The sequence below is a fragment of the Cheilinus undulatus genome, linkage group 6, assembly GCF_018320785.1.
Source record: "Cheilinus undulatus linkage group 6, ASM1832078v1, whole genome shotgun sequence".
Classification (NCBI taxonomy): Eukaryota; Metazoa; Chordata; class Actinopteri; order Labriformes; family Labridae; genus Cheilinus; species Cheilinus undulatus.
Window position 1 is genome coordinate 23,952,776 of NC_054870.1, and position 497,190 is coordinate 24,449,965.

The window sequence follows — 497,190 nt, forward strand, 5'->3', positions numbered from 1 at the left end:
TCCATAGCCAAGTTGGCTTTAGCAATGTGAACTTTTGCAACATGAGCTTCAGTAATGTGAGCTTTAGCAAACATAGCTTAAGCTAATTTAACTATGCAGATATCAAAGATTTGTAATTTACGTAGATGCTTTGTGAGCTTCACCTTAGCTACGTTAGCTATGTAGTTTTGTTAGCAACATAACTCTGCTATTTCCATAGCTTATGCAGCTAATGGAGCTGCAATAGCAACGCTGGCTGTGTTAAAATGTTTTCATGGAAAACAAGACTTTTTCTTGTAAGCAGACTGCTTTATTAACTTTTTTAAATCAGGTTTTGCAGGTCAGGTTTTTGCCTTTTAACTTTTGGAGTCCTAACCATTACCTTAACCTTTAACCCCAACCCTAAACAGGAGTTAAATCTAACTCTAGTTTGAAAGTTTTAAGCATGTATTTCCGTTCTGAGATAAACTGCATCTCAGACAAATGGTCTGTCAGAGTGGCAGTCAGAGATGAATGGTCTTTATCCAGACTGTGTTGAATCTGTTACTATGAATTGTCTGAGCAAATTCACTTTTTAATCTAATTTAAAGATATGTTTCAAGCCTGTTTAACAGAGGGATACTTCTTACAGCATCATAAATATAACTGATATTGGAATATGTTTGAATTGGACAAGCAAATTTGTTGATACTGGCATGAGCTGACACCAGAGCAACAGAGGATTTAACACCGTTACTATAAATTTTTCAGATGACTTTGATGCAGAAAACATCTGAAATAACAAAAATGTAATTTTATATTCTGCTAGATGTCTCTGTTGCTTTCAGACTCTCCACCATCCAGCCTCTTTGAATCAAAAAGAGAAAACAAAATTAAACCCCCCATCCCTCGTGCTGCATATAACCTTGGGCAGCATATAAAAGGATGAGAAATCAATTTCCTGTTATTAGGCCCATATCTATTTTTAAGATTAAATTAATCTGCCTCATATTGTTTTCCCCTGCAGTGCTGGCGTCTTTCCTCCTGCTCACCCTGCCTGTTACGCATTTACAAGCCTGTGGTCACATCCAGGCGGTAAGAGGGGAGTGTGTGAGAGTGTGTGTGTGGTGTGTGAAGGGGGTATTGATTTCTGATGGGTGGTAGGTGTTTTATTTCCACTCAACATGTGAAAAAGACCCCCTGGCATGCAGGGCTACAAGGTTAACACTCACTTATTAATGTGACAGGTCCAGGACATGAAAGTGTCATCCTTATTAACACTAACCTGAGAGGGGGAGCTTTGATTCTCTGACTAAAACATTGTCTTGTTTTGATCTCAAATTGAAATAACTTGCTACTTAGAACGCGATATATGTTTTTAATTATTATAATTCATGTAAAAAAAATATGCTCCCGTAAGATATCATAAACAGTCAATAGATTGTTAAATAAATCAGTCCTGAACAGAAGCAGTCGTGTCGTCGATACTACCATAAAGCCTTTAAATCACACTCCAAGTCAAGGATTAAATGTATTTCCCTTTAGCCGCTGTGTTTACAACAGTCCTGAAATGCCTCATGAATCTGTAAACAATCTGTAAATGACAAAAGAATCCCACCAATAGCTGATGGCCTGGGGGCGTTTCTACAGCCTCTGGTCTTCCAGGTGGCAAGCGAAATGATGGGGAGACGAAAAAGCGTCAAGTTACACAGAAACAGCCAACACAGTGCCGGAAGTGTAAAGATTAGCCTTCAAAATAAAACACAGTTGTCGCTGAGACTCATGTAGCTACAAAATATTTCTAAGGTTTTTCCTTTGGATAGACCGACAAACAATTTTCACCAGATATTAACAAATCATTTTTTAAAAAGCACAAACGTGTCGACATCCATGAAAAGTCTAGTTTGAGCATATCTTTAAGGTTTTATTTTAAATCCCTCTAACTGTTTTTGCTCCAAACTTTGACTACCTTTACACTATCCAGAAGAGCAGAACGGTCAAACTACACTAACAATTCATCTAATCGGAAGTAGGAAAAGCTCTCCTGCTGTGGGATGTTCTTGTTTAGCTGATTTTTAGGGCAGGTTTAGTTAAAATGTGGTTTCTGGCTTGGTCTCGGAGCTTGCGCTTACCTGTGGAGCAAATGTGTCAAGAGGCAGGAGACGGTTTCCGCTCGTGCGGTGTTGTGATGGCTAACCGTCGTCGCTAGCAGGCTAGCTAGCTGTATGGCTGGTTTTGGTGGTGCTGCAAAGAAAGCGATAATTAGCTTGCTAGAGGGCTACGCTCGCTTGGCTGTACATCGTTTTAGGTAAAACGCTATTTATTGACACCACTGGTTCGGCCACTTGACTGGTAATGCGTTGGATATCCCACTGAGGTGAGTGTCACAGTCACAGTTAACCTAGTTTCACATGTAATGCCGTTAGCCTAGCAGCTGAATCATCACGGTTAGCGGAGCGCAGGGGCTCTGACTATTCCCTGGACTCGGAGACATTCCTCAAAATATTACATGTTTACAAAATGTAAATGTGTGTCTCAGTTTCAAGTATTCGTCTCTTGGTGCAGTGTTTTTATACTGCCTGTATTACACGACTTCGTTCAATGTAATGTCATTGCTTCTTTTTAAGAGTTTCTATATATAAATTCATATTTTGTTATCGTACATCCCAAGTTAGCTTGCCGCGCCAGTAAATACCCCCGGTTCTGCGTGCTGGCAGCAGAAGTGCTGGGTCTTGGAGTCCTCAACTCATTCTTACACACAACCAAAGTGTTACGTGTATGATACAGATAAAGTGGTCTGTTTTGACACCTACACTATTCCAGTCCACGATAACGGGGACGCTTTTACATAGACAAAGCATCCCTGTGTCTGAGGTTTAGTGGAGTTATTTGAACATCAGAAATCAGTGAGGATCCTCCGAAGTGCCGGGCTTCACCGTCTCGCTTTTGCTCTACTGACCGTGTCTCTTTTTTCTTTTACAGGAAGATCCCCAGATGGAAATTTGATTGTATACCAAGTGGATTACTCATCAAGCTTCTCATAATAATGGAATAATTTTCTCCTCAACATCATGCGAGCCGTCAAATCAGCTCTCGTCCTCTATTACTGCAGAGATTTTTTGTCCTCATATTTGGATATATCGGCAAGATTTTGAAAGACCAGCAGTCAGGACAGCGTGTGCAGTCTTTTCTTTATTTTCATGTGCTTCCGGTGAAACACTAGCTATCCATCTACTCGGGATGGATATGATCAAATCCCTTTAAAGATTAGCGTGATACAGTGAGAAGGAGCCCCAAAGAAGTAAGTCCCGAGCAGGATAGGTGCAGAAAAACTCCCTGCTCCCAAAGAAACATGGCTTCGGTATGGAAAAGACTGCAACGTGTGGGGAAACATGCGTCCAAATTTCAGTTTGTGGCTTCCTATCAGGAACTGATGGTGGAATGCACTAAGAAATGGTGAGTTTTTTTTTACTTGACCCCAGTACTGACATTTAAGCCCAATGAAAACTGTGTCTCTGTCTGTGCTGGAATGCCGCGCTCGTTCCTGGTGGCCATAATTCATACACTCACTCACACACTCACTTGGTCTCCTTGGTGTGCAGGCATGTCTGCATGCTGGGAGGGGCCGGCTTCCTTGTAAAATTGCTACGTTTCTTTTTTTTCTTCTTGCACCAATGGTGAATTTGTTTAGTTTGAGTGTTCAGTAAGGAGGGTGGCATGATGAAGGATTTTCCTTCAGCCTGCAGGGATGGGCATGAGCTGCCCTGGCTCCCCTGAAATGTCCTTGAGCATTTCACCTAATACCTACCAGCTCTAGAGATGCTGTTTATAATCTGACCTCTGACATCATAGCATAATTCGAACCAGTGAAACATTAAATCTGTAAATTAGAACCTTCCCCTGTTATATAAACAAATTGATGCTGTGTATGGAGTTAAACAAAAGCTTTGTTGCATAGTTAATTGATAGTTTATTCAATTAAAGTATGAGCAGCAGACTGAGCTCAGACTTATATACCCAGTTTCTCTTGCAGCGCATTTTTACTCTTGCCCTGATTTTTGGTATTTTATTGACGCTGATACTTTTAAGTGGGAAGATGGAACGAAATGTGTGCACATTGCTTGAAATTGTGGTAGTAAATTTGCTCACACTGAAGTAATCTGCAACAATAGCATGCTGGTTTTGTTTTAGTTTCTGGCTATCTATATACAAAAGCCATCAAATATATAAGTGCAGTTAAAATCTATATAGTAAATAATAAATGAATGGTGTACAATGCAAGGAGAGGTAGGAGCTGTTGTGTGTTTTTGGAGACAAAGGTAGCTGGAGAGAAAGGTGGTGAGTATATGCTATGCCTGCAGATATGGGTCCTGTAATGAGTGAAAAGTGAGGACTTGTAAAGCAAAGACATAGCCTGCAGACATGGATTCTCGGGCAGCTTGCCGTAGGCGTGACTAACACAGCCCCACAGAGCTTAGACCTGGGACAGATGTTAACGTGTTGGAGAATGGAATGAGAAAAATGTACATCTCTTCCCAGGGCAAAGGGTGGGTGGGCTCAGAGCCGATCATAATATGCTTTGTTTTGCAATCCAAGCAAAGCTCTTTTTATCCTAACATACTAGAAAAATACATAATTAGCTTTTATTGATGCACAATTTAGCTCCTGTAGAAGTAGTCCGTGTTGATGATCATGACATCCAAGTAATGCAACTCATAAAAAGTTCTCCAGTTTGTTCAAACACCACCTGGCTGTAGACTACTTCAAGTATATCATGCTGCATTTAAATGTCTTCTGATTCAGGAAGTGTCTGCATTTACATCCTATGCGCAGCTGAGATTTATGCCTCAGGGTTTCTGCTTGTCTTCGAGTGTGTATGTGTGCATACCTCAAAGTGTGAGGAAGCGTTGGCACACCGCTTCTACCTTCCTTGGACTTCATCAGTACGGTATGTTATTGTTGAAGTGGAAACTTTCCATCTCTGTGGACTCGAAACAGTCCCTCTGAACTCAACTGGATTTTAAATCCTGAATCCTTCATAAGTGATTTTTTTGAACATCCACAGCCCTTTCATTTCTTGAATCAGGAAGAAAGGCACACTTAGTTTGTGTCAGTGTTCTTGTGTGCTCACATTTGTAGCCTAGTGTTCTTTGAATGTACATTGTGTGAAATGGAAAAGTGTTTTCCGCTCTTGGCTGACACTCAAAGACTCACTAAAATTTTGAAGCTAAATGTTTGAGGGTCTGTTAAACTGTGTGTGGTTAATTTTTGGACCAGGGTGCATTCGATCAGAGCTACTTTGAATGATAAGCCCCAGTCTCTCCTGAAGGATTTATTCATAGTATTGCCATTTATTACTCACATTAACAGTGGAAGAAATAGTTGTATGATGAATGAAGTAAAGAAATCTATCAAAGTTTAGACATTTGATTATGTCTGAAAACAAATACTGATATATCAGACCTAAGACTATGAGACTATACTAGTTTCAGGTAGCTGGTGGGAGCTTGAACAGTTTCACACAGCCAGAAGAAAGAATCTTTTGGTGCTTGAATGCTCTGTGATGATCTCAATATGCATGGTAAGCTGTGCATGTGTCTTTGCAAGACGAGCCACACAGTGGGAGAATTGGAGAATGCCAGTCGTGGATGAAAAACAGAAGAAATCTGAGTGCTGTGACTCACCATTGGCCGGCCATCGTGTACCATGGGTCTGTTGCTAAGTGCATTTTACAGACTGTCACTTCAAGGCCTTTTGATGCTGCTAGTAGTTTTTGATACAGCTACCTTTATCAGTCAGTGGCTGTTTTGCTAAGGTAGCTTGTTGGATCTGTTGCAGAGATTAACACTTAAGAGTGGTTGCCTTTTTTTCTTCCTACTATTTTTCCACTAGCTTTGTTTTTACTTAGCTTGTTTGCAAAAATGATTAGTTTCTGCCTTGGCATATAGGGAAGCAGGGACTGACAAGTTGTCTAGGATGTGGTGAGTGTCATGCCACATTTTAGGTCTATAAAGTAAGTTTTGGTCTAAATCACTTGCCCTACTTGCTTTAGTCCACACCTCTGTGGAGCAGAGGGAGTTAGCATTCCTCTCACACGCCCAATTCTGCGGAATCAATTCAGACTCAGCATTAAAACATTAATGAATTCAGTGTTTGTGTTTGCTGGTGAAAGGAAGCACCACTCACAGTGTTGCAGCACTGCCTCTTTGAAACTTGATAATGTCTTTGATTAGAAAATTGAACAGTATTTTGAATTGTCTCTGCTCTCTAGCAGGTAATTATAGCAATTCAGGTCATGTTTGTAATTAAAACCACCATGGAGAGTAATAAGTAGCAATTTCAAAACCTATAGTTTGGCTTCTAAAAATCTGACCTTTATAACATAAGACTTGATGATATAGATTTTACCACAGACCTTCATGTACTTGTCTGCATTTCACTGTTGTGAGTAGGTGTGTAAGGTTATTTGTACTCCTTCTGAAACATGACTATTCCAACATCATGGTTTTGTTAATGTGGTCATGAAATGTCTGCCTTAAGAGAAAAGGCAGTCACACAAGATAGTATCTGCACCCCAATCCAGGTGTCTGTAATGCTTGTAACTCTTTGCTAACAACTATTAAAAAAATGGGGAGGAAGCAGAAAGAAAAAAACGTGAATAAAAAAGGGTAACATTTGGTAGTCAGATGACATGGTGTGGCTAGCAGACCTGTATGCTTCTGTCGATGAGTTTTGCAGGGAAACCTTGGGTTTTTCAGTTAGATTTTACACTGGAAACAAATGCATCACTGAAGTTAGTACAGCTTGAGCAGTATGAGAAAGTGCTCAAGCCTTGTTAAAATGTCCCATCTTTGGTGCACAGCAAGTCCGTCTTTACTCACATGAGTGAGTGGTGATTGAGCATGAGATGTCCACTGCACTCATGTGCACCAATGACAGACAGACCTCCCTTTAACACTTTACCTACTGAGGCTAAAAATGGCGATTTGGACATATTTTGTTATTATGGCTGTAAGATTGTCAGGAAATGCCCTAAGTCTGAGGGCTTTGGTCCCTTTTCCCAGGAGTACTTGAACTTTACTTTTCAATATATGGTTAATGATTATTGCACATTATATGGAATTGGCAGCACTTTAAAAGAAGAAAAACAAGAAAAACGGATTTGTTTTTCATGGCTTTTATGAGAAGAAATTTTGATTTTGCTCATGAAGTTTTGATTGGACATTTGGAATGTGAACCTATAGCCTACATGTTTAGAACAATCACCAGTCATTTTTTGTGTCTAGGACTCTGGGTGTGCAAAGGAGAACTATACATATGCTCTTCGCATACCTCAGTTCAGAAGATGCATCCTCCAAATCCCTGTCCTACTCTATGAACCGTAGCAGCTGTTTTACTGTTTTTGATGGTCTTCCCGACATTATAAATGTGTGTAATAAAACACAGACACACACAAATGCCACTATCTAACGCTTTTTTTTTTTTTTGAAAACAAAACACCACTCTCGCTCGCTCTCCTTTTACTCTCTTCCTTCACTCTCCTTTCTCACTTGTCTTCTGCCAAAGCTGCCGTTTTCGCGGTGCTGTTCGACATTACTGTAATATATATACCACACATTATATATTGCCGGAATTTTTTAAATTGAGCAAACTTTCGTGGCGTTACGGTGTCGAGAATCTGTAGATGTCTCTCCAAACTTCTGGTGTATTATTATGAATGCCCACGATATATGGTTGCGAGTACCGTAATGGACCATATATGTGCGCATGCCCACAATTCTCAGCTTTCCAACACTGTTGGAATTTTTCAAATCGGACAAACTTTGACAGAGTTATGGTAATAATACTCCGGACATATAAAACGCAGCGCTGGCGCTGGCTCCGTAGGTAAATGGCTAACTTAAAGCTAGAAAACAGTGAATGTAATCTTCTTCAGCTCAGAGTGATTACTAATATGATGAATTGCATATAAATCAGTGTATTTTATGTGTTATATTTTACATTTTAATTGATTTTAGATTCTACATTAGAGGATTCTGCATTAGCCCATTCTACATAAGAGATTTCTACAAGTAATGAACTACTTTTTTTGTTCACTGTTCTGTTTTCCTCCTTTTTTGTTTTGTGTTTGATACAAGCAGGCTGTACCTACACTATTCAAGCATGTACTAAAGCTTGTAGCCTATTTATTCAATACCCTTTTTGGTAGTAGGGTGCAGCTTTTTTTTCTATTTTTTACTCTTTGTCCTACTTATATTTTTTTTAATTTAATAAACATAAGTGGGGCGCCAGTTTAGCTCATTGGGTAGAGCAGGTGCCCGTACACAGAGGCTATAGTCCTCAACGCACCGGTTGCAGAAACATTTTCTTGTCTTGGCCCTGTTTTGTGCCTGTCTTTGCCCAGCTCTCTACTTCCATTATTTCTGTGTGAAGGGGGCATGGTGTTTTTTCCAATAAAAACAGTGTGTTTATATCGTTATTGTTATCGGCTGATATGATTTTGAAAATATCAGCTCATTAGATATCAGCTAAAATACAATATCATGCATCCCTAGGAATTAAATGGTGACAAAATGATAAGAGGAACCTTCAGTGTCAGACAGAACAAATGAAGGAAAGTTTATGATTAACCATAGATATGGATTAAGTAATTTACAAATACAGTTTTTAACATTACCATATACCTGGTGAGCATTGCATTTGCAGTCATAGCTTATCAATAATTTAATTTGCTTCAGTAATTATTATCCATGCACACTGGTGTAATAAAATGGTGGTGGATGTCTGCTGCATTAATTGTTCAGTATCTCACTCCATCTGCTGCTGCAGGATACACATTTGTTCACTGTTCCCCTCCTCTCTTACATCTTTAAATTGGTGTCTGGACCTTATCCTTCTTTGTATTTTCAGTCAGTTTTCTGCATTGTCTTGCACAGAAGTCTGTGTGAGTGGAACACTTTCTGCGAAAGATGTTTCTTTTGTTGGATGTTTATTTCAATTTCATATTTTAGCATTATGCTTCTATTTACAAACACAATGGTACAGTACCGATGCCCAGTACCTGCAAATTGGAACGCAACGGTACCCATTTTAGGTATTTTTGTATGTGTGTATATATGCGATAATTAATTTTATTTATCCGTTTATTTGTCAGGGACAATACATAAGCATTGCTGCATTTAATCAAAGTGCAACCGATGCAATGTATAAAAGACTTCTAGCCATGGCTAATTTGCAGTCCTTGTCCCTGGTTAGGCTTTTAAGAAGTAGGTTAACACATGTGATACCAGAATAAAATGGACATAAGAGACTAACAATGGCAGTAGACATAAATGAACAACCACAAAAAATGCATAAAAACAGCAGCAGCAAGAAAAACATAAACGTGCAGCCACATACTTACCACATACAGTAAGGCGGACATAAACATGCAGACGAATAACAATGACTAAATGACAATTAAGAGAATAGGTGAAGTAGCTAAGAACAAAGATAAAAAGGAGTAAAATGAGCAGAATGATATGAAATTTTTAGGACATGTAGCTTAGTGTTCACAGATTTGCCTTTGTTTGAGCCATTGTTTTACCGTCTTATTGAATACTTTGAAGTCAGTCAGTGTTTTTATTTCTGATGGGAGAGTATTCCTTATCTGTGGGCCTTTAACTGAGAAAGAGGACTGGCCAAATGTTGTTTTACATTTTGCTGGTTTACAGTCTCCACTAACTGCTCCTCTTGTAATGGCTCCTTTACTGGAATATTTTTGAATCAGTTCACTGACCAGTTGTGGAGCAAGATCATTCACACATTTGAAAGTCAGTTTGATGAATGCGAAATTTATGAAGTTTTCAAAGCTCAATAAATTATACTTTTGTTGCACTTTACAATGGTGCCATTTCATTGGTTTCTGATCTAGTATTTTTAAGCTCTGTTTATACAACAACAGTGGTTTGGTTGCTGATTGAGTGGCCTGACCCCAGACAGTAATACAGTATGAAAATGTGATAAAATCATTGCATGTAAGTAAAGCTGGGCAGCCATTATTGGTAAACAAGATCTTATGAGTCGAAAGCATTTCAAGTTAGTCCTGATGGTCTAAGATACTTTTCTGATATGCGCCTCAAATTTTAGTTGTGAGTCCAGGACAACTCCTAGATATTTAAATTTGTTTACTTTCTCTATTTCCTTCTGATCAATGTTTATTATAAAATCATTACATTTATTTTGTCTTGGAGAGAAGCACATGGAGACAGTTTTCTCATAGTTCAAAGTTAAAAAGTTGTCTTTAAGCCACTGTGACACACTGATCTATTGCCTCTTAAGCAACTCTGCAGCTTGCTGTGGGGATTTCGATGATACATGGATAACAGCATCATCCGCATACATTTGGCAATGTACATCTTTGCAGCTGACTGGTAGCTCATTTATGTATAGGCTAAAGAGCAGCGGTCCCAGAATAGAACCCTGGGGGACACCCACATTACAGTTCTGAAAGGATGACACCGAGCTATTTATCTTGACACATTGCATTCAGGATTCCAGATATGACTTGAACCAGCTGAGAGCTTGTATAGAGAAATTTAACTTCTTAAGTTTATTGAGGAGTAAGTTGTGGTTCACAGTATCGAAGGCCTTTTTCAGGTCCAAGAATACTGCTCCAACAGCTCTACCGACATCTAAAGATTTTTTAATAGTTTCTGTTTGATAGCAGGTTGCTATTTCTGTCGAATAACCAGATCGAAAACCAAATTGTTTTGGGTGAAGAAGGTGGTTACTTTCAAGATAATCAACCAGTTGCTCTGCCACTAACTTTTTAAGAATTTTTGAGATCACAGGAAGGATTCAGATGGGCCTGTAGTTACAGGCTCTGTCAGGTTCACCAGACTTAAATATCGGTGTTATGACTACTTGTTTGAATATTTAGGGGAAATTAGTTATTTACTTTTTTTAAAAAAGAAGTGTCAATTTTGCTGCACTTGCATATGACTGAGTTAGGAAATTATAATATAGTACCATTCTTATATCACGATAACTATTCTAAACAGGGGTGTATCATCAGTTTTATTAGCAGTTGAGGAAAACTGTTAACTAAGCATGAATCTAATCTTCAGTCAGCTTTTAAATCCCCCTGTAACTGATGCTTTTGAGTGTGTATTTAGTCAACCTGGTAAGATAAAGTTTTAAAACATCAAAGGTCAATAGTACTAATGTTCAGACTGACAGACGTGCTGACACGCGTGGCAAAGATATGTGAGTCGTATACACTTGGTACAACACAGAGACGCTATTGATTACGTGGTAATTCTATCTGGCTACATACAAGCGTGGCTAATCAAGACTGCTCCCCTCACTGCCACATGACAAGTTGGGGAAGAGTTAGGAGTTTTTCAGGAAGAAGTCTTCATGTCAATCACAGACTGAGCAGAAACCTCAAGAAACACAGACATCAGTTATTTCATAGAGGTGTTAAAAACTCTCAACACTTACCCTCCTAAACTTGTGCAGATTCAGACTTCACATTGTTTGGTGGTCCTGCTCTGAATATTTTTTAGGATATTACCCTTTGGATTGTCATAGCACTGATACAGATCTATATAGTTATGTAGTTTATTATCAGCCAAAGTTTGTGCCTTATTGAACTATCATTCTTTCAGTTTTCCACTTGCACTTTTATCAAATAAGCAAAATGTGATACATTTGCAATTCAAGCCTTGAAGGATTTGATTATCACTAGTGATGATGGCTTTGCATTAGGCTGTATGATCTATCAGTGTGCTTCAGCAAAACCACAGAATCTATACTGCCCATTGGGTCAGTACATAAATGTTATAAATGTGAAAATAACAGCCCGCAGCATCAGACTGTCAGTGCAGTCATGACTCACTGTTTCAGTTGAGGTGACCGGCGGGTGTCAGGCTGTGACATGTAGTCTTCTGTTTAACATGTGTGTGTTATGGCAAGCGTCCATCACGTCTCTGCCAGACAAACATCTTCCTGCCAACTTGTCTGACGTGGCTCTTCATTCTTTTCAAATCCAAAGGCCTTGACAAATTCCTGACTGTAAATTTGGCAACAGGAGATGGTTTCATTGCCAGGTGATAGTACGCTGCACTCATTGCTGTTGTGCAAAAAATGTGGATTAATCTAAAAATGTATACAGCCATTGACTGTTATGTTTTTTTAGAACATAAATCTCTTACTTTTTGTTTCTTTGATTTTTTTGTGTAGTTTGAGTCTGAGACCTCCCTTTTATGAGTCTTTGTTTGAATTATCAAAGTTTTGTACTAAGTTATGCCTATGAAATGTCTGAACTGTGAAGAAGTGTTGTCATAGTTAATAAATGCTTTGTTATTGTTTGCATGCATGCCTGTCCCCTCCCAATAAGTAGCATCTGCTCTTGATTTAACTCTGCAGATTGCTCTTCTCGTTTTGACAAACTTTCTCATCATCTCCTCTCTTTATTTAATTTTTTTGTCGCACTAAATCCACCACTGTCAGTGGGGCAGCTCTTACACTATAGTAAATGCTCTTCTTTTAATTTTCTACTGAATCTTTCTCCATGGCTCTTTTATCTCTGCTCATTCTGTGTCTACTTCTTCACTACTTGATCTCTCCTCTCTGCCTACCCTCACTTCTCTCTCTCTCCCTGATAATGTCACTTTAACTGCTTTGCAGTGGAATCCACCCAAGTGTAGTTGTACTGCACTGCAATTATGGACACAAACAGGCGTTTACACACCCTCTCCCACACACACACACTGAGAGACATGAAACATTGCAGGGTTGTGAAGCAGTCAATGGAGTGTTAAATGTGATGAAAACTCTTCTGGTGAGTCTGCCTTTGCTGCTGTCAGGCAGAGAAACGCATGGCCCTGGAGAGTGCTCATCATTTATCAGTCGGCACAACGCTGCTGCAGCCTCTGCAGGGTGATAGAGGTGTGCTATGTGTGTCACGATGGCAGGATATTTCCAGAATATTTTCTTATTCAAAACAAAAATAACAAAGAAATGATCATCCCCTTCAATAAAAGCCATTTTTACACAGAGATTCTGCAATAAAGGTGAAAAGGAATGCCCGTCTCGTTTCTGCAACGAGCAATTCACACAAAGGTGTAACAGAGCCGTGCATGCCCGACCTCACACACACACACACACACACACCAGCGTCCCGTAACCAGATGGCAGCCGCTGCCCTAGCTGCTGCTTTCAGTGAAACTCGAACTCTGGATTTCTCTGTTCAAAAATTTGTATTTTCTAAATGAAATACGGGGAAAATAACATGAAAATTTATTTTGATTGATTAGATCCAATAGACTTTTTCCTCCATGTTTCTGAGTTGGAGATCCGACTCTAAGCAGTGTCACAGTGCACCTATTTACGTCGGAGGCCAGAAACTTCAGAGTACCGAGCTCACTTAAACGTATCATGGAACTTTTCAGACGCTGCTGTGAGCAGAGATGTGTCTGCTCTCTCCTCTCCTGTACAGAGTGTCATCAGCTCTCTAACCTCGCAGTTTCTCCAGTTAATCCACATAATTCTTTGTTTTATCCCCCCTGTTGTTTTCTCCAATGAAAACCGCTCGATTAAACCGTGCTGGTTTTTAAATCTCCCGTTTATGGAGACAGCAGTGCACACTCGCTGTTGTGGAATGCCGTGACGTCCTTTCACACTCGTTGTGGAAAAGTCTGTTACGGCTCTGATACTACCTCTTAAACTGGATCAGAGGTGGGGCAAGATCGACCCCCCATTGCGGAACGGTCGCTTTCATACAGAACAGCATTGCGGAACAAAGGCATAACAGACATGGAAAAGAGAGGCAGTGTGAAAGTAGCTAAAGAGTCATTTATTACTTGTGTTTGTCAAAGAACACATTGGATGTGAAACCTACAAATAATCACATATTAAATCGCAATGACAGTAATGGGGAAAAGATTGGAATTAGATTAATTTCACAAATTGTTCAGCCCTAGTATCAAATATTATCTTGTCTGATCTAATGGGGGGATGGGCAGCGAGCGCAGTGCCAGGCGGAACATGGAGGATTTGAATGGGACCTAATGTATCGATTCTTGCGGCTGAAAAATCAATACTTTCTGGGGAAACAAAATATCGATATATATCACAATCGATAAAATTGCTCAGCCTTAGATAACTGGTGGTGGTGTTTGTTCATACAGATAAAGTATGGGCACGCAATAGGATGATCTGAGATTGTGAAGAAATTCAATGTAACGATGATCTACCAAAGCTTACAAACTACAGAATCCCTGGAGTAAGCTATTTTTTGTATATATCTATACTCACTCATCCCCTCCCCTTCTGCTTACTGGCTGAGCATGTATTGATGGTTTCAAATAGTGAAAGTTAGGATTTAGCCCTTAGAAAGAGCTCAAACTGGCTGATATGGACTGCTTCCATCCATCCATCCATCTAGGGCTGGGCAATATATCGAGTATACTTGATGTATTGCAGCTTTTACCATGCACGATGTATAAAATTACTAATTATATAGTGATCATCGAATATAAATTATGTGGAAGTTTTAAGCCGTCAGCATGCATTTCTTGCTGGAGTTTCGCTTCTCCCATTGTCCCTGAACGCATCTCTCACAGCAGAGAGCTCTCTCTCCCCCGCCCATCCAGACAACTCTCCTCTGCACATGTGCGTTTTTGTATCAGCGGAGAGAGAAGCAAGGAAGAGGAAGGTAAACAGAGCAGCATGGCGAGTTAGCCTAGAGCTACCTGCATCCAGAGACGGACAACGAGAAACAGCACTGGGTCTGTCATCCAGCAGTCATTCAACTTTGAAAAGGAAGAAGTCTAACTCAGGCAGTATTCGTTAAAATACGCTGCAAGATGACTCCGAGATAACGGTGGCAGTAACACAACGTGCCGCTAAAGACCTGAGCCCCGTGTTGTTGAAAAGCTAGGTTTGAAAAATTTCATAAAGACATTCCACCCAGAATATATGATTTGCCTGGGCGCAAACATTTTGCTGAAAACTCCCTGCCAGAGTCATATGTCAGAGAGAAGACGGACAAATGTGATCCACTTCTCCAAAACTACGGAGCCTTATCTCAGCCTAAAAGTTCAAAACAACGACAATGCAGAGTTAAAATGTTTGCACCTCCAGACAAGCTTTTTTCCCCTGTGATCACATAAGAGAGCTTCTTGAACAAGGTCTAAAGACGTTCTCATGTTATGAACTTGTCAGAAACTGCTCCAGCATTCATCAGCACAGATAACGGACTAATATAATCACAGCTGTGAGCCTGAATGGTGGACTAGACTGCAGGGTTTTGGCCATCGGCTGCATGCATGATTGGTGAGTTTTGTGTAGGTTTGCTTCATCCTTGATGAGGAAAATAAGCATTTTATAATCAGCAATAGTAAACATAGCACAGAAAATATTTCTGGACTTTCCATACACTGTAAAATACTGAGTATTTAATGATTTATGTATTTTTGATTTATTAGTAAAAGATTGAATTTTTAGCTCTTGATAATCAGCCTTTCAGCGTGAATTTCAATGCCAAAGTGCACTGCTGACTCCTTGATCAGCTTAATGCTCATGTAAAGTTGCCTTAAGAAATGGACGATTCTTTACTCACCATGTCTCTTTATTTCTCTGCTGTTGGTGCTGTCCAGCACATGACAGTTGTGACTCCTGCTGTGTCAGTCTTTCCCTAAGGCTATTAACAAGCTGTTGGAGAAAGAAAATTGTTGTAGGTGAATTTTTTATTATCTTATTTACCTCCTCGAAAGACAATTCATGTGTGTTCCCCTTTATACTTTGAAATCACTCCATGTTCATCACAGTTTTTTTCTGCCTGCATAAAAGCCAAAGTTTGCTGGTGAGTTTTGCTTCTGTTTATCTGATGTGTTACTTTCACATGAGAGTTAAACTGTTCAGACTCAATTTGCCTGCAGAGAAAATGTGATGCTTTGAGCTTGCCCTGCTAGAGCCTTAGAGGCTTAACACACAGTTAATGCGGACTCCTTCACCACTGCAGAAATCCAGTGATTAAGGAGGAAAGAAAGTGAATTGGAGATGAGCCAGTACACTTAAGCAACAAGATGAAAAGTTAAATAAAATGCCCAATGTCCACTTTTTTGAGGCACTCGGCACATTAAAACCAGTGAATTTTACCGCAGCTCCCAAAATCCTCCCATGGAGGAAGAGTTCTACCCTTTATCATGTCACTAATGTTTTCTTCTCCTGACAGTCAGTAAAGCACTCAGAGCTTTCTTTTTGACATTTGCCTCTCCTCTATTCCTTGCATGCTCTCCCATGGGATACAAATTAAATTGCACTTACCTGACTTCCATCCCTGCTGGCAGGTGGGGACTCTGACCTTCACTTTCAGCCTTAAATTCTTCCTGCTTCAGTGCTCTTCCTGAGTCTCTCCTTTTATTGCAAGCAGATCTCTGCAGTTAACCCCCTGCTACAAGTTTTCCCATGCAACTATCCTTTTAAGCAAACTTATTTTCTCAATAAAATAACAAGCAGCTAACCTGACTAGAGCCTCAAAAAATTTAATGAAGTCCCAGTTCACACCACACTTTGCAGCGTTTGTAGTTGTTGTGATTAGTGTTTATATTAGAATCAGAGGTTGCGTTAACTGTAAATTTTCTGTCTTTAGCCCTATTCACAGGGGATTAGTGTAGGGACCTCCGTTAATTTGAAATAATTGCCAGGACGTCTGTGTTTTTAATCCCATGTGAAACAACCATGTCTGCAGATAAATTTCAGGTAACACCCATCCTGTGCGAATTTGCATCTCTGTAATTCAGGGTGGTATTTATGTGTTTTACCAAGCAGCTTTTTCTGCTCCTTTTTCTGATAAAAAGAATTAATAGTAGCTGTGTAGGACATTGTTAACAAAGTTTTGACACATATAGATTATTAATAGTTCTTTTCTGTGAGTTTATTTAATTTTATGTAAAAAATGACTTCATTTTTTATTTCATACATAACAATTTATGTTTGGTAATGTAATAGCGTAAAGATCACAAATTAATAGAGTGCACAATAATATGCACAGCATCAACTGCATGAAAACAATTTAGAATTACAGAAAGGATCATACTTAACACTAGGAGTGTAACGGTACAGAAAAATTTCGGTTTGGTACGTACCTTAGTTTTGAAGTCGCGATTCTGTACGTTTTTGGTACGGTAATTAAAGCGAATAAATTACAGAATTTATTATTATTTATTTTATTAAATTGCATTAAAATGAATAGGCTATATAAATTACATTTAAAATGTTAATAATGCTGCAATCTCCTACCAAAAGGTTTTCAATGAATAAAAATATTACTAAATAAATACATTTTTGAATTACTAGGTTATTTTATTGATATGCTGACATATTTTTATCTGTTCTTTAAACACTAAAATTTCCCAGGCAACTTAAATGCGTCATCATACAACCCTGTGTTAGCTTGTTAAGTATGCTAATGAATGTCTATCCTGCTGATTTCAACACAGACTTCAGCACTGGATTACTTTTTTAACCAATGGGACCTACTACAAAGTTTGGGAGAACTTTTCACAGCTCATCTTGGCGGATAAAGAGTTTAGGGCCGTGTGAAATCTGAGGATAACTTTACCTATGACACAGCTACAGACATGATGGAGCCCCCTCTCCCTCTCTTCCGAGGCTGACAGTTGAATGTACGTATTTAGAATTACCTTTATCCACAAAACCAGAGCACTATTGTTAAAAAGATCTTAAATCATGAGAAGTTCATAATCGACTGGTGGGACTTTTTGCAGTTCCTCCTTGTTACAGTGACTTTCTTCTTTGATCGGAGCGCTTTGATTGATCCACTGGATGACATGCTGTCAGCGACACACCTGCTGAATAATTTCAGCGCTACTGTTGTCTTTGTCCACTGTTGTATTTTACTGGGAGACAAAGTGTTCCCAAACAGGACACTTTTATCTGGGAATATTCAGGCTGTTGCTGTTGTTTGATGTGGTTGTGTAGTTGCCAGGACAGTGTGACAGTGAGTTGTTCTCTGGTTTTCTGTCTGTATGTGAGCTTCATTCCCCATGTATCCATTCGGTACATGTCTGTACCGTACTGAATCGGTATGGTACGAATACACGTACCTTTACACCCCTACTTAACATGAAACATCTTGCTTTTATCGTACATTAATGGGAGGGATTCTTGACTTCTTTTTCTTCTTCTTTTCCATCTGATCAGCTTGAGATATGCTCAGGTGACACAACCTCGATGCATAATGAAAGAGTTCATTAAAAGGAGGGAAATCGCTCACTAGTTGGTTATGGGATCACACATTAAACTTACCAGTGATCAGAGGGCCAAGGGCATGACTTAAAAAGTAGTCTGTTATATTACTTTTTAAGTATTATTATTTACATAGGAGTTACATTAGTCTGAGGCTGTCAGCTGCTTCTCACAGAGCTGTTGGGCATGATGAGAAGGATGTGATTGTCACATCAAGTTGTCCTTCCTTGCTTCATTATTATGATTAATTACAATGCTGTGTTTGTAAGTCTTGGCTAGACTGTTAGACTAGAATGAACAAAAGTAGTGCATGTGCAGATGTCTTTTGACACACACACACTTCTTAATGGTCAGAAATCTTGCAGACAGAGCAGGTAAAAGAGCAGGGCTCTACAGTGCAGCCTTTCAACAAACTGGGAATCTGCTATGATCCTCAAACTACCACATCTTGATATTGAAATACTCTTAAAGCGCCAAATGAAATCGCAAATGGTCCATATTTGCTTGATAGGCAGGGATTATGCTCTGATGTTACTGTGAAAAAAATGACATTACAAGTGAACACTGTGCTGATGTGTTGATCTTTTTATCCATGACATTAAAAGAATACTAGTTGTGAAAAAGGTTCTCTATAAATTGAATGCTACTGATAATGTCACCTTACATTATTATATCAAATATAGAATGGAGAAAATTAAAATGACAGATTGTAAACAGTATGATGGCATTGTTACAACCCTGTCTGTCAAAATGACAACCTCTGATCAGAACAGAAGACTGCCATTTTGATATAGTGACAGTCTCCATCTAAAGTGTTATGTGATGCAGGTGAATCCAGTGGATGATGGATTAAAATTATGTAAGGACCATGCTTAATATAGGGTATTTACGACCTATTTATTTACCCTGTATTTATATCTGTAGGGCAGCAGAAAGTAGTTTACCATCACGTTGTTGTCAGTGTTTTCTATGTATTTCAATTTCAGTGCATATACCCTGATAATGATGTGAAACCAGAGGCAAATGCCTTTACATCAGTCATAAATACACAGTCAAGTAAACAGATGTTTTTTCACTCTAGACACTTCAGACTGACTTTAGCCCTGTAAGCATTAACTCTGTGTCATTGACCCAGCTGTTGGTTGCCACATACACACTCAGTGACTGTAACTGAGGGTCAAGGTACTGTCAGTGTAAACCCAGAGAACTCAGGGACACACGCGGTTTTCAAATTCACACGATCCTGATGTCTTTAAGTCAAACTGACTTTCATGTTCCCTCTTAGAAGTTTTTGGCAGTGAATACAAAAGACACCTGAAACTTCTCAAACCACTTACACAGCAGAATTCACTTCTTCTTTATGCTGGACACACTTCTCACTGCAGAACAAAGACTTAATGTACATCTAGAGCCACATTTCCCTTTTCATGACATGCCCAGCATGGCTGATGTGTGTGTGCTCAGTCTGTCAGACAGTCTGGGATGTGACAGTGACAAAGTGTGTTTGCATTGCTACATGTGTCTTGATGGTAGCTACAGTGTGACTGATAGCACAGCAAAGTAAGAAACATTTACTTTCTGTTTCTGTCCTCCTCTTGTCCCTTTTTTTCACCAATTTCCTCCTAATCTCCATCATCCTTTTGATGCTGAAATTGCTGAATCAGAAACTCCTAAGTGGGTCAGTTTTAAAGATGAAATAGTTTTAGCTAAGCTCATGATAGGGTTGTTAAATTTCTAAGTAAACAATATTGTGAAACTTCTGTCACTTCTTTTTCACTGCAGTTCTGGCTAAAAGTGCCCATGACTTTGATGTTGAAGGATTTTGAATCCAGGATTTCCGTGGAGATGTTTCGGTATCTTTAAGTGGCTGTATTTTTCTTTCAGTCATTTCTGATCATAATTGGTTTTTATCTAAATATTTTAAGGGTATCTACTACATAAGTTAATTAAAAAAATCTTGATAAAATTAAGTTAATGGGTGAATTTTTATTGGAAAGACAGATGAAACAGTGGCAATAATAATATTTAAAGTAGTAATTTTACCTGAAGCCGTCAACTGAAGACCCTCTCTCGATATAAGAACATCTGTCATGCATGCTTTCACATACAAGAATCTTTTAACAACACATAACAGGGGATTGTTGGGCTACCCCAACACCACAGCTAAGTTTGAAGTCTATCCGGGGGTTGTGTGCTTCTGCTTAATCCCAGACTTTCACTCTGCTGCTGTTGGAAAACAAAGGTAAAACAACAAATCTCTTTTGAAAACACAATCCTTGCAGCACTTTCATACACAGGGTACAAGCTATGTCACCATTTTTGCATTTTTATAGCAGGCCTCTGATTCATACATTTTCCAGAAGTAGACAACCCTTGTTGCAAAATGATGGGTTTATGTTAGTTTTGAAATGATTAAATAATTATATAGCCCATTATCACCCATAATTCTACACCTGTTTAGCTGTTTGCATGTATCTCATTGCTGTCTTCAGCACTACAAGATACCTTTCATACATTGCAGTGCTGCAGTCTGGTGTATTAGTCTAAGAGATTACATATCAGTGTGCTCGTACTGCACCAGAGTGTCTGTTTCAGTATGCATTGCAGTGCTGTATTCTGTGAAGTTTGATTCTTCACTGCTGCTGTATTACAGCACAAACAAATCTACATTTTCCTCTCTGCTAATATCTGTGATTGACATTCAGACATGAAGTCTGTCAGCACGCATCAAAGATCTTTCTCCTTTGAGTATTGTTGGTTTTTAGCCAGGATGATACAGTGTGCACAGCCTTTTTTCATGGTTTCCAGTAATTACAGACTGTTTAATCATTGTTTTTTATTATTTTGCTGTGCCAGTGAATTAATATGAATCCAGATATTTGGAAGTTGTAGTACACACATGCAGTGTGCAGTGTGTGTGTGTAAGTTTGGGAGGGAGGCACGTGATGATATCAAGTGAAGTGGTTCCTTCCCCCTGCCTGCAGAAAAGATACGGCAGTTACAACATCCTGACCCACCCTGCACTCTCAGCCCTTCAGTGTGTCCAGCCAGAACTGCTTTCAAGCTCCCTAACTTGTTTTTTTAATGAGAAAACCCTGGTTTAATGTCTGTGTTTTAGGAGGCACATTTCATGCCAAAAGCCACAGATCACAGGATGAATGCCTTTTTGTGAAGCAACCTGTGTGTTCCCCCTATGCTGTTGAAGATAAAACTGTAAGCTGTTCTGGCTCATTCAAGGCTCCTGATATCCATCTGATGAAACAGATTTGCTTGACTTTAAACCAGTGCAGCACTGCAGTCCATACTTGCCCAGGTTTATTTGATGATAGTGTGGGACTGCAGCTAGAAAAGTTTTTGATCATGCTCTTCTTCTTCTATTTTCCCAATATCAAATTATTTATCATTTTGCTGTGCCATGATACTCTCGAGGGCTTTGCACTGTTGTGGTGAAGGGGACACAGTGATGCTGATGAAGAACCTCAGCTACAGCTGAGAAGCTGCCTTGGCTGAATGAGGCCTGATACAGACACAAGCATAAATCTAAAAGGCATAAGGCTGACTGTAAAATTCTGATTTTAAGATTGAACAAAATGGCAAACGACCTCCTTGAAATGGCACTAACTTTAAGTTATGATTAAGATTATACAGTTCAAACACAATGAGATAAAGCTTTTTTTCATACAGTTTAACTTGTGTCTTTACATGTTTTAAGTTCAGTGCCACACTAGATCCTCTTTGTCAGCTGACATGAATCTTATGTGTTACCTCTGCAAATGTCAAAGCATATTAGCCAAAACTGACCCTTTCAACATACGCTGATCATCTGCAAATAATATTTGCATGAGCATATGTCGGTATCAGATTTTTATCTGTTCAATCTTGTCAATTTAAAGTTGGCTTTTAACATACCTGCAGATTCAGACAAGAGATCACTGGCCAAAGATGTGATCTGTCGAACAATCTCTATTTTGATTGTCAAACATAAGAGAAAATGTTGGCACTGTGGAATGTTAAGTCAAAAGAAGTGATGAAAGAAAAAAACATAAGCATCAGTATCAGCCATCGGCTAAATTGTTATTTTATCTCTAGTGCATGCCACTGTTTCACTCTGACTGATGCCGCATGCCCTTACTGGCTGAATGCATTTCTGGGGCAATGTGTAGTAGAGTGCAGACCTGAGCAGCTGGAGATGAGAACTCACAAGATCATGGGAGAACTGAGTTCACACAGAAATACGAGATCATGCATTAACAAGTCCAAGTGAGAGAAGTATGAAAAGAACAGACTTCTTTGCCTTTCTGAGACTGATTTTTTGTTTAATTCACTATTATTTGATGTTTTTGTTTGTGCTTTTAGAGTGCATTTGGAAGTTGTAAGTTTATGTTTTCTAGGAGAGGTGTGTGGTGTTCTGTGAAATTATTTTCTTTTTCGATCTCAAAAATAAAATCATCTTCTCCCATGTCGTTATAGCTCTGTGATCCTCTAACTGACTGATGACCTGTGTAATAGACTTAATGTTAATATAGGGATGAGATTTACCTTGGGGAGTCGGCACATTGTGGTGTATTTTGAAGTTAACCAGATGCTTTGTGTGTTAGGTCAACCTACTCCCCATGGATTGATGTGTTTTGGCTATAGCGTCAGCTGAAAATGGACCCAACTCATATCTCGAGTGGAACTGAGCGATGCTTCTAAACGGACCAGAGCAAGTGCTGTGGAATTGCAAGAGTTGACATATGGAGGATGTGGAATTTGAGGGTCATAGGGAGATTTTTTTAGTTTTTAGAACGCAGGCTGTTGACTGGAGAATTTAACCTTATCAGCTGACAACTTTCTTAGTGCTCCATTTTCTGGCACCACGAATTATGACATGAAAATTCAACTGGTTAACAGATTATAAGCTTGTTGACCATTTTAATAACAGCCTCGTTAGTAGCCTCCAAAGCCCACTGGAGTGAGAGACACATTTAATTTTTAAATGAAATGCTTCTTGTTGTGATTTTAATATTTTTAACTTCCTGTTATTTCTTTTGACTGAAGGGGGTAGTGAAAGCAGAAAATGACCATGGAACTATTAAACTCAGTGTCTCCAACAGTTTTGATTATAGGCATATTTGTTTTGCAGAGAAGCAGACCTCCAGATGCTTCCCCTCAGTGAAAACCTTGTGATTGATGTTGACTAAGGGGCAAGCTCTGTGGACAGTCACAAAGCTAAAAAAATGAGATATTCCGCAAGTCAGCTCAAGGTTTAAGGGTTAAGTTTTGCAGCATAAAAAAAAACATGTTTATTAGGGCTGGGTATTGCCACTGATGTCCTGAATTGATTCGATTCCGATTCTCAAGGCCCCGATTCAATTTGATTCTCGATTCGATTCAATATTGATCCATGTAGAGATATTTTAGTAAAAAAGCCTATGTTGCTTCTACATTTAAGAGATTCTCAGAGAACTTTAGTCGGAAATAGTACAAAGAATGTTCCAACTAGGCACATTATTTAAATTTTCAGGGTTTGCATCAAAAATTGACCCTAAACTAGTAGTATTTACATCACTATTTTACCTCCATGTGGCCCATCCCGAATGTGGTCTTTTTTGTCCAGTTTGCCTTTGTCTTTGTGGTGTTTAAATCCAAAATGCAGTCAAGTTTGGAGGTTCCTTCAGTGGAGCAGAGCTGCCAGGCTCCTTCATGTTTGTTTTTACAGAGATAAGTCACTCTCATTAGTTGAAACTAATGTTGAAATGAATAAAAATAAGTAAATTTGATCAATTATTTTCAAGTAAATCTGATTAGGTCCATGATTTATAATTACACTGAAGCTTATAATGTGGTGGTAGTAGTAATAGTCACATTTTCAGATATAGTGCATACAGTGTGGTGCTTTAATGTTTGTCTGTCTGTCTGCTGTCTGTGAGGTGTGTACTATAGACACCTATGCTCTTTGATTAAAAGACAGAACCCACAGCGCTGATAAAAAGAAACATGCACCATATTATCTGTCATATTATGCACATTGTAAGTTGTTGTAAATGTTATATTATGCTAACTTGATAGAGAATTTACATGAGATGCGAGTATGTTACTCATATCTTTCTAAATACTAGACTAAACCGCCATTTCCTTGCTGTAATGGTGGGGTCGTGTGTAATTTGTGCATGAAACGGAGGAATAGGAGGTCGTAAAATAAAGCACACTGTACGGAGCAACACATACAGGGGTTTCGCAAATCAGTAGGGGTTTGGTGCTCTTATACGTAGCATCCCAGACGATCACTATTGTGTGTGCGAGTGTACCAGGTCTGTAGCAGCAGCAGCTTAAGCACTCTCCACCTGTAGAGCTTGCTGCTCACGCTGCACCAGCGGAGGTTTCCGTTTGAGGAAGAGATATTCAGCTCGTATTAATAATGCCCCCAGATATCAAAAAATAGATGATTGGGCGTAAGATTTAAACCTTGAATCATAGTCTAAACGCTTTAGAAGTGAGCGCCGGTCAGCTTTTAGGCTGCGTGAGTGACAAAGTCTGAGACCAGTAGCAGGGTCCCAACAGGAGAGGGAAAAGGCATCTATTAAAAGATCGATCTTTGGATTTTACGGATTTTTAAAAAAAGAATCAATCTGAATCGGAGAATCGTTTTTTTTTAACCCAGGCCTAATGTTTATTGTTTTTCTTACATGCTGCAACACTCAAATGTTTGAGAGCAAAACACTAAGTAGCTGTACATGGGTGCTATTTAAGTGCATGTTTTCATTTGAGGTGTCATCTAAGTGCTTACAGAGCTTGTTTCATCCTTATCTGTCCTGTCTCTACCTTCTAATATGAAATAACTTGTAGTGTGGATTTGAGTTTTGGGTCACATGTCATGGTGAACACGCCCTTTCAAATGTCTTTCTTCTGTGGCCAACTTGTCCCTTTCGTTTTCTCTCATGTGGCATTCCTCTCTGATGATTTCTGGTAAACACAGAATTAACACTGTGCCCAGAGACACAAGAGAAAGTGACTCCAGAAAGTGTGAAGAAGTCAGTTAGCCTGCAGGGGGAATAGTTTGAATTTTTCTCATAGAACAGCGGGTTCTGGGTTTGGTGTTTGTGTGTGTCTGCTTGCTCTCTGATATGGCTTGTGTTATTGGACAATAGCTTCTCTATGCTAGGGCTCTCCTCAGGGCTGAAATTGTTGCCGTCATTCTCCCTCGTTCCTCTCTTCTGTCTTCTCTCTCAGTCCTTCTCTTCCTTTTCTCTCTGTCCTTCTGTTTTCTTCTTCTCTCTATTCTGCCCCCCTATCTCTGTCACACAGTCAGTCTTTCTTTTACCTCAATGGCTGCTTTGCTGTTGTTCAAGAGTTGTTGACATAAGTGAGAAAGCACATTTGCTCTCGGTGGTCAGCAGGCTGTGCGCAAACCACAAATCTCTAGATCATGAACATTTATAAATGAAAATAGCTTAACACACAGCTTGCCCAATACCAGGTTTCAGTGGAATACCCAGTATGCCAAAATCCATTTTTTAAAACCTAAAATTCAAAAACAGTAAACGACATGCAGTCTTTTTGGAAATCGATAGCTCATATTTTTTCCACAACAGCCAAACATAATGATCACAATATCAACACTTAAAGGAGGCAACAGTGTCTGTGATCAAACCGCACTGAGAATGGGGAGTGTCCTAAATAAACTGAAAAATACATTTAAATGGCTCTTTAGTTTTTTTGAAGAATTGTAACCAACAGAAACATATATCACTAGAGCTGTGACAAGATCTTGTGCCATGAGATTGAAACACCACAAGAATCCCCATCGAGGGAAAAGCTGTCTCGCAACATCAATATACCACAGAGATGCAGAGCAGTATACCGTGACATAATACAATACTATACTGGAGATTGCAATGATCACAAAGATGCCCCTGGTGCTTTCAGATTGTTGGCTTAGCTGCTTGTGAAGAAACAAAGGCAATCCATGACCAGGTCAGGTCTTTGCTCTCACCCACGCTTCCTCCCGTGCTATGTGGGGCCTCACATGATTTGTGGATGGAAAGAAAGTTAATCATAACAGTGTGAAGTTATCAAATTCTGCTTCTAAATACCTGTACAAAAGCTCTGTGAAGAGAATACAGTGTCCATTTATGTATGCAGACTCTCACATGGAGATAGCTCCTAATGTTGCTGTTTGGTACTAACTTTGGTTCAATTGCTGCTTCATCATGTCTCATTCTCATCTCAGTGTGTCAGTCACACCTCTCTTAGCTGTTAGCTGCGTGTAACATCAGTCAGAACCTTCATGTATAGACCACAATGGGCTGTTGTATACTTAAACTATCAAAATAAACTCTGTTTGAGCTGCATAGATAGACATGTTCATCTTCCACCGTAGAGATCAGCCCCATCCAGAATCTACCTCAATGCCTGAATCTCAAACTCCTCCCTACACCCTGATCCCTGAGCCCTCATTGACCTAACTGACTGCACCTGGAAAGTGATTGAGGCTGCAGGGCTCCAAGTAGTAGAAATAGGAATGGGACAGGCCTTTGTTTTTTTGTTGACAGTCGACATCTTGCAGAGCTTTAAACAAATATAAAAACAAGTGTGTCTCACCTATAGACCTGTTTCATACTGTGCAGGCCTAGTACACAGGTATCTTCCCATAATTCAAAGATGTGTGGTTGATTTGTGACTATAGATTGCATGTAACGAGAGTGAACAGAAATGTTTGTCTATCTCTATATGTCAGCTCTGTGACTGACTGGTGACCAGTCCAGAGTTTAGCCTGCCTCTTGCTCAGTGACAGCTGAGACTGGCTTCAACCCTTTGTGACCCCAAATGGGATAAGGGATGGATAGATGGTGGTCCTACTATCTAACATTTCAAGCAAGCATGCCTCACCTTTTTTATTATTGACTAGAAATTTCTTCTATAATAAAGGTGAATTGTGAATTCCCTCTTATTAACATAAAAACAGGGTAAAACTCTTCAAATTCATTTTTCAGTTGACTGACAGCCCCAGTTGGGTTTTCACTTGTCATCCGATGATAATACTGACATGTCTGAGTGAATTAAAGTAGCCATGGATCATGTTAGGCCAGTCTGAACAGAAAAAGACAGAATAGAATGATGTTGTTTTAATTGATCCCTGTGGAGCAGTTTGTTCCCTTTATGTTCTCCATTGTGAAGTCAGAGGTCAGATATGGTCATTACAGAGGCACTTTATCGAGCTTTATCAAGCTTAGCCATACCCAGTGGAGGATGTAGGATTGATGTTTAGTCTGGTTCTGTATTACATTCATCAACCCCTTTTTGTCTTTTCTCTTCGGCCAAGACCTGCTTTATTACAGGTGTTTTATTTCCCAAAAATAAAAAATCTGTATGCCTCATTAAACGGAGATTAGCTTTATGTTCTGGAATTTAACATGAAGTCAGGTTTGCTGTACCAGCACAGCTTAATTCTGTGGTCTAATGTTATGTATGAAATACAGAATTCTTCTGATGACACAGACAAAGAAAATCAAAATTGATGTAGATGTATCAAATCATGAATGAGGCTTATACTGATCCTTAGAAGTTTTCAAATTATTAGGTTATTGTATTAACAAAAAAGATAAATAAACCCTATTTTTTTAGCCTCAGAATTGTCCTGTCCTTCCTCACCACACACACTCAGAATATATAGCAGGAGTGACTGATTACAGGTCCAGACCTGCCAACCTGCCCGCTAACTAACTGCCTAAGCTATGTTGTGAATGATTTCTCTGGCTGATAATAAGTAAGAAAGAACTTTTGACAGTCCCCTTTGTCACAGTTCTCTTTTATTTTGAAGAGTGAATAGTGAGTCAAATGTTCATAGCTTTCTTTTTAAGTCTGTATGTGTTATGTATATGTCGGTGTACAAATGCTCTAGTACACCAACATTGTTTCTGTGCTTCTTTGTTATTCCCAGATTATTTATTTAATCTGTAGTTACTTTTGGTTGCTTACTTAAATAATGACTGTTCAGCAGCAGAGTGGATAATGACTGCATGCTTGTGCAGACACCTCTAGCTAACAGCCTTAAAACAATGGACTTATATTAGAGATAATCCTGTGGGGAAATGGTCAAGCTTTGTTTTTCTTTCATTTTCTGCCCTAATTGTAAATATATCAATACATGAAAACCTAAAGGTATAAAGCTACATAGTGCTGGGCTGCACAGTGGTACAGAAGTTAGCACTATTGCTATAGTTTAGAGCAATGGTGCTGGTTCAAATCCCTGGCAGCACAGGGGCTTCTCTGTGTGATATAATGATAATAATATAATGATAATACATTTTATTTATAAAGCGCTTTTCAAGAACTCAAAGACACTGTACAAAAAGAATAAGATACATTGCACACAAGCCAAGACAGGACGATATCACAATCAAACAAACAAAAAAGCAATTAAAGTGACAAGACAACAACAGAATCAAACATTAAAAGCCATTTTAAAAAGGTGTGTTTTGAGCAGTGATTTGAATGTGGATGAGTCTGTACAGTCTTGGATATGTTTAGGGAGTGAGTTCCAGAGGGAGGGGGCACCTATGGAGAAGGCTCTGTCCCCCCAGGTTCGGTGCTTGGTTCTTGTTGGTGGGGAGAGGAGATTGAGGTTTGAAGAGTGAAGATTACGGGAGGGGTTGTGATGGTGCAGGTCAGTAAGGTAAGGGCCTGTTGGTTTAGGGATTTATGGTGAGGAGGAGGATTCTGAAATGGATGCAGTAGGGGACAGGGAGCCAGTGGAGGTTTTCGAGGACTGGGGTGATGTGGTCATTAGAGCGGGTGTGGGTCAGGAGGCGTGCTGCGGAGTTCTGGATGTATTGAGGTTTACTGAGGACTGCTGAGGATGTACCATAAAGGATGCTATTGCAGTAATCGAGTCGGGATGTAATGACAGTGTGGACGAGAGTTTCAGCTGCAGGGAAGGAGAGTAGTGGGCGGATGCGGGCTATTTTTTTTAGGTGGAAGAAGGCCGTTTAAGTGAGCTGGGTGACGTGATGATCAAAGGAGAGGTGACTGTCAAAGGTGATGCCAAGGTTGCAGGTGTGAGGGGAGGGGGATAGGGTGAAAGTGTCAAATTGAAGGCTGAAGTTATGGATGGATTTGGTGAGGGATTTGGGGCCAATTAACATGAGCTCGGATTTATTGTAGTTTAGAGAAAGTAAGTTGTTATTCATCCAGGCTTTTATTTCAGAGATGCAGTTGGTTAGTGTGGAGTGTGTGTTGGTGGTGATGGAGGTGGTGGAGATGTACAGTTGGATGTCATCGGCATAACAGTGAAAATTAAGTCAATGGTGGCGAATAATTTGACCAAGGAGGAGCAGGTAGATTGTGAAAAGGAGGGGACCAAGCACTGAACCTTGGGGGATGCCTTGTGTCAGGGGAGGAGTGGAGGAGGAGCAGTTGTTGATGTGAATGAATTGTTTTCTGTCTGTGAGGTAAGGTATCTTCCCATAATTCAAAGACATGTCTGGTTGATTTGTGACTATAGATTGCCTGTAGTGAGAGTGAACATAAATGTTTGTCTGTCTCTATATGTCACCTCTGTGACTGACTGGTGACCAGTCCAGAGTTTAGCCTGCCTCTTGCTTAATGACAGCTGAGACTGGCTTCAACCCTTTATGACCCCAAATGGGATAAGGGATGGATAGATGGTGGTCCTACTGTCTAACATTTCTTCTGTGCTTATTTCCAGAACTGTGTTGCTTGCTAGTATGCAGATATGTTGATAATTAAATCCACCTATACAGTGAAATCTCACTGTATGTCGCACTAAGTTTAACAAAATTTTTAACCATCCATCGTCTGTTAAACTTAGTAAGTGACCTGCTTTAATTTTTCACACTTGGGTAGAAAAACATTTTGTCTTTCCACAAACGTTTATTTCCATAGCAGCCTAAATTCATCATATAGTATGTATGGGATGCAAAATACATCTTGATGAATGCCTTGCTTCAGAAAATCTGTCTACAGTATGAATTGTATTTAGGCTGTCTGCTATTTTTCTTACGGATGGGGTGTTTTGTCTTTGTAGTTGTACTTTCAAACCTATCTGCCCTTTAGTTTAATTTTGTATAATTCATCTTTGACTGCTGGGTCAAGTTGTCACATGTCACAGTGGCTCTAAGCTAGGCTGGTTTAGGTCATTGCTTCTACCTGCCTCCCCCGTTTTTAATCTTCCTGTCACACTAACCTCTTGTGTGTGCCTGTTTGTGTGCGTTTTTGTTTGTCCTGTTGGATATGCTACAGTCCTCAGAGACAAAGCCAGGGTTTAGCTCTGTCTCCTGATTTATTCATACCATGAGTGGCTGTTCAGGTGTGTATGTGACGTGTTGTTGATGGTGTGTGTCCAGCAGTAAGCTTTAGGGGATTTTAAAACACGGGGTTCCAGATGCAAGTCATCAGTTAGTTGTCTTAATATATGGATATGTAGGTAGATGGAGGCACACACAGAGAGTTAGATAATGGATAAGTGCCTTAGGACTTTTTTCCTCATGTATTTTTTCTCTCTTTCCTCTCAGGCAACCAGACAAGCTGGTGGTGGTTTGGACACGCAGAAGTCGACGGAAATCCTCCAAGGTTTGTATATGATGAATAGCATTCTGATACAGTATTAATAAAACAACATAACACTTCTAAATTTAAACTTATTTTTGCCCTTCTGTCCTGCAGTCCCATAGCTGGCAGCCCGGCATCAAAAATCCCTACAGAGGAGTGGTGGTGTGGCCTGTTCCAGAGAACATTGAGATAACTGTCACTCTGTTTAAGGTGGGACACTGCAGTTTTGTTTTCATGATGATAAACATTTGTGTTTAAGGTGGTCCAGAATTAGTCTATCAAAGACCACAAAAGCATTAATTCCACTGAATAGCAGTAGAAATGGCGCACAAGAATATGTGGATCACCTCACAAGTTGGAGATTAATTACCAAATTTTGAGCTTTGTTCTGAAATTTAAGTGAAAGGTTGATATGAAAGTAACATGTTTGTATAGATTCTGCTTTTCAGCCTCAATATAAAGATATTCATAACATTAACTGAAAAATGTGTCATTTACACAGGTGTGTGTAAATGACACATATAGACAGTGATCTGTCACAGAGCCTGACTTACTTAAACATGCTGGCCCTCTGTGCTGACAGGCTAGCCCAGAGCTCAGTGTCTTGTTACACCCTTCAATGTCTTGGACCTTATCCTTCATTTGCTCAGTGAAGACAATAGTAGTTTTTTGTACTTCTGATGCACACAATTTTTTTAATATTCAGTAATTCAATGCCGTGAAAAACAGGGGTTACAGTGGCCAAACAAGAGGCTTTATCTATCCCCAGACCTTTAATACAACACATAAGGTCCACTAGTTAAAGATTTACTTTGTTTGCTGTGGCTCAGTTTTCCAGGTCTCTGCTGTTTTAGCACTGTCTGCTGTACCTTTCGATGTCTCTCTGTTCTGGGCCTGCTTCCACTTCCTGTCCCAGAGGAAGTAATAAAGCTGTTTTTGTAATGGACACAAAGCAAAGCCACTGTGGGCCCAATCAGCCCACATCTGCTAGGGGAAACCACACATCCAATAGCATCTCTTCTAATCTAAAAGTAATTTTTCTTGTTTTTTTAAACACTTTTCAACCTTTTTCACAGTTTTGGATCAATAAAGTGCATCCATCTTTCATACTCTTACCAGTCTATACAGCTACCACACAGCTATTATAGTAGTAAGATATTGCTACAAACACCGAGCAACAAGAGTATGCCACATATAGAAATTTGACCATGTCACTTATGTAAGACTATTAATCATTGCTGTTCTGTTCCCTTTTTTGGCTTTATAAACTCTGAGTGTAAGCATGTGGGGGATTTGCTGCCAGAAGCTTGACTTGTTCACTTGAGGCAAGATTAACAGGATGCTTGGTGACAAATTACCCTTCTTAAAAGTACATTTTTGCTTGTGATGCACAATGAAGAGACAGGCCACATAAAGCTATGTAGCCTGTATACACAAAGTCACATTACATTGATATTAGCTAATGTCATCTTCAACATAAATGCTCCAAGCCATGCTTATGCTCCCTCATTTGGTTGAGAGAGCTGGAGACATGACAGGAGAGAGACTGAATAATGAGCCTCCATTTCAATGAAAAATGTACATATTTAATTAGCTGCTCTGCCTGGCCTTAAGCACAAGATACATTACTCTCAGAGGGCTAATTTAGAGTTTGGATACACAGCTGCTGATCAAACATAAATCTTTTTATCAAGTCAAACCTTAGTGCTTGTGTGTTTAAAGAATCTTGAGCTCTCTCTTTCTCTTGAAATCACCCAATCTCTCCCACAGTGGGTTATTTAAAAAAATATATCTGACCCTTGTACAAAGAAGATTATCACTTTAAAGATTACTGCCTTTCAGTGTTGTTTATAAAATTAACTGGTTTAGGTTGATGGTAAACACCGAAAAGAAATGTTGACAAAAAGATGGTTTCAGCTCCATAGTGTTCAGTTGTCTATAAAATCCATTTTTACAGTGGCCTTGTGTTATTCAATCAAGGTCTTTCCCATGGTAAAGTTATGCATTTGGTATAGTCTACTTTCTATAGTAATGAAAGGGAGCTTAATGTTTCCTGTATGTGTTTTAAATGAATGAAGATTTTTTCATGAGGAGTGTCTGGGATTTGAATGCCTCACATTTTATTGTCAGAATGTCATCAAGTGTGGGAATCACTCTTGTCTGGTGTTAATCTTGACTACAAGACTTGCTCTTAATTCACAGAAACTGGTCTTTGCTTGGTCTTAGATTAGAATGTCTTTACCACAACATAAACTGAAGAAATCCTGAAACCACAGGGAGTCCTGAGAAATGTTTTTAAAGGGACCTCAGTTTAAAAAACAAAAGTGTTTGGAAAGGACCGACAAACAGTACTCTAGGTTGAGTGATGTTGTTGATAGGTTTTTAATGTATTGAGAATGGGGACCCCCAGGTGGCTGCAAATAGGTCTAATACATGTTTTTTAACTCTAGGTATAAACAATTTTGATAATTATGATTTATTATACCTGCAATCATCACTCTTTTTAGATTTAAATTCACTATTACATAAAGGCTAATTTTTTATCAGTTAAAATCAAAGTTTTGAATAACAGATATGGGGATCCCTCCCGGAAAATTCCTGGGAGTCCTGAATGCTTATGCTCTAGTTCAGTGTTTCCCAACTATTTTTCTTTGGAGCGCCCCCCCACGTACCTAAGAAAAGCTGAGACCCCCCCCCCAGGACCCAAGGGAGAGGAAAAAGTGACACATTGCTGTCAAAAATCAACACATATTTTAATTGTTTCACTGATGACGCCCTACAAAAAGGCCTATGCATACTTTTCTTATCAAAAGACCTTTGATTAAACTGCTTGATAACTGCTTTATCATGGTTTTAGTCAGTATTTGCAAATCTAATTTTGGCAGCCTCAGAGCAGACAAAGGCTTGATCTTTGGCGCCCCGTCCCAGACCCTAGGTTGGGAACCAATGCTCTATTTTTTCCTGATATTGTTTATTTTCTGAAGATCAACTTTCTTCTTTTAACAATAACGAACTGTTACTTAATTCATAATTATAGTATTTCACGTTCCAGTGTAAAGTGTTAATCTATTTTTATGAGGCCTGCAGCCGCTCAACTCTCCTACTCTTGGCTGTCTTTGATTACAGTACAGTGCAGCCTCACATACAGTGCATGTTTGTATCATGCCATAATTGCAGTTAGAAGTATGAAATTCAGAATGCTCTTTTTCAAAATAATAGTCAGACTCTAAGGAGAGCTGGGGTCAGTACAAAATCTGTTAGGGCTATACCCTCTTTTAACACATTTGTTGATGGTCTGTATAGAAAATATGAGCTGCATCCCTGGGATGCATGAACAGTAAATTTACTGGGTCTTTTTCAGATTTCAATGCATAAACTATGCAATAGGTGTACCTAGCGACATCACAGGATTAATGCACCATCCCAAGTTTTTAGAATGTGGGCCAAGCTGTGACTAAAAGTAAGGATAACACAACCCTTGCTGCTGCAGATTTGGCCCTCTGTCTCTCAAGTCTCCTGTTTTAACAGGTTTCAGATACCCCACTACCTTGACTCAAATTTGATTTTGCAATAAATTAAAATGTAGATATTTATGCACAAGTTTTATAAAGCAGTTATTCTCAACTGGTGGTTCGGGACCCAAAGGCTGGCCTCAGAGTAGTTTTCAGCGGGTCAGGCTAGGAAAAATACTTTACAAAAAAGTCTGTGATGGAGGCAGCCAAAAGCAGACATCCATCCATATATTTTATTGTATTCAGTTTTTCTGTGATAACATGCAAATTTTTCTTTGGATCTTGACTTATTTATCTGATTTTGAAAACAACCCAATGTACAAGTTATGACAGAGATAAAATATACGGCTGCATGTCCTTCCAGAGCATCTGTGATGCTGAAATCTTTAAGCTTGTCTTTTTTCGTCCTGTGTCTTTTATCACTTGTTCTGTTCTTGTAAGGTCCAAACTGCAACATTTTTCATTGAAGGAAATTTATAGAAATTTGGGTCATGATTTCTCAAGAAGGAGTTGTGGTGGTTCCTGAGGGATGACCAGTTGAGAACTGCTAATCTAAAGTTTAAAGGAAACCAAGCGGCGCCCTCAAAAGGGGCTGCATAGACTAGTCGACTAGTTGACCAGTCGACTCCACTACTGTGTGATGACTCTTTTTGCTTCGTCTAGTCGTCTAGTCACTCATCACAAGATGAGGCAATTACAATGCCTAATGTGTAGCCCTTTAAATTTATTTATCTAAGGTTTTTGACACTGTAGACCACAGTTTACTGATAAATGTGCTTCATCACATTAGCATGTCATACCAGGCAGCATCATGGTTAGCCAACTGTTTGATTGGCCATGTGTTTAGATGGCTGGATCGACCTCTTCTTTTCTGGAGGTCCTAAAGGCTTACCTCAAGATTCAGTCTTAGGACCTGTTTTATTATGGTATGTTAAATACCATATTAACCTTTTGTTGTTTGCGCTCGTACCAAAAAATGTTTGTAAGCTGCTTGTTCTTGGGAAAATATGGATTATGAGTTTCAAAATATATAAATTGTTGGTTCTTTTAAATAATACCCCTTTCCTAGAATCATTCATGATTTCATCAATGACTGGTGGAAGTCGAGTCAACTTTTATCACATAAAAGTCAACTTTAAACATTCTCAAATCGTGCAACCCCTAGCCCTCAGTTGTTGAACGTAGAAGTGAATGTGGAAGTGAAAAAAAAACTCAGTTGCTTAAGCCTCTATGAGCACACACTGTATTGGGGCTGATTTTTTTTTATTACTCAGCCGTTCTAGTCAATAAGGATGTTGGTATTGTTAGGGGCATGCCTGCAATGTAGCTGCAAGTTGACATGCTGTAGTTGTTTTTCATGTGGCTTGAGACCTGCCTTAATTCTACCACTATGTCTTGTTACTATCAGTTGATCTAAACTTAGTTTGAGACAATGTTCTCAATGTGGCACCGCGAGAAATTGGACCCAAAAGCCCCTTTCAGTAACTGAATGGCTGACTTCACTCATGCTCCATCCAATAATTTCTACAGTCTATGAAGAAAACATTAGCACTTGTGTAAAGATGATTTAATTCCATGTCTGGTCTGAAGCTCTAAAATCAAACAGCTCAGCTCAGCAGTATTGAAGCCTGAACCCCTGGGAAATGTACTCAAGCAGGAAGCCTCAGCTGAACTTTGTTAATGGCAACAAAGTCTGAAATAAATAAGTAACTTAACTGAGAAGCTATCTGACAACCTACCCTGTAGACAGAATCAATCATGACAGAGACAGTGTAAAAATCAGCATAGGCACTTTGTAATGGCCGGGTCTATGTGTAACACTATGGAGCACACCTTTTCATAACACTCATGAATTTTCCAAACTAATGAGAAACCCTGATGTCTGCTTTGCATATACGTGATTTATTGAAGAAGATCCCTTTTCAATTGTTTTCTTTTGAAAGAGTAGAAAGAGTACATGTAAGGAACGATCATATGATAGACAGAAAAAGGTTGAATTTAATTTATGAATAAACTGAGACTGCTGATATTCCCTTGGTCTATCAGCTCTGAAACCAGTTTATGTAATCAAGTAGAATTAAATATTTTTAGGCATTAAACATCTTTATAACTCTCTGTGTGTTTGCACCCTCGTAGGTGTTTTGTTTGAGCTCAGCACTAGACTGCAGGAATATTGATTTCCTTGGGTGTGTCACAGACAGACAAGAAGGCCATCAGTGCATGTCTTTACTTGTGTATGCTCTTGTGTACTACTCAGGCTGCAACAAACAATTTAGTTCTCTGTGTATATGTTTGAATAATACAGACAAAAAAGGATTTGTCTTAAGAGTAACTTTCTTTTTCAGTTTCAGTAGTAATGATTTTTTAAAGCCTGATTAATGTTTCTGTGTCGAGTCTATGCTGTATGACTATACAGTTGTGAACACCGCATACTTGTGCATTTGTGGGTCCATGTCACTCCATCCAAATGCTACTTTTAACTGTTTTTTTGCCAGTTTCTAGACCCACCGCTACATTTCCTGCCTTTTGTGTGCAGAAAACCACAGTAAATGAAACTGAGCATACTATGTTGGAGTCCAGTGATATTGAGCAGCAGCTGATTATATTTCAATTATGCAAAGAAGAAAAGAGAGGTGACACCTGAGGAGATATAAAGTACAGGCACTGAGTCAGCTGAATCAAAGGATGGGAGAATGTTTTATACTCTGTTGGATTTCAAAATTTCAACCCCCTTAGTGGGCTACTTTTTCCCACAGGTTGACAACTTGTGATGTCTGGGAAAAGCCCTTTACATCATGATTAATGGATGTTTGGTGTAATTTCTTTCTATTCATTCAAGCTTGTTTGCCAGTCAAACCTAACTTAATCTTTTATTAAGATTAAGACAGATGGTATATGATGCTTATATATCAAGTCTTTTAAGTTCCTGATTTGTCCCAAAACATTTAACACAGATATGACAGGTGATGTAGGAGAGATAAAGTAGGCCAGTGGGTGAATAGTGATGAGCTGTTTTTTGAAAACTACTGTTAAAGTTATGACCAAATGTGTAAAATTATCATTATTTAAACTCTTATATGCAAATTTCTCAACACTTAATATTACTGTGCTACATCTGCAGTTTGCTCCTCTGTATCATGTATTTGAGCATTTATTTTCCAATTTCCCTTGTAGGACCCCCATGCAGAGGAGTTTGAAGACAAAGAGTGGACATTTGTCATTGAAAATGTGAGTACATATGTCTCTGTCCTTTAATCCTTGAAGATTTTTCCCCATTCCCTGATGTTTTCCTGGTCTACTGGCTTTACACTTCACATTACATGTGCAGGCTCTGCCCCCGTGTGGTCAGTCTGTGCTATTACATGCCTCTCAGTTTATCTGACGACACATGCAACATGTTGACATACATTAGTGATGTACGTCAATATAGACTGTCAAGTGTGTGTGTGTGTTTATAATTACAATCCAGAGAGTTCATACTCTTGTGCTTGTCATATTAAGTTGCAGTGCACATAAGCTCTTCATGAGAAAGCAGTGTATCTTTTTACCGATTAGATTTGTATTTTGACTTGACATTGCATTGGCAGCTGCTCACATATTGACCGACTGCAACTGCAACATTTTGATGAACAGCATTTTTTTGCGAGATTGGTCGTGTTACTGTTGAAGGCAACAGAAGAAGAGGAAAAAATGAGTGTTTGCATGGCAGTGAACACTGCATGCCAAAGAGTATTGGATGGAAACTGGAACTCACTGTGAATAACCAAACTTGGAGAAGGTGAAGGAGAAAGGGGAGTGGATTGAGCAGTCTGGAAAAGTTGGATGGATTGAGGAAAGAAGGAGGGTTTTAAAAGAAGGGAGAGAGAAACTATTTTGGCATTTACCGGTATTTCTCCAAATACATAGAAACTGCTCAGACTTCATCCTTCTGCTGGAACCACCTTCTGCGACCTGCTGTGCCATAGAATAAGTGACAAGTTAGACAAATGTGACTTTTGTGCTTAAACACATTTAGCAATAAGCAAAAAGGTCTGACTCATGCTTTGTGTGAGTTAGTGCCTCCCGAACTTCAATAAAATATGTAAAAGACAGTTTGTGATGTATGAAAACATAAGAGCACATCTCAGGGACAGATGGTAATCACATCAGTAATTGTGATTTCCTTCTCTCCATGTTTCTGCAAGATCAAAGGTCAAGATTTACCAGAGAGCGGTGCCTTTTGATCCATGCTGGCCTGGGTCTTTGCTGTCATATGTGTCAGTCCTGCTACTATCACAGAAAGAACCCCCCGCTCTCAGTGAAAATGCTAGGGCTGTCAGAGTCTCAACTGGTGCTTAAAACTGATGAGGAAGATACCCATTAAAATCAAAGTGCTTCATTAAAATTTACTCACACACCTTATGCCTTGCTGGTGTTTCCCAAAAAAATCTGGTCTTGGTGTGCTATCAGAATATCAGTAATAGAGATAAACAAAGCCTCTCCCTTGAAAAAAAGTATTTGCTTTTACTTTAAAACGAGCTTTTAAATAAAAAAGAGTGAATCTTAAAACTTCAGTAATGCAAAAGTAGTTTGATGATGACATTTGTAAGTGAGGGACAAAGATGAGCAAACTAATCTTATGATGAATTTGTCTACAAAGCTGATACCTACATAAAAATGCTCTTGTGTTTTAACTACTTGACTGCTGAGAGCAGTGCGACTCCAGTAATCAGGAAGGATAGACCTCAGAGACCTTCTTTTTTAAGAAAGCCGGCTGAGTGCTTTGCTGCTGTCACTTTCTGTACACGTCAAGCTCAAAGCAACGACAGCAGAAACGGCTCTCTACCTTTCTCTCTTTGATAGAAAGCCGAGAAGACAAGCAGGTCAGCCGGTGTTCTCCGGCCAGAGCGTGGGAGAGAGCGAAAAGAGAGCAAGAAAGGAAGAGAAAATGAAGAGTTTGTGGGTTTGCCTGCTTCTCTGCATACCTGACTAATGACAGAAAGATCAAAGCCAAACAAGGACCTGACAGCAGGAATGGAGAGCACAGAGGGAGGAGGAGGAGGGAGGAGATGGAGAAGGCAACTTCACCCTCACATACTCAGATGTAGAAGATGGAAATGAAATAGTGGCTAAAGCCAAAGGAGCAAAATGCTATGACAGGACTATATGGTTGAAGGTTTCTTAATTTATATTCGTATGGCATTGCATGGGATTGCTATGTTACATTATGCTATCATCATAGCCTCCTTTAATTTAGTTTCCTTTTAAACAAATCCAAAAACAGGAAGTACTCTGATGAATGACACCGTTTTCAGACTAATCTAAGAGTCAAATATGTTATTCCAATTTCATTCCAAACCTTGGGTGTCTCGATAAAAATCTGCAGAATTAACATAGTTTCAGCAAAAAATAGGATGTAAAAAAGCACTGGTTAAACATAGGCTGACATCTGCCCTGTTAACAAACATCAACCCTCTGCCAAATGTGGAATGAACAGAAATCAGTTACCAGTGTGTATTTGTGATGTCTGATCAATTTCATGCAGCTGTCTGATACATGTAGCTGCTGAATTAAATAAGATATTTTTTACAGGGAACAAGGTGTGACCAGTTAGATAATTTTAGATGTTTTCATGGTCAAACGTCAGAGAAAATGTAGGCATACTAGTAGTCTGACTCCAAAAGAAGTGATTAAATAATCATTGGTACCAGCATTGGCAAAAAATTTTTGTATTCAACATTGGCAGCCAACCTAATTTTCCCAGTTGATGCATCTTTAAAAAAATGTTGCCATGGTCACATGGACTGATTTGTATCAGACACAATTTTTTGACTTTGTGTTTTTCTTGATTATCTTAGTTTTGATATTACATTCATCCATTTCTTCTGCTTGTGTGGGGCCGGGTTGTGGTTGCAGCAGGCCAAGCATTTTCACCCAGAAATCCTTCTCCCTAGTGACATTTTCCAGCTCTTGCTGTGGGATTCCAAGACGTTCTGTGGCCAGATGAAGTATACAGGTACATCTCAAAAAATTAGAATATCATGAAAAAGTCAATTTTTTTTTTGTCACTCATTTCAGAAAGTGAAACCCAGATATTATATAGACTCATTACACATAGAGTGAAATATTTCAAGCCTTTATTTCTTGAAATGTTGATGATTATGGCCTACAGATATTGGAAACCCAAAATTAATTAAGGTAAGACGCTTCTGACATTGTCTCTGCTTCAGGAGTGGCTTGACATGAGGAATGCGACATTTGTAGCCCATGTCTAGGATTGGTCTGTGCGTAGTGGCTCTTGATGTGCTGACTCCAGCCTCAGTCCACTCCTTGTGAAGCTCCCCCAAATTCTTGAATGGATTATACTTGACAATCCTCTCAAGGCTACCACACTTTTTCGATCCACTCAACTTTCTATGAATATGCTTGGATACAGCACTCTGTGAACAACCAGCTTCTTTAGCACTGACTTTTTGTGGCTTACCCTCCTTGTGGAGGGTGCCAATGTCTGTTTTCTGGACATCTGTCAAGTCTGCAGTCTTCCCCATGATTGTGTAGCCTACTGACCCAGACTGAGTGACCATTTAAAGGCTCAGGAAACCTTTGCAGGTGTTTGGAGTTAATTATCTGAATAGGGTGTGACACCATGATTTTCCAATATTGAACTTTTTCAAATATTCTAATATTCTGAGACACTGAATTTTGGGTTTTCATGCTCCGTAAGCCATAATCATTAAACTTTCAAGAAATAAAGGCTGGAAATATTTCACTCTATGTGTAGTAAGTCTATATTATATATGGGTTTCACTTTCTGAAATGAGTGACAAGATATATTGAACTTTTTCATGATATTTTAATTTTTTGTGATGTACCTGTAGTCCTTCCAGCGAATCCTGGGTCTACCCTGGGGTCTCCTTCCATTTGGATGTGCCTGGAAGCCCTCCACAGGAAGGCAGCCACCTCAACTGGCTTAAGAGGCGAAGGAACAGCAGCTCTACTTCAAGTTCCTCCCTATGTCCCATATTTTCACCCTATCTCTAAGGCTGGGCCCAGCCACTCTCCTGAAGATTGTCATTTTGACTGCTTGAACCTGTGATCTCATTTTTCAGTCATTAACCAAAGTTAATGATCATAGTTGAGGGTTGAAATGAAGATCAGCCGTATATTAAGAGTATTGCCATCCAGCTCCGCTCCCTCCTCACCACAAAGGTATGGCACAACATCTGCAATACTGCAGTTGATATTGCATTTACATTAGGGATGCACGATATTGGATTTTGCCGATATCCGATATGCCCTATATTTTAAAACTCATTTTGTCCGATACAATATTTAATTACATTTTTTCCACTGTAAAAAATACCAATTCCATCCTGTACTACAAATAGACAAATATTGGTATTCTGTTGTTTTCAGGAATTGACAAAACATTTGATTTTTTTCAGAAACGAGGGATGTTTTGTTTTTTTTTTAAATACAGTTATACACCAATGAAAAACACAGTAATATCTTTGGGTTAATGGATTTCAAAATATCTACATGTTCATGTATACAAAAAAGTCCGAACGAAAAATGCCAACGTACATGATCGAAAATGGATTAAAAATGGACAAAAAGATGCTTATTATCAGATGTAATGCCATGGATTTAATCTTTAAAGACCCCAAAAAGTCACCGAAGTTCCAGGCTCGCTGGAATGGCATCCTTAAGGGCTATGGGGACACTAATGGTAGCAAATAAACGGCAAAATGGTCAGCTTTTAGAGGAAAAAAAGAGTGTCTATGACGTATGATTCAAAAGTTACTGTTTTTATAACCTGTGTCACTTCTTGTTATTTACAACAACGCTGTTAAGGTCTACGACTTACTGTTTAAAAGTTACCAAGCAATTTACAAAGGAGTGTGCCTGTGGCATGGATCCATGCTGTTGAGCTCTAAGGGTTAAATATGTTTTTAAATTTTTGAGTCTCAAGATGAACAGAAGAAACAAAACTTCAACTGAAGTAGTTCTCCTGATTCTGCTTTAAACAGCACAAACTAACTAAGCAACCAAGTTTAATGGGCATTTCACTGTAAACAGTTCTGTAACAACACAGTGACACCCACATCTCCAATGCTGGAGACAGAACACCTGCAGAGTGTGCGCGATGTACAGGAGACTTGGCCACAGAAGTCCGTCATTGCTTTTGCCATGTTTCATGCACTGTCACATAGGATGACACGCACGTTCTTTTTTTCCATTTTCCACATCCTAAACATGTTATCAAAAGTGAGAACCAGAGCACTCCTGTGAGTGCAGGACAGGCTTTTTAAGAGTGAAATCCTCATCTATCCACTAAGGCAGTGAGGCTCAACATGCTAACAGGACGAACACTTGATGTTCATATATCCATGGTGAAGCTAATATGTTTAGCTTTAATGAGGAGCTTTTCTATGTGACTGGAAATTAAGTTTTGCAGTTCAGGTAAGGCTATAAGTGCCTGCTAGGTATAACATAGCGGGGCTTTAAATGCATCAGTAGCTGCGGAAGCCTGTATATCCTACCACGCTGAAAGACTGATTATCAAGAGCTATAAATTCAATGAGTTTCCTATTCAGCTTCTTACCTTTTGGATGGTTGCTGCTGTGTTTTTTAGCTTTGTCGAATGACTTAAATAGAGGCTGTTGATGAGGTTTCCCTGTCACGAAGTTTTGTCATTCTTTATCTAAAGAAAGTTTTGGTAGTCATCAAGGTGACGGTTTTTTAGATGCAAAAATAAAGACGTGTTGCCATGCTCCTCCACGCATCACACCTACTGTACAACTGATGCAAACAGCTACTTTGCTGTCTTGTTCCCACACCTCAAACTTCACACACACAGCCAACATATTGAGTTTTTTTTTTGGTGCACGGCCGGCGTTATCCCGTGCACTTGATTATGATGTCACATTATCGACCGTACAGATCTGCGTAAATTTTGTTAACGGTCGATAATTAACTTTTCAAGCCATTATCAGCCGATACCAATATACTGACGATGATATCGTGCATCCCTAATTTACATGCTATTTCAAGGTCTTTAAAGTAACTTGCCAATAGTTGATGCTCTACTGGGTCCAGTTAAACAATTGATTTTAATAATAACAATAATAACAGTGATAACATGGGACAGGAACAAACAGAAACAGCATCCTGCTCCATTCTAAACTTAAAATGATTAAAGATTCATTTTGATGCAAAGTGTAACAGTAAAGTTAATATATTATTTTACTGAACTGAATCAATGAAGTTATGTTTCAGACCTGAAACTTGCACAGTTTTGCTAGTATACCTTTTAATTTGTAAGAATATTTTTTAAGCAGTTGCAGGAACGTTGTTTTTCACTATGAACCTTGCAATTGAACAGAAAACAAGGAAGTATATGAATTGTCCACAAGAGGGCAGTCTACTCCAAGTTCTGTGAAAACCCTTTCTCAAATATTCCCTCTTAGAACTGATTGATCACTTCCTCATGTCACAAATTTGTCCATCATTTTGTGTGTCAAATGTCATTGTGCCATTGAAATACAGTTTAAGTTTAGTAGTCAGTTTATGCACATGTAATAAAAGGTCAAACATTACTCAAACATATTAAGTGTTTGCACATGTTTGATCTTCTTTCTTATGACTTTGTATGAGTGTATGAATTCTTCAGATCCCCCTGCTCATGCACAACCACCACCTTACTTGTATCTAAGCTAATATAAAGTCAGAAGGGATGAATGAAGGTTGTAGTGAGTGCTGCTTTGAGGACGAGGAGGAACAGAGGAAGAGGAGAGGTGAGTTCTCCTGACCCCTCATCAGACGGCGGAGGAGAAAGGGGAAGAATACGCCATTGTGCCCGAGTGCAGGAGATGATGAAATTCAAGATCCCCGCGCTGTGGCTTCGTCTTAATCTGGGGGCCCAACCTCGCACTGGGCTAATCCCTCCCTGTCGAATTACTGGCCCTGGTTAGATTGTATTTTGTCATTGAAAATGGCAGTGTCAAACACTACCTTTTTCTCTCCTCTATTTGTTCGTCTGCCAAGGCGAATCGCATAATCAAAAGATGGAAAGGGAGAGAGAGCGCACGGAAGAGAAAGCGATGGAGAGGTGGCAGACTGAAAATGGCTACACAGTAGTATCTCTAAATTGCATGCTACCCTTGCCTTTCACCCTTTTTCAAATAGACGCATATTATCAAAAAGGTGGGCAAATTGAGAGTCAAAAGATTGGATGGCTATATTTGAAGGTATTGTGCTGACAGGCTCCTTTATGTGTGTATGTGCATGATGATGGGGTTAATGTGTATGTGTATCTGTGTGTATTCTTTCTGCGTTTGCATATCAACCAAAGCTGTAGATGACCAACGTTCCTCATCTTCAAAGCTTTGTGGAGGGATTTGAATAACACATTCACACATACACATTGAACTATTTAAAGCAAACGGCTATCATGTTTGAATACATTGAATATACAGTGAAACACACTCCACAGCCTACTTTCCCTGCTCCTCCCCCATCTTTCCATCTCCAATTCGTACTTCACCTTTTTATAATCACATTACATCCATGTCACTCAGGAAGAAGGCATTTCTAACTCTGTGGCTGCTCTGCTAAACAAGCCCTTACACCTTCTGACCGCTCTGTGCTTCATAGTTCCTGTTTTTAATATTGATTTTGAATGGCCTCTTTTAGCATACATACAAAATACAAACATACAAGATTGGTAAAGAATGAGGCTGGATTCACACTAGAGGGCAAAGTGACCCAAATCTGATGTCTTTTTCTTTACTCAGATCTATTTTTCATGATAGTCTAAACAGCACAAGCCACATTGAAATCTGATTTTCTTTAAAAGACTTTGACCTTTTTTGTACCAGGTTCAAACCTGGCTTGTAGCTCCTTTTGCATGCCATTCCTTGCTCTCTCTTCCCTGTTTCCAATTCCATCCTCTGTCTTCCTCTATAACTTTAAGGCTTTAAAAGTCCCTAAATAAATCTTTAGAAACATTCAAATTTAGTGTGAATAATGAAAGAAAGAGACAACAGGAGCACCTCTGGTATCTCTCCATCATTTAATCAGTGCTCATGGAAGGGAATACTTCATAAAAGGTGTGGAAAACTTGAGACCAAAAAAATAGTGTAACTACTGAATAATATAAAAGACCTTAAATTTATAGGGCTGGAAACATTAGAAATACACCAACCTGCATTGGCTTTTCACCCTTCAAGGTATAGTCAGGGATACTACATTACTAGTTCAAAGAAGGCAAAGTAAATATTTCTCCAAAAAAACACACAATTTCCCCAAACCAAAATAGTCATTAGCCCAAAAGTTAAGCTACTACTGCCATGTGTTTTCTTATTGTTATTACTAACAGTCGCTGAAAATAGAACATTGACTCCAGCTGTCCATTTTAGCATCAGAAGTGTAGTCTCAGCTGTTCAAGATCTCTTTTACAGTACACATAATACTGAGTAAACACAATGAGCACATTCATCTTTAGCTATTTACTGCATTTATAGGTTTGGGAGCTCATGACAGCATTTGAAATAAATAGTACTCATGATCCTTTTTCAGCTTCAGCTTTAACTTGGTTGGCCTGAACATTTGGGCTAGGTATTGTTAAGAACCTCATGATTCAATTCGATTTTGATTCTTTAGGTTGCAATTCAATTCAATATCGACTCGATTCAATATTGATTTAAATGCTTCAATGTTGATTCAATAAGAAGTAGGAACACACAAATAACCTGATGACAATTTTTTAATAATTATTTTCATACCCATGTGAACATATTTGGTAAGTCACCTCACATTTTTGAGCAATAAAACATCTGAAATCAAAAATTTGCACAATAATAATTCATTTGTGTATATGGGGTACAAAAGTAAAAAACATGACAGTTCTGTATAAACACTGAAAAGGTAAAGTGCATGTAAACTTAAATAATATTTCTTTCTAATTGGAAATTATGATAAACCTCACATAACATGGTTATGGTTGGTTGTTGTTTGGTCGAGTGCAGCCTCCGTCCATACAACGTGAATCACACGCACAGCGAACCCCACTGGCCAGGAGGTGAATTGATTCAGAGGATTTGCTGAATCGAAATATTGCAATGCATCAATTAATCAACATTTTTATCCACCCCTACTAAACATAATGTGATGACGAGTACTATGCTCATTTAATATGCATCTCTGCGGTTTGTGGAGCCAGGGGAAAGCCAATAAAATGATCTGCCACACCTGATTAAGTTTATTCAGCAAAATTAATGGCTTTTCAAAATTAACCTCTATTAAAATTTTACGTACTTATTGTTGCAGTTTAAACAATGCAATGTTTGGACCAAAGGAAGGATCTTAGATTGTATTTTCTCTCATTGTACTCACTTAAACCATCTGTCAGAGTTCATGCAGCTTTTATTGACCAATATAAATCTAATTGACTATTATCTATACCTAAGGGATTTTTCATTATGGCTCACGATAATGTCTCTGACGCTGCCTTCAGCCATGTTGTCACTGCTCTCTCTTCCCTTCTGTATCTCCTTCCCTCTCAGGCTCTTTCTCTCTTTCAGTCCCCTCTCTGGGCTGATGTCCTGTCTATTGTGGACCACATCCAACTCCATTAAGGCCATTTCCACACCACATACCTCCCACTTGCACACACTCATACAGTCACACACCATCACATACTGACACTCACTCATCTCAGCAGGCACACAGTGAAAAACCATGACACCCGACCACTCACACACACTCATAGGCCAACCTTCCTCCATCACCTTTACTCACAGACACACATACACCCTGGCTGTATTGTACCCATAGCCGTAGTGTGTATACTGCCCCCCCCCCCCCCTCTGTCTGGAACACATTACGTAGGCCAGTGGCTTGTGAGCGCTGACTGGGCCTCTGGGAAGAAAAACACAATTATTTCAGCCCTCGGCTATTCACGCAAAGGTGACAAAAGCTGGTATGAAGTATGAAATCCCAAAAGTTTCTCCCGTGCCGAGGCCGACAAATTGGGATTAATTTGCACTCGTGTGCACGCGTGTGTCTCCAAAGTTTTCACCTTTGCTCATTTCCCATTTCTTGAATAGTTTGGAGAACTTAAATGCCCTAATTTATTGTGTCACAAAGAAGTGTGTATGTGTGTAACTGTGTGCTCACAGTGCTAATTTTTAATAATATATGCTTTGTAGCTAAAAGCAGCAAGGCTGTAAATAAGTGTGTGTGTTTGTGTGTCAATGTAGGGAAGATGGAGGGGGTTAATAGTATGGGATCACACATTCACACACGCTTCCCAAATTAATTTAATCTAATTAATCGCCCTGAGGAGAGGCAACAGATGCTGTCGATTACCCCCCATGACTGGACCCCTCCCTTTGATACAAACACACACACACACACACACCCGCACACACACCCCCACACACGCACACACACACACACACACAATAGGCACACACACAAAGTAATTCTACAAATTCTGACACTTTCTGCGACTCTGCTAACATCTATTATTTTTGTTCAGTGAATAAGAAAATGAAGAGGCACACACACACATGCTTACACACACTACAACAGTATAAAGAAAATGACTACATAGTTAAGCTAAAAGCGCAGTGGTTGAAGCAGTACATTCAAGTGCATCTCAAAAATTAGAGTATCATGAAAAAGTTTACTGTAATTTAAATCAAAAAGTTAAACATTTATTGTAGATTTATCACACCTGAAAGCTTAATATTTCCAGACTTTTTTTTTGCTTACAGCTCACAAAAATTCACTGCATTTTTGCTCAACACCAATAAAAATGATTGATAACACAGAAATGTCAACCTTCAAGAATATTATGTTCATTTATGCTCTCTGTATTTGGTTTGGGCTCCTTTTGTTTGACTTAGTGCATCAATGCAATCTGGCATGGAGACAGTCAGTCTGTGGCAGTGCTCGGTGTTATGAATCCAAGGTTGCTCCGGTAGCAGCCTTTAGCTTGTCTGTATTGTTGGATCTTTCTTCTGTCATATTCCTCTTGACAATACCCCAGAGATGCTCTATGGGGTTCAGGTCAGGCCAATTGGCTGGCCAATGAAGCACAGTAATGTCCTGGTCAGCAAACCAGTTTCTGGCAGTTTTGGCTTCACTGTGGGTAGGTGCCAAGTCCTGCTGGAAAAGGAAATAAGAATCTCCATAAAAGCTTGTCAGAAGATGGAAGTATGAAGTGTTCTAAAATTTCCTGTTACATGGCTGTGCTGACTCTGGACTTGATAAAGCACAGTGGACCAACACCAAAAGGTTACATGGCACCCCAAACCATCACTGACTGTGGTAACTTCAAGCACCTCAGATTGTGTGCCTCTCTGATTCTTCTCCATACTCTAGGAGGTCTGTGGTCAAGGATAGGCTAGACTCAAGGAACTTGAACCTTGTAGCCTATTTCCTGGACCTGTCTCTTTGTAGTAGCTATTGATACACTGAATACAGCCTAAGTTCTTGAATCTGCTTTGTGTGTCAATCCTCTGAAGACTAAGCTCATCCCTGTTGCTTGTGTGCCTTTTCTTATCTCTCATTTCCCTTCCGGTCAACTTTCCACAAATATGCTTTGATAGGGCACTCAGAGAACAGTCTGCCCTCTCAACATGAACTTTCTGTGGCTTACCCTCCTTGTGGAGGGTGTCAATGATTGTCTTCTGCAGAGCTGTAGAGTCAGCAGTCTTCCCCATGGTTGTGGTTGGGTGTACTGAACCAGAGTAAAGTAATGGCTCAGGGAACTTTACAGGCATTTTGACATAATTTATTCAAGCTCTTCTGGACTAAACTAACTGAAAAGAAATTAGACTTTTCCACAGTATTCTAATATTCTGAGACTTTTTTTTCTCAAGCTGTAATTATCAAAATTATAACACAAAGTCTTGAACTATTTCAATTGGTGTGATAAATCTAGAATATGAAGAAGTTTCACTTTGTGAATTATGTTGAAAAATGAACTTTTTCATGATATTCAAATTTTTGGGTTGCACCCATGTCTTTATGTCTGTTATCTCATTGAGTAACTGAACCTGTGTGTGTTGAGCCATTTGTTTGGGTGTGAGCCCTGTAAGTTATGGTAGTGGGCTGTGTGTGTGTTCGTAGGTGTGGGTTGTAGGTGGCTGTGGAGGCCGGGTGGTCCCTCCTGTCGCCCTAATAGGCTTACTGGCCCCTAATCCACACCACACCACCCCATCACATGGCTGGTCTGCTGACTAACTGCTACCACCACCATGAGGGTTTATGTGTGTCTCAATTTGTCTTTTGTATTCTTGAGTTTTTGAATGTGTATCTGAGCACAAGTATTTGTGAAGTTATCAAAAAATGATCACAATTTTGTTAACACAACTTCCTAGATGTAAGAATTTGACACTTTTCTTAATTTCATATTATTTCAGCACATTATTTTTAACAAACCTCATTTGTTTTTGCTTTGATTACTAAGGAACGTTAAAATTCTGACCATCTTTATGAAAGGACAGATAAAAGCACTGCACATGTTGCAAGTTCTTACAGTATAAAATATTTGATCTTTGAGACTATACTAATTGCAACACAATAAAAAGATGAATCTGAAACAGATGGTGGTAAGAATCTCTGTAACCTACTTAAGTAATATATTCATACACAATACAACTTTTTAAGGCAGGGTGAGGAAACTTTATTTAAAGAGCACCATTCATACACAGAGCAAATACAAGTGCTTTACAGAGTTAAAAATGGAACAAATATGCCATTAAATCATTTAAAGACAGCAGAAAGCCATCGTAATTAAATATATATATTTCAGATAAGAATTGAAGTAGATGACAATCAGAAAAAAAGAAAATAAACATCACTTGCAAAGTTGATAAAAATATTAGTAGTTTCAGTTCTGGTTCTAGGAACAGTAAGTAGACCCATCCCAGGGGATCTTAGGGGTCTGGCCACCTCATAGTGGCCAAGAAGATTAGATCGGTATTTCGGGTCAAGAGAATTTAGTGCTTTATATACCAACAGCAGGATTTTAAAATCCATCATTTGACTCACAGGAAGCCAGTGTAGAGATCTGAGGACTCGTGTAATGTGCTCTAGTTTTTTTGGTGTTGTTGAGGACTCTGGCTGCAGTGTTCTAGATGGGCTGCAGCTGTCTGACTAAGTTTTTAGTGGTTTCATGAAAACACTTTTACCATAACTGGCCTTTTAAAAACAGAAGCATGAACCAGGTTCTCTGTCTTATCTGGATGGACATCATTTGATTCTTACTTCATTTTCAAGGTGGTAATTGGCTGATTTTGTAACTTTTAAAATGTAGTTCTGAGTTCCTGATTACACAAAGATTTCTGGCTTGATTTTAAGATTTCAGTGAACATACTTTCATACACTTGTGTACACAAAGGCAGGCTCATTCTGCTGTGTGCTGCCTTGACACACTATCCCCCATGGCACAGCCCATATCTTCTATCTTTGTATGTCTGTGGGTGTTTATATGAATGCTTTTTCTTACACGTATGTATATATGCAAGTTTGTTGATCAAACTGATGACTCTGTTGTGCCAAAAGATGTGAGGCTATACATCCTCCTTTTCCTTCTGTGTTTTGTTTGTGTGAGTAGCTTTATCTTTGGTTTCTCTTCATATTGTTTTGTCTGCTTTACCGTTTTATCTTTGCCGTTTATTCTTCAGTCGCTTGTCCTTGTGCTTTTGTATGCCCTCCTGCATGCTGTGTGTGTTTGTGAGAAACATACAGTATGCTGTGTGTATGTCTTTAAGTTTGCATGTGTGACTTTGTATTTGTGTGTTGTGTGAGCGAGCATGTCTTGTCCCACTGGTCCAGGTTGTGACCTCGGCTTTCATCTCCTTAGTCTGAGGCTCCTGCAGCCCACTGTGCTCCGCTCCCAGCCAACAACGCAGCAGATGTCACCAGACACTGCCACAAAAACCCACACAGTAACACACGAAGCGTCTCTTCATATTTCTACATAGACACAAGCAGCACACTCATCCACCTGGCACACACAGACACACATTTAGATACATTTCTTGTCTGTGCACACACACATGCAGAATCGAAACCAGCGCAAACAGGTTTTTGTTTTGCCTCATACAGTGTGACATTTGACCCCAAAATAAACATCAAAACACGAGTGTCACCTGGGAAACATCCGCTTCCCCACCTGTGTGGCCTTCACATGAGAGACCTTGAAGCTCGAGTTAGTGTGTGTGTTTTGACTCGAGATGTTGATGTTACCAACTGTGGATTATAGCATGTGTTTAATATTTTGGAAAACCTTGAATGAAGCTCACCTTTGAGAAGAATCCACTTGACACATAAAAGAAGAGCGTGACTGCTCCAGGACCAAGCAAGGTGAAATAATGTGATGGCTGTGCAATTAATAGCAATTCCATCTTTATTGTAATATAAGCTTTGTCTGCGAATGCATTACAAAAGTCTGAATTCAGTGCAGTCAAAAGATTTTTTGTCAACAAGCAATCGTTTCTCAGTCACAATGCTTATGTTCTCTTTATTGGTTAAGGTTTTTGAGTATATTGGCCATGCTCTCACATCTTTAAATTAAGCTTTACTTTTTATCATAGATGAATCATCAAACAAACCATGAGGTGAAACAGTCATCTGACTACTCAACTACATGACCAAGACGATCTTTTGTGTGTTATGATGGTCTCTGTGTCAGATAAGTTGATCACAGAGCCATACATTTGTGCTGTGACTTGACAGACAAACGTGAAAAAACACATGAAGGTACACGATCAAACGTTTTGACCGATGGGGATGTAAGGACGAGAGGCTGGACTGGACTACACCCAGAAAAAACTGTACACAGACATACTGTAGCCTAATTGTTTGTCCATCCACTTTACAATGAATGATACACTAGCTTGAAGCTAATGGCAGTGACTCATCTGGAGCTATTTCTCACAAACATTTCTCTCTTATCAGTCAGTCATGGTAGTTCCTCTATGATACAACATCTCACAGTGTTCTTGATTGTCATTCACCATGACACAAAATGAGATGATATGACAGATTTTCTGGGCTGACTGGTCTTGAATCCCTACGACTGTCTGGTCAGGCTGACTATCGTGCTAAAAACATGTGATCTGACCATAGCCTTACACATTCACACACTGATGGAGGAAGAGGCTATGTAGAATGGCCATCAGTATTAATTATTCCCACTTACAAGGATCCATTTGCATCCACACACCACTTATGCAGCAGTGAGAGTAGCATTGGCTTAAGTGTGTTACCCAAGGACACATCGACGTGTGACTGCAGGGAGCTTGGGATTGAACCCATGACATTCCTGTTGAAGGACGCCCGACTTCCCACTGATTCCCAGTCGCCCTAGACCTTGTTACACAGATATAGGATGTATATATTAGAATGCCAAAATTTGGTCACTGATTTAGCTCAGTGGATGGAGCAGGCGCCTATTTAGAAAGGCTATAGTCCTCAACACCTTCGCCGATTTGTGCTGTTTATGACAGTGCCAACCAGACCCAGATCACCCCAAAAAATGAAAATTAAATACATGAAAATAATAGTAATCTTAAGATTCTGTTATGCCCTGAAAGTAGTGACACATTCAGGCAAAAAATTAGAAAGCTCGCAGAGAAACGTCAGTAGACATGAAGCCTGTGGCAGACCATGCTTGTGTACAGTCTGTGGTCATATCTATTAGAGGTGTAACGATTCATCGATGTATATCAATATATCATTTGGTTGATTAATGATCCAGTCAGATCGATGGAAAGTCAAAACATTGATCTAAATCAATGCTTCAAGCTACGCTTTTATTTTTAGATTCCCCCTGCACGCCTGTTGACAGTTTCTGCCCCAGGCAGCGTCCCCAACAAGCTAGCTGCAAGCTAACTAAGTAACAGCAGTGGCTTAAAGTTTTTCAGCTCAGGGAAAGAAGATATCCTCTCCTCTCTCAGCTGTGTGGATATATTTCAGACAGACGCTACTGTAGGACGACTCTCTCCCCTTAGTTTGCCGACTACATCTACATCTTTATCTGTATGTAACCGCTGTATGAGATCATTCACGGATAAAAACACCACTCGTTATGGCTGAGGTAGCGCAAGTGCTGTCTGCAGAGGGCCACAGATACACAGAGAGGGAAAAGTCCGCTGCTGTTATGTATTGTTATGAAGCCGCACATCACAGGATTGCTTTCATACTAAAACTTTGCCCTAGTATTCTAATTTTTCCATTTATTAAAATCAAGGTTGCTATAAATAAAAAATGATAAAGACTCATTGTATAACATCATATACCACATATTTTATCTCATTTAAATCTCATAAGATGAATAAACTACAAAAATGAACCATCTGCCACATTAACAGGCCCCTGTGTAAAGTATGAAGGGCTGATATAGCGCAGAAATATCTGTTGAAGTCCACATGTGTAAATAAGTTCATGAAAAAAATCTAAAATGGGAACACAGGCCAAACATTTTGATCATTATTATAAAGGGTTGCTGAAAAAATCCATATTGGTGCTTTAGAGTTATCTGGGGATATGAGGAAATCAAATGTTTGGTACTGAAAATGTTTGCTGTTTTAGATCAGTATGTTTTAACTCAAATGTGCGTAGTTATGTTCCTAATTTAAAGGTAATCCGGGGTAATTGGGTTTTTGTTGTTTTTGTTACAGAGATATTTTATTAAATACAGAGACCTGTCAATAGTTTAATTGCAGAATTTATTTTTTTTTTGTAACTGTGAAATTTTTGCATAAAATCACCTGATATTGATCGTAGGCCCCTATATTGTATTGTTGTCCAAAATATTGATATCGGGTCATATCGGGATGAAACTGGTGATTTACACCCCTAATGTCTATCTATCACCTCGTGGCATCACCCACAGTCCTCTTTGGTCGCTCTAACCAGATTTTTCCTCCCATCTTTGTCCTCATCTCACCTTGTTTTTGGCAGATATGTTGGTCAGACAGTTCTGGTGCAATGGACGATGACAGTGGAACAGTCATTATCTCCATCTCTCGGTTATTTATTTTTCCTGTGTGCGACTTAAGATGGCTGCCTGCGATGGAGACAGACCTGTGTGGCCTGCAAAACACTGCCCTCCACAAATCCCCCTGTTTATCCACAAGCTTGACCTGCCAGGCCTGCGTGGGTGGGAGGTTTGCTCAGTAGAAATGTGTGCGTGGGTAGGTGGAGGTGGCAGTGCATGCAAACATACAGAGAGGTTTTTGATGAACTTAGGTTAAACTTGTGTTTTTGGTGACATGTTTGACGTTATCACTACCGCTCAAAGCGAGTACGTGCAAGTTTGTGAGTGTGTGAGCCTTTGAGGGAGTGAACTCATACACACACACACACACACACAAACACGTGCACTGCAAACCTAGGCAGCTGTTCTGCTAAGTGGCAATGAATAGGTTTTTGGGATGTGCTCTGATGCCAGCACTAAGCCAGCCACTGACAGTTGGACTGATCCCCAAACATGTCTGTTTGGGATGTAAATCAGTACTTTGAGTACCACACCCAGAGCAGAGGAGGTCAGGATGGCAAGGTGGTTTGTAATAAAGATGTGCAGCAGCTATAGGTGTTGAGAGGATGTGTTGAAAGACTGTACCTTGAGAGGAGAAGTGCTGATACCTGGAACCCAACTGATACTCTTGGAGTGAGGCTAATGCTGATTTTAGAGGGGGAAACAGATTGGTCATCCATATGGTGACCAATTAACTAAAGTAGTTGAGTGGGAGTGCAAATTGCCCTTTTCTTTAATAGAATGTGCTCATGTGATTTCTGTAAAATCTCAAGCAACCTTTTCTGATTTTTTCCTCTGTTTTAGCAGCAGAAAAAATTCCCATTGAAGCAGCATATTGGTACCCTCCTAAGGTGGATAGATTTTAGGTCAAACACAAAGCTGAAGTTAAAGCTAATTTCCATCAATCTGCTACAAATGTCACCATAGACAAAGTGTCTCCTCCACCATGCACACATTTAGAGATGAGACGGAGCTTTTGCTTCTTTTTTTTCTCTTTTTTGGGATTTTGTCTCATATTGAAATGCACATAAACAATTTGGGAACCCTATTGTTCCTTCATGGAAAAGAAGAATTTCAAAGAACAAGTGCTCACCCATACACATACACATGCACACACATGCTTGAGCACACCAGCTCCTTATCCAATCCCTGCACTAATTCCCCCTTGGTAGAAGGTGTTCATTGTTTCTCTTTCATTCTAATCTCTCCCTCTCCTCTTTTTAAAATCCATATTAGATTCTCTTTGAGTTGGCCACAATCAGAGGCACTGAAGCAGAGCATCACCCTGCTAATGCTCTTTGTCTCCCCAGATTTGTCACTTAGCATGGAGAGTACACCTTTGTCATGGAGCAGGGTGGGAGAGAGGCAGACTCTCACTCGGGGCAATTGTTTCTTGTCACAGGCCATCTTAACCCCCCCTTTCCCCCTTACGCAAATCAGCTTTGCTCTGGATTAGGGCCCTATCATAGCTCAGTGAGATCTTAGCAGCCAGCCTAAAACTGTTAAAACAAACAGATCTTTAAAGTGAAAATTGAGTGTATGTGGAGGATCTGATGCTGGGGTTGTTACCAGAAACTCAACATTTGATATCTCTGAAATAAAAAATCTCCAGCCTTGGATCTCATTGGGATTGAGAGTAGGAATTTAGTGGGTTAACCAGATGGACTTCTGGGGTGACATTGTTTAAGCTCACATAGAACGATATTTGATGCTTTATTGTAACATACCAATCCACAGTTTTTAGCACTCTGGGACATGTGACATAGTATTTTTGGAGGGGGGTCTGCTGAAGGGGAAAAAGGGTTTAAACTCTCATCCTATCTGATGATTTCCATCACATCCAGAAAAGACATGCAGTGTGTGTGCCAGCATACAGAAGTTCAGCACTCAGTGATTGTTGTTTGGTGATAGTCACTGCCCACGTCAGCTGGTTACTTTATGTCTTAAATTGTTGAGTCTTTTCAATCAAACTAGCATGTATCAAAGGGTCATGCTAAATAGCACTCTATCCTTGAAGGGCCCATCCATAATCTACAGTCAATCTGTCTGCATATTTTCCCTGACACAGCAATTGTCTTTGTCCTTGTGCCAAAATACACCACTGTTGTTGTTAATATGTTGGTGTCCTCCCATATTGATTATTGTTACTTTTTTCCATTGGTCTTCCTCATAAGGTTCTCCATAGACATTTGGTCTGGATCATTACATCAAAAACCTTCCAATGAATTAAACAGCTTCTTCCTCCGTCAGCTTCACTGGATGCTTGTCAAATATCACAATGACTTCAAGATTTTACTTCTTACATTCAACGATCTCCATCACCTACCACTTCCATACCTGTTTAATCTCCTTCCTGCCTACACACCTACCTGCACTCTCTCATCTTCCTCCTCCACCTCATCTTCCCCTAACCCTCTGGAATGCTCTCTCACTAGCTATCCATCATCATTCGTTTCAAACCCCACTAAAAAACCAGTCTTTCCTTTTATTGCAAATCATTTCTGCCCTTTATTGCATATTGTTTACTTATTTTATTTTTTACTCTTTTACATAAAAAGTGGTCCAGTCCCTCTTTGGATTTTGAGTATGCATTGTCTGTCTGTAGTTTCTTTTCAATCAGGAAATAATAGAATAAACACAGTTGTCAGACTCTCTCTATGTTTTAATGGCTTACAACCTGGGATATAACAACACAACATGAGTTTCCCAGCCTTAGCATGACATCACAGAAACATGGCTTCCATGCTGCTATGGTCTATTGTTTCCAATAAAAGGATTTTCATTACAGTAGTTCACAGGACTTATGATGTAACATGCAGCAATGGGACAATTTTGTTTAAAAGGTTTTGACATTCAGCTCTATACACAACTTTAAACAGCAGTCTCAGAGTGAAGTGGTTCTCTTCTAGCAGTTATTGAGTGACTTTGATTATTATATCATTAATTTATCAATCAGGGAAATCTTTAACACTTTTTTGCAGCTGTGGCTCAGTGGCTAAGTTTTTTTCTGTCTTTTTATTGGAAAATGTGGTAGTATGGGCCAAAAACCCACTCAAATTGGTTCACCAACATTGTGCTGCGGTAAGAAACAGACACATAACCAATCCAGGCTGTCATGCACTCAGAACGCTCCAACTTTGTACATGTACACACATTGCTACATATTTTACTCTACTGGTTTCTGTTGTGGTAGTGAATCTTCCATCCTGATATCTGAACTGCTGCTCTGTACAGGAAGAGTAATCAATCCCAGGTACAGTCACAGGAGGAATTATCTCAGTGGCTGTTTGTGTGTGTGGTGATGTTATTGTCCATTTTAGGCCTCTATGATGGCCAGAGATGGTGAAATGGTGGGAAAAGTGATGAGCAGGCAATCCATAGACCAGGGATGAACTCCTGCTATAATCCTGACGACCTCTCTCTCCCCCTCCCTCCCCCTCTTGGCACTTTCTTTCTCCATAACCCTCTCTTCCTCATTTTCTCAATCTTCCCCCTTCTTTATACTTTTTTTTTCTCTGTCAGTCTCCTCACTATCCACCTCTGTCTTTCATTTTCATCTTTTACTATCCTTCTCTTTCTCCATTTCTTGACCACCAACACCCCTGCTTTCCAACTCCCCCCACCCCATGTCCCTTTCCTCTCTCCAGCAGAAGTGCAGAGCCAGGGCTTTTGCCTGCTGGTAATTTATTTTCCCATTAGCCCCCTGTCTGAAGTGCATGCTCTGGGTCTGAGTATATGTGGGGGGCACTGAGGGCCACCCAAAAGAGAGACCTGACGAGTCCAAGAGGGGAGGGCACCCTGGACACACTGATAAGAAAAGAGAGAGAAGGGGAGCGACCGACCAACCGAAATGAAGGGGGACAGAGAGGATATGAGATACTGGCTTGGTGTCCATCTAAGCATTTTCACTGGTGATTAAGTCCTGTGCAGACTAATTAGAAAATGGAGGTCCCCTGAAACAATTTTTGTTAAAAAAATTAGCAATTTGTTCACAGATTGGCAGCAGTTCTATGTCATTGAATAATTCATTGACATTTATAAAACAGACACCAATCATTTGCTAGTTTCTGCTTTGAAGTTTTGCTGCCTTGATCAGGGCATTTTATTACTTTATACTTGAGAGACAATCAAAAATAAGCAACAGAATAAGTATAAGTTAAGTTGTAATGTAATTTTCCAAGTTTTCTTTCTCATCATCATAACTTTAGAGCAGCATTTTTATTGACTTTTATTTTTTTTTACGGAAAAGATGCTTTGGCATGAGTTTGTTTCACTATAGCTCCACTAATAATTAGCTACGATAGCAGCAACTTTGTCAGGTTCACTCTGAAGTAGAGCCTGACCGATATGGGATTTTTGGGGCCAATGCTGATAACCGATATTTTGGCCGCTATATGAAATAAGAACATTGGTATACACAGGATATATACTGTACATGAACACAAATGTGGACATGTGAATTAACAGTTGCATTTGTCTTTGTTTATTTCACAAAGATGCAACTTAGACGATGTTAAAACGCCGTATAATAGTCTTATATTGTGGCTGTGAACAATATTAGACAGGAAAATGATAAATGGAAAGCCATATTTACATCGCTGTGGAAATTATGCACATAGAATATGTTTACAGTGTGTTTCTTGATAACCCTGAGGAAGGCCACAAGCTTAAATGCACCTGTTTTATAAAGTTGTTCTCTAAAGATCTACTATCATGAAACTTTCTGTCTCCACACTGGTAGAATATGTCACAGGAAAGATAAACACCGTATCAATGCTTTTCTGGTTTGTGCTTTTTAAAGTAAAAGCCCGGTTTAGTATTTCTATAGCCTTCTGAGCTTTTTTTGTAAGGTTCTGCCTTTCCCAAACACAGACGATAGGTGGTCACCCAAACTGATATGAAAAATATGCCATGCATTGGAAATGTGAAATGTCTGTCTAGTCAACAGAGGTGGAAAAAGAACAAGAGTATCACCCTTATGTAAAAGAACAGTTACAGTCTGGTTAAAACGTAAGTAATAGTAAAATAACTGATTTAAAAAAATGTACTCAGAGAGTGCAAGTAAACAAAAAAGCTACACAAGTACAGTAATTTGACTAAATGTTATCAGTTTCTTTCCACTTCTGCTAATGTTTCAGGTTAGTTAAACATTTCAGTCTTTTATCATTAATGTTGATCATTTGTTGGTCACACTCTCTGAAAAGAGAGGATTGACTGTTTTTTTGAATGTCTTTATAGTTAATGAGATAGGGTTTTGAACTGTAGGTTTGTCAATGACACAATTTGAAGATATTTCTTAGGGGTCTGAGACACTGTGAGGAGCATTATTTGCATTTTTTATGTTGACTAAAAACTCTGCTGCAGGTCTACATAGATAAAATGTCATCTATGATAGGTTTAATATAAGGTCATTGTTTCATGTTCATGCTTGAGATTTACTTCTGGGGGTTTCCTGTAAAGATTAATTTAAATGCCAGCTTTAATTAGCATCTTTCTCCATCAGTTTTTCAGACTTTTCTCTGTTTTTTTTCTCTCACATAAATTGAATCCAGTGGTGAAGTACTAAAAGTACCTGCAACAGAGCAATTAGTATGAAGTGTATGTAAGCCCCTTAACAACCTGTCAGAAATAGGTGGTTAATAGAGTACTTAATGGGTTGTAAAAATTGACTCAAGTTAAAAGAGACCTTATTGGAAAGGTCTGTTAGTATGAAGGAAGCCCGATACATTTGTGGATTTACTTTCACAGCAGCTGTCCTTAGGTCTGCTAACTTCTGCTTGGGTCATTTAATTAGAGGTGATAGCTTATATATCTGGAGATTTTAAATGTTATTAAACTTCTGGTATATAGGGCTGCTCTTAAGTCTGTTGCTCTGTGTACTTAGCTTGATGTTGCGAGCCAACAAGAGATTAGTCCCAAATAATCAGTCTCCTCTCCCAGTTATCCCAGTTAGGATTAGGCCTTTTAAGGGCCAGTTGGTTTGTGACTTTCCTTCTTTCATCTGTGCCATCAGAGGCAACCCTGCATTAAAGGAACACACTCTCTCTTTTTGTTACCCCCTCCTCCTTTCTTGCTTTTGTGCACAAACACAACCTTTAAAGAAAGACTTGGACAACTAACTTACTTAAACCTTGGTGGTAGATCTGCACTGAGTTTCAGCTGCTATTTTAATCTCAGGTTTACCATTTTGATAAAACTGTTTCTGCATAAATTGGACTTTTAACAAAAGTGTACTGTAATTTGAGTTAAAGTCTTTTTTAAAAACACAACAAAGTAGTGCTGGGCAATTTATCCCATTTCAATTTCAATCATGGTTAAAGCTTCCCACCATCATGAAAACAAGATTAAACAATAAACAATTATTGTTCTACATGCAGTAAAAATAAAAGTTTCAGTGTTTGTTGTTATGCTTTGGCCAACACAAGTGTTTATTAATGGTTCTTTTATACCTTTATTTTGATATACATTTATGTTTTTGCCACTTATTTTCAAAGCATTAAAGAGTCTAATTTTGATAAATGCATGTGGGGCTGAAGTTTTAAGTCAATGAGCAACTGGGTTTCTGTAATTGTGGTCTCACGACCAATCTAATAATCCATTATGATTTTTGTTGCTAATTGAACAGCTCTAGAATAAAGTCAGAATTCAGCTCAGCTTAAACATAGTTGTGCCTTACTGAGTATACTGGTTGGTTGTACTTCGACGTTTCTCAAGGACGTTTAAAAAGAAAATCTTAGCTCTTCGTCATTTTGCTCCATCGCACACCTTTCCATACTTATCACACTTTCCCCAAGCTTCCTGCTGGCAGTAGGCCCACAATTCTGTCCCATGTCCATTTTATGGCGATGTTCTAAAAGGAGTCTGTGCCTGCAGCTCAGTGTCAGAGGGTATAAAGTTGTAGTCTCTAAAACGTGTCCCTTATGGGAGGTTCACATCAAATCTAATACATAAACTGGTCCCAGTGAGGAGAAATTCTGTGGTCTGCTTGTATGCTAGTATGTGAGAGAGACAGAGTGTATATGTGTGTGTGTGTGTCTATGTGACGATACACATGAAAAGCCATTTGCACAGTTCATTCCCTTATTAAGACCATTGTTATTGTAATTCTCATACTGGCTGTGATAGTATTGCATGCCTTTTATGCCCATTGTTGCCTTTAAAAATACACGCACATATTGCTTTGGGGGTAGAAAATAAATCCTCACATATAATAATAGCAGATGAATAAATTGGTCCTAATCTGAGTGTGTGTATGTGTGTCTATAACGCCCATAGTGTGGTATTCATAGGTGGTATGTAAAAAGGCCTGCCTTATCAGTTATCAGGGGAGGCCAAATTGACACAGAGGAATCACTCCATTGTGTGTGGATTCAAAGAGAGATGTGAGCACATTGGATGTCTCCATTTCCAATAACTGTGACCTTGAGGCGAGAGGAATAGACTGTTTGCGCCCCCCTCCACCACCACCTTCAATATGCTGACTGTTGAATTCAACCAGAGCCAGCTGATTTTAGGTTAGAGGGCTAATCGGTGCTACCCCAGGGTTATTGTATGGGCTAAATTGAGATAGGCTTTTATTTTTCTGAACCCTTTGAATACAAATTACTGAGGCCTTTGTACAATTCTCTTAGGATTTGAGTTTTGTAACCCCTGTTTCCATATCCACTTTAATTCAGCGGTTTCTATAGCATAATTTTAAGAGTTACACTTCAGTAACATGGGAAAAAAGAAAGAAAATCAATAGTGTTGTATGATAAATGAACTCTTGATAACATTTGTTACTTATCTTTCACTTATGCTTTATATTTAGTCTACTGATCAATGTGAATAGCTTAGATGTTGTTTAAAACATATTAAGCTGTTTATGACTGTGTTTTTAGTCTAGAAATGTGATCCATCTTTCTGACTTATTTAAGTTGCTGCAATTGTGTGAAAGGGTATATAACCTGAAGATTTGTCAATAATGTCTAGTAGAGATGTAATGTTCACAGAGGTAAAAAAGTGTGTTTTGAGATAACAGTCCAGTAAGAGTTAAGATCAACAGAACAAAAACTCTTCAATGCATATTTCTAGATTTCTCTATTTAATTGTGAACTGAAAGTTCAACTTACTGATTGTTCAGTGTAGTGTTTTTTCTAGAACTACCTGTCATTGTTGCAGCCTATTGCAGGGGCCAGCAACTAAAATTCTTGGCAGTCTGGTTCGACTAAATTCCCTTCAGCAGAGGTCCATAGTATAATTTCATCTAAGCTGTTAGATAATTTAGTCCAGTTCATGAAAACATTGAAACAACGGTATTTCACCAAGTTAAGGTAATGATAAAAGTATAATAATCTAACAATACCCAAAAATATCTCTCTTTGTTAGTAATCTTTCCTTATTCCAAAGCTCAGTTTCTCTACTCTTCCTTCACTTTTGCCGCTGTGTTTCTGAGACTTCCCTTAATTCTCTGTGCGCCTCTGCAGCTGTAGGCTGCTCAGACACCTGCTGCTTAACTGGCAGGGCCTCATCTGAGTGAAGCATCTGATTGGCTGAGTAGTGAAACATGTAGCTACTGCTAAGTGAAGAGGAGCTGCTCAGGTCAGAAAAGCTCACCATAAATGAAAAAAAAGCTGCCCAGGTTGAATGAGGAGCAGCCATAGGAATAATAACAGGTACACAAAGGTCTGGATTGGATGGGCACAGGGCCAGATCAGGGCCGCGGTCCGCCAATCAGTGAACTCCGGCCTTTGCTGTATCAAGCATGGAATAATACTAAAATGATGAGAAAGGAAAAGCATTGCAGAAATGAGTACATATTGTTAATAAATAGCATTATCCTCCTAAGACCCTGCAAGTACACATCAGAAAATAACATTTTCACTTTCCTATAACATAATTATGATTTCTGCTATTACTATGAGATAATTGTCAGAAATGTCCACTGAACTTCAAATTACTTGTTTGAATGTTGGAAGAATTTGCTGTAAAAATGACAGGCATTTTCAGTAGAAACCTTTGGTAAGTTGTTTGGATATTTTGGTGAATTTGCTTTTTCAAGTATTTTCATGGAAATTTAAAAAATATGTTTTTATATTTTGGAGGGTTTCCTTTGAGTTTCTTTGGAAAGAATTTGCTTCAAATTTGTGTGCCATATATGAATATGGGAAATTTATTTGGGAATTTAGGGGGATGGGGTCCTTTGAAATTTTCAAGAATTTTTAAGGAACTTTCAGGGAATTTGTTTGGGTTTTTGGGCAGTCAATTTTAATTGGTTTTGGGGAATGTATTAATATTTTGTTGGAAATTTGATAAGACATTTTTGGGAGAATTGGCATTAAAATACTGGGAGATTTGCTTGAAACTACTAAGAAATTTACATTGAGTTTTTTAGGGGGGACCATTTTTAATGGCATGTTTAGGTTTTATGGTAAAGTTGCACTGAAACATTTCAGGAGTATTTCAAGAAATTCTTTTCATGGGACACAAAAATATGTTGACAAAAGTTTAGGTCTTTTCTTTGAAATTTTGGGGGGAATTTGTGTGGACTTTGAAAAGAAAGATGTCCAAGAAACTCAGATCTTTAGCTATATGTAAAATGTGTTAATGCTTTTAAGTCCTTGTTGGTCTATCAGCAAAATGACTTCACCTTAACTCTCTCAGTGACTAACACCATTTCTGACTGAGGACCCCCAACAACTTTTGATAAAAACTAGCCTAATTGTTGTTCAAAGAGGAGACTGAGCTTTTAAACCTATCAGGCCCTACTGATCTCAAATAAGTGGAAGAAACTAAAATGCATTTCAGACAAAAAACCAAAGCATAAATTTGATGGACCACAATGAATCTTTGCATTAAAATTACAAATAAATTAAACCATGTCTAGATATTTTCTTACACACCACCTAGTAAATTTTGCATAATAAATTTTATTTTTTAAATTCTGCACTGTTGGTATAGTCCATTGCCTGTGTTTAACTGACCTCAGGTTGTCCCTCTCCTCCAGTTTAGGATTGTTTTGTTTTCTAGCAGCAGGCTTAAGTCAGATAACCATCTGCTTAATGTTGAACCAGTGATTCATCCTTGTTGGGATACAAGAATCACATCTTTCTCAGTAACATACAAAACAACACCTCTTAGACTTCAGTTATTTTCACTGTGGTTGTATATGGTTGTCATGTTTTCTCAAACAATCAACATAAAAATACACGTTTGTAAGTCTCTGATCACAAGAAATGTGGAAAGACGAAGAATGTTAATTTGCGGAGTGTTAAACGGAGGTATTATATGGATTAATTTAACCTATTGATCATGCTGAAATTGGAAGCAAATTGACTAGTGACCTGTGTTTAAAAAACATAAGCTTATTGGTGCGTGTGTGAGATTTGTGTCCCTTTTCTTTTTGTTCTCCAGGTTTTGACTCTACCAAACTGTCAGTGTCTGCATGTTCATTTGTGTTGAACCAGGTCTTTACAAAGAAGCCGGTTTCTTTTTCAACCCAATTAATCCACCTCTTGGTGACAAAAGGATCCCTACTCCTCCCTTCCCTGGCCCATCCCATTGGCATTTTGGGGCAGAGGGATTCAGCAGGACCCCCGGGCACCCCTCCTGCCCTGACCCCTGCCCCCCCACCAGGGGAGCATCTGTGGATCGATCTGGGGCCAGCTGGCACCAACAGAGAGGGGCAGGAATGGTACTCTAACACAGACCCTGAACAACAACAACAGTTGCTTCTAAGCCCATTTTAGAAGTAATTAGGCAGTGTAGAGTAACCGTTGGCAGGGTTGCTTGCTTTAATTTTTTACTTATTTCCATGCATGCTGTCACATGTGGCCTGTTTTTTGTGAGTGAGTCACAGTTAGAGCTAACTGTTGAACTTAAGCGAGGCTCTGCAGTTGTTTAGTGATGCAGCTAGGGGGCAGCATACAGCCATTACCCCTCCCTTCTTATTTTATTCTCTCTCTCTTTCCGCGGCCTTCCTTTTTCTCCCTCTGTGCCTGCTCTACAACCAGCACACACACTCTCTCACACACGCTTAGGTATTTAGTCTATGGGCTCACAAAAGGAGAGCATATTGATAGTCGTATCCTCTCTGTAATAAATTAAACTTCTGTATTGTCCTTTGCTTTCATTTTACACATTGTCACAACCTCCTAGTCACCGTAATCCTGGGTGCACCACCCTCATTTTCTCTAAAACACACTCTCACATGCACACACATTGATTGACAAGCAGCATCCAGGGAAATGGAGCAGATTTCCATTGTTTGCTGTCCCTGCTCAAATCTGTAGAGACGGTTATTCCATTATTGTACTGGGGTATTTGCATATCCTTAAGTATTTCCTATTTTCTAGGACCCCTCTACCCCCTTTTCTTCCCCGTCCTCTTTTTACTAAATCCCCTCTTCTAAAGTGTTTGGTGCATTTGGCAAATTCATTCATAACGCTTCTACATGCGCTATTAGCTTAGTATAATAGCTAGAGTGTAATCTGCAGAGAGATAAGAGGTGGAGAGGGAGACTTCTGTTACCCATCTTCCTCTCCACCTGATGGGTTCTTCGTTGGACAAGTTGAGAATGTTGCTGGTGCGGTGATATTTCATTATGTTTCCCGGCCAAAGCAACAAGGCTCAAATGTCAGCACCAAATGTCAAGTGGCTCGCTACTCAGATGGTTGTTTTCTTCTGTAGGTTTTTTTAATTGCTGGTTTGAGCATGGAACGAGGAGGGAGATATGGAGAGAGATGGAAGGATAGGAGGGTTAGGTAAGAATTATTGTGGGCTAGTGACATGAGACGGAAGTGTGGAGAGACAGGGTAGAAACAGTAGAATTGAGGTCAGAGAAGCAGCATTTCCAGAACAATTTATAGCCTATAAAGTGTCTGAGAAAGTCTTAAGTTTTTTCAACAGATTGTTCATCGAAAAAGTATGAAATACAGAGGCAAATAGGAGTTAATTTTGTTTTTTCTTTACTTAGACTGGACAGTTGATAGACTACAAAACTGGTGGAGTGAGAGAGAGTGGGGAATAATGTTGGGGAAAGGAGATGAGAGTCAGACTTGAACCCAGGCCGCCTACTTGGAGGACTAAATCTGCTATACATGGGGTGCACCCTAACTGCTATACCATCTGTACCCCTTCAAATACATGTTTTTTTAATGAAAATATCAAGTCAAATTAATTGAAGCCATTCATTTTGCAGTATTTGTTGTATTGGCTAAGAAAGCTTAACCTGTAGAGAGGCTCTGGCAAGGCCTGCATGTACCAAGATGCATTATGGTGGAGCAGCTGCAGAGGAGGTCACTCACAGTAGGTATGGGGATGCACAATACTGGATTTTTAATGGTATTTCCATTTTAGTCAATACTGAAATACTGATATGTACACACCTTTTTTTAATGTAGAAAGCACCAAGTGTTTCCTGTGCAAAGAGAGGCACAGCGACACGTCTGCTGAATAATGTCAGCACTACTGTTGTTGTCATTGTCCACTGTTGTATTTTACTGGGAAACAAAGTGTTCCTCAACAGGACACTTTCATCTGGGAACATTCAGGCTGTAGCTGTCATTTGCTGTGGTTGTGTTGATGCCAGGGAGACAGGTCCAGGAAAGCGCACCAGGTGCCTGTAAAAATACAGGCAGCTGACCCTTCCCATCCTCGCTCTCCTGAGTGCGTCAGCATTAGACACATAGACTTGCCAATGATACCCAAAGATGAAGAGAAGTTGTCACAAAGGAGTCCAGGTGGTGCCTCTGGCCATCAGTCAACATCAAGGCCTCATGAGAGTATAGTAAGACCATGAGTACCAAAAGACTGACTTTCTTCCTAATAATGCTAGCATATCTGATTTCGCCCAAAAATCTAAAATTGTGCATCCCCAATTTTTACACTGCTGGGTTGGATTTGACTGGATTCTGAAGCTAACTACACACTTCAAAACATATTTTTGTTCTTAACAGTCTTTCCTGTGTAGTTTACAAGTTAAGCAAAAACAGAAACTAAATAAATCCAAGCTTTAATATCCAAACAGCATATTTCATTGTTTCATTCCTTCATGTTTGAATAAAAATATAAAGTGAAGGTTAAAGAAATGATATGAAAACCCAGGCAGTGGCCTTTGTGGATTTTTTTAAACATGAAGAAATTAAGTTAGCTCAAATGGGTTATTAACAAGAAATGAAGTGGCAATTAGTGTTATGTTTTTTTAATTCCCTGCATATTAATGCTTTCTATTTGTAGGTTGCATAGTTTCTCACTATTACGATACCTTTCCACCTGTTCTATGCAGGGATGTCTGTGTGTGGAAGTGTGTGTGCTTGAATGAATGCCCTGCAGTCCTCAGCGATAAGACTGAGATTGAGTTTTCCCCACAGAGCCAAAGCCTCTGAGATGTCTGTGCGTGTGTTTGTGTGTGAAGACATCAGGAAACAGGGCAATGTAAAGAGCTTGTATCGCTTTATCTGACGGACACGCCAGAGCCTATGTGTATATGTATATGTGCTCTCAAACTGGTGTTGTGTGAAAGAGAGCGAGCTGCTCTGCTTTGTTCGGCATTGTGCGCATGAGAGGATGAATCCTCAAGGCTTGATTCACATCTGAGACAAGAAAGTATTTTTCTGTGGTATAATAACACAAGTGTGCGTGTGTGTGGAGGTGCGTGTGGAGTTGTATCTGTATCTTTAATATGTCAATGAAATGAAATAGAGTGGGAAAACAAGCTGAACTGTCCTATTCAAAGAGTGTTTTACCACTGGTTGCTGTTTTCATTCAACATGGCCTGTGACGGAACATGTGCAACAGCTTTTCATTCTTGTGTTGGAACCAGTTCCAACATCTTGTCATGCAAATGGATACATATTGGCTCCACAGAAAAATATGACTTTGCCTATCATACAGACAAAATCAGCAAAAAAGGAGGTAGCCAAAGAGAAAAGAGAGAGATGGTACATCAGTAGTATCAACACAGCACGCAGGTAAACCAGTGTGGTGTTCACTGACAGTGGGATGCTTTCACAGCCTGACATGCACCAGACTAAAACCCATCAGGTTTTTTTGTCAGAGGAAGAGGGGAGGGGGCAGATAAAAGGCTGGAATATCTCCAACTGTTTAGTGTTCATATCTAACAGTCGGTGACAAGGCTTTCCGACAGTTCTCATTTTGCACACACTGTCCTCTGGTGAGCACTGTGCGTGCATACACGCAGGCCCCTGTCACTGATTCCACTACTCTTATCACCTGGTCTGTGGCATATTCCCAAATTCCAATTTGACTGCTAGCCTCTGGCCCAGAGCACATCTGTGAGTACAGTGAAAATGGCTTAAGCATGGACCTTTGATTGGAAATACCAGGAAGGATTTTTACAGCTGAATTCACAACGAGGAATGCAGGAGGGCAAAAATATTAGCTGCCCTGAATTCATCAGCCATCTATGATCAAATACACTTTTCTTCTTTTAGGTGTTGCAATCCCCAGTCATCATCAGAGATGATAGAATACTTGATCCCTAAAGGAAGATGTAGAACAATGAAGGAAATAAGGCCTATTTTCTGGATTTTCTTTTTATAAATCGAGCGCTGTTAAGTAATATGAGTCTGTATTCACCAGGATGTGTTTGATCTTTTTCTCCCTCTACAGGAGTCTCCATCAGGGCGGAGGAAGGCCTTGGCTACCAGCAGCATCAACATGAAGCAGTACGCCAGTCCGATGCCCACACAGACAGATGTCAAACTCAAGTTTAAGCCCCTGTCCAAAAAGGTGGTGTCAGCCACGCTGCAGTTCTCCCTCTCCTGCATCTTCCTCCGTGAGGGGAAGGCCACGTAAGTCTTTACCCCAACATGTAGTGCATATCGACAACAAAGAAAAAGGAAAAAATTAAGGATTATTTTCATAAGAGAGACTTGATATCAACATAAGACCACATGAAGTGGTACACCATCTAGCACAATGTTTTGTATAGCTTCTAGGTATTCACAGAGGTCATGGTTAACTTAATACATCGGTTTTGAGGTCACAGTTAGGTTCAAGTTCGGTTAATCAATAAAGAAAAAGTCCCAGATTTTTCCAGATTTTCCTCAATTTTTATTATGTTTTTTTCTGGCTAATGTAAGTGCAGATAATACTTACAATACTTTACACCATCTAGTTTTATAAAGATCTAATCATGATCGTTGGTACAGCCTGTGAGGTATTAAACACGAGTTAAAAAGAGGAATACAAAAAAATATGCAAAATGGAAAGCAAACCAGAAAACAGCCCAATATCTCCTGGTAAGTAAAATAAATACATGTGCAAATTAAAATATGCGCTTTTTAGAGCAGTGTCTCATATTTATGATTTAGGAAGAGTGCTGTAACACTATTTTGATTTTAAAACAAAGCTGGTGCAGTGATTTCTTGTGCAAAATCCTGACTCGTGTGTCAGTGAAGGATCCCAGACTAGTTCACCTAAACACAGAATACCATCAGTCTGAACAGAGTACTTAAATACACATTTGCAGTCAGTGTTCTCTACTTCTACCAGTCCCTGTACAGTAGGACTGTGTATTTGCAAGAATCCCACGATATGATACGTACTGGGATACAGGGGTGCGATATTTGCGTTATTTTTTGTAATATATATATTACAAACAGTGTAAAGATCAGGACAGGGAGAAACGGGCAGCTGATCTCGCTGCTCTGCCACTAATGCAGAGGGCAGAGAGCAACGAGGGACACCGAACCGTGAAAAACCGTTACACCCCTAAGAGCTATATCATAGTCAGCATAGTGTAGATCAGTGGGTGAGAGAGTTGTGCCTGGTGATCCCCAGTTGTGCATGTAGGAGTTCAGAGGATTTCATAGAAATTTATTGTTATTTTAATTTCAGCGGTTATTATCTTAATCCATTATTTTATTATTCAAGTCAGGGTTTTTTCATTTCCTGTAGCAAAACATTTGAAAGTAAAAATCTTTTGTCTGTAACACATTTTTAACCATCAAACCAGAATTAAAAAGGCTTCATTTCAAGTTTTTCTATACATAGAACTAGAGACGGGGATACAGATGAACTAAACAATCAAACAGTTACCTTTGCAAGTTGGGACCAAAAGTTCTAGTTTTTAAACAAATAATTTATACTTTTTTATTAATAAAGACTCTTAAAGTCACATTTTGTGTTTGTTATACCACAGCTGCCTGCCTGTTGCTAAGGGGGATGTAGCTCTTGCTAAAGGCTGCTGTTATATTCCCATAACACTTTACTGCTTAGATGAAAACCAGCACATTAGATGGATGGCATGTCATAGGGTGGAGCTGTTTGGCATTTTTTAACCATGAAATGGAGCTGAAGTTGTACATGGAAATTCTCAGGTTGACTGCAGTGATACTCTGCATAGCCACATTCAGCACAGGTAAGTGGACATCAACTTCTCAGCAGTACCAAAGGTTGGGGGTGCCAGCACTAGTGATGATTACCACACCATTGTTTGCCCACAGTGACCACCTGTTTAGTATTCTTAATATAATATAATAAAATAATGATATGTGAGTGTTTAACTGTAGACAAGTCTGATAGTCAGAATTTCATTAACTTGGACACTTGGGAACATCCTTATATAGCTGTAACCCAAGTTTGTACCTCTCACATAAACTACTACTACTGCGATGATGACCAATGCTAACTACTGGTATTGTTGATGTGGATTATAAGTGCTTAAAGGAAGATTGATCCAGGCATTTAGGCATGCCTTGGATCAACCATGCATGAATCTGTCTCTGAATGGTGAGAACATAGATGTTGTGGAGCAGTTCACCATTATAACCTGCATAATCCCTTTATCCGCTGACTGCGAGTCTGAGATCACCTGCAGACTTGGACTGGCACATGGGGCGATGGGTACCCTGAGCAAGACAGTGTGGTGTTCTGGGCATGTGGACAAAAGTCAGAGTCTTTTCGTCCTTGGTCCTTCCGGTCTTACTATACTCTTGTGAGGTCTGATGGCCAGAAGCACCGACTGGACCCTTTTCTGACAACTTCTCTTTGATACATATTTGGGCATTGTTGGCAAGACCATGTGTTTAATGCAGACCTGCGCAGGAAGGCGAAGAGGGGAAGGGTCAGCAGCCTGATCCAGCCCACCGCATACTGGGTGCCCAGGACCCGATGGGCTGGTCTAGACGCAAGGGGCGACCGCATATGTTGTTGAGGGGTCAGCTAGGAGGATACCTGGATCAGGACCATCAGGAAGCCAGAGCAGTACAGAACAGGTTGTTGCAGCGAAGTGCAGAACCAGCATATGCTCCCTGAGTAAAGTTGCACATGAAGATTGATCATTTGCATTGAAGGTAAATGCTGGACTTTTGATAGCTGAAAACCTATGTATGTTCAGAGCTTAATGAGATGTTAAGGGTTGACAGACAGTAAGGCAAACAAAGTCCAGACTTTGAAAACGTAATGCCACTTCCCCACAGCATCACTCAGATGTTTGTAGTGCTATTAGTTTAAAGGCTTCAAGGCTCATAAATGTACTTTTGGTGATTTAAAAATTCCACCAGAATTTTTGTCTTTCCAGGAGTGAATCAGATACTGGTACTACACTGAAGCATCAGCCCGAGTCTCTTAAGTTTCCCTTGTGCCATGCTGCTCTTTCTTTTTTGTTTAAAAGAAGGGTTACAGAAGTACTGAAGAGGAGAGTAGTTCTTTAAAGATCATGGTCTTTTGGTTCCTTTCACATGGATTCTATCAAGTAGTTTAGTCAGAATGCAAGCTTCACATTGGTCAAGTTCTCAGCTTTGTAATAAATTACATCAGGATATTTTTTCTGGTTACTGTTATACTTCTACTTTATATGAAATAAAAGACACACATAATTAAAGTACACACATTTTACTTGGTCTTACAGTCTCTGAGCAAAGTGTAATTTTAAAGACTCTCACATATCATTTACAGCCTTTCATTCATTCTCAAATATTCCTCTTTGATAGCTCCTCTTTTCATTTAAGGACACACACTCAGTGAGATGTTCATCTTTGTTATTCAACTAATTTGATAGCAGCAACTTTCATTTAAAAGCTGGCACACATGCACACACATTCACTTGCTGAGCAAGAGCAGAGCAACAAGGCCTTTGTTGTGGCGCAGGCGGTGGGTCGATGGCGCGTAACCCTTGTTAACCCTTCAGGGAATGATGTCAACCACACAAACAAACTCAATCACACCAGTTCAAATGAGCCTCCGAGTCTGGGAAACACCAAACACAAAGAACAGAGAAGAGAACACATTGATTATGATTGAGTGGTGGCATCCAGGGAATGAGGCAGAGTACACAAGACTACATTAAATGCAAAGAATACTGTAGATGTTGGTGTTTCCATGAATAAAGTGGTGGAGGGGGTTGAGTAGAAAACAACGATTAGAAAGATTGACAGAAGAGAGGGTTAGTAGGAATGGGAGAGAAAGGCTAAAAATGTGAGGTTTTAAGTCTTAAGGCTGTTTTAGACTGGAAGTGTATTGTGCTGCTTGCAGCTGCTATGCGTGTCTTCTCTGGCACACACCATCACTGCTTTCATACCAGGCATGTTTATGCCGCATGTTGGCCGTGTCTCCCTGCTGTCAAAGCCCTCTCATTCTTCACAAGTTTTACCTTTATACACCTCCCTATCAGTGACTTGATGCAGTGTGTATAGTGGAACCATGCCAGAAAGAATAAAAAATAAAGAGTGTTTTGTACAAGCGAAGGGAGCTTCTTCAAAGAAATGCTAAATCAAGCTTTTACTCTGAAAAGCACAAACCAGAAATGTACTCATACTGTCTTTATCTTTCCTGTGACATGGTACCGATGTGGAAACAGAAAGGTACTGAAATTGAAGTTTAGAGAAAAGCTTTATTAAAAGGACACATTTTAGCTTGTGGCCATCATCTGGATTATCGAGAAAACAAAGTGCAAACACATTCCATTAAGATGGACACACATATTTGTTACAACAAGGTGAATTGGCTTTCTATCATTTTCCTGTCTATTTTGGCCAGGAACCATGTGCTGCACATGGAAAAATTAACCCTTGATTCTCTATCGTATCACTTTTGGTACTTTTGAACATTAAAACAATGGCTGTTGTATTGTATAAGCATGTGGTATCAAAAAATACCAAAGTGTCAAATGTTGATGTCCTTGCTGTGAACATGAGTTCCTCTGTGATGGGTGTATTTGCATTTTGTCTGTTTTATTATCCAGTGATGAAGACATGCAGAGCCTGGCCAGCCTGATGAGCATGAAGCAGGCTGACATTGGCAACCTAGACGACTTTGAAGAAGAGAATGAAGAGGATGAGGAGAACAGGGTTAACCAGGAGGAGAAAGCTGCTAAGATCACAGGTAAAAAGCTGCACAAAGCACTTTATTTGCTTGACATGTGATGTGTTTTTTCATTAATGCATGAGATACATCAGTTCAAGCTAATCAAATTCACTACGATAACTGCTTTGCTGTAACAAAACTTTGCACACTGGCATATTAATATGTGTCCTGTGCTGTCATTAAGAGCTTGGTTAATGGTAAGTCAGTCTGTTAAAACAGCTATGGGCTCCAATTCACCTGAATAATTAACCACAATAACTAAGGCCTCACTGGGACACCAACTTCCCTTCTTGATTCCTTCTGTTTTCCTAAGTTTCAGCTTCTTTGGGTGTGAGCGTGTGTATGTGTGTATGTCAATAAGTGACCATATGTGCATTTATGAGATTCTGTTATAATACTGGGCCATCTTCAGGTTTCTACAGTTGCTTGCTCTCCCCGTTACCCCTTGTTCTTTGTTTTCCTCCTGCTTTGGTGGACTGGTCTGTTAGTCGTCTATACATTCATGTTGAGGATTCATTCCTATAGTATGTATCTATGGGCCCTGCTGCCTCCTGCTTTGCTTAATCCAACTTTTCAAAGCGCAATATCTTCATGTTAAGCTTCATGCTTTCCCTCCTTTCCCTTCCCTTCACTGCTCTTTGTCTCATTTATATGTATATGCATCAAGCGCCTACAGCTATGCTTCACTAGCGAACGTCTCTGAATCAAAGGCCTGGCCGAGCTGCCAAAACTCCCTGCTATCATATTCCTCCCCTGCATGCTACCTATCCAGCAAACCACAGCAGTAATACTAATGCTAGGCTAGCCAGAGCAAACACTGTAAGGCATACGTTTTCTTTTATCATATGCATACAGCATGTAATATATAAAAGACAAGGTATTACTGTATAACTAGAGTGAATGTACTGTACATCTTCATGATTAGGATTTGTGTGTGCTTGAGTGGGTGTAAAGTTTACTTCAATGTTCATCTAAGTATTGGAACCTCAAAACAGGAACCTCAGAAATCAAAATTTAACATAAAAGTAGAAAAAAACTTACTTTCAGCCTTTCTTCCTGCTTTTGTGTTTGCTGTTTAGTTCATAAAGCTTCTAAGACAACAGATTAGCATTGAAGCTGTGCAACTGCAAAGTACATCAAGGAATGATGACTGAAATACAAAATATGTGCTGTATTTATATTAGTGTTGAAGGTCCATGCTCTGAAATTAGTGTATTTGTTTCAGCTGTGAACATTCATCTCTACAAGGTGTTTTTTTGAATGAGTATGTGTGGATGCTTCAATGGGTTGTTATTTTGCCTTCTTCACTCTATTCTTTCTTCCTCCCTTCCTGTATGGCCCTGTCGTTTACAGAGATAGTAAACCAGTTGAATGCCCTGAGCTGCTTACATGGGGATGATGATGATGATGATGGTGTCCTTAAGCGAGCACGCAAAGCAACCGCTAAGCCTGCCGCTTCCTCCCAAGGTCTTTTTTCACCTATCTTCCACCCTTCTCACTCTGTGCTCCTGACTCCTCCTACACTATGTTGTGAACATTGTGTGACCTCTACACTTATATCATTTTTGCATTTTCTTTCCATACAGTTTTTTTAATCATTCCCATTCCAACATCCTCCTCCTTTGTGTTTCTTTCTCTTTGGTTCAGTCCATCCCTCCATCCTCTAATCATTGTTACATTTGGATTGTGTTGTGCTCATGTGGTCCTTCAGTTTAATAGTTATGTGCTGTACAAAGTGTTGTGAAACACATCAGTTGGTGTTGTGATTTTGGTTGCTGTTGTATATTTTTGACACTGTGGCCATCCCCATTTTTTTTCAACTGCAATTGGTAGTGAACCAAACAGGGTAAATGGTATTCAGGCAAACTGTTCCTATGTAAACTAGAAAATAAAAGAAAACCTTTCAAGTTAAAATTAGGTTTGTGCTCAGTTTGTATTCAGTTGAGCTCTGTATTTTAAACAGGCATTCTTCATGGGCCTCATGCTTCTGTGAAGTTTCAAAGCACAGAAGTTCTGTGGTTTGGACCAAGGCTGCCCATAAGGAGGTAGTAAAGGGAAGAGCTCTGTGGTGCCCAGCTAAACTGGGGGCCCATGGAGGTCAGCAAAATCATGGTCCACTGTAAAGTTAAGCTGTGATAATGATATTTTTAATCAAAATAATAACCACTGTTGTCAAAGCAACAAAACATACATTTTATTTATTGATGCTGTAGGACAAATGTAACCCTTTTTCAAAATGTAAAACCCTTTTCCTTAAACAGAATTACCCTTTTATTGGTAAAGTTAACAATGTGGATAGGCACACTGAACTAAACCAATTGTGAAAGTAATCTTAGATTTCAAAGCTAGGCTAATATGTGCACAATCATCAGGGTGCCAGAATATAAAACACAAAAAGCTGAGACAAATTTAATGAAAAATAATTACATTACTGGGAAAAGGGAAAAAACAGGCAAAGTGGGTAAAACCTGGCAAAAAAAAAGTTGCAAAATGTGGCAAAAAATGGGTCAATAGCAACTTAAATCAGTGAAAGTGGCAAAAATGGGATATGATTGTCAAATAGAAAGTGGCAAAAATGGGAGGAGGGTGGCAAAACAGCAGAAAAATAGGCAAAAAAAAGTGGTGAAAGTGAGCGTCAAGTGCAAAAGATTGGTATTTAAGTGCGAAAACAGCAAAACTGGGTTAAAGTGGCAAAAATAAGAGAAAAGCAACTAAAATGGGTGTAAAGTGGCAAAAATGGGATATTAATGTCTAAAAGAAGTGGAAAAAATGGGAGTAATGTGGAACAGTGGAAAAACTACCTCAACATTGGCAAAGATTGGCGTAATGTGGCCAATAGGGGTTGAAGTGGGGAAAAAGGGCAAAAAACTGCTGAGATAACAGCAAAAGCGAGCATGAAAGGCTGTCCCATTCCAAAGGCTTCTCTCAGTGCAGTCATAAAATGTGGCCTTCTTGCTTCATCCAGTGGAGGAGCCATCCGGTGAATCCTTATGGCCCATTTCCCAAGATTCATTGTGGGAAGATTTTTAAAACAATGATCTCCTCTTAATAGATCAACATTTGTGAATTAACTGTTGACTGATAGTACTCAGGCTGTTGTTCGTTAGCTCGTTAAGGTGCAGCTGTTGAAGATGCTAGGTGACCACTGACCACAGCAATGCTTGAAAATGTTAGGTGGTAAGGGCAGAGACAGCTGATGACACAAAGAGGGGAATTAGCTGTCAGCAAGGCTGTTTCATATCAGTTCACTCTGATTGGTCTTCACCGGCTACAAAGGCTGGGCCCACCATAGACCAGATCCTTTACAGGAATAACCTATGAATTAAGACATACTCCATGACTCTAGTTGTGCTGCTGTGTATCATCATCATCATGTGACACATTTTGTGCATCAAATTAATTGTTAAATAAAACTTCCCACATAAGTGACCATTACAGACAAGAAAAGAACTAACTAAAATCGTAGAAATCATGCTTTGCTGGAAAACAAATTAAAAAATTGATGAGTGTTTTGATTTTATGGTTTGACCCAGGTTCTGTCTGTCAACATGGAAGAGGCTGACTTTATGACTCAAACTTCAGCCATCATTAGGGTGTACTCCAAATGTTTTGGCTTCACTTTCAGGGAGTTGTCGTGTTGTCCGTCTTTCTATACAGTCTCTGGTACTAACATATTTAAAAAGCTATTGCAGCAGCTTCTGGAATTCTAACAGGTAGCGTTAATCTGTTTACTGGGTAGGCATCACATTCCTGTGGTATTTTGGTCATGCGATTATCGTCAGCTCTTTGAACACCCTTGCACACGTGCACTTGTCACAGTCAAAAATGGGTTGTGACTGTTGTCAGCAAGCTTTAAGGAAAAGTGCTGCATCTCTTATCAGCCCCCACCACTTAACATAGTCGCCCAACTTATAGACTGCAGCTCTCCAGACCACACTCACATATACACAAAGCTGTTCTTCTCCTGGCTTAGATTCTCACACAGTGCTCAGCGGCACTTCTTGGCATCTACCTGACACATCCACACTCTTTTCAAACTGACCCACAACCTGGCAGCATGCAGTCGAGCTACAGGGACAAAGATGAAGATGAAGTGGACCGTTCTCAGCCTTTCTGGCTGTTTTCTCCATAGCAACTTAAAACTGCCTTTACAGTGTCCGCAAAGGAACCATCTATACCACAGCACAGACATTTTCCCATACTGCCACTGCTTCTTGTGTATTTAAGTGGACTAAGAGTGGTAAAGGAGCACAGAGGACTTTAGGGAGTGCTCTGCAGCAAGAGAGATCACTTAACCCAAACTGACTGCTCTTTAAGCTTATGGTTCACTCCAACGTGCAGGTATTCGGGTTAGTGAATGTTTCTATCATTTCATTTTTGGGGAATTTGCCCAGTATCTCTAATTCTGGACCCTTTAGTTTTCATTATTCTTAATTATTTATGAAAATGACTTAATGTTGGATTCTGTGGCCACAGAGCTGATCAACAAGCTGAACTTCCTGGAAGATGAGGATCGGGAAGCATCTCCTGCCATGAACACCAATCCCTTTGATGATCCAGATGATGATCTTCATCCCAACCACCTCAACCCATTTGGTGATCCTGATGAGGAAGGTATGTTCAACTCATGCTGAATAAACTGCTGTGATGTTTTCAGCCACTTTGGCTGTATTTTTTTTTTTTTTTTTTTTTTTTTTTTTCATTTTAGACTCTGGTCTTACCAAACAATGGAAGATCAGGTGTTTATCTTGCAGGAGTCAATAGATTGGTATGTGGTGCAAGTTTGAAATTTGGGTGTGCACATACCTTGAATGTATGTAGACATGTAACTGTGGAAGGATGTTCTCAAATTTTCCCTCTCAGACTACTAAACCAATGTTTTTGTTTGACCTTCTGATCAGACTGGTGTATCTGTGTTATTCAATAGCGTGCTCCCACAAACACAGCTCCTAAATCAAAACTTTATAGCCTCTGGATGATTAGATTCCTTTTTCTTGCTTAAACAATTGTATTATTGTTGTTTAAGCACAACACTTTGACAGTAATTTTATTAGACCAGTTTGGACGCATAACTGGTTTGCTGATTTTGTTTTCTTTGTCAGGATGGTGAAGTTGCCTTTCTGTAGCTTTATCTCTGTATGGATGTGTCTCTTGTCCGTTTCCACTGATCTTTTCACAGGGAAGTACTAAAAAATGTTGAATTGTGCAGTTGCAGATGTAACTCATTGTAAATTGACTAATGACTTGACAATGGAAAATTGCCTTCTGTCACATAATTCTGTAATGAATAAGTCTTCTTAATTGGCTGTTTTTATGAAGGATTTCCTTCACCCCTTAGTCATTAATCCTAGATGATAGATAATCTTTTATCTTGTTCTAATGGTTGGCAAAAACAATATGAGTATAAGGAGTATTATTGGCACTTGGTTTCTGTCAGCTTGATATGACTTAAGGTTCATAATAGTTAGATGACATGATACTGAGGATTATCTTTACTTGCGTCCCTTTAAAATGACATACATTTGGTTGGATTACAATTAAATAGAAGTATAGTTTAAGAAACTCATTTGCCAACCAATTACTGTGCAGCTTGCTTCCTTGGCTGACATTAAACCACATTTCAAGTAAACAAGATATTTCTATAGTAAGTCCAAATGCAAATGTTGATGGATAGAAAGAAGTGCCCTTAACTATGCAAATCTGGGAAGTTACTGGGACTCCATTCACAAACACAGTCCAGTAGAGGTGAAAAGGTGACAGGCACTTGCCAGATGAAAATAAATAAATTGAGTCACAGTGTTTATGTTTTTAGGTCTTGTACAGTATGTTTTTGATGAAGCCAGAGCTCTCTCCTCTGTCATTTAGAACCCCCAGCCCAGCTGGTCTCGAGGCAGCGGGTCAACGACAATCCCTTCTATGACCACGACTCTTCAAATCCCTTCAATGAGCCAGATGAACCCGAGACAGAAACTATCCCGGGGAACCCCTTTGACGAGCCAGAACAGGACATAGACCTCCAGCCAGACCCTGAACCCCCAAAACCCAGGCAGAGGAAAGGCGTACGGCCTGTTGACATGAGCAAGTACTTGTATGCCGACACTGCTCCAACTGAGGATGAGGAACTGGATGAGTAAGTTATATTTTACCTTTCTATTTTCTTTTTTTTTCAGATCTTCAATCAGTTGACAGGGAAACTGGTGATACATGAACCCAGATATTGAAAATATCTTTATTATGCAGTAGGCAGTAAGTTGACTGTTTAGAGGTCTAATATTAACAAATGACAATATCAGACCTTTCATATTTTGATTTTAAGTCTCTTTTATCTTCTCTTTTACACAGCACATTTAACCTTTTGTTTAAGTTAAGACTTTAAAAGTCTGTTGTATTTGCTTGAGGGATTTGGATGAATGTGCTTTCCTAAACTGTAAAGCTAAGTAGCACACTGACATTATGTCTGTGTCTTTGAGTAGCCTATATCAGCAGCAGTCTGGAAGTCCATGAAGCACAGCTTGGTTACTGAAGTGCAAGCCAAGTTGTGTAAGACCCCTCCTTATCGAGGTACTTGGAACCCCCTATTGGGGCAGAGTGACGAGGCAGCTCTTTCAACAGGAACAAGAGCCCTGTTGTTTCACTGCATTCTTAAACCTTGTCTCCATCCTCTGTGGTTCATTCACTCCTTCCCCTCCTTTACTCACGCTGAACTGTCTCCCCTTTCTAGCTTCATTAACTTCCTTAAAAGAAAGGAAATTTAAGTTCATAGATCGTTTATCTTAAAGTTCATGCAGCCTGGAATAAAAAAACAGTTGTTCAAATCTTTATTTCATTAAAAATGCATTATTAATGCTTTATGGTGTTACATTTGAGAAATGGTTAAACACACTTCCTCTCAGCATGCAGGTAGTTTAATTTTGATCTTCTGAAATATGCTTCTGAGCACTTTTAAGCAAAATCCTTCCTACTCCCCTTCTTTTTTTTAAACTATACACCATTATAATTGCATATAAGGTTTGTGTGGGCATGTAAAAGTTGTTACATAGCTATGTAGTTAAGAAATGTTGTAAAACTAAACTTGTAGGTTCTGGCTGATGAGCGAAGCTGTCACAGATAGCCATGTGCTTTAGTCCCTTCAGAGGTCTAAAAACAGACAGGTTATTGACTGCCATGTTTCTTTTGCTCTGTCTCTTACATCAGGAGCAGCTCTCTGCAGAAAAGAAAGTTCAAGAGGGCAGCGTAGTGTTTTGACTGGAGCCTTTTCACATGTCTTTTAGCCAGTGCTGCTCTGTTAAAGCTGCTCTAAAGGCCTGCCTGCTTCTCTTTTCTTCACCACTCTTCTTTTCCCCCGTTGCTGTATCGCTCTGCAGTCAGACAGACACAGAGTGGCTTTAACCTTCTCTTTCAGTCACATACCTATTCAATCAGCTTTTCTCTTCCTCACTCTCACTGTCACCCCTAGCCTTTCGGACCAATGCTCTTGTTTGTGCAGGAACGGTTGTTGCATGTTGAGTGAACGTCTCAAGGCCATGCCTCAGCTTTCAGTGCCACAAGCATGCCTGTATATTGATAACACTCTGGTATGTGTGTTAGAGTGTGTGTGTGTGTCTCTCAGTGCCTTCATGCTCGGACCTGTCTGTCTGTCAGTGGCCGACATTGAGTAGTAAGGATATGAGGTCACTCAGACCTGACCTCAGTGCACCTGCATCTTCTGTTACCTTGTTGTTTGTGTGTTGGTGATTATATTGCTCGAAACTCACATCACATAAAGCAGTTTCCTCATGATCAGTTGAACAATGGGAACTTGAAGCAAAGGTGGTTTTGGATTTAAAAAAACATCTGTGATGCAATTTCTTGTTTTAGTAATAAACAATCACAGTGTTATAGTACTATAGTCATTTGAGACAGTAAAATTCAATATTCAAATTTTCTGTGTATTGTTATCTACTTTTAAAATCTGTATGGTAGTTTCTGTAATTTATTACATTAGTGGCAGTTTGCGTTTGTTGTAATGTAAACAGGGTTCCTATTTTATGTGAATGTTAATATTTTTATGCTTTCTGTGCAGCTTTCTAACTGCAATAATAAATAAATATGATGTCTGTATGACTGAGATCCAGGTTTAGACATTGACAGTTGCCATGGCTTAAACAAAGCGACTCTATGGCCACATGATATAAAATTTAGACATGGATTCAGTATTGGTTAAAAATTTAATGGTTTGATGGTTTAATGGCTTGTGGTGGGTCACGGTTTTAAAGCTTTTGTCTGTCTCAATAACTCAAACACTCACCTTTTGTCCCAATCTTTTTCTCTTTTGTTGCCTCTCCTTTTCCTCCATTCTCAGATCCAACCCATTCTACGAGCCAAGGACATCGAGCCCTGTGCAGCCCCCTACTGGCAGCCCCTCCCTGGATGTGAGCGGCAGCCAGAAGAGGAGGGCTCCTCTGCCCCCCAGTTCCAGCCCTTGCCCCAGTGTGTCGGTTCCCAAACCCAGCTCGGGCCTTGACAAGGAGAGAACCCAGCCAGTTGGGCCCAGTGCAGTTGCAGCAGTGATGGGGAGAGAGCTGGCCTCCTCGTCCCCCAAGGTATCCAAGCTTTACCTTTGTGTTAAAAACTTTAAATCAAATGTATTCCCATAACACAATTATGTGACAACAGCACATTTAATATCAGCCTTGTAGTCTAGCAGTTACAGCAGATTAAGGATGTAGCTCAGTGGATGGTTGAAAGAGGAAATAAAGTTGGTTCACTGAGCAGTTTTTCTAAAAATCTTAGAACACAAGCAGCACTTGAAGAACTTTGAGTAACAAGGCAGTCTCACAGGGCAAAACTTTGGTTTTAGTCAAATATGGGCAACAAAGAGAAGCTGAAGTATATGTCTGATATGGGTTTTGTTGTACCTTGTTCTACCCAAGCATATTAGTTGGCTCAAAATTGGCATTCAAATATGGCTCAACAGGAGGGCTTCTTCTTTGCAGTGTTAGTGAATGGTAAAGCCATGCATACACTGTATGACTTTCCACTGATTTAAACTTGAGTTTTCATTTGTTGTTCAGTGTACAAGGGGCTGCCCATGGCCCATCCAGCTTCTCTTGACCGGCTAGATGCTGTAGATTTCAGGCATGTTTGATTTTTTGTCTCACACCTACCCACACACCCTGATGAGAGCAGAATCCCCAACTTTGGGGCCTTTTTGATGTGCACCCCCCAACTATAACAAAGGAAACAAAAGAGAAGGATATAGGCCTACCTGTGGACCTCCGGCCGATAAGAATATTTGTCATAATTCAGCTGCTAGTTGTGTTTGCTGGCGATGCTATTTATGTGTGTAGGAGAGAGACAGTGAGTTTTAGTGGTGTTAGTCTGTTAGACTTTTCGAAGTAAACTTTATTGACATTTGTTACAGTCTGTTCCTACTTCACTCGTACAGTATGAGCACGTAAATTGCAATGCATAATGGTTATGCACCATAAAACAATTCAGTCACACAGTGTGTGCTGACACTCCACTACAACTGTTATAGAGTCAGCTTAAAAACTGCACAGTGTATCCCCCGCTTTAAATGTATGCTAGGGATGCACGATAATGGATTTTTTTCTGATATCTGATGGGCCGAAATTTATGGATTGATTTTAGTTGATGCCGATATTAGTACCGATATTGTAATATGTATTTCAGACTCAGAACTTCAATCATTTTTGATGTTTAAGGATGATCAAAGAAAAAAACTTGAATAATTACAACCTCCTTTGAAGTTTAAAGATTGAGAATGAAGAAAGAGAAAGACTTCCAACTGACATAGGTCTGTTGGTCCAGCCTAAAAATGTACAAACATATTAGTAAAAATGGTCAAAATCTACAGTTGATACATGCTGATATTCACAGCCAAAATATAGGTTTTGAATATCGGCAGATATCAATAATTGCCTTTTTAAGCTACTATATGACAATACCCATATCAGGCCGATAATATCCTGCATCCTTAATATATGCTATTGTAAATATCACCGACTTGGGAAACCCAAATATAGTAATAAGAAAGACATATTTTCTTTTTTAGCTACAGCTAGATACATTCAAAAGCTGCAGTGTTACTTTTAAATTCTCCCCTATTGATGCTTACTTACTTACTTACTTACTTACTTATATGGCCATCTGCCGAATTATGTTGCAACGGAAATGAGTTGCAGTGTTTATCTGTTATGTCAAATCAATGTTAGGCTGGCATCCGGTGTATCTAGCTGCTGAATCAAACGAGAGATTTTTACCGGGCAGACAAAGTGACCAGTTAGACAAACTCTGATCTGATTTCATGGTCAGATGTGATTGAAAAAATGTTGTGTTACACCAAAGGAAGTATTGACAAAGGATTATATTTATCGTCTACATTGTTATTTTAAACGTCAGTGTCAGTATCGGCCCTGATTTTCCCAGGGGATCTTTAGACTACGGTTTCAAACAGGTTGTGAAATACATTTACTGTATAAGGCAGAGAGTATATATTTTACACTGTTTGTTTCAGAGCTGCTGACAACGGTCTCAGACTGTCTCTACTCTGACTCAGTATTTTTAGCACTTGTTATTATGAGCAAGGAACTAAAAATTGTGTGTGTAGGGTTAGTGTGTGTGTCTTTGCCAGTGTGTCCACATCCAGCGGCCCTTACATTAGCTTTTTTTCCGCCTGCACAATCCCATCTTCTGGCCCATTCTTTATGCTCGTGAAACTCCACAGCTCCTCATTTGAATAAAGGTATTTGTTTATTGGGGTGTTTTGTATGTTTATTTATTTATTTAAATTAGGTTAATCATGGCTGAGTCTAATTAAATGGCTGATGGTCACACACACTCACGGCAGGAGTCAGACCACTGGTGAGGAATGATTGGCTGGGGGTGTGGGGATGGGTGTGGGTTAAAAATGTGTGGGGGCTCAATGAGCCTATGTGGGGCTTAAACACAGGGGGCTTAACTACAGCAGAGCGATCACAAGGGGGTGTTGACCCCCTGTGCACGCACATACACAGACACTCACACTTACAAACACACTATACAGTTACTTGTACACACACAAGTCCCTCCTCCCCATGCAGCTAGCCTGCTGACTGTTTTAGTGTAGCTGGGCGGTGATGCTGGCCGTCCATGTAATTATGGCACAGTGCCTTTATCACCCAGCTGCAGTTGCCTGTGACCGTGGGTGAGGGGGCCTAAACCACTTTAATTACCTAAAGCCAGTGGCCTGTGGTGGGCCACACTTCGCCAAAAGATGTCCCTGCCTCTGGAGCTTCGGACGGAGGGGGGAGGAAGCAAGGAAGGATGCAAAGAATGTATAGCAGGTGAGGATTGGGGAGGAGGAGGGGGGTGTTGTGAAGGAGAATAGGTGGAAGATAGTGAAGGCTAGAGGAGAGGACAGCAGCAGGGGGAAGAGAAGGACGATGGCCGGGGAATAGTGGAAGGAGAGATAGGATGTTCACAGTAAACACGGATAGGCCTACAGGGTTTGTTGACATATACAGCGAGTGTGAATAGGTTTCTCTTTCTTATTCACACCAAGCAGTATGACACACACTGACACACACATGCGCAAGCCTTAGCCCATGTGTAGGCTGTGAGATGACCTTTGAATGTATGAAGTCAGAGAGGATTAAGAGGAGACATTCCCACTATGAGAGGCCAAGACGAAACCAACACATCATCACACTATGAACGTGTGTAGAGTATAGATGTGTGCTGGTGTTCTTCTAGTTTTCAGCACTGTAGGCTCAGCTCAGTGCATATGTACTGGGGCAATTACAACCTTCCCCCAAATCACAGCTCACCTCTAACTGGCTAAGGTATGTATTCTTCACTTAAATGTATTTCTACTGACTATACATATGGGTAGATGGTGTAGGGGTAGAGATAAACACACATGCAGACAACTAATCTCAGACTGTGAATAGAAATTGATACATTGAAAGCAGCCATACTCAGTTTTTCATTTACAGTCTGCCCTGAAGGGTGTGGAATGTCTTGAATGCATTCTTTTAAATGGAATCTTGTCATTGCAAACCAAAGGAGATTAGTATGGGGTGTATGCCATTTATCTTTTACACATTTATTCAGAACAAAGGTAACATAAGTGCAGCAGAGGAGAAATATGAGAAAAAGGGACAATAAATTATGACATTAAAATGATGTTAACAACAAAGTATCCAAAATACATACATTTTTTTCACTTTGATGACAAAAACGTTTATGTTTTGGCTTATTAAAAGTCTTCATGATGCTGATTTGGCTTTGTTGGTGGAGCAGGCGCCCATGTACAGAGAAGATGCAGTCCTGGTCGCAGGATCGATTCTAAATCCTGGTGTTGTTTCGTGCACGTATTAACCCCGGCATCTCTCTCTATGCTTCCTGGCTCTCTTAGCTGTCCTATCAAAATGAAGGCAGAACGCTGATCAAAAAGTCTTTGGAAAAAATCCTCTTCATGTATTTTTTGTGAATTCACTGGGCTTGATTTAGCATTGCCCTCTTTCCATCCTCCTTGTCATTGCGTTAAAGCCTACCACTTCAACAACAGTCGGTGAAAAATTCAGAGGTCTACAGGACATATGGTGTGCACCCACTTACTCTTTACACAGGTATTACACATATGGATGGATTTACATTAAGCTTTAAGGAGAGCTGAAAGCTCTGGATTTTTGCCAGATGAACAGACTTTCAACACGGTGATTTCTGAACTGGAAAGGGGCCAGTACTGAGCAACACAATATTTCTGAAAACATTTGGAATACTGAATTGGCAGCGAGATGTGAAACAAATGCTTAGCAAATTCACATTAAGCATGCATCATCATTTAATAGAGATGTAGATGTAGTAAATTTTCTTTCCTTTCTGCAATGTTTAAAAAAAACAAAAAACCTTTTCAAACCCTGGTGGAAGTGGAGAAACATTGTAGAATTTATGTGGGTGATCCACTACCTGCCTAGGACACTTTTTTACTACCGCTACTTTTGTATCTGAAAATACAGGTGACAGCTGGTTTGCTCTTTTCAAAATCTTCCAAATTGCATTTTCTACTGCTTTATCCAGTGCTAAACTTACGCACTGAATAAAGTTACATCCATGCATTTAAAATCAGCAAAAGATACTTGTGCCCTGCTGAAAGGATACGCATTCAATGAAGATATCCTCAATTTCATTTTTGTTGTTAATATTGGCCTTCACAAGTCAAACATGCAGACTAATTGGCAGCAGCAAAAAGCCAGCACTTGCCAGGGTTGTCAAATGGGAATCCTCCTTCAGTCCCATGACACCTTTAGAGGACTGAACAGCAATCTCCAGCATCCAACAGCCACCCCTCTCCTTGCTAGCTCTCACCATCCATGCCATTACAGAAACATTCTTCACCTTGCCTTCCCTACCTCATGGCCATCAGTACCCAAAACAGACCCAGGCTCTGTAAGCGAAAGCTCCATGTCGAACATGACACAAAATTTCCACTGCAAAGAGGCAAGTATTCCACATGCCAACATTACATTTGAAAAAGAACTGCAAAGACAAAATAACTGAAAACAGAAAAAAGAGAGAGTATAGCAAGAGTTTGGTAGAAGTAGAGAAAGGGTGAGGTGCCCTGGTCTGGGCTAGCACTTACCCCTGTCAGGTTGGACTGAGGTGTAAAATTAAGTCTATTTTTTAAAGCGTGTTACCTTTACCTCATTTTCAGATCCCTTGAATTGAGAAAATACCCCTTGACCATATATTATTTTGAATAGTAGGGAATTATGCTTTGGTTGTATGGGCAAACTCAGAGAATTTTATTAATAAAGATGCTGACATAAAAGTTACCTTCAGCATTCTATTCATGTCACCAACAGTACAGTGTTAATGTTAGCAGCTGTTTAAAATTTAGTCTCAGTCTTTAGATTAAAATTTTATAGTGTTAGAAACAAGTTCTAGTCTAGATTGAAGCAGGCCACACACCAGACAATTTTTAAATCTTAAACGATTTTTAAACTTGGGAGACTACAGACATGAGGATAATTTCAAATGAATTTTCATCTTATGATCTTCTGAACTCTCACACTAGCCGATTTAGCCAGACAACTTCACAGTGAAGATCACCCTCATGAGATTTCACTTAATCTCACGTGATTATATTTAACTTCTGAAGACAAAACAAATGGATGGCTATCAACATCCTTGTCCCTTTACAACAGCCTGTCCTGTCATTTTTGCAGCAAAAATCATAAAACAAGGGAAAGCATATGGATGAAGTCCTGGCAGGAATGAAGGTACAATTATGTTTATAATTGTTAGCAGTGAAAGCATGAGGGCTGGGAGGCTACGACAAGATTTTGAGCAAGAGCAGGATGTTTCAGACAAATAGTCATTTGCAGTGACTTGACAGTCTTGACAAAAAAGTGCTTCTTCCTTCAACCAACTTACAGTTGACAGTCTATTCCCTGTCTATACTTGCAAGCAAAAGCCCACTTTACATGAATGATATTTGAATATAAAGGCCATGAAAAACATATTCAGCATGTCATAAACTTACCAGAGTTTCTCCCCTTAGAGTGGGTGAGAATGGTTCAGAAACACTTTTCAAACATGTACTCCCCTCCTGTAATATCTATTTGCCCAGGCTGGCTGCATGTGTGAAAGCAAATTCCCCAATCAGTGTATTTAACAGGGTTTAACCCCTGATCTCCTACATGAATTCTGTTTAATGTCTGAGTGAGCTGGGGTCTGAACTAAGCAGGTAATTGTCAAGGCTGGTTAATTTGATTAAGTGAATTTTGCGATGACTGCATCTAAGTTGAGTGTTGATTTGATGCTTTATTCTATCTTCTGCTTTCCTTGGTTGCCTGTATAATGTTTCCTAGTTTTGTGTCTGTATTGAGGATGACTCCCTAAACACCCAGAAGCAGTCACTGTAACAGTCAGAGGACTTATCCATGTGTTCCCACAACTACTGCCCAGGTGCCCAACCTTAGAGTAACAAAATCGACTATTTCCAATGTTTGATAATACATTTTACTCAAACCATCTCCAGTCGTGTGCTAGATTTGTGAAAGTGCAAATCTAGAATATGTCCAGAAGGTTCACAAGATTGTCCAGAGTGAAAACAACTTGAGCCACTCATAAGACATCTCATGTGTTATGTGAGTGTGTCTGTCTGTTGTCCTCTCAAGGAGATATAGATCCTCTAAGGCGTCAAGTTTAAGTTTAGCATCTGTGAAGGAGCTGGAAGGATGGAAATATCTGTGGGATTAATGTAAATGAACAGACAGGGTTCCTGTTGGGCGGGTTGCGAGCTCTGTCTGGTCTGATTCAGTCCATCTCTTTTCCCCAGGGCTGATTTCACCCCTCCCAGTAATTCAGTGATCCCCTGCTCCTCCTTTTTGTTTCATCTCCATCTCTATTCCACAGTCAGGCCGCTCTACACTTAGATTCTCTGATCTTTGGATTTTCATCAAGTTTCCGCTCCATGAATTATTTGCCTTATTTTCATATGAAGAAAAGTTGGAAGCTTGTACATGTCTTTGTGCCAAAAGTTTGAACAAAAACTTCTGTATTATCTTAATATTTTCTCTGAGATTTTCGACAGAGTAAGACATCTTTAACTTTAAGCCGCTAGCGCACAGTGGTACTGAAAACACGTGTGCATTGCACAGTTGATAGCTTAAAAATAAGGCCTAGATGTATAAGAATTTATTGTATATTTTGATGTCCAAGTTTGTGTTTGTGTATAATGTATAGCATCTAATTTGTTGTTTGTCTCAGTGTACAAGCTGCAATCAAAAGGTAAAATTCTAGCTTTGATCTAGCAGGGATTCTTCACCAGTTCTTAATAAAAACACTTATTCTTTCCAGAGGAGAGAAAGTGAACCAACACTAGAGGTATGTTTTCCTTCTCCCCTTCACTTGAAGGGCTTGTGTGATTACTTATGTTAATCAAAGGGTTCAAATTAAATCGAGTTTTGCAGGTTGTGAGAGCTCCTGTGCCAGGGGGAGGCAGAGGCCACAGCTCTCCTTCCTCTCCCATACTTTGTTTTCACAGCCCCCTCCTTCAGTTCACACTACCTCCAAATTGAAATTAGAATAAATTAACATTATTTAATTGAGTTCGCAGAAGGCTGCGATATTTCTTAATTAGCTTTCACCAGGGTTCATGGCAGGAGAGGACTGCATCGGCACTGTGAAGCGTTACTGAGGTTGTGGTGACGACTTGTGGAGGTTTTTGGAGGACAGAGGGGAGCCCAAGAGACAAGGACAGTCATCTCTGGTCCTCTGATCTTTACCCATTCCAAGGTCTCTTGTCTGGTTATCATTTTATTAGGTCCAAAGTTTTTTTTTTTTATCTTCTCTGATGACATACTTTTCACAAAGACTCTGAGATGTAGGATATTAAGAAAGTGAGGCTTATGGCCTAACTTTTTAATATAAAATGTTTGTTTTCTTATGAAACTTTAGGACCACTGATGTAGTTTTGATCTGTGAAGGATGTGTTTGTTCTGTTGCTTGCCTTGCTTGACACTACTTGATTGTACAAAGAGACAGAATGCAGAATTAATAAAACCTATTGTCACGATGTTTTTCTCTTAAAATATAAGGGCCTTTACCATTATGAATCTTAATATGTGTCTTTTAGGTGATGTTTGATAAAAGAATTAAATGACAATTTAACATTCAACATTTCAAGAATACCAAAAAGGTGGGGCCTATTAACTATTTTATTTGTGCTTTACACTAATGAGTATTGAAGGCAATATGAAATGCATCACATAATTAAGTTTACTGATGATTCTGTGATTGTGTCTCTCCTCAGGGCTGATGATTTTGATCACAGCTCAGTAGTTTCAGAATTTGCTGAGTTGTGTAGGCCCTCCTTCCTGAACATTAATGTGCGAAATGGTGGTGGATATCAGAAAAATCAAATCCTTCCGTTGTGTCTCCAGCCATTATCAACAACCAGGCTGTTAAGGTCGTGCAGCATTATAAATACCTGGGTATGTTATCGATAATAAATTGACTTTTTCAGCAGATGCTGTTTGTAAAAAATCCCATTAGTGCTTGCATTTTTGCAACACTTGTATGAAAATTTCTTACTCTTGTTCTCTTCTCTCTCTCTCTCTCTCTATCTCTCTGTAAAAAGTTGTTCTCCAACTTGTCTCTGCTCTGTGACGCATGAGTGTGCGCTGTATGAAGCTCTGTGTGATGGATCCAGTGGGATTTTAAAGGAGTGACGGACAACAAAAAAGTCCAGCGCAACCTCTGCATTGAGGCCTGCTGTCTTGTGTTCAAATTGAAGCTTCCCATTTCCTTGTTTTAACTTGTTCTCCAGCCACTTCCTGTCGATGCTCTCTCACACCCAGATCTTATGACAATTACGCTGATGTGCGTCATCAACGAGCATAACACACATGGATCACATGTGGAGATAACGTAATATCTAGTATCTAGTGAAAGTTGTTCAAACGTGGATGTTTAATTTGATCTTTAATGCACTACTGATCATAAATATTGTCAGAAGAGCAGAAATATAAAACCAAAGCTCCAAAATGAGGCAGGGTGAAACGATGTGCCTGAAGAGCTGCAGGTGTAAGGCAGGGCTGGTTTTAGTCATTTGGAGGTCCAGGGCAAAGACCAAAATGAGGACCCTCCCCCTTTTACTAAAGAATTAATAATGAGTGGAAAAAAATTAGAAAGGATCTCTTTTATGTTAATAAAGTCCCTGAACTCCAGTAATGCCCCAGTGTGAGATATGAATACCTAAATAGCCAACCATAAATCATCATTTTCTTTAAAAAAGCATCTCAGAGCTCAAACTCAGCTCATTCTAGTATCTAAAAAAATCTTTAGGCCAGGTGGAACTTTCATAACGCTGGTGTTGGGCCAAAGATTGGTATCTCCAAAATGACCACTTTTCAGGGAATGAAAAGTTTATAATTTATAAAATGATATAAATATAATATATATAAAACCAAATTAAAATCATAAAAAATTGTGATACAAGGTTTTAGCCTGATATCAGTGATATATAAAATAAATATATGGTCATTATCAGCGACATATTGGTTCTTCTGACTCTACACAGACATTTGCATCCCATTAACCTCATAATTATCCACAAATCCACAGTTTTTTTTCATTTCAACTACAGATTAACTGCTCTACTATCTACCTTACATTCCAGGTTTGGATTGTGGCTCTCTCTAAAATGTTTTCTAGACAATGTGGCTCTTTGGTAGAATAAGATTGAGTACCACTGCTCTAGGGTATTGTCAGTGTTTGTGGAAAAAACGGTTCAGTGCTGAATGACCTGGCTGATTGACCTGGTACAGAACAAGGTCTCTTAAGAAGACCTAGTCAGTCTTGACTGATCACAGCCATCCACTCTTCCCAGAGTTTAAGTTGCCCCCATCCGGCTGCAGATTCAGTATGATGGCATGCAGGGTAAAGAGACTTAAACACCCTTTTTCTAGCTGCCACTGGCTTTAAAATGAGTGAATAATTGTGAGCTCCTTTCATGGTATTCATTGTAATTTTTACTCCTTAATGCTATGTTGTTATTTGTTGTTATTTTCTGTATTTATTTGTTGGCCTGATGGATGGGTTTGTTTGATGAATGATTTTACTGCTGGCTACAAAGCATATTTCCCCCTATGGGGATAATGAAGACAGCCTTGAACCTTGAATATGGATAAATTACATATAGGAAATCGGAATTTTAAATATTATCATTATAAAATTCATCAAATCAAACAAAAGTTACATGATTTACTTTGTGACATCACAACAGTCTACCCTCATCCCACTCACAGTGTGGAGAAAATGTGCAACATTTTTCCACAGTCTGGGAAGCATTTATAGCGGCTGTGGGTCAGTGGGCATAAAAGTGATCATTTCGATCCTGACTGACAGAGTGACACTTTGCATAGCAGTATCTGCCATCAGTGTGTGAAAGAGTGAATGGAAAATGTAGTGTGGAAGCACTTTGTAGTCAGGAGACTGGAAAAGTGCTGTTTAAGTGCTGTCCATTTAGCATTTACCATAGCGGTCCATTTTTGAGACAGAGCCATTGAAAGCTTGGTTGCTTTCCTTGGCCACATTGGCCTCCCCATAAGCTGTGTAATATTAGGAGAATAATCCTTGAGAGGAAATAGGCTAAGTCAGTACCTCTCTATGTCTTGCCTTTTCCCAGCATGGACCCCTCCCCAACTCTTATTTGCAGACTCTGAGTGGTCTGTCATTGGATCTTGTGGGAGAGAGCAGACCCAGTTTCTCTTGACATGCAGTTTAGGTCCGATCATCGGGCTTCCTGTTGTTGTTTCATGCTGCAGGGCATCGCTGTCATCAAGTCTGGTAGAGGGTACAAGAATTCTCAACGATCTCATCGGCTTGATTTCTTTTTTCAACCATTGAAAAATTTTAAGGGAATGTTCAGATAACTTCACGTGGGTCAGCTAAAGGTCAGTTTTAGAGTTGCCAATTTTCAATGAAATGATTAATTGAGGGGTTCAGTGAAGAGAAATTAGGAAAATGAAATGTTAGGAAAACATTTAGGGACTGTTTTAATTCAGTTTTGTGGTCAGTTTCCTTAGAAAAAAATGGGCATGAGCGTTGTGTGTATCTTGTGCATGTTGTGAGGGATATACTTTGATCCAGTTACTGTAATGCGGCTATCATTTTTCCACCTCTTCCTCTGTTGGGTGCATGTCGAGTTCACAAGTTAAGCACTGCGAAGAGCTCGCTCTCCTCAATACCCGCGCCGACTGGTGTAAAAGGGCCTTCCGCAAAGCGCCGCTTGTAATCTGCCTTTGGTAAGTCCTCCTTAGTTTTATCTGCCAAGGATTACCTCACAAGCTGCAAGCAGGAGAGAACGAGGGAGACGCAGAGCACAAGAGAGAGAAATGAAAAGGAAGTCAAACAGAAAACGATGAAGATGGAACAAAATGAAAACAAATCGCTGTGTAATCTCTGAAAGAGAGAGACCTGCTTTAGAGTTGAAGGGAAGTTTCCCTTGCCGCTCATTTGGAGAGGGAATTGACTAATCCCTCCATGATTGATGTCTGCTATGAGAGGCTCTATAACCGGCTAATAGGGCTTATGAGGATGACCAGAAAGTCCTTTGTGTGTGCGTGCCTCTGTGCGTGTGTGTGTATATATGAATGAACCCAACCTTTTTGTCTTGTGTGTCCTCTATCCAGTGGTCAGAGAGGCCAGGGGTTTGAATGACATAGCGGCCAAAGACGGGGTAACTTTATCTTAATCTTGTCTTAATCTGGCCCAGTCCTCCAGGTGTGTGTGGGCTTAAACTCAGAGGGATTCAGGGTTTTGGGGTGAGGTTTAAGGGGGCTTCGGGTGAGGAGATAGAAGTCCATGCACTTGAAAACTCCTTCAAGCCCCAAGACGTCTAAGACCCCCCGCACACTGTTGAAAACTGCGCTCACTTAGTCATGCCATACCCCCCACCCCCAACCCCGTCATCCTTAAGTGGCCCCCGCTACATTTTAATTGAATTAAACCAATCGTTCTACATAATTTAAAAAGGACCTTAGAAGTACTTTATGAATTAGTCTGAGTGATTTGTCTTTCAAAATGTGTGTGCATGTGTGTGCGCACATTATGTGCACTCGTGTCTGTGTATGAGGAGAGGAGAGCGAGTATAGAAATGATAAGGCTTTAATTGCTTCTGTATAAAGCCCTCCAGCATCCCTTCTTTGGACTTTTATGGTATGCAGGTGTGTGCTCTCAGGTGCTATAGGAAATACTAAGTGGCACTTTTGGTGCTTAACTCGTAGATCACTGAGTGGGATCATTTCCTCAGCTTTAGTTGAGCACTCTTAAAGGAGCTCTATTGTTTTCAGAAAGGTTTGATCATGTAGCTTTCTGTTGGTCAAAAGACATTAGCAGGTTTCCCAAAAATTCTTCATTTGGTTTTATAATCTTGGGTTGGAATGCAACAGTTGTAACTTAGGGCAGTCCAGCTGTAACATCCATTTCTCTTAACCAACAGCAAAAGAGACAACTATCATGCCCAGTTTTTATTTTGTTGTTTGTATTTGTCACTAAGCTAGCAGTTAGCTAGGGGTGTAAGAAAGTAATGTCTGTCTATAGAGCTCAACAGCGCCTTCCCACTTTTTTGGCGGCTTAGGTTCTGAAAGTAAAATTACCCATTCAAACCCTTCAGTCATTTGCCAGAATTCTTATGACCACATTTTTAATGTAAAAGCCTAGCTAACCAGCTACTGAATACTTATGACGATAAAACATTTGGTTTGACGCAAAAAACAGCATTTGAAAACTGGGCAAAAGGCAAAGGTACAAGACGTACGTAGTATTTCTTTATGAGGATGAAGGAACTACATATCCCACAATCCATTGCAATTATTTTATTTGTTAAGGACTGTTTTTTCACACTTCCAAGCTATTTATGCACTACTGTTCTTTCACCAATATCATTATTTAGAAATTAATTTTAGTCGATATCAAAACTGATATTTAGATGTTGTTCAGACCTTAATCTTCTGTCCTTAAAGCATACAATAAAAAATTTGAGGATGAACAAGTTAATAAATTTCAGTCCTGAAAACACACTTTAAAGTTTAAGGAATGAGGATGTATAAAGATAGACTTCAGCTGACATAGGTCTATCAGTCCTGCCCATAGACTGTAGAAAGAGTTGGACGAACCCTGTGTGATGTCAGCTGTCTGCTTAAAATAGGCGGACTCAAACAGCTCTTGAAGCCAATCCACAGTGGCTTCCATATTGAAATCGTGGTCTCAACGCAACCTAATGGCCCGCGCACTAAGCTTGACTTCCTGTCAGCTAGCTAGTTAGCATTCTGGTTGACAGAAACGTAGCCTCTGCCTGTTGAGCTATCTGTCAATCAAATGAGACGCACCAATCAGTGCGCAGTGAGGTTTTTCCTAAATATAATCTAAACCAGTGTGGTAAAATTCACCCCCTGCTCACAGTGAGAGCACATGAAGACATTAGCTGGTGACACATTTGGTTTTTTGAACCAGGCTGTAAACCAGTTTATGTCTAGAGTAAAAACCAGCTGTTTAAAAGGTGTCCAGATGGGACTTCTGGTGTTCCTGCAGCCAGCATCAAGTGGACACTTGCAGTATTGCAATTTTTTTGCACTTCCACATTGGCTTCAGTTTTCAGGACCAGAGGTTGCCGCTTGGTCCTGCCCAGAACTCGACTAACTTATTTGTTTGTTGTACAGCTAATATTTACAGCAGATATAGGCAGATTTTTATTGCCAAATACTGGTTTTAAATATTGTCCAAAATGTTCTTATTTTCCAATATCACTAAATTTCATATTTAAGCTAATATCTGCTGGCAGACATCGTGCCATAATATCCTGCATCCCTACTTTTCATGTGTCTGTATTTTAGTTTTTATAGTTTAAAAGATAATGTTGTAATTAGGGCTGTCAAGATTAATTGAGTTAATCACAATTAATCAAGGTACACAATCAGTGCACAGATTTTTACTTGATTAATCACATGCTTTATTGTTCCTTTCAATACGCTTTGGTTGAGGCATGCCAGCCTCTTCCTGCAGCCACAGTCATGTAAAATAAGTCCACATTAAGTTCACATTAAAAATCGTCAATCTACCAATAAAAATGGTGTGTATCTAAACAGGAAGTCAATTATCCCTAGTTTAGGACAGTGGTAAAATTAAAAATGTGCAAAAAACAGTTTAAAATGCAAAATCGTGGAATATTAAAACCTGATCAAAAGGTTGTAATTTATCATGATTAACTTTAGAAAATCTGGGATTAATCATGATTAATATTTTTAGTCTTTTGACAGCCCTAGTTGTAATATGTTGCAGTTTGTGTTTATATTGTTTCATGCTATGGCAGCATCATCATCACCAGCTGTCAGTCATTTTTTACAGGCACAGTAGACATTTCTATAGTTACTGGAAACCTCACCAACCAGAGATCCACTCCAGGATTGTGGGTACAGTAGTATTTTTGTCTGAGAATATAAATAAACTGTTTCTTAAAAAGAGGTCGATATCTCAGGAACTTTTGTTCTTGTCCTGGAGCTTATATTATCTTTTCACTCTCAGGTAGCTTGTGGTAAGTCTTGGATATTTCTGACAATATGGCTGATAATCAAATCCGCCATGGGGAAATGAATGCAATTTTACTTCCAGAACCACACTGTTGAGCTCTCTGTTGGTGGTAGCTATAGTCCACAATGAGTCTAACTATTAAGTGCATGAAAAGAAACATGATCACTGAATTTCCCAGACTTTACTTTGCATGCAACTTACTCAAAACTTTATGCCCTGCAAAACAGGAGATTAATGTAGTGGTACTGGATAATTTGCAAATAATGATTTGTTGCTGCTGGTGGTTAGACCAAGTCAGTCACTCCAGCACCACCCACAGGTGGTAAACCAATCAGATATGTTGATGGTCCCCAGTGATGACTACTGAATCAAAGATCCTACTTTAAATCTTAAACTATAAATGCTGTTATTCACATGTTCTTTCCATCTTCTTTATCTCTATCAATACTCCTCCTTCCCTGAATGCTCTTGTCATACTCTTCATACTTTTCTCCTCCTGTGTGAGGCATTTCCCCCACCACACCCTTCCTTCATCAGTATGTGCGTGTTGACGCATGTGTATTCTGATCAGGAGCCAAAGGGGTGACTTTGTAATTATGTTCATTTTAATTGGCTGTGCTATCACCCCTCTCATCACTTTGGAGCCCACGCTGCACTGGACAATGGCAGTCTGTAGTGGGAGGGGGTTGCACAACTGCTGTGTCAAGACCCCCCCCACCCACCCACCCACCCACACACACACACACACACACACACCCACACACCCACACACCTACCTACACATGCACTCACACACACTCAGCCTCTTTACCTGCGGAACATAATTCCTGAAGTGGCCTCCTTAATGAGTTTTCCCTGCCCAGGCTTAGATTAATTGATAAATGATGGCGTTATCGGTGCTGCTGATCTCTGAATCCATTGCACCACTAATTTGTTTGTTGAACATGGCAGTTAAAGGAGATTAATACGTTATAGATTTATAAGAACCCCCCCCCCCCAACGCACTTTCTCTCCCCCCTCCTCTCCTCCATCTCCCAAAGCTTATTTATTTATCTGAGGAAGACGAGGAGGTGAAGGAAGAGCAAAGATAGGGATGGCTTTTGGAGTCTATTTCAGGATTATATTAAATGCAAATTTTAAAATAAACTTTATGTGTTAGTAATTTGTGTTATAAGAAGTGAAGAGACAGTCAGACTATAGGTTCTTCTTAGATGACATCACGTAGCAGAAGAGAACACCCCTTGGGGGGGCAAGAAGTTGCTAGAGAAATGTCACCCAAAGGCCATGTTTTGAGCTGTTCAAGGTGAGCAAAAAACATTCTTGATTCTTAAGCTACTTTTGTGTCTCGCAAGTAGCAAAATATTCAGACAGGAATTAAAAAAAAGTTTCAAAAAAATTCAGGGAAATGACAGCAGACAGGAAATAAAATAAAGCAGCACGCATATTATCTGTTTTCACAAAGCAGTCCAGTTTGGTTCAGTACAGTTTTGTCACAGTTTAGCACATTTAACTCTGATCTTACCCATTTTTCCTCCAGTCTTGCTCACTGTGAAGGGCAGTTTGTCTCAGATCATTTGGCTCAGCTCAGTACAGCTGGATATTTGGCTCCCAAGCAACTCTTTGGTAACAGTTTTTCTTTTTTTAATGTGGATTAGATCAGTGACTCTTAACCATGAACCCCTGGATTAGATAACGTCAAAGGATGGAGGAAGGAAACTGGCACTCAAACAGAGGCTAGCTACCGTGGCTAACATTAAAGAGCAGTTTCGTAGCACAGACACATTATCACTTGGTCACTCACCCCACAAGGTTTATTTGCTTGATAGTTTGTTAGTTAAAGCATGTTTGTGACAAAATTAGGATTTTTTTATATGTTGAAAATTCAGCTAGCCTCTTAGCTCAGTAGATAACCCTTCAAGACATTTCCCCCATCATCTGGCTAGATGACTCTAGGAGATCTGCAGAACTGAGTAATTTGTGATATTGACTGCAACCAAGCCAGGTAAATCATTTAAACTGTTGTAATCCAAACTCACAGTTTTTTAAAGTGTAAGAATTGTTTTCAATGTATACAGATATTTTTGGATAAGTGCTGCATAAAGGTCTATTCAAAGCTGCAAAGTACAAACTTTTGTTTGTTCCTACACATTCCTTATGGCTGTCCCCCACTACCTGACCCCAACAGACATTCTGGATCACGTGATTGCAAACAACCTATAGCTAGAGAGGAAATGCAATGCAGTGTTAATTTTGTCGACTAAAACTATGACTGAAAAAGTTCATCGACAGCCTTTTTAATGACAAGAACTAGACCAAGACTAAGAAAAGTAGATCTGTGATGACTAAAACTGACAAAAATTAAGTTTAATTTTCATCAAGATGACTAAAATGTAATGTAGCTTTAGTCAGACATTCAAAATCCTTGATATTTCTCCACTGTGGGTAAATCTGTCAAAAAAACAATGCATCTGTAGCCCTTATGCCTCTCAGCTGTAGAAAGCAGGGGCCCAAGGTTAGGCAGGGTGCATAGAAAACACTAATATGATTTGGTACCAGATTTAGGCAAGAAAAAACATGCCTGGAGTAAAGGTAAAGACTAAAATGTGAAGACTTTTTATGGGCTAAAACCAGACTAAAATGTTTTTAATTTTCATAGACTAAAACTAAAAAGAATAGAAATGACTAAAATGTGACTAGAACTAAAATTAAAAATAGCTGCAAAAATTAACAGTGATGCAATGAAAATGTTGCCTTTGTACTTGTGTAATGCACAGATGACACTGGCTGAGTCTTTCACTTTCAGTAAGTTTTGGTTAAAAACCTAATCTGACCCTGATCTGAAGTTTCATTGAAGTTATTTTGACATCCTCAAGTTTTAATATGTGGTATTAAAAGTTATTGAAATTTCGTCTTACAGTCTTATTTAGAATACTGACAAGAAACAAAAAATGGTTGGCTTGAAAGTCAATGAATGACAATATTGCAGAAAAGCAGTATTGCATTTGAAAGTCAGATTATGACAAAAATATGGAGGCACAGATAGAGGTAAAAAAAATGTCTCTGAAGTCCGAACTTGAAATCATAGAAGAAAATCACTGACAAGAGGGATATGGCCTGGTAGGTGTTTGTCACTGTAGAAAGGTAAATGTAGGGATATTTTTTACCATCAGTACCATCTGTAATGTTGTTTTGTTTAGTTCCTAACTGGATCTCAGCCTTTATACAGTCCAACCCATCTTCTGCACACGTAGACATACACATACAATCCCAAACCTACCCACCCTGCATGTTTCTTTTTTCCCTCTCAACCAAAGCTAATTTGCAGAGGCGTCAGTGTGGGTAATGCTACTGCTGTTTCCATGACAAGCTAAAGCCAGCGCTTACACCGCATTATGCCCCTGTGTTACACGTTAGGCGTGCAAGCGGGCGGTGGGCACACTACAAGCTGGCACTGCTACTCGTTTGTCTGCATCCTCCTCCAAACTGTGTTATTTCACGATGTGTTTTTTTTTTTCAGTGAATGGTTTTTATTTCAATTTCAAAGCCTTTTTCTGTCCTCGCCTGTTTTATTTTGCTGCTTTGCATGGTTATGCCTTTGGAGCAAAATAGGCCTTGGAAGCAAAAACGGTCCTGGAAAAGGAAACCGCTTTTCCCTGATTTTTGCATTTTACATCTCAGTAGCCAACTGCTGCAAGGCCCTCTGTCTTGGCCTGCCGGTTCACTGCTAGATGGGAAGCGTATCTGCTTCGGAGCGAATCACTAGCAACCCCCCAACACCATCATAATGAATGCATTTACATATTTTCCTACTTTGTTATATTACAAAGTAGGCCTCAGCTTAAACATTTGTTAAAAAATGTTGAACATGCAGTCCCATTTCATCTAACTAGGTGGTAAAACAGCTGGGTGCCTTGCTCAAGGAAGTCATCCTTTATGTATTCACTCTCCATGTGAGGGTTGCCATTTTTCACCTGCTCACACCCACGAAATAAAGCCTGACTTATCCTTACAGTGTCTGCATGCACACTTACATAAAAACACGCTGTCTCTCACTGCTCTCTTTGGATGGAGCCCCTCTTTGGTGCGATTACAACAGTAATGCGATATTTCCTTTGTATGTTAATGTGTGTTATTTTTCACGCTACATTCGCTCTCACCTCCTGTTCCAGTCTTTTGTCCCCCCTCCCCTCCATCTTCTCTATTGTTCCATCCACTCCACGTCTCCATTTACATAATTGAACTTTTGATTGGACTTTGCTCCCTCCTCTCTGCTCTCCTGCAGGAAACGTTTGAAATCCAAAGCATAATTTCATGGTTTAGATCATGCTAGGTGATCATTCCTCTTTCTTTTCCCTCTCTTTTCTTCATTTGAAGACATCAGACATAGAAAGCCCTGATTTAACAAATTGCTTGTTTTTATTGAAGGTGCAATTATATAATTGAGCACGCTGGCAGTCGGAACCCAGCCAGTCAGATGAACGCTTACAAGAGCAGGATGGACAGGCCACTTAAGTGCATTAACCTTTATCCTCTTAAATGTGAACAGGTATGAATGTTTTCGAGTTTATGAATTAAAACTGAGAGAACTGTGTTTCTGAAAGTTTTTGCCTGTACTAAATGCTTCCAGTGGACACTGTTTATGCCTTCTGTTTATTATTAGTCAATAAAGTTTAAGTGTGTATGCATGTAGAGTATGTTAAACTTCATAGTTTAGACCTTGTCATAATTTGAAGTGAGTGCGTGTTTGTGTGCTTTGCAATATGGGTGTGTGTGTGTGTGTGTGTGTGTGTGTGTGTGTGTGTGTGTGATTGGACTTATTTTTTTTTTTTTTTTTTTTTTTTTTGCCGTAGGCTCCTTGAGCGGATTACAAGTTTTAAAGAGTATGAGATTCAACACCTCCTCAAATCTGACACTCTCTGACACTGCTTTGGAGCCATGAAAGTGAGATTGGAAAGACACGGAAGCTCTTTTCTCTCCACAGAGTCGTGGGTTTATGTCATTGGGTCGAGGCCAGTTAAGTTTCCATTGAAGCGTTTTGCCCCAGAGGGAGAGACAAAGCTGCCACTTAAGGCATTTCACTTGTATCTTTTTTATGACTCTTAAGGGTGCTACTTTTAATGGTTTCTAGCCCTTTGTTGTTCAGATGTGTATAATGCTAATTTACTTTGTTTACTTATGCCCATCGTGATTAAGACAAGTGATAAACTAGTGCACTGTTTGTTTTTTTACCCAGGTATTTACCAGGTATTTGAAATTTATCAACCATATCAAAGAGCCTGTCTGCCTTTTCAGGAAGTACTATTGAGTTAATGACATGCATTCCTTTATGTTTTTTATTCAATCAGTCAAGCATTTTTTATAGCCCCAATTTATAACTTATGTATAGCAAGGCATTGAGCAAGTTCAAACCATACTTTAAATTAAACCATTTACTACAAGGGTGTCCAAACTGTGACTTGGGGGCCAACTGTTGCCCATGGTCCATTTTTAATTGGCATGAGGCAAATTCTGAAAATAAAATGAATATAGCCAGCTTCAGTCATAGAGGTAGTGCTTGACTGTATTGTATTTATTCAATTTTACACTAGGTGCGCAGTTGTGTTCATTCTATAAACAAACATTTTGGCAAGAAGAATCTGTAACATGCTTTTTATGACTAAATTTAGACAAAAACATTAAAGTTGACATATTTTACCCTTTTAAGACATGTTTATATTGTCTCAGAGATCCCCAAAACATGCCTTTAAAGTTTATTGCTGAAAAAAAACTCAAGTATTGGATTTTTGCATGTCTAAAACCCCCTCTATTTCAGCCCTTCTCAGAACGAGTCGTTTCTGTGTCTGTGGCTTTAAATTATTGACTCCGCCCCTGACCACACCCCTCTAAGGAAATGGATTCAGCACTCCTGATGTTACAGGCCCTTTTTTCCCAAGTCTAGGACTTGACTGGGATTCGAACCATCAGTCTCCCAGACCATAGCCAGCAGGGTAACCCACTGAGCTATCCAGCATCTCAGCTGGTAGCTGAGAGGATCAGTAGACGAGGGTGGAACTTTCCTCCAAGTGGGGGAGGGCCGGCGGGTGGGGGCGGGTGCTTACACCCCATGTGAGGTCACTAGGTGTAAAATCTGAAAACGGCTTGTTTCAGCACACATTTTCTGAAAGGTGGAGAAAGAGAGGGGGAGAGGGAATGGATTTTTCTGGTACTTGAGGGGACTGTGGACAGGCCAGGGGCACATATTCTTGTTAGAAAAGTCTGAAAAAGTGATTTTTGCAGAATATGTCCCCTTTAAAGTCCCAGTCCCTTTAAAGTAAAATTTAACCTTTATGACTTTACACACTGTACACGTTGGAAAAAAAGTTGCTGTAAAGATGTGAAAACACAGATTTGACTGAATTTCTGATTTAGACTGTCAGAAAGTTGTTCACCTCTTTTCTGGCTTGGTTGAATTTCTCATGGGCAAATAAAGGAACCCATGACATCACCGGGCCCTTTGAGGAATTATCCTGCCCCCCGTAACCCTGCAATGATATAAAAGCAACAAGCAGTTGATCTCAGTACAGTCTGTTGTTAGCTGATGTTACTGCATCCAATGAAAGTTAACAGCCAGTTATATGCTGTATTTCTATTCTTTGTGGCCTATGGGTCATTAAAGGAATCATAACAGAGAGATTTTTTACCAGAAAACAGTAAATTTTATCCTTAACTTCTGGCTCCCTGCCTTTGGCACAGACTCAGAGCCAGGCAGCTGCGCTCTGTTCAGAATTTTTTTTTTTAATTTTAGGGGATCGTATTTCTCATGCGTGGGTGTGGCTTCAGCTCATCCAGCGGATACACCCACACCATCCTAGAGCAGATTTTACTGCATCATTTTTCATGATTTTGAAGCTTAATTTTATAAACTTAGAGATGTTTTTCATGACTGAAATTTGGCCTGGTGGTTCATAACGCAATGGCCTGTCATACAACAAATCCAAAACATTGATTATTTTACAGGGGCTTTAATTCTAAACATACAGACCCAAAGTAATGACATCTTGATTTCTAGCAACCAGATGAATAAAGACAAAAGGATTAAGGCAGGGGACAGCAGCATGAATTGTATTGATTTGATCCACTATGTGGTCTGCCCGAAGGTTTGTTTACAAACCATTTTGTGCAAACCATCTTCATACAGCGACACTCCTGAGTTCTGGCAACTTCATGCAGTTTGCTCTTGTTTTGTGTCTGAATGTGGAGATGAGCCATAAACATCATGCTCTCTGTACTACACACAGTTCCAATTCTGATTAGTGGAAAATTCAGTTAATATGCATCTCTTAACCTCAGTTGGATTGGTTTCACTAACTTTAATACACAGTGGCCCAGACATCCTGATATTTTTATAAATGTGGCCTTCAGTGAAAAAAAAAAGTTAAATTTGTAGAGACCAAACATTATGAGCAAAAATCTAAATAAGTTAAACAGAGCAACAACAACTACTACAGATTTATGGCTAAGTATTTGTACTTTTAGCAGGAACAGCAAAGTAATAAAACAAAGATTATCATGTAACAGTTGAAGTCAGCAGGCTGGGTATCATGATTAACATTTTTAAACAAGATAAATTCAGAAAGGCCAAGGTTGCTGCACTAATGCAGCACCACTAAACATGGTCATTTCAACTGGTCATTTCTCTAGTATCAGAAAACATATTTTGGAGAACTAGCATCTGAGCTACTTCAGGAAAGTGATCACTTTTACATGCGACTTATTTACCAGGACATAGGTTTGCAAGTATGAGTGCCTGTATTAATGTATTTACAATCATTTTATCTGTATGTTTCTGTTCTATCTTTTATTATATCGCTGCAGGGGATCCCTGGAAAAGAGACCTCGGTCCCAGTGAGTTCTCCCTGCTGATATAGAGGATAAATAAGTTTGAAATAAAGAAAATATAGGCAGGACTTCTAATATTAGTGATAGTAGTTAGGGTCAAGCAACTCTTAAGATTAGCGTTGGCATTCCTACAGTGCTAATGACATCCATCCTGCAAAAGTACAAGAATAGTTTACTTCTTTTCATCAACTTCTCAGGATAAAAGTAATCTGAATTTTTTTTGTGACACAAGAGAGATCAGCAATGCCTTCCAAGAACTCATGGAAAATTGTAATCTATGTGTCAACAAGAATGTGAAACCATCTTAGTTTTTTGCACATATTTCCTCAACCTCGTCCTCACCCTTTGCAATATCTTTGAAGTGATTTTTTTTTTTTAGTACTCCTCAGCTCATACTTAAAGTGAATTATTGCCAAGATACTCTAAAAAGTTTTGCAAGTTGTTTTGGCCTAAAAAACTTCAAATGTGACAAAATGTTTAAATCTCAAAACAGCCGTTTAAAGCATCTCTACAGAGGTTTCATTACTTAACTCACTATCAACCTGTAACAGTTTAGTAATTTCCCATATCATGGTTCATCTGCTTTACCCTCATCTTGAACCGCATCCCACCCTCCCAAAATAACATTTCTGACACACAAAAATATCCTCCCGACACTAACAGGAGCCTGGATACTTCCATTCCCAGGTTTTTCCTATCTTGTCATTCAGGCATTGTTGTGAGCTTAACCCCCCTTCTTTCTCTCACATCGTTTTCCCTTCTTCCATTTTTTTCCCCTTTCTTTGCCCCGTCGGATGTATGTTGTTGACACTGAGGCATCAGGAATAATGGAATCTCTTGTCAGTGGCTTGTATTTTTAGCCCAGGCTGTTAGGCCTGTGTATAATAGTAGCAGAGGAGGAGGAAGAGGGGAGGTTATGTGCCACTGATAGTAATGAAGGTTGCCTTTTCATTTTTTTAATATGGAATGCCTGTGGTCCGAGGCAATGCTCCCTGCTAATCCTACCCTCGAGCCCAGCTAGCTACATGGCTGTGTCAGTGTAACACACACACATCCTGTGACATTCACACAGACAGATAAAAGACAAAACACACTACACATACATGTGCACACCTTCCTTTAGGCAAGACAGCCGACTGTTTGATAAGTCAGGGTGCATTTCTGCTCCTCATGAAAATTTCACTCCCCCAGTGTTTGTGTCTTAAGGAAATGCAGCCAGTTTCTGTAAAAGCAGATATGCTATTTGTTCAGTATGTGATGGATGTGGAAGCTGGAGAGTGTAGATGCATTTGTAAACCTTTATCTGGTAATGGAACCATCTGGAACGCCGATTGAGAAAATTACATCAGTTGTGGTTGTGCGAAGCGGGGGGTCATGGCTTGTCATGAGCTGCTGTTGTTGGCTGAAGCCCATGTTGCTTAAAAATGGTTTGACAGGACTATTGATAGAAAAATTAACACATGTATTTTTCACAGTTTCCTACTTTAAATGATGTATTTTGATCTGCTGAAATTGAGTAGATTGACTCTTGACGTGTTAGATACATGTTTACCATTATTTGAATGGAAATGTATAAAAATGAACATTAAGAAGTCTGTATATCCCACTGGCTACTGTATGTTTTCCCTTCTGCTTGACATGTCACACAGGTGTGTATATTTGTGTGAGTGTGTGTTCTCTGCCGGCGAGGGTGCAGGGTCTGCGGCACTGGAGTGTGCTGTGTGTCTAATTGCTTTAATAGCACCTGGTCTCTAATCCAAGGTAATTAGGGCGCTCAAATTAGACAGCTACTTTCAACCCTCACTTGAAAAAGCAGAAAGGGAAGGCCTGGAGGAAGACCACTCCACACTGAAACTCTACAAACACAAACACATATTAAAATGCCCTTTTACAGACACACACTAACAAGGTGACTAATGCAGACGAGTAGAGAAACATATTTAGTGCTGTTAGCTAAGAGGAATGCATACTTCAGTGCTGAAATTGAGGATTTGGATCTCCTTTGGCAGTTTAAACGTCTGATTTTATATTTCTCAAGATTTGCCTGTTAGTTTAAATCTTCTTGAATTACTTATCCTTGTTCATACAGACGTCTCTCCTGCAGAAATGGTTTCTAATCGTTATTGACTTCCTGACTCCTTATCTCTATTTCTTTCTCTCCTTCTTTGTTTTCCTTCCATTTGTTTGAGTGGCACGCAGGCATTGTCGAGGCCACCTAAAACGTGTCTGGAGAAGCTGCAGGGAAAGGTTAAGGCCCTCTTTTAAAGCCGGAAATGTCAAGTGTCCGCCCCTCAGGCTCCCTCTACCGTCTCCCTGTACTAAGACTGCTTTAGGGGCCTGCATTACACACAGACACACACACACACACACACTGGTACAAAGGTTAGAAGTTGCTTTTAGAAATGGCCTCCAGTCTCTTTCATCTGATTTGGCCCTTGTGGCATCGCAGCAGGCTTCAGGCTTTATGGTCACAGGTTAAACCACAAATATAAAAGAGCCAGAAACATCCAGGTGGTTATAGACCACAGTTCATTATTGGCTGTATTTTCTTTCTTTCATTTTGGCGTGCTAACATTAAAAACTTATTTTAGAGTACCATCGTATTGGCTAACAGAAAATAGAAAAAAAAAATAATGAAATTACAGGCTCTAAAGGACTAAAAATATACAAGTTTGTTTGATATTAACCTGAAATTAGGCTTTTTTATAATAGAAAAACTTTGTCTTAGCAGTGCATGTCTCTTTTGTAGTATTACTGTTTTCTTAAACTTCTATTTTACTCTACCTTTATATTCTTGACTTTGCCCCTGGATTACTTCCTGTTATGGTTTTTGAAATGGCTTAAGCAAGCACACCATCACCTAGAAATGCTGCTTCCCCTGGATCTGCAGAGACCAATCTGTTAGTCAGCCGTTAGTTTCATGATCTTGCAGTAGCACTAAGCCAACAACAGAGGGGGTCGGTCGGCCACCACAAGTCATGCTACAAAGCCTCCTACTTAAATTGTAGTGAGCTGTGTTTCCTCCAGGCTTTCACTGTGCAACTTAAAAACTGGGTTAACTTGTTTTTGTGGTCATTATAAGGTTGTGTAATTTCCTTGTTCAGTTTTCACCAGTAAAGGTTAAGCAAAGGTTTGACTAGTAGAGACATCACATGCATTGAGATTAGACATCTCCTGGCTGTGAGAAGAGTGTCATGCTGAAATTTGCACACTGTGGCTGCACACTGTGCTTATTTTGTTAAAGAAGGTAAATAATCAGAGTGACGATGTAGCAGCTCAAATAAAAAAAAAAACATGAGTTTGGTGGTACTCATTCATTTAAGCTGGTCAGAATGTCTTGATATGGTTCTCTGAAGCAGAATTTGTTGTACATGCAGTGGAAAAAAATTCAGTCTTTATTTTCCTTTGTGCAAATTTACTATAATTTTAGATTTCATATTGAGTGTGGTGAAACTGTTTTTAAACATACTGAGTCATGTGATTAAGAAATTCTTTCTGATTAGGTATATGTAAATGCCATTTTATGGTATTTTATTGTTATGTGCTCTTGGATTTTAAACACATTTCACAGTCTTTTTGATCACTGGCCTCTAATGAATTTAATCAAATCTCAATGACATTTTTTGCCATTTCTCTCCAAAATGATCTGAGAGAATTAGCCCATATCTGTCTCTCCATAACCAGATTAGTGAATAGCCAGCTGAATAATAAGAATTGCATTGGTTCTGCTGGCCGTCAAGAGGAGGACCAGTGTCTCTGAGCCACCAAGGATTTGTGGGATTTTGAGTCTGTGAGAGGGAAGGCTCCTAATGGTGAAAGCTTTCAACCCAGATAAGACTTCAAAGGCAGAGCTAATTAATAAGATGTTTACATTATCCATGGTCATACACTGCTTTGTACATGACCCGTCATTATGCTGTGTCTGGATATGTGTGGGTACATGCATGTGTGGGCTCATTGTATGTGAGGAAAGCAAGCTAATTGGATGGGAGGTGACGTATAGGTAAATCATTTTATTAAGAAATGAATAATAAAAGTAAGTTGGAGCTAAGACAGTATATATAATCTCATATGCAACTAAAGTTAGCTTTACTCTACCAAAACCTACAGTTTGGAAAACAGAGGTAATATTCTTTATTACCAGTTGCAAGCATTTTAAAGCCATTAAATGTTCATGTTTTTATTCCTGAAATAAAGGGACTTTTCAGTATGCTTTACTTCATAGTGTTATTGATAATTCTTTAAACTCAAAACATTTTCTGTCCATTTCCATCCTCTGCTACCCCTCCTTTTCCCCTTCTTCCTCTCCATCTGTAGCCCAGCCCTGTCCCGAGCCCAATTCTGGGTGGGAAGCCCAATGCCAGCCAGTCTCTGCTGGCATGGTGCCGTGAGGTCACCAAGAACTACCGTGGAGTGAAAATCACCAACTTCACCACCTCCTGGAGAAATGGGCTGGCCTTCTGTGCCCTGCTGCACCACTTCAGACCCGACATAATGTACGAAACACTCTCACACACTTTTTGGCTTCTTTAATGATATGTTGGCTAAGACAGACAGACATTCAAGGCTTTGAAACGGCCAGATCAAGTTAAAGTCTGTGTCGTGTTCACACAACGTTGTATCGTATTTACACAGCTAACCTGTCAACATGCTGTTCTTGTATCCATCGTTCCTTTCAATGTGTTTGGTGAAGGTGACGGGTGTCCATACCTTTTCATATTGACTAAATTTGAATGTTTTAATATTTGATTACAGAGTTTCATGGTGTTCACCATTTATTATGTAGTCATCCTTGTGTTTATGAAGTTAAGCTTTCAAACGTTTTAGGTATTCAGTCTTTGTGAGCTTCCTTCAATGTTTAGTATGTCATTTTTGTCCTTAACCCTCAACATATGAAAAACCTGCCACCCAATCAAGAGAGCACCCATGAAGATAATTTATCAGACCGGTACTCTGCTGTGTGTGTACACATCTGTATATGTGTGTGTTTGTGTGTGTTTATTCTGCACTCCGGTGTATTATTTTTACATATTTTCCACTCTATTAGTTCTGTTGATTGCACTGCTATGAAATTGCATGTTACAGTTCTAATGCCATTACATGCGATGCATATTTAAACACTACTCTTTCTCTGCTATCGCTCTCTCTTTCTCCCTCTCTCTCTTTATTTTCCTCTTCTTTCCTCCCCTCCGACCCTCCCCACTGTTCTTCCAGAGACTACAAGTCGCTCAATCCTCAGGATATTAAAGAAAACAACAAAAAGGTAAGAGGCAGCCACCGCTGGGCCCTTCACACCACTTAGCTCCCACCCATCCAGCTCTCCATTTGGCCTTATTTAGAGATCTGCCATTAATCCTCACACACAGTGTGTGTGTTTGAGGGGGAGAAGCTGGAAACGCACATGAAGGCAGCTAAATACATGTACTCACATTAAAACACACGCACTTCAGCCAGGATTTTGTAATTAGAGTTTTTGTAAGATGCTTCCCCTGCTGTGACATGTGGGACATAACTTAAGTCACCTGGCTGAGGAGAGATGAAATCATAACCCAGATGCCTGCTGGGAATTTTGGGTTGGTCTGTATATAATTAGAGAATATTTGCTTTGTGTTGATTTGTTTTGTTTGTATCTAAATTTGTGGTTTAAAGATAATGCGGGAGGAGGGTTGTACATTTTAAAATTTGTGAAAGGGAGATCGGAAATTCCTCTCCATAGCCTCCCTAAACTCCTCCCACACTCTGAAGCTGAAGCCCTCTAAGCCACCTGGTACCTGTCTGCTGTTTCCAAAGACCTCTTAGCTAACCAAGCCAGAAAGGCCTCCTTCTTCAGCCTAAGAGCTTCCCTTACCACTGGTGTCCACCAGTGGGTTCTAAGGCTGCCACCACGACAGGTATCGGTGGTCTTCTGGCCACAGCTCCTAGCAGCTGCTTCCACAATGGAGGCTTTGAACATGGACAACTCAGACTCCATGTCTCAGCCTCAAACAGGATGTACAAGAAGTTCTTCCAGAGGTGGGAGATGACCCACCTACTCACCACCTGTGGGTCCCAGGGACTCACTTCTTTAAAAACCTAGCAACTTATAGCTATAGCACTGTTCTTCCAAACTAACTGTGGTCAGTGTTGGTAAAGTATAACAGACGTACTGGTTTTATGTGTGTCCAATCTTACCAAATTACATATACAGTGTGCATCCAGTCCTAGAGCTAAACAGAATTACTATTCACACCTTATTTCCTCTTTGCCCTGTGTCGTCATATCTGCACAATCTCTGTCGGAGGTGCACACCCGCACACATTACCATTTTCCCTCTTGCTCTTGGCGTGCACATTTACCTTTTCTGTACACAAAATGCACACTGCTGTTTCCTTTTCACTCTGTCACTACACACTACACACTCTCTCACATATATATACACACACTGTCGTCTGTCCCTTTTTGGCCCTAAGGGCTACACAGAACGATATGTGTTGGGTTCCTGCAGCTTGATTTCCTCTTCTCATACACACTCTGGCTCAGCGATAACCTCTGGTGGCCCTGTTAGGCATGAATGCTACCCTGTTGACAATAACCACAGTGGAGGGAGAAGAAGAGACCCAATCCCATATCTGCTAACTGCCCCTCACCCCCCTCCAGGTGCTCAAGTAGCCCTGAAGAAATTGGTTAGATATAAGAAATATGGGAATATGCCATAGAAGGTGATACTTGGTGAATAGCTGCAGCACTGTATCCAGCGTGCTGAGACCAGCCTCTCTGTTAAGATCTACAGCAGCTCCTGATGTACTTATGGGCAGGCAAGCTGGGCCTTAGTAAAGTATAGAGGAGACACAAATGGATATCATCTAACTGCTGCAGTCCTCGTGTGGCCTTTGACAATCTATATGTTTGTGTGAAATAAAGTAGTTATGACCAGTTATATGCTTGTAAATACATTTGAAGTTGAAATGTAGAGACTGATTTTTTAAAGCTTCCAACTGCAAAATACAACTGGTGAAAAAAAACTAAAAGCTTTCATATAAAAAAAAAAAATCATTTATGGTTTTTATACAAACTTGTGATCATACTTTGTGGACAGAACAATCCAAGCTGTTGTCACTTCCATTTCATGCAAAGTATGTTGGCTCACAGTGAGCACTGCTTAACTTGATTCAGATAAGGCTATCTAACTGAGCAACATATCTACAAACTATGACTGTTAGCATTAGTGTGATTTAATGCTGTTTTATGGTTAAAATTAGGGTTAAGACATTGTCTTTGATAATATACTGACCAGTAATCAGGTGTAATGCAGAGACCGTTTGCTTCTACAGTGCTTAACAAATTTATTAGACCACCTGTCATATTTGTCTCAGAGACCATCCAGCATCATGAAGTGCTTTTATGCGGACTCTTTCATTTTCAGTGAGCTCTCCACGTTTTACCATTTTGAACAGGAATGAGGAATTTCAAACTCACCTTTTTATACACAAATTTGAGCGGGCTCACTGTGCTTCTCTGAGAAGTCAGAAATTAATCAAGCATAACATTCAACCACTAAAACTCATTTTTCTGTTCAGGAATGCAAGTAAATAACTATAATTTGATATTTTAATCAAGAAATAATAATGTGCTTTACTATTTTTGCAGTTTTTTGTAAATCAGTAAAGATGAAAATTCATGGATAACAATAATAATTATATTTTAGCATTAAAATATCATTAGGGTTAAAGAGCTTCTACATATTGGTGTATTAACCATAGCAGAAACAGAGAAAATGATTTTGGTAATTATCAGTGCTGTTAATAGGGCAGCTGTGGCATGAACCTTACTTTGGGTGGTGGTCTGATAAATTTGTTAAGCACTTTATATTTGCCCATGGTGTGGTAACATGGACAAAATAACTGAAATGTACAGCCTTTACTAAAACAGAAATTCACTACAGATAAGAACATACAAAAATGGCTCATACGACATGCACCAGCAGAGATAATCGTATTATTTCAAGATTCTCACTTTGTAAAGATAACCCATGAAAGTGACTAATGATTATAATTTACCTACCATACCAAACAAGAGCAAGCCAGCACTATGTAGTCGACAGCAGATATGTATTTCAAGGTTCTAATAAGTCTGAAATTGTGTTTTTCCCTATATTAGTTCCTAAATTAACTTCCATGTATAGCATAGCAAAATGCATGTATAAACTAATGTTTATATATTATAGTGATGTTATGGCAGCAGGAGCAGTTCAGTGGTTATACATAAATCATATGTGGTGTTGATAGTGACTATGATTGTTAAAGCCAGCGGGTTCAGGTGAAAGGAAAGAGAAGTAATTCAGTGTCTAGTTTCATGTTACACCCTGAAGGTGTTGAACAAGAGAAGAACGAGCTCACAGTGTTACATGTAAGAAAACAGAAATCACTAACACCAAGCACTGGCTCAAGCAGCATAGTTCAGCAGGTCAAAAGACCCCAAAGAGCAAACAAAAGATTGAGAAAAGAAACATGCTAGAAAGAACAGGAAAGAAAGACAGAACATTTTAATAGGAAAATCAAAATGTGTGAAGAGCAGAACAGAAGAAGGTGATGAAAAGAGACTTTCTTTCAGTCCACAATGCTGTAGAGAGCTGCTTCAAAGGGAGTTATTAGAATGTATAGAATTTATTGAATGGACAGCAGAAATGGAAATGTGTAGAAACGACAACTATCTCTGCTTTTCAAGGCTAGTTGATAGACATGCCCCCGCCTCCTTTCACAGTCTATCTGTGAAGAGTGATTGCAATGAGCTCAGACTGAGCTGAATTATGACAGATAAGGACAATCAATACTGAGGCAATGGTGAGAAAAAAGGTGAGAAGTGAATATTTAGAACATTAACAACCTTTGAAATGATTCATTATTAATGGAGGGATTTCTATAAAGACTGTGGATCATGTGTGTCCACATGTTTATTTACTGATACTGAGTGTTTGGAGTGCTCGCTCCTCTCTCCTGTCTCTCCTGTCTCTCTAGCCAGTGTGCTGTATTCTGTGTGCGTGTGTGTGTAATGAGGCCAAGGAGAAGTCATTTGCCATGCCATCTGATAGTGAAGCACCAAGCTCCAGGCCAAAGCTCCCCAAGCTCAGCTGTGAGGGGTGGGGCAGAGGGAAGGGGGTGTTGGTGATTGACGACGATAGATAGCTGTCAGTCACTAGGCAGGAGGGAAGGGGTTTATGGGGGGTTGCAGAGGCCTGGGGCAGGCCATGCTGACATTTAGTCCAGACCAAAAGCTTTGTCACTCAGATGAGATGAGAAAACTGGAAACATTATATTCGTGCTGGACAAATGGGTTCCGCTAACCAGTGGGTATCAAGAAATGTAGAAGATCAATTATATTGTGAGGGCTGTTTCAATTGTTACCAACAGAGCATAAAAATATTACTATTTGTGTTTAGAATGGTTGTTTTATAAGGTTTCATAAAAGTATTGGGGTTAGTTACTAAATGTCTAAACAGCTATTCAATTAGATGAAACTTTCAGTTGTCCCTTGCTATGTTGATAATGTATTTATTAAGTGCTTCCCAACCAGGAATGGAACATAACTAACTGCAGTGCATACATTTTCAGACCTTTTGCAAAAACACTTGAATCGTAGCTCAGGTTGCTCCCATTTCTTTGGTCTTTGTTGAGATGTTTCTACATCTTGATTGAAGTCAAGCGGTGGTAATCTAAATTGACTAGACCTGATTTTGAAAGGCACATTTCTCTCTGTAGGAGTCCTCACAGGTGACAGTACATATCAGAGCAAAAACAAAGTCATGAAGTCAAAGGAACTACCCGTGGGGCTCAGAGACAAGATTGTTGCAGGGCAAAGATCTGGGTAAGGCTACAGAAAAAAGTTTTGCTGACTGAGGCTCCCAAGAGCACAGTGGCCTCCATAATTCATTAATGGAAGAAGTCTGGCACAGAGCTGGGTCTCCAGCCAAACTGGGGATGAAGGGCCTTGGTTAGAGAGGTGACAAAGTCCCTGATGCTCTAGCGATGCTGTGTGGAGATTGGACAAAGTCCCAGAAGGACAACCATCACTGAGGCCCTCCACTGATGGGCTTATGGCAGAGTGGTTCAGTGCACATGAAACACATGAAAGCTTGCTCAGAGGTTGCTCCAAATTAAAGCCCACCTGCCTTCATGCACCTCTGTTCCCACTATCATGGGGATTGCCAAAGGTTCTGTCTGCTCTTAGGTTGTCAAATTTACATTTGTACATACCTTAAATCAGGATAAAACCTCCTAATGAAGGGTTTAGAAGTGGGTCTGATAATAAGAACAAGTATGTGTGGACCTATTGTGTTGGGATGTTTAAAGAAAAAATGTCAAGCTTTCACCATAACAGAGACATAGACTGGAATGGATTTCAGAGATGAACTTTATGTCGTCTTCCCTACTCTGAGAGATTTGACTTATTATCTTCAAGGTTTTTAAATAATATAACATTTTGTGACATCATCCTGGAGGAAAAACACAGTGATAATACATATTTTTATGGTTGTTGATGGATCCCACATCAAGGAAAACAATCAAACATGACCTTGCTAATAGCAGGTTTAATCTGTGTTGCCAATGAGTGATATTTCTTCTCTTTCTGTGCCATATAGCTCCATTTGTATTATTTTTGAATTTGTATGTGAGATACACATTTTCCTCTTGATTTATTAACACTCAAAAAATGTGAGATAACAAAATGGCTTTGTCTTTTATCTGCAGTTGCACATGCTGCATGCTCATTTACCTTCAAACAACAGGTCCTCCCTCAGAAGTCATCAGTGTCTCACTATGACATGACCAGCGCTCAACAAGCTGAGAGATCATATAGGAAGAATAAATCATGGCGCTGAGGTCAAAAAGACTGCAGCACATGTCAAGACTTACATCGACCCTGAAACAAAACCCAGCTTGAGAGCCCCCCCCCAGCTCTCACATTCTTCCACTCTCACTCTTTTCTCTTTCATTCTTTCATTCTGTCCCTATTGAACACAAAGTTGTCGCTCTCTTTCACAGCCTACCCTGGGCGAGAGGGGAACAATGCAAGCACACTTTGCTCCCCTGAATACTTGTTAGAAACCCAATCAGGCCCTCTTATTCCCCATAGTCTTTCTTTACTCACTTTCTCTTTTCTTGTACACTCCCTTTCTGCCAGGGGAAGGAGGGGGAAACTTAACACAGCTCGCTGTTAAGGCAAACTCTTCTCTGTTCTCCCTTTTCTGTTTCTCGCTGTCAGGTCTTTATTACTGCCTCGTCTCTGCAAGCACAAACACCTACTTTTCAATAATGGAAACACATAAAAGAGGCGAGAGTGAAAGGGACTCCTCCTAACAAAAGACATCGTAATTGATTGTAAATTGAGAAACATCTTTCTGTTAAACCACTGTCTTACTCTGTAAGTCTTTCCCGTCTGATTTTGTGTCACCATTTGTCTTTCTATCATGTAAACAATACAGTTGAGGAAAAACTTAACTACTTAAACAAAAAAAAAAACTTTCTGAACTCTGAGCTTTCAAAAAACCTCACACAAATTTAAGCCAGATTACGTATGAATGCCTCTGAAATATTTAATTCAACCAAATGTTGAACTGTATTCCATAACTCACGTCATCATTAACAGACCGTTACTACATGTGCCTTGTTGGATGTGATTGCAGTATATGAAGAAATCAGCATGAGATCACTAAACATAACAAAGCTGCGATGAAACTCACATGTAATGATGAATGGTGGATGTTTTGACTCTGCAGGGGAGCGTGTGAATGTAGCAGCAACGTGGTATCTGTTTTTGTGGGGGGGTTTTTTTGTTTTTGACCCATTCTGCTGTAGCAGTGTACCTCAAGCTGAAGCACCTCATTTCAGTGTGAGAAAGTTAGACTTCAGTTGCCTTCAGGTTGTGATTGCTAATGAGCATTGAAAAAACTTTGATCTACCAGCTAATTTTTATGGATATTTAATCATTAGGAGCTAGGCATTGACTAGTTACAGGTTAAGTGGCATGTAGAGGGCAGAATAAGAGGCTGTGCACTATTCTAGGAGGGGATTTTTAAGGTAACATTGCCTGTTGATGTGCATGTGCACAGTTTCATGGATATAAATTATTTTTTGCAATTGCCAGTTTTAGGTTTTTGGGGAACAAACACTCATAGTATGAATTCTATGCACTGTATTATGAACAAAACCCCTAAATTCTTGATTGTAAGCAAGAATCCAACAGGAATCTACTGGTGCTGAAGTAGGTCTGTAGAAGACCTACTTCGTTGAATCCTATTCGCTTATCAATTGATTTGGCCATAATAAAAAAAGCCCTTTTAAATATTTCCGTATTCATTTTTTTTGTACATTTTTGTGTTTGGAGTGCCTGGTTTACTCTTTTTATATTGGACTTTATTTTCCCCTTTTCTCCAAGAGCACCCAACTTTGTTTTACAATTCCTGGACTTCAGTCATATATGAGCAGCCAGTCATCCCCCTTTGTTCCCAAAGAAATTCCACTTTTTCGACTTATTTGACCTTTCAATCTTGCTTATAACTTTGTTTTTTCTTGTTCACTTGTGCAAGAGATTAGCCATCATCAATTGTTTTCACTGATGAATTCCAGACAGTTTCAGGAGAATAAGGCAAGGGATTACCTTTTCAGCATTCAGCAGTCAGCAGGAGATTCTTGCACCCTTAGTTTAAGTGAGGCCTAGAGCTTAGATAGAGCATACAAGACAGGAGAGGACTTTTCTGGACTGAAGGCTTTTTATAAATTTATGCCAATATATTGCCATGATATAAGCCATGATTCAGACTAATCCAATAAAGAAAGGGTGCAAATAGCATTAAAATTGGACTGTCAGCATTAATGCATTAATTACAATTACTCATGGTTCATAGTAAGGGTATCAATTTTTTTAATCACAATGATTCACTTGCTTTATTTTCCCTTTAAGCACACATAGGTTAAGCCACTGCAGTGTCTCCATTCATCCACAGTGGTGTAAAAATGTGGACATCACTGCTTCTCAGTGCCCCATTTTCCTTAAACAAACCTTACAGATGGCTCAGTGGACCAGTCAAAAGTCATCTGCACCTTGTAATATCAAACAGTCACCTTTTATTGTTCTCTTGAATCCCTTTCGATATGTAATAGTTTACTTCTTCTGTGGTAAAGTTCACGTCATATTTTTTTTTTCTTTTTAATTAAAGCAGGTCTGCATCCAAGCTGGAAGTACATAACTCTTAGTTTAAGTATGAAAATCCAAGATTTAACACTAACATCTTTAAATGCAAAACAATAGGGTACTATGACAAAAGGGAGAGTGATTCACTACAGAAATACAGTTATTAATTGCTGCTGGAGATATGAATCATTTGACAGTCCTACATTAAACAAATAAGATGAGAGTAAAACGAAGACTTTGAGCAGTTAACCTACCTTAGTAGCGTACTCAGTCTGACTGAGGGGCTGAGATCAACCTTAGATGGCGGCTTTTCTGGTATCTGAGCATTCAAGTAAGAGTCTTTCAGTCCTTGGTCTTTCAGGTCTTACCTTACTCTTGTGAGGCCTGGATGTTGACCAATGGCCAGAGGCACTTGCTGGACTTCTTTATGACAGCTTCTCTTCTGCGCATTTTTTGGTATCATTGGCAGGACTATGTGTCTAATGCTGATGTGGTCAGGACAGTAGGCATGGGAAGGGTCAGCTGCCTGATACCTAGCTTACCATTCTGGATGCTTAGGACCCGGTGGGCTGGTCCAGACTCCAGTGGAGACCTAAGCATCGTGGAGGGGGCAGCTGGGAGGATACTTTGAGAGATGAGGCATGGGCCTCGAAAATGGCCATCAGGAGGCCAGACCAGTACAGGACCAAGGCTGATGCAGCGAAGTGCTTAACCAGCGTCTGCTCCCATACCTGACCTGTAGCTCATCTCATTAAGTGATTGTGCTACTGTATTCTGAGTAATATCCAGATATGTTTAATATTAAAGTACACATTTTTGATGTGCGATTGTGAGCTGTGCAATTGTTGTTTTGCTGCAGTAGGGGTTTTGTGTAAACCAAGACAAGAGTGATCACATTTCTTTTGCTACCCACGTGGTATCACTATAACTGCTCTAGCCCTTTATATCTAGTGTAATTCAAATTCTTATGTTATTTAAGAAAGCGTTCTAGTGCAGGATTGTGATTGATAGTTGGTAGACGTCCTGTGGAAATTGCTGTTCATGTTCTGATGCAGAAATGGAAATTATTCAAGTTTGAACAAAGACACTGTTTAAGATAGCTCCTTGATTCATTGACTTGAACCAATACATGCTTTATGAACCTACCCTGGGGTTAATAAAAGTTAAAAAAAATGTGAGGAGGGGTTGTCAAAGTCAGAGAAAGAGACAGAAAAAAGGAGAGATTGATAGACTGGTGAGATCTATAAAGGCAGTGAAACAAATGAACACTGCAACAGGTTGGAATTAGATGAACACTATCAGGCAGGCCCGATACAAGCTCTGATACCTGCAAGAGATGGATGGGGAGGTAATGTGTGTGCGCAGGAACAGAGGTGGTGTCTGTGAGTGTGCTGTTAATCTATTTATTTACCTGTCATTGGTTGCGATAATGGTTTTCATCCCTTCCTTCTCTCTCTCTCTCTGTCTCAGTCTATCTGGTGATGGGGGATTGGGTTTCGTGTGTCGTTTGATAATCAAACCTGTATTTTCTCATCAGGCTCTAATCAGACCAATTACACGCGTGACAGAGAGCGTGGGCAGGTTGATGCAGGGGAGTGATAAGAGGACAAACACATAAACACACACTTTGGGATTAAGCGCTCTGTCTTGGGATATCTGCGTCTCTTATCAGAGACAACCATCCCTGACATGACCTGTCAGCAGCCATGCCAAAGATGTCTCTAATGCACAAACATATATATAAGAGCGCACACACGCGTGGGTCATGCATGTGTCACACTAAATAGTAACCATGTCTGGAAAGAAACCTGATTTCTCCTGCCTCATACACCATGCCAGTCCTTATCCCTCTTAGTCCTTATTGTATGGAGCACTTGTCTTTGTTTTATTCTAGCTTTTTGAATCTGTAAACTATTTTATTTCCTACAGATATCTGTATTCAGCATGAAATAGTTTCCATGGTGTATGAATGAGTAACTGAAAGCTTTCATAATTCTGTGTTTTCTTTCTGGCAGGCATACGATGGGTTCGCAAGCCTTGGTATCTCCCGTCTCCTTGAACCATCAGACATGGTGCTACTGGCCATTCCTGACAAGCTGACAGTGATGACCTACCTTTACCAGATTCGGGCCCACTTCTCTGGGGAGGAGCTCAACGTGGTGCAGATAGAGGCCAACAGCAGTCGCAGCACCTACAAGGTGGGCGACTTTGAGACGGATACAAATGCCTCCATAGACCAGGACAAGTTCTACGCTGAACTGAACGACGTGCAACATCGAAAGACTAATTTCGCCGGTACTGAGTCTAATGGCACTAAAGTCACTGAGGAGGAGGCGATAGAACCAGGTTGGAAGGATGAAGAAGGAGCAGTGAGCTTGCCAGCAGCAGGGCCTTTACAGTCCCCCCCTTCCATCCCTTCACCATGCACAGCATTAGCAGACTCAGCGACAGACTCGGAACGCGGTACACAGTCGAGTTCTGAGGACAGAGGGAGTCTACTCAAAGCCAACACTTTGGACCTCAGTGAGTTACCGCAGAGGGTAGAGAGAGAAATGGAGAAGGAGAGACAGCAGAAGAAAGACATGGGAGGGGAAAGAAGGGAGGGTAGTACAGAACCAGGGTCCCCCACCAGGAGATGGCCCCCCTCTTCCTTTTCATCATCCTCTTCTCCACCTCATCAGAAACTGGGATTCTCCTATAACAGGGATGCAGACCTTATAAAGAAGAAGAGGGCAAGTCTGCGTCACTCAGAGTCTGAGCCCGCCTCTGACACCAGCTCTCCTTCAGTCAACCACACAGACACGCCTCCTAAACAGGTAAACAAAAAAAATCAGCATAGATTGATAAGATGAATAAAGTCCCAGAGTTTTTCACTGAATCCCATAATTTACACAATTTACTTCACTGAACATACTTTTCACATAATTTTTTTAATCTAGTAAAACTCTAGTGGATAAAATAGAGAAGTTTTTCTCCAACGTGTGTTTGTTTGTTTTTTTTGTGCCAGCAACTGAGCAAAATTAGCTTGCTGCATTTAAGTTAATTTTATTCATAGCATCTGTTATTATTGCTTCTAATACAATTTATAGATTTTATATCACACCATTGTTGGGGGTTGATGTTTTTCTGTGCTGCTCTTTACAACAGTAATAAGCTTCACTTTATACATTAAGAGGTAAATCTTGGCCAGGAAGGTTTTTAATCTGAATGAGGTTTTCCCTAGAAATGCTTACTGTTGAAATTTGTATTAGTCAGCTCAGGGCCCAACCAAGGTACTTTTACAGAGTTCACATCTTAAAATCTATGCAAAATCTGACAGGGAGATAGGAGAGAAGAAAGTATAGCATTAGTGGGACATTATTTGTTTAAATCAATGGAAAGCTCATTTAACATTCAGTAAAAAATATTTGCATATAACTGTCTCACAGCTAGTTATAAATCATAGACGTTAAGATACCTCAGGCTCTGCTTCTATGATGTAGATTAATTCCCATCCTTTCACTTAAGTCAGGCATTACCATTCTGACAGCGATTACCTGCAGGTTCCTGCCTTGCCCCTAAATGGGTCGTTGAGGTTTTTATCCTTGCACCGTGGCTTTGATTGAAACTTTCACAGTGACATCAGTCATAAGACAGAGGATGCGGTGAACATTCATTCCTTCCCATCCTTCACTAAGCTATAAATCCTGACCTCACTGATGCCATTGCAGAGATGACCGTACCAAAATTGTCCCGTTCTGCATTAGATGTTGTCGTCAACCTGTCTCGTTGTTGAGACCTAGACACGTCAAGTCCGGGTCCTTAACATGTGGCGACTACAGAAGGCGCCCAGGAGAACCCCCTGCTTTGACATTTCATTATATTTTTCATTATATTTCTCATCCCCTCAGTTGATGGCAGTTGGCGCCGTGACTGCTCAGGCGTGGCGACGCTTTGCGCGGTGCACACCTCATCTCTCCTCACACACGCACTGGCTCACACCTGTATGCACGTGCGCACACAGTTACAAAGAAAGACACACATTGAATACATTCCTGCCTGCGTCGGTTAACCCCAGATTACCGCTTCCTGTTTACAAGTCGAAAGGTCACGGGGCAGGCGGTGGGGCGGCAGGGGGGTTATGACAGCTATGACACCCCATTTTGATCTGCTGTTATCTAGTTAGCGGGGATGCATCCTCGCCTGCACCCAGGCCAGATTTGAGTTGTTGAAAGGATAAATATGTTTCAGTGTTATAAACAGCTTGGTTGTTATGTTATTCTGTTAAGCCAAATGTAAAAGCTCTGTTTGCCCTGTTTGCACCCCCTCATAATACAGCCAGGATTACCCTGCAGATAAAACTCTAAGCTAGGTGTGTGTTTTCCTTTCTTTTCAAAGCCGTCATGCTCTCCACACCACTGGACCCAGACAGGGCTGTGAGCCCAGCTGTAGGCTGGCCTTTAATGCCAAAGTGCAGACCCTGCATATCATAGGGGGGATACCCTGGGTCATTTTTATTTCTTCTTCCCCACCTGTTTACTATACTATATAAATGTTTAAGATGTTTGTATGTAAGGTTGTTGCTCCCAGTCAGCATGTGAGTCATGATTTTCAGGGCTTGCAACTATTTTAGACATCACATTTTACTAAATTACTCAAGCTCATTAAGTTCATTTGTGAGGGATTATGAATGACCTAAAAAAATTATAAACAGTTGCATTCTTTTTAAAAATTATTGCATTTAAAAACTGTAATTGCACCTATAGTAAATGTTTTATTTTCTTTTTTAAAGGAGCCAACACCTGCCCCTGTATCAAGTCCCCCCGCTGAAAAGGTGAGTAGAACTTTGAAGCAGTAAGAACCTATATTCCTTAGAATCAAATACAGGTGAAAAATGTTTTCACCATTGTTGATTCTGTCGACTAAAATTATGACTGAAAATGTTCGTAGGCTACCTTTTTTCCACGAGGACAATGAAACTTAGTCTAGCTAAAAATACAGTAGATCTTTGGTAAAACAAGTTAGACAAAACAAAATTTAGTTTTCCTCAAGGTGAATTAAACAAGACTAAAATGTTAGTCTTGGACCATTGGACCAATGTATTTCTTCACTGAGCATAAAGGGTATGTTAGTATTTTCATCAGTATGTTTTAGATCAATTAAAGTATTGATATTGCATGAATAGGAGTGTTTTACTTAAAATATTTTGAGTATTTGTTGACTAACACTGTAATGGTTAAAAACGACTTTAATTAGACTAAAGCTAAAGAACATTTTAATCTTAATCTACATTGTCACTGAAAATGTAATGATATTAGAATTTCATATTACTATAACATGACCTAAAATATCACAGTTATCAGTAATATCACAGTATTGTTATAATATGCTCAATATCTAAAAAAGGACAGTTTCATCATTTCAAATAATTTCTTCAAGTTGGATATTAAAAGCCACTATACATAAGCAGCACAAGAACTTGGCTGTACACTTTTTGTTTGTAGAAACATTTGAAGTAAACCTAAAAACTTCTTCGAATATTCATGAACAAAGGTACTTCGTTTATAAGGTTTGCAATATTTTCATGCCTTAAATTGCATGTTATCCATTATTTGTAAGTTTGATAGGACAGAAAATCACCCGTTACCAAAGAGAAACAGACATATAAGTCATATTTCAAACCAGAGCTTCTTTCTAATCTGGTTCTTTATCGCTACCATGATCAATACTTTAAAGTTGTTAGGTTTTGAGTTAAACAGTTAAGAAGTTCATAAATTGTTCCGTTCTATCAATTTTATTTTGCAGAAAAAGCAAACATGTTTCTTGTCCTTACAACCAGATTTATTCCATGTTCTCTATGAAATGTTTTTTTTTTATTTTTTTAAATCTTGATGTTATATGTCAATGAATGACATTCAGTGTACGCTACATTCACACCTTTTTTATTCTCACTGTCCTTGAATGCATCATGATATCACTGTCAGTCAGCTCGTTAGGGATTTTAATGCAGATTTTAACATTAATTTTTGTAGCTAATGACAGCTGCGGCAACATTTGGGAGTGTTTTCAATGGACTTTAAGAGTAGAAGACAGTAAGTGCATACTACCCCCCAGAGGTGTCAAAAGTATTCACATTCATAACTCTAGTAGAAGTATAGATACTAGGATTTAAAAAGACTTCTGTAGAATCTGAAGTATAAACTCAGCTTTTTACTCAAGTAAAAGTGTAAAAGTACTGGTTTCAAAACTACTTATAGTATAAAACTAAAAGTAATGTTGGGGGGGAAATGCCATTAAGGACAAAAGCTTAGGGGTCTATAGAGCACTACCCCACCTCCCCAAAAAACATTTTTCTAAAGGCCATAATGACTATAATGTTATATTAAAATGTTAATGTTGAAAACTTTGGGATACACCTTTTTCAGCCTCATTTATGCCCATTGAAAATGAATGCATTTTAGTACAATGCAAATACATTCAAGAACCATATATGTGTACTACTGAGCATTAACTTGTGTTTCATGGAGCAGAAGATATGATGACTAGTTGCCTATAAGTATTGGTCTTCCTGGCTACCAACCTCCTCGCTGGTGCTTGGTTGTGCGCGATTTGTGTCATGCGCAGGTGCGATGGATCGCGTACAGACCAATAGGGTGTAGGAATGGTATTGTGTTTATACTTCTCATCCAACCACAATCAAACTCACTCTATCCGGATGGCACGATTTATCTGGGTAGGTGAAATGAAATAGGAGTAGGTGAGTAACGAAGAGAAGAGTAACGAGGCTATTTTTAAAATGTAAGGAGTAAAAAGTACAGATAATTGCTTGAAAATGTAAGGAGTAGAAGTAAAAAGTAGGCTGAAAAATAATTACTCCAGTAGAGTATAGATACCCAAAATTTCTACTTAAGTAAGGTAACGACGTATTTGTACTTAGTTACTTGACACCTCTGCTACCCCCACAGTCTTGATTTTGTCTGGGTTTTTTTTTAATCTAGCCGACAGTCTAAGGTAGGCTAATTTGATTCATATTGCCGATATGTTTTGAGCTTATGAATTGATCAGCCTACTACCAAAGTGCTCCTTAAGCCTACTTGTGTATCTGTGTCTGTGCACTCTGACAGAAAGTCACAGTGAGAGGAGAGAGCAGAGATCCTGCCACTTTAAACATATAAGTCCAGGATGCTTGGATGTGCCACATCTTCCTCTGATGTGTTTTATATCTTCGGTCGACCTGTGTTTTAGCATCCCATCTTGCGATTATTTACTGTAATATTAAAGTGTAGTTATCACTAATGGTTTCTTGATAATTAGATTATGAACAGTATGATAACAGTAGGGAAATTTTATCACATTATCATTGATAGCAGTAACCATTTCATCTCTAATTGTCACTCCCATTCTCTGCGTTACACACAGAAGGTGCTGTCTCGTCAGGAGGAGCTGAAAGAGAGAGCCAGACTCCTCCTGGAGCAGGCCCGCAGAGATGCTGCGATGAAGGCCGGCAACAAGAACGTCCCCAACTCAGCTGTCAGTGCACCAAACAGGGCCACAAACGCCTGTGATGTAAGTCAAAGTGCCGCGTGATGGTCTGTGTGTACTTTTATAGGACTGAAACTTTTGACACTGCTCACTGTGATGTTGTCGAAGAGGTCAAATCTGTGGTCATTTCAAAATGAGAAAAGTGACTGTTATCACGGCCAAGGAAGACTCTGTTCGGGTCAGTCTGGGTCTGCAGGGTTCTGAGGAGGGGGCAGGTCTGTGTGACCTCTCCCGTATGTGTGTAGCAGGTAAGTTTGAGCTGTCTGTCCCTGCCACTATGCTACTCCATGCAGTGGAGTGTTGTACAGCATCACCTCAGTGTGCCAAAACAGCTAATAGAGTGACCAGCAGCCTCTTCAGCCCTTTCATGTCACTTCCACAGTTTTCTGCTCACTACACTTGCAACATACTGGAAAAGCCTGTCCAGACTGTCTCATCCTCTGGCAGTCCACTTTGTTGAACACTTTATAAAAAGGCTCTGAGAAGGCGAGAAGACTTTTCCTTATTAACTTCTGCTCAGACTCTCTTATGGACTGCTGAGAGTCACAACCCAAACATGTCAGTGAGAAAAATGTGGATGTGCTCCCTCGCTTTCTCTTCTCTCTCGTCCACTCTCTTTTATTGGTCATCTTCAGACTGCACAATTTTTATGACATGCCGACCTAATTTGCTGCCCCCTCAATTTCCCCTGAACACTGAGTAAATGTTGTACACAAACACCTGTCAGCAAAAGTACATTTGTGGTAAAGAGGGGTGGGTGAGAATCGCTGTACCGAAGCAAACTAGACTAGAGAAGACGTGAGTGAAATTGCCAGCTCTGAACCGAACACGCTCCACTGAACATAATATACTGGAAGGGAGGGGGCACACTGATGGACCAGGAGTTACCCCAGGAATGCACTGTGGTCAAATCCTCAGTGACGTTTCTGAGAAGGGAAAGGGGGGGTAAGAGAGAAATATGGCCTTGTGAGAATCGGACGACAACGGATTTGAGGGTAGAATGAAATAAATACCCTTTGGTAATGAAATATCTAAAAGGCAGCAGCTGCATGCCCCTGCATTTTCAGCCTGAATCCTTAAAGAGATATATGCCCTTGAATTAGATGGTTTTAAAGAGTGTTTGTGCGTGTTTATGCGTATACAAGTGTGTTGTCAGTGGCATGCAAATATGTGCATTCGTGTCTGTGTGCAGGCCACAGGAATAACCATTTCAGCGTAATCTGAAGGAATAAATGAGCAACTTCCAAGGACTGGTGGCGTTAAAAGTCTTCAGAGGAAGAAAGCAAATTAAAAGAGTTTTTTCAAAGCTGTTGCAGTGCTGATATATTTCCTCAGTGACAAAAAAGGTCCTCTTGCATCCCTTGTTGTGTGGCAAGATGGCTGACTTCACTTAGATTAGCTCCTTAAAAAAGCCAGAGCCAACCCTAAGCTCTGTCTCACTCCCTCTCCTTCTGATTTCCTTACTCATTTCCAAGGACAATTGGTTAATAACCCTCTCACAAATGCGCACACAACAAACGTTGCCCCCATGAATAAAGGAAAGAGACAAAGGAGGAGGGGTGAGAGGGAGATATTGAATTGTTTACACTTTTTTTAATAGAAAACATTGATCAAAGGAATACGACTGGCCTTGAGGCCAATGTGCTGATAATTGTTAGTGATTCAGATTAGATTACTTGATGTCTTGTTTTGATTAGCGTGTGTGTAGGTGTGTGTGTGACCACGTTATCGGCTGAAGAGGCCCAAGCCTTTCCCATTTAACTCTCCATCCGTCTAAGTAGGTGCTTTGTGGTTTAGCATGCATAAGGTATAATTTAATTCAATTAAAGCAGCCTTCATTCTTCCAGGGAAGTGGCTAATGTGGGGGCAATACAAGGATTTGTGGAGGAGGAGAGGAGGGGGCATCATTGGCTGTTTTTGGAGTTTGTTGCATTCAGAGCACAAATGACAAATAAATTTATTTGTTATGGTAAGTACTATGGCTGGGTTTTTACCACAGCAAACTTGATCCAATACCTATGACACAGAGATTTTTGATAATAAACATGTCTTACACAGAACTCACCACTGTTAGCCGTTTAACTTCAGAGCTGTAAAGATTAATAAGCAAATAAATTATCCTATTTATAATTATTGTGCTGTTAATAAATGCAAATACATTAATACTTAACTTTTAAAACGTAAAATGGCCCTCTTGGTTGCTTTCCGGTTTTTGTTTTTGATACAACAACAACATTCTTTCACTTTATTATGAGTCCACTTGTGTTTGCAAGAATGAGTTGTTGCTTTACATCTGCATAAAATGTAGACAAGGAAGTTTTGGTAATGAACCAATGGTTGAGGATTAAACAGTATTGCTCACATTCAATAATAGCTGAAACTTATTTAACAAATAGGGAACTTTTGACTTTACAGTGCCATTCAGTGCTGGATGTGACACCACACACTGGTCTGGTATAGCAAGCCTAGCCATTGATGCTAACTTAGCTTGGTGTCTTGTCATATGTAGATAAAAAATGTCATGTTGCTGCAGTATTTTACCTTGCTTTTGTACAGCTTGCATATTGCATGACTCGTGTCCATTTCCAGATTGTCTGATGTTTAACGAAACCTGAAATAATCCAGTATCTTTACTTTCTGTTGTGCTGGTAGTAGATAGACTTTCTCCTTTCTCTCTCACTGGCAGTTTGGTTTGATCTGAAGCGTGTGCTGCATCATGCAGTTTAGAATCCGCTGCCACCTGTTGTGGTCAAAGCATTTGCAGCTGTATCCGTTCTCTAACATCAGTATTAATACACATATTAGCAAGGAGCATTTGAAAATATATTGTCATACCAGTATTTTGAGTACAGGCCTAGTAGGCACATCTATGATAACTCTAATCACGTCTTAATTAACATTGTACATCTGCTCCTGCCATGACTGTGCTGTTTACCTGCTGTTCTCAGGTCAGATGAAGAGTTTATGATGATGAATTAGTGAAGTTAAATTTAGACAGCACCCCCTGCTGTTTATATGGAGTATCACAACACAAATTTTGCTGCATCGATTGAAATCCCCATTTATTTGTATTGATTCTTAGCCAATAAAGGATATAAAATTACATCCTTATACAGTGCATCTTGTACACTAAAGATTAAAGGAACAGGCTTTGATGTTGACAGGTTATGGACAAAATAGACTGGGTTTTAGAAATACTGTGTGCTTATCAGCACACACACAGTAACAGTTCAATTAGGAAAGACTAGCGACTGATTTGAAGATAAACATTTATTTTACATATGTGATAATAAATTATATTTATTAACATGGATGTGACATTGAATTCTTTGGCACTGAAATTCCAAAAGGACATGGCGTGATCGAAGGGTGTCTGCCTTGAGCGGCGGCAAGATCTATCCACCTGCGGAGTCCAGACATTGGTGGCGGTGGTGTTGGCTGATGTCATCTGAGGCTGATTAGAGGAGTACTGAAGGACTTATAGGCATGGCAGTGATGGGAAAGCGGAGGGTTGCTCGGAATCACGCCATGAATGAACTGGCAGAGGAGAAAGCCACATTTAAAAAGGACAGCAGCAATATGATAGGCAGTTAGGGAGTGGAGTAGTGCTACTTGATAAGTGTGACCAGGTGGTTATGACCTGACTATGAGAGAGCATGAGTGAGGGAGTGCATGATAGTGCAGAGATGAACTATTAAACCAGCGTGAAGAATATAGTCTTCTTGACTGCACTTGTGCTAAGCTTCAGCATGCATTGTACATGAGTTGTATCTTCAAGTAGTCTTTTCTGTTTGTGTTTTACCTATTTGTTAACCAGAAACAACAGTTTTTTTGGGTACGGATCTGGATGATATAACAAAGTTATATCTTGTCTTTTCTCATATCTGATGACAGGAACATGATATGTTTGTCTTTGATAGTTTTGCTGGTACAGACCTGAGGCTTTCATCCTTTTGTTAGCCACGTTAAATGGGACAAATCAGACACACATACAGACTCATGACTTCATAAGTGGCATACATGCTTCCACATCAACAGCTACAGTGACTGCCTTCAACGTGAATGTAGCTCAGTGCCCAACAACATGTTGGATACTTGTTTGAAGTGTGTGTGTGTAAGTGTGTGTGTAGCCCTGTTCTCTTGACCTATGCTCTCCCTCCTGCCATCCCTAATTGTAGCCCACAGTGACTGGTTCTTTCATCTAAGGTCACAGGTTCACTTTTCTCTTCTCTTTCTCTCCCCTCTGTCTTCTCACTCACTTTCTCTTACATTCTCTCTTTTTACATCTGCCTCTTTCCTCTTTTTTTATTCACATATTTTTGACATTTGCCTTCTTTGTACTTCTCTGTATCTCTTTTATTTTCCTGCTACTTATTCCAACCTTTTGCCATCCGCCCTTTCTCTGCAATCTTTGATGGACAAGCAGTACTAATGATATTTTCAAAGCCCACTACACCTCCCTCCTCCTCATAGGTAGCCTTCATAGTTTATCAGCAGTCATAATGCAGATATATGTTAATTTGTAATGTCACCAGCTCCTACCAGTCCAGCAGTCAGATGGGTAATAATTGAGCTTTTCCAGAAATATCTAGGGGGAAGACTTTACTCTTTCATAATAACCACATTTTTGTTTGTCCTTTTCTCTCAGTCTTTCTTGCTGTTATTATTTTAATGGGAAAGGGAGCGTCTGCCTTTTTCTGTTCGCTCCAAGTCTCCTCATCCATTAGCAGATGAGAACAGTAATTTCACACCGGCCTGGCCAGGCTAATTATCAGGATACACACTAGTTCAGGAGAAGTCTGTGTATTTGTGTTGTGTGCATGCGACTGCACAAGTTTATTCTCCTTAGTGTGTGTTTCTTCGCAGAACTGTAAAGCAAAAATTTGTGTGTTGTGTGTGAAAGTCTCCACCACCTGCTCATGTATGTGTGGGTGCATGGGTGTGTAATTGTGGTATGCGTTTAAAGTGCACGCAAATGCCTTGGTGTTTTCCAGGTAAGAGAGTTCCCCCTGCTCACTGACTCGTTGTGATTCCTATAATTGGGTCCTGTTTGATTTTTGCCGACCAGCACCCCAACCTCCACCACCTCCACTTTTTCCTCTGTTGCTCTCTCTCCCTCTCCCAGGAGAGGAGGGGACTGCACTGGGCCTCTGCAGTTGTGACCTGTGGGTGTTGTCATCTACTCCCATCTGCTGTCTGAACTCTGATCCTGACTTGACCAAATTCATGTCCTCATTTTCTCTCTTTTTTTTGGTCAAAACAAAGCTTGCCTTCTGGTTGAACTTAAGCATTCCTAAATTTCATCCAATTTATTGTTGGTAATTTTATATAGAATTGTTAGAGGCAGAGTCTTTGTCTGCACTTATTGCTGAACCTGGCAAACTTTATAAACCTTTTATAGGTGCATAAGGATGCAAATATGTCACTATAAACAAGGGCAAGTGTTGACAGTTTCTCTCATTATTTGAACAGTGTTTATCTTAATCCAAATGTACACATGACAAGTTCACACTATAGGCTAGAAGGTCTTTATTTGCATCAAATACCAGAGGACTTAGAGTACACTTATTTCTCTGCCCTTAGATGATGTGTTAATGCATCTAATCCAATATAATCCTGTAATCATTTAATAATCATTCAAATATAAATACTCCTAATTGCAGAATTGAAAAGAAACTTAAGCTATACTTTTGTACACTTGGGTGCAACCATGAAAGGGCTCCCAAATGAAGGTCTGCTTTGCAGCAAATATTAAGAAAATATATCTTCTTTGAAAATAAAATACGGCCTTGTGGACTTTCCTTTCTTGTCATCACTTAGTTCTTTACCATGCATCCCCCTCCTTTATCAACTTTCATTCAGCAGAAATAAGGTCTCATTTTAATGTGCCTGCCTTCCCTTCCTCCCAGTTCTTTTTTTTCTTTTTCGCCCGCTTCTTCATCTTCCTTCAGCCTCCCCCTCCTCCCTTTCACTCACTCTCTCTTCTTTTTGAAGAATCAGCCCCTAATGAAACTAAATAGTTTGGTGGACAGTTTTTTACCCTGTCTGTGTGCGTGAGCGCGCACTTCTGTTCAAGTGTGTAGCTATGTGTTGTGGCTGAATTGGTTGGAAAGGAGATCAAAGGGAGTCTCTAAATTGAGTGTGTGTGAGGGTGTGTGTTAACGAGCAAGAGAAAGACAGCTCTCTTCATTGCATCACAAGAAATGATCAAGCCATCAGTGTGCACTCGCACTGTTGTACTTGCTTTCTCACATACCTCATGTTCACATTTTGAAGCGGTAGATGTTTTCTTCATCCACCCTGCAGCTCTGGTTTCCCTCTTGTTCTTTTTCATAAAGCTTCTTTGCGTAAGATTTAAAGGATGAAGAATATTTAATGGTACTTGCATATGAAATAAGGGTAATCCCACCACTCTACTGATTGCTGAAAGAATTAGTTTTAGCCAGAATGTAAAGCTTACCCAACCCGATTCATGTTTTTGTCTCTTTGACTCAGTTGTCCCAAAACTTCACTTAGGAAGTCACAAAATAAATCCTGCAGCATTATTTGCATGTTTACTGGTTATGAAGGAATGAGAACATAAGAAAAAATAGAATAAAAAAGAGAACAAGAGGTGCAGGATTTCTTTCCTGAAATACTCTCATATGTTGATGTGATGTGTAGATTCAGTGGCAAATTATGAAAGAATATGTTAACTAAATATGACAATTACTTAATTAGAATTAAATTGAATGGTTTATCACTTTATTGATATTTCAAACTGTATTGGTAGATCATTAATCCCTCAATGCTGATGGTAAAAAGCACAAGTAAATTATGCTTGCCTTGCTTTCTGTTTTTTTCTTTCTCTCTCATTTTTATAGTCTTCAAATCATCAGCTGCTGAACTGTCATTTTAAACCAGTATCCTTGACAGATGTTGATACTACCCCACCTGTATGTCCCCCTGATGAACATGAGTCACATATTTTTCCTTCTTGAGCTTTATTGTTTGACCATTTAACTCTGTTGAGTGCTACAAACTCCATCCTGATAGTGTGTGAGCCAATGGAAAATACCTCTGTAATTCAAATTACATACAGAGCTCTCTGCAGTCGGAAGATAGATTTGGCCTATTGCTAGCCCACCTCCTGAGTTTACTCAGACACACTGCCCAGGTTAGTGGTAATGGTTCCCAGCTGGGTGGGTTTAACTCCAACTTTCTGCTGCAGAAACAACTGATGTCTGATTGTCAAAGAACAAAAATACTATGCTGAAAAGATGATACGTTGAAGTAGCATTGCGAAGCCGAAGATGGCCATGAAGTTAGTAACACAGAGCTCAGTAAAGCAGCTGTTGACTTCTGTCACTGCCTCCTTGTTTACACGGATCAGAGAAACAGTTATTATTCTATTCATCTGTATGTGTCATTGAAACAAAAGTAATGAAAACTGTGGTCAGCTTTTGCAAACACATGCAGCCTGTTGCATCATGTACCAAACATTTGATAGATAAATAGCAACAGCCCTAAGCTTTATGTTAGCTCTTAGTTAGCCCAGTAGCACATCAGCCACTACCATGTTCGGCATCTTACATCAGCCAAGTAACATCCTCCTTAGAAAACTGAAACACCAACAAACGGTTTCAACTCTACCCTCACAGAATACCTTGTATCAGTGCTGTCTTAGCCACATGACCATTTTTTTTAAAGTATAATTAGATTAGGGAAAAGAAAATCTAAATTTCTAATGCTTTTCTGTGGTGGTCTAACAGCCAAATGTCTGTGTGTGTTGCAGGGCTGCATGGAATGTAAATGGCTCGTGGCATTGGAGGGCAGAGCTTAGCAATAGGTCAAATAAGAATTGAAACACCTGGTTCTCACATAAGGTTCTTGGAATAATTCAGGGAGTCGGAATTGAAAGGAAAATTAGTTTATCTGCTGATAAAAGGTCCGATATAAATCTGCATCAAGATAACTTTTGAATATCATAAACAAATGTCTGAAATGTTACATATGGATTCTAATAAACGACTAATCTATTATATCAGTCTCTACTTTTAAAGCAGAAAGATCTTACATCAAAAGTTGCAGGCCTAGTGTAAGAAAATTTGTAGCCCATATTGTGCCTAAATATCAATTATGTCAGTCTGCTTTGTCAAAAGGGAGCAAACTTATTCTGCAGTGACTTCCTCTTCCTCTTTCTCTTTGTAAAGGATACTGTGCAGGCACAGATTATCTGTGTTTTTTTCTGCCACCCACTAAGTCAGTTCATATTCTCCATCTCTTTCACTCTCGCTCTCTTCCTTTCTCTATCTCTCTCTCTTTCAACAGTAATTATCCTGTCTATTTAAAGGGCAAAACCTTCCCATCTTACTTGCCTGTCAGTCTGATGAGCTCCTCTGACTTTTGTGTGTTTGTGTTGAGTAGTCTCTTTGCTCCACTCTACCTGTTCTACCTGTCCTACTGTACAAGTGTCCCTGTTAAGCACACACAATATAGAAATGCTGATGATGGCAAGCTGTATATTCAAATGTAAAACCAAGGTTTAACCAAAACTTGGAAGTCAAACACAAAAAGTTATTTATTGGAAAACATTGACCTCATATTAAACACAGAAGAAGAAGCATTCCTTAAATCCTTACAGTATCCTCATCAAAAGCACACTATTAAAGGTGTTTAGTACTTGGCCTTCATGTGTACCCATGTTTTTCTGCAGTATTTTGAATGTGATTTTTAAAGGTAATCAAACTGAGCATGAACTAGCTATAGATATAACCTATGAAATAAATTTAGATATAACTTGGCCTTTAAGAAACTTAGCAGAAAAAAGTCATGAAAAATATAAACATGTTGCAATTAAAAATACAGCCTAATTAAAACAGTTAAATATTTATGACTAAGATACAGACAGACCGACCGACCAGCCAGACACACAACACCCTAATACTCCATCGCTCACACATTCACACAGCTGTTTATGACACTGACATAGATTTATATTTATGTACATGTAACACACTCTCACACACCCAGACCCCTATCATGGGCACGCACCCGTCGAATCATAATTAGGCCGTGTCCTGGTTCTTTGATAGCCATGTACAGTGGCTCTTCTTTAATTCTTTATCAAATGCATTGATCGCTGTGGGCCTCGCATGCTCATTGATCCGCGCACTCTGTCTGGAGCCAGACGATAAGCTCCCGCACTCTCTCTCTCTCTCTCTCTCTCTCTCTCTCTCTCTCTCTCTCTCTCTCTCTCTCTCTCTATCTATCTCTCTGTCTCCCTGTCTCTCGCTCCAAAATGTATTTGCAGTAAGACATTTTGACAGCAATAGTTTACTAAAAGTGGTGCATTAAGTTTTTTTAGAACACTTTATGTAACTTATGAATTGGGACTTTCTGTTTGGAAAAACATGCAAAAATACTGAGCCATTAGGAAGCCTCTGGAGTGTTTTTCATATCCACACTCAGAGACCACAATTTCCATAAAACCTCTTTGTTTCCTACTACACAGAGCTGACTATGGTTTCTCTTCTAATTTGACATAATGAGAAAAGTAAACACATTTTTTCTGCAATGATGAAAATAAAAAAATCCAGTCACTTTCTGCTCTCCAGCTGTGAAATCCTGCACCCATCTAATCATCTAATCACATAAAAGGGTTCTCGGAGATCCTCAAAAAGTCTGGAATAGAGTTAGATTGCACATATGAAATTTAAGGTCTTAAAAAGTCTGATTTTTACCAGTGAGAGGTCTGCAATTTTAGAAGGCACACTAAGACGTATCCTCAGCCAGTCTTTGTTTTCTAGCCAATCTTATACAGTTTTAATCATTTTCCTCCATAAAGTGTTGCTGGGCTGCCATATTTCCCACTTAAACATCCTTGCTACCCATCTTTATTCTCTGTCTTTCCTGACAAAAAGCATTATTCTGCTTTTGGATAATTAAACAGTTTAGAATCAGCTCAGCACAACTGCAAAAATTTGTTTTGATAAATATCACTATGCAGCATATTGATAGAATAGAGGTATTTAATGTGACAAAAATACTCAAATTTGGGCAATTATGGCCAAAAAATGTATTTGTCCTATACAATGGGACGTTTTATAAACTGCACATTAAACAGAGAAATTCAGCCCTGGTCTAGGGGAACTGAAAAATCTCACACAAGCAAAAATCTTATTAATTTTTCTCTGTTCGGGTCTTAAAAAGGTGTTAAAGTCTTAAATTTGATTTTTAACTTACGTAGGAACCCCAACATAAAGTCATAGTTGTGATCAGAACAATCTAGAGTAATGAAATATGGTCAACTACAACACCTTCTTTTTAGCTATATGAAGTTAATAGGATAAAAGTAATCATTATTTAACAATAAACATTATTTGTGTATGTTCTTCAATTACATATTTGGAATGTCAGACTTATAACAAAGACAGATTTATCCGTACAGTCAATGTAAAAAAGAAGTTCTACACAAAGTTGGTAAAGTGGCTAATGGCTAATCTACATGATATTCCCTGTTTCTGAGTGAAAACTTCTACCTGCAGCTGCATCATATTTTGATCATCATTCCAGCATCAAAAACAATGTTTTTAAAAGCATAATTTCACAGCTTTGGAAGTATTTTTGTGTATGTGTTCTGTAGTATTATAGTGTGTGTGTGCCTGGACAAGATAGAGACCTAAAGCACCTCTTGACTGTGAATTAGCCTGTCATGACAAATGTCTGGAGCTGCATGACTGGCTGCCAGGCTGGCTGGCTATCTGGGAGGTTGGCAGACCCTTTTAGATAGTGATGTTGTGTGCATCCCCGTGTGCGCGTATGTTTGTGGGGCATCGCTCGGTGCCCACGCCAGGTCTCTGTACATGATCAGTGGTGCGTGTCCTCCCTCCGTCTTTCTCCTTGCCCAGAAAAGAGCAACCAAGCCGACAACCTGCTCCCCCTGCTCAAAAAGAGTTTCCAGAGCGAAGAGGGGTCCTCACCCCGACGCCAAGCCCACAGAGGAGCCCTCTGTCTCAGCCTTGCACTCAACCGTTTAGCCTCTCTTCCCCTGGATGTTCCCAGCAATCAATGGAGGACACAGAACACGATTGTTCTCGCTGTCGCCATTTACAAAGAAAAGTCTCTGCTCCTCCCGAGTCCCATTCTTGAAGCTGTGCTACTCACTGACCACCAGCTGACACGCTTTCTCTTCTCCTTTTTTCTACTTCTTTTTTCATCCTGACTTTGATCACGTATTGACATGTCCGGCTGGATTTGTGCGTTCTAGTCTAATTACTTTACACCTACTGGTATATTATTGTGCTTTTCTGCCAAATAAAATGTTTGTGTGTGTTTTCATTGAATATGTCACCTTGTTTTTCTGTCATGCCCACAAGATGGCATTTCATCACTCCCTAGTCAAAAAGTACAGCCTGTGAATGAAAAAAATCTGCCTTATCATTTTCCTACATAACAATGTGTAGTAACGGGTAGCAAAGCATTTGGGAACAAAAGTTAGAGTTGGAGTTGGAACTTAAATGTATCCTAAATGATGAATGGCAGACACATCCTTGTGGACACTGTTGAAGCATCTGGACTCTAGTCTTGTACAATTCATTTTTCATAACTTTACCTTATACAGAAAGTTAGGGCACCATCACCACTCATAAAGGAAAATATAGAAGATGATATTTACAGAATGTCAGTCTCAAACCAAAGTTTGTGTGTTCTTCAATACCAGCAAAGATACTGGGCCTTTTTGTGAAAGGACTGGTGATTTAAGAGAGAGGCCTATCTGCTGATGGGAGAGGAAGAAGGAGGTGAGGGAGCATAAAACCACTTTACATGATCAGTTTCTGTTGACAGGGTTGCAGGATAATGTTTTTGGAGAGGTGATAAATAAGCAATTCTGAAATCCGGATGCATGGTTTTCTTATGCTACACTCTTTTTTTTATTGTTTCCAACTTCTACTATTTAGATACTTGCCAAGTGTTCACTTACATCATGTCTGTTTTTTCTTTGATTGATTGAAAATGTTTTTTCTTTTTAATTCTGAAGTTTTTCTTTTGCTCCCTTATCTCTTTACAAAGGAAAACATTCTAACAATTAATGTTACACATAAAAAGGTTAAATTTTCATTCATCAGCAGCATTAAACACGAAATACTTGGCAACAGAAAAACGTGATCCTCTATATTGTCATTAACGCAAGAAAAACCTGTGTTTCCTCTTCTCCTTTCTCCTTGTATCACCTTCCAAATATACACTCATATTTTCTAATCAGGGACTCTGTAGCTGACTGAGCTAGTTACTAGTCAGATGTATTTTTCTGTAGCATTAATCCTAGCCTCTGGACAGGCAAAGTCAATTTCCCATTTCCTGTCCCGCAAATGGCTGACAACAGTAATGCAAAGGGGAATTTTGTAGTGTGTTGGGCCACTTGCTGTATATATATATATATGTACGTATATACATATATATATGTATATATATATATTTATGTGCAATGGAGCAACACAAAAAAATCTGAAGAAAAAGGACAAAATGGACATAATTTTACACAAAACTCAAAAAATGGGCCGGACAAAATTATTGGCACCCTTTTAAAACTGTGGGTAAATCATTTTATTTCAAGCGTGTGATGTTCATTTAAACTCACCTGTGGCAGTAACAGGTGCTGGCAATCTAGAAATCACACCTGAAGCCAGTTAGAATGTGTCAAAGTTGACTCAACCTTTGTGTTGTGTGCCTGTGTGTCACACCAAGCATGGAGAAGAGAAAGAAGAGCCGAGAATCGTTTGAGGACTTAGGAAGCGAAATTGTGGAAAAATCTGAACAATCTCAAGGTTTCAAGACCATCTCCAGAGATCTTGAAATTCCTTTGTCCACTGTGTGTAATATAATCAAGAAGTTTATAACCTATGGAACTGTGGCTAATCTCCCTGGACGTGGACAGAAGAGAAATACTGACAAAAGAATGCAACACAGGATAGTTGGAATGATGGATAAACATCCTCAGTCAACTTCCACACAAATTCAGGCTGTCCTGCAGAGTCAGGGTGCAAAAGTGTCAGCTCGGACCATACGTCATCATCCGTATGAGATAAAGTGCTATGGCAGAAGACCGAGGAGAACCCCACTGCTGACAAAGAGACATAAAAAAGCCAGAGTTTGCAAAAATGTACCTGAGTAAGCCTCAATCCTTCTGGGAGAACATTTTGAGGACAGATGTGACTAAGGTAGAGCTTTTTGGAAAAGGAAGTCATTCTACTGTTAACAGAAAATGGAATGAGTCTACAAAGAAAAGAACACAGTACCTACAGTCAAACATGGTGGAGGTTCAAGGATGTTTTGGGGTTATTTTGTTTCTTCTGGCACTGGGTGCCTTGACTGTGTGCAAGGAATCATGAAATCTCGAGACTATCAAAAAATTTGGGGCCGAAATGTCGGGTCAGAAAGCTGGGTCTGCATCAGAGGTCATGGGTGTTCCAGCAGGACACTGACCCTAAACAAACCTCAAAAAGCACCAAGAAATGGTTGGAGACAAAGCGCTGGAGAGTTCTGAAGTGGCCAGCAATGAGTCCGGATCTAAATACCACTGAACACCTATAAAGAGATCTTAAAAATGCTGTTGGAAGAAGCACCCTTCAAATCTGAGAGACCTGGTGCAGTTTGCAAAAGACGAGTGGTCCAAAAATCCGGTTGAGGTGTAAGAAGCTTGTTGATGGTTGAGGGTGCCAATAATTTTGTCCGGCCCATTTTTTGAGTTTTGTGTAAAATTATGTCAATTTTGTCTTTTTTGTGATTGCAACAATTTCTGGGAGAAATGATGTATTTTCTGGAAAAATTCCAGCGGTGCCAATACTTTCCTCCATGACTGTGTGTATGTATATATATATATATATATATATATATATATATATATATATATATATATATATATACAGACACACTAGCAGATTTAAATTGGTGGACAAGGCCAGATTAGATATCATAACCAGTTTGTAGCTGCAAGGCCATCAGTGACATTACTGGTTATCACATATATTTCTAAAAGTAGGCAAAAACCTGCCTAAACATAGGGCTGGACAATTAATCACAAATTAGATTAAATCGCAATATGGCCTACTGCAATTTACAAATTGAAGAAGTTGCAATATTTTTTTAACTTGAAATGTTTCAAAATACCAGTTTAATAAATCATTTTTTGCAGCAGCAGAGATTTTATGCACATTATGCAAACATTCAAGCGTCAATTTTTTATAATGGTTTACAAAAATCCTCCTTTTTTTGTTATATGTATGTTTTTCTTAATCAAAATGAGTGACATAAAAATGATAATGCCTTGAAACAAAGCAAATGACATCACATTTACAATATGAGCCAAAATAGTTAGCTCATTCTATCTAAAACTGATGAAGCTCAGTGTTACTTCACGAAAGTCATACCCTAGCTGCGATCAGCTGATGGCTAGCCTCACCTCCTCCACCCCAGCCGCCCCTTTATAGCTTAAAGCTTGCTGCATCCTCATATTCAGATTCATGTTACCATGGATAAATTGCTTCGGAATAATTTCTTTGTTTTCAATACACATGGTCTTATTGATGTAATTATTTATTGCTTGAATTTGTCGAAAAATACATAAGATTAACCAAAGAATAATCGCATATAGAAGCGCAATATTTGGTTAAAAAAATCGCAATTACATTATTTTTGCAAATCGTTCATCCCTACTTAAACATACTTAAAAGTGAGGCAGAATAGAAAAAAACTTTTAAATAACCAAGCATTGATAGCTGATTTTTAAATCGTAGTATATTTCACCAGTGATGGGTTTACAAGACTTGAATCAACTGATTTTTAAGTCGTAGTATATTTGTCCAGTGATGGGTTTACAAAATTTGAATTAGTGAAACCTAAACAAAATCGCTTTACTGATTATGCAGACTGTCAGACTCTCACTAAAGACCTCCTAAATTTTTTAACAAAACTTTGATGAAACACTGATCAATCCAATTCTGGCTTGTTTCATGGTTTAGAGTTATGAAAATACAAACATCATCACCTGGATGTCTTCAACGAATACAAACTGTGCCAATGCAAGTCTTTCGTGGTGCTCCCTTTGGGTTCATTTTAAGTCCCCTAGTTTTTATTTACTAGACACAAACTGAAGTTTTAGGCCTTGTCCACATAGAGATGAAAACAATCTATTTCTGTTTCGTTGCGCAGAAAAGTTTTCGTGAACACAGCGTCGTTTCAAGATATGTCCGCGTAAGCATGAAACCGTTTATAACGACTGAAAACGCCGTAATATATGTCAGGCATGTAGGTGGTGCTGTAACGCTGCCACAGAAATACACCAAAAACAGTGAAGAAGATTATGGATCAAGTGTACTTGTGATGTCCTCTCTATGCTAGACCTGTTTGGTCTGTTTGGTTTCCTGGTTCAGCAGCCGAAAGGCAGAGTCAGGAGGACCATCAGTGAGGCCGCAGCTTATTTATGTCGCTTCCACTTGAACATTTCTCTCCTCTCTGGGTTTAGTTTGCACTCAACAACACTCCACACACATCCATACATTGCATTCATAACTGATCTTACAGACTTACAGACTCCCCTTCTTTTTCACCTACTCTGACCCAGTTAGTGACATACTCAAAACCCAAACCTTTCTCCTGTCTGTCTGGTGGCACTCTGCAGTGGATCTAATGCTGTGTTCCATTTACCTTGAAGTCAGAATGGGAATGATGACACATTCATCTGAAAAAACAGATTTCCCAGCTGGTTGCGTTCCATTTGTCACAACTACAACAAGTTGGAAAAATGATGGATGCCGTTCTGGAGTTAGCCAGTCATTGTTTTTAGCAACATCGACCAGTTGCTAGCCGATGAGTCATAAAAACAACAGAGCGCAGTACTTCATGCATTAAAAGACTGTTGCTTCACATTACGTGCAACTGCTGCATAATGCTGTGTCTACAATTTCAAAAAATGCCCTTAGAAACAGCGACAGGTTCTGAAAACAGGTCAGAATCAGAGCTTTTACTGCACTTAATGCTTTGTGCACCATGTTGTATCGTCAAGGTCGGGGTGCTCTGTGAACGAATGAGTTGTAAATACGACTTGGGGAGACGTTCCATTTGCCACTTCCGGTCAGAAGGTAGAAAAACAAGTCGTAATACCAGTTACGCTGACAAATGGAATGCAGCATAATAACATAAGGTGTATGCTGTTCCCTGTGATCATATGTTTCTCACCATGGCAGTAGAGGAGCAGAAGACATGAACACAATTATGTAATCTGCCATTATTACTGTTGATGATTAAGCTTGTGCATGTGGGTTAAAAGGGCTACGACGCAAAGATGTGCTTGGTTGTACACATGAAGACGAACCGGTTTGCATATACAGATTGGTTCAGTCAACTTTCCGGTTTTAAAAAGTAGCATTCTCAGGCTCCCAAAACACCAGTCCTGTGTGAATGAAACGCTGATACAATAAAGTACTTTTGCGAATACTCCTTTACTCATCTCCGTGTGGACGGTTCCCTACTCAATAATAGATAACTTAAACACAAATTTTGACATATTTTTACCATTTTGTTGTTGTAAAGGATTATAAAAAGTATTTATTATATTGTTGGCATCAGGCCAAAACTTCCTATCTCCATCTGTCATGCTGTCTGCATCATGTTTTTAGATCTTTTTAAAGATACTGATAAAAACAAATTGCTCACTTTATTAAATTCTGTAACATGGCATTGACAGAAATAATTAAGCTTCCCTTTTTGCTTATTGGCAGACTACCACAAATTACATTATTTGATGGGGCGGTCTTCAAGGCATGTCTGTACATGTAGTTTCTGCACCAAATGGTGTGGCGAGGCACACTTGTGTGTCTTGTGGCATGTCTAGGTGTGTTGTGGTAATTTGTACAACCATACATCTGAATGCCAAAATACTATGTTAACAACTGGAATGATTTATGGGCTGTTATTTGCATGTGAGGTATGAGGCATGAGTTTGGTTCAACATAAAAAAGCAACAATAGTTTGGGATCCATACTTACTACAGAAAAAAACACACTCCATCCTACCTGCTTGTGATAGATCTCCCTGTATGTATCGATGTTTGTTTTGATATGTATGGTAAGAGTTTGTGGGGGGGGGGGCTTAATTTATCTGCCAAAAAGGGGTCTGACAGAAAAAGTTTGGGAACCACTGGTTTAGTTAATGCAAAGTGTGAACATGCGTACTAAAGTAAACTCAACTTGGTTTCTGCTACCAGGCATGTAAGTTAATGCAAAATGTAAATAGGGTCTCTCTAAGGTGTGTTCCCTTCTCCCCATGGATATCCCCTTGGGCTCTCTGTAACACACACACTCACACACATTCACACAGGGTGCATTAGGGTTGCTGTCATTTACAATACAGCCCCATTGTCCTAGCCCAACAATGGCTACAAACAAACAATTGACATGGAAATGGAGAGATGTAGCTCATTAGCAGGCGCTGCTTGTTTTGTTAATGGATAAATGGGCGTCTTCAATAGGCCAGCCTTAAAACCCTTGCCTCAATATGGAGAAGCCTGATTAACAGGAAACCACAGGGAGTGAGAACAGTGACAGAGAAATGCAGCCTCACTCTCCCTTGGGCCACATGTGTATGTTAGGGAAAGGGGAGTGTGGGGTGGAGTTTTACAGAGTGGAGGTGTGTATTTGTGCTCAACTTGAATTGTAGAAGACAAGTTCCAACATCAGTGATTTTTAAATCATTATTCTGCCCTAAACTTAAACACATTGTTTTTTCTTTGATGCTTTAAATACTCATGTGTCTGACCTGACTCTCTTGACGCCACGTTGTGACAGATTTGTCACAGCTTGGTATTGTTTGACTGACTAAACGTGTTTATTCTTCCTGTTGCCACATTCAGTCCCAGCCTCTGTACTGAGTTTTCTCTTGTGTGTGTGCTTGTTTGGGTCATCATCAGTAAAATTGAAATCATCAAGGTTTTCCTGTTTTGCTCTGTAAATGTGTATGTGAGTGCTGTGGCCAGCACTATCAGGGGCATCAGATTGGATCGGTCTGAAAATGGCATTTCTGCCATTTCTCTGATTGTGACGGCTCAATACTGTATGTCTAGCACCAGAATGATGCAAGTGTATGTTTGTGTGGCGTCTGTACACCCCAACTCCATACTACACCAAGATATGATCATCTTTTTTGATAACAGAATGTGTAATTATGTATTCTGTGGTAGTAATTTTGTAATGGTGCATGTATATTTCTAAGTATAATGTTTCATCTATCAGCAGCATATTGTGCATATCTGTAATAACCAGCACTTGATATTAATGCCTGCGAACCATTCAAATGCGGGTGGATTTCAGCTGTGGCAGGTGGAGCAGTAACTCATACTAGCCACTTTAATAGGCTGAATTTATCTGTGAAACATCTTGTACTTTGCTTTACTTTCGCTGGTATTGTGAACACTGTTACAGTGATAGATACTTATTGCAGTGAGGTTGTTTTGCCCATAAAGGAGCCAATTGTCTCCTCAAAATACAAACAAAGTGCATTTATACCTTTTTTCTCAAGGGAAGAGAAAAAAATTATTCAAAGTTGGAGGTAGACTGTTCATATACATTTTGAAGGACTACAGATCAAGTCAACTTATGTATGCCATGATCAATGTTGATATTAAACATCATTTATAAGAAGAAAACTGGCTAATGAAAAGTCAGAGTTGTTGTTAACTTTGGGAAACTACTAGCTACAGTAGCTGGTGAGCAAAAAAGTTACTGTCAAGCCCTGGCAATAACCATGAAGAGGTTTAAAATCAAAGCTTGTCCATGTGTACATTAAACAAACATTCCTGATTATGTAAGCCTTCATCTGAGAACAGCTTTATTTCTATGTCATGCACTTGAACCTGCACCAGAGCCTTTAATCTTCTTTTATTCATCTTTTTGTTTGTGTTTGTGCAGGAGCGAGATGCAGAGCGACGAAGGCAGCTGAGAGAGCGAGCCCGACAACTGATAGCTGAGGCCCGATCAGGAGTGAAGATGTCTGACATGAGCATGCTGGACGCTTCCAGCACTGACAGATGCAAGGGCAGCAAGGCTGGTCCTGCTGGAGGTCAGCACACACCAAAACATGCTCTCCTTTTAACACACACACTCTTTTGGCACTTAAAGAGATTTCAGACCTTACTGTCAGCCTTATATGAACAAAGTCACACTTGTATTCTCTCCATTGTTCATTAACTATAATACAAAAGAAAAGTCACACCAGCATACTTTGGTACCATACAATCACTTTCTTCCTCCACACATGCCATGACTCACACACTTCCATTATGCGCTCTGAAGGGGTTCTGCCTAATCCTCGCAGAAAAACAAATTGCCATTTGTCGACAGCCGTGGGTCTAAAATGCACCACCCTTATATTTAGAACAGCAATTTACAACACGACTCCTCCCTTGTCTCGTTCGCCCAGTAATTGTTAATCAACACAACACATTGTGTGGCCAAATTATGCTCAAAATACCAAACACTTCTAATAACGGCTTGCAGGGGAAGAAAATAGTGCCATGTGCCTGTCCCACTGCTTTCCATTTCCTTGAAATTGGGGTTGTTTTGATAATGACCATTATTAGGCCACTCTTGTCATTTGTTTCACATTTAAAGTCCTCTTTTGAGTGTACTATTGAGGTACGCTGCATGCTAATGAATGGTGAGCACGTCGACAGGTGAGCGGGAAGAGTTTGAGAAGTTTATAAAGGATTAAGGAAGCCTCATTATAAAAAATAAATATAGATTCAAAGAGTATTGAGCAAAGGAAAAAACCACAGTTAGAATTGAGATCGCTAACATATACGTGATCTATTACTGGTTAGGAGAAGAGAAAAAGGGGCTTTCTACAGTAGAATATCTTTACCAAATAGTTATTTTCTTTAATGATTAATGTTTTCTTTTTTCTTGATTTATTTATTGAAATAAATAAATATAGTTAGAAAATACATGAATAATTAACATAGGAAAGAACAATTGTTGAAAAGCCTAAGTTGGCATTCTAAAATATCTTGTTTTCTTTTATCAAAGGCCAAAAACAAATTCTATGTTAACATGATATACAGCTGGGACTACAACTAATGATTATTTAATGCTGAATTAATCTGTTAATTATTTTCCTCCTTGATTTGTTATTGTTTGGCCTGTCTTTAGATGAATAAGCTGCTTGGCCTGTCTATAGATTAATAAACTATTTGGCCTGTTGGGGGGGGGGGTGAAAAATGTCAATCTGTGTCTTAATATGATGTTCATGGATGTGTCATTTTGTCCACAGCCCTAAAAGATGTAGTTTTTTTTTTAATCAAAAAAACTTAACAGGAGTTGAGGACAGAGTGACAGTTTTGCTTGAACAATGTTGTGGGAGTAACTGATTATCAGTATGCCTTTAAACTGACTGATAAGAATTTGAATTTACTAAACTAACAGTCAAAGTTTTGTTGACAAGATTACATTTAGAAAGAAGGAGAGAAGATAATAATTTGGTAGGTCAGAGGAAACAGTTGCATGTGTAAGAGAAGAAAAGGGATGAGCAAACAAATCGAGAACTAATAATCCTAAAAGAAAGAAAAAGCAGTGAGCTCAGCGACTTGGATGAATCGACAGATGAAAGACAGCAATGCAGAGGGAAGAGAGGAGGGAAGCACTTGATTTATTTGCTCTTTCAGCTTTTTTCTGAATTGAACTAATTGTTGATCTCATTAAAAATGGAGTTTGAGAAAAAAAAGATGAGAGGAGGAGGGCGAGGTGAGGAGAAGGGAGAAATGCTGTTGGCTGTGATACACAAGGCCTGCCGAGCAGAACGGCTAATCCTAGCCCCCACACTCGCTCTCTCTCCTTCTCTCTGTTTCTCTCTCTCTCTCTCTCCCTTCAACACCATTCACGGTCCTTTAATGCAGCCCGGGCAGCCCCCTCCAAATGTCTGCCCGCAAAGAAACTTTCCAAACTCCATCACCATGGCCTCCCATTAATTAGGCCCCAGCCAGCCACGCAGGAACGGTGCTTGCAAGCACGCTCCGCATCGTAGCTAGCAAATTAGAAAAAAAAAAAAAAAAAACAGGAAATGCTGTTATTTTGACTCTCCCTCCCTCTCTCTTTGTTCTCTATCTCTCTAACCAGCGAGTAGTAAATAGCAGAGGAGGGAGCTTGCAATGTCAGACGCTTTTTACTGATTGTTTTGTTTTAATCCGTGGTGGGTTATCGAAGCAGCTAGAGCTACTCAGGTCTCCATTTGAGTTTCTTCTAACATGTTTTTCTCTTTTGTTCCTAATATGGAGACACTGTTGTTTCTATTGAGCCCCTCAGGAGACTTAATGGAATATGTGCTTTCATGTTTTTGTGTGTTGTAACTCCTTTTATCTGAAGCAAGAAAGGCAGGCAGCAGATCTTTGAATGAGGGGAATTAAACAGAGGTCTCCATTTCACTTTGTGTGTCAGATATTTGTGCATTGATGCACATGAAACCAAATGGATAGATGGATGCCAATCAGTCAGTTATTCTTCGTCTTCAGATGGAATCATACTTTTTTTCAAAGCAAAGGTATAGCTAGATTTTTTTTTTTACTTGTTAAAGTGAAAACTGAATGTCCATTGTGAATTGCTTAATGAATTGAATATACCTAATCAGGGCTTGACATTTACACCCACCAGCAAGCCAAATGTGGGTGAAATTCAACTGTGGCAGGTAGCAGAATGACTCCAACTCGACATATTGGCAGGTTGAAATTATCACTGACACAGTCCTACTGTACCTGGTTGTTAGTGCCAGAGTTAGATGCTTATTGCAACGGCATTGGATCGATGTGCTAGCACTGTTTATTTGTATATGCGCTCCAGCTGTGTGAGAGTCTCTCTCGTGTGGCACAATAAGTGTGCACTATGTTACAGTTTTACTTAACTAATATTCCCTCAGTTTAATTTGTTTACAGTGGGATGCATAACTGATTTAAACCTTAGCATGTGCAGGTGATATTAAACATTACATTACTTGACATGTATATTTTTGCAGGGAATATTATAAATTAGCTGATAATTAATGGATAGGCTATAATAAGACAATAGAGACATTGTGTTTTCATTTATTCCAGATTTTTTTTTTCCATATTTATTTAAAAAGACAGTATTTAAATCAAATGTTTCATCATCCTCCAAATATGAACTTCATGCATCAATCTGTCATCTACTGTTCTAACAGATAATAAAATACACTTTAAAGCCTTATTTAAGACTTAAAAAACACTTCAATCATGAATGAGTTAACCAGTTTAAAAGAGAACAGAGAAAACAGGGGGCTTGACACTCAACATTTTCCAGTGGAGATTTGTCCGAGTGAGAGTAAGTTCATGAAACTTGCTGCAGCTTTTATTTAAAAAAAAAAAAAAAAAAAAAATGTTAAACTTAATATGACTAACAGAAAAAAATCCTAGAATCATTTGTTTTTGTTGTCAATTTTATTACTTAAAAGAAAGAGAGTTGGTGTAGGCCAAAACTATCATAAAGTCAGACCCAGAAAAATCAGAATCAGTTAACCATTATTTAACATGTTGTGCCAGTATCTGACAAATAACAAGAGTTATATCTCCAGTTTTATCTCCATGTGTCTCAGCAACTCTCCCCGATATTGAAGTACGAGTAGTGTGGTGTACTGTTTCATTTATTCAGGGAGAAGCGTTTTTTAAGAGGAGAACTTGTATTGAACGGGTTGATGAAGGAAAATGGATTCTTTGTTTAATCTCATACCAAACATACTTAATTTGACATATAAAACTTAATATCCCAGCATCAAAATTGAGGCCAGTGGAAATGCTGAGTGGCTAGTAACTCTGCAAAACCACTAGCTACAGTGGCTGGTGAGCAAAAATGTTATGTAAAGCCCTGTAAAAGGGAAATATTATGCAAAATCCCTTTTTCAGGCTTTTCTAACAAAAATATGTGCCCCTGGCCTGTCCACAATCCCCTCAAATACCAGAAAAATCCATTCCCTTCCACCGTCTCTTTCTCCACCTTTCAGAAAATGTGTGCGAAAGCAAGCTGTTCTCAGATTTTTCCCCATGATGTCACATTGGAGTAAGCACCGCCCACAGGTTTGGTTGGCCCTCCCCAACTTGGAAGACAGTTTTGACCTCGTCTGCTGATCTTCCTCTCAGTTGCCAGCTGAGATGCTGGATAGCTCAGTTGGTTACCCTGCTGACTTTGATCTAGGAGATTGATGGTTCAAATCCCAGTCAGGTCCTTAACTTTGGATAAAAGTGTCTGTAACATTGTAACATCAGGAGTGCCACATCCATTTCCTGAGACGGGTGTGGTCAGGGGCGGAGTCAGACAGCTAATTACTATTTAAAGCCACAGAAATGGCTCGTTCTGAGAAGGGCTGAAACAGAGGGGTTTTAAGACATGCAAAAATCCTATACTAGAGTGTTCTTTTTTCTTTTTTTTTTTCAGCAACAAACTTCACAGGCATATTTTGGGGACCTCTGAGACCAAATAAACTTGTCTTAAAAGGGTAAAATATGTCTCCTTTGATGCTGTAATAACACTTGAATATCAGTCTCTAAAGACCTAAAGCCCCTGCAGCACTGATTCTGCGTTCTGTTGGTATTAGCTCCCTTTAAGTCTCTCTGCCAGTCAGTAAAACAAAAACAGTTCAATTTATTTATTTTCACATATAATTATTTTCACAGAAAGGAGTGCCAAGTGTTATCAGATAGTATGTTAAACTAGAAACTTGAGATACCAGAAAAGAGTTCAGTGACCGCATCTAAAATCTGTATTTAAGCTGTATTTGCACACAGAAATATGTTTAAAGATGAATTAAAGCTAAGCTGTCATTGGTTGACAGTGTATAGGTCCCAGCATTGCATTATGGTCTGCCTGTTTCCCCTTCTTTGCTTTCTTTATGGGCTGTTGTTTACAAGAGATATGCTTTGAAGCATTTAAACCTTTTGGTGCTCAAGACAGAAACTTTTTGAATTTATTTAACATATGCTCTTAAACTAACCAAAGCCTCTTCTCTACACTTCCCTTGTCGTTATTATATTTCTTTTTCATTACCACCCCTTCTTTTCATCCTCGCTTCTCTTTTTCCTTCCTTGTCTCACCTACTCACCCCTCCGTCATCTCCATTCCTCTGTCTTGCTTCACAGCCACAGATATTTTTGACGAGGTGAGAGGTCATCTTGAGGATGATGCAGTCGATGGTGAAAAGGGCGCAGAAGAAGAAAAGGGTAGAGAAGAGGAAGAGCAGCTCCATTTTGGTGGAGGTGGAGATGGTTATGATGACGATGATGATATTGGTGCTGCTGCCACATCTGCATCTGTGCTGGTTACTAACCCACTGCCACTGGAGGCATTTCTTCCAGCCACCTCTAGCACCCAGGGGCCCCTGGAGCTTACTAACCTCAGCTCTGAGCTAACTTCTCTAGGTAAAATCCACTGGCTGACACTGTGTGATGCTGCATGGTTCACTGTTTTCTATACTAACATACTGAGGTGCTTGTCCCATCCTTTATACAGTTCCTTGAAAATTCTCTGTTTTAATGCCAAGTGAAAATTGAACAAATGACATAAATGACAAAGCATCAAGACAGGGAGTCAGATATAAGCTTAACTGCTCTCTTTCACTTAATTTTGTCCCTCAGATTTCTTTCATTGCATTATTATGAAACAGCTGTTATTTACTTGTCCTCCTTCCTACATGTGCCATACTGTTAAGCACGTAACACAAGGAGGCAGATTTTCTTAATACATTAGCTGAGTGCTGCCATATTGTTTTTTCCTGTTTTCTTTCATGAAAAACTTCTCTAAGTGGTAATTAATAAACTCTGAAAAGTGCTCCCCAGACAAAAATAAAATCATATCTTCAGGAAAGCATTTGCACAAATCTTCAGAGGTAAACTAATTGCTTTGTTTTGTATTTAATTTAATTTTATTTGCTTCCTAAATTCACTGGCGATGTGAGATAGGCAAAAGTACAGTGAGGTACCAGAGGAAACTAACATGAAAACAGTCAAATGCGTCTTTCTGCTTTGAAGTGCTGTATCTCTTTTGGTTTTCTTTTCAACATTAGTGACTTTGTGCTTTTTTGTTCTTGTGGGTGCTGTTTTTTTATGTAGTTTTAAATGAAATGGATGGTGGTGATTGTAACACTAGAAACGCTTGTACCGCGCTTCAATCTGTTAATTTTTTTTCCTCATAAATATTCCTGAAGCTGAGATCATTATATGTCCTTATGTTTGACAAAATGAAGATTATCCCTGGCATCTGCATGCATCCATTATGTGCATGTTTGCATATCTTTACGTCAATATGTATTTTTTTGTGTGAAGCGCTAGGGTATGAAACAGTTGCCCTTCTGTTCTTTCACCTTCTTCAGTGCAGTGGCCTGTCCTGGTAGGAGAGCTTGGTTACCAGTCCCTGCAAAATAAAGCTGTAAGCTGCTACTGTAAGACCAAGAGAAAGACTAAAGAAATAGGGAGGGAGGAACAAGGAGAAGGAGTGACTAGAAGCATCATAAAAAGAGGTGCTAAGAGGGAAAAAGGAGAAAGGGCGTTAGTTTTGACAGCCTCTATCGTGAGAGAGTGTAATGTAAGATACTTAAGGTGCTTGAAGAAGTATTTTATAGCCTGTTACAATCATGGGTTTTCAATTCATTTAACCTTTATTTAAGCCGCAAAAATCAATGAGGTTTCCCTCATCTATGATGATGTCGACGTACCAAAAAAAAAAGGTTCAATAAAAACAAAATTAAAACAAACCAAGAAAGGATGATGCTCAGTTAGACAATTGCACACTTTATTGAAATGATTTGAGATCATCATCATAAATTTTCCAAGAGAAACTAAACTGTTGACTTTGTTGTAAATTGTTCCATAATTTAGGAGAACAAAAACTAAACTCAGATTGGCTAAATTCAGAGTAAACCCTTGGGACTTGAAGCTTTAAACAGTCAGTAGAGCGAATTTGGTATCTAGAAATCCAACTCAGCGTGGATGTAATGTAGGATGGTGTACATCCAATCAGGAAAGTTTGCCACTGAGACATTCAATATGCTGTTTTAATGTAAATGATTATTTCAACCAAATATCAAGAACCTCTACTCTACTTCTAACCCTTTCAATACTGTTACCACTGAGTTTGGATAGTTGTAGACTGTTTAGCATTCTGAAGACTCTTAAAAGCAATTTGCTGTTTTTCTACAGCTAGAAGTGCAGAATCAGCAGAGTAATTCAAGACAATATCATCCACATAACTGTCCAGTTTTGGACTGTTAAGCTGATATGTCCCATTTATAATAACTGCTGAGTTTATTTGTAATTAAATCATCCATTTAATTCATGGTGTGGCATAAAGTTTTGTTTCAGAAAGACTATCCACAGACTAATGGGTGGCCCAACAGTGGCAACAACCAGTTTTTATAGTCCATAGCATCAGTAAGCACAAGATGAAAAGGTGTTTGATTGTATCATATGTATAGCTTGAGTTTTAACTGGTACCTATGCATTTACTGCAAGATTTTTCTCAAAGTTGTTGATAACCTTTAACAGCATACCAAAATAAGATGACTTGACATTTAAAACAAAATGCAAATAGCAAGTAAGAATTAAATTTAGTGACTAGTGAAATTTTTGAACAGAAAACCAGATTTAAAAGGCACGTTTAGTTATACTTTGACACCTAATTCAGCTGAAATAAAGTGCTGAACTATTATCTGTTGATCTGTTTGTGAAATGCACAGATCAACATCATTATCATTTCAGTGGTTGTAATTGTGTTTAATTTTTCTGGTGTATTAAATCATTTTTATCTTCCATTTTTTATCAATGGAGGTCAACTGTCTCCCTGCCTGTCCTCTGGTTTCCTCACTCTCCATCTAGCCCCGTAGTTACCATGGTGATAGTCCAGGCGATGTGCACTCAGTTTGTGAGCTCTCAAACAGGACTTAAGGCTGCCTAGTCTGTCCAGATGTTTATCTGCCTTACATCATCTATATGTATACAGTATAGTGTGTATCTCCATCCACTCGTGTGCTTGTGATATATGTTCCTTATCAATGACTCTGCCTGAGTGTGTGTACATGCATGCAAAATAAGATGTCTCCCCTTCCTCGTTCTCTTAACTTTGAAAGATCATTCGAGTGTACATTGGGGATTCAATAGATATTCAATAATCAATAGAGATTTCTCATTGTATATTAATCTGTTTGTAGTCATTACTCTCTCATTCTTTTTCTCAGGTACAAACAGTAAGCATGTAGATTTGAAGCTGAAGAAGCTGGTGGAGGTCAGCCCAAGAAGAACCACCTCTCCTTCATCCCCGTCCTCCACCTCCTCCTCTTCCTCACCCACTGCCTCCTCTACCTCCCCACTCAGCCCTGCAGAGGGCCAGGAGGTAAGACCCTGTTTACATTTAAAGCATTTATCTTTACTTTTGACCTCCCTCTGTGTAGGTTTCAGAGTTAGTAACAGAAGCGTTACAGGAAGAAGATGGGATCGGGATTGTGTGTGCATGTGACTGTGTATGAGGACCTCCCACTGTACTCCCTTGAGCTTCTCCAAAGCTGTAACACATTAAGAATTAAAAGGCAGCACCTTTATTATGTGTAGTGGAATCGGTATGAATGCTTTAAGGCAATGATGTTGGAGCTTTGCTAGAGCGCTGTCACAGAAATACACTGTTAAAAGGGCTGCTGTCTCTTGCTCTGCTCCTTTCTTCACACCTTCAAAGGGTCATCCAATCAATCAGGTCCAATTGACCCTTGTCAGCTGGATGACCCTGTGTACACATCAGTCAGTGGGACCACTTCATGTTTCACCATAGTTTATCCCTCTTGTGTCCATATGAGTCTGCTTAAGCCATGAGACACACTCACACTGACATCATAATGCTCTACATAACACGTAGCAGTCCCCGTCTATCGACTGTGACCTTTTCAGACAGGATATGTAGGGAGGGGGGGTTGTTGCTGCTGTATGTGTCTATTTCTTCTGATGTAAATATTGAGTCAACAACAAGTAGTCAACCAGCCTAAACATCTGTTTAATTGATTTTGAATGTCAAGTGGAATAAGATGAGTGTGTGTGTGCATGTGCATGTGTGTCTGGCTGTTATTAGAAGTGAAACCCTCGGTGCTTATGGTGACACAGGGTGTCTTTGATCATCGATTCACATAAACACCCTCCTCTGTTCAAAGCCTAAAAGGCGTCGTCCTCTTTGGCCAAAGGAAAGTGCATTTGTTGCAGCTTGGCCATCACAGGAGTAGAATCACCACTTGGTTCACATCTCAACCTGTCAGAAGAAATTAATAAATAGTTAGTGGTCAGTACCTTACATGGCAGTTCTCTGGCTATTAGAGTTGCAAGTTATGCAGATATTTAGGAGGGAACATAAGCTGTAACATTCTCTAAATATCATAGCCCTTTATGAATAAATCAGGCAATTAAAACTCTGAAAACACTACCTCACTGTTGGCTAAAATTTATTGACAAGTCCTACTTTGAAATAAAAATATTACTGTTAATTTGAGTCTTTGATTGGAATCAAAACATTATGGTTAGTCAAATTTTAAATAATCATGATTTTTATCTTAAGTCTCAGAGGTAACGAAACAGTCAGAAGTTTTGACTCGTGTCACCTTTTTATCATTTATTTGGTCTGATATAGAAATGGTGTTATAGTTCAACTAGTATTGGACTAACTGGTGACACACTTAACCATTTTACAATACCACTCACTACCTGATTTTTAAATTTACAAGGGTCTTCTGAGACATTAATATTGCTTGGCAAGAGTTTGTCGAGAAACAAGTACATTCACAGTAATAAATATTGGAAAAGAACATTTAAGTGTCTTTGCAGATCAAAACAAAATAAATGGAGTGGCTCATTAATTGTACTTTGTGACCTCACAAACACTTTCTGAGTAATCTTAACATATCTGAATTCCAAATATTTGCAATGAAATTCCCTCTTTATGAAACAGGAAAAAATCCAAATAAATGGTTAGTATCTCAGTCTCATGTTGTAGTTGTACAAGGATTTTAGTAGGCCCCAGAAGGTCTTCAAATTGGGACATTGCATACTGAATGAGGAAGAGCTGATCTCAAGTATATATGGCAAAAGCTCCCGTCAGTTATTATCACTTCTTGTGAGGAATATGCATGCTTTGCATAGGAGCTAAAGATTATGATTTGCTACTACATTTATGGACTGGAGGTTTAACGGTTGAAATTTTATTTTATATATCATTTAAAAATCAATATTACCTGAAAAATGTTGTTGTTGAAAAAGATTTTGTTCTGAGGTATTTCCAGTCAATTTAGGTAAACCTGAAGGTATAGGTCTATTGAAGTGAGCAATACAGTCAGACATTTCTATTTTTATGTTCTTAAATTTGGTACAACGTGCAGTATTAAGACATGATTTATGTTCAGCTACTTCTCCGTTGAACCCTCAGTAGGTTCCATTAAATATATTACTGATTAAAAATAAATAGGAAGCAGCACAAATGTCATCATAATTTAGAATTCAACGTAAATAATTGCCATTAATCATTCATTCCTTACATGCCAATGTGTTCGTGTGTGTATCCCTTCTGATCTGGGTGTTTGTGCAGTCCTGTGAGTTTCATCTTCTGTCCATTAAAAAAAAAGACGAGGAGCTTTGTCCTAAGAGCACTGGGCACCCTGAAAGTCCTTCAGGCAGGTGGAACGACCTGCTTCAACATCACTCACACTCTTGCTCTCTTCTTCTCATTAGTGATTGTGTGTATGCACAGCCTTGGTAGTGCACGATAAGAGCGTGCAACGCTAAGCAGACTGCAACGTTAGTCATGCGGTCCCCTGCGTGAACATTCACAGACTCAGACACACCAAAAGCACTGACTCACCGCTGCCGCAGTGATGATAGCAGCGATAAGAGATAAAGAAGGGAAAAAAAGATTTAGGGGGTAGGAGGGTACCCTAATATCTGCTTGTCCCAGAGTGTAAATGAAGACAGGGTTAGCCAAATGGGCAAGTGCTCTGTGTGAGGGTGTGGGGTGTGGGGTGTGGGTGTGTGTGTGTGTGTGAACAAGGAGACAATTTTATTTTGTGAGAAGGTCTGGAAGGCTGGCAGAGGAGTCTTCATTACAGCATTTGTGTGTTTGTTTGTTAATCGTACAGGATCAGCAGTTGCTAACTTAGAAACACAACTGTTTAACCTGTACTTGTTACCCTGAGAAGTGGTCAGGCTCTCAACAGTTAAATAGTCAGTGATAATTGCTTAGACAGCTTCAGTGTCCTAATCAGTTTCCCCCGGGATTTTCCTCTTTTGCTAAATCAACAGCTCCCTGTAGATATTGCAGGGCCTTGCAGTTTTTACCAGTCAACACACTAAAATGTTATTTTCCCCAAAAATATGACAGGGACAGCAATGCTAATCCAATAAGTCCTTTGACATCCAATTATCAGTGTTTGTTGCTCTTGCAGACAACTGGATATGATACTTACAGTATCAGTCTAATGGTGACTTCTGACTCCACCTTAAACAGCTGTAGCTGCATAAGTAGTTAGTGTTTATGGCACATATTAGAAACAAACTCCTTAACTTGTCAGTGTTTTTGTTGTTCTACCAGTTTGACTTACAATACACATAACACCATGTCAGTCTAAAGTAATGCATGGTTGAGAATAATGGCTTGATGCTGGTCAAAGAAGATGACTCTGCCCTTGTGATTCTTTTTAAAGGCTATAAACACACAAGCTTTAGAAAATAAATGAACACCTGATAACTATTAGTTTATATTATTTAAGGATGTAACCAGAGCACTGAGCTCACTTAGAGAAAGTACACCTAATACACATTTTAAGCGAAGAAATCCTCTGAAAGGTTAGGTTTGATATCAGAATAGCATTTCTCTTACAAGATAAACTTATATTACATAAAGTGCTTGCTCTTGCAATATTCCTTTTTTTTTGCTCTCCCTATCCCAGCAATCTCAGAGACAGAAACTTTGTTTCTAAGACAACCTACTGTAAAATCCAGTGTGTAAGACTTATACCTACTTTTTATCTACAAAGTTACCTGCAATGTATATACCAGTGCAAATAATTAGCCAGTATGAAATGCAGAGGCATGCTTTCCCAACCATGAATACAGCGGTAATCATCGCACATTGCAGAACACCTGACATGATTGAAATGTCTCAAAACATACTGTTAAACACAGCAACACAGATAAGGCTTACGGGATCAGCGCTACTTTTTTACCAACTTTTCTCCCTCATAAGGTCATTAACCTGCATTTGAAAAGTAGGGGTATACTGTTGTGTAAATTTTAACCTTTAATTCACCAAGAGTATTCCCATCAATATATAAAAATCTCCTTACAAGGGAGTCCTGGCCAAGACAGCAGCATCATGGGTTTTATACATATGACAAAAAAAGCAAAGCAAAATAACAAGGTTACATCAGTCAATTAGCCAGCAGAATCCAGTAGAAAAATGTGCATAGCGTAATAGCACTGGTCAAATGTTCCCCAATTCTGGTTACAAAATCATGAATCTGTAGCACGTTTGAGGAATCTCATACATGATGAATTTTCTGAGGAAGACGAGCATGTGTATATCACTGAATCATCCTCATGAAGATGAAGTTTTGTGTCAGTAACATTAATACATAACTTATTTATATAGATCATGAATAAAAACTGGGCCCAGTATGGACCCCTTGAACATTAAAATTACTAAATAACAGACCATCAACTTTAATGCTTTTTACCACTTAGATAATTTTCAGACCATTTTAATGCTGTTGGGGAATTAAGCACCAGAGGGCTGGTTTGATTGAAAAGACTCCTCAAAAAACTGCAAGTGACCAGAGGAGGTTGGCAGCACGACGCATGTACTATGTGTCTGTTACTTCATTACAATCACTGCAGGCTAAGAACTGAACTACCTCACTGCAGGCACCAGAGGTACAAACTCTTGAAGGAAAAACCAGATTATACCAAAAAGAGCTATACAACTGAATAGAAACTGTACATTGTTGACTTTGCGGAACACAATGCAAATCATCAGGTAGAAAGACGGTTAAAGCCCCAAAACTGACATTTATACCCATGTGACCTATAATCCAAACCTTACAGTACATCACATGAAATTATTTTGATCTGATTTTTTGTTTTGTTTACAAATTGTCACTTGGGGCATGTGCCAAGGTTGCATGCTGTGACTTAATAGAAAATTAATATTTAGTGAGATTGGGTTGAAGTTTAATTAAGAAGTTATTTTCTAAAATAGATGCTTTCAAAGACAGAGCAACAAAAGGCCCTAAGCACCAAAGTTTTTTCTCCTTAGTTTCCACTTCTGGATTCCTGTCTTTAAAGGTTACATGCCAACACAATTAATAAGCCTCCACATAACCAAGCTGTGGTCTTGTGTTTTAAATGTTTAATTGGGTATTTTGTATATAAGACTTCATAAATAAATTTGCCTCACTTTCATAAGGTTTGATGAGACTGCCAGAAGCTGACAGGCTAATAGACGAAACAAAGAGAGAACGGACTAATTGCTGCCATTGTTTTTGAAAGTCAATAATCTGAGGCTAAACTAACAACTCTGCATCTACAGCTTGTTCCCCACCCGCACCGTCTCTATTAGCACTCCTCGCTCTGCACGCCCTGCTTGACTATCTCACTCCGTCTCAAGCAGTGGAACATGTTTGCCCTAATTGTCGACTTTATTACACGTTTCGCCGTCTTATTAACGTTGCCACAACGTCAATCTTAGCCCCGAGTCGGTTTCTTTTCCACTCGGCTTGGCATATTTGGAGGCCTTGGTAATAAAGCATTTCTGCATGCCGTTTTTGATAGTGGGAGAAGCGAGCGTGTAGCTTTTTAACACATGTTCACTTTGAAAACAATAGCGTTTTTTTGCATTTTGCATAATTTGAATATATTTTCTGGCTCAGGGTTTTGTTGAAAGTCAAGTTAATTGCCTCCTTTTTGTCTCTCTCATGAGTGAGGGAGAAAATGAAAGTGTGTATAAATGAGTGTGTTAGACTGTCTACACAAAGAAGTGCACCACATAATGTAGCAAACATATCAACTTTTACAAGCTTCAGCTCAATGCCTGTCAGCAGGTGTAAGCTTGTGTGCATGCATGTGTTCGTATGTGTTTTAATGATGTGTGCATGAATGTGCCTCTGTGTTTGTGTTTGATCACAATAATCACAAAGCAGCTGTGAAATTCTGACACCTTTTCCAAATAAAAGCCTGAGAGCAGATCTAAGTGGATGCTGGAGGCTGCCAAACTAATTGACAAGATGTGGAGAGGAAGCAGACTAATTGCTAACTTTCCCTTGTCAGAGTCAATAATTTAAAGTTAAACAAATGTGCTTATATGTGTTTCCTCAACTTTTTCCTAAAACAGTCATTGATGGTGGTGAACCTTTCACTGAGTGTGGTTTCATATTTTGCTTTCAGCAATCTCTCTACTTGACTGAGTTTTGCTTGATGGCAAAAAATATATTGCTGTAAGAAAAACAAAGCATTTTAATAATGTTCTATTTTTCTTCTTCTAAGACTTCTGTTGTGAATTCATGATTTGGTCTCTGCATTACAGTCTTTAATATGTCCTAGGGTATTAGAGCAATATCAAAAATACTTCACTATCAACTTGATCAATGTTATTGCAAGTGAATCAAAAGTAATACCTGTCTAAGCCAACTTTTTTTGTCTTTAACAGAATGCAGAGGAGCTGCGAGCAGAGCGTCTGCGCAGAGCGACTGAGAGGTTGCGTAGCCCAGTTGTCTTCAACAAGGACTCTGCAGTCAGGAAAACACAGCTGAAATCCTTCAGCCAGTACGTGGAGAGCCGACCAGGTGAGGGGCAGTTTAGCACAAACACACACTCACAAGGCATGCATTATTTACCCAGGGAGGTATGTTAGCACAACTTGACGAGCATGCATGCAATTCACACCTGAGAACAGGTTACTGGCAGGACATGCACAAACATTTCAACAAGCAGTGGCAATTCAATTAATTATCATAATGATTCCCTGGCTTTTTGTACAAAACCTGCTGTGTGAGGTAGGTCTTTCTTTTTTTTTCCCCTGTCATTTCTAACCACACTAACAATTCAAATCTACAGAATTCCAAAACTCCTGAGGTCCTAATTCATATAAAAAGATTTGAAACCTGTATACTATATATACCATAATCATTCTTAATGAAAAAATATATATTCAAAAGAAAGCAGAAAAAGGATTATCAGTTACTTAATCCCTGTATTTTCAAAAAACAGTAATCCTGTTTTGGTCTGAGTAATTCTCTGAACACATATTCCCAACTACTGGATGCTGAAAAGGGAAAAAATTGTCCCCTCCCAATGGCTACAGGTAGTTTCTATCAGGTTTCTATTAATTCACAAAGAGGTGCACTTCTTACATTGACACAAGGAGACATTATCTATACATTTATGGATATGCAGACATCAGTCACATACACAGGTGGGATTGAAGTTAAAGTTGTCATAGCCTTAATAACTACCATATAACTATTAAAACCTTGTGTTGACCAACTCTGTAAGCACAAGAAACCACAGTCACAGCTAAAATCTGGTGTACACGCTGCCAAAAAGGCAGCATGTAGACCAGAGAGTTGGCTGCTGGGGAGCAGGTGGCCTAGTGGTTAAAGGCGCTCCCCATGTACGCGGGCGGCCCAGGTTCGAGTCCGGCCCGAGGCCCCTTACCGCATGTCTCTCTCCCCCACCCTTGACCCTGTTTCCGACTCTATCCACTGTCCTCCTCTATCTAATAAAGGCAAAAAAATGCCCAAAAATAAATCTTTAAAAAAAAAAAGAGTTGGCTGCAGCTTTTAGACCAGGGTGACTTATATCCTAGTATAAAGTGCAGAGACAGGTTATGTCATTACCACAGGTACGTGCTGCTGCCCCTGTCACATGCCATATGAGACCGATCGAAAATTTGCTTCATTTGTTTTATTTTGCCTTTATTGTTGAGAAGACACTGGGATACATACCAACACAGATCAAACAGTGTGGTTTGGCGCCACTGATCTACTGCTTTTCTTCCTAGTTTTGTCATAATCAAGCATGTAAAGATAACCAGGAGTATACCATTAATATGCTACAGTGAGTGCTAGTGTAGCTGAGAGCACTCCTCAGTGAGGACAAGTCACAGACAAAGGAGGGCCGAGAGTCTCTCAGGCTGTGAGCACCGCGGAGTGAGATCCATACTGTAGCTAGTAGATGCCCAAAGTCTATACAGTGAAATCGGATGGTATTAAAACAACAATAAAGCTGTACAGAAACCGTACATTGCGGAATTTGCTTAACTAAATAGAAATGTCATGCAGGAGGACAGTTTAAACCTTTTCTGCCCTCCAAAAAAATAAACAGGCCAGGATGATTTTTATTCCAAATTTAACAGCATATGTAGGGTTGTTCAACATCAAGAAAACAGCATATCTCTGAACTTCTACATGCATCTCACTGTGATTTACCTTTTCCATTTTCTCAATTCTGCTGTTCTTCATCACTGCAGAGATGAAAAGACAGAAATCTGTCCCAGAGGACCTGAGGAAGGCTGAAGAGGATGGAGGTTCACCTACAGAGCTCGACATCTGCCGGCCATTTGAAGAAGAGGTTTGCTTGATTTTTTTTTCCCTTTCTTTTGTTTATTTTTTCTTTTTTGTTGTTTCTTCAGTCATGTGTTTTAAATCAGTTTGCAGAGGCCTTCAAGTGGATAATTTTATGCCAACCCAACCTGCAATGACTAACAGGCAAAGAATAACTCTATAAAAATAAAGATAAATCAGTTCTTTGATCAGACCAGCTAACTTGTGAATACTTTAAGCTGTATGCTTTACTTTTGATTATCTTACAAATGTAAATCAGAAGGAGAAATCAGTTCATATTTTGTCTGCTACTTTCATTTTAGTCTTAGTTTTTGGAATGAAATAATTTGTTGTATAAGTCCCATTTTGGTCATTTTTATTCTTGAAGTTTTTAGTCAATGGAAACTCACCATTATTTAAATCCGGCTTTTTTTGAAGATATATATTTGGGCTTTTTATGCCTTTATTGATAGATTTAGGACAGTGGAAAAAGCAGGAAGCAGGGCCACCCACATACATGGGGTGCAACCTAACCACCAGGCTATAAGTGCCCCTTTTATAGTCCAGTTTTACTTAGTAAAAAGTCCTTACATCTTAATCTTTACATTAAGTCAAGACGTTGTTTTCATTTAACTAATTTTGTTAGCCATACTGTAAAATTAATTGTGCTGTCAAATGCTTAAAATTTTTAATCAGATTAATCACAGGGTTGCTGTGGATTAATTTAGATTAATCATGATTAAATATCATTCGTTTTTAATCTATATTAATCGCTATTCATTTTGCATACGCAAACAGATCCGTTAGCCAGAATACTAGCAGAATCCCAGACGAACGTATGCTTCGCATTAATGTGGTATTTTAAGCTGGAAGTGCTTCGATGTAAAAGAAAACTTCTTCCTGCAGAATGTGCATAATACTTTATGTCAGTCAACTGTTCTGTCTTGTTTTTTTTTGTTTTTTTTGTACTCAAAACATGCTGTTTAGCTGCCCATATGCACATATGTGGCGGCATGCTCGGCAGTAACCCTACTTGGACAAGCTGCCCAAAATGGGTTGCCAGAGACGTTTCAGGGATTTTGAGTAACCCTGCACTGTAGATGGGTTAATTGCATTAAATTTTTAATCAGATTAATCATGATGATGGATTAATCTGCATTGACGCGTCAATTTTGACAGCCCTAAAAATTAATATTAATTTTGAACACACCATATCATAGCACTTAAGCATTATCAGCAAGGAAACTTGATTTTTGTCAGTTTTTTTATTATTAAAGTACTATTTTTATCTGGTTTTAGCTAAAACTTCTTCATGGGAAAAGTTAGTTGACAAACTAACCCTTTTTAGTTGTAGTTTTGTTTAATTTCGTTGAAATTAACAATGAAAGAAATTTGGAGGTTGGATATAGTGTCGCTGAATAACTCCATGTTTCCCTTTTTATTTTCTGTGTATCAGTTTTATTTGTGTCTCTCTTGTCTTGTCTTTGGTGAATCTATCACCGAGCTCTTCTCTTTGCAGACTTGATGCTTAAATTCCCCTCCTACTCTTCACCTTGTCCACCTCTCTTTTCACCACGCACGCACAATTACACTTCCTCTCTGCTGTCCTCTCTTTTCCTCATAGACGTTAAGTATTGATCTAACAGACTGCCATTTTAATCATAACAATAGTAGATATCAGCTGCTCTTCCATTCAGAATTGTGTGCCTATCTGTGAAGAAATTGTGTGCCTACTTGTCCTTCAAGCTTCTCAGCCTGTGTTTGAACTTTAGTGAGTGTGTCTACAAGGACTCTGTTATTTCACCCAGTGTGTGTTTGAGTTTGTGTGTCTCTGGAGACCACGAGGTAACTCTCTTTTCCCAAGCAAACGTCTCCTACCCTCGACCCTGCACCCTCCGCCCCAGTCTCATGCACGCACACATACACTCGCACACCCTCCTCCCAGTGCCTGGGCCCCAGGGTTAATGGGTGTTCAACCTTTCCATTATCCCGATCAGCCAAGAATTACCTGCTGAATGATGTTTGCATTAATATAATATATATGGTAATTTCCCTCCTCTTAATTACGGCTGGGCCGAGCGCGGCAAGGGGAGTGGGCTGATCATGTGTAAAATTGATTTGCCAAGGAAAAATATGGTGATAGAGCGAGAGCGCGCAAAAGAGGAGGAGGGAGGGCTGCTAGGAATCAACACACACACACACTTACACAAATCATGTGCACAGAGGCGCACACTCATATGCTGGAAAGAGTACATAAAAAAGTGCTGGCCTGGGTGGAATGAAAAAAAAAACTTTCTCTCTCTCTCCTGCTCACTAGTTCTCCTTCCCATTAAGAAAAATGAAGTGCATCAGCAGTAAATGGAGATATTTTTTCGGATGCATCCTCAGTAGTGAATTTGAATAAACATTTTCCTCACTCAGAGGAGTTTCCTTGGAGAATAGCAAGCAGCCAGGAGACAGAGGTGAAGAGGGGTCAGAAATAGAGTGTGTATCCACAGCATTTGGTTATAGACTGATGTGTGTGTCTTTTTAAGGCTGTATAAGCATGAAGAAACTAGGGGTTGTGTGTGAAACTAATCTGAAATGGCAGAGTGTGTATGTGTGGGTAAAAAGAGCTGAATGTAAGGTTAAGTTTGAGGGAGCATGGAAATATTTAACCTGCACATGAATATTACTCAAAAATAAAAAAATAAAATAAGTGTTAGAGATTAAAAGTAGCATGTCATTTGATATGTGTTTGTTTTTATGAAATCATTTGTCCTAAAATCTTTTCTTTCTCACTTTTCATTTCATATTCAAAACACAGAGCCATTAAAGACCAGATAATTATCACATTATGGATTTCCATCCCTAAAAAGTTAGCATTGAAGATGAAAGGCTAAAGCTCTGTGAGTGATGACTATTGGGTGAAGTCACTGTGAATATTAGCATTGATTGAAGATTGAGCTGTGGCTGTCAACAGTTTGAGATAGAACTGGACAATATACTAAAGATCAAAGTGCTGTTAGAGATGTGAATGATTTATTGATCAGTCAGCAAAGTTGTGTTACCTGTTTAATGCATTTTGAGTTAGCACACTCAGATCTTGTGATGAAGCAGAAGATTTTTGTAACAGCACAGTTAAGGTGCAATTTTCTAATGGCAAGACAGGTTATTCAAAGCAAAACGCTAACCAAAGACATTTTAAAATTATTATTATTTTTGTTGTGATTTTAGCTAAGTTTTTATTTTTTCTTTCATCTCTGCATCTATGTTAGTCTATATCTCCTTTTCAAGCCATCTTTGTTGGTTATTGAGGCCATCCAATTTTGTAGCATCTTACTTGTGCACTTCATTGATAATAAAGGTATAACAAAGCTGCACAGATTTCTAATTCAGTACAAATTATTAGAGTTAGAAATTGTTGGACATCATTCAGCCCCAGTGTTAAGGCACACAGCTCTTATTTACTTTCTTCTCACATTTCTCTTTCCTTTACTGAAACACAAATGAGCTGACCTGTTTAGCTGAAAATGTATGTTTAATTTTTAGATTTGAATTGACAGTTATTAGTTTGAGCACTGGCATGTTTTTGACATGTTAATGTCATTCATGATTGAGATATTTAGTTTATTATTAGAGGCCAACTGCTTTATTTTTGATTTGGCAAATAAGTATAGAACAAACGAACGATAGATAGATAGATAGATAGATAGATAGATAGATAGATAGATAGATAGATAGATAGATAGATAGATAGATAGATAGATAGATAAACAGATATAAATGAACATAGTTGAGGGTTATTTTAAAGAAATGAATTTAATGATGCTCACAAAAGATTTCTATGGATTTTATTAACACATGCCAGTTAGCAAAATGGTTACAAAAATATTTCTATCTTCATGTTTTTATGAAAGAGATAATCATTTTTTACGCATTTTGATAGTTTCAAACGCACTGACTGCGAGGGAGGGCCATATGTGGCCCCTGGGCCGCCAGTTGCCCACCACTGTTTAATTGGAATTAAGATTTTCTTGAACATGTCCTCTATTGAAGTATCTATAGCTTTGATGCTTTTTTGTGGAGCAAGGTTTTTAACATACTTTATTTTTCTATTTTCAAAAGACATGAACAATAACAGAACCGTTTCTAAAAGGACTTCAGTGATTTAAGTTCCAAAAAGCAGCAACAGTTAGTGATCAGCTGTATGTGTTATTTCTTACTATGATAAACTTGCCTTTTATTTATTACATGGACGTACTGTAGACACTGCACATGTATTCTTGCATCCCTCCTCCCTTTACTTTACATCTTGTGATTTCTTTTTCATTTTCTGTCTGTCACCTTCTTACTTCTTTCAATCTCTGTATTTCTCTCCTCCTTCATTCTGTCACATCCCTCCATCCTTTTTTCGCCGTCTCTGCTTAAGGCTGTATCGAAGAACTCTTTCTTTTCTCTCGTAACCATTCTCTCTCTCTTTCTTTCTTTTCTAACTCTCTCTCTCTCTCTCTCTTTCTCTCTCTCTCTCTCTCTCTCTCTCTCTCTCTCTCTCTGGTTGACAGAAGGCGTTCAAAGACACCAGTCAGTATGTGGTTGGGGAGCTGTCTGCACTGGAGAGTGAGCAGAGGCACATAGACGCCCGAGCAGCTCGCGTGGAGAAGAGGCTGCGCTATCTCATGGACACAGGTACCCCAAGCCCAATTACACTGGAAAAACTGTTTTGGCAAATTGAGCATACGCACGCACATACACACGGCTGTACACTAGGGGAGTATGTGCGTGTGCTCATGTGTGTGTTTGTGTTTGTGTGACAGAGAATCTTTGAAACCCCCTCCCTCTCTCCCTCCCTCTTGGTTGAATGTTGCACGATGGAGCGCTGGGTGGATATGAAAGGAGGGGATGGGGGGGCAAGGGAAGAGGAGGAGGAGGTGGAGAAGGAGGAGAAGGGGAAGGGTGGGTGGGGAGGGAGTGTGTCTCGGGGATGGGAGAAGAAGGGAGACCTCTCTGGGCTGGGGTGATAAGGGAGCCCTTCATGGGGGAAACGATAACTGGGTGCGATAGCAGAGCCCTAGCCGAAGTCTCCGCTGCAGCCGTTTGCCAGCCACGGCCCCAGCCAGCCAGCCAGCCTGCACACTATTGAACAGTGCGCTCAGCCATGCACGGCTACACACATACACCCTCCTTCCCCTAGTACATATCTGGCCTTCATTGATATGCTGTATAAGGAAAGACGAGGGTGAGTTAAAGGGAGGAGAGAGGGAGAGGCAAAGAAATGTTTTTTTTTTTTTTTTTTTTTTTTTTAAGACGGCAACACAACATGAGCACTGACACAGTTCACAAATCCACAACAGACACACACAAATGCTTACACACCCAAGCATACAAAGTGCAATCTGGTTAGGCGTATGGAGCCAGATTCGGAAGGTTTTTATTTAAGATTTGGCCGGGGGTAAAGCCTTGTTAAGACATGAGACAGTGTGCCGAGCCAAAAGAGCGGCCTTGGCTCTGTTAAGTCCCTAACTGAAATTGAAGAATAGAATCTCGTTTGTGATACTAAACCATCCCATTCCATGCCCGAGAATGCTGCTGGAAAAAAAGATTTTTCTGGTAAGTGTTATATCTGTATGTTTGCAAATGTCCCAAAAGTGTAACTACACTATATCCTATTGTAATTTAGTGGCAGCTCTCATGCTTTTTGTGATATATCGGTACCCTTCTTGGTGGATTTAGCCCCCCAAATCCTTAAAAAGGCAACACAGAAAGGATAGTAAAGCAGGTTTTTAGAAAAGCAAACTGGGGCAATGGGATTTGCGCTCCCCATCCCCATCCCATTTGGGTCCTGATATCAAGACTATCTCCCCTCTGTTTGTTGTATTCCTTTCCCTTTTTTTCACCTCCCTCCCTGCCTCTGTGCCCTCTTCCCCTGTTGGTGTGCGTGCCATTGTGTCAATCTGAAGGGCTGTTTTTTCCTTCTTCTTCTTCAGCTACTGATAAACAGCCGCTAGCCAGCAAGACGCCAGGTTATTTACTTCCAAACACCTTCACCAGATTTCTCTTTATATAGTTATAAATATAGTTATAAATATATATATATATATATATATACCTTCAGTCCCCTCCTGAAAAAAGTCACTCAACAGAAAAAGGAGGAGGGTGACAACAAGGAAGGTGAGGACAAAATAAATGAAAGGATATAAGGGAGAGAAATTCACCTTGGCTGCTTTTCACCCTTTTATAGCATCAGTGAGGAACGAAATCAAGAAAAGGTACTTCCACAAGTCTACACACTGAAAGATAAAGGATGTAGTACAAAAATATGTGTGATATCTTGGATATACTATACTTTAAAACTCTTACATTTGGAAGTATTGCGTGAGATTCAGAGTTGCTTGTTCTCATCAGAAGAGATAAAGCAGGAATGCTTACCTTTTTATCCCTAACATTTATAAAAAGTTTTACTGTGATCTTGATTCAGGCTTATTGCAAAACAAAAATCTATCCTGAAATTGGAACTGATTTTTCACTGGCTATATAGGACTAAGAAATTGCCACACAGACCTTTTCTCACTTTCTGAAAGTGCATTTCTGTTTTCATATCTCATTTTGCAGCACTTATCCCAGAGACTCATCCAATAGGTTATGGATTGTGCCTTTAGGCCGAGGTTCTGCAGGCATCAGAGCACTGACAGGTGGGAACTATAGTAACCTTTATCACCTCAGCTGCTGAGGTCACCTTTCTATAGGCTGTCATAGATGATAGATATTTTCAGTGGACCCAGAATGTCCGATTGAAGCTGAGGCTGATTGGCTGTAAGCAAAACATCTAGTATGGATCGATGACATCTGACTGGTGCCTGTATGTTTCTGGGGGACATAGCAAGAAATTACCAGCAGCTACCATTAATTTCGACATATTTACCCTGCTGGGCCATGTCCACAGGTCCTTTGTATGTCTGTATCTTATGTAAGATTTAAAGATAATAGTTAGATGAGAGTCTCCCTGTCATGATTTCTTTGAATTGAGAAGATTCGCTGATTGAACATTAATTGGATGAAATATTTCACTTCCTCCACTAGTTTTGTGTCTTTGCCCAAATTAAACAAAAACAAAAACTTGAATTTCACTAATTACCTGTTCTGTTGATAATTATCTAAATGCTAGTTCATCTTAATTGTAAGTTCTTATACGACTAGGGGTGTGTATTGGCAAGAATCTGGCGATACGTATCACGATACAGGGGTGCCGATTTCAATATATTGCAATACTATGAGCAAGGCGATATATTATTGCAATATTTCTGTAATTTAACATATATATATATATATATATATATATATATATATATATATATATATATATATATATATATATATATTTGTATATATGTATGTATGTACTAGTATATACAGTGCTTAACAAATTTATTAGACCACCTGTCATATTTGTCTCAAAGACCATCCAGCATCAAGAAGTGCTTTAATGCGGACTCTTTCATTTTCAGTGAGCTCTCCACGTTTTACCATTTTGAACAGGAATGAGGAATTTCAAACTGAATTCACCCAAATTTGAGCCGGCTCACTGGGCTTCTTTGAGAAGTCAGAAGTTAACCAAGCATAACATTCAACCACTAAAACTCTTTTTTCTGTTCAGGAATGCAAGTAAATAACTATAGTTTGACATATTAATCAAGAAATAATAATGTGCTTTACTATTTTTTTCAGTTTTTTTGTAAATCAGTAAATTTGAAAATTCATGGATAACAATAATAATTATATTTTAGCATTAAGAATATCATTAGGGTTAAAGAGCTTCTACATATTGGTGTATTAACCATTGCAGAAATATAAAAAATGATTTTGGTAATTACCAATGCTGCTAAGTTGTGCAGTTGTGGCATAAACCTTTCTTTGGTTAGGGTTAGGGTGGTCTAATAAATATATATACAAATAAACATAAATATCTTACATCTTACATCTCAGGCAGTATTAAATGTCTAATAAATATATATATATATATATATATATATATGTACACATGTACATAAAGAGCATGGTCAGTGTAGTTTAAATCACTTAAAGATCATTCCTGGATCCTTCACACTTAAAGCATTGAATTTTGGTCTCACATGGGGAAATAATGGCTCACAATCATCCCTTTACACCAAGAGGACTCACAACAGGATGATGCAAAAAGAGAGACTAAATACAGTTAGAGAACTAGAAAAGCACTCAGAGAGCGCAGACCTCCGCCATTAGCCTTATCTCCCAATTGTGAAGAATCCTTTAAAAACATTCCTGGATCCAGATGGTGATCTGGATCACTCCCAAAATCTAATTCACCGATTACTCCCTCCCTGGTGGGGTGGAGACACGGTGAGGCAAAGCATTGGCTTCGCTACACATGGACTGTCACGGCAGAAGCACCCATGGTCTCACTGGATGACTGGAAGTCATGGCAGAGGGTGAATATTCCTCTATTCCTCCCAGCATTGTAAGTATCCTTGCTACAGTTCTCAGTCTTTCTGTCTGTTATGCTCATCTCCTCGACCGGGCGTGCATCTTTCAAACTCTATAAATTCCAAAACTTTGAATAGAAAGACACTAAAAACATGCTGCTGAGATTGAAGTTACTCATGTCTGCCATCTCCTGGTGTAAAGTGGTAACAGCGCAGACCTCCGCCATTAGCCCTATCTCCCAATAGTAAAGAATCCTTTAAAAAAAATTCCTTGATCCAGACGGTGATCCGGATCATTCCCAAAATCTAACCGGTTCTTCCTTATGCCATTTCTGAAATTTCCTTAAAATTTCATGAAAATCTGTCCATGACTTGTTGAGTTACGTTACTAACAAACTAACAAACCCACCTGATCACATAACCTCCTTGGCGGAGGTAATTACACTACAGATTACTGAGAGAAGTCAAGTCTCCACTGAGAGCTCAGCAGTAAGGCACAGACACATCCAATGGTGTTTCACTGTTCTGATGTGGTCAGAGGAGAGTAAGGTTGACACATCTGCCCTACTCAAGAGAAAAGCAGGTAATTACTTAAAAATGTCTGCTATTATTTATCATCTTTTTATTTAAGATTAAAAAATGCCGAAATGTAAAATGAATGCTGACGGTAAGAAATTACTGTCATCAGTCCAGTAGATTTACTGGAATCATAATAAACACAAATATGAAGCTGCTTTTCAAAACTCAAGAACGCACAAAGTAAAAGAAGTCTCAATGGAGAACTTTTAAGGTGTAGCAAGAGGACTTAACCATCTTTTCATTCTTCAGATCATAGAGCTACAGATTTAATCTCAAACCATTTTTTCTTCATAAATGAAGGGGACCCACGTCTAATAATGCTTTTTAGCTATATTATGATATTCTAAAGAGCTTTATTTTCATTTTCTTTCTTTATTTAGGACATTTAAAAAAAGCACAGTCAGACAAAGAAAAGTGAAGAAAAGAAAATCACATGTGCAGGTGAGGTAGAAACCCACTATAGGCTTATCTCAACAACCTCACCTGATGAGCTCATTCACTGCTTCACTCTCAGGCTCACCTGTAACACCTCTGCTCCCCTGTCACACACCAGCCTCTGTTGCTCTGACCCCTCCTCCTCCACATGATGCAGCTGTATATTCACCAGTGTCAGACCGTCTCCTATAGGGACTGCAGAGTCTTTGACACTTTTGCAGCATCTTGATTGACTGTTTTTTTTTTTTTAAATCTGCCATTTATTTACATTTCCAAGCCATAATTTTAGTGAGTAAGTTTGTTTTCTCTGAATACTTTACTTTCAAGCAGGAGCTGAGTGGAGATGGGAGAGGGGGTAAAGCACCCTTTATGAGACATAATCGGACCAGTCAACAGTCAATTTAAAGGGTCAGCGTCGCTATGGAGCCGGTACATAATAATAAATCATACCAGCCCAAAAGTGCGTGGACCCACTGGGAAATGCCTGGTATGCCAGATAGCGAGTCCATCCCTGCTTGCAGCATGGCAAAGGGGGTGGCTCTCTCGACCAGCAAGTGGTAGGGGGTATTTAAGACTCTACGAACTCCTGCGACAAAAAAAATAGTGTTTTAGTTAACGTGATATTAACGCGTTAACTTGAACAACCTTAATTTAAATACACTGCTGTATGTGAGAGAAAGAGCTGTGAGTGGGCCAGTCCCAGCTGTCAGCTGGTCACTTCTAGGCGTATGACAACCATATCCTCTATGAACCAATGCTTAGCTTCATTTCTGTGTTTCCACTAAACCTTTCATGATCATCCTCTGTCTCTATACAAAACTATATAGAAATTAAGTAAAGTTACCCAAGCATACAGGTTGTTGCATGATTTGTTGTTACATGAGCATACATGATTTTTGTTTTTTTGTTGTTTTTTTTTTTGTCCAAGCAATTGCATTTTTCATGATTTACCAAACTGTTACAAATGTTAACATGCCAAGGAACTAGAGATGTAAATTAGCTAGTGGCAAAATATGGTCCAAACATCTTTTTGTTTTCTAAGTTAACTGTAATTTATATGTTGTCCCTGTTATAAATTATTTTTATAACCTAAAACAAACTTGAGACAGCATTTAGCAAGTATGCCTTTTTCAGGAAAAACTTGGACAGGAAGATGAAACTTAGCAGCACTTATGAACTATTTTAATTGAGCCGCAGTTCAGATGTGATCACAACAAAAGATTAGATAATAGAAACACTGCTGAAAGTCTGAGAATTAAAAGGAACATGGGTCATCACTAAGAAGTGAAGGTGAAGTGAACGCTGGGAAGAAAGTTTTAGCTACTCTTCATGTGTTGAGAGAGTTACAGAACTCTTCTATAATGAATTATTAAGGATTGTATCTCCCTTTATTAAAACTTCTTTGAATAATGTCTGTGCATGTAATTATACTCAGAACTTTGTCCAGTTTGCACATAGAGAAGTGACTTAGTTAGCAGGGTAGATATCACAGCAGTGCATATGATCATATGATTCAGACCTCTTAAGGTAGCTTTGGGTGAGCTCGGTGTGCAGTGGTGCTGTGGTTGCTCACAGCGCTGCGGGACTGATGCGCAGATGTGAACAGACAGACCGACTGACCCATGACTGATTGTTCATCTCTCTGCTCCAGCAGCAGAAAGCCTGGGAAGATCCACTGTGCTCTGCTGCTCCTCAATATTCCCTGCTTTGATATCACATGCTTTTGCTTTGTCATTCTGTGAACCTTTTTTATCCTTTCTTCTCTGAGTCGCTGAGTTTGTTGTTTCTCTCACAGATGCATTGAAAATTTTTGCCAAAAACAACAGTCTTTATGCAGCTCAAGTTTCATATCATTCTCCTTTTAAGTAACTTATCCCTTTACATTTTTATTTCCTAATTTATCCTCCCTTACTTTTTCTTTTTTTTTTAATCTTTTTATGTTTCTCTTCTGCTTTCTCTCTTAATTCTCTCTGCTCCTCTGTATCACTTTTCTGTTGCCTTGTTCCTTTTATCCTTTTGAATCTTTATTTCTGTCTTCCTTCTTTCACCCCAGCTCTCCCTCTTTTTTCCACACATCTTCCCTCCATCCCCCCTCTCTCCCCTGGTTTGGGCACAATGCAGCATTTTCTATTACGCTGCGGCCCTCCCCAGATGAATCCCAAGTAATTGGGGTGGTTAATTTATTTACTCAGAGGCAGTTCACAGCACATTAAATAATAGAGATAATTGAACAAGAATTGTCAAGTGTCTTCTGATATCAGACACATTACAGGAGGGAGTGTGCATAAAACTCCATTTCTATGCCCCCATTGTTTATGGTAATTAAGTACACAGATTTATTCCTTGGTTGCCTTCCAAGCTTATGGCAAGCGCCATTGTTGTCTTCTATTAATATGTAATCAGTAAATAGTTTAATTTTCTAATCTGCGGTTGGAGAATTCACTTTCTAACAACTCTTAATTACTGCTGGGCTCTAATGAGTCTCACCGTGCCGACACAGCCAGCCAATCACAGGCCAGGCCTCGGCCGGGGGGGAATTTGAATTCCTGCGGCACCCCCCTTCGACTAATGAACTTGTTATTCTTGCACTACTGGGAGCACTGTCCTTCACACATGCAACATTAGGAGGACGTTAACCTCTTGCAACAGACCACACATATTTATTTAAGTTTATTATTGTAGAACAAAAATGTTTGTGCATTTCAGCAGAGGCTCCATATTCATTCAGCATTATTCCTTTAGATTAAGATGTTATTATATGGCTGTTTATCCTCCAGAAGTTGTTAAACTTATTCAAATCCAAAGAGCAGATAGACTGCTCAGAAGGCCACCATTTGGCCCGATTTTATACCAGCATCACAAAATCATTGATCTAGACAGTTGTGATAAAGTTATCACTTCCATGTGTATGATTGTCAAAAGATGGAGGTTTTAACAGTGTTGATGCCATGTGTCAATCATGAGCAGCTAGCTGTGCAGGACTTGTATCAGTACTTCAGTTCTGTGGTTATTATTGTAAAAAGGCAAAAGGCCCTGGCCCAAGAGGGTCACCAACTATTCATTTAGTTGTTGATGCTTACATCTCAGGCAGTATTAAATGTCTAATAAGTATGTTATACCATGGCACCGCATCTCTAAATAAAGAGAATACTGTCCATTAAAAACAAAGATGGAGAAACAGAGCAGGACTTTAAAATACCTGAAAACGTGTTGCAGACCTGAAGAAACTTCTGATGTGCTTTTTCATCACTCAAAAAAATCTAAACAAAGTGGCACTCAGCTGCTGGAAGGAACATGGAGAAATGATTTTTGACTGTGCTTGTATTTTTCATCCCTGCCCACTCAGTTATGTATAGTATAGTATATGTTATATTTTCTGCGTTTTCTTAATGTCCTTGTTCCATTCTCAATGCCTGTAATTGAAAAGTATATTTAAGTAACATGCAAAATGTATGCAAAATATAACACCATGCGCATATGGAATAACTTAGACTGTAATGGCATCATTCAAATAGTTTTATTACAAGGTTAATCTCCATTAGAATTAATGGTCTATTCATCCTTCGTTTGTTTCTGCCCATTTCTGTGATGCCTCTGACCTTGGGATTGTTAATTTTCTAAAGGTATTGTTACACAGATGAAAAATATCAGACATTCCTCATTGAAAACCCAGCTCGGGTTGTGAAGAAGCATTCAAATGCGACATGTAGCCTCTGCAGAAAATCCCCTGCCCCTGTTTGAATAAATCTCAACCACCCCCCTACCTGGCCCCTGTACCTATTTACACACACCTCCCATTTCAAATAGCTATATAACCTGCAACAATGGATGCAATTATCCAAATAATGGCACTTAGCCGCACCGTAAAGCTGCCTCTCACCTACTGCGCATTTGATAAGAGATAAACAAGCAGACAGAGAAGAGAATGAGTTTTAGCCCTCCCAGATTAACATATGTTTAAAAATTGCACTTGACGCCGATAAGATTGACACTGGGTTTTTATGGCGTTCACTCTTTTAATCTGCCTTTGTGTCTGCGAGGCGACGAGATGAGAATGGCACAAGGAGGGATCCAGCAAGAGCTTAATGTTCTTTACACATGCAGCCTATCCCCCCTCAGTATCTGAAGACAGGGACAGACCGGACTACATTAGAAAGGATGCTGGTCTGGATTGTGTAAGGGATTGTGAGGCTTTAACGACAACCTGTGGCTCCAAATCACACCCATGAAAACTGAGGCCTGCAGTCACATACTGATTCATTTAGTTACACTTTGTTTTATTCTATTTGACATCGTGAGGAGTTGTTTGACTCCGCTTTTTCTTAAACAAGCTATTTTTTTTTTACATTTGTCTTAACAGACACATTCACATTTTTCAGAAATATGACTTTCATATTTAAAATGATGCTAGTTTTGAATTGCTCCTATTTTGTTGCATCAAATTCCAGGAGTCACCATCATTTTCTGGGTGTTTTACATTTGTCTTAGTACTAAGTGAGCCAGCCTCTCACTCTTTTTCCCAAGCCTGTTGTCCTAATCCAGCATTGTGGCAGCATCAGCTTATAGTTTGACTAAAGATTTAAGCTGAGCTACGTGAGCGGCATAGGGACTTTCAAACACACACACATATGCATGCACATCAAGCCCTGCCTTGTCGTGTTGCGGCAACACAAACAGCGTGTGCAGCTTTAAGTATATTATCAGGGCCAGTTCTTTCACAAACGTATTGCTGAAGAAGCTTAACATTAATTATTGTAACTTTGGGCAGATTACATCCGTGCCCGCCTTGTAAGCGCAGGCAGACTCATCTTGACCTCCTATACGAGAGCTTAAAGACACAAGAATGGCATTTTACCAACTTTAATGGGATAACCAGTCTAATCTTTCAGCACTGACAGAAGAAAAAGTGTTTAGACTATAATACCCTCCCCAGTTCACAGGCTGAAAGATGGAGGGAGAGAGGTTTTGGCTGGAGCTTAAATCTGTGTACACTTTGTTTTTTAGGTGCCACATTTTATCTGCTGTTTTCTTCTCTTTGGTTTTGTTTGTATTACATTAACTCAGAGCTTCAAACATTATTATCCCTCTACATTTTTTCCATCTGAGGTAGACTTGAGAATTAACACTGTATTCTGAGGGCTTGTCCTCTGTGTGAGTTGAGATTGTTGAGCTCTGAGATTGTGACTATTGTTTATCCATAATCACACAGCAGTTCGTAAGCTAAGCTCATGGCAACTGAGATAGACATGGTCAGAAGAAGATGTGCTCATTTTTCAAAGCCTTTGGTCATTTTCTTGTTGTTGTTGTCAGGGATACAAAAAGAACACTCACTTTCAATTGAATGGTTTTGTATCAAGGCGCAGAGGAATGTGTTTGTGGTCATCTTGAATTCACTTCAGGAGCAAATGCACCGTTTTCTCCCTATGGGAAGAAAAGAAATCTCAGGATCATTCCTTTAAAACCCATTGCCTTTTTTGCCTCTGAGGGGACAAAACAAAGGATTTGAGCTTTTTGTTTTGTGTGAAATTGTGTGTGTGACTCTGAGGTTCAGCCGGGTCAGAACACAGATTAACACCCCCCCCACCCCACACACACACACACATACACACGCACGTATATATATAAAGACTCCCATTCCCGCTCAGGCCCTTAATCTCCTCGGCCATTTGAATGTTTGAGCAGCAAAACAATTTAATTAGTCAACTTGCAAGGACTCTGCACAAACGACCAATGCTGAGCTCCTGCCTCCCCTGGATTTTTCTGTCCCCCCCCTCCCTGTCCAGCACAGTGACACCACCCTTACTCCCAGATGTGCACTGCTACTCCCCCCTTCTTCTTCTTTTCTCCAGCTCGGTGTCAGCCTTTCATACATTCTTTAACAGTGGGGATGAAAGAGGGATTTTTAGGAAGATTAGGGAACGGGATCCTCTAGGCATTGTCTGAGAATCTTCAGATAAAACGAGCTGGGTGGATGGAGTCAACGGGAGGGATGGGTAGGGAGGGGGTGCATTTTTTTGGAAGGGGTGCAGCAGTTTATAAAGTAGACGACTTATTGTAGCTGATGTTTCTGTCTCCCGCTTGTATTTTTTGTTGCGCAATATTGTAAATTTCCTCTTAATTAGCTAGAGTTGCACCGACTGGTCCAGAATCTCTTCCTTTCCTCTGCCAGCCAGCGATAGGGCCGATTACCAATTTCAGCGGAGGGGTGAGTAAGTGGAGATGGTGGTGGGGGACGGGGGTTGTTGGAGAGAATTGGGAGGTGGACAATGGCCGCTTATGATAATCTGCTCTTTATTGGAGCATCCCGCCAATGCTTTCATCAGCCGCCTCTCTGCCCAAGACCCCATGCAGCAGGCGGGCCAACAAACCATGCTGCAGGCTGCCAAACACATCGTCACGTACACATACACAAGCACTGAATACACAAGTCACACATTTACAAACACACTGAATGTGTCCATACACAGAAAGACTGTAAATTCAGCTTCACACTTCTGAAAACACAGGGATGCAGCTACTATGCGATTTTTGTATTTGGCCTGTTTTTGTGATATAGCTGGATAACATTCATATAGATTTGTCTTAGAAGTTAATTGATTTGTTTAAAGTTACATTCTAATTGCTTCAACACTTTTCTTGTTTATACTGCAAAGTCTATCCTGTTTCAGTTTCAAGGGTTGAAAATCAATAAAAACTCTCATTGCTTAGATTCAGAAGGGTTATTTGTTTATTTATTTAGTCATATTTGTTTTTATGTGCATGATAATTACACAGTTAACAAACTCTGGCTCAACGACATAATTGAATTTTAACATTGCTGTCAATTAATCAAGTCTTTTTCATGGTAACGGCTGTGGTGGAACTCAACAATGCAGGTTAATGACAGAGGTTTGGCCAGTAATTACACCATTCACTTGCTAACACAGCTGCTCGCCATGCTACTGTTGTCATCAGCCTCTCTCATACACACTCCCCCCATTTCCCATTGTAATGAGCACTCCAGGCTACAAATACCAACAGCTGTCTTTTCCAATACATTTCCATTTAAATATCTATTTAAACACAGCAATTTAGCATTTGTGTATTGAATCAAGGATTGAGCCAGTGGCAGTATCAGCCTGCTGGTGCTGCTATGTAATGCTATTTCAAACTCAAAACTATGATTGAAGGGGTGTAGTTAACACATGTATAAACACATTAGAGTTTTATGTAAATTAGGATGTATATTAGACCAACTATTTTTGTTCTTAACCTCTAAAATCTTATAGTTACATGGTGTTTTATCCCAACATAGTTTTTTTATGAAGTAGGGGGCAAATGCTGAGCAATTGCCCTTAAGCAAACCTGTAAGAGACAGTGGAAACATGCTGGGAGTAGAAATGATTGTGTAACAGCCAGAGATGAGAGGAATAACTAGTGAATCACAGCACAGAGATGTATGAAGGATGACTAATGTTGTTAGCAGAGCCATTACTGGTCCACAGATTAATTCATCAAGCAAATTCATCACCACTCACCTCCCTCTGCCTCTTGTCACAAGGCGTGTAATATGACACCCCTCAAATTTGTTCTAACATCCACCCCAGGGGGTGGTCCAGCTCTTTCCCTCCCCACACACGCACACACCAACCCTCCTCCCCCCTCTTTGCTAATGGAGCAGGCGGAGCCACTTATGCTAAAAGGATTGCAGCTGTCTGTCAGCAGGTTGGGAGGGGGTCCTCTGCTTAGAGTTATCACAGCTTTCCCTCACAGTTTTTCATTCAGAAATTTGTCTCTGACTCATTTATCAATAAGTCAACACTACCTGTGTCTGACCTGCTAAATGATACATGTTAAAATCTCATGGAAATCAGTTGTTTTAAATTTACATTTGTAAAGTACAGCTTGGTCTGTTTCCTTATCTAAATCAGACCTCATGTTGTTTCCAAGCATTTTTTTTTACAAAAAGAATCAAACAAGCAAATTAAATTAAAACAAGATACAAAAGACATATTTTAGATACGTGAAATAGAAATCTCAACATTAATGTGTAAAATCTTAGTATTATAAGGAGTGACACAGAATAACAGAACACATAAAAATATTGATGTACATTTCTTTTAAGAATGGAGAATGCATGCGATACATTTGCATGCAGAACCTGAAGGATTACTAATCTGTATTATTTTGTTTCAAATTGGGAAATGAAATTAAAAAAAAAAAAAAAAAAAAAAAAAAAAAAAAAGCACCAGGGAATATTTTCTGTTGCTGTATTTGTCCTTTTTGGGAAGACTTGTACAATCGAGGCAGTATTGTAATAATAAACCAGAAAACAAAGCTAAAAAAAAAAAAAAATTGGGAAATGACTTTCTAAAAAGTAAATTTAGGTTTAATCTTTTCTTTGTTTGATTTGTAGTTATCAGTAATTTTCTTTTCTTTGTTTAAATCTAAGGTTGAATTTTCCATGGCCTTACTCCAGCAGTGTGTATTCCCCTAAAGGAAGTTAAAACTGACTCTTGGTCCGTATCAGGAAGCATGCTGATGTTTGTGTTAAGCCGTACCAATTAACAGCATCAACAGGTACTAAGGTTTACACTAGTGCTAAATCAACTCGTGTTTCTCCGCCCCTCTAAGCTCCCCAAATGGTTCACACCTCAGTGTGTGTGTAAACACATAATCAGGGGGCTAAACCACCTGGCTTAACCTTAGCTTAGCCCCACCGAGCCCTGGCTTATCTGCAAATTTCAACAGTGATTCCACAACGGTGCTTTTAGCTCTGTGGCTGCATGTGGCAGAGAGGAAGGCCTCTGTTTAGCATGGATTATTTTTAGAAGGCAGGCGATAGTAACATTAGTCAAAATATAAAACAAGAGTATTTTGTTTTTTTAATGTTTATCATATTATTATACTACATTGATTGTATGCATGCTTGAACTGTCCTTGAAACAAAGATCCCTTTTTTCAGTGAAAAACAAGGGTTTTTTTTTTTACACAAGAAGGATCAATATAACATGAAAAATTAATAATAGAAAATAATAATGATGTAATGATAGAAAATTCAAATCAGCCCCTGAATCTTACGTAAAAACATGTACATTAGGACTGTTAGCATTAATGCATTAATCGTGATTAATTAATTACTCCATGATTTTTTTATTGCATGCTTTATTGTCCCTCGGGTACACTTTGGTTAATCTTCTGCAATGTTTCCCTGCAGCCACAGTGGTGTAAGATAAGCCCACCTCTGCTCCGTAATGTCTTATTTCACTTTAGAAGCTCACAGATAGCTCAGTGGACAATTCAGAAGTAATCTGCACCTTTTGATATCAGATGGTCACCTTTTTACTGTTCACTTTTTTCCTTTCAATCCATAACAAGTTCCTCTTTTGTGTCATCTGCAATTTGTGCTATCAAACATTCCACTTCTTACTGTTCTTCTTCCCTTTTCCATAAAGGTTCTTTTTTCTTGATTAAATTTGTGCCATCATCTTCAATCTACCCAAAAGCCCTTATTCTCTTTCAAAAGACAAGCAGGTGTGTATCCAAACAGGAAGTCAGTTACCATTAGTTTAAGACTGTAAAAAAGTACAAAATAAAAACAAGAACAGTTCTGAATGCAAAATGGTGGTATTTCAAGATGGGGAGAAGTCTATTCAGCTGGATGCACAGTTTTTGATTTTGAAGTTACAATATTTGATTTCAGGTTACTGGACTGTATCACCATTACAGTACATTTCCACTTTAATTCTCCTCCTACTCTCTTGTACATGCATACAAACCTCTTTTTTTGTTTGTGTACTTTCCTTTTTATTTTATTTATTTTTTTATTGTTAACTGTAAGTACAAACCAAGCAGATTATTCCCTGCCTACTGGATGAAGCTATTTTTGGTCAAACACTGTAAAATTCAGACTCTGTTCTCTTCATGTAAAGAAAAATTAAGGCTAGTTGGATGTTTTCAGTACAGAATTCTTTAAAAAAAAAAACACCTCTACCTATATATTGTTTGATTTTAAATCGTTCCAAGTGTCCTACAGATCCTTAAAGAGACTTTAGTAATTCAAGACCTTAAAAACCTTATTTTTACTTTTGAGAGGTTTCAAATTCTAGATAGCACTCCGAATAAGACATGCCATTTGTTTACTAGCCAATTTATCTACATTTTTTCTTACTTTAATTGTATATGCATGTTTACATGGCAATTAACAGCATTTACAGCAGCCTGTACATAGCCTAACTGTTCAGAATTAGCTTAGCAAGTCTGCTAAAATGTGTTATGATAAATATCACCATATGGCATATTGATAGAATAGAGGCAATAAATGTGCCAGAAATAATCAAATTTAGGCATATATGGCCAAACATTTTTCCCCTTTACCATCTGACATTTCATTGATAACACATGAAACCAGAAATTTCATCCCTGGTTTGGTGCCTTCTGTTTTTGACCATTTGACACACGAAGATTCGTGTCAGTTCTTCTCAGTACAGGTCTTAAAAGGTCTTCAGTTTGCTTTTAAAAGTCTGTAGGAACCTTTAGTTTATGACTTAAATTTAAAGTATGAGGCATGGAAATATTACACATCATGCTGTTGTTTCCAGGTCCATGAAATTACAGTTATGGTTGCATAAAAGAGATATATCATATTATTCTTCTTGTTAAGAAAAAAATTGGATCAGAGTGAGTTTAACCTGTGTTTTAACTAAAGAAATCCTAAAAAATGTTACACGTTTACTGCAGGCTTAAAGATATATTTGTTCTCTGAGCAGCCTCCAGCTAGATGGCATTGTAGACAACCTCTGCATGTTTCTTCTGCTAGCTGTGCTGATTTTATTTTTTTAAAAAAGGACCAAACTCCCTCCCAGTCTCGCCACACTCGAGCAGAGCAGTCAGAGGAGAAAACGAACCCAGGGCCTAACAAATACATGAAGGTTTGGTTTAACTAAATCCCACAGATAATGGCCACTGTGTCAAAGACTAAAGATAGCGGGAGGGGTGGTGGTGGTGGTGGCTGCAGTGGATAGAGGGGGGGATTACTCTGGCGTTTTGCATCAGTTGCTTTCTGCTGGGTGGCCCTGCTTGTCAAAAAAAAAAAGAAGGGAGATGGAGGGAAAGAAAGAGGAGAGAAAAGCATTTAACGCGGCACATTGAGAAGAAGAGGGCTCTTAATGCCATCAAAGCAAGGGGAGAAATCAGCCATTAATTTATTCTGGCCCTCACACACAAGCAGGCACACGGCACACACACACACACAAAACATGTACACCCCTTCTGCTGTTTCCTCCAATTGTTGATAATTTCAGGAACATCTGGTCCACGCCAGACTTGGAAGCCCACCAGAACCAAGGTTGACAAAATGTTCCCACTGATCCCTGTCCCTGTGTGTGTCTGTGAGTGTGTGAGGCATGTGCACACCTCAGATGATTTGTGTGTGGATTGAATTATAGCCCTGACGTGAGGGGAAATTTTTTCGCTTTTAGATTCAGGAGGAGGGGCAGATGACTGGGCTATTCATTGGCTGATAAGAACTGATGGGGAGGTTAATAAGCTACACACCCAGGTCATCACAGGCTTTTTACCGGGCTACAGAGGAGAATGGAGGACGATGATGATGATGAGAGGTGTGTGTAAATGTGTGTGTGTAGCAGGTTGTGAGCTGGTGGAGTTAGGAGTGCATCTCTTCAGTATCTGTACTCTGAAATACCTCTCAAAGTTTTCTCTATCAAACTAAATTAACTAAATTTTCCCCTATGCAGGCGAGTAGCTGTGCTGTGCTGTGTTGAGTAGTCTCGCCGCAAAATTGAGTTTGATATATACATTAAACAAATCTCTGAGGCATGTCACATTTATTTCAGCCAGAGACTGTTCCTGGTGTTGCACTAAAATATAAACACAGTTCAGTTTAATACATAATCTCTAACTTGATATGGGCAAAGGTTAAAAAAAGCATTGCTTTCATTACGTTTATTCAGCCCAAGAACCAAGTCTATTAGGGTATAATTTGGCCTGCTATAGTTTGTTTTTTGTATTTACTGTCTTTTTTTATTGTCAATACCTCAAGTAAAGTGTGTATGGAATAAAGAAATCCTCCCCACCTCACATTTGCACATTCTGTTTACCTGCAACTTCTGCCTCATCGTTTTACATTAACACTGTAGCAGTGGAGAATTATTATACTGTACTGTGTATATTTATCAGACTTAATACTGAGACCTTTAGTATGTCTTTATTTAAGAACAAAAGAGAAGAACTGTTCAAAACATTAAAAAAAAAAATCAGGTCTTCCCTGCTATTTTCATTGTCTTTCTACAGTGTAATGCACTGTTATAGCCGGGCACATTTTTTCTATAAACCCTAGGTATTTCTTAGCTATGATACCTAGTTGCTCACACACTTTACCTTACAAACACGTCAATAATCGCAGACTTAAGCCAGTTACACACCGCCGTGCAGTAACTACACCTCCATGCCGGAGGAGTCCCCTGAAATGCTTAGCGTATTTTTCATTAAAAGCGGCTGCTGCCGCCACGGTACAAGGCAGCAATGACATAGAGGTGCTTCAGTGAACGTCACAGCAGAGCCCACCCACAAGTCCATCACAACACCCCCTCCCCAAAAACACATAGAGTACTTCACAATCTCTGTATATTAACATGTATAATGTACTATAAGAGCATAGATATATATAGAAGAGTAGATACGACACGCCCCTTTGAGCTGCATGCCTACGGTGAGGCTAAGCTAGTGGGGGCAAAGTGTCAGGGCATTCTGGGGTTGTAGATGGCACGAAAACTAAAACAACAAGGATGCCTGCATATTGTGCTGCAAACGGTTGCACACTATACCATACAGTTGAAACAAGGAAACTGTTTCAACTGAATGGTTTTTACCTTTCATAGGTAAAAACAGTTTTTGGCTCTTTTTTCATCATTAAATCTTGTTGAGAGCTTCAGTAACTGCTTTGCTATGGCAAAACACTAACGCAAGCTAGCAGCTTGACAGCCAAATACCAGACAATTATAGCTGTAGTATAGTTGTACAAGCAGCAGCAGTAGTAGTATAAATAGCAGAGCTGTGAAAAAATATCGATACGGCAATATATTACAATACTTTGTCATCCGATACAACATCGATACTTCAGCTCTTAATATCGTTTTTTTGGTAAAAAATAAAAATTCATATTTTTGCCAAGTTGTTAGTAAAATATGACTTGCTCACACGTTTGTATGAGCACAAACAGGGAGTTAAAGAAAGAATATGCCGTTTGCAAGCTCTGTCTTGCTGCCGTGAAATATAGCGGGAACACCACCAACGTATTGTGTGATTTACATATACATTATCTCTATATTTTTCTTAGTTAATTGTTTAGAATATCGCAATATATCACAATATCATGATATCCTGATATATCGTGATGCTATCGTATCATGACCCAAGTATCATGATGCGTATCGTGTCGTGAGGTTCTTGCCAATACTCACCCCTAATAAATAGCCTTTTTTAGTTGTAGAAGTAGTACCAGCATTTGTAATAGTATTACCAGTTGTAGTAGCAGTGCCAGCATCAGCAGTAGTAGTTGGTACTACCACTACTACTAGTAGTAGTTATGTAAGTTATAGTTATAGTATATGTATAGTTATATACGTTATTTAAGTCCAAGGTGAAGTGAAGTGTTACTATTTACTCAGTGACACACACAACAATTTCAATGTACCTGTTTCTAACTTGTACAAATGGCTGTAAACTCTGTTCTATTCTATCTCCATAGAGTGTGTTTGTTTCTGTAAACATATATATAGAGAGAGAGGGAGAGAGAGAGAAGGAGGGGGTGAGAGAGACAGATACATTAATAAGTAGTTTAAGACAGTAGAAAAATCCAAGAATGACACAAAAACTGTTTTAAATGCAAAATAGTTGAATTTTAGATTGTGATAGAAATTCTGCGATCAATTATAATTAACTACAGAAATCCTGGGATTAATCACAATTAAAAATGTTTGTCTTTGACAGCCTTACTTCGTATTGTTATTTGTTAGCATACTTTTTCTAGTCAAGATTTCTAACATCTGACATTTAACCAGAGGGCAGCCTATCTGCCATATTTTTCAGTCTTATTAGTTAAAGCATGGGTCCATGAGTCCAAATGGCTGTGCTTGATAGGGCTTCACTATGGTGGTTGTATACTGATGGCATCATAACTTTAAACACTTTCTTTACATGTAGACTTTCTGTATGCATTGCTCTACTTCTACAACGCATCCAAGTGTAATGCCTGTAAGCATTAAATGTTTATATTTTCCAGCAGATACATCTGCATTACAATTCAAAAAGAATAGAATAACATGAAGTCCAGCACTGCTGTCATTCACAAACAGTGCTCAGGCTAATTTTCCCCCCACAATTGTTCTGTGTAACTTGAGGCTAGAGGCATGCATCCCTCTGAGCAGAGGACAAAACACTCAAATAGAAAAACAGACTAATTCTCTTACACCTACTTGTCTCTTCCTCATCTTTCTTGCTTCTCTCGGTTCAGTTCAATTCAACAAGCTTTACTGGCAAAGAAAACATCATCAGTTTGTATTGAAAAAGCAGTGTACAAATTTAGAATGATAATATAATAGAAGAATAGGTTTAATGTTTGGTATCAAACATCTGTGTTAAACTTTAAAATTCACACACTCTTGCACACTTCACAGGCTTCTTATATGAGAGTTTCAGTTCATTTTTTTATGCGGATGAATTTTTGTTTGAACTTGTCTCTGATGTCCTTGGATAAAGGACAGGTGGTTAGAAAGCTCTGTTTCCACCTCCTGTTGGCTGCAGTGGGTGCCCGGTCTGTCTTCTTTTGGGATCCAGCTTTGTCTGTTTTAACCCCTCTTGATGGCGAGGCTGTGTTCACTGAGTCTGTACATAGTTCTACTGCATATTATTGCTGCAGATTATTCTGTTATTCATGGATGGCGAGCTATTTTATCCACATGCATGCTAAGTATTTTATGTAATCATGGCTGAGCTAAAACAACCACCAAAATATGTTGTAATGTCTGACTGTACCCCTGCAAACAACAAATATTTAGTACTTCATCACCCATTTCTTTATTAAACAGTGTAATTAACAAACAAGTTCTTGATCATTTCTGTTTGAAATTACCACAACAAAATGAAGATAAATCAGGTAATTCTGCAGCTCACAGTATTAAAGTAAGCATTCCTTTGATGTCTGCCCCCTGACATGATAATGGCTGAAGTGATGCTCAGTAATAATGTGAGTCAGCCTAAGAGGTGGAGCTGGAGATGTTTTCCCAGTGAGCATCACCGTTGATGTTGAGGTGGTTGATTGAAGAACCTCTCCCACTTTGTGTTGTATCACTGAAGCCTAATAGAAGCCAGCCCCCAAAGGTCCAAGCAAAGGCTCTCATTTGAAGAAAAAAAAAGGCACCAGGAAAGACCCTAGCATGGGGTCTCTCCTCTCTCCTCTCCCCCTCTACACTGACGTTGTCCCAGGGCTAATGGGGAGGCACCGGGCTCCTCTCCTGCTCCCTATCACCCACTCACCTTCATAATAAAAGAGAGCCCCCTGTGGAAAGGAGCTAGCATGAGCTGGTGAAGATCATGCTGTTAATAGGATGATGCCTTTTTGCCTTTTGTCATGAGATTATGAACGGGGATAGCCTCTCCTCGCCTCTCTTCTCCGCTCCTCCACTCTTCTCTACTCTTCCCACACACGGCTACAGGCGTCCTGGAGGGCCCCGTCGAGTTTGAGTGGAGACAGGCGCAACCAAGGCTTTGTTCCTCTGCTTGTATGGTAAAAGGCTCGCTAATGAAATACCTTTTAGGGGGTATCGGCAGGTGAGCTCCCCAATCAGGGGTTGCAGCAAAAACACACACAGGCGCACATACACTCACATATTCTCTGTCTCCTCTCATCTGCCCCCTCTTGCTATATTAATTACCTGAAGTGCTCTGGCCTTGCAAGAACCTCTCAATACCGCCGCTCTCCTCCTTTTTCTTCATCTAACATGACAGACACAAGCTAGCCTAAAGTGTGGGGGGTGCGACAGAAAAAGAGGGTGATAATAGTAGTAATGAACACGGGTGACAATAATGAGAATGGTAATTGAGAAATGGTTGCATGGCAGGCCCCCCTGATTTTCCTTTTTCCAGCCCCAAGCTAAGTGGGGACAGGTTGAAAATCATCTTATTTAGAGCTCATTTAAATGGTTTCGAGAGAGCGGGGACTTTCTGACGCTAAAGCTAAGACGAGCTGACAAGCATAGAGCAATGATATTGCCGCCTAATGGGTTAGGGAGTGTTAAAGTAGCTGTTGCCGTCATCTTTTTTTTTTTTCTTCTTCTTCTTCTTCTTTTTTTTGTTTAATTTCTTATTGACATTGAGTGTCATGGTCAAAGCAGCCTTTGCCATGCTGTTGGATTATTGTTAAACACCTTAACGCTTCACTGCTGTTCTCGTCTTCTTACTTTGGTAGTTTTCTACTGTCTGTGTTTCTATGTGAGGAATCGCTCCCTGAAGGACCCCACATGCATCACAGATTTGCAGTTTGATCTTCAAGCATGTCTGTGTTCGTCTTTCCCTGCATGTATTCTGCTTCCATCTTGAGTTTAATATAACTCCTGTTAGTTCTTTCTTTGCGTGTGCATTTGTTTGACTTTTCTACCTTTCTTGTGAGTCTCTCTGTCTCCTCCTGGCCTCTTTGCACAGGCTGTGATAGAGACAGGGCGGTCTGGGCTTTAACAGACAGAGGCTGCCTCCACCAGCCCATAGTCTGCCACTCTCTGATAATGTTTATTGATTTGTGGCAAAAACACAATTTGATGGAGTGGGGTGAGGGAGGCAGAAGAGGGGAGAGGGAGGGGAGGGATTGTATTTGTGTGATTGTCACAGCTCAGCAGCTTCTGCTAGACAAACAGAAAAATACTCCAGAAATGTCTGTTTGTTTAGCTAAAATTTGGCTCACTTGTAATTAATATTTTATTAATGAGTGAAACCTTGAAGATTAAATCTTAACACAATTTATTCAAGAATTTAAGTAGATTGAGAGAGATGTATGGATAAAGTGCATAAAGATAAAAGAGAAACCTAAATGAGTGTCTTTTCTTAAGCAAATATGCTCTTCATCCCCACTGCACGAGCTTACAGAGCGGTGTGTAAGGGTGAGTATGAAGCAACGACTCCTAATACGAACATTTCATCTTCAGAGTGAGTCTATTATGTGAACTCTGTTTGCCCGAGCCCCCACCTCCTCTTAACCTCTAAGGTGGAGGAATGAAAGGTGTCTGGAGGTTGGTCTACTGTTAGCTCTGAGGTCAAACGTGTTTGCCCAAGGGTGCCTGGTGTGTGTGTATTTCTGTATACACAGCAGAGGAGAGGACAGCGAAGAGGTCTGACAGTGTGTGTTTAAGAGAGAGGAGGAAACATATTAATAGGGCAAACTGAACGTCTGTGTTTAACATGGTCTCTGCACAAATGTTCAAACAGTTAGATGATAGGTGCTGCATGTGTACACTCTGCTGCTCATTAAAAAAGGCTTTAAGAGCTCCTCTTGCTGCCTTTGTAGTTCATCTCCTCTTAAAGCAGAGCCCATTATCAGGCTGAAATGGAAATAAAATAAACATCAGCTTTTAAGATAGCAAAGCACCAATAATGATTATTGATGTCTGTCTGAAACTGCTGACCAGGCTAAGAAATTAAAAAACATTTTATGTTTTTTCTTATTACTCTTTATTATTGGAGTCTTTATGTTACTTCTGTACAAAGGTAAACTCTATGAATAAACTAATTGCTTCTCTATCAATTTTTAACTAAAATAACAGAAAACATTTGTACAATAATGTATGTGCAAATACTAAAACGGGAGGGTTTTTTTTCATTGATTTTCCCCCAATATCAATGGACATCAGTGACATCGTGGTTAACATTATTTATGGTTACTCACAGCACTCTATGGTCGTAGTGAAACTCAGAAAAAAAGTCAACAAATTTGTTATAAGACAGGTCATGTTTATTTCATTTTTTTTTTTTTTTTGGCTCAAACTGTGGTTTTCCCCTGACCTTACTAACGTTTATCTGAACCTAAACTCAAGCCAGGATTAGGGTGCAAACTCAAACTTCAGGCATCAAAAGTCTCTTTTGTAATGCTGTTGTGCCAGTTCCTAGTGGCAAACTCAGGTGTTGAAAAATGATGGGGAAGTGCAAAAAGCTGCAGTTCCTCAAGTGCCCACTTGAGGCTGGCTGCAAATGCTCCAGAAGTCAGCAAAAATAAGTATGTTTAGTTTTAAAAAAAAATTTTGCTTTGAGTGGTTCAAGTCTTTATGTAAGCATTGCACAGGGGGTGCCAGGTTGCACAAGAGTTCTAATTTTTGGTTATCCAAAAGTACTCCTACAAGTTACTTTTCTTAGTGTATACTAGGAATGTAAAGGTACCAAAATCTCACGGTACGATAACACCTCTGTAACAAGTCCTCAGTACGGTATTAACAACAAAAGAAGACTTGAAAAAAGTGACGTCGGCATTTATTTAACAACAATTGCACTTTAAATATTACAATTTGTGCACATAGTGCTGAGATGTTGAGATTAGGCTTAAAACATGTCCTTATACGTAGGCTCCAGCATGTTTCCTAACCGTCTAAAACCTTCAGGGTCCAACTCTGAAAATAGGTGAAGGCCTTTGGCGGTATATATTCACTGATACACCTTGTGATCTGTTGGGCCGTTGTGCTATTGTGATGAATTGGGATTGTCAATGCTTCTTTCAGAGTCTTTTGGCTTGGTCAGACTCTGCTCCACCCATCTTTGTGAATCTTTTTGAGGTGATGATTTGCCAAGTGTCTGCCTATGTTTTTCGTATTCCCCGTCAACTGTGTCACCGCTGTCTGGGAATGTCTGAATATTGTTTGGTTGTCCGTCAGCTTTTCTCCTTTCTCATTTCTTGACATCAGGAAATGCTTCCATATGTCAGATTTAAAAGTTGCTGGAGCCTCCGCAATCTTTGTCACTCTGTTCTCCTTCACCATTCATGGCGTCCACCATTTAGTGCTGTTAGATCAAGCCAGCAAGTGGAGCGCAAAGGATGATGGGTTTGCAAGGGCCAATGACAACTGTAGTTCCCACTTCCCGTCATTCTGTTCCACTAAAAAAAAAACTACTTTCTGCCCAGAAGACCTACCATTTGAAAGTATTCATGGTATTCATGAGACACTTCTTTCACGACAGTAACACAAATTAACAATACCATTACATTTCTGGTATATAACATAGTATCACATAACATGTTACTTTTTGATGGCAGTTGTTTTGTAAAATTACATTTTACCAAGTGCTGTTTTTGATCATATGATAGGTCTAACTGATGACCCTGAACTCAGAAAGTCAGTGACAAACCACTCCTGCTTCTCTTGCTCTTTTTTTAAGTTCTAAAGCAAGCAGTGGTTGACAAATGACACTAGTGGAAAAGGCAGGATTTGTGCCTGGATTTAAGTGCAATCTCTCTCTCACTCTCTCTGTCTCTCCCTCTCTTGCAATTTTTTCTTATTTTCCATTTCTCCTTTTTCTACTAAGGGTGAGAGGGAGTGTGAGAGGTGAGTGTGAATTGGATAATGTGCTCCATTCAGCAGACATTATATACAGGTTCAATAAAGCAGGAATCTGCTCTATACGCTGGGACCATTGTGCCACTGAGGGTGGCTCAAAAGGCCTTGTACAAGCCTCTCTGGAAAAACAAAAAAGTAGCCCACAGCACCACTCCAGTGGAGAGCAGAAAAGAAAAGCAGTGAGCAAGAGAAATCACATGTGCACTTTAGAGAACATTTCAGGGTTGATTCTTACACATCACAAATTTAATGTTGCTGATTTGGGGATTGCTGCACTGTAGCTTTTTAGAGTGTAATGTGAAGAAAGGAGGGAAGGTAGCAAGTCTTCACATTAGAATATTGGATTCTTAATTGTGGTTTTATGATTTTGCAGTAAGTTAGAATCTCCAGCATTAAAAAACTGGTAAATTAATTCTGAATCTGTGTACATCTCAGCCTTTCTCGCTCACAAGCCACTCTCTGTCTCTCTGTGTCTCCTTCCTCTTCTTCCGTTAATTAAATCAAGTCTTCAGCAGGCTTCTTACACCCCCCCACCCCCAGTCCTCGCCACAGACCTTTCTGATTAGGCCGGCCCCTGTCATGCATATTCACGTCTCGGCAGTGACAGCCTTTTAACGAGTTCTTACCTAATCACAGGAAACAATGTTCATCCTGTTCTTTTTATTCCTTCTTTTCTTGTTTCCTTTCATGCGTCTTTGGCTTTCATCCCCCGATCCCCGCTGATATCAGACGGGCTCGACGCTCGGATGGAGAGAGCGATTGTGGAGGCACAAGCGCAGCTCGTCCCTAAATAAACCGCAATTCAGAAAGTGACTTGGACACAGAAGAGCAGTTCAGCTCTATCTCCTCCCTTTCCCTCCTCCTCCTTCTTTCTCCTCCTACCAGCCTTTTTACATTTCCGATAGACAAATTGGATTAACAGCTATTGGATTAAATGGCAAAATGGTGGGATAAGAAATGAGATGAATGTGCTGTGATCACAGCTTTTTAATGTTTTTCTCTTTCTGTCTCATTCATTTTCCCCTTGTAACCCGAGCTTCCTCCTTCAAGGCCCAGAGAAGTTTCTTTAGAGAAAACAAGTGTATATGTCCTACATTAAAGGTAAAATTCTTTCATGATATTCCTAGATATTTACAGTTCTGAAATCATCAGATGTCACATGGTGGACGGGTGCGTCATAACAAAGGTCAAAGTATTGACTGACACAAATAAGCTCTGAAGCAATAAGTCAATTTATCTTTTGTTTACAGGATAGAAGAATGATTAAGTGATGATCATCCTTTTTAGCAATTTGTTCATCAAAAATGCCCATTTCTTTACTTTTCTTACTTCTCAAATGTCCATATTTATGCCTTTCTTTGTCAATATGTTATAGCATTGAAAAAAGCATTGACATTTTACTATATAACATAGTAAATCATACAGAAAAAAATTCACAGCTGCTTTTTTGCCTGGCAGCCTTGCGCATTGTCACAACTGAAAACGGTCAAAATGAATTATATATTCAACATAAAACCAAGCATTAAAGCTGTTTGCATTTACTTGCACCCAACACTGTAGTATAGCACATTTAATTAAACCCAGCACAGGCCAACAGCAGCAGTTTGACCACCTCAGGGTGGGTTTCATTATTCCTATCTACACTGAATGGAACAGTGGCCAAGATTGCTATCTTAATCTTATTTGGCTATGGAGGTTCTTTCACCCCGCCTTTCCTCGCTCTGTTTCTTTGCTTCATTCCTTACTTCCTCTCTGTCTATCAAACAGATGAATACAAACACACATTGACCCTTCCTAAATAGCCTTTTTTCATAGCTGCAGAATGACAGCCCACCTTCATGCACAGCAGTTAGTGTCACTGTGTCCCGTCTGTGTTTGTGTGGAGTCAGAGAGAGTGAAACAAGAGAAGGGGGAGACAGGCAATCAGATAGAGAGGTTGTCGGGATGTGTGTATCAGTTGTATCTTGGCTGTGTGTGTGTCTGAGTTGATTGTATCTTTTGTGTTTCTCACCATCACTGCCTCATTGATAGCTGAGGTAACATCAGCCATGATATTAACGATGATAAAGTTTACTGTAGGTAGGGAAACCCTGTGTATCTCCATCAGACATATTTCACTAATCCTTTGATGTCCTGATCAAACGCTGAACTTGTGCCAAACTTGCCGCCTCAGTCTCAGTTTATTTTGGCCTGTTTTTGCTCTGCCTTGCTCTGTATTGAGCACTGAGAAATGGCGTGTAAGGCAAGCAACAAGACCCAGAATGCAACCTGCCAAACTGCCAGATGCTTTGATCCAAGATGGCCCCCAGAGAGCCAGCATGGATCCACAGCTTCTCGGAGCCAAGGCTGGATGCACAGACACAGTGTCAGTGGTCTCTGCCAGGGATATTTACACCATTTGTCTTCATACAACACTTCATTCACCAGTTTTTTCCTTGTTGTTGTTACTCTTAACATATGCCATTCTGTGGGCGTGCTCACAACAGTACACCATGTGGCTAAAAGGGTTAGGGTTAGGGTTTTCCCACTTCGAATCAATTTAAACCCTGAGCAACAGAATGCAGCTCTCTATTATATTTTCATCAGCGCTGTTAATCGATCTATCGCATCCATTTTTTAATTGCATTTTACACCCTGGTAATTAATTTATCGAAATCAATCTAAAATTTTGACAGCACTCATATTTATGTATCTTTGACTTATCTCTCTGTGTTTAACTTCATGATGCAGGTTTTAGCAAAGGAGCTGATCTAAATGCTCACTGCCTAAACCATAAGTCAATATATGACAGAAAAAGGTGTTAATACTTATTACATAAAACCAGTAATTAAGAAAACAGATAAATATTTCGTGGCTAGAGTGTACATGAATTTAAATAGTTTTCATTACTTTATATTAGGGCTGTCAGAAGATTAAAATTTTAATTGCGATTCATTTCAGGGTTTCTGTAGTTAATCACAGTTAATCACACCTTTTTTATTGCATTTCAAAATTACACTATTTTGCATTTAAAATTATTCTTGTGTCAGTTTACAACGGCTTCGACGTCATTTGGCAGATGCTTTTATTCAGATTGACAGACACCTGACAGGTAGACAGTGTGTTCAGGGTGTTGAAGGTCTTGCTCAGTAGCGTAAACCAGATGCTGATCATGCCCTGACCAGGATTTGAACCAACAATCACCTATACCAGAGTCATCGATGTAACCCACTGAGCTATCTAGCCATAAGCCAAGTTGGCAAAAGTTAAGAGCACATACTCAATATAGATGAACCCTTCATTGTAAAATGGCATTAAAAATGCATTAAGATGCAGACAGTTCTATAAGTGATTTATTTATTTATTTATTTATTTATTCATTTATTTGTTATCTTTTAACAGCTGTCCATGGGTGAATCTGAAAGGTGGAGTTGTTTAATTTAAATACCTGAAATCAAGATGGGATTTTATATGTAGAATTTTTAAAAACAAATGAGTGATCAAATAATACGATTAGATGAACAACTTAAAAACAAAGCAAACAAAAACAGTGCACTGGATACAAAATAAGGCTTTCAGGCACAAAACTGTGTTTTTTTGAATGTCACTCCTAAAGACAAACTATTAAAGAAAAGATAAAGAAGTTCACCTTCATCTTGACAATTCATTTTATCCACTGTATTTGAATTTCTAAATGATTTTAAAGCCCCTTAAAAACTGGATTAAAACTCATTCAATATGATTTGGTTTTATGGTCACAAAGCAAACAAAGATCCATCCAGTGTCAGGTAGGATCCTGAGGTGGGGCAAAAGGTGAAGGATGCTGAGCAGCTGTCCACTTGTCCTCCCTCCATCCTCCTTTCTTTCTCTGCTTTGAAATGCACACCTGCTTCCTCATATACCCCCTTCTTTCCCTCCTCTAGTCAGAAATGTTCCCCTCTATCTGTTATTTCCTTTCCTGCCTTCTCTCCTTCATCCTACTTCCTTACCTTTCCTATGACCTCTCCGCCTCTCTCTCCCCTCTCCTTCTTTCCTTCCTCTTCTTCCCTCCGCCTCCCCTTCCTCCTTTCATAAAATGCGGCTGTTGGTTGGCTGCTAGCTGCTGGCTGGGTAGCGGTGGGGGATATAGCTTTATAATCCCTCCTCGTCTTCCAGCCCGCCTCGCCACAATGTCACAGGAGCTTAATATTTGCCATTATTATTTGCTTGTTTTATTTGACTTCGAGGCAGCACAATGACCTGTCAGCGCCGGCTTTATCCCTCCTCCGAGTGTCGTCCGTTTCAAAGTTGACTACAGTAATCCACGAGCCCCCGATTCCGCTAAATCCTGAAGCTTTCTTACATTCGCTCGTTCTTTTTTTCTCTCTCTTTCTCCCTCGCTCCCCCCTCCTAAATGAAATTACATACATCTGCTGGCTCAGAGTATCACAAATGTCCACACACTCACCGGTGTCCGCGCACACATCCACGCGCCTGCCTTTTGTCAGTAGCAGCCCAGTAGTCCCCTCTCCTCTGTGATGAGCATTTGTATTTGCTTGTTTCAATAAAGAGGGCACATTTCTCTCTTTTTATTTCTGCCCAAAGCTGAAGTTTGCAATCACACTGATATACAAATAAAGTAACAAACCTTATACCTACATCATTGAAAATGTATCGTAAAATACACAATATCTCAATAAAAATAAAAGAAACAATCAGAATACTATTCAAAGTAGAAAAGAAGGAAAAATATGAATCATGAAAACTTGACTCAAATGGATTCTTCGACTGTACAGCTTGACAGTGCCTTGATAATAATTCTGAGGGCTCCCAATTAATAAATAAGTGGTATGAAATATCTTCTTACCGTTAATTCTGTTATGATGCCTGTCGTAGCTTCCCAGCTATTAAACCGCCCTCTTGAGTAAGGGAGAAAAAAACAGCAAGAGATAATAACATAAGCCCTAAGACGATCTTTCATCTGGCGTCTTCTGTTTTCATCCATTTCTTCTCTTCACAGACGTACTGAGTGTCAGATTAATGCTGCTATTGCTGTTTAAACAGCTTCAAGTGCCTGAAAGCTCACATCCCATTTCTAGACATTTAATGGTGCTGGGTGAAGTGACCACAGCAGAGTTTATTCACACAATTACAGAGAGAAGTCTACATTAATATGAAAGTATTGGAGGACTTTGATACCATCTAGTGCTCTTTAGCAGAGAAAAGCACATCTATAGTAGCACAGGTTTGAGACAACACTCTCATCCAGGCATACTTTCAAGAAATCTTTAAATTTTCTTTAGGTGTTCCGGTCAGATCTGCAACAGCAAAAAAAGTTTGTGACTATTAGAAGGCAATTTAGTTAGCACCATCTTATTTTCTATAGCAATACTTAAATACCAGAGTTTCTACATCAAATTTATTACTGTCTGTTAGAGACTGTATACATAAAGATTTACATTAAATCAGTAGATAACTGTAAATGTAATCATTAGAGCACAAACCAAAGGTCACAAGTAGATTTTATTAAAAAGGTACATCTGTTACATCTTAATACATACTTTATACATTTTTTACCCCTTGTAAATGTTAATAACTGAGATTGATTTTTTATCATGGGTCAGTCTCAAGTTCAAAAGATCTGCACATCTATTTTAGAGTGATACCATGGTTACTTTGGTTGCAGAAGTAAATAACTTTAAATGTTTAAATTACTAGAAGTTTAGTTGAAAATTATACTCTCTAATCAACATAACCATCCAATTTCAGCTTACCTGTTTATGTGGCACAGAAAACTATTCTTAAAGGTCAAACATGACTAAGGGAAGCCCTTCAGTTACAAACATTCAAAGGTTTCCCTTGAACGTACCTGTGCTTTGTATCAACCCATTGTTCCCTGTAAGTAAGTTACAGCACAGAGCTTTAGCCCCAGGCGTGGGTGAAGCTTACATTAGCCATGCATCTGAGCCTGGCTGGCGCTCTGTGTGTCGAGCAGGTATTACACTAAGCATCACAGAGTAGCGCAGACGTGTTTTTATTTATTTTTTTCCTCTGAAGGCCCGCTGAGTGATTGGTGGGATATGTATTGCCCTACAGTGTGAGAGGCTCCACTCTGTAAAGGCGCACAACGGTAATCGCTGAGTTAATCCCGCCCCGGTTGAAGCTGTATTGACGTTGTGAAGACATGGTGTGAAGTATGTGAATGTTTATACAGGGAACATAGGAGAGTGTATTTATACACATGCATTTATATACAGTCGACTCTGTAGTGGCAAGTCGTTTATCTGCATCATCTCTTTCATGGGTACGCACATTGTATAAACTGTTACCTCTTATTCTGTCATTTACAGAGACAGTCGATGGTGCAAAATGACCTTTCATCTGTCAGACATGCTCTGCTGTCACTGATGTTAACACCTGTCTTTGTGGCTTTTAAGAGAGCACAGAAACACCTGAAGAATAAATACAAACAGCTGTAAAATTTTGGGAATGATCATATTAGTAACTGTTTGTTTTTCTGTGCCTGTATGTGTTTTTAGGCAACAACAAAGAAGAGGAGGAGGCCATGATGCAGGAGTGGTTCATGCTGGTCAACAAGAAGAACGCACTCATCAGAAGACAAAACCAGCTCTCTCTGCTGTACGTTTCCTGCTCGTTAAATGTCTGTTGACCTTCTTTGTCTCTTCTTCTTTTTCAATCACCTTTTTCCAGTTGTTTTAACAGTATTATTTCCCTGCTAAAGTGACCAAAGTGGATCACTTTGTGTTGGTTACCTTTATTTTTGGTCCATTGAGCTGCATCACAAACATATAACACAGAACACGTCTTTTCAAGCATTAGATAAAAATCTTTAAGCCACACTGGGTGGGAGCATGCCTTCCACTCCATTCGCCCCTATGTCTATCCACTCATTGATTTACATGTGGATGGGATATGAAATCAATACAAATGTGGCGACTGTCACTCTATCGCTAGTCTCTTTGTATGTGGTCAGCTGCGACAGGTGGAGATACATGCACTCACACACACACTCATGCTGCCTTTTTTTCCTTCATATGCGGCTGTTGGGATTTCAAAGTGTGCAAGTGGAGGAGAGATTGAAGTATTCATAATCACATTATATCGTGGGAAAGGGGAGGCTTTTAAAGTGGCCAATTGACAGAAGGGCTGATTATTAGCCCGTTCTGTTCTCTCTTTGTGGAGGCGAAAAGAAAAGGCGCCGGTGAAGGACAAATTCTATTAGGGGCCGAATAAGCTCATTTTTAATATGGCTGAAAGAGGAAAGAATTCAATTTGAACCACATAGATATACCACATATACGCATGTATGCACAAATACAGCCCACACACAGTCAGGACATGTCCACATACATACATTTATATTTTTGTCTTATTTCCCTCCTTCTTTATATTCTCTTTTCTTTCCTCAAACACTCACACCCACAGCTGTGGAAGCACAGTGTGTGTATCAGTTATGTGCAGTAGATTAATGCGAAGCCAGAGAAGGTTCAGGCGAGTAGCTGAATCGATGTTTATTGCAGGTTTCTTTAAGTGCTTAATGATTTAGTCATTAACATATTGATGAACTTTGTTGTCTGTGTGTTTTTTCCTCTCTCTCTTCCTCTCTCTCTCGCTCTCTAACTTGCCACAGGGAGAAAGAGCACGATCTGGAGAGACGCTTTGAACTGCTGAACAGGGAGCTGAGAGCCATGCTGGCCATCGAGGGTAAGACACAAACATATACACGCACTCAAGATGTTGGTGGATTTATTTTGGCATCTACAGTTATCATTAATTTGGCACTGCCACTTTGTCCCACTTTTATCACTTATAGAATCTCACTGTGAAATTTAAAACTCCTAACTTTTGACAATCAAATTTAACTTTAAGTCACTGGTGACTTTCAAATATGTGGCAACACAACTGTAGTGAGTACCCTTTCATTTTGATTGTCAAGTTTGAGTTTTGTTTTGCTAGTTGGTGCCTAAATCTTCCTAAATATTGTCATTTATTTACCCGTCAGGTGTTTTTAGCAGTAATACCTCATTATGTTGCTGACAAAATGGTTTCTAAAGAAGACAAACAGCAACAGTTGAGGTTTTCTTTGTCAGGATGGTTGAAGTGCTTCACATTTCACGTTTTGTTTTCATGTGTCTTTTTTATCTTGTGTTTCTCCTGTTTTTATAGAGAGCCCAAAGCAGGATAATTCAAATTCTGCATTGGCTTCTTGATGAGGATTAAGATGCGAGCACAGGATTTTACTCCCTGATACTTGATCAATGCTATCTGTTACCTAGCTAGACCCCAACTAGCCCGTGCCTGATTTAAAATCTAACTGTGAGCACACTGACAGAAGGTTTGTGAGTTTAAAAAAGAAGTGGTTATATTATCGAAAGCTTGTTAACTATACCGCAGCCAGAAAAGCAGCCATTGTGTCGTATCAAAGTTGTCAGGGGGCCAGGGAAGTTTAATCCCTTTCGACTGCGTCCTCTTTGGCAAAATGAACCTTTTGCCAATCAATGCTAATTGATTTTGCCATTCGACATTGACCACCCCCACCCCCCTTTTCTTTCTCCTCACAGCCTTCGGACACCCATTGTAATTTCACCGGCCACCTGATAAGCTACCTGGTCCATAATAAATCAATTGTAATTAGCAAGAAAGGAGGTGGGCTGGGCAGAAGGGGGCTGAAAGTGGGAGGGGGGGGCAGATATGCGTGGCCAAGCAGGAGCTGCAGACAGTGCCACGCTGTCCGTATCCATGTTGATTTTCTTCAGTCTTCGCCCAGCCATCTTATTTATTTATTTTTATCGAGCTTTTTTCCATCTTTTCTGTGCCACACTGTTTGCTTCTCTTTGCGTTTGTTTGTTTTTATTTAATTTGACTTTTTATCATGTTAATGTCGCAGCGTGTAAATTTCTTTATCCTTTGAATGTGTATCAGGTGTCTTCCTGCTTAGCTGTCTGTGTGTTGTGTTGAGGTGAGAGAGCAGAGATAGTGTGTGAGGCGAGGTGTAGAGGTGGTGTGTGTCATGTCACCACGCTCCTCTCTGCCTTCATGTGGACTTGTTGGATTTGCAGCTGACTAACTTATCAGCCGGCCTTATTTTCCTCCCTAAGGGAGGCACTTAACATTCACAGGCTCTACCTTTCTGTAGCTGCCACAGATAGTCCTGAGCTGCCAGGGAGAGAGCTGTGACCGTGTGTGAGTGTGTGAGAGAGAATCTGTTGGTCTGCATCTACGTGTTTACATCTCACAGGTGTGTTTGTGTGTCCACCTGTGTGCCTGTCTTTTATGTGTGTTTATATTTGTGTTTGTGTGTCTGTGTGTGCTGGCACCCATATCCCCGGCTCTTATTTGGTGCTTGGGCAGGTCCATTGAGCGATGGTCGGGTGTGCGAGTAATTGCTGATTTGGTTGGCCAGTCGATGACAGAGAGAGAGAGAGAGAGAGATGCACTGTGAGTCCGAGCAGAGAGAAAAAACACACATCTCTAAGATACACCTGCCTTTGGCCACACAGACACAGACCCTGCTGAGAAAAATATATACCTGCAATGATCCCTCTGCCTCTTCCTCTGTGTAAGTCCGTACAGTCGCACACTGCACCTCGATCTTCATCACACACAGTCTGTTAAGATCAGTGTGGCTCTTTGGCTAACGGGCTAACAATGCTAGCAACATTAAGAGTTTTTCATATCTGTTGGAATTAAAAGTAGAAGAAATATTGGCTAAGCTATGCTGTCAAGAACAGGAGACAGGAAGGATTTTCTGAGCACTAATGTTGTTAACAGTAACTCACAAGAAAAGCTGAGTAAATGAAAAAAAAAATCTTAAAATAGGTTTTGTTAACTTGTAAATAAGGATGCATGATATTTAATTTTTGCTGATATTTACAAAATAATTTTGGCTGACACTGACGTCGATACCAATATTTAAAGGTAGGTCAGACCTAAAACTTCAGTCCTTTAAACATACAATTTAAAGTTTGAGGATAGACATGATTATAAATATCTGCTAATGCTGATAATATTGTGCATTTCTCCTTTTAAATTTAAAGATAGTTATTTAACTGCTAGTTGGGTTTATTTGCTGCAGTTAGCTGTAGATGACAGTGGAGACCAGAACAGTTGTAGGCCTGAGTCTTGGGCTGCATTCACACAGTAAGACCAGGTCAACACATAGGCAAGTATTTTTGAATATCGTGTTTTTCTGTGGATTTTGACCTTCTGTACACACAAAAACTAACCTTGCAAAGCAGATGGATACGCCCGTTTCCATGTTTCTCACTGGCGAATCCATCTTGCAAAGCTGCAAGTTTTCTTTCAAAGCCTCAGCCTTTTCTCAAACGTTTCATATTGAAGCTTTCCCAAATGGATGTGTGAAACAAATACATCAGGCGTGCCAGGTTACACAAAAACAGCGTTTTTACCCAGAGTTTGTAAAAGTACAAGAATATTGTACTCAAGTAAAAGTACCGTTACTTTGATTAAAATGTATTTACATCAAATCAAAAGTACGGGCCTAGGAATCTGCTCAGGTAAAAATATTTCATTTAAAGTTTACTGAAAGTACAGAGTACTGAGTTGCTACTGAGGAGTTGCACAGTAAAATATGACCTTTGCTTATTGTCAGTAACTATATGAGAATATGGATCTCCAGCCAGGTTGTTCAGGTAAAGTCACACAGAAAAGTTATCAATCGTCATTTTGACTTTTAGTTTTGGATTTTTTTTACTCAGTAATTGATGCTTTTATAATTGTAAAAAAGTACATCACTTCCCCCAAAAATATGCTTTAGTAAAAGTAAAAGTATAGAAAAAGGGTACTTAATTACAGTTGTGTGAGTAAACATAAGGATGATGTTTTTCTGTCATTCTGCTTACAGCATTTATGTGTAGATGGGGAACACTGTGATTTTGGCTTGCACACTGCGCCACTTTGTCCTGTGTTTGACATCACTGGTGTGCAGCATTACCACTTTGATTTTTATGAGTTGCTCTCCTATTATATTGATAAACAGAGATACCTGAATGGACTACAGAGGTCAATACTGGTTCATACAGCTCTCCCAAGACACAAACCCAACCACCAATGTCAGAGGTTTATGGGTTTATGGGACCACTCCTCATTAGCAAGGAATAGCGAGAGATTTTCTGCAAGTTAAGGACGTTGTTGTCTGTGAGTGAGCTGCTTTCGCCCACATAGTGAAGGAGGGATTACTGTTTGCATGGTGCTGTTTACAGCACGAAATGGTGCATTTTTGCATTTCATGTGGACGATTTTCTTGAAAATGTTGAATATGGATTTTTGAAGATAAATGAGGAAAACCTTCAGTTTAAAAAATGCCAGTCTACATGTGGACTAGGTCTGTGCCCTAATGCTCAATTCAGATTTTCTCTGTTCACATTCATATTTCAAATGTGGCCTGTATCAGCCTTGAATATTTACTTCAGTGGATCCTCATAGGAAAGTTACTGAATTTTGATTTGAAAAGATCAAATTTGAGCTTCTCAAACTTTTGTTGAAAAAGCTCATCCAAGTCACATAGGAGCAAAATATCAGATTTAGATGCCTTTGGCCTGCAGTGTGAATGAAATCTTTTTATTAATTATATCAATCTTTATTTAGACTTAAAAATCTTTGAGGGCAAGCCCTAATGTACAAAAAGAATAAAATGCATGATAAACAATAAAAAAATACACTGTATGTAAAATGTATTGGACATGCTTTAAAAATATAAAATTGTAGTGATTAGTCAAATCATTTGGAAATGTAAAAAACAAAGTCAAAGAACTGGTGCAATCAGAGGGTAAAAGTTAACAATTAAGCATCTGAAATAACCCAAAGAATCCAGTTCTTTGATTTTTAAAGTGCTCTGTAATGAGTTCTAGCAGATGGTGCAAAGACGCTTTAAGCAGATCTACCAAGCTTAGAATGCACCGAGGAACCTGTAGTGTATTTTGCTGACTACATGTGTATGAGACACAGAAACTAGTGGAGAAAAGACAAAGGTGCTGTCAGGTAGAAAGAGTAGCCAGAAAGAACGAGTCATCTGAAGACATCTGTGATGTTCATATTCTTCCAAACAACACATTTTTGTAAACTTTGTTCTCTCTTATTTTTGAGTTGTAAGCCAAACGTTTAGAGAAAGCAGAAGAGATACAGGAGCAAAGAGGACCTTTTAACCTGCATGATTACAACTACAGTGAAGATGTCAACTTTACCTTTAATTAAACTTAAATTAATAGAGGTTTAACCTGATAACAAGAAAGAAAAAGATGCTTAGTCTACAGACAAAAAAAGCTCAGTCTGGCCAATAGACAAACAAAAATAATGGAAATTCAGTAATATGAAATACCATGCATGATCTGCAAATAATAAATATGTGACCTTTAATTACTGTATTCTGTTTAGCTTTTGTTTGTCCACCAGTAACTGAGATTCTGCAAAGTTTTAAGAGCTGAAATGTGCAGCTGCTTCAGTAGAAATAGTCGAGTAGATGTGGGTTGGTGGCTGTTAGGCTGGCGTCGATGTTGTTTCTGAGCATGCTCAGTGATAACCACCTCCTTGTACCCCCTTGGTGTGATGCCAGGTTCAGAAAATGCCATCTGTATGCCACACTCTCATCTCCCTGCCACAAAATTGATCCACTATGCCCTCTTTATCTGCTTACCGATTCACACCTATGTATGCGCGCACACAAAACTGTCTTGGCTCTCTTCAAGCTGCCTGCATGTTTGTGTGGATATGTGTGTGCGTGTTTTAAAGTGGACGCCCTCTCGCCATCTAAAAGGGATTTATGCATAGCCGGGTCCCAGAGTTTTTCCTGTTACGGTTTGATATGATAAGCTTTTTTATATGTTTAAAATCAATATGTAATCCTATGCAGGAGCTTATCCTGCTCCACACCCCCGACACACACAAACACACACACTTCCCATTTGTAAATCTGTTTGGGCTTTGTAACACATCGGGGTGGTGCGCCACAGACCCTGATTGATTAGGTGCACTGTGGAATCCTATCACATGGGCGACTTTTGATGATGTCGCCAACTCTTTCAGGGTTGCTAGTTGACTGGAACCGCCGATAACAAGTAGCTTCGTTCCACGACTCGTCGGACTTGAGTTTGGGGGAATTTAGGAAAATAATTTATTTGCAGTGAGCCTCTCTGTGCTGATATTTTTGACTGTTTTTCATTCAGGTTCCACAGAGAGCGAAGATGAAGTGTGTCCTTTTTTTAAATGTTTGTCCCCAGAAGATGTTGGAACAAGTGTCTCCTGCAGTGTAGCTAACATCATCTTTATGCTGCTTATTGTAACATCTGCTGGAACAGATTCTATTTAGATCCATGCTTCACTCTCTGGATCCTTTACAGCTGTCTGATCAGCCTGTGTAATGATACTTTGAAAGCTTTTTTTCCTGCTTTCTCCAGTGCTTGTAAACAATGTCATTTCATTTGTTTCAGCTAAACTTTCTCATAAAAGTTTTTAAATTATTCAGTTCATGAGTCAGGAGGCTCTAAAGAAAAGATATGATAAATAAAGGTAGCTTTAAGCTGTTAAAGCAGTGTATATGCAGGGTCTTGATCAGTACTAAAAGTTGATAAATCAATTTATTTAAAAACATTAAGTCTTAAATGCAAGACCACAAGGTCTAAAATTGTGTAGCTACAATTTTAGATTTCCAAAAGAGGTTGCAGGCTAGTTTTTCTGTTTTTGTTTTTAACCTCTAGTTTTAATCATAAGTGAGATTCTGATAGAACCACATCAGAGCTGATGTTAGTCTGCAACCTTGTTTCTGTTCAGGCTCATTGAGCTACCAGCATCCTTAAAGCTCTGCTGTGTCCCTAGCTAGCAAGTTTGTGACCGAATGATGTGTGCATGTGAAATGATGTGCGTATGCAAGTTTTCTTGAAGTGGCTGGAGGAGAAGATGTTAGAGCTGAGTCTCAGGCCAATACTTGTTAACATGTTACAGGTTTTTGCATTTTGCATGGTTTAATACTTGCATAGAGCCTGTTAATATAAGCATTGTTTCCAACTCAAAGAAGGTTTTTTTTTTTGTTTGTTTGTTTTTTGTTTTTTGTTTTTTGTTTTTTGTTTTTTTTTTTACTTTTGTGCTTACTGAGTCATCGATCATTTTAAACAGTTAGTGTAATTTGTTGCATGTTTTTAGAAGTATTTGATGGACACCCAGAATGTTCATGGCCTTGGACATCCTCTCTGCCTTCACAAAATCTTTTGTGCCATTAAAATACACATAGATATGACATGCAGTTTTCCACATACACCTCAGTTAATGTACAGAAAGATTATTTTGCTGTTTTGTTCAATTTCAACAAAAATGTCAAGTTAATGTGTTGCTCAAACGTTAAGCTAATCCTTTTCCGACGCCTCAGAGCAGCCCTACACCTAACGACTTTTCCTCCGATTTCAAAGTCACAGACAAAATTCCAAAGTTGGCGTAAAATCATGGGAGTCTTGCTAAAGTCACAGCTCGCTCCTGTTATCTCAGTCGTTAGGTGTAAGATGGTCATAAGGCTCAATTTTAGCAGTTTTAAGGCAGTCTTTCTTCAGTCTTGGTGTTGCAAAAGTATAAAAACCTGTTTTGTTGTTGTCTTAAGTCTGGTCCTATGCAAATTGTGTTTCTCTGTGGCCAGACCAGTGGGAGCCGGTGTTGTGCGTGAGCACATTAATTCACTTCATTCTTCAAAACATGAGCGGAGATCATTCTAGAGCCCCTGAATGTCTGCTTAGAACTCAAGAGATTTAAAAAACTGTGCTGCTCAGAGCTTCAGCCAGATCTCTGTTCTTGTGTGTTTGTTTGCCTTGTCTGTCAGTTCATTCCAGGCTGACATGACAGGTACGATAAACTGCCACTGGGATTTTCATAGTAAAAGACTGATCAGTTTGTTTTGTGGTGAGACGATTCATGTTGTCTTACAGTACTTTTATTCTGAAGTGTTTCCGGGATAGTTCTTTGGTTGTTGCTTCGGTGTTTAACTTTTCTTTAGTTTCTACTCAGTGCATATGATTTAAATACATTGGATTATAGGAGATACTAAATCAAATGTGATTTCCATCTCTTTCTACATCTTGTTCTCTGCTCAAAACTTGTTGTGAATCACCAAATGCATGATGGGAAATAATCTCAAAAGGAATCGTATCTAGTCTTGTAGTTAGTGACCCACAGTTTTTGCAAAATCTTAGTCTGAGACTAAAAACTCAGCGACTTGCTGACAAATTGTCTTTAGATGTGAGAGGGTCTGAGATGTCAGTCTTTTCGGAATCTTTTAAGAGTTTTAGGAAAGTCCTCTGGTATAAGGCCAGCCTTAGCAAAACATGTGAACTTTCATCAGTAGCTAGCAGTGAACTAAAGACGTCCCTCATTGGAGACTTACAGCAGTTGTGTGTGAATACCCAACCTTTAATATGCACTCAGTGTGACTGTGAACCACTTGGTTTTATCCTCATAAGTGCAGTCTCATTATTTAATAGCCATACCGTACATTACATAAATTCCATAACATGTTTTTTTCATTTGGAGTGGTAAGGGGTTACATTGGAGTGGCGGGGTATCAAAATGAAGTATCTACACTATAGCTCAGTCAAGTAGGTATTGGGTGCACTGGTACTAGTGCCATGTCAGTTCTGGATTTGACAGTGATGGAGCCAAAATAAAACATAAGTAGTACACAATTACAGTTAAAAGGAAAAATGATGGAAAGTTTTGGGCTTTAAACAGTAAGACTGGACTAAAAAATTGTAGAATATCACCAATTATCCCTTCGAATCCTTATAAGGAGTAATCTATGTTATTTAGAGAAACAATTATTTGGTCAGAACTAGATGACATGAAAAAGGCAAATGAACTGTCTGCAGAACTGCACCTCTCTTCCATCTTTGAAGATTTAAAATGAATTACCCAAACCTCCATTTCAGCGTTTCAAAGTTTGCATGTGGCATGGCCGATAATCATTTTCAAAAAGAGTTTTTGAGAGTTTGAGTTTTTATCAGCCATTTTCCCTTGGCTTTAACTTCTTTGTGACACTTTTTGTCTCTTGACTTCACTTGGACATCAGCCAAAACCAGTTTCTGGAGGCCTTTTACAAGTGAAAAAGAGCTGGAGAAAGAGCAGAGAGAACAAGGAAACAACACGACAAGAGAGGAAAAGGGGAGAAAAGTTTGGCACTGGAGTCATCAGAATATTTTCCTCTGATGAAACCTTGTTAGAAACAACAGACATGCAGAATCTTGTGGGACGATCTCCTCTCACTTTGAGAGAGCAGAGCTTTTGGACCAGTTTGCTCTCTTGAATAAATTTAGCATCGGGGAGAGACCGAAGCAAGGGTGGGGGTGTAGGGGTGGGGGTTCATGGGGATTTGAACCAGCGCATTCTTGTGTGCCTTGTGCAGACTCACATGGTTACCATGCACGGCGAGGGTTATCTGAATACACCATGTGAGATGTACACACTCCTCCAAAGTTTTCACCCTCTCTCTCTCTCTCTCTCTCTCTCTCTCTCTCTCTCTCGCTCTCTCTCTCTCTCTCTGTCGTTGATGGGGGAGGCGGGGTTTACGTGGAAAGGGGGGTTCTGAGTGGCTGCAGGGTGTTTTGTTTGTTCCCGGGTGTCTGGTTACCCAGCCTGCCCCACTCTGGTGTTGCCTGGTCACGTCTCTCATCGGCTCTCTTTATTGTTTACCTTCCTAATGAGGGGGGCGGGACTCTGCGATTTGTGATTGACAGCAGAGTGCTCGCCCCCCCACCCCTAGCTGGGTCGAGCAGGATTTTGGCTTTTTGGCTCTAAAGGAGAAGGAAGGAGGGCAGGATCAAGATGAGGGTTTTTTTTTTCTTTTTTGCATACCTCTCTGTGTTTGTGTGGGAAGTTTTTCTTTTTGGAATCCTCCTCCTGTAGGTCGGCCATGTTGACAGAGAGGATTGTGGGAGAGTTTTCTGCAGATACGTATGCATGCACACATTCCTCTCTCTGCATTTATCCAAAGATGATGACTAACATGATGAGTCATCTGCTCGACACTTTTCCTCCTAATTGCTTAGTATCCTAATTGGTCCGTTGTTAAAAGCAGGACAGACATACGCCCTTCAGATCCACGTTGGGACTCGTGGGAGTTTTGAAGTGTTTGCCGATCCCCACACAAGCCCAGAGGAAAGTAAATTTGCTTCCCTGAGAGAAAAAGGAGGAAGAAGCAGGGAGAGAAAAGAAGAGAAGAACATAGAGAGCCAAATATTGGGACTGTGTTCATTTCGCTCTGTGGTCGACTTCAAAGGGACGAGCGAGGCCAATGAAGAGAGCGCGGACCTTTCAGGACAAACACACTGGGCCCAGCATGAAACACACACACACTCACAAAAACACACACAAAACACACACACAGCCTGACTGCTGCAATTTGACTCAGTGAAGGAGGGGGGAATATTTATTTTTAATAAAGCCACATTTATTTTGGGAGTGACATTTTACAACACGGCTTTTATTCTGAAATCAATAGCTGGTTAAATATTGATAGAGGGCTGAAGTTGCCTACGCGCCACAGAAGTTGTACTCAGCTGTGTTTGAATTGAGATTGAGCAGATTTTCTTTTGCTCATATAAAAGAATGGTGGGTTTTTGAGGGGGAGATGTTCTCACACTGGAGATTCCTGCTTTGACTCAGCTGCTGGACAGAGCAGGAAGTCTGCAGAGACGCTGAGAAGTTAGTGCATCTGAACATCACATCATTTTAAGTGATGTTAAACTGCAGTCTGCTGCTGGGGTGCAAGGAGGATAAGTCCAAGGTTTTACTTCAAGGACAAGTGCGGTACAGGTGTTTGAATTGTCCAAAAAAGGGGGAGGTATGACGCTCATTATGAAAATTATCATTGTTTGTAGGGTGAGTTTTTGGGGTGAGTGAGGGGGGAGCATTGCTACGTGTTGGGTAAATGTGGAGCCAAGGGCACAGGGCGGATATCTGAGCCCCAGGGGGGAGTGAGTGCTCTCCTGTGGGCATCCCCCTCCCCTCCAGGGAGAGGCTGAGGGGATTTGTATCAGGGACCCACCTGGACCCTGTGGGGCCCTGTGGGGCCCCTTCCTGCACAGACCCTGGAGAACTGAGAGGCCAGAGTCGGGGGCTCACCTGCTTGTTTGTGTGTTGATATGATGGAGGAACAACCTTTGTGTGAAAACATTTAAAGAAATTTATTTTTATTTTTAAGATAATTTTCATTTCAAAAATTGACCTAGAATGTTAACGATATAATTCTTCAATAAAAATTAAAATTCCTTCATCTCAGCCATAGCTTTTTAGTACATATTACGTGTGATTTTTTTTTTATATCAACCAAAACAGTCTGATAAAACTTTGTTACATAAAGAGTTAATACAGAGCTCTTCAACACAAAATCTTCATAATACTTCACATCAGTATGAAAAAGGATTTCCTGTTATTTGCTCCCTGAATTTTTTAACATAAAAGAATTCATGTGAAATTTTAAATTAGGATCGGAGCTTCACATGAGCAGTGTTTTCCTGTGGGACCGACTCTTACACGTGTGTATCATAAATATTAACATGAAAATATCTGTGAAGTGTTTGCTCGGGTCATTGCACTCTAACAGCCTAGCATGTCCTCATATCTGCACTCATCCTTACATGGAGCGACTGGTGTCTGTTTCTACACGGTCCAGGTAGTTAAAGGGAAGATGAACTCAGATGACATGTCCGTCATGTTTAAAGCTCCTTCACTGTGCTTTTTCCCCCCTGACTGTGTTTTAGAATGAGTTTTTTGTTAAAATGTTCATTAAAAGTGCTCACTGGTGTCCTGCAGGGAGCTGTGGAAACTCTTTGTAGAACGTAGTTTTATGATGTAGAAGCTCAAGTCTGAATGAGCCTGCAGGGACATGAAAATCAAAGTCTTGATCCAGGTGGAAAGTTTCTTGAGTTTATAAGAAGAAAAAAAACAGAATCCTCCTCTGACTTGGTTTCTTTTCTGTGGTTGCAGACTGGCAAAAGACAGAGGCCCAGAAGAGGCGAGAGCAGCTGCTGCTGGATGAACTGGTCATACTGGTCAACAAGCGAGATGCACTGGTCAGGGACCTGGATGCCCAGGAGAAACAGTAAGTTACCCACAATCCTCCAATACCAGGCACAGAACAAGTCCGAGTCATGTGAAAATAAATAAATAAAAAAAAAACAAAAAAAAAACACTTGAGCCTCACAGAGTTCTGCTGGAGTTGCTTTTCTTATCTCGCTCTTGAAACGTCCAACCAGCAAGCTTCTGCTGCCTATCTTTACATTTCCAGTAGTCCCTTAGCATGTTCAGTCATCCTGCATGCAGAGCAGCAGCAGCACACCTGCATGGGCGGGTCCTCTTTCAGATTGGCACCACCGTCCACAAACCATGTGCCAGGCAGCTGAAACGTTGGCACAAGGCCACTCCACAGGCAGCTGCAGCGACAGTTACCATGCCACCAAATGTGTTACCTGCATGTGTGTGTGAGAGTGCACGTACCTCTGTCCCCCTCTCATCTTCCCCCGACACTTCTGACCTTTTGTCCTTTGCCCTCCGCAGGGCCGAGGAGGAGGACGAGCACCTGGAGAGGACGCTGGAACAGAACAAAGGAAAGATGGCCAAGAAAGAAGAGAAATGTGTGCTTCAATGATTGTCATTTCAGAGGAAATACAACCAACAAATGTAGCCGATAAAGAAATGTAACATGATTATTATAACTGATACTCTGATATGTTTGATAGTGGTTTTCTTGGGCATTTCTCTGTTATCCAAACTCTGATATGGACTTTTTTATTATTATTAATGGTCAAATTTAGTGCAGAGATCCAGCCCTTTGCACCAACTTTATATGAACTCAACGTTTCCTCTTATATAAAAGATTTTTATTTTAACCTATCTTTGCTTTAACCTGAATGGTACTTTAATGTAATATAAAATGAGTAAGAGGAGAGCAGACGGTGTGATGTTTGCATGTTGTGATGCTGCAGCACCCTGTCCCTGTCTGACCAGTAGGTCTGAGGTACAGCACAACTGGGTTTACTGGGGGGATTTTTCATTTCTTTTTTTTTTTTTTTTGTTTCTTCATCATTTTGTGGAGATGATGAAGTGGTCGATGTTGTACAAGAAAAAAGTCATAATATCGGTCTTTCAAAGCTACTTCATTACTTGACTGTGTATCTTTTAATAATTTCACTTTTTACTTGTAAAATATCTTAAAGGGGGAACCGTTCATAAATCTTAACTTTCTATTCCTTTTTTATTGTCTTGGCTTGAAAGCAGTTTACCAAAAGAAAGATCAATGTTTGAGAAAAAAAAATCTCATGTTGTATATTTTCATCACTGCTCTGCTTCCAAAATCCTCTTTTTTGTCAGGATTCATGCAGTCAAAACAAAAATATATATATATATATATTATTTATTGTCCTTTTAAGCTGCTTGTAAGTGAAGCTACCATCACAGTTCATGTGCATTTTTTGCTCTACAACTTTTTTGGTTTGTATTTATTGTATTCTGAAGAAGAGAAATATGCTTCCACGTGCATCACTTAGAGCTCCACAGGTGCAGTTTGTCCTTTAACGTGTTCAGCATTTATCTTGTTTATTTATTCCAGTGTCATAACCCAAGTCTTCAATAATAAAGTCCTTATGATTTCATACTCCACAAAGGCAGTGTGTGGCCTCTTTTTAATCTTAAACAGCTTTATAATTATTTCAACAATCTAGAGATTCACGTGCTTCAGATTCTGTTTTTATGATTACACGAACCTTTAAATCCAGTAATCCTGCAGCACGTCTCCTTTTTCTCTTATCACTGTTTCTGTTTTTCCTCCACTCCCGCATGATCCAGATATTATCCCTGATTTTATTTTCCTTTTTCTCTTCACATAAAAGTTATTGAAATGCATGCACGCCTTTGGCTGCAGCGCTGCACAAAAGAGGCCCCTATCACTGCATTCAGTGCAGCGCGCAGCGTTTAGAGAGCGCTTCATTATTCTCCTCTCTGTTCAATTCCCCTGCGACCTGCGCGTGTTTATAAATTAAAATTGGCGTTCGGCTGTTTTTTTGTTTGAGGTCGAAGCAGAGCAGGTTCCTCTGAGGAAGATTAGAGAAATCACTTTGTTCCGAGCAGATGTTTTTTTTCCCCTCCCTCTCCGGTTCTCTTTGGGCCGCTCCTGTGCGCGCTGGAGACGGCGAGCGCGGATGGAGAGGCTCGGTGACCCGGAGGATGGGTAGACATGGATGGAAATTAAAAGTGTAAATATTTGGAAAAAAATAATGAAGTTGATGTCATATGCAAAACAACCCTCACTAACTTAGATTTCCTCAACTTTCTGATTCATGTTCGCAGCCTGATATCAAAGTAGCGCAATATGCCTGAATTAAAGGTGAATCTGAACGGTGTAACCCTCCGCACGGCCCCGCGGGCTGCCTCACATCCCCGATTAAAGCAGGAAAATCGGTTGTGACAGCAGACGTCCTCCCCGGTCTTTCTAATACTTTCAAATTAATTTGCTGATTCGTTTCTTCTCTGCTTGGGACCGACTGTACGTGCACATTACGCACTCTGCGTCCCCCGAGGCGCTTTGTTTTACTTTGTGTTATAGTGCGTTTTATCGCGGGGGTCTTTAATCTGGAGAATAAAGCAAAGAGCCAGAGCGGGGAAGGACGCGCTGCTCGGTGCACACACACTGTGTGTGTGTGAGAGATTGTGTGTGTGTGTGTGTGTGTGTGTATACACAAAATTACTCACAGCACCTGCAATTTAAAGTGGATGGAAATAGTTAGGATATGTTTTATTTTGGAAGCTTTGGCTCGTGCGTAAAACTAAGTTTTAAATTTGACAAAAAGTTTGTTTAAAATAGATCAAGTTATTTATCTCCCCTTAAATAAAAACAGATTTAGCTTTTTAAAATGCCCACCTCAGTGAATGTGATGAGAATAATTGTCTCTGCATGATAAAGTGATGATTAAATGTGATAGTCGGTCTTACCTCTGCAGCATCAGCCGGTTTGAAGCTCCTGTTGAGGAGGGAAAACATTTGGATCACTTTCCTATATTTCAGAGTAGAAGAGCTCGGCGCTGCGTAAAAAGGCGGCGGTGCGTCGGTGCTGCTGTGCTGCTGAGGATCCTTCAGCTGAATGGATTATCTCCTGAGCTTTGATGTCTCCTGGCCTCACCTCACAGGTGCTGCGCGCCGCTCGGCCCTCTGCATTACTTCCTTTCTCCGCCGCCGTCCAAAAAAAAGCCCTGCACCTGAGGGAGCCCGGGTCTCCGCGTGCAGCGCCGGGGCTCCGACAGCAGCTCTGTGTTTTCTGCATCATCGTTTTAATAAGCACCGACAACATCCCCGCAGATCCCCGCTCCCAATCCTGCCGGCTGAAGGGACAAAACTTTTCCCCCTCCTCTCCTCGCCGCCTAATCCCAGGCTTTACCAGCTCAGCATTAAGAAAATTCAACTGCAATTTGGGATTAGACAAAATACTCTTATTACAAAAGGTTGGTGCAACTTGATAACTTGATACTTGTTCAGGGGTTTATCTCGGGGTCTTACTCACATCCAGAGAGGAGGTGGAGAAAAAAAAAACAAGAAATGTAGGGGAAATGTCAGAATAGCCCGTCTCTTTTGTGTTGTGAGGACGATATTTGTTGAATGGCCTTTTTGCATAATTTAACGGAGCCTGTGTGGGACTGTGTGCAGAGGAGAGGAGGGGTGGTGGTATTTCGGCCAGACCCTCCACAGGCCCTCTGACCATTCGGACTTCAGATGGGGATGGAAAAAAAAAAATTAAAAGGTGCGTAAAATTGTTTGACCTCCAGCCAGGAACCCACTGAAACAAATGTCAGGAGAGCGCCACTTTTTGACGCATCTTGCTTCCCTACACCTCTTTTCATTCATAAATCTGACCGCCTTCTGGCTCTTTGAACGCTTCATTTTGGCCTCTGTGCATAAAAACATGGATGGCCGTTCTCCCCTTGTATTACGCAGCGTTTTGGTAACAAGCAGCATCACTACAGGCCTCCACACAATCTCCAACATGACGTGGTTCTCTTTTTATGCTCCACCGGCTATTGATGTCTAAGTTTTTCTGTCAAAGTGCTCTCGTGGATGACTTTTAAGTCCCATCGGCATCCACTTTGATACCCCTCCTCCTCAAACACACATAAAAATGTAATTTCCACCCCTGCACACCCCCCCCCCTCTCTCTCTCTCTGAACATTAGCTCTTTTTCAGCTCAGGCCTTATTTACTAAAGTTGGTATTTCTGCAGAGATCCACAAAGGATAAAGAGCCGAGCCAAGCCGTGCTACATCCACACACAGCACAGGGCCAGAATTGCAAAAAAGGAGAAGCAGTTTGTTTAGTGTGTGATGGGTTAAAACATTAAACACATCCTACATAAAGTGCAGGATTTGATTCAGTGACCGCAGCTTCTGCTGCTGCCTTTTCTTCTTCTCTTCTTTTTCCTCCGCTGCGAGTTTGAGGTCTATCCCTATTAAACTTTACGTCAACCATCCTCAAATGTAATTCTAAATGGGGATTAGACCTCATTAATATTCATGAGCTCGGTGTGTGTGCGGAGAGAGAGAGAGAGAGAGAGAGAGAGGAGTGGATGTATCACAATAAAATCAAAATGGGTGCATTTACCTTCCTTTTTTATTATTTTATATCAATTTTGTATTTATTTCACATGTGCACTGTCTGAAGATGGATAAAGAGAAAACAGGATGATAAAAGAGATCACTGAAATAAAAAACAGCGCTCAGAAAACCAGCCGAGGCTCTCTGGCCTCTTTTTTTTTCACTGCGGGTAAACTCAAATTTACTTTTAAACACTTTGACACAGTTAAAACTCAAAGAAATGAAATCTTTTTATTTCCTCCACTTTTATTTACTGGAAACAGTTTGAAGCCGTGATTTTATTTATAGTGACTGGCTAGATGCTTAAAAAGTCGGCACTTCAAAGATGTCCCTGCAAACCAGAGGAGGAAGAAACTGCCTATGTTTCACACATAAACAGGTCCACAGGCGGGGTTGGATTCCGTAGATTTGGTGTTTTTGAAAAAAAAAAAAAAAAAAAAAGCTGTCGCTTTGCTTTCCCAGGACATCTTGTCGATTCAGTAATTAAAGAAGAACCTTTCTATCAACCAGCTTTCCGCCTTTACGCACTTCTACGCACAACAGAGGCTAACTCGTCCTCCTGCAGGCCTGTGAAACATTTCCATCTTTTTAAAAACCTTGGTCTCGGGACCGGGACCAAGGAGGAGGAGGCGTGTGGGGGTTAAGTGGGAGTGGGCTCTACCCGTCTGCTCCTGAGCGCCCATAGGCCGCCGACGCCGTCCGTCAGTTTGGTTGCGCGCGCTGATTGGCTGCGAGAGGCGGATCCGCAGGTGTCCTCCGCTCATAGAGGCGCAGGGCGGAGAGAAGGTGATCAATCTTCTACTATCCGTCTACATTGAAATCACCTTAACACTCTGACAGACAGCGACAAGCCCCCTGAAAGCAAATGAGTTTGATTTATTTGGCTGTAAAAACACCAGGAACCGCACCGAGGACGCGGTGACGTCCGTGTGCAGAGAAGCGCGCGTTTGTCCGTGATGCTGCTCGCTTTGCACGCGGTTGTTTGTTTTTGAGCGAGTCTGCTGCTGTTGCTGTTTGAGTTTTGTTGCCCTGCAGACTTCCTACTGCTGGATAATTTTACTGCCGCTCGTCTCTTGTGGCCCGAGAGCTCGGGAGAAGGGAAGAGGAGAAAAACAAGGTAAAGTTCCTCCACTTATCTCTCTAACTTCACGCAGATCATTCCAGTTTGTGCGTAATTTTACTCCAACTATCAAAAGTCATTTAAACAAAAAGCGCAACATTTGCAGGACAAGTTTCCGCGTTCAACCATGACATGTGGTTTTGCTTGGTTTCCAGCAGCACAGTTGAACGTCTATTTTAACGCAGAAATCAATTAATGATTTAAGCACTGCGACCTGACGCGGACAGATTGAGTCAACTTCTCCCAGAGTAGATAATTTTAATATTTCTATTCCAATCCACTCCGTCTCTAAGAGCAGTTGGCTCTTAAAACGTTTGGAGCACTCTGTGGATAATTGGAGAAGGTGTGTTTTTGGTTTTTCTTAATTTATTTTGCAGATAAGAGCTCTTGTGAATCGCCCTCTCTCCCCGGAGGTCTCATCTAAATTCTAATTGAGTTCATTTGCACCGAGATCTCGGCCCCTTTCACTCCGGCCTGGCAGGGCTGCAGAGCGGCTTTGAAGCCGCTGCGTACACGCTGGCTCGGTTCACGTTTGCTTTAGTCACTCTCATTAAGCTCATTGTTCAAATAAAGTCCCACCATAGAGCAGATAACTAAATTCACAACATTAAAACTGTAGGCTTTGTTATCACTGAGAGTCCAAGTCAAACTTTAACACCAGTTTACAGACTGGTTTACACCTAGAAGCCTCCGCCAGCAACGCTCAACTTTTCTAAACGTCAAATCTGAAGTTGGATTCTTAAATCAGTGTCACGCTGTTTGATTTCCTACTGTGAAGTTTTGAGGCAGCCGTCTAAGGGTGTTTGTTTTATTCCTAAGTTAAATGTTGAAGTTTCGTCTGTTTCATTAAGGGAAAAATCTAACTTAATACTGGCATTGAAATAAATAAATAAATAAATAAATAAGTACGTTTTAGTTTAACAGACAGGCCTACTGGATTTAAACAGAACCAGCATAAGTTACACAGAAAACATTAGTTTACATCATGTCTGTTTAAAGAAGATTTGGTAGCAATGAAAAAAACCTTTTCTTCTATTATTATTTTCTTCAGTGGGAGTTAAACGTCCAGGAGAATAAAGTTTACAGTGAGTTATGTTAAAATGAGTGGAATGACCTTTAAGAAAAAGTAGAAATAATCTCACATATTGATTCCCCTTTTACGACATACAAATAAACAATAAAGACGAGTTTTAAGCCAAAATGTGAAAAAGAGTTTTGAATATTTTTTTACGTTTTGAGCCGAGTACTGGGGATGTACAGGAGCCTGTATGAGCCAAAACACATCCAAAGTTGACGAAGCCATAACCCTCTAGATTTAATGCTGAACTAATACTTCAGACGATCTTGATTATTAAAATAAAAACAAAATCTAAATTTTTACGTTCGTCCAGCAAACACACAATTAACTCGCAGGAGCACCGAGATTTTTTTTTTTTTTTTTCATTCTTTTCTTCTTACTTCTTTTTTTAACGTAAAAACTGATTTAACACACTCGCTGAAAAAAAAAAAAATTAACCGAATAACAAAATAAAAATCCAGTGTTTTCCTGAAATTTTACAAATCAGATTCCTCTTTTAAAATCCTTTCAGTGTTTAGATTTTTTTTTAACCTAAAGGTCAGCAAAGTCAGACCAAATCTAGGCCTATTTCCACCGTGCATTCAGGTCCTTAATGTTATGAATTACACCACAGATGTCAATAGATGAGTGAATAATTAATGACCATGTCAAACAGGAAGCCTATTTCCCATATTAAAACACAGTCTAATTTTTTCTAAAGCACTCCTGTGAGCTCAGACATGAATGAGTTCAATTTCGTTCAAGTGTTTTTATTGAAAATAAAAGGTCAGAAGAGTTTTTAGACTTTTCGTGTCCTTCTAGGTTTCAGAGATGTGTGAGTAAATCCGTTTTTCTGCGGGTTCCTTTCTCCTCTCTGTCAGTGTGTGTGAGCGGGCTGAGCAGCCATTTAACCCCAGTTATCCTCTGACCAAAAACCCAATACTCCTGAAGGGATTTAATGTGCACACGGTGTTTCTAAATCATGGCTTTATTATTCATTAATTCAACATTTTAATCCGCTGATACCTAATTATTACTGAGGGATTTTTTTAAGTTTAACATATTACCAAAGCTTATCATAGCTGTTATAATAAATCGTATAAATGCAACATAAAAAATATTTTTTACATTCACGCAGACAAAGTCTGTTCACTTTAAAGGTATTCACTGCTGATATATTTATTTTATTTTATTCTATGTTTCTAATATTTTTTTATCCTATGTGTGTGTGCGCAGTGTCTTGGATTGGTCTCCTGTCCCGTCAAGCTGCAGCATCGGGGGAAATCGAACCACTGGCCTGAGCTGGGTGGAGCAGTGACCGCCTGTAGCATGATGTCCTACCTCAAACAGCCCCCCTACGGCGTCAACGGCCTGGGGCTGAGCGGCGCTGCCATGGACCTGCTGCACCCGTCAGTGGGCTACCCGGGTACGACACACTCACTCCCTCACACATACACCTTTTAAAGATGAATGGATCCAGTCTGGACCAGTTTGCAGCGATGAAGGTCGCTTAACAGAAACAGGACAAGAAGAGTGGGAGCCTATAGGAAAATAACCTAAAATTTACCAGATGACTATTTTTCTCACATTTAAAAAACGGTCAAGAAATTATTAAATAAAAAAATCATCATAGAGAAAAATGTCAAAGATTTTTTCAACCCTAAATAAAGGCGTGGTAGCTATCTTTTAATATCAGGTTAATAATAGGCCAACAGTCAACTGTGACATTTTTGAATCAGGCTTTTCTATGGGGCGAAACTTTATGTCGTGGGCCACAGGACACAAATTAGACTAATTATTTTAAACTGAGTCCCAGTCAAAAACAACACCAGCAGGCCTTCATACTGGTGCTGCAATTTTAAACATTTATTTAATAATTGGCTGTGCGACGTCCAACTTTACGTATTTTACCCATTTAAATAATTTGCTAAGAAAGTCCAGATTATAAAAATATAAAACATATTTGTTACAGTGACGTAACTTTAACCTGTAGCTTATTTAATATATTTCACATAGTAGGCCTTAACATTTTAAGACGTGATGTTAAAGTTCAGATGCTTCTCTTAGGTTTCCCCCCATTATTACATCGATTTATTGTAACCTACCCAAATTTTGTTGCTAATCCGTGACGTCATTTGATTATTATTTTTTCTCCCACCTGTTACCTGGGCACTGTGACGTAGAGGCAGAGCATCTAAACATATTTGTGCTATAGGCATTATTTAGTGTTTGAATGTGGCACTGAACGGTGTTACTGACGGTTCTCTGGTGATGTTATTTTCTGCAGCGACTCCCAGGAAACAGCGGCGGGAGAGGACGACCTTCACCCGCTCTCAGCTCGACGTCCTGGAGGCTCTGTTTGCCAAAACCCGGTACCCGGATATTTTTATGCGTGAGGAGGTCGCGCTGAAAATCAACCTGCCCGAGTCCAGAGTCCAGGTGAAAAAATAAGCACTAATTCCTGCTGCATCTCCATGTGTTGTGAAGCTGTGGAAAAGTCACACATTATGAGCCACGTGCTCAACGCGGAGGCATGTTAATTTATGAGCTAAATTAGTGTTAGTGCTATCAGACATAGTTGACCATATTCTTATATGGGGAATTTTAAAAATACCATTATCTCCTCCTGAATCGCCGTTTTATCTCTTAGACATTATTTTGGTATGTTACCGTAAAAAATTGGGCCAACTTCTAGACGTGGTTTTGACCCAGACTAACCAGGTGTCAACTTCCGGTAATTCCTAATCATAAATTAAGCTAGTCGTTGATTCAGTCCCTGCTCAAAATTAAGTTATTACTTCAACATGTGCTGTTTTTCTTTTTATTTCTTTCCCTGTCATTCTCTGAGGACCAAACCTGTTTTTGCAAATATAAACTATTTAGGCAACAATGAACATTTACCGCGGTGTAATTCGTGTTTTTAAATTAACTGTTAGCTTGCTAGTTAGCTTACGTTTATGTATCTTGGCCTAGTTATTTTTCGGTGTCTTTTATATCCGATAAAATAAGCAGCTAAATAAAACTAATACCTTACATTCTCGTGTCATTTTGCAGGGATTTATAAAGATAACTTGCTTGGGATTAAAATGGTAGCAGGGTGGGGTAATTTTCCCTGAGTTCATAATTTCAATGGTTTAAGCTCCTTTTAACTGGATAATAACAAACCAATGGATCCTTATTAAATCGATAATAGTGAGATAATAGAGTTATAGTTCCTTAGATGAATTTGTTAAGGAATTACTGTGGTGTATATTACTATTCAGTGGAGCTGAGTGTTTTGGTTACTGTGGTCATTTAAACAATTTCAACTTTCCCACTTCTGTTTTCTGGTGTAACTCACCTCTCATTTATTTGGGCGTTTTAAGATGAAAAAACAGTTTGTACATATTGATACCTACAAAATGACCTTTCAGATTTCAGGCTCTCTTTAGGAGCTGAATCCATTCAGTATTATTTGATGTAAACTGAACTTCAGGCAGTGTAATCTGACCCTTAATATGGGATCTGTATTGAAGAGGCCAGGAGTTTACCAGCAAATACTTCCACAAACACCTACCAGGTGTAGTGTGATGTTGAACAAATTCTACTCTTGAAAGGCATTAGGGGAAAACCAAGGCCAGCCTCTCTCTCACACAACTCGAGTTATTCTCTGAATGTGTGTGTGAAACAAAACGCTCTACATGATCCTACCCTCTCTGTGCTCTAGAGTTACCCTACTGTGTGGTGAAACCCAATAGCCTGTTATCTTAGAGCCGTCTACCTAGTATGAAATTAGACCCCTGGCTGGTCCGAGCCAAGGGGCCAGGGTGGAAAAGAACCTCGATGGCTAATAACCCCCAATTTTCCTCCATAATGTACTCCCAGCATGGCCTGGGAGTATCTTTTTAGTATGAAATGTTGATGTTGTGTGTATGGTGGCTAACTCCTGGCTGGTGTTCTTGCTTGTAGGTGTGGTTCAAGAACCGGAGGGCCAAGTGCCGCCAGCAGCAGCAGAGCGGCAGCAGCACGAAAGCCCGGCCGCCAAAGAAGAAGTCCTCTCCGGCCAGGGAGAGCACTGGGTCTGAGAGCAGCGGCCAGTTCACACCTCCTGCCGTCTCCAGTACGGGCTCATCCTCCTCTTCATCCTCCTCCACCAACCACACAGGCCCGGCGGCGCTTAGCAGCACCTCTACCTCCATCAGCACCGTCTCCTCCATCTGGAGCCCTGCTATCTCCCCTGGAAATGCTCCTGTTCCCGCTGTGGCCCCGCTCCCTGAACCTGGACCCCCTTCTAACGCCTCCTGTATGCAGCGTTCAGTGTCTGGCTCGGCCGCCGCAGCCACTTCCTACCCCATGTCCTACAACCAGACACCAGGCTATGGCCAGGGCTACCCGGCCCCGTCCAGCTCTTACTTCAGCGGTGTGGACTGCGGCTCCTACCTGGCCCCTATGCACTCCCACCACCACCACCCCCACCAGCTCAGCCCCATGACGGCCTCCACCATGTCGGGCCACCCGCACCACCATATCAGCCAGTCTTCAGGCCACCACCACCATCACCATCACCACCAGGCGTACGGTGGCTCCAGCCTGGCCTTTAACTCGTCTGACTGCCTGGATTACAAAGAGCAGACTGCAGCCTCCTCATGGAAGCTCAACTTTAACGCCACAGACTGCTTGGACTACAAAGACCAGGCCTCCTGGAGGTTCCAAGTCTTGTGATCTGGCTTTTTTCCCTCCCTGCTCGCCTGCTCCCTCTTCTTTTATTTTCCACATCAGCTTATTGCTTGTTTTAAAGACAAAAAGAGTTTATGAACCATGAGATAACAAAGAAAGCAGCAGGAATGCTCAACAATTGGACTTTGTTTTTCCTCCCTCTCTTCCTCCATGTCCTTAAAAAATAAAATAAAAATGAAGAGAAACAGTAAAGTCTGATGAAGAGAAATAATCAGGAGCAGTTTCCTGAGGATGAAGAGTGGGGTTTTTTATGAAGCCGCTTCAAGGATGATCTTAAACTGTTTTTCTAGGAAAAAAAAAAACATTTCAACCAAACTCCTTTGACCACCAGCTCTCTGGCTCTCTGGATGGGAGGAATATTTTCCCCTCTGCTGCACCGACAGGAACTGCCTGCAGTGCCCCTCTTTACCTCCAACCCACCCAATCAAACCCTGTATAGTTTTTATTTCTGAAATTTGTTATTTTAGGATGACAGAGATTTTTAGTCAGCTACATCAAGCAGCTGAAATATGTAAATATGTATTTGGGTCAGTTACAGTGACCATGTTTAGTTGGTGTTTTTTTCTGAAGTTGAAATTGTTTATTACCACTTTGGGAGAAAAAAAAAAGAAAAACCCTGTATGTAAATCTTTCCAAATATTCCAAAGAGAACAAATTGGCCATAAAGTTCAGTTTTTATATCCGTTGTTTTACTCAGAAAAAATGTTTTGACAATTTGAAATGTCTTGGAAAAAACTAAAAACAGCTGCAGAAAGGAGCTCTGGGCGAATGTTTTCCGGATATTATTATTCTAGCCTCTTGGTTTTAAAGCAGACCTCCTCTCTTGGGCATTGTGGTGATTTATTGGACATGTTTGAACGCAGCACTTGGCTTGATATTGGAGTCAGAGCATTTTTTAATTTTTGGAGAGGATATGTGGATTTAAAGCTCCAAAAGAGTGAGATGTTGAATGTATCTTTAAGGCGACCACCCTTACATACATGTTCATCCAATAAAGATCCGTTAAGTCATATTTATGTCTCACTTTGATTCCCAACAGGGAGTCAACTTTTATTTTACTCTGCTTGTTTTTTAGATGCATGTACACCAGCAAATCACAGACTCGATATTCCTGTTTTCTCTCATGTGAATTAGTCATACTTTTATTCAAAAGCTTGTTGAGTTACTTTTTTCCTAATTATAAACATGCTAAATGCAAATGAGTCCGTAATTAATACAAGCCGTGAACGGCACATTTCCATTTAAGAGAGCAGCCGGTTTAATCCTCTCTGTCTCCGGCTTTAAATTGAAACACTAACATCTCTCCCCTCGCTTAAGGGACACCAAGTGTCTCTTTTTAAACTGCGGCGTTAAAAAGCCCTAAATATCGAGCCGGGAGACATTTGATCGAGGCGTAATTGAATGCAGCGCTGTAATGGCGCGATAATTACTCCTGCGCCCTCAGTCTGTTCCTCCAAAATAACCTGCAGGAATTTCAGCGCCTCTGATGCGGTAATTACGTAGGTGGGGCCAGGTTAGGGGGTCACATGTAAGAGTGTGGATGTGTGCTCACAGGCACAAACGCACGTTAAAGAAGGGAGAGGAAGAAAAAGAAATCTCGCCGAGGATGTTTTGAGCAGCAGGATTTTCCACCGTGAAGGCCGCACTGAGGGCGAAGGAACACGGGCTTCATGCTCATTTGAATAAATTGCCCCAATAAAAATAAACCGACCTTGTGCAAACAAATTAGCCCCCAGAAGACAGCGCGTGCGCCTTTCTGCCTTTTTCAATTAAGACAAAATTTGTGGATTTTTATCTTAAAGGAGAATAGAGACACATCGGGCTTTAAGAGGTTTTCTGGAGGCCTGTGAGGACTTCAGTGTTTGAAACTGCTCCAAGGAAGGCTGACCAATAATTTTCATTTTTATTACGAATTAAACCCCTGATTAGTTTCTGATCAGCACAATTAGAAAGTTTGATTTAGAGTGATAGTGACATTAAACGTTATTGAGTTTATCGGCTTTACAAGATAAGAAGAATAGAAAATATCTGGTATATCTGGTCGACATTAAACTTGACAAACAGTCCTGTAGCTCAAGTTTCCACTGCTTAATTTCATTTAATGTCATATTAGGACTAAACTGATGATTTCTATATGAAGACAGACATAAATATGTGCTATAAGCTTTGAAAATCTCAGCTGTGCTTTACCATATTTCGTGTAAACTAAAAGAAGAGAAGTATCACGAAAATGCTCAAAACACGTCAGAGTTTTGAAAGAGGTGTCACGTGCTCATCCTGTTGAAAGAGTCAAAAGATGCGTCAAAAAGCCACGAGACGCTTAAAACACTAAAAGAGAAGGAAATATCATTTTCCATTCTTCTTTTTTCTACTTATACACTGAACAGCCATCTTGCCTCTAAAGTAACCAAATAGGATGCATTATAATAAATAAAAATCACGATGAGTAAAGTCTTAAATTAAAAAAAAACGTATCCACGAATCTTCTCAATAATTCCTCCAATCATAGTGATCAGTTACACTGAACCTGGTCGATATTCATTACACACCGTGTTTAGAGTTACAGCTGCTCTCTCTCTTTCTCTCTTTATGTAAATTTCAGCAGCTGAATAAATATCTGCAGACCAGGACATTAAGCATGTTTGCGCCAAGACGCGCAAACAGCGCAGCGAGTGTCCACCAACAGCAGCGGATTTGTTCGGATTTGCATCAAACAAACATTTGCGAGCAATCTTGTGGGATTGTTTAAGGAGTGTGAGGGAGTCACAGGTCCCACATGAGACAGCTGCTGCTGCTGCTGCTGCTCACCTTCAAACAGCCGCAGAAATGAAAAGAGAGCCGAGATCCTGACAAAAGAGATCAGCTGTTTAATGCTTCCTCTGAGGAGATGAAGCTGCAGCAAACATGGAAACAGGATTGTTTTCTCTGCAGCTTTAAAGACTGTAAAGTCACTTTCATAACGTAGAGAGGGAATGACAACATGGAGACTGTATTGTTTTAAAGATATGGAGTAAATAGAATAAAATCTGGGTATAGGAGAAGTTATGAAATTCACTTGTATGAGGCTTTAAGGCTGACAAACTTTCCAACAAAGATGAGAAATCATCCAGATTAACACTTCAGAATATCACAAAATTGAGTAATTGTTGAAAAATATGACAGGGCTTGGCCTTTGTGGCCTTTTTGTATGAATTTGTGATTTTATTTTCCATTACAGCTGTAGACAGAAGTGGGTGAAATGACATGTTTTGTTAAAATCATAAAGAGATTATTTAAACATTTTGATGCATTGTCAGCTGGTAAAATACTTTAATCTCTGCTTGTCTGGTGGGGGACAAAATCCCAATTTTAAAGTATTTTTTAAAAAAATCATCAGTTTTAACATGTGTAGTATTTCTCAGTGTTTTGGTTGATCTCATTCAGCTGCTGATAGTTTCATTTTCTTCATGCTGGACATGATAATGGGGGGAAAAAAACAAAAATATGATTTCAAAACTTGCAAATATTTTGATTAAAAGTGGAACAATGTGGGGGTAAAGCCCCTTGCCTATGAATGTTTAAATTACATGAATAATCAGCCTTTAGAAATTTACAAGAAATTACATCAGTTCTGAAAAGAAAAAAAATGTTAAAGATATATTTTGAGCTTTTTATGCCATTATTCAGAGAACAGTGGATAGAGTCAAAAAAAAAAGAAAAAAAAAAAAAAAAAGAGTCAGGGATGGGAGAGTGGGGGAAAGACATGCGGAAAAGTAGCCACAGGCCAGACTTGAACCTGGGCCACTCTCATACATGCAGGGTGACCTAACCACTTGGCCATCTGCACCCCGAGAAAACTATTTTTAAACATATTTTTGACATTTGAGGGTGGAGTTTTATATAAAACGTTTGTAGAATGTCATTTTCAGTTAATCACTTGTATTGTGAGAACAACTCGAATCAACAGGTGTTGTAAAATGATTAAATATGGAACAAAATGAATAAAACATGAATAAAATATATAAATATCAAGCTTTTGTCAACAATAAGATATTTCGGACCCCCAAACAGAAAATGTCCCAGTATAAAAGGTTCAAAGGTCAGCCCTTATACACACTAAATATCACTATTTGCTGATGAGATCATCCTGTATTTAATTTTAAGAGCCTCCTTCAACACCCCAAGATTCTCCAAAATGATAAGGCTCCTTATAAAAGGTGTATGTAGGTAAAAGTGAAATTACGCCATTTTCTTTGTTTATTATAAAAGCATCAAAAAAGCCTCCATTTTCAACAGTCTCCTACACGATGTAAGGACTTGAGTGCATTTAAAATTTCTGTTCCTACAAAATAAAACCCCAAACAAGTTATGAAGTTGTGAAACACTAACATTTCTAGCCAGTCTTTCACAATATCTTTTAAACTCTTATCTGAATGTACTCAAGCTAAACAAAATGTGATAAATATGTCGATAAAAAAGTGTTTGACCTCTTGATGAAGGGAGGAGCCAAAATCAGACAATGACAAAGAAGATGATTAAATCTAAAAATGAATCTTTTTGATAATCACATTCTTAAAAAGTCATAGAAGATTAACCAGCTTGAGGTCATCTACATGTTAGATTTTTTTCACTACAAAAAAACCCCACATATAATAAATAAATATAATAAATGTCATGAGATTTACCAGCAGTTTAATGTTTGACAATCGAAAGAACAATAATGGACTGGGCTGTGTGCATGCGTGAGCGTGAGTGTTTGTGTGATGAGTGTTGCTTGAACCTGAGCTGAGGGTCTGACTCCTCTCTGCTCTGTTCAATAGGACCATCGATTGCACCACCTCGCCTGTTGTCAGCCGCCGACCTGCTGGCCTCTCGCCTGCTCCCGCTCAGGCGTCTGAATGTGGCTGGACTGGAAACTGTTGACATTTTGTTCACACTTGTCCAGGAGATGAACTGGAACCGAGCTGGACTGCTTTTTTTTTTTTTTTTTTTTTTTTGCATGAGTGGATGAGATTTATATCTAGAAGACAGAGAAACAGAGAGACAGATAAAAAACACAGTAACAGTATTTTTAGGCTTCTGAGACCTAAAAGGCCTCGATATGTCATAAAGCAGAGTGCGAGAGAAGGAGATTCAGAGGAGATGTTCTGATAGCAGCCTGCATGCTGCGATGCTTTTCTTCCATTTCCATGCAGGACAGGAACAAAAACACAACACTCACACTTGTCTTTCATTGGCTGTCGACTGTCGCCAGACCTTGGCATCCCTGTGTGTTCATAGGGCGGTATGAGGAGTGAGAGGTGATGCAGAGGAGGATTATATTTACCTGCGAGGTAAATCTAGGGTCAACTGTACAGCCGTGTAGGAGGAGTCTCCAGTTTCACTGCTTTGTCTGTAGAGGCCTCACTTTCTTGTTTAATATCAAGTCTGGGCACAGAAAACAGTGGAATTGTGGTGTTTCCTGGAGTGACTAATGCAGATTTCAGTCAGGACCACTTTGTCAAGAAACCACATGGTTTGTGGTTAAAATTTCTCTTTATTAGCAGTTATTAATTTTGCTCTCATTGGTGTCATTTATATTTGACGGGTTTGGCTGTTCTGGGATCCCCCTGCCCTTCCACAAGCCTATGTGGAAAGCATCAAGCAGGAATAGCACGTGTTCCTGCTCTTCCTGTACCCACAAAGAAAGCCTGGGGCAGGGAAGAAGCAACAATAAACCCAGAGCAGAACAGGCATCAGTGACAGCAGAATAAGTCAGATATACCATAGAGGAGGAGCTGGGGTGGAGGAGGGTTGCAAAAGCAGCTTGCAGAGGGAGCAAAGCTAGAGTAGCCTAAATATGACATCATGAGTGTAATAAACCAATTAGCATGCTTGGAGCGAATAAGCTGGCTGTCAGCTGATGAGGGCTTTCGTGAGATCAGCTGATCTCTAATATATGGCAGCGCTTGACTCCGTGGCCTGCCTGAACTAACACTATGTAATTGATTTGTCCGATAAAGCCACTACCAGTCTCTTAGTCTCATCCAATTAAAACTCAAAAGAGGTGAGGGCATCTTTGGTTCTTTGGCCTCTGAGCAAAAGTAGCTGAGTTGTCCTTATGAAGCAAGACATGACAGTTCTTTTGGGGTTCACAGACTGTTGGTTTAATGAGAAGAGGACAACGTCAGGATGACACCCTATCTCCTTCTGTAACATTCTTTTTTCCTTCTTTTCCTCTAAAAGATAACCCTGAAAGTATCAGCACAGCTGAATTTGGCCCACTGATTACCTGCTCTACATTTAAGAGGAGTTAAAGCGTATTAGCTTTCTTAAAGCCTTAATGAAAGGCTTTGGTAGTAAGGCAGTGTTTCCAACACATGGATGTGCCACCCAGGTATATTTTCTGATCACTTTCCCCATTATTATTATTTTTAATTCATATAGAATTACCTTCCATGCTAGGAGAGGTGTCCATTTATACATAAATACACTATTTGAGTAGTTACATTTCCTGTAAGGCATTCAGCTTCTTAGTTTAAAACATCTTTTTTCTGCAGCTGCCGATATTATCCAGTATTTCTGCACCCTAGAATGATGGCTGCAGTTTGCACCTCATCAGTAGTGACCCTTCATACACCTGACTCAACCGATATCATGGAGTGAAACTTTCTCAAGGAATGAGTGATATTTGAGCCTCTTTATACAACGTACTGTGGATGTATGCCGTCAAAAGAGCACAAAGACACAAAAATCATAAAAATAAACACAACGAGGCAGGTGGCCCCTTCTGCCATTTCTATCATCCAAGTAAGGTCTCATTTAATGGGAAACACGATAAAAAGGTGTTACAATTTTCAGGACCTCGATACTATTTTGATACCATTCTAAAATGGTATCACCTCAATTATTTTAGTGATTGAAAGTATTGAAAGTACTAAACTCTAAATGAAGCAAAGTCTGGCTGCAGGGGCACCACAAACCACGTACACAACCATGTTACAATTCAGTGGCTAAATTCACTAAACTAAGTCCAAAGAATTTCTCATAGTGACAAAATTTCAAGAAAATTCTTAGAATCATCATTATTGTCTTAGAATTTCCCTTTAAAGGAAATCTGCATGATCAGAAATTCACCATGTTGGATGGATATTTATATCTCTTGTATATTGAACAAAAACTCACAAGATATTTGCATTTTGAGAAAGTTTAAAATAGATCTTTAAATTAACTCACCATGTTTTAGATGTTTTAGTCCACACTGCACTCTGGGTAGTGAGACTTCATCGGACTTCAGTCCTCTGCCTGTACTATGCATTAAATCCTTATATTATGAACACGATCCCACTGTTAACGATATTAAAATGATGAAGACGTCACTATCAGTGTAAATCAAAGTGAAAAAGAGGAAAAGCCTTCAGGACACTGGGATATGAGATGATCAGACAGGTCTGAATACCGCTACTCAAAGCTATGTGGGTGTCAGTGACCATGACTGCTCACCCAGATACTCTTTCTCTCTCAGGAACTAATACAGCCACCATAATATCAACTCCACTTGCCGTCTTTTTGCCTCTATGACTACATTCACTTTGATTTAGACTTAGAGTAATGTCTTCATGGTTTCTCTTTTTGCTAACAGTGCGATCATAATCAATACCAAGAAGTAAGCAAATAACAGAAACCCTTTTATTTATTTCACTGGCTGCAACAGTTATCACTATTTAGATGTGGCAAATACCCTCCAATTTCACACAACAAACCTTTACATAAATATTTTTATTTAAGCACAATGTAGTTGTTTTTCAGGATGCTTAAGACCTGCCTTAACTCCACATCGATGTCTTATTAAGCGTTAAGTATAAAGTGTAGTTCAGTGGGTGAGAGGCGGACTAGTAGAGAAATTCAGTTATTTGGCATGATGACATTTAACATCAGTGGAAAATTGTGTAGTCCTAGCTAGCCATTGGTTAGCAACTGTCTTTTGAAAGATGTGAAAAAGCTTTTAACTGTACAAGTGGGGCACTTCAAGATATAGTTCATGCTGTAGAAAGAAAAATCTTTTTCTGTGAAGTTGTGATTAGACAGTGCATTAATAGTTATCCTTGGGTGCATCTGCACTGTTTGTCAGTATGTCTAAATGAAAGAGACTATTTCTGCGTTCATCTCAGCCTGTAAATATTTTTAGTTTTTAGCCCAGTTGAATTGGTGGGCCTGGATCTCCTCTGCCATTTTTTTCTTTAAAAACTTTTCATGCTCATGTTTAGCACAGACCTTATTTTGGGCATCTGTCCAAAAACATATTCAAATTTCCCATAGACTTCAAGTCTGGAACTGGAAGACCTTTCCAGGTTTTAGGAATCAATACTGCACCACTTTATTTAGACAGTGTGTAAGAGTTTTCCTGCACATTTTTGTGATTATAAACAATAAATAACCTGATGATGGATTCTTAGTCATTTTTCACAAAAGGTGGAAAAGATACACAACAGTTGTACTCAAGTAAATGTAAAAGGTATTTAATTTAAAGTTTACTTTAATTACAGAGTGGCTACGGAGGAGATGTGCAGTAAAATCTGATCTGTCCTTATTCTCAAGAACAATGAGAGAACAGATCTTCAACCAGGTTGTTTAGGAAAAGTCACATCTAAGATAACGTAGAATACACAATGACATTGACAATGTAAATAAAACTCGTATATGTAATATTTACTGGTCCACACTACATGTTGCAAAAACACTTTTGAAAATGGTAAATATTTTACAGTATGACATGGCAACAAAGTAGAGAGTCAGCCTCACAGCAAAGCAAAACATACTGCTGAAGAATATGCACCATATGTCCTTTAGGAACACCTACAGTCACAGGTGTGAACTCACTCAGTAGATAACTTCACTCATGTTGCAAATGTGTCTCACATCAAAAACAACAATCCACCAAAACATGAGTGAAAGAACCCCATCAGGCATCACTGTACAGAAGGCAACATCCAAACACAACTAAATAGATCTGAAACATATCTTAACACTGCCCAAGGGCATGATGGGAACTCCGCCCACACATCCTGCCAGATTTGAAATCTCAGTAGGATAAACTTAGATCATTTAACTCTTAACAGAGTTGAGCCAACACTGGTGGATCAACACTGTCAAATAACTCAAACACTGAAGACCATTTCACTCAGAGTAGAGTTCAAATTACACTTTTGGAGATAAAAACATTTCTGAAATGTTTCATCCTGATATCAACACTCCAGTTATTGCTGTGTCTAACAGTTGTTTATGGATGTGATGTGGAATCATTCTCTTGCTATGTGCTACTGCGTAGTCAACAGAGGTGGAAAAAGTACAGGAGTATTGTAAGTAAAGTTACTCTGGTAAAGCGTATTTAAGTAGAGGTTAAAGTTCTGATTTGAAAATGTACTCAAAAATTACAAGTATCCAAAACTCTACTCAATAACAGTAATTTGAGTTAATGTAATGAGTTACTTTCCAACCCTGTGTTTCATTTTACTGCTCTGTAAGAGACTTTACTGAAGACTAAGATGAGCTGTTACAAACATTAAGATAATACATGCATACATGCTTCATCTTCTGGTAGCTGTTAGCTGATCAACTCAAAATTGACGAGAGACTATTTGAATCCTCAAAGCTATTTTAAAACCTAAATATAACACTATAACTTCAACAAGTAAATCTAACATTTACTTGTTAAAGTTTAGTGATTGTGAAAGCGTCAGCAGTTTTACATATGTAAGCTCAGTAAACTGTATAATTTGCTTGAACCATCATCAGGTTCAAGGCTGACCAAAGTTATCATAATTCAACTTTGTGGGACAATCAACACTGTTTAATAATTCTATATGATCCATTTCATCAATGTCAAGAAACTTTTGCTCAAAAGAAGAAAATGTTGCCCTCATGGCAGCATTCGAGGAAAACTAGAAGGACCATCAAAACCACAAGGGCCCGTCCTCGGTGGACCTTGCATGTCTGAGCTTCATTTTGTTGCGCTCTATTCATAGTAGTTTAGATATTTCAGAATGGACCCGACATCCTATGAAAACTGTACAAACAGAAGAATAGCTGTATATTTATCTTCTTATTTTTCTCACTACTAAATTTAACATTAGTTCATGTTAAAGCACACTCACATTAAACTTAAGTGTCTGCCTAGGACAAATAGGTGGTTTTAGCATGAGGCCTATTTAAAGCTACATGATCAATGTTTGTCTGTAAAGCAAAATGCCTCCGTCTTTTCTGCAGAAGAATATTTTCTGAGGTCAGAGAAGCAGCCAAACACTTATCCTCTGTCTGTCTCGATGTGAAATCAGACATCTATTTTTCAGAACACAGCGGCTCCAAATCTGACTCTTGCAGATTTTTTTCGCCCGTCTTCAGGATGATTTCCTCTCTTCCCTGAGAGTCAGCTGTGTCGGAGTAACGAGGGATGTAGATGAGAGGTATTTGAAGAGGGTTTGTATTATCTCATCTGGAAAGGATGCAGTGGACCCTTGTCCCGAGTCGCAACTTGTCTCCCTTTAAGCCCTGAAGATGTGGGAAAGCTTAATGGAGGCTTGTTGTTGGCCTGTAGGCTTTAGTGTTTCCCACTGAGGACGCTGCCGTCAGTGTGTCTGTGAGTGTGTCAACAGAGTCCTGTCTGACGTGTTTGGTTTGCTCTTCACCGACAAATTTCTCTCTACATATGGAGCCATAAGGCAGCAACACCCATAAGGCGTCAGCAACTGTTGTCTCAGAAAGTAACCTGATGTTTAATCTGACCTTCCTATCACCCACCTTAAAGTTTGTGGATATATTTTTATTAACTAGCTACAAATAGAGAAACTTATGCTTGTTTGGGGCCTAACAAGATGTAGAGTTATCAGCAAAATTAATCATTTCATCACCTCAAAATACTTTATGCCTCTAGTATACTGGTGTGAAACCCAAATTTGAGGATAGGTATTGAAATTAGCACTGCTATTTTATCTAAATGTATCTAAACTTAAAATGTGGCTATGTTGCATACCTGGAAATAAGTAATGTTTTTGTTTAATTGGCCTAAAGAAAGCCAATTCTTCTGCTCACAAAAAGATAGAGCCTAGACTTTGTGAAGACTCTTCACAGACATGGAGCACCTAGGTCTCAGTTAAAATCATGTTCATAGGTCATACTGGCATGACCAGTACCCCCAAACAAGTGGCTTCAATGACAAGCCTACACCTAAGTGGCTACAACTGGAATCTCAAGCAGTGGAGAACAGTTGTCTTTCAGCTCTCATGGTTGCAACAAATGATAACCCAATAATTAGTTTAAAAGAAAAGTGGTTGAGGTGCGCCCCGTGCGCGTGGACGGCCCAGGTTCGAATATGGCCTGGGGCCCTCTGCTGCATGTCTCTCCCCGGTTCTTGTCCTTGTTTCTGATTCAATCCACTGTCCTCCTCTGAGTTCTCTATATATTCACCTATTTGCTTTAATCATAACTTTGCCCCATCCAAGTGTGATCAAGCTTTTATTCACTGGGGCAAAAAGGGACTCAAAACAATTGCAGACTTGTATATGAATAATCATTTTGCATCCTTTGTGGAGCTTAAGGAAAACTATTCCCTCCCACAAGCCCATTTTTTTCAATATTTACAAGTTAGACATTTTGTTAAGAGTAGCGTTAAAAAATTTGAAAGCTTACCTGACGAACATCCTTTTTTTTGAATTAATAGTTACCAGGTGATACAAAAAATCTCATGTCAAAATTTGTTTTATTGTTTTCTAAAGCAAACCCAGTTTCAGATGACCATATCAAAGCTGCCTGGGAGGCTGATCTCGGTGTGGAGTTTTCTGAGGATGTTTGGAGGGAGGGGATGGAAAGAATCCATCAAGGCTCAATCAGTGCAAGGCTGCAACTGATTCAGTTTAAAGTTATGCACAGAATACACTATTCAAGAGAAAAGCTGAGCAGAATATATCCTAATATTTCTGGTCATGCCCAAAGATTGTCCCTTTTGGCAGGACGTCTTTAAATGGTATTGCAAAATTTATAATTTAACGATTAAACCAGATGCACTGATTGCCTTGTTTGGGTGGTCCAAAGCTTTTCTAAAACTCCCATCTACTGTGCAACAGGCTTTTATGTTTGGTATGTTAGTAGCTAAGAGAATCATACTGAGGGAATGGAAAACTGTCGATGCTCCTGTTTGGCTATATGGGTTAAAGAATTACTGTCAGGTATACATTTGGAAAGGCTCCGTAGCCACAAACATGGGTTTACTGAAAAATTTAAGAGGGTCTGGGGCCCAGTTATTAGATATCTTAATGCTTTCACTCCTTAATTGTAGTTCCTGCTGGGTGATATGTAATTTTGGGATAACCTTTGCCATATGCTTTGAGGAGGCTGAAGCTTTGCCATTTCTCTGCCAAGTCTGACTTTTATGTTGTAGGTTTTTTGTTTTGATCATGTGTCATTGTATTGTCGTGTTGTTTTTATGTTCTTATTTGTACAGTTTCTGTTAGTCTATTAATGTTTATTTGTCTTGTACTGAGTCTTGTTTGTGCAAATAAACATAATAACATTACATAATAAAAAAAATCATGTTCATAGAAGAAATTCTTAAAACAACTAGTGAATGTCAGAGAATATTGTGATAATACAATTTATGCAACTTTACATGATGGTTCAACCTAACAGCTTCAAAATCATTTTCTTGGTTTGCTGACTTTTACTGTGTTTCAATTACACACCACAGCTCTTGTTCTTGCATTTTAAAGCTATGATTAAACTGATACTATGCAGTCAGTGCAGCACAGCTTACCTGCAGAAAATCCTGAAGACGTAGCTCAACCTTCTCAGTAGGAACATCATGGCAGAGAAGATCAATCAAAAACGTGATGGCAGAAGATGCTTCAATGAGAAAAAAACGACCAACACAAAAAAAGCTAAAAAGAGTGAATGCGACTAATGTATAAACAATAGGAGTGTCAAAATCCTGAAAATAGTGACCCATCTTGCTCTAAAAGTGCTTGTCATCAGCTACAACCAAGCCATAGGTCCCAGCAGAGCTGTAGTGTTGAGAATATTGGACAAAATATGACTCCAACTGACAAACAATGAAGCAATCTTGCTCTAAAATTACCCTCAGGATTTAAAAAAATTATGGCTGTGTTCTAAATCACATCCTGTTCACTTCTTACTTTACTATGTAATCAGTATGTCTGACTGATCATTGTTATACCCTATAGTCCCTATAAAAAGTATCCACCTCCTTGGATGTTTTACACCCCCCCATGTCAAAGTGAAAACAGATTTCTACAAAGTTGTCAGTTAAATGAAAATTTGTAGTGTTAAATAAGTGATTGAATAAATAGTCACCCTCTTTGACTCAGTATTTAGTAGATGCACCTTTGGCTGCAATCACAGCACTGAGTCTGTGTGGATAGGTTTCAATCAGGCTCACACATCTGGACACTGCTGTTTTACTCCATTCTTCTTTGCAACCTGAATTTTAAAAACCACATAAAAACAATTACAAAGTCAGCTTGTTATCACCTCAAGAATATTTCTAGGATTAAAGGACTAATGTCGCAGCAGGACCTTGAAAACTTGTCCATGATTTATCTTCAGTCAAGTTGACTAATGTAACAGTATCTTTTCTGCTCTGCCTAAAAAGTCAATCAGACAGCTGCAGATTCAGAACGCTGCTGCTCGAGTCATCTCTAAGACCAAGAGAGTGGACCATTTCACTCCTATTCTGAGGTCTTTACACTGGCTCCCTGTCCCTCAGAGAATAGACTTTAAGATACTCCTGTTAGCGTTTCAAGCACTGAATGGTTTAGGCACAAAATACATCAGAGACCTTCTAGTCCAGTATGAACCAGAGTCAGAACTAAACATGGAGAATCAGCGTTCAGTTTCTATACTCCGTATATCTGGAACAAACTCCCAGAAAACGTCAGGTCTGACAAAAGTCTGGGGTCTTTTAAATCAAGGTTGAAGACCCCAACATTCAATGCGTTGTCTTTAAACCATTTCTGTGTAGCTTTCTCTGTTTGTTTTAAGTCATTGTCTTGCTAGAAAATAAATCTTCTCCCAAGTTGTAGTTCTCTTGCAGGCTGAATAAGATTGTCCTCCAGGATTTTCCTACATTTTTCTGCACTCATTTGTTCTCTAACTTAACAACCCTTCAAGGGCTGAGAAGCAACCCCACAGCATGATGCTGTCATCACCGTGCTTCTTGGTGGGGACAATGTGTTTGTGGTGATGTGCAGGGTTTGGTATCTGCCAAACACAGCGTCTTGTCTGATGGCCAAAAAGCACCATTTTGGTCTGACCAGACCAAAGAACTTGCTTCCACTTGACCATGGAGTCCTCCACATGCCTTTTGGCAAACTCTATTCAAGATTCTGAGTTTTCTTTAACAGTGGTTTTGTCTTTGCCTCTTTACTTTACATTAAAGGGTTGTTTTTGTAAAAGAAAAAAAAAGTGTTTTTTTTTTTATCGCGGCAATGAATAAAGAATATATTTCACTTCAGACAGTACACGATACAGAGAACAGGGAGTTTGGGATAAGTGCGTGATTTCAGACACAACCGCTATCTTGTCTTATTTTAAAGCATTTATATTTCCTCTCAGTTTTCTTAGGCTTTTTTCAGGAAAAAACACACAGTCAAGATACACCTCATTGTTATGCACTTGTCTTAATGAAATTTTGCAGAATATTTATGCAAAGCACATCTCACTCACAGACCCTTTAACCAACAACTGAGAAACTTCTCTGTAATTTTATGGGATTAAGATCCTTCAAATTAGCCCAAACTGAAGTTAACTTTACTCTCTCTGATGTCCTTAATGGTGCTGACATAAGGGTCCACAATATCATGGGTGATCTGGCGCGTGGAGTTAATTGAAACAAACCTAAAAAAAAAACACAAACTGGCCCTGAGGGGAAGCAGAATCAGTCCAATCAGAGCCTTCATTAGATGTGATCAAGCCTCTGCAGATACACTGAAACACAGCTGTTGCACTGAGGAGAGAGAGAAAAAAACAAAACAGATAACCTGGATAATAGCAAGTGCTGCAGGCTTGATTCATTTCCAAATGTTAACAAGGCCGTTTCACAGCTCCAGCGTGCTGCGCAGTATGTTAATACCACTAATAAGCCTATCTGTGCCAGTCATCTCGGATGGCAGAGATCTGAGTGCGAGGCGGTGTTTCAATAAAAAGCTGCTGGCCACATTTTAAATGAGGCAGAACTATTTATGATTCTACAAAGCTGACATAATTGCTCAAAGGGTAACTGAGGAGAGCATTACTTTGTTTTCTGTATTATGACAGAGGAGATTTCACTGTTTGCATGTCAAAAAGGCTACTGTGTAGGCCATCAGAGAGATGGAAGGATCTCCTGCTCGCCTGTTAAACAATTTTGCAGCTTTTTATTCGAGCTGTCAAGTCAAACAATCAGCAGATAATGCAGCCTTGGTTTGGAAATTATAAACATGTCAAGAGATGCACTAAAGGCAACGACAGATGCCACTTATCGGCTGCAGCCTCTGCAGTGTGACTGTATCATCAGAGGGGAAATATAACATTTTGATGTTTACATAAGAGAAGTATTAGTATCAGTCAGAAATGTAATTCCTTTCACCCATCCCTCTCGCAGGGGATTGACTCCCCGAAAAACATACAATGATTTTTTAAAGCTAACAAAACAAAAAAAGAGGAGCAGAAAAGCATCCTCGCTGATCTTCTGTCCATTTCCAACATCGCTTCTTGTATATTTTTTGGTGGAAATCCTCTTAGAATGCAAAGTAAATAGATTACGATACAGTGAGGGATTAGGGCTCGCGCGGCGCTGTCAGATTAGTCGCTGAGCGCAGCGCGTCGACAGCTCTGACACGGCCATGGCTGCTGTTCAGGAAAGGGGCTCCGCGCGACGCTTTAAAGACGCTAGTTGGCTCCTATTCATGAATAAAACTGTGGCCCGTAATCTCGGCCAACACTCACACACTCACACACAGGAAGCCTGGAACGTTCAGTATCAGTGGTGATGGATGTTTAATACAAGTCTTTATTTTTACTGGCTGATTAATAAAAAGGTTTGAACATGTTCTGTTATGTTTGTAGAACTGTTTTCTTTTAAGGCTGATTTGGTTGAGACCTCACTGGGACAGAACATAAACTGATTTTACATCATGATGCCATGTAGTGTTTTTTAACCTGGCTGCAATTTAAAGATAAACTATAAAACATGTTAAAATCAAAGTTTTATGTAACAGAACTGGTAACTCAAAGTAAATGTATTTACAAATAATACTTCTGTTTTTCTTCATCACCATATACTGGTCTGTACAGTCAGTCTCTAATCTCTCAGGTGTTCTAAAAGGTAGGTAAATACAGTACATTTAAAAATAAAGACAAAGAGAGCCTGTTGTTGGTGAGATGTTCTGTTTCCTCTTTAGTGTCCAACTGGGATTTATAAAGTGCTCTCAAACCATTCCTAAATGGACCACATGGAGCGTCCCGGGATCATCTTCCTCCTGCAGGAGAGCAAACAGAAATGCTGTTTTATTAAAAAAAAAAAAAAAAAAAAAAAACCTGAGCAGTGTGTTGATATAAAGACAGTACACAGAGGTCTCAGCAGCTTTGTATTCATTGTGTGAGTCTGAACATTGCTACAACACGCAAATCCTGCACTGGTATCTGAGCTGCAATGACAAACACAGGAAAACATTTTAGATGAAAATGGATTTATGTCTGAAAATATATCAATACGTGTCGGTTGATTGATAATTATAGCCTTATTCATTCATTCATTCATAGATTTTTGGACATCAACAAACATGTTATTCTTTATTAATCTTATTAATTTGATAGTGCAGTCTAGTACTGTCAAAGATACTGTCACAAACCATCAGAGAAACCATCAATGTTCCTAAATTGCATCTTAAAAGCCTAGGGATATCACATTTATGATTAAAAAAAGCAGCTAATTGTCACATTTGAGAAGCTGGCATGACCAGACCATATGGTGATATGTTCAAGTCACCATCTATCAAATCACCTGATGATTGCAGCTCTAAACAGGTGTATATTAGAAGGTTCTTTAAGTTGCTTTTCTTCAATTATTTTCTGTGGAGGGAAGTACTTTTCCTAAATAAGTCCTACTTATTACACCTTTTTACAGTTTGAATGCATATGGGTTATAAGTCCCTGTGAGTTAGTGAAGAGTTCAAAATAAGCAGCTGTTAGATGTGAACTGGAAACATTAACACTTTATAGTTGCACCTATTTTAGAGAAATCAGTGTAATATATTTAATGGATAGGGAATAAGCTGCTTAGTGATAGTGAGGATTAATGCTTTTGCCAACTCTTGCTTTTTTTTATATACAGTGTATACAGTGTATAAATCAATACAGCGTATTTTCTAAACCATGATTGGAAACATTATGGATTAGGGACAACCTAGAAGATGAAAAAATTAGAGGCACAATCTGTTAATTTTTGTGCAAAAAATATCTACATTGTTTGGGGAAAACAAGATTTTTTACATTATAAAGTAGATATTTACAAGAACTCAGAATTTCAGAGTTTTAAAGTATCAAAATTTGACACTAGAAACTAAAAAAGTCAAGTTTTTAAAATTTTAAATTTACAACCAAACAGAAAACAGAGGTTGGATTATCAAACCACTACTGTAAGTAGAGAAAGAACAACGAACTTCAAAGAAACAATCAACAGTGACTTCAGTCAGTTGTGGTAGATGTTGTAGCTGTTAGCCAGGTGACACAGGATTGCACAGGTGAGACTAATGAATAGTGTGCTCTCTTACAGTGTATTTGAACACACTTTTAATATTAATTGAAGATAACGTTGGACAAACAATGTCAGTACTGAACACACAATATGGGTAATCTTTTTCAAATATAGTATTACTGAATTTAAGTCATACATCATGAATGATCCCATGTGACAGGATTATGCATTTAATATTACACCATATACAATTGTAGTTTTGGCAGCTATTTTTAATTTTAGTCTTAAGTCTTTAGACTAAACTAGTTTTAGTTTTAGTCAAATTTTAGTCATTTCTACCCTTAACAGTTTTTGTGTAGTTTTAGTCACCTAACACTCAAAAACATTTTAGTCCATTTTTAATCAGTCCTTACATTTTAGGCTTTATTTTTAGCTCAAATATTTATTCTCTTTCCTACATCTGGCACCAAATCATGTTACCTGGGTTCCCTGCTTTCTACAGCTGAGGGGCAGAAGAACTACAGATATGTTGTGTTTTGACAGATTTACTCACAGTGGAGAAATATTGTGGACTTTGAATGTCTGATGAAAACTCAATTTTATTTTAATTTCATTTGAGTCATCTTGACAAAAACTAAATTTATGTTTTGTTAGAGTTTTAGTCATCAAAGATCTATTTTTAGCTAGTCTTAGTCCCCTTGTTCTCTGAAGGAAAAGTTAGCCAACAAACATTGTTTACTTTGAATTTAAGTCGACCAAATTATTCTAATTTATAACATGACTTCAGAAAACTGCCTTTATCAACAGAGACTTGAACCAGCCTGGTGAATTCAGACAAGAAAAAAATACATCATTATGTAAATTCAAAGAAACTTCTTATCAATAAAATAATCAAATTGGATGCAATAAAAAAACTGCCTTTCTGTACCTGTATATGATTCATTCAGCCCAAAAACATTTTTCCTCTAACAGGGGTTTATTTCTGCTATAAAACTGGACAGTCTGAGTGAGCCAGTCTTAAGCGTACACTTGTGGAACTGGAGCTTTTTTTCACTTTGCATTAGTTTCATGTTAGAAAACTGGAGGTTTATGCTTGATTGAAAACATTTTCTGCCAATCAACTCACGTTTCTGTTGTCTCTGTGTCTTCTGCTGCTTCCTGTAGAACAAAACGACAGAAGATATTGGAGGATGTTAGACATTCTTGTAAACCAGCCATGACACTTTAAACAAGTACAACAACCAAACATTACACATGCATAATCAGACACGGCAGCACTGTACACACAGACAATCACACACTGATTGCCTGAACAAGTTACATGCTCCCTCAGTGTTGCCTTTTTCCTTGTTTTAACAAGTGTAAACCGTTGTCACTCATGGCAGCCTCCCTGTTCTGAGCCCTGTGTTAATAACATTATGATTGACATTAAAACCCCGCCGTGCCTTAAACTGATGCAGATTCTCTGCTATAGCCTACAGTCGGGATTATCAAATGACAGAGCGATTTGATAGCGAGACAATTGCTAATCACTCTAAAAAAATTAATTATTAAAATAGAGAGAGTAGGAAGGTGGAGAGGAGGATGAAGTGATGTTTTCTAATGGTTGTTTTCCTAAATGACCAGTTAGTCATCTCAGACATCTGAGACCTGCAGAGGAGAGCACTCAGGCTACATTTAGAGGGTAAAACAAGCTGAATGTCACAGGAGAATTACTGCAAGGCTTAAAAACGTGACCTGAAACCGGCACGTTGAGCATGATGAGATTTAATATAATGGGCTGACTCTCTGTGTCAGCCGTTACTATCATCGAGGGAACGGGCTTTTTGTGGGTTGTTCAGGGGAATATTAAAAGAAACACTCACAGTGGTTTTGTTAAAAGTCAAAGGAAATAGAGGATGGATGTCAAATCAATTAAATGCATTTTGAGAATGGATAAGTGTAACTGTGTAGGTGGACATTTATGAAGAAACACTTCAAAATAGGGTTCAGATTCAGTGCATGGCAGAAAACAAATGAAAAAGTTTGAAAAGAGCAAAGAACCGACATTTACAGTTCAAAATTGATATTTTTTCTTGATAAATGATTAAAATCAATGCTACAATACCAGAATGTAATTTCTTTCAGCCTTTAAATAATATCGACATAGTGTCAGTGACCTTCTTAAAACAACTAAAACATCATTAGGATCAGCCACACCCTTATCATCAATACCTTTTCTCCTTCATTAAATCAAAAAGGGTGAGCTATACAAGAATTTAACCCACATATATAGCACGATGATCAGGGATCAAGCTATTCATATCACATTTGTGTTTTGAAAACATCTTTAAATATGTTTATTTCTGTTGTAAACACTGGCATTTTATCATGGGGTGTCTTCTGAGGTTTTTGCAGTCTTAAGAGGACATTAAAGCCAAGAGCAGTATTTCACACCTTCTTATTAGCTTCGTTTTTTTAACAAGGGAGGTTGCAGCTTGTTTTTTTATGCAGTAAACTTCCTTATCAAAATCTGGTTTCTAGATTACCCACAATGCAAGTCAGCTGCTGCTAGCAGGAGCTACTGAGGCCTTTAGTCTCGGTCTTCATTCAGAGAAAAAGAGGAGGATGTGTAGGATCTAGTGCTGTCAAAGTTTTTGATTAATTTTCGATTAATTAATCACAGGGGTGAAAAATGTGATTAAAAAAAGTATTCTGATTAATCTCCATCATGCAACCAAATTCACCTGGAACATGTAGAAATTCTCTGTGCTCTTTATTTTTTAAATCTTATGGATAAAATCAATATTCTACAGATAATACCATCCTACACTGACTAAATGGACAATCTACCCTCAGTCTCAACCTCTACTTTGTCAAAAGCTAGTAGAAAGTATGATGCGATTCAGAAGCATGTCCTTTCTGATTGTTTTATAACTGTTATCTTTAAATCTGTCATTTATGCAATCCTTCTCAATTTATTGACATATGTGATTAAATGCAATTTATTAATTACAAAGCCTACAATTAATAAGATTAATCATTAAATTGACTTACAGCACTAGGAGGACCCATTCTCTCTAACTGTGTAACCCCACATTTTTTAATAATTCATAATATTCAATACTACAAATCCAAATGACACAAACTCCTGCAACTCTGTGTGGGCCAAAAAGGCTTAAAAACATGTGTCACATACTGTATCCAGCTGTACACATCACCTGCTTAAAATGTACTATAACTGGATTTCTTCTTCAATAAAGAACTCAGCATGCATCTAAAGCTATTGGTGAAATACCATGTAGTGAATAAACCTTGTCAGGTACTTAATAGATTGAAATGACTCCTCAGTTCAAGAGAACATGTGACCAGCAGGCAGTGTTAGTTATGGCTATTTTCTATTAGCTATTTTTAATTTTAGTTTGAGTTTTAGTCTTTAAAAGAAATTCATTTTAGTTTTAGTCCCATTTTAGTCACTTCTACCCTTTTTAGTTTTAGTAGATAAAAACTCAAAACATTTTAGTCTAGTTTTAGTCCATAAAAAGTCCTCACATTTTAGTCTTTACTTTTAGTCCAAGCATTTATTTTCTTGCCTAAATCTGGTACCAAATCATGGTAGTGTGTTCAATGCACCCCGACAAACCTGGGCTTTCTGCTTCCTACAGCTGAGAGGCAGAATAGATACAGATGCATTGCATTTTGACAGATTTACCCACAGTGGAGAATTTTCACAGATTTTGAATATCCGACAAAAACTAAATTACATTTTAGTCTAGTTTTAGTCATTTTGACAAAAACTAAATTTAGTTTTTGTCAGTTTTAGTCATCACAGATCTATTTTTGTTCATTTTAGTCTAGTTTTTTTCATGAAAAAAAAAGCTGTCGACGAACAGATTTAGTCATAGTTTTAGTCATAGTTTAGTTGACGAAATTAACGCTGCCAGCAGGGCTTGATGGACTTAAGTGCACTTTGGCAGTCAGGATAATAAAAGACTCCCCAAAAGTATTTGTGGATCTTGTTACCCATTTACAGATCTTTCATGGCAAAAGTGTTGCAAAAGTCACTTTTAAACAAAAGTCACTTTGTTAATTGCATAAGAGGTGGGCAAGTGATCTCCAATCCTAGGTCATCGATGGAGACGTATTATTGATGCAAAGTGTGAATGGGTGCACCAAAGTGCAGTCATTACCCAGCATAATAGCTGATGCAAAAAGTAAACAAGGTTAGAGACTAGTGTAGCTCCAGCATTAGATACCTCTGCAAACTGAAACATACTGAAAGTATGGTGGTCAGACAAAATAACAGAAAAACGCACCTGTTTGACTTAGAGCTCTGAACACATCCAGGTCAACAGTCACACGTGTGCTCTCTTCTTGTGGTCTTCTCTGATTGGCTCTTCCAAAGAGGGAAAAAAGAGTAACCATAGTGTCTTTGTTCACAATTATTGATGAATCACAGAATATATTTGTACATTTTATACTTTTCAGGGAGACCGCAGATCAACCAGCTTGAGTTTGCAAAGCACCGAGAATAATTATGCTCAGTTGATGCATAAACATTCTTTTGGCAAACCTTGTTGAGATTCCTCAGAGAAACTTTTGAGTATTCAAGTGCTTAAAAGAAGCAGGAATAATTAAAAAAATCCCTTTTTTTATTTGAATAAGAGTTTAACCCATTGATCAAACTTCTGGCAGACTCATTTGGCATAATTTTCTCTCCTGCACAGCTAAGCCATGTATGACACTGTCAGCCAGACATCAGATTATTATTGATCACTTCTCATCACTTTATGTTAAAATACCTGAAAGTGTAGCATGAATATGAGCCACTGATGCCTCTCAAATAAAGCACTTTTTTAAATTTAACTCATTTTCCATCAGCAACATCACATTAACTTTTTCCTCAGCTTAGTAACAATAAAAATCTCCTCACTCCACTGACAGAGGAGTGCGTGATGACTGAGAGGCCAGCAGCTGTCAAAGGATCGTTGGGATGCTTCCCAGATTCTCGTCTTGTCTCTCTTTCACTTCGGAGTCGGATTTGGGGAATGCAAGAATCGGCGAGGAGCCCCCAAACTGCCATTGTACTCGCCTCCCTCTCTTTCTCTGCTCTTTTCTCAGCGAGCCAAACGGGAGAACGCCTGCGCTACAATGCCTCCTCTACTCCATCTCAGCTTAGCTGTCATTGGCTTCACATGAGAAACAATGAAACTTCATCGGAGACCAGATTACAAAAAAGGAGGGGGGGGGTTTCAATATAAAAATGTTCTGGGGTGGGGGGTGATTGTGGAATAAAAAGGCAGAAGCTTTTGTCTCTTTCTCTCTCTGGCTATTATCTTTTGGGAGGTTTGGGGGATCGGCTTTCTTAGCTTCTGTCAGCAGTGCAGGGGAAGACCTGGGGTAGTACGACCGGGCGTTTGGCAGCCAAATCGCCCTAACACTCTTTACCACACTTTTTTTCTTCTCTTTTTCCTTTTACTGTTTTTAAAAAGAGCTTAGGACGGAGCATCTCTCTCTGTTTCTTTTCCTCTCTCCCTCTCTGGACCCGGCTTGTTTAAATTGGCTGATAGGAGGGGATTTGGGATGGATGGAGGGGGCTTAGAGAAACGCAAAGTGGAGGGGTTGGAGAGTCATCAGTGTTACAGTCAAACAGCCATGAAAAGCCTATGAGGATGAGAAGAACAAGAGCGCCTTTTTATCTAATGCACACAAATCCCATATAAATACTCCAATATGTTAGCTGGCCTATGACAAGGAATGCCCCTCCACTACTTCCCCCGTCCTACAATACTAGAGACATGGATGGATATATTTGTGTGTATGTGTTTGTATGTGCGTGAGAGGCAGGGACAAAAGAGGGCCATGCTTTCAGTGTGTCTTTAGTCACACTGTTTCAACACGTCATTCACAAAGATGAGTATATCAAACAATCACTCTGAAACAGTGAGTTTAGTCTGCACTCCAGAGACTGATCCATGGCGAAAATGGACCTCAGTGGAGTTTTAAATGTGACTCTGGGTTCAGCATTGGGAAGCGTAAGACCCGGAACTGATGTGGTTTTGACATTTGAAATGACACTGGGAGTGAAGGCTTTAAGGCTGCAGCTGGGTCATTTGGCCACAGACGCTCTCATGCAATTCACACACAGACAATAGTGAATCACTGAGGAGAGAAGGCCACATGTAAAAGTGGAACAGAAAATCATCTGCACTCAAAATCTGTCAAGGGATTCATTTAGAGTAAGTTGAACTGAAAATGTTGCTTTTATTAAGCAGCTGCAATCAATATTTTCATACTTACAATGGAAAACAATGAGAAATGGGTCACTTACAGTGATGAGCCTGCAGAGACATATCATCTGAATCTGAATCTGCAGGTCTCCTCTGCCGAAAGAGCTCCAACTTTAGTTTCATTTTACTGTTTATCTCACCAGCTTCAACTTTATATTCTTTATTATGACTTCTACCAGACACCTTTAGTGATATATCTCACTGTTCTCTTCAAAACAGTAGAAAGACAAGCTGAGGAACTTTGCTGAGCATTAGGGGCTATGTCTACTCATGGCACTATTTTGCTCTATTTCTTTACAAACCCAGTGCAGTTTGGCTTTGTCAGGGCTCTTAATGCAAAAACACAGTGGGAATTAGCTGTTCTGGTGGATGCACTCAAGAGCACATCTGAGCCCCAGTACCTGTATGGACTGGGTGATGGGGTGGGTAACAGAGGCAGCCAGTGTCATTTGGTGATGTCCAGGCAGATGCTGCATATAAATCAAGTTTATACAGAATGAAAAGTCACTGCCCAGATAAGCAGAAGTGATGAGAAGTTGAGAGAAGCCGAGCAATGCTCTGAAATTGTGGTCCTGGGTGTTGACTGCTAGTGCTAATGAATAACATACTAAATTGAATGGGCCCAAGCCATTGAATACCCAAATATTCAAGATTTATTTCAGATAAATGCAAGATTTCTTTCAAGAGTTCAGTGACCAAAAACAGAGTAGAAAGTTGTTTATATGTCAATTCCAAATCAAGTCTAATATTAAAAGGAACAACCTTCAACCCAAAATGTACAAAAAATCTTAAGTTTTTCCCATTATCTTACTGATTTACAAACAAGATTAAAACAACATATACACATTTATCTCTATGAAGCCTAAACACAAAGATTAAATGTAACTCACTGCATCTTCAGGGTGTCTGGGCATGGAGGTATTGATGTACTCTGGGTTCCCTCTGTTTGCCTGTCCCTTGAGCTGGACTCACTTAATCCAACATCTCTGTCTCCTGTCTCTACTAGGACACGAAGGAAAAAAGACACAGAGGGTAGAGGATAAGTGTCAGTTCTTCATTTTACTTAAAAATGGAATAAACAACAGATACACATAGTTGCTGATGACCTATAAAACACATTTGTCAATTTTAAACATGCCACCCTTGGCAGTAACTATTGCAAGCAAGGGTTTGTGATAACTGGCAATGAGTCTTTCACATCGCTGTGGTGGAATTTTTGCCAACTCTTCTTTTCAGAATTGTTTAATTCAGCCATATTGGTAGGTTTTCGAACATGAATGGCCTTTTAAAGGTCATGCCACAGGATCTCAATTGGATTGAAGTCTGGACTTTGACTAGGCCACTCCAAAACCTTTATTTTGTTTATTTCTAAGCAATTCAGAGGTGGACTTGCTGGGGTGTTTTGTAATGTTGGCCTACTGCATAACCCATGTGGGCTCAAGCTTGATGTCACAAACTGAAAGCCCGGACATTCTCCAGGATTTCTAGAAGAGCGCTGGTTCCATGGATTACGGCATGTAATCCAGGTCCTAAATCAGCAAAAGAGCCCCAGACCATCACACCCCCACCATCATGTTTGACTATTGGTATGATGTTCTTTTATGAAATGCTGAGTTCTATGCCAGATGTAACTTCCAAAACTCAGTCCACAGAATATTTACCCAGAAGTCTTGGGGATCATAAAGATGTTTTTTGGCAAGTGTGAGAAGAGCTCTTGTGTTCTTTTTTGTCAGCAGTGGTTTTGGCCTTGGAACTCTCCCATGGATGTCATTGTTGCCCAGTCTTTTCCTATGGTTGAATCATAAACACTGACCTTGACTGAGTCAGGTGAGGCCTGCAGGCCTTTAGATGTTGTTTTGAGTCTTTCTGTGACCTCCTGGATGAGTCACTGATGTGCTCTTGGAGTAACTTTGGTAGGCCGACCACTCCTGGGAAAGTTCACCAACATTTCAAGTTTTCTCCATCTGTGGATAATGGCTCCCACTGTGGTTTGCTGGAGTACCAAAGCCTTAGAAATGACTTTGTAACCCTTTCAGGACTGATAGACGTCAGTGACTTTGTTTTTTATCTGTTTCAATATTTCTGTAGATCAGTGGTTCTCAATCTTTTTTCAGTCGTGTACCCCCTGTGAAGTACTTTTTTCAGCAAAGTAGCCCCTAAACAGTGCAAAGCTTTTTGGCCAAAAAGAAAGACATTAAACAGTGCTGTGACAGCTGTCAGACTTATCAAACTTTGTAACTGATAAACTATTATAAATTACAAATATTTTTTTCAAACATTTTAAATGTTAAAAATGCTTGACTGAATTCATGGCACATCTTCTCATCACTAAATGTGGGAATTCAAATTAATGTAGTGAACACAGTGAGTGGAAAGGCATAAAACCATTTAAACCCAGAGGTGTGCAAAACTCTGCTCGGCTGCAGTGGTCTCTCTGGAACAATTTGGAAATATAAATAGAGCTAGAAAGAACTAAAAACCTGTAAGTAATTAACTAATTATAAAAAAGACAGATTAGTGCCCCTTTTTGGGATGATAATAAAGATCTCTTCTCAAACTGAAATCATGAACTTAGTTATAGATCAGCATTTCTTCACAAAAATAAATCATGAACCTTTTTATGAATGAAGTGATTGTGAATACAGTGATTGACAGGCATGTGCCAGTGTGGGTCAAACCATCCTGCCAACGGGGGAGACTCAGGGGGTTTTAGGGTCATTAATTTTAATTAATTTACAAAGTATAAACTCCACTTAATAAACTTAAGTCCTTACACTCCAGACGCAAATTTTTCGGGCAAATTATTCACACAAAATATTTACTTTCGAACCTGTAGCGAATCAATGCAAGCTTCCACACCAGCAACATCTTTTCGCAGTGTGACATTGCTGCCGATTTTTTTTCAAATTTTCGCTCTCCGACGAGCACACGTGGTGGTGGTGCCAATTTTTAAGGCAGACAGAGAAACAAAAACATCCTCCTCTCTAACACCACCTTATATTTGTCCTCTCCTCATATCTGTCTGTAGTCGGTGCTTGTGTTTGTGCCTCATGTTGCCTTTTATAGAGGGAGACAGGCAGCAGGCAGCCTGACATGTCCACATGAGCGCAAATACGCTACTTGCACAGCTGGAGCTGTTCCTAAACTAACAGGACTTTATTCCAGTGAAATATTTACCAACACAGTCTCCTCTGACATCAGACATACGACTTATAAATGCTATGGATCAACAAGCTCACTGAAATTACTCCTCTGACCAGTCTGGAACACAGACAGGTGAGCCAATCTGTGCGCTATGGGGGAGTTAACTCCTCTCACAGCGACCCTCAGCTGTGCCCTATTACTCTTATTGATCATATTTGACAAACAATGAATGAAAAGTCAGCCCCTCCTCTTACAAACTTGGCTGGCACAGTGAATGAAACAGTGAAACTAAACGGCACTGACCTCCTGGCTGTGCATAAGTGCCGCGTTACGTATGGAGTGAAGGACGGGGAGGGAGAAACCTTTTATCTTCCGCTCCAATAAATATCACTGTTTATCAGAGGACAGAGAAAACACAGACGTTCACAGCACAAATGTGATTTTAGAATGTACGTAATATACTCGCAACATCGTGTCGCTCTGGACATGCATAAAGGCGCTATTTTCTGAAATAGCCGTAATATATTGAAAATCTCACGTACCCCCTGGAGTGCCTTCACGTATCCCCAGGGGTACGCGTACCTCCATTTGAGAACCACTGCTGTAGATCATGGCATTATGTGCTGCCTTTTATGATCTTTGAGCCTACTTCACTTTGCCAGACAGGTTTTATTTCAGTGATTTCTTGATGCAACAGGCCTGGCAGTAATAAAGGCTGGGTGTGGCTAGTGAAATTGAACTCAACTTTCCAAAAAATTAGAAGGAAGAAATCAGGGAGGGGTCAAATAATTTTTCACAGCACTGTTCATATCAAAACCTGATATAAAATAGTCCTAATACATGCATGTACCTGAGAGTAGACAGTTCCTTCTTTGGATGCCACACCTTGACGATCATGCCTCTGATTAACACATCATGTAAAGTTTCTGAATTGACACAAGAAGTCCCACAGTGATGGCGGCTGTGTGAACAGAGCGACCAACAGAGCAGAGAGGGGAACGCGAACAAAACACTGCTTTCCATCAACACACACCGGAGCTAACAGGCTTTTACCACAACCACCGAGAGAGGATCGAGAAGGAGAAAGAAAGAGAGAGAGAGGAGGAGGAGAAGTGGATCTTCAGATAAAGCTCTTGTCTCTTTGCCCATTGAAAGGCCCTGCAGCCACATCAGCCTTTGTGAGGGGGAGACACAACCATCAGGCACCAACTTGGCTTCTCCTGCTGGCAAAACGCTTCTCCAAAGAAAAAAAAAGAGATAGAGAGGAAGAGAAAGAAGCCTTCCCTCGCACTTGTTCACCACTCTGCTTCTCACAATGCCGTATCTATCCGAATCAACACACTTGTCAGCCAGACAGCTATAAGCGATTTCCAACGCTGTTATAAAAAGGGACCATACCTAAGCTGAAATGTGAGTCCTCTATTGTGAGCTTGCGAGTGTGTGTAAAAACGAAGGCAGAATCTCTGTTTACAAAGGACGCATATAAATATGAGAGGAATGCATAGAAATGTGGAGTCTCTGCCCAATCTGATTTCGAGTCCACCTTCAGGAAAAGCGAGATCTGCTATTGAGTCATTTTTTTGGAAACAAGTGAAAATCATCCAAACAATAGCACAAGATCTGCCCTCCTTTCCAATGCAAATCGACAGTTTTCTATAATTTTCTTGAAGTGAAATTAAACAATCCAGAGCAGTGAGGCCCTAGATCAGCTGATTTCACTCCTGCTCCTCAATAAAAGCACTGCTGGTTGCTTAACAGATTATTACAGTAGGTATAAAACAGGATCAGATTAATTAGCCTGGATTCAAAAACCAACAGAGAAGTGTTTGTATGCATGTGTTTGCCTTCATACAGCGGGTCAACAAGAAGCTGACCTGCTGTTTTCAAAATGTGTTTAACACCTGATTACTACAAATGGTCCGTTCATGCAGGATACAGAGCGACCTGCCTCTCATGTCACACCCAACTGCACACATACAGTCAGTCCACATATTTACACAAACACATATGTCTCCGAGGGCCGTTCTGAATGGGATGTGGAGTGTGTGAATATGACTGAGAACAAACACATTTCAGCCTCTTGTGTGTGTTCAAATAGAGAGCGTCTGTAGCTGCACTGTGGGAACTTGTGTCAAAAAAGCGTGGAACTGTTGACACACGTCCATGTTTTGTTAACGTGGAGGGACAAACAGAAGGGACGGACGCTTTTGAATATAAAGTTGTAGGAGCTGCGTTTTTATTTTCTTTATATCTACAAAGTTATTTAGTTTCATATTTTTGTTTGAAGAAATGAATGTACACAACATAGGCTGTTTTGTGAGTGTCTAATGATGAAGTGATGGCAGGTTACAGTAAACCCCCCCGGCTATTTATGTGTCTGCAGACAAATGCCAACAGCTAACCCTGCAAAGCAGATGGATTGGCCAGATTCCATTTCTGTCATCAGGCAGGTACATCTTGCAAAGCTTCAAGCTAAAATGCTTTTCCCCAGTCAGAGAATGAATGAACAAATCAGTGTCCTTTAAGAACAAGGCGTTGTTTGGTTGAAGCCACTGCAAGCCAGAAAACAATGGTGGTCAGATAAGAGGATGTAGGATGTAGCTATAGTGGCAGCTCTATCAGAACTGGATCACATTTTTTAGTAAAAGAAGAGAAAAGAAATGCACTGAAAGTTTTTATTGCTGGAAAAGATTCTTCAGCTACAGAGTTTTTTTTTATAATCAACTGGCTCCACTGATAGTGAACAACAATAACAGCTGCTTGTTGAGCTTGCATGATGCAGTTTGTTCCCCTTCATATGTTTTGTTGTTCTGATTGGCCCATAATGACTATGAAAGACAGAAAGTTTGTATCATCATCTGAGACTTTGTTGAAAGGTTCAGCTCTTCCCTAACACAGACTATGGGCTGCTGCCATGATAAATGTGAAGTATATACAATGCAGTGGATATGTGAAAGTCTATCTGGTGTGTGAGGTTATTGCAGCATGACTTCTGAAGTCTAAATTAAAGAGCTTAAAAGATTCTGCATCTCAAATCCATTATTCCCCTCTTTTTAATGCTGAAATGTGTAAGCTACTGCATACAAAAACAATAAGAGAGATAACAAATATTAGTCTGTGCTTCTTATTTGACTTTTTCGCTTCATAAACCATCATCTCTATTTGGGTCAAGGACATGATATGCATATTTTTGTGTCAGAATCTCTTATCTCCTTTTGAAAAAAAAAAACAGTTCAGGGTATATATCAATTTTCCCAGTGAATTCGAATTTGATTAAATACATTTTCAGTATATTTGAATAATTTATTTTGTTTCATATTTTGGCATCTCAAACCCCAACAATGTCAGGTAGCGTGACCATCCATGTAAATGAACAGATCACTGAAATCGTTAAAACTCTCAATCTAAATGTGAGAAGTCAAAATTATATCACTTTGGCAAAGATTTATAATTGAAAATGTTTAAATAAACAAATGTTATTAAAAATGTATCAATATAATATTAGTAAGATCATCAAAAACTTTCTACCCTGAATTTGCAAGTTCTTTAATGTCAGGGTGGTGCAACAATAACATGGGACTTTTATTTTAAAATGAGGGGTTAAAAACATTTGTGCAAAATTTATCATCTATTTGAGTCCCCTCAAGTAAAATGGTTTATAGAGCCCTTCAAGGAAAGATAAAAACATTTCTTTCAGTCACAGGTGGGCAGGTAAACTTTCACTGTCAGGTGGAACTACCAATGTAAAACTGATAAAATTCTATTTTAAAATAAAACTCTTGATATTATTTTTCATAAATATTCGTATCCACTTTCTTACAAGAACAAAGGTAACAACATGTGTCAAAGTATTTTTGCCTGTTTATTTGAAATTAGTTGCAAATGTCAGGTTACGCAACTAGCATTTCAGGTGGAAAAAAGTGCAAAAGTCACTATATGAAATAAAAGATATTTAGAGCTCTAAGAATATTTACAGTACTTCTACTAAGGTAAAGGAGGTAACATATAATTAAAAAAAGAATACATTACAATTTTGCTTAGATGAGCGGGTATACCTTCCATGTCAGTTGGTACAACACAGGTGAAACAGCAACATTTTACCATAGAAATTCTTCATTTTATTTTAAAAACCTATGTTTACTTCCTAACTAGAACAAAATTAACAACATGTGTCAAAGTATTTACCTGTTTATTTTAATATTGGTTGCAAATGTCAGGTGGTGCAAGTAAAATCAATAATAAGCCTTATATATATCACTGACCCATTTATAGTTTAAAAAAAAGTTAGAATATGAACATGACTCTGGTTTAGAGATTGATCTTTTTTACATTTGTATTTGTGATATTGGTCAATCACGTCCTGATTTACACAGGAACAACAATCTGTGTGGACAGCAAAAGCAGGAGAAATGCAGTCTTTCTTAATGGCATCCTTGCTCAGGGGTAAAGTAATGACAGCTAATGTATCTCTAGAAATGGAAATCTGCATGCAAGTGCAGTTTAAAATCGCCAAAATCCATAAGATTAATTTGAGGGAGAAATCTTGATGCTGTGTCACAAAAGCCAGTCAGCGTTTAAATTTCTCTTCTTGAAATGCATCAGAAATGATCAATGCCACTATTTAACAAAGAAGTATTTTCAAATTTATCCCTTCCTCTTATAGACAGACTTAACAAAGACTGACTATTAACTTTTTACAAGTTTAATAAGGATGTTGTTATGTCAGCAAACTCTGGACCCGATAAAATGACCTCATTATCAAGAAAACCGAAAAACGTAAGGTAATAAAACTATAATGTATATATACAGCAAGCATAATCTGTGCAGTACTTTCAAGGTGTTTTCTATATTTTTAATCTATTTCCCAGTTTGTCACTTATTTCTAGACTTTTTCTGTTTATTAAATTGTGTATGAGCATAACTTAAGAAAAAAGACCAAAACTGTTAAACAAATATGTGCTCCAGTGGTGATCCTGGCGTTCCGTGTGTGAATGTATGAGTGTTGTGTGTTTGTAAAGTGAGACACCTGTTCACTGGAGCCCTCCGCTTGAAGCAGGCTACTCATTATTAATGAGCTGGATTTTCTGCCTAGTTAATATGGCTGTCTGCTTGTCTAAACGCTGACACACTGCACAGTGCAGGCATCAGTTTAACCATCACCATGACTGATGGTTACACCATGTCAATATCCTCCTAGAGGATGTGTGTGTTTCCTGACAGTCTTCAGTCAAATCATTTATCCCGCTGATGGCTTACGTCTGCATTTTTGTCTGAGTGTCTGTGTTTGAAATATGGATCTTTGGATCTTCATTATATGTGTTACTGATGATCTTTCACCTAGTTTTTGCAAAAAATGAATTAGTTATTTTTTCTGATACGACATCTCTTCTCTCACTCTCTTTTAATCTTCAAATTGAAATTCTTCTGTTGTGTCTTGATTTTAGTATCAATAATACACTTTCCAATATCAATATAACATCAATATATCTCAACATAACATACAGTATTAAAGACTAGCAAAGCAGGAAGAAAACTGCTTTTTATATTTCAGTCAAAGACATTGAAAGTTATTTCTGTAGCTGTTGTAACTAAACCTCTTTTTCCTGCTGTCATCAGTTGCTTATGTTACCATAGGTTGTGGTATTTCATATGAAATTGATGTATCAAACCATTACTGACTGATTTACACATTCTCTGACTAAATAGCTACAATATCAATAATTTGAGACCGGCGTTATCATATAGGACAAGAAGTGACACAGTTTAAAATCACTTTTGAACCAGAAATTGTAGCTTCTTGCTTTTTTTTTTTCTTTTGGAGGCCAGTTGTTGTGCATTTAAATGATGCTATCCACACATTTGTAGCCCTCATGGAAGCTTCACTAGCAAGCCTGGAACTTGGGAGACTTTCCAGGGTCATTAAAGATTAAATCCATGCCAGTAAATCCAATATTGAAATCTTTGATCCATTTTTTAATCAGTTTTTTTTTTATCATTTCTGCCAGTAGCAGCTAATGCTAACCTCCATATTTGCTTTGTGATTGGCTGTGACAACCAGTAGCATGCTGTTTACTGATCATGTAATGCTTTGTCAACATGTGCAGCGTATCATTTCACAGGTCATGACGGGGATCCTCTGAATAGATTATAGGAGAGAAACAGAGACAGGAAACCTGTGATGTGTCCCTCTGTGTCACTGCAGACAAGAACTGCTTTGAATAATGGCACAAATAGAGCCAATAAAAGAAGTGCAAGGACTATTTTGGAAATATGTTAATATTTTGAAGATTTTTTTTTTTTGTCACAGAATGATTATTTTTTTCACTTTTTGGTCCCCAAGAGACGGGAGACAAAACACTGCAAAAAAACATTTTCGTCATTATTGTTTACTGTGTCACACATAAAAATCTTTGAGATTTAATCACTGTTTATTTTTTCCTTTTGTCTTCATAACTCTCTTTTCAATTCAAGTGACATAACAGCAGTGCACATACTCTTAGAGCCTAGGTTGTCTGAAAAAGGGATCATTAGAGCTTGACTGTGCACCACCAGGTTGATGTTTTACAAGATTCTTAGGAAAAAAAAAGTCTAGGTGAGACAGTGTTAAAAAACAGCTTTGGGCTTGAAGGGTTAATTCACTTTCCCTTAGCAAAGATTTTTGCGGATTAAGCTGGCCATAAAAATTCGCATTACTGTTAAAATCAGTTAATAAAACAACTCTTTCCCACATTTGTGAATGTATAAAATGTTATTAATGTCATAAATGTTTTCATTATGCAGATATATTAGACATATTCTTAAATATTTTACCACTTATCATAGAAACATAAGGCTACTCTAAAACTGAGGCTAAATTGGGCTAAATGTAGATGGATAATGCCACGCAGCATTATCTTCTAATACTATGAGTTGTCATATCATTTGATCTCCTTTTAAATGTGGCATTTTCTTCCCACAGATGACAATGTTACTTGATGATGCCTGTCTTTAATGCAAATTTTATGAGAGCACACAATTAGAAAAATAATTTAGGGGAAGACAAAAGACAGAGACAAAGAAAAATGCAAGCAACAAGTCTGCACTCCTGCATCCTTCAGATTTCATCTACTCTTCCTCATACATCTGGTTTAATTTCTCCTTCCCTTCATTAGTATTTCCTTTCTTCAACATCCTTTTCTTCTAATTTTAATACTATCATTTTCTTTTACACTCTTTTCTTTTCTTGCTGTCAACCCTCCTTCTCTATTCTCTTTTCTGTCGCTTCTTCTTCTTCTCTCTCTCTTTCTGAAGCGCTGTTGTCCAAGGATAGGACATGCTGCAGGTGATGGAGGTAAATCATCGAGGACATAATTAAGAGGCTTATGAGGAGGAGTGTGCGTGTTAAGCATCACATTAAGGAAAAAAAGAGGAAGCTGCATGCAAACAGGCCTCACAGTTACACAAATGCTCATTTTTATTCACCGACAAACACACAGACACTCAGCCTCAGGGGTTTGACCTTATACAGTGGAGTTAAATACCTCTCTCGTCTCATTTGGTCGTGTCTGAGTGAAAGAAAACACACACACGTACACACCAACATGCTCTAGCACATTGCCTTCTGGTGCGTTTTAAGCACCAATGAAGGACTCATCAGACATGTTCATCTAGTTCCCTCACAAATTTGAATGTTTTCTGCACAGCTGTCGGCCCTCGAAGCCTCTGTGAGGAATTGTTTGTATGTGTTTGTACATCCCTGTGTGTGTGTGGGTGTGCCTGTGCATGTTGGTGTGTGTGTGTAATCAGGAACTCGGCTTGATCCCCTCCGGTATGTGCTTGAGGAGTATTTGTCAAAGGGCAGCAGCACAGCCTGAAGTAGGGACAAAAAAAGGGCCTTCACTGGTTACTCTGAGAATTTCTGAAATGTTTGCAATATTAATTTGTTTTGAATGATTTTGTACTTCAGATTACTTTTATTTTATTAAGGGAGAAAAATCTGTATCTTGAGCTGTCTAAGCCCCAGAAAGTTACCTTAAGGCAACTTCATTAGACTTTATAAAATTGCATGCCTATGCAGGGAGCAATCACGTTGAGTTGATGTTAGTTTTTATGCTTTTTAATGATTTTGCAGACCTGTTTTAAAAACTGTATTTGTCCAACTTTTAGTCATAACAAAAGATGACGTAATCTTTTTTAAAAAGGCAACAGGTTGTGTGTATTTATATGAATATTCTTCTGTCAAACATGATCCGATTGTACTTCCCTTTCTGCTCTCAGACGAGGGTGAGAGCCTGAGAAAATACTCTGTGTTAGATGTCAGGACAAAGTGGGTGAGTTTCTGAGGTTATCAGGAGCGCACCTCACATTTCAGATAAAAGAAGAAAATAACGAGTCACATTTGGCGTCTTTTTGGTAAGACATTATGATTATTTCCTTACCATTGCTTGTGATGGCCTGGGCCTCGATTTCATTAGCTTTCCTCTTGGCCACATCTGCTAGCACCACCTCGCCCTTATCGCTTGCAACATAATGGAGGTCCTTTGAAGGTAATGCAAGAAAGAAAGAAACGTGAACGTTAATCTAAAATGAATCTAGGCTTCGATGACAATAGGACATTTTTTGGGGGGGAAGGGAGAGGTGGGGGTGGTGTTTTGGCGGGAGAAGGAAGAAACAGATGAAATGACAGAAAAAATGAGCCGTTTGAAGCTCGACATCAGAAAGAGCACCGGTTGGATGAAATGCCGGTTCCTCCAAAAACTTTGAAATCAGCTCCCCCACCCCCCTGCACACATGCATACACACACAGAGACCCTCGTCTCTTCCATTTTTTGAACTATGGAGGATGTTATCTGTCACATTTCAAAAGTAGTAGAGGAGGCGAGGAACTGTTCACCTTTCAGAAATGCTGCTATTCTCTCTTTGCGGTGAAACATATCCAGCAGAGCCCATTACTATATCAGTCTGTGAAAATATTGGAAACAGCATGTCTGCTCTGTATCTCTCTGTTTGAGTCTTCCTGGCCATAAAGAGAGATTATATTACTAAATGATGTCTGACGGTGGCTGATTTTCATTTCATTAATAATCACACTGAAAGCTGCTCATGTTTTAAGGTGCTCTGGGCTACAAGCAAAGTTGAGGTAAATACATCAATCTAAATATAGAAAAATACAGATTTAGTCTCATACTCTGGTCTTAATCAACAAGATTCAGTACAATTAAAGCGGGATATGTACTGTGTCCTGATTCTTAGCAGGTTTGGAGAATGTGGAGTGTTCACACATGAATAATGACAAAAAAAGAAAAAGGACTGAATCTAAAACAGATTTTTGAGCATGCTGTTGGTGCCAAAAAATTGAACGAAGTTTATGCTATGGAAATATTTCAATTTTGTTGTAGAGGTGAGGCAGTGATGGTCTATTTTACTGAGAATCATTTATTTTATAATACCTGTAAAATGGCTAAATTATCAATATGATTTGTAGCAAAACTTTAATGTAAGACCAGATATTATGACAAAATCATGAGGTAAAATCAGCTGATTTAAAAAAAAAACAAGTTGTATTCTGATATATAATATTTTTTGCAGTATAAGCACGGCTCAGAAAAGAGGTGATGAAAACAGTATTAACAACAAAGATTTGTAATACATTTCTCAGTCTAAATAACAAACTGGGGCAGCAGCATGAGGATATAAAACTTGGTCTCTTGCAGAAAGGTGACTGATTTCAAGCTTTCAGAGCAGCTGTGAGGAAGATGAAAAACACACCCTTAACAGTGACCAACATGTTTCCTCAGAGGAGCCAGTCAATAACCAGCGGTAAAGACAGAAAATGTACTGGTCAGCTCCCAGTGTGAATGTGTGGCAGGATGGTGCTTAAGGAACAAAATCAACAGAAACTTAATGAATAAAAGTGAGGAGAAAATAAAACCATACCATTTAAAACACAACCTGAGGAGCTGCTTTTTAGGTAGAGGAAAAACAACTACACTCAACCTCTTTAATTGATTGAACAGAGAGTGAATTCACACCCTCATCCTGGCACCCAACGAGGGTCTCCTCAGAGTTGCAGGGTTTCTTTTGGGTGAGTGCAGGTCTGAGGGCCCATCAAAGGGTACAGCATGTTAAGGAAAGTCTTCCGCCTCAGCGACATCACAGGACATCAGTGCCGTGACTCAGGGCTCGCCACAGATAACCCACAGCTGGCTAAAGCCTCCCCCCAGCTGAGCCTGCACCCGGCTCTAATACCCCATATTGTCACCCAGCTTTTGTACCCTTGGGGGGAAAAAAAGAAGAAAAAGGGGGGTGCTGGTTTCCCAAAGAGGTGGGGAGCAGAAAGGGAAGCAAAGAGGGGGAGTAAAAGAGAGAGAGAGAGGTGCTGAAATTGAAGAGTATGAATGGGAACAGATTGGGTAATTATAGTGTGGTGCCTGCCCTCTGTGGTGACGAGTTAGGAGGAAATGTGAAAATGGCCGACAACAAAATGGCCTCAAAAGAAGCTAAATCGGCTCCCAGGACTGAGGAGGCTAATTCACAGGACACGGCCCTCAATTAGATATGAGTGAGGTTTCCTAATTGATAACAAACAGAGCAGCAGAAGATTAAAACAGGCGAGTAGCAGAGGCATTACAGTGAAATGCTGGTGAGGTGTAAGAGAGACAGAGAGAGAGAAAGACAAGGAACAAGACATAAAAGATGTTAAGAAGACGAAATGTACAAAAAGGGGTTTCATGTGAGCGGTAGTGAGAGATTGTATGACAGACAGAACAGAACAATATGAGCATTTGATGCTGGGGCGCTTTACTCCAGCTTAGCTCCCCATAATACTGTCTGAATCTGCAGAGAGGGACCCAGAGAAAGAATAAACGAATGAACAAACGTGGAACAAGAGAGGGAGAGAGAGAGCGGGAGAGAGAGAGAGAGAGGGAGGGAAGAGTATCAGCCTGACTAAGAAGGGATAACAATAATACCGCATATAAAACCATCAGATATTACACCTCTTATTCCCCGACGCTCAAACGCGACACTAATCTTATTTATATAAGAGCTTTAGGGGTTGCAGCAGCTGATAAAGAGGGCGTTTTAGTGGGCCATTTTAGGGGAGAAAAAAGGGGAGGATGGGAAGGGGGAATGTTAGTGTTGGTGGACACTAAGAGGCCGATATTGACTGATATTTGGGTTACCTCCAAATAAATGAAGGATTAAGTTAATAACTGGCACACGGCAGCACTTACGACACATAAATAGATGGGCTCACGTCTGTGTGTTTGGAGTGGATGTCAAACAGGATCAATGTGAAGTACATATGTGAATGATCTCAGTGGATTTGCACACTTTAGGCTTCCTGTGCAAACATACTTAATATTGAGGGGTGAAAGTACAAACTAAAGATGCAGAATCTGGATGATTTTGATTTAAAAGTGGTGCATTCATAAAACTGTTCACTGTCCTTTAGTAACTACCAGACCATAACATATATTTTTCTAATTCTATTGTAAACAGCAGAAGCTATTTTACATTTCCTTGAAATTATTTTTGTGCATTCACTTGTTCATAAATTTAGACCCTTCAACATCTTCAGATTATCAGAAACAACTTGTTGCATGCAGCATACAAAAATAATGAGAATGGTGTTCTGACAATAACTATGAAAAACTATTTTCTTATTCACACTGCTTGTAAAAATACATATCAAATGGATATACTACAAACTAAGGCCCAAATGTGTGAATCTGTCTGAACTGTTTTATCAGAGTACCCAGGCTTTTATATTTTACTGCTGATTTTGATTAGCAAACTAGTTGATGATATGAGCAATATGATAATGTTTTATCACATCATGCAGGTTAAAAACAGTAATTTCTTGGTCCAACTGTACAATGATATTTATCTATTAAGTTATCCTTATTGACATATTTACATCTTCTGGACTTTGTTGGAGGTGATGACTTTTGACAACAGTCAAAATTCAGGTCCAGTCACTGGTTAGTCAATATTCCTGGCTACCATTACACCATGAAGACAAAAGAACACTCCAAGCAACTCAGAGAAAATGTTATTGAAACACAGAAGCAAGGAGATGGATACAGAAATATCCAAGGCACTGAACATCCCCTACAGTTCATTTAAATCATGATCAAGAAATGGAAGGAATATGTCTGGTGTAAATCTGCCGTCCTCACAAACTGAGTAGCCGTGCAAGAAGGAGACTAGTGAGAGACCACCAAAACACCTGTGACTACTCTGAAGGAGTTACAAGCTTAAGCAGCTGAGATGGGAGAGACTCTCCATACAACAACTGTTGCCCGAGTTTGTCAACAGTCAAAGTTTTACAGGAGAGTGGTAAAGAGAAAGCCACTTTTGAAGAAAACTCAGATTAAATCTCCACTAGAGTTGGGGAGACTCCATGGCCAAGTGGAAATTTCTTCCATGGAATGGAATATTGCAACACCATTATAACCGGTTTAAATGCCTACATTGTGCTGTGATGCATAATCTAGCTCTAATATTACGCGTAGCCAGGTACCCAACCGAATGTCATCCACTCTTGCAGTTAGAACTAAGCACAGGTAGCAGGCAAAATGTGTGTTCTTTCCTCTCAAAGTTTGATCACTGTAGTGTAACAAAGTCACTGTGCGGTCTCTGTAAGCCTGCCTGGGGCTTTAACACAAGCTAAGTGCTGCTTTGGCTTGTTGTGGTTTGTGTAGTGCGCAGCGCTGCAGCTATTCCTCTTGCAAGGCCTCAAACAACTGTTAAAAGGTGTGTTTTAACGTATGACTTTCTTATCTAAGTCCACGATGAGTCAAAGATCCAGGCTACAATGTTAAATGAGGTCAGAAAAGCAGCTGCAAACTAGTTGCAAAAACTCGGTGGTACAGCAGCCAAATCTAAGCTAAATTAATGCTAAACACATGACTTCCGTCAAGCTCTTCACAATAAAGTCTGAGACTATTTTTTTCTGAAACATTTTTATTTTGAATGCCTTCACCAGGAATTGGGCTCAAGTCATTAGCAGCTTAACATACATCATCAGGATAGAGATGAAATGTGAAACTTGGAGTGCAGAAGTAAACCTAGAAAGACTTTAAGGAAAAACATAACATTTTTTTCTGTGTTCCTATGCTTCGACATAAATTGAATATGCCATCAAAGGCTTGTTTTTAGGGGAGAAGGTGGTATATAAGACTTAAATTTGGATTGAAAGGCATTATATCTTTTTAATTTTTTTATATCGCGATATAATACCGCTACTGTTAAAGCCAAGAAAAATACCATGATATGATTTTTAGGCTATATCGCCCAGGCCTAAAATGAATGCAACTACCAGCACCAATTAGCTAAGCCTCTGTTGGATTAGGTCATTCACTTGAGAGGGGGGGATTATTGCAATCACTTATTTTACCTTATATATTTCTATTCAAATGATATTACTTTGTAGAAATGTGTTTTCACTTCAAAGGGTTTTTTGGTATTTTCATTTTAGTCAAAACAGCCAATATTAAAAATTTAAATCTCTCTTCCGCATCCTAGCTCAAGGCAATCGTGGTTAACAAATCTTTACTTTGTATCAAGTCTTGTTAGCTAAAAAATAAAATCCAATGTTAAAGTTTGTTTTGAAACTAGCAGGATAAAACTTCATTAACTAACCAAAGGAGGTGACATATTACAGGATGCGTTCAAGGTCAGCTCAGTAAAATGACTATCACTTCTCAAACTTTTCAGGGCAAGGGACACCTTAGAGGCTAGAAAGTTATCCAAAGACCCCCAAACTGGACCAAATATTGACCAAAACTGGACAAAACAGTTTTTGGAGTTTTTGTTGACTAAAATTAGGTCATTATTAAGAGTGAAAATAACTAAAATGTGACAAAAAAACTGAAGAACATTTAACCTAAAGACTAAGACTAAAAAACTTCTGAAACAGTGGCTCTAGAGTGAAAAGCTTTAATTCTTCAATACTTATGGATCGACACAGTACAGTGATGTTTCCAATTTTTTAAAACTCTGCTGCTACTGGAAATATCTCAAGCAAATATGTTTATCCAGCTGTGTGCTGCATTAAATACTTGTTTTCTTACACACCTGTTCTCCAAGAGCCTTGTGTCTTTCTAACACTTCTATTGGAAAGCTTCTAAGGACTTAACGCTTTAATAACACTAATTACTCATCTGAGCAACAACAATGAGCTTGCTGCCAAAAACGTGCAACATCACCACCTCCTCTTTCTCCATCACATCCTAACTCCACATCAGATAGTCAAGGAAGATAGAAGATGAACCCAACAGATGCAGATTACCTTACCGCTCTAGTATCTCACAAGTAACAGTACAAGCTCTCGTCAGGGAACAAAAGAGCCGGCATCTGATTCACCAATTTGATTTAATTAACAAACTACATCAAGAGAGAAAGACCCGGAAAGCAGAAGAGGAGCAAAAGGGTGGAGGGTGGGACTTGTCATCAACTTGACATGGCAGATGAATGACCTAATTGGTTACATTATCAACTCATTATCAAAAGCTAATTAGAGAGCAACAGAACTGTGCCAATTATGAAAAAAAATGCAAACGACTCAGTTACCCCCTACCACTACATCTACCTCCCCAACCTCCACCTCCTCCAAATCACCCCCTACCACCAAGTCCTCCTCCCCCTCAATTTAGCCTGACACTAAAGTGTTTCATTTTAACAAAAGCTTTCTTTTTTGTGAAGAAAAGGGCTTGGAGGGCTTCCATTGTTAGCTGGGAAACAATGGGGATAGAAATTAGAGGGGGTTTGGTGATGGAGGGGGTGTATCATGCTGGGTGTTTCCAGAAGAGGTGAAGGTGTTTGTGTCATCTGTGTGTGCTTTAGAGAGTGCATTTTCTTAAGTCGATGGTGCGTTATTGAGTTCTGTGGGCAAGTTTGAAAGTTAAAAAAGAGTTTGGTGAGGGTGGGGGTTGCCCTCATTAACCCCCTCCACCTCTACTCAATCAGTCGACCAGCAGGTTAAAGCAACAACACAACCTAATTAGAGCCAAGGACAGAGTGAGGGGTGAAATGTCAACATCCTCCTTTTCTTTCTTTTTCTCTGTCACTCTTTTCAGATGCGGAGTCGCTGCTCTCTTGGGCACTGAAGCAAAAAAAAAGTTCCAGACAGTGCTCATCGTTACAGATCAAATGAACCATTGAGGCTGACTAACTGTGCTGCTGGATTGAGTGAAATAAAGAGTACCCTATTTATATTCACATTTACTTGGTTACACTATCTAGATTATGTAGAACTATCAGTGGCGGTATTTTGGGGGATTTTCCTTGTATTCTGAGTACCACAAATTTTTTCTGGCCCAGTAACTTTTGGCACATCTAGGACAACCAAACATAAACTGCTTGTACCAGTGTCAGCAGCTATAAACCCTTCATTATTTATCATTCATCTATTTTCAACTTTATGTATCAGCTGTGCAATGCTGTGCATGTTTTATACCATTTCTCTGTATCTGAATTAACCACTAAAAATACAAGTAGGGCTGGGAAAACTAAACTGATTAAAATCATATATATTTCATCATTTACACCACTTATTTTTTTCTTTCATAATTCCAACAGAAAACTTTGTAAAAAGTCACAAATGTCACATGTCTAAATTAATTCAAGCAGAAATACGGGTCACAGTGTACATAAAAACTGATGTTAACTACAGAAGTATAATAAAACTCTTATAAGGTTTTAAAGAGTGACCAAAAATGATTCCTATCTTACTATTTATAGGTTAAAATGTTTTATAAATTACTAAAAACTTACTATTGGATCTTTCTTAAACTTTTACAAAGTTTTAAAATATTGATGTGTGTTAATGGTGTTTAGCTGTTATTCCATAAAACGTACCTCTGTGCTGTCCAAAAAGCTTACACAGCAGAGAAAATATCACATGTTGTTAGTTTTTCTAATTGTTGGAAAAAAAAATCTTTAAAAAATCATAGAGTTAAACCTGTAAAGTAACACTCCTACGGAATAACTGTTTCCAGTTTACCTGTCACGTAACTTCATTTCACTTTCAGAGAATAATCTAGCTAATACGGTGAAAATTTAAATCTAAGTTTAACAAACTTTTGATTGCTGACATATAAACAAGGATTTTGACAGCATTGTGAAGGGAGTTTTGTTGTTACCAGCTTAGGTTGTTTGGTTCACACTTAATTATCAGGCAGCATTTAACTTCACCCATCAGAGCGTCCTCCTTCTTTTTCGCTCATCATGTGTGTCTCTTTCTCACCTCTTGACACCTCCACGGTCTCAAAGCAAACCTTGACTCTTATGTCTCTTATTTTTTTTGCATCACTCATATAGTTTTCTATCTCACCACTGCCCCCTCCTCTCCTCTCTGCAACCCCCTCTCCTTCAAGGTCTACAGGCTTGACTCCACCTTTTCAATTCAGCTTCCCAGCAGCACTACTTAGTGGGGAGGTAATTGGAACCAGTGCTATCAGTGTGATTGAGGGAGCACGAGAAGTGTGTGTGGGTGTGGGTGTGTGTATGGTGGTCTGTATGAATGTCTAAGGTATTGGTAAAGCATAGAGCAAAAAAAAAAAAAAAAAAAGGGGGGGGGGGGGGGGTGTGGAAAAAGGGGGTCAAACACATAGAGAAGCATTTCAGTGTGGAGCAGAGATGAGAGAGCAGAGGAGAAGGCCAAGTTGAGGCTGTGAAAAGATAGGGGCCCACACTGAGATCACACCTGCTCTGTGATGGACAACATGCACTTGTACCTTTTTAAGGGGTTACAAGTTATACACAAATGAATGACTTGTACTCCACGGCTAAGTATTTCATAATTACGTAACTGGTATTCATTTTGACATGTTGACTGAGCTTTACTTTTTGTGTTTCCACAAAACTGTAGTTGGCCTAAGCCACAATTTATTTTTTTTATTGTTGTCCAATTTTAGTAGGATGATTTCTTGATATTGAATTGACTTCTTGTTTAGATATTTTTCCTGCTTAATATCAGACAAAAAGCTTCTGCTGAGCAGTAAAATTATGGTTTAACACGATGTGGTAAAACTGAATATAGGGCTGAATAGTTTTCTAAATGAACACGTCAAGGTTTGCACAATTCCAGTTTTAGTTTATAGTAGCATGAAATCTTCAGATATTCTGTAAATTCATACAGAAATGTCATAGGTAGCTTTCTAAGTAGGACAGTCAGTCAGGTCCATAATATGCGCATTAGTATTTTTTTTAATCACAATAATTGCATGCTTTATTGTTTCTTGCAGTTCCTTTTGGTAAAGCCACCGCAGCATCTCCCTGCACCACAGTGATGTAAAAGAGTCCACCACTGCACCTTAATGCCTCATGTCATTTAAAACAAAAAAACTCAGCTCAGTTGACAAGTCAGAAGTCATCTATACCCTGTGATATTAAAGATTTACATTTCTCACTGTTCCCTTGGTTCTTTTCAATCCATCACAAGTTATTTTTTCCGTGGTTAAGTTTATGTTATAATCTTTGATCAACCCAAAGTTTCTTATTTTATTTCAAATAAAAGTAGGTCAGTATCCAAATAGGAAGTCAGTTACCCTTAGTTTGTAGTAGCATCTAAAATGAAGAATGAACAATTTTAAATGCAAAATATTGGAATTTCAAAATGCAACAAAAAAAGGAGATAAAAAGCAGCCGCAGAATTTCTGAGTTATCATTTGACAGCCTTGATTATCATGTTAAGTAGGTAAACTTAAATATGTAAAGGCTATTGTACCTTTATTTATTTTTGGTACAGGAGCTGCAAATATTTTAACAAAGATTGTAAGAAAAATACGCTTTAGCAGTGTGGGAAAAAATACAATTTCTGGCCAGTGTTGCCCTGCACTTACATTATATCCCATTGATCATTTCACTTGACTGTTGAAGTACTTTTCAAAAAACAATATTGGGGAAATTTATTTCAACTCACCATAAATAAATCTCTTGCTTCTAAATCTACAGCGAGTAGGAAGGCCTTCTCAAAGCGCTGGTGCCTGCAGAGAGAGTACAGATAATTGAAGAGATGATAAGACACTATCCTAGCATAAAAAGTACAATCATAGTTAACTAAATACATGCATTGAATTAAAACTGATTGATGATAGGTCAATAGTACGCATTTCTTCCATCATTCAGTCTTTCCCACCCACATACACCTCTGCATAAAAAACTGTCAATAATTGAGCTGAGAGTAGTGAGTCCTCTTCCTATTATCCAGTATTAAAGCTGTAAGAGAGAGAGAGAGCGCGCTATCTCCCAGAACAAAACACCTCAACTTTCCCTTGACTAGAGCCAACATGAAACAAACAAACACGAGCAGAGAGGGGAGGTGTGGGGGGGCTTCCTTCATTTGATGTCGATGGAGAGAAAAAGAATGCAGGTAGGTGATAAGAGAGGAGAGGAGGAGGGATGCCAAACATCGCTCCAGCTCTGCTACAGAGGAGGAGAACAGAAAAGAAAAGAAAAGAAAAGAGAGGAGGAAACGGGAGGTAATTGCACGATGGAGAGCAGTAAGCAGCGGTGTGTGGGAACAACAGGGTCTATTTCAGTCAAACAGGCATTTCAAAAGGCTCTCATGGCAGAAGGGAAAATGAAACAACAGTCTAAACAGGTGCACACGAGGTGCTTTGCCTTATGAATGACTCAAAGCTGCATCAGTGTGTGTGTGCAAGGAAATTTGAAAGCTATTTTTTTTTTAGAATTTTTAAAATAGCAATGGTGAGCAGAAAATAAGCTGTACTAAATTGTACCTTTAACGGATGTTGTTCTCTGAAAGAAACAGGATGTCTTGTTCTGATTCTGCTCCTTGTATTAAAACAAATCTAACTCTTTAAAAAGTGACAAAACTACTGAATATAAAGGGATATAACCATAGATAGCAGCTAATAGTCATTGATCAAATGTTTGTTGATGCCATTTTAATTGTGGTCTATTTATTTATAGTTCTAATAAACTGAGCTGTGCCCTGATGGAGGATGATACAGCTTACATGTACAACTGTATAAATTAAACTCTCTTTATGAGTAATCCTGAACAAATCACACACCCTGAATTAAATGAGAATACTTCCAAAACCCATTATCTATCCTGGGCACCACCAGCCTTTCTGGCTTTATTTGGTGTTATAGAAAAACCCCATATATCAATGTTTCTAGGGGCTACAATTTCTGTATAATACATTTAGATTTGTTGTGTATGTGAAGCTGAAGAGGATTAAGATTAATGTGTGAACTTCAGTGATGAGTTTACAATGATGTAGAAAGTACAGCATGTCCTCTGATGGCTCAATAGCTGAGAGAAGTCTTCATATGTAAATCTAAACTTAGCACAAAAAGTAAGGGAATTTGTGTTTGGTAGATTATTTCTTTGTTGTAACAGTGCTTCTTGGCAGTAAATCTTATACCGTTGGAAAGCCATTTGTTTGGTGTTTGGTGGATTGGATGAAGTTTGAAGAAACAAGACATATTGGCAATTTAACAATTTATACATTCAACAAACAGAAGCCTCAGTAGTTTGTGGAAGAACCATACACAGCCACAACAGCCTGGTACCTCCTCCTCATGCTGGTCACCAGCCTGGTCACACACTGCTGTAGGACAGCATCCCATTCTTCAACCAGCATTTGTTGCAAGTCAGCCAACGTGGTTGTGTTGGTCCCTCTGGCTTAAACAGCACAACCAAGCTGATCCCACAAGTGTTCAATGGGGTTAAGGTCAGGACTGCTGGCAGGCCATTCCATCCTCTCCACTCCCAAATTCTGGAGGTAGTCTCCGATAAACCCTGCTCTGTGGGGGCGAGCGTTACCAACTTGGAGGATAGAGTTTGGTCCCACACCATCACACTGCCGCCACCAAAAGATGTTACTCTAGTGGTGCAGCAATCAGCATAGCATTCTCTGCATCTTCTCCACACTTTGACCCTACGATCCAACTGCCGTAGGCAGAATCTGGACTCATCACTGACATAACATTCCTCCACATGTTCAGGTTCCAGCAAATGGGCCTGACGATGAAGGGCAGTCATGGCAGACCTCCTGGCAGCTCTATGAGACCGGAAAATTGGCTGAGTGCAGTCTGTTCCAGATTGTCTGGGCAGAGTGCAGTCGGCAATATCATCCTGCAGACCTTGACTGCAAATCTGTAGAAGACAGCCTACGGTACCTAAGTGCTGATAGGGTGAGGAGACGGTCTTCTTGGGGTGTTGTCTTCTTGGGACGCCCACTTCACGGCCTGTCTCTGGCATCCCCCGTTATATGGAACTTGGCCTTCAGTGTGAAGATGGTACTAGGGTACATTCCAAACAATGCTACAACTTGGTTTTGCGGAACAGCAGCTTGAAGTTGCCCTATCACATGGGCCCTATCCAAATTAGTCAAACATGGCATGCTGATTCTTGGAGCAGACACCTACTGACCACCGTAGTAGGGCCCATGCTCAGGGGTGCTGCCAATCAGGTGCCAATCAGGACCCTGATTGGCAGCACCTGGGGGTACCAGAAGCTCAAAACAAGAGTCAATAACAACAGCAAAATAAGCTGTTGGGCATTGGCAGAGAAGATTTTTTTTCATGGGTGCAACTCACATCAGCTCATCCCACAAATGCATGTACCTTACAAATGTGGCACCATTTAAACGGGAGATAAACAGGCTTTTCAATTGTATAAGATTTATTGCCAAGAAGCATTGTTACCACAAAGAAATAATATACCAAACACAAATTTCCCTATTTTTTGTGTTAAGTTGGTATGAATGTAACTTCAGTTACTGTCAGTGGTGTAGTGAAAAGATGTCAGATGTACCATTTCCAATGTTGAATCTATCCAACATTTTTCTTTAAAAAATCTATCTTAATATTCTTTTCAAACTTTAATTGAAAAATAAACCAATGAAAAAGCTGCAGAGTTTAGGAGAATAGAAGCACCGAAGAGTAGGCAAGGTTGCCTGAGGCGCAATCCAAGAATCCATCTACAATTATCGCCTGATAAACGCCTGCAACACTTGAATTTTTCTTTAGTTCTGCTTGAGTCAGAACTGAATATAAAAAACTTCCTGGCAAGATTTCCTTTTCTGTGTGGTGTTTAAATCTTCAAGATAAAGGCTGTCATTCCTCATTTCCCCATGGTAGCATCAATCCTCTGATGAGTCCCCCCCCCCCCGTTTATTGTGGTCAACATGGAATATTTTATCTGTCCGCTCCAAAGCTTGTTGATTCGGGAGGAATTAATACATCTCAGACCCCAAACAGAAACCAGAGGAAGACAGAAAAGTTAAAATCCCAACCCCTACGTAAAGATTCCACATCTAGGGAAATAGAGATTACCTGAGGAGGTGGTGGAAAAAGCGGCGGGCGTACTTGCTGATTGGCTCCCTATACTCTAGTATCACCACATCAGAAAGAGGGGCAGGTGAAGCATAAAATACACCCAGAGCAGCTTCCAGCTGGGCTACAGACAGGTGAAAAACACAATTAAAAAAAAAGCTTAATTCGTGGGGTTTTGGCAAATGTGTGACAGCAAATGGTGAAGGACAGTAGCTATATGAAGTTTTGTGGGGGGTTTTTCTAATAACCTAGTAATTCTATAGTAATGAGTGTAACAATCTAGTAATTTCTTGAATAAGGTGGTTTTAACCTAGTAGTAAGTTGGCATTTTACCAAGTAACAACTCAGAAAAAGGTAACATTAAGGAAGTATTTATCTAGTAATAATTTATCAATTATCAAGTAATTCCTTGTAATACTGTGGCAGTTCTCTGACAATTAGGAGGTATTTAACCCTAATCCCCTAATCCTAACCCTACCCTTACAGTACCCCTAAGAATTTCTTGAAAATGATTCAGGGGGACTCACTTTAATTTAGTGGGCCAAAATAAAGGATTAACCTGGGAATTATCAAGCTACGTATATAGATAATTATCTTCTTTTTCTAGGAAATTACTTGGTAAAATAACACCTAATTACCAGGGAATTGCCACAATATTAAAAAGGATTCCTTGATAATTATTACATGTTTACTAGGTAAATATATCTTCTTACTTTTTATTATCGAGTTTTTACTTGGTAAAATTTCAACCTTTTACTCTGTAATTACCACCTTATTCTTGATAAATCACTAGACTATCACACATTACTATTTAATTACTAGGTAAGTAGGGTCCACCGAAAAATAAGTGCTACCGAACTTTTCAAGGTCAGGGGCTTGTTTACTGAATTAGTGCTTCAACTCTTCATGAAAAGGACCCCTAATTTAAATGATGTCCTCATGTGCCATGACATCTTCATACAAGAAACAGTGTAATACATGCATTCTGTTTAAACAATTGGAGGGAATAATGGTGAACATTGTTGTTGGAGCCTCACCTTCTCTCTCTGCATTTAACTCCAGCCTTAGTAGGTGGTTGGTGATCAAACTCAGACTTCTGTAGCACTCGTCTCCCATGATGCTCCAATCCATAGCCTCCAGAATGCTCAGCGCCTCTCTGACCTGACCGCAACGTAGACGCTGCTGCAGCAGCTCAACATGACCCATCTGGCCTCCAGTCAAAGCTCCTGTTGTGACAGGTTTGGTTTCAGGTTATTACAGTATGAAATAAGACAACAGGATACAGTGTATTAAGATCATCTAGATTTCAATACTCGAAGAAATCTCCATGTCTCTTATAGTTTTAACATATGGTTTCATTAAGTTATAAAATATTCATAGATGTTTAATCACCCGGTGTTTGCATAGCACAATAAAAAAACATCCACTAATGCAAATTAGTAACAAAAAAGCCTCATCTAACAATTTGTATTTTTTTCTTTTTCAGGCCAAAAATAACAAAAGCAAAACCAGAGGAAGAAAATAATACGTATTATTATCATCAGGTCATAATGTACACAAAGTGTAAACATCAAGCACATAAAAACAACTAATTTTCTGATGGTCATGAAATTGAGCTATTTCATTTTAAAGAATTAGATATATCTTTGTTTCATTTTCTCTTGCACCGGGGTTGTAATGAAGCGTGACTGGATATAATCTAATGCTATAACACTGTGGCATATGTTTTAAGCATTTATGTTGTCTTTGTTACAAATAAGAAGCATCATTTTTAACTAATTTTTAAAAGTGTGCATTTGGGATCCATACCATCACCTCCTTTTGAGAGGAATGACACAGCCGATTAAGTCTTTAGGCCAGAGGTGATTAATTATGCTTTTGTGTGTTTGTGAGTACATTAGGACTCTGATGAATAACGGAAGGAGGGCAATGTTTTGTACCCTTCCCGGTAATAGAGGTGTCTTGTTGTGCATGTATAAAGGTAGAGGTACAGGTGTGTTTGTGACTCCATACAGGAAATGAAGGTATTGAATGCCAGGGGTGTTAATGGCCACTGCCACATCATGAAGATTGTCTAAACCTGTTTTGGGAGTGGCTGGCGTGCAGTTGTGAAGAAGAATCTGTAAGCCTTACAACATAAGTGCAACACATAGTTTAGCTTGTGTACACAATCTGGAGTTAACTTGTTGCACTGCTGTGGGCAGTGTGGGTGATCACTGACAGTGGCAGTGACATCAGGCCTGGCTGCAGGCAGACAAAGTCACCACCGACTCTTGTCTAATTAACTGAAGAAGTTGTGTGTGTATGTCCATGTGTGTGCAGGGGCTGTGTGAGCAATTAAAATGACAAGCTGGCAATTAGCAAACCCCCAAATCCCCTAAAGAGAGGGCTAATGTGGCTAATACATCAGCTGAGCATAGTGTGGTGTGTGAGTGGTGTGCAATAGTGTGTGTATGGGTCCTGGTAGTGTCTGCTCTAAGCTAACTCTGAGCATAGACAATGGATCATTGTGCTGACACGCAGAACTTGCTCTCTTTCATCCCTGTCTATGTTAACTTATTTTATTAGCTCAATTTTTCCTCAGTGTCAGTGTCTGTGTTTGACACAGACTGAATGAGAAGACAAGCAGAGCAGCAGCATAAGCACAGTGTCAAACACTGAGGACAAAATAAGACTTCAGAGATGAGAGGAAGTATTCAACTTTAAGGATGAAATGATAGTTGAGCATTAAAATCTAGCATAGCCATTAAACTGATGTGCAGCGGACAGGTGTGGAGAGTTTCTAATTACATTGGCTCATTCTTCTGTAACTGAGATGCTTTTTGTGTTCTTATTCTTCTATGAGTAGTTGTTTATTTTTACTTACAGTGCATTCAGAAAGTATAGGTACATCTAAAAAAATGGAATATCGTGAAAAAGTTCAATTTTTTTTGTCACTCTTTCTGAAAGTGAAAGCCATATATTATATAGGCTCATTACACATAGAGTGAAATATTTCAAGACTTTATTTCTTGAAATGATGATTATGGTTTTCAGATAATGAAACCCAAAATTCAGTGTCTCAGTAAATTAGAATATTGCATAAGATCGATAAAAAAAAGAATATTTTAAACAGAAATGTCAGGCTTTTGAAAAGTATGTTCATTTCAATGCACTCAATACTTGGTTGGGCCTCCTTTTGAATGAATTACTGCATCAATGCAGCGTGGCATGGAGACGATCAGCCTGTGGCACTGCTCAGGTGTAATGGAAGCCCAGGTTGCTTTGATAGCAGCCTTCAGGTCATCTGCATTGTTGGGTCTGGTGGCTCTCATCTTCCTCTTTACTCCATAGATTTTCTATGGGGTTCAGGTAAGGCCAGTTTGCTGGTCAATCAAGCACAGTAACACCATGGTCATTGAAGCAGCTTTTGGTACCTTTGGCAGTGTGGGCAGGTGCCAAGTCCTGCTGGAAAATAAAATCAGCATCTCCATAAAGCTTGTCAGCAGAAGGAAGCGTGAGGTGCTCTAAAATGTCCTGGTAGATGGCTGCATTGACTGTGGACTTCAGAAAACACAGTGGACCAACACCAGCAGATGCCATGGCAGCCCAAATCATCACTGACTGTGGAAACTTCACACTGGACTTCAAGGAACGCGGATTCTGTGCCTCTCCACTCTTCCTCCAGACTCTGGGACCTGGATTTCCAAATGCTATGCAAAATTTAATTTCATCTGAAAAGAGGACTTTGGACCACTGAGCAAAATGTCCAGTTCTTGCTTGCAGATGCTTCTGACGTGTCTGTTTCAGGAGTGGCTTGACACGAGGAATGCCACATTTGTAGCCCATGTCTAGGATTCATCTGTGCCTAGTGGTTCTTGATGCGCTGACTCCAGCCTCAGTCCCTTTTGAAGCTCCCCCAAATTCTTGAATGGATTTTGCTTGACAATCCTCTCAAGGCTGCGGTTCTCCCTTATGCTGGTGCACCTTATCCTATCACACTTTTTCCTTCCACTCAACTTTCTATGAACATGCTTGGATACAGCACTCTGTGAACAACCAGCTTCTTTAGCAATGAGCTTTTGTGGCTTACCCTCCTTGTAGAGGGTGTCAATGACTGTCTTCTGGACATCTGTCAAGTCTGCAGTCTTCCCCATGATTGTGTAGCCTACTGACCCAGACTGAGAGATCATTTAAAGGCTCAGGAAACCTTTGCAGGGTGTGACACCATGACTTTCCAATATTGAATTCTTTCACAATAGTCCAATTTTCTGAGACACTGAATTTGGGGTTTTCATTATCTGTAAACCATAATCAGCAACATTTCAAGAAATAAAGGCTTGAAATATTTCAATTTATGTGTAGTGAGTCTATATAATTATGGGTTTCACTTTCTGAAATAAGTGACAAAAAATGTTGAACTTTTGCATGATAATTTTTTGAGATGTACCTGTATTCAGACCCCCTTCACTTTTCTCAATAGTTATGTTGCAGCCTGATGCTACAGATAATTGAATTCTTTTTTTTTCTCATAATCTACACTCAGTGTCCTATAATGGCGAAGTGAAAGTGAACACAAATTTTTGAATGTCTATCCATCCATCCATCCATCCAAAGCCAGGTGGACTTTCATGTGTTTTGCACTGATGAGATGCTTCTGTCAAGCCACTCTGCCATAATCCCAGATTGGTGGAAGCTGCAGTGATGTTTGTTCTTTTGGAACTATGTCCAATCTCCACTCAGGATCTCTGGAGCTCTGTCAAAGTAACCATCAGGTTCTCGGTCACCTCTCTCACTAAGGCCCTTCTCTCCCAGTTGCACAGTTTGACCAGATGACTAACTCCTGGTTGTGCCAAGCTTCCTTCATTTAAGAGCTAGAAATAATACCAACAAAAGCTTGTACATTTCTAAATCTTAATTTTAACACTTGCAAGTTTAAGTATTTTTGTATGTCATGTTAAATCCCTGTAAATTGAGAGGAAAGCTAAGCAGAGTCAAAGTCCTTGTTGCGTAAGCGTACTTGGCCAATAAAGCTGATTCTGAGTTCAAGCATGCTCTCACCCCAGGACTACGCCTCACTATGCCCGCTGACTTCTGTAGTCTCAGAAGTACATCTCACTCATCTCATATGCACATTTGCACAAATTAATCTACTAACTGTAACGTAAATTACTGTGGTAAAATGTCTAATCTCATAAGCACATTTACAACAATTAACCTATTATGGTACGAATTACCACAACTAAGCCTAGCGAATTACTTCACTAGGCTAAATTGTGGTAAAAAGGGAAAGGGAGGCTAAAAGAAAAGAGCTAAACCACAAGGGTGCTTGTAGCTAACTTGTGGTACGCCTAAATGCACAACAGCTATAAAATAGTAGTGATTTAGTAGTGATTAGTGGTAGAAAGTAGAGCCCAACCGATATGAGCTTCTTGGGGCCAATGCCGATACCGATACTGGGGGCTAAAAAAGCCGATATCCGATATATTGGCCGATATCCGACATATTGGCCAATAACCGATATATCTGCCGATATATGAAATAAGAACATTAATATAGACAGGATATATACTGTAAGTGAACACAAATGTTTACATATGAATAACCAGTTGCATTTATCTTTGTTTTTTTCACAAAGATGCAACTTAGACTATGTTAAAACGCTGTATAATAATCTTATATCTTAGCTGTGGACCATATTAGACAGGAAAATGATGAATGGGAGCCACATTAATCAGCCCGCCGATAAATCGGTCGGGCTCTAGTAGAAAGAGTGAAAAATTTAACTTCAGCACGATTGACGCGTAGAAAAACAATACAACACAGCAACCGCACAAGAAAGCAGTGTATGTATGTATGTATGTCAGCCGTATTGGTGGACAGGGACATGAGAGGGAGCAAACTGAAGCCAAAAACAGCACAGTCATGGTTTCAGTTTCAAACCAGTACACCCAAGAAGTCCTCTGAGAGGTATGAGTGACAACTGGAGCAACAGGAAGGGTTGCAAATCAAGACCTCCAGACAGGCAGACAGACAGCTCTCCAGTTATAGTAGTAAGATACAGTATAAAGGCCATTGTGCTCTTGGGAACTTTTGGTGCAGGTGAACTTTTTTGTAGCCTTCCCCAGATCTGTGCCTTTACAACCATCCTGTCTCTAAGAGACTAAATCTGGCCCTTGTGCAAATGTACTTGATGATCCCTGATTTAAATTATCAAACAGTTATGAATTGAAAATAAGTACTTTAAAAACGGACTTGGCTTGCAAATAATTAAAAAAAAATCTTGTGCTGAGGAGAAAATCTGCCTCTAAATTGTCGTCAAACCTGTTTAGTCTCTACTTTTCTGTTTTTACCTTAACAAATGTAAACTAACACAATACAAGTACTTTTGCTCCGAATCTCTCTCAAAATCCAAGTTACACAATTCATCTTTCAGCATAAAAAATAATCTCCATAACTCCCAACAAAAAGGACTATTTTCCTTGCGTGCAGTGCAACCCATTTCCCGGTCTGCCCCTCCACAGTCTGTACCGGTGCAGGCCCAGCCATGGCCAACGTGTGCCCAGATGAGATAACTCGGTGCAGGCAGGAGGGTGGGGGTGGGGGGCACCGGGGAGGGCTGCCTCCTATGGAAAAAAGGGAACTTGGAGCATGGCCAAGTCTTTCTTCTTCAGCGCCTCCCGACTCACTCCTTCTGTCATCTAGCGGGCCTTATGAAACAAGTCAATACAGAGAAGGAGCGCAGGCAAACAAACAAGTGAGGTGGAGGGTTTGTGTGCACAGAGGCACAAAAATAGAAGAATACACACACCCATGTATGTGTGTGGGGGGAGAATTATCATGGAGAAAAGACGTGCAGTGACTTTCTTCATCAAAACCTTGGCCGACGATCAAAGCAGGGAAGCTATTGTTGGAAGACACCCTCCCTTTCTCCTGTGCACACAGGCAAACGCAGTTGAATAAACACACACCCTCATACACACACAAACTCCAGCGTGCACAATCTTCTACCTTCCTCACATCCGCCCCCACACTCCTGCTTTCAAACTTTGGCAGAGAGCTGCTTGCCACTGTCACATCTTCTTTCCAAAGTCACAATTAAAGACTCTGAATGAGTGCATGTGCAAGTGTGTATGAGACAGTACCAGTGTGGGTTTGTGTTTGTGGCTGATGGAGAGTAAGGTGGCTGTTTGGAAAAAAATTTGATTGGCAAACTTTATCTGGAAGCCCCAAGGGACTGCGAAGCCACTGTAAACGATTTATCGGAAAAATGCATCCCAGAATGCACCTGGGGGGCTCTTGCCCTGGGGCGATTATTGAATGACCTCTGAGAGCACGACTCCTGCTAACCTTCCCGCCCGTCAACAAATTAACTTCCCTCAGCAGTGAAGAGGTCGAGCCGTTCAGCGGCCATATTTACACAGAGGGGTACAGATACAGTGTCAGATCATAAGTCTCTGAGGGGGGAGGGCACCTTCACAAAGAAACGGATGTGATGGTGAGGCAGGTTTGTAAATTAATTTCTATTTTCTATCAGAGCAGCCTCTCCCATGATGCACCTGCTCATATTATGTATCAAAGTAGTACACCTGCATCCCTCCAAGAACACAATAAACACAAGTTTATGTAGTCCTACAGAGATGCCTATATTAAAGAGAGTGATTTGTAAAGTTTATAGTTTGTTTGAAGCTAGCTTTAAACACATTGTGGAACTTCATGGTTTAATCACATGTAAGATTATAAATCCAATGTAGACAGTGACAAAGAGCCTATCAAAACCATTCTCTTATAGCCATGAAAAGCTGACAAATATTTGCTTAAAGCAACTCAAAAATGAACATCTTGGGATTTCACAGTTTCATGTTCTTGCAAATCAACTTTTAGTTGGACAAATCATGTAATCTGCAGAAAGTGTTTTTGGATTCAGGAATCTTTTTTTCACTATTTCTGCCAGTGAAAGTAATCTTACCTGACACGCCAAATAGACAGTTTCATACATCCTTTGCATGGATATATTTTAAACCCATCTGTAAAACCCCCCTTATCAGAGGAACAATCTGGCCAATCAGAGTGACAAGACATAATGACACAGTAGACATGCGCATCTGCAGTAAGTAATGTGAGCTCAGCAGGCAGGTGCTGTCATACTTAACGAACGGTGGAGCCAGTTGGTGAGTTAAACTCAAGCCGAGGCCAGTTGGGATAAGAGCAAAAACAAATTTTCAGCAAAAAACTGTCCTCAGTGTGGTTCTTTGCTCCTCTTTCAATAAAAAAATTATGTCAAGATTGGATAAAAAACAGCTGCATTCTAAGCTAGCCTCACTGGCAGCAGTCATTGTTTACCGGCAGTACAACCAAACCGTACCTGTAAATCTCAAACTCATGCTGAGGTCGTTGAGGACAAAGGCCAAAATATCTATTACCCAAGAAAAGCTTTCAGTGCAGTTCTTTGCAATTCTTTAATAAAGCGTCAGGATCTACAGAGGAGATCTCTGCACACCTGAATCTGTGACGGGTGCATCGGAGAATGATGGACTTACTTAAGTTCACAGAAGCTCCCGCACATGGTTTCGCTTTTTGCTGATATTTTGCAACTGTGTTACAATAAATATCAGCAAAAAGCAAGATGATGTGCAGGAGCTTCTGTGAACACTCCTTTAATAAAGAAAGGTCCAGTTAAACTGCCAGCGTAGTTACATCCAAGCTGTTTGCTACACTGGGTACTATTATCTATTGTGTTGTAGAACAAATAAACCCCACCCACAGCTACCCCCTTGTTCTCCACGATTGCACTGATTGGCCCGGTTCTGTCAGTCCAGGCATATTTGTTTCAGATAAAAGCTTTGTAAGATGGATCTGTCTGATGACAGACATGGAATCTGGACAGGTTAGGTGTACCTGTGACCTCAGAAAATCAACAGATGAATTAAAAGTGAAAAAAAAAACTTTTAAGTTGGATGGATAGCTCAGTGGTTTACATTGCTGGATATGTTACAGGAGATAGGTGATTCATATCCCTGCCAGGCACGGTGAGTATCCAGTGTGGGCCCTTGAGCAAGGTCCTTAATGCCGTGGACACCTGTCCCAGATGTGCATCGCCTGGGACAAAAGTGGCTGATAAATGACAATGTAACATTTCAAGATGTATGTTTTTTTCCCTGTCAGGGATAAGCAACTTGGACATTTGTTTCTCAAATCACACTATTTTAGCTTTTTTTTTACCCACCCAGTCTGAATCTCAGGGCTGCCAGTGGTCCTCCATGTAAGGCCAGCATCAGGGTATCCACCCCCTCTGGGGCTCCTTCCAGGCCAGCCCCCCACCACAGTCCCTCCAGGCCTCCACAGCAGCGCAGGTGCTGAGCCAGTCTTAGCGTAGCAGCTGAGGCCATCTCCTCTGCTAACAGTGCCATACCTAAAGGTGCCAATCCCACATCGAAGCACATCAGCTCCCCCTGCCCTCCCCCTACCATGACCACAGCCCCAGCAGGGTGCCAAGCCAGGAGGTTGGGTGGCACAGGACAGGGGGAAAGGAGAGAGACCCCTCGCCGCTGGTCATAGAGGACCAAGGAAGAGTCACTTAAGCCTAGGAGAAGTGTGGTCTCAGAGGGGTGACGGGAGCAGGACATGGGATTGGATGGTAGTGGGATGCGGATGACGGAGAGGCGGTGCAGGCGTTCTCGTGCACATTCATACACACAGGTGTTGGCCAAGGACCCCTCTCTGGTTCCTTGAGGTCCTGCAGGTAGCTCCACTGTTAGCAGCTGGTATGGCTGGAGCAGGCTGAAGCGACAGTCCAAGGGATGACCTTCTGTCCGGACAGCACTTAAGATCTTTAAGAGGAAAGAAAAGTTGAGAAGAAGATTTAATTATTTCAGACATTGCTAAACTTTTGAATATATGATCATCCTTACAATAAATCGTATCAACAACTTCATAAATCACTATGAGGGACTTTCCTAGCAACAAATTTTCTAGTCTGTTAAGTGGACATTTAGATTAAAACTTGTTGAATGGTCTCAACGTGGTCACAGAGAAAATTGAGCACAATTTATTTGAGTTAAGCATTTGAAGTGCAGCTGCTGTTGTGATGAGCTGTGCTATCTTTAAGACCAAGCAGTGCCTCAGTATCAGGAGGTTTGCCAAGTGTGGCTAATGCTAGTTATGATCGCACCACCAGCCTTTGGTCTTCTTGCAGGCTAACCTCCATATGCCTGTACAGAATAGAGAAACGCACTGCCCCATTTGAAATGGCAGTTTAACTTCACAAAGTCAGTTTACAATTAGATATACTTTTTCTAGAAAAAACAAGAACTGCCATACCAGTGTGGGCAGGCTATAATCCATCCACTGGGGTCTTCAACATCTGGCTGTAGAACCAGTATAGCCCCAATTCAAAGCCAATGCTATCACAAGACACTTTACAATGAGGGCAGGTTAAGAACCTACTTTTATGATCTATTTCCTTTTTAAAATGATCCAAAATTAATCCACAATGAGCACAGTAGTATTTAGCAACATTTAGCATGGCTACAGTGGCAAGGGTTAGGGCTAGGTAAGACTGAAAGCCTGAGCACAACCAGACTCATGTTGAACAGTCTCTGTCAAAGCTGTGTTGCAGCTCTGAAGGTTTAAAGAGAGATGCAGAAAAAAAGAAAGAGATGCAAATTCCAGGTTTGGTTTGCATGAAATGTTAGAGGTACTATCGGAAATATATTATATAAAATATATATGTTATCTGTTAATTATGGTGACCCTGTGAACAAGATAATAAGTCTTTTACTTATGCAATATCATGTATAGGAAAGTTAAGAAACCTTTATTAATCCCCATTGCAGATAATTTAGTAATTAGAACAGCTCAACAAGAGAGGAAAAGTAATTAGTAATCCATAAGAAAAGCAAGACAATAAAATGTGCCAACAATACAAAATAATACAAAATAGCATTATCAATAACAATAAAAGTATTATTTACGTATTTTCATGTGCACACCTTCCCTTGTGGAAGGACCAATACCAGATTATAAGTAAAAACACACACAGTTTGCATGCACTGATGTGAAAGAGGGGCTAAATTTCCAGGTAACATTGCACAAAAGAAAAATAATAATAATATCAATAATGAAACATGCAGTTTAAGAGCAAGGGAACATTGAAAACTTTGGATAGGTGGGTCTTTGGCAAACATGTTTCTAATGCTGACGTCCTTAGGAGAGGTTGGGAAGGGTCTGCTGCCTAATACTAGAACAGCAGCTGCACTTTTATGGGCACCTGGCATACTGTCCCAGGCCTGATCCAGCTCAACACACACTGGGTGCCCAGGACACGGTGGGCTGGTCCAGATGCTGGGGGCACCTACATGCATAGGATACCTTCAGGGATGGGGCATGGACCTGGCGCAGGCCTGGAGGATGGCTATTTGGTGGCTGGAGCAGTGCAGGACCAAGGCCAAGTGGGAAAGTGCCAAGCCTGCATGCCCCCATACCTGACCTGACCTAACCTGTACTGATAGGTGGCTGCAACATCATTGGGGTTGTGGGAGTACAAGTGTTCATAAACCTATTTGTTCATACCTATATTCATACACATAACAGTACATACACATACATCTGATTAAGTCAGATACAGCCATCTTCTGTAATGTTATTGTTGGGTCTCTGTATTATATTGTACTGTTCATGTTGTTTGGTCTCTTGGTGTTGTCTAATCTCATGCAGGTTTTTACTTTCATTATGTACTTGTTTAATGCCCACTTTTATACGTATACCATCCACGTGGTGATGACTACAGACATTCGCATGTCCATCTTCATCAGTGTGCGCTGTCCCTTACAATAAACAAATAAAACATACATACACCTATGTGCCTTCATGTTTACATTGCATTACATTTCAATTGAAAATTCTAACCCAGACCCTGTAACCTACGGAAGAGGAAGAGGACCAAGACAGAGGACCAAAACAGAGGACTGTGCAAGGACTGCAGGAAGAGGTTTAGGGACAGGGGTGGGATAAAAAATTGCTGCTTACTTCAAGAATAAAGTTGAAATGATGAGGAAAAAAGTTGAAACGTCAGGAATAAAGTCAAAATTTTGAGAATAAAATTGATTTACAATTTTGAGAAAGGTCCAAATGTTAAGAATAATGTCAAGATTTTGAGGGAAAAAAATCAAACCTTATTGGACTGTAAAAAACAGCAGAAGTGACTGTCTTTACATAATGCCTTACATAATGAACATGTAAAACTACATATTTATTTGACTTAAAAGGATTCTTGCTGTTTTAGCTAATAAACATTCTGTGGTTGTCTAAGATATGCTGTTAGTTAAAGTTTAATAAGGTTTTACTTTATTGACAAATGTTTTAACTTTTTTTCACAAAATTGAATCTCAACTATTCTCAAAATTTTGTCATTTTAATCCCAACATTTTAACTTTTTTTTCTCATCATTTGGACTTTATTTTTGAAGCATGCAGAAGATTTTTTCCTTCCTTCACCCCTGGCTCTGATTCTGTTCCATAATAACCAGTGTTCCCAAACTAAAAGAAAAATATCCTGCTCATTTTAATAGCCAATTATCAATAATCATGTCCTTCACTCTGATTCATTTCTTTGAAATTAAAAAAACAAGAGCACTTTTAGTCCAAGTCCCATTAAATATCTGACAATGGTGTGAAAGTGAAAGAGATGCCAAATATTTGCATACAAATATAGGAATGATCATTATTCTTGTTTGCTTCACATGGAGATAACAGCATTAATATCCACTTCATTAGAGCACTAGACAATGCTTCAACCAAACTATTTGGTAACTGGGCGTCATGTCAAGTTGGTTAAAAGTCGATGTAAAACTTCAATCGTTAGTTTACTGTAGGGAAAATACTTTCTCAAATCCAAGGCATTTAAAATGTAAAACAGATTAAGTCCCTATCTAAATGTCTCATCTTTATCTCTGTTTATAGTCATTCAGTGACCGGATATCCTCATTGTTAACTGATGCATAGGGGGAGAATTCAGCCAAGCATCTCCACATTTATCAAACTTTATATATGCAACATAACTCAAACTGGATTGAGCAACATTGTTGCTCTTCACATTTCTATTTTCATTCATGAACTGGAAAAAGTTTCTGCCATCACTGTTAATTATTTGACCTGTTTTGAGGACAGGAAGGAGAAGGACAGAGAGGGAGAAAATGTAAGGGAAAGACTAGAGAATAAGTCAAACCATGGCAGCAGCTCCAAACCCCCTGGAGATAGAGGAAATGTAGTCTTCTTATTTGCTCATAAACACACAGCTGTCAATCAACACTGCTAATGATAAGAGCTCAATTTTAACTCAAGGTCAACGACATCTTCTCCCTGAGTATGCAACAGCTTGGCACCCAGCACCCAGCGATAAACAGCACCCTCTGTTTACATGAGTGAGAAGCCAAGAGCTCAAAAGCAGTCCTGGTGGGTGACAAGAAACAAGCATTTTTTCAGTGACAGGAGGAAAAAGCATGAAGAAGAATGAGAATATCTGACCAACAGTCGAACCCAGAACTAAGATTAGTCACTCCTGGTGGGAGTGGGCACAATGGCCCTGTTTAGCAAGCAAGCATTGACTGAGGGAGATGTCATGGTGGTGCTGTCAATAAAACACCCACGACAGAACCAGAAACTGTAGGTGGATGACAGGAAATAACAGACATCACTTCCACAGCCACTAACAGAGATTTTTAGGAGGATTTCACCTTACCAAAGCCTCTATCAGAGCCTTGCACTGACCGTAGCAGCTTTGGTGAAATGAGCCCATTTCTTTTCGCCGTGCAGACAGAAAGAGGGATCTGCTGCCTGCCTGCCTTCCTTTCCTTTCACAAAGCTGCCCAGCCCAGTTTTTTGGCAGGCATTGCCAAAATGGGACTTAGAGGGAGGAAAAGAGGAGTTTTTTTGCCGGCCCATGGTCTACAGCAGGAGAGAAGCAGATGACTGTCCTTCTGAAAGCTTTTTTCCTTCTCGATAATCCCCCAGAGCCAGCTCCTGCTGCTCCCCAGGGGGTGGGTGCTGTTTGTATGGGTGTGCATGTGTGTGTGTGTTTATTTGAGGCAGCAGGAAGGAGAGGGCTCAATTCATGTTAGAGGGTGGGCTATCCTTGGAGGGTGCTGTTCTCTGGATAGGTACATTTCTGCATGGACAAAGTGACATGTGTTAGATAAACTTGCACACAAACAAATAGTGAGCAAGTCCATTGCAAAGACTGCGATCACAGGATTCATACTTCGATTCCACAACTGCCCCCTCCCCATTACACACAAAACCACATCTCATCCTCTCAGCTTTTCATCTGGTGCCCGGCTCACTAGTGCCCACCACCCGCTGTGCCAGCAAGCTACTGTGGCACCATCAGGGCTGGGGTGAAGCTGATTCAGCTCTGCCTCCCCCTGATAGGTGACACTCCAAGGATGGGAGAAGAAGGTCAGTGTTAGCTGATGCTCATGAGCAAAAATACTGAACAGCCTGGATCAACCTGCAACAGCCAGGTTTGACAAAAAATCTGTTTGGCCTTATTTATAATACAGTACATGCACAAAATCAGGTCTTTTAAAGGAGAATCAATACACAGTTCTTAACTTTACAACTTAACCATGCAATTAGGACTGTGATGAATTTTACAACAATTAAGTGCAGTATTTAAAGATGGCCCACACATTATCTTATTTCAGACTCCAGCAATTTGCCAATTACTCTGACCCTAATTGGATCTCGAACTTAATGTGAAACAGATGCAAAAAAGGAAAAAAACAAACCCTGCAATATTCATGGACAACAGCCTTCAAAACCAGACAGTTCTGTAGTAGAGTGCAGAGCAAACACTCTCCAAAAACTGCATATTCCTACACAGAGTCACAAATTTACTGTTGCCACAATTTTATCACTCAGCACAGCAACATTTTGACTCTGGGTCACTTTTGAAGGCCACGTTGTGCCTCGTTTTGCATTCCTCGTGAACGAAGCAGACGCAAGCAAAAGGCCCCTGAAGGCAACATGACTGTTATAGAGATTAGAGCATGGTACTCATGATCTTTAGGGTTGCAGGGTTATAATGTCTCAGAATGTTAACTCTGAAACAGCAAAATTATATGATGCTGTAAGCACAACAGGACACAGCCATGGCGTAAAATATAAACATTCATTAAAAAAACAGGAGTTCATTTTAAAATACTAAGTGATACTTGAAGTTCAGTTCAAAATCTTTTAACTGTGTATTCAATCATAAATTGTACCTGGATTAACAAACTTCCAAATGAATCAAGTCTTACAAGAAGAGTTTTTGGAACTAAAAGAGACAATTTTATTAAAAAACAGGGCTTTTAAAATGTAGTGTCATTTGACGAAATTCTTGTAAACTCTCCGAAACACTATGTGGCATGTGAACATACTGTACCTGCCCTGTTCTGAGATCACAGAGGAGAAGAATGATGAATAAGGTCAGGAGGGAGAGCAACCGAGAGCAAAACAAGTAAAAGAGAAGGATAGAAATGGACAGACAGAAATATATGCTAAAGATGATGAAAAAGAGTGGAAATGGAAGTGAGCAAAGAAAGAGTGCAGAGGGAGAAAGGAGGAAAAGGGAAAGTGGGAGTGGAGACATGGAGAGAAGGATGCAAAGAGAGCAGAGAGAGAGAGCGAGAGAGAGGGGCCTCTAGTAAGTAGCTTTCTCCTGGTTATTGGTTTCAGTGACTGGTCAAAACTATTCTTCTCCATTCTTCTTGTCTCTCTCTCGCCAGCACCTTTTTCCCCCTCCGTGGCGTGAAAGATAAAGCGGACGGGCCCAACTGTGTGGCTGGCCCTTGTTCACAGCAGTGGCCTTTTGAAGCCAATTTTCCAGCTCACGGAGCAGAGAAAGACAGGGAGGGATGGGAAGAGAGAGAGAGGGAGAGACGGAGGGACTCAGAGGAGAGTTAAAGGATGAAGGGATGAGAGGGGGATGTTGGGAAGTTTTAGGTGTGCGAATTAGGGTTAGTGTTGAAGTACTGATGTGAGAAAATGCACAGGCACAGCAGGATTACCAATCTGAAAATTCCTCATACCTTAACTGACGTAATTGGTACCACTGAACATAATTGTTGCACATAGTGAACATTATTCACCAGACCTGAAACTGTAGCAGCAGCGTTTCATGTGTGATTTTTACAAAGCGGTGAAGCTTGGGGGTAATTCTGCCCTTTGGATTCCATACTCGTTCCTTTCATGGTCCAAATTATGACTGCTCTGCTCTACATGCTTAAATTCTGCACATTAACACTGTAGCGTTTTATATTTTAAAACCTAAATTAGCCTTTTCACACAGTTCATTTTGCTTCTAATAAACTGGAAATCACTGCATTCTAGCAGTAGATGAAGTATACATTTTGCTTCTATGTAAATTTACTTTCTTTTTATGTGATTCACTTTCTACTGGGTTGTCTTTCTTTGAAAGTCTGTTCCACTTTTTTGCATGAAAGAATTGCTATGCAGCTCAGCGCTGAAGTCAATAATAATTAAAAGACAACAGATCAAACAACTGCAGAGAAACTGTTTGGAGACAGATAACAGGATAGTCACACGCTTTAAAATAAACAACAAAAAAGGACTTTTTCAAAAATACAAATGCATTCAAATAAGGAAGGAAAAAAACATCTGGCATTTGCTTTCCATTAAGATTATTTAATTCCAGGTAATGGTTTGTGAGTGTTTGTGTGTTTGTTTGGGGGGAAGGGGGGAGGAAGCATGAAGGAAGGATAATTAAAAATATTAACTGGCTGTATAAAAACCAACTATGTACATGTTTTCCTCTTCTCCCCCCCTGCATGCTGTGGCTCCACTTATCAGTGGGGGGGTGGGGGGTGTATGAATTAAGACTGCATAGGGAAAGAAATCAGACTTTTTAAATGCCGAGAGACTGGCTAGAAAATTGGCTTAGTGCTGCAGATAGCGAACTGAACAAAAGGAACATATATATGAGCTTGAAGTGATTGAAGTAGCTGGCGTCTCCTGATGTGTGCCCGGCGTTTGATTCCCGCCACGGCTCTTACATAAACTGCTCGCTTAATTTCACACCATGCATCTGAAAAATGACAACAAACGCTTTCATTAGAGCGCGATGCCGCAGCCCCACGAAGAGACTTTAATGTTCTTGAAGCGTGGAGGAAGGAAGGAGGAGAAGGAGGAGAGGGAGGACGTTGAGGGGGGTGAAGGAGACGAATGAGAATAAACTAGGTGAAGGAGTGTGATAAATGTGGAAAGCATTCCAAAAACAAGAAGCGGAATAAGCAGAGAACAACATCTGCTTTGCTTATTTCAATATTCAAGTGCCCCCCCTCCTCCATCCCTCTCTCATTCTCTCCTGCATGAATCTGTTTTCCTAGCATGTGATTGGTAATGCTCATCTTTCCTCCTTCTCGCAGTCTCTCCCCTCTCTCTCTGGTGTGGTGAATTTTGCATATGTTTACTGAGGTATGCGGTACGAGGAGTTGAGTTAAGCCCGGTTCGGTAATTTGGGATCTTTCATCTGTTTTGGGCACGAGGCCAATCCAAGGTTAACACCAAATCAGGTCGCAGTTAGGGCTTTGCCAGAGGCCATGAAGACGTGTGCGTGTGAGCGTGTGTGGATGTGTAGGCGTGCTTCACTCAGTGGCACAGCTTAGCGTTCCTGCTTTTTTCATATGGTGATGCATGGAGGTGCAACACAGAGGTGCCACCCTTGAGGTGACTAACGCACCATCCCCAATCCCATCCACCACAACACAAGTCTCCAATGAAAACAGGAGCTTTGTTGCCTTTCTCCCCAAGTGTCCTCAGTCTGAGCGGGAGTATGTGTCAGAGAGTGCCTGAGTGTGTGAGAAAAAATGCATAGCAGTAGATTAACCATGGGTTATGTGAACTAAGTTTAAGGTAACACACAGCATTATAAAGTATTCAAAACCCAGATAAGTTCCACATTTTGCTTTCATCATTTACTTTTGTTTTTGCTGCTGTATTCCTTCACATATTATCAGTTAGATTTAAATTAAGCATGTTAGTTCAGGCAGGCCATGGAGTCAAGCGCTGCCATATACTTGAGATGTGCTGATATAATGCAAGCCCTCATCTGCTGATGGCCAGCTGATTTGCTCTAAGCATGGATTGGCTAATTGCACTAATGCTGCTATATTTAAACTTCTCTAGCCTGGCTGTACTTTGCTGCTCTCTCTGCAAGCTGCTTTTCACAACGCTACTCCACCCCAGCTCCTCCTATATCTGACTTAATCAATGTAAATCAGTTATCACTGATGACTACTCTGGTCTGGGTTAATTACTGCTTCTCCCCCTGGCTCAGGCTTTCCTTGTAGACACAGGAAGAGCAGGAGTGTGTGCTGTTCCTGCTTGATGCTTTAGACACAAACTTATAAAAGGGCAGGGTGATCCCAGAACAGCCACACCGCCAATTATAAATAACAGCAATCAAAGCAAAATGAATAGCTGCTAATGAAGAGAAACATTTATAACTGCAATCATGTGTGTTTCTAGACAAAGTAGTCCTGACTGAACCAAGTTTTTCTCTTTGTGGTACCATGGCAGCAATTTTCTTGATCCTTGAAGATATCAAGGTGGGCTAGGGTGGCATTGGTAACTAGCAATGTTATTCTTTCAGTGTCTTGTGATTTGAATCCTCCAAATCTAAGGCCACAATTAATTCCCAATTCAAATCATTTTATAATTCAGGTGATTATTTCAGCATCTCCTCTAGTTTGCTCTGCACAAAGGAGTAAAATTAGTATTTGACATTAAAATGCTTAATAAAATGTGTTCACGATAATGCTTTTTTTGCCTAGTTGTAGTGTTTTTATCAGCTGGTTACAATAATGTAAACAAACAAAGGAATACCTAAAGCCAACAAACTAAAAATTATTTGAGCTTAAACTGCAAAATAATTTAATATGAATTAAATGTATGGGCTCATGCAAGTAAAGAATTAATCAGAAATTTGTCTGTAAAAATGCTGTAGAAGAGCAGGTGTGATGTTCTACCAGTGACTGTGATAAATGCTGACTTCTCAGTGTGAGGATGTGTCAGTAGATGTCGCAGTTACAGAATTGTTAAAATTTAAAATTTTCTGTTATGTTTAAAATATGCTCAGAAGATATGAATGTAATGAGAGCTAAACAAAGGGGCTATTTAAGTTTTCAACACAACCACAGATGCATTTGACATGTAGTCACCAGTTAACATGGTCACTCATTAAACTGCAATGATGGTCTTGGTGTGAAACAGACAATAAGTCCTGTTATCTTTATTTTTGTTGGCTGATGCACATATTTTTACTCCGGGTTAATGTGTGTGAACTTGGGCACATGAACTGTTGCTGAAGTCTGTACACATAGCATTAGTATTGGGGGTAATGTGTTAAAAAGCAACCTGTTAGAGCATTTTTTATTCTAATGAGTTATGTAACACATTTTGCAATTCAAGTAATCCATCATTGGCCATCTTTTCCATAAAAGTAATCCATTACTGAAAGACAAATCTTCAACATCTTCAACAACTTCTGTGGCCTCAAAAAAGAGAGAAATTAAAACAATTAAGCTTATGGAAGTATTAGCACTGTTGTCCTTCTTTCTTTTCTCTATGTAGGTTGGTACATAGCACACAAGTGTGTCAGTACATGGGCTTTGCTAGCTTATTGCGACAGTGAGCTGGCAGAGAGGACAGTATTACCCTACAAAATTATCCCCAATATGTTGAATTTTTGGATGAAAGGGACAAGAACAACATTATGCAAGGTTATTACCTCCAGGGTTTGTGTAATTCAGTATGCCTCTGCCCAGTTTGTTGTTAAATGGTGAGGCAATTAAAGAGCTGTAAAGGTTTTACATCTGTTACAAGCGTTAACAGACTAGAGAGTTATTGCCTCCACCAAGGAGGTTATGTGATAGGGTTGGTTTGTTAGTTTGTTAGTTATTTATTTATTTTTTTTTTAGCAACATAACTTAAAAAGTTGTGGACGGGTTTTGATGAAATTTTCAGGAAATGTCAGAAATGGCATAAGGAGGAACTAATTAGATTTTGGGAGTGATCCAGATCACCGTCTAGGTCCAGGATTTTTTAAAGGATTCTGTATTATTGGGACATAGGACTAATGGCGGAGGTCTGCGCTCTCTGAGTGTTTTTCTAGTTGATTATGGGCTGTAAATTATACTGTACACATTCAAAGGCAGAAATGCTGTCCTAAATATCAAGAGGTTAAAGGGTTATATTATTTGGTAAAGCAGAAGAACTCAAAGACGTCAGTTTCAATATTAGGTTATGCTGTAATCTAACGAGTTAGTTTCAAAAGCAATGCTACCCAACACTGCTTAGCAGTAGTGGGTTTGCTGTGCTCAAACTGTCTTTCGTTGAAAATGCATGCAGGATGTTGATTATGTTTAAATATTTATTAAAAACGAGCAACCGTAAATTGTTGATTAAATCATTTTAGACTTAAGTTTATGCTAATATGTAATTTTGTATGGAATCATATTCACATTACTACTGAACAGTATTGAAATTTAAACTGGGAATCAAATTAAGTCATTCACTAAAGTCCTTGTCACACATGCACAACTGAAATTTCAGGTCAAGTTGGCCTTGAAATATCAATGCACATTGATCTTTCACACATGCACCTCACAGCAAGAGACTTTCTGTGTTTGACAGGAGGAGAGGAGATTTCGGGACATGAGAAGAGAATCTCAACTGGTCTAGCATCAGGATCCACCATCACTTCCTTAATGACAAATCAACCAAACTTTTCAAACATTTTCAATCCTCACCAAATGTTTTTAATGATAAGTTAGGCTGTTTGGAATTTAAATGGAGCAAAGAGGGGGAGACATATCCTTTAAAATAAAAGTACATCACAGACTTTTTGCCACATTTTTTTTTCAGGGACACATCAGTGGCCCCTTTGCTGTATATAAATCTTTTATTTAAAGGAAATTAACCATATAAAATGAGTGCCTTTAATAAACGGTAATCATATCTTAAATAGCCATTTTTCTTTTTCTGGGGTCTTCAACTCATTTTCGGATTTCAAATATCACACACCATGCAGAGCTCTGACATACACACGCACACAAAGGAGGACTTGTTTCTTCATAAACTTTACAATATAAACTTGTTATTGTGTTTGTTATTACAACATTCAAAGTTGTGTTTGGTCGACCAGCCCAACTTAGGATTAAACAAAGGCTCGCTGATTGAGCTGCTAAACTCTCACACACAATGCAGCACTCAAATCAAACAATTGGCACATCTGTGCCGTTAACGGACTGTATATTAACAAGTACCGGGATGAAGTGCAACTGGTGCTGAGAATTCACTCACTCAAGATCAGTCCAGCTTAAATGAGCGGTTGCTTTGAGCATCAGGCAGGCGTTCCTGTCACAGCAGCATCACCTGTAGCCTTAATGGACATGCAGGAGATGCACACTATGTGCAAAGTGTTCAGTTCTCTGACTGCCGATGGTGGTACTGGACAGAACTTTAACGGAGATTAGTCCTAAAAATCCTGCCGTTTTGGTCAAACAACATAGATGTGGCAGCATGAAGTGCTTCAGGTCCTGCGACTAACACCTTATGTCCTTTGACGTGACTATTGAGCAGGTGTGAATTCACCTCAACTATTTTTTCCGTCTGCTTGTTAGGACCTTTTTAGATGCAACAACTTTGGGGTCTCATTTAGAGAAGCCATTCATTGGGGGGTTTCCAGGAGACTTGCATAAACTCCAGATTCTTTTTTTGTTTTGTTTTTTTGACAAAAAAAAAAAAAAGAAAAGAAAAAAAGTATAAACTGTGAAATGACAGGCTGATTTGCGGTTTATATGGCTGTATACATGCAACAGCACTATGCTGTTTTTGCGAATAGAATGAAAATTATGGAGACTTTCAAACTGAAGACTTCTTTCTACCAATCACCATTATGACTCTCAAAGTTCCTGTTTTTCTAGATGAGTATCTACTCTAAAGAGGCTAAATAAGTCTCTCTACTTGAGCTTCGCAGACCTACAATTGCACCTTGTTCTTGCAGAGCAGATGCAGGAAAAGGGCTGGGAGTTGCTCTCAATGTTCTGTCTAAAAAGTTCCTCCTGTGCTTGCTAGTCTTATGTGTGTTTGTGTGTACCTTGAGGCCTTCTGTGAGTGAGCAGCTGAACAGGACCAGGTTGTTCCTGAGTGCATTTGTGGGAGTCCAGGGCCACGGCTCCTCACTGGGATAATCCAGGCTCCACCAACAGAGCGCCACATCCTGGAGACAGTTGAGACCGACATGTCTTTGGAGCCTACGACTCTGCCCGCTCATGTCAACACACAACACCTGGACAATAAGGCACACAGATGATAGTACAAATCATACAAAGGAGAAGTTTTGAGTGATTTGGATTCACCTGCCTCACCTGCCTGAACACCTGAGGGCTGTGAATCTTACACATCTACAGCCAACAGCATCCCTCTCTCATCCTTCTCTATTCCTGTTTTTGTTGATGTCTAAGGTTTTTTTTATCTTCCATTATTAATGTGTGTGTGTTTTGGTCTATCGGGCTTGTTGTTTTAGTGATGTGCATATTTTTGGGGAAGGTCCGCCACGCTCTACGGGCCACAACAAAGAGACGCACAGTAATGAGCTCTCGTGGTGCTTGAAGGGTACACACAATCCCAAAGAAACACGCACACACATATAGATGAATGAATGCATGTATGCACACAAATACACATGCACATACATGCAGAGGCACTGGTGAAACAAATGTACCTAAATATACTATAGTTGTGCACAAACAAAACTGTCATCAGAAGGCCGTTGATATAAGGTGACAGTGTAGGTGATACTCTTTAGTCTTATCACAGATTATCCCTTCTTTACAAGCACACACAAACATGCACATGCACAGTACCATGATCATAGGAGGCCTCATATACTCTAAACCTCAGTCACACTTGCAATAAACCAGTGAGCAAAGACTACAAAACTAACACATCTACAAAATTTGTAAATGTTAATATACATTATTCCTTTATAAAAATTCATAAAAGAAACCAGAAAAAAATATATTCACTCCAGTTTCGACCACCTAACAACAAAACAAAAAAACCCCAAAACAAATGTAGTACAGAGACATGTAGAAATTAATAAATCGACCAGCTGTGTGGTATGAGTAGAGCAGATTTAAGGTTCAGTGGTCCATGTCTGCCCTTCTTGCCCCCTCGAGGTGGGGGGGGGTTATTTGCTTTGGACACAAAATATACAGCAAGCCAAATTAAAATGATGGAAGTACATCTGATGATAAAGGGAACAAAGAGTTTTCCCCAACAGCTGACTGGGAGATCACTGACAGATTAGAAATGGAAAAAGAATAAAAGAAAAAAAAAAAAATCTGAAAATCACTGGAGTTAATAACACACTTTATATCTACCCCCACATGCCCCCTCCGTCTCTCCATCCCTATCCGTCTCTTCTTCTTCAAGTCCTTTTTTTTCTGCTGGCGTTTGCTGGTCAGCAATAATCAAAAACCACTTTCTGTGGGCCGGATTAGTTTAGCCCCCCCTCCTCCTCATCGTCCCCCGCTCTCCTCCTCCAGCTTAGCCCACTGGACCAGGGCGATGTGTATGTGGTTGTGCACATGTGTGTGTTGGTAGTGGGGGATGGGTAGTTGGGTTTGCGTGTGCACACTTGTGTATATTGCAGGTTGCATGCACATGCATTGACAGAGGTCTGTACAATTTCGGGTGGCTGTTTGGGGGGGGGGGCTTGGTGGTGGTGGGGGTGGTGTCTTATCAGGGCTATGCTTCTGGAGACGGACACACAGAAGGAACGATTGCTTTTATACACAGACATCATGCACACGCACAAACACCCACACACAACTTAACAAAAGGGCCTGGCGGTAATGTGATAATGCCAGGGTTAGCAGTTAGCCTGCTAGTGACGGAGGATACAGAGTTGTTTTGTTTTGGGGTAGGGAAGATTGAGACAGCACATAATGGAACCTGTTACTAACACCTTAAGAAACTTCCCTAGTTAAAAAAGCCTCAAAACACCTTACTCAGAGATTAATAAACATAAACTGGAATGTAGTAGAGAGTTCAAGGCCATACTGGTACATGTGGGGTCTTACTCAGACTCTGCACCTATGCAGATGTACATAAAGATAAAACTGCATTATTATTATTATAAATTAACAAGTTTTTAAAAAAACATCATCCATACAGCATGTGCTGTTAAAGTCATGTAATTCCAATCGAAATGGTTTTATGAGTCAGGCTGTAAAAATGTTATTTTTGCTGTGATTTTCAAATTTCCTTTTTTAATATGGGTTGTGAATGTGACATCCAGTGCTTCTGCAGACAGCCTCAAGTGGACACTGGAGGAAATGCAAATTTTTTGCACTTCCACATGGGCAACACTGTAGGTTGCCTTTTGGATACCAAGTGTGTTTTATTACCTCCGCCAAGGAGGTTATGTGATCGGGTGGGTTTGTTCGTTTGTTTGTTTATTTGTTAGCAACATAACTCAAAAAGTCATGGACAGATTTTGATGAAATTTTAAGGAAATGTCAGAAATGGCATAAGTAAGAACTGATTAGATTTTGGGAGTGATCCGGATCACCTTCTGGATCCAGGAATTTTTTTTTTAATGATTCTGTACTAATGGGAGGTAGGGCTAATGGCAGAGGTCTGCGCTGTTACCACTTTACACCAGGAGATGGCGGACATGAGTAACTTATTCAAAGTTTTTGAGTTTATAGAGTTTGAAAGACATACACCCAGTCGAGGAGACGAGTCGGAGCATAACAAAGAGAAAGACAGCGAATTGTAGCAAGAATACTCACAATGCTGGGAGGAATAGAGGAATATTCACCCTCTGCCATGACTTCCACATGTAGCAAAGCCAATGCTTTGCCTCATCGTGTCTCCACCCCACCAGGGAGGGAGTAATTGGTGAATTAGATTTTGGGATTGATCCAGATCACCGTCTGGATCCAGGAATGTTTTTTAAAGGTTTTGTTTTCACATTTTACTTGATCCACATTAGCAGAGATGTTTGACTTAACGGTAACAAACAACAAAAAACCTTTTGAAATGGCAGGTCTTTAGATGGATGAACAAGGATTTGGACAGTGATATGGACAGACATTTACCTTTTATTTCCTTCTTACTCTTAATCCTTTCCCTTTGACTCTCACTTTTTGCTTTTCATTCTCTGTCTCTCTCTCATACAAACACCAACACAAAAAGCAGACACACATTACTGCTGTACCCTGCATCCATAGCGTCTACTGTACCTTGATTTCAGAGAGTGACATTTTCTCTGTTCGCCTGCCCGTCTCTGGTGTGTCCTGGTTCTTTTGGTTGAGGTACACTGCAGCCACTTGGCTCTGCTCCAGGAAGGACAGCAGAATCAGCCTGTCGCTCAGCACCGCTGGGGATGACATCATTGCACTTTTCAGTCAATGTCATGACTTCAAACACAAAACAACAGCATATTGTTAGGAGTCCATTGACTCACAGCAGCAAACTGTAATCTACACACACCAACAAAGACACAGTTAGGATTTAATCTATCACAATCTTTTTGTTGCAAATATTACACCTTCAGTAAGTATTTAAGGACAGATACTTGGTGGGATTAAAAAAATCACCAAATATCCCAATGTTTATTATGCTCTTCAACTAGTGTCATCACAAGGAGATCAGAAATTCCCTCATCAATCTTCTCATATTTATATGTTGATAAAATTGTCACATTTGACTTTAACTTCTAAGCACTATATTGAATTTTTGCCGCTATTTTATGAGACAATATTTACAGTTTTATTTTAGCCAGTACTAATAAAATATTGATTTTACACCTACAACTTAAGTCCTTAAAAAATACTTTACTGCTTAAGAAGGAAAACCGAAAAAAAATTCCTTACAACATACTTTGAAGTTAAAGGGATGAAGATGAAAAGAAGACTTAAGTTAACATAGGTCTGTTGTTTGTGCCTAAAACTCCACAAACTTATTTATAAATACAGCTGGTAGTTACAGCTGATATGGGCTGATATCTTTTGCCTGTATATGGGTGGTAAACATCAGCAGAAATTTTTCATCCTCTGAAATCTTTTCTTTTTTTTTTTTAAGATTATTTTTGGGGCATCGTCCCTTACTTCACACAAGACAGCTGAAGAGAGACAGGAAACAATGTGAGGGATTGGGGGGAAGGCATGCTCCAAACAGCACTGAGATCAGGAATCGATCCTGCGACCAGTGTGTTGAGGACTATAGTCTCCGTATATGGGCGCCTGCTCCAGCCAAGCCAAACCTGTGCTCGACTTCCTCAGAACTCTTAAGGACTGAATTTCATATCTTGGGTCATCCAGGGTTAGTAAATGAGGCTGCTTTTATTCAAGATGCCATAATTCAGAGTTTGATTTATATACATTTATTTTTGCTGTTTTTTAATTATAAAATTGAAGATTTTATAGAGGACAAAAATTTGGTCAGATGCTATCTTTGGCTGAATGGATAAAAAAAATTACAATTGACAAATATGTACGAAAACAATAAATCTAGTCGAGGCAAATGCTCTGCTCTGTCTCCTTCCATCTCTGTCTGTATCTCTTTCCTCCCCTTGTTCTCCTCACTCACTCTCTCTCTCTCTGCCTGTTGGTGTACTGCAGGCTCTAAGGCCTTTTTGTGGTAGAAGAACACACTTGATCCTGTTCAACTCTTCAGGAGGTGTATGGAAACGCTGATTAGCAATTAAGCCCCCCTCTCCTTCAAATTAATCTGTTTATGAAACCAATTAAACTGAAAGGGGGTAGGGTGGGGGGGTGCTACACATGTCTCTCAGATATCTTGCTTTGAGTTGAACGAGTAAGGCTTCACCCCGAGATTTACAAATCTAACTGCCAATTAACCGTGGCATGTGTGTATTTATAAACGTGAGGGTAAATCACCCTGTTGTGTGGAAATTTTAAATTAATATGCAAATATTCACGAGGGAAGTGAAACATGCCTTGAAAAGAGAAAAACAGAAAAACTAGCATCTCAAATCAGGTCAATCGAGTCAGTCTGTCCTTATGCTGAAGTTGGATTATAAAGCATTTGTAATAAAAACTGGTTCAAGGCTTAAATGGTTATGAAATACAACCATTAATGATGCCTCAGCTTTCCCAACAACATTTAATGCAATAGTAAGCGTCTTTGTAATAGATTACAGAGAAATCAAGTTAAATGCAGTTTAGTATTGATCTCTATGGGTGTCTATAAACGGGATTAGGTCTAATCCCATTCATTCCTAAATGAAGGAGGGGATATGAATCCAGGCTGTGGCCCAATCTGGGACCAGGTGGCTGATCTAGCATTAAGGGCCAGACCTTTATGACCCACCCTGATACCACCCCCTAACTCACACATACACATTCACAAATGCACAGAGAGATATAAATATACATTTTTACATTCAAGCCTGCAAACATGCATCATGCATTTCCAGTTAAACACACCAACATGTACATTCACACCCACAAGCCTGAAACCTGTTAAAGCCCTCACATGGTCTCTTTGACATACATGCACACACACACACAGTCACACACAGTCCTCTAAATCCATTTAATGCCATCTCCTCAGCAGCATGTTGACATAAGAGGCCAATGGGCTTAACCAAAGCACATTTAAACATGGGTAAATGAAACTGGCTATGAAAAATCACTTAAGGATGCTTAATCGTGGAGCATATGCATAGCTTTGGCCCAGCCGTCGGCCAAAGAAGCCGGTAATACTTAGATGGTGTAAAATATATGTAATCTACTGCTCTGTATGATGCAATCAGAGCTTGTGGTTAAGACAGAAAGGTAAGCAGCCATTGAGGATGGAAAGTTTAAGAGAGGACAGTAAGCTGCCTGTTTTGTCACACCGTGAAACAAAAACAGACCTGGCTGCTGTCGCTTGTTGTCTGGAAGAGGAAAATTCACGCCCGGCCTCACATTCAGCTGAATCCATGCAAATCTGAAAAGGGATTTCCTTCACCATTCAAAGACTTAGAGCCTTTTCTTGTTTTAGAAAGTTGCCAAATCTTATTCTGAAAATATGAACAACTCTTTCATTCAAATGTCTAACATTGTTGGTTAGCAGAGTCCAGAAACAATGTCAGTATGACAGAAAAAAAGTCGTTGATACTTACAGAGTTGGGACAGGAGAAAATCTGGATCTGGCATTGTTGTGTTCTGTACTGGCCCCTTACCTCTGGTCAAACACAGCATAACTATACTGCTCCTTCATTCCCTTTAACAGGTCTAAGAAGTTCATTCCATAGGCAAATGAATTTATGTGTATTCACTCATTAACTGACTCTTATTGTTAGAGGTGAACATTGTACAGCACAAAAAAATATTTAAAAAGAGGAGGAAAAAAATCATACCTGCTGTTTATCCCTACTGGTTAAATGCCCCATACGCCAGATTGGACTGGCAAAAAAAATTATATTACATCTAAGCCAACACTGATATATGGCCTATTTTGACCTAAAATTCGCTAAATCACATTGAGCAGCTGTACCCACCCATAGTGCTGTATAGTCTAGCTTCCTTGTCGGTAACATCAGCACACCTTTAAAGTGAAGCACAGACTAAAATCTCTTGTTGCAAATGAAGCTTAGTTCAAGCAGGAAGACTGTTTCATTCCCATTTATCCTTTCATTTATTAATAATCCCTCTCTCACCTGTCTCCTTTTTGGAGCCAAACCCTTTCTTCCTCAATTTCTTTATATCCAATCACCTGCTGCTGTCATATTTTAAAATCTGTTCTCCTCCCCTCCACATTCAGTTTTTTTCAGTGTGACCAACGCAACCCTCCTCCACCCCAGCCACCTCCATTACATTTTATCACTGTTCAGTTCCAGCTCCTTTGTGACATCCTGCATCTCTTCATCACTACTTCTAGGGTCTATTTTATAACTAGAAATATGGAAAACTCCTGCACACAGCCTTGATTGCGCTAAGACTTTAGACATTTGGGTACCAAAACAATGCAAATGTATTTTCACAATTAAGACCGCTCCCTGTCTCCTTCTCTTCTTGGAGATTTTGATAAAAACTGATAAAATCTTTGGACTTTTTTTTAAATAAAACTTTGATACTTTTTAAAGTTTTGATCAATAAATAACAAAGATCTGTACTAAAACATTTGGTTTTGAAAAGTATAATACAGGCAAGCTTATATTCATGTGCTGAAATTTTCCATTTACATGTTGAGGTACAAGCCAAAATAATCGAAAATTGCCGATGGCTGCTACTTTAACATGAAGACTTGACAGTTCCGATCATTTATTTGTTTTCTGTGTGTTACTTGTTGTCAGGTTATCATTGGTTATGTGTTAATTCTTTCTAGTTTACCAAATTATATATTTACTAAAATATCACATAAATCAATTCTTAAAAGAATCCTTTATTGTAAAGCCAGAAATATGCCTTTTAAATATGTATGCCATTGCAGTAGTTGAAAACACACATCCATGCAGATACACTGAAACTCTTGTTGCTAGCATATCCCACAACAACCCACACACAAACAGAAACCCGCACTAACTCACACTTCAGGTACAACTTAGCTGTTATTGTTAAATCATTCAGTAATGGTGTATTGTAAATGTGTTCAAAGGTGTGATCTGACTGGGCTCTCTAATTTTGTCAGGTCAATTTAACAAGTGACAGATGTGAGAACAGCCTCCTTAGCTACACACGCATACAAACATACACAAACACGCACTGATGCACACTAACACACAAATTCCCTGGAAACCACCCTCTCACAACCATTACTCTAATAATTAGTGCCTCTGAGGCTTTGAATGGAGCGCAGTGGGAGGTGAGTGGGTGTACGTGTATGTGCCTCAGTGTGTGCTTGTGTGTGAGTTTTACTGTAAATATGAATTAACATCTCTGTTGAGTTAGCACATTTCAGCTGTGAGCATTCATATCTCTTTATAAATGCATCAGTACATTTTTTACTTGCTTTATAATTTTCAAAAATATCTCAGCACACTCTAGCTGCAGTGGTTTTGCACATTTTAACTTCTACCTCCAAGCAAAGTATGTTTACACTGTACCAACAGTCTTCAGTTTTTAAAGATTTCAACTGTGATTTCATCTTCAATCTTGATTTACTGTATTTAACCATTTATTTTTAATGTTAAGCTAAATTACTGCATATAAATATGTTTTATTTCTTTCTGTCATTTTTAGTGTTTATTTACTGTGCATTACTTTTGATGTTGCTTTACTTGCTTGTTAACTGTCTGCTGTAACACCAACATTTCCCAGTTTGAGATCAGTGTGTATCTCAAAGTGTATCTATTCACCTACAACCCCAATTCCAAAAAAGTTGGGGTGCTGTATAATATGTAAATAAAAACAGAATGTAATGATTTTGCAAATCTCATGAACCCATATTTTATTCATGACAGAACATAAACAACATATGGGATGTTTAAACTCATACTAGCCCATTTTGAGTTTGATGGCAGCAAAACATCTAAAAAGTCAGGACAGGGCCATGTTTACTATTGAGTAACATCCCCTTATCTTTTAACAACAGTCTGTAAATGTCTAGGAAGTGAGGATACCAGTTGCTGGAGTTCTGGGAGAGGAATGTTGTCCCATTGTTGTCTGATGTAGGATTCTAGCTGCTCAACAGTCCTGATTTTTGTTTTATGATGGGCCAAATGTTTTCTATTGGTGAAAGGACTGGACTGCAGGCAGGCCAGTTCAGCACCCAAACTCTTCTACTGTGGAGCCATGCTGCTGTGATAGATGTAGTATGTGGTTTGGCATTGTCTTGCAGATTTACAACTGTACTGCTTTATATAGATTCTGTATATGTTTAAATGTAAAACAGCAATACAAATTTCATCATTAAAAAAAGGATTGTCCCACTGAAATATGCAAGGCCGTCCCTGAAAGAGACGTCTGAATGAGAGCAGGTCTTGCTCTAAAACCTCTACATAATTTTTAGTATTGATAGTGCCTCTCCAGATGTGTAAGATGCCCACGCCATAGTCACTAATGATACTCCATACCATCAGAGATGCAGGTTTTCGAACTGTGCACTGATGACAGGCTGGATTGTCCTTTTCTTTAGTCCATGGGGCACAGATGGCCCGTTGTTTCCAAAAAGAATTTCAAATTTTGATTCATCTGACCACAAAACAGTTTTCCATTAAAAGTAAGCTTTTGAATAAGCTTAAAAAGGCACTGACATTTCTGGATCATTTTTACATATGGCTTATTCTTTGAATGTGCCTTTGCAGTGATTCCCAGTCCAGAATCATGCCTGATTTTGATGCAGTGCTGCCTGAGGGCCTGAGGATCATGAGCATCCAATGTTGACCTTTGGCCTCATCCCTTAAGCATAGAGATTTCTCTAGATTCTCTAATCTTTTGATGATATTATGTAATGTAGACACAGGTTTTTACACATTAGCAAACCTCTGCCCATCTTTACTTCTGTGAGACACTGCCACTCCAAAATACCTCTTAGATACCAAATAATGTTACTAACCTGTTGCCAATTAACCTAATTAGTTGCAAGATGCTCCTCCAGCTGCTTTGCATTAGTACCACTTACCTTTTCAGCCTTTTGTGTCACCATCCCTACTCTTTTAAGATGTGATGCTGTGTTAGTGTTCTATTATGAATAAAATATGGGTTCATGAGATTTGTAAATCATAACATTCTGTTTTTATTTACATTTTACACAGCGCCTCCAATTTTTTGGAATTGGGGTTCTGTCCATCTGCCTGTCCATCCGTCTATCCGTCTGTCCATCCATCCATCCATCCATCCATCCATCCATCCATCCATCTAAATGGAGAATGTGCTAGTCTTTATTTAAAAGTGCTTGTCTTTATTTTACAAAATAAGGGGGGTGTATACATGCATGTGAGAGCAGCTGTGTGCGTTCGGCTGTTTTTGTGTTAGTGATAGAGTGAATGTGTGTTAGTGCATGTTGTGTGCATGTCTGTGTTCACTACAGAGGCTTTATCAGGTGTCTGGAGACTCCGGACGGAAGCAAGGAGGGCGGTGTTATGAACAAATAATTGATACAGAAAGAAAGAAATAATTAGCAGATTTGGGCCGTTGTCCATGGCCCCTCATTCTCTCCTGCCAGGTCTGTGGAGCAAGGGAGCACTGTGGGAAGGGGGGCGGGACTCCCTGGAGGAACGCGTGATGGAGGAAAAACACTGATGGATGCTCTTAAGGGAAGGCCCCTGGACACACAGAGCACAAAAGGATTTGCCTGCAATTAGCTAGCAGAGCCGACTCGCTCACCTGTGGCACCTGTTATGTGTTTGTGTGAAGCAGCGTGCGCTTGTGTGTGAGTGTATGATTGCATGACAAAGTGGCGAGGAGATGGGGATTGTGTGTGTGTCAAGCTGAATGTGTGGTGAGCAGGTGTAAGCACACAGTGGGTGCTCACATTGTGAAAGAAAATTTGTGGTACATGTTTTTTGTGCCTCAAAAACACTGAACATTTGAATACAAACGTTCCTGTGTTTGTGTGTCTGTGGGCAGAGATAGGTGGCCCAGCACTGTGGTTGAAACAAAGATGTTTGTGTCTTTAAATCTGCTTAAACCACAGTGAACCTTTAGAAAACCGATGTCATATAAACCATGATTTCATTCAATGAATGGAAAAATTGCAACAATACAGGAGAAGGAATACTTCACCTCCATAACAGGCGTGATGGTTACGCAACAGCTCTAATTAGCATCAGCAGCACCAACGTACCAAAACCACAGTCAAAAATGACTGAGGGCTTTATAACAGCGGGTACCAAGGGTGGATTAAAGGCTGAAAAGCATTTGTAAAGAATTTAACACATACAGAGAACACTGTATACCACAGGCAAAGAAACCCTCTGAAGCTTGAATGAACACAAAGAGGGAAAATGTCTCACACCAACCAGGCTGTGCTATAGTCAGTATGTTTAAAGAGTCTACGTGCAGGAGTTTAGAACAGGGAATATATGGGTATACAGAGTATACCCACTTAGTTTTTAGTCTCCATAGAGCAGTGGTTCCCAACTGGTCGGGCTTCAAGACCCACCAACACTTCCTTATCAGAAATTGCAACCCAAAAGTTTAAAAATGTTCAGCCACTCAAATTTATTTCATGATACAGTATGCAATTTGGACCCTTAAATGAAAAAATAAATCAAACATTGGGGATGCAGGATATTGTTTTGTTGTCAATATGCCAATATTTAGAGATTAATTTTAGCCAATAATGAAATCAAAATATGTATTTCAGATCTAAAACTTCAGTCTTTTGAACACATTTTCATATAAAAGGATGAACAAAGAAAATACTTGAGCACTTAAAACACTATCAATATCTGTTGATACCAATATCTGGCTAATAATGCCATGTTTTTCTATCAAACATGTTTACAAAGCACATAAGTACAAAGGAAATTCCTTATTAACTTGGGAAAATCAACATTTTATCTGGGAAAAAGGATAAAAATAAGTGGAAATCTTGAGAAAATTACCAAAATGTACACATCATCACAGGAAAAGTTGAAAAAAAGTATGGATGTACTGTATGTCTACTTAAAGCTTCAGTACATTACAGACTGTTGGCCTCCTGGCCCACCTTCGCAACTCACTGGAAACAGATTATTCGGGTCCTGACCCACCAAACCACTGCTACAGTGGTTAATGTCCTGTGTGAAGCACTTTGAACTGCCTTGTTGCTGAAATGTGCGATACAAATAAATTTGCCTTGCAGAGTATACCCACTTCTAAATACAGAGTATACTCAATAAAGAATATATAAATTAAGAGTTAGGTCATGCACTACTACACTACTGTCTATATGTCTGTGTTTGCTTGTGTGTAACTAACCATCAGTCACAGTGTTGGCTGGTAGTCGGCCGGTTAATGTTCGGTCTATGAACACTTGTTCAAGTTCAGGTCCAGTAAGGGTCAGAGTCACCAGGACTCCACTGCTCAACATCACCTGCAAGTATCACACACATACAGTGCTTAACAAATTTATTAGACCACCCTAACCTTAACCAAAGTAAGGTTTATGCCACAGCTGCCCTAAATTAACAGCATTGGTAATTACCAAAATCATTTTTTATGTTTCTGCAATGGTAATACACCAATATGTAGAGGCTCTTTAACCCAAATGATATTTTTAATGCTAAAATATAATTATTATTGTTATCCATGAATTTTCAAATTTACTGATTTACAAAGAACTGAAAAAATAGTAAAGCACATTATTATTTCTTGATTAATAAGTCAAATTATAGCTATTTACTTGCATTCCTAAACAGAAAAATGAGTTTTAGTGGTTGAATGTTATGCTTGATTAATTTCTGATTTCTCAGAGAAGCCCAGTGAGCCGGCTCAAATTTGGGTGAACTCAGTTTGAAATCCCTCATTCCTGTTCAAAATGGTAAAACATGGAGAGCTCACTGAAAATGAAAGAGTCCGCATTAAAGGACTTCATGATGCTGGATGGTCTTTGAGACAAATATGACAGGTGGTCTAATAAATTTGTTAAGCACTGTACATAAAACAGATTAATGAAATGACAGAAATTGTAACTTATTTGTAGCCCTTTATGCCCTTATGAGGTTAAACAGAAAACCTTGTGCTACAAATTTAAAATCTAATTGCAACTTCTATCTGTTAACAGAAAAACAAAATGTCATCTTCATGCTAGATGACTGGTGACATCCTGGTTTTAAATTTGGTATCTTTTGTCTTTTCTGCATACTCAGGATCTACTGAATGTCCTTGCAGAGGGTAACCTTGCAAAGCAGATGGATCGGCCAGATTCCATGCCTGTCATCAGGCAGGTCCATATTGCAAAGCTTTCAGCTTAAACACTTGCACCTGGACCAATCAGTGTTATTTAGAGATAAAGAGGTGAAAGCTACAGGTGTGGCCTTGGTAAACATTTGATTTATCAACTGGCCCCACTTACAGTAAACAACACTGAGCTTGCATTTTGTAGTTAACTCACTGAGGTACACATACCTACTGTGTCATATGTTTTGTTGCTGTGATTGGCCAGCGATGATTATGACATTTGAGGAGGTGACAATAATGTTAATGTCTGAAATCAGAACTATCATTATATTAACATCAGTAATCTGTAGAAACATGAGATTGACTCATGCTAATGACTGGTGGTCAACACTGTCTGCATTTTGCTTCTCCAACATTTCCAACCATGCATGGGTGTCACACTCATGTTTATGTTTTATTAGGGTGTTGAGCTAAGGAAGGTGTACCTGGCAGCAATGTTTGCTCCTCCATCTGGTCTGAATGCAGGTGTTGGTCTGCAACAGCTCCTGAATGAGAATTACAGATGATAAGAAAAATAAATGAGCAAGACTGAGTGAACAGCAGGCAAACTCCCAATGAAACAAGTATACACAATGACACAGATCTGAATGACACTATGAGCAACACAGTTTCTGACAACTGTTGAAAATGTATTATTATAGTAACACAACAATAAAGGGGGAGGGAGGGTTTGTAAAGTTGTGCACTTTACAGTGTGTTTTCACTCATGTAATGTACCAAATTATGTACAACTTTATAATGACCAACTTATGATATGATGCTTATCACCACAGTGTTAGCCTCTCCTCAGTGGCTTACCATATGTAACAGGATTGATTTTAAAGTTGCTCTGTTTGTTTTCAAAGCCGTAAATGGCCTGGCACTGTCTTTTTGACCTCCTCGGCCCTTATACTACCTTCAGGCCCCTCAGATCCTCAGACATGGGCCTTCTGGCTGACCCTCAGTCTAAACATAAACGTGGAGGTAACTGAGCTTTTGCAGTAAAAGTCCCTCAACTATGAATCCCCTCAATCATTCCTGCTTTCTCTGGGATTCAAGTCCCGTCTCAAAACGGGCTTCACAGTTTGGTTTTTGAGTCCTAAGCTTAGTGGCTTGGCCTTAGTACTTAACACAGTTCAGTTAACTCTTTATTGTCATCATTTTTATGTCTGTCCTCACTGCCCTTCTTTTATGTGCAGGCATTTTTTTTTTTTTTTACTTCTGTGTGATTTTCTGTCTTGTAGAGCACTTTTGTCAGCTGTTGCTGTTTTTAAATGTGCTTTATAAACACATTTGATTGAATGATTTTGGACATGGACAGTATACTGACATTAAACACAGTCAATTATGGCTTAATATTGGATGCATGATATAATTTTATCACTCTTTTTTATCAGTTTGACAGATTTTCAAGACAATGATGTAATTTTATGAATAAAGATGAGTCTAACCTTTCAACTTCCTGACAATAAAAATATAAAATAACCCATTTCTTTCTTTATTTTATTTTACATGACATGCCATACCAAAAAGAAGATTATATGTGAAAACTCAGTCCATAATAAATCTGAGCTTTGATCTTTATCCTGTTGATGTAATTTCAGTTACACTCAAACGTGCCTTCATTTTTTGATACGTTACTGGACACTAGCTCTCACAGGTGGCCACTGGAGCAGTTCCTGCTTACGGAGGGGCAGGAGAGAGTTGAAAGAGGATGCAGGTAAGGACTGCTTGTGTGCATGCCAGTGTGTGTGTATGAGTGTGGAAGGTCAGTCATTCCTGCCACATTCCAAACCCAGCTGGGGTGATTGGATGGGAGGAGAGTAGGACGGAGGAGGAGGAGGGTGGGGTGTGGAGGTGAGCTGGGGCATTTCTCGTTTCAGACAATGGTTACGGGTGAGAGGAAGGAGGTGTGTGTGTGAGTAACAGCCACAGACAGGCTCCAGCAAACAAAGCTCGGCTTGTACGGCCGTAAGTACAGAGGGGACGAGGGGAGGGGAGGAAGAGAGGGATGAATGAGAGGAGAGGAAGGGAAGGAGGAGGAAGAGAAGGAGGGAGGAAGAGGAGGGATGAGGGGGCAGCCTGCAGCCCGCTGATCCCCTCAAATATCCCCCTCGATGACAGAGCTCGGCCCAAAGCGAGGTGATGACAGAGCAGAGGAGAGAGAGGAGAACAAACGGAGCGACAGGGAGAGTGAAGGGAGAGGGAGAAAGGAGAGAGAATGCCCCTATTTGTTAATCAATCGGCCGTTTCGGAAAGGGAAAACTCTGAAAATCCCCAAAGGAGGAAGAAGATGAGGAGGGGGAGGCTGGTGGAAGGTTTAACAGAGGAGGCGGGTACCTCTAACTCCTTCAGCGAATCACGTAGCTTCTCGGGTCGGCGGTTCTTGGGGGTCCATGAGTAGCCTCGAGCTACAGAGGAAACAACATGAGAAAAGTCTAAAGATCATGTGACTGGAAGTCCAAACACAGACATAGGACATTTCTTAAAGGCCCTGGTGGGAATTCAAAGGAATGTGGCACCAAAATCTGGGGATGAACTTCGTAGGTTAGGATCTAAGTATGAAAAGGGGGGCATGAAGAATTAAGGGTGATGGCAAGGTGGATAGCAGCAAAAACCAGAAACAGCTTCATGAAAAAGCTGGATTTTTTTCTCCATTGTTTACAGACTATAGCTGGACACATGAAACAAGGAACAAACTGTATTTATTAAAAAAAAAAAAAAAAAAAAAAAAAAAAGAGCAAATTCTGGGTCCCAATAAGTGATCAGTAAACTAACTGAACCACAAACATATTCAACAGCTTTTATGAATGTTAATTATTCAAGCCATTTAGGACATTTGAGACCTAAAATCAGAGCGTATTGTCTTAAAAAGCTTGTAAAACCTTAACCCTGTGGTGCACAGTCAAGCTCTAAATATCCTTTTTAAGGACAGGCCTGGGCTTTGAGAATCTATATGATCCAGTAATGTTACTTAAATTTTTAAAAAGTTATGGGACTATAAAGTCAAAAGAAAACAAAAAACAAAATGAAATTGAAACTCAAAGCTTCAAAAACTTTTCACATGTGACACACAGTAAAAGATAATGACTCACATTCTTTGTCTGCATAAACTCTTGAGGACCAAAAAGTGAACAAATAATTATTCTGTGACAAAAAGTCCTCTAAATATTCACATATTTCCAATAAAAGGTCCTTGTGCCTTCTAATATTGGCAGATTATGAGCCATCAGTCAAAGCTTTTCCTGTCTGCAGTGACACAGAGGGCCCCATTCCAAGCTCTCTGTCTCTCTTTCTCTCCTTCAGGAGCTATCTCCTCTGAGTTCGAAGTGTAGAGACATGCACCCTATGGCAAACCATGAAAGGATGACAGAACAGCCAAGCATTGGTTGTCTCAGCACATTTGACAAAACAATATGGTGGATAGCATAAGCTGCTAGCAGCAGAAATGATTGAAAATTGATTTAAACTAATAAATAGACATTGAATGCAAGAGTTACTGGTATTGATTTAATCATTAAATGCCCTGGACAGTCAACTACATACCAGTCTTGCTGAAAAAGCTAACATGAGGGTTTAGAAGGAATGGATAGCATCATTAGAACAGCAAAATATGGTTAAAAAGTTACTTAACTGTTCATAATCTGTATTTCTTCTCTTTTTTACTTATTAAAAACAATCAGCAGATTCATCATGCCTAAAATATTTGCAAACTGCAGCACTGACATGGCTAGCTCCAACATATTTTTAGGCACTAAAAAGGTCACAATTTGACCAAAAGCAAGTTCAAAGCAGCAAATAATTCTTGACTACACAACTGAGTTTAAAACTGTCCTTTTCATCTTTCTTTAAAGCTCATATCATATGGTTTTAGTGATTTTGTTCATAAGTTAGACTTTAACACCAGCAGAGCTTGAAAACTCCTGTCATTCATGTGCTTGGTTTGCTACCGTCTACTTTTTTGTGAGTGTTGTCAAACATTTCATAAATATTCTATTCATTCCAAATGTAAATGCACTACTCCAAGTCAACCCACAATTTATTTTGTAGAAAGGTTAACTAGCAAACTTGGATGCAAAGTGAGACTAGCATTAAGCCACACATGGCATTTGTATACCCACATGCAAAGGTGCACTGTTGTGGCATAATGACAAAAGGACAGCTTGTCGGTGGTGTGTGCTTTGGCTTACTTTTGCAGTGTGAACATAAAAACTCAAGGGAAAAATGCAACAACATATGATTTTACTATTTGAATCAGAGTGAGCTGTAGGTGTGAAAGCATTCCAAACCTTTCCGTCTGAAACCATACAATTCATTTATATCTCCATTTAAAATAATTATAAAAGTAAAACTTACCATAAAGAAACACTAATGTGGTTATGTTTTAAATTTCTGACCACCATGTCCCCAGAGCACCCAAAGTCTGAAGTCTGCTGCTTACAGATTTATTTAGCTGCACTTAAAGGAGAGAAAATATTCCTCTGGAAGCAAAATATCCCTTTAAAAAGCACATGCACAAACACTGGTCCTAGAGGAGAAGCAAATATTTAATTGTGAGGACTTTTGGTGCTCTTGAGTTGAGTTATCTCTCAAATGCAACCTCACAGCTAGCAGCACGTATCTCAACACATACCACACACCAAGGCCCCATCGTTGTAATTTCCCAGCACTCCCTTTTCCCTCTATCTCTAGTGGTTAAACAGAGGGAAGGAAGGATATGAAAAACTGCTAATTGAATTTGTGCATCTGCTTCTGCCCACACATATATATAAAGTTCAGCATGAGGGAAAAGGGGGGAAAGGGAGGATTGCTGTTTTCACTATGGTGCAATCACTGCCTATCTGTTTATTTTAGTCACCTTTTTCATCTTTACTGAAACAAACCATTAAGGAAGGACTCTCTATTAGGAATAAGTGGGATGAGGAGGTAAACAGATGCATGCAAATGAGGATGTGGATGGGGGGGGCGAGAGGGAGAGGGTCAGGGGAGAGAGGAGGGAGGGGAGGGCAGGGGGATGAGTGTTTGTCTCCTGATAAGGGTGTTTGTATTCCACTACTGGGTAAAAAAGCAAAGAGAGTGAGGGGAAGACAGGGAAAGAAAGAGAGAGCAGATGAGGGTGGACAGATGAGGGCAGCAGTTTCTGGAAGATGAATTTTTGAGATAATTAGGAAACTGAACACACAAATAAAGTGGTGTATACAAAATATTTATCAGTGTCATCACTCCTTTTGAGTTTCTCCACTGGGAACTTACCTTCACAGAAATGGTTTTTTTCATTGTAGTAGTGATGCTCCAGAGGATTTGCTTAAAAAAAACAAAAAAAAAAACAGAAAAGGGCCAATCATGGAATCAAATCTGCAACATGCATTTTACATGGAAACAGCGTGATATAATAGATAAAGACACTAGTCATTCAGTATGATGCAGGTAATGATACACACATATAGCTTTAACTCTGAATGGCCTTGTTGGCACAGTGGAACCCTTAACATGCCTCATGGCCCGGTTACCATGAGCGAGAAAGTGGCCAGTCTGGTGGCCAGCCTCTCTGGCAGGCAGGAACACCTCCAGGATTAGTAGTATTAATCAGATAAGGGGGTGAGGGGCCAGACAGGCCCAGACATGGGCACCTGCTTTGGGGCTGGGTAGGGAGGGTAGGGGGATTTTTTCCATCCTTTTTTTTTTTCTTGCTGCAGGGGACCCCCCTAGCTGCTCCAATGAGCCTGGGTCTACCTCTAGTGGTGATATGTGGTACTACATGATCCATTTATCCAGTACAGGTACCTAGAGAGATACAAGGACAATAAATAACTCGTGAATTACATCAGCAATAGATGTAGATGTATGCATTTTTTAAGAATAAATTCTCAAGTCATTATAGTCCTGTAAGAAACACATCCCACATCATCCTGGGGTTGCCAGTTTATTTGGTGCATCTATCTTCTAATTAAGTTTTTTTACTTGCTTTGCTGTTGGAAACCGAAGTCTCAAATGTATCATACAGCTTTGGCAATACCACAGTATAACTGATTTTTTAGACACTGCAAAGTAAACTCAGTATAGAGAGTACATTTATTTTGCACTAATTTTAGCTAGGTTCACCTACATAATACTTACAACAGAGCTTTTATTTACATTTTTCTTGTCACAGTTGTAACAGTTCTTTAAACTTCACAGGTGTTTTTTTTTTTCATTTCATTCAACAACATCTGAATCAGAGTGAAATGATAATGGGTGCATTGTTGGATCCCCAGATCAATGTTGCCTTTATGACTTCCACACCATATATGGTGCACTTTTTACCAAAGACTATGTGGGCACCTTATTGCTTTGAGGCAGAAAACCTTAAAGGAACAAGCCTCAGAGCTGTAGTGTGAATGAAAACTTGGTTATTTAGGCATCTACAGATGAAATCAGTGCCATCAATTAAAATTAAATGATTGAAACTTACATTTTAGCTTTGTTTGCAAATTTTCTAATATTTAGAAAATTACAAAACATTCCTCATCTACTTCTATATTTTAAATGGGACACCAGAACTGACCATAAAAATCTGGAGATGTATGATATGATTGGCATGATATCGGTAGTGGCAGATATTAGCTTAAAAAGTTAAATATCAGTATCACAGATATGAAAAATTCTGATTTATGATTTTTTTCTGATTTCAGATATTTACCACCGATATGTAAGTTGCACATATCAGCAGTATAAATCATGTATATATCATGTCTACTTCTCGCCCCTCTCTCGGCACTGCTTGACTCAGCTTCTCTTTCCACAAAATAAAGTTGGTGTTTTTAAAGCATTAAATGTGTATATATCTGCATCAATATTGGCTAAAATGCAGACAAAAAAATGGCATAGGGGATATCGGTAAAAATCAAATAGCATGCATTCCTAATCAAAACTAAAGCCTCTACTGTAGTACTATAGTGCTACAGAAAACTACTTAAGTCTTGAAGCTGAGTGGCCAATAAGATGGATTTTGAGGCATACAAGTATTAGAGTATGGATGAATTATATCAAATGTTATTTTTTTACCCTCTGTCAAAGCACCCACACATCTTTTTCATGTTAACTTTTATGGCCTTGTTCACACAAAATCTCATTCCAACACATTTAGATTGAATATAGTAAAAACTAGTGTAAATTCAATTGTATCATGGCCTCAGCTATCATTATGCAGCCATGTGAAAATGTTGGGATACTTTTGGGTAGTGACTCTGCTCCCCTGCTCTGTCCTTCCCTCCTCCCCCCACTCTGATATCAAGCCACACTTTAGTAATCCTCCAAATGAAAGGATTTGGAGCAAGAGCATCGTCTCTCCACTAAAGATTGGGACTAAAGGGAAGGCAGCTCCTCAGATGAGAGTGAGAATGAAGGAAAAAAAACAGTCAGAAAGAGAGAGAGAGACTGTACACAAAATGAGCATGAACAAAATGATAGAGAATTAGAGAAACGAAGAGGGTATCTGTGACAGTGAGACAGAGACAAGGTTAAAAAGGAACAACATGTTAATTAAAAGAAAGAGATGCCAAAAATATGGGGAATTATTGACAACAGAAAGCACAGAAATAAAGAGGGATGTACAAGTACTGATACCAGCGTTTGTATGATAGTGATACCAGGCTTTGGTACTCGTACCCATGTCACTGGCAATGCTGTCCATGATATCTTTTTACCACATGATATCAGACTCTCATTTCTTGAGTAGAGATGCAATGCTGAAGCCATGTCTTCATTTTGGTAATATTTCAACAGAAACGAGGATGGAAACAACAGAACAGACTGCAAACTATGTACTGCTTAAACTTCATAAGAAGAGGTGTGGAACATAAGATGAAACTTTGAAAATTATTCTAAGAATTGTAATGGTATTATCAACTATCTGTATTTGTACTACTTGTAAGTACTTGTGCTTGGTTTGAAAAAGGGGTATTGTTGAATCCCTGGAAATAAAGAACATACATACAACAGTGTCTATAAAAAGTAGCCCCCCTCTTGGATGTTTCACCCTTTTATTGATTATATAAATCAATCATAGTCAATATGATTAGGCTTTTTGACAAAAAAGTGTTCATGTCAACGTGAAAACAGATTTCTACAAAGTAATGCCAATTAAATAAAATATCTAAGTTAAAATAAGTGATTGCATAAAAATTCACCTCTTTAAAGTGACTTACCCTGTTCAACAGAGGTTCAGCCAACTGGTGCTAGTAGTATCACAGTTAGTGAAATGGGGATCACCTGAGTGCAGTGAATGTGTCTCAAGTGATTGTAGTAATGACACCTGTGTCTGAAAGGTCCAGTCACTGGTTAATCAGTATTCTTGGCTATAATTACACCATGAAGACAAAAGAACACTCCAAACAACACAGAGAAAAGGTTATTGAAAAGTATAAGTCAGGGAATTGATACAAAAAAAATTTCGAAGACACTGAACATCCCACAGAATACAATAAAATCCATCATCAGGAAATGGAAGGAATATGGGACATGTGTAAATATGCCTAAATCAGACTGTCCTCACCAAGGCCACCAAGACACCTATGACTACTCTGAAGGAGTAATAAGCTTTAGCAGCAGAGATGGGACAGACTACATATAACAACTGTTGCCCAGGTTCTTCATCAGTCAAAGCTTTATGGGAGAGTGGCAAAGAGAAAGCCACTGTTGAAGAAAGCTCATATTACATCTCGTCTAGAGTAGGCCAAAAGGTATATGGGAGATTCCATGGTCAAATGGAAGAAAGTTCTTTGGTCTGTGAGACAAAAATCATCCATCATGCAGTGGGGATGCTTCTTGGCAGTAGGCCCTGGAAGGCTTGCAAGGTAAAGGGTAAATTGAATGTGGAAAAATATAGCAAATCCTGGAGAACAATCCTATTCAGTCCGCAAGAGAACTACAACTTGGGGGAAGGTTTATTTTCCAGCAAGACAAAGACCTGAAGCATGCAGTGAAAGGAGCGGTCAAGTCAAAGCCCCGCCCAGATTGTGTCTGGACTTGAGAAAGGTTAATCATGCCGGATCAGAGCTTGAGCAGTCTTCCAATGAAGAATAAAGTGTAATTGAAGTGTCCAGATGTGTAAGCTGGATTGAGGCATCCACACAGACTCAGTGCTGTGATTACAGCCAAAGGTGCTTCTACTACATACTGACTTGAAGGGGGTGAATATGTCTGCAGTCACTTATTTAAAATTACATATTTGCATTTAACTGAAAACTTTGTAGAAATCTGTTTTCACATTAACATTTAAGAGTTTTTTGTATCTTTTTTGGTCAAAATTAACATTCATGAACATTGTTTAACAGATATTAACCAACACAGAGCTTTCACATGACTCTGCTGCTTTCCTCAACATTTGATTTTTGCACTGACATTCAAAGGTTCAATGATACAACTCACTGATTTAACACACTTTACAAACTACTGAATGAAACCATCTCTCCAAAAAAATATTACATACTTTTAAACATATTTTTAATACACTTAAATTTATCTGTTCAGCTGTGAGTGGTCAAAATGGATTGGATCTAACTACCAAAATGTAGTCACCTTCCTCTAGACACTTGATGAAAATGTAAATGTTAAAAAAGGATTAATTTGTCGGCAATTTCAAAGCAATGAAAGAAACATCTCGTCTTTACACTGCTGTGGCTGTGGGGGAGTGATTTGAGCGCTTCCTGATGGTAAGGGAAGCCTCCTGGCCTAAGGCAATATGAGGCTGGACTACATGGGGCCTCATGCCATGTGATCTAGCAGAAAGTCAACAGTTTAGTTTTCCTATCGCTGGGTGTCAGGACCCCAGGTCAACAGGAACACAGGGAATGTAAGAGATAGAACCGCACTGGTCTAATAACCCGGGTGTTTGTATGTGGTATGTGCAGAAGGTTTTAGGAAGTAAATCCTTCATACTAATAGCATGTGGACGAGCAAATGTGTGGCAAACGGGTGTAAGACACTAGATCAGGCAGGACCAATAATTTGTGTGTCAGGGTGTGTGTTTGTAAGGGCTTATGTGAGCGTGGGAGGCAACTGAAAGCCCTTCCTCATATATAAGGAAAGCACATAGATTCCAAAAACAAGACAAATGCAACTTATCTTAAACACAAACAGACATCCAATATAAACACTATTTACCTGGCTCTCCTTTATCGTAGTACTGATAGGTGCCAATATCTGTATCTGTGGGGTGAGAGAGAGAAAGGGGGAGAGGATGATGATGAACATCTAGCTGTCAGGGAAAAGCAGAAGACAGATCAGCAATTTCGCACCGTGGGATAAACAATCGCTATCAGCCACTGGCCTGTCCCGTCTGCCAGCACCACGGTTTGAGCTGCGATAAGGCCCTGCGAGGGGGAGGAGGAGGGGGAGTATAAGGCTAGGGTTGGGGGGGGAGTCCGAGCCAGAATGGAAAAGGGGGAGCAGAGGGGTATTAATAGAGACAAGAGTGTGCCTGAGCCTGTCCCACCTGAGGGGCAGACTGATTTACAAACATGCAACATATACATTTAAAAGTAGAATCAGCAGATAGCTTTAAAAACATATGACCAGTACACACGCAGCCAGTAACAAGCACAGACACACACTGACGGGTACACTCGCACAAACACGCAAACTGCTGAGGTGAGGCTTTTTTTTGTCAGTGTTATTCCTGCAGGCCCAAAACCATAAGCAGCCAGACTCGGATTCGCACAACACATCGTTTCTTTATCGCTTCATGACTGTTGCTGCTGCTGCTGCTGCTCCTGAGGCCAGGTCACACTAATACAACAGGAGAGCTGATGGCAGACACACACACACACACACAAAACAACTAGTTTTTTATTCATACGACCTTGAGTATCAACCAGATATTTTTAATACAAACAAAACTTAATCTGTTCGTTTAGCAATGAAATTAAGCAATTAAGCCTGTTTTGTCAGAGTTTTTGACATTACTATTTATTCAGATGCCTGTGTTTCAATATCCCTAAGCGATGCATTGAGCCAGTGATTTATCTTATTTAGGCCATGTTGCTCAAACTGTGGCAAAAAACCCCCCCAAAACAAAACAAATTAAACAATGCATAAATTGGTGTAGTATGAGACTAACTTCAGACTTCAGACGGAATGGACCGTACAAGAGCTCCCGACAACCAAGGCATAAAGACTTGAAGCACACCATGGTGACTGACTGCAGAGTAAGCCATGCATCTCCATGTTAACAGATGAAATAGTGGAGCAAACTTTATAATACAAAACATCTGAAAAATATTTTCCTCAAAGATGGTTTCTATCAACTTAGTGTGCTCTCATCATATTGAATTAAGTCCAAATGTATTTTCTTTTAAATATAATTTTGGGGGGTGTCATTTTAACTCACCTGAGGGAACTGTACAAACAAGGGACAGATACTTGGTAAAAATACTGTTGATAGCTGTGAAAAAAATCTATTACAAGAAAGTGGGGCAGAGCAGACCCACCTACCCAAGACCAATGGCTTGAGACAGTGGAAGAAACCTTCATAGTGGAAAAACTGACGCATAGTTTAAGATTACAGGAAGCAAAAATGGATGACAAGTGGGAGAGGTGGACATTATTCAAGACAAAATACAGCAACATTTCAACAGAAAACCAAAGGGACAAATAGCTCTGATGTTGATTGTGATGAAACAAATATACTGCTACTGGAAATTTAACTTCCAACAGTGTCTACTAGTATAATCTTATAGATTCATCTGTGTTAACTATTTATTTGATGTAAAGCCAACATGTTCATCAGTAGGCTGTATGTATATAAAACGTTAAAATAATCAATAAAAATTAAAGTTACAAAAAACATATATAATTTGGGTTTTTTTTTTGCTTGTATTTGCAGGAAATATGAGGACAGTGTGGGGGAAGATGAGCACCAAACATGTGCTGAGACCAGGCATCAATCCTGTGACAAGTGAGTTGACGACTATAGCGTCATCATATGGTCACCTGCTCTACTAACTGAGCTAAACTGGTGTCTTAAGTGTGTCGTTTTTGGGGGTTGTGTTTTTACCAGTTATTGGGTGCGAAAACAGAAAATGTCCCATCATTATCGACAGCAATCTGTTGACAAATAGGGTCCTATCAGCTTAGAAGAGCAGAGGAGGAACAATGAAAGGACATGTAATAAACACTAAACCAAGAGCTATTAAACTTTCTATAAACCATGAGTGTAGGACCGGGTGTAAAGAATGAAAAATCATATCTTGATGTATTTTAACAAAATAACAATGCATGACATACATCACAATATTCGTCTTGATGAAAACAAACGTAGCCATTTTTTAGTTAATCCACATGTGGTGAATGTCAAATGTAACAAAGGGATTTTATCAACAGCCTATGTGAGTTTCTACATTATAGTATGCACAAAATTATCCACATGATTTCGGTATTGGCAAATATAAAAATTAGTGGCTATACATCTTGGTGGCCTAAATCATTTTTAGGCCTTTATCAGATTCTTTATTAGATATTTAGATTCATCTCATAAGAAACAAAATATTTCAAGTCATTTTATGTTCACACCTTGATGATTACAACGTACAGCTCATGAAAACCAAAAATCCACTATCTCAAAATTGAATATTGTGGAAAAGTCCAATTTGCAAAGGTTTCCTGAGCTTTCATTCTCTCGCTATGTTTCAGTACACACAACCACAACTATGACAACAGAAGGTCAGTGCTGGAAGGGCAGGCTGTTTAAAGAGTGGTGTATCAAAGCATATTTATGGAAAGTTGACTGGAGGAGAAAAGTGTGGTAAGAAAAGGCGTTCAATCAACAGGCAACAGGAATGAGCTCAGCCTTCAGAGGAATTTCAAACAAAGCAGACCCAAGAACTTAGGGGAGTTTCACAATGAGTGGACTGAGGCTGGAGTCAGTGGATCAAGAGCCACCACACACAGACAGGCTTCAAGTTATAAGCTTCTCACCTGGGCCAAGGGGAAAAGAACTGGACCGCTACTCAGTGGACACTGTTTTCAGATTAAAGTAAATTTTGATTTTTATTTGAAAATCAAGGTCCCTGAGTCTATAGGGCACATAATATAGGGCACTATATAAGAGGCACAGAATCCAAGGTGCTTGAAGTCAAATGTTTTCAGTTTTCACAGTCAGAGATGGTTTGAGGTGCCATGTTAGCTGCTGGTATTAGTCCTCTCTGCTTTATCAAATCCAGAGTCAATGCTTTTAGCTGTCTTCCAGGAGATTTTAGAGCATTTCATGCTCTGCTAAGAAGCTTTATGGAGGTACTGATTTTGTTTTCCAGCAGGAATTGGCACCTGTGAACAGTTGATCCAAAACTACCAGAAACTGGTTTGCTGACCATGGTATTACTTTGTTTGATTGTCCAGCCAACTGGCCTAACCTGAACCCCATTGGGAAACTCTGGGAAAATGTCAAGAGGAAGATGAGAGACATTAGACTCGTCAACACAGATGAGCTGAAGGCTGCTAGTAGAGCCACCTGGGCTTCACAACACCCCAGCAGTGCCACAGACTGATTGGCTCCATGCAAAGTCGTATAGATGCACTAATTTTTCCAAAAGGAGCTCCAACCAATTACTGAGTACATATATGAACAGAATCTTTTTAGAAGGTCAACATTTCTGTATAATAAATCATTTTTGGACTGATGTCTTGTGATATTCTAATTTTTTTTTAAAGAGTAGATTTTTTTTACTTTTGTGAGCTGTAAGCCATAATCATCAAAATTTAAACAAAAAAGAAACAAAATATTCCCCTTTGTCATGATCAATCTGAAATAAGCGAATAAAAGAAGAAGGCAGAATAAAATAAGTTTTAATTCTTAAATTAAATCACAGGAAAAAAAAGTTTTTCATGACATTATAATTTTTGAGATGCACCTGTATTTACACACTGCTCAGAAATAACCTTGAAGAGCATGTTATAGAAAAGAGTGCATTCTCACACTGTTCTGGCTGTCTTGGACATTCATTTGTATTATTTGAAGACAAAGGCAGAAATATGCTGTGGACAGATGCTGAGACTGCAGCTGCTCACATGGTGCTTTTATGTTTATGCAGGCAACGGTTGCTGTTTTGGTCAGTATATTCCACAATTAATGAATCTGATTGATTAAAATGACTACATTTACTTTCAACATTGATTGGATGGCCACATGAAAACATGGGTATATGCCCTTTAAGAATCCTTAAAATTTACCCCTGATGAAAAACTCATTTTCATGAACTCAACAGAGCATTGTCACACACCCAGCTGTGATCAGCTGATGCCCATCTGATCCCAATTATCACCACCCAGCTCCAACAGGCAGTCACAGCTCTTTCTCTCAATACAGCTGTGTATCTAAATATGACAAACTTCTCAGTAATCCCTGCTTGCATCAGTGCTGATGCACCCAGCTGCTGGCAAAGCTTAACCACCTCCACCCCAGCCTCCTCCCTTATTGCATAAAGCTTGCTGCACCACTCTCACATTGAGATACATGCAACTATGGATTAATTGCTTTTGAACTAATTCTATTGTATTCAGTACACATTGCAAGGAACAGCTGTCATTCAAAGATTCTGGTTAAGTAGCAAAAGCTTAAAAAAACAAACAGTTAAATAAAACAGGGACTAAAACCCTAAGTGACAAAAGAAATAGGAAAAACTTGTCATAGGATCAGATCTGAATTTGCATCTTCAATCTTTTTTAGGATTATGACTGAAAAACTCTTTTTGCTTTCAAAAACATTTCCCTGTGTGCAGTTACTGCAGTTACTGCAGTGATGTGGCTCAGTGGCCAAAATTACAAGGCTGTGACTAACACACAATGGTGTAAAGTTGTGTAAAAAAACATGAGTTTACAAAAAGAAAGCAAAAATATGTCATGGTGTCATGTGGTAGGTGGTGCTTTTAAAAATCTCTATTTTTGTTTTTGAGGCAGATGTATATGATGTAAGGAAGGTGGTGATAGGCAGCGTCACACCTCAGTGACCAGGCCTCTGTGCTCAGATGTATCCATCCACATTTTGCTGGAGATAGCAGAAAACATACAGAGCAGGAAAAAAACAAACAAATCAGGATATGTTACCATCACCTAGGATATACACCCTGTCATACCTTTGTGTATAAACACACACACACACACATACACTGTCAGCCTCTGAGAGACACTATCTTCGTCTAAAGCTCAGCAGACTGTGAAAGACAAGACAGAATGGAAGGCAGGAGAAAACAAGAAAATAGATGGAAATGCTCTGTTTCTCTAAAGGTAGAGATGGTCTGATAGGTAGCAAGCAGAAAAACACAGAAAACTGCAAGAAAAGTCAAACTTACACCAAACCAACTCTGATTTACAACAAAGTATGGGTCATCTGGTAAGATTTCTGAAGGGCTACATGATGGTGATGTAAGAGGTGTGATGTGAAGCTAATATATTACAGGTAATAAATGAGCACTTGATGTTTTTTTTCTCATTGAGGATTGAATAGAAGATTGTTCCTATTCAAGGAGAACAAGAATATAAATAATTGATTAGCTTGACAGGGAACAGAGAAGATGACACATGTTGATGGGGATGAATTTATTAGCCCCACTCTGAAAATTTCATTTTTCAAAAGGGATTTGCAAAGTGCTTTTAAACCCAGCAAGGATTTTTTTTATCACAGCTTTTCCATACACCATAGTTTTATTTTGGATGCTAACATTATTTTACTTTGCAGAATTATTACCCCCCCCCCAAATGCTAATAGTCAGTTCTGTATCCTTTTGCCAGATAGCAGCCTGTATTCATTTGCTGTAGTTTCTAACAAGTCTCAGACACGTCTCCTGAAATCTTCTCATATCCTTTTTTCATGATTCCTTCCACCTTTGCACGATTTCCAGTTCCAGACGCACTGAAGCATCCCCACAGCATACTAATCCCGCCTCCATGTTTCACTGTGGGGACGGTGTTCTTTTAATTCTTTTTTTTCAAACACAAGCTACGTCTCCATGGCCAAAGAGCTCTAGTTTGGTCTCATCTGACCAAAGGACACGCTTCCAGTATGCATAATATTTCGCAAGGTTGTCTTTAGTATACGTCAGTATGGCTCGTCTCTGCTTCAGAGAAGAGGTTTTTCCTGTGCAGGGCTCTAGTGATCGTCTTTAGACACATCTCTCACTAGTTTTCTTGCCAGAGTCTTTCAGAAATCTTTCTCTTCCTCCCTCTTCCAGGCTTGTTCTGTACTGTGTGGCTTTCTTTGAATTTTTTGATTATACTTCTCACTCCAGTTCTGGACACTTGGAAACACTGTGATAACGTTGTATATCCTCTTCCTGCTTTGTAAGCATCAACAATTCTTTTTCTCAAGTCTAAACTGTTTTCTTTTTTTGTAATGATGCTTTCTCAAGTGACCGTTCAAACCTTTACTGAAGTTTTTAATCTGAATGTAAATTAGAAGATAATCCTCAGTCTTAACTTGTTTTACAAGCTTTGAGCATTACAAAGTTAAAGGACAACAATGTACAACAGTGGTTTGGGCTATGGCTCAACAAAAAGGTAAGCTCTAAAGGGGGCTAATAATTTTGACCCTGGTAGTTTTTGGTTGATGTTAAATAATTTTGTTTTCTTGTGCAAAGTTAAATAATGTGAGCATCCAAAATAAAAGCTGTGATTAAGAAAACGAAGGCTACAGGTCCAATTTTAAATTAGTCTTTTGTACCTTTGAAGCTAGGGATATTCAATATTATGGTCATGACTGGTTTTGGTAGATATCAGCTTATAAAGTTAACTATTGGGAGTAGCAGATATGAACATTTCTGCCATATTTATAACCAATTTATCTGCTATAAATATTAGTCCATATCAGCTTTAAATCCGGCTGCATATACTGTACGAATAAGTTGGTCGAATTTTATGCAGGACCAGCAGATCTACATCACCTAGAGTCTTTTTCGTTCATCCTCATCAATTAAACTTTGAAGTGTGTATTAAAGACTCAAGTTTATTTCTTTGTCAATTCTTAAACTTTAAAGTGAATTCTAAGGACTGAAGTTAAGGTCTGAACCACATTTATATAATAATAATAATAATAATAATAATAACACATTTTATTTATAAAGCGCTTTTCAAGAACTCAAAGACACTGTACAAAAGTTAACAGACATTATATGCCAAAGAAATCAAAAGACACTTTAACAGCTAAACAGGAAATGGTGGGTTTTGAGCAGGGATTTGAATGTGGAAAAGTCCGTACAGTCTTGGATATGGTTAGGGAGTGAGTTCCAGAGGGAGGGGGCGGCTATGGAGAAGGCTCTGTCCCCCCAGGTTCGGTGCTTGGTTATATGTTTGGTCTCAATATCAGTATCAGCAAAAATGTATTTGTAAATATTAGCATATCAGATGTCAGCACAAATCCAACATGTGCATCCCAACAGTAACATTATTTTTTTTCTCATAAAGGTTAAAATTATGAATAGGATGAGTTGTTCACGGAGTTAAAGCCAGTATCTCTGATTTTATGGCATACCTCTGATATGATTGAAGCACAATTCAAAAGCAAAATTAAAACAATATAAAATGTATCGTTAGCAAGTCGTATGGTTTGCTTTTAGTGTCATGCTTTTAGAATCTGGCAATAATTGCATATGAAAAAACACAAAAACATCACTGTACTATATTTTGACAATGCACTATTTAAATCATTATGTTGACAGGCTAGAAAATTATTATTTCTATTATACAAAAACAATTGTAACGTTAAGGAATTGTACAAAAATGGAGAAGTTAGTGTTAATGATTCACAGGAAGTTCCTGCTTTGACCATGTTGGACAGGGACCTTTCATTGTACAGTTTGCATATGTTGGTTCTCTCCAACCACTCCAGCTTCTTCCCTCAATCCAAAGGTATGCTCATTCGCTTAACTGGTGACTAAATTGGCCGTAGATGTGAGTGTGAAAGGTTGATTCCTCTGTATTTCAGTCCTATGACTGACTGGTAACCAGTCCAGGGGTGTACTCTGCCTCTGGCCCAGTGACAGCTGGGACTGGCTCCAGCCCTCCATGCCCCTGAATATGATACATGTGTGAATGGATGATACATTTTAAAGAGCAACATACAAGTCTGTTATCTAAATGTGTTTACAAGGCTATTTACCTGTAAGCAAAAGATCTTTATTAATCAAATTACTTCATGGCTTTTTTGCACTGTACTGAATGCATGAATTCATACTTGATTCAGAAAAGTGGGAATAATTTCACAAGATACAAGGCTGAACAACATTTATTTTTTTCCTTGGGAGAGTAATGGCACCATCTCTTTGTTAAACTTGACTTGTGTGGTCTTAAATCAACAGATATTTTGCTAGTCTCTGGAGTTTTAGGCCATAGAATCCAAAAACACTAACCTCGCAAAGCAGATGGATACGCCCGTTTCCGTGTTAGTCACTGGCGAATCCATCTTGCAAAGCTCCCGTCTGAACTGTTTGGGCCCGGTTAGAAAGTGACAGGACCAAACACGATGAGGGGCAGTACTTTCGGGCATGGCGGAGATGTGACGTAAGTAAGAAGCACCAAGAGGCCGGTGCCATTATGGCGGAAGACATTAGCATGGATGCTGCTAAAGCGCCAGTTTTATCAGAACTTGATGAAATTTCTTTGTTAAAAGAAGAACAAAAACAGCAGTGAGTTGTTTTCTTTTCAAAAACGACAAAAGTCGTGTACTGACATGTCTATAGTTGCCATGGTTCGCGTTATTCCTTGGTAGCTGCGCACGCGCACCTTGGTCGCAGCTACGTCACATGTTTTATTGCTCTGATTGGCCTGTAAAGATGTGATGGACAGAACATTCATCCAATCACCCTCCGAGTTTTTTCAAAGGCTCTGCCCCTTCCCAAAAGCTGTATATCGAAGGTTTTCCAGATGAATGTGTGAAACACATCCATCTGCGTGTCAGGTTACAAAAACACTAAAAGCAGAAATGTAGTTTGATTTTTTTCTAAAACAATATAATGCATGTCATGTACTACAGAATAAACAGACAATGATAGCCTGACAATATGAAGAGAGCAAAGAGAAAGTGGAAAAAACGGGGTAAAAATTGGTGTTGACTGAAGGACTCAGATAAAGGTGAGGTGGGGAGAAGGTGTGAAAACAAAGTGAGTGATGACAGAGAGAGCCAGAACAAGACAGAGTGTGAAGATACAGACAAAGGAGATGGGGAGAGAATCACTGAGAGGGAGGCCGATTGAACATGCTGATAAGTGCTACCTTTGACTTGGAGCGAGGTCTTGGTGGACCACAAGTGCAGCTCACCCAGGCAGAACGCCATCTGATGCAGGAGTGTAACCCGAGTCTGCAGAGAGGGACAAGCGAGAGGAAGAACAAATGAGAAACAGAGAGAGAGAGAGCCAGAGAGAGACGAGGCAGAACGAACACAACCGCAGATGCATATCTTGACAAGATGACATAACGGATTGACACAAAGCTGCCCGAGGGTCGAACAAAGCATGCAAGTAGGTACAAGTGCTTACAATCACACAAACTTGTGTGACCGCAAGTTACTACCTAGGCATGTGCCTAGAAGGCTGGCATCTGTATATACACCTGTGTTTGATGTATGAGAGAATTTATGACCCCCCCCATGAAAAATGCTTACCATTATTACATGTTCATGTCTTGCTTTGCACACAAACATTGTTCAAATGTATGTCAAAGAAACCAATCCATATGCCAGGGGTAACGAGGGATAGAGGTTGATGAGAATCAGGCTGTGGTCTGACATGTCATTCACTACTTGCATTTAAGGTTCACTTCACTTTCAGATGTTGATTAGAAGTATGGTCTAACAAAACAACAGATATCCTGCTGTTTGATAAAGTTACCAGGCTAAAGCCTCATTAAAGTCATGTTTGTAGCATTGTGGACAGTAATACATATAAATAGAGATTTAGAGGCAGGACATACAGTATGTGCAAAACCATGATTTGTGCATATACTATGAGGTGTAGAGTAGCTTTTAAGTTATTCTCAGGCATGAAGGATTATTCACTGTTTGAGAAGACAAGGCATGGTGGCTTTGTTTATTTGTCCAGCACCAGAGTCCAAGACCAATTTCCCTATGGGTGCAATCAAGTGTAGGTGTATCATTTAGCATTGCTTCATATGGTGGCATATTGTATTGTAGTGCATACATAAAGAAAATTCAAATGCAAAGCTGGAAAAGCTGTCTAAATTTGATGCATTCAAACTTGATAATTCTATCTCAAAAGCCTGGAAAAGAAGCAGAGAGTCTTTTTAATTGTTGTTTTTTGTTTGTCACAGTCTCCTTTTTTAGTTCTAAGACAATGAGAAGACCTATGATGTAATTTGATCCTGGATTGGTTAAATTCTTGGTGTCATGTAAGCCCATATGGGTAAGGCATATGACTGCATGTGTGACACAATAACAAAATAAAATTAAAAAAAATAAATAAAAAGTTAAAACTTCAACAAGAAAACTCTAAGTACCTTTCTGAGGCAAATAATATTCAAAACAATGATTAGATAAATAGTGATCCAAAATCAGTAATCAAACAATTAAAAGAAAGATTAAAAAAAAAATCAGTGATAGTAAAAGTATTAGTAGTCAATAGTGATCATTAACATACAGGACAACAGTGCTGAAAAATAGTTCTCTTTTGCAGCACAACTTCCTGTACCTGCTATTCCTGTATTTCCAGAAAGCTGAAATTTAAGTAAGGGGTCACTCTACAGGTATGAAAGTACATTTTGACCATAAAACTCATCAACACACACAGACAGTCCTGCACATGAACTCAGACTGACTCTGAGACGAGGTCACGGCCAGCGACCTTCATTCACACATCACAGGTGAGCAGTAATGGACGCACACTTTGCAGCTGACAGGTGAGACAAAGCAAACAGCATTCTTCACATCAGGCTGTGAACACAGGACAGTTCTGTGTGACAGCTACTCACCGTTCAACCTTCTTTATCACAGACTTTCTTCTCTAGTCAGTAAACTTCTGTTCCCTGAGGGTTAAGCTGCTGCTTTCTTCTGCTCCTCTCTGCTGGGCTTCCTCTGAAGTATTGATGGTTCTTATTGTATCCTACAGGAGTATTTTGCTCAGTCTATGAAAGCAGTTATATAGTGAGTCAGTGATAAAAAATTCATACTGTTAAGAAAATTGCAATATCAGCTCTCACCACTTTCATTTTGATCTCTAACTCGAGTTACTATAAATGAATGCCACAACAACTGCCACAGCTAAAACAAGATTCACCATTGCTGCAGTGCCACAGACCTACCAACCAGAACTAATGCAACTCATTTATGACTTATACAACAAATCTACTGACTGATTTGGTTTCAAAAAGTCTTTTTCAGTACAACATCAATAAAAACTAGGGCTGCCCGCAGTGCTGAATGGGTCCTTGCACCTCAGAGTTTGGTGCAAGTCAAGATCGTTGCACATCAGCTTTATTGCGCTTCTTTGGAGATGTCTATCCAACACAGAATGCTCAAAATTCTCTGACCTTTTTGTCTGCTACTGCCAACATGAAATGAAAGAACACTGTATCACCGAAAATAGATGGCACAGTATACAATTGACAATAGGTGGTCTACTAAAATACTATATGTCCTCAACCTACACATAACCCATAGTCAATTTGCAGTAGTGGCCCATCTTACATCTCGAGCAGTGGTCTGCACACGCAAACAAGAGCTGGCCCTTTTTGGTTGCTCTGTAGTTTTATGAAAAATTTTAACATGCTGATTCTGGCGGATGCTTTCAAATGGGCATCTTTTTTGACATTCAGGTAGAGGTAATCTCATTGATGTTACTACTGTCCCCATGATTATTGTGGTTAGGTGTAACGTCACCAAGAGACAAAGCTAGTCTTTGAGCAATAATCCTGTCTCCTATCTAATCAGAGGGAACAGAAAAAAAAAAAAAAAACTAAGAGCCCAATATGATCCACCCATCATAATGACTATCACTGACTATCATTCATTAATCAGCAATGTGCCAACAATGTGTCTTAAAGACCCTGTAAAGTGGAAACAAATCTGCATTTAGGTTTGTTGTATTTAGGTTGTATGACAGGTCACTGTGTTATGAACCCCTAGTTCAAATTTCAGTCAACTAAAGTATCTCCAAGTTTATGAATTAAGCTTAGAAATCATGAAAAATGAGGCAGTAAAATCTGCTCTGCTCTGGGATGGTGTGGGCGTGTCTGTTGAATAAGCTGAAGCCATGCCCACTCAGGAGAAATACGATCCTCTCAGATTAAAAAAATGTTATAATCTGAATGTTGACCTCATGAGCATAGATGGATTTAAAAGATGTGGGATATTTTCATTTGTTGTCGGATTTATAGGTGGTTTAGTGAAAACACTACTTCATGCTGTCACTTGGAGGCGCTATGTTTTAGAAAAAATGTTCTGGGGGCATTTGGTCGGGCATGCATTTCCAATAAGCACACAAAGTCTGGCTCAGTAACACTGATGTATAGGTGAAGTATAAGAGTTTTAGTTGTTCTGGTGGGATAGCACTACTAGAGTTGTAATTTAATGTGATATCCCTCCCCCACACTTCAATGACAATTAACAAATATTGACTGCTGGCATGTTTGGAAAGAGCAAAACTCAAGGAGCCACCATGGCCACGCCTTTCGACTAATGAGAAAGTCCCGAATATCATTTGACCTAAGACATCTCTTCTTGCTCTACACAAAAGATCAAGTTGTTTGGATGAACACCCTTGGTCAAGTTCATTCAAATATGATCCCTAAATTATGCCTTGTTTTACCAAAAAGTTCAAAATAGCTGAATTCCTGTTTGATTTATAATATGGGTCCAAGAGGCTGTTTTGTGCATCCTGACATGACACATCTGCCCACAAATGTTGAATATCCTAGGTTAAACCTACCACGGGGGCTGAATTTTTGAATGCAATGCAATGGACATGATAACAATAGGGCTCTCGCACTGGTTAGAGCTCGGGCCCTAATAAAAGGAAGTGTCCACATACGATGAACAAAATAACTAATATTTATGGCACTACTTTTCTATCCATCCATTTTCTTCGGCTTATCTGGGCCTACGTCATGGAGGCAGCAGGCCAAGCCAGACATCTCTCTCCCCAGCAACATCTTCCAGCTTATCCTGGGGAGATTCTGAGATGTTCCCAGGCCAGATGAGATATATAATCTGTCCAGCCAGTCCTGGATCTACCCTGGGATCTCCTTTCAGTTTGAAGCACCCGTAAGACCTCCAAAGGTAGCGACCAGGAGGCAACCTGATCAGATGCCTAAACCACCTTATCTGGCTCCTTTGTAGCAAAGGAGCAGTGGCTCTATTTTGAGATCCCTCTAGATGTCCCAGTTCCTCACACTGTCTCTACTGAGGAATACCATTTCAACTGCTTGAACCCACGATCTCATTCTTTAGGTCATTATCCAGAGCTCATGAACATAGGTGAGGGCTACTATTGAAAGTAAAGAAAATATATAAAAAGACCAGAGAAAGTGGCAGTAGTATAACAAACAGAAAAAAAACTTAACCTCTAATCAAATAATCTCTGGGGTTGTCTTTTAAATGGATCAATTATAACCAATAATCCATCCTTGTACAATTTAACCAGAAAGAAGTCCCAACCAAAATATAGGTAATAGAGAATGCCATGATAATCACTGGGGGTACCACACACAACTTTACCCTTTATCTTCTCTTAACCAGCTTTTAAAGAGAAAGTCAGACCTTTCAGAGGGAAAACTTCGACAGCATTCATGTAATCACTGTCCATCAAGCTAAGCTCTGAGCTCTTGAGAGCCTGTGTTACAATGTTGTTGTGGTTGCATGGGATTTCTCACAGAATACAAGAAACAAGGAGGGTCAGAGAGATGATTTGTTTTTAATGATCGCCCAGATTAACCAAAGATCATTCTATTTTCAGTGGCTATCATTTTTCAGTGTTTTTAGGTTTAACACATCAACATTGTCGACAATCACATAAGACCCCTTGTCTTAATTCTGTGTTTGTGTAATTTTTATCTGATTTTACCTTAAATATAGATCTAATCAACTTTGTTTTCAAATATTTTGGTCTTGTTCTCTTAAACAAAGCCTGTCAACAGATTACATTTTTCAATCGCCATTGATCTTAGAATTTCTGTACTGATTAGCAATTCATTTTCTCATTTTGAAATTCCACTATTTTGCATTTAGTACTGTTTTGCATCATTTGGGTTTTTGAAGAGTCTTTATGCTGATTATGACTTCCTGTTTGGAAATAGAGTAGACCAGCTTTTGTTTTAAAATGTAAAAGGGAACTTTAAGTAGATTGAACATTATGACATGAACTTAACAACTAATAAAGGAACTTGTTATGGATTGCAAATGAAATAAAAAACAGTAAAAAGCTAATTGTTTAATAACAAAAGGTGTATATGACTTTTGACTTGTCCACTGAGCTGTCTGTGAGTTTTTCAGTGAAACGAGACATTAAAGAGCAGGGATGGACTTATTTTTCATCACCATGCCTATGGTTGCTATACCAAAGTGTGCTAACAGGGACAATAATGCATGCAATTAGATGCATTAAAGAATATTAACACATGGGAGCGTAGATGGTCGAGTGGTTTAAGGCTTAACTCATTTACGCAGGCGGCCAGGGTTTGAATCTGGCCTGCGGCCCTTTACTGCATGTCTCTCCCCACTCTCTTCCCTGTTTCCGAGTCTATCCACCGTCCTTCCTCTATCAAATAAAGGCATGAAAAGGCCCAAAAATAAATCTTAAAAAAAAAAAAAGAATATTAACACACTTATTATGGATCTAAATTAACTGTGATTAAATCATTAATGCTAACTTTAAACCAAACAGATAGTAGTCAAATCAGACTACCTTTTATAAAAGGAAAATAGGATAATGAGTGTTTGGATTTTGTCTATCTTGTAATGTTCTTATGTTAATAATTTATAATAATTATTATTATAACTTCATTATGTATTTGTAAATTATGATTATTATGATGATGATGATTATTATTATTATTATTATTATTATTATTATTAACATGGGCAGGTGTAGAGGATTTTATTTGTGGCTTTTTGTGCCATTTTTACACTTTAATTTGTATTTTATTACACATTTTAAGTAGTGTTTTTCTTTACACACTCTTCCTATTGGAAAAAAAAATCTAATCAAATGCGAATTATTATTGAAATTCCAAAGACATGCCTTTACATGACACACGGGCAAGTCAAAAACATAAACACACAAGGTGCTTAGTCATATCCTCTATCAAACCGTTAATACCAGAAGCAACACCCAAAATGCACAAGTATTATCTAGTGATATGCAATGTTAAGAATGCAGACTAAAAAAAATATGCTCTCTGTTTTCTTAAGGAAGTGGGTGCACACAAGGAAACAATTATGAAGGTCTACCGGTTTATCATTTTCAGTACACCAGATCTAGTTTTTTTATTTACAAGTGTCAAATATATCACTGGTACCTGCTGGAGAAAGTAGTGATAGTCTTATGAATACAAACACCTGAGATAGAACCAAAGGTTATCTTTTGTTTTATATTTTGTCAAAAGCTACAAGTCTGCCCTTTTAAAGTTTTATTTGCACGCTAAAATACTCAAGCACATACACACAGGCTGCTATGCAGATCCTGGACAGCTGCCACTTTCATTCTGATTTCTGGCTGGGGTTGCTGTGGGTTACCTGTACCCCTGCAGAGCTTTGTGGGGGTGTATAGACAGTATACAGAGGGCGATGAGAGGAATGGGGAGGTCTAGGTTATTGTAGCCTGTCTTTACACTGGTAAAGAGACTGCTTTGACATCAAAGGACAGGACGGAAAACATACCACTCCTCTTTCAAAGACAGTCCACAGGAACTACGACCTTGTCTGCTCTCTGCATCTCTCTCTCTGCTCTTCTTTCACTGTCCCCTCCGGGTGGTGACTGTGTATGCGGGGTTGTGTGTGCTTGTGTTTGAGTGTGCAAAAAGGAATAAGAGAAAAAGAAAGTGTCTTTGTAGTGGTGTGCTTGAACATTTGTGTGTACCACACATGAAAGAAAAAGTAAAAGACAGAACTTAGTGTAAATATTTATTTGTGAACTAGAGTTAAAGAGAGAAACAATGGGAGCCTTTCTATGCTTCTGGTTTGCAGTCCTGTCCATCTCTCACTCATTCATGTTCTCACAGCCACAACCCAAACAGACATTTATTTAAGCCAACAGACAAACTCACATAGAGCTATTGTTGCACACATGCTCTCTGTGTATTTCTGGGTAGACTATGTCTGTACAGCACAAATATTGCACTTGCTTTGATTCCAAGCCATGCCCTTTCTGAAATACTGTTTCTTCACATTCTGTCCCTGGTGGACGAATGACATGTCCTGACCTTTATAACGTCTACAGTAACAGTAGCCTACACTCACTAACTGACTTAGAACACCTGCAAGAACACAGCCTCTGACATGGCTGCATGTTTCTCTGTCATTTCCAGATCTTCAGAACATTCAGATTTTTTAGTGTACAGATTCAAAACAAAGCAGCATGTACAGGGTTAACAACAAAATATCATTAAGGAATGCATTAAAAAAAAAAAACAGGATAAAAGAAACAAAGACTACATTTTCCCGAACACCAACATAATTTTTGAAATTGCATCAAAATTCAAAGTAAGCTATGGCCTCTTCCTGAAATGTGGAGATGAAATGGAAAACTGGCAAACTTAAACAGAGCCAGGTAAGGAGAGAAGGAAAGAGAGAGAGAGAGTGTTAAGGATTCAGGCTGGTATAGATGGGGACTAAAAGGGGACAACAGAAGGAGCTACTGATATCCTCCTTATCTTCTGCATGTCTTGAAAACTTTGTATGATTGATTATTATAACTTTTTGTAATCATATGAATATCGATGAGTAAAGCAAGGCCTTATCAGTACTTGAAAATGTATAAACCCACTATCACAGCGTTTTACTGTGATTAATTAAAATTAAAGCCGGATTTGACAATTGACAAATTTGACAATTTGACAAATTTGATTGTATGATAGGACATCATAAAAGGAGTAATACGAGTTTGTTGATGTAAAACATTTGAAATGACTTAATTGTTAATTGTGTAAATAAAAATTTAACATGTCTACTGAAGTTAAGAAATACATGGGGCACAGATGGCCTAATGGTTAGGTCGTGCCCCATGTACATTAGTGGCCCAGGTTCACGTCCAGCCAGCATGTCTCTTCCCACTTTTTTCCTCAAATAAAGAAGTTATGTCTGATTTACACGGTTCTACAATCAAACATGAAACTGATACCATCAATTTTGGAGTTGTGGCAGGTTGTGAGGCTCCTGAAACCCATACTTTGGGCAAGACCAGCCACACTCTAAAATTGACCTCCCCCTGGGTTTAAAATGAATTAACTCTGATGTTTTTCAGTTTGTAAACATGGGGGCTGCAAGTCCCCTGATTGACCATCCTCCGATATAGTGAATAAACAAATGTAAACAATATGGGATTACAGCTAAAGCACAATATAGTCAAAGTATAACAGAGCTCTCTAGAGATGTGAAGCTATTTTCAATGGCTGAAATGTAACATTAAACAATAAAGTTAAAGCCTTTGCCATAGGATGCTATACCTTTGAGACCAGGAGAGACTTCAAGTGTCTCTCTCTTTATAGCCAGTTGGGATAGGATTGCATTTAAAAGGATGATGTTGTTGTTGTTTTTAAAACAATGGAATATCGAAATGTATTGGGAACCACAGACATACATGTGGGAAAGGCAAAATACATTATGGGATATATTATTTGTTTGTTTTCAGCATTCTTAGCTGTTCTTAGATACACAACAGTGTGTCTACATTTTATTTACAGTAAGATGATGAAGGCGTGGTGTCAGGATTACAATTTTGGATGGGCCCAGGAATTTTAGGCTGGGTTTGCCAATACTAAAAGTTTAAAGTTTTTCCCCTTCTTATATGCTAATATATTCTGTACTTCTTATCTAAAAGAAATGTGGAAGGTTTTTCTCTGAAAGATTTAGCCTGTGACAGACTCATTATATTTTTTTATTATTGTCTGATACAAAAAAGGGACCTCTTTTGACCCATAAACCAAATGTTAGACGTCGTTGTTTAACTTCTAAACAAGAAAATTCTCTAATTTCCTGTCTGTTTAAGCCCACATTTGTAAGGAACATGCATTTGCGGGATGAGCAGCAGTGCTGAGTCTGTGGGTTGCACCCATGAAAAATTTGCCATATCTCCTCTGCCAAAACCAATGGCTTGTTTTGCTTTTGCAACTGACTATTGTTTTGAGCTTCTGGTATCCTCAGTGCTGACAATCAGGCACCTGATAGTCAGCACCTGTGAGCATGGTCCCTGCTACAGTGGTCAGTAGGCGTTTGCTCCAGGAATTGGCGTGCCACTATTGACTGATCTGGATAGGGCTTGTGCAACAGTTACCCCAAGCTTGTGTTCTACAAAAGCAAGTTGCAGCATTATTTAGAATGAATCCTTGTACCATGTCCAAACAGAAGGCCAAGTTCCAGGGAATGGGGTATGTCTGAAACAGGCCGCAAAGTGGACGTTCAAAGAAGACGTCACCCAAAGACCATTGCCTCACCCTGTCAGCACTTTGGTACCATAGGCTGCAAGGATGTAGGCTATCTTCTACAGATTTGCAGTCAAGGCTTGCAGCTCAATATGGCTGACAGCTCTCTGTCCACACAATCTGACACAGTCTCCATGCAGCCAATCTCTGGTCTCATAGGGCTGCCAGGACTACCCTTCACCATCAGGCCCGTTTGCACCAGTGTCAGTAACACGTGCACTGGAACCTGACCAGGAGGAATGTTATGTTCAGTGATGAGTCAAGATTCTGCCTGTGGCAGATGGATCATAGGGTCAAAGTGTGGAGAAGATGCGGAGAATGCTATGCTGATTGCTTTTGGTGGAGGCAGTGTGTTGGTGTGGAGCAGTATCTCCATCACTGGAAAAATGAGGCTTGTCATCATTGGAGGCAATCTCAATGCAGGGAGATCAGGGTCCGACAGTAACGGTTGCCAGAATGCCCAGGGCAACTTCAAAAAGCCAACAGGCAAGCAAAACTTGTCAGGACATGCCCAATCAGGCAGGCATGACTCTGAGCTTTTCTGTTCATTAATTGTTCAGAGGTCACGTTTACCGAATATTCTCTGTCACTGACGGATTTTTTTTTTTTTTTTTAAGGATGACGGAGAATTTTGCAGGCTGGCTGTCATTTTGACAGGCTGGAATGATGAGGATGAGCCTATATTTCAGTGCACACACACAGACAGATGCATGGACCTTTTCCATTTTGCACACATGGACTATCAAGGAGGTAATTTAATCTATTAAAAAATCTTGTAGCCAGTGGGCTCTCTCACTGACCTCAACATCGTAGATTAATGAAAGTGTGTTGGTGTCTGTGCTGACAGCGCTCTGAGAGGCTGCTGCAGGTGTCTCATGCAGAATGTTAAGGCCTTTGCACAATGAGCCCATTTTATGTTGTTCTTATTATGTCTGCACACGGATGCCGAAATCGTCGTTTTATTTCCCGTTATTTTTTGGAACAGGTTTGATTTTATGCGAAATTTCATATGTGTCCAAAGTGACCAATAACTCAAAACAGTTCCCGCTGCTTCCACCTTGCTTGCTCACCGCTGAAACCTCACTTTAAACACCAAAGTTTGCTCATTTATCATCTGGACATCAACCACGGAAATATAACAGATAGATGGGTGAATGAGGAATCAGATCAGCGCCTGTTGCTTTATTCTCTCTTGCTCGCTCACCACCGCCCAACCTTCCCCCACCTCTCTCTCTCGCTCTCTCTCACTCACTCACCTCCCTTTAAACGCTGCACAGTTTGCCAGTGTATTATGTGGGTATCAGTCATAGAAATATAACAGATAAAGCCATATGTTTGTAGCCTACTCACAGGTCATAACAGAGATAGAATTAAAATGACGTTCTATATCTCTCCAACTTCTCCAGCGCCATGATGCATGAGCGTGTGCTGTATTAAGCTCTGTGTCAGGATCATAGACTGTAGAAAGAATTGGACAAACCCCGTGTGACGTCAGTCATCTGCTTGAAATAGGCGGACTCAAATGGCTCTTGAAGCCAATCCGTGGAGGCTTTTATATTGAAATCGCAGTGTCAACCAAACTCTGGATCAACCTAACGGCCCGCCCACTAAGCGTGACTTCCTGTCAGCCTGCCAGCTAGCATTCCGGTTGACAGAAACGGAGCCTCTGCCTGTCGAGCTATCTGTCAATCAAATGAGATACGCCAATCAGCTTTCATCCTTAATATAATCCAAACGATCGTGGTACAAAAAAATTCACCCCCTGTACAGTGGGAGCACAATAAGACACTAGCTAATGAGACAAGTTTGGTGTTTTGAACCAGGTTGTAAACCAGTTCATTTTTAGTATCAAAACCTGCTGTTTAAACCTGCTGCAGCCAGCCTCAAGTCACTCATGGTACAGCAATTTTTTGCACTTCTGCATCGGCTTCATTTTTCAGGACCGGAGGTTGCTGCTTGGTTAGGATGGATCCAGGGGAATTTTAAAGGAGTGACAGATACACGGGCTAGCAGTACGAAACTATTTGCCACATTCTACAAATTTTGGCAGTCAAGGCAAATACAAACGCAATGCACTCAGTGTGCAAGGTCCGAGTGCATGACGTTTTTTCGGATTACGACTCCTGTGGAGCAGACAAATGCACACAGCTCCACAGTGCAGCCTTTTAACAACTTATCAGCTATGGTCGTCAAACTACAACATCTTGTTCATCAGTTCATAGTTGCTTGCTTAAAGACAGGGATTGTTGCTCCACCGTCACTGCATAAAAATGACGAGGAGTAAACGCTGTGCTGCTGTGTTCATCTTTCTCTCAGTGCCATTAAAATGCAGAACCTCAAAGATTGTTTTTTTGAATATAAGTTTAGAAATGGTGCTTTATTAATGAAACACTACTAACAAAGTCATATTGAATTATATCATATTACAGATATTAAAGAGGAAATTATAATGACGGATTGTAAATGGTATGACAGAATTTTTACAACCCTTTCCATCAAAATGACGGACAACAAAAAAGTCCAATGCAACCTCTGCTACGGAGCCCCCCAGTGGCCAGATGCAGTGTGTCGCTGCCTCCATTGGCTGAGCATGTCTGCTGATGTGCAGACGTAAGTCAAGCTTAGACGTAGACGTAACATTTTTAATCAAACAAGAAAAATCTTAATTGGTTGATTTTCACATGTTGGCAAAATTTCTTCAGTTTGATAATGAATAAACTAAATAAAAGAAGAAAAGAACCAATTTACACATGGTGCATATGTAGCAGACCCCGTCACCTCTCTAGTGTCAGTGTTTTGCTGACCTCATTTTCCTCTGAGAATAGCTGGTTTCATCAGTTAAAAAAAAAAAATTCTGAGTTTGTATTATTACCTTATTAGTAATGTCTATATGAAAATCTTGAGTTTGAATTTCTTCGGAAAACAACCTGGTGCAGCTTTCACATTGCACCGATCTGTACAAAGTTAAATATAATTTTCAGTGGGCTAACACAAACATAGCTAATAAAAACAGTTTTCTTAAGAAAGAGGTGTTGTGTATTGCTTTCCACAGTCGACAGGCAATGGATTTTATTTCTAAGTATGTTGTGAGCAAAGTGTATGCACTTGACAGCCAGAAAAAGTACCTCCTAGACAGGGCAAGTAGGAATTTAGATGGGGCAAGTAGATTTGGGAAGCACTTAAGGCACATTAAGGCAAAAACCTTAATGTCGGACCCTGGAGATAGAGATGAAATTCTGCAAACAGTGGCAATCCTATATCTCCACAGTCTGGATGCAAACTCTATCCTTCAGGATGACAATGCTCGCCCTCACAGTGCGGGCTTTATCAGATATTAAATCCAGAATTTGGGGGTGGAGAGGATGAAATGGCCTGCCAGCAGTCCTGACCTCAACCCCAACTTGTAGGATGAGCTTGGGCGTGCTGTTCGTGCCAAAGTGACCAACAAAACCACATTGGCTGACTTATGAAAAATGCTGGTTGAAGAAAGGGATGCCTTCCCACCACAGTGTGTGACCAGGCTGGTGATTAGCATGAGGAGGAGGTGCCAAGATGTTGTGGCTGTGTATGGTTCTTCCACATGCTACTGAGGCTCCTGTTTGTTAAATAAATAAATTGATAAATTGCCAATATGTCTTGTTTCTTCAGTCTTCATCCAATCCACCAAATAACATCACACAAAGTGCCAATGGCAGGATAAGGTGTTTGGTATGGGCAGAGAAGATTTACCAAATTTTTCATGGGTGCAACCGACATACTCAGCTCTGCTGCTCATTCCACAAATGCATGTTCCTTAAAAATGTGGCACCATTTAGAAGGGAAACCAACAGGCCTTCCAGCGGTTAAAGATTTATTGCAAAGAATCATTGTTAAAAAAATAATAATAATAATGTACCAAACACAAAATTCTTTACTTCATGTGCTAGGTTTTTTAAGCTTTTCCACCCCCTCCCAGGTACCTTAAATTGGGAATCACTGCCTTAAGAGTATGGATGTAAAGTTTATCTTTTAGGATACTTACAGTAGTGTTGTGTGCTGTATGTTGCAACAGATGTGAGTTCAGAAACAAATGAGTTCAGAATGAGGCAGATTTTTCACCCAAGGGGTCATCAGGGTCTTGGTCCAGATATTTGGAGCACCACTGCAACAAGAGAGAGGAAGAGAGACAGGCTTATAATGAACGCAGGCTTACAGACATTTTGTTTGACATCTCAAGAATCCTTTCTCACAGCTATACACATTTTCTCATACACACACCCATAGACACACATACGCCAGAGGCAGTGCTGTCAGTTGGTGCAGTGGTCCCATCAGTGCGAGAGGAGTGATGTGGTAAATTACAGGGTTAAAGAGCTGCCAAAGGGTGACTGACACAAGGCCATCACAGCCTTGTCTCATTCCCCCGCCCCCATCACAAACACACATCCATTCTCTCCTTACCTGACTCTGTTTAAGTTTGTCAGTTTCCCCTTCCATTTCTTCTCTTTTTCCCTCATGTACCTTCACTTATCATCTCTCCACTTACTCGTCCTCTGCCTTTTATCTTTTTTTCTCTCTTCTTGTCTCTCATGTTTTTCTGAGGTACCTCCTATTAGAAATGCATTAAGCTTTCTGACCCTGTCGTCAAGCTTTCACTCTCTCTTTTTGACAATTTTACACTCCTTGTTCTTTGTCTTGTCACCCTCAAAGGGCAGAAATTCAGCAATTTTCTTTTTCTCGCACACACTACTTTTTATTGTCTCTTTTTTCTTGTAAGGAAAGTTTGGAAATTTTCTGACTTTTTTCCCCACAACATTTATCTCCTGCAGACGCTCTGCCTGGGTCTTGTTTTGGCTCTCAGACAGAAACTCAGCGGACACCAAGTACATACAAAAAACGACCAGAAAGTACATCCTCAGAGAGAGAGATAGTTGGGCTAACAGTGTGTAATTGTGTGTGTGTATGAGTGCATATTTTCCATCCTGAGTTGCCTCAGAGTTCTTGCAGGACTCAGCTACAGACTGCATGAACTACACACTCATGTATTCAGTCAACACACCTCAGCACTCCAGTCAGTCCTACATTGCACACACTCCAATCTCTCTGACTCCAGATATGTGAACTCTACTGCACACAGGCACATAGGTATGCATGAAAAGGCGTATGCAGTACGGTGCATACTCTCCTATCTTTTAACCTTGTGATACCTGAGGAAATGTACACATGCACACATTTACATACATATGAATCCATGCACACCGACCTGCACAGGCTCTTATCTTTAGTATATTCTGGAGGGAGAAGTCCTCAAGCTTCCAGTGTCATATCAGTCCAAAGCAAGGTGGACAAAATCTGAAGAAACATGCAGCTAAAGAAAGAGTGAGATAATGAGAAAGGAAAAAGTGGTTAAAACAAAGAGTCTATGCCTTGAAAGGGGTCTCATGTTCATCATGGGAGGGCTGTGACTACTTAGACAACAGATAAGGTGTACAAAAAAATGTGCAAAATATTGAGTGACACGAAAGATTTTTTCAGTTATCCAGCTATGTCTTACTTTAGCAGGAGATATTAATGCTGTAAATTTTGAGTTTATATTCTTATGGTGCTTTGGGAAGCACACAGGAAGAATAAAGTTGCCTTAGATTAAATAAAAAAAAACCAAAAACAAAATGGCTTACAACATTTAATGTTATTTTGTGAAGCAATAATTTAGCCTCAGTTTTAGCAGATTGGCATCATTATAAGTGCATTGGCTCAATTTGTATTATTTCTTTTTGCAATGTATGACTGCAAGCTTAAAAAATACAAATGAGAAGGCTTTCTCAAAGGCAATGCAGTTATAAGGAGTTACTACTTATCATAAGACAATAAGATGTCGGGACAATATTTAATACAATATTTTCCAATATTAAACAATCTGCCACAATGTGATTTCAATATGATTCAATATGATTGAATATAAAGGAGCCTTGGATCGATAACAGATGATTTTTATGCACCAATTTCCTGCTTGAACAACATCAAGTGTGGACAGTTTATACTTCATTACAAATTGAACTTGGGATAGCGGACTAATATGAGGGTATCAATGGAGGTACGCAGCACTGGATGTTTATCTCTCCGTTTATCTGTATACCCTGTATCAGACACCACTGGCACTACTTCAGTCATAACGAGGGAAGGGGGTTATTTCTGTAAATGATCTTATAAGGCAGTTGTATACGGATAAAAAATGTATCACGGACAAAATTGTGGAGTTGGCCAATAAAAATGGAATTTACAATTTTAAAGCGGAAATTGTGGAATTGAATGAATTTGACTGGGACATTTTCTTTAGAAAGAAGAACGTATATCTGGGGAATTTGTTCCGTGTTCTGTGTGCGAGGCACACAGCTGAAGTCACAACTTGAAGACCTGCTCACTTCTCGAAGGCTTCAAACTCAATTCAGACGGACTCAAGATTTTATAGTCCCGTAGTCTAAATGATTTTACATTCAAGTATCCTCCCATAGTGGTTCCCTTTGGTTGCTTAAGGAGCCAACACATGTCTGCATTAACGTAACGATCTGATATGAGGCAGGCAGGCAGACAGACAGCGTGGATGGAGGGAGATGAGGAGAGAGTCAGGAGTAGAAAAATGCAGCATCAAACTGCATGGACTGTTACATACTGTGAGAGTAAAGAAAAATTTAGGCAACAGGTTTACTTTTAACCATTTAACTTTAATGTGACCTTCTTATTAAGTTACTATGACTCTGTTTGAGAGAACAGAAGGATTTCTTCATTTACATTATAAACATCAGTTAGGGTGTGATTATACATGTGGAAGTGTCTTAAAATGTTGAAAATATCTGACTATTACACTGGTTATAATTATTTTATATCAGGGTTATCTAAACAACGGCTCCTGGGCTAACTGTGGCCCCTTTTCAATAAATTTAAGGTTATTTCTATTTAATTAGTGAATATTTTATTCATTTATATAAACAAGACACTCTTTTTAAAGATAAAATTAGTGGAAATATTAAAAAACGGAATTCCAAAAAATTAAAATGGAAAAAACAGAATTTGGAAAAAAAAAAAACGGATTTCATAGAGCCCTAAAGATGTCGTCAAAAATAAGGCAAGAGGCCTGCCCTGGTGTGGTCTCTGTCCGAAATATGTCCACAAAGCCAAGAAAGGAGGAGATATCTTCTTTATCTTGGCTACTGACTGTTAGCAACTGCTGCTACTGCTAGCTTGCTGCTAATGCTAATGCTAACATGCTGCAGAGCAGAAACTGTGGGTGTGTGGGAGGAATTTACCAATAAGAGTAGCTTAAAAGTGGTGATGTAATGCAGTTTTGACTTTCTATTGATCTGATTGGATAATCAATCAACCAATCGGTGTATCGGTATACATCAATGGATTGCTACACCTTTAGAAATTACATGGACTGTAGCTGCAATGATGTGCACTGATATAAGAGTCTGATTGAAAGAAATTGTCATTAGATGACTGCATATGTGACCAAGGATGGAACTGGCACAACTGTGCCTCTGACTGACTGTTTTAAAAGGAACGCTGAATATTTAGTCTTGTTTATTAAAATAACATTAGTGTAGGCTGCTGTTTTAGAGCAATGCAATCTGAGTAGTGATGTCATATGGCTACACTGTTCTTCATTCCACATCTTCTGTACTGCAATTACCTCGATCAAAATTACAGCGGCTTCTTCCTGAGTGTCCTCTTTGTTAAAACTGCACTTTGGATTAAAAATGAAAAGATTTTAAGGATTGCACCACATAGGCCGAACAATTCAGCCACTCAGTGACACTTTGTTTTTCAGTATAATTAGAGATAATTTGACAGCTAATTTAAATTTAGACTACATCTTAACATTAAACTGTCTTTTAGTTTTACTAGTTTTAGTCAATGAAAACTCAAAAATATTTTAGTTCAGTTTTAGTCAATAAAAAGTCCTACATTTTAGTTTTTACTTTTATATAATATTCATTTTCTTTGAACTAATTTAATTAATTATATTCTAAAGAATGATATAGATGTAAAACACTCATTATACACGATCAATCCTTTAATTGATTTAAAGTGTATTCCTGATCTGACATACCTTACCTGCACAATGGAGAATTATCAAGTATTTTGAACATCTGAATGTCCAGCACTAACATTTTTGTCTTCTTTTAGTCTCCTTGATGAAAATTAAACTTTATTGTCTTAAAAGTTTTATAACCAAAGATCAATCAAGAGCAAAACACACCAAAAATTTAAAGGGACATGTTTATGAAATCACTGATTTTGAGGTAACTATCCAAAGCTTTCTTGTACAAGGTTTCAAGTTATGATTTTCTGTGCTACGATGCTTTGTTACACACTGCGGAGTGTATTTCATAGCAGATCCTCAAGGGGTCCCTAGTGGGGCTTAGGAGTCCAGCCCTGTTCTCCTCCATCCTCTCTTCCTCACAGTCTGGCTCTCTGTCACTCTACTTCAGCAGTTTTTTGGAGGACCTAAGGCGTTACAGAACTCGACCTGCTGATGAGAGAAAAAGAGGGGACGAACTGGAAACTATTTTCTCCAGAGTGAAAGTGCTGTGAGGCCTGCCGGCAGAGTATTCACTTACACACACCAACACACACACTAACAGGCAAGTACAGAGTACGTTCTCAACTGTCCCTTTATAAGACAGAGTTTGGTAGAGTGTAGGGTGGGCAAAGTGGCGCCAGGCAGTAGGCTGAAACCTTTTACACACATGCAAACATACACACGCACACACACATTTAACAGTGTCCCACAGGAGCCCATTCATCTGTGGGAGGAAGGAGAATAGAGGTGATGGACAGGCAGAACAAAATAAGGTAAAGGTAATACTGTTCAAGAGAGGTGACAGCTACAGTCACTCTGTATGCATGTGTGTGTTTGATGTGTATGTGTGAGCATTTGAACAGGACATGTCAATCAGCAGGAAAATGAAGCTGAGTGACATGACTGCTGGGCTCGTCTCTTCACTCAGTGATGTTGAGGGGTATGAGGGGTTTCTCAGAAAGAGTGTGTGCATGTTTGTACGTGTGCATGCAAATGTGCATGTTTGTGAAGATTACCTGAAGTCACATTCCTGGTATGGGGGGCATGTTTAGGTGAGGAGTTGAAAAGTTCAGGCGTCCAGGGAGATGAAGTTAGAGAAACTTTTCCTCCCATAATTAAACATTTCTGAACTTTATAAAAGAATAATAAAGAAAAAATGCTGAATTGCTGCTTGATCACAAGTTTCTGCTATGGACCTAATTTACCTCTCCAGATCAAAAAAGTCCAGAGGGATTACATTCATGACATTTTCAAGCTTTTAATATGCCAATCACAAACTCCTTTTATTGGTTATCTTGTATTTAACGTCAGGAAATTGTGTAATCAGACACACCAGATGGATTTGTTTCACACATCCATCTGGAAAACCTTCGAATATATATTGGAAAAGGGCAAAGCCTTTGATAAAAAACTCAGAAGGTGATTGGATGAATGTTCTGTCAGTCACATCTTTACGGGTCAATCAGAGCAACAAAACCCATGACATTGTCGCCGCTACCGAGGTGCGTGTGCCCAGCTACCGCGGAATAAACTCCATATAGAACTGCAAAACGCGAACCATGGCATCTGTAGACATGTCAGCACTCCAGTTTTGTCGTTTTTGAAAAGAAAACAACTCACTGCTGTTCTTTGTTCTTCTTTTAACGAAGAAATGTCGTCAAGTTCTGATAAAACTGGCGCTTTAGCAGCATCCATGCAAATGTCTTCCACCATAATGGCACCGGCCTCTTGTTGCTGCTTACTTACGTCACGATAACAAAAGATGTATACAGCCATCAAATTTTGGATGCTCAGATAAATATTTGGTTGAAGTTAAAGATAAACGGATTTTAAAAAATAATTTATCCAAAAATCATTTCAACTTCGCAATTATATGCATAAGATTTTATTATTTTTCCATCAAAGCACTTTAAACTCATAAGTAAAGAAAGGCTGTAAGATTAATTGCAATAATCACAGTTTATTAAGATCTGCAATGAGTGCACCAACTTTTTTTTTGTAACACTTTAGTTTAGGGCAGTGATTCTCAATGTGGGTGTGTAGTTTGGATTACATATTCTGAATTACAAAAGATTAATTAGGATTTATTTGGACATTAATAAGGATGGAATTTAAATGCTGTGTTTCATTAGAATAGACCATACTTATTTATAATTATTATGGTAGAAGAATGACTCTTGTGAAAGAACTACCTTATAAATGCCATACTCAGTAAGGCATATCATGATTATAATTATTGTGAAACAACTTCCTATTTAGCTATTAGTGTGCAGTAATGGGAGGGTTATTCATGGAAAACCCTTAAATTAAGGATATATTAGCCATAGATTATGGTCCTCTAGAATAAGCTACTAATAAGCTCTTAATAATGACTTACAAGCAGTTTAGCATGCAAATAAGCAGCTAATTAACAGTGACAATTGTAATCGTATGATTTCAACACACTTTAAGCCACTGCAGCTCCTCTTTGCAGCCACAGTGATGTAAAACTAAGTCCACCACTTCTCCTTAATACTTTATATCAGTTAAAAAATTCACAGACAACTAAGACGACAAGTCAAAAGTCATCTGTCTCTTGTGTTATCAAACATTTATAGTTTTACTGTGCCCTTATTCCCCTTTCAATCCATAATAAGTTCCTTTATCCATGGTTAGGTTCATGTTAAAATGTTCAATACACCTATAAAAAGCAATCTATATCCAGACAGGAAGTCAAAGCCCTTAGCTTAAGACAGAAGAAAATACACAGTTTAAAATGCAAAAAAAAGGAATTTTAAAATGTGATTTTAAGAAAGGATGTGATATATTATGATAAACCTAAGAAACTTTGAGATGAATCATATTTTTATTTTTATTTTTATGTTTTGCAAGCCCTAAAAAAAGAAAACCTAAACCTTTTCGTAACTTTTGCACTAGTGGCCAAATAATAGAACTTATTATACATGGTAAACTCCTCATTTAAGGATCAAAAATAAATTTTTGTTGCTCTTCAAAAAAGGGTTACTGGAAATGACTTATTACGTTATTCAAATTATGATATCAAGTCCATAGCCAAACTAAAAAGAGTCTAATTTCAACGAAAAGCTGCAGTCTCAGCAAGTCTGTGCTCGTGTGTAAGGCAAGGAGGGAAAGAGGGACACAGGATGACAAAGATATGAGTGGAGGCTCTTCTAAGCTGATGTGTAAACGTCATTAGAGGAGGTAATGGAGGGAGGAAGGTGGGATGTGGGGGGAAAACCCTACTCCAGCAGAAGTATTTACCCAACGCCTGAAGAAGAAACACAAACACAGCAGCAGTATTGACTCAGGTAGAGGGGTAAGAAATGACTGGAAAAAATATTATTTTTTGTGACTGCTGGCTTTTCCAACAAATTTTCTGCCTAATTAAGATGTGCACAAAGCAAAAGAGGCAGATCCCTGGCTATAATGATTTAAAAAATCCCACATTCAAAACAGATTTCACTAAACCAATGATGATCGTCTTTCACTCCTGTTTGGCTAATAGGCCTAATCCTGGCAAGTGTTTCACTAAAAGCCGAGTTCATCTGCCCTACAGCAATGCCCAAGGGCAGGAAACACAATACTTCCAAACCAGCGGCACAATTGCTGGCTGACTTCAAAGAGACTGTGTGCCTCTCCGGTGTCTGTCCCCTGTCACAGCGAAGGTGACGTGTGTCACACTGACCCGAGTTTTGTTTATGTTGTTGGATTTTCTTCTTTTAAAGCTGTTTGGCGCCCTGTTGTTCGTTCCTCACCTCCTGACCACAAACACACGTAAAAACACACACATGAACTCACAAACAGAACGAAATTTGTCTTTTTCTGTACAGACACATGAGTAAAATACAAAAAAAACAGCATGAGTGAATTCAGGTTTTTGGATGCTTACTAAAGGTCATACATCATGTAAACATAAGCACATAAATCAGTCTGAAAACATTAAAGGGCAGTTATTTCTTGCTAAACCAGCATCAGCTTAATGTTTGTCAAATTACAAATCTCTGAGTTGCTGAAATGTAATTTTAAATAAAAAGCTGTCAACATTTTTATCTTTATATTACTGTCTAATGTGAAATCTAACATTGAAAATCCAAATGCTATCTTTGATTCTCGGATGGGCAGGGCAGCCTCTGTTTGGCTGGATCTGAACAGGGCTACCCGTGCACATGGGGCACAACCCAACCGCCAGGCCATCCGCACCCCTCTTGGTTCATTTTCAACATCTAGCTTTGATCTGTTTTTGTATTGATTGCAGAAAAACCTATCCTGACAGGTAGGATGTGGCAAAAGGGAGGAGTGTGGCTAGGTCTAGTCAGTCAAAGGCAGACAGTGTCTTTGACTTAAACTGCAGCTGCATCACTGAATCTGTGGTGACATCCACGAACTGCTCCTCTTCTGCAGATGTTGCACTGAAGATCTCTCAGATCCAACCATATTTTGCACAATCTTGTGCTGGGAAATACTTTTGGAAATGGGCTTTTAGGGAAAAGATGTGACTTTTCATACATATGATCATTGTATACAACAGCTTGTTGACCCCAATGAATGATTTCAGACTTTGAATGAAGTCTATATTCATGTCTGTAACTAGCTGCTCCCATATTTTCAGTTTTTCTGTGATTTTATCTGCTTACTGTGGGAGGTGTGTCTTGGTGTCCTGCATCAGCAAATTAAACTTGAGTTTCTGAAACACGCCACTCAGGTATGCAAGTGTCATAAGTAAGTTGTTGTTGTTAAACTTATGGGCAAGCTCAAGAAGATTCTGATGTCCTCCCATTGTTCAAACACTGAATAAAACCTCCTCATGTGACAGCAATCAGGACTCATTGTGGAACAATACAGCTGTGAGATCATAGCCCATCTTCTTACACAATGCAAAATAAACCTGTGCTTTGTCTTTGTGAAGCTTTCTGTTAAAGTAATGTCTGTGATTGCATCATTTAGTCTAGAAATCAGCTGTTTAGACACAAGCACCTCTTGGTATATCATACAGTATACAGTCCACTGCACATTGGGGGGCAAGCTTTTGACAGGCACATGCAGCCTTCCCTGTTTCCCAGCTACTGCCTGAGTCTCATCTGTGCAGATTCTAACACAGTCCTCCAATTTCAGATCAGCTTTTTTCAAGTAAATGTCAGTGATGGTGAAAATGGGGTTAAAGTGAAAAAATGGGCATGAAATTTCCTTAAAATTGACAACAATGGGCATAAAAAGTGGTGAAAATGGGTAGATAGTGGCAAAAATAAGTTAAGTAAGAATCAACAGTAGATGGGAAGAAGAAAAATAGCTTAAAAGTGGGGACAATGGGCAGAAAAGGGATTAAAAAAGGCAAAGATTGGTTTTAAGCGGCTAGAATGGTTTAACAGAGGCAAAAAAAAATAGGCAGAAAGGCGCAGAGATGATAAAAGTGACATAAACACACAGGAAAAAAGTGGTGAAAAGCAGTTAAAAAGGTGGCGAAAATAGGCAAAAAAGCTAGGGAAATTAGGTTTGAAAAGTACAAAAATTTGCTAAAAGCAGCAAAAATGTGTCAACAGTGGCAAAAATAGGCAGAAAAAAAGTGATGAAAATGGGTTAGAATGTGGCAAAATGGGTCTAAAGTTTTCAAAATTGATGAGAAGTGACAAAGTGACAGTGGCATAAATGGATGGAAAAAATGGTTAAAAGGGGTCAAAATGTGTCATGAATCAATAATTTCAACATGAGAACCTAAAAGTAGTTTGACACACTTTTTAGCTACAAAGTGATGTAATAGTTGGCTAGAACCAATGCTACAAATCCAGCACACATATATCAAACAATCAATATCAATAAATCACAACTGGGAGGGCCCATGCTTTAGTTTTCTCAAGGGCCCAGATCTGTGGGCAGGCCTGCTCCAGGTGTTGTTTCAACTCTTTTGGCTTCATGCTGTCAGAGGCTAGCACTTTGAGGCAAAACACACACCATGGTCTCTCTTCACTACCCACTGTTGTACAGGAGATGCCAAGTGGGCAGATATGGCTTTCCATATTTTCTTGTTGGTGTTTCAGTGGTTGTACCATCTGGTGTAGATTCAATTCCAGCCCCAAGTTTTCCTGGAAGGCCTCTCACAAAATGTGCAGTGCTTTGCTAGCAGTGTAACACAGTGTACATTGTTTTTTTATTTAGCCTTGCCTCCTGTTTACCAGTATGGGGCATAACCTGCCTCTTGCCCATTGACAGCTGGGATTGGCTCCAGACCCCTACAACCCCGAACAGAATAAGCGGTATTGACAATGGACAATGGATGGACGCCCCTTCATGACTCCCTGCCCTTGCAGAGGGGAGCACGGCCTACTTTGGGAACCACAAGCGCATGGAGGTGGAATGACAGAGCAAAGTTTCTCTACCCTTATCTTCCATCAGAGGCAGCAAAATAAGCGTAATGTATGAAGGTTGGTGTCCATATCTAATGCTGGAGCTGTACTGGGGAACAGCTGTGTTTGAAGCTCCCGCTTTGCCTCTTATGCTTTTAAAAGGCCATAAAGCAGTGTGCAACCACACAATGAATCACTAGTATTTCTCTGCTGTGAACACAACGTGTTAGTAGAAACATATAATGGTGGTGAAACTTCACTACAACACTGTTGTAAAATTGCAATCTATAAAGTGCTTCAGTGTACAAGCAGGCAATTGACCCTACAATCTAAATTATAATTTAGCCATAAATATTTCCATATATTGTTTGAATAAAATTAATTTGAACCTGTAGGTCTTATCAAACCAAATGCAACTAGGTTAAGTGCCGGTCTCTTTCCTTTTAATACACATAAAACAAGAGTAATGCTTGGTGTAAGCTTTCCACAGTTGGGCTACACATACACATTCTGAGATACACACAAACGCACAGACACACCTGTCAGCGGATCAGGCAGGCGAGGTCTTTTAAAGTTGTTGTCAGATGCACAGAGGGAGATGGACCCTGGCAAAACGAAAGGTCAAAATGAACGTCCCCTATACTTCTCAGCAGTCTTATTTCCCCGTCACACACTCACACACACGCTGTCTGTCACCTCCCAGACGAGGCCATGACATCTTGGACACCTCTCAGCAGGCAGTGCCTCCCTCTGCCTCTCTCTTGCTCTGACAGGTTGTCATGGCACAGTGGTCGGATGTCAATGGCACTTGGACCAAGAAGTTTGTTCTCTTTGCTGTGACCTCAGAGACGGACTAGTGTCATCTCTCTTCACGTCCTCTCTTCTGCAGGATGCTCACTCCTGCCTAGAAGTCAAATAAGTGTCTACAGTCTGCTTTTCATTTACCTAGTAGTTGTCTATCAAATTTCATCCTGTAATAATCTGGGGGAGGGGGGCTTTAAACCGGTTTATTATTTTAGACTCCAGTGACCTTAATCTTGATATTAACGGCCTGATGGTTATTTTATGTATCAAAGGAGAAACCCCCAAAACAAATCCACTTTGAGAAGTTGTAATCAATATTAATTCAACACTATAATAAGACTGTGGAGATTGAAAGTGGTTATTTAGACTGTGCGTATATTCGCCATATGAACCACTTCTTAGGTAGAAAGTAGTTCAGAGTTTTTCAGAGTCAAAATGACAAGAGATGAGGAAGTGGACATGCATAGCCCTGGTGAATGAACTTCATAACATGAGCTCAGCAGGAAGCCACTACTATCAGTAGAGCCAACTGGTAAATCAAACTTGTGCTGAAACCGGTCAGGGGAAGAGCAAAAGCATTTCTTCTGCCAAGAAAAGCTTTCTGTTTGGTTCTTAACTTTCCTTTCAATAAAAAAGTATTGCCCAGTTCATATAAAAATGCAGCTTTAGTTACCACTGAGCTAATTGCTTCACCAGCAGCAGCTATTGTTTACAGACTTGCTGTACAACTTTGCCATGTCAAGGCCAGTAGGGAGGAGACCAAAACATCTTAGAAAAGCTTTCATCGTGGCTCTTCTTTAACTTCTTGTTTGCACATATGCAAGGTTACAGAGTAGGGATGCACCGATCCACTTTTTTCAGTTCCGATGCGATTCCGTTAAATATGTGCCAATACCGATACTGATTCATATATATATATATATATTTGTTTCAACAATTATTATTGTTGTTGGTATAATGTGTGAGGTTACGTGAGGCTGTAGTAAACCATTAAGCTCCTCTTATTAAAATGCAAAAAAAAAAAAGTTATACAAAAATGAATTGAGTTAAAATGTATTCCAAACAAATTTATTTAAACTACTACTAAAAAATAAATATCAACATTATCCAAAAAACAACAACAACTGAGTATAAGTTATAAACAAAAAAGCTGCTATGTATTTTTAGCACTTTGGTCAACTGTGGTTGTTTTAAAGTGCTTAACAAATAAAGTTCAATTGGATTGGACCTATCATTTTTCATGAACACGGGCTTGAGAGCTCCGTCTATAATGCTCTTTAATGAACCTTCTGTCACTAGAGACCGCTGTAGCTTCAGTTAATGGCCACAGTCTTCCTCTCTGACCCTTCACCAGATGTAAACAGTGAGAAGCTTGGCTGTGGCTAAGCTGTTAGCGTATAGTAGGAAGACTGCAGTACAACAGTTTTTCAAAGTAGTAAATGGAAATAAAGTGGTATGTGGGCTGTCGAGGGTTAAGCTCACGTATGACTACTCACCTGAAGTGAAAAGAGGCGAAATATCAAAGCACGATATTAATCTGCAAAGAGGAACGAAAGCGGGTGGCGCTAGCTTTCAATGCTAGCCACGATGTAGAGACAGTATTATCAGGCTAACGTCACACCCACTCTTCTTTGTGTTCTTTCATCTTTAGACTATTTTTGACTATTCGAAATATAGATTTACGTTTAATCGACTAGGTAATTATACCACTAAGAACATCCCTAACTAATACTAGCTCAGTTACACACAGACTGTCTCATGTTGGACTGCAGTGCGTTCATGGTCTACCACAAACTGTAGGATGGATTTGGATCAGTCACTTGGATCGTCACCATCAGACAGATATCCATCTATTAATTATGTCCATATCGGACCCGATACAGATATTGGATCGGATCGGTCCCATCCCTATTACAGAAGTAACTCAACAGGAAGTTCCTCAGGAAGAACCTCTGTGATGTCCGATGTCCTGCAAAACTACTGCCCTCAGCTATATTTTTTGTTCATAATATCCCGCAAGAATGTTGAAAGAAATGAACTGTGTCAGATATCAGAGAGACTGTATGGAAGTGTGCTAGCTGACCAAGATGATAACTAAATAACAGGCCACGGCTGATCAAATTTATCAGCTTGATATGAAATGATGTTTTATAAACCACTCTGAAATGAAATATATCATGATTTATCAGCTGAAATGAAGTGCTGAGTGCTGTAAGATCATGTGGTAGGGTCAGATACATTTACAAAATTGAGTGAACAAGTAGAAGGGATAAAAACATTTTATTCTACAAATAAACTAACTTTTGAATGGCTGAACAAGTTAGCTTAACTTGTTCTGCTGTTCATACGTCTTTATACGAAATATATACTGCTTTCCAGTAAGCAAACTTCTTCTCTTATTTGCTAAAAGAAGAAATAATAACTTGCCAGATTACTTGCAAATATAGTCCATGATCTACCATGGACTTTACAGGTCACCTGGCAAACCATTGTTTCTTCTTTTTTTGTCCTCTTATCCTGAAGAGCACCTGATCCTGATCACAAAGTCTTAGACATTTTTGACCCCATGTGAAGCTCACCCTCTTTTTCGACACCTCTTTACTTATTTCTTGACAAGGAATATTAGTTGTGTTTTATTTCAGATGTTCCTGGAACACATATTCCAAGCTGCTTAATGGCACAAAAACTGGACAATACTATACTCTCCCCAGTGGCCACAGGTAGCTTTTAATCTATTACTAGGAGGCATCATCCATATAATAACGGATATAAAAGCATCAGTCACAAACGTTTGTGGAAATGAGATGTTAATAAAAAAGTGTTGTCCACTTTCGATGGAAACTGCTACTAAAGTACATCCGAGCTCAGAAACCACACCTACTGCTACCATCTTGTTCTCCTCAAATGATGCTGATTGGTTAGTCATTTCTCAGACCGGGGCACAATCCTTTTAGACCGAAGCTATGCAAGATGGATCTGCCAGATGGCAGACATGGAATCTGGCCAATCCATTGGCTTCTGTGAAGTCACATTGATTTCGTACATTTTGTAAAACACACGTATAACAAGAGAAGCTAGTTTAAATATCTAACTATACTTCTTAAAACGAACAGCTACAACTACAGAAGGCCTGTAAAACCACTTTATGTAATAATGCCACATTACGTAATAACCCCAACCATAGGACTTAGTGTGGGCTCCAAGGTATGCCCTATCCAACTTCCTTGCCCTAACTCTAACCGCTTAGTGACTTATGCCTAAACCTAACCCCCTTCAGGGCTCTAAACTAAACACCTACCCTACTACCTTGCCCTAACCCTAACCGCTTAGTGGCTTTGAAAATGTGGTGTTATAACATGATGGATGGAAAATGTATTACATTATTACATAATGCGGCGTTATTACATAATGTGGCGCTACAAGGTCTCAGCAATAAGGTGGGAAAAAAATACATACATATGGTGCATCTATAGCCAAAAGTATTTGGAAAATACTGGTATACTGAAACTGGCAAAGATCCAGTATTGTCCATCCTTACAAGAAAGGTTTTTATCTTCCTATGTTCAAAGGAGGACAAGGGCAATTGCATAAAGTTTATTTTCTTGTAGGCGACATCTACAATATGAAGAAAGAAGAAACCCATTAGGGTAAGGTTCCCTCTCTTATGTATGAATCTCATTATTTCTCGCCTGCAGTAAAGGGTCAGTCAAGTTGCTGTTGAGGTCTGAAATAAGCTAAAAAAAAAAAAAAAAGCAACAATAAAACAATTTTGTACACACACATGCGTTTATACACACATTTGGCTACCCTCCATCTGAGGGTACCGTCATATTAGAAGTCAAAGACACTGCTTGCACACCATGACATCCAAAGCCCACACCCATACACAGAGCACAGAAGGGGAAATTCTACAACACTGATTTCTGCTGTTTATTCAGAACAATAGCAGGGCTCTGCCTTGACTGCTGGGTCAAGTCATGTCTTGTCATACACTGTCTCCTCTTTCCATTGTAGCTGATAGTTATGTCTTGAGTACCGCAGGGGCCTCTACTGGGCCCCATGTTAAACACATTCACCCTGCAGTCAGACCTGTCTGATGTAAAGAGAACAGTCTCGTCTTTCACATCAAACGGACATGCAACTGTACCAAGCACCTACAATTCAAACACAGCTTCAGGTAAATGGTTACAGTCAACTGTAGGGGAAAAGAAAGACTATGAAAGTAATTTTGAATCATTTTAAGTAGTTAGATAGATTTTCTCACCCATGACATTACATCTGTATCATGCAGCATTAGTCTCTGGGCTGTGAAAAGTGTTTTGGTTACATCTGCTGTACTGCTGCTTTATTTCTATTACTTTTTCAAGTAATGTTACCAAGTTAACTTTGTATGCAGATGAAACAAATCAATTAAAAAATAGTTTTCACTGACATGATGAATTTTTTAAGATAAGTACATAATTTTAGCAATTGATCTAAAAAAAGCAGGGAAATATTGTGGTCAAAATGTCTCCCTGCTTAAAGTGAAGTGAAGTAACTGTTCAACCAACTGTCCAAAACAGAAAAACTTCCCTTAATTTACTGAAAAACATAAAAGAAAAGCAATAATTCATAATTTTAAAAAGCTGAAACCAAAACTTTACTTTCAAACATTTCCATTCAGATGACTTAGTAATTTTTCAACTTTAACTATGTCCCTTGACACTTGAGCCAGAGAAAATGATTTATCTTTACACCATGACACAAACTGTGCAATTAATAATGATCATAAAGGCTGTGTTTGACAAGTACTTGAGAGCTTAGAAGTAAAAATAACACATCACATCAGAAGATCATTTGGGAGGGTCAGAGTCATCACTCACACAAGGGAGGTGATCTTGATGTGAGACTGATGGTTTAGCGCCTGCATGTGAGTATTGTTAAACACTTTATCTGCAACAAAGACAGACAAATTACCATCAGGATGATCAATTATGTAAGAAAAAAAAGGTCTACAGCCAAAGCAGATTGTAAGGGATCTGGACCTAAACACTGATGTCTTGAAGTCTCATCATATTAAGGATTCAAATACAGACAACCATTAGACCAGAGATGAGAAGCTTTCAGTGTCTGCATGGCAATGTGATGTGATGGTGATCAGAGTGTGTGGATGAATTAGTGTGTGACCACTGTGACAAATTTCCCACTGCTGTTCTTTTAAATGTGCGACAGCCTCTTCACCAGCTCATACCCCCCCTTCTCTCTAATACATGTACATAGGCTTAAAGTCATCTGGGCGGGCCGATCCCGCTGGCTCACTGTCGGCACGGCAACGAGCACTATCCTGGCTAACATCTGCTACACGACCCGGGGCCACTCAGAATGGGCCTTAATCCCCACACAGCCATGTTGTGGGGGAAAACATTCTTTCCTTTTAGTGAGTGCAGACAAACAGGGACGAGCCGTGCTGCTGCTGCTAACCTGCAGGCAACCGGCCTCTTGGAAGGACCAGGAATGCTGTTGGTTACGTGGCCCCCCAATTGTGCTGTGGCCCATTATGGCTGTGCAGAGGGGTGTGACCGCCAGCGTCGGCAGTGAGTTGCCATCACTGGTCCAGTTGGAGGGATTTGGGTTTTGAGGTTAATGAAAGGTGGTGCAAGCAGGCAAGGTGGAGTGGGTCAGGGAAGGTTTGTCAGCCAGCCTTGTTATGCTAAAACAACAGTTGCATTGATTAAAAAAAAAAAAAAAAACATGTGAATCACCTAGCATCCTCTCTTATGTCCATTTGCTGCCACATCAACTGGCTGCGGATCCAGAAGCTGTGTAGCGCTTACGTTTCTGGTCATCCTTCAGTGAGTTTTTAAAAAAGTGTGTTTGCTGCTGTCAACAGAGGGACTGAGCTTTCAGTTAGGACTTCATCGTATGGAAGTCTGGTGCCCCCTTGTGTCTGCTATTAAGAAAGCAGCTGCAGTAAAAACTCACATATTTACAAGACATTCACACCAAGAATCATTCAAAGTCAGAACACAACAACAGCACAACTCCTCCTCTCCCTGAAACAAGCCGAGCCATGATCCTTCATATTACTGTTTCTGATAAAGATCTTTGACACCGACTCACGGAGGAAATGAAGACACAGCTCCATCAATCAGTCCATCAACTGCTATGAAATGTGTATTTGTCTTAATATGGAGTTTGATTCCATCAAACAAATTTCACGGACCATTTCCTTATGCAAACACCTCGGGGAGGAAGAGAGCTAGAGAGTGGTTGAGGCTCGCATGCAGAGGAAACATACCTCAGAAGGTGGCTCAGTGTGTGTGTGCGTGTTCAAAGATTTAATTGAATAGTTCTGCATCAGTGCCAAGAACTTGGTTGGTGTGTTTGTAGAGGTCTCTCTTTGCTCTGATTGAGGGCTTGGTTGTTGGTTCTTTCCCACAGCAGGCAAATACTTGGCTGGAAACAAAGTCCTCCTCAGGTTTCAATCACAGACAATCAGTTAGTGAAAAACTCACAGAGGTAGATGGCACATCAAGGAAGACAGGAAACATTTGTACACCCTTGGGCCTTGTCTTACAAAAGAGCCAAAGCAACACTAAACAACGGCTCAAACTAGTGTGAAAGCTAATTCTTCAAACAACAAAGGATATCTCAGCTTAACAGTGCTATCAATCTTCGAAGATGCGCTCTGCAAAAATCTGTAATGTGTTATAGAATTTAGAGAAATTTTAATAATTTCCACCAACTTTTTCTTAGACTAATAAATTTGCTAACAAATATTTACATTATCCAAAGGCAGTCTTTTGAATTACTATGCATAAGGTATTTATGGATCCAGATTCTATTCTAACTTTATTTCCAAATGACATAAAAACAAACATATATATATATATATATATATATATATATATATATATATATAAACTATATTACACAAGTGTTTTTAACCACATACTGTAAACAAAGTAACAATTCTGTAAGAAAATAGTGCAAACAACCTTGTAAAAAAGGCTTAGAGCTGGTTGCCTGGATCGCATCACAGATCGGCCCTTTCCCACCGATACCTAATCCAGCTTTGAGGGGCCGGATTGGGCCGATACCCGATACCAGGATCGGTATTGGCGCATCCCTACTTACAAGTTACTTTAGCTCAACACTTCTGTGCAGTGTTAGAAATTCACTCTCAGTTTATCTTTTTAAAACATTCAAGTTTTGTCATCATATTTACACCATAAGGTATAAATGTTCATGCTAGTTATTACTTTAAAAATGGAAATATTGCCGATATAGCATTTAGCAGATTTGGCAAAACAGTGTGTGTTTCTTTTCACTCTGGGTGTGAATCTGAAGTTTACACACCTTTAAGAATTGACTCATTGCAATGAACTTTTCATAACTGAAAAAGATTTTCATTAACTTGCTGTATTTGTGGTGTTTTTTATGACACCTTTTAGGAAAGAAAAGTTACTTTACTTACTACAGACTGTTAGGACACACACTGCGTTAAGCATCCCAAAATTATTGTAAATAAAATAAATGCCAATGCCTATGTTGCAAACAAAGCCTTAAGGTTTCTAAAAGCATGTTAGCAAACAAATTTAAAGAGACTGTAATTGCTCTATTACAAGTCAGTTGTAAAATTTTTATGGCTATAGTTGTAAACCTTTTAGTTATCAGTTTCTCTCATTTTCATAAAAGTGTGTATTTTCTGGTTTCTTTATTCTTCATTGTGAATAAACTGGAGGCTAGGATGTTGAGGACACAAGATGTGAAAATGTATATCCAGTTGTTGGGAAAAGTTGTGTACCTTATATTTATCCTTTCAGGCAATTTATAGACCTTATAGTCAGTAACGGCACCAATAACAGGTAGTCAAAGGCAGAAACTGTACCAATATCTAAGGATGAAGGTTGTTCAGCTTTTAGGAGTATATAACGATGTCCAGTAATGTGTTCGGCTGTACTCAAGCACTTCATGTTCTCAACCATTAGGGTTTTGTTTGCAAAATTTTGGCAAATGGTGTAAAAATTACCATCTTTAACCAGGAAAAAAATACCAGATGTGAACAAAATTAGAGAACTCAAACTTGAAACCTTTTCAGTTCAAGAGAGAAAAGCTGACTGCTGCAGCAACAAGTGTTTTTGCAAAGTCTTCACTGCCAATCCCTCATTTAGAAGTGCTTTGTAAAGTTACAGTCAAGCTGGGTAAACTATGGCCATATACTGACATCTAGTGTTCTACTGTAGTCACTACAAGTAAAAGCAAAAGAAAGAACAAGACCCCATAGGTAAAATCATACTTTCCATTTGATCTAAACCTCCATCAACTAATCCAAGACAAGAGCATGGCAGTGCTCAGACACAGACATGGCACAATGTCAACAAAGTGATGGTACAGGGATACAGAAGGTAAATATGATGAATGATAGCAGAGACAGTGATGTAATTGTCTGCTGTTTGTGATTGCTGTTTATGTATTTATGTGGGTGTGCAAGCTCGTGTGAATGCAGCCTGCTATCTCCCTGTGTCTGCTGGCACACTGTGAGGGCTATTTGGTCTAGGAAGACAGATAAGAGGGCGATGATGAGGTCGGTGGATGTGCTGGCTATCTGCCTCCGAGCTGCCAATGGGACAGGGTCACTCAGGTGCACTCTGCAGGGACAAGTGGAAGAGCAGAATAGGGAGAGATAAAGTAGGAGGACAGAGAGGGTGGAGAGGAAGGAGGTGAAATGACGAGGGAACAAAAGGAAAGGAGGAGATGGATCAGACAAAAGAGTGAAAGAGGGGTCAGCAGAGGAGACAGACACTGTTCACTGAGGGAGTGATGTGTAACAGTGTATGTGTGTGTGTGTGTAACATCCAGACATTGCTGGGCTTCATGAGCTTCTAGCATGTTCACACTCTATGTATATAAGTCTGTGTGTGTGTTAAGCATGTGTGTTTAGTAAAGGATTTGTGCATATGTGAACTTGCTCTCTCCCATGGCTTCTGTGGGGCTCCAGGTTCGGCCTGTAGGGTGGGACCAAACACCCACAATGCAGATTGTTTTCACAGCACACACACACAGGATCAGGCCGACATGGCAAACTGGCACCAGATATTATCATGAGTGCTTCTGCTGTTTTTGGTTTCATTCTGATTTCCTTTTTTCAAAGTTAAGGTATGCCTAATCCCCCCATGCCAACCTGACTGTGGAAACAGCCAGAGAAGAAAATAAACATCGGAATCTTCCTTGCCAAATATCAGTTAAAGCAACAACATAACATTTCAAGTGTGCTGCTTATGTATAAGTCATTGTTGTCATGAGCTGTTTCATTATAATTTTAAGGGAATTTTTACATGATTGTGATGGCTATGCACGTTCATAGCTGCACCTAATACAAACACACTGACAGGCTAATTTACACTTCAAATACATGCTGTACAAGAAGGGTTTTTCCCCAGGAAAGTTGCTTGGCCCGTTGGCAAATATCTTTCAACCTGCCAATAGTTTCCAGCATCAAAGGAGCAAGCTTTTGATACTGGAAGCTGTACGTTTTCAATATAACAAAATAAAGGTAAAGTACAGCTAATATAACCCAACTTTTTCTTCTTTAGGGCATTCATGTTTGGCCCACAGTTGCTGCTGACCATGGTGTTCCTCATTATACCCTACATTTCCAATTGTACTTAATAGAGCTCTCAGCATTAATGCATTAATTATGATTAATAAAGGTCCATAAATAGTGCATTAATCACATGCTCTCCTTTCAGTACAGTTTAGTTAGGCCCCTGCAACATCTCTCTGCTGCTACAGTGATGTAAAATAAGTACTCTCGCTTTAGTGCCTTATTTCAGTAAAAAGAAAAACAACAACAAAAAAAAAAACAAAAAAACAAAAAACTCATCATTCAGTTGACAAGTCAAAAGTCATCTACACCTCATGTAGATTATTTTTACCTTTAAACTGTCCCCTTATTTCATAGCATGGTCATTTTTTCATGGATAAGTAATTATCTTCAATCTACCTGATGTTCCTTTTACTTCTTATGCAAACAAAAGCAGATCTGTATCCAATCCAGAAGTCAATTACCCTGTAGCCAATATCTGCCCTTTTGACAAACATCAGCCATCAGCAAATAATGTTGGGTTTAATAGATATCATTTACCGATGTTTATTTGTTGGGCAGAAGAAGTGGCCTGTGGGACAAACTCTGACCTGTTTTCATGGTCAAAAATCAGAAAAAAATGTAGGCATTGTGGGAGAGTTACCAGGAGTGAAGCACCCATGGGGCATGTGAGTGTTGCATCACCTGCCCTTTTACAGAAACAGAAATTCATCCCCCTCACTATTTTTTACCAGAGCTGATATAAGACATTGGGCAGTAGGTGATGCTGGCATAAGCGCCAAACATTTTCAATGAAGCCCCAACAAATAACTAAAGGTATGTGTATTCATACCGTATCCGTTCGGTACGGGCCTCTCAGTACAGTACAGACGTGTACCGAATGGATACATGTGGAACGAAGCTCATACACAGACGGAAAACCAGAGAACAACTCACTGTCACACTGTCCTGGCAACCACACAACCACAGCAAACGACAGCAACAGCCTATTCCAAGATAAAAGTGTCCTGTTTAGGAACACTTTATTTCCCATTAAAATACAACAGCGGACAAAGACAACAGTAGCGCTGACATTATTCAGCAGGTGTGCCGCTTAAAGGATGTCATCCAGCAGCTCAATTAAAGCATTTGAAAAGGCTCTACTCAAACAAGAATGTCACTGCAACAAGGAAGAACAACAAAGTCTCACCAACTGATTCCTATGATTTAAGATCTATTTATTATAACAATGGTGGTTTTTTGAATCAAATTAATTCTAAACGCAGTACCTGCAACTGTCAGCCTTGGAGCAGGGGAAGAGGGGACTTCATCATGTCTGCAACTGCGTCATGGGTAAAGTTACCCTCAAATTTCACACAGCTCTAAACTCTTTATCCACCAAAATGGGCTGTGAAAAGTTCTCCCAAATTTTGTAGGATAGACATCAATTAGCATACTTAACAAGCTAACAGGTTGTAGGATGATGCGTTCAAGTTGGCCGGGAAATTTCAGTGTTTAGAGATGGGTATAAATATGTCAACATATCAATTAAAAAACCTAGCAATTCAAAAATGTATTAATTTATTAATACTGTTATTATTTGGAGACCTTTTGGAATGAGGTTTCAGCATTATTAATAATTTAAATGTAATTTATACAGCCTATTTATTTCAATACAATTTGAAAAAAAATAAAAATAAAATAAAAATCAGGTATGTATTCGCTTTAACAACTGTACCGAAAACGCAGGGAACCGTGACTTCAAAATCGAGGTACATACCAACATTTTTCTGTACCGTTGCACCCCTAGTAATGATCCGTCGATGTATATCAATACATCAATAGGTTGATGATTAACCAATCAGATCGACAGAAAATCTAAACATTAATCTACACCACCCAGTGACAAAATCTGGGTTGGAACCCATGGGTGGATTGCGGGAGATTATTTTGGTCGCTAAATTAGTTTTCAGAATTTCTTTTCTACTTTCCTACCTTTCTTTCCTAGTATTTAATGGGACATTTATGTCTGCAGTACATATAACCACCATAATAAAACACAAAACAAGACTACCAGTCTTGGATGGCAAAAGAGCTAAAGTCACATTTATAGATACTTGGCTGATAAAAAAGAAACTCATTGTTTCAACAGCCACTGAAGTGGCCTCTTCCAGGCTCATTACACAAAAAGCACCAGTTCAGGACCTGACTGAGTCAAGAATGAACTTTATCAAGGTTAGCACTGGCCATCAACTCAACCAACCAGCCAAGGACAGCGCAGACGGCACACTGAAAAAAAAATAAATTATACCAAAAACCCTGACTTTAAGTGAATAAATTATATGTAAATTTTCCATGTATTGCTCTCGTGGAGAAGTTGTGACCTGTACATTCATCACGCTATGAAATAATCATGGAACATTACAAGACGGAGATGTTTTAAAGCTAAATGCAAAGCCGGAACTACACTCCAGACATGGCTGCTGCACTGTATCACTCCGCCCAGTGGTTTACTCGAGAAATAGTTCCGAGTATTTGCTTCATGTGTCGTAATGTTACATAAGTATACGTTATTATTTCATAGCGTGGTGAATGTGCAGGTCACAACGTGTCCACAAGAGCGTTTTGGAGTTGTTGGATTGTGTATTTGATGAGTTTGATGAGGGAAAGCCAGAATACTGTCTGCTTGAATTGAGTTGGCACAGCAGGTCCAAACTCGGCAGCGGCGATCTTAAAATAGCTTGCACTGACAACTGAAGGTAACGAACCTATTACTAAGACTATAGGAGTTATGGCAATGGGCGAATTTGCCAAAATGTTGAAGTATCCCTTTAAACTTTACCCAAATTAAAGCTAAACTAGTACTAAGGCCTTGATAAGTTATAACGTACAGAAAACTATAATGTTGAGTCACAATGGCTTTAACCTTCTAAAAAGTGGGTCACCAGAAAAAAGTTTGGGAATCGCTGACCTATACCGTCACCTTTAAGCTGTGCTTAAAAACAAAACCACCAGCCACACTGAAAAACCACAGGTCACACCTACCAATTCATACACTATGGCAAAGGCTGCTATGTAGGCCAGCCATCACTATTATCTAATCCCATGCGCAACCATATACATTCATACGCCACTGATGCAGCAGTAGGAGCTAATTGGGTTTAAGTGTCTTGCCCAAGGACACATCAACATATGACCGTAGGATCAAAACCACAACCATCCATCTGAGAGATTACTGACTTTACCTACAGAGCTGTGATTGCACTCTTGTTTTCATTCAATACCATTCTGAAGGATGTGTACAGAGAATTTCTTCAAGTTGTTGCTCTTGGATGCTAACTACAGCTAAACTTTTTTTTCTTACCAGTAACTTGCAAACTCTGGCTGTCTGCCTTTTGCTGCTGGGCAGGGAACCTAAAATGGGTTTCATTTTTTGACTGTTTTCTTTCACTGTTAGCTGCCTGCTGCTGTTAGATAGCGTTTAAGAGGCCGTGAATGTTATATAAGACACAATTATCAATCACAGACATAAACTGCATAAATTACCCTATAATACCATCTTGAAAGCTGCATGCTTGTTACAAACAACACATTTAAAAAAAGGTTGGGCTGTCAGAACAATACATTATCACAATTAATTCAGGTCCAGAAATAGTGCATTATGTTTTAATCATTAACCACATGCTTTATTGTCCCTCTTAGCACACTTTGGCTAGACCACTGCAGTATCTCCCTGCAGCCGCAGTGATGAAAAATAAGTACACCCATGGACCTAAGTGTGTCATTTCAGTAAAAAAAAAAACAACTCACTGACAGCTCAGTCAAAAGTCATCAGCACCTCATCTTAAAATATATTTAACTTTTTTCAGTACCCTTATTTCCTTTTCAACCCATAACAAACTATTTTTTGTGGTTACGTTCATATCATAATCTTTAATATACCTGAAGATCCTTTTATTTATCAAAATAAAAGTAGGTCTGTATCTTAACAGAAATTAAACTACTCTTTAATCAAATCATTCAAATATCAAACCAAAACGTTTCAAGTGCAAAACAGTAACATTTTAAAATGCAACAAAATTGCAATCAACCACAGAAATTCTGTGATTAAATCACAAAATGTATTCATATGACAGCCCTATCAATATCAATCTTACTTCAGTTTCTTGAAATGTGGAAAAATCCAAACCCTAGCAGCAGTGAGGCAAGTTAAACAGGAAGTTAACAGGCCACCTTATATTCTAATCAGTGCTCTATAGCTACAGTGTAATCATACAGTTCAGTGCCTTACAGCAGCTGTAAAACAGGGGGACTTACACTGACACCCATGACAGACACAGATACCACACACACAGAGGGTCTAAAATGTAACTGGAGCTGAGCGGACTACCAGACTGTGGCAGCTGCTTCAAACGCCTCAGAATCACACTTTCACATTCAAAGAGTCACTGAGAGGGCAAGAGTTTATGTCACCAAGGTCAATGACAGGAAGGCACACAATAAGCGCAGAAATTTGGGGGTTTCTGTTGGAGAATCGATTGCTTCTTTTGCTTCACTTTGTTCCTTTAGTATGACAAGGCACACATAGGGAGGTTGGCCAAAAATATTTTTATGATATAAGATTTTGATCTTTTACATAGTAGAATGTTACAGCAGTCTAGTCGACAAAACCAAGTTGAACTTATCAACTTACAAAGCTTGAACAAGCTAAAGTCATAATTTTAGTGTTTTGAAAGTTCCAAATTTTTAATTGTTTAGAGAAAAAAAGGTGTATAAGATTTGAGTACTTTAACAAGTTAGATAATATTAATTCTGCATTTTCAAATCAATTAGAAATCATAGGAATTCATAGGACATGTACTTACTATGATCAAGTGGAATTCATCAATTAAAAAATTATGAAAGTCAGTGTGTAGTTGGTTGATTAAAGCCCAATATTTACTGAGTGAGGCATACAGGCTTGTCTGGTTGTTGATTTGGGAAAGTGACAGAAAAAATGTCTAAAAAGACACACTCAGTTGTCACCTCAGGAAAGTGTGAAGACACACAAAGTTGTTATTACTACCACAAGTCATGAAAGATCTTAGATATTACATTGCCTATAAAAAGTATTCACCTCCTTTGATGTTTCACCCTTTTATTGATTTTATAAATCAATCATGGTCAGTGTGATTTGGCTTTTTAACCAAAAAATACAAAAAACACTCTTTAATGTCAAAAACAGATTTCTGCAAAGTGATGTCAATTAAATAAAAATATGGAATGTAAAATAAGTGACTACATAAATATCTACCCCTTTTAAAGTGACTGACCTACTTCATTCAGCCAATTGGTGCTAGTAGTCTCACAATTAGTGAAATGGGGGTCATCTGGGTGCAGTGAATGTGTCTCAAGTGATTGTAGAATAAAGACACCTGTGTCTCGGATGACCAGTTACTGGTTTATCAATTTTCCTGGCTACCATTACACCATGAAGACAAAAGAACACTCCATGCAATTCAGAGAATGGGTTACTGAAAGTATAGATCGGGGGATGGATACAAAAAATCCAAGGCACCAAACATCCCCCAGAGTTCAGTTTAATCCATCATCAAGAAATCAAGAAATGGGAAGAACACAGCAAATGTGTAAATCTGCATAAAGCAGGCCATCCTCTCAAACAGAGTGACAGTGCAAGAAGGACACCAGTGAGAGAGGCCACCTAGACAACCATGACTACTCTGAAGGAGTTACAAGCTTCAACAGCTGAGATGGGGGAGACTACATACAGCTGTTGCCTGGGCTTTTCACCAGTCAAAGATGGTGCAATTAGAATTTAGTTATTTATTCATAGAACTATGCTGCCTTGGGATCTAAAATAACAAAAAATGTTCCTACAGGAGTATTAAAAAACAAATAAAAGTACAAAATTAAGCATATACAACTATCTACACTATTTTTTTTTTTTAGTAATGCAGTGTTTCCAATCTTTTGGCGCCTAGTAAGCCAGCAAACCACAGTCTGATGCCAACCAGGTGTAACACCATCTCCTCTGCTTTTAGTACAAGTCTTGTAATGAGCTTGTAATGAGTACATAAAATATTGATAAACATGTTCGCCTAACACTGGGTCTCGAAAGGGTCCTCTTGACTCAAGATACTAGAGACAGTACTTACTGGAAGATAAAAGAGGAGAGGACTGAATTTAAAAAAAAGACAGAATTTGAAAATTTGATGTTTAAATACAAATCAAACTAAAAGCATGTCCACAGTGAAGGTATCAACGTACAGCGATGACAAAATTGAGATGTAGCTTGATAGTCTTTTACGTTATAAGGTAAGGCAAATGATGATACAGACAGAAGCTCAAACTTCTGGGAAATGGGAGGCTTGCCGTAGCCCCTTTTACCCTATATATTTGCACAAAGTGGATAAAAAACGAAGACATTATGACAGACTGAGGAAAATAAGAATAAAGCAAACTACAAACTTACCTTGGACACCTTGGTGATGACGGACATAGTTTTTGTGGTCTGTTCTGGGCTCCTAAACGTATGTAGTTTTTAAACGTAGCGTTTTCTGGTGTTATGAAATGCAAACATTTATAGCTTCAGTAAGCTCTTTTGGTTAAATAATAATAACATGTGAACACAAACAGTTCATCACGCGGAATAGTTAGCATGAACCACATCAACTGCTTCTTCGTCTACATTCAATCAGCTTCGTTTCGTGTGATTAAGTTATGCAAACGTCCTTTGTCGCTGGAAAAAAAACTCTTTTTGGTATTCTGCCCTTCGTCTTAAAGCAGCGCTAATTCGACTAGCAAACTGTACTTTTGCTGCTAGCTGGTTCTTGGCTGCTGCTGGACACAGGTCGCTAAGCAACAACAAACGATGCATGTGCGGGTATGCTAACGAGCTAGCTTCAGCGATAGCCGCCTGTCATACAAAAACTGACATTTAAAACTGTGAAATGTTGTAAAAAATACACGTAAGGAATATGCTAGAAAGATACTAGAGATATGGACGTTTAATAACTATCGACGAACTCACCTGTTGAGAGTAGTTGGGTTGTTTCAAGAAAAGAGACAACGTCGACCCTACAAAACTACAACTACCTAGATCCCATATCTGCCGTCAGGCAGTTACAAGTGTCGTGATCCACTGAGGACTTAAATAGGAGTGACCTCCTGTTGGTTAGAGGAGTGGGAGAGCGAGTACTGCAAGCTTTTGTGCGAGCATGGTGAGTAGAGGGTTCATACATATCTGATATCCATTCAATATGCATTTTTACACGGTGATAAGAAGTAACTACTTTGATTTACTCAGCGTAACAATTTTAAAGTTTTGCTTCGTCCCGCGAAGCCAGCTTCCTGCACAAATTGGCTGTAATATAATTAGAACCGTAGTGTAACTAGCTTGGAGTATTACGTTAGCCCCACCTAATGACTTTAAAGTTAATTTTGTTCAGAAAAAATATCTCGTAATCATGTATTTGTGTTATGTGCCACTTTGGGGGTTAAATAAATAATGTTGAGTATATGGGAAAGATGGCGATGCACTTGATAACCTAAGTATATCCTGGTTATGTTATGCAACAGTGAGTGGAAAGCACACTGTCTAATTTTGAACTGACTCCCTGCCTTAGTAAATCCTGTTGACAAGAATAGACATCACCCAACCCACGTGCAACTGACAGTCAAACTGTCACTCTCATACCTGCTCCCCTAGTGAAAGCAATGCTAATAGTACTAACAGCCGTGTTCTTAACTTGTGTCTTGCAGGCTGAGCCTATTAGAGTTCTGGTTACCGGCGCTGCTGGGCAGATTGCCTATTCCCTTTTGTACAGCATTGCCAAGGGAGATGTCTTTGGCAAAGATCAGGTAAAGAAGGGCTTGCTCGGGTAACACACTCATTTCCTTTTTCTTATTAGGCAGTGTAAGGGCAACGCCAAGACAAAATGTTTGTAAGATCCTGGCAGCCCTCAGTTAGCAGCTGTGGAGGTTGTAGTTTTTCCAGGTCATGCCTGGGGTGACATTGAAAAGATGTTACTCCTTGTGGAAAATGATCCGGCTGCACTCACTAGTGGGTGAGACAGGATTGTCCTTTGAGTTGGAGAAACTGATCCACCGCCAAGACTCTTAGGTCAACTTTAAAACCACTTGATCCATTTGGCACAGACACAGAGCTGCATGGCTTAGGCCTTCACACTCCTTACAGACAACTCCCTCCTCCCACTGTCTGTCATTTCATTTTACATGTGAATTGTAATTTAAATGCATTTAAACTGAGCCCATCATGTTTAATTCATGTCACACCATTCATGAGAAATTTCTGTCCACTTCTTTTGGTCAGCCCATCATCTTGCTCCTCTTGGACATTACAGCCATGTTGCCAGTCCTTGAGGGAGTTGTCATGGAGCTTCAGGACTGTGCCCTCCCACTTCTGATAGGTAACCATAATGAGGTGGAACAAATAAGTGATGCTGTGAAGATTTTCTTTAATGTCCATTTCATATTATTTTTCATTAGATAGCATATCTGCACATGTTTCTGTTTGTCATGGTGTTTTTTTTTCCCTCAATGCAGCAGTGTATTTTTTTATTGAATTGTAACGCACATTATGATGCTTTTTCAAGGCTCCAGATTTGAAACAAATTTTATATTACTGGCTTGGTTTTGATACTTATAATTTTGTGCAAAGTTTTTGCGTTTCACCCTTAGTTTGACTATCAGTACTGATATTATGAGTTGTGCTGTAGTTACCAATCTCTGTAATGATAGCTTTGTTCTCTGCCAAGAACAAACACTTCTGCATAAATTTCATTTTTCATCAGGGTTTTTCTGTGTCATCACAGTTACCCCTCTCATGACCTCAGTCGTGAGGCGCCATTATGTGCCACCTCCATTGTGACCTGGAATTTTTCCTTTGAATTGGTGCCGTCCTTTGCTTTGTTTGGACAGAGGCTGTGAGAGGCCCCTGTATTAACCAACTGTGCAGCAAAGACAACGCCTCATACACTGAGATGGGCCCAGCTATGTAGTATAGCTCCGGTCACATGGGTGATATATCCAAAATAACTTTCTCAACATTGTGCATGTATTATTTGAGAAATAATTGCAAAAAAATATTTTCATGAAGTTTGGTTTGAAAAATTTTAGGAAGTGAATCATCACCTCATTGAGTTGTTGTTATAGAAGCCACATGGAAAGACCTGACTTAAACTTTTGTATTTGAGTGCTATGTCAGTTTAGGGAGTGTTCAAACAAGTTTGTTGTTGACAAAACCCTGATCAGGAATTCAAACATCTGTTTCTGTGTTACAGGTGAGACATCTGGGAGACAGCATGAATAAATACCTGGTTCCATGTAGGATTCTGCCGGGAAAAAAAAAAAAAATTAAGACTTGGAGATATCATTCATGTTCCATTTGTTTATTTGGGACTACATTTTTACATTTAAGGAAAATTAGGTATAGTTGTTGACCTGCATTCTAAACTCAGACTTTGGAAGTTAAGTGTTATGCTTCTTTCTTTTCAGTATGGAGCCTGTGGATCAGTCTGTTTGGCAAAGAACAAATTTTAGATGTCATCCAAATGTATAGAATTGCTAAGCCAGCACCACTATTATATTCATTTCACATTTCCACAGAAATTGTCCCCACTGACAAAGAGGCAGTGGCCTTCCAGGACCTTGATGCAGCCATCTTGGTGGGCTCCATGCCTAGAAGGGAGGGCATGGAGAGAAAGGACCTGCTCAAAGCCAACGTGGCCATCTTCAAGAGCCAGGGAGCCGCCCTGGAGAAATACGCCAAGAAGACTGTCAAGGTAATTGCAAAAGACTGCTGTAACATGCATAGTTATTGTGACACCCATTTACCTTGTTTTCTATTTGTTTGGAAAGTGTTATGCTCACTGGTAGGTTACCTGTGTTGCATTGTTTTGGGGTTGTTCCCCAGGTTGATTATTTGTTCCTACTGTGCTGAGTTGATTCCTGTTCAGAGCCTTGATGTAACTTTGCAAGCAGTCATGCAACATTACAACTTTGTACTATCGTTGTTTAAAGGTCACATATTTGACCTTTTTAAGACAAATTTATATTTATTTATTTATATTATACAGAGGTCCTCAAAACATGTCTGTGAAGTTTATCGCTGAAAAAACAGTATTGGATTTTTGCATGTCTAAAAAAAAACCTTCTGTTTCAGCCCTGCTCAGAACGAGCTGTTTCTGTGTCCGTGGCTTTAAATGTTAATGAGCTCTCTGACTTCACACCTGACTTCGCCCCTCTCCGAAAATAGATCTGGCTTAAAGGATGTGGCTCACCTGGGGTCCATTCGAAAAGTCCAAAAAAATACCTTGTAAGTCCTTTCTTATTCACTTTTCCTTAACCCAGATGAAAAATGTCCCAGGGTCAAGAAAAGGTGAGATAGGAAAGGTGATTAGGGAATCTGACTGCATTTTCCCTAGGGAGATGTTACGGACATGACATGTGTTGTTTGTGTAAAAACAACAATTTAATGTTGATGAACTACAAAATTCGCTTCTACCACTCAGTGCATTCTCCATGTTGTTATGTGCAGCGAATGAAACATAAAAACCTTGGTGATAAAAATGAACTCATTAGGATTTTTATATCCTAAAGTGTCTCCAGGATGAGGAACTGTGGCTGTGAACATCTAAAACAGCAGAAATGTTTCTCTTAATCTGAACTCTCTGCAATGCCAATACAGCTAGATGAATGATATTCAAGTCCTTTTATTTCACAACAATATTAAATAGTTTTGTTTTATTCCCTACCTATCCATTTTGTATTTAATTCTCTTGTCTCTTAATTTTATTAGTCTACTCTGGTTCTGTCTTTTTTCAGCTCGTTATGTGAAAAGCTCTTTAAATCGCGTCTTACTTGCTTAATTATAATGATAAATATAATAATCACAATATGGGGACATGCCAACTTTATCACTTGAATTGGTTGCAGTTAACAAACTTTTATCACATTGACTGTAATATTTCAAAATGGCAAAGTAAATGCAGTTTGAAATACTGACTGATCGGTTTACTGTTTTGATAAAAATGGAAATGAGAAGAAATGAAATGTTATCATAAGTGGAATGATGTAGTTTTTATGTCTGTAATATTCCTCTGTTCATCCCTATTTCCTTCCATTTATCACATGAATTATAGATTTGATAATGGATTTTACTGTTTAAATTGAGGCTAGTAAAGTTACAGTCAAATTGATCGCATTTTAATAAGCGGTCAACAGATGTGTCACTTTAAATTAAGTTTACGCATAGAATTGTGGGTTTTGTTTTCATCTCTCCTTTGTTAAAGGATGGTCCAGTGTTTCCTAGGCTAAAGGAGATAAGGAAAGGAGCTTCATTATTTCCTTTATTATCAGTTAGAGAATTTACATTGACAACACTAAAATATGCCTTGGTCATTTCACTCAGTTAGGAACCTTCCTAAGCAAAATGGACTATTCAAACAGAACATCAGGGGAGGAGGGCGGAACTTTCTTCCAAGCGGGGAGGGCCAAACGAACATGGGGGTGGTGCTAACTCCCCACATGACATCATGAGGGGAAATCTGAGAATGGCTTGTTTCGGCACACATTTTCTGGAGGGGGGGGGGGGGGTTTGATTACTGGGGGATTGTGGACAGGCCAGGGGCATGTATTTTTGTTAGAAAAGTCTGGAAAAGTGTATTTATTTTGCATAATATGTGACCTTTAAACATTTCTTTACCTCTAAATGACTTTTAGCATAATATAGTTTTGCGTATTAAAATCTTAGTGGCTACATTGTGGTAAAAAAATGAAACAAAAGTCTACATCATTTTTCAAATAGAGATAATCTATTCCGGATAATTTCATATCGCAGAGTCTGATCTGTTTTCAGTACGTAGTTTGTATTGGTGGAGTCAGATGAGCTACCGTGGGTGTGTCTTGAAGCATTACTGTGTTTTTAGGTTCTGGTTGTAGGAAATCCAGCCAACACCAACTGTCTGATTGCGGCAAAGTCTGCACCCTCCATCCCAAAAGAGAACTTCTCCTGCCTGACCCGTTTGGACCATAACAGGGCTCGCTCTCAGGTGTGTATCCATTGCAGTTCAGTTCAAAGTTTACTCTGGAAAAGAAAACTCTAGCAGCATGATTCTGCTGTGTCCAAACCAGTCATGAACTCATTGTTGTCCCTTCATACTCCACTCCTTTAGGTGGCAATGCGCTGTGGAGTTCCTGCCACCCATGTGAAGAATGTGATCATCTGGGGCAACCACTCGTCCACCCAGTACCCAGATGTGCACCACTGCTTGGTCAACATGTCAGGGAGTGAGCTCGCCTGCTTTGATGCAGTCAATGATGATGCCTGGCTTAAAGGAGACTTCATTTTGGTGAGGTTTTTTTTAATACAGTGTAACCTCTCTGCATTTTGCATAGGAGCAAGGTGCATGCAACAGCCTTTGAGAAGTGTACAGAATGCTAATATTATACTTTCCTGGTCTGTTAGCTAAAGCAGTGGTTGTCAAATGGTGTGGCAAGGCACAATAGCATGCCTTGAGTCAAGTCCTGGTGTGCCATCGGAATTTGTACAACCACACTTTATTGCTACACCTATACAACAACTCAAGTTACCATGTGTTTTTGTATGGGTATTGTTCTACAAAAACAGATTGAAAACCACTGAGCTCAAGCATGCAAAAAGAGTAAAGTATTTAATAATCTAATTCATTTTTTGATAGGTTTTCTGAGATTAAAATTAATAAATGTGGGCACGCAGATGGCTTAGTGGTCTAAGGCGCTAACCATGTATGCAGGTGGCCTGGGCTCAAATCCGGCCTGTGGCCCTTTGCCGCATGTCTCTCCCCACTCTCTCTCCGCTTCCATCTCTATCCACTGTCCTCTGTTAAATAAAGGCACGAAAAGCCCAAAAATAAATCTGAAAAAAAAAAAAAAAAAGTATTTGGCAATAGAAACAACTGAATGTAATATTTTAATGGTTTCCCCACACAATTCTTCTAGATAACAGCTCCAGATATTTCAGCTATCATTTTAAGTCATTCACAGAAGAAACCATAACACAGCTAAATAACACAGGATAATCTCTAAATGTGTGTTTTGCTCACATTCCCTTTTTCCCAGACGGTGCAGCAAAGAGGAGCTGCAGTCATCAAGGCCAGGAAGCTATCTAGTGCCATGTCTGCAGCCAAGGCCATCTGTGACCACATGAGAGACATCTGGACTGGCACCCCTGAGGTAACCACCTTGTTTCTTCTTAATAAACTTAAAAAGTCAAAGTCTGTCAGAAAAGCATCCTTTGATAATCGTTTGAACTTTTTAAATCAAAATTTGAAAAAACATTTTTTTATGTTTAGGTGGTGGCATTTGAAAATAAGGTTTCTACAGGTTACTTTTGGCTTTGCAAAATCAGTCTGTAGTATTGTATTGTAAATAACCTATTTAACATTCACAAAAATGAGTTATTGTATCTGAAATCAGCAACATTTTAATGAATTTCTCGCCCTTTTTCTCAGGGCGAGTTCATCTCCATGGGCGTTTACTCCTCTGGCAACTCCTATGGAGTCCCAGAAGACCTTATCTACTCATTCCCTGTCCAGATCAAGGTGAGACTGATGTAACTTTCTTCAGTTTTCTAGCAGCCTGTAAGGGGTTTGATCTTGACAAATAAACAGCACCCTGAATCTGAATCAGCTTTATTGATGAGGCATTCTTTCTCATTAGAGGAGTTTGACTTTGGCAAGCTAATATGTTCAAACATACATAAGATGATGGTGCAGTAAGAAGTGAGTATTGCAAAGGACACTGAAATAAACAAATCTGTAGTTATGTAACAGATGGTTTTAGAGGGAGAGTTTTTACAGTATTTATATCAAAGCTGTGTGTGTAGCTTTAAATCTGATAAGGTGGATAATAATACTTGCATAATTTAATGTGTGGGCTTAAAATTAGGATAAATAATCTTTTTTACATTTACACGGGGTGTTGTGTTGTAGGGTTATTTCACAGTAATTGTTCTGACACACTGGTTGTTAGAGAGTTCATCATGACACCCTGTGAAAATAAAACTGTATTGGCAGCCACTGCTCCTTATTTTCTGCCCAGATTGTGTTTTTTCCTTGAAATGGAAACTACTTTGTGGCTTTTAGGAAAGATACTGCATGATTAGCGGATATAGATAAATTAGGGTTTGTGATGATATATAACAAGAGCTTTGGCTTATAAAACTCCCTTCACAGGACAAGACCTGGAAGATTGTGGATGGGCTGCCCATCAACCCCTTTTCCAAGTCAAAGATGGAGACCACAGCAGCAGAACTAATGGAGGAGAGAGAGACTGCTTTGGAATTCCTGGGAGTATGACTAGACCCTTCAAGGCCACACGACCAGCACTTAAAATGCCCCAAAACTCCAGACTCCCGTCTGTGAGAACGCACTCCACCAACCCCTGCATTACTCCGTGTATGTGAGAGTGACAGAGCAAGTGAGTCAGTGTATATGAGTGTAAAGATGGATTTATACTTCTGCGTTGGGAGGCAGAACATTGAAACAAACCCCGGCACTAAAATGTGCAGCAGTTACTGAGATTCCAAACAGTGACAGGGATTTGCCTGGGGAGTTTCTTTTGTTTTCTTTAATTATTTTTCTGAAATTAATGAATTGTTAATAGTTAAACAGTAGTAAGTTAAATTAAAGCTCTCAAAGTGTCCCTTTTTAATCTCATCAGATTTATTCTGTAACCTCTTAAAGCCATTTGCACTATAAACCTTGTACTTGCTCGAACTGGCACTGTCTTTCAAGAAGTAAAACAAAACTTGGGCTTCAATTTATTGCACATCTTTATTCTCTTTCTCAGCAACCAGAAAGGCCACTAAACTATAATGCACAAGTATATCTCCACCTTATTTTTACTGTATATTCTGAAAGTCCACCAACTCTGTAACCACCTTATTTTTCTCTGGGGGTAAGTGAAACTTGGATGGTTGTTACATATAGTAAGTGAGTCATTAAAGTCTCTAACTCTGGATCGAATAAATTTTAAAGAGCTGAAAAATTAAAAAAAATACACAATGTAGTTGTATTGTTTTGAGTCTTCTTCATCTTGTTTTCAAATGTATTTCTCATATATTTGGGTATATTTTGTTAATCATTTGCACTACAAAGAAGTGCACATCAGATGGGTTAGTGACTTGGTTACATTTTTTCTGCTTTATTCCCGTGCTGAAGGGAAAGAAAATACTTTGTCTTCTGACAATTTGTCTAAACTGCAGTAACTAAACCTATTTATACAGTATGCAAGATTCTGGGTATAGTCCTACTTCAGGGCTTCCTGTCAGCCCTTTTAATAAACCCAAGCTTCTTTGACAGAGCTCTACATTAAATAACATGTAAGCATGTAAATATGAGGACATTCAATTTTGGCTTTCCTACCACAGTAATAATTTCTGCTGTTAGGATTTTTTAGATAATTGTCCAGAATGATCACTGAAGTTTAAGGTTTTTGCTTGAAATTTTGGGAGACTTAGCCATTACATTTTCATTTTAATGGAAATTGTGTGAAATTTGTTTGAATATTTTGAGTAATTTGCTGGTATTTTCTGAATATTTTCAAGTAGATTTTGAGCAGATGCTTGTATATTTTGGATATTTTCACTGGAAGTTTTGAGGAAATTAAGTTTTATTTGCATTTCTATGGGAACCTTGAAAATTTGTTAGAATCTTTGGGAGGATTTGCTTCTTGGTATTTTTATGGGAATTTTGTTGTCATTAATTTGAAATATTTGGGAATCTGTAAATGAATGTTTGGGATTTGACTGGGGAATTTGCTTGACTTTTTTAAGGAACTCACATGGGAATTGGGAATTTTATTGGAATTTTTAGGCAGGTCTCAGGAGGTTAACACTTACCAAGAGTTTTTTGTTCATGTACTCCCTGTACATATTTAAATTAAAAGACTAGTGCAATGTCATTATTTTACCAGGGAGAGGCAGACTTGTCTCTTTTTTCCTCCTTTACCCCCTCATAGAAGCATGAGGTATGATTATGTAACACATGTATTAAGTTAAATAACTCTGTCGTTGTCACTTGAAAACAAACGTTATAAGGCAGTGATCTAACAATAGAAAAATTAGACTTTCTTTATGACGACTGATGTATTTTTTCCCAGTTTGAAAAGAACTGAGCAGTTTGGAATCAAATTTTTCATTTAGTATGCACATGAATAGTTAAGTTGGTAGGTAAATATTTCATACAAAACAGATAGTCCGGAAGCATCTGTTTCTTTGTATTTTTATGTCCAAAAATTTTGGGCAGTACTTAACCCGGAACTGTCAGAATCCATACCGTACGTAGCTTAAATCTATTGGTTGTAAAGCGTACGTCACAAGAAAACAGCCTTTTGATTGGCTGACATCCTTCTAAAAGGTTCCCATTCGCCCCTCTCCAGAATGGCACTGTAGTGTAAAATATCTTGAAATCACATTTGAAGTTCTTCAGTTTTTACTGTTTTGTAAGTGTTATTTTGTGATGTCGAAAGGAAACGTATGTCTGATACTTGAAGTTGGAGACCTTTTTGGCTAACAAAGCACATACTGGGTTTACCCCGCTGTCTCTTCTGAAGGATTTCTATGGTCCTTAGACCCGCAGGATCAGGCCGACCCCATCGACTTTTCTTCCACCAGCATCCTACAGTCAAACAGTAAGAAATGGCTTTAAATATGACTATATTTTATCACTGTGCATTCGGCAGAAAGGCATCCTTCTAAATGAGGGTTGTATCTTCAAGTTAGCTGATGCGCAGCCTTTTTTAGACATTTGTCGAAAACGGTCCATTTTCCTCATGTGGTGCTCACGGTGCCTCCGTTACCTTGAGTTGTCTTTATGTTTCCTAAAGGTGTATGCACTGTAGGCAGCCTTAAAATCCGTCGTTTCTTGGGTACATACTGTCCCTCTCTGTCCATTCATTTATCGGTCATTCATTTCCGCAGCCTCGAGCCTATGAAGTTCCTCGGCAGGCAGCTCGTGCGTATGGACTGAATGGTGTTCATCTGTCCGGTTAATAATTGACGGGATGTTAGCTGCTGCCAGTGTCAGTGGACTCTTGTGCAGGAAAAAAGGCTCAAGAGCAAAACATCGCTCGAGTCTGTAGCAATAAGGTAATAAAAATGAAAGCAGGGGGCGAGGCAAAGAGAAAAACATGACCAGAGGTTGGGAGTCACAGCCAGGAGGATTTGTGACGTGGATTACAGTATTGGGTTGGAAATGAGAGGCAGAAAACGCAAGCAATAAAAAAAAATCCTGATAGATCCAACCCAGCTTTATGTGCATGGACGATTTTAGGCTGCTGTCCAGAAAGATAAGAGGGATCGGAGCCTTGATTTTGGTCGTGCCTTTTACCTGACGTCTCAACCTCACTGTACGGACTTTAGCGTTTCCACGCCTGGATGCTTTCCACGCTTGGCTTATAAGGCAGCTCAAAGAAACTTAATGATATATTTGTTTACATCTTGTAAATAACACCTGGATTTTACTGTAAATTATCTTCTGGGTTCTTGTTTGAAGCCTCTGATTTGGATTTGTCATACACTTTAAATCTATATATTGTTGAATTGGTCACTACCCGGTAGCTGAAACATGGCACTTTACATGAAGGGTGAGTAGTCTTGTATTCATTCATCTCTGAAATAAAATGTGGCATAGGTATTGTAAAGGTAAACTTCCATAGTTATGTTTGTCTTCATTTACTCTTTTTGTTTACTTATTTCTTAAAACATTTAAAAAATGTAGTTTGAAATCTCTGAGTTCTGTAGTTGTAAATTATTTTTCGTACAGTAGCCTAAGTACAAAAAAACAGTTTACCTGAAATGCTGCCAGATTCATCCTATGTATCCTATGCATGATGAATTTAATGGCTATTATAGTATTCTTTCCAGTGTTTTCTAAATCTGTGATTAACTGCTGCCTTTTCCAATCATGTAGTGAATCTGTAAACATAACGAAGAAAGAATTTAAGTCTAAATTTTCTAATTGGTGAGGTATCCTATCTGTGCCTAAATGGAGCATGCTAAACTTAACAAAATAAGAGTCAAATATTTGTGACAAATTCAAATTAGTCCACAACAGACCCCATGTAAGCACTGGTTCTACTCCGTTAGCCTCATAAATATCTGAATTTCACCTGTGTATTTCCTGTTACATGCCTTGTACTACACGTCACTGCCATATATTCAGCATTCAGCCCTTTTGGCAAATCAAATATGCCAGTGGCAGCTAATTTTTAAGCATAGTTTCAGACCATTTTCATAATTATGAAACAAGACTACAGTTGCTTTTAGGTCTTTATTATAGAGCAGAACCTCCAAATGACAATTGGCGTATGCTGCTCAGCTGACTTTCTACCTAGATATGATAAAGAGAGTGTGTAAATTGTAAATCACACTTTATCATGATAAAAGACTGTTGATTCAGTGCAGAATTTGATGATAATATAAAGTCAATATAAAAAGTTGATATGAGAAAGAAGATATGACAGCCCTTTTAAAGCAGTAAGAATAGAACTAACTTACAGATTCTCCTCAATCGATTAAAGGGAAAAACAACTTGTTTTTAAAGTAAGATCAGCTAGCCTCTCTATCTATCTATCTATCTATCTATCTATCTATCTATCTATCTATCTATCTATCTATATATCTATCTATCTATCTATATATCTATATATCTATCTATCTATCTGTCTATCTGTCTATCTATATAATTGATTGACTGTATTTATTAACAAGTCATGCACACAAAGTGCCCAGCCCTCATGGGTTATAAGACACCAGAGGTACTGTTGCTGTGTTTCAGCAATTGAGCCCATTACAAGTTGCATGTTCCTTTTACAGCTTACTATTAAATATAGCATTCTGCCTTTTCTCCAGGGCTTTGAAGATAAAACCTGCCACAAAGGTGCAATTCTATTTTTTTCATAATTGTCCAACCAGAAAAAAATCAACATGAATGAAAGACATTTTCCGAAAAAGAACATCAGAACAACAGAAAATTAATTTTATTCTCAATTTCTTGAACAACACACAACAAACAAACATCCTTCTCTAGATCTACATCAAACCTGCTGAAGATGAAAGGCAAGGTGTCTGACTGCAACTATGCACATTATGATCTTCATCTTCTGGTTAGATTATACTTTACATAAGACTCTACACTGTAACTACTTGTATAAGACACAAAGAATGCATTATGAAAGATGAGTTTCTCTTGGTATTGATCATATGTAGTCCTTGATAGTTCAGTCATTATCTTCAACAATATTGCTTACTGCTCCTATAAGTAGTTGATTTAACTTTCAGTCACCTGAATGCTGTTCCTTCACCTTTTTACAAATTGACCATCAATTTGTCAAGCACAGTAGTTAAGTTATTAGTCAACAGATTGGTGTACACAGGTTTCCAAGGCTAGAATTGAGTCAAGGCCCCGCACACATATTTTCACCTTTATCTGCTCTTGATGTAAAAAGTTCAAGTAATATAAAATCAGTAAAGACTGTTCACTACAGTAGCTAAACTTGGCATTGTGACACTGTTGTTTGTTTTCTTCTTTATTGTAGTAGTTTTGCTGTTGTGACAGGTTATTACCATATTTGACCAAAGAGGTTAATTTCCTGTTGTCATTTTATCTGTACTGCTAGAAGCAGTAAATAATACTGAGGTAAAGCTAGTCCAGGAAATGAGTGTAAAGACACACTGTAGAGACAGTTTGTCATCTGTCTCACTGTTTTTCACATTATCGCCAGGATCTTTTTAAAATGTTGTGGTTAAGTTATTATATTGTTGTGTTTTTTCTTGTTAGAATTATTAAGTATCATGTAGCATGTCTTGTATTGGTTTTCTCTGCTTTGTATGGTCATACAAAAAACAAATAGTTTTTGATCATATGCCTATAAGCAGTATAAAGTCTCAGTACAACATCAGTCAAACATGTGATCAAAAAGTGAACAGACTTGGCTGGTTTAATGGGTGTCATCTATGTTCTTTCATCACCTGAAATATTCAATTTGCTTAACCTTTAAGTTTGATTCTCAGTTGATGAATAGATTGTGTACTTAACCAAGCCTAATTATAGGCCTACTCTCTGAAAAGTAAATCAACTATGCTCATAATGGCTCTGTGCATAGATACAATTACACCATTTAGTAATTTGCCAGTTTGCCTGTCCTGTTGTACCCTAATCTGAATAGTATGAGGTATTAAGGCCAGTAGTTAAAACATAAAATGTAGTACTATAAGATCACAGGAAAAAAGATATACATTTTGTTATAGTGCTACAAGGCTACTCAGCTGTAAAGTACAACTTTCTTCCCTCTTCATTAAATTAGCATATACGGTACACTGCCTATAAGTATTCAATCCCTTGGTTGTTTTACCCTTTTATTGTTTTTATAAATCAATCATGGACAATATAATATGGCTTTTTTGACAAATACCAAAAACCATTTTCTAATGTCAAAGTGACAATAGATTCTGTAAAGTAATTTAAAATAAATACAAATCTGTAATGTAAAATAAGGGATTGCATATTCACCCCAGCCCTGCGATTGACTGGGGGCGAGTCCAAGGTGTACCCTGCCTCTTGACCAGTGACAGCTGAGATAGGCTCCAGCCCCTCCGCGACCCCTAACGGGATAAGCAGTATAGAAAATGGATGGATGGATATTCACCCTATTTAAAGTGACTGGCCTTATTCAACACAACTTCAGCCAATTGGTGCTAGTAGTCTCACAATTAGTGAAATGGGGATAACCTGAGTGCAGTAAATGTGTCTCAAGTGATTATAGAATAAAGACACCTGTGTCTGGAAAGTCTAGTCACTGGTTCATCAGTATTCCTGGCTATAATTACACCATAAAGACAAAAGAACACTCCGAGCAACTCAGAGAAAAGGTTATTGAAAAGTGTAAGTCAAGGGATGGTTAGAAAAATTTCCAAAGCACTGAACATCCCCTGGAGTTCGGTTAAATCCATCATCAATAAATGGAGGGAATAAGATATGTATGTCAATCTACCTGGATTAGGCCCTCCTTACAAACTGAGTGCAAGAAGGAGACGAGTGAGAGAGGCCACTAAGACACCTATGACCACTCTGTAGGAGTTAAAAGCTTCAGCAGCTGGGATGGGAGACACTCTGCATATAACAACTGTTGCCCGGGTTTTTCTCCAGTCAAAGCTTTATGGGAAAGTGGCAAAGAGAAAACCACTGTTGAAGAAAACTCATTAACTCTGATCTAGAGTTCACCAAAATGCAGGTGGGAGACTCCATGGTCAAGTGGAATAAAGGTCTTATGGTGCTTTTTGTCCATCGTACATCACACTATGTTTGGCGGACACCAAGCACTGCACATCACCATAAACACAGAAATGGTTTAAAGATAACAAGGTGGATGTTCTGGAGTGGCCGAGTCAAAGCGCAGACCTCAATCCAACAGAGAATTTTCCATCTATGAAATACTGACTTGAAGAGGGTAATTATTTAGGCAGTCACTTATTTTACATTAAATGTTCTTATTTGGCTGACAATACTATGTAAAAATTTGTTTTCATTTTGACATTTAATTTATTTAATTTATTTATTTTTTTTTGGTTAAAAAAAAGTTGTATTCACCATGATTAATTTATAAAACCAATAGGGGGTGAATACTTTTTATAGGCACTGTAAATGAAATATGACCAAGTAAAGGCACCAGTTTTGAGGCTAACAGCAGCCATTTTTAATATATTAACACGGTACTATTACTTCTCCTGAGAAACCCCAAGGTGCCTTTTATAGATTCATAACCAGTAGAGCAGGTCCTGCTTTCTCCTAAGTTTATTCTTGTTTTCAAACACATGCAGAATCTTGATGATGTTGTTCCCTGAGAAAACCGGTAGTAAAATTATTCAGTTGTTGATGGATGTTGTATTCTTGGTATTAAATGGTCATTAAATTTGTAGAAATGTAGAATAACACCGGACATGTTCTGTCAGGAACCCCTTTGATTTGAGGGCCTAGACTCATTGTTCTGCTTTCATTTATGATAAAAACAAAAAAAAAAAAAGATTTTTTTAATGTTGATATCTGTGACTTTAAGTTAACAAGAACAAATCTCACACATTGCAGGTTTCCAAGCAGAGTAAAGAAAGTAAACTTCTGTGACTTAGACATTAAGTATATTTGAGTTTTAAGATGAAGATCTGTTGCCCTCATAAATACGTTTGTCTCATCATTTTAAGAACCTGCCCACCATCTTCCTTGTGTAAAACTTTTGCCTTATCTTCCTCCATCTCTCCTGTCCAGGTCTAAGAAACGGAGAGTCCGACAGAGGGATGGCTCAGTTCCAGGAAATGATGCGGCAGCAGCTGGAGAGCTCCATGCACGCAGAGCTGGAGAAACTGCTGGACACCAGCACGGGCGCAGAGAGCGAGGTAGTACTCCAACACTCCCTCTCTGTTTCTTTCTGACCATCTGGTTGTAATTTAAAGGGTGGTTGGGTCACTCACGAACACAGGGAAAACACAGAAGTGACACATACTGCATCACAGTGCCAATGAGGTTTCCACCTACTTGACTACAGACAAACACTTGATTACGTCAAGTTGACGTCACTCAAATTACAAAGGCAAGGATTTTACTCATTTAATTAGCCTTAATCATAACTTAACTGACTATTACAGGCCCCAGCCCCAAACTAGATCCTGTAGATTTGTCCTGCTTCCTAAAATGGATTCTGGTCTTAGGAGTGGATGTCAAAACAGTAAATGAATCAAAGTCTCAATGTAAAATTTAAGCTGAATTTTAAAAATAGCAAAGCTATGCTGACCATTTTTTTGTTTCATGGTATGAAACAAACATAGAGCTTGAGATAAAGTTTACTCTGAAAAAAAACAACAACATGTAACCACTTCAGGTTGGGGTAGCTGCCTCTTGTAGACATTTACCAGGTCCTCTGATACTCCCAGTACTCACAAAAGAGGTTTTTCTACTCAGAGAGAAAAGGTAATGAATAAACTCAGGTGTGTCCATTACTTCATACACACTTTCATTTAAGGGTGTTTACAGAAAAGGCTTTTGTATCATATTTAGTAAAGCTTAAAGGTAGCACAGCTGTTTAGCACACAGTTTCTGACTAAAAAACTGGTTGAACAACTGGTTTTACTTTAACTAGGATTATAAGTGTACTAATATAAAGTTGTTCCCCAAGAAAATGCAGTTTGTAAGCGGCAGTTTATCAATTTAGACCATTCAAAAGCCCAAAATTTAATTCTAAATCCTTAAATTCGATTACTTGTTGACTTTTTTTTTTTTTTTTTAAGGCGGGAGTACATATAAAAACTAATGCTGTCAAGATTAATTGAGTTAATGGTGATTAAGCAAGGCCCACAATTAGTGCATAATTTCTTTTAATCACGATTAATCACATACTTAATTGTCCCTTACAGTACGCTTTGTTAAGACAAAAACAAGGCCAACACCGCTCCTTAATATCTCCTTTTACAGACAGCTCAGTGGACAAGTCAAAGTCATCTGAACCTTTTTAATGTTCTCAGATTTCATTTTCAATCTATAACAAGTTCTGTTTTCTGTGGTTACGTTCATGTTAAAATCTTTGATCTACCAGTAAGAGCGGGTCTGTATCTAAACAGGAAGTCAATTACCCCTTGTTAAAGACAGTAGAAAAATCAACAATGACGCAATAAAAGTCAAAAATGCAAAATAGTTGAATTTCAAAATGTCACTTAAAAAAGGTTGCAGTTAATTATGAATAACTACAGATGTTCTGATATTAATCATAAGCAAAATTTTAATCTTTTGACAGTCCTAATAAAAGCATATCATGTTGAAAACCAGAAAACTCTACCTGAATCCAAATCACAAAGTTATGCATATTACATTTTTCATAAGTAAGTCATTAAACATTTTTTTAAACTATGGCATCACAAAAGAGATTTCACAGTGTCAGAAGGAGACATATCTTAATTTAATAACAATATTGTTTAAAATCATCTCAAATCTGCCAGTAACATTTGTAGTTTCCTACATTGCTTCCTGATGATTTTGTCCAACAGAGTCCATGTTTTCCTACCATAGTTTAGAGATTGATTGTGGTTAATAGGTAAGATTTTACTACATCCTTATCTTGCTGTTAAAGGACTGAATACTTACTGGCCTAATCAAGTAATGCACATCACTGGGAATGATAATTGTTCCAGGGGGCTAAAGGTAGCTCTTTGATTATCACTTCCATCCTTATAATCAAATACACAGGATGAAATTTAGCAGGACTTTTTCAGCAATACTACATTTAAAATGTATTGTGCCTACAATATTTAATGGCTTGATAGGTAAACAACACAAGTTTTCCTTCAGTGAAAGCAAGAGATGAGAGAGAAAAAACGGAACCAGATAGCCTTAAAAATGCTTCACATCAAAGATCACAACCTTTTTCATGGCTCAGCAGAAAGATAGAGTTTCAGTTCTTTTATTATCAGCTCCACTACTTGAATTGGAGAAATATGTTTCATTTAAAGAAATAAAGAAAAAGGCCCAAGGGGTGAAAGTTAGATTTTGCCATTTTAAACCACACTGTGAATCACTCATAGAAAAAAAAATGTATTAATTTAGCCTAACTTTGAAAAAAATAAAAAGCTGAACTTAGAGGACAAAAATGTACAGTTTTGGGTGGCGCCTGAAACCACTTTCAATAAGAGCAAACTTACAAACACTGTCTGCACTTTGAGAAGCCATATGTGAATAATGTGAATTTGCACCATGATTAGGTACTCATATAGTCTATATGCACTCAAGTATTTTGCCACAACTGTTAATTATCAAATTCAGGTGTTTCGATCAGACCCATTGCCACAGGTATGTAAAATCAAGCACCTAGCCGTGCAGTCTATTTTTGCAATATCTTGTCGGATATTCAACAGTCAACTGTTGATTATTGTTGGAATTACTGGAAAGTGGAAGCGTTTTAACCTGACATGCCAGATGGATTTGTTTCACACATCCATCCGGGAAGGCTTCAATAGGAAATGTGAGAAAAGGCAGAGGCTTTGAAAAAAATTCGGAGTGTGGTTGGGTGAACATTCTGTCTGTCACATCTCTACGGGCCAGTCAGAGCAACAAAACACGTGATGTAGCCGCTATCAAGCTGTGCGTGCGCAGCCACTGAGGAATAACTGCATAATGGCGACTATAGACGTGTAAGTACTCAACTTACTTGTTTTTGAAAAGAAAACAACTCACTGCCATTCTTTTTTCTTCTTTTAACGGAGAAATGTTTTCAAGTTCTGATAAAACTGGCGCTTTAGCAGCATCCACGCTAAGTTCTTCCTCCATAACTGCACCAGCTCTAGCTGCTGCTTGTTTACGTCACGACTCGAGAGGCATCTGGCTGCAGCCCTCGGGCAAACCTCTACACAGGGGCGTTCGGCTGGAGACCTCTCCACTGGGGCAAAACTTCTCCGCTGGGGCGTGATGTACATTACCCAAGCCATGGACCTCTACGCTGGGGCATGACGTATATTGCCCCAGCTGGCGGACCTCTACGCTGGGGCGTGACGTGTATTACCTGTGACGAAATTTCAGCTCTATCCGCTTGCCAGCAGGCTGACCCTAAATCTAATCAGTCGGGTTTTAATGCCTAAATCTAACCAGTCAGATTTTAATGCCTAGACCTAACCAGTCGGATTTAAACGCCTAAACCGAACCAGTCAGGTTTTAATAACGTAGAACCATCTCGCCAGCGTATGGGTCAGAGTCTGCTACTGCACGGTCCAGCGTAGGCTTGGGCAATGTACGTCACGCCCCAGCGAAGAGGTTTCGGCCCACCGTAGAGGTCTCCAGCCGAATGCCCCAGTGTAGAGGTTTGCTAGAGGGCTGCAGCCAGACCCTCTTGCACGACTCTGCTGTGCCTGAAAGTACTGCCCCTCGTCGTTGATTGATCCTGTCACTTTTTAACCGGGCCCAAACGGTTCAGATGGGAGCTTTGCAAGATGGATTCGCCAGTGAAAACAAGGAAACGGGCGTATCCATCTGCTTTGCAAGGTTAGAAGCGTTTAGGAACAACAGCAACAGAGCTGGTTTAACAACTGCTAGGGCACATGGTGTGTAATTGCTCTGCTGATTACATAGCTGAAGAGTTCTGGACTTGCACTGGCATTTGTGTCAGGACAAAAGCTGTAGAAACTTGATGGAATGGGTTTCCATGGCTGAGTGGCTTCATGCAAGCCTCACATCACAAAGTCCAATGCCAAGCATCAGATGGAGTGGTGTAAAGCACACTGACACTGGAGCAGTGTAAACATGTACTACGGAGTGACAAATCACACTCATCTGTTCAGCAGTCAGATGGTTGAGTCTGGGTTTGGCAGATGCTGGAATGTTACCTGCCTGATTGCACTGTGTAAACTGTGAATTTTGGAGAGGGGATAATGGTATGAAGCTGTTTCCAGGCGAGGCCCCTTACCTCCAGTTAAGAGCATTCTTAATGCTTTAGCACCAAGACATTTTGGACAATGCTATGCTTCCAATTGTGTGGCAACAGTTTGGGAAAGCCCCTTTTCTATTCCAACATCACTGTGCCCCAGTGCACAAAGCAAGGACTATAAAGACATGATTTGATGAGTTCAGTGCAGAAGAACTTGAATGACCCACACAGAATCCTGACCTCAACCCCATCAAGCACCTTTTGGATGAACAGAAATTATGAGTGAGAATATTACAAGCCAGGCCTTCTTGTCCAACATCAGTGCCTGACCTCATAAATACTCTACAAAATGAATCGGCACATATTCCCACAAAAAACCTCCAAAATCTCAAGGAAAGCTTTCCAAGAAGAGTTTAAGCTGTTACAGCTGCAAAATTGGGACCAACTCCATATTAAAGTACATGTATTTGAAAACAATGTCATTACAGTCCCTGCTGGTGTAATGGTCTGATGGATACTGTATGTGTATATAGCATATAGGTGTAAGTCACTTGATAAATATCATACTGGCTCTTAAGAGTTAAAAACCTATTTGTATTTTTCAGGTGTCCAGGAAAGATTTTGAAGGCTTCAAGAACCTTTTCCACAGATTTCTACAAGTGAAAGGGCCATCAGTTGAATGGACTAAGATACAAAGACCTCCAGAGGACTCAGTAAGTCTTGTTCAATTTTGTATATGTGTGTCTGTGTATGTGTGCTCATATCTGAGAGAGTGAAGGCATTGTTTTGAAAGAGAAAGCAAAAATGTTAAATTCATATCTCACACAAGAACTTTTTTGTCTCAGGGTGCAGCTCTTCATGTTAGGGGATATGAAAAATTTTTATTGCACTTTGCATACAGATCATATTATGCAAACAGTGCATAGGCTGTCTTTTGTATTATCGATTCAGGAGAGCACATAGCCTGAGGCAGTCATAAATCAAACAAAAGTAATTGACATTGAAACCAAAACAGTTTTTAAAGGTGTCCATAGCTGGCAAGATGATTAAGTACAACAAAACAAGTCCAGTTTAAGGAACACAGTGACAAGATTGATGGTCTCTCAGGTGGCGTAACACTTTATTATTAAAACTTTTACTGCGGATAAACATCCGTTTAAAGGTAGACGATGCAATTTTTTTTTTCACTAGGTGTCGTAGGAGAGCAAAGCCTTGACGCACCTTCGCCACTTTGAAGCCTTCCATTTAGCCACTTTAGCTTCTGTTGATCCTAAACACCGATCATATACAAGTTTATATGTAACGTTTCTAGGCAACCTTTACTGCTAATATCTTTTTTCAGCTGCAGTAAACCATTTTACGAGCTCTTCTTATCCTGGCCAGTTATGTTATAGCATCAATTAAACATGAAAACATCAGCTTCAAACAAGACTTGGTTGATTTGAGATAAACAAAATTTGAGACACTACCTGATTTGAGTAGCGCTACCTCCGTCTGCAGCCTCCATTTATTAGCCGTAGGCTAACATTAGCACACCTAGCTTCCATTCATTTTTACCCCACATTTGTTTTAGCCGCGCTATCACACTCAGCTTAAATGTCCAGCCATAAGAACAGTGCTGTGTCAATAAATCAACACTGGACAAATGTTGAGACAATGTGCACAATGAATGAAAAGATGTAGCCTACTTACGCATCCACAAGAAAGCAAAGCCAGTTCTGAGTCATGCGAGAGCTTTTTAGCGTTGCGTAGGGCTCACCACCGAGGAAAAGCAAGTTTGATATTAACTCTAATTTTTCCTTTCGCTTTGTCAGAGGGTTTCCTAGACAAATGTTGAGGCTTTTTAGGTTGAGGGAAAGCCGGTGGCAGGCCTTCGGTCGGCTGCTTTGGACTGGAGTCTGCCATTTACACTCCTCTCAGCTGTTTGGGTGAAACAGTTACCTGCAGCAGCACTGCTGCCCCTGGGGTCGCATCTAGGAGGAGAGGGGCGTGTGCCAGAGGAGAAGGCTACCGCCCCAATTCGGTCAGACGGACAGAGTTATAAACATCCCATATAAACAAAACTACAGGGTGCTGAAGTTTTAATTTAGTGTGTTGATACTGTACTCAGAAAAAAAACATTTACATAGCATATGTTTGATTTTTAAGACATTTAAGTGTAAAATGTTGGATAGTCTACCTTTAACAGTCAGTTTATCTTTATTTTATTTAATAATTGTAAAACTTAAGGTGCCAGCATAGTGTGTGTAACATTTCTATAAGATTAAACCATTTGGAGTGATAAGACATCCTTTTTTGTTCTAGACGTTTTTAAGTTTGTAATAAAAGTCAGGATCACTTTAGCCATCAAAACACCTCACATGAAAGCTGTGCCAATTACTAGACTCTTGTTTCTGGGTTCTTATCAGCTCAGACAAACAAACTTGTAAATTATTTGTCTTATGCATAATAAATGACTAACTTGGTTCCAGGTTAAGTCTTTTATTGAATCCTTCACAGCTCATTTTCAGAATGCAAAAGTCTTTAGGAGACGAGAGCTGTACAAGTCCAGTAATGGAACAGATGGTTTATGATACAAGAAGTGCATGTTAATCAGCTTGATGAAAGTGTAGGAGAGAGGAAATCTGAGACCTTAATTGTGGAACAAAACAAACATGATGACAGCACCAATGTTTTGGTTATATTTAACTTTAGCCTCTTTTATGCCAAGGTTATCTGTATTTAAGGCAGTGCGAAGAAAATGGGAAAAAATGTCTTTTGATAAAAGAATCAAGAACAATATGCTTGTCTGAAAAAATTGTGCTTGCCCCAATCGCTGCTGCCTGTAACTGTGAATAAAAGCAGGTTAGCACATCTTGGCTGGGAGGTCCTGTCACTATTTCACCAAGGAGACAATGAGAAATAGAAGTTCCTCTCTGTACATGTAGCAACAGTTATATAAGTATGTTAGTGACCTACTGTCACTTTTTAACACATAATGAATGAAAGAGAATAATCACAGGTAGTTGGAGAGATCTATTAGAAGTAAGACACTGTTGGTTCAGGTGCTATACATCCAGCTTGTGTTGCCATTAATTGGTAAGTACTGCCTCTGAACTTTAAATTGAACCACTGCAGTTCAACTATGCTAGGACCAATGTTGAGCAGTTACTCAAAAAGCCTTTACACATTACTTGTTACTTTCTAAAACAACTAATGAGTTACATTACTTAGTTGCTCACAGCAAAAAAGTAACTAGTTACACTACTAGCTACATTACTTTTGCTTTACTCCTTGTCACCTGAGATCTTCTGTAACTTTATTGCTGGTGAACATACAGCACTAAACCTTACATATTCCCATATTAGCGTAATACAATTTAAAGGCACTATGTTGACAACAGAAGGAGTAAGGATATGTGAGTGATGTCAGCACAAGAAGTAAAATTAAAAGACAGGTCTTAGCTTTGATATCTATGGGTCTTAATGTTTATGTTCTCCATGAGATGTTGTTCTGCAGTTGAGTGCATCTGTCATGTGTCATGTTAAATCAAGTAGTGTTAATAAAGGCAGCAAAACATAAGACTACAATTATCTTAAATCCGTATTCTAATAAGAAGGACATGCATAAGATCTTTTTGTACTGCTCTTTAATACAACAAAGATAATAACAACAATTTTTACATCTATACCAAAACAGCTCCTCACAGAAATATGCCACAGTAGGTAATATTTCCACCAACTTAAATGCATCCCGGTCATATTTATCTCAGCTTGTTTCCTGTTGTTGTTGTTGTTGGAAATTGAGCTTTGGCTGCTTTGTGCTTGCATCATCAAGTCATCTGAAGTCACACTCAGGCTCTGCAGGTCTTTAGCTTCTTGTCTTAGTATGCTGCCTTTGCAGATGTTTGGAAAGATCTGATGCAGAGTTCACAGCAGTGGAGAGTTGGGTCTGGCCTGAGTACAGTTTACACTTTACCTTCCCATTCTCGTCCTTTTGTGCAACAAATTCAAAGTAATGTTCATATCTCTATGCATTTAAATATGTTCTTTTTTGAACTGCTCTGCTGTTTTCCTCTCCTTCCTCTATGAACACACCTAATGTATTAGTCACCTGAATTGGCGAGTATCACATGAGCACACTTTGAAAAGAGTGCTTGATTTGTTTTTTTCTGTACTCTCATTTTACAGGAAGTTGGAGGATTTATAGTAACGACAGTAACAAGGTTGTCATTTAACGGTAGCTGTAACGTGATTACTAAGCAAGCATCAACCACCCTTCTGACTTCTCAGAGAAGCCCAGTGAAATCCCTCATTCCTGTTCAAAATGGTAAAACGTGGAGAGCTCACTATAAAAGAGTCCGCATTAAAGCACTTCATGATGCTGGATGGTCTCTGAGATAAATATGACAGGTGGTCTAATAAATTTGTTAAGCACTGTACATAGATACATAGAATGTTAAATTGACATATCACATGAACACCATGATTCCTATAGTGTTTGTCACACATGTCGATGTTTGTTTCTCAAACATCGACATGTGTGATTGTCAAATTTTGAGGATTCTATGGGTGAATGGCTTACAAAGCCAACCCTAGTGCTGAGTCAGTGCTGTTTCTTTAGTTGTTTAGAGAAGGATTTCCTTGTCCATATTTATGGGGGATCTTCAGTTTTCAGTCACAGGGGATTACCCCCAGTGCTTCTCCTACAGATCCCTGAACGACAGGTTTTATCGCTTTTTTCGAACTTCAGAGTAGAAGATCAAAAGGTTTAACAGAGAAATGGAAAGTGCAGACATATTTGATTCCATGTCATCTCTGAAGGAGGATTTTAAAGCCTGAACACAGCATTTTGTGCCAGTTTACATGTTACGCAGTGAGGCAGCACTGAAGAGTAGCCAGTGAAAAGACCTAAAAAAAAATTTGTGAAAAAAAGTGACTTTGTGCTGAAGTCAGCCAAAGATATCAGCGTATAACACGCAAGGCACGAAAGGAAGGGTTCATTGTTGAAGCTCTTGTTATGAGTTACTTGGCAGAAAATCTACCTTCTACAGAGACACAGTTAGAAATAAATGCATCAGATTTCACTTTTTCTAAATAACTGTGGAGTAAACAGTCCTTGATGCTTGTTTACTGCCTCACTCTTCAGTGAGACTGTAGTGAGACTGAGAGGAATTGGCTTAATGAATGTGTTTTTATTTAGTTGTTATGGTAGACAGTATGGCTCACACAGAACTGAGACCCTGCAGCTGTAAATTGTTAAGGGATGAGAACAGAATGAAGACATGCAGCTAAAAAAAGCTCTGACTGTATAGAAACGTTTGGATTATTCTGAAGGGGGTAAACAGTATTAGTGCTCTGGTAAATGTGGTGCAGGTTAACCTTATGATGGATTTCAAGTTATGGACATTATTCAGATAATAACAAACAAAGCCTAAGCCCATACTATGATACATTTAACAAAAAATATGTAGAAAGTAGACCAATAAAACTTTGTTTAGAGAACTTTGTACTAACTTGGTATTGAACTAAGGTGTTAAAAAGTAGGAGTGATCTCACCAAGATGCTGCACGTTGTCTTTATTTTGGCTCTGCATCAGCTTGCATTACTTTGTCCCTATGTGATGTAACACATTGACAGCAAAGTTATATCCTGCGCAGAAGTAAAATTATCATATGTGACATTTTCAACCTCAGGGTGTAACATCAAATGTCATGTGACTGAAATTTGTAATGAAAACTATACGATCAAGGCTCAGGCTTGACCAAGTTTGCATGCTGATTTTGTCAGAGTAGAGCTGGTTGTGAGATCACTCCACCCTACACAGATGGTAGGAAAATGTCCTGTTGTGACTCAGAGAGAAGTTTTCAAGACTTTATCAGACAGTACAAAATGTGAAAATGCCAGGAAATGACATAAAAATGTTCCTGAAAATCATGACTGGTTCAAAGTGATGTAACGTCTGCTAGCAGCCCTGCCTCATGTCATTGTCTCAGTGTAGATGGGAGTTATAACATTTTTAACCAAAAAATCAGTTCTTCAGCTTCCACTCTGGACACGCACAAATATTAAATGACACATGCTAATGATAGCTAAGTATTTTCAATTAATAATGTCAAACAGTCAGGCTAATTTCACACCACTTGAATCTATGTCCGTCAAGAAGGTTTACAAACAGGGACTGGGAACCAGTTCAGCTCAGTTGGAGCAGGTGCCCATATACAGAGGCTGGAGTCCTCAACGCACTGCTCGTGGGATCAATTCCTCAACTCTTTCTCCCATATTTTCTGTCTCTCTTCTGCTGTCTTGTCTAAATAAAGGCATGGGTGTCAGCCATCAGCTAGATTGTTATTTCAAACATCGGTATTAGCATCAGCCCAGATTTTTACAATCTGTGCAACGCTACACAGAATCAACTACAGCCATGGCTGCTGGACCTAGGTGTGTGCATCCAGAGCAGTTATCATTAAGCTTTCAATTTTATAAATCTACAATGATGGTTAAGGATCTTGTGCATACATACGTATGTCTTGGACTTGTAAGTTGCATCATGCCACAAATTTGAATTTCTTCCTATGACAATAGTGGAGTTTCCATTCACCGGTTTTTATGTGCATTTTAATTTGCTCTTTAAAAAGCCCGGCTTGGCACAGTGCACATTTTTAAAAAAAGCTTTAAAAAGTTTGTGTTCCATGAAAAATGTGACACTTTTAGTGAATAAACGATGACATCTCTGGATTAACACACCTAAATAAACACCCAGGGCTGTTACTACATTTCCAAGGAATGTGGGTATGACAAGGCACTCTAAAACATCCATTTGTTTTATCTAATGGCTTTATTGATAGTTGATAAATCACTGCTGATTGCATTATTGCTCAGTGGAAAGGTATTAACACAGACAAATACTGGGTTGCCCTTAGAAATGTCATGTTTTTTTAAAGGTTGCTACCAGAGCAAATCACTACATCTTTCAAAACTGAATGATGTTGGTCATAATAAGCAGGAAGTAAAGTCTGATCCCTTTTTAAATTTCAGCTGCCAAAAAAGATTTTCAAAGCTCTTCATTTCTGCCTATAAGCTCCTTCTTTGTTTATGTCTTCACTAGATAGCTTGACTTTTCTAAAGACACAGTGGTCAGTGGGCATTGATATGAGGCCAGAAGTCAGGTTTCCTGACATCATACAAGCAGAGCCTGCAGGCACACATTAGTTTGATTCAATCAATGATGGATGTCAGAATGTATTAACATTAGGTTTTTGGGTGACTACGAAGTTTTAGATCAGTTATTTCCTTATATTCAGTGATAAATTTGCTTCTATTTACTTCAGCTCATCAATAAAAAGATTGTTCAGTGTTTGCTAAATCTGTTGACTGCTAATATTGCATAACTGTAGTGGATGGACTAATACAAATTCACATTTTCTTTTAAAAACCTTGTGATACATTTGGAATGAAACCCTACAACTGAGCGTGGCAGCTGACATTAGAAAAAGGATCTGACTTTACTTCCTGCTCATTTGGACCAACACCACTCAGTTTAAAAGATGGAGTGATTTGATCTGGTAGCAGCTTTGAGATTAGCATGACATCTCTAATGAAACCCCAGGTTTGTCAGTGTTAATACCTTTCAAATGAGGAATAGAGCAATTAATACTGAAATGATAACCATCAATAAAGCCACTATATAAAACAAATTGACTTTTCAAGATGAAGCAATATGAAGCCTTCATTCCTTTAAGTGAAGCATGTCTTAAAAAAACGATAAAGTTTCTGCTAACTGTCATTTTCACTCTCTGTACATCTGTGCTTGTCATTTGTCATGACTGTGCTTTTGTTGTTGAGCAGGAATTCCTGGTTTTCCTGGGGAGAAACTTGTAGTTCCTGATATTTCCTGATAATTTTCTCCACCCACTTTGTTTTCCAGGGCTCTGCTTGTGTCATACCAGAGTTGTTACTGTCTGTCATTAGATGGCCACATCTACTTCTGTCTCACTGAGCATTGACAAAACTTTCTCAGTTTCCTGTTGTCCCAGCACTGGACTCTTTAATCAGACACAAACACCCACATAAACAAAGCCTGTTTTGTCTTTTTCTTCTTTTCAGACTGCAGCAACCATCTCACTCTCCCAGTCTGAGCCGGCTCATTAATTTTTAGAGATTCAGATGCTTGAGAGAAAGAGAGAGAGGGAGAAAATAACACAGGCACAGAGGAGCAGGAAAAGATGAATGAAGTCCACAAAGAAGAGATTTCTACAGTGAAACTGAGAGTTATGTAAGAGAGGCTGAGGCAGAGATGAGATTAGAGTTGTAGAGAGGTGAGCGACGGAGTAGTTACGCAAAAAGGGAACATAAAATGGAGAAAATGACTAAAACACAGAAATGAGAAGGGCAAACAGGCTCAGAAAGTGTGTTTGTGTAAGACAAGGCAAGCATGGTATCCCAGTGCGTGAGAGTTTAAGAAATAGGAGATAGAAAAGTAAATGTAACCTTTTTGAGAGCCACTGCCAAAAACAGCTTCTGGATTCAGAATCTCTCCCATCCAAATAAATAATTTAGTCCCTTTTGGTCTTTAAAGCCAGTTTTGACTCAGATAGCCCGCTAGCGTCTGCAGTAAGTGGAAATGACAGGCTGACCTGCAGCAGAAATAATTAACGTGGTTTATTTTGGGCAGTTTCAGCCCATAGATTAATGGAAAGAAGAGTGGTGAAGTAGACACAACCATTAGAGAGTTCTCACCCAATAACCAAAGGAGTTTTTCTCAGTAATGGTATTAATAACTATAATAGAGAGCAGTGCAGAGATGAGCCTTCATATGTCTTTGTAATAGCCAACTTTTATACTAGCAACCAGGACATTTATACAGCTTCCTTTTTAATCATATTTTTTCATCAGAACAAGGCACAAAACCCACAAATCATCACAGGCTGATCACTCAAGGTTCAAAGTTTCACTATCACATGGTGCTGTAGAGATTAAAAGACCTTTTTTTTCACAAATACACAAACCCCTTAAAATTATTTGAAATATGCAGGATTAGGTGTGTCACAATTTAACCTTTATTTTTCTTGTAAAGTTTCTAAATTAAATCTCATGAACAAGTGTGCAAACACAGGAGCAAATATTATAAAAAACTCAACACAAGCCAACAGGCAAGGAGGTAAAACTTTTATATCCTGCAAGTGGTGAGCGACTAGTGCAAACATCCTGCATGTAGTTGTTGATACAGTTTCCAATTATATGTGCCACTGATAAAAAGTAAAAAAAATTGGCTTGATCTGTTTCTCTCCACCCCTACCTCTCTAAAGTAAAGTTGTAAATGAGAACTGACTCACTTTTTGGATCCAGCTTCAAGTGGTCTCTCAAGGAACTGCAGGTTTTTTGCACTTCACTGTAGGCTTTAGTTTTGAAGACCTGAGGCTGCTGCTTGCACCAAACCTGCAACAAAGTATAGGTACTTTGCAGATGGCGTCACGCAGCAGCAGAGAAGACCACTTTGGGGACTTGGATGGATTTCTGCATAGAGAAAAGCCACCAAAAAGCAGCGTTTTTAGCCATTTACCACTATACCATGTATTCAAAGTGCTAAAATATAAACATTCTTAATCATCAAGCTGTTTTTGTATGGAAGTGGATTAGGTACACCGATGAAGGAAAAATAATGTGGGGCACTTCAAGATTAAAGTAAAATAACAAGAAAAAAGCCACAACTTACTATTACAAACAGCGGATCTTAGACACTGTGTTTATGAGCTAAAGAGAAAGAATCTCTTTGTTGTTAAATCTAATTCTGAAGTATAGTTACACATCTTCATTGATACAAGGTATTTTGTAGAGAAAGTCAAGAATCGTTTGTTAATGTCTTAAATACTCATACATTAACAGGAGGGACATAACAATGTTTGTCTCTCTTTTCCTCTTCCACTCAGTCTGATCACCTGCAGAGACGCACAGATGCACATGACCTCCATTGAGGTAGCAATTAGCTAAGATGTAGCTGTAGAAAAAGCAGCAGTTCCAGCAGACCTCGACCACATTTCTAAGCTAAACAAGAGCAAAGAGCTGCACCAAAAGCACTTCGAATTGCCTTGTTGCTGAAATGTGCTACAAAGACTTGCCTTGTCTCCTAGCAGAGAATATGTTTTTGCACGTCTCCTGATTGGCTTCGTCATTAATTTTAGCCACCAACAAGCTTTGCCATTCAAACACTATGGCAGCGCTAGTCTGTATAGCTAAGGTTAGCATTGGAGCTGTGCATGTCTACTACCTCATTTTGTCTTGTCACTCTGATTGGCCCATCATGGATGTGACAGACACAAGGTGCTTAGATGGCCTCTCTGTCTCTCCCCCACTCTGTAATCCCAGTTTCTGATTATCCACTATAAACAAATTTTTAAAACATGAAGGGGACAGACAGAAAGTTGTTGTCCAGTTACTTTCAGAGTTTTTTTAAAGGCCTGTGCTTCCCAAACTCATTGTATAGGAGGTTTCCTGGATGACTGTGAAATATATCCATGTAATGGATTTATGAAACAGTCTATCTGGCCTGTGCGGTTAAGGTTAGATACACAAAATATAAGATCTATGTCAATTCACAGCATAGTTTTTTGTTTTTTTTTCCCAGAAACTATCACTAATACTCTTAGCTCAACAGAGTATCACTGAAAACCTCAAACTGAAAATGACATGAAGTGAAAGGCATGCTGCTCTTCAAGCATAGTTTTTTTTTTTTTTGTTGTTGTTGTTGTTTTTGTTATGAAGGTTAAAATGCAAACAAGTGGTTCATTTCACAAGATTTTGGATCCAACATATACAGTCAGATGGAGCACTGTTTCTTCTAGCTACAATTAAAACATAATTAAAACTTGACAGATCTTGTGCATACAAGCCAGTGTTAGACTGCCAGCCGTTCATTTATAAACTTGTCTCAGCATTTTGGGTTGATTGGTTGTTAAAGGTTAAAGCTTTTGTGAGAAACTACACAGTCGTATCATTAAATGTAATCTCAGTCATTTGAGGAGCTTTAATCAGGTGTATTTTAGAGAAACTAACACAACTATTTATTTGTCTAACCCTTTTCCAAACCCCTCCTTACCAGATGTAACTGACAGACAGTGGCAAGCACTTTCTCAAAGTTCAGTACAGAAGTGGTTTTAAGGTATTTGGCCCTAAATCAGATGGTAAGATAAGGAATGTAGCATGAAAAGTATTCAGATGTTTCATTGTTTGACTGTATGAAGCTAAGACTTGGATAAAGTATGATACTAACTTTGGTTTTGGTGCTAAAGCCTATTCATGGAGATTACGTTTAGGGGTCCCCAATCTCTGACACTTTTATTTTGGAGATTCCAGGTTGAAAAGTTTGTGAACTTCTGGCTTAGGCCTTGTCCACACATAGGCGGCTATTTTTGTAAACTGAGGTTTTCCTCCTCTGTATTCAAAAGTAATCCTGTTTTGTTCTCATAAACATCTTTGTCCACATTTATACATGTAAGGAGCCTGCTATGTTAACAGCAGTGACAGGTCTATCAGGATTTATGTTTTTTATTAATGAGTCCCGCTCACTCATGCATAGCAACAACATCCTTGATGTTACTTGCGGTTCCTCTGCAGTCACCATTTCATTTTCAAACCTGGTCTGGTCCTGAAGTGTCGATGTTCACAGCAGAGTTTTTGGTGTGTTGTTTAGCACAGCAGTGACCTCTGTAGTCCACACAGGTGTTTCTATTCATACACAGTGGGAGAGCTACTGTGTGTATGTGTAAGCATGTCAAAAGTCCAGTCAGCAGTGTCCAAAAGTCCAAATCCATGTTTTCCCCTTCTACACATAAACGCTGTAAGCAGAGTTTCTAAAAATTGTCATACTGGAGGGAGTTTTCAGAAAGTTGAGTTTTCATTGACCTAAAATGCTAAGAACAAAAAAAAACATCCACTTCTGTTGGGCATCGCCTTATACGGAGAGTTGTCCATCAAACACTAATTGCGATAGACACTTTGGACCAAATGAGATTCAGCGAAGAAATAAATCATAACAAGGAAATACAAAAAATGTCACATGCCATTCATCTGTTTTTAATTACTGCAGAGAATTTGATCAATTTGTATTTTATTGCTCTGGCATTAATATCTCAGACCTTTTCTTGCTTTTGCATTGAATAGACATTAAATTATAAGAAATGGAATGCATGAAATGATTGAATGAAATCCTCCATGAAAAGTGTTGTGAAGGACATTCTGGTTAAAAGAGACATAGCATGAATACCACCATAACAAAAGCACCAATGTCGATATATTATTAGTCCCTCCACATGAAGGTGACTGACTGATTATATGATCCACCATAGTTTGAGCTACTAGTGCCAAAGGTAATACAATCAGTTGTATTTCTCAGTCCTGCATCATAAGAGATCCTTTACATAGCCTTTTAAACATATAATAGCTTTAAAGCAATGTTTATAACTGTTGTAAGCATTTATGCTTTTTTCGATACTGTGCTTGATTGGCCTGTGTTCGTGTATTTGAATGTGGGTAAGTCTGTGGTATTTAAGAAATGAGGTACAGACAGTTTCCTGCATTGTAATGATTCTGCGGCTTTACATGCCCAAGGAAAGGTTTGTGGTTTTCCACATTTTGAGAGTCTTTGTATAGCTGTCATGGGTCTTAAGCGGTTGTTACTCTTCAAGACAGATAAATGCAGCTGTGTGGATTTTCAGGAAAAATGCATGAATTTCTCTCAGTGCCAGTTATGAAGTATAACTAATAAATTATCTATGATGGGAATTCTATGCACATGAATGGCATTATAATGTAATGGCTGTTTATAAATCAACTGTCAGAATTAGTTTCATTGTTGTCTTTTGTTACTAATGTCACTGTGTAATCTTGGCTCTGTAGCCGAGTACAGCAGAAGAGTTTAAAAGTAAAACCAGAGTTCAGTGCTATATCCTGGAACTATTGTTGTTACATTCTTACCAACATAGCTGAGTCAACAAGTGATTAAACTTGTTATGAAATACTTAAACTTTGACTGTAAACATGCAGACATCTTCTCTTCTTCAGTAATGCTGATTCACATGTTAAATTTAGGTTGTAAAACATTTAAATCCCTTTGGTGTTGATTTATTTAGCAGGTTAAACTGTACTAGTATTCACTCCGTGACTCTTTTTTTTTTTTAGATAAAATGTCCAGTGGGTTTTTGCAATTTCAAAAACAAGTTAAATGAGAATGGGGTTTTCACAAAGAGTTATGCATGAGGAATTTTATATATTAATTAACTAAGCAAACCAAAAGGTGATAAGTCTGAACTATAGCATAAAACTGATACATACACAAGTCAGTGCATTAACCCAATACCTGACTTTATAATGAAGAGAGTGTACAGGTGTATCTCAAAAATTAGACTATCATTTAGAAGCTAATTTTTACTTTTATTTACTTCAGAAAGTTAAATTTCCATATATTCAAGATTCATCTCATACACAGTGAAACATTACAAGACTTCATTTGTTTCAGTCTTGATTATTGCAGCGTACAGTTCATGAAAATTGAAATCCCACTATTCCAAAATATTAAAATATTGTGGAAAAGTCTAATTTGAAAAGTTTTCCTGAGCCAATATTTTCTCACTATGGTTCAGTACACACAACCACAATCATGGGGATGACTGTTGACTTTACTATTGTCCAGAAGACAATCACTGACACATGTGAAGTGCTTAATTTGTCGCTACAACATGTTTCCCATTTTAGAGTTTTTCTTTCAAATTTTTGATTTATTCATATACAAGTCTGGCAGTTGCGTTCATGAAATAACCACATTGCACAGATTATAGACTAAGAAACTTTTCATTAATAGAACAGAGAAAAGGTCAGAGGTCTAATCTGGGATTAAATTATGTATAATCCTGTTTTAAAGTAGTTACACGAACGGTGGCTTACTTAAGCTTTGTTGGCTTTAGCCAAAGCTAACATAGCTACATTAGCTACTAATTTATCTTACTACATAAGCCAATTTAGCTGTTAGCTTTTTCAATATCAGCTTTAGCAAAAGAAGCTAAAGCTGATTCAGATAACGTAGATATGTAGCTTCTGTAGCTGCTTTGTGAGTTTTGCCTTAGCTACATAAGCTACGTAGCTAGCTTTTATCTACATAGCTTACATGGCTAACAGAGCTATGTAAGCTTCACTTGCTACATTATAATGTTTTCATTGAGGATGACTTTTTCCTGTAAGCAGACTGTTTACTCAGCTTTATTAAAAGTGTTGTTATCAGGTTTTGCAGGTCAGGTTTGTAACATTTAGTATCCTAACCGATACCTTAAGCCTTACCTTGACCTTAAACGGAAGTTCAGTCTGATTTATTCCAAAAGTTGTGGCCTGTATTTCCATTCTGAGATGCACAGTGTCTCAGATGAAAGGTCTGTGAGAGTGGCTGTCAGAGATGAACAGTCTGCAGCCAGACTGTGTTGAATTCAGCTGGTGTAGCTCTTAACACACTGACAGCCATCTGTATTACCCAGGAATGGAAGTTTAACCTTGGGGGTACAGGGGAAGGATGGGGATCCCAGCTGAAAGATATTTAGCTCAATTTAACCCCATACATACATCACACACATACATAAAGAGTCCCTCTGTTTCCTCTCTGTATACATGTATTTCCAGTGCCTGCAGCGATTTGTATAAATCAATACTGCATGGTATATTTGCAGTGCCTGTTTATCATCATTCTGCATTCCTTTCCTAAGTCACGTGTCTAAATTTTGACCATGAAACATGTTTTGTCCTCAGTGACGCTCACTACTCTGAAGGACAGAGAGTGAGCAGCAGCTGTATCCAGGTTATCTGTTGTATTTGTGACTTTAAACTCTGTGTGGTGTGAGGTAGGGGGTGAGAGGAGGTTAAACACCAGATGGGAGACGTTCTGTTTCCATCAGGAGGTCTGCTGTGTGTCCTCCCCTGTCACTGATTGGCGACTCAGTGCTTTTAGCAGGAAACTACACAGGATCTGTTCTTGCATTCTCTTTCCTCACATACGCACACACATTAGAATCAGTAACACATTTGTCGTCTTTTGAGAATGCAACAAGCTCACACAGAGCTGGATAAGAATGGTGACATGCTCCCTAACAACAAAAAGCTGTTGTAACATCTGGTTAGTATTTGCTGTCCCTGGATGCCCCTGAACATTGCTCACAGTTTTTAATGTGATTCCAAAGATTCCTCCTGAAAGAAGGCAAAGAAACTAAAAGGAAGACAAGTGGTGACTCTAATTCTGCTGCTGTTATACTTTCAGTTTGATGCTAACTTACAGTAGAATTTATATAAAACACTATCCTCTGGTTCACTTTAATTTAACACTTTAATCACATCCTCTTTTCAGTCCTTCCTGCCTTGTGGGAGTTGATAAAAGATGTCAATACATGATCTGGGAAAATGCTGATGTGAGAGCTCTAATATCGACCCAGAAATGTGCCTTCAAAGAGTCACACGCCATACTCCAATTTTTGCCCTCCTGTCAAAGCAGCTGCTGTAGAGCACATTTGAAGTGTACACAAGTCATTTTTATGACTGTTATCTGCACCACTTGAGCAAAAACTTTCCATGTGATGTTATAAAATGTGACTTTCTTTTTTTTATCTCTGCTTGTGACATTTCCTTCCTTGTTTTGAAAAATCACTTGGCTGGCGGAAAAGCCAACAGTTTGTGACATTTCTGCTCCTCCACTTCAGTTAAGCCCATTACATTACTCTTAAGCAATGTAATGAGCCCACAATCAGAGCAGGCGCATTTGCTTTTCTGCAGTTAATAAGAAGTTAAATCTACAGAAAATAACCTCTCTGTTTGCTCACACTGTAAAAACATCTAAAAAAAAACATTCTGTAATGAAAGGATAAAAAGCAGTAAAAGTTACATGAATATGGTGATGATTTGAAAGCACTTAAGCAGTTCACCTGCTATTTTCCTCACCCTCTCTCTCCTGTCTTTTCAGATCCAGCCGTACGATAAGATTGCTGCTCGAGGCCTGCCAGAAAACGTTGCTGACAGTCTGAATAAACTGGTAGTGGTTAAACTGAATGGAGGCCTGGGAACCAGCATGGGGTGTAAGGGCCCCAAGAGCCTGATCAGCGTCCGAAATGAGAACACCTTCCTGGACCTCACTGTGCAGCAGATAGAGGTACAAAAGCCTTTGAATACCACATTGAAAATCCTTAGAAGAACAGATATTAGACCATAATATCTCTTAGTACAATGGACCCTTGCCTGTTTCACCTTTAAACCAATTGGGTAACACTTTATTTAAGTGGGCCCTAATTAGCTGGTAATTTTACAGTAAGAATTGTAATCATCTAGCAGTTTCTCAAGAATAAGGTGGTAATTGCCTTTTAATAAGTTGGCATTTTACAAGTAATAACTTAGAAATATGGTAATATTAAGGAAGTATTTACCTAGCTATCCTAGCCTTACCCTAAACCTAACCATCCAGGGATTAGGACTCTAAACCTAATCATTCAGAGATTAAGATACCAACCCTGATAACACCAAAACAACAGTAGACACCAATATGCCAATAATTCTCAAAAACCACTACATAAAAAACTACTCCAAAACCTTCTGATTGAGCATTTGACTCTTACTAGGTCTTGATAACCCCCAGTGATGCCAGGGTAGACGCTACTAGTCTTTCATTCACCAGCGCGGGACCACAAGTAGACACATTTCAATCCAAAAGAAAAAAAAAACTATTGATCAACATGGTGTGCAATTAAAGTTAAAAATAATTCAAACCATTAACAACCCAATAATCTCTGGACCAATTACTATGTACGCTACTTTCAAGTCTGCAAACTCACCTGTGATGACACTACTCATCTCACAACTTCTATTGCAACTCCTCACTTTCCTGCTAGTAACCTGTGTGAAAAGTGAATGTCTGAGTGATATTGGTCGGGAGTTCCCTGAGCAATGTGTGTGGTCCGGGCCTTTCTTTTGGCTCTCTATTCCAAACTGTTTGGGTGACAGCCTGGACAGGGAGGGTCATTGTATCTTTTCTAACCCCTAACCCCCTAACCCTAAAACTTACTTGAAAATTATTCAGAAAGGACTCACTTTAATTTAGTGGGCCAAAATAAAGAAATTATCTAGGAATTATCAAGCAACTTTTATAGAAAATTATCATTTTATTTCTAAAAAAAATTGGTGTAATACCACCTAATTACCAGAGAGAATTACCACTACAACTCTTTGCTCTGTCCAAGCCCGTCCGTGTTTATGCCACTCAGCTTTGTGCAGTTTCCTTTGTTTGGGCATCTTTATTCCCTGCAGCGATGACTAATTCAAAGTCCTTCCGTACAGTCAATTTCCCTGCATAGTTTTCAATAGCTCTAAACTCCCCCACAGATAAGCTTTGTTTGACATCCTCCACATTAATCAATGAATATTTACCACCATTTACCATGTGCTTTTATGTACATAACTTAGTACAAGTTTACATTAAAGTATTCTTGCAATTTAAATTTTAGCTAACACAGTTTATAATAAGTTATTATTCACTATTTACTTATTTGGCAATTTGCATTTTTTTCTGTCATTTTGGCCATTATTATCTTTATCTAACAGACATCCACCCCTGAAACCAGCCAAACACTGGTAAATACCAGCTAACGTAAACTCTTAATATCGGCCCTATTTTGTACAGTTGGTGCATCTCTTGAACATGCATTCATGCATTTTATTTTATTCTGTTTTAATTCGAAAATGATTGTGTTTTTACAATATTTCAACTCATTTGTCTCCTTTTCTTTGGATATCAAAGCTGCTTTTCCTATGATAACAAGGTATTTCCACAAATCACTGAAAAATTGCCAAAAAATATACATGGTTTTATGGGAAAAATGCAGTAAAATGTGTTTTGTCTTGTTTTTTTTTCCAAACTGAAACTCTTTTTCATTAAATAGACATGAGCGGTTGATAATTTTCAGACATTTGGTTTGTCATTTAAGAGACTGTGGTGGGTCTTGTAGCGATACCAGCTGAGAACCACTGCACCGTTTTTTTTAAAAAGACTAAACTAAAGCGGCATGCTGCAGCACAAGGCTTCACTGTGTTTTTTTTGTTTTGTTTTTTTTTGTCGTTTACATGCAAAAACCACAAGCTTATAGTGGTTATGTTCTGGCTGCTGGATTGACGTTATTTGTAGCCTAACTCAGAGGTGTGGCGTACACAGTTGAGGACGAGAGTGGTTAACACATTAAATGTGTGTAATGTGAGAAAGGGAGGGGCACGAGCAGGAAGTAGGTAAAACAGACATCTGCTGTGTTTTCTCAAGGGCGTTTTTGTATTTAAGCTCTGATGTAGAGATGTATGAATAATAGCTGTGTCTCAGTCTGCTTTCAGTTTGAGTTCAGGCAGTCTCAAGAGAGGATAGACTTCCATTCATCACACCTAGAGATAAAAGAACAAAAGTTGATAGTTTATCCCAGTTGTCCAGAGAAAACCACAACAGTTACTTTAAAACAAACTCACGTTAATGTTGTGTGCAAGTAATTTCTCCAGAAGCAAGCTTGTGTGCTTTATGTGTCTGAGGTGCAAGGTAAATGTGAGGGGATTTTAAGGTCTGAAGGTGTTTTGAAAGGCGTTCAGTGATATCTGGGGTTGTGAAAGAGGATCTGTTGGTGTGCAGGCAGGCAGGTCTGCAGGGTTTGGCAGAGAAACAGAGGAGGCTGTGTCACAAGAAGATGAGTGTGTCTCAACATATGTTTATGCCTGATCCTACATCTTGATCATAATTTAAAAAATACATTACAAGCATGTACTGTATTAAGAATTAATAATTTGTTCATGTTGGTTCATATTGACTGGTGGCCATGTTGGATGCATGTTTGTTCATCTTTGTTAAAAAGTGTGGAAATAATGGCATTGCATGTTAAAATAGGTCCTTTGGGGAAGTTTTTGAGAGGAATAAACTGTTTTAAGTGAGATCTAACATGACATGATGATGCCAGATGATGTTGTGTAGAACTTTGTGTAACTGAAATTATACAGGGGATATGTGGCTACCTCGTATTTGTGTTTCATAACATCCCCATGGGATGCTCCTCTCCTGCCGACACACTACTCTCTGTGTCCAAGCTGCTGCTCCACATTTTCAGCTCTGCTCAGATTACCTCCTCCCTGAATTGGTCTATTTAGTAAGGGAGAAAATGGATCCTATATACACACACACACCCTGTACCAACACACACACACACACACCCACACTGACATATACATCACCCTTTCCAATGGCCGACCTGCATCAATGCATATTCATTTGAAAACCACTGCTACAGTGACCTGTACATTCATACTTAGAGAAGTGGTTTAAGTTTGCAAAGGCGCCACCTGGCTGCTGGAGCCTTTACAACTTTATCCATGAGTGAGCGTTGTGTTGCCACATCTGTTCATTTGAGGAAGTATAGCAGAGCAGTTCAGTTTTGGGGGTTTGGGACAGAGCCTACAGCCTGTTCAAAATAGTTCAACATGTATTTTGTGTCAGTTTTGTTGAGTAGTTAATTAGCCTGAATCAATCAGTAGCAACTTGAATTATGCCTCTCATATTTTAGTTTTTCTTCTTCTGGCTTTACTAAAAATGTTCTTTTACAGTATTAAACTTGGTTTCTTTTTAAAATGATTGTTCCAAATAACAAGATATCAAAAATAAGTCCCTATTCTTTAGGAATAGTTTCCCCAGTTAATGAATACAGTAAACCAATGGGAAAACATTTCATTTGAATATTAACCGACTGGGGCAACAGTAATTGTAAAATTTAGTCTTAGCCTTTGAATGAAAACGCCTTTCAGTTTGGTCACATTTTAGTTATTTTAATTTTTGAAAGTTTCAGTCTTGTTTTAGTCAACAAAAACTCAGAAACACCCTCACTCATGAACAAGACCCTGAGATACTTAAACTCCTTCATTTAGGGTAAAGGCTCTTTCCCCACAGGAAACAATCCTCTGTTTTCCAGCAGAAGACCACGGCATCAAACTTGGAGGTGCTTATTCTTATACCAGCCAGAGGGCAAACCTTTCTGTTTGCCAGTCAATCTATGTTCTAACCCTCACCTATGGTCATGAACTCTGGGTACTGGCCGATGGTGGTTGAAGCGGTCGAAATGAAATTCCTCAAGAGTGTGTCTAGGCTGAACCTTAGAGATGGGGGGATGTTTGGACATCCAGAGGGGTCTCAAAGTAGAGCTGCTGTGCCTTCACATTACAAGGAGCCAGTTGAGGTGGGTCTGGTATCTGATTAGTTGCCTCCCTGTGGAGGTCCTCCAGGCACATTCAACTGGGAGGAGACCCCAGGGAGACCCAGAACTTGCTGTAGGGATGTCTTTGTTGACTAACTTAGCAACCTATCCTCAAAAAAGCAGAAGATAGATGGAAAACTCAAAAACATTTTAGTCTAGTTTTAGTCAATAAAAAGTCCTTTCATTTTAGTTTTCAGTTTTAGTTGAAACAATTATTTGCTTTGAACGAGCCATACTGTAAAATGCATTTAACTGTAAAACAGTGTTGTTAATGCACCTTCAGTACTTACGTTACTAATACTTTATTATACTTAAGGAATACTCGCATGCCTGCTTTCTCACCTCATTTTTGCTTGTGTTTTTACCAATTATATGCACAGTCGAGAAATATCATGGATTTTGAATGTCCAACAGTCCAGCACTATCATTAAAAGCTGGTTTTAGTCTCCTAAAACACTTTTCATCAGTGTTTATTATCAGACATCTATTTTTAGGACATCTACGTTTCATCTTCCTCACAGAATAAAAGTAGTTGACAAACTTTTTTAGTCGTAGTTTTAGTCAAAGTCACTACTGCTCAGTAGCCCAGTGGTTATGTCCATGCGCCAAATGTACAGGGGCATTTGTCCTGGAGTCAGGCAGCACAGGTCCAAATCTGGCCTGTGGCTCCTTTGGTGCATGTCATTCCCTACTTTTTCCTCTCTCTCTCTTCCCAGTCTCTGTTCTCTGTCCTTTTCTATATAAAGGCATAAAAGCTCCCAAATATGTTTAAGAAAGATCATGGACTGGGCGCTGATAGTGTAACAGTCCAGTCCCACTCCATGTGCAAAGACTGGCTCCTTCCCCACATGTCATTCCTAACTTTCCCTGATTCTCCACTCTATTACTAAATAAGGCAAAAGCCAAAAATGTTCACAGACTTATCAATAATAATACTTTGCTGCTCATTGTGTATTCAAGTTTGCAAATTCTGTTAGAAAAAATAAAGGACTCTATTTCATAACTAAATTAAATTACATTTAGAAACCCAAATATAGGAAATCCCCATAACACAGTATATAACTGATGAATTTTCTATATTAATAGAATTGAGTTTGAGCTATTGTGTTTTTACAGTTGTATCTATGGCCTGTGTTTTACAGTCCCTCCCCCATTTCAAATGTCCTCTTTAAACATGCACTACAACAGAAAAAGGGAAAATATGACTCCTCAAGTTGTGAAGGTAGCTATGCCTCTGACAGAGTATACCTGAGATATGATTGGCTACAACATATGTATGGGTATTTTGTTAGCTGATACATGACAGTATTCAGCTCTCCTAGAGTATTTAATGAATATAGTCGTCTTGTAGCAGTTTGTTATACAGAAAGCCCTTTGTGGTTTACAGAAGTCCCAGCCCTCTCTGTAGCACATAAAATAGTGAATCATATGAGAGCAGCAGGGCTGGCACCAAAACGTGTCTGCAGTCCGTAGATAAGTTTTCTCATCATTAGTAATACGCTTTGTTTAAGAAAAGGCTTTCTTGAATCCAGACAAGCCTAAAGTTCATTTGTTATGTACATTGGTGTTATGTGTGTGAAAAGGAAAATGTGAGTTTGCAGAGCTCATAAACATCCTGAAGTGTTATTAGAGCTCCACAGAAAGGTGTGAAGAGAAGTTAAACACATAGCTGACTAACTCAGTGAGCCCATGTCAATGATAAGTCATTGTTAGTTTACATTAAGCAGAGGGCAAGCCAACGCCCGTCCTGCTTTATTTATGGCAAAAATGTCACTGAAGAGTTATAATTTCTTTGTTTTGAGTCACAAGCTGGAAAATAACTCTTAAACCACTTTTTCATATCAATTTGTCCCAACTGAATCACATTTAGTCTCTCTTCCCCTTCTTGGTTGAAAAAGCTTTGAGTAGATGTGACTTAATCTCCTTTTTTGTAGTTATTCTTATACAATATAGAAGCAGATATAATGTTTAGGACTCTGTCTCTCTGCTGCTTTTCTTAACAGCTCATTATGTTGTGATGCGAATGAGGAATAAATATATACTTTGTTGTTAAGACCAGGAATGGGGCATGATTAAAACAAATCCAAATAGTCATTTATCCATGAATGACTGTAGAGCATTTAAACGCTGTTTACTAGTCACTATTAAATAACAGAAGAGATGCTGACAAACTGTTTCATCATCTCATAACTTAATAAGTATTTTATATTATTTTACATTTTTAAGTAAATTTCCATTTAGTAATCTGTTTTGTCTGGTTTTGTTGAGTGAAAGACTGTTTCTGAAGTTAAAGTTAGCTTGATCCAAATCCAAACCTCTTAGTCTGTTAATAACTGTCTCCATTATATGTTAGCATCAAGCTAATGAATAAAGAAGTGCGTCCTGGTGCTTCTGTGGTTTATGTTAATGGAGGGTAGTTTAGGCTATATTTCGAACTATGGATCCGTCTTAATCATGTGAATTGTGTAGTCTGTTTCTATGACTTTGCTTGAAATAACTGTCCTTGCTTAACACTGTGGTCAAATTGTAAAAAAAACAATAGCTGTAGAAATGCAACATGACTTATTCTTATAATCTAAGAATATGTTTTATTTTATTGCTTATTGTTATCATTAATTTTGCTTATCAAAGGAAGATTATGAAAAATCTTTAATAATCTCTGGATAAATAATGGGTAACATTATTAGCTTTTATTTAGTGTTTTTTGTTTGTTTGTTTGTTTTGTTCTGCAGCACCTGAACAAAACATACAACACCGATGTGCCCCTGGTCCTCATGAACTCCTTCAACACAGACGAAGACACAAAGAAGATCCTGCAGAAGTATGCCCACCACCGGGTCAAGATTCACACATTTAACCAGAGCAGGTAAGAGACCACATTTATGTGGCTGACTGGAGCCAGCTCCCGTTTGACAGCTGGTTCTCTTTTGTCAATTTTTTTTATGTCATTCACTAGATGTAGAAAAGACAAAGTTTTACTAAATGAAGAGCTTTTTTTTTTTGGAGCCAAAAAGCTGGCTCTTATTGAACTGTGCCAAATGATCAGGGTCTCTAAAAAGAGACAGAGTTCCCATCATGACAAACAAGGCTGAACAGGCAGTGGTCCAGTGTTTTTGGTTTCCGCAGTGATGGTTGGGGGTGCCATGTCTACTGGTGTTGATCCAGGAGATTTTAGCGCTCTTCATGCTTCCATCTCCTGAGAGGCTTTGCAGGGATTCTGATTTCCTTTTCCAGCAGGACTTGGCACCTGCCCACAGTGAAGCCAAACTATGAGAAGCTGGTTTGCTGACTATGGTATAACTGAGCTTGATTTTCCAGCCAACTGGTCAGACCTGAACTCCATAGAGGGTGTTTGGGAAATGGCCAAGAGGAAGATGAGATACCAGACTCAACAATATCTGAGCAACCTGGGCTTTGTAACAGCCCAGCAGTGCCACAGACTGATCGCCTTTATGCCACTTAAGCATACTAGATGTAGTAACTTGTGCAAAAGCAGCTCCAACAAAGTACTGAGTGCGTAAATTAGTGTAATTTTCCAGAGGGCCAGCTTGTCTCTATTATAAATCCTTTTTTCTGATGTTTGTTTTCTTATGGGAGTTGGTCATGTCTTTTTACCATGGCTTATTTCTCCTTTGTGGACAATGAAGTCAGTCTTATCTAATCTAAGAACATGTCAGTTAAATGGAAATGAAATCCAATGTAAAGGTGGTATTTTTTCCTCTACATCTGATGCCCAAACTCTTAACTTTTAAGATTCTTACATCAGCATAAGTCTGTACAGCTAGAATCAGTCTGAGAGAATTTCTTAAAAGTTCGCTGCCAGTCCACAGGATTGACTCAGTTGTCCCTGATCCATGACACCACTTTAAAAGTCAAGAGCAGCAGTAAGATAGGAAATGTTCTTGTTATGTATAGATATAGCCATTAATATTGAATGCTTCAGTGTCTCTTATTTGTCAGTCCAGTGGTACCTGCTTTTTAGCTTTCCCTTTGAATTATTTAGAGCACTTTTATTTCCCAAGTGCGGGGGAGAGCACAAAGCAGTTTGGGACAGCAGGAGCAGTGAGGTGGTGGGTTTTGAGGAGGATAATGTAGCTCCAAAATGTTATAACAGCAGAGAGAAATTGCTTAAATATTTGAGATGTCAGTCAGAAGGAGACCAAAGAGATGTGTGTGGTCAGTGTTGTTGGTGAAACTTTGAAACAGCAAACATAATTCACTGGCTATTTCTCTATCTGGTGTTTTGATAATTTTCTTTATCCACCATTACAAAACTGGCTGGTGCTTTCATTGTTATATACACCCATATGAGCAGAATGTACACATTAAACAGCTGCAAGGGTCTGAAGGTGCTTTTTCCTCTTCTTTTTTGTGCATGTGTTAACTTTAAAACTTTTTCTCCACACAATATCTGCACCAATCCTGATCCATCTCTAGCTCATTATAGCTGTATGGGATGTCTGTATCCTTTAATGAGTTAGCAAACAAATCATTTAGAGTAAAACAGCTATTGTGGATGTTAAAAGATGCTTTTTAAAGGGAAATGTTTTTCAAAGAATAAGAGTTTCAAAAGTTATTTCAAGAGAAGTGATGAGGAAATGAAAAATGCTGCTAATGTCTGTTTACAACTCAAGTTTTATTCACAGTTTAACATAATAATGTACAAAATGTTCCTTCTAGGGCAGAACATTTTGTTATTTCCTTCTTGGATCAAATTTTTCAAAGCCTTGGGTCAGAGATGGCACAAAACCTTTGAAGTTTGTGACTCCATATCAAATCCAGTCATCTGAACTGCTTCACAGAACACTTGGTTGGAATAAAACCTCAATTAAAAATGTTACAACTGTGCAGCTCCTCTCACCTGACCACCTCATCTGTGCTCTGAAGTATCTTCCAACTGCCAAAATCTGAGCGGGCTCCACCCCATTCTGTTCCTCATTATGAGGCTCGGTAACTCGGCCTGACACAGATCCTACTTAAAAACCCTTTGATCAGTTTAATACATGAAGCCATGAAGGCTCAGACTCTTTGGCTTGTTGCCTCATCTTGGAAAAAGTTTACCTCCAGATGATTGTGTTTGAAGTCCTGAAGTGATAAAAGAAATTACATTTAAATGGCACCTGGTGTACTACTTAGCAGCAGTTCTATGTAAATGTCTTTTTTCTCTGTGTTATGTTATCCTCTTAACATGTGGAGAGTGAGATTCACTGCTCTACAACCAGTGACCAAAAAAGTCTGTTTTTTAGAACCATATTCTTCTACATAAACAGTGTCTATAAAAGTATTAACCCCCTTAATGTTTTACCCTTTCATTGATTTTATAAATCAGTTATGGTCAATATCATTTAGCTATTTGACCAAAGAAATACAACATGCCTCTCTAATGTCAAAGTGAAAACAGATTCTACAAAGTAATGTCACTTGAGGTAAAATATGTCATGTAAAATAAGTTACTGAATAAATATTCACCCCTTTAAAGAGACTGACCTTATTTAACAGAGGTGCGGCCAATTGGTGCTAGTGGTCTCATAATTAGTGACATGAGTGCAGTGAATGTGTCTGAAGTTATTGTAGTATAAAGACAACTGTGTTTGGAAGGTCCAGTCGCTGGTTAATCAGTTGTCCTGGCTACCATTACACCATGAAGACGAAAGAACACCCCAAGCAACTGAGAGAAAAGGTTATTGAACAGTGTAAGTCAGGGAACATCCCCCAGAGTTTAGTTAAATCCATCATCAAGGAATGGAGGGAATACGGCAAATTTATGTAAATCTGCCTAAAGTGGGCTGTCCTCAATCCATGAACAAAGATGTTACTCATAGGCATGTGTACAGATTAGTATTTGCTGGCATTTTAACAGCTGTGTTTAACTAATATTTTGTTGCTATGTTTCTGGCTTGTTATGTGGGTTGTAGTTTAATTGGCTAATGCAGGTTTTAGTGGTGATAAATTCCTCTCCACTACAAATTCTGCGACAAATTAAAAATTTCATCTTTTGTTAACTTTAAGATTGGAGATGTGTGAAGCCCAGTGGTGGCAGTCTCATGCTGTGGGGATGCTTCTCAGCAGCCCACCCTGGAAAGCTTGTAAAAGTAGAGGGTAAAATGAAAAATCCTTAAGGACTATCTTGTTTAGTCTGCAGGAGAACTAGGGCTTGGCAGAAGATATAATTTCCAGTAAGACAATGGCCCAAAGCATACAGCGATAGATACACAGAAAGGATTTAAAGACAACAAGGTGAATGTTCTGGAGTGGCCAAGTCAAACGCTAGACCTCAGTCCCATAGAGAATTTGGATGGATGGATGGATGGATGGATGGATGGATCTTCAACAATTTGGCTCTTCGGTTGAACAGAGTTGAGTATATCTGATCTAAAGTATAATCAATAGGCTGATTGTTTTTTTTTCTCCTTGAAGGTATCCTCGCATCAACAAAGAGTCCCTCCTCCCTGTGTCCACAAACCTAAGCATGACCGGGCAGAATGCAGAGGGCTGGTATCCTCCAGGGCACGGTGATATTTACGAAAGTTTCTACAACTCTGGTCTGTTGGATCAGCTGATTGCAAAGGGTAAAGAGTATATCTTTGTGTCCAACATTGACAACCTGGGAGCCACCGTGGACCTCCACATCCTGCACCACCTGGTCAGTCAGCCCAACGGCAAGCGCTGCGAGTTCATCATGGAGGTGACGGATAAGACGCGTGCAGACGTCAAGGTATGGTTTGTATAAATTAAATTTGGGGGTGTTATTTTCACTTATTCCTTTAACATAGATCATATTTTCTGGATTTTTTTCTAATTGTCTTATTTTTATAAAGCTGTGTTTTTCTGCAGACTTGTTTAACTAAAACAAATCACACTAGTAGTAGCAGAGGAGTTTATCCACTGAATAAATGGAGATATACTTAGTGTAATATTGCTATGCGTGAAAACATTTACAGTGTTAGTTTCATATTTTAATCTTTCATCCTTTCTATCACATTGCATTGATGACATAAAAAACATACTGAAACATGTTTTCTAAGATACCCTGGCATTTTATAGTCATGTTGAGTTTTAAATTGAATCAGTCATGCACTTTGAATGTATTTTAAAAGAGCTCTCTCTGATTTTCAGGGTGGCACGCTGATCCAGTATGATGGAAAACTGCGTCTTCTAGAGATTGCACAGGTCCCCAAGGCCCATGTTGATGAATTCAAATCAGTTTCCAAGTTTAAGATTTTCAACACCAACAACCTGTGGCTCTCGCTGGCTGCAATGAAGAGGCTGCAGGAGCAAAGAGCCATGGACCTGGAAATTATTGTCAACCCCAAGGTGAGTTAAGAGGGGACCCGGAAAACAATCAAAGAGAATTGTTAGTCATAGAAGTAGATGACACAAGGAAAAAGCTGGACCCCTGAGAAACCCAGAGAATTGGCCCTCCCTAGTTGTGATTTAATGATAGTATCAGTGTGTGTTGAATCAGTAACATTGGTGCTTATGGCCTGGCTAACACTTAATTCATTTTAGAGCTGAAAAGTGTCAAACTATTATTGGGTTTTAATGTTGAAATTACTTACTTGTGCCACTTTTAACCTCTGTTCATCACTGTTTCCATCCATTTTTTTCCAATTATTTTCCACATTTGTCCCATTTTTGCCTCTCCAGACCAATTCAGGTCACTTGTAGCCCATTTTTGCCACTTTTTGCTCATTTTTTCCACTGCAACCCATTGCTGCCATTTTTCACACATTTTACAGTTCTTTGCCCTTTTTAACACTTTTAAACCACTTTTTACTATTTTTCTGCTCATTTTTGCCCATTTAACCAATTTTACCACTTGTATACCAATTTTGCCTCTTAACCAATTGTTCCATATGTTCAGTATTTTTTTGCCCTATTTTCACAGTTAACTGTATTTTTTCCTTTAAGTTTGTTAACTTGTGTCTATCTTTTTAGTTCAATTTGCCCATCCACATTATTAACATTACCTACAAAAGGTAATTCTGTTTTAAGAAATATGGTTATAACAGATCACCTCAAAATGGATCATGATTTTCCTCACTTCCGTGGACCCTCAGTTTGGTTTGGCCCCAGAAGCTCTCCCCTCTTTATACCCCCTATGGGCAGCCTTGGAGTTGACCCCACCATTTCAGAATGTGCAGAATATTTACACGTATACAAAGATAAAAGATGACAGACTTTCTGAAAATTAGAAGATTTCATTGTAAAATTCACTGAGCTGGGGCACCAATGGCGAAGGACTTAGGTTGTGTCCCATGTACAGAGGCTGAAGTCCTCCAAGCATGCAAACAGAGTTGCGTCCAGTGTGCAGCTCCTTTCCTGTATGCCATTTTCCACTCCTGATTTCCAGCTCCAAACACTGTCTTGTTTACTCAAAAAAGGCTTTAAAGCCCCAAAAATAAATCTTTAAAAACTGGATGAGAGCTTTCAACCTCAGATATAAAATCAAAAGTGTCAGGCAGCTACATTAGTTCATGAGTGCTAAAAAAATCATTAACTTACATTGTCTTTGAAGGATTGTCATCCATGGCATACTCTAGAGCATGTTAACTGCAATGAGAAAGACCTCTATGACTAAGTCTGATCAAAACAGCTTTAAAAGAGCCTCTATTGGGATAACTAACACCAGTTTTATCTCTGTTACATCCTATATCTAAAAACAACAGAATTAGACCATGCAGTACAGAAAAGAAATGTCCAAAATGTGACTGTAGCTCTTAGCCCTTCAAATATGTAATTCTGAATATAACAAGAGCTTCCTTTCAGTAACACTAGCCATCAAAGCTTGGCCCACTCACCAACAGGATCAGTCTGTTGTAGCAACATCTTCTGCAATGAAAGAGAAACATAATTCACTTCTTTCTGAACAAAAGGAAATGATACAGTTATGGAAGATGTGATTTTCCTCAGGATATCTTTTTCTCAGAAGTCTCCATAAATGAAATCCTCTTGCTGTAAAGGAAGGCCACTTCTTTGTAGCTGCAAAACCTGCTTGCAAAATGTCAGAACTGCTCTGCAGTGTCAGAGTAGTGCAGTGATTGTTGGCTGTACATCTGTGGATGAATTTCAGACAGGAACTACTAGCCTTAAAATCAGCATCGCTGAATGGTACCAAATTTATCAAAAGCCTGATTTCCACTGCATTGTACAGCTCAGCTTCACTCAGTGCTGATATACCATGACCAGAAGTCTTCTCATTGAAGGTAGGTATTTAATCTGTCATAATCATGGTACCTCTGGAGAGTTTGCTGAAACATTACATCAGCATTCCGTAATTTGACAGGCATTCGTTGTTTTGTCTGCAATTTAAAATTTATGTTTATTATATTAAAAAGAGACTAATATTGATTTTAGCTTTGCAATTATAAAAACTTCAGGGTGGAGAGTTATGCTTCCCAGTAATGACTCTCCCTGACAGATCTATGCTCTGCAGTGCTAGCATTTCTCTACCTAGAGAGGTGCTACTAAAACATGCCATGTTTTCAGTGCAATCCTAAACTTTTACCAGTCAAAGTTATCCTCAGAAATAGTTCCTGGTGCATCAAGTCAAGCCCTGCCCTGTCATGCAGTTTAAAAAATATGAAATAAAATGATTTTTCAGAGTAATATTTCCCATGATTGTAATATAAAATCTTGAAAATTAAAAGTATTATACCTTGAGTATCTTCCTCCTCTATCTCAACCATATTGGTACTTTTTTTTCTACACAGTTCATGAAATAGTATAAGTCTTGTGATCTGTGCTTGCTTGGGAGATCCTCCTTGGCTCTATTCCTTTCTGATAAATTATGGAGTCCATCATAGTGAAATGACTTCCACATTTCTGCTGCAGTATAATGACCTTAAAGCCGTGAGGGAGACCAAATCAAAGACAGACATCACCCACATGTCTTGAGTGTTTTTGTACATGCTGAAATGAAACTTCTCACTATGAAATAACTAGCCATCAACCCTCCTTGTGTTCTGTCATCAGTCCTGTTTTATCACATTCATCCTGTTGTGTGAAGAAACATACTGTAACTTTAAATAGCAGAAAATGATCTACCCCTCTCTCCTCCACAGAGACCACAACCCCTGAATAAATCATGGCTCTCTAAAAGCTGAGGAAACCCACTTTTTAAATCCTCTGTCCTGCACAGCTTCACTCTCTGGCCTGTGAGGTTTTTGCATACAAAGGGGGCCAGAAAGAATCTTGAAACCAATCCTGTTTTCTGGTCACCTCTCAGGCGGATCACCTGCCCTACTTGGACTCCAGTTTACGCTGTGTGTGTGTGTTTGTAGAGAGATGAGTGTGGATCAGTTTGTGTCACAGTTAAGAACAAAGACAGTCAATGTAAGATGATTCCCTCACAAATATTCCACTGCACAGTGGCACAGTAAAGCAGTGAGTAGGTCCCAGGCTTGAATTCTTGTTAGACATGGATTTTTGTGTGGAGTTTTGGTCTCGACAGTAACTCAGTCTGTGAGGCCTTGTGTTGGGAACCGGAGGGTCAAGTCCCAGTCCACCAAGTTTGCAAATTGATCTGGTAGCCACTTTACTTCCAGGGTGCTGCCAAGGTGCCCTTGAGCAAGGCACAAATTCCTAACTGCTCAGACACATGTCATGACAGCCTATGTGTGAGTAGCATGTTAAACAATGAAGAGTGAAACTTGAATTATCTTTTGAGGATTTATTCTATAAGAGCCACGTAAAGTGAAACTTGTAAAAATCAGTGTAGCATTTTTGCTGTGCTAGCTGTATGAAGCTCAGCGTTACTTCATGCAGGACATGGTAGTCATATGCCCAGCTGAGATCAGCTGACGCCAAGCTGGTCCCAATTATTACCTCCCACCCACAGCCAGTTAGAGCTCTTTCTCTCAACACAGCGGTGTAATTAGATGTGATATACTTCTCACTAATCCCTGCTTGCTTTAACGCTGCTGATGCCGGCAAAGCTTAACCTCTTCCACCTCAGCCTCCTCCTTCATAGCATAAAGCCTGTTGCACCCTCATATTGAGATTCATACTTCAAAGTATTAATTGCTTTTGAACCGATTTTATTGTATTCAGTACATGTTGACATAAACATATGTATCTATTTGGGAGTATCCAGCTATGTATGTGCTCCCTAGAAAGTCAAGGTATGCTGCTTCACTAACCCAGGGAGCATCTTTTGAGCAGAGCCTACTCTGCCAAGTACAACTGTCTATCTATTTTGAAATTAAATTGTAAAATTTAGGACAAGAGTGTTCCTGAATGAAGAATTGTTGTTCAGCTTTCAAAAATTGATATATAACAAGTTTTTACTCTGTTTTTTAAGTGCAAAGGGTAAGTTCAACACTTTAAGGTGTAATGCAGGGAACACACTACTAGTTATTCAGGCTTATTTTGGGCCTGATTCCTCACTTTTGACAAAAGTAAGCAAAGTCCCAAATTTTTTCTGTGATTCTAAAGATCATCTTGCCAGATTTTTCTATGTTTAAGCTTAACATGTTCAGTATTTACAACCTGGTATCTTAAGGTGATGTGAGTACCAAGTACCAAGAACTTTAAATCGCAGGGACTTCTCAGCCTATGTTTACACCACCTCTTTGACTTATCCCATAGTTTTTTCCTTCACAAGTTTTATTCACCACAAAAACTGTCTTTGTCAATGTTTCTCCCTGTTGCTTCCCCTCTTTGTTTCCTCTAGTCACATTTGACTTCATCAGCAATCAGACATTAACTAATTAATGAATCAGTTAATGTCTACTGGGCTGTTTTTGTTACAGACTTCTTTATATGGATTAGCATGAATTTTTCAAGCTTGGTCACAAAGCTCAGTGTCTTCCCTGCACATGTTTATCATTTACCAAAGCTCTTGGTCCCTTTTAAAGCAGTACAGCTCAGATCTAACTTGATGTGACTTGATGTTATTTTGGTTGCCCCCACTCAGAGGCACGACACTCCGCCTCTGCTCCCTTCCTGCAGTGGAGGAGCACCTCCTGAGGGTATGCAAATCTGCCACCAACATAATAAATTCACTGATGAACACAGGCCTTATGCCTGATTTCTGATTTTCTTGGCCTATAGATGTAAATTTCCAGCCTCTGGTCACAGAATCACACGTTGTGACATAGCAAGTGTTATGTAAGCGGTGATAACTGTGAGAGCTTTGTGGCTTTACATAAGTGTGTAGTCCCATTTAGGGCAGAGAGTGTCACTAAACTTACAGAGTCAAAGGAGCCTGTTTCTTTTGAACACCGCTATAGCTCTATACTGTTAAAACTGTGTGCACATTTGTTTCAAAAAGGCACTTAAGATAAAAGCCTCTGTGAAATGAATGTTATATAACTCCCACTGTTAGTTATACCTGCAACCTGTGAACTATTATGTGCCGTTATATCACTGTTGTTCTGTGAAACCTTTCGGAGTCTAATTTTAGTTCATAGAATTTACCTCTGTGACCTCAGGAAACAGTATAACCTCCTTAACTTGAAGTTCAGTCCACAGGAGTGCTCGAAGCTCTGTGTGGCTGCACTGAGACACAGTGTTGCTTTGTGCTAACAAATAATACACTATATGGATGAAAGTATTTGGCCATTATGATTTCAGGTGTTTCAGTTAGACCCGTTGCCACAGGTGTACAAAATCAACACCTAGCCATGCAGTCTCCATTTACAAAACAATTGACAAAATGAAAAGCTCAGTGATTTCAAGCGTGTTACTGTGTTAGGATGGCATCCCTGCTGAAAATTCAACAGCCAATTTTAAGTGATACTATTAGAAAGTTTAGGAACAACAGCTCAGGCACAAAGCAGAAGACCCAGTCACCCAGTCAGATGGATATGTTTGTGTTTGGCAGATGCCTGGAGAACATTACCTGACTGACTGCATAGTGTCAGTTATGAAGTTTGGTGGGGGAGGGATATTGATATGTTTGGGTGAGGCCCCTTATCTCAGGGGTAGGGCAATCTTAATGCTGCAGCATACCAAGATATTTTCTTGGTATGCTGTGGCTTTGTGGCAACAGTTTGGGGAAGGCCCTCTTCTATTCCAACATGACTGTTCCTTAAGTGCACAAAGCAAGGACTATAAAGACATGGTTTGATGAGTTCAGTGCAGAAGAAGTTGACTTCCCGCACAGAGCCCTGACCTCAACCCCACTGAGCACCTTCGGGATATGGCATGAACAGCCCTTTTCAAGTTCAGCCACAAATTCTCTATTAGACTGAGGTCTGGGTTTTACTCAGCCACTCCAGAACGTTCACCTTGTTGTCTTTAAACCATTTCTGTGTAGCTTTCACTGTATGCTTTGGGTCATGTCTTGCTGGAAAATAAATCTTCCCCCAAACCGTAGTTCTCCTGCAGACCTAATAAGACTGTCCTCCAAGATTTTCCTATGTTTTGCCACATTCATTTTACCCTCTGCCTTTGCAAGCCTCTCAGGACCAGCTGCTGAGAAGCATCCCCACTGCATGATGCTGCCACCTCATGCTTCCTTATTCAGTGATACTAAGAGAGAAAAAGACAGCTCATAAACTTACATGGACCACTACCCTAAATTACAGTATGTACACAATAACCACATCTCCTTTCTCCTCTTTTCTCTTGCTTGTTACCAGACCCTTGATGGCGGTCAGAATGTCATCCAGTTGGAGACCGCTGTTGGCGCTGCCATCAAATGCTTCGACAATGCACTTGGGATCAATGTACCTCGAAGCCGCTTCCTGCCCGTCAAGACCACGTCAGACCTGTGTCTTGTCATGTCCAACCTGTACAGCCTGGAGGCCGGCTCCCTCACCATGAGCCCCAAGAGGGAGTTCCCGACAACGCCACACGTCAAACTGGGCAGCTCCTTCACAAAGGTAACCATCACAACATTTTAGTCATTTTGAAAATGAGATTCTATAGATTTTAGAGTTTTTCAAAAGTATCCAAAGAGCTGAATTTATTTAAAAAGATCTTCAAAATGTAGATTGTTAAGATAACTCCTCTTCTGTCCATCTGCATTCAGGTACAGGAGTATCTGACTCGCTTTGAGAGCATCCCTGACATGCTGGAGCTTGACCACCTCACTGTGTCTGGAGACGTCACCTTTGGGAAAAACGTTTCTCTCAAGGTAAGCATGTTTTCTCACTGAATAATGCATGGACCCTAGACTACAAGCATTACTGTTTGCACTCTTGAAATGAAATCTGTTTTTTAAAGGTATCAGGGGAACAATTATCTGTGCTCAACAACAAAAAAACAAACACAGAGGACAGTTTGGTAAAGATCAGCCAGTGAAAGCCCTCAACTATTCATTCCTATGCCCTCACTGATAGTGTTAGATGCTTGAGATGCACTTTCGGCATAGAAATGTTACTAACTACATTGGCTTCCATCTTTATTTATGGTAAGTTTTACTATAAACTCATGAGAGAGAGAGAGTGTCCTTTTCCTGTGCAGGAAAATTTAGAACATCCCGGCTCTGTGTTCTTGTTTTAACCAGGACATTTAAAAACAGCGTAACAGAAGCTTTCAGTGTTAAAATCTTTCAAAGTGAGCAGCCCCGCTGGCAGGAGGCTGTGATGCTGTCATTGATTTATGGCTTTAATTAAATCCTGGTGTGAAAGTGTCGCCCTGTCGTCCTTTCTCTCTCTTACAAACACAAACTAACCTCATCACTCGTCCTCCTTGCAGGGCACCGTCATCATCATCGCCAACCACGGAGATCGGATTGACATTCCAGCGGGCTCCATGCTGGAAAACAAAATCGTATCTGGCAATCTCCGCATCATGGACCATTAATGCCTTGATAAAACACCCTGCACACACAAACATATGCACACATCCTGATCATGTCGCCCATTCGGCTTCATCCCAGTCATGTGACCTATTTGTCTTTTTCCCTGACACCAACAGATTGTGACGTGAAGTGTTGTTTTCCTGGAGGCTATATGATGTGTGTGCTTGTGCAGCCCCATTCTGCCAAGGATTAATGTAGCTGGGATATACTGCCCTCTACAGTCTGTTTATGATAATTCATCTAACAGTAGTAATAATGAGCAACTTTAATCATTGACTTATAACCACAGCCAAATGTTATTTCTAATTCTTTTTTCAGTTACTGTAGTTATTTAGTTTCTTTGTCAGAAAGTAAAACCTTGAAAAATACACATAAAATACACAAAACACAACTATAAGATTGATAATATTTATCAATATTAAGGAGCTACACGTTCAAGAACAATTCAGATGATTTAATCATTATCTTCAGCTTCAGTCTGCTTTAACAGCACTATAAATGCAATCACATGGAGAAAGATAAAGTCATTGTTCTTAACAGAAGAGTTAGTACTATTTTTTCCAAGCACAGCGGCACAGGATGGTTCCACAGTCAGATGTCACAGCTTTGGTAAAGTGAAAAAATAATTGTTAAATGAGGGTCATTTATCAATAATTTAGAACCAAACTGGGAGCCTTTCTCCACACAGTTCATCTGTCTATTATCAGTTACAATTATGTTCAAACTTGTGCAAAATAATCTTAAAAATGTCTCATGGCTATAGCTTATTATCTATCATTGATAGATAGTGGATTTCATCACCCACTGAGATTATTGCTCCTGGGTTAAACCATATCTAGTCAAAAATGTTAAAAAAGTTTCTTGCCTACTACATAATTCTGACTGAAGGCAGACTGGGTCCAAAGGTTTCAAAAGGAAAACCTTTTACCTCAAATGGCATTATTTATTGGTGTTAGCCTGTTTCGTGCAGCACAACAAGCAGTTATGACAAGATATTAACATCTTTTCCTTAAACATCAGTTTAAGTGTAAATTGTCTAAGCAAAAAGTTGAATATCTCCTTGCAGTTATCAAACTTTTTTTTGGAGTTTTCTCTCTGACAACTTGACAAGTTGAAATTAAAATTTCACTCTGTCTTTGGGCTGTTTTGGGTGTTAACCAAATCCGTCTCTTATCAGCTTAATGCTGAATGTATGTATTTTTTACCAACAGTTGTTCTTTTGGAGTGCTGCTCTCCATGTAAGTTTGTGCTTAAAAAGAACTTAGTCAAAATTTTACTGTGAAGTAAAAATATTTCAGTAAAATTTTCAGGCATTTGCTTGAAGTCACTTGAATACCATCTTTAAATCCGCTTAAAGTCGCTGTAAAGTGAAATCCAAACTTTGTCTCTTAACTTACTAGATATGTGGGAATAAGATGGCTGTAAACAAGTGGAAACGCTGAGGTCTATGTGTGACCTAATTTTTGGATTCAGCCCATTAAAGTCATGCACTTCTTCACCTTTTCTAACCTGCCCTCCTAACGCTACAACCATATGAAAACATCGAGCAGTTCATCTCAGTACAGTCTGTTGTTAGCCGATGCCACTACCTTCATTAAAAGTTACATGCTTTAAGTAAGGTAAATGTCAGATCTTAGCGGAGGGATAAAGACATTCCTTACCTTGATAAATAATAATAATACAATAATAATACAAAATAAACACATGACTTTATTTTAACACAGTTTAATAATATTTGTCATCTTGCTGTGTCCCCTTGTTTAATGTTAAGTGGCATTTGACAGGAGATTAGATCAATTAAATCACGTAAACATACTGTTTTTTTTTTTCTTTTAAACACGTAGAATATATAGAGTATTTGTGCTGGAACTCCAATACAATCAGGTTAAAGTCACTCGCACCGAGGGTGGGAGAGCTGTATTGGAATTGGTCTGGTTCATCTTTTTTTTTTTTTTTTTTAATCACACCCCAGCCTTTTCTGGGCCCCTTAAGATGCTCAAAAACCAGCACAAATATGTGGGGTCTGAAAATGCAAGGTTGACATAGGTTTCATAGATGACCCTCAGGAATAGCGCCACCTTTCGTGCTTATACAGAACAGCCCCAAAAGAGACTTAGGCCTAGAGTTGTGAAATTTGGCTCACAGATTCGGTTCAGGGAGCTCTACAAAAAAGTCTGCTGGAGCAAATCTCTAGCTCCAACAGGAAATCTGCCATTTTGAATAAATCAACCAAAAATGAGGTGTTTTTGGCCTGTTCCAGGAGTCATACTTGATCATCCTAGTTCCATTTTGGGTTGTAAATATGAGTTAAAGCATTTCACAAAAGTTGTCATGGAATTTGTTTTACTTATATTCAAAACAACAAGTTAAAAAATTAAGAACAAAAATGTATTTGTGGAACCATACATGAAGTTTGTGCTTGGAAATAAATAACTCAAGTTCTTCTAGAGCCACAATGACCTCCAGATAAAAGAGTGTAGAACAAATTTTATTTATTTACAACTCCAGCGACGCAGGAGTTTGTACCACTGAGGAGAAACTTCAGATTTTATTTTCCCTGACTGTGTCCCCTTACCACATGGCTGAATTGCTCTGTGTTGAACTGAAATATTCAGGTGAAGGCCTTTTTCAGTGATGCAGATGATGAAAAAAGTAAACAGTTTTGTGCATTATTTTAGTTAGTTTGTTCACCTCGTGACCTTAATGTTGTGTGAAACCTCATGCCTTCTTTACAGTGTCAAATCCGTCCTGTTGTCTCTGTCCCATCACACAAAGAAAGATAGGAGGTGCTGTTCTTTCTGTCACATTCATTTTCACATTAAGACAGTAGACTTTTTTTAAAACATGAACATAGAGGTGAAGCGTGAGAATACTTGAGATGGGTTCGACATGTGGACCGAGAGACAGAAAGCAATAAGTGTTGATCTGTGACGGTGACGGGGTCTCAGCCCAGCCCAGCTCTGTTGCATCAGAGCTGAATAAAGTGCAATATGAAATAACAAGCATCTGTCTTCTGTTGTTTTTACACTCGCAATTGATGTAAAAGGGAGATTCCTGCTTGTCTTTTTGGACATCTGTTTCCTGTCTTTGTGCTAAACAACACTAGTGATAAGCCTACCATAGCATCTGATAAATAGACTCATATGAGAGTGTTATCAGTAATTCCAAAAATCAAAACTTTTTTTATTACTTTATTTGCTAGAAAAATTTTCATCCATGTTTTGTGGATTTTTTGTAACTTTAATGAACATGACACATGTAAATTCATGTATTTTTTTCGATGCAATTAATCTGGTCCAAAATTGTCGTCCTGTCACAAAATGTAATCAATTCAAGGCTGTCTTCAAAACACTGAAATTTAAACAGGTAAATGTAATTTGTTAAAATGTACCTTCAGAAATAAGCACCTGATTTCTGTCCTCCATGAAAGGATAAGTAAGATAGATTCATTTGCAGAAATAAAAAAGTAAAAAAAGAAGTGATAAAGAGAAAAAACACTGCCACTTTATCCAAAGTTTATAAATTTGCTTTTTAAGAGTTTTATAAAGATTTTGTCTTCTTGGCAGGATTAAATGAATGGAAAGTCTCACATCATTAATAGTGATATATATTAATCTGAAAGGTGAACAGTATTTATCTGTAATGTGTTCTTTCACTGCCATCATTTTAAAACATAATGTCAACAGATTACACTGATATCAAATATCAAACAAATACTTGATCTTATAATTACAGTATAGTCTAAAGTATTCTGTTAATACATCTTTTTGGATTTTTATGTAGTGATATCTTGGTAGTAAAACATCTGGAACATCGTCTGCAGCTCAGTCTCAGTCTTCAGGCGGCCATGATGGAAAGAGGCTGAGGCAGCAGTTCTGATGTAGGTGTCAAACTTGTCATGTGCCAGGGACCAGAGCTGTTTGTTGGTTCTTTAAATGTCATACATCTATGGGAGACAAAACAGATGACATCATAATGTGCAATTACTGAGGGAAGATATGTTAGCTTTAAATTTCACCAATTTTTGTATTTCTAGGAATTTGGTAGTTTTTTTTATTTTTTATTTTTTTATTTTTTATTTTTTTGTAGCCTGTTTCACTACAACTCCTCTTAACATTAAAACATAAAACAAAAGCTTATGCATTAAAAAAGAGAAAAGAACATACAAAGTGACTTCTTAAAGCTCTTTTTTACAATGTTCTCCCTTTTTCTTTACACTCTGTATGACTTAATTTGATAGGCAGCTCCTTTTTATGGAGGCATTATGTTTTCAGGTAGTCTGTATGTCCAGCTGCTTATCTGTCTTGGTTGTTGTAGTCTATGTGATATCTCGAAAACACTTTTAAGGATTTTGACTTCAAGCTTTGCACAAATATTCTCCTAGCTTTAAGATGAAATAATTAGATTTTGGAGGTCCGGGTCATGGGGTAATGGGGTTTTCATTAGCTATTGAACAAACATCCACTCAGACTCAAGATCAACTGATTAGATCTTGGGTGTCAAAGTCATCGTGCCTCATGATCAGTCCATGTTTATAGCATTTCTATGAATCACACTTCTACAGAAATACTACAGCCTTTCTTTTTGACTGTCCTCTGTGCTGTAACTGTCCCGCAATTGATTATATCTAACTGCTTGGCAGTCGTTCAAATTTCATCACTTCATTACAATAAATTACTGTTTGGTCAGTGCTGCTTAATTTTTTTACAGATACAGTGAAACCCTCACCTTCCAGTTTCCATATGTTTTTTGCAGATATTTGATTTATTTTTTTCTCTCTTAATTTTATTTATTTATTTTAAATTGTAGAAGGTAACACTTACAACCCGATTGTGTGGCTGACGTCTGTCTATCAGAAGAACTCGTCCTCCCACATCCTTTTGTTTTGCAGTGAATCTGTGAGTTGAGTTTTGAAGAGTTGTAGAAGTCTCAGAGCATCCAACTCGGCCCACTACGATAAAATCGTTGGTCGCAACAGCTGTGTGATATCCCAGTCACCCAGAGAATATCACCTCTCTTGGTATGAAGACATCACTGATCCTGCACTAGCACGGTTTGTGCTGATTTGGTTTGAGTAATACGCCATCTTTATATTGAATCAGTAGGAGGATTACAGGAGGAAAGTTACAGCAATGAACAAACAGATACAGAGTCTCTTATATAAATCATGTACACCAAAACTGAAAGTTTAGGTCTGCATACATTCCCCATGCAACACCCGCTCTACTGAAGGATGTGCTGTTCCAGTAAATCACTTCACCGTTGTTTCCTTCAGCAGTGGAAGAATCTGGAAAGACTTGTTCACCATGTCATAATGGGGAAATAACCCACATAGGAGGGGAATTTCTGAGGTCAGTTTTAAAACATAATATCTAATATGATGAACATCACAAACATCAAAAATCTTTCAAACTAGGCAACCAGCTTCCCAGCTGGAGGGATTTTGGAGGGACTGAAGTTGACCACACACATGTGTTTTGGACTTGTCCCCTCATTCAGCCTTTGTTCAATGAGATAGCAGCAATTATTTAAAAAATCTTGGGTTTTACTATCAGTACAGCATTTACATCCCTCTATCTTGGACATTTCCCAGATTGTCTAAATAGTAATGATACCTATCTCCTAAAAATCTTGCTTGTAAGGAAAAAAGCCATTACAAAGTGCTGGTCTCTTTGTTAGAATTATAAAACAGCTGCATCATTTGGAACAGATGACTTATTCTATACAACTTCAAAAAGATCTTGGAGAGAAACGGTGGTAAAATGGAACATTATTTTAGCCAATTAATGTTTGCTGGGGTTTTGATAGTGGTCACATGTGCATGTATGTCATTATGGGTATGTATATGGGTGTATGTGTATACAAACATAGATATGTGTGCATGGTAAATATAAGTTTTTGTACATCTCATTTGAATGAGGCAATTTTGTTGCCCTTAAGTTTGTACCAATCCAAGACCTCATGATTATCCGTGTTTTTTTTTGTTGTTGTTATTTTCTTTTTTGTGTTTTTTTGTATTGTTTTGTATTTTAGTATTTTAGTATTTTAGTATTTTTGTATTTTTGTATTTTTTTTTTTTTGCTTTGTTTTACCATATCTGCAATTGTGTTCTATCTATAAACTATTTTAAAAAAAGTTTCAAAAATAATCTTTCAAACTATTCCCAACATGTCCTCATTTAGTGCTCGATATACTGTCCATCAAATGTCTTCCGGGCTTTCTTAGCATGTTAGCATGTTGGCAATTATATGACTAAAGAGGGGACTGCTTATTTTACACCTGCGTTCAACGTTAAATAAAATATATATTTTTAAGTTTCCTTATTGTTCCCATTTGGTCCAACTTTGTGATTATTTATATGTTATTAGTAGAGCTGTCAAGATCAATTACATTGTCACAGTTAACTCAGATCTATTGGTGCATTCATATTTGATGTAAAATGTGGACAAGCCAAAAGTCATCTGCAACTTGTGTTATCAACCATTTACTCTTTTAGTCCCCTTATTTCTTCTTCAATCCATAACTTTTTTTTTTTTTTTTTTTTTTTTTTTTTTGTGGTTAAGGTCATGTTTGATCTACCCTTAAAAGTAAGTCCATTTACAAACAGGAGGTCAATTACCATCAGTTAAAGGCAGTAGAAAAATTACAAAAAACAGTTTACAATGTATAATAGTGGAATTCTAAAATGTCATAACATGGAAGTGCTTAATTGCAATTAACTGCAGAAATTCTGAAATTAATCATGTTTAAAAATCGTTAAAATTTAACAGCCCTTGTTATTAGATAGCCTAATGTGCCTTGTTAATTATACTTATTAGTTTCTGTAAATTGTTTTTGGAGCTCCAGTGAAATGAAGACAAACTAGTTTTTCAGTTCAAGAACTTTCCAGAAAATGGATGGCAAAATGTTTTCACTTCAATGTTATGCTATGACTTTTTAAAGAGCAAAACATAGTTCAAACACTGAGTACACTCCTCCAAAACCTGTTATACTGAACTCTTTATTTTTATTCAGTAAAAACAAACTTTACATTTGAGTTTAAAAGTCAAAATGCAATTGATATGAAATCAGTATTACAGTCATAATTCTGTAACGGCAAACAGGAGTAGTTGTTTTTTGTTTTGTTTTGGGTTTTTCCATCAAAATATGAGGACTCAACCAGGACATAAACAAAAAGTGTGGGGTTCCGATGTAACCCTGGCTGTCTGAGTGAAGAGGCTATCTCTCTAACCCGTACATGTGATGTACTGGGGTGGAGAGATGGTCTCTTCAATCAGACAACCAGGGTTACATCGCAACCCTGCGTTATCAGTGTTATCAGTGCTATCAGTGCTATCATCAGTGCTATGTGTCATCAAAAGCTCCACCCTAGTCTCCGACAATAAACCCTCATGGACTTTAAAGATGCCAGGCGTACAGAGCATGAGTCTGTGAGGGCTGAGATGCTATCAGAATGAGTAATGGGAAACACTATAATGACATCATATGTTGCCTAGAAACAAGATGTGCTTTTAAATAACATTAAATAATCTAATATCTGGTCTTCATTTTTTTTTTTAGCAAACTAGCAAAAATCAAAAAGGCATATTAGGTAACCTTTTCTAAGTATTTAACTGAAAACTCCAGTGTTGCTATCATTCTCTGAATTATCCAAAAAGGATAACACCCATACTTGCTTTGCTATGATTCTTTTTAAACCCTTTTAATTAAGGATCGATCATTTCTTCACATGGAGTGAGGGGGGATGAACAATTACAGCCAACACTTCACAAAGTTAGTTCTGAATTTCGGGTGAGTTAATGAAATTCTATCAAACTCTTCACAACCATCAAACACTGTAAAATTTGATGGATAGACATCTCCAAACACTCAGGAAACACAACTCAAAGTCTCTGAGTCCCTGAGTGAGGAGGATATTAGGATTTGACCAAGATCATGTTTGAAAAAACAAAAAATGGCAGTGGAAGACATCTTCAGTGTTTCAATGAAAAAGGGATCTCCAGCTTAAAGGCTGCTGAAGGAATGACAGCTAAAGGAAAATCAGTTCTGTGCATAACTAAAGAAAATAACCTGCTTAGTTTAAGGATGCTTTAAAAACACATATTAGAGAAACAAGACTTTAATCTATACCAGATGTGAAATTATGTTCATATGATGCTGAGAAAGCTACATCAAGCAAATTCATATCTGATAGAGCTACAGTGGTGTGATAAAGTATTTGCCCCCTTTCTGATTCCTCAGTTTTTTGCATATTTAACACACTTGAATGTTTCGGATCATCAAACCAATTTTTATATTTCACAAAGACAACCCAAGTAAATAGAAAATGTAGTGTTTGAAAGATTATTTAATTTTTTAAGGGGGGCAAATTCCAAACCTCTCTGGCCCTGTGTAAAAAAGTAATTGCCCCCCTTGTTAAATCATAAGTTAACTGTGATTAACCACAGTTTTGGAAAGCTGAGTTCAGGACCTGGACCAGTTGCTGTGATTGATGGAACAATGAATTCTGCTGTCTACCAGAAAATCTTGAAGGCGAATGTCCGGCCATCAGTATGTGCCCTCAAGCTCAAGCACTCTTGGGTTATGCAAGTCCACCTCTCAATGGCTCAAGAAAAACTAAATTAAGGTTTTGGAATGGCCCAGTCAGGGTCAAGATAAAACATTTAAGTGTGACAAATATGCAAAAAACTCAGGAATCAGAAAGGGGCTAAATACTTTTTCCACACCACTGTACTTAAAAAACACAGATCAGATCCAGGATGTAGAGGTATTTCATGTTTATGAAAGGGTCTGTTAAACCTTAGAAACATTCAACTTCAAACATCAGAACAAAGTGGGAGAAAGAAGGATATATGAATAGTTTAGAAGAGGAATGGGCAACAATATGGAGATATCAATGGAAAAGTACCAGTTTGTTTAATTATAGAGGATTTGGAAGCATTTGTGAAAATCAAAATACAAACAATAACCATATATTCTTGGACTGTATCATCATCAAGGACTATTAGTGAAACAATACATAAAGCCCAACAAGACAGTTTTAATGTGAAGTTACTTTTAACTTTGAGACCATTTACCTTGGATACAAACCTCAAGAATGGCAGAAAAAGACCTACTGAATATTCTACTGGTGGCTGGTATAAATAAATAAGTAAGTAAATAAATAAATAAAAGCCACATTACATTGACCATGACTGATTTATAAAATCATCCAAGGGGTGAAGACTTTTATAGGCACTGTAATTTGTCTTTAAATAGGGCTTGGTGGGTCCTGATCACTTGAAAACCCCTGTGTTAAAGAATTTCTTTCTTCATAAAATACAACAAGCTATTTAAACTTATCCTTTTTAGGCCCCATGCATATTCATTTTTATGTAAACCAGTCTGTGAACTGCATAAATAGTTTTTAAACCAAGATCTTAATGGAAATCAAACTCTGCACACAGTGAAATGTGTCACTTTTACACTTTATTGTTTAAAGTTGTTACAAAAAGTGTTTGCTGGAAACATTCTTTGCTTTCGCCTTTACAAGCACGAGGAGACTCCAGAGAGGAGAAGAAGACGAGTGAATGAGTGGAGGGAGGAGTGACGAGACAAAATGGACAGGTGGATGTTTGTTTGTGTAAACAACAATTAAAACAGGTCTAAATAACATTACAGAGACAGAGTGAAGCCCTTACTCACAAACTTAATCCACAGAAACTAAAGAAGATTCAGGACACACAAACCTTATATTCAGGATATACTTTTAACTTTGAGGTATCCTCAGAAGAACTTAGCAGTGTGTGTTTGTGTGTGGGCGTTTGACACAGGTCATTGTTTTTCTCCCTGAGGTGAGTCGGTGAGTTGCAGTCCGAGCACGGGGGATAAATATGATCTCTGACCGAAAAACTACATACAGTCATCCTGAACACGAATCCAATCGCTCCATTATACACACATAATTAATGCCTTTGCTTGACGTGTTTAAGGGATAGTTCATGGAAGCTTTGAAGGGAATTTCTACAGTTGGTGTCTCGTTCTTCCTGCACTTACTGTTGCTGCACAAGTGAACTGGATATGCCACAGACATGTTGCAGATGTGTATCAACAGCTGTTCATGACAATTTGTGCTTCATAGATTATATGGACTGTCCTCTTTTCACTCACTGTGAGGTCTCATGCTGTAAATGATACTGTTCAGGTAGAGTGAGGGGTCTTACATTCTCCTTAGCGTAGTTCTCCTGCATTTGCATAAAGCGTCTGTCAGTCTTGACAATAACTGCAACATAAAATAATAATTTCAGATGAACGTACATTTAGTAGTTGTTTTCCTCCAGTTTCCCATCACAACATATGATCCATGCTTTTATCTCTTTAAAAGAAAAGCTTCTTTTATGTAATGAAGTCTGGAAACTCTGGAAACTGTATGCATAAGTTCATCTGCAGAGCTGAACAATATCAGCACTGGTCCTGTCAATGCAAAAAACAATGATTATGATTTTAAATAGATTTCCTGCCAGGTCTCTGCTGCCGTTTTACTTGTTGGTGGGCAAAGTCTTGTAGTTAAGTGCTCTGTAAGGCAAAGGAAATGCTTCATATGGCCCAACAGGCTGCTGTCCCATGTAAATTAATGTCTCCAATGGTGTTTTGAAAAGGCCTCTTGCATCTGCCCTGCTCTTTAGATATTTGAATCAAATCAGCACTGCACAAGGTTTACGGGCTAAAAAGTATATAAATGTTTAAACTAAATGGATGATCATGAGAGAATGAGATGCTTTTAAAGTGAATCTAAGAGAAATCAGCACCTGCAGGGCAGGAGGCAGTTTCTCTGACACGTGCTGTGGTTGAAGGCTCTACAGGGCTTCTGTGCTAAAAACAAGACATTTTGATTGACTCACTGTCTGAGAAAAAAATGTCCAATCACAGATAGCTCTGCTTAACTGCCTTGTCTTTGATCATCCTGTGATAAGATGACCTGCCAGTGTTTTATTTATGTTTTGTGACTCAGATACTAGCTTCTACACCTTCTCTATCCAAGGGGCATAAGTAGCAGTAGCATGCATCACAAACAGGCTTTAAGTCCTGCTGGTGTTCAGAGTATAACTTCAAGTTGGTCACAACTTTCACCTCTCAACCAGACGCAACATAAAACCCAGACGTACGTATGCCCAGTTAGAGCACTCTGCTCATGGAACCTTTAAGGGAAGAACCCGTTGTCATAGCTGCATGACCATATAAGGAGTTTCATGACTTCATGTCACAAAATCACCACAGTAGAAAAAAATGTTTGAAATGTTAAGAGAAGCCTGCAGACTGAAGACTGATATGGAACTGCACATGTGAAGTGTAACTATCATACACAGGGACAAAACCAGTTTAATGACTTTAAATATATTCCAGCATGAAAGCCCCTCTTCAGTGATCTCTGACCCATTTAGGACTTTCTGTTTGCTGTGCATGGAAGTGTTTGTGTGCATCAAACCTGAGTCAGTCAACTACAGTTGTGTTTCACTCCTCACTTGATAAAACAGATTAGACTTCCTGCTGAGTTCAGGGGAGAGCAAACATTCTTGCCTCATTTTTCTCTTTATTATTTTTTCTGTCCCAACAAATAATCACTTGCATTCAGAATCAAGCCTTAAACAGCGCCAGAGTTTAAGTAGTGTTTAAACACCATCACTCCCCGATGACTTTTCATTAAAACCTTACTAAAAAGACCAACGTTCAGTACCAATTCAAGCAGGCAGGAAGATTTTCTAATATTTTAGATTTTTTGTTTTAAACTAAATAGAAAGACAAATACTGGTCAGAATACTGTATTTGGTGAATGATGATAGTCTTTTGCTGCTGACAGTAAGACCCAAACATCACAGCTGCAGCACTCTGTCATTTTAATAACATTACACTCCTCATTTTGTACCATTGGTTTCTCTTCACTTTAAATATAGAAAAAGTATCCGACCTGACCTGGTCTAGTGACAGTGTGTATGTGTGCTGTGTGCGCCATTAGCTACATAGTTGCGTCATCATGGCTAACCAGTGATCAGAAAGACTCACCCACAGAATCATTTAGACTTTTAAAGGGAGGGAGTGCCAGCTCAGACTGTGTTGTACAAATGAGCCTTTAAGACTCAGTTTCCCAAAATGCTTTGGGAGTTGTCTGTTTCAAATCTATTGCTTTGAATGTGAAAAAAGGCGCAGTGATGCCTCATGAGAGAGAAGCTAAAGGGTTAGCAAACAAAGTGAGAGCACGCAGGAAAAGTAGGGTGCATAAATACAACAAACAGATCTGAGAGATGAACATGAAGGGGGGGAGGTGAAAAGACAAAGACCCTCAGAACACACCATGGACCTTATCTCTGATTAACAATATACTAAATAGTACTGAAGTATGTGATATATAAAGGGTGAAGCAATGGTTCCCGGGTCATAAATAAACATCTTTGTTTAAATTAGCTCTAAGAGATGTACACAGATGTATATTGCAACAATAAACATGAATAAAACCGTATGTTTGGGCTACGGTACATTATTACTTCTGAGAAATACTGTAGTTGAAAGTTCTTTCCGAGAAACAAACAGGTTTACCCAGCAGTGTTCTTTGTTTGGTTTTTGTGTCTCTGGTTTCACATGAAAATATAGAAATCTTTGTCGTCATTCATGAAAAAGCAATACAAAGGTCACTTAAATATGAGAAAGAGACAAAAGGTCCAGAAAAAAGTTTTTTGTTTTTTTAATCTTAACTGCAGAGGAAAGAAAACAAATCTTGGGGAGCTCCGAGTTTCTCATTTCAGGTCCAAACAAAGGAAACTCCCCACTCTGCCTCACCCAAAGGATGCTGGGAAGCTGGCCCTGCTAGTCCAGCGGTCCCTGGAAGATGAGTCTGACGTAGCCCTGCTCGCCACTCAACTGCTGCGCGCAGAATGGGCAGGCAGCATGGAAGGTGTGTGTGCCGTGAGGCAGGGGGATCTGACTCCAGAAGGCCGCCGTTTTCTCTGAACAAACATGGCCGCAGGGGTTAAAAGCGTGGGTTGGCGGTGCGGCGTCAACATAAAAGCCGGCCTCGCAGCCAAGCCACAGCGGCACATACGGCCCTTTCGTTCGACACATGGGACACTCACGGAGCCGGCCCTCACGACCCTCCCTCTCCTCACGGTGGTTGCCCCAGTTGTGGTAGCCGTGCACATGGCCGCACTGGAGGTAGACCCAGGGCTGCTTCTCGTCTGGTGTGTCCTTGCGACGCATGGAGGGGAAGGCAAGTGTGTTGAAACCCACAGGACACTGTGGGCGGGCGGCGTTGATCTCCTGCCGCAATGCCTCCAGATGTTTGAGGGTGGGAGTGCGAGAGAGGCCTTCAGCTGTACGCCACAGGAGGGTCGCACCACAGAGGTCGATGAGAGAACCATCAACTAGCTCCTGACTCTCATTCTCCACCTGTAATAGAGACAGAACATATCAGTCAACATATCAAAGAAGAAGAAAATCCCCCTGAACTTTATAATGAATCCTCAAGACATTCATAGAATCAGGGACCAATGCCAGCGTTTAAGAAATACTATAATCAGACATTCAGTCACCCCTCTATCCATTAAAAATACAATTAAAAAAATATGTAAAATGCCTTATTACTTTCTGTTCCTATTATGATTTTGAATGTATGATCTAATCTCCTCAAAAGTTGTGACACTAAATTATAAATAAAAACAGTGTTGATTTACACAACATGGAAACACCATAATCAATTTTGAACAGCACAACCTATAAGTGAAACTAAAAAATCCTGTTGTTTTTGGAAAAATGTATGGCCATTTTTCTATCTAATGCGAGCAACACCTTTCAAAAAAGTTAGAACACTTGCAACACAGTCTGGAAAAGTAGTTACTCAAAGAAAACACTTGATAGAACATCTCAAAGTTTTATGGTCTAGTAACATGCTAGAAACATGATTAGGTCTATACAAATCATCCAAGAGTAGCAGAGACTTTTAGAAATAAGGATAGGGAGGGCTTCCCAATCTTTAGGAAGACTGGGCTGCAAAATAATGCCGTAATTTGAGAATCTGCAAATTTCGTGGACATCAGTCCTAAAAGTGTCTTTTAAAGGCTTAGACAATTTGAAAGAAACCTCTAATCACAAGGAAAAGGCAGAAACCAGCATTAGAGTAAGGTTACTCAAACAAATCCACCGGCTCTTCATCTAAGGTTATTCTACAACAACAGATATGACATTTTTGAAAATTTGGATTGTAAAATTTAAGCTATCTATCTATCTTAGGCCGTGGCTTCTAAGACAACATCATGAGTAATTTCAAATCATAAACCATATCACACTTTAAAAAATTACTAAGATCATGTTGCTCTCCCTGTATTCTCTGTAGCAGGGATTATTAACTGGCAGCTTCATCTGACCTCCAATAGATGATAACTGTGTAGATTGAAAGAGGTCATGGATTTTAGGGCATCTTTTGTCTTTAAATCTCTAGAGCTATCTAATCAACTAAAAAACAATCAAGAATGCAACAGTTTTATCAGGAATGACTGAACATTTGATCAGATTTTTACAGAAATACACCCATTGGCCATTATTAGTAAATATGGAGCATAATAAATACACAATTAGTCTGTAATCGGTCCAGTCCTGATGAAATCGGCAGTTTTCTAAATCAACTATCACTTCAGGGTCTTGGCGAGTAAAATTTTCCTGCCTGAGAATAAAAATAAAACACCTATCTTTTGCATTTATTCCCACCTATTAGGGCACACCATACTACCATCAAAGCCAGAGATGGCCAACCTGACAGCCTTAGAAATATGTTGTTAAAATATTTCAGTCTCCCTCTCCTAGGTGGCTGCTCTAGGCATTAAGGGCTGATGTCACCATTAATGCCTAAAAACTGCTTATGTTTTGAAAGAAAACATATTTATTAAGTAATTATTTAAGTCCAGCCTCCAAAGAATCTGTCAAAGCTAAATTTGGCCCTTGTACGAATGTAGTTGATGCACCATATTCTATATTCATGAATACATTTCATCTTTTGGAGCACAGGAGGTGCCTTAAAAATGAAACCCCAGACTGTCTGATGCTGTTGTATGAAACCAGGAGATCCCAAAGGTCAGTGAAAATCAAACCCCGTGGGAAACATAAATGTGGGTAAAACATTTCAGATCAAATTCATACTCAGTAATAATTGTTGTGACATTGCGTGACTGACCACCTATCTGTGCCTGGAGCCCCACTGCTGGCTGGACTAAAAATAACTGTAATACATACAATGACTTTTCACTTTATTAGTTTATCTCAGCCTTATTTCTATCCACATTCTAAATATTAGTACTACTAATATGTTCATGTGAACCAAGCTTTGTGAAATGTTACTATAAGGGATACAACAACTCTGTCTAATCCATTAAATATTAATCTAGCTTTTAATCATTTTTCACAAAATGTAGTTTCCCTAAACTGTTAAAAATAAAAAATTGAATTTATAATCTTTCCTCATTTTGTCCCAAACTATCAAAACATCAAGGGGATGTTTCTTTCTTTCTTTCTTTTTTTTTTTTTGTTTTCAAAAATTCAGGCTTGTGTTTTTTTAAACTCATATAGCTCTAATATCAGCCTCTGCTACACACCAGCATATTGTCCTGCGAGTAAACCACCAATCCTCATGCTAGGACTGACTTGAGCCATTGTAAGACACCTGATTGGACAAAAAGTTCTAAAAAGTCTGACTATACGTAGGAAGTTTGTAGTACTCATCTGAGCTCAGCAGGAGGCAGTGTAACACTTTTTTCAGTTCTGTTTGTCCTTCAGACACTGTGACTCAGACACTGACAGCCAGGGTCAAGATGACTCGAGGAAACTAAAAGAACATCGGCGGGAGGGGGATACAGGACAGAGGGCTGGTGGAAAACTTAGTCAAGTGGTGTCTTGAGGCTAAGTCGGATCGGATGGAGAGGGAAATTCCAGGTTTAGATAAGCAGAGGACAACAGGGAGGGGCAGAAGGAGGGATGAAAAAGGAAAAACAAGAGATACACGGAGGAGGGGAGGGCCTGCTCCCAGGGATACTGGTGAGGTCACTCATATTAACTTTGGTGTTGAGGTCACTCCCTACCATTGGTTGATTGGTTCCTCCTGATGACAATTTTTTAACCTTCATTTATCCCAGAAAGCTTCACTGAGCGCACATGTGCTCGTAATGTCAGCAATGCCCTTTTCACACCGAAGCATACACACATAAACACACGCATACATCTGCCCAGTAAACCACAGTCCTTCTTCTGTTGGCCGACAAGCTGCTCAACTGGAACGGGGAAGAGTTCAGTGTTGCTTGAGGTAAACAATTGTTTTTGTTTTTTCCCCTCCTGCTCAAATTTTCCCAGCTGTTTCAAACCAACAATTTTTGTGGCACTGTTCTTCAAGTCAATGACACTGAAGATCAGAATTATGAAATAGTGTTTGTCCAGACAATCAATAACCACGATCAATTTAAATGACCTGGGGACAAATCAGTCCATGTGCACATCCACACTCCAAACTCCACAAAAAACTGAACCATTTGTCAGGATTTAAAAAAAAAATACTCTACTCTTCTCATTCAATATACTCGTATGTGTGAACTGCACTGTAAGATATGTTCAATCATGCTTGCTTTAACCTTGTGTCTGACTGCAGAAGGTCAACCAGCTGCCCTGCTGACAAGACTGAGTGACTCTCTCCAGGGACAGAATGAAGCTGCCCATAATTCAAATCTTAAGCTCTAAAAATATGATTGTGGTTTTTTTCCCCAGCATAACAATTAATTATACTACTCCTTCATGTTGCCTTACTGTATTATTATATATTTTTCCACTTATGGATATTTTTAGAACAACGTAAGAATAGGAGAGATCAGAAACAGTAGATATAAAAACCCCCAAATCCTTCAACAGCACATCTCCGGTGCCCATTACAACACATCAACATTTTTTAGCCTGGATGGCTTTTGGCAAACTTGATAAGATGACTATTCCCCCTTTACTCGATCAAAAAGTCCTTCAGCTGTTAACCTTCATGAATGCAGGGCACTTATCCAATTTAGAGCACTGTGTGCTTACTAAGGCAGTGAAAGGAGGGGACGCATTACTCTGGAGTACAAAGATGAGATAAGTTTGTCTAATAAAACTGAGCATCATTTAAATCTGCCAGTCATTCTGTGTTTTTGAATACATTTTAAAAAGTAATTATTATTACTAAAGACAGGATGGACCTGATAAAGACCTCTGAGTCTACAATAAAGGACAGTATGACTCAAAGGAAAGAGAAAAGCTCCTTATCCTCTCAGGGGTGGGGCCTGTCATTATCAATGTTTGACTGACAGCCGCTGGTAGACAGGGAAGATGACAACGTTGAAGTTAAGATGTTGCTAACCTTATATGGGCAGATGCAGTGTTTTTAGCAGTGCGTTAAAGAAAAATAATCCTGGTTTAAGGCGTACGTGCTTGTTAATGTGTGAATCTAATCAGCTAGCAAGCAAACCTTGTTTAAACATCAGACTTTTTCCTAGTGATTACTAATTATGAGTCTTGGCTTAGTGTGACAGCTAATGTAAATATGGAAAACTAACACTTTATTTCTCCAAGGCACACCAAAGAACAAGCAAAAATCTCAAGGCATACTACGTTCATACCCATGCAAATAACCTCTTAAAAAACGTATAAAGCAAATTTAGTTGTTTTATAGTTCTAGTAATATGTAGCATTTGAATATGGTCGTATAAATGGCAACAGCACATCTAAACTAGCCTCAAGGCACATTTGAGAATCACTAAGGTACTTTATTTATCTTTTATCTATCTAGACAACAAAACTAACTTTTACCCAAACAAATACATGTAATAATAATAATAACGGCTACAGTTTCAATAGGGTCCTCGCACCAAGGTCGGTGCTCGGGCCCTTAAAAGGTGCACTATCATAAAAATCATATATTTGCAATACCGCTTACTTGAAATTTACACATGACACAATTTAACACATGACCTTGATTTGTTAAGCAATTATATTTGGGAAAAAAAACTAATTTATTCTGTCAGACTATTGTCCCACTTGCAAGTAAAACTTTTAATCATACCAACAAAATAATGCTTTAAAACGCATCCAGTAGCCTCTGTGACAGTCTTGCCCTAAAAAAGGGATCTAATGAGTTGCTTCCACTTCAGTTCAGCATGATAATAAAACCCCATCATGTTTCATCACTGTACATAATGAGCAAAGGCGCTTTCCCAGAGCCCACTATCTAAACTGTCAATCAGCAGTGAAATAATGAGTGGTTTCTATAGAGGTGTTTAATGCACACTCTGGAGAAGGTAAAGGGCAGGTGGAGATAAGACAGCTGTTAATTAATGCTGCATTATAGAGACTTGAAAACAGGTGGGACAGCTGATAAAGAGACAGCTTAATGTTTGTAAGGACATGCTGACTGTGTGCTCGAGTTTGATTATGTGAACAATGAGGGAGGCGAGGAAAAAAAAAGACAACTTAGTCAACACACCATCAACAACGTGAATCAGTCAGACTAATGTCACAGGTGGCCATGCTTGTGAGACAGAGGGGGACTCATGACTGGCTGAGCAGCTCTGATGTCAGTAAGAGGATCCCCTTACAAGGTCCTGTTACACACTGCTCTAACAGCCAAGACTGTTACCATGGCGACAGCATCCGACTAACCTCCTGGTGATGTTAAGCTCTGACTGACCCCCTGCTGTCTGAGTGACAGGGTTGGTGCAGAGTGTGAGAGAGCTGGAGTGAGGAAATGGATGGTGGGATTGCCGTGATTAATCTAAAAAGAATCAGTGTTCACTGACATTTATTGAGTGTTTTTAATGCTCCTCTTTTCCTTTTTTTTTTTTAGTAAAAGACTTGCCACAAAATATGACAAGCCAGGGTACACAGTGAAGCATTACACAACTACATACCCAGACAATTCCCCTTGGAAGTTGTAAACACTAGAAATAGATCCACACAGGAGCAAACACTGAAATGTGGGGGCTCTACTTGAAGACAGTATGGGAAGACTGACCAATCACTGTTGCAGGCTTTTTGTATAAGCAGGCAAAGCTTTCATTCATTTGCCAGGTAATTGCAAGTGAACTTCTTTCTTTTGAAGGGTCATACTGTTGAAGTCAGCCAGAGTGCAGCCTCTATGTAACTTGCTTTTCACAGTTAGCCTGAGACTCACCAGAAACAGATTAACCAGGGCTCCTTGTGGGTATGTAATGAAAAAGAAAATTTGACAATGTTTATTTTGCAAAATTATGTGGAGGTCCAAATTTCACTTGGTTTTTGAATGGAAGACATGGCAGCTTAAAAGAGCTGCTAATTGTCTGGTTAACAAAGCAGCACACCTTAGAACTAATGTCAGTTTTGTGTTAGTTTGTTTCTGACTCCCTAAATTGGTATAAAAAAATGCTCCTTTTTTGATTAAGGTATATTTTTGGGCCTTTTTGCCTTAATTTAGAGAGTCAGAAGATAGAGTTGTAAACAGGGATGAGAGAATAAGGGAAAGACATGTGGGTAAAGAGCTAAAGGACAGACCTGAACCCAGACTGCCATGTACATGGGGCACAATCTAACTGCTAGGCCATCTGCACCCAACTTCTTGCTAGTTTTACCAACTGCCATTTGCCTAGATGCTGAAGCATCTCATCCTCCACTGTACATATGTTTCTCTTATAAAGGTTGAAGAGCTCTTACCCTAAAAAAATCCTAAGTACAGTCTCTTTACAAAGCAGTAGGAGTGTAATGGTATTTACAGTATTTTCATCCCAAACTGTCTCAGTTAAGTTTGGCCCACTCAGTGAGGAGTACACCTGAATGTAGAAAGAAAGCAATCACACATGACAGTATTTAACTGCCAATCTAGGCAAAAGTAATGTGCTGTTACAGCTCTTAGAAAAAGCAGACACAAAAAACACACCAAAAAGGAAAAGGTAGCTTCAGTAGCAAGGGCAACAGAGTGATTTGATCTATCCTGCCAGCTTCCTACCCCTCTCCTTCACTTCTGTGATTTTAAAAAGCTCTGGATGTGGAAGCAGAGAATGATGAGGATATTGACAAAGACATTTAAAGGCTATAGGTGGATAGAAGTAGAGATCATCAGCTACGATTGTGTATTGAAGCACTCTACTAAGGCTCTTAAACATGCCCTGTCCTGTGATTACAAAAGCTATTCTGTGGTCCTTCACTGACATATCTAAATAGTGATTTTTCACAATTAATCACTCCACCAGCTATTTAAGAACAACGGTGACACGTTGTCACAGCACCAACCATAAATCATAGATATGATTCATGGCTCTAAAATGCACATTTTTAGTTGCAGTTTTTACCACAGATTTATTTTACTCTTACACCCTACAAATTGATAAAGTTGATCCATAAATACTCTGTGTACACCTGAATGTGAAATTCAAAGCCTTTCAATAGTTTAAATGTTTCTCAAAAAAATCCCCGCAGACACCCACTAAGTGAAGTCGCTTGTACTTATTTTGCGACTTTCCTCACCATCTTTCCACGTTGCTGTGCCGAGCGGGTCTCCCGTAGAGTGAAGACATTCCCACAGACCGAGATCTCTCTCCAGACGCCTGGTTTGGAGTCTTGGGTGAAGCCATTTCGAGGATGCATCACCAGCACGCCGTTTGTGGTAAGCCCGTCCATTTGACCATCAGGGGTCCTCCATTTAGCAGCTTTCTCCTGATGAAAAAAAAAACAAAAACAGTAATCAGAATATGTGATCAGAGGGGTGACAATCTAAAAATCTTTAGTGTTGTACCCCAGGACCCTCTGACCAAACATTTATTATCATCCTTCTGCTGACAAGATAATAACATGATGCTTGATTTCAATTTTATTTTCTCATACTTGCCCTCATGTGTCTCTTTTCAATAAAACACAACTCACCCCTAGGAAGATGTTTTTGGAGGAGTCAAAGCCTGCGGCGTAGATACGTGCAGTATAAGGCGGCGTGCGCTGGCACTTGATGCGGCAGGCAAAGCGGGAGATGGTGCTCTGGACCGACTGGGTGTCTGCGTTACTCTGGCTGCCTGCAACCGTGTCTGTCACTACAAAGTCTATGGGACTCTCTGTCGATCGACCAATCTGGTGAAAAGAGATAGAAATGTGTTCTTACAGATTTGATATCAAGATCAGTAAACCATGCATTCAAGCTGGGAGAAAATTCAGTGGTCCAGTCCCTCTTGAGAAGTTAGCTATAACATAGTACAACATTAGAAAAAATAGACAGTATAAAGAAAAATAAATATTTCATGTATAGTTTAAGGGCTGTAAACCCACTAAAAATCTAAATACTGAAGAATGACTTATGGTTTCTGATGAGTGTCAGTAAATGACTTTGGTGACAAGTTTTCTGCTGTCTCAAATACAATACTACCTGCATAAAACCCATAATAACCTTGAGGAGATTCTGCAGTATGATGATGGTACTTTGCTGCCCCTGACTGTTATCTGCACCGCTACTGTTCTATAATCACAGCACAGGGCGACTACTCAAGTGTTAGTGCTATAATCAAGCAGAGAACAAACCGACTTTGGATAAACACTGTGAAAAATGCTGTGAAAAACATTTAGGATCCAGGATTGACAAAAGTGTAAAAAACTACACCTTAATTAACTGTAACTAAATAATAAGGGCAGATATTAACACAATTACTCATACTTGAATGATTTCATTAAGCAACTAAGTGGTAGCTTGTGCACAATTAATCTAATCGCAACTGCAATTGAGATGACATGCTGTACAATCACATAACCTCATAAAGGCTGCAACTATGATGGTATTATGTAGCACTTGAAAGTGTTACAAAAATGCCTGCAGAGAGGCCTTTAAGTTTACAACAGTGCCACTGCATTTGCACTTTGAAGAAGCACCTTTGTTTTGAAAAAGGAAAAACTTTTTAAAACAATAAGTTTTTTTTGCAAATTCCTAGATTCCTATAATTCCTAGATTAACTATAAAATCTATGAACTATATCATAATCGCAATCACATATCGCAACATTGTCCAGTATAATTGCAATTGCAAATCCTGCAGCCCTAGTTCAAAGTGAATAGTTTTCTGTTCAATTTTGCATACTGTTTAATATGTATCACTCCTATATAGCATATCATTAAACTGTAAATGATTAAATTAACATAGTTTTTAGCACATGACGCTGAGTTCACACTAAAAAACTGAAAAAACCCAAACACACTGCAGTACAACTTAAAAAAAACCCTAAAAGTTTAAAACTAGAACTCTTGTGCCTTTAATAAGAAATATCAATTGGGACTGGCATTAAAGCGTATGCTAAAATCACTTTCAGCAGCTTCTGTTTGCAGTTCATGGAATTTTTTTAATCATGTTTATGCTTAAGAAAACTACAGCAAAAAAATTTAGGTGTGAACATAAAAACAACTAGAAAAGCACTCGGAGAGCGCAGACCTCCGCCATTAGCCCTATCTCCTAATAGTACAGAACCCTTTAAAAAATTTCTGGATCCATACAGTGATCCGGATCACTCCCAAAATCTAATCAGTTCTTCCTTATGCCATTTCTGACATTTTCTGAAAATTTCATGAAAATCCATCCATAACTTTTTTAAGTTATGTTGCTAACAAACAAACTAACTAACTAACTAACTAACAAACCCTGCCGACCACATAACCTCCTTGGCGAAGGTAATAATTTCAGGTAATGCAAATTATTATTATTACTTTTTTAAGCTTTGACTAAGAAATATATGAGTTTGATACTAACCCAAATGGGGCATATACAATGCATTCTTCCCCAGATGGAGATATAAAGTATGGAATTTGTAATACAAAGGAGTGGATGAAAAAAAGACATAGGTTGTTTTCGAATTCACCTACTATACTAGCAGTGCGTACTGATTTGCCCATAATGTAGTATGCAGTATGCAGTAAGCAAACAAATATGAAAGTTGCAGCATGCCAAAAGACTACGACGTGTTGCCATGGGTACACAGACGCCAAGCAGGGTACCGACATGTATTTGAGTGTATTAAATCACATATAAATCCTGATATCATTATGCTTTATGCCACTTCCTGTCTTTGGTTCACAAGTTGGTCCGCTTTGCTTTCACACCTCAAACAAACCGCACCAGGGTTCGGTTGGAAGCGGACCGAGACCCCCTGTTTTCAAGCGGACCAGACTCCGCTCGTTTGGTCCACACCAGAGTTCATGTGAGCTTTCACAACACTCCAAATGAACTGCACTATCCGGGAAAATGGACAAGAGTTCATTTACAGCGGAACAAACAGCTCTGGTGTGAATGCGCCCTAAAACTGTGGAGTGAGAGTGGGGAATGACATGTGGGAAAGGAGCCACAGGCCAGATTTGTATCTGGGCTGCCCACTTCAAGGAAAACATTCTCTGCACATGGGACGCTCAGATCTAACCACTAGTCTGCTAGTGCCCCATGTGCAGGTGTTACTTACATAACAGGGCCACACAATTATGAAAACCTCTGCACATGAAGTAGTTCAGCTCTATGACTAACCCCTTTTCAAACTGTATGGGCGTCTGCAGCAGTGAGCTGGAAGAATTCTGAGGACTGTAACTGGTTGTAAAACTCCAGTTGTGCTGGTAAAAGCTGGGGCCTGTTACCTGGAACATGTCAGTATTGCTGTCATGGGTGTACTCCACCACCACCGTCTGCGCTCGAGACAGAGTGTAAGAGATGCTGTGCTGGTCTTTGTTGCTTATGGCCTGAAAAGGACAGAGAGAGGAGAAGAGATAGATGAAGATAAGTGATCCATACAAGCCATCATTTTCATAGTAGAAACACCTCTGACATCTGCTCCGTGATCCTTTCAGAGAACGACAGATACACAAAGGACGGGTGAGGGGTTCAGATATGTTTTCATGCCTGTACTCAACACAGGTTGAACAACTTGCCAGACCATCAAGACCACCCAAAGGACAAATGCTCTTCCAGACTCTTTAAATTACAGCAGTTACAGGGCTGGCCAGTGTGTGTGTGTGCATGAGAACGTTGCATGTGTGTCCACAATGAATCCTTAAAGTGCAGATGTTAAACCAAAGGTCTGTGCTTTTCATCCACTGGTCATTTAACAGATTTTGCAGCATTACAGGGCGGCTCCATAACTGTGGGTGGAAACACATACAAATGTTTTAGGGACTTTGATAGGAAACGCTCAGTTACCTTCCACTGGACTGTTCACATTTGTTTCCCCTATAAAGCTCCAACATGTTCCAGTTAAAAGCTGTGTAAAAACCACGGCTCAAAAAGGTTTTAAATATCAGCTGAGCGTTGCACCTTCTTACTGCTAACTCAGGGAAGCTTTACTAAACTCTGTCCTTTTACTGTGTGCTTGATGGGGTGTGTTATGGTTGTAACTTTAATATCAGAGAACAAAAAGCAAACAGAATATCACAAAAGCTTTTGGTGTAGCAGTACAGGCCAAATCCACTTGATAGGGTGTGTTTTATTTGATGCCGTCAGAGGAACTGAATCACTCACCTACAAAAGCAACCTTTTCAGAGGGGCTGAGAATAAGAGTACTTTCTCACTGATATGTCTGTTATTCTTTATGTTTGCAGTATTTCTTATGAACTCTAAACACACAAAAGCTGCATAAAAGATAAATCAGCAGGTAAGCTTTCCACTCTCAGGATTGAAACTGCTGATGTGTGGGATTTCAATGTGTGGGGTTGTGTTTCCTGGGATGACTAAATGATACTGTATTGTGTGTTTCTCTGCGTGTGAATCACCTTGGCTGCCTGTGGAGAGCAGGCGACGTGGACTGTGCTGGGTTTCACCCCGTTTGCCTTCGGTCTCTTGCAAAGTGCAAAACGGCTTTTACGTCTGCCACGGTCCCCATTGGGCAGAGAGCCATTGTACCTGTACATACACAACATACATCGGCACACAATAACATAAACAGCCACACACAAACACACACATACATACATAAAGAAAACAATGGGGCATTATTGTCTGAGCAGCAATGTAATACACTGGAAAAAACAGACACTGTGGAAAATACTTGAGGCTTTTTGGTGCACTCCCTGCAGGAGTACATACAATCACACACTCTCACATAAACACAACAAGCAGTCTATATTTTTCATACATGCTTTTGCACAAAAGCACATCATGTCCCATAACCAACAAAGGCCTCCAAACATAACCGGAGAAAGGCTGAGAAAATAAACACACAAAGAGTCTCATTTAGGCTGATGCATGGCCGAGGAGAGGAGAATAAACAGAGGCGTTCCCTGCAACAGAATGGAGTCTCTGTGACTCCCAACAACACGGAGGCTCTGTCTCAATGTGTGTCTTGGTTAATATGAAGCAAGTCTACAGTCTATCGTACCATCTTCATCTATCGTTCAGTAAATCAGCAGTGTTTTTGTGTGTTTCTATGAAGTAAATCTAAACTGACAAGTCTGCAGCAGATCCATGTTAGTGCAAGAATACTAGAGAAAATGAACTAAAAGGTAATCAGTATCAGTATGAAGGTAAACTGTAAGAAATCTTGCTATCCAGATGTTAATATCTAACAAAATGCAGCAGTAACACAGGTTTGTACTATTTAATACATCGGCATGTTTTAGATACTGGGAAGTGATATTTCTGCTAACAGAACCACTGCATTTTAAAAACCTCCACATGTATAAACAATGTTCACTGCTTCATCATTGTTTTTCTAAAAGCCACAAAAACTATGGACTCCACAGGCTACACTGATAACACTTGACTGCTGTTAATACAATTAACAACCCAAAAAAACAACCCAAACTTTAACTGACCATTTTCACAGTTTTTTTGTCACTTGTAAACCATTTTTGATACTTTTTGCCACTTTGAACCCCTTTTAACCATTTTTAAATCCATTTGCCCCTTTTTTGCATTTGTTGTAACCATTTTTGCCACGTTGATCTCATTTGTGCCTCCTTTAACCGTTTTTTTTTTTTGCCAATTTTAAACTCCTTTTCACTACTCATCTGGCCCTTTATGCAACTGTTTTGCCCCTTTTAACCCTTTTTTTTTTTTTACCTTTTTTTTACCTCCTCTTTCAACCCAATTTATATAACCTCTTTTTAGCAAGCAGTTGAAAGAAAACACCTACACACAGTCCAATTTGCAAAAAGAGGGGTATTTATTTTCTTCTTTAGGCAAACGCTATGGTTCTAGCACTTTTAACCCATTTAGGCCACGTTAAACCCATTTTTGGAATTATTTAATATTTTCACCTGAAAGTTGTCTCAGTATCTTATACTCAATTTTCCTGGCAACTTTACATTGTTATGAAGTCTGATATTACTTTGTAATTGATTTACCATATGTTCCCATCCCCACTGTTAATTCTGTTTAAAGAAAAGAGGCATACATTTTGTCAAAGGCTATATTACATTTCTTCATAAATAAAAAATGTTCATTTTTGTTGCTTTGATAAGTGTTACAATCCAGTCTCACCGATTAACTTTAAAACAGACCACGATTTTGCTGACCTCCTCCTGGGCCCCTCACTTGGCTGGGTCCCAGAAAGCTCTCACCTTTATCCACTCTTATGGGTGACATTGATTTAAGAAGGCAGCTAGTTCAACATTTGTAATTAACCATGTTTAAGCTCTTCTTCAACACGAATATAATAACACAAACATTAAGTGGAGCCTTTTTATTGGGGGTTAAATTAACAAGTACATTTAAAAAAAATGCAACAAAGGTTTATTTTTCTAAAAAGATTTAATTTTTACTCAAAACATATCAAAGCTAACATTTAAAGCTTCTGACCTTTTGAAAAGCCTGATTACACAGGAACAACAATGCAAACTTGCACAAATATTGGACAAGATTAAAATGCGGTTCAAACCAGGACTGCAGACACATAAGTAATGTCTGAAAAGTTTCTTTAACACAGCTCACATAAAGTCCAGCAATGACAGCACAGACAAGTTGTAAGCATGCCCGGCCTGCAGCGAAATGTTTCTTAAAGAGAGCAGATCTGCTGGGCTCAAACAACGCTGCGAGGGTTTATGTGTAACCATGGTGAGGGAACAGAGTCACAGCAACGTTTTGGGAAGAGTAACCATGGAAAGAGCGTAACCATGGTGAAGTTTAGCCTGTATCCAGAGAGAGGGCAGGGCAGTCTGTTGGACAGCGCTCAAAAAGTTGCTGGCAGTTCAAACCAGAGTTCCCATGGGTAGCAGTTATGTGTGAGTTTACAAATGTTTTCTCTAAACAAAAAAGCCTAAGGTTAGCAACAAGTAAGCATCTGTTCATATGTGTTTGTAAATAAAGGTTACTCAAATATGAAGGCAGGATGGATGGTCATACACACTGTATTCTTCATATCTCAAAATTAGTATCATGCATGCGCGTGTTTTCCACCTCTGAACAAAGCAAAGCTCAGTATGCAGCAACAAGCTGCCACCCATCTACAGCACCTATGAGGACATAAAGATGGGTTGTGTGGATAATTACTGTGTGGCTGAGTCACTCTGTCTCTGTTTACACATGTGAACACTACAAGGTTATTTAAAAACAGACAGGGGCTTTCAAAGCTAAAAAAAAATAGTCATCATACTGTGCAAAAAATATACAGTTAACTGAAGTAAACTGCAGGATGAGGACCTGGTCCAAAACTAGCGAGAACAATTCTTTCAGTGAGCTCATCTCCATGAATAAATATGTGCTATTTTAGAATTTAAGAATATTCTGCCAATGCAACAGAGCTTGAAAAGCATTCAACACTGGTTCAACAAGACTCAGCCCACATATGTGAAAAATGCATTAGCATGGGAACACACATTTGCTATGTTAATAAAGAATCACACACTTGTTTAAAATGCCGCAAGGATGTCCAGAACGCCTGAGAGTCCCAAGAGAGGTTGCAGCATTCCTCTGGATTAGGTCATTAGCATCACTGGGCTTCTACATGGCTGTGTTTGACTGTTGTTAGCAGGGGGCAGACAAAACATTGGTTTTCCTGTTGATGGGGTTCTCCATCAGTATCTGCAGTCTCTATTAATACTACTTCTCCAACCAGAATTAAACCACATACATTGAAAAATCCCAGTTATTTAGATGGTTTCAAGGAGAAGCCATAAACTACTAGGGATGGGTATCATTGGGTTTTTTTACTGATACTCCTGCTAAAGTCATATTTTATACAGTGTTGGTGCCTAATTTGTGCCTGAATTGGTAGTTTTGAGAGAAAAAAAGTGGGTTGAAAGTTAGTGGGAGACTAAAAGGTGTCTGGTTATTTTAAATAATTCACAGAAATATCTATAAAAGATGCCAGTCGAATATAGGATAAGAAAAGGGAACTTATGTACCTTAATACATAAATCACACAAATTCATGACGATTTTCTGTATCTGTAAGCTACCAGAGAACAAAGAAGTGTGGATAAATAACATGCACTGTACAAACAGAAATCTCTGTCCATTTCTGTATTTGTTTCAAATTCAGAGCATAGATGAGCCATAAGTAGATTATGTCTGATCATTAAGCCAGTTCTGGATAATCAGGTGTCAAATGAAAGTGTTTAGATTGCACTTGTTTGATCTGTTTGGATTGCAGTTGTTTTCAGAATTTGTTTGTGGCACTTTAATGTCTGAACAGTAGTCATGCACATTCCTACAACTGGTGCCCCATTTTTTTGTTGAGTTTGCAGCAATATATGAAAAGAAGCATTGCCATGAGTTAACAAAGGAGTGATTTAAAATATTTTCCCGAAAATGGTTTTCCAAATGCTTAATGAAAAGGAAAATGCCCTCACCAATGAAGTAGGAAGCTTTTGCAATGCAGCATTTGACACAATTAACTTAAGGGGCATGAAATAGGCTATTTCCAACAAATCATATGTATCCTGCAGACTCTGCTACATTACAGTCTTGTTGTGTGTCTGATAGGAGAAAAAGAGCGTGCAATGTTGTTTTGACCCTTTTATATTGTATAAATCAAAGGACTAACTTGTTTTCTACAGTGGCACAGCAAGGGCTTTACTTCAGTGAAGAAGTTCAGAGGAAGGAGCATGTTGCTCATGTAAGGGTTAGAGGCTAAAAACAAAAGTCTTAGTGTTCAATACACTTTAAGTTGCCTAGCTTGCAGCTGACAGTGTGATTACTCATGCCTTCCAGGGATACGTGCCTTTGTTGTCCTTTTTTTTAAACAGACAGGCCTGACCCAGAATGAAAAGGCCTGACCTAGAATGAAAAACTAGGAGCGGAAAAAGAAGAGCAAAACGGAAAACTGGGGTTCTCCCTTGTAAAGGCATGGAACTGCGTTTACTGCTCACTGCATTTTTCCACTAAGGAAAACTTCCACAGTCATCGCCCTGACAATAACACTCTAGCACAACCCAGAACAGACTGTAAGTCAGCTATGAAACCAACTGTGTGTGACTGAGTGAGACTTTTAAATTTGTGTGTGAACATGATAAACAGGCATGAGAAGGTTTGTGTGTTTGCGTGCATGCAACAAGCCTTTCCGACATCTGCATTCCTCTGTGGAGTGGACCTGGACATAGAGTGGATTAGATTGGAATAGCCCTTTGGGGAATAAACAGGAGACAGATGGATAAAGGAAGTACTTCAGTGTCAGTTGTTATTGGAGAAAGTGTGTGTAATTGTGTGTTCTATAGTGAAGGAGCAGGGTGGGATGGAGGGTTTTTCCTACAGCTGAGTATGTGGGATGAACCAAATAAGAACTCACAAGGGAATAACAGCAGAGTGTCCAGTCAAAACTGATCTAGTTTATATTAAGTTGAGTTACTTGAGTTATTTTAAGTTCAGATAATACTAAAATTGACCCTGGCTGATAAATCAGTCTGTGCTCCCAGTGAAACTTGACCAAGCTACTGCAGCTGCTGGTTTTCTGAATGCAAAGTAAACTGACCCATTACTGTGCTCACAAACCCCTTCAGACACTGGACTTTTACCACAACAAACTTTTACCAACTTTCTCTCTTTAAAGCTGTTTCTAACATTGCTCTTCTGTTATTACTTAAATTACAATGGGCCATCATTGGCATTTAGAATAAATGAAAGAACAACACAAAGATATAAGTGCAGTGTGCAACGCACTTGTGAATATCGACTCTATTATGCCTTAATACCTCTTCTATTAAAGTCTTTCACTACTCTACGTTGTGAACAGGAATTTTTTGCAACTAATCCTAATGTCTATCTGGGCAAGTTGGATGTTTAAAGTGAAAAGGCCTGGATTTTCCTCTCGACTTTATTTGTATTGCAAAATTACATAATTCTGCTTCTAGCAGTGAAAATGAATGTGGTCAAGGACACTTTTGAATGCAACTATTTACAAAGGCTTGCACTGAACTGCTAATGCCAAATGCTGAATGAGCTAGCGCTGCAACTACTAGAGATGTGAAATGACAGCAGTAATGTATGAAAGATGTAGAATACATTGTGAAGCAGATAGGGAATAAATTAACAAAGGAAGAAAGGTGTAGAATAGGGCATTGTTTGTTGAAGAGCTGAATCTTGACTGCAGTAATGAACACTAAACTGTAATGTTTGAAGTACAGATGTTGAATATGTAAGTAGAAGAGCTGAGGTGAAACTGAATTTCTGTATTCCATGTGTTAAAAAAGTGGTTGATGGCTGAATGATGAATATGGGGATGAAGAGCATGACTGTTTTTTGTTGTTGATTATTTTGCCTCAGCAAAAACAACAGGTTTTTTTCTACCATTAATACCAATAAAGCATTTTTGATCTTTGACCTTTCAAATCACAGAAGTGGGTTACAATTTATGGGTCTATAAGTCAAGGATTTTTATGTGCTTCCCACCTAGCTCACTGGAAGTGCTAAAACCACTGATTGTACTGTGCGAGAATAGTAGACAACCCTGGCCAACGTCATCAAGCTACTATAAGCCATGACTAATTGATCAAACAATGACCAATAACAGCCAATACACACAGCACATTCAGCAAGGTTGTCCTGTTTCTCTGACCACCTGATGATTGACAAAAGAGTTCATCTCAAGGTAAGGGCTAAGCAGATATGTACACTGACATTATAGTTTTTTATCATACATATTGGCTCAGTCAAAAATCAAAGTTGCTCATTTTTGCTTACCCCAGCACAATGAGCTCTCCATACTTCACTGGCACTTTGGTGGAGGTGGTGGAGATGTTTTCCTGCTCTGGGGAGTACATTGGGCAGGGCTGATTCAGGCTTTCACAAGGAGGGGGGGCAAGATGGGTGAGATCCAAACAGGGCGAGGGAGACAGGAAGGGAAGAGAGGGGGAAGGGCGGGGGGAGGTGCTGAACAAATGGAACACGGGGGGAGAGGAGGAGAAGGAAGGGGAAGGGTCAGCTGAGCCTCAGCTCCAACCTTTCATGCTTCATGAGTGTGTCTCTCGCAGCAATGTCACTTGTCCTGCAGAGAGAAGAATAAAGGATCAACATTAAGATTAATGTGTTTGGTCAAAGAGGCAGCACTCAAAGCAGAGATTTGAGATCTCAATTTGTGTTTTTTTTTGTGCTTCAGGATTTTGCTCACATATCTTTTTGGAGTAATTTGTTTTTACTGAATCCTTCTATATAGTAAAAGCAGTACGAATCAGCATGCAAAATTTAGTTCTTTTTCTGGCCAAATGTGGAGTGAACACAATAAAGGACTGCATTACATGATCAAGGTGCATTGCAAATACAAGAAACTGTAGAATACTCAAAGGTAACAGCATCAGACATCGCATCACATCACACAGCATTGCACGCTCACTGTCCACACTGGATCTGTTCAATTCTCTGCTCTATACATTTCAGTTTCTCCCTGTGAACAATATGACTTCTAGCGGTGATGTTGCACTTTATACTGATGAGCCTTTAACAGCTTTGAGCCTAATGGTTTTGTATCAGTCTTGTCAGAGCGCAAACAAGCTAACAAGCTCTGCAGAGCAAGGAGAGCAAAAGATCAAGGAACCATTCTGTCTGGCACTGCTTGTGTTCTGCCATCTACCTGTTTCCTTCTTCTTTGCCCATCTCAATGCATGCAGTGGGGAGGAAAATAGGAACAGGGCAATGGGAAAAAATTTTGCTCTGTATCATGCTGCTTTGCACCTCTTTGTGCTGTCAGGACACTACAATATGAATAAATGTAATCATTCTGATTTTATCGCTAACAATCACTTGTGTACTAACTATAATAGATAGCCCCATTATCATAATACCAGAATATTACACTTAGACATGATGCATGAAAAAATTCAAAGGTCAGAGATAAAACAGTCCTAATAATCATAGAAGCTTTCTTATTTTCAGCTGTAGGCTAAGTATTTGCTTGTAATTTTTGATGGTCTTTCCTCTCCTATCCACCTGATTTGGCACTTTTCTATTCTATTATCAATTTAAAAAACTGTATTGTTTAAATATGCTTACAAACTGTTATAATATTTACAATTTGCACTACTTTGCACAGATAGATAATTGTGACAAAGTTGGCATATCTCAATATCAATAATTTATTGTGGTCATACACATAAAGAGATGTGCAAAATTACTATTGAATGTTGTGATAAGGATATGAAGAATCCATACTAGCTTTACCTGTTACCATGTTTCTCCTGAATCCAAAGAGGTCCAAAAAGTATCTTTTTATACTGGCAAAATGTTATCAGAGTGCAGCTGTCATGAGATTCATCTAACTGATAGGTATGTAAACAGTACGAGAGTGTCGCTGTAATACTCGGACATTCATTCAAAAAGTAAAATGTACATACAATAAGTGAAAAAGCTGAAATAATTTATCTTATTTACTACAATAAATTCAGACCTTTGTTATGTGTTTATTATCAATGCTTATGTTGCAATAATGGTAACATGTTTTGTTGTGCAGCTCTCATACAAGTTATTGCACCCTTGGGGAATCTGTCTGGGACTCCAGCACTGAATACATAACTCATTTTAAACAGGCTAACATCCACAAGGCCTTTAACATAGCAACAAAACATTTCTCTTAGAAAGAATATAACACCATTAAAAAACTGTCTCTTTAAGCTTGATCTCAACAAGGATATTAAAAGCCCCTTTGAATTGCTCTTGCAGGTACCTACACAAAATACACCTCCACATACTTCAACTTTGCAAAGAAGTTTCCAAAAAAGGCTTTCATCAGAACATCAGAGAAATGGCTGAGCTCTGATGAGAGAAAATGTGCCTTATTCTGTAAAAGAGTGAGGTGGGTGTCTGTAAATACTGACTACAGATAATGAGTCCATGATGTAGGAAATCACAGCAAGGGGGCAGAGAAAAGAAGCCATGTATGAGAAAGAAAACATGAGAAATAGCGGAGGGCGGACTTCCTGTTACAACAAGCTAAAGAATATGCCGTGTGAATCTCAACATTTTGGCTTTTAGTTCAACTTATGACCTTTTTAACTCCCACTCACTTAACAAAAAAAGGCATTATAAAAATAGGCTACGCTATTTCTAAAGCAAGTGCAGAACACAAACAAAAATACGACCTCACTTCCAGGCACTCTTCCCTCGTATAAAGCTGAAAGTTTCTCCTACAATTCCCAGAGTGCCTTTCTGCTTAGAGAACCACACATGATTAAGCATAGGAATTAAAGTGTTTTGATGATGAGTAGGGATGGAGCGCTTTGTTCCTGGATACACTCACTGTGTACTGAGGAGCAGATACAGATACAGTCCCATCAGAGCGAGTGGGAGAAGTTCACACAGGGGTCTTCCAAGTACATATTTTAGACTTAAAATCAAACAGAAGCTTTATTCAGCAAAGATGAAGGCAATGTTTGTATATGCATTAAAAAATTAAAGAACAGTTTTTACCCTCAATTCGACCTGTGATTTGCATCACCAGTATCATATAACACCATCTACTTATAAAGATAAAGTGAGAAGTTTTTAGTTGGTTTGGAAACAGACTGGTTAGCACTCTGAGCCCAGAACTCTGGAGCCATTTGTTCACTGTGTGCATGGATGGAAAAGGGCATGTGTGCATCTGGAAACAAAAGTTGGTTATATTTGAGAAGACCAAGCGGGGCATCAGCTACGCATGTGAAGCAGGCTGACAATCATCTGATTCAGGGCTTGACTGATCTATCATTCCCCTTTTTTAACTGCTGTTTAACGGACTTAGACCTGAGGAAATGACACTTTTATGATAGAAATCGCATCCAAATATCTTGCTCCAAACGTGCTACATTGTGTTAACAATGGATTTGTACCCAACTGTAGAGCACCATTAAGCCCACTTCAGGGGGGAGAAAGAGCGTGGAGGGCTTAAGCAAACTAGTAAAAAATCAATTCATAAAGTGAATCCTACGACTGTCTCTGGGGGGGATTTTTTCAGACTTCCACGAGTGGTATGATGGGGTTTGAAATATCAAGACTTTTTGACAAAGAACACTGAAATCGGGATCAGGAAAGAGGTTTTCTTTTTCTTTTTTTTTTAATTAAGATTTTTTCTTTGGCCTTCATTGGATAGAGGAGGACAGTGGATAGACTCAGAAACAGGGATGAGAGAGTGGGAAGAGACATGCGGTAACGGGCCACAGGCCGGACTAGAACCCGGCCCGTCTGTGTACGTGGTGCGCACCTTTAACCACTCGACCATCTGTGCACTCCATGAAAAAGGTTTTCTTTAGAATGGAAGCAATAAATGCAAAATGGAGGAGCAAGGAGGGTGTGCAACAAGTAAGACGTGAGGGTGTGTTCACACTACATATAATAAGTGCATGACAGCTCCACCTGCCCCCAATAACAGAAGGGGTTAATCCCTCACACTCAAATACATGCATGCAGTATTGTCAGTGTATACTTAAACACTCTGCTCTAAACTGTGTGCATGTAAAATCCTTCATGTGCATGTGCTCACATGTGCACACAGTCAGCAGTGTCCAGGGAGCTGATGGCTGACTTGCCAGGAATTGATTTCTACCTATGGATCGAGGTGCCAAAAGAATTATAGGTCTGAGTCAGTGGATCCTGTTGTTACATACGTGTTTTAGTGATACATTTTCTTTTTATAACACCAAATGTTACAAAGATAAAAAAGAAGAAAAAATTGCCTCCACACACCACACTTCTTGCAATCATTGGATTAAGATCCCCTCTTCTGCTATATAACTCAAGGACATACGGGGCCAAATTCTGTCCAGCATTTATGTGGAAAGCAACCACAAGTATGTAGAAAAGATCGCACAGCAATGCTTGAGAAAACCGTCGAAGACTTTGATTTCTGTGAATACATGATGTAATTTTTGTTACATAAATGTAAATCAAAACATTTTGGCATTCACATTAAAAAACCTAGATTTGGTGAAGAGGGAAGTTGTCAAACTCTTATTTAAAGCTAATGTTGTGTAAGGCTATAACATGAAAACATTGTTAATCTCCAAAAAAAGGGCTTTTTTTAACTGATGACAGCAATTCCTATGATCCCATGCTACTTCACATCATTATTATACCTCTTTTGTTAATGTTTTTCTTATTGTTGGTAGTAGAAATTATATAGACTAGTTTGCACGTAAAGTTGGCCTTATCAACCTACATATTGTAGGATCTATCTCGTATAAGGACAAGAGGGAAGATGGCTTTAATTTCTTAATTTAAAGTGGCTTTTTTTTTAACACTAATTTACTTTAGTTGTCTCGGGGAAAAAAAACCTTAATGGATCTTTTAAACAAGGCATGCAGCATGCTTTTTGTTTCACTTTATCTTCCTTAAATCTTTGCTGGATTTGCTAAAAACTGTCATCCCTAGTTACACATGTGTTTAATGTATGGGGTGTGTGTTTCTAACTACACTTCTGCAACTCTGCATGACACAGAGCTTGGTGTGGCTGTGTGCCAACTGCTGCTTAGCTACGGAGACACACAGTCCTACAACAATAGATGTAGAGACTGACTCTGGGTCTGTCGACTGGGGTCAGAGATGGTAACAACGTGCTGTTGACAGCAGGAAGAGCAACCTCACACTTACAAAAGACCTTGTAAAACTTGACTGCAAGGAGGCACGCATGGATAACACCTGCCATTCCCAGTGGCTACCGACGGAGCACAACACATGACAAGCAAAAGTTTCACACAGGCAGAAGTAAACATGCACACATCTTCATGTAACACAGAGGCAGGCTAAGAGCTGTACTTCTGCTTTTGAATGCATCACTAGCTAAGCCCTGTGAGAAATGTCAACTTGTCCTATTTAGCACAAACACTGTACGCTGTTTCTGAAGTTGACTCGCAGCCATCACTGGGGAGTTCTCTGCTCAAAGCTTTCATATTGGGTTAAAAGGTGAGTAATACATATCGGGGCTGTGGTAAGTCAAAGGGTGACACACTTTCAAGATCACAAAGCATGACTCTGAGGAAACAAACAACTTAAACCAGAGGCAGGGTTTCTCGATCATGATTTCTGGGTCATGAAGTAGCGTAACAGGGTCACCCACTGAGACTCACACAGAGTTACTGTACAGTCAGTATTGACTCATCTGCTACGTCAACTGGGTTCATGGTACAAGGTAGGTCCTGACCGATATCCAGATGAGAATCAGTAGCATATTAAGCCTTCAGGACAGCTAATATTTGCAGGTGGTAAATAATACCTTAATTTTAGTCTCAAATAGTTTGAGTTAGATGACTATCAGATTTTTTTCTATTAACTGAAAACAGTAGTAGCTAAGACTGAGCCAGTGACCCACTTATTAAAGTTCCTGGATCTGTAGTAATCTCAGGTATTACAAACTGGAAGTGAAACTGACACTTCAAATCAAAGAGGCATCATCACCAGGCAGTGGCTGATGCAGCACAGAAACAAGGAAGAAGAGGCTATATACTTTCATACCTCCAGTCTAAGCTGAATTCCAAGTATGCATTTCCTCAGATAACCACAAAAATGAAAGGTCAATAACCACCAACTATAAAGCCCAGTCCAGACCAAACTAGATGCTAACATGGCAACATTCAATTGAAGTTAAAGCCCAATAAGTCTTTCTCTAAAAGAAGGATAGTATTGCCCATTAACTGTTCTTTATTCTGTCTTTATCGTCTTGATAATGTGTTATATCAGGCTGTATGATCAGTGCTCATCACTAGTTCCTTTGTTGTCACCATCGTAGTGTGGCAGTGAAATTCCATACCACATACACAAATATGCTACGCTTGCTCAGTAGAGTTAAAACTAAGATATCAATGGAAAATAATATTTTTTCTATGGACAAATGTAACCACTATAGTTTTGAATTTCTGATATATTGGTGAGTGTAGTCGAGCTGCAGATCCTGCTGACCAGCACAGCTGATGGAGGTAACAGGAATATTAACAGGATGAAGTTTACATTTCAAAAGTACGAAGAAAAGTTAGATGCAGTTATTTCCAAAATTTACTGTATAATTTAATCTAACAAAATATTCTAGTTTGAACAAATATTTGTCATTTACAGCCTTTCAAAACAAGATTTCCATCTAACATTTCCCATATCTTCTTGCAACATCCAAAAACAGCTACTTGTGATTCCACCAACTGAATCACAGGCAACCAGAGGTAAAAAAGGGCATGACCATTGTACTCAAGCAAAAGTACAGTTACTCTGGTTAAAATTTACTCAAATACAAGTAAAGAAAGTAAATAAAGTAAGGTCAATTTAAGCACTGAGTACTGAGTAATTACTGAGGAGTTGTACAGTAAACTGTTTTCCTATTGGCAAGAACAACAAGAGAATAGATCTCAGGTTGTTATAAGGCAAAGTCACACACAGCAAAACTGACACTATTAATCAAACTCATATAGAGTTTAATTTAGGACTGTAAAAGTGTTTATACTGGTCCACACTATAGTCAAACAACAGCTTTGAAAGCATTATTCTACAGTTTTACACCACTGCAGCAACTCTTGAAAATCTGTGGCAAGATCAAAGCAGGGAGTCAATCTCATAGCAAGGCAGTTTATACTAGGGATGCATGATATTAGATCTTTGCCAAAATGCGAAATGTTGATATTTTAAAACTAATTTCGGCCAGTACCGATAACGATATTTACTTATACTTTTTTTCCACTGTAAAAAACACCAATACCATTCTGTACTACAATTTTTTTTTAATAATAGTGGTCTATTTTTTTTAGAAACAGACAAAACATTTGATTTTGATCAGAAATTAAGGATGTATTGTTTTTTTCAAATACTGCCATACACAAAAGAAAAACATACAGTAATGTCTTTGGGTTACATGTGCATTACATGCTACATGTATTTTTAACAGTACAGCCAGTCATCTGCATCTTTAAGGGCAATAAAAAGCATCAAAATAACCTGCTGACACTGAGCTCCACAGTGCTTAAAAGAAATAGCTTATACATTTAGACTGATTCTTCTTAGTACTCAGCCAGTTTGCAGGATGCCCCCCTGAGGTACTCCTGACAAAGGGCTTTAAATAACAACAACAAAAAGATATTTTTAATTGAAAAAATCTAGCTATAGTTCAGAGCTTAAATATGATTTGAAATTTTTGAGACTCAAGATGAACAAAAGAAACAAAACTTCAACTGAAGTAGTTCTCCTGATTCTGCTTTAAACAGCACAAACTAACTAAGCAACCACGTTTAATTTCACTGTAAACAGCTCTGTAACAACACAGTGACACCCACATCTCCAATGAGACAGGACACCTTCGTGTACAGCCAGAGTGTGCGCGATGTACGGGAGACTTGGCACACAGAGGTCCTTCATTGACATGTTTCATGCAATGTCACGTTCATGCACGTTCTTTATCTCTACTTTCCATATCTGAAACATGTTATCAAAAGCAGCTGCTGAGTGAGCACTCCTGTGAGTGTAGGACAGGCTTTATAAGTGTGAAATCCTCATCTATCCACTGAGACAGTGAGGCTCAACATGCTAACAGGATGGACACCTGATGTCCATATAACCGTGGGGAAGCTAATAGGTTTAGCTTTAACAAGGAGCTTCTATACGTAACTGGAAATGAAGTTTTGCAGTTCAGGTAAGGCTATAAGCGCCAGCTAGGTATGATATAGCAGGGCTTTAAATGCATCAATAGTTTGCTGAAGCCCGCATATATTTTACCATGCTGAAAGGCTGATTATCATGAGCTATGAATCCAATGATTTTCCTGTTCAGCTCTTTACCTTTGGATGGTCACTGCTGTATTTTTTAGCTTTGCTGAATGACTCAAGTAGAGGCTGTTGACGAGTTTTCCCTGGCACAAAGTTTTGTCATAAAGTCCTTGTAGTCATTAGGGTGACGGTTTTTTAGATGCAAAATTAAAATGGTGGTATTAAAGGCGTGCTGTTGAGTCTTCCTCGCATCACATGTACTTTACAAGCAATGCAAACAGCTACTTTGATGTCTTGTTCCCACACCTTAAACTTCACACACACACAGCCAACATGTTGATTTTGTTGTTGGCGCATGTCCAGCGTCATCATGTGCGCTTAATTATGAAGTCACATTATCGGCTGTACAGATTGGCGTAAATTTTGTTATTGGCAGATACCGATATACTGCCGTTAATATCGTGAAACCCTAGTTTATAATGATCAAGAATATGCACTATGCATTCTTTAGGAACACCTTAAGTCACAGGTGGGGCTGTGTAACCCTGTGGATAACTTCACTCATGGTGCAAATTTGTCTCACAAAAAAAAAAAAATCCACCAGAAACAGGACCAAAAACAACTTAACACATCTAAATACTCTGCCTAAGGGCATGATAGGGAACTGTGCAGTTCACAGAGGTGGCAAACGTACAAGAGAATTAGACTTAAATAAAAGTAGTTAGTTGTTCTGGATAAAACTTACTTGAGTAGAAGTAACAATCCTGGTTTCAAAATGAACTCCATAAAGTACAAGTACACAAAAAAAACCCTAAAGAGTGATGAGTAAATGTAGTTAAGTACTTTCCACCCCTGCAGGCAACATTATGACAGCCTGATTCCAGCTACAAGGCCTCAGTTCAGACAGCTGCGACTCTCACCTGCACTGTTCTAAACAGTCTTGTTGCATCTCAAATCAGATCTCAACTCGACTTAACAGTTCAGAAACAAGAGTGACTGCAACAAGTGAAGTACATCTGCAGGTCCTGCCAAATCTGCCGCAGTCAGTTCTACCAGATTTGCTTAACTGCTCCTCCAAATTACTATGTTGCCTAACTAAAATTAAAACATGCACTCACAACACAAGAAAGGCAAAGAAAGGTGTCTACATGGCACATATGAAGGAAGTGCAAAAAGATGCAACTGTTGCTTTCATCCATTAATCAGCTAACCGTCTTCTTCTTTGGCCAATTCATCTTTAAAGTCAGAAATAGGTGCAAATGCCATGATAAAGAAAATCACACAAGCAGCTAGTGGCATATTCCAAGTCAGTGTTTTGTCAAATCAAATCTATTTACCATCATGAAAAAGGTGAAAATCTCATATTTAACAAACGGGAATATTTGGTGTTTTCATTGAAGACCAAACTCTAACTGGTCATCAACAAATGTAGAACAGATGAAATGACACAAAACAACAAGGAAAAAAGAGCAAAATGCTGTGCCAGCAAAACAACTCTGACATCAGACACCAGGTCACAGATGGGCACAAGTTTAATTTGTCAGAAAGAAACCAGGACCTCCTGCCCAGACTAACATTTTCATTACAGGAAAGTGGTAAGGATACCCCTCTGGTAAATTGGGTCATTGGATCAATAAATAATAACAGCAGACTGGCACAGACTCAGAGAAGATAACATATATGTGGTTGTCTGCACATGTCAAGTTAAAAAAAGGCTTGCATGAGCTTTTGTCTGCAACTTTCTTCTTTTGTTATCTGTTCACACACTCAAACACCTACTGCTATTCTGCTGCTACTGAGCCAAAACGAACTCTCAGTGTAAGGCAAGCTAAAAATAGACAGTGTTTTTGCGTAAGCATATGTGTCTAATGAAGGAAAAAAAGCAGAGCGCATCTAACTTGTGCTTGCTGTGATCTTTGTCAAAGCCCTTCATCAAGAAGGTCATCAGATACCTTATCATCCCAGTATTACCAGCTCTCACCACATCCTTCGACACTCTGAAGCTTTTAGGCGTTCGTCGCACCTTTCATGTTTCATATGAGCTGCTGGTGAGCAAAAGGCTTTGAGCTCTTGAGGGTGTTCATGCTGGGTAGAAGAATCACATTGCTTTTCAAAGCAGAAAACCACAATTCTCCAGAAAATAGAAAGTCCCAGTGCTTTTTCCTCCTCTTCAGTATCTTAATTTTCTATCTCTTCTGGCAGGTTTGTTCCCTTTTATGAGAATATGAGGGGCTTTAATGTGGCTTGATCATGTTTACATGAAAACTATTACATGTGTATTGCAGCACAGTGATATTAATTTCATTTTTCGTGTCTTCTGCCCAAAGCTCATTTTATCCCATGTTTAGTTCTATGTAACAGCACCGATAAGATAAATTTACGGAAACCCAACTCTGCAACCAAAGCGACATTTTTCAAAGAATGCTGACTAATGTCTGCTGTTTAAAAAATGGGCAGAACTGGGCTTGAGGGGGATTTCTAGCTGACACAGAAGGACACCACCTGTGTGATAATGTAGAACAGAGGTTTAACTTTAAAGGCATGAGAAATGACTTGGCAGGAAAATAGTGAACACAGTTTGTCTCACTGTAGACAACTAAGAAACTTAGCAGATTATACCATTCAATACCATCTTCCCCATAAATAGGATTTTTTGATATTTCAACTTGTGAATCGGCTGATGTGGAGTAGTAGCTGGATACCAAAATGACATCATTATTATTACAGCTGGTAACTATTTGCATAGTCTGTAAGGATAGAATATGACTGCAATAACTTTGCCTGATACAGGTTAAACCCTTAGAGACATTAAAATTATGTACAGAGAATGAACCCGATAATACCTTTATATGTACCCCACCTCTCACCCAATAACAACTGGGATAGGCTTCAGCCCCCATGACCCCAAAAGGTATAAGCAGTGTAGAAAATGAATGGACAACAGATAAACATTTGCAACTGATATCTGTTCATGCTCACATTATTTGCAGATGGCTGATGTTTGTCAAAACGCTGGACAACGGCTGATACCTAAACTGACGCATCTTTTCATCCCCAGTGATAACATACAGTAACTGTTGTATGAAGACTATCACACTCAAGTTGTGCTAACAGGTCATCATTTTGTCAGGAAATAAAGATGGCCAACAACTTCTTTGACCGACATGTAGTTCTTTCAGTTATTTCTCTCTTCAAAATCATTGTAAGTTGTAAACCTGGGGCTGTGTCAAAGGATAGTAGCTGTCTTAAAGAAACGGGGGTGATTGACTTATTTCAAATAAAACTGTTTTTATTAAAGTAGTTAAGGAAAACTGAATCTTAAGAATGGCTATATTTCTGTCCAGAAAAGAGGGCTATTACTATAAAAAGCAAGATGCATCATTGCAGAAAGCTGTGTAAACATAATTTGTTATAATCAAAATCATAACAGAAATCAAATCTTTTCAATGGGAACATGCATGTAGAATCAAAGTGTTGTGATAATGATAAAGAATTTAAATTTGAAGTTCAAAGCTGTGACTATGCTCAGTTGATCTACAAGATTTCTTTGCCAAATTCCCTCAGCAAAAGGAACTTCATCCCACTTAACCCATGTCCTGTTTGGAAAGCAGTCTAAGTCTTTCAGTTCAATGGAGGAGAAAAGTCATTTCCATGTGCTTAAACTCGTGGCCTCAAGGAAAACAGGTGATCACTGCTACGGTCAAACCTAAAAACAAAGGAAGGGAAAAGGTTCCTTTGTCAAGAATACAACAGCATCTTTCCTACAACATTTATCCATTAAAATACTATTAAAATTGTGGTACTGAATTTCAACAACATTCCCTGTATTTAGATGAATGTGCCTCCAAGCATGCCTCACTAGAACCACTGAATACTCAGTGGATCCTACAAACAGAGTAAAAAGAAAACTTCTTTCTCCTGACTATTTAACAGCAATAACTTTAACATTTTATAGTTGAGCGGTGGTGGAATGATCTGATTCAAGCTCATTATCATAACATATCAAGAATGGCTCCTTAATTACAGCGCAATAACCGATAGAGTGAAGGATGAACAATTAACTGCAGATTTCACAAGTCATTGCGCAGTACAAAATAATAATGTTAACAAAATATTATTCAGCTTGATGGTAGTAGAATTATTTCCTGACAGGACCTCCATACAAAGGGGAACACAGCCTGGTCCAAGTTTCAAATCATGAACCTTAACAGGCTGTGACAAAGGCAGCCGGTCCTTAGACAGCTCAAAACGGAGACCACACAGCTCACAATGATAAAATAATCATCCAGATAAAGATTCATCATTCAGGCAGGAGTATCAGCTCAGTCAGCCAGGGCTGAATTTATTTGCCAGTGCTCAATGTGTGATGGGATGTATTATTACCCCTTCAGCCATGATCAGAGTTTACACAAAGTTTATCTAAGTAAAAATACATAAAAGTGCGGTGATGAAACACATACTTTTTAAAAACATTTTAGGGTAAAAAGGAAATGACAGAAAAAAAGGGTTCATGGATCAGCTCATCAATCATCTGTTTATGGTCTTGAAAGCAGAGATTAAAGCCTTCCTACAGTCTCTTGGAATGTCTTTTATTGTTTTTTCCAAATGGTGACTAAACCAGTGCATTATGCAGCACATCATGCAGGAGGTTTTACAGCTGCAGGAAAAGGGAGGACGGCTGAGTCTGACCACAAACCTCATCCTTATAAGTGGTGCTGGTTTTCAGATGTCCTGGGTCTGGTCTGTAGTGTGTAAAGTTTCACAGAGGGGGTCAGAGGAGACGGATTGGTTTGCGCACTGTGAGGATTAGATGCTTGATAACTTGCACCTGATCCGCAGGGCGAAGGAGGAGTTGGCGAACCTGACGCCTGATTCTTTTTTTCCTCTTCTATCCTTGATTCTGTCTCTTATCCTTCACCAAACCATCCTGATCAATGAACATGAACAGATGGCCGGTCTATGCACAGCATAAAAGAGTAAGGGAGGGAAGAAGAGAGTCACAGTCATCTGGGACATAGAGAAAATTTATTTTGCAGCATTTTTAGAATATGTATTGAACAGCATAGAATGTCCTTAACAGTGGGGTCACAGAAGTTACAGCAAAAAAATGGCTGTTACACTCAGAGCATTTACATGACGTTAAAAAATGTGGTGTATTGTGTTAGCATGAATAAAACTGAACTTTAAATACGTGCTCAGGTTAAAATTACTTTAGTCACATCAGTAGATAGCTTTGATTTGAAGCCAGTGAGAAAGTGACATCCATTATGACAAACAAAAATGATGTAACATGAATATGATAGTCAGGTGATCTGGTGCAAGTCACCCAACTGCACCAGTGTTTTTGGATTTTAGCCAAAAAAACAGACATTTTCTCATTTCTGTGATGAACATGCATTACGGTCAGCCTGAAATTATCATCTGAAGCCAGAGAAGTGAGCTCTGTGCGGCAGAGTGTCTCTCCTCCTTCCATCAGGCTACAGGTGCCTCTGTTGCTGTTGTCACTACACCTGTATGACCCTTCAGGCAGATGCTAAATCGCCCAAGGCTGATCCTAGGTGAATGGATTCCTGCTACAAAAGACAACTCGCCCTGGTGCTTGCAAATAAACAGTCCGTGTCGATTGTTTATTTTGCAGCTTAAATCTGCAGTGTGACTGTGACAGCAGTCAATCAATTTTTCTGTTTTTTTTCTTTTAATCTAACAAAATTGTTTTTATATATCATAGAGAGAAAAACAATTGCAATGTCTGTTTTTCCAATATTGCCAGCCCTACTTGGTAGTCTGCACATCCTCCACTGTTTCAATGCCAGGTTTAGACCAAAAAGTTGAACAGCACTGATTGCATCTCAATAGTAACGAAAGTAAAGTGTAGCCAAATTGAGCTGACAAGTAGTACACTGTTTGACATGAAGTCAGTTTGCTTGCTTATCTTTTGCTTGTATGATGTATTAAGTCAGTTCTCAGAGGTCCAATAGTAACTAGGCATATGGGCACCTACCACAGTGGAGTCAGCCTGCTTATATCGTATCAAGGCACAACTGCAGCTCAACATGTAAGCACACTGACTGAGTATAACTGTCTGAGCTTCTTCTGCTTGCCTTTGCTTTTTCTGTGCTGTTTTGTTGATAAAGATATACTGTATGTCTAAATGCATGCTGCGTTGATATCCAAACAAAAAAAAAAAAAAAAAAACAAGTCCTCTCCCATCACCTTAACAAGTATACTGTAAGTACAGGTATAACCAGTATTTGAAAATAAATGAATGATGGTAGCTCTGAGTCTGGACAATGTCGAAGTCTGAGTCATCAAACATAACTCAGAAGCCTAAAAGAAAATTACACAATATTTCATAAAGTCTATTAACAAAGAGCAATCACATTTACAAAGATGTGTTGAAAATCTGCTCTGCATTAAGCACAATAAGTGAAGTGTAGTAAAGTGTTTAAATAATGTGTAATTACAATTGTTTTAAGTCAATGGTTTAAAATCAAAGCAGGACGCATTTATATAAAAAAACGGCTCTGTGGGGTAAATGTTTTAGCATCAAATAAAACTGCGTCTTACTGCTTTGCATTCATTTGTGCCACCTGCAACACTGTCAGAATTATTTCTCGAAAAGTCACAAGCCCACCCAGAGTCCAACTGGTTGATTTTTTTTTTATGTTATTGTAATCGATAGGAAAAAAAATAGGCTAACTTTTTGAAACCTTGACTCTAGAACATTTTATTATGCCCAGCTGTCTTACTCGGAATCTTATCAGTCTGTTATTAGTGTCAGCACTTTGATTACTTATGGAAAGTTCAACAGGAAATTACACAATACCAGTAACTTCATTTTTTATTTTGCACCACAGAAGCCAATAGATTTCCCAAGCAGAGAGAGCACAGCTAGTTATCTGCCAAACTAAATGACAACACAGTACAAACAGATCAGATCTGCCCATGTTCTGCTGTTCTATTTGAAATGGACTTTTTAAACAAGGCTTTGACAGTGTTTGATTGGATATGTGCGGTGATGATAACTGCAACTTACTAATGATCCCTCCATCTCCCTGAAGCTGGCAACCGCCCTTCCTGACTTCAGCAGTAAGTGATCAGACTCATTTCCTTTCACACACCGCCAGACCACACAAAAACTGCAATTCGCTGTCTGAAAACAAACCCACAGAGTGTACTGGCACCTCATAAACCATTTCAATCCAGAGGAACTATAAAATCAACGAAGGGCCTTATGACAGGGGAAATCACTGCTGATGCAAGGTCATAGAGAATTAATGTAGCATGAACTACTTTTGCTGAAGCTCAGTCGTGTGTACCCTCACTGATAAGACTGCTTTATCAATACAATCCAGAGGGTGGGCTCCTGACATGAGTTACAGAGACAATAAAAACAGATAAATAATGCTTTGTGTGTGAGTTTATGCATGGTTTAAAGATAACTTAATTTTAATGTTTCAGAAAACCTCAACACATCCTGGTCCAGAGGCAGGAAACTACAGGAGCCTGCAGCATGTCTACTCAAATGTGATTTATATGGAGTCAGCACGTTGATGCACATACAAAGTCCCAATTCCCTACTCACTATAAGACAGATGTACACTTCTCATGTTCAGCAATCCCTGGAGGTCTCTTTAGTTTGTGTGGTCCAATATTTACCCAAAGATGGATGGAAACATATAATAAGGCAGAATCACATGAGTAAGAAATCCCAGTCAGCACTCACAGCAGACAGACAGCCACATCAAGTTAGAGGACACTGGAGACAGAAAGTGTAACTTCAGTATGAACTCTAGATTTAACTTGTCATAAGGACTGCTAACAACAGAGCAGCAACAGAAACTCATCTATCAGACAGCAGGTGGATAATGTTCCATGTTGCTTAGAGCCAAGCAGTGCATAGTGATAGTGATGTCCAAGGTGTCATTTCAAAATTAATTAGAAGTTAATATCAATTAGCCGATTACACAACTAATCCTTGCTAATCTGCTTGAGAATTATCAACAAACAAAATCAACTACATTTACATTTAGAGAAATGTTTTTGTTTTTTTTTTTCACCTAAGGCTAAAAAAACATGACAGCCTTTTTATCAGCTGTACTGATTACTTAAATACTCAGGCAATAGCAAAAAGTGCATGTATAAACATACATACCAACAAGTATCAGGTTCATTATACTTGTTGTTTTCTCTTTGTTTTATATAAAGTAAAAAAAGGAATTTTAAGAATACATACAATAATTTGCACTGCAGACATGGTGGTATTTAAGTAATTATGAAAATGTACATGTAGTTGCAGGTCTAGAATAACCAATAATCAAAATAGTTGCAGTTCAGTTTTAGCTTTAACACCTTTCTTTTTACCTTATGCTCCATGAAACATCATAACTCAAGTCTTTTGACTTCCAGTGGTTGCCATTGCAACAGTATGAATCCCTCTGATAGTTAGAAGTTATGAGATGCAACATTGTGTAAAAAAAAATATTAAATAGTATTCTATTAGCATTCACTGTTGTATGTCAGTTATTATCATGAGCTTAGCACTGGCAGTATTTAGCCTTGTTACAGAGGTGAGAAAACCTTCTCTTTATTGGGCAGGAACCTTGAGCAGAACCAGACTCATGTTGACAGTGTGATGTTACTTCTCCTAGGACTTATGGTACCAGCTTGTCAACAGCGATGGCGGAGGGGAAACCAATTTGACTCTCTTTTTTCAAGTGTTTCCTTCTTTACAACTGCTGCTAATTCCATGCATGTTACCTTGGTGAAAATATTAACCAGACAAAGCTATTTTAAAACAACCTTACAGGTACTACCAAGGAAAGAAGTCAACTTTTGTAATCTAGCAACAATAAACACTCTGAAACTAAAGTTATAGGTGCTGCCAGAGAAAAAAAAAAGCGCTATCTATAGACACAGGCTGAGTCTATTCATCATGTTTACTCCCTGCTGCCCCTCATTGCCATCTTATTGCTATCACCAAACACCATTATTCTAAATGTGAATAAACACTTGACTTGCTGTGTAATGATGAACAACCTGCTAACTCAGGATGGTGCACATATGCTCACTTACATGTTGAATAAAAAATTAATTAGCTGCAGCCATCTGTCTTTTTTTATCACCCTTTTTACAGAAACATATGACAGGACATGCACGCTCTGTGGTGTCTGGGCTCTCTGGAGTAACCATTAGCCTAAACCAGGGAGCCTATAAACCAGTACACAAAGCAGACCACTTCCCCATGTGCTGTGACCAACACACTAAGTCTACACAGACACTCAAGTGTGTAACATTTAGCCATGCTGAGCTATCATAGCAGTGACTATGACGGAAAAAAGGAGTAGTGGGTAACAAGGCAGATTAGAATAATCCACTTGGGCCAGATGCCAAACACTTGACCTGAGGAAGCGTTGCCACAACAATACTCACACTCATCAGCTATAAACAGCAAGGCATGAAATATGTGGAGCGGGTCAGGAAAAGGACTTGAACATTAGAAACAAGGTGAGGAATGTAAACCTGGGCTGTGTTGTTGAAAGCAGATGTGAACATAGTGAAGGTGGTTTAAGAAGCCACCGGGGCTCATGCTTATCAAAACCAACACATGAGAAACACATTCTGAAATATCCTGTAAATGTTTTCTATGCTGCTGACATCTCTCTGCTCCCTGAAGACAAATAGATCTTTTAACTTCAAGAGTATGCTAAGTGTATGCTGGTCCAGATCTTTCCCAATACATGACAGCCCTGTTCACACCTCCAACATCCATTTCTTAAAAAACAAAACAAAAAAAACAAAACAAAACAAAAAAAAAAAAAAACACACAGACTGGAGCAGGACCCTTCGGCGCCAAACCCCTGCTGAGTATTAAATTGACTCATCAAAACAAACTACTGGTTGCTCTGGAGCCTCCAAGAGACGGACATGTCCAAGACGCCAGGATTCAGGACTGGGGCTCAGATTAGCCAGAGGCTCTGTATGGCTGAATGTGTGTCTAGAGTCTTTTTGCTTGGAGAATCATGAGACTAGAACACAGGTCAGGTGGTCATCACAATTTTAAAAGAGCTGAATTTGCCAGTCTGCCATGTCATCTTAACGTTGTCCTCTTTTTCTTTCATCTGTTACGTGTGATGAATCATTAAAAGCAGCTCAAGAATAATGGTTGATTCTGTTTTAAAATTTTACTTAGAAAAAAATAGAAGAATAAATTCTACATACTCATTTAACATTCAACATACTCTTTGAACATTTCCAGAAAACTATAAGTTATGAGGAGACAATTGATAGTAGTAAGTGGTTACTATGACAAACACTTACTACATGAACATTTTAAGGCAATGATAAAGAGATTTAAAACAATGTATTTGCTGACTGGCGATTTAAACAGGCTGCAATGACACTGCTGTTTGCTTGTTTGCTGGTTGTTTGTGTGTGCTTTCAGGTTCCAGTGGGTGTTGCCTGGAAGGCGATCAGGGTCAGGTGATTGATTGAGAACACTTGGGCCAGGTGTTCTCATCTCCTGAAGCACAGGCTCATCAGTCTCTTCATTGGGAGACAGGGAGAAGCATAGGTTGAAAGACCCTGCTCTTCGTTAAACCCTGCTCCCCAGCTCAGTTCTGTTGTGTTATGTTGCTTTGCAACACCTGACTTTTTATTATTACAGCTGTTATATTTAACATTTTTCTAAAAAATGCATATTTTGTTTGCAAAAACTTTCGTGTTACCTCACATTTTGTCATCAGCTTTGAGCTGGCAGTGACAAATAGGGGCTCAACCAGGATCCGAACCCAGACCTCTAATAGCCAGAACTGATGCTTTAGGACACCAGAGACACAGCTCCACTTCAACAACCAACAAGATCTTGACTTAGATGAAACCAACCGAGCAAGTGATTGGAAGGAGTCAGCCCTATTTATAAGATGCTAAACTGTCCCAAAAGATGAGTAATGTCAGTAGTAAACTAGTGATGTGTGCAAAAAATAGTCTCAAAACACTAAAAGTTGCTGAGATTTATCCATACTCTGGTGCTTTGTCTGGCTTTGTCACAGCAGCCTACCGGTTTTCCTGTAAGCGTTGCTAGGAGGAGGCTAACTGATGACAGACGGTGGGGGAAGAGATAGGGGGCAGGCGTTCGAATTACAGTCTCATCAATGATTCAGTGAGAAGAACGCAGACTGCCGTGTGCACACAAACAACAAACAGCCATGTTGGTTGACGTGCAACAAGAGACAGAGCAATGTAAAATCTCACACACACAGAAATCCACAGAGAAACTGACATGGAAGCATGCGATGATGTGTACAGCACACGCGACTATCCACTGGTGCATGTGGAGGCTCACATGCAACAAGAGATTTGTGTGCAGCATTCACAAGGACCTACTGTACACTGATCTGACATAACAGGGTTGCAGGCATGGTCAAACATACTGTACATATACAGACACACACCATGTGCTTCTGCAGCTACAGTATCTCCTGATTGTAGAAAGCATGCAATGTGACCTTCCTGGAAGCATAGTGCACAAATGCAGAGTTGCAGAAATTAGAGTGTGTTTGTGTGGGAACTGCACTCAGAAAAATATTCTACATTTATTGCATCAGGGACACAGAAATGTCTATATGACAAATATTTAAAAGCTGTTATCACTTTAATTCTTCCACTTTAATGAGAAATTTTGCAAATACAGTGCTTAACAAATTCATTAGCCCACCTGTCATAAAAATGAGAAAACATAAATATTTTAGAAATCTTTCAAAAACTTGTTTAAAACTAAAAATGTTATTGTTATTTATTTGGCAAATGACAAACTGAAACAACTAAACAGCACTTTTTCACACATAATAACCAAAAAACTTCATATTTTGTATGGCCTCCTTTGGCCTTGATAACAGCTTGCATTCTTGCTGGCATTGTTTTTATGTACTTTTCCACAGTCCCTTTGTTATTGAGTTCCAAATAGTTTCTAGCTGTTCCCACAGACTTGCTTTAGATGAAACTTTAGTGCAATCAAATCCCAAATTTGTTCAATAGGATTCAAATCCGGACTTTGACTTGGCCAGTCCATCAGTTCCAGTACTCCAGATTCCTTTTTCTTGGTCAAATACTCTCTGCACAGTTTTAAAGTATGCTTGGGGTCATTGTCTTGTTGGTTTATGAACCCACAACCAATCAAATTCAGTCCAAAAGGGATTCCATGATGCACTAAGATGTTATGGTAGAAGTTCTTGTTCATGATACCATCCATTTTCACTCATTTGCCCACACCATATCCACAAATGGAACCCCATACCATAATGGAATCTCCAGCGTGTTTCACTGTGAGGGCAATGCATCTGGCATCAAAATATTCTCCAGCTTTTCTGCGGACATAAACACAACGATGCTGACCGAAGACTTCAAACTTGGACTCGTCCGTCCAGAGTACCTTCTTCCAGTCGCTAACAGTCCAGTGTTTGTGCTCCCTGGCAAATCTGAGGCATTTCTGGATGTTTGCAGGCCTTAATTATGGCTTCTTAGCAGCTATTCTTCCCTTTAAGCCTTGTTCCATCAGTCGTCTGCTTATGGTCATTCTGGAGACTTTCTCAGACTCTGATCTAGAAGCATTTATCTCTGCCTGAAGATCAGCAGTGGTCTTCCTTCTGTCTCTAGTACTTAAAATCTTGAGGTGTCTGACATCTGCTTCGGTTAACTTTCCTTTCCTGCCTCTTCCTTGGCGCATTTTGTAAGTACCAGTCGCGGCAATTGACTCCAAAGCATACTTGACCACACTGTGAGAACACTTAATGTCTTTCCCTATTTGTCTCAGAGACCATCCAGCAGCATGAAGTGCTTTAATACAGACTCTTTAATTTTCAGTGAGCTCTCCACCTTTTAACCATTTTGAACAGGAATGAGGAATTTCAAACGAATTCATCTTTTTATACTCAAATTTGAGCCGGCTCACTGGGCTTCTCTGAGAAGTCAGAAATTAATCAAGCATAACATTCAACCACTAAAACTCATTTTTTCTGTTCAGGAATGCAAGTAAATAACTATAATTTGACAGATTAATCAATAAATATTAATGTGCTTTACTATTTTTTCTTTTTTTTTTGTAAATCAGTAAATATGAAAATTCATGGATAACAATAATAATTATATTTAGCATTAAAATATCATTTCGGTTAAAGAGCTTCTACATATTGGTGTATTAACCATTGCAAAAACATGGTAATTACCAGTGCTGTTAATTTAAGACAGCTGTGGCATAAACCTTACTTTTGGTGGTGGTCTAATGAATTTGTTAAGCTCTGTATATAGTTCTCACTTAAATGAGATGCTATTAAGGTGTACACATGCCATTCTGTAGGCATTCAATCTATCCATATCATTGCTGTGCACACAATATTTCAACACACTATTGAGACATGGGAAAATACAATGAGAAGTACGGACTGAAAAAATGAGAAGCATTGTTTTTTTTCTTCAGATATTCACTCTTTGTCCCCACTGATCTGTTTTGCTGTCACTTCAGCTTTCGGCGTTTACATCTATTTGAAAAATGAATTAAAATGTGTCACTTGTAGTGTGTTAAAAAAGCGCAACCACACTATCTCTATATGTACAGCTGAAATTAATTATTCTATGACTGATTCCAGCTTTTTGACAAATCATTTGACCTTTTAGGGGGATGTTTTCCTCCTCAGTTTCACAGTTATCATGATGTCATCTAGACAGTTTTTCTTGCTATAAACTGGACATCATAGAATTGCCTTCATGGTTATGCATCTGTTTATAAGGGAGAAATAGTGTAATCAAGATAAAATATTTTTTCCCCTGCTTGTTTAATTTTTTCATACTGCTGATGAGGGAACTCGGAGGAAAGACTTATGCTTTTGGCTAGTGTTGAACAGTAAAGCACTGCATGTCCTCATAAATATTTATGTTAAATGAAGTCAAAGAGAACATATTTCAACAGGGAAGAATAACCTACCTTCCAATGAGAATGCTTCAGAAACATTAATACTCTAAATTAAAAGTCAGTGAAGTACTGCACTGAAAAAGTCTCCCGCAGTTGTATGCATGCAGCTTATTCATGCTTAAATTTACTTGTGTCCTAGAAGGTTGTATTCCTCCAGGGATTAAAAAGGACTCTGTGTTTGTATGTGTAATCGACTCATGCTGCACTTGGTCATGGTTTGTAATCATTAGCCTCTTCAGGTCTTAAGGAAAGAGACAGGCCACTGTAGAGGGCTGCATTCAGACTGAGGAGGAGTTCATTTGGCTTTTGGCACTGCTTACACCTCCGGTGCTTCTTTAAGAGTTAAAATATCTGGAAATAATTGTGACTAAATGTTTATCTTTTCTCCAAACAACACTTTCATGTGTTATGTAATAGACTACATTCAACAATGAGCGATTCTTCCTGTGATTTACATCTTAGCAACTGTCTGCAGCCACAGTCTGGAGCACGAGGACCCTCAGACTTGTATCACTTAATCGATTCAGTAACCACAGCCCACCCTGTCTATACATTCACAGAAAACAGTACAGCTCCCGCGAGAGTTGGAAACACACTTGACCATTTGTGTGTGTGTGCAAGGATGTACACGCAAGCTCATTTGAGACAGGAAGGTTGGAAAGTGAAGCAGGAAATGGCAACCATGCATGATCAGTGGGGAGTAGATAATTACAGGTCTGTGTATGTGCATGGGAGTTTGAGTCTGCAATGTGTGTGGAAAAGAGAAGGTGCCAAATTATATCAATGGTTCAGCTGGATAAAGTACGCAGCAGGGAAACCATGGAGATGGTGTCTTGAGAATCGTGCACACCCTCACAAAAATTTAGTTTTTTTTAGGTATAACCTCAACAGAGCTTTTAGTTTGTGCTATGAGTGTAATGGTATTTGTATTCATCCCGTACCGTCACGGTACAGCCGTCACGGTTCGGTGCACGCAGTAATACGACGAATACGTCTGAGTAAGTATTAAAAATTCCTCACTTCAATCCAGGTGGCGGCAATGAGCCTAAAAGCTGCCAGCAACCGTCATTACAGAAGAAGAAGCAGTTACAAAAACAAACGAAGAAGAGTGATGGCGCGTGTGGAGTTAGCCGCCGGCTTCATTTAAATCACCCATATAGCAATGGTGCTCTGGCTCTATGAATCATATTAACTTTACCTTCAGCCATCAGCCTTGGAGGAGTGAGACAGGGACTCTGCAGCTGTGTCATAGGTAAAGTTATCTTCAGATTTCACACGGCTTTAACCTCTTTATCCTCCAAGATGGGCTGTGAAAAGTTCTTCCAAACTTTGCAGTAGGTCCGACTGGTTAAAAAAGTCGTCCAGTGCTGAAGTCCGTGTTCAAATCGGCAAAAAAGACGCTAATTTGCATACTTCACAGGCTAACTTGCGGTTGTGTGATGATGCGTTCAAGATAGCTGGAAAATTTTGGTGTTTAAACAATGGGTATAAATATGTCATTATATCAATGAAAATAACCTAGTTATTTTTAAAAAATGTGTTTATTTATTAATATTTTTAATCATCGAAGAACTTTTGGAGGGAGGTCGTAACATTATTTATAATTTAAATTTAATTTATTAAGCCTATGTATTTTAATACAATTTAATTTAAAAACTTAAAATAAAATTTTATTTATCCGCCTTAATCACCGTAACGAAAATGTACCGAACCATGACTTCAAAACCCGAGGTACATACCAAACCAAAATTTTTCTGTACCATTACACCCCTAGTTTGTGCCTCTAAAGAGTGCTGTAAAGGGAAGAAATGACTGAAGCTGTGGGAACAGAAAGGGGAGAAAATAATAAAGCAACTTGATCAGCTTTATATTATGATCAGCACTGATATTATTATGAAATAGGTACATTATAATTACACAATCATTACACTAATAAAAAAACGTGAGTTTTGATTGTGATTCCAGTGTTTCCCATACATTCATTTATTTGTGGTGGACCGCCACAAATAAATTAGGCCCGCCACAAATAGATTCTGGCGCTACCTGCTCACCCTCGCTCTGTGAATATAGCGTGTCATTAAAGTGACTATATCGCAAATTATGTGGACATTTTGAGCTGCCAGTGTGCATTTCTCGCCAGAGTTTCGTTTCTCCCATTGTCCCTGAATGCATATCACAGCAGAGAGCTCACTCTCTCTCCTGCGCCTGCGCCCATCCAGAAAACTCCCCTGCACATGCGCATCAGCGGCGAGAATCAAGGGACAGGAAGGTAAACACAGCAGCGTGGCTAGTGAGCGGGGAGCTAGCTGACTTCTGAGACAGCAAGAAACAGCGCTGGATCTGCAGCGTTAAGCAGTCTTTCAACTTTGAAAAGGAAGAGGTCTAACTCACGCGGTATTCGTTCAAATAGATAGCGAGATAACAGCGGCAGTAACACAACACGTCACTAAAGACATGAGCCCAGTGTTGTTGAAAAGCCAGGATTTAAAAATCTCATAAAGACACTTAACCCAGAATACAAGATTTGCCTGGGTGCAAATATTTTGCTGAAAACTCCCTGCCAGAGTCGTACATGTCAGAGAGAAGTCGGCCCAGCAGTGGACAAATGTGATCCACTTCTCCACAACAATGGAGAGTTATCTCAGCCTAACAGTTCAAAACAATGATGACGAGAGGTTAAAATGTTCCTGCCTCCAGACAAGCTTTTTCCCCCATGATCACACGGGACAGTTTTTTGAATAAGGTCTAAAGATGCTCTCATCTCATGAACTTGTCAGAAACTGGTCCAGCGTTCTTCAGCACAGATAGCGGACTAATATAATCACAGCTGTGAGCCTGAATGGTGGACTAGACTGCAGGGTTTTGGTCTTCATGCATAATTGATGAGTTTTGTGTAGGTTTGTTTCACCCTTAATGAGGAAAATAATCATTTAATAATCAGCAATAGTAAACATAACCTAGAAAACATTTCAGGACTGTCCATACACTGTAAAAGACTGAGTATTTCATGAGTTATGTATTTTTGACTTATTAGTAAAAGACTGAATGAAGTCCTTTTCAAAATAAAACTGCTAAATTTGACTTTATATTGATTTTTACTTTCTGCATACAGAATTATGCATTGGATATTAAAAATCCAAGAGAACAGTCTATTTTTATCACCAAACCTGTGCCATTCAGGGCTGAATTAAATACAGCTGCTGAGAGGCCATTTCAAAATATCGCGATATATATCATGTAACAGGATATAGCAAAAATATATGCCCCCCCAACCCACCACCACAAATAGATTCCGGTCCTGTGGGAAACACTGGATTCTTTAAACAGTACAGCACAGAGAAAGTTTTAGACTCTTTAAACACAATTAGACTTTAAAGTTAGATGACTATGCTTGATCGTGGTAGTCTGAGCAATCCCAGGGGTGCATCTCCATGTGACCAAAGGATGATTAATCCAAAAAATTTAGAACACCAAGCAAAGCCAAACCTTATAATTGAGGCTTTATCAATGTTATGTTGCTGTTAATGTTGTTGTCACGACAGCATTGTGCTAAGAGGCATTAATTCATGCTGACCTTGCATGTTGGTTACACAAATAAAAATACTGCAGTGCTATTAGTTTTCCCCCATATGTGCTGGCACTTCTCTGACATTAACAGATTTTTTCCTTAACTTCATCAACATTTACAAATAAGGATTCTATTCATAAATTCAGCTGGCTTACCGTTAAAGTAATAATGTTGCCAAAACAGACTGTGAACTCCCTGACAGCTTTTCAAAAAGAACTGAACTGTTTCACTATGCTTCAGTCTCTCCCCCTCACTGACTCAGGTATTGGCAGCAGTGAAGAAGCCTTGGTGTTATTTTTGATGACTGAGAAGAAAAAGGGTGATAGAAACACAGAGAAAAAGATAAATAATTAAATATGTGCTCAAGGGTTGACATGGGAGACAACACTTATCCCTGTGCAAAAACATATGACTAAAATAGCTCTCCGAATAAAAAATTATAATGTCCTCCAACTTAGACAGATGGTGTGATGAAAAGACAGCAAGAGAATGAAAAAGGACAAAACAACATGATTTAAAATCAGCGTTCAGTCAGTGCAAGCGCATTTTCTTCTACCTGAAGTGCAGGTTATTGTCCATTTTGACCAGGCCTAATTTGCATGTGTGTCAATGATATTGCTCTGAGGAGACTTAAATGATTGATAACATTTTTGTTGGACAGATTTCGGCATAACCTGATTGAACAAGACTCATCTACTAATATTAAGGTGCCTTGACTTAGAGCTGCAATGCTCAGCCTGGAGCTCTTAAGCTGCATGCACGTCTTTTGAGAATAGTTTTGGGAAACATTATCATTTGAAATCATTCATCATTCAGTCTTTTACACATCCTCAGTATTATGGCTGGGCAATTCATCAAAAATTTAATTAAATCACAATTTGGCCGGCTGCAATTTTCAAAATCGCAAAAGGTGCAATATTTCTTTGACCTAAAATTTGTGTCAAAATACCATTTTTAAACTTTATTTGTGGCAGAGATGTTATGCATGACATATAGTGCAATTATTCAAGTGCATTATTTTTAGAATAGTCTAAAAAAAAATCCCACCCTCTTAATTTTTGTGCTTTTTTCTTACTAAATATGAGAATGACAAAAACCCTTCAATGCAATAATTCATACCCAATTTGCAATACCAGCCAAACTCATCAGAATTACACACTTTCAAAGAATTGTTCAGTCCTTGGTTAGGAATAAAAGAAAGTTAAGGAATAAACTCAAATCAAATCCCAATTGCAATATTGAGGAAAAAAATCACAATTAGATTATTTTCCAAAATCGTTCAGCCCTACTCAGTATCACCCATCAGCCAATCACAACAGCTTGCTAATCCACATCTTTCAAAACCCCAAAATAAATAATGTTAAAGCTTGAGAATACTTCTATTCAGCCTCATGGGTCATCGTGCAACATAGTGATACACTATATTGCCAAAAGTATTCGCTCACCTGCCTTGACTCGCATATAAACTTAAGTGACATCCCATTCTTAATCCATAGGGTGTAATATGACATCAGTCCACCCTTGTAGCTATAACAGCTTGAACTCTTCTGGGAAGGCTTTCCACAAGGTTTAGGAGTGTGTTTATGGGAATTTTTGAACATTCTTCCAGAAGCGCATTTGTGAGGTCACACACTGATGTTGGACGAGAAGGTCTGGCTCTCAGCCTCCGCCCTAATTCATCCCAAAGGTGCTCTATCAGGCTGAGGTCAGGACTCTGTGCATGCCAGTCAAGTTCATCCACACCAAACTCTCTCATCCATGTCTTTATGGACCTTGCTTTGTGCACTGGTGCACAGTCATGTTGGAACAGGAAGGGGCCATCCCCAAACTGTTCCCACAAAGTTGGGAGTATGGAATTGTCCAAAATCTCTTGGTATGCTGAAGCATTCAGAGTTCCTTTCACTGGAGCTAAGGGGCCAAGCCCAGCTCCTGAAAAACAACCCCACACCATAATCCCCCTTCCACCAAACTTTAAACTTGGCACAATTCAGTCAGACAAGTACCATTCTCCTGGCAACCGCCAAACCTAGACTCGTCCATCAGATTGCCAGATGGAGAAGTGCGATTTGTCACTCCAGAGAACGAGTCTCCACTGCTCTAGAGTCCAGTGGCGGCATGCTTTACACCACTGCATCCGACGCTTTGCATTGCACTTGGTGATGTATGGCTTGGATGCAGCTGTTCAGCCATGGAAACCCATTCCATGAAGCTCTCTATGCACTGCTGTTGAGCTAATCCACATGAAGTTTTGAGGTCTGTGGCGATTGACTCTGCAGAAAGTTGGCGACCTCTGTGCACTATGCAGGGTCAGCATCCGCTGACCCTCCGTCATTTTACGTGCCCTACTACTTCGTGGCTGAGTTGCTGTCGTTCCCAATGGCTTCCACTTTGTTATAATACCACTGACAGTTGACTGGGGAATATTTAGGAGTGAGGAAATTTCTCGCCTGGACTTGTTGCACAGGTGGCATCCTATCACAGTACAACGCTGGAATTCACTGAGCTCCTGAGAGTGACCCATTCTTTCACAAATGTTTGTAGAAACAGCCTGCATACCTTGGTGCTTGCTTTTATACACCTGTGGCCATGGAAGTGATTGGAACACCTGATTTCAATTATTTGGATGGGTGAGTGAATACTTTTGGCAATATAGTGTATCATCAATGTCTGATGCTAGCGATGTCAGCTAAATTTAGCTATTCTCTCATTGCACACCAACAAAGTGCTGGTTTCACATTATAGATAAACAAGATACGTTTATGTTTAAGTTAATGTTAATGCTAGTCGGAAAATGCTAAAGAATTGCAACATCAACTGTGAATTATTCTAACTAACTGGCAATATAATATTGGATTTTCACAATATTAAAAAACAGTTCAAAGTGTAAGTTTGCTATTAAGTAATGTTATAGATACTTAGCAGTACCTGAACATCTTATACTGTCAGTGTTAAAAATATTTTCTCTTACCCACAACTAAACAGTTATTGCTCTGTAATTTTTTAACAGCAGGATTTAGATAAAAGGAGTGTTTTTTTTAGTTATAATTTTAAATTCATACATATTTGAAGACATTAAGAAAAAAAATACAGCTCCTGTTGAGATCAATCAGATTCTGATCACCACTTAAACTCCATACACACACACAAACCAACACTTTCTCAAGTGAGCTTGATTGAGCTGCACAATTGTCCCGTAGGCTATTTGGGACTAACAAAAACAAAAATCCTCCACCATTCTTATTCATGAAAGTCAGAAAGTTAATATCAAACACAAACAAAAAAAACATCTATGTATGCATAACTGTGAGGGTAAAAAAGTAGCCAAGCAGATGACGTTGTTATCTGAGGCATGAGAAACTGATTGATAACAATTCTGACAAGAGGAAGAGTATGCGAAAAAGCGAGCACATGCTGCCTCGGGCAACACTATGGAAAAGCGCTGCTGGTTTAATGTTCCCTCCGCCTCCTTTTTCCTTCCTTACCTTACCGAAACAAGGCCATAAAAACGTGCCCACTGTCTGACCCACTTTCCATGACAGACATAATCTTCCTCCACAAACTTCAGTCTGTTAAGCAGCCCAGCAGAAAGGAAGCTGGACCGGGAGGAGAGTACCAAGCTCTTCACACACAGCGGGTGGAAAGCTGCTGCTCAGCTGTGTCCAAGATTACCACCAAGGATCCCTGCTGAGATGAGAGACCCTCCCTGATGAAATGAACCACCATAAGCACATGCACAAATAAATATAAATGCGAAAAGATACCCAAAACAAAACCTACTCACATGAAAACCATGCTTTTAACAAAGCTGTTTGGCATGCTGTTTCTTTGAATCTAAAAGATACACTAAATGTGAAGGTGTTAACTAGTAACTGCTCACAAGATTGCTTTAACTGTCATGAATTTACCTTAAGTAGATTTGACTTTTTTTAAATCATGCTGCCATCACAGTCTTTTATTTTACAACATTATTCAGGACGGAAATCATGAAGATCCTCACAAGCGTGGCAGGCTGAAATCTGAGATCAAACATTTTTTGTGTTCAGAAGTGGTAAGGTATGAGGAACTTCCCAGTTTACCATCTATAGTAGATGGTACAGTCCCAACCCTGCTAGAAGAAGCCACAGTTAGAACAGCAAAAGCTCATCTATAAAGATGAAGTGTACTAGGTTTTCTAGTCACTCTACAACAGTCCCATCTGTGTTTGCAGACATGCACCATAGATCAGCTGATTTGTTCAGAAGGTGCGGTTGTGAGGTCAGACTGATATCAAACTTTACTTTAAAGACACAGAGATGGTGCATGCTTTTCTTCTGGCTGTTCAGAGAAGAGTTTGTTTGTACTTACATTTTTATTCACTGTGTTACTTTGAGTAATTATTTCCTTAATACCAAATATACTGTAATCATTTTTCTGTAAAAGATTGCATTACATTACTATCACCTAAAAACAAGACAAATACCTGCTGAGGAGCGCAAATGAACAAAACCTTGAGGAAAGCAACTGATAAAACTATTTATAAAACAACTAGAGACATTTTCATTCCAATCAGTTTCTACTGCAATAAAATAATTCCTTTGTATACTGTGAGAATGATTTCTTGTCTCTGACCGGATGGGCATTTCATCATTTTTGTCATAATCACACATTTCTACTCTCTGGTACCCTACAGAAAGTCTCTAAAACGGCTGTGCATTCAATTGTAACAACATTGTTATAGCAATAGAGGCCATTGCAAAAAATACTCATGCCAGTCCAGTTGCATTAAGATCTAGCCTAATATCAGCTACCCTCAGATTATTTGGTTCTCATTTAGTGATTAATAACATTTTTAATCATATTGTGTTCAGGAAGGACACAGGTATTTAGCAGTTCATGCAGTCCAGCAGATAGCCCTGAAAATGTGAATTACAGTAAATATGTACTTATTAATAAAAGTTCCACTTACTAACGCCAGTGTGCTAAACAGTATTATACTGCATCACATTTTTCCTCATTCCTCGCAGGCTTCTTCTATAAACTCCTGACAACTGATCTTGTGAAACACCACATTGCTTAAGGTAAGGGATGTCTGACGGCAAATTGAAGTCTTACTTCTTTCTAGCTTTTCTTGAAAATGAGACATTTACTGTGGCTAGAGAACATTTTGGTCCAAACCCTGTCCACTATATTGCACAGATCTTTTGTTAGGACTCGGACAGCTTCTCCAAACAGTATCCATGCTGTCACTTTCTAGTTTTGGTAATGCCATGAATACAGACAAAACTCAGTTTCAAACACTGACTTTGACTGACAATTGAAATATTTAGCATTGGATGTCATTAAAGAGGAGGCATCCTTTTATTCTATTGAAGTGCTTTAGTAAAAGTTTTGACATCTAAATAGCCAGAAAACACTTTTAATTGAAATAAATTGTCAGAACAAAATCAGCAAAACGGGATTATGTTTTTTTTTTTTTGTCTTTTTTTTTGGTTCCTGGACAGCAGTGATACAGCTTTCAGCTGAGGTCGAGACTTGGAGGCCTCTCTGTTTCCCTACAGACCGGGTTACTACGGATACAGGCAGCACTGAGCCTCCATTAAGACATCAGAGCTCTCTCTGCTCCCGTCTGACACCGCCGGCTCCGGTTTCCTCCCTGAAACTGAGACTCCAAACGGTGCTGGAGAGCACATTCACACACCAACACACAGGGTCCCTTTAGGAAACACACCCAATGCAAATGTGCTAACACAAACTTGTACATGCAGCACTTACACTCTCCCTAGCTACACGGCCAAGACTGCATCCAAAGCACTTTGCACTAGAAGTTATCACCATTTATAGGACAGTGAGAATACGGACTTGAAATAGTTTTCACAAAAAGATACAACACATTTAGCTCACTGTTAAAGATTTTAATATGAACCCCAGTCATTCATTGCTACAGTATTTTTGTTGCGAGTTAATAAATATTTTAACATAGAGTTTCAACAAAGTCTTTAAAATGCAAAGGGCTGCTGCTGAGTGTTTCCTGCACTCAGTCTGTAGCTCTATGTTTGGAACCTTTTCAAACTACTCATACACTTACATAATAGTTCCCTTCAACCACACCTTGTTTATAATTCTCTCCTGCCTCTAACGCTCGAGCTGAACTCCAAAAGTAAATGAAAACAGTTAAAAAGTTGCTGAGCTGCTTTTGAAAGAAAGGACATTTAAGATAAGCCTCCTTCAGAGTTGCCCATCTAACAAAAAATTAAACTTCCAAAGTAATGATCACTATATGATGAGGGAAAAACAGTAGAGCAGATGATGTTAATTGATTTCTGCATTTTCTTTCTTTGACCTTTTGCACACAATGAACGAGATTCAGAGATAATTCATTTTCTATTGGAAACAAAATATTCACTTCATACTTGAATAAAACAGAGAGAGAGGAAGAGATAGAGAAAGGGGGGGGTTGTTAAGAAAGAGAGGGGGAGGAAGGGTGAGAGACACAGAGGAAGATGAGATGGTAGATAGAGAAAGAGGAGAGAGGAGGGAAGTCATTAACTGGCAATCAAGCTTTAGTAATGGCTCGAGTTCGTGCATTTGCGTAATTCCTTATCAGGCAATGTTCCCTTTCTCACTCGAGCCCCCCCGCCCCCCCCCCCGGCAGGTCAGCATGCAGACTGTAAGTGATGTAAACTAATACCTGCATCTCTCCCTGTCTGCAAACACACACATACATAGTCACTCAGCACCCAGTACAGGCTTTATCTTTACAGAGCCTCTGATTTCCAAATAGATAAAGAGACAGTCAAAACAGGTGCATGAGTATGTGCAGGCAAGTTGACAAAGACTTTGCAGCTGCAGCACAAAGAAAAACATCCCCGTGCTGACTTACCAACTGTGTGCATTACCATCACTGAACGAGGGAATTGATCATCTATTTTACCATATCATACAACAACCCAGTCCGCTGTGGCAGAGCCGTTTGCAGGACAAAGCAGGTGACCGTTAATAACAATGAACGCTTGCTACCGCTAAATTAGCCAATCACTGTTAACCGTTGGAGCATTATTAACGTTATTAGGCGAACTAAGGGGGCATGTAAACATGTACTTACTGCGATATGAGTGACAAAGTCCTTTTGTTGTCGTCGGTATGGATGACAGGGTGACAGGGCTGCTAGCTTCTCCTCCAGCTGGTGCCTGGCTTCCGAACTTGCTGAGGCTAGCAAGCTAGCTTACGTTCCACCGGCTTAAAAAAGGAAATTTCGTCTTAATTTCTCCCTTCAGAGTAGGTTTACTAAAAGAAAAGTGTAAACCCCGCACCACGTTAAAACGGGAAAATAATGCTGTGCGTGTCCCCTTCTTCTCAGACTTGGGAGTTAAAAACGCTTACGGTAAGACAAGATATCCACAGTGTAGTCTTTTAAGTGACAGGCTCTCCGCGGTGTTCTGTCCTTTGTTGTAAGCATCTGAACGTAAACACAGAGCCGATCTGTTCTGCTCCTTCTGTTGCTGTGAGCGTGCGTCTGTAGGAGGAGACCGACGTTGCCGCAAAGGATTCTGGGACTTGTTGTTTTACTTGGACTGAGTCCCAGACCCAAAAAGGACGTTATCTCCTGAAAATGATTTTTTTTTTTAAATTCCCGTTGACCACTTTCGTTTGGTTTAATAGCCTCTGTTGTTTTTTTAATGAATTTAACTACTAAACAGTAGGCTACACGAGCAAACCTACAAACCAACGATTAAATCAAATTATGAAGTTAGTGGTGGGGATGCATACAAAATGATAAACATTAGCTCAGCTTTTTTTAATCTTAAGTTATAAGTAAAGAAACATCAGTATTTAGCTTATTCATAATTTTTTTTTTTAATATTTTCCAACATGAGGTAACACGTTATATTAGTGGCCCCTGATTGGCAAGTAGTAACTTAGTAATTCAGGTAAGTTTCTTAAGAATAATGTGGTAATTACCTAGTAATAACTCTTACATTTTTCCAAGTTATTATTTAGAATGGCAATATTAAGTAACTATTGGGCTCGTAAAAATGCATTAATTATTAAGTAATCATTATAATATTGTAGCAATTCTCCAGTAATTAGCTGGTATTTTACCAAGTAATTTCCTAGAAACAAGATAATAGTTTTTCAGTAAAAGTTGTTTCATAATTACCAGGTAATTTATTTTCTTTTACCCCTCTAGATTAAAGTAAGTCCTTCCTGAAAAGTTATCAAGTACCATTCGGTGAATTCCAAATGCTTTCATTCATAACTTTTGAAAAACTTCCTTCTTAATTCACAAGTATTTTGTATGTAATTTTAACAAATCAGCCCACTAAATTATAGTAAGTCCTTCCATCATAATTCAAAAGTAAATCCTATGTAATAATTTTAACAAACTGCCTTGTGTCAAGTAACATTAAAGGCACAATGCATTTAATGTAACTTAACATAAGCAACTTATCTAGAAAAACGATCATCTTATTTCTAAGAAATTACTTGTTAAAATACCACCTAATAACGTGAGAATTGCCACAGTAATATGAGGAATTTCTTCATAAGTCATTCATTAGGTATATACTGTACTTACTTAATATCACCATATTTCGTTGTTACATTTGAAAAACAAATGCAATAACTATGTAATTACCACTTTATTCTTAAGAAATGACTAGATTAATTGTATTTGTTGATAAAATTTAACTGACTCAAACGGAATATATTTTGCCCTTTTAAGACAAGGTTATATTGGTTTTAGAGGTCCCCAAAACATGCCTGTGAAGTTTGTTGCTGAAAAAACACTTTCTTCTAAGCAGGGAGGGCCAACCGAACCTTGGGGCAGTGCTAACACCCCATATGACATCATGAGAGGAAAATCTGAGAATGGCTTGTGTCAGCACACATTTTCTGAAAAGAGTGTGTGTGTCTGTGTGGGGGTGGGGGGGGGGCAGATTTTTCTGGTACTTGGGGGATTGTGGACAAGTCAGGGGCACATATTTTTGTTAGAAAAGCTTGAAAAAGTGATTTTTGCATATTTCCCATTTAAGAAAGCCTACACGAAATACTTTTACTTGTATGGAGTATTTTGTTTTCACTACTGCTACTTAATCTCTGATTTTTCTGTCCATTTGAATCCTTTATGCATCAGTCCCTAATACAAAACATTATTTATTTAATGTATTGGAACCAAACCTTTCAATTTAAAGTAGTAGCCTTAGGGATATAAATAGTATGCTTAAAACATAAACATTAAAAGCAAAGTATGGAAAGTGGGAGAAGCTTTAGTGAATATTCTAGACGTTATGACAGTAAGAGAAGTAATAAAGCAGTGAAGAAAATACTTTTGCAGTGTTATACTGCTTGGCCTACTTTGCAACTCATTGTATTAGGAGCATTTAAAGTGTAACCTATCATCTTGTTTCATAAGAAGCAACAGCTCTTTATTGACAACAAAAACACAACATCTCAAACAAATGAAGGAGTCTGAGTCAAACTTCTCTTGTCTGAAAAGCTGAACTCACCTTGAACACGAGCATGACCTTCAACAGCCCCCTCTGGGTCACGTTAAACTCTGATGTGTGAGATTCAGACTTGAGAGACACGCGTGACTATTTCCTTCTCGTATTCCCTCTCATGCTCGCTTTCATGCTAAACACCTTGCATACCATGTGTGCTTTAATTTTCAGCCTGGCTGGACTTGAATGGAATAAAAAGGGGGCTTATAGGTATTTTTTTCTGTCTGTTTTGCTCCCGCTCCTTTCAGTTTTATATGCATATACCTGCAGATTGTTATCATCTCTCTGTTTGAAACATGGGCTGTGCAGGTGCTTTTTTTTCCCTAAAATTTAATCAGTTAGGCTATGTTACTCTGATAGTCCTAAAGCTGAATTTTTAATGTAAATCAAGGCAAATCTGTGTTGACTTAAAAAAAACACCTCACCTGTATGCACATCTAGATAAAATGCAGCAAATTTAACTTATGCCTTCACAGAAGTAATGTCAGCATGAGTGTAAAGACAAACAAGCCATTGTTAGCCATATTTCTATAAAAGCAAATATCTATTGGTATGAAGTAGACATGCCTCTACTCCATTTGCACATAAAGAATAACTGAGAGAGAGAGAAAGAGGGAGAGTATTGAGAAGGAGATAGCTCATTCACTGTGAGAATGAGTGGAAAAAATCAGGAGAGGCCAAGAACAGATTAACTTCCCTTATGGTAATATTACACATACACACGAACACAGTATATGTGCACATAGAGACAGGCTTATTTTTACACTGCTGAGACGTTGTAAAACACACTTGCGTGCACTAATAAAGCACACGCCTGCTGCCACACTGAACACCAGAGGTGAGAGGTTGGTGTAGCAAGTGGAAGTGTTTAAAAATGAACTGCAGACACTGAAAGAAAGAAGACTTAGGAAAAATAACAAACCACGTGTGCCTGAACCTCTGCACAGATACACACACATCCATGCACACATCTTACATAATCTCTGCACACATTTTAATCTGTGTTGAACCCTCCTGTTTATGTTGCTATGGCTTCATGACCAACACCTCTCCTGCAGACACACCTTCCTTTGATTCCTCAGCGGGTGGAGGAGCCGCAGCCGGCTTACTTTTGCTCCTGATGGATGTTTTGACAAGTGCTTCTCTCTCTGAGAGCCAATTGGGCTGCACGTCTGTGTGAAGCATCTGCAAATGATGAAAAATGCAGATACACACATGCACACAGTGGCCTGATTACAACCATGAGGTGCCTGTGTTTACACTGCACAAATCCATGCCTGTTTGAAAACACACTATTTTAAGTTAATGAGTAAATGATCTGTTAAGGTTTAAAAATAGTTGTAAGGTTACATTATTTCTCTGAACTATTTTCTCTGAAAGGAGAGTTAATACAATATTTTTGAAAAATACAAAGATCTTAAAGCTCCTGTGAGAAATATAAAACTTTGAGTTAATGTTATTTTCTCTTTGCAGGTTGTGTGTTTCACATGTGTAAGTTCTTTCAACCATCAAACATTTCACTCAATAAGAAAAACGGAAACCTGGAAAATGTAGCCTAATTAAAGGCTGTTTTTGCATTTTACACTACTAATTAGCAAGGATTTCAAGTATTTAATATCGAACAATAATCTCCTAACAGGTACTTTAGAAACACATGAACACGGGCTACAATTAAGGCTGTCAAAAAAAAAATTCAATTTTATGATTTATGTCCCTGTTTCTCACATTCTGACATTCCATTATTTTGTACTTAACAGTTTTTGTTTCATTTTGGATTTTTGGACTGCCTTAACTTGGAAAGGGGTTACATTTTGGGTTGATTCCAGATTCTGACTTAACTTAAGCAGGGAAAAAGGAGCTTTTTATTGATTGAAAAGGAAAATAAAGCAACATTTAAACGTAAATGTTTAAAACCACACGGTGCAGATGACGTTTAACTCGTCAACTAAGCTGTCTCCCGGCTTTTTCTAAGTGAAATGAGACATTAAGCAGTAGTGTATTTTTTTACATTACTGTGGCTGCAGGGAGATTTTGCAGTTGCTTAACCTAGATTTCCTCGAAGGGATAATAAAGATTGTGATTGATGCAGTTTAAAAATGTGTGCAAAAATTATGGACCTTAGCTAATCACAATTAATGCATTATTTGAATTGAACCTTTGAACCTTGAACTGAAATCATGTCTGAAATATTTAACCCTGAGATATCAGCACTCTTGTGCTTGTTTTTCCATGTACAGCAGCTGTTTAAGGATATGATATGGACTCATTCTCTTTCTGTGATGTGTGTTGTCAACAGATGTGGAAAAATACAGGGGTGTTGCACTTAAGTTACTCTGGATAAAACTTACTTGAGTAGAAGTAAAGTAGTACTGATTTCAAAATGTACCCAAACAAGTACAAGTTCCCCCCCAAAAACTATTCAGTTACAGTAAATTTAGTAAATGTAGTTATTCATTTTCCACCCCTGAAGTGAATGAAATTAGCTGGGATTCTGAGCTCTCTTTGCAACAATCTCATGGAATAAAAACAATGTAATGATTAATATTTTTTTATGCAAAGTTATGCGAAGTGTTTTTTAATTATCATTAAAGCAGCATGTATAGTAGCACTACCACAGGCTGCAGGTCTGCTACTGAACTTTGACTACATGATTATAAGACTGTTGTGCAACTAAACCCACCTTCAAGTCTGGAGGAAAAAGGGCATTCAATGATTAAAAGGTGTGTATATTAAAAAAAAAAAAGAAGAAGAAAAGAACGAAAAGCTAAAAATAGCTCACATCCCCCCTTCTTCAAAAGCTGAAAGTTTTGAGTAAAGGTGAGGACTCATTCATCCGCACAGTTTCTGTCCTGAATTATTTAACTTAATATTTTCCTTAATTTGATCTAGAACATTAATTTGTACAAAATCATCTGCCTGTCTCATGAGATGCTGACCGTTGACACAGTGTGTGGGATTGCACTAAGGGCAGTCTGTTCCCAGCAAACATTTTAGCCTTTGTTGTTGTTGTGTGATAAGACCAAAACATAGCAACAGCTGGGCTGCGTTCAGAGTCAGCGGGGCTGCGTGGAGAAGTCTTCGCTGCTGTGACAGGATTATGTGATAGAAACATGCTGTGCTCATGCGAGGCCAAATATTAAGTAACACTACTGTCCCGTGTTTGAGGGGCCGGGCCGAGTGCTGTTGTCATGCTGCCATGGTGACAGTAACCATGCACTGGATAATGTTTACAGAATGTTTAGCATATCATGAAGCAGGCACATCAAATGTGTGTGCCTGCATTTCAAGACTGAGCATTTTACTTACTCAGAGACTTTTGTGTTGCTTTGTATGTCTGTATTTGATTTACACTCATCTGCTGATTGCTCCGATTGTGAATGGATGTGCTGTGTGACTTTATTTTCCCACTGAAAGTCCAAATATTATAACTGCCTTCCATATGTTTCAGTATACTGTACTGTAATATTATCCAGATGTTGTTTTGGAGCTAACCAAACAGAAGGAGACTCTTCACATGGTAACAGTGTTTCTGTATTGTTCACATTTGCAGCACCTGCCTGCATGCATCATTACAAACAAATGCAGGCTACAACTGACACTTGGCAACCCGGAACACATCATGGTTGTAAACTGGTTATGAGCAATGATAAACATGCCAAGACAAGAGACGGGCAACTGGCAAGATGTCTTTCCATCTCAGCTGCTGGGAGCTCCGTCAGTTTGGCAGTAAAGAGGAGACTTAAATGCAATGAAAAAGTGCAGAATGAGTCATATAAAGCATGTTTTTGCAAAAGTAATCAGTGTCAATTACTATACTCCCACCCCACATTTTACAGAAAACAAAAACTTATCATTAGCTCAGACTGTTCTGTTTATTCTTCTACATGGACAGCTGCCATTTTTGTTAATCCTTGTGTTGTGTAAGAGTCAATTTCAAATCTTTAACAACAGCAAAACCCTTCTTAATGATCCTTTATCGTCTTGATATTTCATGAATTTTCTTAAAATGACACCAACATTGGTGAAGTCAAGGAATGGCTTACTGAAAAAGCCCCAGATCTTTTGGGTTGATAAAATGTTTGTCGCAGCAGATAAATAAATCCAAATGGAAATAGATGATAAAACAACAAACGGGCCCTGCTACTAACAAAAAAATTCATATACAAACGCTGCAGTATAAAAAGTACTATTTAACATATGCTAGACGTTAACAATCGCTGCATATGCATAGATTAATTTACACCTGGAACACATCACTTTTATGTTCCTTTTTAAGATTTGTAAAATTTGACACCAAATTCCTACCCTACCTATGTTATGTAGCCTAACCTAAATGCACCTCTGCATGTCCAATCATTTTGACTCTATTAGATTAATTTTAGTGTTTTTATTTGCATTTTTACAGAGAATAGTGCAGGATTTCTACAGTATGGGAAAAACTGAAAAAGTCGAGTTACATGCACATGCTATATATGGCTGCATTATTCTTTCTCCTATGAAGTATCATCTTTAACAATCAGCGTGAGGGTTATGTGGGGGTCCTTGAAACATTTTTTCCCCTGTAAGGGGTCCCTAGCCCCCACAGTTTGAGAAACCCTGATCTTGTGAATTTCTTTGTACAACTTACATATAAAAGACACTCATGTACTAAGGTCAATATGACAATATGTTAAAAAAAAAAAAAAAAACATGTTAAAAACATTTTTTTTTCCTTTTAGGGAGGCAGAGGGGGAAACAATTGCTCATTAACTTGTTGTATTATGGTTTCAGAATTTTAAGGATTCTCTGAGCAATGACTCTAATGTTGGCTTTTATTGTATTGTATTTTATTTGTTTATGAATTTTCATTGTATTTTTTTAAAGGGGTAACTATCATTTTGGCCCAAAAGATAAACAGGCTTGTTAACGTTGCAAATCTAAATCAACATTTTAAATGGTGTCAACTGTTTGATAAGCAAAATATTTCTTTGGGAGACCCCCTAAATTTAGGGTAAACCCAGGATGCCAGGATGCAGACTTTTTCGAGTAGTTATTGAAAACAGTAATGTTACTTTTCCATCCATAAATCTTCTGCTTTTCCAGGGTCCTGGTGGCAGCAGGTGAAGCAAGTCAAAACAGACATCTCTCTCCCCAGCAATGTTTTCCAGTTCTTCCTGAGGGAGCACTCCCAGGCCAGATGGGATATAAATTATAATCCCTCCAGCTAGTCCTGGGTCTGCCCTGGGGTCTCCTCCCAGTTGAACGTGCCTGGAAGACTTCCAATGGGATCAGGTGCCACCTCAACTGGCTCCTTTTGATGATAAGGATCATCAGATCTACCTTGAGATCCCTTTGGATATCTGAGCTCCTCAACCTATTTCTAAGGCTGAGCCCAGACATCCTTCTGAGAATCTTATTTCAACCTCTTGAATCTGTGATTTCATTCTTTCATGACCATGGGCAAGCACTGGAACATAGATCAACCATTAAATTGAGTGCTTTGCCTTTTGGGTTAGCTCCCTCTTTACCATAATGGTACTGCATCTTCTGATGCAATCCACCTGTCAGTCTCACGATCCACTCTACCTTCTCTCGTGACCAAGGCCCAAGATACTTGAACTCCTTCACTTGGGGCAAAGACACTCCCCAGCTTGAGGAGGCAATCTACTGTTTTCCAGCAGAAGACCATGACCTCAGATTTGAAGGTGCTTATTCTCATACCAGCTGCTTCTCACACTTCTCACTCAAACTGTCTTAGTGCTGAGGAAGCCAACAGAACCAGATCATCTGCAAACAGACGAGGTTTGATTCTGAGCTCCCTGAACCGGAATCTTTCCTCCCCCCTACTGCGCCTTAAGATCCTGTCCATGAAAAGCATGAAAACAATTGGAGATCAGACGTATCAAGTAACTAAGGACAAATACTTTGTTACGCGTGGTGGTCACACCCCGGCAGTGACCACCACACACTGGGAGCGTATCTGACTTTGTGCTGAGGATGCAGACACAACTCTCACTTTGGTTATAGTACAGGGACCTGATGGCTCGCCACAGCGGCCATGGAACCCCGTGTTCCTGCAGTACCCCCCACATGACCCCAAGGTACACGATTGGAAGCCTTCACAAAACACAAGAAGACGAGGAGGTCCAAGCTTTCTGCTAGGAACACGAAATGACCTGTAGACTGTTTTTTATTATACATGATGGTCAGTAGCACATAAAAAGATATTTACTTCAAATTTAAACCCAAAACAGTTGTTGCATTTCATTTTAGGTCACACCTAATAATAATAAAAAATAACCTAGTTGGAGATTCATATTCTCTTGTTGTTATTGCACATTAAGGAAAGATCATAATGTCATTGTAAAAGTTACTTGGGTATCAAAGTAGCCACTCTGACTCAGTATAATATAAGCTATATTAGAGGTTTAATAAAGGTGGCCATTTTGACTCTTAGGAGAAAGACAAAATTAAGACAACTTAAGGGTTAAGAAGCATTCAGTATTTCTGAATATTGAATAGTACTCACCCCATTTTTACTCACATATTTTAAGTCTTTTTTTTTTTTGTTTCTGTCCATGATGTATCAACTTAGTATCCCTCATTTTCTCTCCTCTTCATTCTTAATGTCATTTTCAGGCAGACATTTCAACCCCAAAGAGAGGAAGGAGCCATTTTCTGCTAATAAAATAGACAACAACATTTAAATCTGTGAGTAATTCATTATAATTAGGGTTAAAGGTTCTGTTTAGTCAGATTGGTCAGGGTTTGTTGAACGTGTCCCTGTTGAAAGAATGAGCTCATCCCCCTGAACAGTGAACATCATAACTTTTATTGCCACATAAACTTCTCTACCGTAAACACATCCCTGCTGGCTTCATGCCTCTTTGTTAGCTGACAGCAGATCATTTGAAACCAGGTCTAATTTCAAGTTTTGGTAAACTTCAGCCAGCTCTCAAGGACAATAAATTATGGAACATTTTGTAAATATAATCACATGACGTGCTGCAAAATGATGGGAGGAAATGTAAACCACATGTGGACAGATGGCTGCAAATGTTACTGAAAATTTCCCTTTAATTAGGATCTGTGAATCATCCCAGCATCTGGATCAGTTTCATCAATTACCCAGAATGCTTCATGTTTGAATAATCATCTTGCCCTTTTACTCCAGTGATTGCATTTTAATAGGGCGTTTTGTACGTCCTGTTGCTATCATGTCTCATCTATTGTGACTCAGTCTCATGAAGCAGAAACATATGGTGTTGCCCATACAAGACTTTGGGTGTCATTGCATATAATTACAGAGTCATTGGCTGTAATTAGACAGAGTGTCGTCACTATGCTGACCAAACACTGTCATAATTGGCTGTGGATAGACAGCCAGACTCTCCTTTTACAATGAACTAAAGGAGGGTTTGAATAGCAGCCTGTCTGTGAAGTTGTTATCTTTCCCTGTGTGGTTGCACTGTGAGGTGTGTATGCCCTCATTTTAAATGAAAGACTGATGAGCGCTTCATTCACAAAAGAAAATTGTTAGGGGGTTTTCACACACGTAAATGACTTCATGTGAGCTCAAGGACACATGCATGTATATTTGAAATGCATAGACAGGAGCACTGCTTGTTGCAAGGAGATGTAGGATTCAGGTCAGATGACAGCAGGATGCTGCATGTCCTGTTTGCATAGTGTCCTGATGGGGCTCACAACATGTTTAATAAACACTGTGGATATGAAAACATGAGGGAAACAAGTCTGGACAGATGTGACAGACGTGATTTCTTCATGCTTCGTCATTCACAGGGAATGCCATTGAATATTATTGTTTAGTTTTACCAGCATGGAGTTATGCAACCACTCAGCTTTATTCTGTGGTTTAGTTTTCTTATGCTATATGTTAGAGATTTATGTTGTTCCAGAGCTTTTTATCCCCCTCTCCCTCTTCGCTATCTCCAGTAATGTCGAGGTGAAGTTACTGATTTGTCAACAAAGCATAACTGGCTTCAGCACTACACAGCGCTGATTTCTGGAGGCAGAGATGTTCAGGGTGTGGACTGCTGCCTTGAAGGCTCTCAGTCAGGGATTTCTGTGTTTTGTTTGTTAATTTATGATTTAGCTGATGCAGTGATTATCACATCACAGCAAGAAAGTTCCTGGTTTGAATACCTGTTAGACAGAGCCTTTATGCATGGATACCCTGGTTTCCTCCTGCAGACAAGACATGCTTGTTAGGTTGGCTGGTGACTTTGTCTGTATATGTGAGTGTTACTGCTTGTTTGTCTCTGTGTGTCAGTCCTGTGATTGCAGCCTGGGTCAGCTCCAGTCCCCTGCAGTCCTAAATGGGACAGTGGGTACAGACAAGTGATTCTCAGTTGGTCTGTCTTCAGAACTCGCCACCACCTTCTCATGAGAAATCGTGATCCATGTTTCCAAAAAAAATTCTAACCTCTGAAATGTTTTTAAATAACATATCAACATGAGAAAAACAGCTTTGTTAAAATAAGGTAATGACAGGGATCGGTCTTGAGAAAACAGTCAAAATGTACTTATTACCATGAAAATCATCAAATAGACTGATGTTTGTCTGCTTACGGCTGGACATTGTATATTTTTGCCACTTTTTTTTACAGCCTGAAAACAGTACTGCGACCCACTCTTGGGTCAAGACTCACCAGCTGAGAACAATGTTAATTTTGTCAAGTGATATGATTGTTGACCACCCTTTTTTCCATGAAGAAGATAAGACTAAGACTGCCAAAGAATACATCTTTTATACTAAACACTATGATGAAAGCAAGTTAAGTTTTTCCTCAAAGCAACTAAATGGGACTAAAGGTCGGAACTGAATTGTTACACTTAGATATCTCAGTGTTTAATTCAGTTAAAGTGTATTAATATAAGTGTGTTCATTTGACAGTTTGTCTGGTTAAATTAGTTTAAAGAAATGTGTAGACTAAAAGTGAAGACTAATATGCAAGGACTTTTTATTGACTAAAACTGGACTAAGATGTTTTGGGTTTTCGCTGACTAAATTACACTTTAACTATAACTACAAAGGTTAAAAAAGACTAAAAAGTGAAATTTTAGTTTTAAAATAACAGTAATCAACAGGCAGTAGGGTTGCCATTATGATACTGTAAGAATAAAAAGTCTTTTACTGTCATTAAATTTTACAGTATTATATTGTTGATGAAAAAACAACACCACTTTTTTTTTTTTTTTTACAATAAATTACTGTTAACTGATTTGATTAAAAATAAATTTAATTGCCATTTTTCTTTACTGACTTGTCTTAAATGCTACTTTGTATGATAGTTCTTGTTTTTGATGTCACATATATTTGATAAATCTATATTTTTGATGTCACATTAAAAGACTGCACGTACGTTTCATACTTAAGAAGATTGCCAACTAGCCATGACCAACTGTGGCACAGTAGTGTTTCTAATGACTGCAACAGATGCAGAAGTAGAGTTGAAAGTTTGCACTCAGTCCTTCAATTTGACTATACTCAACCACATCCAGGAAGTGGTCGAACATCAAAACAACAATAAATCACAAGACAAAAAGCAGAAGAATCCCAGCAGTGATTACTGTACACCAGGAAACATCTAAACACATATAAATACATAGAAAACACATCTTGACATTTTGTCCTGGGGCATGATGGGAAAACTGCCACTCCAGATTTGGAATGACGTTGGACTTCACTTTGATCAATTTACTATCAATGACTTTACAGAGTTACATGCATTAACACAGTCAAGTCACTCAAACACTGAAGACCATTTAACTGTTCAAAAACAGTCGAGGGAGTATAATTTAACAGATGAGATTTTATATTAACTGAGTACGTAATGTATTTCAAAATAATGGGTAAATGCTGCTGATATTCTACTGTAAATTTACAGCTAAGTTTTAACAGTGTAAAACTGATGAATGTTTAGACTAAGACTAAGACTAAATCTAAAAAAAACTGCCAAAATAAACACTGTGAACCAGCTGTATATACAATAGGTGAATGGATACTGATTTCAATGTTGTAAGCTGTTTTATATGATTTTATTGGACTAGGTTGTGGGTTGCTGTCATTCCTAGTGTCTCTTTCAGCAAGTATCTTTTTTCTTTTTCTTTTTAATGATCTTTTGTGGTTTGTAAATCATCTTATATTTGCAAAACCTCTATGAGCATGTCATTGGGACAAATCCCTGTAATGGTTTCACGAGAAAGACATTTTTGCTGCACTTTATCTACCTACCTGTGAGACAGATATTTTCTATTTAACTATGACCCATAAAGCTTCATTGTTATTAAATGAATTTCAGAGAGCCATGCACTCATATTGCAGACAGCTCCTGAGATTATTTTGTGTCCTGCTGTTGTAAATAATCCCCAGAGCACAAAATGTGAATTACAGTAAATCCCTCCCCAATCCTGGTCCAATCTACCCTACATACCGATTATTTCTGTGACATTTTCAAATCCAGCATCCACCAGTTGTGAAGAGCTGTATTTTTCTTTCTTTCTTTCTTTCTTTCTTTCTTTCTTTCTTTCTTTCTTTCTTTCTTTCTTTCTTTCTTCATTATTGTTAATGCTTTTATGGCTCTTTGCCTCATACATTAAGTCTTAAATCTTTGCTGATTTTGTCATCTTATTAGTTTTCTGGACGGAAAAAAGGGCAATGACAATATTTTTTGAAGCGCAGTTAAATGAATGTTAAGATTGAGAATCAGTTCATGAGCTTCACAACATCAGATGATAAAACTATGTAGATGTTCACTTTCTTGAGAGAACTATGGACTTTTTCCATGTTGTCTAAATCTTCAAGTTTTTTGTGTCATATAAAAAAAAGGTTTATGTTAACCTTTTCGTGTCAGACCTTAACACCTGCTGTTGTCAAATTGAAAGGAAGCTAAGCAAAAATTCAAGCCAGCAGGCTGTTTTCTTTCCATTCATCATCTCATTCATTCTCACTCATTCATGTGTCTCAGTTTACCTGCTCTTGTAATCAGTTGGCATCTACGCATGTACGTTCTAAACTAATCTTGTTCTGCCACAACCTCTTATTATCCAATCCTGCTGCTGTCATACTTTAAAATCTTTTTTCCTCCGCAGTTAGTCCGTTGTTTCAGTTCAACTGCTGCATACCTACTCCACCCCAGCTACCTCCAATACATCTCATCTGCACCCAGGTCCAGGTCCTCACAGCTCCACTCCCTTCATCACCATCTCCAAGCCACCTCATCAGTGTCCAGGTCCAGCTCCTTAGATGACACTCCTTCTCATTCTACAGGCTTCCTTCACCATCTCCAGTGGTAAACTCCATAAGGAGGGTATCATATCCTGCTGTCAGCCTCACTACTCCAACAAAGACATCATGATGCAGTCTATTCACCAAAAACATTTCACATTTCCAAACAATTCCAAACTTGTAAAAAACAAAACAAAAAAAACAAAAACAAAAACAAAAAAAAAACAATATTCACTCATATCAAGTCTCTCCAAACTCCTGATTCAAATTACGTTAATTTAGTAATCAAGTAATGTTTTGTTCCAGATAGAATGTATTTCGTAAAAAATTCAAATCCTTTCCTAAATTGAACTGCAAATACAAAAAGTTTAATAGACAACAAAAATATACTGAAATAAGAAGTTTAGTTTTCATGACTACAAGAGATCATACGCACAGGAATACAAAGCATGCAGAGACAAATTACATGAGAGACACACATTTAATCACACGTTATCCACACACAGACACTGACATACATACATAGCCTATATCCACACACATGAATACATGCACGTCCAACCAGTCATTCCAGGATCAGGATTTATTTCAACTGAAGGCACCAAGGTCATCATCATCATCACCATGGCAACAAGCAACACAGTGATGCAATCAAACATGATGTCATCACATAAATCTGTCGTTGTTGGCCCGGGGGTGTTTTTGTTACCACAGGAATTGTGGGATTTTTTGAATGTACTGTTGAGTAAAATCTGGCTTTGAAACGAAGTGCAAGACAAAGGAAGGATTTATCACAAGTTTTATTGTATTCTTTTAAATGAATAGGAGCTAATGAATGAGGATCTGCTGCCAGTGCACACATGTCAAAACACAGGAGCGTGAACACTCTACATGCCCTTTGAGGAGAGACGGGGAGGTAATGTAGTAGAGTTTGGAGAAGTGTGAAAGAAATGCAAACATAAACTCTGATAACATGTTTACATGAACTGAAATATTCCTGTTCAGTCTGAAAAGGTGCACCATATGGATTTATTTCCTCTGATACATAAAGGTGGTAATAATCTGCTTTTCATGGGCATTAGCAAGAAGATAAACATAGTTTTACATTTTGCGATCTGAAAGGAGAGCACTGACAATGTTTATCTATCTAGGTTACCTTAATGTCAATTGGAGAACAGCTTTCGATCAAGAATGTTTGAACATCTTCAGCCTCTTCTCTGCCTTCTCTGACTTTTCTTCTCATGTGAATTTATGTTCCTTCTTTATACCAACACTAAAGAGGCATTTCACTGCTCACTGT

At 39.1% G+C, this 497,190-nt stretch overlaps 6 protein-coding genes across 19 annotated transcripts; 4 read left to right on the forward strand and 2 right to left on the reverse strand.

Annotated features, from left to right (window-relative positions):
* The first annotated feature begins 1,955 nt into the window (after positions 1-1,955).
* ehbp1 (EH domain binding protein 1) lies at positions 1,956-210,571 on the forward strand. Of its 5 annotated transcripts, none has more exons than XM_041789429.1 (25): positions 1,956-2,335; positions 2,941-3,414; positions 30,732-30,789; positions 30,883-30,978; positions 37,455-37,508; positions 68,929-69,110; positions 73,505-73,644; positions 78,103-78,240; positions 79,492-79,756; positions 81,968-82,208; positions 108,904-109,082; positions 109,801-109,849; positions 119,769-120,569; positions 122,525-122,566; positions 125,152-125,298; positions 144,216-144,366; positions 149,441-149,719; positions 152,530-152,684; positions 159,018-159,153; positions 160,839-160,939; positions 165,456-165,579; positions 196,450-196,549; positions 197,562-197,635; positions 208,907-209,021; positions 209,477-210,571. In XM_041789429.1, the coding sequence occupies exons 2-25, from the start codon at positions 3,311-3,313 to the stop codon at positions 209,565-209,567; spliced, it is 3,822 nt and encodes a 1,273-aa protein (XP_041645363.1). In that variant the 5' UTR covers positions 1,956-2,335; positions 2,941-3,310; the 3' UTR covers positions 209,568-210,571. The 5 variants fall into 5 exon arrangements, with proteins under 5 accessions (XP_041645363.1, XP_041645364.1, XP_041645365.1 ...); XM_041789430.1 differs by having other exon boundaries at positions 149,441-149,557; XM_041789431.1 differs by having other exon boundaries at positions 149,441-149,557; positions 165,459-165,579.
* A 3,770-nt stretch (positions 210,572-214,341) lies between these two features.
* otx1 (orthodenticle homeobox 1) lies at positions 214,342-221,459 on the forward strand. The gene is made up of 4 exons (XM_041790375.1): positions 214,342-214,671; positions 216,968-217,157; positions 218,019-218,170; positions 219,680-221,459. The coding sequence occupies exons 2-4, from the start codon at positions 217,061-217,063 to the stop codon at positions 220,430-220,432; spliced, it is 1,002 nt and encodes a 333-aa protein (XP_041646309.1). The 5' UTR covers positions 214,342-214,671; positions 216,968-217,060; the 3' UTR covers positions 220,433-221,459.
* A 15,021-nt stretch (positions 221,460-236,480) lies between these two features.
* On the reverse strand, positions 236,481-364,187 carry LOC121511283 (WD repeat containing planar cell polarity effector). 5 transcript variants are annotated; one of them, XM_041789891.1, is made up of 19 exons: positions 364,129-364,187; positions 336,351-336,470; positions 322,958-323,042; positions 313,865-313,909; positions 308,975-309,025; positions 306,062-306,132; positions 304,168-304,227; positions 302,762-302,876; positions 294,152-294,288; positions 290,995-291,186; positions 278,063-278,666; positions 269,895-270,083; positions 268,858-268,981; positions 265,470-265,533; positions 255,979-256,078; positions 245,308-245,416; positions 242,444-242,523; positions 239,275-239,306; positions 236,481-236,931 (listed from the first exon to the last, which is right to left on the reverse strand). In XM_041789891.1, exons 3-19 carry the CDS (start codon positions 323,016-323,018, stop codon positions 236,881-236,883), a joined length of 2,085 nt encoding a protein of 694 aa, XP_041645825.1. In that variant the 5' UTR covers positions 323,019-323,042; positions 336,351-336,470; positions 364,129-364,187; the 3' UTR covers positions 236,481-236,880. The 5 variants fall into 5 exon arrangements, with proteins under 5 accessions (XP_041645825.1, XP_041645822.1, XP_041645823.1 ...); XM_041789888.1 differs by having other exon boundaries at positions 245,308-245,419; XM_041789889.1 differs by lacking the exon at positions 364,129-364,187 and adding an exon at positions 363,571-363,918 and having other exon boundaries at positions 245,308-245,419.
* Positions 364,188-364,229: 42 nt separating this feature from the next.
* On the forward strand, positions 364,230-372,167 carry mdh1ab (malate dehydrogenase 1Ab, NAD (soluble)). Its single transcript, XM_041790004.1, has 9 exons — positions 364,230-364,318; positions 364,860-364,958; positions 365,431-365,527; positions 366,726-366,901; positions 369,047-369,169; positions 369,293-369,469; positions 370,218-370,331; positions 370,610-370,699; positions 371,333-372,167. The coding sequence occupies exons 1-9, from the start codon at positions 364,316-364,318 to the stop codon at positions 371,453-371,455; spliced, it is 1,002 nt and encodes a 333-aa protein (XP_041645938.1). The 5' UTR covers positions 364,230-364,315; the 3' UTR covers positions 371,456-372,167.
* Positions 372,168-373,527: 1,360 nt separating this feature from the next.
* ugp2b (UDP-glucose pyrophosphorylase 2b) lies at positions 373,528-421,572 on the forward strand. Of its 2 annotated transcripts, XM_041789697.1 has the most exons (11): positions 373,528-373,790; positions 374,080-374,744; positions 379,421-379,548; positions 384,161-384,268; positions 399,522-399,707; positions 406,551-406,684; positions 410,236-410,533; positions 410,935-411,132; positions 417,405-417,647; positions 417,797-417,901; positions 418,465-421,572. In XM_041789697.1, exons 2-11 carry the CDS (start codon positions 374,726-374,728, stop codon positions 418,570-418,572), a joined length of 1,527 nt encoding a protein of 508 aa, XP_041645631.1. In that variant the 5' UTR covers positions 373,528-373,790; positions 374,080-374,725; the 3' UTR covers positions 418,573-421,572. The 2 variants fall into 2 exon arrangements, with proteins under 2 accessions (XP_041645631.1, XP_041645632.1); XM_041789698.1 differs by lacking the exon at positions 374,080-374,744.
* A 9,697-nt stretch (positions 421,573-431,269) lies between these two features.
* Positions 431,270-482,643, reverse strand: peli1b (pellino E3 ubiquitin protein ligase 1b). Of its 5 annotated transcripts, none has more exons than XM_041789055.1 (8): positions 482,263-482,643; positions 478,664-478,862; positions 449,687-449,990; positions 443,345-443,474; positions 442,217-442,318; positions 439,490-439,687; positions 439,094-439,282; positions 431,270-431,986 (listed from the first exon to the last, which is right to left on the reverse strand). In XM_041789055.1, the coding sequence occupies exons 3-8, from the start codon at positions 449,764-449,766 to the stop codon at positions 431,408-431,410; spliced, it is 1,278 nt and encodes a 425-aa protein (XP_041644989.1). In that variant the 5' UTR covers positions 449,767-449,990; positions 478,664-478,862; positions 482,263-482,643; the 3' UTR covers positions 431,270-431,407. The 5 variants fall into 5 exon arrangements, with proteins under 5 accessions (XP_041644989.1, XP_041644990.1, XP_041644988.1 ...); XM_041789056.1 differs by lacking the exon at positions 478,664-478,862 and having other exon boundaries at positions 482,263-482,396; positions 482,541-482,614; XM_041789054.1 differs by lacking the exon at positions 478,664-478,862.
* Between the last annotated feature and the right edge of the window lie 14,547 nt (positions 482,644-497,190).

What these genes read in the sequence shown, in the direction of transcription:
- peli1b (XM_041789054.1), bottom strand. Translation starts at nt 449,766, where the DNA reads ATGTACTCCCCAGAGCAGGAAAACATCTCCACCACCTCCACCAAAGTG. An exon ending in GCTCTCCACAGGCAGCCAAG is followed by an intron (nt 442,319 to 443,344) that starts GTGATTCACACG and finishes TGTCCTTTTCAG; the next exon opens with GCCATAAGCAACAAAGACCA. An exon ending in GCAATACTGACATGTTCCAG is followed by an intron (nt 439,688 to 442,216) that starts GTAACAGGCCCC and finishes TCTTTTCACCAG; the next exon opens with ATTGGTCGATCGACAGAGAG.
- ehbp1 (XM_041789429.1), top strand. Translation starts at nt 3,311, where the DNA reads ATGGCTTCGGTATGGAAAAGACTGCAACGTGTGGGGAAACATGCGTCC. An exon ending in CTCCGTGAGGGGAAGGCCAC is followed by an intron (nt 69,111 to 73,504) that starts GTAAGTCTTTAC and finishes TTTATTATCCAG; the next exon opens with TGATGAAGACATGCAGAGCC. An exon ending in TGGCCTCCTCGTCCCCCAAG is followed by an intron (nt 82,209 to 108,903) that starts GTATCCAAGCTT and finishes CTCCATCTGTAG; the next exon opens with CCCAGCCCTGTCCCGAGCCC.
- otx1 (XM_041790375.1), top strand. Translation starts at nt 217,061, where the DNA reads ATGATGTCCTACCTCAAACAGCCCCCCTACGGCGTCAACGGCCTGGGG. An exon ending in CCCGTCAGTGGGCTACCCGG is followed by an intron (nt 217,158 to 218,018) that starts GTACGACACACT and finishes TATTTTCTGCAG; the next exon opens with CGACTCCCAGGAAACAGCGG. An exon ending in TGCCCGAGTCCAGAGTCCAG is followed by an intron (nt 218,171 to 219,679) that starts GTGAAAAAATAA and finishes TCTTGCTTGTAG; the next exon opens with GTGTGGTTCAAGAACCGGAG.
- ugp2b (XM_041789697.1), top strand. An exon ending in TCACTGTGCAGCAGATAGAG is followed by an intron (nt 399,708 to 406,550) that starts GTACAAAAGCCT and finishes TTTGTTCTGCAG; the next exon opens with CACCTGAACAAAACATACAA. An exon ending in AGACGCGTGCAGACGTCAAG is followed by an intron (nt 410,534 to 410,934) that starts GTATGGTTTGTA and finishes TCTGATTTTCAG; the next exon opens with GGTGGCACGCTGATCCAGTA.
- LOC121511283 (XM_041789888.1), bottom strand. Translation starts at nt 323,018, where the DNA reads ATGGCGTTCTGCCTGGGTGAGCTGCACTTGTGGTCCACCAAGACCTCG. An exon ending in AGCCCTGAGATTCAGACTGG is followed by an intron (nt 270,084 to 278,062) that starts GTGGGTAAAAAA and finishes CTGTCACAACAG; the next exon opens with GAGCTTTGACTGGAGGCCAG. An exon ending in GACACAGAGACAACAGAAAC is followed by an intron (nt 236,932 to 239,274) that starts GTGAGTTGATTG and finishes GCTCTCCTGCAG; the next exon opens with GAGGAAGATGATCCCGGGAC.
- mdh1ab (XM_041790004.1), top strand. An exon ending in TCTGGACTGGCACCCCTGAG is followed by an intron (nt 370,332 to 370,609) that starts GTAACCACCTTG and finishes CCTTTTTCTCAG; the next exon opens with GGCGAGTTCATCTCCATGGG. An exon ending in CATTCCCTGTCCAGATCAAG is followed by an intron (nt 370,700 to 371,332) that starts GTGAGACTGATG and finishes CTCCCTTCACAG; the next exon opens with GACAAGACCTGGAAGATTGT.